The sequence below is a fragment of the Pipra filicauda genome, unplaced genomic scaffold, assembly GCF_003945595.2.
Source record: "Pipra filicauda isolate LSUMZ 115617 unplaced genomic scaffold, ASM394559v2 scaffold9_size5747161_pilon, whole genome shotgun sequence".
NCBI classification, from domain to species: domain Eukaryota; kingdom Metazoa; phylum Chordata; class Aves; order Passeriformes; family Pipridae; genus Pipra; species Pipra filicauda.
In genome coordinates, this window is record NW_024105198.1 from 3,772,041 (window position 1) to 4,348,756 (window position 576,716).

A 576,716-nucleotide genomic window follows, 5' to 3' on the forward strand; every position below is an offset into this window, starting at 1 on the left:
GGCATTTCTCACTATCGTTACATAAATTGCCCCAACTTTTTTTGTGCAGTCATTGATTTCTGACTTCTTCCTTGTTAAACATTGCTGAGGGCAATCTCAGCATGACAGTGATGAGACTTTATAGTGGTGAACTGACATAATTCTTCTAATATTCCACCAGGTAAATATCTGTCTAGTCTTTTTTATCGCAGCAAGACCATTTCAGAGAACCGATTTTCAGCTGAGTGTGGAACTCGTACAATTTAAGGAGGACTAAACTCAAAACACAATCAAGTTCAGTAATTACCTGTTCTTTGTGCTATTGTCCATCCTTAAGCTTTCCCTAGGGAAGGGTAAAATCAAGCTTTTTGGGTTCTTGGAGAGTGGGGGCAGTTAGCAGTTGGTGTTCTGAATGACCCCAAATAGAGAAAAAAGTGCCCTGTAATGGAATTAGAATGTGGATATTCAGACCTAAACTTAAGGCCCATTTCTGGCTAAAAAAAGGACTAATATTTCTGCAGATGGGACTCAAATCCTACTCCTCAAGGTTTTGGAAGGTCTTCCTTGGAAATGTAATCAGTTTTATGCTATCCTGTTACTTCTGAACACATGTATATCATATTGTTTGTGTGTTTGGTTCTGTTCTCACAGCAACTGGACTTGTTGGATATCTGTAAAATATAGGCCAGAATTCTTCTGGTTTCAGTGCAGAAAACATTGAAATATTTCAATCTTCTTTAGAAACAGAGATCCTTCCACTTTAGGAATTGCTGACATCTTGAAATTAGTTTCCTTAGAAAGCAAAGAAAAATTTTTAGATATTAAAAAGACATAGAAAAAAAATCCTTGGTAACATAAGAATAAAATTGCAATGGGAGTGAACCTGTTGTTTAAAGCTAACATGTCTACTTTGAATTAGCATTTTGAAACAATGGATTTCATTTCAAACTTCTTATTGAAAAATTTTATAATTTACATTGTAGTTCAAAGATTTTTTCGTGCAGAAGCTTTTCACACAAAGAATTTCAAGTTGCTTTACTGGATACTGAAAAGCAAAAGAATATGAGCCCTGGTTCCATTTAAGCAGAGAGCCTAGGGTGTCCGAATGTGTATAATTTTAGACATATAAATGGATATGTGCAGGTAGACACTGTGGTACATCCTTCCTTCATCTCCTAGTGTGAAGGACATACGGCTTTGGAACTTCATTCCACAAATATGCCCTCACTTAAAAGAAACTAATTTGAGCCCTTTCCCTTAAATTAAATACTAATGAGCAAGCCTGAAGCCCGTGTGATTCATCATTCACACACCAGCCAGACTGTACCTAAGAGAAAGAATAATTAAAGTAGATTATTACAGTAAGTTTGTGACTTGACATACTAACAGATTGTTTTGTAAAGGGAAGAATATGAAATTTGATAATTCTCTGACAAATTATATCGGTGGCAAAGAGTTTAATGGAGGCAGACAGTAACACAAATGTACCACATTTCTATGACAGCATTTATATCAGGGTTATATTTTTTTCCCTTGACTTCTAACCCAAACAGTTTCTGCTTTATTCCAGTGATAGTTCAAGAGAATTATCTTTTGTAACAGAAATACAAGACTACCCATAGATCATTGATTTTATTTCAAAATTAATTAAAAGTCTCCTTGTTCTGTGCTTTTCCTCTGCACAATGCAAAAAAGAAAAAAAAAGAATTAAAATATTACTTGTGTTTAATTTTTTTGTAACTGAAGGGAAAACAGGCAACAAATTCCCATTTAAAAGTGGTTAGCACAAACAGAGAAGAAATAATTATTTTTCATGACTTCTTGACCTATTTAATCAAGTCCCTATTGCTGGAGAAAAGATCTCATTTTTGACTCACACTTTTCTTTATTTATCTCTTATGTCTTTGTCTGGTGATTAATGTTAAATATGCACTTATTCCTCCTTAGAGAAATGCAATATTGATTTTATTCACAGGATAATTTAATTTCCATCAGTATTTTAACTTCAATAGAATCAGAAGTTAAATCTTTCTATTTCCTGAGGAATAGAAAGAAATGCTGCTTAAAGGAAATTAAGTTTTGCTCTTGATGAATTGAGAAGTACCACACATTAATTCATGGCAGAATTAACTGAAATATCATAATTACTATGGATCAGAATTTAAATTCATGCCAGAATTTAGAATAAGTTATAGTAATTAATGTATTACAACTAGATGTCTTTTAAAAATTGTGGGAAAATGCTTCAGCTTATCTTAAAATGTAAGAAACAGGTTGTAGAGAAATAATATGTTAAGTCATTTGGTAACTTTTTAATAAAAAATTTCAAATTTTTTAATTTCTAAACTTCGGCAGTAATTATTTCATTTAGAAGATGATTTTTTGCATGGATTCTTGTAGATATTTAATTAAGGGGCTGCTACAAGGATAGGAGAGCATAAAACAGGTGGGATAATGGACAGTGTTAAATGTTGGCGTTGATGATGCAGCTTTCACAGGCAATGAGATGATGCACGATGGTCTATGCAGCCTGATAAATTTTGACCATCTGGTGGTAATAGAAATGGAGTTCCCTGCCACAGAAGAGGAACATGGTGTGAGAGACTTGCATTGCTGGAGCACATCTCTGGAATTATAATTCTTCTTAAGTAAGAAATTTTTACAGGTGCAGTTCATATAGCTTTTTTTTTTCTTCCCTTTTGTAGCACAAAAAAGATTCATTCTACCCCAATAGTCTTATCCTGGAAGGAATATCCTCTACTGGTCAAATCTCTCTAAATTTTAAATGCCCATGTTGTAATTTCTACATATTTTTTGATAAGAACCTTCTAATCTGAATAGAAAATTATAAACAATGCACACAAAACTGGTGTCCTGCTGCCAGGTAACTCATCATGCTGTCTCAGTCTGTGGAGCCACACAGTTTTGAAAGAGGTAAAAACTCAGGGGAAATCTGAATTGGAAAAGTTACATAATTTTGTAAAAAGGGAAAAACCTGCTTGTTTTATAAAAACTTTTCAAAACCTCTGGTCATGTATAGTGCAAATTAAGCGACTTTCTACAAGACAGAGGGAAGGGAACCAATTTTTACTTTTATACTCCAAAGATTCTGTGCCTGTAGATTAAAATGTGATTGATTTCTTTAATATTTCATTTGCCAGGATATTTGACAGACATGCTCAGATTCACCTGTCTCCTTGAACGTCTTATTGCATGAGCACTTATCAGCAATTGCCCTCAGTAAAGTGTATCAGGTATGCCTGTTAATACTCTGACAGTTAATAAGTCCTCAGTTGATTCAGGGACTAGAAGTGTTTGTTCATGTTTGCAGATTAATAATAGTTTAATTCTGTCATCTAAAAAAAAAAAAAGGAATCCTCCTCTCCCCAGTTTATGCCAACCTGCAAACATAATTCACTCTTTGATTTGTGATAGTTTTGAAGTTTTACTTTAAAACGTGATTGCAAAGAGTGTGTAGGGTAATGACTCCAGGATTTGGAAAGTGCTGCAAAGGTTTAATAACTGAATCAATTTAACCCAAATTTAGCACCTGGTTCTGATTCAGATTGTAGCTGCACACGCTGCTGCAGTGCAAGAGAGAGAGAGAGGCAAGAGCTCTTGGAGAGGCAAGAGCTCTATGTGTTGGACACTGTTGCATTCTGTGTGTGATTCCTGGGATGGTTTGCACATCCATGCTTGCCTGTGGCACAGATCACCGTTGTAATTCATTATTGCTTGTTAAAGGAGACTCAGGACCTGTGAACATCAATATTAAAGGCTACTTGGAAAATTAGGTACTGTCTTGAGTAAGAGGGGCTTGCCTCTATTCCAGCAGCTGTTATATGAGGAAAAGCTATTGCTAGATTTTTGTTTATCTCTTGACAAAAAATACAGGATTTTATACAACTCTGTTTTCAGCAAAAGCTGTGAAGCAGAGAGCTAGAAGAGTGATCTTTTAAAGCAGAGACAGTTTCTAGCCTGTTAGCAGGAGATCTATAGAAGTTTAGACCTACCTACTCCTGACAGTCATTTGTAATAAACAGCTTCTATCAGCCTACTTGTGTCAGGGAATATCAGTATAGAGCTTTCAAAAGTTTTACCTGCCTATGTATGTATTTAATTCATCTTTCAACTTCATATAGGCACTCTGCAAATATACAGATAAATGGAAAAGAAGTAACAGCTTGACCAGACCCAACATCTGTCTCCATGACCTCCTTACCACAGAGGATCAGCACTGTCTGAGCTGAGGTGGACATTTCTTTCCTGTGCTCTGCACTCCACAGGTCTTTCCAGGACTACACTGAACCTGGTAGGTGCAAATTTGTGATTCTCACAATGGTAACATAAAAGAGAGGATCTGAGAGAAGCCTGCTTTGAAACAGCAACTTTCTGGTCTTTCCTCTCTCTCAGTTTTTGTTAAGAGTTGGTGCCCTCTTCTTTATTTACTTCTAGGGAAATAAAATATGGGTCTGGAGGTACCCAAAATTATCTCAGTTGCTTAATTATTATGTCACATTGTGCATGATGAAGTTTACTGGAATTAAAATTACCATCAATAAACTTTCAAATAGATTGGGTTCTTCAGGTGAGCTTTGGTCCTGAAGGAATTATTCTGGGTGTATATACTTAGCAAAAGTAGTCATTGAACTTAAACCGTGGGAGAAAAAGGATATGAGTAAGACTCCTGAATTGTGCAGTGATACAAATTATAGCATTGGCCTTTTGTGACTCATAAGAAAATGAGTTGTGATTTCAGGAACTAAGAGCTGTGGCTCAATCCCAGAGGGTTAAGTTTTCCCATTGCTGCATATCCTCACATCAAGCCATCTTTAATCTTTTGGTAGAACCTGACAGGAGAGTAAATTGTGCAATTCCATCGTTTCAGAATGAAATATGCTTAATGATATCTTGACCTATGATCTCTGGGATGGAAGAAAAAACAGGTTAATTATTAATTTATGTGCATTTTTTTTCTTTGAGAAGTGACAAAAAAGCCCATTTTAAGTAGATTGAATTGTTCCCTTTTGGTCATACTGTCAGTGTGAAATGAAAGAAATAATTTGACCAACTGATTTTTGATTCCTGATCGAAAATAAAAGTAAATGTGGATTGATTTTGACTTAAGTAAGGAAAGTGTAGCATTCAAATACTTACTTAGCTTCTTTGATTTATTTTTTTTCATGCAAGATTGAATAAATATTGCATTTATTTTTATATTTAACATAGAATTTTACTTATGACTATTTTTATTTGCAACTTTACAACTATATTTTGCAGCTTTATTTTTCTACGCACAGTCTGAAAGAGAATCAGACATAATGTAGTTTTCAAACAGGTAAAGCAGGCCTGCTTACAGCTTTCTATTAAGAGATTATAAAAGTCTATCAAAGCACAAACTCTGCATCCTTTTACAAATATTTCATTTTATTCTCTCCCTGTAGGCAAAACAAGCAAAACAAAATAAAAAACAGTCACCAAAGTGAAATGTATGTTAATATGAGTCATAACTGTCAATCAAGCAGTTCTTTCCTCTCGATGATTGAAATAATTGACTTTCCTAAAATGAACATTCACAGACAAGTGGTGGTTACTACTGGCTGTTCAGTTCAATTAAGACCCTAAAGCAGGACACCAAGAGATAAAGTCATCTAGGTTTAATAGGTGTTCATTCCTCCCTCACCTCATCATTAGCACAAGATATCAGAGAACCAGGGCAATATCTAATACACATTTTTTAATCTAAGGTTTGTGTTCTGAAATTTTGAGCAGCTCCTTTCTCCAAGGCCAGAGCTCAAATCAATATAGTGAGCTCAAACCAAACCTGAAACCTGTACCTGTACCTGTTGGAGATCTAATATGTGATTTTTATAGGTTTTGATTCCTTTCTCAGAGCCAGGTTTCACCTGTTGTGATGTTTATCTCCTATTTAATTGAAAAATATGTTGAGGGCAGGAAAATGTAGCCTTGCATTAACAGTCATTTTCTGAGGTCACCACTGTGTCCCAGTGGAAAGACACTCATCCTCCAGAGCCCGGGGCTGTTTGGGTTGGAGTTCTGGCACCCAGAATTATCTAAGCTGAACAGATCAAAGGGTAGAAGCTGAGCAGAGAGGTTCTGCTATTGGGCAACTGATGGATGGTTTCGTTCCCCCAGAAAAAAGCAGCCCTTCACAGAGCACAGCAGGGAAGTCATTCCAGTGCAGTGTGAAAATCCGACAGCATTACAGAATGAATGGCCCTTTTACAGTCGGGGGATCCAAAATAAAACTACAGCTGTGCAGCCAGGAACTTCACTGTACAGCAGCAAGAAACACAGGACAATTCAGGGCACTGTTCCACACCAGGGTTAATCCCGTCTGACTGTGGACTCTCACACGTGTATCTCTCCTCCAAAAAATTACTTTCCCATCGGATCAGTGAGTCATATTCCAGCAACACACCGAATGACTCAATCTAATATGAGGAAAGGGTGAGGAACGCGTCAATACAGTTAAGAGGGGAAAGGAGACAGAATTAAACCATTGCTTTTGGCAGCAACACACAGTTTGGTGAAATTAAGCACAGCATGAGACAGAGCCTCCAGAGAGCTTGGGTGAATTGCAGATAATTTAGGAAAAAAATTGAAGCCTCTTGCTATGAGGAGTAAGTAGTACAGTGTAGTTTTGAGGCATTTCTAGCAAAAGGAGAAACATTTAGTGATTTTTTTGTGAAAAATTAAGTCTCTGGAAAAATAAGAATTTACCTGTATCAGGCTAGGAATTTTATTTTTCCCAGGGGGATTTTTACAAACACCTGACCTGTTGAAGCAGTTTAGCTCTTATTCCCTATCAGTTGAGGCTGACCCTGGCATACATCTGCAGCAGCTGTTTCTGAATTTTGTCACACTGAGTTTACTAATGGTGAATGTTAACTCATTTCGATTGTAAATAGGCTGAAACACCAGCTCATAAAATATTTAATGTCCGGTCTCCAGTCCTTTTCTTCATTTTCCTCATTCTTTGCTTTTTTTTTCTGCAATTCTTGCTCTCTGAAAGACCTTCGCTGTTTAATTTTTGTGCCATCTTTTTTTTTTTTTCATGGCACTGTAGGGTAGCAAGGTTTTTTTATAACTCAGGCCTTTTTCCTGCAGAGGGACAGTGTGATCCTTTCGAGGCTCCCATCCATCTGGTGTCGCACAGACAGCAGCTGACACTGGGGCAGGTTTATAAGTAGAGCACTGAGAGCAATTAGCATTTGAATTAAAGCTACCTGTGGATAACAACAGGTGATTACCCTATTTAACAGCTGTTAAGTGGTGTTATTTGCCAGCTATAGACCACAGACTGAGTGAATTGTATGCATACAAATGGGAGTTACAGTGCATACAAACGAAGGACGTTAATTAAATAATATTTTTTAAATTGCAACTCTGAATTCTATAGAGGTCAGCTCAAAACAAGTAACCGGTAGCAAAAGAAAGGCTTTTAAAAGTGTTCTAGAACGCAGGACAAGAACTTCTTAACGACTAGAAACCTCTGTTTGGGCAGTCAGCAGTTTGCTCTAGAAGCAGAAAAGCAAAACTTGCTATTACACTGATTCAGCTTCTGGCAAAAAGAGAAAATAGTGAGAAATTAAAGCACATAAAATTATTTTCTCCTTCTGTTTTATCCGCATTTCCAACAAGGCTTAATCAACCTCTGTTCTTTGGAAAGTACAACACTGTTCCCTCTGTACATGTCTACTTGCCTTCGTGCATATGTGGGAGAAGCTGCTCCACTAACTCACTCCCTTCTGTGCTGGGGGCGGATGGATGTCTTTTTTGAACACTTGTGTAGCATGTGGCTGTGCAACATCCTCTTAAATCCACGTGGGGTCTGTACCACGGTTCTGCTTCGTGTATTGCTGCAGAATATCTGACTGAGTCTGGCTGCACCTCCTCACTAGACATTCTTGTTGGCTCTGAAGCTTTTTCTGTGAACCCCTTCTCCAAGGACATGGATTTTCAATGACCTTGTTTTAAGACCTCTCAGGGCATATGAAGAGAATCTGTCTACCAAGAAAGGCTGATTAAATTTCTGCTTTAAGTGTTTGCTTGCACTCTACAAACAGAATTATTTTGTTGGTGATGGTTGGTCTCACTGTTACTCCAGAACTGACTGACTTTTGTGTAAGTGCAACTGTCACAAATTACAAAATGAACTTAACTCCTTCCCTGTGGCATAATTATCCATTCAGTTAAAAAGCTACTTTGATTTGTGCCTGTGTACATCTTCATTGTATTAGTATGAATAGAGATGTCCAATTCATATATATAACAATGTAGGCAGTCAGTGCTCACTTCCAGAGTGGTGGAATGCAGGATAAATACTACTAGAGCTTAGAAGGGATCCCTGTTTTTTACTAAAGAAACCTGCCTGATTAAAGCATTTACTGTACTAGGCAACTGAATAGAAATTAAATGCCTGTTAACTATCTGATGCTGGTGAATTGTATGCTACATCCAGCTGGAAAATCATCATACTGACGACCTTATGTAACTGGAATTTGATGTGGGTCAGAACGGAATCTGTCTGCTATTAAGAGGCTCGTAATGACTTTCAGAAGTTTAGGTTAAAGCACCACTCCCCTCAGTCATAGTTACCCTGCAGAAGGCTCGGACTGTTTACAAATAAGCCCTATGGAATCAAAACAGTTATTTGAGTAATGTTCAATAAGGGTTGGCTATACAAACACCTCCAAGTATGTCTTTTCCATAGGGTTATCCAGGGATCATTATCTCAGAGATGGTGATGCTCACCCATTCTTCCCCCCACTGCAGGCCAGAAACAGACTCCGTATTTGTGAGTAGGCTCTCTTTATACATAAAATATATATTGCTCATCTTTTATTTATTCTTTTGATGTCAAGCAATAAATGGTGTATTTTTTGTAGGTATCTCCCTGTCACAAGAATCTTGAAAAGTTACAAAAATTTGCTGCCAACCAACTAGCACTTCCTAAAGACACCAGTCCTAAAACAGTACCCAATACCACATTGGTACAGGTCACAATTCAGAATACCCTGAGATTTGCTATTCACCAAGCTTTTAGCTTGCTTTATTTTACTACTGCATGCAGCTTCCTTGCTATCAGCACCTGGACATCTTGACTTGTTTCAAGATTTAGTGTGATAAACAGCACGTGTCTTTTTTTTCCTTTTCCATCTTATGTTGGGTAATGGGTATCTTGGATGAATAGGAGGTCTCCTGGCATAGGAAGAGCAGTAGTATAATGAAAAGAGGTGGGTATTCAGCACAGACAGACCAACTGAATGAGGGAGAGTGCAAGACATGGTGGTCCCACACCTGAAAGAGAAAAGCCCCAGGAAAGCACTGCCAAATCCCCAGGCAAGCATTGCTAAAGCAGCTCTTCATGGAGAGCATGAGGCACTTGGCAGTGCCTCCCCAGGGCACAGTGAGATCAGTTCAATCCATCTTGCCTTTCTGATGCCTTCTTCCTGCTAATCTATATCTGAGATGATTTTTTCACACAATACAAATCCAAATGTCTTATTTAAAGATAACAAGATAAAGTAAAAATACATCTAGCTCTGGATTTTTATTTTTTAAATTAAAAAGGAGTAGTTTAAAGTGCAGAGAGGATAACTCTGTTCTTGAGTGGTGAGAGGCTTCAGTATCTGCTGAATCAGTGCCTGAAGTGAGAATTTCCTGGTTTGATGCAAACTAAGTTGTTCTCTATCTAGGACAAAAAGTCATTTGTCTCTAAAAACTCATGAGACAAAGGAACCCTCAAATTTACTTTGTTGTATAGAAAAAATATGTTAAATATTCTTTAGGAGTACAGGAGGTCAACACCATGACTGATCAAAACTCTTGAAAAGATGGTCATTTATGTCAGCCACACATCCACATAACCTGCAAATATGCCAAACTGATTCATAAACTTGATTGTTATATAATTATGACACTAAGCTGCCAAGGAAATGATGATATGTTGTAAATATTTTTATTTGTTCTCTGTTTTTTGTGTTTGTCACATCTATCAAGAGCAAAATATAGAAAATGAAAATGCATATTAACTAACAAATTACTAATATATGAAAGAAATATGGCAATTGCGGTACTTTATTAGAGCCACAAATCTTTTTTTTTAATTATTATTATTGTGGCTGAAAATCATCATAAATAAAGGATGAAAGAAACTTCATCCAATTAAGGTACTCCATTGTAATGCTAGCAGTATTGATAGAATAGCTGTTTAACAACATTGTAGTGAGTGTTCAGTTGTCACAGCTTCAGGTGTCACACAGCAGTTTAATACGTTATTTCTTTTTTCAGTATTTCTTTAGACAGTGCTTAATATCAGTCATGTTTTCATTCAGTTGTTTCCAATCTTTTACAGAAAAAAAAGAATGCTACAACATAGGTTTTCATTATTTTAAATTTACCATCCCAATCAGTTTGAAAAGTGAGAAAAATAAACCTTATTAAACCACTGTTTTTTTCACAATCGTTATAATAAATAATTCTTGCAATAAATAAACGAAACTTTATTGGTAAATAACACAGGAAATCCATCAGGCTGAGGAGGATTACGTGTTCCTTTCAGAATAGAGACACATTCTTCAATGTCCAGATGCCCAGAGGTAATGTTTAATTAGCCCACTGAGTTATAAATTCATGCAGACTTTTCTTCATCATTATAATATGCATAATAGAAAATGCTTCAGAAATTCTCTCTCAGACACCAGCTAATATTAATTTGCCAATCATTTAATCAGAAAACCATTGCAAATAGAGATGGGTAAGGGCTCAGGTGATCCTTGGAAACTTTTAAGTTCATTTGCTGCTGTTCTGTTTATCAGAGAATTGTCAAGCAAATTGTCATCTCATCTAGAATTACAGATTGGTTCTAGACAGACATTTGTGCTCAAGTCACATCTCTACTACAAGTCCTTCCTTCCCCTTCTTTTCTCATGCTGTGTGTGGTGCCCTACACTTGCAGTGCTCCAGTGTCCCCAGCAGTGAGATATTTGCTATGGATACTCATACCAGACACAGCCATCAGGGCAGATCTGTGCCAAAAGAGCATAACTTAGGGACATAAACCAACTATAAGACAGACATGGCTTGGCCATTCTGTATATTTCTGATATGCAGGTTTACACCAAAGTCATTGCCATCATTTGTAGTTATCCTTTGGATAGTGTGAGCTAGTCATGTTCACATGATGTGTTCCTGTTGACTCTTGTTAAAGTAAGTTTATATGGCAATGAGGTAGACAGAAAGAGAAGATCTCTCTCGTGTCCAGCTATTTCTTTCCTGAACTACTCAGAGTCCACTTTAAATAAAATCTAATCCAAACTGGGCAAAGTGTATTTAGTGTTCCCTTTTGAAACCTTCCAGAGTTCCTAAACTATCAGCTCTTGTGGTTCACTGACTACCTGAATGAAATATTTTCAACTGATTTGGCACATTTTCAGAGTAACAGATGGTTCCATCTTTACTGCACAAACAATAGCTACAGCAACAACAAAATAATCTGTGATTCCGCCTGGAACCTCTTTAAGTATAAGAGAGAGCTCATAGACCATCTTAAATTCCTGATAATTACCTCAAGGAAGAAACATATTTCTCGAGAAATTCACATTATAATTTTCTAAGCAAAGTATTACATCCATGGAGCAATTGTCTGAGACTGAGGAGACTGAACTGTTACGGATGAGTTTTTAACAGGACCTCCCCAGCAATACAGCAGCTGTATGGAGAGAGATTATGAAAATGTGATGCTGAGAAACTTCTTCACTAAGGCTAAAAATAAACTAATATATGTTACAAAGAAAATCATAGGAAAAGAAAATGGGAACTAAGCTCAGAGAGGCACAAATTAGCAAAAGCAGGAGACATTTCAAAAAGCCAGAAATGGTCCAGATTACTACCCAGTTTCTTTTAGAGAATGTTTTTAATGGTCATGGTCTAGGAGTATTTCTTATAAAACAGTATACACTGTATTTTTGGAATGGGGTTCTCTTGAATTTGCCTTTTAGTTTCTAATATTCCAGAATAGGAAAAGCAATATAATTGACAAAGTAATTTTCTTCTATTATTGAAAAAGACATAATCAGATATATCAGATTAACATTAGGGATAAAGTAAGAAACAGTGCTCATTGTATTGGATACATACTGATTTGCAAGTTTTAAGGGTAATATATAAAAAAGTGACATTCATTAAAAAGAAAACCTTACTCTGTACAGACTAGCTGTCAAATATTAATAGGAAACCTGATTTTTTTCTACACATTTCTATTTTTAATTCCCAAATAAATTCTCCAGAATACTAGTGTATATTATAGAAGAGAATACCAGACCTATGCCAGTGTCAGTTTTCTGTCTTTTATTGGCAACTCTAATTATTGGGAGTGTACCACAGAAAAAATATTTAGGGAGCTACTTTAGCTGAGGCAGAGCTTAAACATTTAGCTGCTGTGCCTTTGGCTTTTCAGCTGCTCTCAGCCCATGCTGTCCCTTCTGTTCAGATGGTGAATAGGGTGGGGAGAGGATCCTGCTTAAAATCAGTATGTTGAGGACTTCATCTTCTGGTCATTTTTCAGCTAGATTTGATTCCTGATCCAGTTCATTGCATGAATCTGATGATGAGACTGCAGCGTGTAGGGGGAATAACTCCTAATGAGCACAGAGTCCATAATTTAGCTCTGCTACACAGTAAGTGCACATCAGGCTATGGCTGGCATGAACAAATGTGTTTCTCTGCTCCTGAGCCAGGAAGAGACAGGCTCCATGAAGGAAATCTCTGCTGGAGACCAATAGATGTGCATTTGCAGTGACGGGAGGGCTTTGGGGAAGTGGTCTGGATGTCAAGGGTGGTGCTCTGAGGTAGATTAGTTCTACAAGCAGGCTGGCAGGTCAGGCAATTCCTGCAACCTGCAAATAAATGTGGTCTATTCCCTCACTGAGGTACAGCTGGTATTTAACTGAGGGGTTCAAGAGCCCTGAACATCTGTCAGAGAGGGCAAACAGGTGGAACCCAGCTGTGGCCACAGTTGCTTCTACAGTTCATGGGTTATACTGAATCCTACAAGATTCCCTATGAAAAGCACACTACTTGTAGGTTAACATATTGCCCTCAGTCTGTAGCCTGGGCTCCTGCTCAGGGAGGGTTTCATTTTCTCTTTACACAATGGAAGCAACCTTAGTTTCTAAATAATTATATTTGTTGAGCATTCACAAGGAGCTTGCTGCACTCTCACCAGTGATCTGACTGATTTCTGGCAGCTGCTTTACCCTGATGCATTGAGATCATCGTTGGAGTGCTCACAGGATACTTTTAGGAGTATTTCTTTTTCCTGTGTGATGAAAATGATGGCAACAACTAGCAATCAGCAAACAGCCCATGGCATGACTGCAGAGACAGGTAGTTTTTTGAAATATTTTGTGTATTGAACAGAGCAATTTTATTTTGCTTAAGTTCTACTTCTAATATTCCTTACATTCAAACATTCCTGGGGGAAAAAAAGCTGTTATATAAGAAAAAGATTCAGGCTGTTCTTAGTGAGATCAATACAGCTCATCTGTTTACGTGATTCTAAGGAGGATACGTTGGGTAAATACTCTGGGGAAAAGTTCTCTCAGTGAATATTGAATGGTAGAACTTCTTTTTTGTAATTAGTCATATACAATTGCTATGTCATGAGGCCCACATTTAAGCTTACTTTAAGAATCTGTTTTTCTGTGGATTACTGAAGAAACACCGAAATATCACTTGAGCAAAAAGGTTCTTCCAGGACATAAAAAAGGTGATGCAAAATAAAATGTCTTTTTTTCCCCCCTTATATATTCAGTGATTGACAGTTCTTAGTTTTTTTATTTTGTATCTTCTATTTTTTGTCATTTTCCTCATGTTTTTAAGTGAGTTTTAACTTTCAACCATTTTGTTGTCCATCAAAATCAGAAAACAGAGAAATCTTACCAAGTGAAAACTTTTGATTTTCAGTGCTGCCTGTTCTGTCATTCTTAGTTCAGTCTTAAATTTAGGATCTCTCAGTGGGAGAAGATAGATCTTTGGTGAAGACTGACTTTATCACAGCTTGACAGCACTTTATTATCTGCCTTAGTTTTATTGGCTTTGATGTTTTGTGTTTATTTAGCTGTAAATTGAAAATAAGTTGAAAATTCAAACCAGGTTGCAGTCAGAGCTCTAGGACAGCTTTGTTGTGGAGTGCAACACATTTTAAATACTTTTTGCTAAATTAATCTCTTTTTTTTAAAAAAAAAAAAAAAGGAACTTTCAACACTTGACGTCGGGTGCTACAATGATGATGGACTTGAGGCTGTAAGTGCTTTACTGAGAACACTGGAAAAATACACATGGGCAGTCAAACTGAATGGCAAAATGACTTCGAAGTCAATCTGTCTATGAGATTTTGCTGAATCTCTGTGCAATGTGTACCTTTGACTGTGCTCAAGGTTGTGTTCTTTATGCAGAGTTTGCCTCTCCAAGAAGGGAGACAATGAAATGCCTCAGAGCCAGGGGCCAGCAGCAGAAACTGCTGGGAATCAGCTGTGTAGGCACAAGGGTTTTTCATTTTCATAGAATTATAGTGGTTTGTGTTGGAAGGGATCTTGCACATCACTTAGTTCTAAACCCCTGCCAGGGGCAGGGACACCTTCCACTAGCCCAGGTTGCTCTAAGCCTCATCCAACCTGGACTTGAACACTTCCAGGGATGGAGCAGCCACAGCTTCCCTGGGCAACCTGTGCCAGTGACTCACCTATAATGCTTTGTAGTATAATCCAATCTCCCTAAAAAACTTTCTAGTTCAAGAAGTACAATTCATAGCAAAAGAGTGATAGAGAAATGAATTTTACCAAAAAAGTTTTACATCAGTGCTGGTTCATTTCCTATGGTTGGGAAAGCTCATCTGTACAGTGGGAAAGGTCTGGCTGTGTCTTTGGATGATGTTGAAACACACATCAGCTCTGCCATTTGCTGGAGTGCATTGGCTTTAAAAGAAAGATCTGACAATTTTCTTCTTCCTCTTACCTATTTCGCAGCTCACAGTTCAAGTTATATAGGCTTTTCAAGGTCAAGTGTGCTTTCATGTCTTCAGCATGTTTCTGTTAGAGTGCTATAATGTAGGATTGTGTTTAGCTGATAGTCTTGGACAACTCAATTTGTTGTTTGGTATTTTCCATAGACGTAAAATGAGACAATGACATGGTGGGTACATGGCAGGTACGTTCTGAAGATTTGTCATTAATTATCTGCAAGAAGCCGCAGGAAAATCATATGAAGTTTATATTTAACTTTTAATGTGTTGTAGATTGCTGAAGGAAATAGAGGGGACTAGACAGAAGGGCCAGAAGGTAGGAATTCCTGTGATGGATACTGCTGCGTTCCCTTGTCTCTACCTGCTTTGTGTCTTGCCTAATTAGCTTGTATTTAATCTCTTGGAGCAAAGAGTTCCCAACTACGTGTTTGTCCATGACAAGCACAGTGAGATCTTGCTAGAGGACTGTTCCAACAGTGATAACTGTTTTCAGTGTCACATGCCTTTTTTTTTTTTTCCTAGTGAAAATGAGCAAATTAAAGACCATAACTGGGATGTTTACAGCCACAACATGGTGAACAAACAGATAAGGTAATTTTACCCCTTCTGTTAGTTACCAAAGCAACACTGTAAAGATCCTTTTAATTTAGTTTAGTGCTGTGAAGATTAAAGCTTAATTAAAGTGATGATATTAAAAGAAAAATAAAACCTGAAACAGCATAGGAAAAATAGAAAGACATAATTATGGTCCAGTGAATGCTTATCACTCGTTATGAAGCTTCAGGGAAGAGGCATTTTTTTCTCTCCTTTGAGAGTAATTTTATTCTGGTCATAGATTTGAATGACCAGAACAACCTAGGATCATAGCTGTTTATAAATTACTAAGGACAGTTGAAGAATGTGTTATTCTACTTATAAAATAGGGGATAGTAAGTTTTCCTTCGCTGGTCCATTTCCTCAAAAAAATCTCTTTCATACCCATCAGGGAGAAAGACTTTATGAAGGCAAAAAAAATTACTGTTTCTCAGTATTTCACATGGCTTGCATAGAAATTCAACTATTTAATATTAAAAGATTTCTTACTTTCACATTATTTAATAAACATACCCTGTTGTGAATTTGGAAGGTGTCAGATTTTCAAGTGGTCCTAAATGGCATCGTTTCCTTTTATCAACAGAGCTGCACTAATTTGTACCAGGTGAAAACATATGTGAAGGACTTGGTGTGATATAATTATTAGAAATTCCTCCAGGAATGTGACTTTTGTTGGCTAGTTAAACATTTGTTGCTTTGCCAGGTTTAAACTAATGAGTTTAAAATCATTGATGGGGAAACCATATGTTTGCCCAGTAGAAGGCAAACCAGGACATGAGATGATACTCTTTAACTGCAAAATTCAAAGTAGTAATCTCTGTTCATGACAAAGCAGGAGCACTAGAGAAAGAGCAGTTTCAGCCTGTTAGCTTTGTTGATAGCTGTCTTTCTGGTTTCTTCAAGAAGTGAGCTGGCAAGATGCAATAGCTCTAAACAGCACAGGAGTAAAAATGCCCTTTCACTAAGACCCTCTGTTCATCTTGCTCAAGCGTCTTAAAACTACCTTTAACCATATATCACACATTACTTCTGTGCACAGAATCACTAGTAAAATTAGACATTTAGCCTTATGTCAAAGCAGCATTACATTTATTACAGTATGGTGATGACTTCTGTTGTTACAACTCAACCTGGTAACTTTGACTTTTTGCCCCAGGCTGCTGTGGAAACCGAAAGGTCACTGGACTTCAAGGACAAACTCATGGAAAATAATCTACTGAGATTGCTGAGACTGTGTGTGGCCCAGGATGTCTGTGAACTGCAAAGGACTGGAGGATAGAGCACACAGGTGATGTATTTCATCAGTCTGTCCCACTCTTTGGATTTTTCCTGATAGCATGTTTTGCCCATTGCTGGAGAAAGGATATTACATTACCTGCAGTTTTGGTCAGGTCCTGTCCAACACTTCTGCTATCAAACAACTCTGGCAAACAAGAATTTTAGCTTTAAAAATATTGCCTTTCTTTTTTAATCAAGATACAAATGAATTTCCTGGCTTCCAGGCTAGCATATATATATATGAGTTCTCCAGAAGTCTGCAGCTCAATTAGTTATTCCAGGATATATTTCTGTTTTTATTAGCTAAACTGTTAAGAAACATCATGGTATAAATCTCTCTGGTGGTGTTCCTGCAAAACCTAAAAACCTTTTAACCAGGCAGCACTGCAGGAAACTCTCACACACCCACCAGCTTGGCTCACTGTCTTTGAGGAACCATAGATTATGGGCACGTGAAGGGCTACAGAATTTAATATCATGCCAGCTCAAGTACAGTTAAAATTATAATTGAATATACTTTCAGTCTTAAGAAAAGTGAGGCATTTTTCTTCACAAAGAATTATTACTTTCTAATATCAGCTTTCAGAAAAAAAAAACAAAAACATGTAAATTTTTTCTAGAATGCCATTGTACAATTTACCCTGCCAGGGGCTCAGGCTATTTATGTTTTTCACTGCACTGTCTTCACTAAACTTAAAAAAAAAAAATTTCCATGGTAACCATTGCATCACACAACAAAGACATGTATACACCGCTTAGATCTTTAAAGAAGCAGAGTTTGGAATGAAATTACAGTCTGCATTTCTTAACAAAATAATATTCTTCTCAGTAAATACTTGTTGTTTTATCAATAAATTCTAATTTTACATTTAAAAACAGAATATGAAATTGTGCATCTAAAATAGTTCTGTCTTAAAAATGTTAACTTTATGAGAACCATTTGTGCAGGTGAGGTCACTGAGCTGTGAGAGAAGAGAAGGAATGGGTGTGAGATGGTGATATTCTTTAGTTTTGTCTCTCTGCTAATTATCTCAGACATTATTTCCATTTTACAATCTTTATTTCAATGCAGTGTTCATGCCACAGGAAGGCCACAGTGGTCACATATGTATTTATGCATGTTTACCATATATATACACTTACAATTTCAAACTGATTTTACAGGTACTATCCTGTGGGGAAAAAAAAGAAAAAAGTAGAGGCCATTCCATCTGTCTCTAACTTTTTAATAAAGCTCAATACATTCATATGAGAGCATATAGACCTTCAGTAATACTTCTCATTTTTCACCTCTCAGCTCACGTGCAGCACCCCAGACCCCAGAGCTGCACTGTGTGAGGGTAGGCAGCATTGCAGAGAGCTGACACAGGAAAGCTTGGAGGCAGAGTCCTTGTTGGTTTGCCTGCTTGCTGTTTTGGGCTCTGGTTCCTACCAGGGCTGTTAAACAGCACCAGGATGTCAGAGCTGGATATTCATGTCTACCCATACAGCAGCATCAATCAGCTGGAGTCTATGCTGGGTTATAAAGTTGTTTTTGTGGTTCAAAATAGATCTAAGGCACAAAGCAAGTACTATATCTGAAATCTGGGTAGAAATCTGGCATTTTGATTTAATCTCATGGACTCCACTGAAGTGCCACATTCTGTGGCTGTGGCTTTAATGTGTGGCTATGGGGCCTTCTGGCATATCATGCAAAGTTTCTGGCAGATGCTCCATGTTGGTGTAGCCCTGCTCTTGTTGGAACCACTTTCCCACTGGAATAAGCAGAGTCTGAGACTCCCTCTCTCTCTCTGCACTATGGAAATTCTTCATTTCTTTGGTAGGCAGAGCTGCCTGCCAATATTTAGCCCTCAGCAATTTTTTTTATGATTCAATTATTAAACCTGGAAATATGAGCTTATAATGAAAATGCCAGCACCACATTAAAAATAGCAGGAGCAGTGGGCATTGCTGTAATGATGTTCTTGCTTTGGTTTTAATTCCTGCTCCAAAGCAGCTCTGCTTCCTGAAGCACTGGAGGTAAGGGATCTCAGCACCTGATGCTCTGACCACACCATGTGGGGGGGTGTGCTGTGCAGACTCCCTGATGGGCTGCCTCAGCACACAGCTGAATTTTCAGCTATGCTCCACCATTCCAAGAGCAAGAGGATATGCATGAAACAAAGGGATACAGTTATCATGGGATTAAATGCTTACTCTCTGTAATTATTTTATAACTAGGAAATTCCAGTAGTTTGACTTGTTTACACTCATATAACTAACCAAATAGGGGAAGAGTAGACTCCTGTTTTATTGGAAAAGGGAATAATCTTCACCTTTGCTCTAGTGCCTGCAGCCTCCAGATTATTCCACATTTCTCTGCAGTGTTGTTTGCCTTTTTGGGTAATCTGAGTATGTCTCAGTTTCCATCTGTTGAAGAACCATGTCAGACCTAATGGACTTAGTATAAACTCCTACAGTTTGAAATACTTCCAACTAAAATTTTCGGGCTTACAATAGTGGTTTGTGGCTGAAGTTCAACAGCCTGGGACAGTGTGGAGGGCAGAGCATCCACCAGCAATGGTGCCTTTGAGGGAGGGCACTTTGAAAGTGCTGAAAGCTTCACTTTACAGTTCATCCTGCCTTTACATTTCCCATTTCCCTCATCCTTTCATCTGCATGTGCCTACCTTCTGTCAGGAGCTTATCTGACTGACTGCTGGAGTGGAAGTTAGTAAATTAATGTTATTTGAATATCTGTTTTAGTGCAGTGTCACATATCCAAACACAGGGTTGGGATTTCATTGCACCAGCCACAGATTCAGGATGTGCAGCGGATTGCTGTGTCCATCAAGACAATCCTCTACAATTAGTCATTCTTGACTGAAAATTATTATAATGAGAGCTGCTAATGAATTAGTTTTTCAAAGTCATTGTGGTGTCACAGTGCTAGCGCTGTGAAAGTAAAGGCAAAGTTTGCCTAATGAAACAGGAAGAGAATAGTGGAGTCAAGGGAAATAAAATACCCATGGATTAAGCTGGATGACTAGAGGTAGTAAAAGGAAAATGAAGAAACACTACAAATTGAAAGGTGTATAGAAAAGTTGAGACATAAACAAGCTGTAGGCTGAGGGAAGAGGGGTGGTTAAATTTCTTCAGCAAAAATTTCAAAGGGCAATGGGAATGGAAGGACCTGTTTGCACAATAAGCTGCTGTTTAGAGCCTTGGCTATGCAATTTCTTTCAGCATTAGAAGTCTATTTTAAATAACAGTTTACATTACTATGGCAACCATGTATCCTGGCCATTTTCTTTCTCCAAAACAAAAGGGCATAAAATTCCAGAACATTTTTCTGCATCTCACTTAGTCCTATAACTCCTCTGTGAATTAGTTCATGATGGTTACAATTAAGAGTTTGTCTCATTGGCCCTTACCACTTGTCTATTCTACTTTTGTTTCTTTTCACCTGAAATATGTCCCTCAGAGGCAGGATCTCATTAATCACTGTCTTTCCCAGTAGTATAACTCTACTGATTTTCAGAGATTACCAGTAACATGTAAGGAACACATTGATGAATAAGCCCTTGAAATTCCATGTTTAATCTCTGTGGTAAAATAGTATTTCTATTAATATTGCAATTTCTTCACTTTAGATAATTGCACCTTTCTTGATTGTGAGATATTCAGTGAAATAAGTGGGAAGAGAAGAATGACTGTAACTGAATAATTTGTGAAATGACATCCCCTTTCTCCTCCTCCTCCCCACTTATACCATCTTTATGACACAACATAGAGAAAAGGATGCTGTCCTATCCAGGAGAGATGAGCAAGTTGATTGGCATAAGGTTGACATTCACAGCTCCAGTATCTGAATGCTGAGCACTAGCCAGAACAAGTCTCAATCCCCACACGGGATATTTTTTCAAGTATTTTCAAAATAAATAAGAAAATAGTGAATTAATCCTTTAAACTTGTATTAACAAGCAGTAGTTTTGGAATGAGGCTGTTTTCTTTTGCTCAGGATCATGTTTCCTCTGGCCATACCATGCCCACAGTAGTGATTGGTGAAGCTGAAACAGTTTTTTTATTTTTTTGTTGATATTATAATTTAAGAACAGTGTTACATCTCCATAATTTTAAAATATGGACCCCTTTCTAAAAATTATGTATTTACACAGCTACTGAATCTTTTATATCCAATTTCTGTGAAAACAGTGTCTCCCTGACTGCTTGCCAGTCAGCTCCTATTGTGAGCAATTAGAAAAGGGCAGTGCAAGCAAGTAAAGCACTCTGGGTTTTTGAGATCTAATCTTTGTAAGAAAAGGAATTCGAGCTGTGGGCATTAATGCATTGTGGTACAGCAGTGCATAAAGCAGTACCTTTTTAAAATTTTGTTCTTGTCCTGACTAATTGGTTCAATGTTAAGTGAGGTAACAGTTTAAAGAACTAACTCATTATATGGAATTACTCTGTCTGCTGCGATACTTAAAGTCATCTTGCAGCACTCTGGAGCTCAATGCATAAAATATTACCTTGGTAAGTAACTCTCCCGCTGGATAGAGCCTTTTCTTTCAAAAGTTAACCTACAGATATGAGAACTCTGTCCTTGCACATAGTGTCTGATCCAGTGCCAGTGCCTAAGGATGTTCTTGGAAAGATTCCCATCTTTAAACACTGGATTGGGGTCCATGGTGCAGTAGCTTAAGTGCTGAGGCTCTGACTTGCAGCAATAAAATATGACATTACTGTTTTAAAGTAGGAAAAAAGGTAAAAGAACGTAAGTTGACAATGAAATACTGATAAGAAAAAGCAAGAGCTGTGTGAAGGCAGAAAAGGGGAATTTATAGAGAAAAACTTGGAAATCATGAAAATTAAAATAATAGGTGCTTTTCCCAGTTTCTTCTCATCTGTTATAATATACATGCAAGAGAAGGACAAAGTGTTTTTCTCCACTCAGACAGCTAAATATTATACCAGTTCCAAAGATGTGAAAAATAGGAGACAGAAATACACAGTGAAGTCAAGGTGATTATTGCAGAATAACCAAGGTACAAATATTGAGATGCCCTGCACTGGCTCCCTGGGCTGGCACAATTAGATGGCTTCAAGATAAAATATTTTTGCCCAGAATTACAGAATTTGGTGGGAACTGGCAAAACAGCACATAATCTTGAAGTCACACTCAGCAGGGAAGGAGATAATCCTTGCAGGGAGCTGTAGTAGGTTTTCTAAGGTTTTTGTCCTCATATTTACCAGTCTGAAGACAACAGAATCACCTCTAACTAAGACCAGGAGTGCAGTAAGCACAACTTGGAGCAGAGGTTTAAGTGATAAGCTCAAGATCAGGTGTATCACTTTGTTAATCCATTAGGTAAAAAGACTTTTTGCTCGTGTATTTGCACAACGTTTTGTGCCATGAGCTTTTGATCCATGTATCCTTGTCTCTCTGTAATTGCATTGCAACTGCGTGTTATTAAAGCTGACATCAGAATTTATGAGTTCCTGGTGCCCAGTCACATACTTTGAAAAATAAAACCTGCATAAGAAAATTAACCAAACCAGTAACCTCTCTGGAGATGCAAGAATTTTGTATTTTGCATTGTATTGTGGCAATGCTAGAAGCCAGCAAAGGGACTGGTTTTTCTCCCAGAGCTACAGTGAATTTGATGGCATTGCACAGACTTGGACGTATATTAAACAGAGCCATGTTTACTTGTGCTGCATAAGAATCACAGGGGGAAGCAAAATCAATGTTTTCCAAATGCAATAGAGAGAAGCCGTGAGGAAAAGAAATGGTATTTTCAAGCTTCTTTGAAAGGTAACACAAACAGTGCACAGAGTAAAAAAAAGCTTTGAAGAAAAACCACTTTCCAATGTCTTCTTCACTCTGTATTTAACTTGCTTTGGAGGGTTAAGGCACGGTAGGTCCTTAGCATTATTTTAAAAGGGGGAGTCTGTCTGTGAATAAGTAGACATTGAAATTGGTGTTTTGAATTGGAAGCTGCACAGTGCATCTGTACATCTTGACAGAAAGAGAAGGCACTCAGATTTTAGAGGGGCACTGAGATGACACTGAGAGTGCATGATGCAGTGGTGTAATGAAAGAGAGATCAATGTTAAAATGAATGTAACACCACTGAGGAGTACACACAGATCAATACTCTTGTAAGCCATAGAGTATAATCCTGCTATATAGGTCTTGTTAGATAGTGCACTCAATTCCATGAAGACACATTTTTCTGTGTTTCTGACTTATCTGTCCTAAAAAAAAGTCTTTCTTTTGGAATGTAAAGGCTTGAATCTTTGTCTTCCCACCTATGCATGCTAAGGAAAATATGCAGTGGTAATAGTAAATTCTCCCTCCCCAAAAATGTGACATAGGAGGATAAGATAGACAGTCAACAATGATCTGTGTTTCATTAAGTCTTTGAAATATTGTTTTATTCCTGTCCCCTCTTATTGCCTCCTCCTTTTCTTTAAGGAATATATTTTAAGCACAAATACTGAAAAGTCAGTCTCAAGAGAAAGGGGGAGGTCAGTCTTGCAGCTCTCACTTATATTGTGCAAAGAACTTGCCTACAGTTTTTTTCCACCTCCTGATTTTTAGAGCTTAAAACCATTAAAAAAAGATCAGAGGGTTTCTCTCCTTTTTTGATGCATGGATAGCCTGGGAAATACAACATGGTTACTAGTGTAGGCTGAGGTGCTCTCTCCCTGTCATATATATACGTGTGTATGTATGTATGTACGTTTACTCCCTAAAGATTTCAGGCTATCCACATTTCTTCACATGCCACTGGAAAATTACTGCCTCCGAGAATCTCTGTGTTTTCCCTTTTATAGCTGGATGATTTGGTAGGAACTGGTGACAGTGAGTCTGTGGTTAATGGCTCCAGCATGCCAAGTCGACCTGTTTCCCGCAAGGAAATAGCCAATGTAAATATAAGAGTATAGTCAAAGTTTATTTCCACCTTGACAGGAAATTTAGCACTGGAAGAAGTGGAAATGATAACAACTTGAGTCTGCCTCGAGTTGATCCCCTCATACCGGTTCCAGCATGTGGATCTGCCAGACAATTATTCATCAGTGCAGGTGCTGTCACTGGAGGGACCAGCAAGTGCACCAGCCATGAGCTTGAAGCAGCAACAATTAACTGCAACCTTTGCTACTGTTGTCCTTCATGCTTTTGGTACTCAGTGTCACTGAAGCCACATGTTCTGTGTCTTAAGTTTGCCAACCCATCATAGCCCTGCCTGGTTTGGTGCTGTAAAACAATTTTTCTTAGAAAGGAGTGAATGAGTTTATGGACTTTCCAAATGGAATGGCATCTTGCTCTGAGCCTTGGAAGACCACGTGCCTGTTGCATTGAAGCTACATAACCCAGTGCATGTGACTATTGCTTCTTTAACTGATCTTACCTTTCACAGCCTGATATGGTTTAGTAATTCCTTCCAGTTACTGTCAGCCCATTGATATGAGTAGCATCCCTGTACTTGCTAAAGGAAAGTGTCTTATGGAAATTTGGTATCTAATCATGGAGAGGACAATGGGAATTGCATTTCTTTCTCATTTTTGTTCTAACTTGTTTTAAGGCCAGATTTCCTTGAGAAAGCACAAACTCTTCTCAACCCCTTAGAATGAGGAGGTCCTTGATTTCATTTCATTTTCAGGCCTGACTGCCACTCTCCATAGAAAGGGAATTGTATCTCAGCTTCTAATTTTCATCTGTCTTCTCCTTTTCCCTAATCCAGGCATTTATTTTTTTTCCTTGTACATTCCAAAGAAAGCTGCTAATTGTACTAGCTCTACCCCTCTATTGTTAGAGGTCAGATGTTTTTACCCATTTCCTCAATGAAATGACTTTGTTTTGAATTTCTTTGCAATTAAAAGTATGCATATTTTTAAAGAGTGGAGAAGCTAAAGCAAATAAAAATGAATTAATAAATACATAATTACAGTGTTACTTCAGGGAAAAGTTTCTAGGTATAATCTAATAACAATGACTGGAGATACTATTAGTATTGTATGTTGATTCCAGATCCCTTGGGATAGCCTAATAATTAAGCTTGTGTTTTCCAGTCCCTTTTGGCTCTAAAAGCTATTATGATCATTAAGTGTAACCTTCCATAGACTCTAGTTTCTAAATGCCTTTGTGTGTCCAAGCCCAAGTCTGTGTCCCCACGTGAGGGAACAAGGTTGATGAGAAATAAAAGTCCCCCAAGACATTGTTCTCACTTTAATTCCAGAGCTCTCATTTCCTTCCAACAATCCACAGCCAGCAACTTTTCACAGCTCTTTCAGAGCTTCAGCTTGTTTTTACTCCTTCTGACACTATGGCAGCTCTAAAATGCTGTTGCCACATTTATCTTCCTCTTTTCCAGTGTTTGAGACTGACCCCGTCCACCACAGTCCTGGCTGTGTGGCTGCTGAGCTGGAAGATTCAAACTGAATTGTCACCAATGCGAAGGCTGCTCTTAAGCAGATGCTCTTCATGATGCAGCTCTAGCTTCAGAAAGCTCAGTGTTATCAGGAAACCTTCAGCTCTAGTTACGAACATTTCATTTGCTTCCATGGGAAAAGGCAAACCCTTGTTGCAGGGGTTGTTCCCTGTCATGTTAATTGGTGATGCTGGCAGCAGACATGCAGCTGCAAGTGAGGGAACACTCCTTGATGCAGGAAGAAGCATTGCAAAAGCAATACACAAACAGAGCCAGGCACAGGCTTTTGACTGATCTGTCACTCCTTGCTGAACTTGCCTGAAATTTATTGCCAGTTAGACAGCATTTCCCTCTGTTTACTGATTTGATTGAAAGGATGATTTATCAAGGCTCAGCATCGCATTGAATGCTGCTCTCTGCTCCGAGGGGTAATGAGTTGTAGACACATCTCATTCTCCTTCCCCACGTGGCTGTGAGGGTTCAGGGAAGGTGAGTGTTTACTGGCTTTGGTGTGACACACAGACAGTTCTGCTGGGAACAGGCTGTTCCTGCTGGCTTCGGGATCAGCCTGCTCCTTCCCCCTTCATTCAGGAGAGGACAGACCATGTTTGTCACGAGGTTTCAGGTAGCTGCACAAAGCCAAAAAGGGAGCATCTGTGAGAGAGGGAATGGGAAATGACAGTGGGAAAGACAATGAAAGTGATAAGAAAATAAAAGAATTAGAAATACCAGAATGTGAAATGACAGCTTGGTGTTGTCACTTCTGTTATCCCTACTGCCGGTTCCTTGCATGGTTTGGCACTGTTTGACATTGTCTTGGCTAAGTACTGTGGCACAGCCCCATCACAGCACAGTGGGAACCAATGCCTTCTCTTGGAGGGTGTATTTGTTTTGGTTTTGGTGAGTTTTCCTTAAGCAGCCCCAGCATTTGTTTCAATCACAACAAAACCCATCGACTCACCTTAATTTACAGAGTCATAACTAGCAGTATTTCTTTTCAGCATAAAGAGTGCATTGGAACAAATGCTGCTATTTATCAACTGTAATGCAGTTCTTTATAAAAGTCTTATGTGAGCAAAGAATAAAAATGCAATGATAGTCTCACAATAAATACTCTAAATCCTTTATTGCCTATTTATGGTGTAATCTCTCCACAGTTGTACAATATATGACTGTTTAGAAAAAGCTCTAGAATACAGTTATATGGTTTATTTACCAGGAGATGGCAATGGTGATCTACTGCAGTATTAACTTATATACAAGGCCCTCATAATTCTTCCATAACATCACAAACTTCAGTATGAATGAAACCAAAGTATTCCAATACTGGTTTTGCCTTCCTTATTTCTAACTTGTTTAGGTTGCTGCTATTCATTGTAAAGAAAGTATTTTTTTCCTCTCATTTTTTGATTGAAATTGCCGTCACCACATTTTTTAAAGATGTCTAAATAGAATCATATTGGTATTCCAGAAAACAGAATACTATTTAAAAACAGAGCAACCAATACCATTGAATAAGATATGCCATGTGTCAGGAAAAAAAAAAGATTGATGAAGGCAAAAGCTTAAAAAATGCATTTAATTTTACAGTATCAAAATTGAACTTGAGTAGTTAATGAAAAATAAATTATAGGTTATGCTATTAAAAAGCATGTTATAATTTTCTAGTAAGCTGCTTGAAGTATGGTCTTAAAATATGTAGATGCCAATCATTTTACAGAACTTGAAATTAACTGTGGTCTGCAATGCTGTCTGAGTTTTTATGTTACTTTAACCTACAGTAAGGCAGACACTGTTCTTACATGAATTAGTGTGACGTTGATTTCATATGTAGAAGATCACTGCCATAAACACTATAAGTAAAAGTTTGGCTTCTTATGGGATTGCTTTGTGTTACTTTATATCTTTCTCCACGTGTTTGCCCATTTTTTACTCTTCTACCCAGAACTTGCACAAACTGACCAGGAGGTTTGTGCGTGTTTATTAGATATTCGGCAGTTTTCAAACTGAAGCAGTAACTGGTGAGACTTACTCCTCTCCCCTCCCCAGCTACATCCCTGCCTGTATATGGAGTGATCCAGGGACGCTGCTGTCTTGCTAAACGTGCTCTGAAGCAGATCTAGACCCACGTACAGTAGTGAGCATCTTTTACCAGGGAAATGCTCCCATGGTTGGCTTTTCCTCCGGTATTCTGAGATACACAGTCCATGTCTCACAATAGTCACTATGTGGTTCTCAGTTGAGAGGGTTATCTACCCTCAAGTTAAATAAATGCTTTTACTGCATCTGCTCTTTACAACATCAAATGCCAGCATTATTGTCTTTCCACTGCTACTATTTTAGTGTTACTAAAATAGCAAGCGAGGATCTTAGTGAGACTGTGAGAGGAGCATGGAATAAGTCATAACCACAGATGATAACAGGAGAAAAGCATTGTTTTACTTGTGTGAAGGTCTCAATTTTCTATTCTTTCAATTGTACTTAGTTTCCTAAAGTTCTTCTTCACCGTAGTGTCTACCTTCCTACCACTACAACATCTTTCCTTCCTCTGCTTTGCATTAAGTGGTACTCAATCAAACCTCACCTCTACAAGGAAGAAAAAGCAAATTTAAAGCATACAGAGAGTATTTCACTTAGTTCTGCTCTCTCCACACCTTCATATCAGACAGCTTCTGTGTTGGGATCTGCCTGCTCAGCACTCATGATACGCTTTCTAGGGGAACAGCTAGCTCCACCTCATCAGTAACAGGAGACACCTATGCACATGACAGCAATCACACATTTCACATCTGCAATATCTTTCCACTCATGGACCCTACAGGGTACAACAGGAAGACAGAGGTAAGAAAGACCTTTGTCAGCCTTTTTTCCAATAGGGAAATCGATCCCTGGAGCAAAATGAACTCACCAAGTGTCAGAAGAAGCAGCAGAAGAAATATCGAGTAGGGTTTAGAATCTATTGGCTGCTGGTACCTTGCTGTATCAGGCAAACAAACTATCTTTCTCTCTCACATTTTCTTACCTCTTTACATTTCTGTACAAAACAGCACAAACTTAATCAATACACCCGGTGCTGCTGCCTCCCCTGAGCACCAGGGCAGCCACATGTTCCACCTTATGGCGAGGTTCTCCAGCAGCTCCGACGTCTAACAAGGCTGTGAATCAGTCTGGTGGCATTCATGTCTCTTCAAAGGACAATTTTTCAGAAAGGGCAAAATAATGTTCAGACTGACAATTGCTCACACAAAATATCTTGTCTTCTCTGCTGGATCTCTTGCTGTGAGTACTGTGTTCATGTCAGCAATGTGGAGGGAGGAATTCTGAGTTTTCCTTTTTCTATGAGTTATTTAGCACCCACTCCCATCTCCCTTGTCTTCCGAACTTAGGTTGTGCTTACGCTCCAGTACAGAGTAGAGATAGGAATGTCAGCTTGAAATTAATTAGCTCAGCCATCCCTTTACTTTGTTAAAATCTGTCCTGTAAACAAACCAGACTGCAGGCTCTTGAGAGTGGGACTGTTTACAGCCTTGTTTTACATTGTTTAGTACAACAGGGCCAAAGCAGAGAGGCTTGGGGTGCCACCGTAGCACAAATAATTTTCACAGTAACCCAGAGGGAGAAGTAAGGCCAGGCTCAAAGGTGAGCGGTTCAAGTCAAGAGAAGTTTAAATTTCTGAATTTTAAAGTTGTAAAAAAGATTCAAAGGGAAGTAAGGGCATACTCAGCCCACTCTTTGATAGTACAATACATAAACCCCAGATTTTGTAGGAGTATAATAAAAGATTGTATAGGAGTATAATAAAACCCAGACACAAGTCTGAAAAATTCATTAGTTTCTGCCACAACTAAAATAAGCACTGTCTAGGAAAACTACTTTGCAATGGTAATGAAAAGCGAGTGGAAAAGCAAGTGTTGGCACCAGTGCTGCAATGTGAAATAATTTCTGTATACTCAGATCTGTCATTGTGAACAATGTTGTTGATTATAAACCACATCAAATTCCCAGTCCCCCAAGACATATATTTTATTTTGCAGTTTTTCTAGTAATTATGAAATCAACAGAATACTATCAAGTTTTACCACAATTAAGTTAAATATATACTTAAATGATATAACATACTTGGTAATTGCAATATCTCTCTAACTTCTTTCCAAGGAACAGCCAGCAATGTTTCTCAAGCGTTTTCAGGGGTGGCTTCTAATGATAATGATGATGCTGAGCTCTCTCATAATTTTATAGTTTCAAAGCTACTTGAATCCAATTTAGAATCAAGATTTGACCCGCAGAACTTCATTTCTTGTGAGTTGATAAGACAAGTCTCCTAGATCTGAATGGATTTTACGACCTCTTCAGTGTACGTGGGTTTGATGGAAGAGCCAATGACACAGACCTAAAGCAGTGTGAGCAGTTGTCTGAGAACAGATCTATATCCAGTCACTTGTGAGACACTGTTCACCTGCAGAGCTATTACCATGCCATCCTGCTGAAGACCTTTGGGCTCAGGGCAATGAAAACGCTTGTCTTAGGTCTCCATTAAAAGAACAACCATGTGGTGCAGTGCTTCCAGCAATTGCCACTTGCTCAGGGTAGGAGGCCTGCCAGGGTGTTGCAATGGTGATGGGCCTGTGAGGCAGGAGGATTGTGGTGGTATTTTTCTCAAAAGCTGGAAATCTCTCTACTTTGGCAGTTTTGTCTTTCTGCAGCTGATTGTCACTGCCATTCTGGCCATCAGAACTGAGCGTATACTCCAAATTTATGTTTACATTCAGTTTGTAAGAAAAGACAAGGCAAGCTCATTTGTACTTGTACCATTATCTTAATATGTATTTACACATATTTTCTCAGAAAAATAAAACCTCAATGGACTGGATGATCTCAGAGGTCTTTTCCAACCCTTGTAATTTTCTAATGATTCTTATTACCCGGTTTTGAACACCCTCTTTCCATCTGACCTTCCTCTTCATATGATACCATTTGCCTGAGAGGTAGTTTTCTGTCTAATTAAATAATAACATTTTAATAATTTCCTTCGATAACTGACTTTTTTTTTTCAGGTCACTGAAAACAAAGGCCAGACAGATCACAGATCACATCTGTTTCAAATACTGTTTGCCTAACTATAGTTAGAAATTGTGATTGCATAAAGAAACTATTATGACTGTATAATAAATAGTGATTCTTTACTGAAATTGATATAATTGACAAGTAAATGAGTTTATATAAAAGAATGTAGAGTTTTTAAAGTTTCTAGTTTTATGAATATAATGAGTCACATTTTATTTAATGTTAAGTAATAGACAAGTTGATGTATTTTGGGATGCACAATAACATGTTCAAATTCAATCTAGAATATGAAATCTTCACCAGGATTTTAAAAGCAGCTCTCACAGGCCCAAAATGATTGGAAAAAAAAACTGCAGAAAAAATGTGTTTCCTCTAAATCTTTTAAACAGTAAAGAGAAGCAAAAGCATTCAATCTTTCCCCCTTTTTTTCAAATTCAACCTGAAAACACAACATCCTCCTATCTATCTCCCAGGTTGTGGATACAGAGAGTATATTTGCCTCTTGCCTTTTTCCTGCTAAAATCAGCCAATGCTGTTATGTGATGGATGTAATCACCTGGGTATATGGTATGGTGAATGTAGCACTAAGAAACCTTTTGTTTTTTCTTTTCTTTAGAAAACAGTGAGATCTCTGTTCTCAAGATTTTCTTCATAAAACTGTTGATTGGATGACTACATTAGAGAAACAAGAAGAATGAAGAGGAGAAAAGGTAATTACAAGAAAAAGTGACTTGCCAGCCATATGCAGTCCATCACAGTGAATGTGTGTTTTTCATTACCTACATGGGATAAAGATTCCTCAGCTCAACTGCATGAAAGGGATTGTTTTATGTCTGTTGAAAGATATCTATTTCCATTGGACTTTCTGATTAGCCTGTTATGTTCCCTGGGTGGCTAATTCCTGATGCTTTTCTATATCTAGAGCTCATCAGTCATACCCTGTGCCTGTCCCAGCGCCTCTCCCTTGATCAGGGATAGACAGCCCATTTTTTGCCAATTACTGGCATGCACAATCAAAGCTGAGGCTCAGGTTTTCTGTGTCTTCGCTACTACAAAACTTCAGGGCAAACACAGCCTAGGTTTTAAACCAGCTCAAGCAACGCTGAATTCAACATCAGTTAACCTCCTTTTTTTTTTCAGCTTTCTGAATGAATTTAGCAGCTTGAACTTGTGTTCTCCATGCTTCTGAAGACAGACTGCTGCCATTTCCCAGTGTGTCTGTTCCTGCATAGTGTTTGGCTTCATCTCTATTGCTCTACAGGCACATGTTGCTGTACAGGGACAGGCTAAGAAATTGCACACTGAGAGTAAAAATACCCATCATTGTGACTAACAACCTTTCTGAAGGCTTAATGATCAAATTTGGTGACTGCCTTACATAGACCTGTCTAAAACTATTTTTGTGCTATACTTTCAAAAAATCCCCACCCAGATCCAGTTCTTTTTCTTGTCTATTTATGTCGCTTTTCATTGTCATGAAATGACAGCAGAATTCCAGGTCCTATTTCACACACCTTAACAGACCTGACATGTTGCATCTGTAGTAGAAATGATTTAATTAGTCAGAGCCTAGGACTTTGAAATCTTTCTCCATTGAACATAACTAAAGATTAACTAATTCTGCTAGTGCAACAAAATGTGTATAGAGTACTATAAGCTCTGATTTCTTTGCCAGGATGTGTGCAGACAGAAGACTGTGCTTTGCTTTGTATGGACAACCCAACCAATGTGAGCTGGGACTGCCCTAGGCAAACCACGAGTTTGTGCTGTGCTGTTCCTCACAGGAATGTTTCTCTCATGAACCAAATTGTCTTTACTCTTTTATCCAGTATTTTACAATAGAAATTACTCTGAGTAAGTAGGAAGTAAACAAAACGAGCCTTTTCCTTCACTATCCTGCACAGTATACAGGTACCAGTATATCTGCGAAGTTAAATGATATCATCATGGTAAACAGAAAATGTTTTACATTTTACAGGCACAGAGATAAGTAGCTGAGAATTTCTGGTTAATTTATTTTCTTCTTCCTTGGAAACAGTAAGCTAGCTAGAGAGTCCTCAGAAACACTGAAATGCTCAGTCAGAGGTGGTTTCTCCCTGTTACCTTCTGTATTAAGATATTGATTTGGGCTTCAAGAACCTCCACACCATTTTCTGCTCTGCCTTCCTCAGAGCAGGATCTTTCAATCCAAAGAGTCACCCTTTGGTCAAAGCAGAGACTAGGCTTGTCATAGCCAACCCAATAGTCTTGATTGCTCCATATATATAGTTCCTATCTTCCTCACAAAAGTATTTTAGAAACAGCAAAATAAGAGAAAATTTTGAGGAGAGAGAATCTCGGTGGGAACAGTCCAGCTACTTCAATTTTACTGACAGCTTAAAAAAGTGCAGCTGTCAACATGTGGGGTAAGTCAGTGAAAAGTCAACCCATACGTGCTGTTAAGTCAACTGGGAGAAGTCAAGTGTAGGTCTTGAAAAACAAAAAGCACAAGATGGGTCCAATACATTTGCATTTAACTTGGCCATGTAACTGTAAAACAAAGGGAATTCCTAAAGGAAACATTTTTTTGTCACATAAACGCTGAGCCGCTGCGAACAAATCTGGCAAGGCTGAGGATCCGACTCCCCGGGCTGAATGTCGGAATACCATGAATAATGTCAGGAGGCAGCAATGGGGCTGTCAGATACTGCTACTGTCGTTACCCTATTACTGCAAATATCCATGAATTTCACTAGGTTGTAGAAACTGTCAATGGATATTTTAATCCGTAAGCACAGAAGACACAACTATTTTACCATATAATCATCGAAGCTAATCTTTGACAAGGTTACTACTTACACCTCTTCCCTTGTAATCCCCCGCATGCACATACAGAATAAGGCTCTGAAGCCTAATCTTTCCAATGCTGAAAATGAGACTTTTATGCAAACTGATAAAAGTTCTTTGTTTGATTTATCTGTAAACCAAAATAGTCTGGTAATTTGCCTTGAAGTTAAAAGGAAAAAACATACTCTGTCAAATCCTGTGTATTCCTTTTTATGTATTTTGTCATTTCCCCTCTATTAACTCTGTCCTAAGGTTGAAAAGAAGAGTGCACTCTAGCTTCCATTTACATACTGTACTTTAGCTTTGACTTTTTTGGTTGCAGCCTGTTAAATTTATTGACTATAAGCCCCTTGAGCTATTGAAGAGTATGCGGCTTACATTGTATATCTTTTGAAAGATGCTACTGGTAGCCTGTTTTAATGTGTTTGCTCTCTCCAGATACAGTTTGTCTTACATATTCATTGGTTTTTAGTGCCAGGACCAGTTTCTTCATTGTAGCTATTGTTTGGAAGTCTCATAGAGATATTAAGGTTTAGTAATTTTTCAGTGTTGCTCCAGGGATCTGAGTGTCAAATGAAATAATAAGTGGGAAAACCCCTAAGCAGCTGGCTTTGGAGAGCTCAATAAAAAAAAAACAAAAAAAGGAAAATAATTTGAGATGGCATGAAAGACACTTTGGGACATCTAGGATATTTTATATGTACAAATAGAGCTGGCCAAACAGTAGTACTTTCCATTCATTGACAGTTATATTTCATTTTAATTTGAAGATTTCATACAGCCTGAAAGTCAGGGAAAATTTCATTTGTGAAATGCTAACACATGGAGCTGGGAACACGGAATATGTTCCCCTGCATACTGCAGCTGCTTTTTCTAGTTGTGGAGCTGACCAGAATACTGATTTTATTAGGCCAGGGAATGTGACACTGCGTATTCGCTGGCTCTCACTAACAGGAATCCCAGTCCTTCCCCAGCCCTTATGTAGAGGTGCACTTTGGAATATCTTTTGTTCCTCAGTACAGGTATTTGCATGTTGGCCATTCATGCTAACTTGGAATCTAACCAGGTGAGACACCCACAGCAGCATAGTTTTAACAGTACAAAGTACAGACAGCTGTGGATTGGGATTTTCAGATTTATGCTACCCTACCCTGCCTAGTCAGCTTAAAAGTTAGCTGGAATATACTTCCATCAATAGCCAACATGCCAAAATCTGTTGTGCATCTGTGACTGGGTCTTTCATTCAGATTGTTGCATCATTGCATCCTGTTCCAGGTGCAATCACTTGATATTCAATACTGAGGCAGAAATCTGCTGTGGCATATTTTTATTTCTAGAAAATCCATTCCAAAAGTCAAACTCCTTTCTCTCTGGGAAAGCCATGAGAGCAGCCCTGAAACTCCAGGCATTGATCTGTGCCCTCAGCGAGGTACGGGTGAGGTCTGTGCACTACAGCCCACCCTCTGTGCTCTTACCAGCTTGGTGCCTGGCTTCCAGATATTCCACCCACGTTTGTACCTTCAAAATCTATTTTTGTGAGGAACATCTATGTTCCCAAGAAGTACAGAAAAAGTAAGATATTTCAGTCAATGTTTCACATGGCAAATAGCTGTTGTATTTTGGCTTTTGGTGAAAAAAAGGTGGGGAGGTTGTGGCATCTCCAGCCCCACTTGCTGGTTTAGACCCTCTGTGGCCACATCAGCATGGAGGTGATCTCTTCTTACAGGGGAACCAGGATAGCCTAAAATATTTCCATGCCATTGTTTCATAGCACCTAAAAGATTTCACAGAGATGTTGCAACTCTTAATGAATAAATGTGGGTTAATTCACATTTACTCTATAGCGAGAGAATTTGTTGTGGAAAAGGAGTATATTTTGGCTTAGAGTGTATACGTCAAATAAATACAATTGTCTATTTCTGAATCTTTATGATGCCCATCATCATAATTAGCTTAAGTGAAGCTGTAATTAGCTTGCATATAGCTTCAATTTACTGCAAAATAAATCACCAAATAAATCAATAATTTACAACCAAGCAAACAGTGCAGACTTTTCCAAAAGAAAAAAAAACCCACAAGCAAGCCATTATGCCTGGACATTTCCAAATGCAGCACTACTCCTTGCCTACTTTCTCTGAGAGAGATGTGACAGTTTTCAGTACCAGATATTTTCATTCAAGCACGCAGGAATCACGTAAAACCAAACAAATAATGACATGAAACAAAGCTTTGATTAGGAGCCTGTGAATAATGATCCTTTTCACATATTCAGTGTCTAGGGTGTTTAACATGTTTTACATGTAGAATATATCAAGCAAGTCCTGACTATGAGATTTTGGTATCAAGAGAAACACACTTTATTAGAGAGGGAGCGTGTCAGGGCTCGGTGCCAATCGGTTGCAAGTAGCTATGTTGCAAACACATCCAACACCCACATTTGGAGAAGTGCAAGAGGGAACATGTTTCTTATTTTCCTCTTTCCTGCTCCGTTTTCCTACAAATTCATAAGAGGCAAGTGTTACCTACACAAATAAAAAAAAATGGTGACAGAAATTTTCCATGGCATGAATAAATCACAGGTTTACATTGTTGAAAAATATTTTTGGGTTTGGATGCTTTTGTACAAATTATTGCTATGGAGACTGTATTAATTGGCTGCATTTCTCATGTGGTTGTAGGTTATAGTCAGCGAACTCAAAAGGTGGAAAAAACCACTTTGGTATATATTAAATTAGTTGGTATCTTTTTATTGCCAGAAATGTAACAGGGACCAAAAGCATAACAAAAGTCTGAAACTTGGGGATATTTGGAATAAAGAGAACATCCACAGGTGAATTATTAGCATGAGTTTGAGACTGGGGCTGTTAGTCCCAATTTCAGAAAGGAATAAAAAAAGGTCCCTCATGTTTCACAGCATGAGCTACATATTTTTTGATGAGTATTGGAAAGGCATTTTAACTGTAGCCATCTAATTCCACATTTTTCAGGTGGATTTTGCACCTTGCTCTAGAAGTTCTAGTTCTGGCTAGCAGTGGAGAATGATTATTGGAAGAGATGCACCACTACCCTGGGATGTCTGCTACTTTGTAGGAGAGAATTTATGGCTTCTGCACGTTACTGGTTGGTATCCTTTGGGTAACTCTCAATATATTTACTGCAAACAACCACTTAGCCTACATCCATGATACTATTACATTTATCTTGAAATCTCATGTGGTACTACAGCAATTTTTTGTACTTTTAGCATATAAATATTTTACAGAGTATCAATGGAAAAATATATTGATATGAACGTATCTGTAAGGAATGAAAAGATATCCTTTAGAATACGACGTGTTTTAATTACTTGCTTTTGCACTTTATGTTAACATGCAGAAAAATGATAGCTGCATGCAACCTCCTGAAGTCAGAAGTAGGAATATATGTATATATCAGAAGCTGAAAATTGTATTCTAAGATTAAAATTACACTGTATTTCTATAGATAGAGATATTTGGATTTCATTAAATAAAAAGGCTTTCTTTTTTCTCCACACTTCAGGAAAGAAATTACTTTTGCATTTCGTTAGGGATGAATGAATATGATACCAAATCTTTTGTTTGCATCAGTGTGCAATGTGTCATTTTCTCAAATGAGGGCTGGGTGTATTTGCAGAGCAGATGCAGAAGTGTGTCTGATTACCTCACTGTTTCTTTGTACCCAGCATAGATGGAGGCGAATTAGAACTCATCAGCAGGAGGGAGGGGTTGTTTTCTTCCCAACCAGGCCATCAAAGAATCCCAGAATACAGTTTAAACTATTCAGACTGATAATAGACTGAATTTTGTCTGTCTGATTTCAGTAAATACTTGTGTATTACTTATAGTGACATTTTTTCAGGACAGATGCTGGAAGCTGTAAATACCCATGTTGAAGATAATGCTCTGAATCCAGTCTCGGGCCTTTCATTCAGCATAAAGCTTTGCTGAGCAGGGCTGTGAGAAAATAGCTGTGTTGAAAAAAGCCCAGGTATGGATACAGTTGTACAGGCAAAAGAGTCTCTTTGCTAAAATGTCTTCTTTCTCTTTAGAGACCTACAGTACATCCCCAGTGTGTGCCAGTGCAGCTCTACCTGCAGACAAAACACTTTAAATATGAACAAGGTGAACGATGGCTGATTAATTAGACTGTATGTCTTGCAGCATTAAAGTTGGGTGTTCCTTATCCCTCCTGGGATGGAGGTTACTGATACTGAAAGATTTAGTTCCTGACTCTGCAATTTTAATTCCTGATGCGTGTGTGACACTAAGCCACATCACTGATGCCTGTTGGATTACACTGTGTATGGCTGAGCAGAGCAAAGAGAGCTTGAAGTGACAGGAAACAGACAGAGCCACCTTAGTGCTGTCAGCAGGCAATGAAAGGCAAACTGCTCTGAATGCTCAATAAGATGAGATTTAGGTACATGCAGGTTTGGCATCACACCTGCCAGTTACCAGTCCCTCGCTAACCAGGACCCAGGCCCTTCAAGTGGTGCTGCCTGCATGGGAGGTGGGCAGGAGTTGCAGCAGAATGTCATTCGTGGTTTCTGCTGATGGTTATGATCAGCTTGATCCTTTCCAACATTTCGTGTCAGAAATCTGATTCCTGGAAAAATTGTGGGCAGGTCTGATTAAAAAGTGAAAGCTTAACACTTCCCAAGACCTAGTTTTCTATTGCAGAGGTACTGGCCATGGCAATGGTTGCTATTCTCTGCCACAGTTCACTGAAATCCTCATTTCCAGTGGAAACACATGGGTCCAGACAAAAATTTTGCCAGAAAGCATTCCTTTCTTTTGGCATGTGGTGTAAGGGAGGGAAAGAGAGAGACAGGGATGAGAAAATAATTGAGAACTCAGTGGCTAGGGTTACTCTTCTAGAAAGCCAAGATGTGTTTCAGGTCTTTGATGTGACTTGAACAGAGTAGAGATCATAGAATGGTTTGGGTTAGAAGGAACCTTTAAAGGTCACCTGATCCAAGCCTCTGCAATGAGCAGGGACACCTTCCACTAGACCAGGTTGCTCAGAGCCCCATCCAACCTGGCTTTCTGTTTCCAGGGATGGAGTATCCACCACCTCTTTGGGCACTGTTTCACTGTTTCCCACCTTATTGAGAGGTGAGGATGTCAGACTCCAGCTCCTGCCTTCTGCTCATCTTTCTCTCAACTGGGTCTTGGCTATGTTAGGTTGGGTAATACCTCATGTTCCTGGTTTTTTGATTGGTTGGTTGGCTGATTTTGGGTTAGATTTTTTTTTTTTTTTTATGTTATTGGCCAGGAATATTTTGTACCTAATAGTTGTTACAAGCAGGAAATTCTGCTGCCTCCCTATGTCAGTCTCACTCATCAGAAACCTGCCTATTCTGTGTCATTTCTGTACCATAATGGGTATTTCTGTGTGACACATACAGAATTCGTTACTATTGTTTTACAGCTGTGTAATGCTCCCCTTTGAAGATATGTTTCTGTGGAATTAGCTAAATTGTGCAGAGAACAGATTTTATCTTTCTGCTTAGTGTAGCAGGGAAGGTAAAGGTTATCCCCACTGCAGACATGGGGAGGAGTGGTCACTCCTTTGAGCTGCTTCTGTAGCTGCACTGATGGTGTTTGGTGAAGCAAATCTGCTGCAAATTACAGTGTGTGGTTATAGATGAATTTATTCTCCTGCCTGCTGCCAATGATGTGCTGAGCACGAATGGAGCTAACTTGGTAAACATGCACTATAGTAACAGAAAATAACCAAGTGTTGTTGAAAGGAATAATTAATTAATGTTTGTAAAGCACTTAGAAACTGAAAAGCACATTATTAGTGCTAAGTGTTCAGGGGCCTGGCTTTCTCATCAGAAGTTAAAATCTTCGTCTTGGTTAGTCTTTAACCGAACAAAACATTAAGAGTATAAAGCCTTTGTGTCTAATGTCCTCAGTCAGGTGTTCTTGTGCCTGGCAGTTATTAAGATGCAGTAAGTAAACAAGAAGAAACTATAAATGGCTCGAATCAGCTCGTTTCCACTGATGCCAGCAGAATTGAGTTGATTTACATTAGCTGAAGATCAGCAACGGAGAATCCATGGCACAGCTTCTCCTCTTGCTGTTGCGCTCAGTCAGAGCCGGCGACTGGTTTATTCACTACCACTCCCACCTTTTTGAGCCCAGCTGCCAGGAATGAACACTAAACTACATTAGGGCACAGGGTTCTCTGTGCAGTGAGGTGGACAAATTGGATGGCTCAGATTTGCTACCTGGGGCGGGCAGCACATAAAAGAACGTGCTAGAGAGAAGGAATCCCATTTATCAGGTGTGCCACGCAGGGCTGAAAGGTGACACCTATGGCTGACCCTAGTTCCGGAGCTCAGGAATGTGGAGAGTAAGAATCTGTGCCTTTACTTCCAAAGAGCCTTGGCTCCCTCAAAACAACCCCAAGTCTTCATGATGCAGGGGTCACCAACTGAAGGGTGGATTTACTTGGAAGGCTAAGAGAGCTATGAGCCACTCAGAACAGAACCATCTGGGGAGACGTGGATGATCCCTGGAATGAAATGTGCAGTCCACAGTCAATGTTCCTATCTGCCTAAGAGGGTGTTTATCCTCTGTATTTCACTCTTTGTAAGTAGTACCTAAATCTTAGATTCTATGGGCACAGGAGAAGGGGGAGGACAGAGGAGTCAACCTTGTGGAAAACAGGGTGCTGCAGAAAAGAGTTTAAGACTAATTGGCCACAGAGCACAGGAAAAAGCACTGGCCTGTCCATCAGTGCACAGACTTTTAAGATTATCGTATGCCCTTACCAGACAAGCTCCCTTTCTTCAGCCAGAAATTTTGTCAGGCTAAATTTGATTATGTTGGGCATCTGTTCCGTATTTATGAGTATCCAGGACCTCAGTAGCTCACACTGAGCTTCCAGATTAATGAAAAACCTGATGATGTGCCCACTTCAGCTGTATGGTGCATGAGCAGTGTGCCCACATGCACATCACACGTGGTCACTGACAGGAGTGCTGGGAGATGGAATCCAGTCTTTGATCACTTGTGTGTTTCTTCTCACAGGAGATCAGTAGCTTTTATTTTCTTCCGGATTAATTGGCAGAGTAAGAAAGGTTACCTGCCAAGAAAATCCAATTATTCAGGCCTTGCTGGTCTTGAATAAAGCTCCATGGTTGATAAAGGGTCGCAGTTTGAGAGAATCAAAATAAGGCACCAGGACACCAGATATTCTGGTTTTTCAATCTCTGCACCAGCCTAGGGCGGAGTATGTTTGGCTCACTTCGGTGGCAGTGCTGGAACACACTGTGCCAGAATACCCTGTCATGGCATTTTTGGAAGAGCTAAGCATTATTAGGATTGCTTAATAGTTATCTTTGTAATTATCCATCTGTTACAGATCCATTTGTTGAATCTGAGAGGGGCCAGAACCCTTGCATGTCCTTCTTGCTCCTAACTTTGCTCGAGTTCACCGTAAGGAGCTTTGTGCAAAACCAATAAAGAAGCAAAAAAAGAGCTTCTTTGAAAGAGCAAAAATTGTGATTGTCCTGTGAATAGCAAAAGTCATAATAATTTGTCTTCAGCAAGAGCATGGGCTTAGGAGCACTGGATAATCTTTTTGGAAGTCGGAGTAGGAAACTGAGAGGTCTCTCAGAGGTCCAGGTGAGATTCTGTGGAGCTGCTCGCTTGGTCCTAGTGACCTCCCTTCCCATATATCCATAGCTCTGGAAGGGAAAAGTTGGTGTCAAATCCCTAGATACCCTGTGTCTATTGTCAGCAAAATTAACCAGGTTAAGAAAGTTAAGAGAACCAAAGGCTTTATTTCTGTAGGTTTCTGAATCCAGGGGCCAGAGCTGAAGTGATTCAGGTGAAATACTCAAGGAATCCAGCACAGGCAAATAACCCAACAGAAAGTTCCACAGATGTCAAGGCAGAAGGTGAATATATGATAATTAATTCTTTCTCCTGAAATATGTGCTGCTAATTGACTTGGCAGCAGCCCCGTTACCGTGATTCTTTGGCTCATAGGTTTTAGGCCAGAAGCAACAACTATGATCATCTGGTCCTACTGTCTGCATAGCAAAGACCACAGAACCTCACCCCATGGCTGCTGCACCAGTCCTCTAATTTCTGACTGAATTACCAAGATTTTATTGAAAACCATTCAATGCTTATTAAAAGACTAGGCAATAGAAAATCCATCAGGTACTTGGGTAAGTAGTTCTAAAGGTAACTTTTTCTTTAAAATTTGGAGATTATTTTTGGTATCTGATTTTTCCATAAGATTTTTTTCTTTTTCTCTCCTTTTTTTCCCCCTAAATGAACCCCAGAAACCTTATGAAAACTCTCAGACAAAAGGTTCTTTTTTTTTTCCCCTGGACTTAGAGCTATTTGTAGTTTATGGTAATCTTCTACTCTACTAGTAATACAGGAATTGATAATTAAAGCCTTTTCCTTCTTTCTGTCCTCTCCCTCTCACTTTTCACTCATTTCATCCCCCACCGAAAACTCACTGAAAACAAAGCAAAAAGGACAGAAAATAAAAGGAGGGAGAGGTGGCAGAAAAAATTCCTAATTAAACCGAGGAATTTTAAAATATGCGGGATGTTCCTGAGCACAACTAATGACAGGCAGATAATGACATTCCTATATTCCTGGAAAAATATATGGGTTTTTTTTTTGGTTTATGATCCCACCTGTTCCCTCCAACACATCTCTCTCCTTCTCTTGTTCCCTAATACTCCCCCTGAGTCCAGTTTATCTGATTTGTAGAACATGTGAGATTTGCTTAGGTAGCTCACATCAGTGACAGTACAGTGACACAAACTAGACAGGGTGTAACACTGCTGTCTTGGAAGAGTAGAATTTGCCCTTTTTTATATGCAAATATCAACAGTGGAGCAGTCAGCAGTGGAGCTGTAGCCCGTCCCCACATCATAACCAACATCAAGTACTCAGAGACATCACTTGCCATTCCTTGCCCCTCTGGGTATCCTTTTATCCCATAGAATAATTGCACTGATTTAAACATGAACTGACGGATATAAAAATGAGACAAAATCTAGCACACCTTTTGGCATTGACCCAATCCTCATCCTGTGAAGGCAATGTCAAAACATCCACTGATTGTATCTGAATAAACATCTTGTTAAAGGAAGTGGTGCTGTCTGTGAAATTGCTGAGTCACTTATGATACATTTTTAGTACTTATAAGAAAAATACGTCAAAACATGAGACTTTTTAAATTAATTAGATGTTGACTCAGTGCGTGAAATGGAATAATTCAGCTCTCGAGTACAGCCATAGTACAGGTATCCAGGTGAAACAATAGTCATAAAGATGTTATTTCCTTGTTACCTTATGATCATATCATGTATCTGCCTCATCTGCAAATAGAGTATTAACCAACATACACTTTCGGAAGTTGAGAAAAAACAAGGTGAGTTCCCAAAGGTGCAAGTGGACTTGATTGTGTTTATAAGTAAGTCAACAACAAGCTGACGTGATTAAATGGTTAATCCATCCATGTCTTGGCCCTTCTTTTCTCCATCTGGTAGTGGGCAGGCAGATTAAATGTATGCCATGTGTTTGGTTTTCCTGTACAAAATGAGCTGTGTTAGTATTTCTAGTCACTGTGAGGTGGTACCAAACTTACAAAATATATTGATTTACGTTAAAAAATGAGGAGTTACCAGAGACACAATGACATGGCGCTCAATGCACAGTATTTTATTAAAGGAAATGGCAGTACACCATATTATTTTGTTAAAAAAAGCTCAATTACAGACTTTAAAGAAAATTAAATTTATCGTTGAGCCTCAGTGTTTTGAAGCTACCAGTTGTTTCCTGGAAGTGACTTTGAAATGAGTTTTGGGAAATCATTTTAGTATTGACTTGGACCATAATGGTTGGCTGTTGCTTTTTTGTATAAGATTGATTAAATTACCCTGAACAAGCTCCAAGTCCATTTCCTTCTCTGAAGCCAATTGTGAATATGACCATAAATACACTCTCTAAAAAATATTTCAGAATGTAAATAATCTCTAAACCTGGAAGCACATCATTGCACTCGCTCTTCCAAGAATAAGGAAATGAACTTGGTTCCTTGTCTCAATATATGTCACTTATTTTTTTTATACCTCGCACTTCCTCTGGCTTTAAAAGGCTGGACTATTTGCAAGATTTTCTCTGTATACTACAATAGGAGATAATTTTGACTATGTCTTAAAGAAAGAACTAGCTAAAAAACAAGTGTGTTGGCAGCAATAAGAACTGGCAGTTGTTCTACTGATTTCAGCCTTTATCTCCCCTCTGAAACAGGACCCCTCTAGTTATTTCTTCACACTCAAGTAAAATCAGGGTCACATTATAGCAGACTCTATCCAAGCACATGGGAATGAATTATCTTAATTTGAAATAATGTCAAATATGCAAAGAATCCACAAACAGAGGTGAAAAAACTTTCCCACAGCTGCTGAGTGTGCCTGATCTGGAACATAACCCAGGACTTTGAAGACTCAAACAATGTCAATCTGGTGAGCTCTGCTGCTTCTTTCTTACCTGGGCTGAGATAGCTGCCAAAACACTGGCTGGTCTGAATTTTTATCAGAATTAAGGTGTGTACTTCAAAAGATAAAATTAAATGACAATAAGATATGCCCCCAGGAAATCTCCAGGAAAACAGATGACTGGTATATGTTTCCCACAAAGCCAGAAACAAGACAGACAGCAAGTAACAGCAAAAGAATAGGAGCAAGAGTAAGAAAAAGGTAGAAGTTTTGAGAGGAATTGAGCATGAGCAACTGCACAGCAAGATTCTTGAACAGTGACAGGGGCTTTGCAGACATGATCCAAGAAAAAATAACAGTTTTTGAGGTTCAACCTTCCAAGGGACAGCCTGTTGCACTTCCCAAATATCTTGAGCTGTCATCTGAGATGGAGCAGGTGAGTTGGAGAGCAAAACTCCCCTAAGAAATTCTGGTTCAATAAGAGTAAAGATTTCTTGGGAGCATGGCCCTCAGATATCACCAGGAAAGATTTCTATTTCCCTGGCATTAGTTTCCGTGCTAGGAAGTCCTGCACTGAGTCTTTAGGCCGTAAGGTCTGGGCAAGTCATGGTTGACAGGCAGATGAGATTGGCTCACTTAGGTTGTGATTTTCTGTTCTTCCTGTTCTTAAGTGTCTTTAACTCCTGCTGACAAGAGTAATCTGACTCCTCAGAGGTCTTCAGTTAATGGGAATCCTGCAGGGTGCACGTTAAACTGGCACTGGAAGAGCAAGTAGCTGCAATGTTCTGTAATTACTTCCATGAACTCTCTCTCTTTCCAGTACTTTGTTGTTCAAGGCAAAAATATTTGGGTAGCAACTCATGGGCGGAATTGCCAAATGTCTCAAACATCCCCTACTCTGCAGGAGATCTTTTTTAGATCTTTAGGTTAGAAAGAGAACTAGTTTGCTCCTTAAATCGATCAAAGCACAAGGGATGGTTTAGTTGAGTGAATGTGAAAAGAAGTGGCAGCCTGTGTCAGATTTTCTTGTTGATATTTATTTACTAGTGTTGAGGTTATACCTTGGGTACAGAGAAAAGTCTTATAATTTACTGTCTCAAATTTGAGCTATGATAGACTTCTTACCATTTTGAGGTTTTTTGGTTTGGTTCGGTTTTTGTGGTGTGTGGGTTTCTTTTTTTTTAATTATTTTTGGGGGGGGGTTGGCTTGTTTTGGGGGTTTTTTTGGGTTCGTTTGGTTTTTGGGGTTTTTTTTAGGTTGGTTTGTTTGTTTGTGGGGTTTTTTGTTCTTTCCCCTTCCCCCCCCCTTTGCTTTCTGCTTTCTTTGAACTTCAGAAAAGACAAGATGTTTTCTTCTGCTAAATGTCATGGTTCATTTTGTGTTAATTTGAATACCTTACTGATAAATTGAATCTACTGCTGGCCCCACAAACAAGGTAGATATGAATGATCCCTCTTGCACTTGCTTTCTTGATGAAATTTTAAATGTAGCTTGCTATAAATGGAATCTCAGCTAAAGCAATAATTAGTATTTCAGTCTGTTTAAAATAACATTTTAATTATCTGCAGTAATTATAAGAATTGAAGAATATCCCTTCAGGTATGCTGTGCTTAAATATCTAAATTCACATTATTTGCTACTATTCCCTCCTCAGTGGGATGACATTCAACCTCTGGATGATGTTTACATATTTTTTAAACCACAAAAAATTGAGAAGACACAAAATAAAGGGAAAAAATGTGGTCAACTGAACTCTTAAGTTATCAGCCACTATCTCACTTCACCAGCAAAACACAGACCTAAAAAAGGAGAGTACTTTGTTTGAAAAGCTGATGTCCCAAATGGTTGGGGTAGAAGCAGGTGAACATAAGGGGAGAATCCTGAACATAAAACACTGAAGCTCCAGCTGAACAAGGGGAAGAAAATCAACACCATACAAATGCTGGGCCAAACACCACCATGCCACAGATTTAAGTGAAGCCTACATATGATGTTGGACAGAGCTGAGAACAGAATTTGCTTTGGCCACTGTGTTTTTCCCCATCTTTTCACAGGACAGAGGTGGGAATGGCGAGCAGAACACACCGGGTTCAAGAAGGTGAGTTTAAAAACTATTCATAGTGAGTGAACATGCATTAAAGCAAAGCCAGCTTTGTTTGCTTCAGGGGAGGCATGGGCAGCCTCATTGCCAGTGCTGAGGATGATTTCACAAAATAACCCTGTTTTCTCTGCCTTGTGTCCTATGCAGGGGCTGTCACTGCACATGCCCTGTTTTCAGAGATAAAGGTTTTTTGTTTTTTTGTTTGTTTGTTTTAATATTTATTGTGTTTTTATTTAAAAAAAATCAGATTTTCTTTTTAATATTTGCTTTGCCCACCAATACTGCTGTGACAAAATCATTGTATTATGGTCAGGTTTACTCCACGGTGACCCAAATAGGAAAGACAGATACTTCAATGGCATTCTTTAGGTGTATTTTTGGTTACTAGGAGTCATTTCAATAGAGACAGTGCAATATGCAGCGTGCTTTGCTCAGAGCCTGTGCCTGCTGTGGGAGATCACTCAGCTCGGTGACTGTGAGAGACAACAGAAAAGCAAAAGGAATAGAAATAAGAGGAGAAAAGAGGATAAATGTAGGCAAGAAATGCTCAGGAGATGCATTTCTAGTCCTTTAAGGGTTTTCTAGCCCTTTAAGGGATTTCCAGCACTCAGTCTGTAGAAAATTTTCATCCACATCCAAGCTGGGCAGAAGCTCCTTTCAGGAACTGCCATCACTAACCTGTAGCAGCCAAAATCAGCAGCACTGTCCAGGCTGCACCAGGGGTTGGGATCATACATTAAGTAACACAGAAGCCCTTACTCTGAGGAAGGACCCTCAGAAGGTTCACAGGTAAAAGGCTGAATCCCTTGTATTTTAGTGCATCCTTCAGTGCCCTGGTAATGAACAGTATGCAGCACACACAGGATAAAATATCAGCATCTGCAGCACAAATACTGCTTGGACCTCCCTCTCTTGATGTAAGAGGCATATAAATGACAACAGTTTAATTTCTGGTTAAACTATAGCCTTTTCTTGGGCAGAAGAAGAAAGGAAGTGTATTTCAGGTGGCAACTGTGAATGTATTCTGTGCCTTTATTCTCTTTTGCCATGTAGTCATTCATTCTTTGACCTTTCTCCGTAACATCCCATTATTTTACTTCCCTCAGCAAAAATCTGTGATCCTAGCCAGAGTCACTTCCTGGCATTCTTTTTCCTCTTCAGAATTTTCTTTTTCTTTTTTTCTGGACAACTGCTTCCCAATCTTACTTTTTCTTTTATATCAACAACATACCACTTGCTCAGAATTAGAGCTCAGCAAAACCAAGGTCACAAATACTCATTTCACGTTTAAATGATGTCTTTGAAAAGATTAATTAAGAAGGACCCTGCAGTTGCTCAGCCCAAACAGCCACTGTATAAACCATTGAGACACCCAGGAGAGGTTTTTCAAAAATTCTACCAAAAGCTGGGGGTGTTTCCAGATGCATGGCAGTTAGGTTGTAAACTTCATAATTTTTCATTAAGACCAAAATGACTAAATGCTATTTGTATCCTTGGAATGCCTTCTGCCTTAACATTCACTGGTTATGACAACTACTAAAGCAGATCTGTGCTTAATGTTTTACTCCAAAATCCACCTTAAGTATCCAGTTATGACAGCCCACAGGAAATATGCTCTAATTTGCTTAGATCTAAAGATGGATACCATTTACATTTCCACCACTGAGGGTACAGGCTTTCCGGTCTTTAGTCAATGCCACTATTAAATACACAAATCAGAGATTTTTGAAAAATGAAAAAAAACAAACCCACCACCTTGAAATGTTAGCTCAAGCACTTTTTTAAACCTAATGCTGACTGCTTGGCTTTATTAACTGTGACTGAAAATGCCTTAAAATATGTCAGCAGAGATACTTAGTTATTGTGGTTAACAGCATTACATGGGATTCAGCATCTAAATCTCTTAGCTTATATTGTGTGTCAGAAGTGTGGGAAAGAATGGCTGGAGAGAATTGTGTGGGGCTTGTTGTGTTGGAGGGTGGATAATCATAATTCTGGTGTCTTGTCCTCAGCAGTAATGAGAAAGGTTTTGTGGGTTGAGTCATTAAAGAGAAAGAATAGTCTTTGTTTGACTGTTATGGCAAGTGTCAAACCTGGTGAATAATGTAGATAATTTTTGTGACATTTGAAGTGGAGGCTAATTTATGATTAATGTCAGTTCCACTGTTTAGCTTCCTTGTCACTCCATACAAGTGCCTTGGTGTTCCTTAGAAGTAAAATATGGTACAGAACTGTGTCTTGAGCAAGGACTGAGTTACAGCTTTTTTTCATGCATTTGTTGCTGTTTGGTTTTAAGCTCATTTTATGTACCTTCTAAGCAAAATAAACACATCACAGTCTTCAGTCTTTTGGGGTTGGTCTGTCCCCAGTTGCATCTTTAGACACTTAATGGCATATAGATTAAAAACATACCCAGTGATATACTCTCACTATCAAAGATGTTATTGTTCCCTAGAAATGTCTGTTGGCTTTGCCTCAGGATGATTACATTATGGTTTTCACTTTAGGTTAGATGTTGCAAGGTATGCTTTGTATATGTGATCCCAAAATAATTGGAAGAGCCTCAATAACAGAGTCAGTCCAATCATCTTGTATTGAGAAAGGACTGGGAATATCTTGATTAACCTCAACAGCTGTTTGTTTAACCCTGTGCTTACCTCACATTAAAGAAGCTGTCCCCAGCATGTATATTCCTGCTGAGCAGTGAGGAGATGAGCTCTCAAGGCACTCATACCTCCACTGGGTACCCTCATCTGCTGCTGTGGCAGCACAGACATCTTCCATCTTCCAGCACAGTCTCACCTGGGAAATGCTGGTGGTACCAATGTTAAGGTGATTGAGAGCTGGAAGGGACAAAGCCTCCTCTCCTTCTTCACTTTTTCTTCTCTGTATAGGAGTTATTTAAAATTTCTTCCAAAATAAATCACTGTGATCTCATCAAATTATTGTATTAAAAAATTCAAAATTAAAAATACCTTTTTGTGTCTGAGTTCCCTTGTCTCTTCCTATATTCTGATCTGATATGGACACCAGAGTTCCCCCAACACTGCCATATGCCTTCCCTGGAGAGAGGAGCCTACCAACCCATCATTCACTTTGTATTTCAGGAACCATAAAATGGTTGCTAATTTCCAACCATAAGCTTTTCGAAAAGCACAGCAATACTGCCTTTTCTCTCTTCCAGTGCAGATGGTGGAAAATAGAAAACAGTGACTTATTTTAACAACTTCTCATGCCTGTCCCCACCACGAGACCTTGCCTGTCTTCCTGGCTCTGTCTCCCTCTCTCTTCTTCTCTCTCTCTTTCTCTCCTTTGGGGAAAAACAAAAAACAAACCAAACCAAACCAAAAAAACCTCACTCCAATTGATTCTATCTTTATGCAGGGATGTTTGTTAAAACTCCTATTGTTCTTAATACCTCTTGATTCCTGCCATTTACCTATACTTTTTTTTTTGGTCAAAACAGTTTAGTCCTGAATGATGTTCTCTGCATGAGACTTCATCGGTGCCAAGTACCAAAGAATAATTGCCTCCCATGTTTTGTATATGACATTGCTGTTACCATATAACCAGATGAGATTTGCACTTCTGTCACAGCACTGCACTGTTGACAGGCACTTTAGCTCTGTTCTTCTCTTGTGATACTGAATAGTGCACTGCCACTTGCCCACTTTGAATGCCACCTCACTGAATCTTGACTGTCTTTCCAATTTATCAAGGTAATTTTGAATCTCACTGGCTCCAAGAATGTTGTTACCCTTGATGGTTTAATGTACACTGCAAATTTTACATGAGAACAGTCTTCCATCATTTAACTTACTGAAAGCGCTGACAGACCTCTGTCTGAAATACCTTCCTACCTTTAGAGCAAGGTATTAAATCTTTAGGAAAGTGTATTTTCACCCACTTTGGTAGTATTGTTGATTAGTGCTAGTAGATACCTTCTCACCTTGCTTATATGGATGCTATATAGCTTTACAAGGGTAAATATAAATGCTCCCTTCTGCATCTCTTATCAGCTACACATTTACTTGGTCAAAGAATATATTGAGTCTTTTGTGGATTTTTTTTTTACTTCAGTTTAGATGCTCAGGAATAAAATATTTTAACGAAATCACAGAGTATTTTTTCTTCCAAAGTTTCCTGTCCAATTTCTGTGCCATGGTTACAGCAAATAAGATGGAAGGCTTGAGGATTTTATTATTGTGCCACTGTAGGTGATTGTAGATACGAACAAAAAATTTTCAAAGTGTCTGTATAACCACCCACAGAGTAGGTTTAATGCATTCATTCAGGCTGGTTTCCTGAGAATTAATTTACATTTCATGTATTTGAAAGTCTCATATGAAAAGATATTTTTATCATGATTTTTAATACAGTAATTTGATGAGATCATAAGGATTTACTTTGGAAGGATTTATAATTAATTTCTGCATATACAGAAGGTATCATTCCACAAGCGTGAAATTTGTATTTATTTGTTCTCTATAATGTTTCATGAAGGAGAGAGAAAAATATGTGCAATCACAGAGCAGTGGGATCTTCTGGTCTCTTCTCTTTCCTTGTGACTGCTAATAAAAATTTTTAAGTGGAAGATCTGTGAAGGGGAAAGAGTCCATGTCTCTTTAAGAAGAAAGAATTTAATTCTGAACAAATTCTGGGTTCCATACACCATGTTAAACTTCCTCTTGTCCTTTCCATGTTAATTTATATTCTACCCTGTCCTAGATACAAGATCTGTTCCTCAAGCTGCCTTCAATAATACAGAACATTGTGCAAGGGAAGATCTTTATTCTTTCTTTCTGTTGAATGTATGATGAGAAACTTGAATAACCCTCAAGCAAATGCATTTTAAGAACAATCTTGTGGGTGTGGGAGGAACGAGCAGTGAAACAACTGCTGAGTCACTTCCTCCTGCCATGTAAGGTGTCCTCAAGACCCCAGAAAGCTTGTTGGAGTCAAAACTGTGCTTCACTGGTACAGCACATCTGTCTGGGGCACCATCAGAAGGCTTCCTGACAAATCTTTGGGGGAAAGGCAATGTAATTAAGGAACTGACTTTGGAATGCGAGCTGTTAACTTGTGCACTGAGCTCAGTGGAGCAGGAGACTTGTAAATGTCACCGTCAAAACAGATATTTATTAGTCTGAACTGACACACTCCAACTTCCCAGCAAGTGGTGAGAAAATATTCCCTATCACTTAGACGTTTAAAACTGCAGCAGATTGAACACAGCCTGAAAAAAATGTTCTCTTGAGCTGAATGCTCTTAGAGCAGTGAGGGGAGTGATGAGATGAGCAGTTTTGGTCTTTTCCCACTGTTTCTGCCCCCCCTACTTTCCTGTCACCAGCTCCAAGATGCTATTGGTTGTTTTACAGACAAAATTGTTTCTAGAGGGCCAAAGAGTAAGTGGACAACTTGACTTACACAGTAATGAGTACTGACCAGAGAACAAAATGATGGGGACACTTTAAAAACATAATATTGACTTTCTCCCCCTCCTTGCTCACCAGTTGCAGACTGTGCCGTAAGAGAAACCAATCACAGGCTCATTCCCAAACTGTCCAGATGAAAAAGACCTGTAGGCTACTTTGCTTAGTGCCATAACTCTCTGGAATTGCTTCCTGCCACATATTTGAGTACTATATTCAGGCTAATTTGCCATAACTTTCCACTAGAAACCTATTCCATACCCTGATAAATCTCATCTCTAGCTCTTCCCGCAACTCCCGTCCTGAAAAACTCAGTTCATATTTTCCTTTGTCCATTTTCATTCTGAATCAGAGATGCTGCCTGAAATATTTAAAGGCTAAGGACCTCAGCAGGCCCTGGAGAATGCTGTTGAGGCTTTCCCTGTCGTTTTCTTTGCTCTGTGGAAGATCTGGCGTTGTAATAAAAATTCCAGACAGACAAGAAAAATGATCCTTATTACTGGACAATCTCCTACCCTTATCTCCTGGAGATAGGACTTTTTTTACCTATGACTTGGGAAAGTATTACTTAACAAGTATGAAGGGAGAAGTGCCTTATAACACAGTTGGTTCTCCCCTGTTGAATTAAAGGAATACCTTCATAGAATATAGAGGAGAAATAGAATTTTAAAATAGCCTTTCAGACACGTAGACTTTCTGTTGGGCCAAGAGAATATTGAAATGGCTCGGGCTTCATTCTGCAGTGCAGAACCCAGCACAGACTCATGCACCCCACTTCTTGGATGTTGTGCTTTTGTAGTGTCATTGCACTGTGTAGATATGGGGTACTTTGTGTAAGGCTGATGTGACTGTACATATACAAAGCAGGACATATCCTGATGAAAATCATTCTCCAGGTACCCAGCATTCCTACAGGGTACTATATATTACCCTGTCATCCATTTGTGACTTGTGAGTGCTCGTACCTGATTCTGTAAATGCTCACTCACCTGTTTTACCTTGTCAATGACACCTCACTCGGCCCACACTGAAACTAATGAAAAGTTTTGTGTCCTTTTCAGGGGGACTGAATCAGACTCAAGTTGAAGATAAAATGAAATTCAAATTCACAGCTATTGAGGGCAGGAGTGTAAAAATCCTAGTTTAGAAGATAGTTTGAATTTTGTTTTTCCCATTTCAGCATTAATTGTGTATAGAAATAAAAATGTTTTGCCATTTTCATCCAAATCTCTGAGATCTTCATCAGCTTATTGGTCTTAATACATGTACTGAATCCTGCTTTTATGTTTTTAGCAGGAATCCTTTTAAGTGTCACTGAAGTATAAAGAAAGCATTATTTCTCTGAGCAACTGGTGATGAAGGTGTACTGTGCTGGAAAAAAATGGCCCTTTTTCTGTGTCTATTATCACTTTCAAGCCCTCTCTTGGTTATCTCTCTTTATTCCACACAAGGATGATATTAATAGCCTGGATCCATCTCTGTGTGCCCTTTCAATCAGAAAAAACATCTTGATTTGTATACTTACACGGCACAGGCCAAGCTGAAGTGAGAATTTATTTTCTGAAGAAAACAGATTTAATGTGAAAGGTGATCCTAAAAAGTTTCACAGTTCCAGTTGCCTTGGATAAGCACCAAGAAAGGCAGCTGCTCATCCAAGTGGGTCTCCCACATGTTCTGAGAGCTGCACTGTCACAGACCAAGTGGGGGAATGTTCCTTCTGCAAGGTCAGCGTACATATTAGAAGTACTAAGGTAGGATTAATATGATAACCATCAAACCCACATGTTCAGTACCTCATTCAGCAGTGTGTTGTGGTTCAGAATTCTGCCCAGCTCACAGCCTTCAGCTCCTGCCCCTCACTAGTTATGTGTTCCCTCCACCTACCTCAGACTTTGAAATGCTTTATCATAACCCCAAATCCTTCTAAACTTCATTGTGTTCATAAAAAAACGACAACAAAAAATGAAAAACACACACACAACAGAAAACCTCCACCAATATTAGCAAAATATTCACCAGTCTTTTAGAGCACTAAACAAATTATGGCAATAAATATGTTTATTGGAAATTTAAGTCCTCTTCAGTTTTCCTGGTTACACATTCGTTCTTAAACTTAATGAGTGCAAAAGCAAAGGACAGAGTGAATAAGTAGCTTATTGCTTGGAGTGCTGAGAGCTGCCTAAAAGGATGTTGTACTGTGAATACTCTCCAACATGAAAAAGAGACCTACAGGAAAACAGCTATTATTTCAAGTAATCTTCAGCAAAGAGGACTTGTCTATGAAATAACTTTTGGAGACCTTGGGTAATTTTATACCTCAACCTCTGCTCACCAACTACTAGATCAGAAAAGAAATGTTCATAAGCCCTTTTGAAATACCATTTTTCCATAACAGAAGTGCACTAAAATGTGTGGTATATGGCAAACGGAGGATGGATTAGTATGTGACCTAATGATTAGATCAACAAAAGAGGGGGAAAACATCGCAACAGCTTTCTGTAAGTTCCATTTATCCATAAAATAACAATTGCATTCATATTTGCATTTCCATTACACAGAATAGCTACCTTCTGACTTACCAGCACAATGGTATTATTTTATTTATTTAAGCTGAATGGTTTGATTTTCAGAGTATGACCAACTGGTAGAAAAATAGGATTCAATAATGTGAACATTTCACAGTAAATAAATTGCATTAATACAACAATGTAAAAGCAGTGCTCACAGTTTCTCTAGGACAAGGTCTGTCTAGAACTATGCATCCAGCTTTCTAAACACTTGGAGAACTATGAAGGTTACATCTTGTTTTATGAAATAATAAAAAAAAATATGCTGAATTTCTGTTTAAGATTCTGTATATTCACTTCTACCCATTTAAAAAGTTATATGTTTAATTGGCTGCTTTCAAGTAGAATATTTATGTGTCTCTCTTTCTTGCTTATATTCACTATTGCAGCTTCTGTACAAAATCTTGCAGTGACTAAGGACTACACAAGAAATAGGAAAGCATAGCTATTAGCTCAGTTTAAAAATCACTCTATTCAGAGATCACTTAACACCCCCAAAGGAAAAAAAAAGGAGAAAGAATTCAGAAAGGTTCTTCAGGTGTTAAATATGTTGACTTCATTGCCTGGCAGTTTAGTGTCCTCTGTGCAGAATTCCATCTCTTCTGGGGGTTGGTCTACAGGGCAAATGCTCTTTGCTCCATTTTTTTGAGCTGTCAGAGACAAAGGGGGTCCCCTCCTTCTCCTTTGGTGTTCTCTGGATACTGGATACTTGCAGTGTGTCTTAAGAAAACCGTTTGAGTAGTTTGCTATGGAAGCAATCAGGGAAATCTCTTCTTCTACCTCCTAAGCAGGTCCTGTTCAAAGAATGTACACTAAACCTATTCAATAGCTTGTCTCCTTTCCCACTGATGGACTGTTTACAAAGTTCTGAAAATAAATGAAGAGACATTTAACTGGTGTCATGGCTGTTGTTCCTTATGGGCAGTGATATGTACTGACAGCACCTGCTACTGTATGGCTGTGAATTTGTTATAGGAGTCGATGGCAGGGCCTTGTGACAAGAGGGCCCTTCTGTAACATGTTCCCTTGACTCCTTATCTTCTCTGTTTCTCACGCAGTTCTTCCTATCCATGGCTCAGTTTGACACCACCCAGTCATTTCTTGTATTTTGCTGGCAATAAATACCATCTGTGCAAACCCTATGCTATTCAGCATCAATAATGTACATCAGAGAGGCAGTGCATTATTTTGCTGGCACTCAAACTTGTTTGGCCTTCACAAGACAATGAATTCTTTATATATTGCTTAAAGAATTATTTTAGTATTTTGTTTGAGTTTCACAGAAACCCTGGATTCTCTCAGTATGAATGGAAAATCATTGTTGAAGGAAAGAACACAGTGAGGTCATGTCTTAGTTTGAAAGGTAACAAAACCAAAATGAAAATAAAAACACTTGCCTGTTTTTAATGCTCCCAGTTGTCCTCTTTCCCCTTGACTACTTTGTAACAACTGCAATCTTTTTATTTCTGATGCAGCATGAAGGAAAAAAGAAATGCCTCTTGAAAATGTAGTGCTTGAATATGGATAAGCACGTATTTTTCTTCAGAAGTTGCTTAACTATTCATATTACTTAAGTATTTACATTCACTCCAACACCTAAGTTAAAAAAGAAAAAAATTGTGGTTTTAACACTTTGTGTTATTCATTGCAATGGGGTAGTTTAGGAGGGTGAAGTGAAATGGTCCAGCTGCTCTGGGTCTGTTGGCATATTGCTGGTTTGCTGTTTCTGACACCTTCAGCTGGAGAGTGTGTGAGCAGGAATAGGGTAATCGGACATGGACACCTGCCCTGGGACTCAGAAGAAGCTCCTCCATTGCAAGACCAGTCAGCCTGTGCTCACATAGGCCTGAGGTCCTCACATGCCTGTTGTTGATCACATTCCATCTGCACCACTGCAACCTGTGGGTCATTAGCAGTAGAATTACAGAAGAAGGAAAAATGATTTTCCAAACCTTTATTGCCTTTCATAGGGTCAGAGTACCATGAAAATACATTTAAAGTCATGTTTTTTTCCTATTTGCTCTGGAAACAACTCAATAGATTTTTTTCCTCATATGTTCCCCAATTTCATGTCTAAACTTCTTATGTACTTATATAGATAAAATGCTACCTATACTGATATGTAGATATAACAGTATTTTATTATGAAGCAATCATGTTGACCCCTTTTTTATATAATAAAATAAAATATTAATGTAAAATAATCAACTTTGTAAATGTAAAATTTAAATGTAAAGTAATTAACTTTTAAGTCAAGCCACTTCTGACTTTTTTGAGAATATATTTCTGCATGCCTCCATAAGCACCTGGAGTGTGGAGCCATAACAAACATCAGTAGCAGAAAGGGATGGAAATCAGTCTTACATTTTGTCTCTCAATGAAAAAAACACACATACATTCTACACCTCCCATTTCTACTGTGCATGCACACCAAAACACTTCCACTGTTTAGAGATATCTTGGCATGAGGTACGTCCAGGGTGAAATAAATTAACAAATGGAATGAAAAATACTATAGCTATACTTGTATTTATTCTTAGCAAGACAACTACGTCCTCTGCTGATTACAATTAATATGAAAGAGTAGAAATTACAATAAACAAAAAACTTCTTGCGCATTATGCATGAGCATCAAGCTGATTTCATTCTAATGTTTCATGACATCTACACAGCAGTCAGAAAGCTTGAAACAATTAAGCATAATAAAGAACTAAATATGTATTATTTTTTCTGTGCCACTGCTAAATTATAACCTTAAAGACAACGGAAATTTCATTGGTGCCACTGTTTCTTGAAGAAACTGAGGAATTTACATCTCTAGTTTTAATTATACTTGATCTTTAATTCTATTTTTACATATATTCATCACCTCCTCTGCATGGGTGAAACGCTCAGTTTTGCCATGGTATTGTCTTTAAACACCACTTAAGTCAAAGCAGAATGGGCGTTTGAGCAGACCCTTCAGCTGTGTAAGGGATTTCATCCAAGACTGGCACTCCCTGGGCTGGCCTGGCTGTGCTTCCATTAAAACTACTGCAGTTGTGATAAGTATCCTCAGATGTGGATCTGGCCTCCAGTTTTTTAGCAAGAAGTAACTACAACACAGCAAAAGTTCTAAAGCATTCACTTTGAAAATTTGAGACTTTCTGCAACAAATACTTCTTTTTTGCCCTGTCGCAGTATCCTCCTGTCTGACGACTCTTCTGCTGACAGTAAACTGAATATTGAACACCCTTTCAAGGGATTTGCCTTTTTACTTCTGAGCTTTTCAAAGAAACTGATAAAATGTCTAATTATTTGAATAATCAAGGCAATGAATATTTGATCACTAACATCAAAGATGAAACTGTAATTCAAGAGCTGAGGTATGTGCTTAGTATTGCATTACTCATAACACAAAGAAAATTATAATTTCCTTGAAAATGTGTTTGTTAAAGGTATTTTTCCTCTGTCTTTTGGAAAAGTGAAATGGAGAAATATTGGGAATTAATTTACATATATTTATTTAATTATCCAAAAGTTACCATTGTACCATTTGTCAAGCTGTTGGATGAAAGAAATTAGTGGTCAATTAAGGAGCATAACTTCAAACTTGGTCACACTTTACAATAATTTATAACAATTCAGGCATGGAGGATGGATTATCTGTTTAGTATCAAAGAAATAATTTTTTTCTGTTTTTAAGTGAGATACACTGACATGTGACTGTGGAACATTATCACTACAACTTCCTGGGAGTTGCCTTTTTCTTCCCAATATCCTGAAGAGAAGCCAATTTAGTCCTAATCCCCCTTTCCCATATCATCCCTCAAGGCTCAGAGTCACAGCACTGATCATTAAAAAATACACTTCAACTTTGATGTCACCTTGAATGCTCAAGCTGGAGCTCACCAGAAAACAAAGCAGCCATTTCTATTTTAATATTTCAAACACAGCTTGAGCAATTCAGGGACTTTCCATCAAGAGCAGTTGCTACCTAGAGAGCCACCATCAACTTTATGAAGCCCTTTGCATTCACCTGCCCTGACAAGTTGTTCATATCAAGATGTTTTGGTTTCAGAATTAAAATTATTAACTACTATCTATCAAGTATCAAGATATAGGGAATTGCAAAAGCATAAAGGCTGTTTAATTGAGCCTGGTCTGGTTAAGGAATGTGGGCTTGGACCCTTCACTCTCCTCCACTCTGCAGTTCCTGGAACAAATCCTCCTTGCAAAGGACCAAACACAGGCTGGATCACCCAGGAATCTCCAAGCACTGCACAGAGAGACCCAAGCAACATCCCATGAGGCCAAACTCCAGTTCATAATCCCTCTTTTTACACATTTAATCAGTTTCTCGTTCATTTTGCTGTGTGTGTTCTCGCTGGTTAGATCTGGAGTCATGCATCTCCCACTCACCTTTGATCTCCTTTGTTAATTAGTTTGTGAATACACTGAGCAGGACTCCAAGCTTCATTTATTCACAGAATGTATTTTCAGCCTTATATTTGAACTTTTGCTGGTCTGAATATCCTTGCTGTGCAGTAGCTCAGGTGTCTGACTGATCATCGATGCTCCTCTAGTGGACTGCAGACTTCCTGCGTATTAATCTAAGTAACTGCTCACCAGTCATATTCTCAAGTACCCCTTAATTTCTGCTGCACAGCAACAACATTTGGGCTTTCTACTTTCTGTAGCAATATAGCAATATTTCAGACCACATACTAATCCCGATTCTCAGTCAGAAAATTGATCTAGTCAGCTGCAGTCATGTAAAGCTATTTATGAGGGATGTTGTCACAATACTTCATTTTTTTTTTTTCTAGAGCAAATACTCCTTTTTTTTTTTTTTTTTTTTTTTTTTTTTTGTACTAGAGCAAGCAGCTGTCACAAGTATTGAGGCCATGTTAATGAGAACACAGCTGCGATGGGCAGGGCACGTCTCAAGGGTGAAGGACCACCGCCTCCCTAAGATCTTGCTTTACGGTGAACTTGCCACTGGCTGCCGCATGAGAGGAGCCCCGAAGAAAAGATACAAGGACTCCCTGAAACAACATCTCAGCCTTGGCCATATTGATCACCATAACTAGTCCACTCTGGCCTCCAATCGGGAGGCCTGGAGACACACCATCTATAACGCAGCTGTCTCCTTTGAGAACTCACTCAGGATCACCCTCGAGGAAAAAAGGCAATGCAGAAAGAACCGTGTCTTGCAGAATATACCACCTAAGGAGTCTTTCTGCTGTGCCTTTTGCAATCGGATATGTCTGTCACGTATTGGCCTCATAAGCCACCTGTAGCAAATGTGGATAGAGCCTTCCCAAATCTTCGTTCGCAAAGCCCAGCCATGATGTCACAATACTCCATTGTTTAGTAGAGTTTGTTGCAAAATAAGAAAATATTTATAATAATATATAAAATAAGATATATTACATATAATATATAAAAATATATGTTATATATATAAAATATTAAAATATTTATATATTGTATATTTTAAGCTCTGACTCCAGCACTCTTTTTTTAATAGTTACGTATTTTCTAAACCTCCCATTTGGAACTCCTGTTTACTGGCAAACCTGATTTCTTCATATTTTTTAAAGGAGAGAGTGAAGAGGGATTTTTTTTTCCTAAAAAAACACTCAGCTAAACAACTTTGTATTTAATAGTGACTTGTGTTCATTTTGTTTGAATAAAATTTAATGGAAATGGAAATTTATAGGCTCTCTGAGAAGATAAATCTTCCCAAACCTTTTACAAATATACAGCTAGACAAAGAAAGTGAGGTCTTTGCCTCACTGCTCTTAGGGACATTAGTACAGTGGCCTGTGGCAGTGTCCTTTTGCCACCACACCCACTCACCAACCCTACCTCAAATGAATGAGAAAGAAGGAAAAAGGCCACCTGTGTTATGCTGACCTCACTGTCAATTAAAATAATAAAATATTGTATGAGTTTCATCTCAACTGTTAGATCTATAGTGAATAAATGATCCAAGTGAAAGGATAAAGAGGCTAAATGAGGTTTATTTATCCAAAGAACTCTCCAATTCCTTGATAGTAGAATTCTTCATTGGATAAAAACCCTGCATTTGGAGAACAATAGCTCAAATTGCAGATATTCACTAGCAGAGACAAAATTTGCTTTAAAAAGGATAATACAACTACTGCTGTAATTTCTGCTCTTAAGAAATAATTGCAAATTGTACTTGTGTCTGGACCTCCACTTGGAGATCAAAGACCAACTGTAATAAGAAATTATCTCTTTTAAAGAAGAGGCCCCATTCTAAGGAATGCCTAAAATAGAAATGGGCATCCAGACAAAACGTGTATGTGCAGTCAGCTCTCACAGGGGAGTGAGAGCAACCCTGTAGCTCCTCACAGTGCGCTGCTGTGGCTGCTCTCTTTTATCTTACCATGCCTTAAAAGCAGCTTTTCTTCCTGTCTATGCCAGCTCTTCCACAACGGGAGCTCAGCAGGAGTCCCCAGGCGTGATCCAGCAGCTGCCTTTGGACACCCCAGTGCCGTAAGTCCACTGATGATGGGAGAGAGGGCAGTGGTGGAGAGAGGAGTGGCACACCACAGCATTAACAGACCCCACAAAAACTCCAACCATTCACATGAAAAAAAAAAGAAATTCAAGTTCATTTAGATATAGCTTGGCTAAAACACAAGGCAGGGAAACCAGCCAACAGGTATTTTGATGACATTTTTGCATAGGAAATACTTCAAACTGAAATCAAAGAACTATGAAGTATTGCACAAACAGGAGAGATCAAATCAAGGGAAAATTAAAAAAATGGATTCGACAGCAAGGCTGTGTTGCTTCATTATGGTTTCCTGAGGGAAACAGTCAAAGCTGTTTCACTGGAAACAGTAAAACACAAAACAACTTGGGCAAGTGCAGAAGAATATGTACTGCAGGGGAAGTGCAGCAGTGAGAGGTGGAGCATGAGAGCATTTCCATCCTTTAATTACCTGTTTTCTGGCTGATGTTTCACTATGATTCTGTTTCTCCCCTCTGGAACCACTAACCTCCCACTATGCAGTGATCCAAAGCAATGGTGCAGACTTCTAAGACCGGCTTGGGAGACTGGTGCCACTGTAACTTACCTGTCTGTGCCATTTGGGTTGAGTCCTGCCTCTGGAAAGAGCCAGTAACTGGCATTACATCCTATAAGAAATAGCCAGGAATTAACTGCTCTATAAAAAGACATAAAAACATAATCCATTCTTGAAAGTGTCTGATAATTTCCCTAGTCTAGTTTTATAATTGAATGGAAAATCTTCTTTAACATTTCACATAGATTATTAGAGAACACTTAGTTTATGCTACTAAGTACTACCTTAAAATACATTTACTGGAGTCTTCAAAATGACAAACACCTGTCTTATCATTCACACCAAGAACAGGTTTCCACCAGACCATAATAACAAAATGATAATTTGTGACATTCTGAAAGAAGATGGGACTAGTAAAAATCATCATGGAATTGACTTTTTAATATCCCATGATCACTGTTGCTTAATGAGACTGAAGCTTTGAGAATGAAATTAAAGCATAAATCCCTAGAAGAGACTTTCAGGAGCCTAACATGCAATTATTAGGTTAAAAAAAAAAGTCAGCTTTAAGGTTCTAAATGTGTCTCTGTCAATAGAAATGCAAGGAGAGAATGTAAGCACACACTATTAGAAACAAGAGCAGCTCAGCACTGGAGATGCCTAGGGAATAGAATTCTGTGATGATGTTCAAGGTCCAAAATTGTTCCATTCAAAATAGCAGTTTCATAAAAAGGCCTCAAATTAGACAATTGCTGGTGCAGACAAATTTTGCTCCATGACAGAAGAGAAGGAATAAAGCATGTTTTTAAAGTGCTCTCCAAAATTCTGAGCAGCTCAGACAGACATTCAAAGAACTTTTTAGTTATTTCACAGCTCTGCAGACCTGGGACACCACAGCTGGCACTAGGAGAACTGGGGAGAATTCCCCCCCCCCCCCCAAGAACACGCAGGGTTTAGAGGATGGGGGTCTGTCAACCACCCTGTGCAGGGGTGACCTGCAGGGCTGCCCACAGGCTTTAGGAAACTCCTTGCTGATGTGCCTCAAGGAATAAGTTACCTCAGAGCCAGAAGTGCTTCAAAGCCTTTCCCTGGGCTAACAGATTCTGCCTTTGTAGAAGGCAGTTCAGATGCTTAACGAATCCTGGCTCAGAGCTGTGTTTCCAGATGCAGGAGTGTTTTTCATAAGCTTTTCATAATGCTTCAATTTCTGGGAAATAGCAGGGTGGTTTATCTCAACAGAAGACTGTCTCGTCTGATGAGGACTAATCAACCTATCTGCTGTCTTGTTCCTATAGGAGAGAGGCTAACAGTGGTGATTATTTTAATTTTTATGTTTAGAAGTTAATGTAAATAAAACCCACAACCCAACCTTCTAATTAAAAAAAAAAAAAAGAAAAGGAAAAAGAAATCGCATAGCTAAAAACAACATTGTCAGTTGTGTAAAAAATGAGAGGAAGTTTCTGGTTGTAAGTCAGAAGTCTGTGTTCTATGGCATGGAAAGAGGCTCTTGCTGCAGCAGCTGTGGCTCCAGTGCGGCAAGACAGAGCTCCCGCAGCCACACCACTTAATGTTTTACAGCAAAACCTGGGCAGGAGACACACAGCTGTTTGATGCCTCACCGTCGTGTTTGGCCTGGACTGGCAGATGAATTCAGAGTAACCTGGGTGTCACTGTACTGACTGGTAGGTCCAGAGGTGCAAATTGCAGCAAAAGCTACTCAGTTTGTAGAGGTGAAAAGCTATTTCAGCCCCAATCTCTCTTCCTGTGGTGGGCCACAAACACCTGCTCAGCAAGTGAACTCCTGCAGAGTTCACTGATGTCTCCAGGCTTTGGAGCACATTTATGTGGCTGATAAGCAGAAATTTGATCTCTAGATACTTGTCGGTTCAAACTACACAGATACTGCAAGGTGAGATGCCATGGTTTCAATTACTTTTCTTCAATTGGGTGTGTGTAAGAGAGAGAGCAAATAAAAAATAGACAAAACTGCTGTTATTCAGAAGACACCCTGAGAAACAGGGAGACAGAGAAAGATTAAATGTGACAGGGACTCCCTGGAGGGCTTTGCGGGAGTTAGGGAGGACCTTTTTTTAACCCCAACACATCTGAAACTGAGAATTTGAGGCAACAAAGGAATAATATTTGTTCAATAACATAATTTTAGTCTTAATTCATATGAGAAAGGAACTGGAGAAGCACAGCGGAACATTATACAAATAATTCCTCCTTGGATAACAAAAGGCAAGTAAGGCATGTCTAATGTGAGAGAGGAAATTGCCAGAGAAGCTCAGACAATGCTGCAACCTTTTGTTGATTTTTTTAATAGTGGCTACTATTGTAGAATAGGTCTATGTGCTATGAATAGATGTTGTGAATAAAATTCAGGTACCCTGCTAGTCAATTTTTCTTGCCAATAAATACACACCCCAGAAAACATTCACATATGTGGCAAAGTAGCGTTTAATCCATGTACTTTGCACAATAGATGGAATTACAATAGGGATTCATTACAGGCTCACTTGTATGTGTATTTGGCATTCCTGACTCTCTTTGGGCACCAGCATCAGTGGTTTAACTGTGGGTCAGCCAGAGGAAGGATGAAGCCAAAGCCCAGCTGGAAAACAGGTGTGCTGGCACAGAGATATTAGGAATGTGTGATCTGAATCCCACAGCTGGACAGACGGCTATGCTACAGAGTTCTCCCTCAGTCTGGAAAAATGAAAGTGGAGCAGAGTCTCACAGATTTTGGTCTTTCCAAAATGAAACACGGGAAGCAGATCATGTTTAACAAGAGAAAAAATTTTTAGTGGCTTTCAGTGACATACTGAATATTTATGTATTAACACCACAAAAGACTGATTTCAGATGGCATAAACCACATTTAGTTCAGTCAATGGTCTGAGTAATGCTTCTGCTTTGTTGTTATTGTGCTTGAAGCCCTTCATTCTTCCAAAAAATAATTGGGCAGTTCAGCGTTCCATGGTTCCCAAATGGAAAGGGAAACACAGTGATCTTTCCTAACGTGACTTGACTCTGAATTTATTTCATTGTGTTAGATTCGACTATTTTCATGTCCTACCAAGATGAGTTACTGCTTAGTCTGAGCTGAAATCTAAGAAAACAGAGGTATCAGATGAGGATTATAAAAACATTTTGGGAGAATATGGCTGAAACTAACCCCCTGCCTTGGTTTAGCAGAGTCATGTCTGGAGAACTGTCCTCCGTATCTAAGCTTTGCCAGGAGGTAAATGGCGCAGTTGCTGAATGGTACTTCTTGGAAAACCACATAATTATTTCAAATAGAATTTCTTATAGTTGATATCTTAAGGTAATCAAAAGACTCTTAAATACTCTTTTTTTCCCTTTTCTTTTTTTTTTTTTTTATTTTCTTAAGGTCCTTCTTTTTCTATGATAGTCAAAAATATAGAGAGGTCCTTAGAATAAATCTGATAAACTTCATTGGGTTCCTGACAATTGAAGTGAGTTGAATTTCTAGCCTTGTGATTTAGAGCATGAGAAGATCCACGTCAGGTCTGGTCTAGTCCAGTAGCCAATCTCTAGTACTGTTTACCTGGGGAAAAATCATAAGAATAAGACTTTTCAACTGAGGCAGAAATTACATCTTCCAAGTCCTCGATGGAGTTTTTTTTCTTCCACCAGTTTTGCTGCTGGCCTTTTAACATCAAATATATTTCTGGCTCATAGCTATGAATTTGACTAGGTGTCTAAGTAACTATTTTAACTAAACTAACCATTTAACTAGATGTTAGAAAACTACGTCCTGATTGTTTTGAACCTGTTATCCAATCAGTCCGTTTGCTGTCCCTTGTTCTTCCATTTTGAGAAACAGTGAACAATTTTTTTCTATTAATTTCTTCATTTATGATTGCAGAGACCTGTGTCATATCACCCTGAGTTCTCTTTTTTCCAGCTCTAGGCTTGGTTGTTTTCTTTGACAAAGAAGTTATTCAATATGTTTGCTCATTCTTCTCCCTGACTGGAGTTCTTTTATTTTCCGTTTCCAGATGAGAACAGATCTAAACAAATACTACCCAGAGACCTCTTACTTTCTTTGAAGACTGCAGTGATCTTTTTAATAGTACTATGTAAAAATGACATATGTGAAACACAATGAAATTTGTTGAGACTTCCAACACTGAAGATTAAGTAAATATGATTTTACTCTCTATACTAAATCTGCTGATGAAGAAGCTAAATTCTCATCATCAGCAGTTACAGCAACTAGCTTGCCTGCTTTTCTCATCCTGGGGATAATTCTGCCTTGGAGATGTTACTCGTTGATATCTTTTTGTCATGACAGATGTTTAAGCTGATACTTCCTTAGATGACAAGAGTGAAAATAGACTGAACTTCATTTGATGGAAACCCCCTAGCATCAACAGAACCAGCAGAGACCCCAAGTCCTTTATCTTACCTCTCAGATAGTACCTTGGCAGTCCTATATATGATAATGTAAGAATAATTGCTTATTACATTTCTGCTGTAACATATAAAACATTGTGTAATTCAGCATTAATGTCTGACAACCCAGCTGTCATCTTTCCAAAAATACTTGCTCTCTAACTACTGTAGCTGCTGCTACTTCTACTTCAAACCAAAGGAAGAGATTCTGCTCCAGGGCATTTTGACAGGGTGTTATCTTTTGAAAAGACAGATGTTTGTGCTGGAACTGTCTGGTGGTTTTAAGGCTTATGCACATGTTTCAATAAATAAGTGCTAAATTACTTGCCAGGTTCTGAGTTAAAGTAGATGACTTCCAGAGAAATATGTCAGTGACACCCAAAACTAAGACCAGCACGTTCACAAAAAAATTTCAAATCACCTTTTAAACAACATGAAAAGCCACAAAGCTCTGCCTTAAATGTTTATGAATGTAAAAGGACATTGAGAATGTATGAAAGAGATGATGTTGTCATTTTCTGCCTTTCTCCATTTCATTTCCCTAAAGAAATACTTCCAAGGGAGGACAAATAATTCCTTACCTTATAAGAGATTTTATTATTTGAAGTATTATGTTGGTACTTATTGACCCAACTTTGATTTGTAAGCTGATGATGAAATTAATTTGGCCTTTGGTGTAACCACAATTAACTTCTCCAGAAGGGAGGTGATTCGATGTCTTGCAGTGAAAAAGTCTCTTTGGAAGGAGCAGCCCAGGGTTTGTTGTGTTGTTTGAGGCTTCAATAGACTCACGTCAGGCTGAAGTGGTTTGTCTGCCCCTGGCTGGTCCGCTGCACTGGGTGGGATTCCACCTTGGAGGATAAATTATGGAAGTTCTTTCACATCAGAATGACTGACTATTATCTCATGTGGGAGTTTAATTCCTCGTTCAGATTCCAGATAAAGGACCAAACAAAGAACTGGAGAATGACACCGATTGAACAGTGTTTAATATTCTTTAGAAAGTCTGGTTAACCTGTCACTGCCAAATGAATATGTGTTGTGTCTGTCTGTACTTCAAACTCTGTCTCACATTAATAAATGAAAGCAGGAGAAAATATTTGAGCTTTAAAACTACCTACAAGGAAATATATGAAACACTCCCCTACCTCTGGTAATCTGGCAATCACTTACTGAATGAAGGGTGGGGAGGAAGAAAGAGAATAGAAAAATAAAATAGGGATCCCATTTAAATATTCTGAAACAGTCTTCTGCTGTTACCTTACCGAAACACCAGTCTGAGAACTCTAATTTTTTAAGTTATTCTGGAATTACAGATAAGCAAGCATAGGACAAATAATTCAGAAAATTCATATGAGATGTGGGGAGGCAGTTGAATGTACAGTAAAACGTGAAGTACAATGTAAAAACTACATTGAAAGTACCATGCCATTTATATAAATATGTATGTATGTATATATATATATATGTATGCACATATATACAAAACCCTTATGAACCTCAGATTTGCAGGCTGTGATGTACAAAGATTTAACATCTATATGATCTAGTTCTTGGGAAAAAAAAAGACCACTTTGGAAGTTAGAACCTAACAGTATTCCTCCTTATGCCAGCTACTCCACACTATTCAGTTAACCTCATGCTCAATTTTAGATTTGGACATTATGAAAATAGAATTAATGAAAAAAAGCTCAGTTGGCTGGTGCTGGAGCTCTGATCCAGTCTGATCCTGTCTGCCCTGTTAGAAGCTGGAGAGGGTCATGGGTGTTGGCAGCTGCTCATTGATTCCAGATACTGGAAGAACATTTCGTTGGAACAATTTTGACTTTTTATGCCCAAAAGAAGAATTTTCCATATGAAAATTAAATTTCTTCTTCCCTTTGTCTTCCTTGGATTACACTCCTCCCACTCTACCTTGTGCACCAGCTGGAAAACCTGAAGCCAAGATTCCTCAGCTGCTGGCTTGGAGACTCCTGCAAACACCACCTCCTATGCACGTGCCAAGGGTACACACTTCTTACATCTTGCTTTAAGGTTTTTTTTCTAATAGTTTGGGACACACATTTGCAAGTGAGCAAGGCAGAGGGAGCAGATAGCAGGGCACCAGAGTAGCTATTAGTAGATCAAGTTTTTACTCCTTCCGTTTCCTCTGATCAGCTGTTCAAAGCAGTATGAAAAGCTGCAAGTATTCCCTGGGGAGAAGAAAGAAAAAAAAAAGGAAGAAAAAATTGAAGCATTTCAACATTAAAAATCATCAATTTATTTGTTAAAAAAAATCATTTGAAAATGCCCTGTATATTTTTTTCAGAGCTCATACTGGTTTAAAGCAAAGAAATTAAATCAAATATATTTATTTGATTTTTTTTTTTTAGGTTGTCACTTTTGAAGCAATTCTTACTTGTTTTCCCACTTACTGTGCATGGGCTTGCTTGCAGACTTGTCCCTGAGTGTTTCAAGAAGATTCCTTCTGCATGAGGCTGGAAGGCACACACTGTGACCACACACCACACTCCAGTCACTAAGGGGTCTCCAGGGTACAGACCTCAGCACCAGCTGTTCTGCTCTGTGAATTCACTGCCTGCAACCCGATCCCTGGCAATGGAGACAGCCAGGTCTAACCTGTGCTGTGCCATGGGCAGGGGTTACCCCCAAAGCACCTCACAGAGGTACAGCTGCTGTACAGGCACATTACAGAGCTGATGCCTTTGTTTGTCTCTGAAATTCCAACAGCAGCAACATTTTGAGAGAACAACAGCTTTAGAATTTCTTTAGGGCAATCTAGTAATGCAGTCGTGTATTCAAGGATTTGCTAACAGCTGGAGAGATTTGAACCTGCACCCTCTTACTTTTGTCAGGAAAGTGTTGGCCTGTACCCTCTGTAGTATTGCAGAGATTTGAGATAATCTTAGAGAAGATATGTGCTTGCTTTGCACATATGTTCCAATTTCAGAATAGACTGCAGCAGGTGATGTGCTCTCCAGATCCACTCCTCCCTTTTTTATTTAGGATTTGGCTTTCTTAGTAGGTATCTGATGGTACATTGAAGTAGAATATGTATCCTAGGAATGACAAGTACCAGGTGGCTTGTCCCAAACAACAGCTATATTCTGGTTATCCATATCATAGAATCATAGAGTGGCTTGGAATGGAGGGGACCTTAAAGATCATCCAGCTGTGGGCAGGGACACCTTTTACTAGACCAGGTTGCTCCAAGCTCTGTCTAACCTGGCCTTGAACACTTCTAGGACTGGGGCATTTGCAGCTTCTCTGTGCAACCCAGGGCCTCACCACCCTCACAGTAAAGGATTTCTTCCTGATGTCTAATCTAAACCCACTCTTTCAGTGTGAAGCCATTCCCTCTTGTCTTATCACGATATGCCCTTGCCAAAAGTCTCTGTTGGTTCCCTTCAGGTACTGGAAGGTCACAACTAGGTCACTCCAGAGCCTTCTCTTTTCTGGGCTGCACAATCACAACTCTCTCAGCCTTTGCTCGTGGTTCAGGGTGGCTGTGAAAATGATGGCTCAAGAAGAATCAAGGTCAGGTTGGATGGAGCTCTGAGCAACCTGGTCTAGTGGGTGGCATCTCTGCCCATGGCAGAGGGCTTGGAACAAGATGATCTTTAAGGCCCCTTCCACCCCAACCCCTTCTGTGGTTCCATGAAGAATCAAGCACACTGAATGCATAATTCAAACTCCTTTGTGGCCCCTCCATTGCAGCACAGAGGAGATACAGACTTTCACTGCTGGTGAGGGAATTCCAGATGGCTCATGTGCTCCCAGAGGTAACTCCTCATCAGGCACTTTGTGGTACCAGCCGTGAGTCTGAACCGCTTTCCAACCCTTCTCCAGGGAGTCCTACAGATCCTTCAGGGAGGATGAGTGACACAGATCCTTCAGGGAGGATGAGTGACAATCCCCCAACAGCAATTGTTAATTATTTTCCAGCTTTGAAAATTAATAACTAAAAAATCCTATCTAATCAAATGGGATTTCAAGCTCATAGTTTAAACTGTACTTTCATAACTGTAAATTTTTTTCTCTTCCTTCCCCTGAAGGCACCGTCTTCCTTGGAAGGTAAAGATTAAGCTGACAGATGGTATCAGCAGAAGAATGATTATGAGTTTTAAAAACCTTGATATTTTGGCTTAGTACACCATTTTTCATGCAAATACTGTCATGGATATTAGCATCCAATTAAAAAGGCATAAAACTATGCCATTCAGTTACAGTTTACTTTACAATCATTTAATGTTTCATTAAAAATGCTAAGAAAGGCTGCTCTGAAAGGGATAAAAATCAATGATCTATATATCACTTCTGATGCTTTGCTCTTCTGGAACGATGTGGTAGTGAAAATGAGCTATAAATATCTTTAAATTATTCTGGTAATCTGAGTTGCTGTTTCCATTTTTAGGTTCTATCTTTACCAAAGTATCAACTTACATCATGACACACTATCTTGGTCTTGAGGTAGTGTTAGTAAGGCAAAGTGTTAACTCTTCTGTGTGTCTTCACAGAGTACTTCCACGTGGTGATCCAGATATTTTATTTCTATAGGTTAGGTTATGTCTAAACATATACCACTTTTTAGCTGGACAAGAACTGTCAGTGATATGTGCTTGCCTGCAATTTAAACACCAAAACACCTAATGGTCTACAGGCAAATGTTTAGAAAAGTCCTTTGTTTTTTGTTTAGTTTTGTTTTCCCTGAGAAAACCCATCCATTGAAAAATAATACTCTTTGTAATTAGAAGTAATGCTCTAACTTATGTTAACATCACCATATTCACATCACTTTTTGAAAATAAGGAATAAGTGGAATGAAATTTCCCAATTTCATGTAACTTATGAAATAACCTATGCCTATTAAAACTCCAAAATCGTTCACTTGATAAGAATATTTCTCTCTGTAAACACCATTACCAAATTAGCTTAAAAGTGAAATAAAATTCATACTTTGGAATCTCTTAAAAAATTTTCTGATGAAATGTCTTGATAATTTTGAAATATTTTCCAGAGTGTTTTTAAGTAAAAAAAATTCATTACACTGCTTTTTGATAAATATCAGGGGTTTAATATGCTAAATGTTCTTATTTTAACCAAAATGGTATAATTCAAAAGGTCTTGACAAACTATACTTACATTAATTTGTCTTTCTCATAAATAGGCAAAAAGTATAAATCTCCTCCTTCTCATCACATCTATTGTCAGTGAACAAAATATAATACTGAGAATTATTCAGATTTCATTAAATGCTGCTTTCATGAGAAACCTTAAAAACTTTGGACAGGCAGCCACATTATTTAGCAAATTACTTAACTGTTATGTGATGGATAAGCCAGGGGCAGGCTAGTACATGCTGTGAATAGCGATAATAAAATAATACAACTTAACCTTCTCATCACATACTGCACTAACACATCAGCTTACACCATCCTCAGCCTGAGAGCACTCACCTGGACAGGTGTCAGGGCTCACTTATCAAACTAACTTGGTCAGCTCAATAATCCTTTTTAGGCTAAGAAGCCCATGACACCTCTCCTTGCTTTATTTTTTTCTCTCTCTATGAAAAGTGAACATTGATCCCGTCTCCTTGTCTTCTGCAGCTTCTTACTCCTGCAAAGTGGGATGCAAGAAGGATATCCTGTTGGATACAGGAAGGATGACTCACCTGTATGGATCAGTCTGTAAAAATGGTAGTGAGTGCTGAAAAAGAAACATCACTTCCAGACAGTGTTTCACCACAAATAGCAATGGCTGGTTGCAAGTATTACTTTCAAGTTGTCCTCTGTATTAGGAGATATCAAAACCTCCAGTGGCAATTCATCACCTTTCTAATTCTATTGGCAGTAATGGAAAAATGCCAAGCTGTTTTCCACAAATTTCATTGTCTCTCTTTAAATTCATATAGCACCCAAGATTAGAGTACAACATGAGTCAAAGAACATTGACTGGCTGTTTGGCGACCAAAAAAAAATTCAATTCTGTCTTAGAGAGATGTCACCAAGTAATTTTAAAGGACAAGGGAAAGTAGAATATCAGAGTGAAGGTTTTTAATTGGAGATGTTGAGGCTTTTTTGTTTCATTTCATTTGCACATGGGTTGGTAACAAGACTGTCCTTTGAGGCCATGTCATGAAGGCAAACTTTGTCTCAACTCCTAATACCCATTGCCTTTGTCTCTGGTATCAAAGGTCACTTGTAAATGCTTTAAGCTTTGAAACACTATCATCATAACAAGTAGCCTGGCTGATTTTGCAAACTCCTCTTGCAAAGTTTTCAGAGACTAATGTACATTTTTATGGTTAGTATAAAGGGTAGGAAATAGTCTAATTTCGTGGAATGGCTAGAAGCTGATGGTAACAAATTCAAATTCAAAGGAGTATATTACAGATAGGTAGGCAGCAGGACAATATACCTAGGAAAGCAATGGATTGTTACACACCTAAAAGCCCTGTAGGGATTATTCATTTCATTTGAAGAGCAAATATTTTAAATCTTTTCTTCCAGAAAGTCAGAATACCATCATCTCAAAAATATGAAAAATCAGAACATTTTTTCCTAAGTGAAATATTTTGACAACTCTTTACAACATGACTTCGGGCTTTTTACCAGATTCCACAATGTACCATAGGAGGCAATTTGGGACATTCCAGGAGGAGTCATGTGGGAACATAGTGTGGAGAATGCAAAAAGAAAAAAAAAAGCAGCTGTCTACTTTGTAAAAAATGAAGAACTTGGGGATTCGTGATACAATGTTTAGACCTCCTGCGGTTTTTATTCTTCAACCACAAGTCGGCAGTTTTACAATATCGCTTAGTGCTAAGTGACCTGTTCTTTTCTGCAGGGATTCAGCCAGACAGGATACAGACAGGGTTATTCCTCAATTTGGAGATAAGGGTGTGAGTACTCAACGCCTGGATCAGCCCAGTGCTGAGAGATAGAGGAGAGCAATGAATGAAAACTTCCAGGGTCTCTTCAAAGATGTGCCTGCCATTTATCTCACACTGTATTCTGGTAAACAAAACTCAAGGGATAATACATTAGGGAATAATCAGACTAATGATCTGCAGAGATTCTTGTGTTAATGTTGTCTCTTTATACTAAAAGTATGCTTTTAGCTAAATGCCTTTTCAGTTCCCTTCCTGGGCATCTAAATGAATAAAAGGGTGATAATGGAACTTTCCTTATTTTAGGAACATATTTGTAGCTTAATGAAAGAGCTCTTGGGGGGCACAAAAGACAGAGCTGCAAGTGCTTAAACTAATAGAAAAATGTTTTGTGGATTATGCAAGATATGAAAATATAAACTGCTCACCATGCTATCATCTTCATCTTAAAGAAAAATAAAAACCAAAACAAATGGTAATAAGATTTATAACAGCAGTCAAACTTTATCCTATCATTGCATTGTACATCCTACTTCTGTAAGTTTTCAGGAAGAAACCTGCAGTAAAGTTTCTTGGACAACCAAAAACCCAAGAATTTGTTTCAATACATAAAATCACAGAGTCATTGCTTTAAGAGATGATATTTGTCAGAAAAAAACTAACTAGTCTTCAAATATATACAGCCACCAGCAACCTTGATACACCAATCTATTAAAAAATTTGGGGCTCTATAATCTTAACCATTTAAACGGTATGCATTTTTAAGGAAAATTGAAATAAAATTTGTCATCTGTGATACATTAAATTTACTTATGAATTATGGAGTGGTCAAGTTCTGATCTTGTATTCTTCTTGACTGTTCTCAGGGCAGCATGCAACTTCTCAATCTAACAGAGGAATACAGCAATTTTTTTGCCTTCAGATGGTCCTTCTTAATTTGGCATTTGGTGATAGAAAAAAAACCCCACATACAAAAAAAGGGAAAACTGGGGATAAAATCTGAAGTAAAAATTTGAAGGAATGTGAAACACTGTAATATGTCAGCATTTGATCTAAGGAACCTACAGAATTAGCATAGTGAGCATATGTTCATGTTCAAAGATAACAGACATTTTTGATAACCCTCCCTAAACTTAGCTCATCTCTGATTTACATATTTAAATGTTCTTTTTTTTTTTAATTACTTAAATCAGGGTCACCTTCATCATTTGTACAGAAATACACACACAGCTTTCATTTGTATAAATGTTTAACTGCAAATATTGCACCTCAATTTTTATACAGTAAATCTGTATCAAAATGCTCATTTTCTTATTCAGTAATTTTTGTAATGTATAGTTATATTTTCTTTCCTTGCATATGTGTCAAAACTCTCTCTGCAGAAATGATACTTGAATCTCATTCCTCCACATCTGAGTTCACTATTTGTTGGATCTATTTTCTCTCTCCTCCATAATCTTCTCTTTTAAACTCCTCAGTAAAGTCCTCCTGGACGGCAGCAATCTAGCTGGTTTGAAGTTCTTATCAGAACTTCTATATTTCCAGGAAAAGATTTCTAGCACAAGCCATTTCTGCCAAACATTTTTTACTAGCTCAGTATTAGCCATGACTGAAGATCATTTGGTGTGGACAAACAAAGGGGGTGATACAATAGCATAAATCCCATAATTCCATTAAAAACATAGGTAAATGTCTAAAATACCCAATCACAAGATTACGTTAAAACATTATAAAAGTTTCTTAAAAATGCAGGTGTTATGGTTTTTTTGTTTTTATACAGTTTACTTGCAGGAACCGTGGAGAACCACACAGGAACATTCACAGTTTTACCTATGAAGAATAAATTTTAAAAGTGACTCCTTCCTCAGCAGCTGATTGTGGTTAGCTGTGACGAACTACCAAGGCCCAAGTACATAATTCTACATGTAACATTTAAGCTGTGAATGTTTCTGCCTAATTTTTGGTTAAAACACAAAGCTGTATTTCCAAGCTGGCCTTTGCTGTAGACACATTTCTATCCAGAACTAGCTGGTCCTTCTGGCTCACTCACCTCTCCAGCTGCACTACTGACTTGGAGGATAACAGCAGGCTGGAATTGGGGCCTGATAGTGCTGTGTAAATATCTCAGTCCTTCTTGGAACTGATGAAGAAAGTATTTTCTCCCACTTTTCCCCCCTCCCCCCCCTGAAGTGAGATCTGATTAGATTCTTAAAGTCAAAATTCTCCATCAAGGTATCACAAATACTCTTATTAGGAGGGATAGATCTCATGGCATTTGTATGAGGAAAAAGCTGGGCTTCTAATCAGGTCAATTTTGGAGCTGTATTTGTGTTCCACATGTAATTACCCTCCCCAGGCCAGGGAAGCTTGCCAAAGGCATTGCTGTAGCTTTTTACAGCAGGTTACATACTCACATTTTTGTACATGAATCTCTAAAGATACTTCAGGGCAGCACTGGAGAAGCAAACTGCATTACTTGCTGTGCCAGTGGATATGCAGCTTCCATGGATTCAAACAACGTCTGCTCTTTATTGGAAAGTTTCAAAAGTCCTACATCCACTTTTACTTTGGCTACACTACTAAAAGCAAACAAAATACAGCTCACAGTGTTCAAGAGTGGGCATTAGCTCTGCTATCTTTCATGCTCTTGGTTAACGAAATCCCTGGGGTCATTTGTCAGTGTTATGAAGCTCCCACAGTGAGTGCAGCCAACCATGCCATTCAATGTGCTGAGCACTGGGTATACCTGCCTTCCTAGAAAGGCTTGGGGCAATGGATGAGCTCATTATAGGGTTAGATAACCATTTTAAGGCTTTTTGCTGTTTTCATAGTCAGTTCTTCGCACTGGCTGCTGGAGGCACTTCCATACTGCCAGGAGTGAACAGAGATTAATCTGATTCTTTCCCATTTATGAATATTACAAAAAAAATATATCAAAGCATATCCAAGTATTTTGATACTAACTGCACCTTCTGTACATGGATAACTGGATTTGCAGAATAAAATGACCCCTCAATGCTTTTCCACTCACTACAGCTCCTGGTCCCTCCACTAGCAGAGCTGCTGCCATTGAAGTTCTCCACCTTGAACCTCACCTGCCTTTTAACAGCATGTTCTCTATTACCTACCTTGTTCCCTCCAAAACGTGGAACTCACAGGGATGGCTGTTCTCCACTGAGGTGTGTGCAGAGGAGTCATCCAGAGGAGAGCAGCGCTGTGGGCCACGCTTTCCTTGACAGTTCACCCAGGGAAAGCTGCTTTAGCTTCAAGGGGAGAAAAAAATAGAGACACAGGCACAGGAGGGCTGGAAGAGCATGAGGTGCATGTGGAGGTTCCGGATTAGAATCACTGAGTTTGGAAAGGACTTCTAAAATCACAGAATCCAACTATTAACCTAACACTGCCAGGTCCACCACTAAACCCCAAACACCACATCTACATCTACACATTTTTTGAACACTTATTAAGTGGCACAGCCACCAGAGACAGAATCTTTTTGCATCAGGGTGCACTGAACAATGTTATATATTCACCAGCTCTGCAACCCATAGTTTAAGAAGACAACATCATTAAAACAAGAGGTTTAGACTCAACTGCTGTACATTTTAGAAATGTTCCCAGTGAGAAAGGTGCGAGGACTGCACTGAGAATGTGTGAAAATTTAACGGGTACAGTAATGGTTAGGACTTCATTGATATCCTGATGCATAAACTCCTTCTCCCTGTGTATTTATCTTCTCAGTCCTTGAGAAAGGCACTAACAAATATTTGGGCTAAAGTGACACAGTAATAATATTTGGCTTTTAATACTGAAACTGAAGAATGAAAATACCCAAAAAGGAGTAAATAAACTCTTTGGAATGTATTATTTAGTTGATTTCTGCAAAATGGAATGAATCATTTATCAATTCAATGTTTTTATTGCTAAAGAAACTACCTCTGTTTTATGAATGTCACTCAGTGGGTTAAAAGATTGCACTGGGCTGGTAGTGTGGATGAAGGCCAGACATAATTATTTAATTTTGTTTTATCCACACATGTGTTTATTAATATTCTTGAAAAATACAAAACTGATATCACAGATCTATATGTGCATGAAAAAGTTCATTTTCTTATGATAAATATTCATTATTCAGGGCAAACAAGGCATCCTATGGTTTATATATAAGAAGCTCTGTAAAGACACATTAAACCCAGGAATATGAATAGTTTCCTGTTACAAAATCTTCCTTCACATGAGGCACATGCAAAAACACCAACAAAGAAAAAAATATCTGTAATATCAAACTTGAATTATTAAAATGAGCCAATCCTTTGCAATAGTATTATTATGGATCTTAGTTTTCCATTATTTTGGAAACCATGTGGGGTTTTTTCAGCAAATTGGGAAGTTCCTATTTTCTGCAACAGTATGATTGGAGAAAGTCAGACAAATATATTTAGAATTGCATGGATATATCTGGAAAGCATTTGTTTAGCAGTGTTAATCAGTTGTGTCAGTTCTTCCTAAAATGAATTCCTTCAAAATTGAAATTGGGAAAATTGAAGTTATATCTGTAAGTTAGACTTGATACAAGCTGTCCTATGAAACCTTCCAGAGCTATGGAACTAAGGTAGCAAATGTAATTGTGGATGCCATAATATATGAAAGGAGTCTAGAAATAAAGGTAAAAAGGATCCCTAATAAAACCTTACTGGAATGCATTCAGTGATTAAAAAAAAACAAAACAAAACCGAAAAACCCCAACATAAAAGGCATAATAACTATACTTGAGTCCTGGATAATGTCCTCCTCCTACTCTTAATCTGGTATATGGCACAAGAATACAGCACATAAAGTTACAGATTTTTCCTATAATCACAAACGCAATAAAATGAGATATTACCAAGTTTCCTGTGCTCATATAAAAGAAAAACATAATTTTAAAAAGAAAGACCTATATTTCAGTTCCACTTTTTCAGGAAAGCTTCAGATCTTAGGAATGTTAAATAACAAAAAATTATCTGGCAACAAAAAGAACTGCCTTTCATTTGTTTCCTTTTTGACTTATGTCCAAAAGCCTGCTGATTTTTCATTCATCTGCATCAGATTAAGTTCAGGTGAGAGGCTGGGTGTATTCACTTTCTTTTCTCCTAGGAAAGCTGACCTGGTTATTGAACTTGTTTCTGCGGTAAAAACCTAAAATATAACTTCCTTGGTGCTGCTATTCTCCCAAGGCATTCACAAACTGCATAGTTCTGCATTCCTAGATTATCAAAGTCTGCTTATAAAAAAAGCCTTAAGTGGAAATGTGAAATTAAAGAAAAATATTTTTATCATTTCTAAGTTATGAAGAATAATTTAACTTATTGTTTAATCCTGTAAGAAAATATTTATTGAATAGCTAGTCATTAAATTGTCAGATTAATATATATATATATAGGGCTCAACTAGTTTAGTTGCCTTCATTTGTCTACCGGTATTCATTTCTCTACTAGAATATACCATAGTCTTCATCCTTTGTCTTCTAAATATCAGACATTTTGATGTTTGCCTGGTGCCACCCTATGTTCAGTATATAGTTTCATTACAGAAGGATGAAATGGGGCTTGCAAATATAAAATGTCCCAGGTTGCCTTTGGGTAACTGTAATACTTAAATGTGAGAGTTATTATAATGAAACTGATAATTATACATACGCAAAAGGAAACGTGGAGGATGGTAGACGAGTACACTGCACCAGAGCTGTATATTTTCTGCAATGGGAGGAAAAGGTTAACTCTTCTTTTGAATTCTTGCTGAATTCAAAGGCAGATTTGCCACAGTAAGTTGATGAACAGGCAGCTTCTTTCCTGACACACTAGTTCCTCTATAAACACTAACAGTTGGACTAACTTCAAAGTTGGCTCTTTTAAGCCTTAAATATGTTTATGCAAGCAGCCACCATTTTCTGCACTAGGTGGGAAATACTGCAAATGTTAGTTTAAAAAATAGCAAAAGCTCTTGCAGTTGCGCCAGCAACAAGCACACTTTCCAGCAGGCATTTGATGGAGCTTTCATGTCTCATTGTTGCTGTATTTCTATGTTTTGAGGTTCCAGCCAAGTGATGAAAATATGTATATTACCTTACTTCAAAACAAAACAAAACAAAAAAAAAAAAAAAAAAAAAAAAAAAAAAGAGAAAAAGAAAAGACTAAATACCTTGAATATCTTGCATTCACAGCAAATTACAATTCATGATATTCCTCCCTTCGTTTTGTTCATTTTCTGGCTTCTGAGAAGTGGACATGCTGCTGCCTTAGTTATATTTACAGCACATGGTAAAACTGATTTCTCTGTGATCAAAACCCTTCATTTTTTACTTGTCTGTTTGTTTTTAAGCATAATATTGCTCTCGGTTAGGCTGCATAATAAACCCATGTCTAATAACAGCAACTTCTTGTTTGTGTTCTTTATATCACTGACATTTAGAGAATTATTTTAAAATAGCATAATGGGTTCAGAGACTGTTTTCAATAACAGTAGATGGTCACAATTTCACTTCAAGCTAGTATTTCCAGTGCATTTTACATTAATTATACTTTAATTAGAAAATTACATCAATTGGCATAACTGGCTGTGTGTGATGGTTTTGACTGGGTTAGAGCTAATTTTCCTCATAGAATTATAATGGGGCTGTGTTTGGGATTTCTGCTGCAAAGTGTTGATAACTCAGGGATGTGAGTAGTGCTTACACAGTCAAGGCCTTTTCTGCTCCTCACCCCACTCCACCAGTGAGGGAGCTGGAGGCCATAAGGATTTGGGAGGGGACACAGCTGGGACAGCTGACCCCAACTGATCCAAGGGGTATTCCATACCATATAGTGTCATGCCCAAATGGGGGAGAAGACGGAAGGAGGGGATGTTCAGAGTGATGGTGTTTGTCACCCCAAACCACTGTTATGTGCAAAGGAGCCCAGCTTTCCTGGGGATGGCTGAACACCTGCCTGCCCATGGCAAGTGGGGAATGAATTCCTTGTTTTGCTTTGCTTGTGTTTGTGACTTTTGCTTTTCCTATTAAACTGTATCTTTACCCACAGGTTTTCTCGCTTTTACTCTTCCTATTCTGTCCCCCAGTCTGCTGGGGAAAGGTGAGCAAGCAGCTGTGTGGGGATGAGTTCCTGGCTGGGGTTAAACCACAACACTGTGTAAAAGTGAACATTTCTTAAAGCACAGCATGAGTATTTCCATCATCTGTAAAAGTGGGAAGATGAATAGTTAATTACCTCATGAGTCCATGTAAAGGGCTACTGAACAGTTGAAGAGAGAGCAAATTCTGCTCCTATTTAAGATGTGATAACACCTCAGTATGAAGGTGTGACTTGTGCAGCCAAGCCTGCAAGACATCTCCCCTGGGCAATGGAAACAGTGGTTAAGCAGTGACACTTCGATATGGCCTTGTACAGCTTCAGGAAAGGTGTGAAGCATGAGGCACGTACATGGTGTCAACCCACACTCCAGCCTGCTCTGCACCACTGAGAGAGGTGCCACAAGCTACCCAGCACTACTGTTGTAACTGCATTCTGCTGACAGGACTTACCTTTAAATGACTTTTTGGAATTATTCCAGATATATCAGAGTGTAATGAACATAAGAATTGGAAAACAAAGCATTTATTGAACTGCATGGCTTATATACTACCTTTGTCCACAAACTAAATGTGCTAAAAACGTTTAGTGTGTCTTGGATGCCGTATATGCAGTCATTATTTGAAAAAATGAAGCTTGGGATTCTAAAATAAAAAAAAATAATTATATAATTATATTTATATACATTCTGAATTTCTTCTCTTCCTTTGAAATTTTCTTTTATATTTGCAGTTGAATTATGCTAAATTCTACTTGGCACAAAAGCTCATATCCTTTTACAAGTCAGTTGGCTGCCTTATAGTGCATCACTGTATTGGAAAATCACAGTTGGTGAGAACTGGCACATCATGGAAAAACACAGAGCATTTTACTGATATTTTAAGTTCTGAAGTGGGCAGTTGGGGAAAGACAGTGGAGAACCCTTGTCAAACAAAAAGTGCATATGCAGAAATTACTCTGTGCCAAGAAACTCTGGATAACTCAAGAATGCTGCCTGTAGATGGTGTATTTTAAACCCTCACTAAAAAAGCAGTCTGAAATACAGTCAGATCTGAAGGAAAGTCTCACCTGGGCACCCAGTGATCATATTCCTGTCCTCCGTTGAGCTGTGTTTGGAACAGAGGTCTGAAAAAAAAAACAAACATGGTAGAAAAATGTAGTAGTGTTGGCTGTAAATGCTTCTAGTCCTGTCCTTCCTAAAGCCAGTAGTGACACTCCCAACCCCAGATGGTAAAAGTCATGACACTGGCAATGCAGTCTAGAAAGACTGGGCTGGTTCATCTATATAAGAAGTATTATAAGACCAAGGGCTCAATAAATTGATCATTTCTGGAGAAGACAACTCTGCAAATCCACACAAGGACACATTGTCACTGTAGTGCCTGGAATTCAGCCTCATTCCCCAGAAAACTTAAGGTCTGAAACCACCCAGGATTTATGATGATGCCCCAATGAATTTTTGGCTGAGTTTATTTTAAAAAGAGCTCTCTGACATTACCAAGCAGTAAAGCAAAACTTCATTACTATTAAACTGCTCTGTGCCCAGTTGGCCAAGAAGACCAAGTGCCTGATGGATTTATTAGCAATAAATTGGTCAGCAATTATTACCCAAAAAAATTTTGTCAGCAATAAACGCCCTTGGTCCTGGCCAACAGCACCAGGGCAGTCACTGTCCCTCTGTACTTGGCACTGGTGAGGCCACACCTCAAATCCCGTGTTCAGTTTTGGGCCCTTCACCACAAGAAATACATTGAGGTGCCAGAGTGTGTCCTGATAAGGGCAACAGAGCTGGGAAAGGGTCTGGAGTACAAGTCTTATGAGGAACACCTGAGGGAGCTGTGGGTGTTTAGCCCGGAGAAAAGAAGGCTGAGGAGATCTACCTGAATGGAGGTGGGGGTCAATCTCTTCTCCAAGGAACAAGTGATACAAGAGAAAACCAACATAAGTTGCACTAGGTGAGGTTTAGAATGGATATTAAGAAAAAATTCTTCACACAAAGGTTGGCCAAGCATTGGAACAGACAGTCCAGGGAAGTCGTTGAGTCACTGTCCTTGGAGGCATTGAAAAGGTGTGTAGATGTGGCCCTTGGAAACATGAGTTAAATCACACATTGTGAAACTCCCCATCCTGGGGGAGGTACTGGACATTCCCATCTGAACTTGAGCACATATAAACTTTGGGGTTTGGGACTTCTGGTACCACTCGTCGGATCCAGAGGAGGACCAGAACTCCAACAGGACTGCGACTGCCACTCTCGACAAGACTGTGATCGTCACCTCAACAGGACTGTGACCATCATCCAGACCAACAGGTTTCCTTTCCTTTTACTTTGCACCTGGGGGAGCCACGGGGTGCTAAGCACAGGGGTTGACAAACACTGTTCTGTTCTTGTCCCAGGGTGTGGGATTATACATCTGTCTTTGGGGGTTAAAACCAGTCTTTCTCTGTATCATTGTAATCTTTTTAGTAAATTGTAACTCTGACTTGAATCTCTCTTGACATTTCTCCCGATAGTTTACTTTTAAACCAACACAATATGGAAAGCCCTTCCTTCAGTGGAAAAGGTCCTGAAAATAGAAACATTCATGTGGACCATTCATTTTTAGAACAGTTAATCATAATTGATCCTTACACAATGAATAGTAAATAAGAGTTATTATTAATAATGAATAATAAGAATGAATTATAATAGTGTGTTATTAGGCTATCAATAATTAACAGGATTTGCCATTTATTGTAAATACTGTTGCTGTTTCTGTTGCAGCTTTGGATGGCACAATTTATATGGTAATTTTATATGAAACAGCACCAATTACAGCTTGGCTATTACAATAGAGTAGAAGCAAATGATCACTTTATCAGTTTGGTTAACTTTTTCATTTTATTCGTTGTCAGCACAGCCTGCAATGTAAACATGATGTAGTGAAAGGAATAAAGAAGTTTTGTGCAAGTCTAATAACTTTGGCTAGTAATCTCACTTCCCCCAGGCAATCACGTGAGATGAATAAATACAGCAGGACAGAAATAAAGGCAGGCAGGTAGCATTAGGCTGGAGCATTAGGATGGGTTTGTTGGCTATAAATGCCTGCAGAAAGTGCCACTGAAAGGAAGAAGAGGCAGAGGAACACACCAGAGTGTAACAGCAGCCCTGACAATAAAGGGACAGAGTAGGGCAGGATCTTTCCGTATGATCTGATAATTTAGGCAGTGCCAGGGCTGGATTTAACAGCAGCATGGATGGAGGTACTCATGTACACATCCTCACACCTTCTACAACACCTCATCCAACCAGCACTGGCAGTGACAGTGTGTATCTTCTCAGCTTGTTGACTCAGAGCCCATCTGAGCTTGTGCTATCAACAGAAATACTAGATTATCAGACTAGGGGGAAAGCTAAACAGGAGGACACACCTGCAGGACTTTCCCAGCAGGAAAATTCAGCATAACCACGTGTTTTGGAGTATAGTTCCTATTAAAGTCCAAGTTTGGATTTTTCTGGAGAAATACTCTAGAATATATGATCACTACTCCTTTGGGAAAAAAAAATCATTTTCTTCGTAACGGTGAAGATCTTGCATTTGAACCATACCTATGAATACCCAAAATATTATTGAATGAACATATACAGGAGTTATATTAACTGGTATATTAAAAACATAATAAAATAATGAACTAGGATTTCACAATTAAAGACTTGGAAATACTTAAACACTTCAGAAGTTGGTAAATTTTCCATGTACATTAGTAATCTGTCTGAATGTTAATGTCACTGATCCTGGCTAATTTTAAAGGAAAACCATTTCCTACATATGTTCCAAACATAAAAATTTGTGAATTAAATTGAAGATATATGTTAGAGATAAGCAGGTGGAATACATCTTATCTAGTAAAAAAAAAAGGTTTAGATTTTTAATCATGGTATTACTTGAAGAGAATTGTCACTAAGATGTCCACAGCATTTAACAGAGTCTTGAAAATTTTAGGAAAAAAGCACATCTTTAAAAATATTTAAAAAAAATTCTACGATCCTGTCAGAAACTGCAACTATGATATTAATAATCAATGATTTCAGAACTACCTTAGATGAACCTGCATGGCACACAGATGGCAAGTCATTTACTTGATAAAAATGAGAACTGGCCCATCTCTGGATGCCTAGAGAGTGCCATGACCCATTAGCAGAGGAAAGACGACCTTTACTGAATAATAATTGAGAACTATTACTAAGATAATTACAAAACCAATTGACTGCCAGAAGGCCTAGACCTTGGCTCTCCAATTTATATAGCAACTGCTGGTGATCTGCACTGAAAATAAAAACACGCTTAGGGTTCGCAAACACCATAACCTCAACATCTGCCTGCCATCTAAAGATAATGATCTGGTATTAATTAATTTTAACAGTGCAATCATTGCAGAGGTAAACTGCAGCACAAATCAGACACTTAACATAACCTGAAGTTATCATGTTTCCATCCAACCTGTATTAACAGGCAGAATGCTATCAGATAAATTAAACTGTTGCAGGTCACAACATGAAAATGAATTAACTTAATTCTCTTTAACAGGGAGCATGATTGCAGCTCTGCACTGAACGTTGTATGAGTAAACATGATAAAAGCTATTCTTAAAAGTGTTTTGTAAAATGCTTCTATCATAACATTTTCTAATACACACACCTGCAACAGATTTTTCAGGTTCCTTCCTCTACAGGAAGGAGGAGATAGAAGTTATTGGTATTTGCCTGAGAACTTATTTGTGGTTTATTTTTTGTTTGTTTGTTTGTTTTCAAAAGAGGAATTCCTGGGAACAAAACTATTAAAAAAACTATTTCTCTGTTAGTGAAATCCTGGACAGCACTAAAAATTCATGAAAGATTTGCCTGAGCAAATGTCTTCTGCAGGGATATGAGGTATAAGAAATACAGCCGGCACACCATATGTGTTGCTGATTGGATTTTCAAAATTATCCTTCCTCACACGTGAACAATATTTTGAAGAAGATTTCAAAAGCAGGAGGATTTAACAACAACTTAGTGCCAAGTTTCACACCTGGGAATCGATATTTAGGAATGTAGAACATCAGAAATACCAGGCATTCTAAAAGAATCATAGCTAGCCTTCCTCCTTAAGATGGAAACATCTGAAATTACTGTGACAAGAGATTTGGATAAAATGTTCTTTTACCTAAAACCTGCTTCTTGATTTTTAACTCCACTACTGAGTCTCATAGTTGGGATTCTTTGAGGACTCTCCACTAAAAGGAGTGTTACATGTAGTCATTCTTCAAGAGAGATAATTTAAGTTGCAGCATGAAATTTATATAAAATTCAATTCACATTTGAGACCCGTAGTAAAAAAGAGCTGCCAACACTGACAGAATGCTTGTTCTGCATGACAGAAATGCTAATAGAGACAATTTCTTACCCGAGAAGGACCTATATAATAGCATGTGGTGGAAAGAGGAGATAATGCATTCAATTTACAAAAGGATATATGAGCTAGGATTCAAATTAATGAAGAGTTAAAAAAATTACCTGCACTGCCAGGTGAACTATCTATCCCCAAATTCAAGACAACTGGGACCTGAGGATACTTGCTCTGAACTTCAGGCCTCCCACCAGCTGCCAGGTCAAACCCACAAAATGTTTCAGGTTAGGCTTGAAGGTTTAGATCAGTCGGGCCTGATAATTTTTTTTTTTTTTTTTTTTTTTTTTTTTTTTTTTTTTTTTTTTTTTTTTTTTACAGCTCTACTTTTCAAGGGGAAGTGTTTTGGGGGAAGTAAAAACACTGCTGACATTCCTCTTCACATTTTCCCGACTGTAACAAAATATAGATAGAAGCAATGAGCACATGGAGGTAGGGTTGGGAGCATGAAAATGTCTTTACAGACAGAAAGGGGTTGGGCAAAACCAATTGTCATTGATCTATCCATATTCAAGTTTGGAGTAACTAAAGCATGGCATTCTCAAGACCTGTCATAATAGCTTAGACAGGAAAGTTTTATATTGGTATAATCCATTTGTCTACAAAGACCATAGCTTAGAAGACAGCATAATTTTCTTAAAACTCTTTGACAATTTATTCCTGTGAGCAGTCTACAGTCACAGTAATTTATTATATTTTTCCCCTGATCTGATATTAATAAAAGCTGAAAATATACTGAATATATGAATGGATAAATATATCTGCTGGGAGAAAGGACTTCAGTGGCAATCAGAAATAGGAAGAAGATAAATACTCAATGAGACAAAGTGAATCAAAACAAAAAGTGCTTGAGAGAGTGGAATTACTTACATTGTGGTAGTAAGAGCTGATGAAGGTAAATACAGCAAGGGTTAACAAGGAAAAATGGAGTGCAGAGTAGGTGCACATATTTTTGTATTAAATCAGCAGTGCAATAGTAGCTGACACTCCTCATAAAATAGTCCTCTAAATTCCTTGATAGGGCATTTTGGACACGGCTACTGCATGAATTAACCCCACCCCAACCATTTGTCTGAACACTCTCACCATCCCACGTCCGATACAAACTTGATGCAATTTCTGACTCGCTCAGAGAGAATATGGAAAATTTAAATCAATATATGCACAGTGTCCTTGGAATCAAGAAAGCACCTTGCTCTGGGATTGGAGCTATTGCAAGTGTTTGGTGACACTTCCTATCCAGCGCTTTCTGGGGAACCCGAGCACAGAGACTGACACTGGTAGACAGTCCATTCTTTGTGGATTACACATTTGTGCTGTAACACAGCCTAGAAAGGTTTGGTTTTAAAAATTTTCTGTCAATCACTATTCCCATCACTAATGCCTGTGATATAACATGTTTTCAAGCAGTCCTTTCTCAAGAGATTTAAGCTGTAGGATGGTCCTTATGCAGCCTTTGACTGTTGTAATTGTAGTAGAGATCAACAAAATTGGATGCTGTTCTGTCATCCTTGACTGGGCTCCTGGTGCTAATCAGGAGTTGGAAATTGCACATTCAGAATGGATTTAGAGACATATAGTATGTGACAATTCAGCAAGCAGTTAAGAGCATCGTTTTGAATTCTTAAAGGTTAGTGGTGCAAGCTACAGTGACTAAAGCTTTCTGAGCCCTGAAAGAAAACCAATTAGGTATAGGAAAAAAATACATTCCAGTAATGTAATCTGTATTTTCATGCATTTAAGGCCAGGAGAAGAGATTAGTTCATCTACACCGAGGTTTTGTTTCAGATGCTTATATTCCATCCAATTACCTCTCATATTGAGCACCCCATTACTTGTTTCCAGCCAAAAAAATCTTTCAGAAAGTATATGGAATGTATCTGAAAGTCTCTAGAGATGACGTCTACCATTTTCTGCTGCAATGTAGCCTGCCCCAAAGTTTAATTACCATCTCTGTGGAACAGAGAAAAAAAAGCAACAGCGTGTTCTTTATTTCTAATTTGAAATTGCCTTGCTCTAGCTCCCAGCTACTGGTTCTTGCTATAGGTTTCCTTGGTAGATTAAAGAACCCTGTACTATTTCATGTTTCCTTCACAGAGGTGTTTATACAGATTTAACTTTTCCTTTTTTATAAGCTCAACAGAAATCTCCCACTGGAATGCATTTTTTCTGCCCTCCAAAACTTTCTTGTACCTCTACTTTCTACATATCCTGTTTTTAGTTTGTTTGTCTTTTTTTTTTTTTTAAGTGCAGCACAGATAGCAGGGACATTCCTAATATTCTGCTATTCATCTGTAACAGAGACTTTAATATCACCATACTACTTTAAGTTGTTTTTATCCGTAACCTTAAAGGAATTTTTACCATAATGAAAACTGAGCAAATTTTGCCACTGAAACCATGGGGGAAAAGAGATGAGGCATTAAATGCAAGCAAATGTACTGAAGGAAGTCAAAATAATAGGTCAGATTTAGAGCCCAAGAGGCCAACCTGCAGAGCGAGCTGTATAAGCAACCCACACATTACAGTTTCTTTCCATAGTACTGGAAAAAAACATTGCCTTCTTACATAAAAAGCATACATAGATTTCCAACAAATATTTTGGAAAGAGCTAGAAAGAGAGAAGGAGAAAAAACACCTCAGACTTACTACAGCAGTGATGGAGCTTTGGTTTTGCATTTGCTATTTTGGTAATGATGGTATCTTTCTAACATCCTGAGAGCTGAAGGGATGACCAAACAAATACACTGTTCCTCAAAAGCCTAATACAGACTTTGAAAGTGGTCACAGTACTGAAAATTAATTACCATTTACTAAAACTGTTTGGAAACATGAACACTTTGGCTTTTCCTCCTGCCAGTCACCATAAACGGTTAAAATACAAAACTACTGGGAGGGAAGGCAGGAAATTCATAGAAGTGGAACAAATTCTAAAGCTTATGAAATCACAGCTTAATTTTAATGGAATACAGTCAATTAAATAAACATCATATAAACACAACAAACAATGCAGGTTACAAATCTTGTTAACTATGAATATGGGTACGTATTTGTTAAGATGACCTTGGTTTGTATGACACAAACTGGGCACCAGATGGACAGCAGCCTGAGGGAATTAGTTTTTTCTGCTAAAGTACCAATATTCAAGTTAATTTTCATACTTACATTCTTTTGTTCTCTGTCTTATGAATTTATAGTAGCATAAGTTCTCTATTATTCTTCATAATCACTTTTCTCCTTGAGCCTCCTTATGCTTATTGGTTTGTTATATCGCTCTCTATCTGTGCAATGATCTGTGTTTCTATGATTTCCATGGATTTATTATGCTTACAAGAATCAGCTTTAGTTCTGCAACTGTCATGCTTGAATTCAGTTAGAAATCTTAAATATCTATATATATATATTTCTTATGGATTATGAGTCACAGTCCACAATTTTAATTCTGAGCTTATAAGAAATGAAGAGGTGTGTGACATGCAAACGTGACACTTATAGATTATAAAAGTAGACTAAGAATCTTTTAAAAATATTTTATAACTACACTTGTAGCTAAGCACAGCTGCCTGTCAAAGCCTTAAATGCTTGGTTTTATTCCTCACATGGCCAACAACATAATTATTTCAGTGAAAGTTGAATTAGTATCTCCTCAAATCTGACTCAGATTAAACAAAAAAAGAATTAGAGATCGCTTCACGCTGTATTCAGGACACAATCAAAGTTCAAACAATATCACAACACAGCCAGTCTGCTGTAAGGTGCTTTATTTAATTTTCTGCACATTCAAATGCACAGGGTCTACATGAGTGCAGCCCAAGTATCTTTTATAAGCTGGGTAAACCTGAAGATGTGATGAAAGTTTTAGGAATAGCATAGATATGGTATGAAATATAACTTTCATTTAAGATAATAAAATCCTGTTCACAAAAAACATACTGAAAAAAAGATGGCTAAGAAGGCAACAGAAGCTGTAACCATGACAAGCAATGTGCAAATTTAGCTTGTTCAGGTATACAGTAAGAGAAAAAGCTCATCACGGTGCCAACCCTGGGGCAAATGCCTCATTCTTCCCAGGGTGCTTTGGACACCTGTTTCCATGAAGAAACTGTGACTCACTTTTTCACTGGAATTTTTATGCCTTTGCTTTATAAAAATCCTGATTTCAGGGATTGTTCATACAACAGTCTGAGCTTTTTGAAATCAATCTTTTCTTATGAAATCCAATAACAGCTTTCCCCAGCGGGCATATTTAATTTTGCCAAATCCCACATCAGTTGAAGCTTATTTCTGTTCACATACAAAGCCTAACAAACAAAAATTTCTTATTTTGTGTTCTGATTTGTGTATTGAGACCATGAATCTTTTCTGACAAGAGAAGCGAAAAGGGAAGTAGGGTATATCAACAATCCCTTTTTTTTCTCTATTAAATTGACCCCAAAACTTCCTAAACACTGTAACAGACAGTCAGTAAGGCCTGAAACAAACAGTTAATTTGTATTAAGTACTGAGAAAAACTTACGTATGTCAAGATCACCCACATAAAGCATCTGCAAGCTCCCATGCTTTTGTTGTTTGCAGATTTGCAGAGAGTATTTGAGTGCTGAGATGAGCTTCTGCACTTGCTCAGGGAAGAGCTCTCCTGTATGCACTCGTGTTTCTGGGGAATAAAACACACATTCACATAGTGGTGGACCTAATGAGGCTGAGTAACCTGCACAGCAGCTGGAGGGCCGTGACTGAGAAACCACTGAAAATTAATGCTTGTCTTCAGGCAATAGCTGAGGCAGATATAACCTTGTAACATTGTACATCTCAGGTATTGCAGGAGCAAAAGGAATCACCTACTACTGTCTCACAGTACAATGGTTTCCCATCTCTTTCTGCTTTCCCTGCCTTCTGCACCACTGCACAGCCCCAAGCTAAGGCTGATCACGCAGGAGCTGCCTTTCCCCCAGGAGACCCCTAGTTTAAAACTGATGCAGACAGTCTTTGCTCAGTTCATGGCAAAAAGAGAAGTCTTTGGGGTGCAATAGATCCAGCAACTATGAAAAGCAAAAATTAGATGGTTTAAATTTGCCTTCAAAATTGTATGTGTTGGATCAGACAGCAGCATTGGTTACTATTCGGTTTCGATAAGAAAGCAGTTAAAAGGGACTTAATATTGACTGATTTTTTTCAGTAACTTCTCATTTCACAGTTTCTGAGCATGAAATCAAGCCATTCCACAAAATAAAAGGTCTGATGATAAAACCCATTTAAAACAACCTTCTGTCTTATACAAGCAACTGTTGAAATTAATTAAAATATAGCACCCATCTTTTGACAGTACAAGTTTGTGGCCTCTCAGATTTTGGTTCTAGCATGTACGAGTAGATTCCAGAGACCTGCTCTGCTGCTTGGATGCAGCAGTCAGTCCCTAGTAGCAATGTGAGGTATAAAGCACCAGGCTTGATGCTCTTATAATGGGATTTAACATGAAAGGAAAGCTCTCAGGTGCCTCTGGTTGCTATGAAACCATTGACATTTTCTGTTGGAAAGTAATTTGTCCTTAGTATAGTACTAAATTAGAAAGTAAGTAAATTGTATGTGTGCAGTATTGAGGACACTAATTACTTTTGAATGGAAGATAACACTATCTGAACAGACCACTTCATGCTAGTCATGACTGGAAAAGCTCAGTGTTGGATCTCCTGTGGTCTAACAGCAATACTGACTCTGGGATGGACACTCAGGAGCAGGAACTCCATATGCAGTAGAGCTGCCTACCTTGCATCCATGTTATTTGACATCAAATGAGAATCTGGCCGAGAAATGTTGTGGAGTACCACCATGTAATTAATACAGTAGAGAAACAAAAATTTCAACAAATTTCCAAGTACCCAGCTAGGTGGGATTGTGAGGTTTCTCGAAAATATAATCAGAGAATGTTTAAGGTTGGAAAAGGCCTTTAAGATCATCTAGTCCAACCGTTAACCAGACACTGCTGGGTAAAACAATAAACCATATCCCCAGTAGAAAAAGGAGAAAGCTGAAAGGTAAATAAGGGCAGGATGCTGAGCAGCATCTTGGTTCAAACAGGCCTGCTTCTGGAGATGAGCTAGGGAAGCTTCCTTCCAAGTTCACCCTAAAGTCAATATCATTATCACAAAAATGGCTTTCAAAAAGAATCTTGAAAGTCCTTCATGAATACAGTCACTCACCTAAAAAAAGTATTTTATTTTCACATTCCTCTATAATAAACTACAAATCAGCAGTTCAGGGTACAGACCTGAGGGTAAGAATGATCACTTTTCCCCAGGTTAGTTATTGGCTGCTTGGGTCTCAGTGCAAAATCAAGTGGTAGAGGTAATCAGGATAAACCATTGGATACCAAGATTTCCTGTGAGCAACAAGGTAGCAAGATGTGTTTGGACATTAAGAACTGCGCAGTTGAAGAATATTATTGGGTCATAAATATTACAGGACAGCATGATTTTGAAAGTTTTCTTGGGTTTATATGAATAATAATATAGTATGTTCTTTTGTATTTCTTTCTTTTGTGCATTGAGTTTGGTGTGTATACCTCTACATGAATAATGCAATATAGCAAAATTGATGGCACAGTTCTTTTGTTAAAGCAGTTATGAAATGAGAAAACGAAATCTAAGAGGAAAAGTTATGAAAAAAACAACATTTCTCTAAGAATAAAAAGATGAAGTTGCCTGACCGTTTACATTTGTCTCCTGTGTCATGAATATTAGATCAGATTCTTTTTATTAATCCATTGATGGTTTCATAAGGCAACTCATTTTTGATAAACTCTGTCAGGGCTGCTGTAAATACAAAAAAGATTTATGAATTAATTTTCATACGTAAATGACAAAATCCTCTGATACATTTGAAATATCTGCCTCACAGTTAAAATAGAGATATATGTGCATGCATACATATGTATTAATTTAACATTCAGATTAGCCTGTTCTTTTAGAACATAGCTTAATGTCAACTGCCTTTTTCTGTGGGAAAGAACAGTAAACTACAAAGATAATTGACATTGAGAGCTTACTAAAAATGAAAGAGATGGACAATCTGTGATCTGGGAAGTGTGCTGGACTAAAGGTGCAGTGGGTTTTATTTCAAAAGCATTTTTATTTTCAAGTATCAATGGGTTGTGCGTATGCCACTGTGTTCTAAAAACAGATATCTACAGCTCATTACTATTATTACTAGAATTGTCTTTATAGCTACAAGTCCCAGTCATGAACCTATTAGGCTAAAAATAGCACAAAAAGCATAAGCTCTAAATCAGTCTGCAATTGAAGTGTACATGGGTAATTTACCACAGCCCTGAATATCCGTGTAAAGCCAAATGCACCTCTAAGTTCTACATTTTCTGGCAGCAGTAAATCACAGAGCTGGTTCAACCCTCCATTTCCTTTTCTTTGCCAGTGGAAGTCCTTTGCCAGGACTGTCACTGCCATACAGCCAGCACATGCTGAAAAGGCATTGAGCTGAAATCAAATTTTTCTTCATTTCCCTTGTACCACAGAAGTGACCTGTGTACCAGTGCAACCACGTCCACACTCCAGAAGGGCAGCATCTCCCTCTTGCTCTGCATTTTACAAGGGAAACTCAGAATCATTCTTTTTGTTTTACAAATGGGAAAACCAAGGTACAAAAACATGTAGTGACTTGCTCCAGAAAGAGAGATATCTAGTGCTTTTCATAGACAATTAGTTAATATAACGCAAGATTGCATAGCCCCTCGAAGTGAGCATTTTTAGGTTTTAAGAGTGAAAGAATTAACCAGATCATTTCTAGACAGAATATGAGGCAGGTATGCTACCCATGAGGCTCAGTATCTGTCTGTAATAGTTTATGGGGTGCTATTTGTGCAAGCTCTCTGGAGCAGAGGCTGTAAAGACTGGTACTATCCAGAGTAACTAGTGATTAATTCATAAGAATCCCGGAAAAAAAAAAAGCAGTATCCTGTGAGAAGAAATAAAACTGATTGAACTTCATAATCTTCTGTGTGTTTCATCCTCATTGTCTAGGACCTGAATAACTTGCAAAAGCACAGGAAGCAATGTAGCCAGCCTTTCTGGTCTGTAGTGTAACCTCACATTCTCTACGCAAAGATACACTCTGCTGTGAAATGTTCTGTTCTGACAATATTTTCATTTAGTTTTGACATACCTATAACCTGTTGCTTAGTCTAGAGAGGCCAGGTTGAAGGCTGGGATGGTAATGGGATTTGTAATCCTTAAAGGATCTTGTTCCATTGTCTGAAACTGCTTCAAAACACTCCTGCATAGCAGTCATGTATGGAGAAGTCTAGTAATACCTGAGAGTGATGTAAACCAGCTAGATCTGCACTAAATCTGGGATTACAATTACTAATGTAATAACTGTATTCTTTCAAATAGCAACATAACACCCCTGTTACATTCTGCTGAAGATCAGAAATACTCTTGTACATGAAGAGAGAGTAATAGATACTAAATGAAAAAACTTAAATAAGAAAGTCAACATAAAACCAAATAGTTGAGGTAAACTTTTTTTCCCATTCAAATAAAAGGTGTAAATATACTAATTAGAGTATAATTCTTTTCTATATGAACTTGATATTTTATATCAACTTGACTTTATCCCTGAAGCAAGACTAGAAATCTATCAATAAAGGCATTTATCATGAGCTTACAAAATACACATCCCAAGCTTATTTGGATTACATGAATCCTTTTAGGGTTATACAGAAATGTGGCATGTGTAGGCAGACATATTGACAAACCATGTCTGGGAGCATTAAAAGTAAATAAGCAAGGGAAAAGATAAGTTCTGAGAAGGATTTTGTACATCCAAGTTAATGCAGCATGTCAGGGAGCTGGTCTGTCCTCCACTGTCCTATAGAGTGAACCATACATTATTTCTTAGTACTGACAACACAGACAAATATATCATTATGACTTCTCATTACAGACTCAGAGAGACTTGGCCAATTGTGCATCACATTATTTTACTCTGAAATATATCACCTTACATTCCTTTAGTTGTAAAGCATGCTTACTGGCATCATAGATCTCCTGTTTATTTACTTCATGATTCATTTACATATGTTACCACTCTTGTTTCATTTTGACTTATATTAATAATTTTACTATAAAATGTTTCAAGCCCATTGTACCAAACCGTTGATGTAAAAACCTGCTCTTGCAGCTGGTTTCAAAAACTGAGCAAGAAACTCTTAATTCAAACCAAAACTCAAAAGACAAAAAAAAAAATTAGTAGGGTACATGCAAGCTTAATTGCTAGGCCCAGATGGTGAGGCTTGCAAAGTCCTAACCTCTTTAAACAGACATTAATAAGGAAAGCCAACAACACATACAATAAGTAATAAAGTGCACATTGATACAACAGTTATTTTGTGTTATCAGAAAAAAATATTATACCTTTATAAGGAAAAAACTGTGAATAAAGAGGAAAGTTATGACCAATTAAAATAATTTGAATAAATCTTAGTTCTTCATTTTTATAATATTGCAATATTTCTGTTAGCAGCCAACCAAGAACTCAGGCACAAATAGTTTCATCAAATATCAATAGTTTGATATCAATCAAACTATTTGGGCTGTGTTCTGGTTTAGTCAACCTCAAAATTGGCCCACCATCAGTTTCAACAGGGCTCCAACAACATATTTCCCAGGTGATTATATTCAGCATGTGAAATATCCTTAGGATATTATATTACCTGCAAGCAGCATCTAAGAGATGGAAGAGGTAAAAGTAAAGGTTCTAATAAGAGCTGAGCAGGGTGGGCATTCACTACACATCACTTAAGAAAGTAGTTTCATTTTCTGTTTTGCTACAATGTTTAAAAAATACACAACCCCCCCCCCACATTTCTGCATTGCAAAACACATCTGTCCTCTGTTCATCATGTATTTCTTTTGATACTGAAGGAGCTCTAAAAGGAGCAGAGAGATAGAGGAGGCTGGGAGAGCTAGAACACTTCTATTAACCTATTAACTCCACAGCCCCTGAGGGCTTGTTCATCATGGTGCCTATCAAAGTGTCAGTCTTTTCTATTACTTTTTCCTTCAGAAGATGTCTGTCTATCATTGTCATGCTCTTCTAGCAGGATTATCCATCATTTTGGGTGAAGCCAAATCATTCATTTTCATGGCTGTCTCTGTTGGCGAGTTGGGATGGAAAAAAAGTCTTTTATTCAACAAAAGATAAATGATGGAATTGCCCTCTTAATCATTTTCTTTTATTACTTAATCCAAAAGGTTGGGAGGAGGCTTTGCAGTTTATTATACCAGCAGTCACAGGCACCATTATATTTCAGGATGTAGCAATATGTCCTGCTTTTCAGCAGCTTATAAAACTAGCCATAAACATTAACTCCAGGCAAGAGTTTGTCATACTGCTCTTGATTCAGAGCACTGGTTGACTCCTATGGGTAGCAGTGTGATATCCCTTCCAGGGTTTTTTTTTTTGAGTTAGGCTGAAATAACTGGAAATCACAATGGGCTGTTGTGATGAACTGCAGCCTTGTCCTCAAGGAGCTGCTGGACCAAGGATGTCCTGCTGGGGATTTCAAAAAGGCCATTTTTGCCTAAATGCAAAGGCCAGTTTTGCCTCAGAGCACCTTGATCTAGATTATTATGCTCTCAGTTGTGCCTTGTGACTAGCAAGACAAGACAGGACACACTCTACTTATCACTAAAATTTTCAAAATTAAACTCTTAAAGCAAAGTAGTCATGTTTTTAACCCTTAACAGCCTCAATTAGAAATATAATAGGAAATATCTTAAGGTGAACAGAATAATACTAGGTGAACCTTCTGGAAGTTTGAACATAATTGTTTATGACTGTTCACTGTCCTAACACACTTTGCATTACCCCTGTAGCTATGAAAGTTACCAGAAGAATCTCTGTAATGAAATATGTAGACATTTTAAAAATGTATTAAATAAGGCAAAAAGCTCAAACTGCACCCTATTCCACATTAATGCTCTATAAAAGTCAGTCTCAGCTCTTGAGAATTTATAAATTAAGTGAGCTTGGGTAAAGCAAAAACTATGAAGCTTGCCTTTTTTGACTGTGTGTTTTTGGCTTACTCTGAGTTGAATAAATCCTCATCAGCTCTCTGTTATTTTACATGAATCTTCATGTTGATTCTCTAATCACAGGGAACCAAGTTCCTATTGCCACTATTCCTTCACGGATGAGCACTAAGTTTACATATTGTCTTCCCCACTTCTACCTTGGCTGTCTATTATTATTCTTAAAAGTTTTAGAAACTCAATAACTTTGATGACACCTCTGCCATTTTAGATTTGGTAAAAGCTGGCCGCACAGTGAAGAATTTATCAGCCATAGGTAGGCAAGCAGGTTAAAACAGATTAAAACTAGTCATGGGTGAAATACTTAAAGTGGTGTGATAATTGCAGTTGATGTAATTATGGGGAAAAGAAAGTATTATAAAGAGGAAGAAAATATCAGAGAAATGTGACACAGTAAGAATAAACTCATCCTAAAATTTGTTGTGTGAATGCCTTGCAGCAGAATAGTCTTGTGAAATTCCTTCTTCTATCATGGACTGACTGAAAGACTAATGAAGTAAATGGGCATGGTTCTTTTATCTTCAGTAGGATTTGGATTGGGCTATGGGGAAGAGAAAGAGATATTGGATAAGTCTACATGGTGTTTGATGTAAACTCTCCTCACACTCCCAGCCAGCTGGGCATAAGTCAGCTCCAGAGCAAAGCCACAGTTCAGATGGCACAGAGCCCGAGCTAATAAGGCCTGCAGAAAGGCAGAGTATATTATCTTGAGCTCAGAACTGCACTGCTGCAGCCATAAGGCTCCTGGCCAGCTTGGCACTTGAACCAAATAAACATCACATCTGCCTGGCAAAGTGCTCCAACATCTGCCTCAAAAATCCCACATAAATACACCCATAGCTGAGTTACAATCACAGAACATGCGTTACAATCTAAAATGTGACTGCACTACAAAAGCTCCTAAATATTTGTACAGAACTAGAGCTCAAGGGATAATTATTTGGCTAATTCTCGATAGTCTGGAGATGATGTCTTATTACTAGCAATGTCAATTGATCAAGTACTACTAAAGACACTTCAGAAACATTGAGTGCCTTCTCCTAATCACACTCCCAAGAGCTGTATTTGTCAGTGATGTCCATAAGTGGTTTCAAGATAATTGTGCTAACCTAATAAAACCATTTGTCAAATTCCACAGAAACCTTGAAAATCAACTGGTGCTTTTAAAATGCAAAATTGGGATTTTTGTATTGCAAATTGTACTGGTTACCTTCTCAAATTCCCTTCCCTGCCCAGGAATGTGTACATTCAATATGAGATGATCATTCTACACTATTATTAAAGTATCCATGATGATTCTTATTTTAAAGGTGCTGATTATACAAGCTGTGATTTTCCCTCCATCTTCTCAGTGGATGGTAAGGAGATTCCTTTTTCTACAGATATGCACTGCTACCTGAATGGATGTATATTATGCTTTTGAATCTGATAAACACCACAAATCTCCTTCAGTACCCCGTATTTTCCAGGAGGAAGACCATCCTCCCTTTCCTAATAATTATTTGATTTATTTTATTGTATAGATTGTGGGGACATTTGGAATCCTTTCTCTGAGTCTTTCAAAATTCCTCATGATTTCCTTTCTTTTGTCTCAGTAATAGATCTCAGGAATACCCATGTAGTAAAAGGCTCACCAAAATAATTATCCAGTTTTAATGTTACAATCAAGGACAATAAAGAAAAACTACAGAAGTTAAGGTGCATATACCTCCATTAACTCATGAGGTGAATCACCCCCCTGACAAGCAGCAGAAAGTGAAGATTTACCTAAGTTCCCCAAAATGATTGTCAATTCTGCCAAAAAAGTGTAATTCCCAGCTCCAACTTTGGTTTGACAATCTCAAAAACAGAGTTCTACCACAAGGCACTAGGAACTGGCCTACTTTTAGTTAATACAGTAACAACATTCATAAGAGTAGTAATTTGTGCTCAGTGATATGTAAAAGAGCTGAAACAGTGTGGGATAAATGCTGGGGGAAGTGTGAGTGCCTATACCCATCCTGGCCCACATGCAGTCAGTTCCAGCGTCTATGCACTGGATTTTCCCACAGTTCTGGTTCCAGCCTCTGCACACTCAGAGGCAGTTCAGGTCCACCCACCTCACACAAGTCATATGCAACAAAAGCTATTTTGCTCTTGACCTTTGGCCTCACATAGAAAAAAGAGATACACCAGGTCTTCTGGGAATCTAATTTTCTAATTTTCTTGTCAGTGAAGTATTAGATGTTGGACTGCAACTGGGATAAATGTTAGGAAATTCTTCCCAAACATTTTCAAAAATTCCATTCAGCTGTCTTTAAAATGGGGGGGGGGGGGGGGGGGGGAGGAAATCTCAAGAAAAGCTGTCTTAAGTCAGGGTTATATATTAGGTCTCACAAGTCTATCTTGCAGTTCTGTGATGCTACAGCACCTTGAGAGAATCAAGTGCTCATCAAACTGGAATTCCCATCTGCAGCCACAGCAAAACAGGAAAGTGTTATGCTTCAATTTACCAGGCACATGTCCCACACATATGAAGATCACAGATGGTACAGTTTCAACCTAATATAGGTGTTCCCTGTATTTGCTGCTATAGAGTAAACAAAACTCATACTAAAATACACAAAAACAGCTGAGGAGGAAAGTATTAAGTTTGAGCAAACTCAGCAATGATGATATAAATGGATGTGGACTCTGATTTTCTGGATTAATTCAGAGTTTCCTATAACCTGGGGGGGGGGGGGGGGGGGGGGGGGGGGGGGAAATGCAATTCATGAATAGCTTCAAAAGGCACAATTTTTATAAAGAAAACTCATGGGGTTTTAACTACAGTTCATAAAAATAAAGGACTATATTCATTCGCTCATCTTCTGAAACCTGGTTAGGATGAGAGCAGGGATGGATATGGCTAGAAGGGTCTAATTTAAATAATATTTAAACGAAAACAAGATTTATTTCCCGTAAGTACTAGAGATGCCTTTTCCTCTGTGATATCCCTTACTCTAAGTGCCAATTAAGTCAAGTTCATGAACAACAGGCAGCTGAACTAGAAAACTTTAATGGTAAGTACAGAGTCAGTGCTTCACTGCCAGAAATTTAATTACAATTAGAGACACTGAACACCAGTGGAACATAATTTCTCTTTGCTTTTCTAAACTGATATAATTGAGGAAGCAGAACCTGTATTTTACAAATATGCCTAAAAACTGAGTTTGCCCCTTAGGCCTCATCAAAATAGAGGGAGACTTGATCCCCTCTCTCACCACCATCTGAGCCCATCCCTCAAAAGCTTTAGATTAAAAAACAGAAATCAGATGAAACTCTGCTCTGGGCCGTAAGCCTCATTCTCTTATACCCTACCTTAGGTGACACAGGGCCACGTATATTCCCCTTTTGCAGGTCTAACGAAACATAAGGTCTCTGTAGAAACCAATGTCCTCATGGATGGGTTTCTGAGAGGGAGAAGGGAATATTTTCTCCTGCCTTTAATTTTTCAGCTGAGAAGCAGCAATCAGGATACACCATCAGCATAAGTAAAGTTTATGTAAATGAGCGGAACAACTATTGAGCAGGCTGTAAAGAGTTTATAAAAGCACAATCAGAACAATTAAATGCCTGATCTGGCACGCAGGATGTGGTATCCATACACACTTGTCACCACACGCCTGAGCAACCCCGCTCCAATCTTTGACAAATTACCCGTCACTAAGCAGTGCCAACGTCTGACCCAGCCAAGCTGATAACGGGGGCTGGAAAAATATGCCTCTGGAGAGTCACCTTCTGAGTAGACTGTGAAAAACAGCTATAAAAATTAAGGAAATGGGAGGGATCTCTACAAGAACTGTGCTCCTTCAGCTTCTCCAAAGCAAATCAGAGCTCTTGCTCCCTGCCTTCGAGGGAGTTCAGCTCTTCTGTTTTGAAGTTCTTTTGTGTAAGTCTTAATAGTGTAGTTCTTCGAAGAAGGCTCTAAAACATTGTCCTTTTTAAAGTGAAAATATAAAGCTTTATATTAAATTATTTTCAACAAAAAAACCAGCTTAGCATGGCTTTTTCCTCCTCACGATCAGATTCTACTTTCTTGTTAATAGTACCTGGTTTTATTTCTTTTACCCTGCTTTAAACTATTTTATTTCTGTAGTGTTGCTATATAGTAATCCTAGTTATATTTTACTGTCATACATTTTTACTATATCGTATAACACTCTAAAAAATCATTTTATACAACACTTGGGTGTATCTACATATAATACTTAGATTAGGTTTTCCTTCTCATTGTATATTCTGCCCCCAGTACTGTGCAATGCACAATGATTGTCAAAGGGAGGATTTCCAGACTTAACTGAGTGCTGGAGAATGCCTGTCACTGCTGAGTATGAGCTTTGCTTTGGTGTTTTACCCAACTACACAGAATTTAATTAAAAATAAAAAACCACAACCAAACAACAAATGAGCTCCTTCTACTCTTCAAGTAAGGTGTAATTTTTTCTTTCTTCCTTTTTTTTTTTTTAAACCAGATTTACTTTCTCAGTTGTTGATTTACTGATGGCAAGGGAAGATTAAAAAAATAACCTCCTTTCCTCTCACCAACCTCCCATTCATTTTATAAACAGGTAGAAACAACAGTCAATTTCTGTCATTTTTTAAGTAACAAAGGATAACATCCTAGAGCAGCAAATTTTGGGAACCATTTAGTTTCTTCCAGTTGTGACAGCAGTTGTTTTTAATTTTGCAGACCTCCACTTTGATGAAACTTGACAAACAGGTATTTTTGATCACTATATGACACATACCTGTATATAAATCTGTGTGTCTATATGGATGCACTGATGAGCGAGTCCCTGCACTTTTTGTATGCAGTAAAAAAATAGTTGCCAAACCAGTTCACAGTAGAAGGAGGAGGTGCAATAACTACAGTAATCACCTAAGTTGGGACCAGCTTTTTAACAAATAAAAAAGGGGACTTTTTCAGACTTCTCCACTATTACAAATATGACTTGCAGCTAAGAACATTTTCTAGCTGTCAGATTTCAACCTGTTATTTGCTACTGTGGAGAATTTTTCTGTCAGCCTCCCTGTGTGCTTTTCAGGGGGCTACTAAAGGAAAGTGGAATGGGAGGTAAGATGGATCCTTACCTTTGTAAAGTAAGTTATTTTTAATAATTCTAAAAATAAAACCCCACCCCAGGATAGACCCTTAATTGTGTCCATCTCAACTGCAGTTGAAAGTTATGCAATTGTGTGCTAGCAATATCCTAGTATTGCAAAGTCACCATAAAAACAAAATGCATGGACTTCAGATGCAAAGACTCACAAAAATCCTAATATATGCATTTTTTTCAGAGTGACAAGTCAGCTGTGACTACAGTCACAAAAACAAATAAAGGAGGTGGAGAGTAAGGGTAGATCTCTCTGTGAGCAGAACAACCAGGTCACTATCAGAGACATAAGCCAGGAGAAATAACTAGCTGCAGTCTAACCTCAGAACATCATGTTGTATAGACAAAAGGAATGTTTTTGTATGAGAGAATTGTATATGAGTTAGGAGGGGTGTGGGGATAAATACACAAACACCAAACAACTCGCAAGGGCATGGTAGGAGGGAGAGGATCAGTAACAAGTGGTCTTTGCACTGATGAGCTGATGGTGGGAGCAACATCCCAGTGTGTTAGAGCTGAAACAGAGCCACTGTGCATTGATAAATATGAGAAAAAGAAGCGTGTCTAATGGTCTTTGCCTTTACTTGATCTTCCAGTCAGCGCCTACGCGTCACACATACTGTTCATGGCAGCACATCCTCATGCTGTAGCTCAACAGGTAAAAAAACTAAACAACCACCCTATATAAGATAATCAACAGAGAAGTAACACTCTTATGACAAGAATTTCATGCCACAAACACACAGCAACACAGAGCCAATGCACTGAAACCACTTCACACTGGGAGGCACAATGAGCAGCCCCACTACCAGGGTGGGACGCTGGAAATGCTCAGCTTTTTGCTTCTTGAAACAAGGACCTCTATAGCATAAAAAAGTTCCCTTTCTGCCTTGCAATCATGCAGGGCCAGATGAGGATAACTCATTCAAATCAAATACTACTCTTCTACTTCAAGGACTGCTACAAAAAAACAAGTAGACCAGGCTGAAAGCAAGACTGGAGTGGGTCCTGTGCATCCACTGTGATTTACCCTACAAACTAAATAAAAACACTGCTGGGGGGGAAATAAAGAATTAAAAAATCAAAACCCTGAGCCTTGAACAAACCTCATAGGTAGAAAGCAGACAACTTTATTTTGGATAATAGCATGCCTCCATTCCTTCATTAACCTTTATTCCTTTTTTATTAGCAGTCTTGGCACTGTGGAGCTGAGCTGAGCCCAGCAGGCTGCCCAGGCAATGACATTTCAGAGACTGGCAGAGCAGCACAGTCCACGTCAGTTTAACACTATCTTGAGTTTTTGTACTTCACAGCAGGAGGAAAGCTGGTCTGTTCCTTTTGTACCTTTGAGAAGGAGATGAACAAAAAAGGTAGTGGGGGGTGGGAGGGTGACAGGGAGACAGGAAACTTGACTGGGAAGAGAAAACAATCTAGAAAATATACCATTGACATTTTGATAATCTGGAAAGCAGACATCATATCTTAGGCAAAACATTAGATTATACATATTTTCTCTCTAATCAATGCTGTCTGTGTGGAGACTATAAGAAAATAAGTTGAAAGGTTTTGGCTGTTACATCTTCCTCTTTTATCGAACAGTAGCAAAGTCTATGATAGGTTACTTTAGACACGGATAGGCATGGGACAGGAAAGGACCACAAGAATTTTTTGAGTTCGTTCCTTTGGCCCAAGATTAAAATGATTATTAAATGTAATCTTTTTACTAGTCTGTCTATATAATGGTTGGTTCCTACTGAACTGACTGTGACTAATACTCAACTACCTTTAAAGTGCATGTGTCAGACTAATGAGATTTCAACAGGAGACAAATGCTCTGTCAGAAGACTCTAGAGAAACTAAAAATATAATCTCTCATTTGGGGTTTTAACTGCTCAGATAGAAATAAATATACAGCAATAAATACTAAAATTATGTATTATTTATATCACCAAAGGGCTCATCTGAGGTGAATACATTTAGCAAAGTCTCGTGAACAAATAAGAAATCTGTGGCAAATTCAAGAATTCAATTCAGATCTCACCAAATTCCAGGACAGTCACTTCCTAGTAGTGTATAAATGAATTATAAAAGTCCTGTACAGGGATGTTGCATTTAAAGATTAAGTCAGACCTATTATGGCTGGAAATACAGCAATCAAGACAAGCCACACTGCCTACTGTCTGCAATATAAGAATACTAATTATGTTCTAAAATATTCAGAATATCAAGCTAATTTGAACTTCCATAATGTCTTATAAGCTCACTACAGTAATGGAAAAATAAGAGGGAGGAGGAAGAAAAAAAATAGGAAAATAGTAATTTAGTCAAATCCAGTGATAACTGGAAAAGACCTATTCTCCCTAAGGGCTCCATTTCAAGTTTTCTTACAGAGTTTTCTTACAGAGGAAGAAGAGCATGTGATAATGAAGCCAAGATGCAAGACACTGTCCATAGTAAGATCAAAATGGAAAAGGGTGGTGAAAATGTAATATCAATGTTCTATAAGCATTTAGATAAAAATTATTTGAATACCAACAGACATAAACTTGAAAGGTTGAATCTTAAAAGTAATTCTTAAAAGTCATTCAAAGTTGAATCTTAAAAGTCATGACTTTTAAGATTCAAAGACTGGGTATTAGCCATGTCATTTTCCAAATGCATTTGTACTAGGAATGGAAAATTCTGGGTTTTAAAAGAATTAATTGTGTTGCATTGCATGTTTTCATTTTAATTGATAGTCCAGTAGTATGTCTGGTTTCCCCCTTTATTCCATAACAGAATTGTTTAGGCAGACACAAGTTAAACTCGGTTCTTTTGATTAGCAAAATCTGTTGCCTCCAGTGTTCACTAATTGCTTTCTTGTAATGCTGAGAAGGAAGCATATCTCTTTGTATGTAAGAGTTCTGGCTTTATTAATGCTCTAAGTGGATTTGCAGTATGGTCTCAGAAAATACTAAGGAAATAAGGTATTTTATGTCTACAGAATTTACACATATTTGATATATCATAAATGGTTTAGACCTATGAAGTGTTTCTGTGACGCTGTCAGCCTAAGAACAGAATGAGCCCATGAAAAGATTTCCTGCACAATGTCACACTCCAAAAACTGTCTGCAAGAAATGAGGCAAAACAACACCCATAATATTGAAAAGGGAGTCTTAGTAAATGGTTAAATTTAGATGCCTGTTACATAGGTACTATTTTCCAACTGCTAAATGATAACTGTGACAGGCCCATTAGTAAGATGAACAGACATGTCCTTAACTGCTCTGACTACGAGTACAATTCACTACCTTGAGAGAAGGAAAGAGAATTGTTCCTTTGACAATGTTGTTTATTAACCCTGGGTTGATGCAGCAGGATAGTGCTGAATTATTCTTGTTTCTTGTTTCCTTCCCATGATATTTCAATAAGAATATTTTGCTTTATTAAAAGGAATAGCCTCTAAGGTTAGGTGTGAACTCCTGGCCCTGGTAGTAAGTGTCTCTGTGCTGAAGAGTCAACATCACCTCAGCTACCACTGAATCAGTGCAATATCCCATACTGCATAAGTCTTTCCTGAGCCTTATTTTTGGGGGAAAAATTCTGTGTGTGAACCAGAAATGTATTGAAATGAACAGGTCCCAACTCTGAACAACCTGAGAACAAGGACTGTAAAGTCTGCTGCACCTATTTAATAGATGTAACATGACAGACTGCCTGGATTTATACTGAGCACTGGGTATAGAATAGTCTATTAAGTCCACTGAATCTCAACCAGGATTTATTAAGTCAGAGGGCAGAGCTGGTCACAAGATTTTTCCACTGTTTTTCACTGCATAAGACAGAAAAAACAGACATGACACCTCATTGGCTCATATGCCAGTAGAAGAGGGAATTGTTCTTTCATTTTTTTTAATCTGCTTGAAAAGCATGTGTTCATCCCAGATTCTTTAAGCTCTCTATTTCCTTCTACCCTTCAGAGGATATTTCTTGTTAAGGCTTATTTGCAGTTCTTGGCAAAATAATTTTTCCTTACATCATCTTTACTGAACGGGAATCATTCTTCTCAGATAGACAGCAGCCTTCATTCCCATCTTCCCCTTCAAAATTCAGAGATGGAAATGCAGAATTCCTTTTCCTGAGGGTTGTCTAACAGTGCAGTAAGGATGCCAACACAGAGCCACATTTCTTAATTGTCCTGAACATGCCAGCTGCAGCTCCATTTTCTACTCTGATATCCAAATTACAGCCTTTTAGAAGCCATGTTGTTTTAACACCTCCTCTTCTCCTGTGGGCTAAGGAAGACACACCATATACCAACAAACTGCTGGACCAGTTCTTCAGAGATAATGTAAAAGGCTAACAAAAGACACTTCATCCTATTAGGCTATGCTGATAATGACAACTATCAGCTTGGCCATAATTACTGTATTGCTTCTTTATACTACCCTAATTTGTCTTTTTTATTGTATTTTTCCTGCTTGTACTAGACCGCATCTCTTCCAGGCTGAACCTGCTTCCCCCTGTCTCAGCGAGACAGGTACTGGTCCCCAGTGAGGACTTGGGACTACGAAGCTTCAGGAAGCAGCCTATTTTTAGAGAAAAATGCTTTAGAAAAGGCAATGGTTTTAGTATAAATGAAGAGCTGACAGCTTACACAGGGAGAAAGACTGTAAAAACTAGAAAACACTGAAGATGGATTCAAATAAAGAACCAGAACGAGCATGCAGACCCTCACCCAAACTTGTGGCATTGCCACTGATATATTCTGTCATCACCAGGCTATGAACGATCAGTGCACAAGACACAGCTGGATTCAGTAAGACTCTACAGCCTCTTTTCTGCCATGAAAAAAAAACCAGAAAAATCAACATCATTAACAACTGATTAGGGGCTTTAGGGTTTATACAGCAAGTCTGCATACATGGGCACATTTCTTATTTCGTGTCTTTGACACTTAATATTGGCTTTCGTACATCAATAAATCCCCCCTGTATACACATAAAAATCACTGAAATCATTACAGGAATCTTTAAATAGACTGAAACCTCTGCTGAGCTATTAAGGCAGAAATAACAATGTAAGCTCTTACTTCTGCTAGACAAAGCAAACCAACCGATTGTATGAAAAGGCACCTTCATTTTATATGAAGAGAGGACTATGAGAGAAAGGAGCAAATGCAACTTGTCTGAGAGCCCTGAACATGTGCACAGGATGTGGTTAGCCCCACCTGACCAGGGAATACCTAACACTGCAGTACACTGGGGTTTTTTCTCAGTTTAAAACTATAGGATAAACAGGCTGAATTGACAGAGTCCACAGTGACAATACACTTGATCTGCAATACAGAACAAAGAAGCATGAAATAAATATTCCAACTCCTAACCAGGAGAAGCAAAAGGGAGTTTGAAAAGATAATTTTTCCTTAATTAATCTTCAACTTATATCTGACTGAGTTGCATAATTTTTACCTACAGCATCCATTCCCTCAAACTTTCTATCCTCAGGAAAAGAAAAAGTTTTATACTCAAATTCTAAAAACAGGATGTCAGTAGCTTTAATTTCTCTTTGTTTCCAAACATTCCTCCTTTTTAAATATTTCATGTTTAGGTCTGAACAAACCTATCCTAACTGTAGACCAGCTTCATGAGCCAGAGTTCCGTAAATCTTCCCCAACAAATTTTCATTTCCAAGGAAAACACTAATGCCGAAGGCTTTCATGTCACCATTATCCATGTGAAAGATGGAAGTGTTTGTCCCTTTGTGTTTCTCCACCTAATTGAAAGATAGAGATCAGCTGCAACAGCTTTCAAATGACATCTACTTGTTCCCCACTGCTGATGGGGGTAGAGGTCTGTTTTGTCCAGGCACACTGCCTCAGTTCTTCCAGCCTCCTTCTCTTTCACTGCCTATGCTTTGCATTTGAGGTGTTGAGTCAAATAAGCCTTTTTTTGCCATTTGTAAATACTCTTGAAAGCATTCAATCTGCAGCAGGAACAAGGCATTTACCTGTCTTGATCTTGTGTGGGACAGTCTCCAAGCTGGCAGACGGTGCTCTCTCATCCATCTGCTGTCAACAGTTCCTTGGAGGATGGTGTGTGGATGGAGTGCTTCAGCCCAACAAAAAGCTTCAGTGGCCAACAAAAAGCTGCATCTATTTATTTACTGCTTTAAGCATATCAAGCCAACAGAGATAGAGTCAGGGTTTCTCTAAATGCTACCCCATGAAAATACAGGAAGAGTACAGTCAATGGGAACCCTTGGAAGTGCTCCTCACACTACTGTGTGACTCACCTGTTTATCTACTAACAGTCTCTGTGTTTCTACAGTAAGCACAACATCAATCTCTTTATGGGGTGTAAAAGAAGAGAGTCCTCTGGATTATCTACAAACTTGGCTACAATCCACCTCTCTTTTCCCAGAGATGCATGAGGCATAAATGATGGATTCAGCACCAGGAGTATCAGTTGAAAAAGAAATCTCTCTTTCCAGAAGGACTCCTGCAGACAAAATTTTGCCCATAAAATTCCATTACAAAAAATACACTTTGAGGACACTTTCCTTGTGCATGCTCAAGGATACAGAGTACTTCACCATGTGAAAACAATCCTGCAGTTTGTGCATATATTTGCATATATCAAGGTGTGATATCCCAAAGCCCTTGAGCCTGGAGTTCCTGTTCCATTAAAAGTAACAAAACCAATGTCCTTTACTGAATCTGTGGCCTTCAACTCCTTTATACAGATGGTCTTGGAAATTCTGGTGCGAAAACATGATATAATACAAAAGAAGAAGGTTTGAAAAAGGTTTTCAAAAGTGAATACTTAGGCTACCCAAACCATAGTAGATAACTACAGAAATCCAACTGCAAGCACTCTATTTAAGAGGAAGAGGAAAATAAATATACCAGGTTTTGATTCTGAAAGAATAATTATTTATGTAAATTTGCACTGCAGTAATTATTTTTAAATAATATCATATACTTCTCCCATATTTACTGCTACTTACTCCCTTTAGTGATTTGAGTAATTGAGTTATTATTGAAAAACAGGCCTTTAAGGTTTTGGCTAATTCTAAAATAAGTGGCTGAATGACAGAGGAATATGATTATGTTGGTAGAATACACTGTTTTCTGTTTCCCCAAAGCAATAATTTATACTGCTAGTGGAGACTAAATAAATGAGATAGAAGGAAGGAGAGTGCTTACACCTGTTGTAACTAATTTCCAAGTAAGCTTCCTGTTAGAGGCTGGGTTTCTAGGGAAATGAGAAACCTACTACAATACCAGGTCATTTTTCTTGTTTCAGATGGAATGTTTACAAAATACATAGTTATAAATACAAATTAAGTTACAAAATAAATATTAATACATCTGGTCATATTATTTTAGGAGCCAATGTAATTTAATAGCTCAGATTCTATTCAACACAGAGACAGAAAATATTTCAGCAAAGGAAGTAAACTTAAAGCTTCCTGTGTACAAAATTGCTTTCATCTAAAAATAACCTATTCCATACAGAGACTATACAACAAGACGAGTTACATCTCAAGAGATACTGCTGAGTATGTGGCAAGTGCTCCTGCACAGAGCCCCATTTCAAAATAGAAGCAGTAATAATTCTATTAAAATCTTACAGGTATGCACAACCTCTCAGGTGCCTTCCAGACCCATTTCCTTTACTGTCACCAAGGATCATCTATCTATAGATATCTCTATACAGACAAATGACAGTCTCAGCCCATCATTTACTGAGCCATTCCTCTCCTTGGAGAAGAGGAACAAGACGACAGCCACTCACAGGAGGAGGAAAATGCAACTGCTTGGGAAAGGAAATAAAGGCAGAGATTACACCTCTGCTAAGAAAACCCCTAGCAAGAGACTACTAGCAATAGAGAATGTAATGAATGCAATCTGTGAATATGGTGAGTATACCCTATTTGCAGTTTCTGAGAAGTATTTGGATTACCTGAACAAAGACAGATGCTCAAGATCTCTGTATGGCCTTTGGCAAGAGGGAAGAAACTCCAGGAGTGAAAAGGTAAGCTTATACCAGGAGGGGGAAAAAAACAATTCCAAATGTGATTTGTCTTCTCCTAAAAGACATCAGCTATAATGGCCTGAAAGCAAAAACTAGAGGGTGAAATCCTGCAACCTCCAGTACGTGGGAGATCTGGCTAACCTGTACACCTGATAGTGCATGAATTTACCAATTTAGAAGCAACAATAACTCTCCTTTGAAAAGTCTCTGTGGAACATTTTAATTAGTTTGGTCTTATGGCTTGTCTAAACTGCTTCTGATAGCACAGTGTACACTAAAGCAGTGTTATGAATGCCTAAAAATATAAAATCTAATTATGGTAGCTGTGCAACCAAAGTAATGAGAAGCAAGTGTGACTGATAAGAAGTGAGACGGGCTAACAATCCAAACCACTGTAGTTCAAAGGACTAACAGAGGTCTAAACCAAGTACCTGTGGTATTGCTAGGGGGAAGATATGTGGACTAGGAAATGGGAACTTAAAGCATTTTAAAAGATATGGTATGAACTGAACACACAGCACTGATAATTATTCGAGCAGGTACTTGGCATACGGATAAAATAAATAGTTAATAAGCATGAGAATGATTGCTAAGAGAAACACAGCTGATGTAGTGAATAAGAAATTACCTGCTGTGACTCCAATTGTTTGGGTTCATGCTGCTGGATCTCACTGAAGGCTATGTGGTCACTACTACACAGTCTTGTCTCTGTGTAGTTGTTATTCTGCCTGAGCAACTGCACTTGCAACACGTCGAGTGGCCAGTGAGAGCTGCCAGGATCAGCAACAGACAAAGAGAAGCCAAAGCAGACATCCTCTGGTATGAATGAGAAACAGCAACAGAGGGACAAAACTGATGATTTTGCCTTCCTTCACTGTAAAGAACACAATAAGTTAATGCATCCACAGGTGCAACACATTCCCTGCTAGACTGTCAGCATCTGACCTGACCCTTTGCAGAAATTTTTGTCACCTACCAAGATGGTTTCTCAGTGAAATATCAATGAATTTTCTGTATTCATCTGGACTTTCCAGAGATCATCAATTACTGCCAATTTATACTGTATAAGAAACAGTACAATCACAGTTTTTAGTAACAAATTTATTGTTCTACTGCAGACCAAAATTGCTGTAGAAGAAAGCAGTGCTACATTATGCAGAAGACAGGAACATTGCTACAACCAGAACTCACATCAAGTTACGTGACTGCAAGTCTGGGTCTAAGCAAGACACTTCATAGCTCCCTCTCCCTTACAATCACAGAATGTTTTTTGGGTTGGAAGGGACCTTAAAAATCATCTCATTCAAACCCTGCTGTCATGGGCAGGAACACCTTCCACTACACCAGGTTTCTCCAAGCTCTGCCTAACTTGGCCTCGAACACTTACAGTGATGCAGCAGCCACGGTTTCTCTGGGCAACCTGTTCTTTCTACTCTTGCATTGTTTCTGTGGGTTTACAACATGTAAGCAAGGGGACCCTTTTCTATGTACATACAACACCAGGGGGAGGGAATGAAACATGGAGGATGCTTGACTACATTTCCTTTGCTGAGTGTCTCCAAGCTACATTAACAATAATGCTTTCTCTGTTTTTACTGGTCTCTTGAACTATTTCTTACAAATTATATAGTCAAGCGATAAACAGTCCACATATATATTTGTTTTAATTCTCAGTTTGTAATGCTGAAGATCATAACCTCATCAAGTATCAAATCTGTAGACCAAATCCTATTTAACAATATTCAGTAACTTACTTTCTTGCCCTGCTGCCTCCACACTAGTATTTTTAGCTCAGTGCTGATTTTCCAATCTGTCTAATGCAGAAATGGTGCATTTGAATTTTGCAGTTCCATAGACTGTTTTTTAAAAATAACCAAGGAAAAGACTTCACAGCATTGTTTGAAAATATTAAATTTCTATAGCGGTCAATAGAGGTGCTTCTCATATGCAATTTATTCACTAACAGGTTTCATGGGTTTTATGAGACTATTCACCTTCCTGGTTAATAGAAAATCTGTACTTGCCATGGCAACCCCTATAAAAGGTGGCTGTAGAGTACCACTCTGGAAATACACCATAGATTTTTTCAGTCTTCATAATCGATCTGGTCATAAATGTCACAGTAACTTGTCATTAAACTTTCCCCTCTAGCAACTCTAGCAGTCGTTTGATACTTCCTGCTTCTCTGTCACACTCTTCCCTATGCACAGCTGCAATGTTTTCTAAATGCAGCCTTCTCACAAACCTGTTAAACCCTCAGTGATACATTATGGGGGAGCTGATGACAACAAGCAGTTTTACACACACACCTACTCATTAAGAGCAGCAGCGATCACTTTCAGAGAACTTTGGTGACCAAGTGGAAATTAGGATAGAAAAAAAAGTGAAAATCTTGAAATTTAATAGCAGCAAATTATTTATCTGTGTTTCAATTCAGTTTAACAAGCTGACAGTGGGAGATGCTGCCTTTGTGAATAAGAGAGATCTCTCTTGCACCAACAGCATTGGAAAGGAACACCCTGCTCAAAGTGAATTAAGAAGATATGGCGGAATCCAAATTTCATCAACTCCTGACTGCCATGAGAGTCCTGGTGTATTGTAGGCCTAATTGTTGCTGCCTTGCACTTTGCATTAGCAATCGGAAATGTGGGTGTAAAAGGTTATCACATAAAAATGAGTAATGTATTTACATTGACTGTAGAGAGGGAAAAATGCCAACAGAATGGGAAACATTGGGACCTCGGAAGTAGCACACATTTTGAACATATTTTTTGTAAGCTGGAAGAAGAAATACATTCAGCCACGGGTGACATTTTGCTAGAGGGTGAAAGTTAAGTCAGTACAGAGACGGGCGAAAAAATATTTTAAATTATCTGAGTTAACTAGGAGCTAAGTGAATAGTTTATGCAATTCATATAGGAAAAAAAGGGAAGGTAACAGGAATGAAGAAAAATGAACAAAAATGGAATATATTTTTTATAAGAGCACGGGCTGTAAAACACTGAATAGGAAGATGCGGAGGTTATGGTGGATAGCACGCTAAAACTTCTGGAATATATGTAGTGCACTACAACCTTCTAAAAGCTATGTTGCAGAAGTAAAATAGATTTCATCTGCATAACCCAGGGTAATGATTAAAATCCAGACTGCTAGAAGTATATAAGCTCTTAGCAAACTCTTATCCAAAATGTGAGATTCATCCCATCTGATTCTTTTCCGCATCATTTTAGATATACAGCACTGCTGTGCTATTGACTGCATCAGAGTCATACTGGAGCCAAGACAGAGTAATTCAGGAGAGAATCAGATTCATTGTGTGCCCAGAACCCTTTCTACAGACAACTCATTATAGTTAACTAGTAGAAAGACTATTAAATATGTAAAATTTGAAATTTCCTTTACTATTATTTAGAGTAGTAGCAATGAAAATGCCCAAAGTTCACAGTATTTAGGAGAAAAACATTTTCAATGACAGAAAAGAACAAAGTTCCCAGCTGGAGAGCCTTGTCTTTGTTTGGATCTTATAATTTAAGGAATCATTTTCTAAAATTACCTCTTGTACAGTAAAATGACAATGATTAGGCTTGCTGTCTTCCAGCCTCCTGCTGTGCAAAACATTGACTCAGTGGGCTCGGGATACAAAAGTAGATGCTTTACAAATAATAACACAGCTTAACTATCTTTTAATAGCTTCAAAAACATCATACTAGTTACAAGCCCTTTGGAACGAGGACAACTAATTTCAGCATCTCAGTTGTTGTCATGTTTAATCACTTTCTAATGCTGGTGGCTGTTTTGGTTTGTTTCTTCGTTTTTAATTGCTGGAAATTTTTAATTCCTGGTTCAAACAACTTAATTTCACAGTTTTTAGATTAATCAGTGATCACTTGATGGGAGAAAAATGATCAGAGTTCATCAGGATTTAGTGTGGAGAATCAATGTAATTTTGCAGAAAAGAATTTCAGTTCTACCTTCCTGAACAGTGTGGCTTTAAACTGTAACACTTTAAGGTAATATTGGGAGAATTGTCTGGGTACGTGACTTTCAGGGATTCTGTGTTTAATTTACAGAACTGATCTGCACTGTCAGAACCAAGGCTGTGTCAGCTCCAGGGCTGGTGTGCTTAAAGGGGTAGGAAAATAACATTCTCACTAGAACAAAAGGCATCTCCTGGCTCAGAGGTTTCACTTACATTTTGGGGAAATTTGCCTGGCCATCTCCTCTAAATGCCTTGTGCACTAATGTCTCTTTTTGGAAATACTAAAATAAAGTACATACACATTATTTTGGTGAAGAAATTCTGAGAAAACTGCTAGCAGAAATTCAAATGCAACATGAGAGTGTGAGCTACTTCTGAGAAAAAATAAATCTGTGAAGAGATCCCATTCTGTTCTGTTTTCTACCCAGAATTTCTACTTGCACATGCAGCTGACAGAATACCTTGAGGGTAACAGTGAGACCACTGATGTTGTGAGATGTGCTGCCAGAGGGGTCTGCAGTATCCAGTGTGGCACAGACAGTCACAGATCTACCTGCTCTGAAACAGCAGAGCACTGGTATGGTTGCCACCAACACACACCAGCTCTTCAGACTGATGAGGACAATGCTGAGAGCCTTAGAAACTGTCATAAATAAAAACTTCAGTCTTCAATAAGTCAGGCAGAAAAACCAGTGGGGTTTCTTTCACCCCTATTTGAATGCAAATCAAGCATTTGACCCAATAAATGTGATTTCCCACCTCCTGCAGGCTGAGGAAGCCAGTGCTTCCTACCCCATTAAATGAGGCTGTGTTTAGGGAACATCTATCCAACAGCTAGGAAGAGGGATTTATCAGGCTCATTCATTCATCTCCTTGGCATTTCTTCAATCATGGCATTTTACCACTGCCTTTTGATTTTACTATCTCCTTAAGTAAAGGAAAAAATAAGAGAAATTTTCTTGTGGTTCTAGAATAGTACATTTTTTTATTTGTATATAAATACAAATCAATATAAATATAAATAAAAAGTCTCTGAATTCAAGGTCTATCCAGCCATTATTTTGGTAGCTGACAATAAATTCCTCATTCTAGACTTCTGTGTATGTGCAGGGCCTTTATATAAGCTGCAATCTAACCAGCAATAAAAATAACCATAAGTCACTTCTGTGAACAGAAAAGTACTGAGAACATTTGTAAAGGTCTGGACATTCACAGATCCAATTCTCATATTCAACCCATCTAACACAGGTAGAACATCCCTACTCCTATAATTAAAAGATACCAAGTGCCCACTTGTCTTCTCACCATCAGTTTATGCACCAGCAGCAATTCTTTTCCAATGTTTTAATACTGCCATTAAACAAGATTATCTAAATCAATGCAGTCTTTGTTTGAGCCTCACCAAATACAGCAGCAGGTTCAGCAAACAGTAATGCATATGAGACACTGACTCATTTTAAATTATTGTTTGTAAGATAACTTAGCACAGAATCCTCAGTGGACCCTTTTCCAAACAAATCTCTGCATTGAAACATACCTGGGGATGCTCAAACTCATAACTGGAACGTTCCATACAATAGAGAGGAGCATGAAGGTATTAATGTTTTATTTAGTCTGAAATGAGTTGTATCAGCTACAGCTACAGTGACATCAACATCTTTGATTCTTTCCTCTCTTTCAACAGCTATAAACTGGTTCATTTCTACTGCTTTACTCTGATTTGATATTTATCTGATCCAGGTCAGAATCTGGCCTAGTGGGATCTTATGAAACATAAAGTAGCCCAGAATTTGCACCTGACTAGTCTGTCTCCCTCATGCCACTGAAAATATGCTTATCTTTACTCAATATATTTCATATTCCTGTAAATTTATTCATCATTTTAGGGCTTGTCATTGTAATTTCTAGCAGTTTCTCCCTCAGGAACGCTTTAGCTACTTTGACTTTATTATATTATTATTATCTTGATGAACTCTTGCATCTTGTGGTACAGGTTTTATAAAACATGAGGCAAATCATTGCGACTCGATACTGAGAAAAGCCTAAAACCATCAAAACATGTGCAAGGAATTAACTTTCCCATGGAAAATAAAAGCTGTTACAGATGACTCAAGAACTACCTGTATTCTTGAACTAGAAAAATCCAGCATATCTAACCCAGTGAGGGGAAAAAAATAGAGTATCTAAGGTACAAACTAGAATTCTTCTTCTCTAGCTAGTTCTCAGTTAATTTCTGAGTTTATATATGCTCAAGGGACTATTTCAGTGTTAAAACATAATTCACTGAAGACCCAGGAGATAAAAGCTGAAACATTTTGATGGAATATTTCTCAAAGGGAAAATTTGTTTTTGAAAGTCTCTTTTTAAGCCTTATTTAAGCCTCTAGGTCCTGTGCATTGTGCTTTTCTGTATTTTTTTTCCCCATTTTGACTTTCACTGCTATTTTTACAGGATGTGAACTCTCTTGAGCATTTCAGATCTGCCTTCTTCATTCTTTTTAACCCAAGGGCTTTCAAACTCTAGAAAGTAAAAAAAAATTAAAAAAAAAATCTGGAGATAGACAAAGGAACAAAAACAGCCACAGGGTGCCTTGAAGAAGGTGGAAAAACAGATGATTACAGAAGAAGAAAAAAGGTGGTAATTCCAAGAGATGTGTGCAATTACCTGCCATCTTCACCATCCACACCCCAAAGTATTTAAGGGCAAAATTCAGACAAAAATCATGGCTCTGAAGTTGTTTGGATGGTCAATACAGTTTTATAAACTCCTGAAGTCTTTCTGGTACTCAGTCTTCTGTGCTTTTAAACCACAAGTATTCATACAACTCCCAAACAAAAAAATCTAATTCTGTATTGTCATTCACAATTTCAAACTTGGCCTCTGGCAGTTTTCAGTTTTTCTACTTCCATTCCACACTTCCACTGCATCACCATTACCTAGTCCAGAGTAGGACAGAGAGAATTTTCATACAGGTAGATAATTATGCAAGAACAGCCATAACCACCCAGCTAGTTAAGGGATGATCTGAACTGGGACCCACATCCCTGTGGTTTTGGGATCTGTCTCTCTGGGATTCCAAGTCTGGGTTTCCTGACTCACAGTCCTCTGTTTTAGTTGGAAATCCAGAAGTCCTAGTTTTACCCAGATGTTGGATTTTGGCTCTCAAATCCATGGTAAGAAGCTGCAGACCCAGAGAACTTTGTCACAGAAAGCAGCACTCCAGAATTGCAGTCCCCATGCTGGGCATACCTTGGGGGTCTGCAGCCCCTCACTTCAGTCAAGGTTGCTGGACTTTAAGGTTATTCTTTCCTGCAAGAGTCAAGAACTCTTATTTCATATTGACACAGACAAACAAGAAAAAGAAGCAGGGAAATTTTGGCATTTGAGTATTTTTGAAACTTTGCTCCCAAGTAGTCTTCACAAAATACTACCCCTTCTCATACAGAAGAAGGAACTTTGAGAAAATTTAGATATAACTGACTAAAACTCAAAAGCTTCAAGGTCCAAAATAATTTGTTACACAGACATCAACTCTTCCTGCTCTTCAGCAATCAGTCTCACGGCAGGTTACTGATACACTGGCTTGATTAAGCTAATGATGAAATGTAGATAGTTTCTTTTTTTGCCTGTATACTTAACTGTAGGAGGAACATGTGATAGCTGTAAATTATTTATCATTTGGAGGGGAGGGGATGGCAATCAGTAACTGCAGTTTGTACGGATTATGCTCCTCTGCTCTGCTAAGGTCTGATGTGAGGAATGTTTGATTGGTCACTGACAGATCTTTTCAAATGTGCCTGTGCAAAACCTGTGTAAGACTCATTGTGCTTGAAACAGTGCATGAGATCTATCAAAATTAGCTTTAGGACCACAGTGTGAGCAAACTAACGTAGGTCTTTCATTAGAAGAGTAAAGTAGACTTTCAAAATAGGAATATTCAGTAGTAATTACCAACAGTTTAAGTGATATTCTCTTCTTCCCAAGAATCAACTGTCAAAAAGGCATAAGTAGAACAGGAACGTTATGGCAGAAATTTGGAAAACCTATATCTTTCTCCTTTATAAATTTTTGACTCATCAGCAAGTACCAGAAAACCAGAAGTTTCTGGGACATCCCACACACTGATGCACAAATGTCACTGCTCATCTTTGCAGGACTCCACGTGCCTCCATGCTTTATCACTCTGAATGTTTGGGCAGGTGTCATTCCTTGGCAGGTGGGACCACCTTGTCTCTTAATAAATCCAGTAATGCAAGAAGGAACATGTTCCCCAGCTAAGGAAGGCAATGAAAGCAGCAGCAATCGGTCTGCAATGCCCATGTAGCAGCTTTTAGGCATGAAAAAGTTACTCCTCTTAAAGTGAGTTTACTCCTTAGAAAACAGACTATGTGACATAGTCAATTTTAATTCCCAAGTTTTCTGATGAAGAAGAGATAATGGAAAATTCTGGGCTAATTCTGCCAAGAGGTTGTAAAACTCAGTGCCACACTTGCTCATACTCTTAAATAATGACTGACAGCATGTAACTAACCCAAGAGGAAAATGACAGATAAGTCACAGATTCATTTTCAAATTCCAACAAATATTTCCATAATGACACCTCACTTTATCTAGTAATGACTTAACTATTCTAAACTACATAATTTGTTCATTCTTTTTATTCAGCACAGTACCACTAAAAGAAAATCATGTTTACTTATTTAGAAGAATAGCTTAAAAATTTTAATTGCCTACAGCAGTTAGATCTGAAGGTCTTTCAGACAGCATATTTCTTGCCTTCTCAAAGAGTGAAGTTTTTTTGCAAATAATGGAAATTTGAATGAATTTATAAGTTAAAAATCAAAATATTTCCTGACATTGTTTGGAATATATTATAAGTAAAGTAGGGTTACAGTTCCAGAACACATGCACAAGAATCCATAAATAAATAAAGAAACCTGGTAAAAAAAATTGTAACTCATTTCTTTCCAGTGAAAAAAAAATGTTTCAGCATACATTCACAGTTTAGTCACCAGGAAAATTGCAGTTTTTAAAAAAAATATCAAGAGAGTGATGAAATTAACATATTTCATTATTCCATTTTCTAAATGGAATATCCTTAGGTTCAAAACTGGTTTACTTTTTGAAATGTGAATAAATTTACCCTTAAAAGTAAAAAAATAAAATTAAATTTTTTTCACATTATCTAGCACCCCACAAAATTTTTATGCAGCAGTCTGCAAGGAGAGTTAAAATTTTCACAAAAATTTCAGAATGAAACATCTGAACAGCACAAGCATAGAGAATTGTAAGTTTTTGCAACAAATAATTTCAAGACAAATTAAAAATAGATTTCAGTCTGAAGATAGACAGAAGACTAAATGAGCAGATGAAAAGTGAAGGGAAACAAGAACCGTTCAACTGCTTTCTCCTGATGTGCAGGGCAGGGGCAGGACACTGGTCCAAGAGATATTTTCCTGAGTTTTTCACTTCCCTTGTCTGCTGGAAGAGATGCCTTGCTGAAGAACAGGAAGGTTCACATGTCCTCTGTCTTCCTGACCCACTTTTCTTTTTTTGAGATAATGCCAATTTTTCAGTGTAAAATAACAGAGGATGAGGGAAAGGAAAAGAAAACAAGCCCTTCTACTTCAATGCAAGGCTTTCAGGGAGATGTATCATGAATATTTCATGCTCACAGTCTCATCTATATGCTCAGCTTCCTAGCTGACACTATAGTTTCCATGATGTCCTTACAAAAATGGAAATGTAGAGTACAAATATAAGGCTTTGTGGACTAACTTGGTCTAAGTGTTGCAAAAGAAAACCTGCTTGTGAATTAAGTTTACAAAAGGAAATTAACATTTACAAAACATTTACAGCAACATTTACAGCGACATTTACAAAAAACCCCCACCAAATTAACAGCATATTTAGTTTTGGATGAAAACTGAGATTTTTAGAGATTTCATTTTAAACAAAACAACCACAACTTCATGAAAAATTGTAGAAAAACAACCAACAGGACCTTCAGTTTAACATTTCTGACAAAACAGCCTGTCTTAAGTAATGCCCCCTCTGTATAAAGCAGAGATTGATCTTGGATAGCATGGACAGAAGTGTACTTTGACCTGACTGAATCAAGCTTTATCTAGAATGTACAAAAATTAATATGTTCCATTTCATTAATAGGAAAATACAATTAGGCTAAAAAATACAAGAAAATATTAACCAGCAATCACATCCATGTATACACTACAGAGTTCTGACCAAAAATATTAACTCAGATTTAATTAACTCATACTAATGCTGTATCACAGGAAGCATCATAGAATATAATTAATGTTCCAAAAATAGATGCAAGTTCAGAACACCATTATCTTGAAGAATTTAATTGGGCTAACTATCCTATGAAGTACAGCAAAATGCCATTTTTTTAAAATAAGTTCAAGAATGAAAGACTCTCTTTCCAAATCTAATTATAGATATTTAAAGGTGAGGCAAAAGGAAGCAGAGATAACACCTGAAATAGAATAAAATATCCCTATTGGTATATTCAACACACAGTAATTATCAAGCAAAGTGAATTCTCAATAAATGGCTAACAGAATGAAAAAGCACCTTATACATTTAGGGTTTTTTAGGAAAGCTGAATATTATTATCATGGATAATAATCACTGTAGCAATTTAACATGTTAATCTTGATCTGACCCTGGAGACAGATCCTTAAAAAAAAAAGCTTTCTGCCACTAAGAGGAGCAGTGCAAACACAACCATACAGTGTCCATACCTGTGCCTGCTTTTGCCTCTCATATAAGGATAAAAGATTTGTGGGGGGCTCTATTTTTACCAACTTCTCCCAAGAAAATTATAGTACCCAAGACTGTCAGGTCTTGATCTTGCCAAGCCATACCCAACACCAGAGTGATGATTTACACACAGCACTATCCTACACCTGCCTAGTGAAAACACACAGTAAAAACACTCTTTCCAAATCCATCTGAAAGAGTATTTCGGCTTCAGTAGTGAACTAGCAATAACTGCATCGGAATTTTCCACCAGGCAATTTATATGCATTCTTTTTTCAAAATATTTTAAGTCATTTAAATGCCTGTAAAGTGGATTGTCCTTGAAAGGTGAAAATGGTTATGTAAGCATGATGCAGTAATGGAAAGACAAAGATAACACTCTAAGATGAAAACACTATTTCTGTAGCTCCAAATCCAGTCTATAGAAATTTTTCTGAAAAATTTGAAAAAATTAAGCAAAATTTCTTCTGGACTGTCATATATAAAATAAAAGTGAGAAATGAGTGGATTCCTGATCATAAAGAGTTCTTCAGGCAAAGGCAAAACAAAATTCAGATTTTGAAAACATGAGCCTTTTATATTTAGATGTAAAGAATACAGATTTTGTGTGGATAATTAACTATTAAATTGGGCATACAGGGATGCTTCATCATATTATGTTTTGAAAAATCTCCTTTTCTAACTCAATTAAAAATTATGCAATTGATAAAAGAGCCATTTATCAAAATCTAGTGGTTCATGCTGAGGGAGTTGTCACACCAGATTATTTTAGAAGGGCATCTGTCATTTGAGTCTATCAAAACCTCTGTGTGCACAACACACAGAGCAAACACAACTTCAGTGCAATGTTCTCATAATGCCATATGGATTCCAGAAATCACCCTTTGCAGTGCTGCTTCTGGTGTTTGACACCATAAATTCACAATCAGTTGACCTCGGGGGTTTATTTTGTCTAGAATGGGGTTTGGCTCACTGGCATGAAAAGAGACAAGTAACCATCCTGAAAATAAAAGCAGTACAGTGTCCCCTTCATGTACCCACCACTTCTGCTGAATGTAATTACCTTGAGACTTTCCAGATAAGTTTAGTAGAGAGCAAAATGAAGAAGAAGTCTTATAAAAAAAAAAAAATCGAAAAAGATCTGTGAATCCCTGCAGCTTTTTCATGTACAAGTGCAATGATTTATTAAAAGTTATACACATTTACTCGCAGAAGTTCATATTAGAGATCCAAGTAAGTTTAGGTCAAGCTGCTGTGGAAGAAATTTGCACTGAAGTGAACCAGCCTTTCAGCCTGACAAAGATGAAGACATTCAGCTTTGACATTTTCCCGGTGGGTTGGGGATCAGCAATGGGTGGAGAGGCAGCAAAATTTCCAGGTGCTAGGATTGCTCACCAATGTGAAGATGACTTTCTGAATAAATACTGTCAGTAGAGAGAGGGAAAGGAAAACACAACCAACAAAAAAATGTCCTAACCAAACAAAAAATCATCGTAAGACATGAGACTAAACTATCCAAATCTCAGCTGAATGAGGGCACAGAAGAGGAGAGGGAAAAAAACCCCCGACTCCTATAGTTAGAGACTAAGTAACTAGCACCATGAAATCATTGAAGAAAAGTGAAGGACAGCTTGTGCTAACTATAAGGAGAGCTTTTCAAAGAACTTTGTTTTCAGGACAAGCATTCAAAAGACTGAGAGGAAAGGGAAAATGGGCACAGAAGGACCCAAGCACATACCATACAAACCCAGAAATCACAAAACCAGCCCTTGACTAATATATTATCTATAGAAAATTCCAAGAATCACTTTAAAAGCCCAATTATCTCCTCTCTTGATTGCTTTGTCCAATGGACAAAGTGTTGTGTGCCAGATAAAACTGCTTTCCACATATTCCTCCTTATCAGATAGGAAGAGAACAGGAAATGCCCAGACAGGGAACTGCAGTATAATGTATGGTTTGAGAAACAAAGAAAACAATCTTCAGAAGAGATACCAATGAAACTGAGAATAGGGAAAAATTCATTATTAATCGTCTGAGTGATCAGATGTTTAGTGACCATTTGACAAACTATGATATCCAAGAGAGGTCCCAAAGCACATCACTAGGAAGGTGTGTGCTATTATCTTTATTCAGCAGGTGGTGCAGCTGACTCACAGCGAGCTGAAGCATTTTGTGTGTGTTTGAAGTGCAGGTCAATGGCAGGGTGAGGTACAGACCCTGGAGTCCCACACCACAGCACTTTTCAGGGACACTGTGCACACTTTTTGCTAAAACACTGATGACAGCTAGGAGTCCCCCGTGAACCACAATCAGTTTATGCAATCATAGCATATCTGTGAAAGGTGTCTTGGATAAAAATGTTTTTTTCCCAACAACCTGAAGTCTCATTATATCAGCTGCACCCAAAAAACCCACACAGAAACCAACTAGTTTTCACATTAGCTCAGTGTCTGCATTAGAATCACCCAGATTGCATCAATGTTTGTGTTTGATACAGTATCAGGTCCATATTCAGGTCTAAACAGCTTAAAACCAATACTGTGTCACATACCACAGCTGAGCATAAACAAAGCTTTATAAATAATATAGTTACTCCAACTACAGTCTCTCAAGACAGTGTTAGAGGACATAGAAGAAAAAAATAGGTGAAAGGACAGCACTTTTTTGTTGTAAATTATCTGACTACAGCTCCTGGGAGCTGTACACATTTTTACTGATGAATATGTCTGGAAACAGTCAGAAGAAAGCTGTACAGTGCTTCACATCATCTCTTACTATCACTTACTAAAAAACAGATGTCATTCTGACAACGGGCTGGCTGAAGCTGAGATACTGTAGCTCATTATCACGCAGAAGTCTCCTGAATTACCTTCAAGATATGCACAAAGTGTCAGAGAGCACATTGGTAATTACTTGTGCCAAAGCACTGTGGCATGTTTTACAAGGGACAGTCAAGGACTCAAGTAGAATACCATAAAGAATTTGTTTTCATGTGTTGTCAGCTTAGTTGAATTTAAGAACACGTACAGGTGATGAAAAAAAGTGCAATTATCCCATGGGGATTTTATTCTACATTGCAAGAAAATGTGTAATTAGATTCCTGCTATGCCTGACTACACTTTCGGAACTTTCCAATTTAGGTTTGACTACCTGATGATTAATAAAATTTCAAATATCAGTTTTGATCTTTCTCCATATTTTGCAAGTAGGAACAATTTCCATGACTGTAGAAGAAGCTCAGCAGTTCCTAGGGAGGAGAAATCACTCAACAGGAGCAGAAAAGCAATGCCACTCACATCCTTGTGATCTTTCAGGATCACAACCATCACTGTTCATAACCTCTCTTTAGTCTGCAAAAAGGACTAGACTACTCAGAGCTCTAAAATATGCTTCTAGTATCATTCTGCTAGTGGATATTTCTCCCTGCACTCCAGAGATGCTCAGGAGACACAAGCCTTTCCCTGACAGTTTTTTCCACTACGTATGTCCCACCCTGTAACCTAAATCCATCCCTAAGAGGAAAGCAGCTGCAGCCCTGCATCCAGACGAGCCACAGACTTCAGAGAATGAGATCTCTGCTCTAAGCAGCAGTTTTGGGGCACCCTCACACATGTCACATCAGGAGAGCGATGAACTAGTCCAGCAGCAGACAGCTGAAAAATCAGCCTAAGAAAACTTATGACACCAACCACTACACAACCCTCATTAAATTCACACAGTGAAGGCTGGCTAGGGAGCACCAAAGGATTTAATGTGCAGCAAAGGACATATTCCAACCCATAAATACATAAGACAAATGAAAAAAAAGACAGTCCGGTTAAGGCAGGATGTGCAGAGTGCTGGAGAAAAGATGGTAAGAAAAAACTAAATGAGCTTTCAGCAAAATTTGAACAGGGAAATGGTAGACAGACAGGGAGTAGACAAGAGAAACACTGAGAGATAATGATTAATATCAAGGCCTCAAATCAGTAAGAATGGTTCAAGGGAGCACAAAATGCAAATAGATTAATTTACTTGAGTTTTGGTCCTCAGTCTGTGTGAATCGTGGAAAACAACATGAATCCGACATGGAGAGAAGCAGTTGTGCTTTAGGTGGACAGAATAAAGACTGGAGGCAAATAATTGTCCTTTCTATCATCTATCCTATAGTGTTACATTCTTAACAGTGTAAGAAATCAACATTTAGCGGACTAGGACGAAAAAAAGAATCTAAATTTTCACCAGGAAAACAAAGCACTGGAAAGGCTGGATGAAATACAGGAAAATAGTTTTATCTTTTATTAAAGAATGACCGAGACAGAACTGAGAACTTCCCATTTCTTATAATCCATTATTCTTGGAAAGTGACTGAAACTTGGGTCAGCCTTGCATTTCACCCTCAATTTCTTTTATGCACTGTATACACACATACACTTATATGCTCATAAGAAACCCTCATCACAGGTACTTCTACCCATTAACAGCATTCTTATTTATATACCAGAAAGTCCAGTTAATGCATGTAGCAAATGGTTTGAATCATGTATTGCTCTTTTGAACTGTTGTTGTCATAATTGCAATTAATTTAGGCACTAGAATGTGCAGTCTGAAATGTCTGCTAATTAGCATCTATCCAAGCCTCAGATCTTCCCTTGTCCCCCAGAGCCTGGCTGCAAGGCTCAATGCAGAACTAAGTGTACCTGCAGGACACAGTCAAGGAAAAAACAAATCCTGCTATGCTGTGAAGGTTTGCTGAGAAGAGCAGGAGACAATTCCTTCTTTAAAATAAGTACTACTTAATGCTGGCTTCTGGGTCCAGCATTAAAATTTAAAATTTACCCAATCACCATGGAAAAGAACAATAGGAAAACATTTCAGTACAAAACATAGAACAAAAACAACAAATTTTTGGTCATCATCAGAGGTTAAATTTAGATTACCAAGAGACATAATTATTTTAATTGTATTATGTTTTCCTCCTCATGATATTTACAAAGCTTCTGCAAAGATACCAGACTTCTACCTGAGTCACCTACATCCCAACAGATATTGAGATGTGACAAATGGGGATGGAGCACGACTGCAACTTTTACTTAATGCGTGGGGTAACTGATGTGGAAAAAGCACATTACAAAGAAAGAATGATATTCTCACTTTACCAACTGTCAAAGTATTTGCTAAGGAACACATAGATGAACATAATCATCCAGCAACATCTCTGAAAACTTGCTATGTTTGGAATTGCAATGTAACATAAGTAAAAAACAAAAAAGCAAAATCATAAAAGGCAAATCCTCCTCAGCACATTGCCTCTTTCAGAAGACTGCTACTCATTATGTCGAGCCTTCTGTTCTCTAAAGCAGAACCTGAAAAAGCTATTTAATGTATAAAGAAAGAAGAAGGGACTATGTTTTTCGGCTTAAAGATGATGAATGCATCGTTTGCCATTAGAGGTAATGAGGATTTCAGTTACGTTTGGGCATTGTAGGATCTTCTGGGTTTTGCCAAAATGAACAAACAACCATCTAGATTAATGAGCAACTCCAAAGGCTTGGATAAGATGCATAGCTCAAATTCACATGGAATAGCACCACTGTAAATAATATGTGTTGTGTGTAACGTGTATTTAGGCAGCAAACAGGTGCGTCCTAATGCCATTTTAGCACTGTTTGTACTGTAATTCTGCAGTTAAAAAAACAGAAACCTTTGACCAAAGGACAGATTCACCCTTCAAGTCACCTTCCCTTAGTGGGAGAGATGCAGGCAGGGCATAGGGTGTCTTTAGCTTTGTAAAGCTCAGGGTCTGCAGTGCCCTGCATGGCGTCTGTAAAGGCACCCCAGGCCATGCCACTGAGGGTTCCTCTGTGCCTAGTGGGAGGCAGATTATCCCTTCTGCTGGAGTGTTTCCATCACAGGTGAAAGGGTTACAGGCCCATGTAGTGACCTCCATTGTACAAGGCACATGTAAAACACGGTCTGCTTTGCACAACTTGCAAGACAATGTTATAACTAGATATGCTTTAAATTACCCTTCCTGGGAACTAGTGAATGTAAAAGACATTAATATTACCTGTGAACACACCAGAATACCCTTATGAAACAAGGTGTAACAGCATCAGCAATGCTCACCCAAAACAAGGGCATCTGAAGGGCTGTGGCTGTTTTTGAACAGAGTTGAGTGAACCTGTTCACAAAGGATAAAGCCAAGGAGCTGAGAGAGGAGAAAGCCAAGGACATTGGGAAATGCAGCAGTTGGAATGTGGCCCTAAGCAAACTTCCATGAGATGATTTCCAGCATAATCACTACCTGAGCAAAATTCCACCTTCTGCATTCTGTCTCTGTAAGAATATTACCCCCTGTGGTAAACAGGCGGGGTAACATCAAGGTACCAAGCTCCAGCACCAATTCTTATAACTAAAATAATCCTTTAGGACCTGGCTTTACGCAAACAGCTCAGTTTAAAAGCACAGAGCAATATCTTCCTCCACACCGATTAGTACTCAGGTGTGGAGTACAGATGTACAAAACATATGTCCATGCAAGACACTGAAACTTCCCAATTTCCCATCCTCTTTCATGGTGGGGTGAGCACTAGTTGAAGTTTCTTCAGACTATAAATGCTCTATGCATATTCCATCTAACTATCACCTAATTATGCCATGCTCAGAACTGACTCCTATCAACACGTAATCAGTTGCCTGAGGAAGGGCAGCTGTATGCCCAGCAGAGCAAAAGTCAGTGATTTAAAAAATAGGAAAAAAACCTATTATCCAAATAAACAAAATCTCTCCCCCACAGAGAAAAGAGGCAGAATTCTGATGTAATGATAGCTCTCTATGCACATTGCTCTTGCATTTAGTCCTTGAATGACAGGTAACCAGATAACTTGGAAGTAAATAATGGAAATCAAGCTCACAGTACTCCTCTCTTCCTTTTTTTTTTAAAGACACATATTTTGCGTAGTACCACGAGAAAAATTTATGTCCCACTGCTCCCTCCTTATTTTCATACAATCAACTGGAGTTTTTTTTATTCCAGAGAGGGGAACAGAAGGAGAAGGGGGTGGCTGATGGGTTAGAAATTTACATATCCATATTTCTTTTATACTGCAAGTATGTTCCATTTGTTCTGAAAATATGTAATGATCTAAAATGGGGACAATTTTAATGAATTGGGTTCATAATATTTCACATCTTGCTGCCAGACTCTTAGTCAATCAAACTAATGTTATAAAGGAACAGCCAACAGCCAATTTTGACATCCTTTAAGCAGGTCAGTTATAAGCCAATTAGCTCTACCTACTTGGTCTCCAAGGTCTGAATAAAATATAGCCCATTTTGATTAGAAGCACTACTTCCACTAGTGTGCACATGTCTTAAAATAGACTGCAAAAATACCTAAAGCCCCATGGAATTGTTAAAGAAAGTCTCGATCCTACTGAAGTCAATTACTGTAATACAATTTCTCCTGATTTCTCATAGATTACAACAGCTCCTAGATTCACACAGTGTCATTCCAGTTTTATTGGATAGCAGAAAAACTAAGTGCTGCATTCATCAGAGCCCTTCCATCTGCTGAATACAACTTTTCTGCAATGTAAGACAAATTGAAAGCATCAATCCTGAATTCCAGCAAAATTCCTGGTGAACTACCTTCAGCGAAAGGAAATCAATCAGAATTGAATTTATATGCACCTCACATTAATTTCTCCTGTTTATTTTAACACAAGTTTCACATTATTAATAACTGTCAGATCCTCCTTGAATGGTTTGACAAGAAATGCAGTTATTAAAACTGGGTTAAATAAAACTCATTATTATTTCAAGAATGAATTTTGCAATAACTTGAACTTATTGATTTATTTCCTTAATTAGTTAATTAATTTTTTTCTTGTTAACCATGTAATTTTTAAGAGATGAGAAAAATATGGATGTTACTTTTCCCAAGAATATCCAGCTTTTCATTGCTCTAAAAATGGCTGGGTTTTTTCATTATTTGTCCCCCTCCCCAATAAGATATGGAACCATATCTTTGGAACGATAATAATTAATAGGGAGAGCTAGAAAATTCTTGTTTTATATATAGTCACATGTACCTCTTGCAAAAATATTTCTGTCATTCATTGCAATATATACTTAATGTAGACTGAACTGCAGAACAGCAGTTCTGATTAAACCTCCCCCCATAACAACAATAAAAACAAACAAACAAAACCCCCTACACAAAACCCAAACCCACCAACCAACCAACCAAAACCCAACACCACCTAAAATCTCCAGCAACATACAGAGAATTTGCCTTATTTCTGGGGAAACTCCAAACTGGACAAGATTTTTAGAACTCAAAATGTCTCTGAAATTTTACTTGTATCTTCTTTTTATTCTGATACGCTAAAAAAGACTTGGCATGTAACATATAGACAATAAGTTTGGTTTTCTTTGTTTCTGCCACAAGCCAAATTCACAAATAGTAGATGTTTTTGAAACTACACTAGCAACAAATTCATTCTACTGTGCCTAACCACATTTGCTACTGAAATCATACAGTCATTGAAAAAAATTAAAAGGAGAGGGACTAAGAAAAATATTAAAAAAAAAAAAAGAAAGATGCACTGCTAACAACCCAAGGGCACAAGAAGCAACAAGTCCAGGATTCAGAACCACCTAGGATTGCCAAAAAAACACATTATGGAAAGACAGAGGGGGCCTGACACCCTGCTATTGTGAATGGCACAAGCCATATGAAGCCAGATGGAGTCTAGCCAGGTTGGCCAGGCCAAATGCACAAAGACATAACATGACTTTGAATCCAACCTAAGAGGATTTCACTGACAGGAACTGGAATGAAGATCATACAAAACAGTAAGAATGTAATATTGAGGGTTTTAAAATTTACTCATGCTCAGGAATGTAAATAAGCTCTACTAGAGTAATTTAAAACAAAAATATAGCTGTTTCTTACTGTGAATAGAGAAATATTGAAACCCTGTACCAAGGAAACAAGAAAGGTTTTAATGGTTAATTATAATGCACCTAATTATTAAAACTCTTGATAACTGATGCAGCAGAAGCAATTGTATCTGCCTTCTGAAAATGCAAACATGACATAAACATTTTCTTTCTTGCACTACTTTTTCAACTTGCAGATGATTGCCTGTCTATGTCCATTACCCTTCTGGATTTTCACTGAGCTTTAATTCCAGTTGAAATATGTCTTGATTTGCTGATTGAACATCATAAGGAGTTTAAAAGAAAGGGTCATAATTTTAAATATGCACAAAACCACATCTGACTTATTTCACAAAACATAGTATTAGATCAAATCGTGTATTTTTAAGAGAAAATTTCTCATCACTTCAAAGTATAAATTAGTTCTTTACTTAAGGCAGGAAAAATCTGAGCTATTCTTGAAAATGAACCAAGGCAGCAAAGGGGATGTTGACTACAGGAGGGCATATATGTAATTTGCAGTCAAGGGTGCATGTACTCTAATCAGTACATAGTGGATGGAATGGCTGGAAGTTGTTCACACGGGGATGGTAATTATTTCCATCCCAGAAACACTTGCTTCTGAAACTTATCCTACCTGTCTACACTGGCACCTTTGGTCTGCAGCATTTATTTACCTTGAGGATAAAATCAAAATCCCTTGTAAGCTATCTATACAGACATAAAGGTATACATATTCTAATTCCTCTTCCCTGCTATGGGAAATGTGAGAAAAATATGCAGTGTTTTTCTCTTAGCAGGAGAATTTTTGACATCTCACTAACTGCTTTTGTTAGGGTGAGAGCCAGGGATCTGTGGAGTTGGATACTTAATGCAGGTGACTTTTTTCTAAAAGGTTATTTATTAAAGAGAAGTAGGTGTTACATACATATTTATACATTTTTCATTGAAGAATATTTCATAAGCCATTGTTTACCTTTTTCTTACAAACAGCTGCCATAGCATAATTTCATTGGGCAATCAGCTTTACTCGCACTCAACAGACATTGTAATTGATGGTTACTGGGCTAATATAGAAAATATATAATCTTTCTGGAATCAGAGACATGGTAGAAAAGGAAATATTTCACATGCAAATAAACTGACATACTTAGAGAATGACAGAACATTCACAATTTATTACTTCAAATTAGATACCCAGTTCCTCTTCCTATGAAGAGTTATGCAAATGTTTATGTGAACAGCACTTAGTGTAAAAATAGATACTCTTAGCTTTTGCAGAACTGGGGTTGTGCTCCCTTGTTACATAATTACATAAATTATTTGCTTTTTGACAGTCCTCAAGTCACTTATTTAAGTGTCCGAATGTAGCCACAAGCACATAAATTTGAAAGTGTGATAATAGATCACCCAAGGCCAGATAGTGAATCAATGTCTAAGCCAGGAGAGGAAGCCAGGAATCCCAAGCACCTATTGAAAGACATGGTGACACTGCTCAGTGTGGAGAAAAAAATCATTTCATTTGCAGCCTATACAAATATAAGCCAATTCTGCTCCTCAAACTGTGATTCTCTCCTTGAAATAATCTTAAACACATTGTATATTCCTTTACCTTCATTCTTACAGAGGATTAAAAGCACAAAAAACCAAACCTAAACCTCAAAAGATTCTTCACTAGGATTAAATCACTAATTGCTTGCACTTTTCTTGCAGTGGTCCTGATTGCATTGTAAATAAAACTATGCACAGTATCAGATGAATTACTTAAACAGTTTAATTACCCTGAAAAATGCTTGTAAGTAAGACGTTTATAGGAAGCCAACAAAGTGTCTTTGTAATCAATGCAGAAAGCTAAAGTCTAAAGTTGTGCCAAAATAACTCCCCACATGGAAAGTTTAACATTTAGAATACATCAGGTGTAAAATTTTTGAAGTGTCAGGGTCAAGGCAGAATATGTGCTACTTTTTGAGGAGCAGAACTGCAGAAAAGCTATTTTAAAGAGCTCAGTCCCTCCCCCCCCCGCAACAATTATTCTCCCTCAGCAAGCATCCATGGAACAAGGAAACTAGAGAGCTGGGGACTAGATGGTGGGGCATCTAGCAGCTTCAAGTACCCTGAAACCTACTTACATGAAAAATTTAACAAAGGTTCAACAGGTTTCCACATGCTTCAGTTTTAGTGAACCCATATTTTCAATAAAGACACAAGCCTTCAGAAAATTTCCAGCCAGATTAACGGGAGCTGCTTCTTGCTTTTCAGATAGAATACAAAGTCACTTTAAGAACAGTTAAAACTGCTGTGGTTCATTGTCATCAGCTGATGCAACATCAAGTGGCAAGATCTGGTCACTGCCTGAGCCTGAGTTTTGAGTTTCCATGAGAACTCAGTCACTATTTCTTTGGGGTGATGAGCAAAGAGAGAAAAAAAGGAAAAAAAAATTCTGCTCCTGAATATCTCAAATGTTTCTAGCCTCCTTTGGGTCTGAAACTGCTCATTCTCAAGTCAGACCTGTGACCCTACATTTTGGCACCTGTGATTCCCAACAGGATCTGGTGCATCCACTAGCAGGAAATATTTCTGGATATAGAACTGTATAAGACATACTTAAAATGCCAAAGAACTGTTTTCAGTATTCAAGGAACATCTCAAATAAGTGGAACAACAGTGATTTTTACATAATGCTGAAACATCATTTCTATTTTGTGTGTTACATTATGTATTTTCATTGGTATCTGATAATGGCAGGAGACTGGTAAGCAAACTAAATACCAAGCCCTCACAGAATTCAGTAGGCTTTCGATACATCCCAGGAGAGATGTGGAAAATAATGCTTCACCTTCTAGAAAACTTAATGTAGTCTGTAAGGTAGGACATTTGAGGTACGATCTCTGCATTACAAAACAGCACATTTGCACATGAGGCACCACCACAGATACAGCACAAGAAGCTTCAAGGTTAAACAACCCACTGATGCTGAGACCTGAGGCAACAGTTATGAATAACAGCTGAAGATAAACTGCACTTCCCTGGAAGTGAACTCATGACCCTCACAAACACAGAGAACTGAAATGAATCAATTACTGACTAATAATAATGTTTCCGCAATTTCTAAACTTCACCAAATCCATAACAGATAAATTTTCATTTCACAGAATCGATGAACAAAGAATCACCTTGTTTTCGTGGAAGAAGAATGGAATCAAGTTTTCTGGGAAATTATGTCTCTTGCTACCTTTGGAAAGTCTAGGTAGACTAATCAAAATCAGTGCACAGGGTTAATCAGTGCGTGACCATCATCCTTCTTAGGATTAGAATCAAAATCTAAAGTCTAAGGTGGCAAAATGTAAATGAACAGCAGAACCATCAGATGCTCAGAGGGCTGGAGCACCTCTCCTGTGGAGACAGACAGAGAGTTGGGGTTGCTCACCTGGAGAAGAGAAGGCTCTGGGAAAACCTTATAGCACCTTCCAGTACTCAAAGGGGACATAAGTGAACCAGAGAGGGACTTTTAACAGGCACATGTAGCAATAGGACAAGGGGGAGTGGCTTCAAATTGACAGAGGCCAGGTTTAGATTAGGTATAAGGAAGAAATTATTTACTGTGAGGGTGGTGAGGCCCTGGCACAGGTTGCCCAGAGAAGCTGTGGGTGCCCCATCCCTGGAAGTGTTCAAGGTCACATTGGACAGGGCTTGGAGCAATCTGGGATAGTGGAAGGTGTCCCTGCCCACGGCAGGGGCTTAGAAGTAGATGGTTTTTAAGGTCTCTTCCAGCCCGAACTGTTCTATGATTCTACAATATTTTTATTTAAGCACAATGAAAAGAGCAATAACAGAAAATGTACATAACCTGTTCCAGAATCTATACCAGTGGCCTGAGAGATCCACATTCATACTGAAATTAACCTTTTTAAATCTGCTAATTTCCAATTTTAAGCAGTGCCAAACAAATTGGAAGGCTTATATTTGAATACTTCCCCTTATGAGATCTGTCAGGTTTGGATTGTGTATCATACCCTCAGAACACACTGGGACTCCCACCAATGTAAGCTGCATGTGCAAACTGAAGGCAGCTCATGGTCCTGTGAGATAAACTGCCTGTTCTTTCATATCCTGCAGCATTTAATTTGAAAAAAAAAAAGGAAAAAAAAAACAACAAAACAATCTGTTTTGCTTACCTGAATTCAAAACTGCAGTGTCCATAACAAGTTGAATATTTTAATCATATCTTTCTCCTAATCTTGCTTATAATTCTGTACTATCAGGAGTCTTATTTTAATGATTATACTTTGATAATAGCCAAGCTTTTTGACCTCAGACATCAGATACTGAAGTCATTACATAGTTGAATGCTCCAAGACACTTGCCAGGTAGTTCAGAAAGCCCAGGGGAAAATGAGATTTTGATGATGACAGTGGTACATGTGGGAGGCCACCATTCTCTAGAAGAACATAAAAATGCAAGGCAGAGCTAGACCTTACGGCAAACCAGAGAATTTGCAGTCCCTGTAAGCTATTTTCCTCAAAAAAAACCCCCCAAGACAAACCAACCAACTAAACCAAAAAAAAACACTTAAAAAAAATGAAAAAAGACCCTCATTGCCAATAAAAGCATGTAGTTATCAACAGAGGCTTGTGCTAGATGCAGCCATCCAACTAACTGCACTGGAACTATCTGGGAGCAATCATCTGCCCCACTGAGCAGGAACACACCTACAAGCCTGACACTAGAAAACACAGACAGGAAGAAAAAAAGAAGGCAAAAAAGAGGTCTGAACAAATCTTTCATCTTATTAATTCCGGCAGATATCCAGTAGATATGTGGAAATCCAAGACTAAATTTGGCAATAATATAAAGACTACCTTCTATATCCTAGACAAAAATCTAAAGCCTAACACGTGCATTTGTTTTTTTGAAAGCAGCTTTGTGAAGTCTCAGGAGACTTCAGCATTTAGACGTGGCACATTTAGCTTTACAACTAAAAGTCAGAACAGGTCATGTCCTTAGAGCCCAGTTTTCAGAAAACAGGTATTCAGCACTTTCAGTAAATGAAACAGTTCAAGGTATCAGATCCCAGCACTCGGTAGTCACGTCAGGAAATCCTGACCTAAATATTCATCAAGGCAACTGTGGCTCTGCTCCATTATGATTCAGTATCTGGTGCCTTTTCCACTCAGCACAAGGAGTGTTCAAAATCTCTCCTAAGTCAAACAGGTTTCAAATGATTTAGAAACTGGGGAGAAAAACTTGAGTGACTTGGAAGAGGGGGGTGATTTTTTAAAAAAATGGAATGGCTACAATTGCCATTTGTCCTCTAGATCTTTCATTCAAATCCAAATCCAGTCAGTCATACAACGAACTTCTATGGGGTGGGCTCTGACCTACACATATCTTAAGTACCAGATGCCTTAAAACAGGAACATGATTTCATAAACAGCAAGAATCTGGATAAATTTACATTAACTTCAGATAAAATCCTCTTATAAACCAAACACTGGTTCCTGTGGGATTTGTTCTTTGCCATTGCCAGAATGTCCTGTAACATGCACCCTGACTCTGGCTGTGCAAGTTAAATTTGCTGTGATTAGTAGGGCTGAAAGAAAAACGGCTGCAGTAATATTCAAGCTGTTTGAAGAGAGGTTTACTGCCCCCAAAAGAATCATTTAATTATAACACACCATTTTCTTTAGATCTACATATAAAAGAGTTAATTTGCCTAAGCATGCACCAATGGGGCTAATGGATAAAGGTTTTTATTAGAGATGTGCCAAACAGTTCAATGATTATTTGAATACTGTAGAGACCTCTCAAACATGTAGCTTTGGTGCACAATAATTCTGTTCAATTAATGGATTTATTTCCTCCACAGATATTCTTTCAGAAGTGCTCCATCATCCATGCAGTGCTGTTCAGAGACAAGCTGTAAATACTTTCTCTTAACTAGTAAGTTCTAAGAACATGATGTTGTTCTTTCACACTGCTGTACTTGATACAGGAAGAAACCTGCAGAGAAATACATAAAAAATGCTGTACAAAATTCTCTTTGGAACAGAGTTAATTGGTGATAATTACATTCTTGCAACCAATGAAATCATATCAGCTTTCAAACAATCTCTAGCATTCTTTTCTCCATTTCAGTGTGGAGCTCTACCTGGCAGAAGGTGGCACACTCAGCATCCCTTCCAGCATTAGTTACCAGAGACAGCCATTAATATGACTCTAAATCTCCTGCAGTAAATGCAGCCCTGGTATCTGTGCACTCCTGCTGAAACTGCATACCTCCATATAACTATTCATTTGACAATTTAAAAGTTATCAGTAATAAATTAAAAAAAAAAAAAAAGAAAAAAAAGTCTTTTTTCAACAGACCCAGACAAGTTAAAGGAAGGCACAGCAAAGTCCAATGCACACATTAACCACTTCAAGACATCAATGAAGTAAAACTGATCCATGAATGGTGTCCTCTGTGCTGCCTGCCGTTTCTGCCTGTTTTTCTGAACCCTCTTCCTCTAGTTCCTCTTTCCTTTCAAGCTGAACCCTTTGCACAATTCCATTGATAGGGCTGGGAAAAAATGTCAGACCTAATATGGCCATTGCCATCCAGCTGTTCACTGTCCTTGAATGGTCTCTTTCTTTGCCCTTAACCTTTATCCAGATGGTTTATTTGAATGTTAGAGAGCAGCAAGTTTGTATGACTAGACATTCTTAGATAGTCTTAAGGTCCACAACTTCAAAATCATTTCAATGCCTATCTATCATTGGAAAAAAAGAGTCTGGTAAAAATATTTATGCAAAGCTGTCTCTAGGTATTATGTATTAAACTGCTTTGTCTGTGTTACATTACAAAGACACATTAAATCTTTATGTAAAAACATTTTTCCTATTCAGGAGCTTAGTTAAACCTATACTACTTGAGAATTATCTGCTCTGAGTTTAACATTGTTGTTACTTTTGTAATGACTTTTCTTAGCCTTTAACAAATGGAGTTGCAAATAACTACGTGAAATGCTGCATGAGTAGCCCAACATGTATTGACAGAGAATATGAACATCTGAAGAGAAGTTCGAGATTCCCTCTGGGAGAATTCTTCTATCTCATCAAACATATAAATCATGACTCCCCTATTATCTTACTTTAAAAAAAAATAAAAAATTAAAAAAAAAATCATGAACTTGAGAATAAATATTCCTAAAGTTAAAACCTATGGAGACCCATGTCTATGCTCCTGTGCCTTCTGCCTTTCTGTTTTTTGGCTGTATGATCATCCAGCTAGCAAGTGTCTCATTTTCTGTGCTGTACTACAGCTACTGCCATCAATATAGATGCTGTGACACACTGTGGCATCTCGTGTACAGGGAAGGGACTCTGCATTTGCCCGAGGCTCCATATTGACATTTTTTTCTTTAAAATGCAGTGGCAGCATTTTCAATATGATATTTTAGAGCACACTTTTGCTATTCTTCAACAATTAGCAACATAAAGTACATGATGTAGACACCTCTAGCTAGCTAAAGTCAATACCTCCATTATGGTTTTCTGGGTTTCTTTGTTTTTTCCTTCCTTTTATTTTTCACTTCTCCACTTCCGACTGTGCAGGTTGTTTTTCTCCTGCTACGAGCACGATAACAAAAAGTGATGAGAACAGAAGTCATGACTACAAAAGACCATAAACATTACAACATTTACATGGTGACATTTTTACAGTGGCCAAATGATTACCTAATGACATCTCCAGAGCTGCCAGAGGTTAGGCTAGTCAGGGTCATGAGACAGTTTTTGCTTTCTTTTGCCGCCCAGGGTAGAAAAGGTCCACAAGGGAGGCACCTTGCTCTTTCTCTGGCAATGAACTTTGCAACTTGGAGATGGAGGAAAAAGTACAAACAGGTTTCTGAGACTGAAACTAATCACCAAAATAATACTTCTGAAATTGTTTTCCTAAATTACGTGATGATAAGACACAGATAGGGCTTTGTCCCATTTACCCTTCCCAGTAAGATCTCTTATTTCCTAAACAACAAGGGCATCATATTTAAACACAGCAACTTTTTCAGCAGTTGAAATTGAATACCATTGAATACATTGACCTTTGCAAAGATTTAAAAATAACCTTGAATGTTGTCTTGCATTAGCTTTCATTATTATTCGATTGCATCTGATGAGCTGGCACTAATTTTCACTTCTTTTTTCTTATGGAACAAACACCTTCTCATATCCACAGGGCAAACTATATATGGAAAAGTGTACAAAAGGTTTCCTGATAAAATTCAGACAAAACATGCCAGTACAGTGGATGTCCAGGGCATTGGTCAGAGCAGCATCTCATCCACCCAACCTCAGTATGATTTACACAAATTTCGGCTAATTTCTTCTATTTTGTTCCTCATGCCTCCAGGATTTTTAAGAACATTTATTTAATCAGAGTCATATTTTCTACAGACACAGAATTCACTTATGTGCTTCTGGAAAAGAAACAGTTGAAAATTACAGTAACTCAAATCCTTTTAAGAGTTATGTTTGCAAAGAGACATACAAGAAAGGTTTGCTCTTTGTCCACATTTGTATGGGTAACACTTATTTTCTCACCTTCATTCTACTTACACTTGCACCACAAGGTGTCAAAGTAAGTTTGCAAATGAGTGAAATATATTGCTCTGACCTACTTGGTAGCCACTTAAATACCTTCAAGGATCAAGGACCAAACAAACTGACTATTTTAGAAAAGACAACACAGCGTAAAAATGTGCATTGTTCTCATTCCATCAACACTCACAATGATTGAAAACCTGATGTGTGTCTCAAACAAATGGTATCTCCCCTCCAATGGTAATTCCCACACAGATAATCCCACCTCTCTTGACAGATGTTCAAATATGTGCCTGGAAGGTGACAAAGCCTGGGCAGCTGAAGTGTGATAAGCAATAAGCAGCATCAAACAAAGTCTTTCTTGGGGTCTTTCTTAGTACTTTGCTGCTTACAAGCCTTGTAGTACAATACAGGAAAAGCAATAGGTTTTTAATTATATTTGGAATGTTATACTGTTACAACTCTTATGAGGTACACTCATCTTTTTTGAGTCAACTGGACTCTTCATGAAGAAATATGTGATAGTAGAATACAGCTTCATGATCATGAATCCATTCACAAATATATTTGAAATCCTTGATGAAAGGTATGATAAATAAATATTTTTTTAAAAGTGCAAAAAAAAGCTGTTTTCCATTTATTTTTTGTTTGTTTGTTCTTAAGTAAAAGCAAAAGGTGGGAAACAGTAATTTTTCCTGATCTGATCACATATGTTTCAAGGATGCAAATGATGGTTTCAAAGTTATATTTACTGCCCTGCTGTAAACAAAATAAAGTAAATGTAAGTAAAAAGGTTTTCCTCTACCAACAGATAGCCTGATACTATGTTCTGACTTCAGTAAGGCTATTGCAAACAAAACTAATAGTCTGCACTAAGACCTTAACAGATCCCTCAGGTTTAGTCTTGAATCAGCAAAGATATTTTCTGATTTACCCACATTCTTGAAGAGGAAAAGTTCAAATATAAGTAAACATTCATTTTAATAAACTTTTTGGTATTAATAATTCACTACACTACCCTCAGTGACGTAAAAATTCTTTTCTAACTCTTACTGTGAAGATGTGAAGTTAGTAATAAAAGCTTTCTTCCTGCCAACAGTACTTACAAAAATAATTATTTCTATCTTATATCTCCTTTCTTGGTAGTACCCAAGTATTTGCTTCAATATTCCATGTGGGGAGTAATTAATATATTTTTGCTTATACCTGGCCTGGAAGAGAACATGCAACAGCCAGGCAGGAGAAGGCCTTTCTGAGAAAGGTCCTTTCCTATACTTGAATACTTGATCCCACTGGAATCTAAAATGTTCTGTTCTTTGTAGCTACAAAATAAATTGGGAAACAAATGCTTCATTAGAGTAGGAACTCTCTACACTGACGCCAGTTACACTGAAGAGCCCACTGGTTTTAATGCTACGTCAAAAATTCATAGAGATGTACACATTTCTCCTATACTTCTCAAACTGCACAATCAAGACTGGTAGCAAACTGGTAGCAACAAAGCAAAGAGGTCATACACCATTATTTACATGCTTTGCCAGGTACAATTCAGGCCTAAAGTCTCCAAAGAACAACCCACCTTGTTTTTCCCGACAACCCCATTTCTAAGCTCTGTCGATGCAAGCCTATCTAATTCCAAAATGCGCTATTTTTTTAATTCTCAAAACACAACGTTATTATTTTCATTAATAAGTCTTCAGGTATCATTTACGTTTAATTTGAAGAGGTTTATACAATATTTTCCAGGTAATATGCAGGCCCTGGGTTACTCGTACACAGAATAATGTTCTAGCTGAACATGTAGAAGGACACTTGCAATTCTACTGAAGCTTTTGAAATTATGTTGTACCTAACAGTTTCTATGTTAGGAATAACCAGATGCTGTTCCATAGGACAACAGGAGCAATTTAAGTTTACAGACCCATCTTCCTTGGGAAGCACTTTGTATGATACAGTTGCATAGCTGTGTACCAGGTCTCTTTTGATAAGTGACAGGAAGCATGGGAGTAGAGGTGAACCCTGTCCCTTGTGTCTGCTGCTATGCTTTCCTTGCTTCCTATGCAGCATCTCCAAAATGTGTGTGTGTCTGTCCACAAAGCTGTATTTTGACAGAGCTAAAATACACAGCAGCATAATGCAAGAAAACTCATCCAGGCTGTGCTTCAGCTGAGACTTCAGCTCATTTATATGCTAATTTGAACAAGAGGCAGGCTGGATTCTTCAGAAGACTGTGCTCCTAATATCCTTTTAACACATAATTTAATATCATGATTTGGGGACAGGCAGTGCACTGTGTTGTTCTGTAAATCTGTTGATTGTTTTGTTCAGGGATTATTACATCAAGCGCTGGCTTTTCAGCTGAAAGGACAGCGAGGTCTGTCCCTCTGATCTGGCTCATTGTGCTACTGAGCCACATGTGCAACCCTGAGGAGCATTAAATAACACCTCACAGATGCTAATACAGAACAATAAATGGCATGGTACAAGGGTATCAGAAGTCCCTATCTGTATACAGGCAATTGAAACACCACTGAAAGGCCATTATTTGCACGTGAAACTTACTCTGTAAGACTTGTTATAATTATTGCCTTCTACATCCTATAGCATAGAAAAATAATAATAAAAAATCATATTAATAATCTAAAAAACCCCAAAGCACAAACTTGTGGACAGAACTCTAATGAGTCCAAGAATAGGAAGTATTTTACTCCACATGAAGAAAAAAAAGCAAGAAAAAAAGCTATTCATGTTTACATCCACATCATGGTCGAAAAGTTGCTACAAATTGTTCTTTGTAGTTTCATCTTTTAATGTATTTATTATTATTATTTTATATATTTATTATGGTTTCCTTGTACAGATAACCTACAATTACTTTTATCAAAAGTTTTGTGGAGATATTTTGCTTTAAAGGTACAATTGTTTATAGAATAACATGAACCCCATGGTTCAGAACAGATTTTAGTTGAAACATTATTTTTTAGTTAAATTTCATAAAAATAATCAGAAGGCTTTATTACTTTTGCACAAAACCTCACGCTTCATGATACCAAATGGCAACTTGAGAAGCAGCAAGGGAGTGAATTTACACTTTTATATGCTTACAGTAACATCAAGGATTTTAAAACAATGACAAAAGGCCTGCTCACCAACAGAAATAATTTAACTGACTTATGGAAATTCTCAAAGTCAAATTTCACAAAAAAATATGGGAAATTTTTAACCAGTCATTCATCTCATGGTCACAGACAACTCAGTGGGGTTACCAGATGCCTTATTTAAAAGCCTAAACAGGGAATAGTCTTACACAACAGGGGGAAAAAAAAATAAGAGTTGATTTTAAATCATCAATATTCAAACATCCCTTACCTTGAGGATAGCAACCTCTAATGAAATGCAAGGAGGCCACAAATGGCTACTCAGTACAGCTGTTTCCCTTCTACACAATCTTTTTAATAATCTTTAATTCCTTTGATCTCGTAACTTCCAGCACAGACCTTACAGGAAAAAACCCAAGTTTCATAACTTCATTGGACTCTGGGTCTAGAATTGCATCAACTAGTAGGTCACTGTCATCTCTTGGCCATCCCTAAGTGTCTCTCTGTGACAAATCATGGGAGGTAATGATTTCCCCTTACAGTCTGGCTGCTGGCAACCCCATGGCTTTGTCAGGTAAACAGGCAAATAAACCAAAAGTATACACATATTGTATCCATAAGTTACACAGAGTAAACACACATAGAACACCCTCTGTTTATTTTATCTATATGCAACAAAATGTGGTTTATAAATGCTTGATCTGTATTGGTGTGGTGATGCACAATAGGAAAAGAACTCAGAACTGGTTCATCTGGACAGCAGGATGTTTCAAGTGACACACACAGGCTGAAATCCTGGGAGTCAAACCCATGAAACCAGACATAAAATGCTCACAAGGGGCACTGCTGTAAAAACTACAAACATAAACCAAGAGTAATGGAAAGGAGTAGAAACAACTTTATAACATCCAGGTCCTAATCTATTTCGAAAATAAAAATATAAAATATCCTTATGAATTAATTGGTATCCTTCAATTCTTTTCATAAGATGTCAAGCTGCATCTAAAAGGTTCAAAGATTAAAAAAAGTACCATCATTTTAAAGAACTTATTTAGTTTTTATCAGTTTCTGATATCATGAAAGCTTACCATAAATGAAATCAAGCTTGAAATGCCTACATAATGAAAAGTGTAATAAATAACTCATTGAAAACTGATAGACAAAGGAATTCATATGTATTTTGACTCTTCTTATACTGTCTAACAATCTGTATCTACTGTATATCTGAGGAAGCCAAACTCAATTAAGACTTAATAAAAATATATTACTATAACCTTTTTCTTTCTCCAGCAACACTAAAGTGACGCACACAGAAAATTGCGCACAGTCTCAAATAAGCTGTAACAAAACTCAAATGGCAGAAACTCTCAGCTGCCATCCCCACTACTTGGGCCCAATGCTGACAGGTATCAAAACACCATAAATTAATAAACAATATCTTTAAATGGTAAGCCAACACTAGAGCATCTGCATTTACATCCTGCAATGACTGACAAAAATTCAGGTACAGAACTTAAACTGATACTAACTACAAATTAAGACTTCATGAAAGTTTGAGGAAATCAAAGAAGTCTCCAATTCCTTCAAAACCCTGCCTGGAATACTTTATTCAGGGAAGTAGGTGGTTTGAAGTCAGTGGTTTCATCTCTTGGTGGTACAAAATGTTTGTGCAAAACCCTTGAAAAGCACAGCAAGTTACTGCAGAAGTCAGAAGTCCAGGACATAATACCTGCATTAGTAACAAGAGGTAACCAACCATGATGATATTTGTTACCATTTCACATCCTACCTCTTCTGTTAGAATATGGTTTAAGGCACATTTTAGTTGCTCTACAGAACCAGACTGAAACAATTAGGACCTTCCTAAGATGATTTATCAGTACTGCTTATCTCTAATAACTCCCTACTGCCAATAGAAACTATTATCATAGAGTTAATACAAGTCTTCTCATCAAAGCAAACACATCAAAAGAATATTCAAGATCAAGTGTGACAATGAGTTAACAGACTGGTGGGAAAAAAAGTCAACCTGTTCTTCCACCTTGTAGGTTAAACAAAGTAAATGCTACTTTTTTTGAGCAAAGAATAAAAATTCTCAGGCCTCAAATATGCGCATCTGGTAGGGAACTTTACAAGAGCAGAATCAGCATAATTCAGGATAAACCTAATGTTGGCAGCTGGTACCACCCCTCTAAATCACTGCAGTGAAATACAGCACCCATGAGAACTACCCAAGAGGGACCACAGCCAAAGGCCCACCTGACAAAAAAGTCTACACACTGAATTTCAGACACTGACTTGTTGCCAATATGCAAAACATAGCAGTTACTGGTTAATAAGCACTACACAATCAATTTAAATACTATGTTAGCAGAAGTGTTTTCACATACTAGGCAGTTCCTGTGAGCTTCACTTTGTGAGTATGAATCTGAAAGATTAATTCTTGAAAATATCCGTGAAGGTTAAAATCCATATCCTGCTAGAAACAAAAAACCCCACCATCTAGTCAACATCAAAGACTAGATATACCAAATGAATTACACATAAGGAAAGGAAAGTCAAATGTTGGCTTCAATGCATGGGCCAAGCCTTCAGGCTGGTACAAATTCATACAGCAAAAGTTTTCGTACAGAGAAAGGCAGGTATTATAATAACTCTTAAAAATTATTTTACCATAGGAATTTGTAGCAAACCCATCCTATTCAACAAACGTCAAAGAAATCACTCACCTATATTATTGCTTATGGCCTACTTACAGAAGAACACACTTCAGCTTAAGGAATAGTTAAAGGAAAAAGACCATTCATAAACACAGTTAACTGGGAGAAAAAGATATTCTGGAACAGTTCCTTGTGTAGACAAATACCCTCTCAAGTGGTTGATGGATGTCCCACTATAGAATCATTCTCTTCCCTATGACAGGAATCACTGAAACCTAAATAATCAAATCATGAAATAAATCCTGGCTAATGGATATAATTTTACCAAATTGAAGAGCCCACAGAAGTTTCTAAAATATGATCTATACCCAGTTATAAAGTAATGATATTATGATATTTCCTAGTCAAAGCCGAAGAAAGGAAAAGGATTAAGATTTTACTGTCTACATTACTCAGATATGTTTATGAAGAAGCAGTAACTTTTTAAGTGCAAACACTGTTCAAAGACATTCACTGCATCTTGGAGAAAAACTCAAGAGTCAAACAGAATGCAGTAACACTAAAGAACAGACTATAAATAGGATTCTAACAAAAACTATAAGGACTTCCAGTGACAGAGAGTAATTTTTTCTCTAAGCCCCTCTCATATCAAAGTTGAATTCAGCTCCACATTTGAGGAGAAGATGACAGAGTTCACAGAAGCAGATGCACTGCATCTTCACAGGAATCTGGCAGAGCAGGCAATGTGAAGCTGGTAGACACATTAAAATGAAGAATAGGTCTGAGCTTCAAAGGGAAAAGAATCACTCAGATTTACAATAATACTGTCATATAACATCATATTTAAAGAAGACAACATAAAAGGAATGAAAATACATTTCTTGAAGTATAATGGGCTTTATTCCTTTAGCCTTGAATGTTTAAAAAAATGGAAATAGGAGAGGCGAATGACACAAAACTTTCTAGCTTGGGGAAGGTGGTCTACCAGTTTTAAAAACTTTTCTCTGGCTGAGAATATTTAAGATATGCATTTATCAAAGCAACTCGGAACATAGCTTAGAGTCCATGGAGTTTGCTTCAAACAGAACAGACACTTTTAAGCTGCTAGTGGACCATGTTGCTTATCCACACAAAGACTTACTACAAAGCCCAAGAGAGAGCTGCTGTTACCTCCTACCCAAGTGCAGCTGACTAAGCATGTCCTTGACAGAAATTGTCTATCTAAGTGATTTTAGCTTCCAGGAACTTAACCAAACTAAGAAGTCATCCAACAGGCAACAGGATAGGACAACAAAATTATAGATTTTTGAATTTTCTTCAAATCTAACTCTTCAAGAGAGGTTTGGTAACCCCAGGGAAGAAAAACATAAAGTCAAATGATTGTACATTGCAGTACTCCTCTTCTGCACTGCCCTTCTCATCTTCTTTCTTCTGGAGTCACAGGTTGAGATGTAGCCATACCAGAAAGACAGGAAGCATCCACTGTGTGCGTGGTTTATCCTTTTCATGCCTCCTTTTCAGCAAGCACATTGCAAGGTAGGCTGTTACATGCTTTAGGAGAAACAGAGGATCAAGGACTATTGTATTAGGGTGTGAAGTGACCACAGTCACACAGGATCCTCTGTGAACAATGTCATGAGCACTGCCTGTGTCTAAGTAGCTCAGATAAGAGCTATTTTAGAGGGTTTTATTATTATTGTGTTTTGTCCTGGATCACACTAGGAACATGTCTATTTTAGGCAACTGATAGTTTATTCAACCTGGTTTAAAGTGGTTATTTTGAATTATTTTTCTTTCCCCACTTACTTTTTACTGACAAATGATTTCCATCCATGCCCAAATCTAAGGGCTATGAAGAAACGTGGTTCTCCCAATTTCCTTGGTATGAATAGCTACTTTGAACATCCCAAGACAGTGGACTAGTCAAAAGATATATTTTGACCACCACCCTGCATGTGACCTGCATAGGCTGAGAAGTCTTTCAATTTGTGCAGCCTAACAGCCAACATACAAGAGAAAAAATCAAAACAGGACAAATTAGCAAGATATGTGTGAAACCACTAAAGTAGGTTTTTTAGTTAAAAAGGTAACCTGCTGATTGACTTGATCTGATCTTGATTTTTTAGTTTGACAGTTCATTCAATAGCGACATTTTTAGATGCTCTTACATCTCTATTTGGGTTAGAAACCTGTTTTCTTAATTCATTGAGGCATCTGATATATCAAATTTAATAAAGGCCAAACTGTATTGCAAACCTAGGTCAGAATGCACAAGGCTATTCAGGATACTAAAATTTTGCCAGGTGTTTTTTAATGCTATTTGTGCAAATTGCACTCACCAAATTTCAGCCATTTCAGTGGTGACTGCATTTGCTACACTGGTCTTATGGTCCCATTCTATATAATGGGTGTACTGCAGTTATCTCTTATGTCTAATGTGTGTCCCTTTATGTCTCAAGTATTTTTTAATTTAATGGAATAATTTTAAAAATAATTTTTAAGGTTGTGTGTCAATTTTAAAAGTTAACTTCTTTTTTGGGGAGTTTGGTTGGTTGGTTGGTTGGTTTTTAATCAAACAAAAAACAGAGGCCAAGGACAGACTTGATACAGATTTTCTGCAGATAATGGAGCTTTCACATAATAATCTCACTAAAACAAAGTTTGATTACTTCTATAGGATTCTTAGTTTGTTTGTTTTTTTTTTTTCTTAGTCTGCCCATTTTAATTGCAGTTACTTTCTTTAAATTTAAGCTTGAGGAATCATTTGTTAGGAAGTGAATAAACTCTCCCTAGCTATGAGGGGACTAATGTTTTCACTGATACTTTCCAAATAAAATACTGCAGAACCTACACCAAATGCAGTAAAATCAGATGAGTGTATTAGTAGAGATGGGCAGGATACCAGTCTGGCTTTTCTTAGGTAAAGCCCTATTTGAATCCAGTTATAAAGTCTTGAAAAATAAAGTCCGTATCTATGTCTAGCCCTGATGTACCAGAAATCAGGTTGAATTGTATTCTGAACTGAAAAACCTCTAAATGATATACAGACTGTTTTAATTATGAACAAAGTTTGCAATACTAAGGAATTGTGATCTGATAAGGTTGTGGACTCTTTCTGCATTGGAAAGAAAAACAATAAAAGAAGTAATGTTTTTGTCTTTGAGGTAATTTGTCAAATACATTAAATCAGAACAATGGTTTTTTTTATCACCTCTTGGTTTTGGTGTAGCAGAGTTTTATTATATTCAAATCATTTAAGTCATACAGATTGGAGATAAATACACATAATGGAATAGTGTTAACATATTATCTCAAGAACAAATAAGCATTTCTTTTCATTTTCCTTTTCATTCTATAATTTTTCTTCTTTAATTCAGTAAAGAAACTGAAGAAAGATGTCTGCTTCTGTAAATATCTCATTTCTCTATTCCCAATAGATTTTGTGTAATCCTGAAACAACAGCTACTTCTGGTAAGAAACAGAATAACTAACAAATTATAAACACAATAAAACTATGCTGTAGCAGAAAAAATATATGATGTATTTGTTCCCTGGGTCCCCAGGCCTTTTCTCTTAAAAGGAAAAAGAAAATGAGAAAAAAGACAAAACAAATGAACAAACCCCCGTTTGTTTTGTAACCAAATAAAGAAAAAAATCCTGACCTACATGTTCAGTTGCTAAAATTAACAAAATGCACTTACCAGATGACCTAAATGATCCTTAAAGAAAAGTAAAACCAAATAGCTGAGAAGCCAATGCATACCTCCATAATAATAGACAAACCAAGGTGCAGCCTCTGGTTTAGTCTGAAAAATACTAAAGATCTTTTGCTATTACTGGAAGATGTTAATGGCCACTATCAAGGAAATCTTTGATGAATATATGTTATTAAAGGCCAGTTCAACTCAATTAAGTGTGCTAAGAACTCCTTTTGAGTGCAGAGGAACAATGAAATCTCCTTACAGCACAGAGAGACTAAACCAGGAGAGCAGGTTAACATTTTTTCTCCCTTTGGTGCTCTGTATCCATCTTAGAATCCTTCAGATTCCTGTTTTTTTTTTCTCCTTACAATCACACCTTCCCCATACAAAAATCCTGCTACTCTTTTAAGAGACTGTGGACTGAGTTCCTGACCTGTTTCTGTTTCATGGAAGTGCTTTAGCTGCTTTAATTTTACCATACCACCATTTTGGAGAGTGGCTACAGCTGTAGCATGGCCTGAGCAACAGGAAACAGAAAGGAACCCTCTGTTCCCTCACATTGCCCATTTGATCTCTTTTTGAAGATTATAATATAGATATCAACTACTGCTGTCTCCTGAAACCTGCACTGCAAGCTGTAAGGGAAACTTACACATATTCCTGAAACCACTGGAAAATCACCTCTGACTCGAGGGTAATTAAGGTCTGGATTTACATCGGATGAAATGGAATTCATAAGGAGAGGTGTAAAAGCATATATGAAGATTACAGACCATGCAGAGTGCAAAAACTACCTGCCTAGACATATCTTAGGGTCAGAAAACAAACGGAGAGCGGGGAAAAAAGCTATCAAAGACAGCTTAAAGGAAGATAAATAGAGAAATTAACAGAGAAGTAGACCCGAGCCTGGAAACCTTCCACAGTCGCTTCCCTGAGCACGAAGGGAAAGGAAACTAACTGCAGAGCTTTGCACTTCTCAGCCTCCAGTCACCAAAGCATCTCCAAATAACTCACAAATAACAATTCAGAACCATTTTCTTGCAATCCTTTTAACAGCTCAATATCTATTTTCCTCCCATTTTACAGATAAGGGAAACAATGCCCAGACAGACTGAAGCCAACTCAAAGAACCTGCAAACATTCTTTATGTTACCCATGTATTTAACCTCCTTAACAATAAGATGCCTTAGACAAGAAGAGCCTAGTCCAGATTTTCAGTCACATCCTGTTCTTAATATAAACAAAGTTATAAAAAACCTGCTCCATTGATTCCTATCTCAGAGGTAATTCTTAGCCAAGCGAATAGTTTCTCTTGACGTAAATGGCACTACTGGCACAAAACTGAAAAGCAGGGCTCCTCCTGGCAAGGCAGCCTTAACTAAGTTTTAGCGAAGCAGTAAACCAATTTCCTGAAGAAATTTGTTTTCTGATTTATAAGACCAATCTTTAAATGATATCTGAGTTTGCAGATGGAAAAAATATGTACTTTTACTCTTTTTTTTTTTGTCAAGGTCAGAATTTTCAAAAATCCCAAGGGTTTATGTAATGATACATCAATGCACATAAATAAAAGACCATGTGCAGTCATTTATATGTGAATTTCTGCATTTCTTTAATTAGCATGGAGCTATTCTGCTATTTCATTCCAGAAAGCAGTTATGTTTTCATGGAAAATTTAGTGTTTCTTCAATGCAGTTGACTACTGGAACTAAATTTATAGAAACGAGATGCTTGTCACCACAATGCATAACAAACAATGCAGTTTCCTATCCTCCCAGTGCTTGATACTCAATACCTAATTCAAGCATTGATATTCCAGTCTGTAGTCAGATTGTCTATTACAGCAATTGTGCAGCAAATCATTGAGAAAAACTGTTTCCTCTTCCATATGCATAGTCTTTGCCACCAGAGGTCAAAAATTAGTACACAGATCTATTATTAATTTTAATTAATTTCTAGAAATAATATTTGTGAATATGATTATTCACAATTGATGAGCTGATATTTAAAATCTGTGAAGTAGCCCATTTAACATACCTCATAAATTACACAGTACATTACTACCTCATGAGTGGAAGAGTGTATGACTTAGAATAGGTTGTGTGAAATGCCATATATACTAATTTGAAATTCACCCTCTATTAATATTCTCTAATTATTTAAAACTTGCTCCTTATGAATTTCCCTGCCAGCAAAATCATGGAACATATGCAAAAAGCAAAAACAAAGAGGGTGACAAGTTTCAAAGTAAAACCTTCTGAAATTCAAATCATTTTTTGTGGAAAGAGAAAAAAATTGCAGTACTCAGCTACCCTATAGATAGAGAGAAGGAAAAAGGCAGAAAGGGTGGTGGCTTGCACTGTCTGAGGGAGTTGACACATACTGAGTCACAATTAGAAGTAAGTTTGTCATTCTCAGTCTCTCTCCTAACAACACGAAACTGCTATTTCTTCCTACTACATGCATGAAGAACACAGATATCCAATTATTGCTAGTTCGTTTTGGTTTTTCACGCATAGTTAATGAAAACTTATTTATATAGGGCAACTAACTCCCTTCAGGTATATCTAATTTTTCTGTAGCATTCATATTACATCTTTAATTTAAAATCTATAAAACACATTGCAAATATCCTCAGACGACATAAGAGTCAGCCTAGCTGATGAAAAGTAAAAAACTCCCAAATATTATGTTTCAGTAAACATTTAAATATGCATTGGCTCTTTTCCACCACGATAACTCCATAATGGATGTTTAGGATTGTGTGGACAGATGCATCAGCCAAAACCCATCAGAGAAACATACAGGCAGCAAAAATTGAGCAGAGATCACAGAATCACAGAATCAATTAGGTTGGAAAAGACCTCTGAGATCATCAAGTCCAACTTACGACTAAACACCACCATGTCAACTAGACCATGGCACTAAGTGCCATGTCTAGTTTTTCCTCAGACACCTCCAGATAACAAGCTATGGCTTAAAATGTGCCACAGAAACAAAATACAACACAAAACTCTACTTGTATTCCACTGAACTCTTTGCACGAACACACATCTGAGTCTTCACACTATAAATAAGTATTTGATAAGTATGTGCAAGACCCTACAAAGGGACCCAGCACACAATGTAAAGGTGACACACAGTTGTGATTTCATCTGATTGTGACAATAGGTCTTAAGTCATCGGCGTGGAGGCCAAAGGTGATGCTGGATTTACAACAAATTCTCACACAATTTCACTTGCACCTGTCCCTTTTACCCACTGCCTTCACTGTCTGGAGGAGAGGATAACTGGAATCTCCCTCACTGCATTGGGAACAGACAGTTCAGCTCTTTGAATGCACTTTTGTGTGTTTTTTATACTTCATTGTAAAAACCTACTGAACATTTCTGTGTTATGTATTAGAGGCAGAATCTTTCTGTGCTGTTCTCCTGCAGCATTTCAGGACAAACTGGAAAAGAGGATAGCTGACAAAATATTTGGATTTAATGCCTGTATTTAAAAGCTAATACTTCTCCTTCAATCACTGTTTATTCTTCTAATATATTTATTGATATGCCCTCCAGAAATATTTCATTTTCCTACTCCAGAAATCTAAATCAACTGATAGCTGCACTCATCTAACAGCCTAAATGAATACTAGAAAATCAGTGTCTAAAGAATTTCTGCTAGCAGCATTTACCCAAGTAGCCATCAGCTCACAGTTCTGAACAAGATTAGAGAATGTGCAACATTCTGCCAGTATCAAACTACTGAAATGTCCTGGAGAGCACTGGGAGATTATATGACAGTATCAGCCTTTCAACACAGATGGTGAAACTATAATTTGAAGAAGGGCAAAGGTGGTGTTAAACCACTGAGCACTCCCCAGAATACCCGACACACCTTCCCTCCCAGCAGATTCGAGGCAGTGCTGCGTGAACCCCCAAACAAGCAGCTGAAGCTCCTTTCTCTCTCATAAAGAGAGCTTTCAATACAGAAGACTGAGACCACTGACAAGTCAAACCAACCCCTACTCTCTGCCAAGCAGCACTGACTCCTTCTCTTGCAGTCTCACTTTCCCAGGTAGGTCTAGTCCTGCCCTGCCTGAACAGCCCAACCTCAGACCCCAGCAGTGCTTGAGAAATTGCTCTTAGGAAAAACTCCTTCCCACTGCTCTGCAGAAAGGGCAGCCGAGACAACAGACTGCAAGGCAGCTTCCTTTGTGCCACCCAGCTTTATTTGCTCTTTCAAAGCCAATAGCCAAACTTCAGAAAAAGCAATTAGGCCCTCTGTCACATGGCATAAATCAGAAGTCATGCTATATAAAGAAATACTGTGAAATCAACAGAGAGGACAAAGGCAGAGGCAAACTCAAAGGTAGCAGCTGTGCTGGCCACCTGAAAACAACCTTTTAATTTTGTTTCTGCTCAGCCATAGACTTGGCTACCTCTGAGAAGTGTTGGCTCAGTATTCAAATGTCAGTGCTCTCTACTCCCCAGCTCCTTTTGGTGTATGCTGTCCCATACAAGCAGATACCTGTTCATTTAACTCCCTGAACACAAATTAGTCCTTGCAAGTGTAGTGCCTTATTCAGAAAAAAATATAATTTGAAAATGTAGTCCTATGCAGCCTGCCAACGTAAGGCACAATATATTTTTATTTTAATGTTCTTAAAGATAAGCATGATGGTTCACAGAATTATCCCTTTTTCTAGTTTCTAACCCACTGATATAATATTCAGAAAGTACTTACATAACAAAAGGTCCCATATTTCTTTCTCTCTGGGGAAATATAGTATTTTGTCTGAAGAACAACAGTTTCTTAATTATATCACCATTTATCACCTACATACCACACTCCCCTCCCTTGTGGTCAATAGCACTGTCACAGAGACCCAGCTTAATTGAGTAGATATTGACGGTCCCTTTATTTAAATTGAAGCATGTAGAAGTAATTTTCAAGTACTGTTGATGGCATTTGGGTGATTAAGATCTCTGTGTCTCTTTCAAAATCACATCACTATTTTCTCTACATGGCTTAATCTAACAGACTTCACTAGGATAAAACCAGGAGTTATGGATCCTGCTTTCAGTTCTACTATTACTATGCTCATCTCCCTGTGCACCTTTCATTATGAAGCATGAGGACATTTGAATATGAAATAAAAAAGTCAAAAACGCTGGTCTGTGGGAACACTTGTTACTAGAACTGATTGTTTGTGATGATTGCACACCAGCACTCCAAGGAGTACTGTTTTGAGTAGCCTGATCTCCAGTGTACCAAACAAACCCTGTTCTTTTGTTTATCATCAAATACGTATCCCCTCCAATCCACAGCACATACCAGTTCTAGTATGAGTTTGCAGAGGTTTGCTGGCCAGTCTCTCTGGGCAATGTTAGGCTGTGTTGTGCATCCTGCCCCATACAATAAACACTCCAGGGTACAAGCATTAATCAACTTGATGTACCCTTTTTGTGTCGAACGAGGAGCTTGTGCCAAAGTGCTTCTGCGTTATTAGCGGCCTCAAACTTAGTATACTTTGAGCCTTAGTAAAGAAAGAGCAAGTGATACATTTTTAAAAAACATTAAAAAGCCCACGGGTTTAGCTAAAGAAGTGTAAGACACAGGTCTTCCCTTTGCACTACTACAAACCCTTAGGGCTCCTGCCTCAGACTTTGCTCTGATCCTCTCTAGTTTCCCTACCCTGGTTTTCAGGCTTACTGTTATTGTGCAGCTCTCACCTGTCAGTCCAATTTTCTGTTTCTTTTTGCACCCATGAGTTCCCTATAAAAAAACAGCATAAACAATCCCCGTGGGAGTCACTTTCTCATACCAGGAATCACCTCTCGCTCTAGTGGAAAACATTTTGTGGAGAGTGCCATCCCACTTTCCTGTCATCCCTCCACCAGGGTATTGGGAGGGAAGTCAGGTTGCCTCCCTGTGGGTGAGCTCTGCTGCATGTGTAGAGTTAGATGAAAGACAGAGAACCTATGATGACAGGGTGAAAGGTACAACAGGGATACAGTCCCCTACTGCCCTCTAAATAACAGTGATGCATCCAGCTTTGCTTTGTGTCCTTCACAATATCTGACATGGGTAGGCAAGTACTAGCATGAGCTATTGCAGGCCTTAGTCTCAACAACTAAATCAATATGCCCTTAAAACTGCATCTCCCTCATCCTCGCAAAGGAAAATTAGAATGATAGAATAGTTAGGGTTGGAAGGGATCTTTAAAAAGTCATCTCATCCAACAGGGAGAGCAGGGACATCTCAGAGCCCTATCCAACCTGACCTTGAATGTTTCCAGGAATGGGGCATCTACCACCTCTCTGGGCAACTTGTGGCAGTGTTTCATCACCCTCATTGTAAAAGACTTCTTTCTTATATCTAGCCTAAATCAACTCTCCTTGGGTTCAAAATCATTACACTTTGTCTTATCAAAGATAGACAATACTATGTCTGCACAATGGTGCCTAATGAAAATCAAGCCACAGCGGAGTTGTTCCAGAGAGTTTTTCCTGACAAAATAACACAAGCAAATAATGACCCAGCTTTTATTAAGCCATGTGTTTTAGCATCATTTTCTACTGTTGTGTGGTCCTAATCAAGAGTCAGGGAGGGGAATGTCAGTGAACTCCAGACTCAAGAGACTAGCTAGCACTTGAATGTGTGAAGCAGACTCTGAATTTCCCACTTTTATGTTCAGTGACTCTCAATGGCTCAGCTCCAACTGATGTGCAATTCTGCTGACTGCAACAGCTCCTGTGGATTTACCCTGGGGACGTATTTTGCGCAAAAGGATTAACTCAGAAGGGAACTTTCCCCCAAAACTAGTGGAATAAAAGAAATCGTGACTTGGAAATCCTATTAGTGGTTCCCGCCATTATTAACAGGCTAAAGACAAACACTTCTTAATAATCTGTTTACTATACCCTAATGGTTGTTCCTCTCCTAGTGCACACAGGCACTGATCCGTGTGGTGAATGAGCAGCACATTAATCACCTTCAGGAGCAAGAGTTTTTCCCAGGTGCTTTCTATGCAGCAGATTCCAGGTGGGCAAGATCAAAACCCCAGGTTAGTTCCTGCAGGAGGTGTCTAATTCATGGTACTGAGTAGAAGTTAAAAGTGAGCTACTGAAGCATGGAAACTGTTACAACAATTCAGAGCAATAACCTGCCAATAGACTACTCTGTCTGTGTAGTGTAATGTCAAGAAGTGAAACAGTTCAGTTTTCATTAACATATACAGTATTTTTCTGAAGTGGCATTTACAATACAAAACATCATCAGTAAAAATTTGCATAGATAACTACAACCTTTTATGAAGCATGATGTTCTGCATTTTCAAAAGGTCAGAGAACAACCATTTAAAAAATAAAAAAATAAAGCAAGTAATAATGACAATAAGCATTCTTCATTATGCTGAAAATTAGTCTACAAATACTTAAAGCATCTGCTTTGGTCTGTTACATTTTTTTTTTCCAAACAGATTTAGATACCAGAATGAGTTCTTAAAGGTTTTTTGGAATAGAAACTAAAATAAAAGTATAGCCATGTGCATTTAATTGTAAGTTATGCATGCTATGCACTTTAAAATATGCATTTTCAAACAGATCTTGGAACACTTTACATTGTTGATACTATTAAAAAATGAATATAAATGAAAATGTCACTATAAATAAAGGATTTTTGCCAGCCACTATTAATATTTAAAAACTATGTGTGGAGTTTTATTAACTTGAATAAGGACTCCTTTTTTATACTTAATTTGCATAAATTAAACGTTCCCTTGCTATTATAGGTATTTTTTTGCTTCAGTTGTCTGATTATCAAAAAAAAAAAGGGGAGGGGGGAAGAAAAAAAAAGGAAAAAAGTAAAAAGGGGGTGAGGGGCTAGAGACAGATAGATTTCATGCAGACAAATTCTAATAGGCCTTCTAGATATATAGCATCTTGTTAAAAATTCATGCAGGCCAGAATACTAGAAGGTCAGAAAATGTCTTTGAAATTCTGCCAGAGCTCTTTTTGATAATTCATTCAGGTTTTAAAAGGGAAAATTCCTCATTAAAAAGAACCTAATGCTTATTAATTTATACTGCTAAGGCAGAGGCTGAATATTAAGTGGTGGACTCTGTTAATCCATTTATAAAATATCAAAGACCATATGTTTTCACCCTGTGTCCCTGCTTATTGATTAATTGCCTTAGACCTATATGAGTAAACGCAGAAAAAAGTTCCTTCAAAGGTAACTCTCTAGACACTTCCTTAAACTGGTGGAAACTATCACTTTTTTGTGTGCTACACACCTTACAGAACTCAACCTCCTCTGCCTTCGGGTACACATCTAATCTACTGGATCTGGCTGAATAACAGTTCCCTTTGCTAAAAGTTATCATGTTGTGACAAAGGGTAAGTAAAATAGATCCTGCAGCACTGATTTCTGATTTCCTGGTGAACACATTAATGGACATTAAGTAACAGCAAGGCTTCTCCACGCCCCAGAAACAAACAATAGCTTCTCTGTTCTATGTTGGTACAGAGTGAGGAACTGAGCACTCAACACTATTTTCAAGCTCCCTACTCAATTCCACAGCTCAGATGTGCCCTGGTTTTGGCTGGGATAGAGTTAATTTTCTTCTTAGTAGCTGGTACAGTGCTGTGTTTTGGATTCAGGATGAGAATTATGTTGATAACACACTGATGTTTTAGTTGTTGCTGAGTAGTGCTCACCTTAAGTCAAGGTAAAAAAAGAGTAGAAAAAGTTTCCCATGCTCTGCCAGTGAGCAGGTGGACATGAAGCCTTTAGGGAGCATGGCCAGGACAACTGACTGAGACTGGCCAAAGGGATATTCCATACTACAGAACATCATGTTCAGTGTATAAACTGGGGGGAGTTGACCACAAGTCATCAGTTGCTGTGGAACTGGGCTGAGTATTGGTCAGAGGGTGGTGAGCAACTCTATTGGACATTGCTTTTTTCTCTTGGATGTTATTTCCCTCTCTCCTTTTCATTAAAATTATTACTATCATTATCGTTATTATTAGCATTATGGTTATTTTTTTCTTATCTCTATTCATGAGGTTGACTTCTTTTTCTTCAATTCTCCTCCAAGAAGCTGCATGGTACTTAGCTGCTGGCTGGGGTTAAACCATGACAAGATGGAGCCCATGTTTGGTCCACAATTTAAGCTGTAAACCCTATAACTGATTTTTTTTTCCCTACAGCTACCAAGCAAGTTCCATTCTGCTCAGAATCCAAATATTAGCAAAGCAGAAGGCAACATAAAGCAACAGGAATGCTGAAGTTTCCAGCAAAACTGTGTTTTACTAGAGAATTTTTTCAGGATAAGTTTTGGTACATCTACACCTTTTACTTCATTATATTGCTCTCAAATGACAGAAGAAGAAGGCAGGATCGTGTTCAATTTGCAGTGGTATAAAAGATGACTCAAGGTGCTATTGGTTCAAGAAGAGTCAAGACCAAACTTTCAGAATCTTTTTTGAAATCTAGCAGACATCAAAGTAAAACATCTATTTTCATTTCCTATGAATAACTTCTCCTCTTTCCCAAAATTGAGGATGAGAACTAAAAAAAGCATGGTTACAGATAAATTAAAAGATTTTATCAAGAATAACTACTGACACAGTGAAGTATGACAATAGAGAGTAGAAGAGCCTTCCAAGTGATTCAACCTCCCTTCATAGAAAGATGGGAAAAAAAAAAAAGCTTGTGAGGAAAGAGCCAAACCACAGACCACAATCATAATTAACACCTTCAAGATCATCAAGTAATGCTGATTCATGTTACCTTGTGGATAACACAGAAACATGAAAGCAGCAAGCACTGGCACAGCTGGCTTGGCAAACCTCTTTGACTGCAAAGGGGAAAAGCTCCTCACAGAGTGGGTACCATTACTCTGTATGTGTGACTCTATCAGCAAACTTTCTATGCAGAATTGCTTGGTTAGCAAGAAGGTGACTGTTCTTTTAGTCTTTTGAAGACCAGTTAACATAGCTTAGAAGTCTACAGAGACTTTTTTTCTTCTTTTCTTTCTTTTTCCTCTTTCCTTAAGTGCCTCAGTAGTCGGCAGACAACTAATGAGATGGCAGATGAGCACTGGCAGAGTTGAAACAACATGTTGTACAGGGGAAAAAAACCTGTGTAGTAACAACGTGAGGAAAACCCACAACAAGAAAAAAAGCCTGTAAGAGAATGAGGGCACTTCAAATGGACACAGTACAGAGGACTTTAAGGTTTTTTTCTTCTTGTACGAGGGCTGCTGTGTGCAGTCACTGCTCCTTCAGCTAATTGTTGCTGCTCCCTCTGTTGTGCCAGTACAACTATTTGTGTGACTGCAAAGTGAATCAGATCAGAGAATTGATCCAAGTTAAAAATAACCTATGGGGGAAAAAGAAAAAGAAAAAGAAAAACTCAAAGCAGCTGCCACTGGCGCCAAAAAGAAATGTCATGCATGTCACAGCCTCACCAGGGTCTCTCCAGAGCCCACAGTTTCAGAGTGGTTAGATTGGTGTGGTGTTCAAGACCTACAGCCTGGAGAGACAGTGGCACACAAGCCTCTCTCCTGTCACAGGGACATGATGGACATAGGCAAGAGTAGGTTTGAAAACTTGCCCAAAATACAAATATTAAGGCTTGGGGATATAACCATATGAACACAAGGTGTTAAGTCACAACTCGAGGTGGACAGAACAAGTCTCCTCATTGCTGGCCACATATCAGTAATTCAGAGGTAAGGTGCAGACCTGTTGTTTCAGGCTGGACTTCCAACCATCACCAAACAGCCACCTCAGGGAGCTCTTTTCAGAAGGAGAATTTTCAAAAATCAAACCCAAAACACTACTCCCCATATGCACCATGACATGTTCTTTACTTTAGGACAGGGGGTAGAAGACATGGTCTGCACGAGGAATTACCTAGTAAGCTCTCAGAAAATACAATAGAAAAGGACAACTCAAAGGCAGAATATTCATCATCAGAGTCTAACCCTCCCCCAGTAAAAATGAAACTCAGGTTCAGTTTCAACGATTCCTGCATGCAGAATCGCCTCACTTCTTACCAAATTGAGGTCTACTTCCTATTTACATGTTAATAACATAATTCACTGTGAATACAGCAAAGTCTCTTCCTGCTTATAACATGATCTTCAGCATGGCATTTAGTGACTGTCACGTGCTCACCACAGCACAGATAAACTGTGAAATTTATTTCATGTTTTCTGAGCTCAGCAGACAAAGCTTCCCTGCTGGACAGTCTACCAAAAATACCCAAACCACATCTATAACATAAGCCGAATGGTTTCCTCGTGAATGAAAAGAATTTATTAAGATTGTATCATACAGAATCTATTTGGTCTCTGTCTCTATGGTTTAGATAAGAGTTTCTGGCGATAATAAGCTCAGCCTTAAATGCACACATGCCATGATCATGCTGTGTAAGTTTAAAAATGCTACTTGTCTGCCTGCCTGTTTAGCTGGCAGTTTTACCCACCAGGAACACAAATGATTTAAAACCCAGATGCTGAGCAATTTGAGATGCAGAAGCACCCTACAGTGAAGCAATTATTGCCTTGGAGGGTCTTATTATCCTCATCATGACATGAATTCCACACAAAATAAACATGCTTTCATTGTTATATATTTCCCAAACTGCAGTATTGTAAAGAAAAGTTTTGAAAGGCGTTGCTCATCCCTAAGTGTAAATCTCACCACCCTGTCTCATTGCTAAGGGAGACAAATGGTGCCAGCTGTTTTCCTGACATATTATGTTGGATTTCCCCCCAGCTCCACCCCACCCTGTAAACCCAAAAAAGCAGCTGAGCTATGGGTTTTGTATGCTACTGACCAGAGAGACCAAACACAGTATAGATAGAGGAAAACACCTCATACTGCTACCCCCTGACCAGCAGTGCTTACTCTTAGCCACAACAAAGTGTTGTAGCACATTTGGTCAGATGTGAATTATCCACAAAAATGTGTAGAAAAAGCACAAGCAATGGTTTAAGAATAATATAGCCTATGGGGCTTTTAAAGCCATTTTAAATCACTGATGCTCATGCCAACTGTCTTATGGAATAGATTTCAGCATCAAGAAAGACATTCTGTTCATCATATAACAATGAACTTGTATAACACTATACAATCTTACCAACGCACTAGACTTAATGTATACTTGTTTCCCGCTGCTAATTAAAGTGCATTGACAAAAGTAGCCCGTTGAATTAACTAGACACCAACGATTGCTGACCTGGCATCTTTGGTACCATCTGATCATACCTCGGTCACCTGAGCATAACTCAGAAATGTAGTTTTCAGGTATTTACAGCAAAACAAGGACATGGATTAGCAAAATTCTGCATGCATTTTTAGAAATGTATAGAATTCCTTTAAGAAAACTGCAGGGCCCCATATTCTTTCTCAAATTATACTGAAAACCTTTGCCAAGTCATTCCGAACTTAATGATTAATTGGCAGCATTGTTTAATCTTGACATTGATTACTCTGTGTCCTTCTGTGTAATGCATAAAGGACAGCCTTATACTTTTGGACTTTGCTTATTTTAGAATACAGCAAATACCTATGCTAAAGTAACAGCCCTGAATGAGGAAGCATGTGTGTGCAAATTGCATTGAGTCAAATCCTTATTCCCTTCTAGTTTTGGCAACTAGATGCTTCCTACATTAAGACCAAAATCACACAGAATAAAAGGAGAAAAACTCAAAGATATTAGTTTGTATCTGAAGTGCATGGGCATTACAATAAGTGAAAATTACAGTAGTTAATGGTTTTATCTGTATTTTACCTGAAACTGACTAAGGCATTTAAAAGGATATGTTGGGAATTTTTGCTAAACTACACAATAGATTCCAGAAAAGTCATTGAGAGCATTCCTTTTCCTGAGAGGACAAAATCACAAGGCCTTTTGTAGATACATGCATCTAACCATTATGCTGTTATGTATCTCAGTTACTGCAGAAATACTGGGGTTAGCCTCAATTCTTCCTGTAGAAGCTATTCCACTAAACATGACAGTCACAAAGAGGAGTGAAGACTGAATAACTAAAAAAACTACTCACTACAAAGGTAGAAAATTAGATTCCTCTTTTCTGATGCACCAGCTCACTCTATGACACAAAGTAGGACAGGTTCAACCAAAGAAAAAAACCTGCACCTAGAATATGACATTGCAGAGTCATTCAGTATTTTGGAAGTTCTTCTGAGAAATGGGAGTGCAAATTCCATGCTAAAAAGCAAGCAGCATAATTGGATAGATTTTAATTAAACAGGATTCAACTTGAATTCTCAAATAGCTTCAGATCAGACAAAAACCATATAAACTATTCTAGATAAATGTTTGTTTATGTGCACCTGAAATTTGAAGTTGTGATTATTCCATCAGTTAATTCTGTCCAGATACATCACCTGGAACCTGCAGGTTTCACAGCAGCAGAAAGGCAAGTGCTCAGCATATGGCACTACATTGTTCCAAACACGTGCCTCAGCCTCAAGTATGAGACAGTAATAGTAGCTATAATAGAAGAGATCCTGTGCCTTAGGAAATTCAACTATTTAAATTCAGGTACAGCTCTTTATTGTAAAGAGCAGCACTAAATCTAGGAATGTACAATATTTTAACCAGTATAGCTGAATCTATGAAACAATGTAGTTGACAGTCAATTCCAAGTTGCAAATATTTCCCTTTTCTTATCAGCTGAATCCCAAGATCAGCCAAGTTCCCCACTTGATCAAAATGAACAAGCTGACCACTGAGAAAGTGCACAGAACATTTTATTACTCTAGTGAAGCAAATGATCTAATCTCTTCATGGTGCACATTCGTCACCACCAGGGAAGGAGGATGGATGGTAGGAGCAGTCTCCAGAATGCTTCACTTCTGCTGTCAAGTTGCAGCATATTCTGCTTTATCAAGATATTTAGCTCTTAATAAATGCCTAATAGGAACAAAATCAGTCCTGTTATTAATCTTTTTTGTTGATGTCAGCAATGCCAGTGGAGAGCAGGAATATTATTGTAATTTAATGTTGAAGAATTCAGGACTGAAATGAATGCTGGCTGTTTTGCAGCAATCACAAAGGCATAACATCCCTCACTCCAAGGTGTCATGGTGCATGCACATTTGGGAACAACGTAGGTTAAATAAAGAGTACTGTTTAAAGCAAGAACAACACAAGTTCCTCATTATATGGATAATACAAACCAGTTTCTATATGTCAGAAAACAGAATAACAAGAAAAAAGATTTTGTAAATGACCTTGCAACTTTTTCCTAAATATCCTCTTTCACGTTCAGCCTGAGTTGCCCAACATCTGCCTCTAAGCTTGGGAATAGCCAACAAACTATTTAGGGCTGCTCATGAAATTAATGCAAGAGAACACTGAAGTACATTTACTGAATTTGGTTTTCAACACAAAGGAAAATAACTTATCATTGTTTACAAGGAGAACTGAAGCACAGAGTTACTTGGTGACTCCCCACTGACATCACAAGTGAAATCACCTGACAGCCAGGGTACTGAGACCCAACTTTCTCCTCTGCATCCCCTTTCATGCCCATGCGCCCATCTGCTAAATCTGGTGCTGGCATGTGCACCATCTGAGCTTAGCACAAGAGGAAATTAAGACTCAAAGGTATTCTGAAGGTTTATAAACTTAACATGGGGACAGACCCTACTATGCCCAAGGAAAGAGCCATCATGTTTTTCACTTCTTTATGCTTCCACAGTAAATGACCATATCTCCTCCCAGAGGCAGGGCACGTATCTTAAATTATTTCTTTATAGTTGATCAAATCTCTTTGTATAGTTACTCAACTTATGTTCAGTTGTGGAACTATTTAGCATGTGTAGACCTTTGTTAAACTAATTTATTCCCACCTAACCTCCAACTGTTTGCATCCGTGATTCTTTTGGTCCAATGCATTTTGTTGCTATTGCTGTTGATTTATTGTCAACTCAAGTTTATAGGTATTACAATTGATTTGTCTTAGCTCTTCTCTGTCTTTCATGCTCTAATTTTCAATTAATGCCTATTCATTAGTGCTTTCTTTCCATTAAAAATTCACAGCCTTTTTTGCTGGTGACTTTTATTGGCCTGCAATAAAGAAGGCTCTGCTTTCTACATGTCAGACAGGCCTGATTTTGTATTACTACTGGCAGCAATAACTAAGCATGTGACACTGCCTTTGTACAACTGATGGATGTCGTATGACACAAGGCAGAGGGGAAAGGGAAAGGGTACTGAGGGAGAAAGATGTTTAATACCTACACATAATAGAGTTATACAATGTAGCAGAAAGGGTGGACCCCTGCACCTATCTACCCTTATCTCTGGCAGAAGCTTTAGTACAAATCTGCCATTCATTTACCCTGCTCCCATTTTGGTTTAATTGCAATCCTAGATTATGTGCAGCACACATGCCTGAATACTGTGTGGAGAACAAAAGCTAATGAAAGCTAGATGAGACTGCTCAAAAAAACAGTGGTGAGAAAAAAATTGCATGGTGGGAATAAAACCATCTGTTTAGGAAAATGCCCAAATGGCTAAATTCCATAGTCTAATTGATACATGTTAGCTAGATTTCAGCACTTGTCCATACTCTTCATTGCAGCAAACATTAAGGTAACATGATGTATTTTTTTATTTTCTAACACTGACCTCTCGGACAGTTGAATGACATGATACTTTCTGCAGGCTAAGAATACATCTTTTGGACATTTATTGTGGCTAAAATGGTGCAGAGTAACTTTTTGAATGATAGAAGCCTTACTTGGAGCCTGACCTGCTAAATTTATTCAATACAAAATGTTAAAACCACATTTTGTGCAGAAAAAAAATTCATTGCTGGGTCCTGAAAGGAAAGAGGTCTAAGAGCTCTTGTGACAGGTCACCAGATGGAGTGGAGACACTCCGAGCCAGGGCTGTGCTGCATTCTCAACATGGTCACTGAAAGGGACAGCTAAAAGATAGATGCCTTGGCCGAGCATCAAGATGAGCTGTTGTTCTCTCAGAAGATCAACAAAAGACCATCAGGCATTCTCTGCCAGCAGAAGCTACACGACCAAAATGCAGTTTAAGATGTTAATCAGAAAATGGAACAATAAACCCAAGCAGAGCAGCTCCTTTCACTCTTGCTGCCACTGCAGCCTGTAAGAGTTTTGCCACTGATTTCAACAAGAGCAAAATCAGGTAATTATAATGCTTGTGGCTTACAAAGCACTCTACCTTGATGAACAAAGCTCCTCAAAGTGAAGCACTTCAGGGACTTTTCTACAGCCTCCTTTTACAAAAGAAATTATTTTATAGCATTGGCACATTTTTTTATTAAAAAAAAAACCATGAAAATGAAAGAGTTGAAAACAAACATTTCAAGGACCTTAAATCATTTTGTATTAGTCTATAAAGCTTCTTCAAGTAACAACAGAGAAATTATGTCTATTAAACTATAATATTATTGCTATCTTACATATAGCCCTGCAGTAAGAAAGCGAGTCAAAGATGAAAAAGCCTTTTTTAAAATTTCTGGTTCAGTAATATTCTACAAAAGACCTTATTCAGACCAACCTTTAAGGAGAAAAGATTCTTCAGGTTAAGAATAAGTCTCAACATTGACTTGAGTGGAAACAAAAAAGATTCCTGAAAGGTACTGTGATCTTAAGCTCTCCCTTAAATTAGTGGTTTATGAAGCACTGTCTCTGTTAAGTGAGGTTTTTTCTGAGTGCTACTCCAAATCTACCAAAATGTGTATTATACATTTTGTATAATGTATATTATACATTATAATACCAAATGTTTCAGCATATATATTAGCCATAACAGAGCTGGGAACATTCTAAATGGTTACAAAAAATCAGGGCAATTGTATAGTACAGGTAAACCTGTATTGTAGGTAAAGTTGGCCTTATAATGTGAGGATATTTAAGAAAACTTTAGTCAAGTAGAGGCAAAATAGTGCTATTGGCAGCACAATGAAATCGTGGGCCTGAATTTTTCCAATCTCAGACAAAAGCAAAAGCCAGTGTTTGAGATGATAAATCCAAGAAAATCAGCAAATGGTTTTATTTTAATTCTAAATCTATGTAGTCAATTTGAACATTTTCTCTATTCAGGGAATATGCAGCACAGGCTGTAGCAACGTGACTTTCCTTGAATTTTTTTCTTTTGCCAAATAAGAAGAGATGAGAGAGCAAAGACTGAATGGAGCTACAGTAAAATTTCTGGTAAAGCAGCAGACAATTGCCTCACGATACAGCAAGAATTTTGTACTGTGGGCTCTGTGAAACAGAGAATCAGACTCCTTGGCCCTACAGTCACTTCTGCTGATGGTTTTATGAGCTGAATAAAATGTGAATGTCCATAGAGATTGTGTGTCCTATCTGTGAGCTTCGGTGCAGCCCCTTTTTTTATAGGTGCCCACAAAGAAAGCGGAGATGGGTCTGCTGCAGCTCCACAGTCCCAAAACCCAAATGCACACACATCTGCCACATGCAGTGTGAGATCCTAATTGCCCAGACCCTTCAAAAGGACTAGCTGACAGGCCACACTCAAATACATGACTAAGAGGCAGCTCCTCAGATGGGTTCAGCACCCAAGAGTGCCAAATAAGCGTCTTTAATGATGTGGCTATTTTTGGCACAGGTGCAGCTTCATTTCCAGAAGTGTGATGTGTTATCCTAAGTACAAAACAAAGCCCTGCAAAAATCTAGCATTCTTGTGGTGCACTTCTCATGTTTCCCATTCCTTTGTGTCTAACATCAAATGACTTTGAATGTCTGGGTGTTTGAAAAAAAAAAAAAAAGTCTCTGGGAGCCTCTCTGGGTAGTACATACACTTAGAACTGGAAAAAGCTGCCAACTAGAGGGACCTCAATGGAAGGCTGAATTTAGGACTAAATTTACAAAGGGACTTGAGTGAAGACAGCAGAGCAATTTCCAGGTTCAATGCCATATTGTATGTGGATACAGTCAAAATCCTTCATTAGCTATAAAATATATGTCAGAATAACGTGTGCAAAATTATGGCTCTTGTGGAGAGGGATGAAGCGTGCGTAAGTGTTCATAAATCAGATGTAGAAATGAAAATTAAAATTGTAAATTTTAACCTGCCACATTCTGGATTTACAAAAGCTATCGAAATACAGCCATCTCTTTTCATTGGGCTGGTTTAATTTTGTGCCTTTAAAGACAGGAAGAAATGATGCAAGCACATTTCTCTTTAGGGTTTGCTTAAATTAATATAGCAACCTCTATATCTACATATTTATATTTGTAATTTACTACAAAATTCCTTAATTTCTCATCAGTACAAGTATGAATGTGAAAATAAATATTAATATCCCAAAAAGTGCTTTAGACCGGATGTAATGATTCCTACGGAGCCATTAAGTTTCATCATTTCCATAAATTCAGACTCCATGCAATGAGCTCTTTATGAAAGGGCATTTAATTGCCTGATAAGATATAATGGCTCCTCTGCATCAATAATAAAGTCAATAATCTGCATTTTTTAAACCTCTCTAAATATCCATTGGTGCAATAGGTTGTTACAGTCTTAAGTCCTTCAGGCCCATCGGACCACTAATATAAAAGGTTTGAAGCTATTAAATATACATTTAACATGATAGAATTTTATGAGTCTATTGGAGGTCAATGCTGTAAAATTATGCCTCTAAAAATCCTCCTCAGAAAGTAATTTATGGCATAAAATATGTTTATTAAAAGTCCCTGACTACAGATTTATGTGATGTTATGTGAGGACTGCAATTGAATATGCTTGGGGACCAGTCCTGCGAAGACTCTCCATGAAGTTCAGAGCTTATTACCCTACATAATCCCTCCTGGAGTTAATTGAAATACTCCCAAGAGTAAAGTTACTCATAGCCATAAGTATTTGTAGCTTCATGCCCTTAAACTTGTTTCCACAGCTCTATCTCTGATTCACTGTGTGATCTAGCAAGTCATTAGATTAGCTGTGCTGATCTGAGAAAAGGAACCATTCAATGGGTAAAAGGTAAAGTTTATGTTTGCAATGTACTTGGGTGCACAGCACTATTGGTACCAGTTGTTACTATTTCTGCAGCTCCAGTTTTATTAATCAACTATGTCAGTGGTAGTGAGCAATTAAAGAAAGAAAAATGTCCACAGATCAAATAACATATCAAAATCTCTTTGGCACATACCTCTACAAAATTTAAAGTTCTTCCTACCCTATGCCCTAAACCCCTTTCTAAAATTATAAAAAAAATAAAAAAAAAATAATCATGTGAGGCTATGTATAGAATATTTCCAGTGTAATGCAATATTTATGGAAAAAGTATTGCTTTTCTGCTGAAAATAGGTACAAAAAATTCTACACCCCACAATCTCCCATCCACATATCCCTGGAAAGAATGTCCCAAAAGTCACTCCTTCTTAAGCCACTGGAGCAGTTGGTTATCCCTGTACATAGCAAACAGCAAAAGCTATTAATGAACTGCCTAATATTGTTTTTATTTATGTGCTTGTATAAAGGTGGGAAGGAAATGGATAATTTTTACATTCATTTCAGGGGTAGTTTGGAGAGTGTACTAAGGAAACTACACATTCCCACCAACGTGGTACAGCAGAAAATTGACCTTACAGTAAATTAAAAAGGAGTTTATCATCAGCTAATCATACAAGCTGGTTAACAAGGTGCAGTTGGCCATCTAACTGCTAACCTTCTAATCTCCCTTCCATTGTGACTCAAGAAAACTGTTTAAAGGCAAAGCTTTGGGGAGATGTATGAAGAAATAAATCTGGCTAGGTCTCCCCACTGTAACAGCAGATGATTTACATATGTGTGTAGGTTTTTTCCTCATTCTAAAATCAAATTCTCCTGTGATACAGGAATTTGTTTGAGTGCTGAGGCCCATCTGCATGACTGTGCACTACCAGGATGATATATGAGATAACAGGGTGATAGAGGGATTTTTAGACTTATTTAAGGCATATACAAACATACACAGTTTTCTTCTATTTCTATATATCTGTCTTGAACCCTAATACTGTGAAGTGAGTACTTAGCTGGTAATTAATAAAGGTCTGCCAAAGAAAAGCAAGACAAAAATGAAGCAAACTTCAGTACATCACATTTTAGTAGCAAGATTTCATTACTAGAGAAAGGCAGTGTGAATCTTGCTCCTTCTGGACTCCTTACTATGTAATTTATTTACTGTATTTTTAAGGGGTTATCAGTCACCAGGCAACAACAGCAAAAAAAATCCCCACCCAGCTAGGTGAAGCTGAGCCAAGTCTTGGTTAGAACATGGAAGCATGATTTTGATAACATGATCTTCTTACAAACGTTTTGAACTTGTATTGGGAAGATTCCTTTCTAAATGAACACGACTTTTCCCCATTAGTAACTTGTTAATAGATTTTGGAAGACTAATGATAAAGACCTTAAGAGCAGACTTTATTTTAATATAGACAAAAATCTTCAGATGTGGTCCTTGACACAACTGTGTTGACTTCAGCTGATTTACAGTCCCTGGACTGTTCTGCCCTGACAGTAGAGGTGGGATACATATTATCCCTGAAAGAAGTTCTGCCGTGTACTTCACCTTGCACATAACGACCATAGCTCTGAGCCTTTCACTGAGTCTCTTTGACTCTGAATGTTATGGAAGGCCCATCTAATCTATGTCCCCACAAAATCTCCAGTCTTTCTATATTCATACCTCGTCCTACCCCTCAAAGCTATTGGCAAAGTCCTGACCGGGTTCATCATAAAACATTACATATAACCATAAGCCAGAAAAGGATTTTCAAAGAATTGTGCTACCAGCTGATAAAGGATTTGGGAGAATGTAAGTCTTACCTTATTTATGTAATGAACTGTACATGAGAAGCTGGGTTAACAGCCAGTTCAGCATGGACATATACCATAATGAAATCTTTGCCTTCGGGCAAAGACAAGAACTAAAGGGAGAGACATTCAGGGATTAAATTGCTCCAGTCACAAGCCAACATCTATTAGGACTAGGAGTACAGAGCTCACAACAACCACCAAAATTAAAATTAAAAAATCATAATTTGCTTTTAAGTCAAAGATAAAATAGTAAATGAGTTTGTCAGCAATGAAGGAGTGACTGCTTAGGTGTAAAGACATTTCTATGGATGACAGCAGATGGTACTGAGCTCACTTCCATTCCCAAAATTTTCTTATGGTTCTACTTTGAGGGCTAAAGCTGTAGAAGAGAGGGATTTTCAATTACTGAAGACTTATCATGTGGTTGTCCAGGACTTAGGAAAACTTTGGAAGCAAAGGAAAAACCTTAGGAAAACTGCTGTGCTACTGACTATACCAGACCCATACCCCAGGCCTTGGACACCTGACAGATTACTGACTGCACATTCAAAACAAGTAATGGGACTCCAGAGCACTTGTTAAGGAGGCACTCACTTTAAAGCTGCTATAAATTTTCCCATAAACTTACTTGTACTGTGTACATAGGTCTCTGTAGATCCATGTGCAAGATTGCACTCTGGTCTTTGGCACATGAGCCTTGGAACATGTTCAGTGCCACATGTGATGAGCTTTCTGGCAACTAGATTTACTGTAGTGACTAGGAGGAAAAAAAAACCCACAGTGGCTGAAACTTCGTTTTATTTATCCTGCTAATCCCTGTGGTATTTTTCAGAGCGAGAAACTTTATAATAAGCAGGTATTAAATTTATATATTGTATACCTGGCCTTACATTATACTTATTTGTGAGATTTATCAATTTTTATATTAAAGCTACAAAGCTACATTTACACATAGTGTAAGTCAAAGTAGCTCAGCCTTTTCCTCATCCCCTGCCACTATGCTTCTCTCTGCATCAGTAAAGGAGGAAGAATTTCCTTAGCCCCCTTAGATGGGCTGTACCTTTGAAAAACTGAAACTGGGGACAGGTAGCAACTCCTTCAGTGTGATCATGTTGAAATTCAAAAAAATTCCTCTCACAGAATGGAATCCCTGTTTAGGAAAAAAAGGGATTTATGCCTGCATCAGTTAACAGAAACTAAGGCACCAAAAACAACAGGAGGAAAAACAACTCACAGCACCACAGGGACTCTTGTAATTTCTGAACTTTCATGCATTTTTTGGTGGCAGAAATTGTTTGTCGGTGAAAATAGGGCACAGCAAATAGCACAGCACAACACCAATTTCCTGGTACTTGCTCCCTGGGTAGGACTCTGTCCTTTCATATCTTCCTGGAACCCTGTACTAATTTCATATACACACTAAGATACCAAGAAACTAAGAAATCTATATTTTGCTGTTGTCTTGTACGTTGCGAACAATGGAATGTGGATTTTTTTTTTTAATGGTATTTACAGCACCTAAAGTTTTGCTGAAAGCTAAGCAAGGAATAAAACAAATATGGGGCTTGGTTTTCCTTTTTACTTGCATTGATAAAATAAGATGTGTAATTTCTTTTACTTCAGACAAGTTGTTCCTTATTTACACTGGCATAAAAGGAAAGAGAACTACTATTTTAATAATCAGAAGAATCTATACTGACAGCTAGCATATAAAATAACTCAATAGTGCAGGACAATCATATCTTACAAAAATGAAGATAAGAATCACAATACTTAGGAATGTATTAAGATTTTTTTTTCTTTCACAGCCAGAAATTTTGGAGCCCAGCAAAGCTGTCGATCAACACTGATGGTATAGCAGTGACAATGACAGCCTTACTACCTGTGAGCACATCTCTGCTCTGGCCACAGCTCCTCTGTTCCCTGGAAACAACGATATTCTTGTGTCACAGTCTGCTCTGATGTAAATTACAATTTACATCAATTTACTATGCAGCAGTTGGTTGCAAAAAGAGTTTAGTTTCATAAGAAGCAGAACTAGAATGGAAAACATTTTCAACACAGCAGAGTTTTGTCAGGAAATGCCACTCACTAAACACAAAAGGTTTTGCCCAACATTTCTCTCTGTCTTTCTGAGATTCACATGTATCACGGATTGGATTCCTGACAGGCTCTTGGAGACCCCAGAACTTCCACACTGTGCAATGCCAGGGGATGAGCTAAACAGTCACTCACACGTTCACTGTGATAGAGCTGACAGATTGAGGTTACCCACACCACAGTGCCAAACCTCATGTCATGGACAGGAGGACAGAGGGCCCAGGACCTTACAGCAGAGTAAGTTCAAAGATATAGATATAAATACATATATAAATAATTCAAAGTATGTTTTATGACTTCTAAGAGCTGATAAATAAACCCACATTACAATGGTTATGTTACCGTGGACATATGCTAAGTTATTTATACAGGAAAATCCTAAAGTAAACCACAGCAGAACCAACAAACAAACAGCAAAATAATCATATGTGCAAATAGTGAAATTCTAGTTTAAGCTTAGTAGAGGAATATTACACACACCCCAACACTTTTTGATATTTTAAACAACTAAGCAAATCTGGAAAATTTCAAATATTCCTTAAACAATAAAATTTTTCTGATATGAAAAAACTCCTTGGGACCAACAGCTGAAAAGGTTGTCAATTCTGTACAGAACCTTTTGGGACTTCTAGGATACTCAGCAGGTGTTTTCCCAGGATCCTGGGTGAAAGGTAACAATGAGAGAAATTGCCTGAAATAATTACATAAGGTGAGATCCTGTTTCAGATGATCCAGGGCCTGACTGTCAGCTGTGCCTAGAAACCTTGAAAGTTGTACCTGTGGCCATGGCTTCAATACTTATATTTTAAAGACGCAAGATGGGAAGTCCCACCCTGACAGATTGCCTTGGAAAACATGGAATATCAAAGCCCAGAGATTTTGATACCTACTTTTGATGTAATTGGAGTAAGTCCAATGAATGCAACAGGTTACAGCAGGTAACTCAAGGATGATCTAAGCCATAGAAATGGAGATTCTTAAAAATGTAATTGTGCAAAATCTGGGAGGGTGGAGCAATGATCTGTCTGTGCAGCTCCACAGTTATGTACAGACTGTTATAGATGTTTGTTGCTTAAATAACACAGAACAATTAAAGGAATAAAAATAACCCCTATAAATCTGTCCAGGCAAACAACTCTCAACATTTTCTAGAATTGCCCATGGGTGTTATTGAAAGGCTTCTGAATAAATCACCCAGAGTTTGGAGCTTTCGTGGCTGCTCAGTTGTCTCATCATCAGTTGCACATCCCTTATGTGCAGGGGGTGGTAGTGGCACCTCAGCATCTGCCCAGTGTTCACTTTCAAAATATTCCCAGGGTTCAGCCACCTTTTACTGGAAGATTTGTAGGTAATTTTAGGTATAAAATAATTCATTTTCATAACGAGTCTTTCTATAACCACGGCCTCTTCATTAACAGCAGGCTGCATTGTTCCTACTGCCTTCATCATAATTTAATACAGCTGGAACATGAAGCACTTTTATTTTGTCACCTGTTCATCTCCTTGAAAAGTTTAGGGATTTAGAAATAGCTTTTTTCCCTTTACGGTTTGTAATTTTTGATATACTCTTTTAGTCTAACTTCTTTTGCTTTGAAAAACCCTTTGAGACTAAAATAACTGAAAGTATTGCCTCTTGTAAGAGCACACTTTGGTTGATGATAAAAAAAATAATTTTATTTAGAGACTAGGTATATTTCTTTAGTCTTTTTGGTTTTGGTTTTGTTCTTTTTTTTTTTCTTAAAGGTAAATCCTAATAAAAAGCTTTTTTCAAAATGCCATTTCTTCTACAGACTGGAAATACAATTATTTTGTCCAAAATGTAAACTGTTCTAACACAAATGGAAACTTGAGAAAGAATCTTTCCTGAACCCAGTTTTAGAGAGTAACTGTTCAGATGAAAATCTCCAGTATTTAAATTATACAGACAGCTGCCAGGATGCAATATTCAGATTATATCAACTGTATCAAATCAGTTCTCTATATCACATGCATCAGCATGGCACCATGGGACCCTTCGGATTTATAAGATAAAGATGAATTGTTAAAAACAAATATTTATTTTGCTTTCTGTTCTCTACAGCCATGACAAAGACTTTTATTTTGTAACTAAAAAGGTGGATTTAATAATTCTTTTCATTCTCTTTGACCAATTAATGCAGGAATATCTGCAGAGACAGTAACAAATTGAGCAAAATCCTGCTCATCATCAGCAGTTTCTAACAGGTGTCACTACCTTGGCCCTGCACTCTGTGAGCTGACATACCAGATGGCCCCAGACTCAGCCTCTGCTTTCAAACTACCCTTGCCTGGAGCCATCCCCAGTGCTCATCCTTTGTGCTTGCTCTCTGCAAACAAGCAAGGAACTCACTCTGAAGAAAGCAAGTTTCTGATTTCTGTGAGTGCTTTCCAAGTCAAACACACACGATACTATGGCACTTGACTTCCACGTACACACAGCACTGTATGAGCAGAGTTACCCACTGTGACAAGAAAACGTGCAGCTGTAAGGACATAGTACAAATAAAAAGTATTGCATGTTTTGCAGGTTTCTGGTCTGCCCAACTCTTGACCTGAGCTTAAATGCACACAGCTAGAATGGACATGTGGTCAGTAAGAACTAACGAGCATAAGCAGCCAAAATGAGTATCAAATTCTCATAGAACCCAACCAACAGAAATAGTAACAAATAAAACAAAATAGTAACATTTTAAAAAGAAGAATATGTATCTCCCTCTTAATGAACATTTTGCAAAATATAGGATTTGAAAGCATCTTTCTTAAGCATGTAGTGATAGGACAAGGGGGAATGGCTTTAAACTGAAAAAGGGGTAGGTTTAGATTAGGTATCGGGAAGAAAATCTTTACTGTGAATGTGGTGAGGCCCTGGTACAGGTTGCCAAGAGAAGCTGTGGCTGCCCATCCCTGGAAGTGTCCAAGGCCAGGCTGCATGGGGCTTGGAGCAGCCTGGTCTAATGGAAGGTGTTCCTGCCTATGGCAATGGGTTTGAATGAGATGATCCTTGATGTCCACTCCAACTCAAACAATTCTATGATTGTATGATCAAGTTTTAACATTAAAAGCTTAGATATGTGATGTTGGTACCACCATTGCATCAGGGACTACTGAGGATACTCTGGTGGTATAGTACAACACAGGGGAGCTGGGATTACTCATTAATTGATCTAAGAAAACCCTAGAGCAAAGTATTTCCTCTGACCTCTTTATCAATCTGTGTAAACTTAATCACACTGCTACCTATCTGTAGGTAGGTATAATTTCTTCAAGTTTAAACCTATTTTTTCCAAATAAACCCCCATGAATAATTTGAGAAACTGAATTCTAAACCCCACAATTAATTCTGATTTATTCAAGAAACATTCTGAAACAAACAGGAGCAGTTTTTGAGTGATTACAATGAAGATCTGTTAGACCAATAAGACACTGAATATTCAACTTACTGTAAAGTGCAATAACAACCCAACTTCCAGTTCAGCATGGTAGGAACACCAACACTGGAAAGTCCTAACATATGGTAAATTCTCTCTTGTACTTCACCAGACTCCTTAATTTCAGAAGCTCAGATTATGAATGTATTGTTGCCTGAAACAATTGTTACATTCAACTCAGAATATTTTTTTCCTGTAGGTGTATGACATGTAAGTGACAGTAATTGATTTGGCATTAGTCTGGCATAGTTGACTTTGTTTAACAGGTTGTACTGAGAATCATAAGTACTTGTAAGTGGATATGTAGAATTCTTTAAAATGTTGACTTGTGCTGGCTCTGCATGAGATAATTGTTACATTACTATACCATTTCCTTGAAAGATTTTTTTCTGTCTATATAAGTTCCAATTTTTCATGAACAGTTTAATATTAATTTTTCCAGTAGCCCTAATTTTTCTGAAATGTGTTTACATGTTCATTTATTGCTGAGAGTGACACAGAGATAACAAGAGAGTGGAACTAATATGAGGAGGTAACAGTCAGCTCAGGTTAAATGCATAAAACTAAGTCTCTTGAAACTGGTGAAAGAAGTTAAGGATGAAATTTGTCTCTATAGACACCACAATATGTGGGTAAGACTGGATATAACAGGTAGAGGTCCCTCACAAAAGCATCCTTCACCTTTCCTGCAATACTAATGTTTGCCGGGAAGGTCAAAAGAGCCTGGAGTGGCAGCAAGAATTGGGGGAAATCAATACAAAGCCCACATGGCAGATTCAAGAGGCAAAGAGTGGCTGTGGTTCCAACTTTTAGGATATACCAGTGCATTGAACTGCCCTTTATACCCACCAGTTTACTTGCTGGACTAACAGCTTCCTAAAAATAAAACTCAAGTTTCTCCAGGTTTTGAGACTATTTTTTCATGTTATTGCAAGTTCCCCTTTTTTTCAGGACAATGAAAAAGATTACAAGACCATCTATGTTTCTGCTGTACTTCTTGCCCTATTTAGATTTAAATCAGGAAATTAAAATAATGATTAAAAAATGCATGTCATGCCTAAAAAGCACAGAGTATAATCAAGGGACTACAAAGGCTGACACAATGGAGGGATGAACTAAAAAAAAATCCTGAGAAGTCAAAACTGGCTATGAATGAAGTTTTCAGAGCAAGGAAATAGAAACAATAAAGTCTCCATCAGGTGTATGAAGTGAAGTGAAGCTGACAAGAGAAGACATTAGACCACGGCAGGATATTTGAAGGAACTTAATAAAGGAGGAGGATAATACAGCTGCAGAGTTTAATGAGGTCCCTGTAGTGTTTGCAAGAGGAACTGGAGCTGGAAAGCAATAAACAGCATGCTTAAGTTTTTCAGAAAGCATTGTGCCTAAAGGCCATTAGGTTAATGTTCAGATTTAATGAAAAAATGTACATACACACACCAGAGGGTTAAAGTATAAATTAGATCATTTCCCACTGACCTGAGTCTCTACTGAGGGGGGAGTGAAATTCCCTCAAATATAAAACTCATTCAAACACTACACAAGAAGATGAGATGAAAGTATAAACTATGTCTGCTCTTATTTGAACGTACACTTTTATTTTTTTCCCTAAGTTTCATTAATTGATAAAAAAAAAATCTTTTTTTGGAAGTTCCAATATTTTGAAGAAAATTAGTTGGAGTGTAAAGAAAAGTACACATTTATATTAATGATGTTACATTGTGTCTGGGCCTAACCTTTGAGGTTCACCCTCAGAGAAATCAGTCTCATCAGCAGGAAACCACTCAGAGCTCCTGCAGGCTAAAACCCTGGAGATGGTATTGTAGCCTCACAGGAGCCCCGGGATTTCCTCTCCAGGGCTCCAGGGATTCTCAGGGCCTGGGAGGAGCTGGGTAGGTAAGCTGCAAAGAGGATTGCTTTCTGAGGCAGAGGTTAATTAAAGAGGCTCACTGCTGCAAAATATTTAGATTCACAGGAATTTCAAGACTTTATCTGAAAAAGCAAATGCCACCAGAATATTTCTGTCCGGCTTTAATAGGCAGTCCCATTTCCTCATATCTCACTACTACTAAGTTTACTAAGCAAACAGCACGTATTACGGAATAAATACCTGGATTCAGAGTCCCTGAAATCGATGACTCTTCTATTGACAACTGTGGGCTTTAGATTATAAACCTTTAAGAAGACATTACCTATTTCAAATGACCTCTTATTATGCAGTTAAAAGCAACCAGAGATAAGACATTTTTGGAACTGATAAAAGTCCTCCAGAGCAGTGCTTCTGAAAATTAGAGTCGCAGACACAGGTTGGGGTATGAAGAGGTTTTGCTGCAGGGTCACAACACACTCTACAAACTTAAGATCTCATTGTAAAGAAAATTACTTCTAGCTCTTCTGGTGACAGAGATAACCTTCTGAATGTAAATATCTGAAGCAGTTCAGTTTATTGAATATACAATTGTAGGGAATACCCAGTTCATGATGAGTTCATGATGCTTTCTACAAGGATAGGAATTTTTTTTCTATTCTGGTGTTATAAATAATAAAAAAAAAGAGTAAATGTTAAATATAGGTACTATCCAACCAATCACAATGTAGTAAAATATTTCAGCTGTGTTTCTGTTGTTGAAACAGCACCAAAGTTTCTGACAGGACTCAGAGCACTGTGAAAGACTATATGACTGGAATGGCTTGAATTTAGAGTTTTTTAAAGATTATTGAGTTTAAGTTTCAAATGCACCAGTTGCTTAAAGAAGAAAACATTTCGATATGGGAGACCAGACACTGCCACTGGCTGGAAGTTACAATGCAAAGCAGCACTAAATTGGTCACAGAGCCATCTTTTGGGACATCACTGAAGATGGAAGGGGAAAAACTACAAACTTAATCCTTCACCAAGAACAAGAATGGGTTCAACTGGGAATATTCTGCTCTCCAGGATAATATTTCACTACACATAAAATGATATCTTTTAAGGTGACTGGCAATACACTTCAGGGACTCAACTGTGTAAGCACTTGGTACCAGTCTCTATAGCTATAACCAAAGAACTAGAACCCTAACTCAAAAGCACTGATCATACACAAAAGGCATTGGATGATCCAGTCCTTCTTCTCCTCATCAAAAGCACAATCTGATGCCTGGTGAAGTTGGAAGGTACTATTCACCCAGTGTTTTTTTTTTTGTTTGTTTGTTTGGTTTTTTTTTTTTTTTGTTTTTGTTTTTTTTTTAAGACCTGAATTCTCAGTGCTCCAATGGAAATTAATACACAGAACTGACTGTTTTCAGAGGTCTAGACTTTCTTCTGCTATAGTTCACAACACTTGTTGCTCAAAAGGTCACTGTTCCCTGGTTTGCAGGGGGATAATTTACATAGAAATGGAACTTGCATTAAAAGGGAAAAAGAAGTGAATTTTAGAGGAAAAGCCATCCTATAGGGAAAAGCAAAGAAATACATATGGAGAAATTAGCAGACTAAATCAGTGTCCAAAGCACTGAATAACACACTCTGATGTCAGTAATTCACATCAGTCAAGCATTTGCTCTAATATCACTGAACTAAGCTGTTGCCATAAAACATATAAAGGAATTTAAGAGAAACTAGGGAGGGTTGTAAAGAAACAAGGGGAGTAAAGAGACAAACACTTCTGAGAAAAGGGAATGAACCTAATAGAACAAATGGCCTTACCCTGTTTTCCCAAAACTAGACCTATTTAAGGAATGAAATTATTGCAAATCTGTCCCTACAGTTACTATAGTGATAATGAAATCCATTACAATGAATATTTTATAAATGAATAAATGAATAAAAATAAAGAGAATAAATGAATGGTAAATGAATATAAATACTAAATGGTGAAAATTAAATGAATAATTCTCTTAAATGAATAAATCCGCTGTGCTTCAGTTTGTTAGTGCTCTATACAGATTAAATTCCTCTTAAATGGCATCTTGAAAGGAGTTTACATTGCACCACAAGGATATATCTATACTGGGGGTTACTAGGATAATGGAAAGTAAACATCTGTGTGTGTGACATTGCTTGGTTTCTTTAGCACCCACCAAAACTGACAATTTAGTTATTAGTTACATTTTACAGTTACTGCAGCCAGTGGCTGTTGCAGAGGCAGCAGAGTCTCAATTTTTGCCTGAGCTAGTTATTTCTGTTACAGCAACTGTGCATTTGCCGTACTGATGTTTATTAAAAACTGATATTCTTAGCATTGTACAAGACACAAAATCAGTATGTTCAGCACACAGTCTGGGTGCCTAAGAGGAAGACAAGAATTGAAGAGAGGGAGGTAGAAAGATTGTTCAACACAGCAGTAGCTCTTTGAAGAAAGAGGAAAAAGGAAGAATTAACTGAGCAAATACTGAGTGTACCAGGGAAGAAATATTCTGAACAGGTGGCCAGAGCTACATGGATTGCAGACAGAAGGAAAGGAATAAACACATAGGGTTAGGGGGGTAATTGAAAGATGGAATGACATAGTCAGAGAAAAGAAATAGTTGTCAATGGTCAACATAATTAAACTAGAAAAGATTTGCCTAATTCACAATGCTATTACTGAGAAGGTTAATCTGTGGAAGGCCCAACCTCATTCAACCCAGACTTCAAGTCCCTCTGGATGCAACTGGCAACAATAAACTCGTACTTGATTATCTTTGCCATTCCACTAGCAACGATATTTGTGTGCAACTGCCTCCTTCACTCCTTATTTCAGTGTTTCTAGTGCAACCTGCTGCTAGGACTGAAAGCAGAAGTTTGACTATGGACCTGGTAGAATCTATTGAGAGAAGCTTATTTTTTTTGTTGTCATTGTTTAAAAGAAAAACGCAGCTCAACTCCACTGGGAGTTTTTATCATTTTTAGCTGTGGAAAATAAACTGTCCTTATGTTGTACAAAATGTTCCCCTTCTTCCACTCCCCCACTGTCAAATTCTGAGTCCTCTGCAGAAGCACAGGCCCCAGTAATTGAGAAACATGACAGTCAATACAAACAAACCCCCACAGTATACATTAGTATATACCCCTGAACCTCCCTAACAGATGAAATAAAGAATTGCCTCGGTTCCTCGGGTTCAAGTACTAGATTTAGTCTATTTTCAATCCAAAATTCCATCTCTCTGTAAACTTAACATTTTAAATTCTGCCCCAGAGTCACATAAATCTCAAAATAATACTTCATACCTGGAACACTGGGGAAAAAAAAGTGAAACATCAGTCCCATTTCGAACTGCTGCTGGATATTTTAGTTCAATTCCCCTCTCATCAACTGGAGGAAATGCAGTAAACAAAGATACTCAGAGAGCAGCCAAAATCATGTGTTTCTGATATAAGCACACCCTGCTTTGGGATTAGCTGTACACAGCTGCTGTCATTTGGTCACTAATGCTTGTTTCTGAAGTAGGTCTCACTGGGGAATTAAGCTTGTGTTTTTGGTAGCTTTTAAATTAAACCTGTAAACTTAAGTCAAAAATTTGTCTCATGATGAGGTCCCTGTATTTTGGAGTAGTGTTTCTCATTCCAGAATGTGTTTCTTTGCCTTGCTGTTTCTGTAACTGGGCTTGAGTTTTATAACCCAACAGAAGTCTTTTACTCATTAGTTGGTAATTCCTTCCTATTTGATATCTTGTGTAGTTTCTGTTCCTCAGTTCTGAAGTCAATACATATTCTTTGCATATAACAAAAAAACCCAAATACAAAAGTCAGCATAAAAACAACTGAGCAGTCTTAGGATGGGTGTTCCTATCCCCCTTTTGATACAGAAGGAGTCAAGACCTGCATCCCAGCATTTCCTAGAGTTGATGTTTAAAATAAAATTACTAAGTTAAAATTAGCAGATGTTGATTAAACCAGAACAATTAATAGTATGCTTGCAATCTGCTAAACATTAAACCCTGTTACCCTTATTTCTTTTTTCAAACTCTTAAAGTAGGATATACTCAATAAAATCTTGGATCTAGTTATCTGTTTCTTCCTCTCACATCTGCTGTCTTGGTAAATTTACAGAACTAAAGTTACACTGCATTTCACACCTTTCAGAATGTCTATTAATCTTACAGCAGCAGTTTTATTTGATTGGTTACTTTGGCATTGAAGCAATAACTGGGAGAGACATTTTGATAGTTTTAATTCTCTATACCACATTAGAACACATTTTTCCATTATCTTTGCTATCATTCCATTGTTTGCTAATCCCCAAACCTGTTGATACGCCTCAAACACTTCAACTCTTTCAGTTAAAAAAAGATTGATTAGCAAAAAATTCTGAAACATGAAGCTCCATGAGATGCTATTTACTCATTAAATGCCAAAGAGCCATTCATGCTCCTCATTCCCATTTATACCTATTGACTGAAATGTTGCATCAGTATCAATTATGGGGATTTGAAATGGTGAGAACGGTGGAGAAGCAAGGAATGAGATTTCATGATCACACCAAAGCCGTAAATAATGTCATTCTCACTGTCTGACGTCCCTAAAGCTTTATTTAATGGTTAATTGATTGCTTAAAAATCTTTCAGGTTCATTTAATTTTCAAGAATGTGGCCTTGTTAGTATGTTGGCAGGGTTTTATTTTTTTTTTTTTAACAGCAAAGTTATATATTATGTGGCATGAATTATAAAGCAGTTGTCATGGAGATGCTGCTAATGCAGGAGACTCTATGCTGTGTACTTAGAAAACTGGAGAACCCCTCTGTTTACAAGCTCCTTTCCTGAATGCCTTGCAACTGGTGGTTGGGGCATCACTTGGGTAGTTCATTTTACTGTGATGTTGCAGTGCTGTAGCCAGGTGGCTCTTGCTTTACACCTGCCCAGACATTACACTGGAAATTTTAGTGGCATTCAAAGGCCGTGATGAGGCAGAGAATTGAAATATTTTGAATTGTTCTGAACCTTACGTCTTATCAAAGAAATGTAAAATTACACGGGAATAAAACAGGTCATATTAAGAGTTTGAGATCTAGGACTACTTTTACTCCTTTGATATATCAATAATAATTACTTTAGCTAAAAAGAACTAGGCACACAAAAGCAATCTTAATGAACCAGTGCTTGCAATCTGGTGGCTCAAGATTTGCTTACCTCTGTAAGATTTCGGTAAGTAGGTTACAGAACTGTTTCCCTCTGTTTGCACAGCTGTGAAATGGGGACATTTATGCCTAATTATCTTTATAAACTGCTTTGGAGCTTTCAAGATTGAAAACACCATTTGGATGCTAGAAGAAAACCCCCACCTCTATCTCAAAAGTTTTTCAAAAGTTTATTATCACCCATCTTTCTTAATATTTTTACTTTGTTTTATATGTATGCAATGATGTCAATCTTAAGTAACTTTTATTCTTGAAGCATCACATTCCACCCTTAAGAATCAGTTTGTCAATGTTTCTGCTTGCATGTTCCCAAACAGCACAAACTGGCATGTAGACTTGTTTTGTAAGACAAATGGTTCTGAAGGAAGGTTTGCAGCACTACAGAAGCTCATAACAGCAAATTATCATTAATTTGCTATCTTTTGTGGTAGTGCCTGCAGAATATACTGGGTCTTCTGACAGGGAAAGCAAGATACAGCCTAACCGAAAATTGCTAAGTACATTTCACACTGAGCATCGAGTTCATTCTTTCAGATTTTCATAAATATGTAGAAAATCAAGGTGCCTTGCAAAATGAAACTTAAAAGACCAGTTCATGAAAAAATTATATGCTCCATTTACTCTGGCCTCCTCTGTACTTTATTTTTTATTAACTCATTTATCCCTTATATACACGAGACCATCTCTCTGATGTCCAACCCAGACGGGTAGGCAGCAGAATAGGGAGGATTTAGCCAAAACAAGTATTTGCATTTCCAGCACAGAAATTTCAGTCAGAAATTTCTGACCCCACATTAGATAAGAAATGAACCACATGGAGATCTGTTGATGTTTTGAATGTTTTTTAGTCTGGATAAATGAAGAAAACAAACAAACACACAAACAAAAAAGAGTACAAAGGAGACAACCCTTCTAATGGCTTTTGTGGACTGCAACAAGTGATTTACACACCCCAAACCATTTTTCCCTCATTTTACTGATAAGTTTGCTACTTTTAGAGAGAAAAGATAAACATGCAATTAAACATTAAACAAGATGAGGCTAATCATGTCTTTTTTCTCTGGCAAAAAAACCAGACTAAGTTAGAAGAGGACCTGTTGAGGAAGGAAGCACAACATAAAATAATGAAATGCTGTCAATTTGCCACTAAGGATGAAGAAGGAAAAGTCAACAAATACTGTGAGAACATAGCTTTTTTTTTTTTTTTTTTTTTGTCCCCTTAACTTTTCATACTAAAAAATGATACCTGGAAATCATTGGTTATCTTTCTGTACTTTAGCATTTACAGCACCCAAAAATAATCCTCACAGCAAACCACGATGTCATATTAACCACATTTAGTTGCAGACTTGAGGGTATGATTTCATTTCTGCATTGAAATGAGCTCTGTTTTAAGATTAGAGGGCAGGACTGCATTTAAAACACCTGAGCTTTAATCCTAATCATGGGACATAAGTTATTTCAACTTTAGTGTCCCTGGTTTGGGCTTGCTGTTTGCTGACTTCAGAAGATGTTGACAACTTCATCTGCCAAAATAAATAAGGAGAGTCCTTCTCCCTTCTCTCCCCTGCTCCTAATGAAAGCCAACAGATTATGGCTCAGAACTGTCAGGAAGCTTAGTAGCCACTTTATGTGCTCTGCAATATTTAGTCTCAAACTGAAAGACAGTCACAGAATGGCAGAGTATATTCTTATCAGAGGATATTAAACTTCAGTTTAATGTCCCAGTGCAATTTCTGTGTTCAGCCTGCTAAAACATGGGTTACAATTTCATTGCACAGCAATAATGGAAATTTTGTTCTCTAGGTGTGAGAACAAGAACTGGATGAAATCAGAGAGAGACAGGAAACAGTGTGGCCTGATGAACCCTGATAATTACTACAGTTTCATATGTGGGACTGCCATAGACCCTCCTAATAGCAGAGCAAGAATTATGCCAATTTTCATAAATTTCATTTCATTAGTAGTGCTTGATGCAGATTAGAAAGCAGTGTTCTGGAAACAGCACCTCAGAACTAAATAAATTTTTAAGCAAAGCTAACCACTGAGGGTGGGCCATAGTCTTCATCCTGTAAGGCCTCATTTGTTTCCCCTCTGTCACTTCAAAAGGATATGCAAAGAACTGGAAAAACAATAAATTCATTCCTATCATGTGACAGTGAGAGTGAATCGTGATCTTTGTTCCTATTGTGCAGCAGAAAATGGGAATGTGGGAATCTGTAGAGACATTAAAGTAATCATTAATCCTTTTCTACTTGTCAATCAAAAATGTTTTACTCTTGGGGTGAGAATATGTTTGGCTGAGGACAAGTTTCTAGTAAAATAGATTTGGCAGATGCATATTTGCAGATGCTCATGAAAGATGAATCATGACATTTCCTGACAACAAACACACCAAAATGTCTGTTCTGCTACTTTTTTTCCCCTATGGGTATTCCATCAGCAATATATACTGTATATGTATGTGTTTGAGTATAAATCAAGCAAGCAGTAAAGAAGAAAATTCTTTGCATTCTACATTAGAACACAATAGGACCATAAAAATATCCTGGTCACAAGTAAAACTGTGAAAAACATCTGAAACAACTGAATGGGTTCTTCAGAAGGGCTATGAATTGGGACCATTACAATGGTGCAGACAAAATCTTTAATTATCTATAATCATTATATTGTCACACAAAACTTTCACTTTTATCACTAAACCTCATCAAAGAACATTAATTAGGTAAAGACAATTTATCTGAGATCAGTACAGAGCACATTAAAGGAAATGGTGATTTTTATCCTACATTTGAGTAGAGAATAGGAGATGAGGGGCAAAAGGAATAAATAAATAAATAAATAAATAAATAAATAAATAAATAAATAAATAAATAAATAGGCAGGCAAGCAAAAAAATAGATAAATAAATTGAGAATGTCTCACAGTTCAGTTTTGCTTAACATCCCAATTTTCTGTTATTTAATTATTAAGAGAGTTGTATGAAAACCAAACCAATCCATCAAAAGAAAACTGAAGCTAATAAAAAGTAAAAAGAACACAGGAGTTTGCTAAAGAAGACATTAGATCAGTTTGAGCTGGTGCTCAGAACCACATCAGATGCCATCTAACATGTACCTAATCTCAGAGCAGCCTTTGGCTGGCTGAACTTAACACCCACTATTAAAGACACTGGTACTCTCTCGCTTCAATGTGATGTATTTTTTACCTGGGAAAGAAGTTACAACTTCAAATTCTTGTTGAGAACTATAAAAAAACTCAAGAAAAACATACAGAGCTGAACTCACAGATTGATCCAGCCTCATTCATTCCTTTATCTTATTTATGTTTTGCAGTTTTTAAAATTTTGGTTTAGGTTAGTAGGTTTGGTTTTTGTTGTTGTTGTTGTTTGCTTGTTTGTTTGAGGGTTGTTTGTTTGTTTTGGTTTGGGGTTTTTTTCCCCCCTTACTGTTTTCCTTTAAATTAATGGGCCTCATAAGGAGGAAGAATCTGGCTATTCCACAAAAAAACCTGTTATTGTGATATTTGAGCATTAAAATTCTAGTATGCCTTTGAAATTCAATGCTGCTCCCTGTCCTGAACAAGCTGTGACTTCCCAGGTGATATCTGCTAGAGATCCATCTAGTCTGACCTGTTGCAGACCCAGAGCATCAAATCAATATCAGTGAGACTCACAGAGGCCCTCAAAAAACAGAGGCTACTAATGGAACAAAGGTACAAATAAATTTGTCATCAGAGGCTTCAGTGTTTTACTAAGTTTTACAAGGCCTTTGTTTGTGCTTAAGGATTTTTCTCTAAAAATAAATTTAGAAGTATCAATTAGTTCTTTAAAATGGGTTTAAAATAAATAACAGCTATGTATTACAGCAATTTTTACTCACATTTCATTCTGCTTGACCACAGTAGTTACATTTGACCAAACATTACTTTCCAGACAGCATCCAGCCTTGGCATGAAGAAATCCACAATGTCCGTTTCTCTTGACTACATGTCCCAGCCATCTTTTATGAAGACAATTTGCCCCACTTTTACTTTGAAAAGTTCAGCTGCATTTTCCAGAGAGAGTTGCCACTGTATTCACTATCTCCCCATCTAGATTAGGGATAACTGCTACAATCAATGGGGGAATCATTATTCCACCACCTTGGAATAATGATAAACCCTTGGTTTGTGGATTGAAAGTATTTCTCCAGTGCAACTTTAAACAGATCGTGTTTGCTCACCATCACTCACTGTTTTTGTATTCAGATAGTCTGGGCAATCACTGTTCTTTGCGGATGTAATCAAGCTGCAGTGCAGGATTCTGTTTCTGGCTAAGGATGTTTATTTGTTATTAAGTATAATATATTGAAAGTCACAGCAATGCTGATGGGTCAGCACAGATGCCTTCCATCATGAGTTACCAAGATGCATTTCTTCAAAAAAAACTCACAGATGAAATGTTTTCAGCTAGCTGAGGTTAATAAAGATAGGTCCTTCATCATCTCAAGGAATGGAGCCAATAATGAGTAACAGAAATAATATCATAAATCATTCTTTATAAAGTAGGATTGACTATTATTTGCTAAAATGCCTTTCATGGTGAATTTGCATGCTCTTACCTGCTGAATGACAAAAAGAAAGCAAAGAAGAAAGGTCATGGGGGACACAAGAAGGTAAATTCTGCTATGTACTACTGTATTTTACAGCAGGTATTGATTTACAGGATAAACTCCCATACAACCCTGCCTACAAGTTCAAGGGATATGGAGCCTATTCATATAAGGAAACAATCTATGTTCCTGGTGTTTTGAACAGGTAGCTGCTCAGAAAGACCTAGATACTCCTAAAAGGAAATAGCATACATATATATATGTATGTATGTATGTATGTATGTATATATGTTTCATTGCTGCCTGTAATTCCTGTATCGATGTGCAGGGGTGGGCTTTACTCACAAGATGGCACTGTTGATTACTGCACACTCCTCACTGAGCCTTCCTCCAGAGAAAGGTCTGAACAGCTTCCGAGGAGAAACCACACAGGATGGAACTCCCTAGAGGGCTGTGTCTCCACACCTGGGAATCATCACACTGCATGTTTGCTACTATAAACCCTCAAGATGAAACGCATGATACTCCTTTAAATCTATGAACATCCTAATATCCCAAACTGTCAATCTTTGTTTTCCAGTTCTTAGTAATCTAATATTAATAGAAAGTACTTTTTTTCCATCTTTATGAATGGCTTTTCCCATGTAGACAGCAGGGATGGTCTCTAAACTGGTAGGATTCCACAACTCCAGCCTCTGTTACATTTTCTTTAGCAGCCAACAACAGTTGCACCTGATTAACACAAATGGTTATCAACAGCTATTTGCAATGCAGATATCGCTCAAGTTGTTTTGGAGACTCTGTACTGAGTAACATTCAAACCTTACAGGACCTTTCTTCTGGACACGAGGTTCCATCCTACCAGATACACTCACAGCAGGTAAGAATGGAGGCATTTTCTGTTCCAGTTCAGCAGTGCCTCCTTAACTATCAGCAGCACCCATAAAAATCATACAAGTTCAGAGGACATTTATCCAGCTCTTCCTGAAAGGGAGATTTGTGTCAGCCAATGAGAAAATAAAGCATTTGGAAAAGGGAAATCACACATTCTTTTAGTAGCAGCCTAAGTTAACTGCAAAGACCTAACAAAATGAACAACCATGCCAGAAGCAGGCAAGCATGCAAACCACAGTTGCCAGGACAAGTTAACAGAGCTTTTGGCTGCAGGTGTTGTTCTGACCAACTACAGTCACCAGAGCATGGAGAAACACCCAATATAAACTGAGGCAAAACTGACAGATTCCCATTACGTAAAAAAAAAAGAACCACAGGAGCGTTTCTTTCAAAACAAGAGCATTAAAAATGCTTTTATTTATCTCCTGTAAAACTGAAAAATGCTTACTTATGCATTGCCACTGATCTGTCTCCAATAACTAAAGTGATTTTTGGGTAAATCAGATTTGTAGTGTTTACTCGAGCATCACACACAAAAGGAAATTTTGCTTAAAAGAGGTGCTATGCGTCCCAGGAGACAATTTGCTTTGGACACTGTAACAAAAACATGAAACATTATAATCATAGTAAGGCTTCCACTTCAATTCTGACAGCAACAAAATTCCAAGTCCTGGCTGAGTTTGCATCTGTAATACAACCAGCTCTGCTTATACATTGCAGCACTGACTGCACCTACAACTGCAGATCACTCAAGTTTGGTGTCACTTGTAATCTAACACAACATACTAAAAACAGAATTATACTCCTAAACTTGCCATTTTCTGCCTTGCATGGGTAGTTAAATATTTACTGTTAACTTTAGTAATGAGTTTCTATTAAATTGTCACCTACACAATACATATTTTGGAGACATGGTAGATTTCTGAAGGACAGGTGAGTTATTTGAATGTTAAATCTTCTCAGCTGCAGTGGTGATCAGAAGGCTGAAGCTATCACAGAACTCTGTGGTTGCTCAACTGCACATGTACTTTTTCTCCCCTCCATTGACCACTATGTAGTTGTTTCTCCAAAACTTCTTCTCATGAAATGATTTTCAACAGATCAGTGTGCTCTGAATCCATCTGAGCCAATGGCCCTGGCTTGGTTTTTGTCTTCTCTGTTTTCTTCCACCTTTTCAGCCATCAAGGCTGCCAGAATATCCAGTGTGCCATTCCCCTCTGAGAATGACGATGGATTCTGACCTTGATTTCCTTTCCTTGCTCTTTCCTCCTACAGCATCTCTGTAGGTATCTCTAGCCAAAACCACAAATTTGACTGGTGCCTGAGAAACATATTTTTCTACTTTAGGCCACTCTCATCTGGCCAAATGAAAATATGAGGTGCTAAACATTCTGTGATAAGGAGGACCTTTCATGTGTGTGTTTGTGGGTGATTATGCATTGCATGAATTCTGGCTCTTTGCATAATTAATAATGTTTACTGATGCTAATGAATACCACCAAATAGAACATGAATTTGATGTTCTAGAAGGCTGGAACAGGCTAGACTCTTTTAATAGCTTGCTACTCTTTCATTTTTATTACTGTTCCTTTCTCACTTCCCAGATGATCGTCCATTTCTTTCCCTGCACAGTCTGTACCTCCAGCAGAGGCTGAGTTCCTACTGACATTGATGGGGAGCCTGAAGATAAACACTGCAAAGGAGATCTGAAGAGTGAACTGGTGGCAAGAAACTTGCCCTTGGCTGCTGCATGCAAGATCCATTACAATTGAAATTTCAGATGCCCCAGATTATGACCTACTTTACGGTGTATTACTCAGAGAGAATGAGTAAGACATTTCTGAGGCTGACACAAAACCAGTATATTTCCTTGTGGTAGTAAGGAAAAAATTCTTTCTTAAACATTAGATCAGTTTTGGAATTCTCGTATCAATGATTAAAATTCCCTGGAGTCACTGTGTAAAGTCTGCTGAAGAACAGAATTGATTTTCGTAGGCTACAAATCAGATCTGCGGTCTTTAACTGAAATGCAAGGTGCGTGTTTCCATATACAGGGGATCATCTAACTGATGAAAGACTGAATAGGCCTCCATAAATAGATTTACCTTTTGGCAAAATTACAGCATTTGTGGGTAATTCATTCAGTACTGGCACCAGAAATACTGTTTTCAGCCTATTCTGCAAACCTTGTGTGGAACAGGCCTTAGAGTGAGACAATCATTTAAAGCATGTCCCTAAGTGCTTGGCTGATATAATATCATAGATCCACTGAAGTCAATGGAAGCCTTTCCCTGACTTTTATGGGCTTTTCATAACATCTTCTATGAATCAGTTTTTCAGGTATAAAATGTGAACACGAATAACAGCTCTTTCCTCCTATTATTTGTCAGGTCTATTTTGACTAGAAGCTCTTTAGGGCAGATCTGTCTTTCATATGCAGGCCCTGTGAACAGAACAATGGTTCCCCGTGGTTCTGGAGGGGAACTAAGTACTACCATAATATTATGCTCCAGGTCAAACCAGTCTTAATTTATGGAAGCTCAAATGTGTGGATTTATACACCCATGTAGATTAAAGTTGCCTCTTAATAAGCAAGTCCTGAAAGAGCTGTAGCTCGGATTTTGAAAAAGTTTTGAAAAATGAAGTAAATACTTCAGTGTGTGGTTACACTGAAATCAGCTCCTGCAGTAACTGTATGGCAACTTCGTGGACTGAACACTCTTCACATAGGTCTTAACCACTGCATTAACCTTAGAAGATATCTGAACCTAAAGAAATTTCTTATTATTCTCTTTAACATTGGCCTCTTTTTAACCATATACCGTAATATAATACAAACATCAGTATGGGGGACTTCATAAAACATCAGCATTTTGATCTGTAATGCTCTAAGATCAAAAAACCACCATAATTAAAAAAAGGTTTCTACAGGAAAAAAAAAAATCCCATGTTCAGTTGCCTGTTTAATCTGCAAATGAAAGGCTGAGATAAGACAGTGAGTCAGGAAAACACAAAATAAGCATGTTTACCATGCAAATGAACTTCATTAATACAGAAGATCCTTATCCGGACCACTCAAAAGGTTCCATGTGGGTGGATTTTTCTGCTATGAGAAATAAGGTTTTCTTTTGCAACCAGCATTATATAAAGCCATTGGCATCTCCTGGCATGTTTATCAATATACCTGTAAGTGAAAATTAGATATAGAGATTAAAAGATCTGGCCCATTTTAATTACGTTAAAGTTTAAAATATGGAATATAAAAAAAATGTATTCAGGTTAACTCATCAACCTAAAATTACGGTTAAATTTCTTAGTATGTATGTTTTCAATTTTTTGCGCTAATTAAATCGCCTTATCCAACCTGTATTTTATATCTATTATTTTAGATTTCAACTGAGGGTAGGAATACAATATTCTAATAGGATAATAAAAATTCAGAATATTTAGAATAATCAATCCAATAAGGATGACCACTGAATAAAAATTAGAAGTTTCTTACCCTAATTCACTACCAAATGCTCCCACCTAAAAATGGGATTTAGCTTTGTCCTCAAGGTTTCAACAACATCAAAAAGTGACACCAGCATTTCTGCTGAAATATCTTCAGCATATTTAAAAGCTTTGGTTGTAAAATTCTACTTTGGGCCAATACAAAAAGTGTAAGGGGCTTCACAGTAATTACAGGGTGTCACCACCCTGTAGTAACTTACAGCTTTTAACACTTTTGCAAAATTTCAGCACCAGTCTTTTCAAGACTTGCTTGTGAATGGGAAATTTAACTACAAAATTGGAAGGAGTGAAAGTTTTGTCTTAGCCCCACTGAAGTAACAGAAAGACTTACAGTGACAGTGACTTACAGTAGACAGAAAAACTATAGATCTTGGATATAGAATCTGTTCCAGAAAACATTTATCTGGCTTGCCACACTTTTCTTAGTTCTTATGTTCATTTATGGTACTTCCAGAACCGAGCTTTCAGAGCATAGACACATAAAACTGGCTTACCAGTTATGTGATAAGAATTAGCACAAGCTTAAGATAAAAACCAGACCTCCAGGGCCATAATTCCACTATTACTACTACTGCTGCTGCTGCTGCTGTTAAGGCATGGGGTAGTTTCTAGACTTTCAGGGCTAATCCAGTAATTATCCAGCTATATGGAATTTCTCTGCTACCATAACATGTACTTGAAAACAAACAAACAAACAAACAAAAAATTTCTGATTGATATGCTCAGATTTTGAAAAGCCCATGACATTTTTACATTGAAAATACATTAGAAAGTGAGGACTTCTGATGAACTCAGTCTGAAGTTCTGATTATCACTAATCTAAATATTAATAAAACAAGCATACACAATCACTTAATCACCAATGATATGACTGCAGTTGCCTGCCTCTGCCTCAGTATCACTGCAGAAAGTACTCTTCCATAAAGTACTCTTCAAAAATTAAATAGAAACCATTATATAGACTCACACAGAGGGATGACACATGGATTATTATTTTTTTTTGCATTTGATCATGTCCTATGCTCAATCTAACTTATAAAGAATTCAAAATAGTCTAAATCTCAGCAGGGTGGGTTTTTTGCATTCTGCTTTCATTTAGCATATTCAATAGATTTCTTACAGTAATTGTTACTAATTTCTTTTTACTGTACATAAATACTTTAATACTTACAAATGAGGCAACAAAGAAAGTCAATTTGACATTTAATGTTCCATATAGAAATCACAGACACGCTGTCAAGGAATTAATTAAAATTACAGTCACATAATAATGACACCAACAATAAATACTCATATACAGGTAATAAATTAACTCATTAATTCAGTCAGTACACAGTTGTAAATAACTATATGAAAATAGCAAACATTTTATATCAGGGCTTTAAATGTTCACTCTGTTTTTAATTCTGAGTTTCCTCCCCTGGTTGTTCAAAATAATTAGGCTTTAATGGGATGTTTAAATGTAAATTTATTAAAGAATCCAGAATAAATTGGTTGGAAACTTCCTAAAAACACTTCAAAAGGATTCACAGCCTTTTTCAAGGTCTGCCTTACTTATGAAAACAAAAATAAAAGCACTGGATATGTTTGTGCATAGATAGATAGATAGATAGATAGATAGATAGATAGATAGATAGATAGAGGCACACACAAAAAACACATATATATGTGTATATCTGAAGATTCAGATATCTTTCTGCCATTTCATGGAGGAATGCCAGAACATTGCTTCAAAACACTTCTAGGAAAAATAGGATACGTATGTGAACTGTTTTAATTCTAATTAGCAGGAAGTCTTCAGTTTTTATCTGCTAAATTGTGGGACTGTACTTCAGTCCCTTACAGGCAAAATTACCATCATGAGGAAGTAGCAGATCACTGGTATCAGCTTGCCACAGGGAGGACATCCCAAGAGCACCTGATGTCCTTCTGTGCTGCCGTTTCTGTCAGAAAGAAGCCCCCATCAATCCATCCTTACAAGGCAGAAGTCGGAAAGTCCAAGCACATCTACCCTTTACCCAGTGACACATTTAAACCCCTTGTTTTGTCTCCCCTAGAGCTGTTTCTGTGACATAATTTTGAAAACCAGAAATGAACCTTGGCCATGTATGCAGTAGCTGCTGCAGATAACCTGCTGCTGAGAAAGGCATATCACCCACAAGTCCACACAACATCTGGACATTTTATTAACTGATCATTTTAACCCTCCAGAGTTTTCAGGAAAATAGATTTTGTAAGCGCTGTGTTACTTGGTGCTTTTGATTTACTGATACAATCTTTGGTAGGAAACTTAATCAGAGATTCACCCACAATATAGTGCAGAATCACATCGATGTAGGCAAAAATCATGGTGTACTCCCAAGTTAACAGTCAAGAATAGTTTTACTCCTACCATGCTTATTTATTACAAGTGACTTACTGGATATTTAAAGTAGTATCTAAAATGAAACAGAATATCACTAAGCCGTATAAGGGAGATTTAGGTTGTTCAGTATCTTTCAATATAGACAATAAATTTCTTTAAACAACCTGCCCTATTTTATGCTTAGTGTTAAAATAGGCCTGATAAATGTTAAAATAAAGCAATGTTTCAAAATTTAATATTTGGTCCACATACACAGTTTCTTCACAAATATCTTATTTCATACCCTGTAGTACAAGTGTGCTACTTTTTAGTAGGACTGACACATTCTTCATTTAAACCATAACCAACATTTTTCAGTTGTTATTAATCCATAAATTGCCCAGGCTATGCTTTCCCCATAATAAAATATTTTTTTAACAAGTTACCTATCTCAAGCTGAAAAATATGAACTAGTTTATTGTCATTTCCACTATAAGTATAGAAATCAGTTTGGTACTCATGGGTTTGGTAGAACAGGTTCATTACAAGAACAGTGAAGTGTACAGAAAGTGACGTACCACTTTTCCCCTGGGCCTTGTTCTGACAAAAACCTTCTAATGAATGATCATAAAACATTCTAGGAGTTTTTAAAGACAAATAAAAATTAGGTTCTGCTTAAGATTGCAGTTACTTTGGCTGCCTTGACTTCACGTTTACATAATAAAAGTGTATCTCAAAATCAATAACATATTATTCTTAATATTAAGATTACCAAGAATGACAAGACTGTAACAGCAATTAATTTACATGTATATTCTGTGTCCAACCAGGGCCAAATTTTTTACCAGAATTACAAAGTTCTCAAAGTTATCAATTACAGATGAAATGGTATATAGCTTTTGTTTTTTCCTAAGCATCTCAATCAATAACTTTATCAGCTAAAACATAAAGTACATTTCTTTGTTACAATTGTTTCTCCACCTACGTGTGACATTGTACCATGCCAGCATTCAACACTATATGTATGTGCAATAGAATCAGAAAATGCGTTTACAGGCATGATTTTTTGCCATTTGTCTGAAAAAATATTCTAAAATTAATGTATTTCCAGGGAAAGAAAAAAAAACAAATCAAAATGGTATCAGAGAGGATAAAGAACAAATTTCAAGTTATGTGACCAATTTTCTGTTGACCTATAAGGCTAAAGTGATTTTCCTAAATTGAGGAATTTTCCAGCAAATTCTCTTTAAGTGCACTCCTGATGGAGATGATGTAAGGGGGAATTCGAAAACAACATAGATGCCTTGTTTCCATAGCAAGGGAAGGGAACCAGCAAGCCAAGACAGGCTGATAGACCTTCTCATGATATGCTATTTCAGGTGAAGGGAACCAATGAGCTGGATAGGCCTTAACATAATATTGTACCATATTAGCAGGAAGGGGATCATTAGAGCCAAGATGGGCCATGGTATAATTTTTGCTAAGCCTGTGAAAATACATTTGGCATTACTTGTGGTGAGACAAGAACTAACCAAATTGCTGATTTAGCATAACTATGAGGCCTGAGAATGTCTATAAACTGCGGTGGAACTGCTGAACTAACAAATGGCTGATTTAACACAATAAATACCACATAGGAAAAATAATGCAGTAACAGCATAGCTAAAACAGCTGCAGAATGAAGGGAAAAGGGACTATATGAAGGGAACATTGGCTATGGAATATGGAATTCAAATGTCAGTATGGAATATTCAAATGGGAAAATATGAGAGTTGGTTTCAGGAAACTGGTTTCCCAAAGAAACATTTCCCAGAGAAAAAAAGAAACCTCAGTATTGGGAAAGTGACTCAGCAGAAACAGTGAACTGTCAGTCTGGGAAACTGAGGAAGTAGAGAAGGCCAGAGGTTCTGGGCTCTTGAAGGGATAAAAGATAACTCAGAGAACTACCAAGGTGGGACCAGCAGAAGCTGTTAGGAAACAACTGCTATGGAAGCAAACTCCTCCAGCAACCTGTGGGATGGGAGGTGGGATTCTAGTGGGAGCCCCGTGCTGTGAGTGCCCAAGGACCAACAGCAGTGCCTGATGGGGCACAGTGGGTTGGAAAATCTCGAGGATTTGGGAATACTTGTCATAACCACGACTCTGTGGTTATGACTTTCCCATTTCTGTGGCTGTATGCTGAGCAGTTTGCTACAGCTGTCCATTACCATTAGCATCATTAGAGCTCTCTCATGAGGCTATTAGAGCCATTTGCCATCCACTGCCATTCTTGTAATGACCTCAAGTATCCTAATTGTCTGTTGTTATTGATTACTTATGGCTATCTGTCTCACAGTTAAATATTGATAAATCATAGTTGCATTTGGTACTGACATGCTTAAATTTATGCAAGCTATTAATCAATGTAAGTTTTTAAAAGCTCTCCTTTATACTTCATGTAGTCACAGTCCCTTTATTCACTGTATGATATGTTGCTCACTCCCCTTTTTCTCCATTTACAGGTCAAATTAGGGAAAATCATTTGCTGCTGTGTATGGAAATCACCCCAGCTCTTTAGAAGAAAGATACATTCCTAGCTAAAGAGGTTGTGGTCAAAATTAGAGCTAATTTAGGAGATAGATACAGAAATAGAAAGGAAGTGTAAAATACAAGATGTGTAAGAGTGCATTTCTCAAAGCTCTGGTCCCACTGGCCACTCAATGAGTCAGAGTTCAGCCAGAACAAGTTGCACCATGTAAAACACACTGTACATCTGTTTTAACATGAAAGGCCAATGGCATCCTGGCCTGGATCAGGAATAGTGTGGCAGCAGGACCAGAGAAGTGATTCTTCCCCTGTACTCAGCGCTGGTGAGGCCACACCTGGATTTCTGTGTCCAGTTCTGGGCCCCTCAGTTCAGGAAGGACATTGAGGTGCTGGAGCAGGTCCAGAGAAGAGCAACAAGGCTGGTGAAGGAACTCAAGCACAAGTCCTACGAGGAGAGGCTGAGGGAGATGGGGTTGTTCAGCCTGGAGAAGCGGAGGTTCAGGGGAGACCTCCTCACTCTCTACAACTCCCTGACAGGAGGGGGGAGCCAGGTGGGGGTTGGTCTCTTTTCCCAGGCAACTATCAGCAAGACAAGAAGGCATGGTCTTAAGCTGTGCCAGGTGAGGTTTAAGTTAGACATTAGGAAGAAATTCCTTACAGAAAGGGTAATCAGACATTGGAATGGGCTGCTCAGGGAGGTGGTGGATTCTCCATCCCTGGAGGTTTTTAAGATGAGACTGGATGTGGCATCAGTGCCATGGGCTGGGAACCACAGCGGGGTTGGATCAAGGGTTGGACTTGATGATCTCAGAGGTCTTTTCCAACCCAGTTGATTCTATGATTCTGTGATTCTGTGATTCTTCGAGGCTGGCAGAGGACACGCTTGAATCCAGAGATACTGTGAAGGGGAAAACAGTGTGTGTTCAGGACACTGAAGAGCAGCAGGGAAGAACACAGAAAGGAACACGGTGAGAGAAGCCATTTGAGAAAAAGGCTGGTAGATATGCAGGGTGGCTTGGTCAGGAACAGAAATATAGATGCTGCTGCATTATTTTAATTGCTGGCTTAGAGACTATAGCAAACCTTGCAGATAAGACTAGCAAGATTTCACCTTGTTATCAGAAGATTGACCTCTTTTTCCTGCTAAGATGGTAAGTCCTCTGTCTGTCCTTTTTTCTCCAGAAAACAATGGCTTCAGTCATGTAAAAGAAAGGCAGTAATTGATTGAAGTACCTTACAAAATTTGGTTGTTGTACTGGGTGTGGGTGAGGCACTGCAGGGCCTCTGTAAGGATCAGCTTGGGCTGCTCCATGCTGGACACAGGCACTTTTTCCACAGTGTTCCCAAAGGTATTGAGTCAGGAAAAAGGGGCGAGAGAAAGGCATTGTTCTAATTTTTGTCATTGTCTCTCATTATCTAACTCTGTTTTAACTGGTAATACATTAATTTTCGTCAAGTTGAGTCTGTTTTGCATGAGTCTGTCATAGTCAGGTGATCGCCCTGACCTTATCTCGACCCACAAATTTTTCGCCTCATGATACTGTGACTTGGGAAGGAAAGGTTTGCATGAGACTTATCTCTCTCTTGGAGTCAGACAGCTGACCTTACTGTAACAACTAACTTTCATGCACTGGTAGACAACGAATCCATCAAATATTTCAACTAAAAGAAGGAAGCATTTTATTGCCACTCACAGGAAATTCTATTGCAAAACTGTGACTAACTTTTCTGGAATAAATCCTTTGAACTGTTAGACTACTTTTTCCACATTTGTATCCAAACCAATTTCCTTCAGGATAGGAAATCTTGGAACTACAATAAAGAGAAATGAGAGGGCTTTTTAATAGTCTACCACTTAGAACAGCTGTATAATATTAAGCACAACTGACAAAAAGCATGTCTTGAGAGCAGCTGAAAACACTCATTGAAGAGAAAATAACACTTTTCTGCCATGCCTTGGTCTCTTTTGTTAAATCTGCTTTCAGTCTGTCAGGATGAACTAACAATGAAAAAGAGTAGAAAAAACTACCTGGCTTGTGGTCTGGTTGGTTTTTTTTTTAATTTTTAAAAAATTTGTCCCATACTTGTGTTATTTCACCAGCCAGCCCTGAAACCTTCCCTCAAAGCTGCTCCCTTAGGACTAAATCCCCTCAATAAGTAGCACAGTACTCATTGTAAGGGGCAAGGCATTTCTGCAGCCATGATGAGAGAGGGCATCAGCTGAAGCTTTTGGGAAACTAACACTTCTTTTAGTCCATGTCTAACTAAAATCATCTCCTCTGTGAATGTTACTGGTGAGCAGCTACAAGCAAGGTGTGAGGTGGGGGACTCAAGCGCTGTCGTTAAGGGTAGCTGGAATCAGTCCACTGTTTCCCTCCCTGCAGAGTTCCAAGTGAGAAGCTGAAGTTCATTAAAACTCTAGCTTTAACTAGCCTGGCTGGAAATTACAATGCTGGGTTTATTATCTAGTGTATTCCGCTGATGTATATTTTACTTATCGTGGATTATGAATTAATAGAGGAATGATTTTAGATAAAGGGATGGAAGGTAAATGTCAGCAGATGATAATACTCTCTGTATCAACATAACTTCTCATGTTGACTCTGTAGAACCTTCCCTTGAGGCTAAATCTGGCAGGCTGTGATTTATGAAACAGTTTAAGGTGTATATTTGATAATCAACTATCCTAATTACTTCGGTCATTATCAGTCTTCTTGATAATTTTGGTTTCATTCCAATATCTATTGATGTCTGTGAGAAGGCTCTGTTTCTTTCTATCAAGGGAAAGCAGGTCATATTTCAGTCTAGCTGGGTTTCAATAACTGTCACTGGATCATCTTAAAGAAGTGGACAGTTCTCAGCTCTAGAAAGGCAAGGACACTGTCTTTGGTCTGTGGGTTTTGCTTTGTTTATTTTCTCTTTTCCTTCCAGACAGCCCCAAGTGATCAGGCTATCAAAACCTGGCATATCTAACAAGCTTTCTGGCCATCTGACTGTTTATCATGGTACTCAGTCTTGAGGATGATAGGAGGATAGGCTTGAATTCAAGTAAGTAATGTTTCCTCAACCTGACAATTTTATTTTAGTTTCTGTAAATAATAATAATTTTTTTCGTATAATTCATTATTACTGTTAGGCTTCTTTGTGTCTACACTGCTTTTAAAAATATCTCTATCTTTTCATGTCTCTCTTATTTTTACATTAACAATTTATTCTCTCACCAGATACAAACCATTTGATGTTGCTAAGCTCACACACAGCCATTGTTATTGTTATCAGTATTAGTAATGGAATCATTATCATTCTCATCACTAAAAGCAAGCTCATTATCTGATAAGTCAAAATTTCCTCCCAAAGATCTTGAGGTATTTGATTTTCCTCATTTGTATTCTCAGAAGTCATTTCTTCCTCACTTGCTGGAGATGAAAATGCACCTTCCATAAGTAAGCTGCCATTCTGCTCATTATGCAGCTTTGATTATTAATTTTTCTTTTCTCCTTTGCAGCACAAGAATGATTGCATTTTTAACGGGTTTGTGCCTCCCAAGGGATTTTCTTCGAAAAACAACTACTGAGGTTAAGCTGTGGTTACATGAGTTTGAGATAATTGATGATCCAGCTAAATCCATGGGCACTGGCAAGACTGGCAGTTGAACCACAGCATCAGCTGGTGGGAAGGGTCTTGGGGAATACCCTTTGGGAATAATTGATAATAATGACACCAATGACAAGCTGGCCTTTCACTAGGGCAAAAGATGAAAGGTTTCCCTTCTTTTTCACCCAAATTTCTCAGCCATATGGACTTAGCCACAACACTCAGCCACAACAGAGTCCAAACTCCAAAAAGCACCAAACTTCAATAGCTCCAAACAGCATCAAGCCTGCCAGAGCTCAAGGAGTATTTGGACAATACTCTGAGGTACATGGTGTGATTTTGGGGATTGTCCTGTGCAGGGCCAGGAGTTGGACTTTGATGATCCCTGTAGGTCCCTTCCAACTCAGCATATTCCATGGTTTTATGATTCTCATATTAGCCAAGTGAGTTGCAACAGCTCAGACAAGCTTTGCAATGTTTGCTTGCATTGTACAAATGGGTGGCTATTCTCTCTGCCCAGTTCTGCACACATATATGCTAAATTCTTTCCCTCTGTAGTCTAAAAACTCCAAGGCTGCTCTTAATCATCACTAGTCAACTGTTCTAGTGGAGAATACTGATTGTCTCCAAATCTGTCTGCAGGGTGAGGTTATAGTTTGGCTTAATTTTTTGGATTTTGCTTAATCCCTCTCTGATTTCTTCTTGACATTATACAGAGGGTGAGATTTTTTTTTTCAGAACTGCTTGTTTGACATGGGAATCCTTTTCTTCTGCATTCATGGTTCTCTTAAGAAATGCTACTTCATTACGTGCTACTCTTCTGCTCCTGGGGTCAGGAATAAACTTCTCCAACGAGAAGTACCAACACATTGAGTGTGCAGGATATTTGAGAGGAGAATATAACAAATCTAGGGCAGAGGGGGAGCTGTTTTGTTTTTGTTACTCTGTTTTTGTTCTGCTTTCTGCTCACAAAGAAATATTCCTGATGATGTGGTACAGAAAACTACCTGATGTGTGAGCTGTAAGTGGCCTTTTAAAATTCAATTAACTTTATTTAATGGGTTTCATGCATTTATAATATCAAGGAGTCACATTACTGAAAATTAGTTTCAGTAATGTTCTTCTGATATTACTGCACAGCCATTTGTTGCCAAATGGAAAGAAAGCTAATTACTGGACTTTGTTTCTCACACAGCTTATTTTGCTTTACCTATTTTCTCTCGTATGACATGAGATTATGTATTCATGCAGGCTACTAAATAATATTTTACATCTCAGATTATCTTGACCCCATTAGAAAACTAAGTTCTTCTATTTGTTTATCCAGGAACACTCACAACCAGAGAAAGAGGAAGGATTTAGATTCTTCATTTCTGTTTACTTCTAAGACTTTAAATTCTCAATTTTTACACAAATTATGCCTAGTGAAAGGCCTTTGCAAGCACCATCCTGGTATCAGTCAATAGCCAGGCCATGGCAGATCTTTTTAACAGCTTTATATACAGAAATCACCATTTCTTCCCAATGTACTGAGCAAAGACTACTTAATATTTAATTCAGATAGACTTTTGGAGGAGAAATCCAGATTGAAGTCATATTTCAAAGCTTTCAACTTTGCTACTTCTTAGAAATAACACAAATATTTTAAGAATCTGGAATATTTTCATGTATCTTATAGCTCATTTCTTGATTTGGAAAAAAGTGTGGCTTTAAAATGTCACACAAGTATTTTGCCTACTGCGGAAATGTCAGTATTATGTAAGAAACTTGTTAAAACTAAATTTAATGTCTGGGAAGAAAATTAATCCATTTCAAGGCCACTGGAGTCACAGCCTGATTGGAAAGATGGAAACCAAGGAATGATAATTTTTAAAGATACATGACAAGCATGTTTCATTATCACTGCATTGACTGCACTGAATCTGAAAACAGCATTGGGTTTTGTTTAATGGGAATTCACATTTGTGTTGCAATTTGCTATAAACTGCAGGCTGGTCAAAGCTAAAAAAGCAAAATTAAACATGGACCAAACTAAGGCAATTTAATTTTAAACTTATACCTGTTTTCAGAAGAGAGACCACATACAGCATGTTATGCATCTCGGTTCATTTCAGACAGAGCTGTAACAGATTATAGATTTTTCATAAAACAAATCATACTTAATAGATATAACTTTTGCACTACTTATCTATTTTTCTGTAATGATCAACCCAGAGGGTACCCTATGGTGGCTAAATTAGATATATTGCATGAAAACAATGAGAAATAGAAAAAAAAATGCAAACCAAACACAAAGTCCTTTCATTCCTTCTCTCATCCTAATGTCAGCCTAATCTGGCTGCTCTGTTACCTAGTAGAGAAACTGGATGCTAATTACACTAAAAGCCCAAACCAATAAACAAGTAACAACTTGCATTTACCCATTTTAATGCTTTTCATGGGAAAAAATATATTGAGAACTTAAAAAGTTTACATGAACTCTCTCTATATATATCTGTCATGGGAAGCAACTACAAGTAAAAATCAACATTGACTTGACAATGTACAATACTTATGAAGGAGGACTATCTGTGTTTAACTGTACATTTTAGAGGAAATTAAATTTAGGCTAAAGTTTTCCCAAAAGACTTAGAGAAAGAAGATTTCTGCACTGACCTGAAGGACATCATCAACAGAAGCAGGATTCTGGTGGGTTCCCTGAGATGTCTTGGGCACCTGCTGCCTGGACTGTTGGTAGTTTTGCCTGAAAGCCAGCAGTCTGACAGAGGATGCAGTTGGCTGCAGACAAAGACAGTTCTTCCTTGGTAGTAACCTAGTCAGCTGACATTTATTTCCTGGTGACATTCATTCACACCTCAATTCTTGTGAGGTCAGCAAATATTTAATGTGGCAAAGCAGATTCAATATGAAATTAGGCACAGAGAAACCAGTGATATAATTTTTGATTACTTACTCAAAATGATGGGGGAATTAATTAAAATAATAAATTTTCCCTTTCATTTTATCTGAGGTAGACCAAAACACATCGCCAGTGTTTCTGTTTCTACTGTGATTTTGGAATGCAAAAAGTTCTTACCCACATATACTCACAGAATGGATTAAGAAATACAAAAATGCCTTATCTGTTATCAGCTGGATCCCCTATGGGTGATTGAAGAGTTCTTGAAAATACTGAATTTAAAGACCTTTAAGATTGGTGTCTTTCCAATAAAAAACCTGATATTTTTCTTAAATCATTTCAAGAAAAAAATACTAGAAAATTACAACCATTCTTCCCCTAATGGTGGCAATATGGCTCTACCAAAATACAGTTACAAGGATTTTAGTTGTGTGACATTCTTTTTGCTGGTGCAACATGAAAGATTTTTGAGTTAGATATTTGAGTTAGAAATTGTACAGAACAATTCTGAAAAACTTAATTGTTACTGAACTTGCCACAGGGAACAGTAAGATAAAAGCTCTGAAGTTGGTACAGAAGATTTTGCTCTATTTTATTTGGCTTAAGCACTTGAAGTCTATTATGATGATTTCACAAAGACTTTTGGGATAACTATAGTCATGACTAAACATATAGACACCTAGAAAAAAAAGGTAAAACCCAAATATGTCATGCAAAGCAGTAAACAAGCTGAAAACAGTTAATATTTTTACCTGCAGGACAGACGGACAGAGGTACAGCCATGGCAAGCACAGCAGAAGAACCTCAGCACAGCAAAAATGTATTTTCTCTGTGGAAGAACCGCTCCAACAAAAACTGTGAGAATTCCCACATTTGAATTGGATCATTTTGGGTACTAATTTGCTTTGTTCCTTTCCTCAGTCTCCTTCGACAGGGTTCTGTGAAGTTACGTGGTAACTTCATGTTTACATGGGGGTACCCGTGCCCTTCTAGGAGCTCTGCATTTGAGGGCAGTGGGCACCTTCCTGCTGCTTTAAAGAGGTTCTCTCTGATTCATAGGCCATCCTGTGGCATACAGAAAAGCAGTTATCTAGTGAACACAACAGTGGACTGGAGGTTTTTTTTCTGAATTCTCATGAACAGCTCTGGGCATTATATTTATGCTTAATTTTCCCATGCATATAATGGAACAATAATACTTACTGCTTATGATAAAGCACTTACCCAACCTGAAAGTCTGAATGGATCTTTGTAGCCTTCCAGCTGCTCCAGATATTCTCCTTCTGTGCTCCTCCTGTTCTGCTTTGACATAAAATGCTGCATAAGTTTCAGACTTTCAAGCATCATTCATAGATTCAACCACTTTTGGTTTTTAAATGGCTTTTCTGTCCTTCATTTAGAGGGAAAAAAAATCATGTAGCATTGAACACGTGCTAGAATTGCCAGGAGATAAATGGTCTTTGATTTTAAATGTGTATTAATGGGTCAATATTCTCCTTTCTTACCATATACAGATCACTCATTAATTATAATGTCACTATAGCTGCAGAATGAATTTGACCTTATTCGTTCAGCACCATGTTTTAGTATTAATAGTTTTTGTTCTTAACAGCAATTGGGAAATACAGCCAGACATGCTGAATGATATATTCCTCTCTTTATAGCATGGCTCTGCTAATTCAAAAAATGCAATATGAAAGCTGGTGTTAACAACAATTTATTTATTTTTAAAAATAATTACTAGACGTGCTTGGTGCTGGGATTATATACATTTAATACTGACCTGCAAAACTGATTTCGTCTGTGTCTCCAAATAAGAAAATGTACCAAGTTAAAGGGTAGCGTGTGGGTAATTTTTCAGGAAGTATAATGTCTTCAATTCTGAAGCAAACAGGGCTTTGGTCTAAAATTCTAGTGCTGTAAAACACCACAAATTAACTAATCTGAGTTAGTCAATGCAATGTTTATACCAGAAAGAAAGGAAGCACAATAGGAATATTCTGCAATGGGTGAAATGGGAATCATGTGGAATGTAGAAACACATTTGCTAAGGAAATACAGTACTGGTTCACCAAGACATTCCCAGGCGTTGACAAAAAGAATACCACAACGAAAGGCTTTATGCTGGAGAAAGTAATCATGAGATAATTGTAAATTTTAACTGGACAATATTACAGAAATATTTTATTCAGACAAAACCAGTGCGGTTTTATCAGGAATTTCATTCAAGCTGTACAACAATATCAGTATAACACTTCATTTGAATGAGTGAGAAATAGAAAAGAAATAATGGAAGGTGTCATTAGAACAGTGTCAAGTCAAAATGTCCTTGAAACCAATTGGGAATCTTCTGCAGGAATTTAAATGACACCAGAATAGAAATCTATGCATAAGGAGTTATAAAGAAACAAACAGCCTAACTTTGAACAAAGTATTTGTCTCTCTTTCCTAAAACAGAGCAGACTTCAGGATAAGCTTAGGACCTATAAAAGGGGACAATTAGGCAGGAGGAGATACAGTATTCAAATATAAGGCTAAGGGGTTCACAGAAACTCCTTTCTCTTCAAGAGTGAAACCTGCTGGTTAATTCCTGCTGTGGTAAATTTAGTGCGTTGCCCTCCTATCCCACATTCTTAAGAAATCAGTAAGTGATTGTGTTAGGACTGTGAGCCACTGCACTCCTCTTCTTTTAGTGTCATTAGGTGTATAGGTAAAAGAATTTAGATGGAACAGTATTTTTAATGTAGTATTTTTAACATGTAAGAAAACTTTACCTTCCCAATTCAGTTCTGGTTCATCTCCCTGTTTCTCTCTAGGACAAACTGGCCCTGGATCCCTCTTTGCTCAGCCCTGAGGAGCTGGGCAGGGTCTCTATCTGTGTTTTCCTCTTCCCCTGGAAGAAACTCATATCAAATTGGAATTTTGCACATTTCATCCATAGTCATTCCTGCCTTGGATGGAACCATTTTCTAGAGTGAAATACTGCATTGCAGACATCAGTCTTTTGAAACCACAAAGAAGCTAACATTAGCCATACCACAAGAAATTAAATTCTTTATAATAAAAAGTTTTAATGTAAATGTGTTTCTATGATCAAAGCAACATGATGTTTATTTTTCTGGGTTTGGCCACATCATGAGTATTCTTTGTGATTATTTATTAAAGACCCATTGCTGCAAGCACAAAGTAAACAGGTTCGGTAACAATGGACTTCTAGTTCCTGCTGTGGTTGTCATGCTCCATTCTTCTGGGGTTTTTTTCTCTCTTCTTTTTTTTTTTTTTTTTTTTTGTGGTACTTAGTTGCCTGGGTTGAATTTACTTTTAAACTTATTAAATTGATTAAATTTTTTTTTCATGTAAAAAATACAGTATTCCTTTTAAGAACTGTGATATAAGAAAATAACATTACATGCCTTGAGCTAATACATTTCTGTATTTACATTTTCTGTAAACCCAATCACAGAGTGAAGAAATTAGACATTTTAAAGGCTACTGAACACTGGAGATGTGGAATCAGCACTAAGTTATTTAGCTCAGGTTTTCAGATTGATATGGAAGGGAAACACACTGCTCAAGGACTCTCTACAGCTCACACTCATAATTGTAACATTTGGTAGGCTACTCTGTCATAAAACAGTCTAAATATAAAAAGCCAAAAAGAAAGTAAAGCCTTCCCAAATCCCTCTGTGAACAATCCCCATCAGCTCTCTCAAAGTCTATTTCTTTTCTACTGAATCATTGTCTTTTGCTTGTATTTGTTTCCAGGTTCATTGATATAAAATGCTGATTCCAGCTATTTTTACAATTAAGCATTTCAATCTCTGTTACTTGAAAACAAGCAGAATAATTCCAAAGGTTTCATTGTATTAGCACTCTGCATGTCGTTCAGTTTCACTTGTTGATAAAGGCCTTCAATCACTGTGAGAACTGCAAATAAGTTGAAAATCAAGTTCAATTTTGACACATTGCTTTAGTTTGCTTAATTTAAGCATAAATGAATAGATGCTTCTTTGTGTAACGTTGTGCCCTGTGGACACTTAAGCACATGGGCAAGTTTAAATCAGTTTGAAGGATCCTCGTTACCTTACCTGAAGTGTGGTATTGTTTCTTCTCAAAATGGTTATTCCACAAGAAATGTTACCAGTGCTGCAATAGAACGTGAAGAAGATTTTGTTCTTTTCTATGAGGAAAGGCTTGGCAAATGTCAAGGGCCATGGATACACTGCTGGGAAATGAAATACTCTTGCAGCTTGTGTTATTTAACAAAACAGTGACCTGTCCTAAAGATGCTGCTCTCAAGGACACTTCAGGAGGAAGTGCATTGAAATGAAATTCCAGTAGTAACAAAGGTAAAAACATTGCCTGTAAATCAGAGGAGGTGGGTAGCACAGTCTGCCAGAAGGCTCAGACTAGTCTGAAATTTCATGTCATCTTACGAGATTTATAATTATATGACTGAGTACAGAGTCAGACTTGCCATCTTTGATCCAATAAAATATTCAGGCCCATTATTTTCAACTTTAAACGTCCAAGTGCCCTCTTTCAGAGTCAAATTCATGCCGATGGTATGAACTTCAGAGTGATTCTGGTGACTTGTAGAGCCCTTTCCCATTTACTCTATAGTAAGTGGAGTGACTGTGACTTTAAACTAGTGTAATTGGGAGTAAAACATGGCTTTTTAAGCCTACTTCTATTTTTAAAATCTTCTCTGTCAAGTTTCATGAGGTCAGACGCGAAGATGAATTTGTTGTTTAAGCTTCTTCCTCCTGCAGGCAAAAAGCTTAATCATTTTTTCTACTGACCTTGTCTTGTCTAAAGATGAGTCAATGAATCAAGTTATGAATGATATATCATGAATAAATGATTTATGCCGGGTCAGATCAAATATGATGTATTACTTAGGTCCTTGAGTACTATTGCATATAAAGATTTATCCAAAGTGTCATACAATTGGTCAGGGAGAGAATTCTTAAGTCTTTGTACATCCTCTTGTTAAAAAAAGCCCCTCCAGTATATAACTGTTCTCTGACTAGAGAAATTTATCTTGGCAAAAATCTCTGTCTTTGACAAAGACTTAAGAAGGACAGTCCAGCAGTTACAGTTCTCTGCTGGAAAGCAGGAGCTTCCAAGTATCCGTGTATTTCTCTTTCTTAGCAATCCCCCTCCACATTAGTCCCACTATTTATAACAGAGGAAAACAAAAAATCTCTTTAGGTCATAAGGGTGCTGTGACACTTACCAGCTTAGAGACCCCGAGGTGCTCATACAACACAGCAATTCATTTTTAAGCAAAATTTACAGGAGTAATTTCTTGCCATAATAAATTTATTTAGTTGTTCAGTACAACTTTCTCTCTTGTCTTCATCATATGGATCACTCCTTATTGATTCCTAACAGTCATTAGAATGCAAACACCTTCTCTGATACATGTTTTTCCAAAAAAGAATTGCATTGCAGCAGTAGCCAATGCCCCCTCTTAAGAGATTTGATTAAACTAATAACAAACTTGGAAAGTAGATTACAGACCCCTGAATTGTGTTGGCTGAGGCCTGGCCATAAGGTTGAATGATCTCTGCAAAGACAATTGGTGCAGAAAAGCCATTAAAATGACCTACTAAAATAGTCTGGGGAAAAAAAAAAAAAAAAAAAAAAAAGGAAAGAAAAAAGAGTTCTATCAGCCCTTTCAAATCAATGCTGTTCCCATCCTTCTTCTGTAAATCTGATGATTTCTGCCTTCACTCTCCCATGTATTTAACTCTGTTACCCAGTTACCATTAATGGTGCCAACACTGCCATATTGGGAAGGATCTTCTAACCATCACCCAGATCACACCTTGTGATGTAATCTATTCTACATCTACTTAATGAATTACCCATCGTGGTCCATCATCCATTTTCATTTATTCTAGATTTATAAAATGATGGGCATCAGCACATGTAATCTAAAGCAAATTAATGTATTCTGAAAAGGTTGTTTTCTCAGAAGTATTAACAGATGAGAGAAAAGTTGAGTAAATATAACTATTCTGACAAGAAACAGTTCATCTTACCCCGAAAAGGCTTGCCAGCAGGAGCTTAACCAACAGTTGGTTATTGCAGATGGATGGTGAAGCCATTTATTAATTATCTAGCCAGGGAAATAACAGTAAAAACCATGAGGAGACCAATCACCTGTCAAATATTTTGCACTGCACTGTGATCAGCACTAAGTACCTGCAGTCAGTTTACAAAGTTGCATCAAATTTCCCAGCCTTGTCAGTTCCTTGGATGGCCAGCAAAGGAACTGAGGCAGAATTCTGCCATTCTAAACAAGCACAGTTAGGAGGTACAAAGCTGGTTGAATAAAACCCACGATGTTGCAGCCAGTCACTACGACTTTTTATCTCTAAATCTAAAAATGAAGCATCAGTGAAGTGTGCCATGGAACATCAAGTTAAACTCTTTGTAAATTAATAAAAATGTTACATGCCGTGAATTTATGTATTGGATTTTCTGACTGTAAAAAGAATTATTTAAAAAGCTGCCTTTTCATTGGAACTGCTACTTTCCCTGCTATTTTGTAATAGTGAATGATAATGAAGTTGTCATTTTACATATAGGATAATAAATTGCCCTGCTATGAACACAAGGCTATTACTCACTCATAGGGCCCTGATTATGTTGTGCTAGGAGAGCGTGACAAGTGCTTTATGAATGGCACAGTCCTGAAAGTGAACTCAGTCAGTGCTCATTATAGGGTCGTCCGCCTAGAATTTGAAAATGTGAACTTCATGCGTGAGGGTATGCTCTGATTTTTCACACTCTCTGTGTAAGTAACACCTGCATATCAAGGTCTCCCAGCAGAGTTCTACATCTTCATTTTAGATAAAGCAGTGATCTTTCACTTCAGGAAATGCAGTGACACATGACATATGCGCAAACTTACTCAGCTAATTTGACCATCTTTCACATACAGTCCCACGCTGACAAACATCTGCCTGTCACCCAGGCTGGAGACAAGTCCGTCTCTACAAATTCTTACTCGGAGGTCTATTACTATTCAGAGGAAAACACGGAAATACAGTTAAAAATGTGAAGGTTTTTTGTGGTAGATGAAGACAAAAATCTCCCTTTTCTTGTTCTTGTTTCTCTGGATGCCATATTCCAGTTAGGAATATAACAGCTCATTTCTGATAGATAGTAGACATTTCAGTGTCTGACTAGTCCCACAGCAGTACACCTTCTCACACATTACAGCTTGCACAAATCAATGTGCAAGCTGTAATCCTTATTTTAATCCTTATTTTTTCCCTGTGTGTTGTGTAACAATCTCCACAGGTTTATACCATCAAAGCAAAAGCATTTCTCAGTTATTTTTACTCTTCAATATTGACACAATATTTACCCATTTTGTTTCACTTTACATACTAGTGGTTTAACTTTCATTCTAAAATGCATAACCATGTGAACACTTCTATTGTTTTAAGTTTTATATTTTATATTTCTGTATTTTCAGCTCTTACAGTACATTTCTGCCTATTATTTCCCCTTCTTCATGTGGAAGATAGAGTGACACAGTTCTGATGGGGCACTGTGCTCGTCATCTTCCTCTCTAAACTAGGGGATACAGGATACTGTATGAAACTAATTATACAAAATAAAAGCAGGTAACTGTTTAAGGGAGCCATCCAATTTTAGTTCAATGCTTGCTATTAAACAAACAACACATGTTCAGAGGAAGTAGGCATTGGCATGGTATTAATTCCAATGTCTGCTCTCTTTTGAACATGAAAGTAACCCTTAACCCAATGGGATAATTCCTCTCTAGCACAGCTCTGACCTCACTCAAGTACACCAAAGATGAATTGCAGGCATTACCAGATTTCTCTTGAAACGAGATAGTCAAGCAATGTCAGAAATGCTTCCCTTTGTTTAAGGCTGAGCTACAAACAGCAGATCAGATCTTCACTTGATGCAAGCTGACAGCCTTCAAAGGAGTGATCTTGGTTTACAACACTTGAGATACAGCCCAGAGCCTCTGCAGCTGAGGGGGGGGGGGGACTATCAGAAGAAAGAGATTGAAGTTTGTTCGAAATAAGGTCAATTGAGTGTTCAAGGTCACTACACTGAAAGAAATCTTTGCTTTGGGGCCTTTGTGTATTTGCCTCAACAAAGTCTTTAAGGTTTTTAAAGTTCAGATATTTAGACCGAGCTTACCTTATCCAGCACCAGGATCATCCATTCCATCTCCTTTTAGGAGAAAATGGTGATCCACTTGTTGGTACTAAGTATCTCAAAATTAATTCTGCTCACAGCACCACCTTCACAGACAGTATCACAATACTCTCTTCTGATGGAATATAGAAACTAACTCTTAATGCTCTGAGTTTCACTTTCAAAGACAGGATTTACCACTGTTTCTAGTGTTAAAGTCTTGGCTATTTTATACCTTTGCAAACCAAACAGAGCAGTGTGGGGCTTAACTGCTCTTACTGGTCTGCAGTGCATCCAGAAGGGATTCAGAGCTGGGCAAACAGGCACCGGGGTTCCGGCAAAGGCAGCCCTCCATCCTCTGCTTTCCGCTGCCTGGTGCAGTAGAACCACCTTACCAGCACCTGCCCTTCCCAGTGGCCACTTCTGTCACTCTTAGGAATTTGGACCCCACAGCTAGACCCATCAGAATTTGGCCAGAATCTGTTTCTACTCCCTTTGTGCTCATCAGCCAGGTATATAAACACTTCACTGTGACAGCGTCGAATTATTCATTACTTCAGTTGCATGGTTACCATACGTGCACTTCATGCAAAATGCAAATGCCTTCATAATTACATGATCCTATAGACTCCCATCCCACATGGATCTTTATGCTACTACTCGATAAGAAATAAAGGTGCAAGAAATGCGATAGCAATCTCAAGGTTAACAAAATCAGTGGAGAACTTTGGTTATATTCCCATTCTCTTGGACAAATCTGGTCTGTACCAAGTCTGACTACTTGGCATGCTTATATGTTAAATATACTTTTTTTTTTTTTAAATCCTTTCTCAGATATACCTGGTGAAAGACAGTAATGGTACAATCTCCTAATCAGAGCCACAGAGGAAGATTTTGGTACCCAGGTGAAAAAACATTTTGTTTCAATGCCATTTTTCATTACTATTGACTTCCACAGATCTATCAGCAGGAATTGCAAATCAAGTACTTGTCTAAATTTGTTGATATACAGGTGGCTTCTATTTTCATGGCACAAGTTTACGTGGTTTAAAGGAAACATACCCTGAAGGAATATGTTTCACAAATTAATTTTTAGCATTACATGAAATATTCTAGTCAGAGCTGCACTTTGTACAGAGTTCATTTATCAAACACGGATAATTATCTAGCCATGATTAAAAATATTTACAAGGTATCCCTTTTATTTTTCCTTTTAATATAGTGAACAGGAGTTTCAAAAAAACACCAGCAAAACCCTATACAAAATGGAAATAAAACTTGGAAATACATATTCTCATATACTATAAGCAAAAGATGGAATTAATATTTTCATGAAATAAAAAACACCTGGACCTTTGAACTACAGGAAGAAGCCTGATCATCTGAATTTCAAATAATTTCAAATTATATTACATATAATCAAGATTTTAAAAACTGGTTGGTCTCTTCAGATAGCATTAAGGCTGTTCAGTAGCTTTTTTTTGTATTTTATTTTAAAAGTCTCATCCTGAATACTTTGAGTTTGACCCAAAGTCTCTATCTACTTTTCAAAATTTATGTTCTCAAAAACCTACAAGGACAATTTCTTCCCACCTGAAAGACCAATTATCTGAATATCTGGGCTTTCCATATATCAGCCCCACAGAAAGTGGATAATTCAAAGTTTACCTCTCAGTAAATTATCACATCACAGCTTCTCAGGTTCTGCCTAGCTATTATTTTCCTTCCTTGCCTTTTTCCTGCTTCCCATTACGCTTTAATGCCCTGGGATTCACATTACTGAATCAGCAGCTTGAGAGGCATATGCTGCAGCTTACTGGCAGAACCAATTAAACAAAGAAAGAAAAAACAACAAAAAATCAAATTAATATAATTTCAAGACATTCAGTGCAATGTACATTATACACATTTTTATATTCCAGTTTAATTTCTTTCAACAATGCAACTAAAGAAAAAACATTGTCTAATTCACAACTGCTTTCACAAAATGTCTATTACTCAGTTCCAACCCACAGTCACTTCCATACAAACACTCTCACAGACTGCAAAAATCATATTCAGAGCACAAACCAAGAAAATGTGCTTCTTAATCAAAGTATGTAGAATCTACTTACATTAATGGCCAACACTGCATTTTTATTATGCTATGTTATAAAAGTACAAATTGATACAAAGTAAACTAATTTTGCAAATAAGCTACTTTATTCAGACTCAACATTCTATAATGTGTTATAAAAATCAACCTTTCATTGCACATTTCCACATAACATGATATTTATTGGTTTCCAGGAGTCACTGCATCAAGTTTATATTACTTCACGGTCAAAAAAATGTAGTTACTTAGTATTCTGCATTGACTAGCTATCAGTTGTGGCAACCTGATTTTACTACATGAAAATGTAGTAGATGGAATGAAGGAGTCATCACTCAGGCGTCTCGCATTCTATGTCAAGGTTTGACAAAGATAACCCAACTTGACAGCTGCTCTTTTGCATACAAAAGGCAGAAATACTTGCATATTCCACCCAACTAGGTAAACTCTGTAGGGTGTTACTGGCTAAAAAATAAGAGTTTGTGCTGAGACTAACATGGACATTGAGAACAGCATTTGAGCATTAATCTCACAGGTACAGCAATGAGGACATAAAATACATTACCATACATCTAGGTATGAATGCAATGCTAAAATCTGGCCTTAAACATTACCAGACCTGTACTAAAAACCCCTAAAATATCTGTTCCTAGCATCTTAATTTGTGCTAGCTCTCACTGTATGCAAATAGCTAAGACTTGGATGTGAAGCATTCCCTGAATTCAATATAGTTACTGCATATATGGAATCACATTCATTTTCTATTTGTCTCAAAATAACAAATCACAATATATGTGAGAAGAGTACATTGCATATTAACTTATATAAACTGCAAATGGAAAATACAGAGAATTTTCAGTCATTTTATTTGCTCTAAGTATGAAATATTAAGGATCTCCTTATTTCCCCTCTAGTGGATTCACAGACTACATGTTTTAGCTGTTGAGAACATGAAATGAGACTGCATGGAAAAAAAACCAAACCAGTATCCAAAACTTTTTGAGAATCCTCAGTGTACAGACTGAAAACACCAAATGCTTGGGAAGCCCTTACCAAGTATTTTATTTTATTTATTTATTTATTTATTTATTTTTTTTTTAAGGATAGGGGGCAACCAGCAGTTTTTGTAGCAAGTTCTGTTAGCAAGTCAACAAATCAGTCAGACCTCTCCATCTACCTTGGGGTCAGTATTAAGACTGTGCTACATAAAAGCCGAGTGGGGCTCCAAGAGACACTAATTAAAAAGAGTGGAAATGCACTTATTATTGCTCAGAAAAACCCATAAAATGCCCCCTGTAGGAAGAGCTTGTAGCAGGTGCTAAGAGCACTTGGTATTATATTGCTGTATCACCAGGATGCTCAGGAGGAAACAGCCTCAAACAGGGGAAAATTAGCAAAACTCTGCAATGCTACTGTAAAAAAAAATTAGTGCCTCAAAGCCTCACATTGCACACCCACAGCATGGCGTGGTAAAGGCAGCCACTCAAGTAGATAACATCATATACAGTAACTGGTCAGTGAAGGACCTTCCTCCAAAGACTGTACTTTGAAATACCACTCAATTCTATTAAATGTTCCAGGAATGATCAGACAAGATGGCATTACACTGCCCCAACACAATAGGCTTTCCATAAACACTAAAGGCAGCACACTTTTAAAGGAAAAATAAAGACCAAGACTTCATTTTCAAAGGCTTACTGGAAAATAAATCAGAGAGTAGCTTAAACAATATCCTAATCTATTTTAACCAAATGCATTAGGCAGGCGAGTAAGCACATACTACATTTACACAGCAAAACTGTTGTTCCACGCCTCTATTCTGATTACACTTCTTAAATTAAGCCCTTGTATTAATTCCAATCTGTAAAATATACTTGTGCATTAATCTGTGCCAACATTTATAATAGCTATTAAGTTTATTCTAGATTATATTACTTGTACCTACACATTTATATCCTGCCCTGTGGGTTTACTTAACATTGACCAAGAGACTCCTGCCCATTTTAAAAACCCATATATATTCTTGCTTGTAATAATCTATGTTGAGAGATTAAAGAAAATAGATTCAACACAAATAAACAATATTCTGATACCAAATCTTTTTGGAAATTGCAGAAATAGTGTCCAAATTCTGCTGACCTCGCTTGTGTGGAACAGTACCCTTATAAGCAATTACAATAAAGTCAACCCTGCTGAAAAAAAAAGACCAAGTCAATAAGCCTGAGGGGGAATATAATCTTTGAGCAAATCTGTGTAGGTGTACATTTTCTCCAGCTGTGACAAGTATGTACGAGTAACTGTAGAAATAACCAGGAGCAATGGGATTAAAATTAGGAAAAAACAAAGTTAGGCTTGATAGCACCATAGTTTAGTAAACATACAGTCTAATTTAGATATTCTTAAAGCCTCTGCTTCCCAGATAAGTATTCATTATTCTTAGGCACTTCCTGGGCTCAAGTGTGCATTTTCGAGTACAGGTTTGGGCATGTGGCTTGAGTCCTTATCATCCTTAATAATTTAAAACACTGTAATACAGTATAATTACACACATAACTTTTGTATGAAGCCATCATGTAATGAAAGTGCTGGATGGCATGTGCAAGGTCAGAAAAATTACACACTTACATACTGCTTGTTTTATTTTGTAGGCAGGGAGTAGGTAGTACCAACTCTGATTAAATTTGTCTATAATTTCTTATTCATCCAACTTCAAAAAGTTTATTTCAAAACTTTCCAGATTATCACCTGCCTACACTGCTATTTTGAGGGAATTTCCTGCTCCAGACATTAGAGGGAAAGAGGACAGGAAAAAAAATACTTTGTGGGCCCCAAGAAAATCTGCTTCCATTCAGTGAAGTTATAATTGAAAACCTGCTGTTTGCACAGACTCAGAAGAGAACACTTTGAATTTAACAAATGATGTCTCCTTATCCATTTGGATCTGAGCACGACTTTTCCAACACTTTTAGCTCTTTATTACGGTCAGCTGTAGCAGGAACAAGAATTTAAACTTAAGGGAGGTGAGTTCAGAATCAAATGAGGAACAAAAAGCATGACTGAGATCAAGAGTGAGACAAGAGGGGGATTAACTTGGTAGCTGAAAAATTAAGGGGGAGTTTAATTTTGGAGAAGATGGTGGCAGAGGGAGAACAGACAGACAGATGGTTAAAGCCACCCAAAACTCTCTCTGCATTGGTATCCAAGTAATTATCATTATTATAGTGTTTAATAGTAACTACACGTGTATTTTATATTTCTGAGATATTTATTTGTGCTACCCATGACTCTATCTCAAATTTGTTAAATTCAGAGCTCCAAAGGAAGACACCTCATAACAGTTTGAACATTTATAGTGCTGTTTTCCAAATTCAGGTCCCAAGCATCTTAAAATGAGATTTGTTTCTATCACTTACCTTTCTGGGATTGGCAGAATTCTGCTGAAATGTTACTGAGTGCCATAGGGAAAGAACATCTTCCATACTGTGCTTGTTTCCTGAGATAGGAACCGTAATGTACCGTAATGTCAGAGGTACCCAGATAACAGCTTCCAGCACAAGGCTTTTGAGGAAAATCTTAACTGCTCCCTTGAGAACAGAGGCCCAGACACAACAATGTTTATAGCATTTAATAACTTTTAAAGCCAGAATGACCCATACCATTATCCTGCTGCCTTTCTGCATAACACAAACCATAGAATTGCACTGAGCTCCCAAAGTTTGGTTAAAGTAGAAGCATTCATAGCACATAGTTACGCATGTGCTGACGGATAATTTTCCTCCCTGCATTTTCTAATGCGTCCTTTGTTCTCCATCAGTATCCTAAGTTATACAGAAATCCTGTAACCGGGGACAGGGACTGTACAAAAAGACCTCAAAAGAAAGATATTAGTTTCTAGAACTCCACATCTTGAAGGACAAATCTCCTCATACAAACTTTCTAACATATCAACTGTGAAATCCTAGAGACCTTGGCCAAGAGTTTTCATTAAATGAAATGCTGGTTATCTTTTGAATGCTTGCAATTGAACTAATTACAATAATTTAACAACTAAGAAATATAGCAAGAGATTTGGAGGAACTGTATCTACAGAAGGCTGAAACACTCTCTCTGAGGGTGACCATGCACAGATTGCCCCGAGAGGCTGTGGAATCTCCATCCTTGGAAGATGTTCAAAAGCAATCTGAACATAGTCCCTCCTCGGCAGCTGTCTTTAGGTGACCCTGTTTGAGCAGGGAGGTTGGACTAGGTGACCTCCAGTCATTCCTCCTGTGATATCTGAGATTTAACCTTTCCCCACCTGCTGTTGCAAGAACTGAGGTCAGCTGCAGTGTCTTTTTTCACATCTCTAGACTGAAATACTTTCCTAAAAGGTAAGTGAAGCAGTGCAAAGTGTTTGCTAATTTTCTCATGTAGTTATTATTTACATTTATGTTTATGTAGGTGTATCATATCACTGCAAGTAAATTAAGGTTTATACAATGTTTAAGATATAAGGCCATTGTGTGCTCTCGTATTCACTCAGGTACAGTTTTTCGTGCATGATAAAAACAATTCACTGCCTTTTTTAAGGTTAGTACTCAAAATCCAGCCCTCATGTACTTTTTATTCATCTGAGTTGATTGTACTTTAGCTTCTTTATGGACTCTTTAAAATATGCACTAATAAAATCTTATTAGCTTTTTATTATCAACTGTCTCAACATACAAATATTGGAAGCTGCAGGGATTTTCTGGTCATTGCAAGCATGACTCTAGATTAACTAGCAATCAATGTATTTGTTATACTGTCTCTGGCAATTGATGTTTCTGAAAAGGTAATAAATTTTTAGCATCATTCAGGCAATTTGCAGAGATAATTCTGCCTTTAAGGGCACTCCTTTATTTATTTCAATATAACATAGGAATGAAGTCAATCTGGATAAGGTGCTATGATTTACTAACACCTCCCTTTAGCTGATGTTCCACAGCTGGCTGGGCAAAAACTCTATGCTAGAAACACACACGGTATTTAGGACCTTAACTTGCCATAAATTCTTTGAAGTCAATAGGTAGGATTTAAAAATCAATGGAAGGATATGGCTCAAAAGTGCTTCTTCCAAAGCTATAATGGTACAAATATTATCACTGAGTACTCACTTATATGTAAGATCTGAACACTGAAAAAAAAGCCTACAAAAGATATATACATGTGTGAGATGACATTGAAATCAATGCATTTAAGTCCCTAAATAGCTCATCTGATTAATCTCACCAACAAGAACACCTGAATGTCTCTAGAATAGAAAGGCATTTACAACAGCAGTGCTTTCTTGGTGGAGTACTTTGAAGTCTGCTATTTTAAAAGTTGTTATAGAAGGACATTGTGAGAAAACAAGATAAATGTTTTAGTGAGGAATTACATGGTTGAGAAATTATACATGAGGGATACTCCTCCCAGTAGATTTCACTGATTTTGCATGAGTACACTTTGGTTACATTAGACATGGGTTTGGTGAAACATAAATTTTAAGGATGAGGAGGCAGTTGTTAAATTTACCTGACAAAGGAGGTGTTAATCTGTATTTTCATTCTCCTATTGGAACCTGACACTATATCTTTTAAGACCACAGGCTTTGGCTCCACAGTGAGTCAACATGAAGGAAAATATTTGACTATGTGAACTGTTAGAAGAACAGTCCTTCTTACAAATATCATTCAAATGCAGCATGAACAGTACCTCCCCAAATTCTATCAAAAAATAAACACATAACTCAAAGGTGGATATTCCAACCACTTAAGTATTACAATAATCAAAAGTATGCAAAGAAGGGGATGAATAAACATCATAAACAATGTTACTCTTCAGAAGTCAAATTCTCTCTGCAGTAAACAGAATTGGTAGCAAAAAAATCATCATTAACTCTTGCTTACCAGATGCCAAGGAAAGATAGAAGATAATCATGTCTAAGTTCATGCAGTCACACTGACTGGTGTTGAACATATACCCACTGCAGTGGTAGCTGTACAACTGCCCAGCTCTGCCTCTGGTAAGACCTGGGGTGTTTCGCCCATTATAAGATAATAACTTGCAAAGAAATGCACAGATATACGTACCCAGTCGTGGGTCATTGCTTATAGAGGCCTGTTTGCCAATGACTTTGGAAAGAGAAATCCAGATCTGTAAACAACTCTTATTACTTGCTACGTGAACTTTCAAAAGTCTTTCATCAAGTTGTGCACTTTGAATTTTTCCAGAAGGCAATTTTTAGACATTAATACAGACACTTTTTCCATTTTTATTGCAACCTGAAATGTTCCTTTAATAATTTCCATGGCAAAATGGGTAACAATACATTTAACATTTCCATTAAATAAATTATATTTCAATTCTAAGTATCTATATAAAATTAATTTTTTAAGCTCTAACCCCAGAATCATCTGAGATTGTAAAACTCTAAACCCAATAGGGCTTAACAATTTCCATTGTTTACATTATTAAGACCTGCAGTTCTCAAATGTCTATATCCCCTCAGACGACACTGAACATCCTGATCCTTTCATTCACAGATTACTTTGGCCAAAAAGTAATGGTATCATTAGAGCCTTTGTACAGGGTTCCCCCAGTGCAAAGCAGCTCTGAGTTTTAGCCCTGCAACATGCTTCACCAGCTTGTGCCTCCAGAGTGGAATTCTTGGTTCTACAGCAGGTTCTACAGCATTTATGTTTTGCTTATGCTTTTTGACAACAATCCAGGTGCTATATGGCAGGCCTGGAATAGTGGGGTGGTGTGTCCGAGTGATGGAATCCCAAAATTGTTTCCAGGACTTGGAGGTCTTGTTTTCATTTAAAGCTCTCTGAAAATTTAGAGAGACCTTGAAGTGGGCTGTTTTGGTAATGTATAAGCTTATAAGGCCTGTACCCTTATAAGACTAGGTAGTTCTTTTATTTAAAATAAAGACTGAAAGTATTCTTGTGCAAGTGTAACTGTTAATTCAAACTTTTCAAATCATTTGAAACCATCGCAAAAATTTTCTCTCCAAGAAACATTAGAGAAAACAACTCTTTATTTTCATACAGAAATGGAATAATCAAAGTTTATCTGTATTCTCAGAATTGAGGTATTTATTGTTCCACAGGAGTAAAGATGTTGGATTACACCGGTAAAGGTGTTTTGTGCATTTTTACTCTGGTGCTGGACAACTGAGGAAACGCCACATCCTTCAACTACTTACTACGAACGGAGTAAGGAAGAAGATGAGCTTGCTGAAGAAGTTAAGAAACACAAGAGTATACTTAAGTCAGATTTTTCTGACAGAGTAGGGAAGGAAAGCTCACCCAGGTATACACCTGGGGTGTCTCAGAACCAGGTCTTCAGCGCGTTGCAGGATGTGCTTGGTACTTCGCAAGATTGAGATCTGAGTCATAAAAACATATTTTACATATAAAAATACAGCAGATGTCCTTCCAAAAAATCCTATCTTAAGTGTTATTCCCTCTCATGTTTTGTACATTCAGGAATAGACATTTGAGATATACTGTGAACAGTGCAAAAGACTGTTTTATATTTATAAAACCATGCTCTGCGGTACCTTTAAGCGACAACTGAAGGAAAAGCTGAGAAATGTGTCATCCTCAGAGCAATTCTGGTCCAAGTCGAACTTTTGTTTAGCAAGTTGTAAACAAATGTCTTAGAATGTAGAGAATCCTCTCATTTCTTTCCAGCTAAGGTAGTCTCAAACACATCAAGTCCTGCTTTGAAGTAAACCTGAGCTGAATTGATGCTGTTCAGCACCTCTGACAAAGCTGCTTGAATGGTCTCATTTGACTGATGCAGTTTGCAGTGCTCCAGTGCCTCCAGCAGTACTGAAAACTGGCTGGTCCTTTCATCCAGTCTGTAAAGAATATTTCTAGAAGAGAAGAGTGGAGAGAACGGTAAACTTTTTACTCAAAACAGTTCATCAGAAGCCATCAAGAAATCCCGCAAGTATCAACCACACTATATGGATGATACATATTATGCACAGTAAACCTGACCCATGGCAAAGTGAAAGAGAACTGCATATTTATTATACCTTGTTCACTGAACTACGTGTACATACATTGAAACAGTCACTAAATCCATCAAAGAAATCTCACATTCTTCTTTGACCTTTCAAGATTTTATTCAAAAGCATGAGCTTACACCTATCACATCCCTCATGAAGGATTTTGCGTCTCAGCTGGATTCCATTTATTCCCCTCTAAAAAAAAATGTTTGATTATTGCTGTGAACCCTCAGCACAGGTTTGGGCTTGTTGTTGTTTTTCCTGTCTGCTCCTGTTATTTATTTCCCACTTCAGAGGTGAAATTCCAGCTACACTGAAGTCAATGGTGAAACTCTCATTGCCTTCAGCAGAGCCTTTATTTCATCAATAATCCTTTGTGGCATCAGAACAAGAGCAACCCATCTTTAATGTCACACACTCGAGGAAGGAAATAAACAGCAGACACAGCTATACCCTTGTGAAACAAAATCTGTGTTTTCCTAGAATATCTGAAAAACTTTTTAATGGTTTATAGAAAAACACATGCAAGAGTGTTGTCTGATCCCTTGGAAATGTTATCTGTATGAGGTGTGGAAGGCTCAGAATTCAAAGCTAGTCAGTGATTTTAATGAGACTCTTTGAAGCAGGCTATAAATGTTATCCAAAACCAGGTGTAATCATTATTTTAATTAGAAGAGCACGTAAATATCATAAATCTCCACCCAGGAGCTCCTTTGACTGTAAACAGAAATGAGTGAAATTTGAAACAGGAAAGCTACAGTGATTTGGTGCAGGACCTTATCCTTAAATACAAGGCAGGTGTTCAAGGTAGGGGAGAAGTTGATTCATGGCATGAAAACAGCAAGAAACAAGAAAACTTACATACTTTGTTAGTAACCTAATTGCGTGACAGAACAGGCCAAATGGCAACTCCAAATTAGTAATAAAACTGCCAAGTACCTACAAGACAGATGACCACAAAAGGGCAGCTTATTATTATAGGAATCACCTAACTGCCAGTCTGCCAGGGGGAAAGGTAACAAAGTAACCCTATAAATGACAGCACAGAACACCTACTATCTTCTGCCATGCTTTTCAGTTAAAAAAAAAATGTTTTGAATGAGAGGCAGTGTTTTTCAAAGATAGGAAATAACTCCTATCCTCATAAGACAATTTTACATCTCACATAAGACAATGCTGGGAAAACATAGGAAACCCAGCAATGTGCAATAGGGAAGGTGAGCTTTTCATCCCCTGGTAGCAATACATCCATTTCAAGGGTTCTGCAATGCAATACATTGCAGCTTTAAACAGAGGAGGAAAAGGGGTTGAATCCAAAGCTGCAGCAGCAGGACAGCTTACACAGTTTAAACAACAGGTCATCACTGACCTACATCATTCAGACTGAAACAGGTTAGAAGCACTTCCAGAAACAGCTCAGCAGGGACAGGAATTTCCATCAGGAGGACTGTTAACAGGCAGATGTGGCAATAACTTCCTCAGCTTGCACTGCTGTTCCTCAGCTCTGAGCTGATGCTGGTGTTCCTCACACTATGATGCATCTTACACTCAAAGGTGACTCAAGTTATGTCGTGGACTGTCCCAAAGCAGTCCCTGTGATATAGTAAATGAAAACTCTGTATGTTGAGAACCAGATAAATTCCTGGTTGGTTGGCTTTTAAGGATAGGCTGTGCTATGGAAAATACTGTATTTTTCAAAGCAGGGATTGATTTTGCTCCCTCTGAAATCAGTTCAGGGACTCCTGCTGAGATCAGTGCAAGCAGAACCAGGCTTTTGAAGAACTCTCCTCTATAGTTCCTGTAGTTCACAGGGAGAAAGAAGCCTGTTCACAACCTCTCAAACGCCTTGAAGAGCAAGGTCAGTGCTAGAAATAATCACATTACTTTCTACTCTTAGGAGAGATCTGGTTGCTGGTGGCTGGGAGAGTTTGACTAAGCTGGAATTCTACTCCAAATGCCTATAATTCTGGCTCCCTGATCTATATTAGGATTTCTCTATTCCTTTATTGGGGTAATGTCAACTAATAAAAACATCAGAAGATGATAACCATCAGCAGAGCAACACTAACTTAGACTGCTAGAAATCAGACTCTAAAAGAGTGGATGGCCTGAACACTGGAACTTTTGGGGACTGCTGAGACATTTGTGGTGAATAGGAACAGATCTTCTCCTGCCCCATCTTCAAATGTGCTCCAAACAAGGCACACAGGCTAAAAAGATGGTTTGCCTTGACACATAAGGATGTTAATACAGTTTAAATTTACTGCTGTGATTTTGGAATCACAAGTGATTCCACAGTAAAGGCACGGGCAGGTGATCCACTGTAAAAGACAGGTATTCCTAGCCCAGCCCACCTGACTGTGGTGCAAATTAGTGTCTGATGAGAAAAGCTTAGTGGTTTGAAGAATGACAGAGACAAGCAATCTGCTGTAATAGTTTAAATAATATCTTAACTTTTGCTATAGTAATATGACTTCAGCACAGCTGATTGCATGGTATGACAGAACCTACTTTTTGTTTTTATGTATGCAAATAATAGTAAGTAACATTATACGGCACCTGTTTTTTTGAATTTTCTGCTAGGAGTTCTCACTGGGATCTTGTATTTTCCAATTACTTATCTTTGCTTGGCAAGCCATGCCACTCCTTTGTTGCATAAAATGATTTCTCTCTTTATGCATGTTCATGAGAAACGATTTATAAAAGTTTACTTCTTATCTCTGTCCAAGCTTCATCAAATGAAAAAAAAAATTGGTCAGTCCAGTTTATTACTTCCAAACCTTTACAAGTCAGAAAAGTGTTTTCATTAAAGATTACACAGGGACTGAAAAATAAACCCCAGCCATTTCACTGGCACAAGATATCACTATGTGCCCACAACATCCATAATGATAGCAAGAGACTTTAATTTATACTGTGAAATTCAATTACTTAAACATTCCTTAACACAAATTGGTTTTGTAGCCTACACCTCTAAAACAACAATTCCAGTCTCTGGTCTAATTGCTTAAGTATCTACCTTCATCTTTAACTATTTTGATCTTCTAAATATAATTCACACAGTCAGTCTGACACACACAAAACAAAAAGAGACTCCCAAACAGAAAACTGCAATACATTATTGATGAGACTAATGAAATTACAACACACATCATTCATCTTAATGGACTTGTTTCTATGACACATTGCAGTGACCTGAAAAGTGTAACGCTGAAGCAGGAAACCTAAGTAATAACTTCAGGCAGTACCACTGAAAGAGGTAAAATGGCTCCAAACAAAAGAACCAGCCTTAGCAAAGCGAAGCAAAGAAACTGTAACACTGAACTCTAACAGAGCCTCTTCTGTAACTTTTATGAGCCCTTTCAGACCTAGGAACATAAGCATTACTGATCAGAATAATGCCATCAAATGCTGTTCTACATTATCACAAATAAGGAGATAATGCCATTCCCACCAGATCAGAATGACTTTGAAAACTTCTTGAAATGACAGATCACACTAAAAATTTGATTTTAACACGACTTCAAACTATTTTGGAGGTTATAGTAGAACAACTGGACAGTACAGGATAAAACTAGATTATTACATTATTCTTGTCACAAAAAAGGATTTTTTAGCTTATAAGAAAAGTTTGTCTGCAGGTAATGTGCAACTCAAGCTCAATTATTCAGGTACTTACAAGCAGACTCCCATCTAAGAGCCTACATTTGAGGTTTTGAAAAGTAATTATTAAATCATTAGGACACGATGGCAAGTACACTGTCCCACATGAAATGAGTGCAGGTTTTCTCTGTGGAATCACATTAGAATTGTTTGCAGGTAAATGCTATGGGTAGCCTCTGTCTATTCCAGTTAAAACACAATGTGCTATGACTTCAGCATCCTCACAAACTCAATTTTATAAATCCTTGAATTGATTCTTATACTCCCCACAAAGAAAAACCACAGCAGAACAAGGATTCTCTGAATTTCACTTTCTCCTGATACTGTTCAATTTTGAATGCACTTTTCTTACATCTAGGAGTTTGTTTTCATTTATGTTTGTAAAACATAAAATTTTATTACTTTGGTAAATAAATAAATGTATTCTAATAACAATATTTACATTTTGGAACTTCCACTTCCACAGGGTGTTTATTTACTGTAGAACATAAAAATATTATAAATTCTTCTTCCCTGAAAACAGCATGAGTTGATTTATAACCGTTTATTTACACTTATTTGCACCTAAGAAAATTTTATGTTGATGGTACAGAAAGTTTCCCTTCTTCCTCTGGGTTCCTTATCCTTTCCATCTCCAACAGTTCTTCTCCTTTCCTCTCTTCTTATTTTCCAAACTTTTTGACACCCACATGCAGTAATATTATCTTACCTGTTTTATTTCACAGCACTATTGCGGCAGAAGGTTTATAATTATAAAATTAGAGCTGCTGGCCATATAAGAACAGGAGAAAATATACTCCCCGGTAAACTGTCATTACATGTCATTAGGTCTGCAAATGTCACTATCCTTCACTGTCCTAAGTCCCCAAAAACTCAGCACATCATATTTAAGGATCCTTTATTTCTAATATGCTGTTCCTAACTTTTGTTTGCTACACATCCTATCCTTTTTAAAGAACCATCAACTGCCTTCCCTTAGTGTCCTCATCTACAGGCTGCAAACTGTTCTACCAATATATATCCCAGAAAGTGATGTATTAAAATCATGTACACTCAGAGGTCAGTGTCTGCCTGAAAGGTATGTATTTGCATATTATCAGCAGTTGATACGCTAAAGGTAATCTAGATATCAAACCTAAATAAGGTGTAACCAACTGAAAGGCATTTCAAAGGCATTGTTATGTGACAGTGGCAAATCAGATAAATTCATTCCCTGCTAGATAGAAATTTATCTTGCATAAGAGACAGGCATTAGGACACCTTTAATTGAATGACTTATGGCAAACAGAGGTTATGGTAAGTCTGCATGAACAGAATCCTGTTGGGAAATGGGACTACAAGGAGATAATTATTCCAGGTTTGAATACATTTCTGAGAGGTCAGTTTAGAACAGGCCTCATTAAAACAATAAATCCCGATTTTGGCAGCCCTGTGAAGTGTCTTGATGCTTGGCTTGGCTTGACTGCCTGCCAAATAAACAAAGGGAAAAGAAGAAGCCGAACTGGAAGGATAGCGGGTTACAAGATACATTATCTTTTATTTCCCTACAGTTCTCTGGTTACAGTACTTTTTAAAGGTAGGGAGCAGCCCTTATCAACTTGAAGACAGTCTTCAACTAAAGACCTGACTCTATAAACCCCCATCCTACCCTCACCTACACACATTCCCGCCCTTAAAACTGTCTTGGGGATCGTTACAAATTCATCTACCAGATTCCAATTTGCATGTAGGAGCATTCAGAATCCTAAAGAGAAAGATCTATTAAAGAAATCAAGCCAAGTAAAGGTTGCTTGAGGATATTTTTATGACCAAAAATCAACATTCAGAGAAAACATTCACTTCTGTTCTGAAACATGTAAGGAAACAATTCTTTTGATAGTTAAATAATTTCTGTCAACAGAAAAAACTGACATAAAATAAAGCTAACAATGCTAATCTTGATTTTCTGATAATGTTGACAGTGTTCTGCGACAGCTTGGGAAAAAAATGAGTCTATGACTGAATCCATGACAACCTGTGGTGAAATTTTTTCACTTGCATTACATAAACAATAATTTCTTCATTTTTGTGACTTATGATAGAAAACAGTGTCTAGGATAATATACAAAGCTGGAAATTTGATGCCAGTAGCTAATCATAAGAGGCCTGATGTTCTGGAACAGCCTCAAATAAGACTAATGGAGCTAACAAGTCTGACTAGTTTAAAGACTGAGTTGGAGTGAAATCAGGCTGCAATAAAATTCTATTTGCCAGCGCTGAACATCAACATTACCATGCACTCACAGTTTTTCTCATGGTGAAAATCTGCTGAGTTTAGGAGCCTGATTTATTCTTTGCTTTGGAGTAAACAAGATCAGTAAGTAAGAAGAATCCATTCTGCAGCTTCAACAGTACAGAATGACTGCACAGAAATGGAACAAAAGAGAAAAAAATAGGATGCATCTGTTCTTCAGAAGTTGCAAGTCACTATTTATCACTGCTAAAGAGCAGTCCTCTAATTAAGCATTATTTTCCCTAGAGTTTTACAGAAATTAATTAAGCGACTTTATCTAGAAATTCCTGAAGAAGCCACAAAACCCCCATCAGACTCTTTGCCATAGAGCTTTCAAACCCTCTATGGAGCTGATGAATGATGAATACTTCACAAAAATGTAAAAATTCCTTGAAAATCCACGAATACTTCTTGTGATTTCTTAGAACAAGGACTTGCATGTACACTTGAAAGAATGATGATACATTGAACAAAATTGATATAACAGTATTTTAAAATTGTATTTTCCTGGCAGCAACTGGTATGAAATACACTTTGTTAACTTTCAAATAATGTAGCTGTTAGTAACAAACGTAGGCATGTTGTTCTTTGAATGATTTATGCTACACTTGCTTTTGAAGTGAAAGAAACATATGCTTATGTGAATAATTTGGAGAAAACTATTTGTCATTTAAGGATGTCTCAGTCTGAAATACTTGAATTCAAAGCAGATGTGCTACTATTTTGAAGGACTTGAGGGAAGTGAATTAATAATATTATTTCCAAATGGCTCACAGCTGATGTTCTGATGGCTTCATAGGGCTTTTTATTTAGAAATCATGTTTAACATCTGATTCCTAAGGAGGAAAACCATTTTTAAAGGAAGCAGCACTCAGGGTCCAGTGCCCAAAGCAGTAAATAGGCTTGACCTTGATCTTCAGTTCTGATCCTGACTAAGTTTATCATCTTAAGTAACTCTATACCATGTGATGTGAGAGCATTACCATCATAGCTAAAATCAGATGGGTCATTATCATAAGAGTTAACTATGGATAAAAGATTAATTATGCCATAATACATTCTTTAAAGCAATGCCTAAAGTTGTATCTTTATTACCTTTAATGGCATGCATACACACAAAATTAACACTTCTTTTTAATCCCAGCTAAGGTAATTTTCCTGTTAATGATCTCATCACCAAATTTCTAAGCCCTATTGCCTAGGTAATATATTAGTGGAAGAATTTTGTGTATTAACTATTTTCTCAATCAATCTCCTTTATATTTGTAGTATATTGGAGATGTGTTCCTGGCTAATACTGCACACATACATAAGTGGTTCTCATCTGTCATGACCAAAATCAAATATTTCCTGGATCCAAAAAATGTTACCGACCCCACTGTTTATAAGAAAAATATATAAAATACTAAGTTTTTGTCGTATTTAATAAATCCAAAATCTAATACTTTGTATAGCTTTCTGAGATTGCAGTAGATTTTTCTCTGTAACTAAATATTCTTGCCCTATTTAGCACCATAAGCACAGACCCAAGAAAGATCTGCCAGCAAGGGACAGTTGCGTGGAAACTGTATCCTGCTTGCTAGTTGTTGGCATGAGAGCTCTGGACTGAGCTCATGGAACAGCTGGGAGAGGGTTTTTTACAGTTATCAGAACAACGGCTGTGAAATGGGCCATATATTAAAATAAATGTCATTTTACAGAAAAAAAAATCAGTTTTTTTGCAAGGCCAAGACCATGCACGTTCTTGGGAAGCATGAGGAATTGCAGTTCTTGGATAAAGGCTTGTCTTTGAGACAACCAGTGCTGTAATAAATTACAATATATGCACAATAATATTTACTGGGTCACAAACATAATGGGTGTGATGTACAGAGAGAAGTCTTTAAGTATACAAATCAGTCTAATTAAAAGGATGAAAAAAATTAACGAGAAGTATAGAAGAGAAAAATAAATTAAGGTATGTAAACGCAGGTTTGCCCTTCATATCAGGGAAATGAGAAATCTGGTTTCCAGCCATGACATAATCCCTGATTACAGTGGTTTTCTGCTTTTGCAGGTGTAATGAAAAGATTTCCACATTCCCTGTTTAAATAAGCTTTAAATTCTGCCATAATTACATGTCTGCAGATGGCTAATTCAGTAGTATTTATGCAGCAAATGCTCTTTAAATAGTAAAAATTTACAAGACAACAAATACAGTCATTAATTCATGGCTATTACACGTATTGGTGATTCCAAAGGAAAAAAACATTTCAATTGCCACTCATATAGATAGGGTGTTTTGAGTATGAGTTTCATTCACTTTATTGCACCTCCTCAGTATTAGGAAAGGTCATAATTCAGCATGATTATCAGTCATGAGAAAAATAATAACCGTAGCAGGAATTTGTAAGAGCATTATCAACCAGTAATTACTATTGATGTGTGCTGGGATAAATGTGCTGCTCCACACACAGATGAATGTTACAGATCCACTCTCCCAGAGGATGAAATTGTACCTGACTGGTCCAGAGAATGAATAACCACAGCACTGTTCATTCCTCCCACAGGGGCTGGGAGGACCAGGTCAGAACTCTTCCCGAAGTTGTCCAGTCCACAGAGAATGCTCATGCTGCTCAAATTTGTACCGATGGGTCCATCACAAATTAAACAGTTCTTAAACTTTCCTAACTATGCCTGTTCTGGGGAGCTGCACTGATAGGAAAAGGTATCCTGGGCAAAGCCTCTTGTGCTACTCAGAGTTTAACCCCAAGAGTACATTACGATCCACTGAATGTGCAGATTCATGACAGAATCTTCTTCCCAGTCCCTCAAATCCCATTTTGAGTGTCTGCACCATGTGAGTGAGTTCAAAGTGATGTTAATCAGGCCTGGCTTCTGGGAGCTGCTCAAGAGAGGAGGGAGTTCCTCTGTCCTTCCACCCATGTTATACTCTCACATAGCAGTCAGGGCAATGCTTAAAAGGAATATAGTGAATAAAATACTTTCAGTGCACCTTTTATCAAGGGTGTTACTCCAGATTCTGTTAGTGACTTAGATGTATTAATTTGACTCAAATTATGATTTTAAACTGAAATTACGTGTGCCAAACACATTGTTGCATTTTTTTTTTTAAGAAAACGATAGCTAAATAAGTGTTATTGGAATGCAATGTTCGGGATCTGTTCAGGATTCAGATATTTCTTAGCTTGTAGCAACCTAGTTAAATACACATCATTGCTTGTCATGCTACTAACTAATTGGTTTGTCTCTGGGACTAGGATTAGAAATAATAACCTGGTATTTAAGAATTGTACTTAAATTCTTATGAATGCTTTTCTAATCAAGGGTGACCTGCAGAGATGACTCAGTCTACTCAATTTTACACTAGTGGTAAACACTATGCATACCAACTCATGATTGTTCCCACTTTTATAAACCCTGGTCACCAGACACACCACCTCTGTTTACAGAAGCACGTAAACCAAGAACCTAATCCTTCCATTCGATGTCTGCTACCAAACACCGGGAAAAAAATCATCAAATTTCAGATTTACCAAGCTCTGCACCGCATGTTACATCTCCTGATTGTACAGAGCTGCCACTGTTCTCCTATCTCATGAAACTTCTTTTTGCCTTTCCTCATTCTTGGAGAAAATATAACACTATACCTGGAATATTTCTTGTGATTTTCTTGCCATTAGTATGTCATTAAGTGAGCTACAATGCAGCAAGTCTTGCTGAAACTGTGTTGCTTCTTTGCTTAATATTTGAGGTTGTCGTGTCTGACTTACACTTGCATAAACCACAGTCAAACTGCTCAAACATTGGAGAGTTCAAAGGAATAAGGTCGAAGAAAATGGGAGGGCACTTTGGGTGTAAAAAATACATTTGGACAAAGGCATATCAGAGAGAAAGAAGGAAACTGAAGAACTGCAAAACTGAGAAGCACCAGTGAAGGATTAGAAAGGGAAACAAGTAATGCCATTATTCATAACTCAATTTACAAAATGTGAAAAATTATAGAAGAAAAAGAGTTGCAAATTTTGAAAGATGCAAGGTATGGGGGTCAAAAGTCAGATGGGAAATCACTGCTATGCAGTAAGACGAAAATTCATTTACTCTGACTGAATAGCAAAATCTGAGGTACACTATTCTACAATTCTTTCCTTCTACCCCAACATAATTCTAGCATTGTATTTACGAATTGCACATGGCAGATAATATGAGACAGAACATTATCTACTACTGCCAGCGCAACATGAATTATTTCAGTATTTCCCACACTAAGAATCATCAACACTGTACCAAATCACTCTCTGCTCCACATAATACAATGCAGAACAATAAAAATACTCCATGTGTTTGGTTCAGGTCAGTCAAAAATGTCTCAAATGTTACAACAAAGGAGACAGGGATATTTTCTACCTGAAGCCATAAATGAAGAATTCAAAATGAAAAAACAAATTCCAGAGTTTATACAATGAGACAGAATTATTGTCTTCTGCAGAAACTCTGGGCTAGGGGTTTGTTTTATTTTTCAGATGACATTGCACTACATGTTTACCCATGTTACTCTTCAAGATTAGCAGGATATTTGCATCTTTAATGCTTGTCCTCTGTAAATCCAGTGAGCAGCTTGTTTACACATGGAGATTTAATAAGGTCTTTAATTTCCTACTAAATGTATCTGTAGAAACTAGACTCTTAGGGTATGTGTACTTTGAAACCTGAGAATTTGCTGCAGTTTACCAGCAAAGCAGAAATAAACCCAGCAGAATCTACATATGTCAGAAATGTATATAACAAATCTCAATCTGAAAGGAAAACATTTGTTCTGGTGAACAACACACACTTGAGTGGCATGAGATTAGCAGCAAATTACCTTTTTGTATGGCACTAAAAATATCTTTTGATTGTTCTTTCATTTTATTCAGGGTGCATAATCTATCTTTGCTTATTGCCAGTATTTTGCATTAAAACTGATTTGTTATAATTTTTTAGCCCAGTGAAGTGTTAATGTCACACTTGGGTATCCCTGATAAAAAGAAGTAAAAGGAAGAAGTTAAATTAGTACAAATGAGCAATAAAAACTGCTGGAGGTCTTTGTGGAAAACACAGCTTGCTTTCCAAATCCTTACTTTTCACCTACTTATTACTCAATTCACTCAATTACATCTATTAGACAAAGCACAATCACCCTTGCAACAATTCCATAAATAGTGGTGGCAGATGCACAGAGCCTTAATGGACAGGATAAACTTGGCACACTAAGATAAAACTCTTAAAAGGAAGATTTTACATAAGCTGACTTTGATTCTTTTATAAAACTGTTAAAAGAACTGTCAGTGAGGACATAACTGATCCTTAGGCAATGCTCCTTTAGGAGTAAAACCCACCTAACTGGAGCAGAAATGACAACCTGAGCCCTTGTGCACCTATTTTTGGCTTTGATTTTAAAGACCAAGGACACAAACCCTGATTTTAGTGACTCTTTTAGATTTGGAAATTTTGGTGGGAGCATCCCAGGGTATTCTAGGGAATCCTGCATACTTACTGCTATGAAAATTGGACATGAACCTGAAGAAACAGAACACCTTCAGTAAGACAGGACATCTGTCTTACTGAGTGTCCCGTGCCTGATACTTCATGAAGTTTTCTTCATTATCTCATTTCTCTGCAATATTATTATTCATTGAAGTGCTATGTATTTCAACACAGAGACAAGAAGCTCTCCATGTAAGTACCTAAGGAGTGCACACACAGACTTGACAGGTACATTAGGCTGACAGGTTGTCAGAAGCTGTAGGGATCAGCAAATAGAAGAAATACAATAAAATATACAAGGAACAGGGGGAACACTCTTACTCAGTCTAGGTAAACATAAGATTTGAACTCGGCATTTATAAACACCAGGAAGATACATGATGTCTTGCTGTCCATGATATTGCTGGTGTCAGGGTTTTGGTAGGCATTTTTGTAGAGGGAAAAGCATGCAGAAGCATGACAGTAGACATGATCAGTATTTATGGAATCTTTTTTTGTCTCTGTTGAGGCTGACCACCTCATTGAGCAGACAAAATGCTTGAGATATTTTTTTCCCCTGTCTGTGAACAGTGCCTAAACGTTTTATATGCCACTGCTGTGTAATCTGTAGTTATTACTACTAGTAGCAAAATATGATAATCAAAAAATATACAGAAATGTTTCACATTAGTATATATTGCAAGAGGGGAAAGCAAGAAATGGCTAGAGGTAAGAGACTAAATAAATCAATTTCTAGTGATTTTTTCCATTAAAATAATGAAAAATTATAAATCCACAAAATTATCAATATTATGGCTATGTTATGAGAAACAAAGATAGATAAATGAAGAACATCAATAGCTACCCTATTCTGTTACTACACACTTATTTTGGAAATAGAACATCTACCCAGGGCTATCACTGGCAATCAAAGAAGCTGAAGCTCTGCAGGTACAATAAAACTCAGCGATTTTGTCCTAACCCCAAATCAAGTCCCAGGGTAACTTTCCCAGAGCAGGATAATATTTTTCAACCTATTATTTTTCATTCCGCCTAAATTTCTGGATAAGACTAAAATACCCTGATGAAAGCTGTACTTGTATATTTCCAGCTCAGTTGGAAATAGAGTATCATGGGGAAAGTGTGCTATTGTCGAATTTTCAGTCCAATGTCATGAAGTTCAGGTAAGAAGGATAAGCATCGAAACGACTGTGTTTACTGACACTGTATTGAACAACCTGCCAATGTCAATCATGATTCAGTTTAGTCAGACATCCTGATCTAATTATAAAAAAAAGTAATTTGATTAATTTTACTGCTCGTTATAGATGAATAATGCAGAAATTATGCCCATATACTGCCCTATGACATTGACTGGAATGAGACATTTATTTTTTTAAGTACATATATACAGTAAGAGACTATAGCTATGGCAACGTGTGTGCAAACCACACACAAAAAAAAAAGATACAGAAAAGATATATCAGTTCCCTTGTAGCGCAGAAGCACAAGTAACATTGCAACCTATCTCCTGCAATAAAGAAAAAAATCCACCTTTCTTTTTAATTCAAGTCCTAGGACAGAAAACACAGTATATATCCAGAGAGCTGTGAATTAGGACGAACACAAGCCTAAAAATGATGCCTAAAACTTCAGCAAATTTGTCAAGTACTTTGATTGAGGTCGAGAATATGAGTCCAAATGGGTATACAGGAAGCAATCATTTTTTCGTGAAGAATACGTCCTTTACTGTGCACACAAATTCTTCCTTCAGAAGGCTGTAAATTACAGTATTTATGGAATCTTAATGATCTAAACACAGTTGGAGCCTGAAGGTCAAGGCTGCAAACTGCATCCTAAATTTCTGTTTACAGATGAAGCACAGTATTTATTGCTGTACTGCTTGTGCTGCTATAGTTAAAGGGCTGCCAGCATTTCCATTATAAACCACTATTTCAGGGGTTTATAACTTGCCTATCAATCTTCTGACTGGGATGAAACATGGCGTACAAGGTCCTGGCTGTGAGACTCATTTTTTTGTTTGTTTTCTTTACCAAATTACAAAAAGAATAAGCTTAAAGTTATACAAGCAAAAGAAAAAAAAGTATATCAGGTTTTTCAGGTACTTCTGGTGTTCCTGCAATACAATTATAGCTTCAGAACACAAAATATATTCATATAACTCCATCAATTAATAGAAAGACTTTTGATCCCTAAAAAGTGAAAGATAATCCAAATAAAGACATATGTTTAGATGTTTTTTTCCCCCTTTAACTAAGAAACTGTACTGTAGATTTTTGATGGCAAGAAAGGAAATGAGAAACCTAACATTGTCCTTGACTTTTTTATCTGTGTAGATTTTCCATTAAAGGTAACAATTACACACCTTGGCACAGTATAAAGAGTGTATTCTTTTTAAATGAGTATCTAAATGATGATACACAAGGTGTCCTTTACTGTTATATATTCCAGATGATATTTGGTAAAATTATTCAGAGTCAGGTCAAAGTCAATGTTTTCTCCCAAACTTTGAAGCAACCTTATTGTCTACTGTTAAATCTTGTATCAAATGTAATTAAATCAGGAGGGGAACAAATACAAAATTTTCACTTCCACACTGCCAACTGGGAAAGTATTTCTGCTCTGCACCGAAGTACTGGGAAGAGCAGGTGATAAATTTAAGTCACATTATACCTGCATATCTAGCAACTACATTTTGATAAATAACAAACCTAATACTGCAAACAGTGCAAGAATTCAAATATTAGAAGACCTCAAAACCCCTCTTATTGGAATCCTAAGTTTTGGCATAATTTATTTTTACAAGTAAAGAACTGGGCCAGATTCAACTATGTGCCCTTGCAATGCAACACAGACACATTACATTATAGTAAGCAGTTTTATGGCTCTTTTGCAACACCATACCAGTTCAGACAAGACAGACAGCAGTGCTAAAGTTGGAATATGAGACTTTATTTAATGACATTTAGTTTTATTTCTTTATGTTATAAATCCAGTCACAGCAGGAAGGAAGTAAATTAGCCCCTCCCCAAATGTAATTATTATATTTTCTTTATTATAGCTGTAGGGTTTTTTTTTAAATTCACTGACATTGCTGAGTTCTCCACAACTACCTTTCTTATTTGTTCCCTTTGCTTCTATTAAAAGATGACTGCACTTGTTTTATGCCATTTCTAATGCTTGGAAGAATCTCTTCCTCCTGTTGCTGTACTTTTTGCTTTCCTTCCCAAGTCTACTTCTACCATGTGTCTGTTTTATATCTACTTGACACAATCACTTGCACTGAGATTTTTGATAATTTTTCCCATCAACTGAAACAAAGAACTGTTCTGTTACTTCAGTTAGTTCTGGTTGCAAGTGCATTTATATGCCAAAATAACACAGATACCTCATTCACTTTTATGTCCTGACTCTGGTCTGTCTCCTGTATATCTGTGTTGCCTTCCAAGCTCTATTTTTTGAGAATGCAAACCAGTTTTCCCGAAAGTAAAACCTGAATATGGCTTTAGGGACAGTTTTACCTGGGAATGCCCCCTAACGAGCAGCGTGGATGAGCCTTTGGGTATCTTCAGCTGCAGAGTCCTTCAAAATTATCCCAGCAGGCCTGGTGAAGTCAGACAGCCCACACTGCCTCCTGTGTAGCCCAGGGCACTCAGAACATGCCCTTGGGGTCAAGCCATGAAACTCCACACTGATGGGCTGCAGCGCTCAGACAGTTTGTACTGAAGCACATGGACACACATCATGACTGTTCCCGAGGAGCCAGAGCACCAGGCATTGCTCAGGGCATGCTTGGCCAATTCTTGTTTTTCAAACTTTTTTTTAAGCTACTGATCGCTGTAAGTTCATTTTTTTTTTCTTTGTAGAGGAATCGATGGTGAGAGATACAGAACTGACGTCTTTCTTCTTAGACAGTAAAAGATGGAATGACTACGATGTCTTAAAATCAACCTGGGTAGTGCAGCTGAACCTGTATCAGAGATTAACTCCAACTACAGAAAAGCCATTATGAATAGTGACTGACTAAGGCCTCCTCATTCACTGCATGGTACTGCCTTTGACTGGTTGAAATGCATCCAAGAAGGCTGCTATATAATTAAATATGTTAAATAATGCTACAGAGTATCTTGTATAATTCTAGATCTTCAATGAACTGTAAAAAGTTTTAAATAAAATATAGGTGGAGCTTGTCAAGCAGTATTAGACTTCAAAATATTTTCTTCTTCTGGAAGCTTACTGTAGCGTCTAACACACGTATCTGTCATGCTGCCTGGGCTGCCATCACACAGTACATCTTGTTAGCAAAGATGTCATGAGAGAAATGCTACAGTGCTGCATTCTAATGACCCCTTGTATTGTAATGAATTAATGTTTTCTGCAGAGAGGATGTGATAGGAAAAAATAGCTTTAATCTCGGATACTCACTGAGGTTTGGGGTTTTTTTTAAACTATGACAGTTTTGCAAACCAAGCAACATTGAAAACCATTTTAGCTCAAGTAAAGAACGCATGGGACACCCCACCTGTAAAGTCCTGGAGGAGCTCGATGAACCAGGAAGCTTTTCTCCAAGCTTTGTAGCACATCATTGAGCATCCTGACTCTGACAGGAGCTCGCTCCTTGGGGTCGTTGGCCGGGCGCATCTCGTCCGACTGGAACAGCTCGGCCGTGTCCCTCAGACGTGAGGCCACTGCAAGCAACTGAGGAACGCCTACTTCATCACCTAGGAACAGCAAGAGCAAGACAGTTGCCAGTGATCCAGAGAAAACCACTTATTATTCTTGCTTATAAGCCAAAATGAATAGTCCAATTAAAACCTGAGCCTCTTTTCCCTTGAGGGGTTTGTGATGGATCAAGAAAAGCCATAGATTATTCTGTATAACCTCTGATCCTTTTTTCAAAGATCAATTTGGGCTCTGATGTTTTAAGATCTAATAAGCTGTGAGGAATGATTTTGGGGTACAGATTGAAGTCTAGCATCGGAAGAACAGGCCTGCAGGAAGCAACGGTTATAAATCAGGAACTATATCATTTCCTTCCGAGACAGCATTTACTCAATGCCATTTGATGTTACTGCTGTAACAGTTTGAAAGCCTTCCATGAAAGTCATTCCATAATGACTGCTGTATAGAAAATTGTAATATGCAGTTTAATTGAATTTGATTGAATGTTTTAGAATCCTAGAGGTTAACAACAGTTGTAGAGGGGATTGAAATTGTTCCTCTTAATCACTTAAATTATATGCCAATGAGCAAAGTTTAATTGATATCCAAGTGTATATTCCAATCCAGTCAGTATTTTCAAAACTTTTTAAATATGGAGTGTTAACTATTGCTTTGTTAGCAATCCTACACAGTCACCAAAAGAATAAAAGCTCGCAGCCCTTCAGAGCACACCTTGATCTCAATATTTCCCAGGTCATAGTCCAGATAGAGGAATGTGAAATGTGAACTGGAACATTGTGAATGTGTAGTCTATTCCCACCTGCAGTGCAGGTGGAGAGCATGGCCTCCTTTCTCAGTGTGTGCATAGACTGCTTTCATTTTTACAAGCACATGGAGAGAAAAAGCAGAGTCTGAACCTGATATAAAGTCAAAAGTAATATCAGTCACCATAAACATTTCCAGGATGTAGAAATTATCTTAAGGCCAAAATTCACTTTGCCTATTGACAAGAAAACCAACTATCCTTAAATCTTTCAAATGATATTTTCATCAACATAAATCATGCAGCTTTAGAAGCTGAATGTAAAAATGTCAGTGAGTTCATTATCTTAGTGACTGAGATGATTAAGACAAGAAAGTGGTTCAAGACACGAGTTAAATGAATGTTAAACTTCCCTGTCTAATAGATACATGGAGAAATCAAAAACAGTAATTTGAGAACACTGATATGGTTTAAAATCAGTAAGTGCCATGAAGCTGCTTACTCACACCCTCCCGCTTCCCTGATGGAATCGGGAGAATAATTTAAAAACCAGAAAGGTAAAATGCATGGGTTGAGACTAGGGCACTTTAAAAACAACCAACCAAACAAACACAACAATAACAATAATAATACAGCATTGAAAAAGGAGAAAGAGAGAGAGGAATAAAACTCAAGACAGGTAAGTGATGCACAGTACAACTGCTCATCACCTGCTGAGCATGTTCAGCAGGGCCCACAGGAGCAATCAGCCCCCCGGTCAACTCCCTGCAGTTTATAGATTGGGCATGATGTTCTATGGTATGGAATATCTCTTTGGACAGTTTGGGTCAGCTGTCCTGGCCATGTTCCCTCCCAGTTTCCTGTAAACCTCCTTAATGGCAGAGCACGGAAAGTGGAACATCCTCAGGGTAAGCACTGCTAAGGAACAATTAAAACATCCATGAGTTATCAACCTTAATCTCATACAAAACCCAAAACACAGCACTGTACCAGCTACTAGGAAGAAAATTAACTCTACCTTTGTCAAAATCAGGAGAAACATCAACCCATTTCTCAAATTATTTATGGATGGAGTCTGAAAGGTGAGCACATAATAGGAACGAAAAAGTAAACAGGTATAATGAAGAAATCAAGGAAATGCCTGAATATAATATACTGTCCCTCTCAGATGGAAAAAGAGATTTGCTACTGGATAAATTCCAGTAAATGAAAAGGAGTTCATGGATCCCCATGTACTCCTGCCATTCAGCTAACACATTCCAATCCAGCAAAACATGAAATGATCCAAAATACAGGGAGAGACAGATGCTGGCATGAGAGAAAATGTCAGCTTTTCTGAGCTATCAAGACAAATTTCAACAATGAACAGGAGCTCCCTGTGAGAACAGGAATGAGAGAAGATGGTTTATGTCTGCCCTGGTTTGAGACAAGGTTCTTTTCTTAGTGGCACTTGACCAAGCCACCTTTCCCTAATTAGAATGGATAACAGGTACTCTGGTACCTTGATGGATGGGACTGGTATCTTTCTGATTGAGTCTGAAGTAATTTAAATTCTGATCAAGTTAGGTTGATGCATCAGAAAAATATTCTCCAAGTATATAAACTTGGTACACTTGCGATATTTTGCAAAATATCATTATCCTTAATTTTCAAATCTCTGGCAAACATCCTGTGCAGCTGAAGAACTTGCTATTCCCAGGTATGTAATGTAGGCACTGTGCATACCTTACCCCGGGACTTCTGTCCATATGGAAATACTTAAATTCACCCTGTTAGAAAGAATCCTTTGGTTTCAGCAAAGCACTTTGTATTCCAAGTAACAGAAAACATTTATAATTTTTAAACAATTGCGAATGTCAGCTTTGCCTTTTCAATAGGGAAGGTGAGATAAAGGGAAAATCCATCATTCCATATTTGGAAATGAAGCCAACTAGACCACCCTTTCAAACATAAAAATCCTGTACATGCTCCCACTCATTCTCCACAGCATTTGGCACCTAAACCAACTACATTTTTGTTTACACTCATAAGTAAGAAGCACTGTTTACCACACACTCTAAATCAGCTCTCAGAAAATACACGCCCAGGCCCCTCTTTAATACTTCAGTACAAAACCTGCAAGTGTCTATGGCCAGTGTTACCCCAGCAAACTAAGGACAGAATGGGCATCACAACACATGGAACTTCACTGCCAAGGGAAGCTGTGATTTATACTTGTTTCAAGTTGAGAAGCTGGGAGTTAGAAGGGCAAATGATCCTTCAAGAGAAGGATGCATTAACTAAAGGTGCCTTAAACATCTTGTGATGCTTTTACAGAGAAAATCAAGCACAAGTATTACTTCACTCAAGAGAAAACAATGCCACGTTATTATATTTTGTATTCTTTGTCCTTTTGTCTTCAGTATGATTCATGATGAATCATCTAAGCTAGCTGTTTAGTTGCTATAAAAATAAAATCGCAAGTACAAGAAAGTGACTCAAGAGCATATGTACTCTTGATCAGAGAATTACATTGTTGAATCTCATTACACTTGCTAAATGTAACTGGATTCTACTCAGAAACAGGTTACACCAAATAGATATTTATTTTTACAGACATTGAATACAACAGCCTTTCCCCATGTAACTGACTGCTCTTATGAAAAGCACTGCTAGAGAGTTAACATTTTTAAATTGTGCTTGTGCCCTCTGTTATGAATGTACTTGCCTACAAGTACCTACAGGAGAGTGAGCACAGACAAATCAGCAGTTATGCTTAAGTTATGCTTGCTCACCATGCATGTGAACATGTGTTTGCATGTAAGAGAGAAGGTAAATTGCTTCAGGTTTTGATTAGCTTGCAAATTCAGGATCAGCTATGGTGTGCTGCTGTATTCACTAGGCAGATTTTTCATGCTGTGCAAAAATAGGATGATCAGACCAGGCAGTAGAAAATCTGAATGAGAAAGCTTTGTAGGAAGCACCCTAAAGGGGCAGAAACACAAATCCACAGACATCCTCAGTGCAAAGAACATGTTGCCATCAGCTTCAATTTTGCTACCATGACTGCTATTGCCCAAGCAAACTAATCTGGTGTTGCTACAAGAAGACTCTTTTCAAAGAGGCTACCACTAAAGAGGCATGTTGTAACATATCACTACATGCATGTCAATGCAGGAGCAGCCTGGGGAAGAGCAGGCTCCAGAGACACTTTATTGTGCTCTTTCAATACTTAAAGGGGGCTTTGTAAGAAAGATGGGAACAAACTTTTTTAGTAGGGGTTGTTGTAATAGGATAAGGGGTAAAGGTGTTAAAATAAAGATTAGATTTAGACTAGGTGTAAGGAAGAAATTTTTTTCATTGAGATTGTGAAACACTAGTACAAGTTTCCTGAAGAGGTGGTGTATTCCCCATCCATGGAAACATTCAAGATGTCCCTGCTCATTGCAGGGGGGTTGGACTAGATGGTCTTTAAAAGGTCCTTTCCAACACAAACTATTCCATGATTCTATTAAGCTATCCATGACTTTGTACAGAGCTGCTGAACTTACATGGTCTACAGATACAGATTAGCTGCTCATCCTTTCTCTTCAGTATCAAATGTTTTGTCCATGGAAAATGCATTTTTCCATGATTGTTTTTTTTTAAAGGTTGATGAAAGGTACTAATATATACTAACCTTGAAAGGATACTGAAGACAAGATGTCAGTGTCTCATGGCAAAGGACATATTTCTGTCATACATACAGATAATCAAGTTTTGCTTTTTTCCCCTCTGTAGCAGTCAAGAATAATGGGTGGAAACAGTAAAAAGGGAAACTTTCTGAACATGACAGACGGGTGGAGAAATTAACTCTGAAAAGCACCCGAAATGATCAGGGAAATACAGTCAAGCAGACAAAATGACGCCAAGCTGAAGACTAGCAGATAGCTGTAGGCAATGAGCATGCAGCCATCAAGTAAATTAGAGAGATATGTTTTTGTATTGATTTTTCTAAGGACAAAGAGTTTAGCCTGATGTTTTGAAACGTATGGGTTGAATCGAGGCTGTGGAAAGTCACGCAGACTTTCCTGGAAATGGCTTATCATAAACCAGATTATTTTTAAACTTCTGCTAGCACTGCCTACTATTGTCACCCCAAATACTTCAGCTGCTGTAACATCTGTACGACATCCATTCTGGGGAGAAGAAAGGACCTAACTGATAGAAAGCCACACACAATTGACACTGCATCAGCCAAAGAGCTTTAAATCACAGCTATTGCACTTCCCATACAGGGAAAACCAGAAAATCTCATCCACACAATTTGTCTCCACAAGCCTCTCTCTGTCTCAGCCAGTGCCTATCAGAGATGGCTACAATTTGCTGACCAGCTTCACCAGCCTGTGCTGACAGACACAACTGGGGAATCTTACCTTGCCTGCCTAGTGCTGCACAGCCACGGGGCTGCAGCACAGACACCAATTTTTGGAAGGTCTGCACGAGTCTAGGTGTGCCCAAGTGACTGGGATTAATAAATGACATCAGCTTCTACAACACCCAAGCAAGGGACATGGTCAGCATCAAACTGGCTGCCTTTATTTTTATAAACTGTGTGATTGAACTTCTTATTGCTGAGACAGTCAGGTGCAAAGGTACAGAAAAGCTTTTAATCCTAATGAGACACCTGAGCACCTCCATCAATCCCTGAAACTTCTTGCAACATACCCTAAATTTTAGAGAGTATCAAATCTTGTACTTGATTCAACTTGCAGTGAGTCTTAATTTTAAACACACAGAAGGCACAAGTTCCACACAACTACAAGGTGTAGTTAACGAGAAGATTTGAAGCTGTCACCTATTCATGAATTTGTCTAAAATATCACATCTGTGATCAGACAGATAACAGCCTGACTAGCCCTGGGGACCTGGATTTCAGTCTTGGAACCCATCTCCTATCATTTATGACCATGAGGTTTCCTGTTAAACATCAGACCATCAGCAGATGCACAAAATGAAATGTCTCTCCAGTCACAACCCTTCCTTTCAGTAATATCCCATGGAATATAACAGAGATACATCCACCACATTACAGAGTTAAATCCGTTACAAACATAAATAAATGCACTATTAGCAAATACAAAGGTATACACGATCTTTTTTGAGTGCATCCAGGAGACTGCAAAACACTGACTCAAGTATTTATACATATGATTTAACTTTAAGCATGTGAGAAAGTCCAATGGGCAATAAAATGGGTGTTTAAGGGACTGGCTGAACCAAATCCCAGAGGCACAAAATTAAGCCTAATGAGCAAATCTATCTCATGCAGATTTACCTTCACCTTTTCTACATTTACAGTTTGCATTGATTTGGGGAAGGAAGCAGTTTACTAAGACAATGCCACTTTCAACTGGAAATTTCACACAACATAAAATCTTCTGAAGAATGAAGAAACCCATGAGCCATGTTAAAAAGTACATTCAAGTAACTCATTCAAGTAACCAGAAAAAAGACTATTGTATTAATGTTTTCCAAAATGATAATAAACTGTTATTCGACACAAGTTGAAGATAGACAAGACATGAAAGTCATAAGAAAAATCATTAAACAAAACTCCAAAGTGAACAGCTGAGAGAAGATTTATCCTCCTGGCCCTACAGCCTAGGAAATAATCTCCCCTCCCCTGAAGTGGTAGAGATAAATGATCTAACTGAAGTTAGAGGAAAAATGTCAGTTTAAATCAACATTTCCTGTTACTCAAAATAAAAAAAAAAGGAAGAACAATAGCAGACATCTCATGTTCAGTTGAAGGAATACCAGCTGAGCCGCACTTTTCATTTGATGATCATTCCCTGCTGTGTTTAAGCTGAACTAAACCAATGTTTACGTGGCTCAACAGAGCTAAAATTACTTGTCTTTTTAGATGCTCACTGATTCCAGACCAATACTTGCCTACTGACTCCTAGGTCTTGACAATGATGGATGGCAAAGATTAAAGAAAAGGTATCATACTTCTATGACTGTGTATTACAGAAAAGTGGTGCTTTATAGTGTAGGGAGTGAATGAAATGCAGGGGCAGCACCTCAAGATTGCAAGAAGTCTTTATGTTTGAGATACAATCTCACATTCTGCTACACTATATGTATAGTTTGAGTGTGATTTTGTAGAACTTACATCTTTATTTAACAGGCCAACTTAAGATTTCCATAAACATATAAATAAAAATATTTTTGAAAGGCCTTAGGATACTACAGGTAATCCTATCAGAGACATAGTTGGAGACCAGGAAATAACAACATGGTTTTACCTATCTCACATTTTCCCACTGTGAGGTCCTAACAAGACAATGCTTTGGAGCAGTCTTTTAAATTTCATGTGGATTCTTGTCAGGGATATACTTTTCACAATTTAAGTTCAGTGAATTCTGACCAGAAAACCAGCTTCTAAAATAACTCATTTTGTACACATTCAAGGAATGTGCTAGAATTTGGCAGCTAAATTATCAAAAGATTTATTATTCTTCAAGGACTAAGCTTCTTATGTGCTCTCCACAACCAGCATAGTCATTTAGAAAAGGAAAGAGAGTTGGATCTCATTTGAATACACTAGAACATGAGGAATCTGCGAGGGAAAAGGGACTGCATGGAAGGAGGAAAACAGATGATACTGAAGGAGAAAGTTTATATGGATGAGTGAGACTAGACAGCATTAAAAACTAGACTTTCTCTCCCTCCTTAGACTTCAGGACTGGAGCTAAGGAATATTCTTTTCATAATTGATAAGAAGGCAGCATTTTGCTCTTTTGTAGTCTAGACACCAGCAGAGTAACATAATATGGGTTTAGTTCCCTATAACATATTAACATTTTTCTACTACCTGTAGAGAGGGGAAAAGAAAAATAACAAAGAGCAGCCCCCATAAGCAAAGGGAATGCACAACTGCCCCCTGTAACTGGGTTACCTTAAACAGCTCTAGTCAAGGGCTACTGGCTTGATTGGGTTCTGTTGTCAACACAGGACAAAGAGACTGCAGAATGCCTGTTCTTTAATCAAGAAGGCAACACAGGAATATTTGTAATGGCACCCCAGTCTCGATGCAGTGGTCTCATATCAAGGCATTCATCCTGTATCTAGCAAACAGTGCCAAACCCAGAGTCTACAAGAATTATCTCTGCACAATTTCCTAGTTACCAGCGACTCCTCTTTACTTTCTGACTAGGAACTTCCTCGTCTGTCTCCCTAATCCCAACCCATTGTCCCAAACATGCTGATGTCAAATATGGAGCTTGCAGGGTATCAGGGCTTAGACAGTTCTAACAATATGTACTGGTAAATTATCTTGCTTTGTCACACCTGAAAAAAGAGAGAAGTTAGCATGCTCTGCAACAAGGTGAGTTAGTGGAATAAACAAGCAAGGAAGATGACTGTGAAAATTAAGGAACCAAATGATAATGGGATTAGAAGCTCTCGCTTGCACTGAATAAAGCCTTGAAAGGAATTAAAATCAAGTTCAGTCACAAAGTTTGTTATTGTTGACTGTAATTAGGACATTTTAATACTAATTATTGCTTAATTGACAAAGTAACATCAGAGGAAATATAAATATTTTACAGATTTATTTAGCAACAAAACCTGCATTTTATTTAACACTATATAATGACACTGTTTAACTAGTAAAATCACTGGCTATCATTGAAGTGAAAATTGACAATACATATTAGGGATTAGATGATTCCTTTTTCTCCTGAATTAATGGAGAACAATACTCCTCTAAAGAAAATTACCTTTGAGACTGTTCTGAACTTCTAATGCGATGTCGAGGGCATTAAACGGCAAAACTGGTTCATTGGCAATTTTCAAAGTCACTTGTCCTGTTAGCTGAAAGATACAAAAAACCCAAACAAGTCAAATTATTTCTACCAGATTTAATAGCCAGCACTTCTTTTGGCATAGCACATACTTGCATTACCTTGGATTTTTAGAGAAAAATTAATAAATCCCCATTAACACATCTTTGTGAATAGGAATGTGACCAGGACCATTTCCTGTCTAACACAGCATTACAAAATGTTCAGAGATTACAATTTATGACCACACACAAGAATTCTGTGCAATATGTCTTCTGTGGAGCCAGGATGTTGCAGGAGTCTCTGAAGGGCCTTAGTTTTCCTTTGCTTTCAAATAAAATGTCTCAATACTCTAAACATAGGAATGAGGTTTATTGTTTTACTGGTTTAAAACCAGTTCTCTGGTTTTAGCTATTGGATTTTGAAAGTTTACACAACTAAAATAAAATAAATGATCACAGGCATTAAGGATTTGGAGATCAAGCCCAGGGTTAAATGCAAGCTGACCTGAAAACCCACTGCCTTTTGAAGTGTTATGTGACAACTCAATGCACACAGATGTACAGCTTCCAAACTGGAGAGAACACTACACTGTGTAGTGAGTTACAGTAAATTACAGAAAGGCATTCCCAAATGAATGAAAGAGAACTCTCAGTCCACTCCAGACTAGATGTCAGCACCTGTCACAAAGCTCAATGGCATAAATGCTTCTTTTTCAACAGTTCCACAGATGAGGCCAGGGACTGACTGGCCTGAGAGCTTTTTTCCACTTATTAGAAGGTTGACTCTCCAGCTTGAGGCTTAGACATGCTACAGGGGCTGTGTATAGAAATACATCTTTCTGCTGAACTATACCCAGCCTGTGATTAAAGAGAGGATTTCAGTCTCTAGGCTGCCAAGTCCATCACTATTCATGGGAGCTGTAAAAACACACTGACAAAAACATGCAAGAAACTTTCATTCATCTTCTTCATATCTTGGTATTGCAAAAAGGGAAAAAATACCCGTAAGGCTGTGCTTTAAATGGAATGATGGCTGCAGGTGATGGTGACCATGTTGATAAAAATGTGGACTGAATAGAATCATATGGCACAATACTTCCCAAGGTGTTGGGGGAGCAAGAATAATATCTATCCTTCAAAAGCAATATGATAGCTTCTGTGTCAAAAGAAGCATTTTAATTCTACAATAGAAAGCAGTAGGAAAAGCAACAAGCCTTAGTAATATTAAAAACAATAGTACAGCAATTGAAAAGGAAAACCATCTCCCAGGAAAGCGGATGAAAGCAGGGTAATATCAGAAATACAAGTTTCCTGGAGAAAGATTAATAGAACCCCACAACATTTCCCAGAAAGCATTAAAGAAATGACCTGGTCACAGACTAGTTCGGGTATGGAGACTGAAGGAACATGCTGTGTATCAGACTGCAGCCTCCATCTGACCAAAGACATACTGTGAAGCTATTGAGATTTACCCTCAGAGAATACAATACTGAGAAAGGCATGAAGAAAAAAAAACCCTACCATATATACAGCGAGAAAAAAACAGGGAGGAATAATGTTATGTCAGGCCATTATCAGGAATAACAAAGAACTAAGAGTGAACTTAAAGATGAAAAATACTGTGTTTGGACATCTGTGTTAAAATACTACACGTTAACCTCTCATGAAACCTTTCTCCAAACTTCCCAACTGCACAGGCCAACAGTGCTTGAAGGCCATTACATTTTCTAACAGTGATTATACCTGAAAGTGTCTGGGTTGGAAAGCATTAGAAAACATTGGTCTTCCAGATATCAAATAGGTATTACGGAAATACAAAAAAATAAAACCGTGAGGGCAAACAGAAACCTGTACCAAACTGTATCTAAACCAGGTCCATATAACCCAGCCATGAGCAACTATAAAAAATCTGTTTTAAATGTCCAAATGCCATACAAAATCCTTCCTTGTCCTGCACGGAATTCTTTTAAGACAGAGTTGCCCAGAACATTCACACTCTGTCAGTTGCTGTGGATAAGCAATGCTATGAAATAACATCCTAATAAAATACCACATAGGTATTCTACATGGAGCCCAAAGCCATTGAACCCTAAATAGCACTGTATCACACAAACCACTCAAATTCTTCCTTGACACCCCATTTCTGCAAAAACTTGGTAATGCAAATACATATTCAGATATATTCATGGGAGGGACATCAACAGTTACACATTTCTACTGATACTTTACAATCTGTTACTGCAATGTTTAAAAACACAGAAGTATGGAAAAAATGATTCTTTTCTAAAGCAGAAAAGTGGCATTAAAGAGGACAATACCCTAATAAGTATCTTTACTTTCACCATTATCTCCTACAGAGTCTGGCTTCATATTTGTAAGTTCTTGTCTTATTTCTATTTCTTCCAAGTGATTTTAGTTTGCTTTCAACTATGTAAGACCAAAGCTGTTTTCTCTTTCCTATTCAAATAATGTTGTACCATCAAAATCTTATGAGACTGAAGCCCTTTTGGAAATGTTACAGTATCTCTGTCTGTAATACTGCAGACGTCTGTGTGTTAGCAAACAGGTAACAGCAGTGTTTATTAAATCACGTACTTCGTAGGCTAATCTGGAGGAAATCAATCACCTAAAGGAAAGCTCAGAGCATTGATTTGAACAGAGTAAGTAATAATGCTGCAGAAGCATATATCAAACCCACATAAAGCAGCAAGACAGAAAAGACTACTGATTTCTTATTTATAGTCTTATTTTTGGATATACAATTCCCATGAGTACAACACTGAATATACATGGAAAATAAAGACAAGCTTCTGTTCCCTTTTCCTAGGTGAAAAATGGATCAGACTGACTATTGAATTATTAAATTCAAGAATAACTTAGCCAAGAGTAAAGACAACAATTTTGTCCTAAAGTGAAATGCTAAAGCGGCATAATTGATTCTATTCCCATACTGAAGTGGTTAAAACACTAAATGCTTCTCAAATAGCATTTATACATAATAATACGCATACAATACACACAATAATTGATGTAACATTTGCACAATTATAATGTCTAAGGAAAGATTTGAGAGTTCAAATGCTAATTCACTCCATAATGATTTTCTTATACATTTTTAACACTTTCACTATATTTGGCTGAGGGAAAGGTGTTCTTCAGTAAACAAAAATGTATTTGGTCAACTTCCAATTACTTTAGAGATAAATATTAATATAAAACATAACAATAATTGTAGAGTTATACAGTATTCCTTCCCTGTGAGGGTGGTGAGGCACTGGAACAGGCTGCCCAGGGAAGCTGTGGCTGCCCCATCCCTGGAAGTGTTCAATGCCAGGTTGGATGGGGCTTGGGGAGCAACCTGGGATAGTGGAAGGTGTCCCTGCCCATGGCAGGGGATTTGGAACAAGATGATCTTTAAGGTCCCTTCCAACCCACGCAAGCTGCATACTGCAAAATTTTGCATACTGCAAAATAAATCTGAATATTTTGAATAGGTTTATACTAAAGTAACATTTTTTTAAGGTCTTTTACCTTATAGCATAAACATCTTTGCAGGAAGGAAATAACTACTGTCCCTGCCTTTATCTCTCTGGCACCACGCAGATCCAAAAAGATAAAAAACCTTACAAACTTCAAAAAATGCTGGTGTTAAAGATGATTCAGTATCACATGACACGTCATAAATGAAGCTGTAGGCTCTTCTCTCTTCCGAAGTTTTACAACCTACTCATTTAGGAGTTATGTATTCTTGCAATGCTAGAATTCTTGCATTCATCCCAACTTACAAACCCGATTTCACTACAAAAGCCAGTTCTCAGGACATCAGGTGGATCTGCACCACTCTCTTAAGGACCGTGGCAAAAAATAATACCTGGTTTAAACACACACAATATTTTCCTCTATGTAAATTATATACCTCTCCTTTATTTTTTTTAGCTGCATCACAATGAAAATAAGAAAATGAAATAAAGTGGAGTTGGGGGGATTCATCACAGATTTTTATTTTTTATGTTCGCACCTGTTTTTTCTGTGAGTTAAGCTCAGTTTTCAAGGCAACTTGCTTACTCAAATATCCAAGCTGCCTATTAACAACATAAAGCATGTCTACTGGCATACATTTTTATTTTTTTTTAAAATATGAACAGTTTAAACCCAGGATAGAAAAAATGTGAAAAGCTGCACACAGTCACTTTTACACAGATTCGGTTTGGCTTTGGGGGCACGCTTTTACTGAACCTGCCTTGCAGGGACATGTCTTTAATGTTATCTGGTTTTACTGAAAAGGCAGGCATGGCAACCCATCCCCCATTCTGTCATAGGAAAAGAAAGATGTATAAAATGAATAAAATGAAAACATATTTAGTGGATACGAAGATATGAAAATATTATGCGTGAGAGAGATCAATCTGCTAGAATAAACATCAGTATTCAGTGTGCAGGCAGTTTCTTTAACACAGAAGTTCACATGCTAGTCTTGTTTTTTTTGAGTGTTTTTTGTCTAGTGAAATTTGAAACTGTTCCGTATCGTGCCTGCGCTATGCAAACCTCCGTGGGTGTAAGTGCTGAGCCTTTAGGACATTTTTAGTTACATTAAGAGTGTTAAAATCTAAACAGACATCTCAGATTTCTTCATATGTCAAGTTAAAAACAACATAACTTCAAAAAATCAGGTAAACTGCCATGTTTATCCCTCCGTGAACACAGCACTTCAGCAGTGTCATACTCCAATTTTACCTGCTGGAATGAATTAGACACAGCTACTTGAAACCTGAGTTGTGCAGCAACAACTCTTTTATATTTCAAGCCCCAAACCTCTGCAACATACTTTTTCTCCCCTCTTCCTTCTTTCTTCCTTCTCTATAATTTTCAGGGGGTTATTATGTAAATTTATTCCATGCATATCAGCAACACTTTACTGAGATCTGTGCACTTTTAGAGGAAACCAGAACACACATGGCAGCTAATCAACCAAACCCATCACAAACCATGTTACAAAGCAGATAATGTAACAAAGTAGTGCCACAGACCTGTGCAGATTCCCAAATACGCTCAACAGCCCTCCCTGCTGCCTACTACAGATTCAAACAACCCTTGTGATTGAGAGTGTGGGACACTGAGCAGCTCATCTGAACTCTGAGCCTCAACTTCCTTTGATATCAGCATCACTCTTTTCTAGTCATGTTTGCCCTCACACCTGGCACCTCTCCCTTCACACTTTATCCCTGGGGTTCACGGATGAGGAAAGACCATGGCAAGATTCTGTGCTGTTTAGGGTGATCAATAACAGCGTGTTGAAAATAACACTTTATTTTTCTCCTGTTTTTCCTTGGAAATGAAAAAGTTTAGCTTCCCTGGCTGGCTGTTGCACTGTCAGTCTCAGGTGTTCATCTTTTGCATCAAGGGTCTCTCTTTCCACACGTACTGATGAGCAGAGTGACCTGCTGAGATCTTATGGCATTAACCCAACAATAAACAACAGCTCCAGTTCCTAGACCCATGTAAATAAGGAATTAAACCCCTCCATATATTAAAATCCCCTCTCAGAACCACAACATTAGCAATTTCAAATATTAAAATAATCAGCCTTCCCTAACTTCTCCACCCTGCAAAATTAAAAAAATACTTTTATATTTTTATATATAATGAATTTGCTTTCTGCTGGTACCCCCCATCCACCCAACTTCCTTCATGTTATCAGATTGCTTTAATTATGCATGAGACATTGAGTCTATTTGAATGAAATCTGTGATTCCCTGGCAATACCAATTTCAGAACCTAGTGCTAATATATGAATGGCAGCAGTTGTGAGACTCATGATAAATTAATGAGCATTTTTAATAGTGGGATCTCAATTCACTGTAGAAAAATTTCCTGCAGAATCAGTCTACACAGCAGTTGCTCTTGAGTTCATCACCCTCCAAAAAAGTTAACTGATTCATACAAGAAAAGTCAGAGGCAAGAAAATGAGAAAACAGTCAGTTCTTGGACCCTCTATTTTTCTGCAAACCACATTCCCTTGTCTAGACAAAGAAACAGAAATCTGGCCGCAAACGTGTTTGTTTTGACCTAAAGCTGTCAACCTTTAAAATTAAGAATTTCTTAAATATTTAGTAATACCATATGTGGTTTGTTTGTTTTTTTTTCTTACTGAAATTTACCTTGGCATCAGGGCATGTGTTTACATTACAGGTCAAATGATATTTTGAGGTATCATTTAGTTGAACACACTGCATTTTAGGTCAGTAGAGGGCTCCCCGAGAAAGGAGTACGATGAGTCTATGCTACAGCAGGTGAACAAGAGCACAATAATTCATAAAAAATAGCTGTTTCTGACCATGGAAAGTGTGAGGTCTTGCAGATATTAAATACTTTATTTTAACACCCCCTTCTATAATTTAATACTGGTTTATTTACTCTTAGCACAGAAAATACTGATTAGGAAATAAAAGTGATTGTGAATAAAACATGGATTCTCCCTCCCTGCAGGTATCCTGTGCAGAGCAAACAGCACTTAACTATTTGTATGGTGGTGGCACACAGCACTAGGCATCCCCAAAATCACATATTAAGATATGCCAGAACTATGGCAGCTTGGGATGACACTGGAATACAGATCTCTATTTACATTATGTTTTCTACATGGCTTATGATGAGGTTCTGAGACACTGAGAAATTAAGGTCAAAATTATGCTAAGTGATTAATTTGCTCAAATCTAATTTGTTGGCCAATTTAGTAATATAAGGCACTTAGAGCAGTGAAAGCACATTTTATATAGATTTCACTCACAACTGGGAGGGATCATTCATCCCACTACTTTCACTTTCTTGCACAAAAAAGGAACTCATACTTATCTCTGCTTTGTTTTCTCTGTAGAAATTACTACTGTAGAAATTACTACTGTAATTTCTCTGTAGAAATTACTACTGCTCAGATCATATTCATAAAAAGTATGTGGAGATATGTATTTTGTGTATATCTAAATGCATTTATGCGAATCTCCTCATAGATGGGATATCATGGTGTGATTCTTGGGGCTGTCCTGTGCAGGGCCAGGAGTTGGACTTTGATGATCCTGTGGGTCCCTTCCAACTCAGAATTTTATATGATTTTATGATTCTATTAAAATAGATATATTTTAAATGGCACTAATTTATAGTGAGCGATGATACCCCATACCCTGGGTTATAACTCCTTGAGGTTATACAGAGTTTCTTCCCAGTCCTACCTTCTATCCAGATCACCAGTGGAGGGGATAAGACACCAAGGGGTCATCCCACTGCTCCTCACACAGTCAGAGTCTGGCCCATTTCGGCAGTTCTCCAGCTTGTTACCGCAGGGCAGACAATAGGGATGATTAACTCACTTCCAAGATAATAGCTTTATTGAGTTAGGCTTGGCACTGTGGAGATGAACTTATGCTCAACCCAGTTTGTTTGGAACTGAGGCAGAGCCACTTTATGCCTGCACAGAACACCCAGGGTTAATGCTTACACAGCAAAGCCACCATGTTCAACTGTAGAGCACACAACTGTGAGTAGCAATAACCTTGAGATGACTTTCTAATCATGTAATTCATATTTATGTGTGTCAAATTCTAGTGCTATCCAGGCGCAAAGAAAGAGTCAGATTAAGTTCTAGAAGGGCCACTAGATTAAAACTTCTTGTAAAAAAGAAGTTAGTCAGACTTTTCCCTAGCGTGGATGATTACAAACATGCAGAAGGATGTAACAGAATGCTCTTCTGCACTTCTTGAGGTCTGGGTGAGGAGGCCACATCATGACAACACAAATCTTTATATCATTACAAACCCTCATGCTGGATTTCTTAAAGAGAATTAAAAAAAATTGTTCTAGTGCTAATTCTTTTTTTACCTCCAACTTTAAAGCCAGGTTGCTCTGGTTATCAGCTGCAGACTTGGAGAGTAATGAATGCAGAAAAGCTTGCTTTAAAGCACAATGATTTGCATACAGCATTCCCATAAACCAAGATACCATCACTACACAGAAAATGACCTCTTAAATGCTTTCATTCTCTGACCCTCTTCAGGTACAGATAAGGAGAGGGAAGCAGTGCTAGATCCCTTTTAAAGCAGCAATGCTAGCTGCCTGAAGCTGGCTACAGGCAGTCCTCAGGAAACAGATTTAGCTATTGTTCTGGTAGAAAGAAATGTAGATAATGAAATATGAAGCAAAATTTATCTCCAATCTCAGAGTCAAAGATCTCTAATAACAATGCTCATGTACAGAATTTGCATCTTGGACAGGTCTTTACTACCTTAAACCAAAACTGCATAGCTTACTTTTTTTCTCTATTTGCATATGTAGTACAGACATTTGTAGGATAAAACATGCAGCTAGCTATCAATACACACACTTTAGGACAAAAAATGTATTTTTTCTGGTTTAAGTCATAAAGGAAAGTTTCAAGTAAAGAAAGTAAAAGGTCCCTCAGAATAACAGACAGGATGCACTTGTGTAGATTCCTGTGGAATGGTATGAAAACAGAATGCTGTGATTAACAGCCTGGGCACCATGCTCTTCCATGGTACTAAAGGCCTTCATCGTGTTTGCTCCCAGTTAATTAACATCATTACTTTTCCCTGACTTAACCTATGTGTTTAGGAGACAATCAGGATGTTAGCATAACCAGTCCCCCTTACTCACAGGATAATCAAAGTACAAGATGATAGGACTCAACAAGATAATTGATAATTTTGTTAACAGTTGCCAGACAGTTGGCTGGGCCCTGCCGGTCGCGGAGCCTTCCAAGGCAGACAATAATGACTCGCAGATAAAATAAGCAGCAGTGCAAGTCTGCATTTAATCACCCAGGTTCACAAGCACTCCACAGAAACAGAGCAGCCTAGAAAACAGTATGTTGCCTCACAGTCCTAATTAATCAAAGTATCTTCTCATATGCTTCAAGATACATGCATGAACCAAGAATCTTCCCAAATTAGGAGCAATCCCAGGATCACACATTCAAGGACATTCAAGTACTTGCTAAGTTTCTATTTGATCTATAAAGCCAGTTCTTCTGCTGAATCTACAGGACTCTGTCTGAAACTTGTGGCATTGTTAAAAACTACATAATAGTCATCAGAGGAGTGCAATAATAAAAGAAATCTGCAATAGGAAGCTTCAACCACAGCTTTCAGTTTAGACCTTGATATCATCTTTTTAATCACTCTCCTTTTACAGAAATAGATTTGATTTAATTGAACTCCAAAAAAAAAAAAAGTCTCTAATCATACTTCATCAGCATGCAATTATTATTCAAGGGAAACCATATGTACTATTAGGCACTCTTAATTAAAATAATACATATAATCTGCTTCAGTACTGAACAGTCATTCTCCTTGATGTTCATTATTATTTTTCTTCCATAATTGTGACAATACATTTTTTTTCTAGTTTTCCTCATCTATCTCCATTCCATTTATACACTTCTTCAACATTAATGATCATAACATCAGGACACTGAGATGCATTAATACACCACCATCCTTAAATCTCATATTGTATGACCTTCAAAATGAGTCAGACTTGACTATGGCGATTGTGAGATGAGGATGAGGAAATGCTATTAGAGGAGCCTCAAATTATCTCCTGTTTTGCCTGAATTTTATTTGCAATTATGTCTTCTAAGTGGCCATACTGAAAGAAGAATGTATGCTAGGCAGCAGTCAGTCCTTAGAGAAACAGGATTTAGGGAGAACCAGGGACAATGGATGCAATAAATTGAATTTAGGAGTTGAAGAACCTGAAGAATTCCTCCATAAGGGGTTGAGACAATAGTTCCTTGAGGAACTTGTCAAACTTGCACAGTCAATTCAGCACAGACTCAACAGAGCCTTTATGAAAAGATTCATGACATTGCATATTAAAGCCTCCCTATCCTCTCAGACTCAGAAAATCTGATATTTAATGGTTATAGAGAGAAAACATCGCTCTTTGCTCTCTTGCCACCCCTTGATGCAAAGGTACAGCAATTTTTTCCACTTAGGAGACCCTAATCAGTCAGGATTGGAGCACTGACAGTTCATTAAACACGACAGACCAGCCCTGAGGGAGAGACAGCAGCGAACCACAGGGCTGAGGATCCAAAGGGAGCTGAAAATACATCATTCTGTAGTATAAAGCTTATAGAAAACACCCATAAACATTAAAAGATACATTCTACCTTAAGGGAGAATTATATGGATAATACACTTGGGCTATCCCCAGATACCAGGAGAGGCTGCAGTATCACGATGAGGCTCAATTTTCTTGTTAGGCAATTATTTTAATTAGGGTTAGAGTCTGCTCTTGGGTATATTTGCATAGTATTTACCAAGCCAGAAAGGTATTTAACCTTCTTACTAGTATTAGAATTCAAAGGTGGAATTCCTGTGAATTTTTTCACACTATTTTTCATATCAGAACATTCAATCTTCAATGTAACTAGAATAAGAAGTAATCAGCTGACTTACAATAATAATTTGAAATTTAAACCTCAAAAGGAGATCTGTAATTAAATAGTATAACTTCACAAATGTAGGTGGGGTAAGGTTGGTTGTTTTATTTTAAAAAGGAAACATTAATTAAAGATGAATGTGTTTGGGCCTGAGTAAGCTCCCCTCAGGCTTGGGGAAAATGCCAAGTCTTACAAACTCTTTGAGTCTTAGGGAATCCCAGGTCAGTTTAATGAACCTACTGTAGTATTTTATAATTAGCTGGCATGCTCCTGAGGCTACCATTTTACCTGAAAAAGAATACCCTCACCCTTCTAACTTTTCCCTGAAAAAAAATTAATAAAAGTCTAATAAAAAGTCTTTCTCATCACAAAATATTTATAGAAACAGAGAAAGAAAACTCAGATGAATGTTCTGTGCTACAGAATGGCCCTTGAAATTCATAAGGAACCCTAGCAATAAAACTTAAAGTATCTGAAGGTAAAATTGAGATTTATTACCACATCTGGGTCTGTAATCATACATTTGTTACTAAAATCAGCAAATTATGATGGCCATTTCATTCCACTGTACCCTATCTTTATGTGGGTTCTGTATTAAAATGATAAAGGCATCATGATGTGATGGCAACAGCAAATATTAAATAGAGAAGCACATTTTAAAAGCATATAATCTTACAATAATGCAGGAAATGTTACTACTTGTTCAAATGACAGCAGTTAGTGCTAAGAAAAAAAACCTAAAAATCAGTGTTTACCTACAGAACTGCACTGTGGTTGCTCCAGGTACTTACCTGTTCTGAATATCTTTCTGTTTAGAATCAGCATTAGTGTCCTAGCACAAAAAAGACACTACATGTCTCAGAAAACAATTCAAAAGACATCTAATCTAAAGCACTTTTCACTTACTTTAAGCTTACTCTACAGAATGAAAGGAGTGGGGGTATGGCAATTAATAGAATCATGGAACGGTCTGGGTTGGAAGGGACCTTAAAGATCATCTCATTCCAACCACCCTGTCATGGGCAGGGACACTTTCCCTGCTCAAAGACCCATCCAACCTGGCCTTGAACACTTCCAGGGATGGGGCAGCCTCAGCTTCTCTGGGCAACCTGTGCCAGGGCCTCACCGCCCTGACAGTAAAGAATTTCTTCCTAATATCCAACCTAAACCTACTCTCTTTCAGTTTAAAGCCATTAAAGCCAAAAAAAATATGCAAGGCACAGGTTACTTAAGACTCTCTAGTGAGACTTGTTGTAAGCACTAGAGTGCCCTGACTCGCCTTGTTGGTAAGCATCATATTTTTGTTCCCTTCTGGTCTTGCTATATTGAATCCTTTTGCTTTGGCTTAGCCAAATGCCTACTTGTCTCCAGTTTTAGAGTAACTGTCTGGAACAACTGAGTTCATTGTAAGAGATCTCAATATGGGCAAATAGACAAGGAGATAAGTCTTGTCCAAATATAAGGACAAGGGTGAAGATCTGATGACTGTAGTGAAAGAATGAGATAAAAGGGAAGTTGCTGAAGAGACTAAAGAGTGGAGGGGATAGAGTTTGAAAAAGGTATAGAATTTGGAAAGAAAAACAAGTTGGAATTTGCTGCACAACAAGAGGAGACTGGGTAATGTCTGAAAGATGGATAGATTAAAAGGATAGCTGAGGAAGATCACATCAGAGAAAAAGTCTTCAAATGTCCTTCAGCATACTGTAATCAGTGTTCCCAGCATAATTATATATATGTTCCCAGCATAATTTCCTCATACTATGTCAAATTCTAAATAAATTGTCCCCCAAACTGAAAAAGTGCTGCAGAATATGGCATTGACCCACAGAGAACAAATTAGTAGGAATGCTGATTGCATCCAAAGTGATCTCTGCAAGCCCGTGTGTAAGTGCACTTCAATACACAGATCAGAGAAAAACTCATCTCAAAATTCTTCTCTGAAGACAGTATCAGATAGAACTATTTTTCAGACCTAAAAATAAACTAAGACTTCCTAGACTCTGAGAATTCCCCCTTCCCCAACCCAGTTAGAAAGGCAATGTGTATGGGCATGTGATGTATTCTGAATAGTTTTAAACAGAATGTAAATAATCTTCAAAAGAGCTTTGATATCAGAATGAAATTTCTAGAACATATTGCACTATGTCTACATAGTACATCAAAAACACAAACCACATTTTAAAGTTTTTCACTTGTATTTTCAGAAAAACTAAAAAGCCCTCCAGAAAGTCTTCTGATCTCTTGGGTACAGGATAAAGCTGTAACAGCTTCTGAACCCTAATAAACAATATTTTCATCCAAGCCTCATACAATAATATGGGGCATTTTTGGAGTGAGGAACTGATCAGAATTCATATTTAATACTGGATTTTAAAACAAAAAAATTAAAAGTTTAAAAAACCCGCCTTTTTTCACTTACAGACAAATCTTAGAAAAAGACAGATTTTAGAATTCACTCAGTAGCCAAAATCAGTACATAATAAGTAACAATAAGTACAATATACAGGTTACAATAAGTAACAAGCTCTAAGTTTCTTAACACTGTTCAAACTCCATTTCCCATTATTAATACTGACCTCTCAAAATATTTGAAACAAGAAAACTGGAAATAACACTAAATCTTGGGGCTTCTGGGCACTGCTAATTGGGTACTGCTGAGGGGTCACAGTCCCAAGAGAGCCCCGTAGGCATTGCCATGTCTGCCCATTCCCAAATGTTTAAATTTTCCATTCTGAGAATAGCAGTACTCTAGACACAGTACCATATTACACCACTATAATATGCTGATTTTTTAATATTTATTTTACCTCCAGTCCTCCAGCATTCCTCTGCACAAAACCCCCACATCCCTGAGACAGAGGTTAAACTTGACTGAGGACAGATAGTTAATTGCCTTTTCTGCTTACTCTGCTTAAGTAACAACTGACATTTGCAAAAGAAGGGATGAAGGGGGGGACTAGTACCAACTAAGCTGAGGGTTTTATTTGTGCAGAATATTACATTAAAGAAGCCCAGTAGCTATTAGTGATTATTAATCTTCATTTACAATAATAGCCATATTTAACAAAAAAAGAATAGGCTATGCTGCAAGTCATGAAAAAGCCTTTTTAATTGTCAGCTCTGCTAGTCTAAAAAAGCCTTCAACCTATTCATTCAGTTATCATTCTGTAGCTTATAATTAAAGTGCTAACATATATCAGAATTCTTTGATCTCAGAATAAAGGATCTTTTACCAAAGAAATTAAGAACACAGTAGTTACAGGAAATTCAAGTTTCCAAGTAAAAATTAAAAGAAACAATCAAAAGTAAAGTAATGCAAGGAAAAACTATTTCTGTTGAGTAAGACAAGGAAAAAACTTTGTGAGAAGTCACTGTGGATCGTGGAACAGCTCATCAAATAAAATAGCACAAGACTTTTCTCTTTGGTAGTTAAATACAACCTAGGAAGAAAGGAATTAAGTGTATTGTACCAGCAGGAATGGACTAAATGACCTCAAAGTTCTTTATCTTAATCTAACAAGCAGAGGTAATTCATATGTCCTGAAATCTAACTTCAATTAGCATGAGTTATCACAATGAGTCACAATATCTCATCCAGGGTATTTTATTTTCATCCTGATTTCATATTTGAGGGAAAAAATAGCCAGCAGCATGTTAGAAAGTCTGTCTAAATTAATGCAAATAAAAAACCCTATGTGTAGTCATCTGCACTATGTACCAGCATTATTTTAAACACTCTTAACAATCTTGTCTCTTGTGTCTTACTGATTAAAGACAGGATAACCAAGGATAGAAAAACCCAGAATTAATTTAGGCTTTTACTCTGCTAAAAAGAATCCTCTTGTATGTTTGGAGATGTGTTTTCCCACCCCAGGTTAGATGACAGGTACTAGAAAAAGCTGGTAACTAAAAGGGATAAAGTCAGCAAACCAGCAAGATCCTAAACTGCTTATCTGCCAGTACCACCAGTCCCTCTGAAAATAGAACCCGAGCTTTGGAATAACATATCAAAAGCAACTCAAAGACATGAGTGGACACCAGGCAACCTTGGTTTTTAACTCTGATATTGTCAACCCTTCCCTCTCTATCTGCTTCTCAGGAAAAGTGAACTTATTTAAATGACAAGAGTTAAAAAAAAAAAAAAAGTCAGTAAAGCCTAATTATATACCCTTGCTATCAATCTGTATTTGGTTTCCATGAGCCTCAGATTAGGCAGTTCAATAAATTTTCTAAACAATATAAACATGATACTGTTGCTGTTTAGCAGTGTAAAGGATGTGTTTTGCATTTTTCTCTTCATTACTTTCTTTGAATTAAAACTGCTAAGCCAGGCAAGAAAAGCAACACAACTCAGTCTCAGTGGACTAAGCCAGCCAAGCTCAAAGTGAGAAAGAGTTTCTTTCTTAACATTAAAAATGTTCCCATTAAAACCACATGACTCAAGATCATCTTAAGTATTGCCCACAGGACCTCTGAAAGCAAGATTTTGAGTTTTGCTGCCTTTTGAGACACTATGAAAGCTAAGATTATTGGAACAGAGGGTAAATTTAAAGTTATTAGGTTTTCATTCACAAAGTAACCCTTTAATAATTTGCTGATCTACCTAGTCACATGAGAGTGGAAGCTTCAAAGTCCACTACAACTATTTAAATTATGGTAACAGTAGTCCAAGAAACACAATTATGCATCAGATGAGACTGCAGACTTTTACAATAGAATATATACTTCCCCATGTTTTGTTCTGTTATGCAGAAAATTCAGGCAAATCATACACTCAAAAAACAGAAATTTAGGCAAGTGGACTGTGCTTAGCTTAAGTTCAAATAGTTCTGAAAAGCTAAGGCAAAGATTGAGGAGAATAAATGGTCACTTTTTTTTTTTTTTTTCTAGTTAAGGAAGATATCTGTGAACTAACAAGGACTCAAGTCAGACTAGAAAAAATATTTTCTTTTGTCAGTATTAAACTTTGGTTAGCTTCTCTCCAAAAAAGTTGAACTGCTTCATGTGTTCAAATAAAACTCAAAGGTTGGTAGAAAGAGTAAGCTTAATAACAAACATGTGTTTTCCATAGTTTCTATGAAAATTTAGGGAACTATCCAAGCTGAGAATAGAAATTTTAAAAAAGTACTGTCTTCAAGTCTTTCAGCCATTGGAAACTCACTGTCTTCTTTGCCTGCCCATGAAAACAACAAGTGTCAACCTGTAAATCAAATGACTATATTTCTTTCTGCTTACTTTCCAATTTTTCATGACTGCTTCCATATTTCTCCTATGAGTGACACACAAGACCTGTGTTCTGATGGAGAAAAAGCTGAGTTCTAAAGTAGAGTGCTCCTCAGGTTAATACCCTGCCAACTGCTTTGAACAGAAATGTATGAAGTACGTGAAAAAGACTGTGGACAGACATATCCCAAATAAAATAAAATAAAATATAATTAAAAAACCCCTCAAAAGTAAACTCACACCTTAAGCTGTTAACAGAGAAATGAAATTAAAATAATCTTTCACATTAGAGCTACTCTAGAGGAGAGTTCTCTATGTTTATATCCCTTATAAATTGCTTTTTAAAAATTAAGGTAAGAGTACTAACTGAATTGCTGCTACATATTTGAGGGTCTGAAACATTACTTGCAAGTAATGTATTGAAGAGAAACACATGATTTTTGCTATGCATTATCCAGTTTAATCCTCTGTTTAAAAGTCATTTACACAACTTTAACAGATTATGTTATATAATATAAAAGTAGGAAAAAACAAAGAGGAATGAAGATATAGAAAATCCTTGTTAGCAGCTTCTTGATTACAAAAATGTTCTGTTTATAAAGCATCCTTACACACAACCAAGGAGCTCAACAAGGGGCTAGTGTCCTAGAATATTTATGGTCAGTAAGAGATGCTGTAGGTAAGCAAACAAAAAAGACAGACAGTACAACCAGGTTGTAATATCTGAAGCGCCAAATAGATTCCTCAAAGGTGAGTTTGGAGACTCAATCTCTCAGTCTCACGTAATAAATACACAGATTTCAGCCCAATTCATGTGTAATAATGATTCCCTTTTCTAGTTTAGGCTGTGTAACCAGCAAATGATCACTGCCATGGATTATAGACTTTACAGCAGTGAGGACTGTGATAGTTTAATTTGGTTAATTATTTCCTTGCCTTCAAAAAGTTCTAGAGCATTAAGATGTTTCACTAAAATCCCCTATTTTTAAGTACAGTAAAAGGTATGATTATATAAATGGCTTAAAACGAGATACTGGAAAGTCATGACAAGTAAAAGGTGTATTTTAAGGCAAAGAGGTAGTTTTTGTTGTTCCTACAGTATTCTCACATGACCAACTCTATTTGTATGATCTACATCAGTGAAGCAATTCAAGTTGAAAGGTACAAAACTTGAAGGTTTTTAATTAAACGAAACATATTTCAGCAGCACATGGCACAGCTTTTCTAAGTGATATACTAAGCATGTATCCATTCTCCACTGGCTGGATGCAAGTTTTTTATTTCATATATTCTCATAATTATCTCTAATTATATTTAATCTTAATAGTAACTGAGAGAAAGAAAGCACAAGCAGCAAAGGGCATCATCCTTCCAATAATGTCACAGTGAAAATTACAGAATATGACAAAAGACGCTACAGTCCTTTAAAAAAATGTTTCTTGACAGCATCTGAAAAAGAGCAAAAAACCCAAACCTACCCAAGCATATGCCTACTAGATTTATCAAAGTTTCCTACTGTGTAGCAAAATTATCTTCCATCCAGAACCAGGCAACTGGATAAAATATCTCTACCAAAGCAAGGCAACTGATAAACGAATGTAGTGAAAGAACATGGAATTCTTGTTATCATTTCTCCTTCTTTTTGTCCTCTCCAAATGCCAGAACAGAGTAAAAGTACATAGCCTGAACTATAAGCAGGAAAAAAAAAATTAAATCCACTGATCAAAATCACAGATTTCCTTTTTTTCTGCTCCTTGCCAAGGCTCTCACTTCCTTGCTTTTGTTTCTGATCCAATTTTGAATATATTGGGAAACACTTTTACACACTGTAATATTTTCTAAAGGCTTGCTATTTTAAAAACTTTGTATGCATTTGCAAGTATTGATCTCTTCTGCTTTTAAAAGTCCACCAGGAAAACTTATCAGCAATTTACTGTGCATGGAAATGGAAGATGAAAAGTAGATCATTAGCACCAACATATCACCTCTTTCTGGACAGGTCGAATGCATAAGATATTAAATGGGACACAGACTTATAGTTCTTTTTTTCTGGAAGTAGAGTTCAATTTTTAAAAATGTGCCCATGTGGCTACTGCCTTCTGTTATGTAACTGCAGCACAACTGTCCAAAGCTTGTCAGAATTTGGGTGCCCCTGCCAAAAGAAAGTTCCTGTAACAACCTGCTTTCTTCAGCAAGCAAGAATATAATTTCTCTTGTCAGTGTATGAGTGCTCAGTAAGTCAAAAGTCAAGGCCTTCCAACTCACAGGACACATCTCTGCCAGTGATACACTTATGGGGGCTGAAGTGCATCAGCCAAGCACCTTTTAACAAGTCCTTCACTCTACTGCACTGTGGTCTGGAAAAATGGTGGCTGTAGAGCCCAGCAGAAGGCACCTACAGGAGAAAAATTACATGTTCCATGTATGGGTAGAGTTTTGTTTTGAAAAAAAGAAAAAAAAGTTGAATCTCTTCTCTGACAACTAGTCCATGAGAGACTGATGATTTAATAACTCTAACAGCATGATGAGATAAAAGCACTTGCTATGGATTCAGACATTAATTGTACCGAAGTATCTTAGGATTTATTTTTGTTTACTTTTGTCTTACTAAGAAAAACAAATGGCTCTAGAGTATCTTTGTCCTTCTTCAGCAAATAGAAATTAATTAAAAAATGGGCCAGATAACAAGAAACAAGATTTGAAATTGAAATCTTTCCTTAAAACTTCATCTTATCTGTTAATTATATACTATAATTTGGAAAGAAAAAAACTCCCTGAGGTACATCGTAATCAAATAGGTTATATAGAGCTACTGTCATATTTGGTGATGCAGCATCCACAAAACTGGTCCTTACTACAAAAATGGATGTTAGGATATTATCTCACTGTTTCCCATTATGTATCTTTTCACAGGTGTGACGAGAAGGTGCTCAAAGAGGTAATGTGTGTAGGGCAGGTCATCAGCTATCTTGTTTTGGATACACTCTGCACAGATGTATGCATTTTTATGGGGTTTGGAATGAATGTTTAGAAGTAGGTGGAAAGTTCAGTCACATAAATACTATCACAGAATCATAGAATGGTTTGGGTTGGAAGGGACCTTAAAGGTCATCTTGTTCCAACCCCCCTGCCATGGGCAGGAACACCTTCCACTAGACCAGGTTGCTCCAAGCCCCATCCAACCTGGTCTTGAGCAATTCCAGAGATGGAGCAGCCACAGTTTCTCTGGGCAACCTGTTCCAGTGCCTCTCCACCCTCATGGAGAAGAATTTCTTCCTACTATCTAATCTAAACTACTCTCATCTATCACACTCCTACTCTCTTCTTTCCCACTGTGACCGTGTTTTGTGCATTCATTTACTTCTAAAGCAGTGGAGAAGAATGCAGTAATATTTCTGTATGGAGTTAAATTCCTTCTAATCTCCAGACGTAAGCAGGAGTGATCCAATTTGCAATAGAAAATCAGTGGAACAGGAGTCTTTCAAAGAAATATAGCAATATTCTTGGTGGGGTAAAGTACAATCATGTCAACATTGCCCTGTCAATTTAATATAATAAGGCATAATGGGAAATTCTGAAAAGAAATTTTCAATAATTGCTGTTGAATTTTTCTTTTTTTTTTTTTTTTTTTCAATTCAAACATAAAAATCCTTCCAGTGAAGGATGTTTTAAAAGTTTTGAAGTCAATTAAGTTCTTAACTTTGATTTTTTTTTAAAATTGGCTACTTTAACAAGAGCTACTTCATATTTAGACTACTAGAAAAGGAATGCAAAAGAAAGATTCCCAGCCTCATGTGGAAAAAGGAAAAAGGAGATAAGACAAAAGTTTTCCTCAAAATGCAGCATTCAGTCCACCACATTATGCAAAATATCTTTTGAGTTGCGAGCCAGTTTTTCTATCTTTATATTTTCTTTGAAAACCATGATAAAATGTCATTATGGTTTTGGCACTTCAGCATAAAAAGAAATGTTTCATTCTCTTTGCCTCATTAGGATCTCATGTGAGATCCTGTCAGCTGCAAGTTTGTTCAGTTTATCTTAAGAAAAAAAAAGGAAGAAAAAAGCTTAAATTTTTCCTTAGATACGTCAATCAAAAGGAGTGCACTGGCTGGAACACCAAGTTCAGAAGAATATCATTCATGTCAGTTGAGACAGAATCTTTCTGTGGCCCCATTTTCTTTATCACTTTTAGACAACATGATATTTATGTAAAGGCCTGACCTCGTCCTGCAATTACCCCAAAATCAAACTGCGCTATATAAAGGTGTTCAGTCAATGAGTCCAACATGTACTTCTCACTATGTGCTCTTTTCTTAGCTGAAAAGTACCTTCTTTAGGATCACAGTTTCCCTAAAGATAAATAGTATTCAAATTTGAAATGGCCAGGGAGACCAGACATTCAATTTTAAAGTATCTCCTTACTTGGCTATGTGAAAATTAATAATTCCAAAATTCTGGTGATTTAACTCAGGTTCTTCTCCAGGCTGTGTTCATTTAAATTCAAATTTACTCTTTTCTCTCCAGTCATGTAGTAAAGAGACACTCCCCTTATTCACTTTCTTTCATGCAGCTCTGTTTTTTATTGTATTTGCAATAGTTGCTAAACAGCTCCTCATATCATATCTCTGATTCTAAGAGACATACCTGTTTTAATGCGCTCATATAATTTTACACTATCTTATTCATTGTTACGCTGCCTTTTTTATTACAATATAAACTTTTAGGAATGGCAACTCTTAATATGAGAGACTGTATGAATTTATAGTTTTCATATCAAGATAAAAGTACTAATCGTTTGAGATCAGAGCGCTGCTGTAGGATCACAGCTCCTTCTTCCAGAAGGCAGTTTTCATGAACCACCCAAAGGGGAATGCAGTCTTTTCTAGGAACTTGGAAGCCCTGTGCTTTCAATGAATGCATCACTTCATGCAATGGGACCTATGACATGGTAAACTACATTTTCATTTTGCTGCCATTTTAAATAAAAGCTGGTGATAAAGTACAGAGATGTTTCTCACTAAGAGTTCAGCCCTTTTGCTTTGTATCAGCTGGTTAATGTTGATGTTTGGATCAAGCAAATTTCTAGAGCCAATCATTAATCATGTTCTGTGCACTGCTGGGGTAACCAGCTTATAGATCATGAGACTTCACAAAGCTGGTTTCAGACTCATTGTCAAACCTTTCTAGATTTGTAAATAGTCTTACAGAAAAAAACATAGCAGAAGGCATCCACAGAAAATAGAATGGAATTTACTAATTTAGCTGGAAGGGACATACAATGATCATCCCGTCTGACTGCCTGGCCAATTCAGGGCTGACTAAGTTAAAGGGGACTGTTGTTAAGGGCATTGTCCAGATGCCTCTTAAACACTGACAGACTTGGGGCAATAATCACCTCTCTAGGAAGTCTGTTCCAGTGTTTGACCATCCCCTTGGTAAAGAAATGCTTCCTTATGTCCAGTCTAAACTTCTCTTGGCACAGTTTAGCACCATTCCCACACCTCACTGGATCCCAGGGAGAAAGTTTAGCACCTCCCTCCCCACATCCCCTCCTCAGGAACCTGTAGAGGGCAGTGAGGTTGCCCTTCAGCCTCCTTTTCTCCCGAGACAATCCCAGTGCTGTTAGGTGCTCCTCACAGGATGTGTTCTGGCCCTTCCACCAGTTTTGTCCTCCTAGTTACAGTTCTCGTCTTGGCTACCCAAAGTGGGAAGGTGAAAATCTTTAAATGGCTATATAGTACAATCTCTTCATTGTATCTGAAACCTGGCTGTAGAAAATTTTTATCTGTCAGTGCCATTCAAACCCAAACCATGCACCCTTGAACATAACAGCTTTCTGTTAAAAAAACTGGTATTAATTTGTCTTTCATTTCTTCGTGTAATTTCCCCAAATAAATAAACTGTGATTATTCAACTACAGCTCGTGGCAAGCAACACAGTTTGCAAAAAATGAGCAGCACACAGCGAAAACAATGGAGTCTGAGTAACTAAGTAGCAAACCACTCTACAATTCCAGCCCAAACAGATTCATGTTTGATTTAACTCTGAAAAGGAGCTTTCTTAAACACAGAGCATAGGAACTAATTTTTCTTTAGGTACTGAGCGACACTAAAGCTGCATTATGAAACCGGTTTATTAATGGTGAATAAAAACAGTGGTTACCTAATAAAATTTGGAGATGCAAATCTACCTTCTCAGAGGTTGCTTTTCAATAACTCACCATAAAGGCTGCCACCACTAAAATGGGGACCCATTTTTAGGAATTTCACTAAAGCATATTCTTCCTTAAGTGCCAAATAATGCATAACCCTTAGATTTTCAGCAAATATTGTCCAAATGGATTTACTAATCCAAAAGCATATTTACGAACCCTGCAACAGATACGTAAATCTTACCAATAAAACCTAAATAAAATTTTGAGTAGACTTTGGTTTTTTCTGTTCACTTTTTGGGTACAAGCAATAGATTTATTTCTAAAGCACAATTTTGGGGCTCAGCTGTTAGTATCAACATTTAAAATTACAAATACAGCCCTTACGCATTAACTTTTAATTAGGTTTTATAAATTCCAATCAGAATTTCCACAGCGAGTTCCTAAAGTCCAAATGTAATAATGAGTTTCATAAAAGGCTTTGTAATCTGTTTCTCATGTTCTCCTTCAAAGTACAAAATAAATCATACCCCAGCCACAGTTGTTTTCTGTTTGGTTTTTTGGGTTTTTTTTTGTAGAAGCAGCAATTTGTCACTATATGTCAGGTTTAGCCACGATGCTTCCACAATTCTATCAGAGTAACAACAGCAACAGACACAGAAAAGACTGTTTAAATTTTAGGCATGCATTTTAAGCAGATATAAGAATCAACTTTGCAATAGTGTATGTAAAGAAATAATCCTCCTCAGGGCAATTTTAACACCCTTTCAGTTCAAATTACAGAGCCTATCAAAAATTATGCTGTCGCTGAAATAGCTGCCTCTGTGCTCCGCTCCACGTGCACTTCTCACTGTCACCCTTCCACGGGCACGAAAGCTTGTGTGGCAAATCAGATCTGAGAGCCGAGAACAAAACAAGCCCTACAGCAAAACCAACAACAAACCCAAATGATTCCTTTTCAGTCAGATCGAACTTAATCCTGCTCCCCCTGTGGTAACGTTCACACTGGCTCAGGGGAACTGGGAAACTATAAAGTCAGCAACATTCAGCTGATGGAGATGTCTGATGATCTTAATTATTACATTAGCTGCAAAGTCTGTTCAAAATCCAATTCCAGGTGTTAAAACTTGACATTCAGCTCAGAACTTGGGATATAGGTGACAGGAAGGGAAGAGGTAGAGAATCAGAAGTGATGTAGCAAAGACAGGTGGAAGAAAGCATTTCTTGTTATTTTAAGATTTTTTTTACTTTTCCAGAGATACTTCTAAAAATAGGAAAAAAGTTGAACTGACAACTTAAATTCCAATAATGTTCTTCCATGGTAAGGTCAATAAATGATATTAGAAACAAGAGACGTAAAAGTCTTAAGGTTGCATATATTTATTTAAGTACTTATATAATTTTTTTTTTATTTTAAATGTATTTATATAGTTCCTTACATTACATATGGGCTTTCTATTAAAAAACTCACTTGCCAAACCCTCTTCTGAAAGAGCAAAATCCAAACCTCAAAGGTCACAGTGTGCTGAGCCACAAGCTCTGCCCATTCAAGGCAACATTCTCCTTATTTCAAGAGAAAATAAAGAAGAGAAAAAGGAACTTTTTTTTCCTCTATGTTGATCTGATCAATTCTGCTTTTTAATGATACCTAAAAATTCCACAGCAGAGCATTTATTCCACTGAGTCTAATCAAGCTTTTCAGTTGCATAAATATAAGTATTTAGCCTTTTGTCTTCAGAATGCTCCTCTGCATCCTTTTAAGCTTTGGGACTGAACTCCTCTCTCAAGCAATGCCAACAGGGGACAGTGCTGGATGATTATTGATGGGATGCACAATATGGTTTATAATTTAATTCCCAACAGGTCTTATATTCACTAAGCAGAACAAAACTACACTTTTTATTCTGAGATGTAATGAATTAGATTTGCAGCTGCTGCCTCTCAGTTTGCACTTGAAAATCCAAGAGTGCATCTGCACTTATGGGCTCAAACACTTCATGAGCAGCTAAAAATTCTGACCAATATTTTTTATTATTTATTTATCATTTATTTATTTACTATTATTTATATGCACACTTCATGTAGACCATTGGTTCTTATACTGGTTGAAGCCAGAGTGAACTCCACTAAAGTATACAGAATTAGTACTATAATAGAAACAAGACAGGGCTCATCTGCTTACATCAGGTTCATTTATCTATCAGAGGGCACTAATCAGTAGTTTTAAGAAGTGAAATCTGAATGATTAACACATGGTGGCACCTTGACAGATGCAACGATGTCATTTAAAATTAGATTCATCAAAATGATATATTCAAGGAACCACTTTACAGAATAAATAAAAAAAAAATATTTAAAATTTACACAATCTTCACTTCTGTGTTCTAAAGCTGTTTTATTAAAAAAAAAAAAATCAATAAACCCCTAGAATCATGAAGTAGGGGAACTATAAACTAATTTGAGAAGAAGCCAGTGAATTTTTGTTTGGGTTTTTTTTTGTTGCCTTGGATATTTAAAAAAGTTGTGATAAAAAGTCTGCCAGTTGACTATAGTGTACAACTGTCAGTATGTTGAGCTAGAAAGATGAGCTTTTGTAAATTTGAGCATTGTTAACTTTTTTAAAAAATTTACTTATATATAAAATATCTTATGAAAATACAGAAAATACAGCTGCAAAGCTGATCATTTGTGGATTTGAGCATTAATAAAACACAGAAATCGTGTTCTATTTAAAATACCTTTTAAAAATATAGAAAATATCACAGAGTAGATAATCTTTAGTAGCATCTCTTCTTCTATCAAAGTATTTGGATTTTGTGAAGTCTCTGTGTGTATACAAAGCTCAAATAAGCCAGTGGAAGTGTGACTTTGCCAATTAACTGCTTTGAAGAAATTAAAAAATAACCAAACCAAAACCTCACTTAAAAAGTCATTAAGAAAACCAAACCCAGCAATTATATTTTTATGTCTGCCTGTACTATCAGAGGTTATTTTTGGTGACTCTTTTTAACAAGAATATTGGGCTAGTAATCAATAAAGTGATTTCATTGGGAGTCACTGTCCAAATTTTTTCCCTGAGTTATTTAATTATCAGAGCTTTTGAACACTTATCCAAGATGAAGTGAAATCTCTAAGGCTGTCTCACTCCAAATTAAAAAGGACGTGCTGATACAAGGCTGTCGGTCAGAAAGGGAGAGTGTTTTAGTGTAACAAGATGTCACATTCTCTCTAAAAGGATCAAAATCAGTTTGTATTCAACCACTTTGATACTTTATTACATGTTTGATAAAAGCATTCACTTCTGACATTGCTGACTTGTATCATCCCTAGAACATGTCAGTTTTCATCTTACTTCAATTGTGCAGCCCATTTTTTTATTGGATGCTCCAAAATTACAGTGAGTTTTCATGAATTTTGATGGATTAGTCACGCTACTCTCCCTGTCCAAGCAAGTTTGAGACAAACAGCAGGAGAAGCTACAATGTTTGAGCAAATTACTGTCCTTGACTACAACGTGTATTGATGAATTGTGTCACTATGCATTTACATATTTTTTTAATATTTGATTACCCAAACAATGAAAGCCATACATTCCTGGCCTCATCATAATGAAAAGATGGAATCATAAGTTATTAACAAAAGGTAATCACAAAGTTCACATTCAATTTGATCAGAAAAATACTTAAAAATGAAATTTGAAATAAATAGTCAACATCATCCACATCAGTCAGATGCAAGTGTATTGCTATTTATTGGGATATTTAGGAATTAGAACTATTTTGTCACAAGAAAGTAAATGTTCTCCTTTCAGAGTTTCATTCTTCTAAAGAAGGAAGCATGTAAGTGTTGATGGATCACATCTGATGGTAGCAACACAGGGATTATTTCATTGCTTATCTATGAAAATTTAAAACAGATTAAGTAGAACTTTGGTATTATCTCAGAATAATGCATTATATATGTTCAGTAGGACTACTGATATACCTAAGCTACAAAATAAATGGGCTATTCTTTCATCTAAGGAAAAGACAAGGACTCTATGAGACTGAAGAATTATCAAATAACTATAAGAAAACACTAGTTTTTCATGAATGATCCCTCAAAGGAAATATAATTCAGGACATACAGTTTTATTGGTAACTTGATTTTGAAGAAATTTCTCTCAATTTCTACATTATCATATAACTTTTAGATGAGTAAAAGTCTGCAGCATACTAGAATATACTACTCCATTACTCCAGAACAATTTCTATCCTTCTTTCCTTCTACCCTACCGAAATGTTGCTTTTCATGTATTGTTTACTGGGCTCTTGTCATGAAATATTTTAGGTCCAAATGCTGTACTTCGTAATATTAGTTTAAATTTGGAACTAAAATTATTCCAATAGATAATACCGATGTTGCACCTTTTAAAATCAATATTATATGTGCATGGTTGGAATTAGGCTGCAATTTATAAAACTCCCAGCTATTAATTTTACAAGAAGGTATTAAAATAAAAAATAGCTTCACAGCCAGCATATGATCTCTGCTTATGAAAGAGAAACATCATTTCTACTGTAGGAAAGTACATCTTTTATATTGCTTTGGTTTTATGGTTAGTTTGCTACAGACAATACCCAGACCCTGGTCCAAGGAACTGCTGGTGGATGGGGTGATCATTCCTGTTGGCTGATTAAATCCCATGGGCATTATGTTAACACATGGGCTTGAATCTATTCTGTAACAATTTGGTTTATGTTCTTTTTTTTTTAGCTCACCATCATTTTTTTAAAAATATTTACTAGTTTTGTCTCACAGCTTCTACACTTCACAAAACTTCTTCAGACTGTTCAATTGTATTTGAAAAGAGTCTTCATGCTGATTTTGCAATCCTTCATTTGAGGAGATCTATTTAAAAGTATGTAATTGTGCTTTCTAGTTATATCCAATTTAAATGCCTGCATAGCAACATATGAGGAGGCAGAATAAAAGAAAATAAAGCACAATGGCAAACTACAGTGTCAAGAAAATAAAGGACAAGGGCAAACTACGGTTTCATGCACAGGAGTATTTAAAAAAAATCTTGAAGATTTTTATCACTGAGAATACATCAGGTTTCTCATACACAACCACTTACAAAATAATTCAGAACAACAATTACAAATAAAGATTATCTGCCACTGGAATCAGATTTTCACAGCACATCTGCAGTGAAGGCACCAAAGAGGCCCAGCCACTCCTGTTAGTGCCACCCTGAATGTAAAATGAGAATTTCAAGGTGCAGCATATTGAAATCTGAACCTTCAGCTGTTTGTTTTGGCTCTTGACCAGGATTTAAGGGCTAATTGTCATATATAAGGGCAGGCATCAGTTTGTGCTTATTTTTTCCTATTAGGTTCCTGCAGGCATCCTTCAGCTCAGGGCACAATGTGTTGATTCTTAGGAGCTTTTTTTCCAGGACACACATTTCTTATTCACTGTCTAGACATTTAATTTTGGTCTTATCCACGGCTCTCTGGATGGCTACAATCCCAAGAAATGCTTAGCACCCAGAGGATGGTTTCAGAAGAGTTCAGATATCAGTTTGATGCCAAAATAGGTGTTGACATTTAAAGACAAGATTAAAAACACTGTGAATTGGGCTAAGTCTCCTGGGAAAATCTGTCATTTTAAAATTCCTTAAGGGAATACACAGTCTTGAAAATGTGGTTTTGAATTCAGGACTAAGCTCATAAAGGAAACTTCAGCACCTTGCAGTGCTTGCAGTTGCGTCACAGAATAACGTAAAGACAAAACATGCCTAAAATACATTGTACAAATGTACACCAAAGGAAGTTATAAGCATGGTCTAAAAAATAAAATGAACAAATAAACATATACTTTAGCAGCTGTATTTCCCCAGGTCTTTCTGCAAGTTGTTTGCAAAACCAACTAATTCAGTCATAGTACACAATCAGCTACTTCCATCCCTTTTACTTGAGCAGATACTAAAGTTGCACTGACTTTACCTCATATTCACTCAAATGTAAATTGGATTACACTAAATTAAAAAAAAAAAAAAACAAGGAAAAAGAGAAAAGAGTAGTTACTCTATTATTGTTAGTAGAATCCTTCTGTTTTAAGAGGCATGCTCTGGGGAAAGGACTGTCTGATTTGCCATCTTTGTCAAAAGTTTTGTAGACAGAAAAGAGCTCATTCAGTGAGCTGCTACAACAGATAAGGTACTTTCAGAGTACCCAAAGGAACTATCCCTCTTGAATGCTGGCATCTTTAAAGAAAAAACTCATGTTCCTTGCAAAGCCATCAAATTCAGTATGTGTGCCAACAACAAATGCCTGTGGTAGTACTGATGCTAAAGAATGGATAAATAAAATTACAGTCTGATAAATTCAGTAACTGTGTGAAGAATAGGATAGTGAGAAATAGGAATATTCAAATAACCCCAGGCGTATTCCTACATACTAGAGTAGCAAGCTGTAGATTTGTTTTTCAGATTTGTTCAGATTTAAAGTTGTTGGATTTCAGGGGTTAAATACAAATCAAATGATTCTATGATTCTATAAACATGTGTTGGCATTCCTTATACAATGCATGCACATGCCCAATTGTTTGACATCCCTCACAGTAAACTTACATTTTTGAAATAACATCAAAGGATATAAAATAGATTTTCTCATTACACAGTAAACTGGACAAACCGAAAACAATACTTTGACTTATGCAATAAATATGCAGTGGTTTCTTTGCACAGTCATGATTATCAAACCTCCTCTCAGAAATAAGACACCTGTCACAGACATCCTTGCTGAGAGGCTGTCACCAGTGTAGTTCCAGCTGCAGTCAGATCTCAACCCAAATAAGGCACTGGAAAGGACAGCACTGCTGCAGAAAACATAACTTCTTTCCAAGGCAGGTAAGTCCCACTAACACAGGCAGTGATGTGGCCTCAGTACAGAGTAGAAAAATGGTCTGTTGGTCAAAGCCAGTAGTCAAAATTTCAGCAAATCCCAAATACGTGCCAAATTCAAACTTCAGTAATCTAGCTTCAGCTTTGTCTCAGTCTGTCTACAGTGTCAGACAAATCACTAGATTTTACAAGATAATTCTGTATTCATGGGATGAGATGTACTTGCTCATTATAAGGACAGTTTCTGGCCCAGGGTATTTCATTTTCTCATCTATAAAATAGGGATTAAAACAATGTTTCCTCTCACTCCTACCTTATCTTTTGCTTAGTGAGATTGCTGTGTAATTTGTAGTAAAAAATGTCTTCCATGAGATGTGCAAACAACACCAATATTGGGTTTCTATTGTAAGATTTAAGATGATAATTATGTATCAATGTACGTTTTTATGCTGTGGTTTGGTTTGATCAAACGGATCTGACATGTATTTACTTATTTCACTTAAATTGCAGTTATAGCTGAAAAATGATGCAATGATTTCTTTCCCTTCCCACTGATAGTTGGCAGACAAATCCTGAAAGCAAACAAGTACAATTTAGGCCTAAAAGAGAATCTCAGGAACTAATGGTTAAGAAATATTCTGATAGAATCCAATGTTAACTTTTTTAAAGAACATACAGTCTTGTTGCAATATAAAAAATATTTAAGGAAAAGAAATGAACAGCTAAGAACATACACAGACAATCCATGGGAATGGTTTCTAAACAAGCCATGCTACTAATGGCACCTATTTTTTTTGTTCATTCAGCTTCTCTTGTTTATTGGAACCTCAGTTCCCTGTTTATTTTGATATTTTCAGTTATCAGAGTTCTCTATGCTGAAAACATTACATTCCAGCAACTAAAAAAGAAAAAAAACCCAAAAACCTAACACAAAGAAAAACAAAAGGCCCAGAAACAATCTTGTAGTACTGGAGTCTTGACATCTATTCACAACCCCATGAATATATGTCACAGGAGGAAACATAATTAGTTCTGTCCTGTAATTCTTCTTCCATTTTGAAGGAAGCATATTAGCATATCAGCAGGAAATACATGGAAAATTTCAGGGGATAGGGGAATGGAGTTGTTTTTTAATACCTGACTGAACCAAGTGAAGTTTTCTTGGACGGTGCAGCTGGTTCATCAAATTTTTACCAGGGGTTCTGCAATTTGAGCTTATTTTTATTACCTAGTCTTTATCCATCAGAGTTCAAGTATAAAATGCAGGAGTCCTTGAGGCTACTTCCTTTTAGGAACAAAGAACTACTGAAAAATTCCAAGCATATCTCCCCTAACTAGGCTAGAGCGGATAGAGAATATGCTGTCTGGTCAAACACAGTATGACTGTCTGTCAGAAAACCTCATGTCTTCAGCAGCAAAGTCACCTCTTTCACATCTAATGCTGAGAAAATCCCCAGACAGCTTTTTTTTCCTTTGAATGTTGTTACTTCCCTGTTCACCACAACCCATAGAGCATCCCCAAAGTTACTGTTCCAGGTTATATCACCAGATTTGGCCTTGTTTTTATTGCTGCTGACAATTGCTACAGAATAAAATAGACACTGTTAGAAGGGAATTTTCAGCAGGTTTGCATTTACCCTCTGCTTGAACTGGATTATATGTTCTTTCATGCAAGAAGGCTAAAGGTAAAACAAAAAGTCTCACTTGTGTGCTTAAGAGAATATGTGCTAAATCAAACCATTTCTGTGAATTATGTTTGCCTGTGCTCCTTTGCAGAAAAATTCGGACAAGTTTTGTGCAAATTCAGTCAAACTGTCACCACAGACAATACAGCTGTGCTTTGAATATCTCAAATACCATCAAACCATAAATACCACTGAGATGATCAGAACCACCATCAAACCACAAATTCCAGTGAGATGATCAGAACCAGCACATGAGATGCTGGTCAGTAAAGCAAAGCAAGTAATTTAAGTTATGAAGTGACTATGGCAATTGGTGCATTATGCTGATACAGCATGTTAGGGCAGATCAGAGCTGCTGAAACACCATGAATTGCTGCCAGCTGTGGGAGGGCAAACAGAAAAATTAAAAGATGTCTTAAGTCATCCTGCAATTTTTCAGCCCCAGAAGCCCCAAAACCCATACAGGTGCTTTTATGTGTGACAGAGCATCCAAACAGTATCACAGACCATTCTGCACAACAAGGTCAAAACCCACATATAAACATTAAGTATCAAGGGCAGACTGCCTCAAATTTGGATATGGATCAGGCCCCCAGCTTGGTCCTCACTTCATACACTGACAACTGTGCTTCTGCTCCGTTAACCTCAGTCAGCATCTCTGTCACCTACCCCTGGTCCACATTCCTGTTTGTTGGCTGGAGGCTTGAATAATTTGTTTTGAAAGTACAAAATCATAACATAATTCATCTTTAAAAAGACATGAGAGTTCTGCTGGTCTGTGCAGAACTCGTGCCTTTGGAGGCATGATGATGAAGAGACTGAGAAATGATGGGAAAGCCTGGCATACGCGACTGAAGACAGGAATTTTAAAAATTACATCCAACAGAATACATTACTGAAGAAAGCTAACTGGAGAAATTACCTGTGAAAATTGACACTCCAGTGTGTCACATTTTCATGATGGAAATCAAGGCATACAGCAAAAATTTACAAATAGCACACCACACAGTGATGGGGGGGAAGGCTGCCGTGTATCTGTCTGGGCCTTGCAAGGACAAAGGTTTTCTGGGCTTGGCTTGGATATGTGACACATTCATGTGCATCAGACTTCTGTTTCCTGAATATTTCAGATTAGTTCTGCACCCACCATGCAAGCTCTTTAACACTTTAAATGCTGTAACTGACTGGAGTAATATTGTGTCTCTGCTGTTCAGAAATGTTAAGCAATTCTGCCAAAACCTCCAGCTCTACGCAGAGGAAATTTTTAAATGGAAAGAGAAGATATATCAATGGAAATCCAGATGTCTCCATGCAAAGGCCACTGGCATGCCCAAGCATAATGCCACAGAGCTTTTTCAAGAACAATCTGATTCCCAGAAGGCCACGATGTAGTAGGAATAACCCAAGAATGTGAATGTACTCTGCTGAAACAGCTATGTCAGGAACAATATGCTGTTAGAAATGTTTCTGGTAAAACTCTGTAACACAGATGTCCTGTACACAGTATTATTATACTGCTTCAAAATCTGCACTCTCAGTCTTTGGGATTGTAAGAATTTTACACCTTTACGTAAATTTAGATATGTTGTATTATCTCGGCATAAAAAAAAGAGCTCATTTGCAGATACCATGCAAGAAGATATAAATATTTAGCAGAGGTAGCAGGCACCAGACCACAGATCTTCATTTTTAGGGAGATTACAGAGAAAAGAACTACCAAAGTTATGGATATCAATGCATTGCCAAAATTAATGAGTGTTCCCTATATTAGAGAATTAATGGGACTGGACAATGGGGAATGGGAATATATATCCTCCCATGCTGCAAAGGAACAGAACAGTATGATCCTGTTAGAGGATGCCTCAAGTCAATATTCTTGTGCTGTACCTTATCTGTGGTCAAAATGCAAATTTCATTTACTAACAGTCCAGCAGTCTTTTCATTCCATTTGCACACTTTTCATTCCATTTGTTTCAGGAAGAGTATCTGCCTCTCATCTTTTTGCAAGTGTTTATATTCTTAAAAAATTGGAATATCACAGTACGTTACACACAAAAAATGTATTTCCCCTAGAAATGGAAACACTTCTCCCTCTCACTCTTTTATTTAGTGTTTAGAAGTTAATTGCATTATGGTAGTTAGTTATTGCATTACAATAGTTAGCTCTACTAAGAGCTTCATAATTGGAGTGTTGAATATTCAGGTTCAGTAATAATTTTCTCAAGAGTTATCTGTCAACACCCATAACTCATCATAAAACCAATTATGTCACTTCTGGCATGCCTTTGAATACTTTGGTGCCTGCCAAAGTAAAAGTCAATAAGATATTTTTCCATGGCTGATCCTTGGTAAGTGGCTCCAGGGGCATTCCTTGTTGGACGTCTGCCATTTGGGCTTTTGGAACTGCATAATCCCAATCCTATGAGGCTACTCCAGCAAGCACACCTCAAAACACAAAAGTATTTTCAAACTTGTTAATTATTCCATTTGACTGGTTACCATGAAACACTGTGCTGAATAACACTGATGGAATTTATTGAAAAATAGCGCATAATTTTCTGAATATGCATGTGATAACAATGGAGTTCTACCTGACTTCTGGTCAGGTGGGAAAACCCCTTCTCTGCCACACAGGAACACACTTCTCCGTTTTAATACTTAATATATGCATTACAAAACACTTTTGAAATTACAAGGTCTGCAAATCTCACTTAAGATATCACTAAGTTTTGCACTGCAACACAATTCTGTAATGAATATCTCAGTTCTTCAGCACCAGGAAACCAACAGATTTCTCTCCCTTTGAATGTTTCAGATCAGTCTGGTTCTCACAGCAATTCACCCTAAATCCACCTTTAAAATGCCAAGATTTTAAGATAAATTGTTCTGACAATTGTCCTGACAAATTAGGTCTTCTAAGCACTCAGATTACAGATCTATCTACTTAATAGCTGCACATTTCTCATTAATTTTTTCTGCCACATTCAGAAACCTCCTCCTTTTCAAAGTGCTCGTGCAATTAAGGCAACCACTGATGTCATAGAGCACAAGCCACAATTAGCTGATTATTTGTTTTTACACCAAACCTCATCTAAAAAATTATGTTGAAATGTTTACATTCTTACTTAGTATCAAGCCATGCACACCGAAAAAAAAAATCATTAAAGCCCTATTTCCCACAGTGAGATGAAGGGCCTCAAATAATTTCCTGCCCAAACCAACACGAGCTCTTTTCCACCAGCTTGAGTGGCCATACAAGCGAAGCAGACTGTAAGTGATATGCAGTGAAAAATAAGAATAAAAAGGTACAGTTGAAAATGTTTTCATAAACCATTTCTGAGGAAAAAAGGCAATTAAAATTATCAAATGTTGAATTTATTATATTTGAATATTTAATTTCTTTTAACATAAAAAACTAGTTTTGTGTGAAAAGTCTTTTGAAATTAAAAGCTAAAGTTTTCTGAAGCAGGTATGATACCTGTTTTACTTGCAACTGCAATGGGGTATACATGCAGTCATTGGGCAAGTACTTGTTAAGGAGCATTAATTTCCAACTGAGGAGTGTAAATTCTAACTACAAGCTAACTTCTCACCAGCCTTTTTTTTTTTTTCAAATATGAATAGTTTATTATAAAGCTAGAGATTTAACTTGGTCTCATTATTCAGAGTACTACAATGAAAATATGAAGATTTCAGACTAAGGAGTAGCATTAAGGATGCTTAGTTAACTAATTAAATCATAGCAGTTCCTTTAAATGCTGAGGTTCTCACTCCACTGCTTTATATGCAATTCATCTTTATAAAAGCATCCTGGGCTACAGTCTGAAAAGTAAAATGGAAATACAGTCATATCCTAGTGCAATCTTCATCAAGTTTTATCAATATTTAAAATATTTTGGTGAATATTTAAACAGGATCAAAATGCTTGAAGTCAACTATCTAATAAATATTTTTCTGTTAGTCAGTATTGTAGAGCAAATACCGAATTACAGATTTTTCAGATTACACATGGTCCATCACACACTATTTAGTAAATCACAAATTAACTATGCAGTAAATAATCACAGAACTATTTCCCTCAGACTTTGGGAACAGATTTGGTGAACCTTTTCAGCCCCTTTGGTATTAAGGATGGTTTGAAAAACATCAATTCCATTGAAAGGCCTTCAGAGAAGACTTTTGTCTGGTGGTTGTTCATTAACTGTTAAACTCTGACAAGCTTCAAAACCATGTCTAAGATTATGTGACTTTTTGTGTGGGATTTTTTTTTTTTAATAACCAAGCAAACTAACAGTTAATAGTTAGAAACAACCCAAAACACAAAACCCCAAGATCAGTCCCTGTCTGTTTTGCCATGGATGCTGAGCCACCCACATGCTAAATCTTCACATGGCTGATCTTTGCTGTTACCAGAAGAAATGTTTCAACAGCAGCTGCTTTTCCAAAAAAAGTAGCTTCAACTAAAGAAAGAAATCCGTGTGGCCTACATTGCTCTGGTTTATAAGAAACCAAATTATAAGAAGTGTATGAACCCATTAAGTTGGGTTCATTTGTAGTCATGTCCCTTTGTAGAAACAGGGCCTGCAGAGTTGACAGAAGAAGCAGCACTTTAGAGCAAGGAGTAATTTTGATTGTATCAATAAATAATATGGAGGGAGTATTATATTGGAGCAACAAGAGGGGAGTCAGAACACATTAACTTTGGGAGCATCCCCTCTGTAGAGCACCCTCTAGAATCACAGGATGGCCACCCCTTCCTCCCCTCCCAACACCACCGCGACAGCTCATGAAGTGGAGTGCCTGCGCATGTAATATGCCAAAGAATATTCCAAAGGTGGGAAAAAACTCCACAACTTTTAACTACATTCAAACTAATCACGGGGAAAAAATAAAATATTATCTTTCAAAATTATTCACAAATTCAAATTTGGCCTCCTGAAGGAAGGTATGTAAAGGTGAGATCTCCATTTCTCTTACCTTTGCGATGGTCTCGTGCAGACTGAAGGAGGGATCCAGCTCTTCAGTTTTTGTTGCATGTACAGGAAAAAGAGCTTCAGAGAGAAAACTAGAATTCTGTGAGAAAGAAGTAAGAAGTCTTTTAGGATTCCACATTGATTTCCTCCTTCAAATGCTTATTGGATTTTGTTGAGAGATTGAAAAACCCTTCAAATTGTTCTTAAGTTTTGACAATTATGAAATTTATTTCACTGATCTAATTAACTGATTCCAAGTTCCTGAAAAAAGCAAAAAAGCCCTAAGTCTTATGACTTTATTTCTGGAATGGCAGTTGTCTCTGTTATTATGCTTCCAAAGTAGCTAAAAATTTTGCCTACAGGGAGAAAAAGTATCCACACAGCTTTCATTCTGAGCTAAGCAGCAATCAGACATTTTACTAAATATGTTATGATTTAGGTCTTCAAAAGAAATGTAACCACAATAATCAAAGAATACTTTTTTATTCTGCAACCATCCTACTTCTCTATACAGTAATACCATCTAACATAGCAAGGGATTTTTGTCAATTCCCTGAAACTATACACTTTAGGTTGACCACTCTTTTAACATGAGGAAATCTTAATACATCATTTGTACAAGATATTAATCTCTTCTTGTACTGTAAGAAAGGGAGAAGTGAGGTTGTAAAATTGCTGTCACATGGAAAAAACAAACTTAATCCCAAGGAGTGGAGTGAAAAAAACCAAAACAATAGAAAACAAAACTTCAAGCCTCAAAGGTGCACAGATGCCTAAAATTACATTACATTACATTGCTGGTAGGTTTGCTTGTTAACTTTTTTTACAAATTAATGCCTCCATGATCAATAATATACCAGAATTTCCTTGTTGCTAGGAGATTATTTCCGGTAGAAAGCTCCTATCACCTTCTTTTAAAAAAATAAATATTTAATTAGCACTGAATCATATAAATTTTCCGTGTTTATGATGCATCTGTGTGTTGCATAAGTTGTCACAGAAGCATCAGAAAAATAAATGAAGTCATTCTTCCCTTCAGGAAAACAGTAAACTTTTCTTTATATATATATCTCAGAGAGAAGATGCACAAAGTCATTTATTACAAAAATAAAATACATACTTCAAGATTAACTCATAACACCTATTCATCTTTGTTTTAAGTTTGCACACTAGTTTATCATCTGACTGGGGGGTCTGTTCAGGAGCACCATCATTCTGCTGTGGTGGTGCTAATGCTGTTCATCATCATTCACATAATTGCAATCAATAACTTAGAAAGAACCACACTATTTATATTCACTCTAGAGTACCTCACAGAGAGTCAGTGAAGGGAATGACTGATGATTTAGATTTGTTACACCAGATCAGATTATTGTTCCACCTAGACAAATATTCTTTCTCTGGAACCTAAAACTTGGTGGATTCCCTGTCTGTAAAACAGGGAGATGCTGCTTAGCTGGCTTTTCTCCCACCCTACTCCAGGCACACCTCCCAGCCAAATTGAGATTACAGCAGCTGGGCCAGGCAAAACAGCAGCCTTTGCTTCTGCCCTCTGCCTTTTGAAAGAACACAATGTAAATAAGCAAGAATCAGCAAATAGATCAAAACACATCTAGGCATCAGAAATGGCAAGTCAGTTTGCTCATGAAGGAATCCAGACCCTGCGTGGTAAGATCTTGAAAAGGATCACTATTTGAAATAATCTTGCTCTGCATTTATAAAAGGAAATGTTTAAAGCAATTGTTGTTCTTTTTTTTCCTTTTTTTTTTTCCAAAAAGGCTCCTCTATAAAGAGCTACTAGAAAGGCCAACTTGCTCTGCTTCTCTTGCCTTTTATTGCCTTTCAAGTACTATCCTCATCAGAGAAAGCTGCGTGAACTTCCTAGCTAAGAGAAGCCCACTCTTTACCCCAGGGAGGATGTGGCAGAGAGATGAGCCCAAATGATGTTCCAAGAGTACCTCTCAGCATTTTGCAGAAAGAGCAAAAGTTTCCAACAGTGAGAAACTGCATCAGACTTCACATTTATTCTTTCAGCAAGCTCACAATAGCAAGTGAGTGTTGGGTTTTGGTTTTTTAACAGCAATTTGATAAGCAAATTTCTAGTAAATACGCACTAAGAAAAAGAAATGCTAATCCAAAGAACATTAAAACCAACTGTGTTATTCCTTTATGCTTTCCAACCACAGTAGGAGTTACAGCTGCAGTTGTTGTCCTCATACTCTGCCACACTCACTTCCTAAATGTAAATCATCTGCCTTCATTCTTAGCCAGGCATTTGTATCCCCCTCAGTTTGTACAATGGGCAGAGTCTGCCATGCACTGTGCAGCTGAATGCTGTGACAATGATGTCAAATTACAGAAAAACTGTTTCAAGGTCAGACGACTGTGAGACATCCTAAAGTTAGGAGGCCCCACTTCCAGTCATGCCTTCAAAATTTTCTACTCAATGTTTATTGCCTTCTATATTTTTTTCTTTAAGCTCACAGCTATCCAATGGATAAAGAACATTTGCTCTTCTGATATAAAGTTGTGTTTTCATCATACAACCTTTACAATCCTGAAAGGATCACCCCAATAATCCTTGAATTCCCAATGCAATTATTGGTTTCTCTATGAGCTTTTCATAAGAGAAATGAACATGTATTTGGAAGTAGATTTCCAAACCCTCTCCTTGTCTTATCTTCTTTTTGGAATGATCAGTTAACCTGGTCTTCTCAATACTCATTTAATGAAGCATTCTGTGAAATTAGAAAGACATTGATGTTCCACTTTTCAAATAATAGGTCACTTCTGATTAAACTTCGATTGAACATTCAACTTTCAATCTTAAAACAAATTGCTTCCTTTTCTTTTTAATTTGAACCCAATTTCCTGCTGCCCTCGGGTCTTGTGACAGTAATTAATTGATTTATGAATCAATTAAATGGAGATCGAAAATGCAGGTGAAAATCCTTTAAAACCCCAAACGTGGCTTAGTCTTGCTTATTTATGATGGACACTTGCACTAAAATTCACTTCTGATTTACTAGACTCATTTTTCTAACTTAACTTATCCTTCCTGAACCAATTAAGTGAACAGAATGTTTCACCTTCTAAAGGTACTAAATTTGCCATCCCTTGTGTACTGTCTTATAACATACCTTCAATTTATATGCCAACTTTCAACCAATGCATTTTAAATCATGAATAAAATCCCACCAGATTAAATTACATCTGGTAATTTAATGTAAAACAGAATAAATACCAAGACATACCTTAAAGATCTATTCTGCTGTCATTAAATAAAAAAAAAGTTTTAAAATATCAAATTTTACCACACACTCTCTTAGAACTGGAAATATTTCTGTAAATACATTCAACAAACAATTTTTTTACTAGGCCAAGACAATGCTGCCTCTACAACATGTCCTGTTTTCTTGACTACTACTTTAGAAAAATCAAAATTACCAGTTAGAAGAATTCTGAATTTATAAACTCAAATTACGTAACAAATAATTCCTTAATATGCTCTTATTCCACACCTGAATAGATTTTTCCTGCCTGATGATTATTCCCCATTATTTATAAGAAGGCATTTATAAGAAGCCCTTAATTTGGTGAACAATACACAAATATCTCCAGATTTTTTTTTTTTTTGAGGGGGTTTCTTTGTTGTTTGTTTGTTTTGAAAGTAACAGGCAGTGGAGGTTTCTCCACTCAGCAATAATGCTCTGTCTAGAAAAACAATCTCTAGTCTGAAGTTCTTTAATCAGTTTGACTTCACCCTTGTTAATATTCATCTGAATTGTCCATACTTGGGTCAACTTTGTCCTTCAGCCCTTCACAATATTCATGCCACCAATTTTATACTGAATAAAAGTAAAAGCCAAAAGGAGGTACTACAGAGCACAACAGAGAAAAAGCAGTGAGCGCAAAAATCCATCTGAAATTTGTACAGGTAGGCCAAAAGTATAAAGGTGCTAATCTAACACTGCTGAAGCCTCCAAAGCAAATACACAAGAGAAGGATGAAAGCCAAGAGAAAACTTTTTTTTTCTTCACACAGACCAAAGAATAATGTCTAGAAAATGAGAATTTCGCTGCATCAGGACTGAGAATACAATCTGTTACCTGCCCACATATACATATATATATATATATACATGCTATGTCTGTTCTATGAGCTATTAACCTGTTTCATTCTTTCTGCCTTTTTGTAATACAACAGCACAAGAATTACGATCACAGCAACCCGAGGGACACACACAAACGTGCAGTGTCTGGCCAGTAAAACACAAAGTAGTCCCTGCACATGTTCAGAATTAACCTGGGAACACTTTCAGTGAGGAAGCTGAAGTCACCTGTGAGGCACAGTACGAAGTTATGCAGTGCCCAAAACTATTACCCAGAAACCCAGGGGCTTACAATTGCATGAGGACTTGTCTGCATCTGTATTCAAAACCCGTGCCAAAAATTTGTCGTAGCATGAAGGAGAAAGCCCCGTCAGGAGAAAAGATAAAGAGAGAGCAGTGAGAACAAAAACACCTCTGAAATCTGCACTGCAGGCTCTCACTAATTCCTTCTTCCATTTTACCCTAAGTCAAGCAGTTGGCATATGGTGTCTTGGCAGCAAATAAACAACTGCATTTCTTTGTGAAACAGCTGTTTCACCTCACCTAAGCCAAAAGGCCACCTCTTCTTCATTTTCCTTTTTTTCTTTTTTTTTCCTGCTGGCAGGATGATTGAACCACAGGTTTGACTTTAAGAAGGATAAAAAAAAGGAGTAATAGAAAAGGGTATTTCACAGACTAAAATATGGCTAATCATCAGCTATCTGGAACACTTTTAGCTTGGGAGGGTGCTGTAGACTGAAGCAGATTTACTGAAAAAGGTGGATTATGTAGCATAGAACATAATGAAGCCAAAGTAGGGTTTTCTAATATGTGAGTTAAATTGAATTGATGGAATAATATCAGGCATTAATGTATTGCACATAGGATTCCTCACCAATAAAAGCCCTTAAAGCTGCTAATATATTGCAGGAGAGAGTTCATGCCTCTCCATCTCATTACTAGGCTGACTTTTCCTTTTCTAGCAAATGCTCTAAATATCTAATTAAATATCATCCACCAAAACCAGGAAGGATTATTAAGCGATATAAAAGTTGGTTTTCACTGAAACAAAAGGCATAAAATATGTGCTTTACAATTATTTTTAAAAAGCAAAGCTTTGCAACTGCCACAGCCTAACACGTATCTTCAAAGTGAGAATGCCCCTACTCTGGAAAATGAGAATGTCAGAAGGAGTTTCTGACAAGAGCCATTTCTTTGGTATTTTCACCATTTCACTGTACTGAACTTTTAGAAAAGAAACAAAAGCAAATATCTTTTCTGTTTGAATGTTCGGATAAAGATGTGCAGTGACCTTGTGATGTCACCCAATGTTGGACAAAATGAGTAAGGCCTGCCAAATAAAACTGCACAGAATACAGGAGAGGCAGAATTGGAATCACTGCTGCACAAGTTATCTTATTATTCAACTCAACTGCAGCCAGAAAAACTCAAGCTAACAGTCATCAGACAGGAAAAGAACATAAACACATTTCTCTCATCTCTTTTAATTTACTGTTTTCTTCCTTGTGTTAGTAAGTGAATTGAAATAATCGCTGTAAAGCTATAAATTCACAGACCACAGCATAAAGAAAGCAACTTTTCAGATATCAGGATGCTTTCCTGATACTTATTCCTCTGCAGAGTTTTCCCTTGATGCTTTTTAAACTGAAAGCAGAATCAGCAGTTTAGGTAGGAGGAAGCAGCCCGAGCCAGGAATCTGGAACCTCACAGAGAATCTTTCCAAAGTTTCAGAATGTTAGAAATAGGAGGCTCAGCTCAGACTCACTACATCTAAAAGAGAACAGCTTTTCTTGGATGTGTTGTGTGAAGGATGCAAGAATATTTTATGATCAATTGTGAGCATTCAAAATGCAGAAACATGCACGCCATCCTAACAATGTCCTGCTGTAAGTCATGAACCCCAGTGACAATGTCTTTCACAATCACAAATATTATCAATCACAGTGTTTTTATTTCCTGATTCAACACTTCCTATTTCCAGTTTTTATTTTTAGTGCTCAAAAAAAATATTTATTACTCCAAATGAAGAAATCTGACGTTAGCTGCCAGACAGATGTTGTGTAGGAGGCTCAGTAAGAATAAAAAGTGGCTTTTGCTAATAATAATAATGTCTTCAAAGACAGTATTTATTTACTGAAAGCCTTATCAACCAGTTCTTTAATAAACATGATAAGATGTACGAAATATTGCAAATGTAATTTGAGAGCATGAATCATTAGTTCAAATCAGAGCTGTTTGATTGTCCAGTGATTTGACTTTTTCCCCCAAGTATTAAAAGACAAAACTGAGTGTCACACTACTAAGAGCTACTGACACAAACCAAATTTTGATACTTATTCTAGATACTCTGCCAGAAAATTTTAGTTGGTCTATTGAATTTAACCATTCAGAAGGACAATGGTAAAACATTACTGTGAATGCAACATGCCATTTACTTCTCTGAGGAGAACAGATATTTAAGTGGCATCTTTCCTTAGATAATGCATATTTCCAGTAACTAGATGCTTCACCAGGCTATCAAATAGAAGCAATTAACTGGTGTCTAAACAAATTTCTCATGTTTTCCCATATCCCACTGACCCTGTTAACTTCCAGGCTGTCTTTCTTCCACTAACTTTCAACAGCCCTCAGTCAATCCCAGGAAACTGAAGAGCCTACGAGAGAATCTGCAAGGACAGAGTTTACAGCAACAACATGTACTTACGCAGTGTGAATGAATGCTAAAGAAGCTGTGTGGTTTTGTTGGCATAAGGCAGGTTTATGCAAACAAGTTCCCCCTTCTGGATGCACCATGGAATGTTTGGGACATCAAAGCACTGGGATTCATGAAACCAAACAGATTTTTTTTGGAACAGAGTAATGCACCCAGTTGATGAGGACGTCATCAGTTTCACTAGCACTGGTGTAATAACAAAGATGCTCTGCCATGAAATTAAGTAGCTAAATATTCATATTATTCAATAAAACAAGTCAAGCAATCAATTGAACATCAAATGTATTTTGTCTTGTAAAACACTGTGTCATTAACCTTAACAATTTCAGCATGTTCTCACTACCAAATTCAACTAAATTAGCATCCAAGTGAACAGATGGACTAATGTATTAATAAATTACTGGTGAGTACTACACTAACCCTTGACTGAACTGCGAAATTAAAAAGCACTAATTTATGCTAAAGACAGAAAAGAGAAAATACATCAGTCAGAAAAGTACAATATGAATAAAAAAAACCTTAACTATTGTAAGGACAATATAGCCTATGAGTTAGAAAGACAGCTGTGGTTTGGACCTACCTTAACAGGTAGTCCCAAGGCAATCTATTGGGGACTCTTCAAACTATATTTTGTTATACACTGGTAGTTCACCACTTGTCTGTGAACAAAAAATGAAACCTCTCTCTTCACTTTGATACAACTGACTCCCACTGCTACACCTTGTTGACTTAAAGTTCTACTACATAGTTAATACACTCTTATCAGCAGCAAATGCAACAGCATTGAATTCTCCAGAGACAGTTCAGAAAAGGAAATCCTGGGTTCCCAAGCAAACTGCCATTCTGAGGCTGATACACATTTGCTCCTTTGCAAAGACTTTCTGGTATACTAAGTACACTAGTACTTTGATTCTTTCATAAATGCATGAAACATCTCCTGTAACTCCCTATGGGCAACTACCAGCTGTGTTATTTCCTTAAAAAATTTAACATATACCAGGGAGACAGCAGAAGTAAAAGAGGCAATGCAGGGAGCCATGCAGAGCTGTATTTTTAGATGGAAAAGCTACCAAATTGCAGATCATCTTAGCAACACACTGCTGTTATGCAAATTCCCTATTAGTCTACATACAGAAGGAGAAACATGGCTTCTGTTTGGGCTAAGAATCTTCTTGGAATTACAGACTCAAATAACCAGTGCTAATTCTCTTCTAAGGACATTCACACACATGTCCTAAGCCCTGAAGTTCTCTCTTGAGCAGCTAAGGCTGGTAAGCACATAGTGTCTTCCTATATGGTCTACCCTGATCCTTCAGAGAAAATGATGCCATGATCCTTCTAATCAAATTTCTTGATAAATATACTTGGCTCTGATTAATTAATTGGTACTGGGTGACACTTGGTAAAGGAGGACACAAAAAATAACATAAAAAACCAGCAGAACATTTACCAGAAGGGCCTGGTCAGCTGCAGATAATTTAAGCAGTCAGTCAGAAATCTCAAGACTACCTGCCTTGCCATACTCTTTCCTGACTGGATAGGGACTGGAGGACACACCAGAAGTAAAGGAGAAAATTATCTGCATATGGAGTAACAATGAGATTTATGATGTGATGCAAAATGGTGAGATAACTGCATTAGGAATACAGAGATCCAAAACTTCAGAACATAAAAGTTTGACTTTAAGCACTGGAACTGTTTGACCAGTGAACCACATTAGTAATACAAACCCAGCTCTCAGTAAAGGATATCATAGGTCAGACAACTCAGGTTTGCTTTAGATGTACACACACAGTTACAGGTTGTGCTTGTGGAATTAAAATTATACCACAGCCTTTGCTTCCTTCCACAGTGCCATGTTGATTATATATACAGATGTATATACATACAAAAATAAAGTGTGTCTGTGTGTGGTATGAACACCAGCTTCCCATTCACTTTAAAATGACACAAGGCAGATGCACTGAAGAGCACTCCATGCTATCTAAGCCCTCTCTCTACACTAACATAAGCACATCAAAGAGACAAGAGCAGCATGCAAAGTTCTCTCCATCAAGGACAGTTCCTCCGTTTCTTTTCCTCTAACAAAGGAAACTTGGAAAGCTTTTGATTTCTTTTGAAAGAAGTGCATGATGTGTCAGTCTAAGCATGTAAACACTGAAATCAAGAAACTGCAGTAAGTTTCCCCAAAGAGTGATTAAAAAAAGGAAGAAAAGAGGGCAGGATGGGGGGAAGGGAGGAAGCAGAGGCAGATGACAAAAACAACTGAAAAGCCACATTCACTGAAGAGTTAAGATTTAGTGGCCTCTGTTTTACAACAGTGTGGGTGAAAATCACTTTTAAGGGCTCTAATGAAAGTTGAAAGTTACCTTCAGAAAGTTATGCATATTTCAACAGAAATAAAAATCATTATGCATTCTCTCTAAAGAGGATACAATCTCAAACTGTCAAAATTCTAAACTCTTCTACATATATTACGTACAAATGCCTTCTATAAAGAAACCTCTTTTCATTTTTCTTCTAAATTAGCTTAGTGGTCCATGGTATTACACTATCTTGGTCTAGTCTGTGAATAATGTGACAGGCAATTTTTATACTTCTTGCCTGTACTTAAGTTTGAGTGAAGATACGGAAAACAACTTTTATGGCCTAGGTGTAAAAGTAAATGTTCTGTAAGTCCTGCATACCCAAATGTGGACCTCTGCCATGAAATGTTTCATGCCAAATATGTGTTCATCAATACATAACAACAACAACAACAAAAAAAGGTGTGGTTTTTTTTTTTAATAATGTGCATGTGCAGAAATTGGTTTTATTAACAACAAAATGATAATGTTAATGTTGATATAACCTACCACAATATCACAGAGGGGATTTAAGATTCTGTGTTATCAGATAGGAATCATTATGTAATAGGATGCTCCAAGAAGGATGAATAATATGCAGACAGCATAGGAAATCATCTAGCTATAATTTAAAAACCACCTGATTCCTCGTGAAACTGCTGACTGCAATGACACAAAAATGGGTAATAACATTCAATTTCCATCCTGGAAAAGGCTCAAAATACACCTGTACCAGCTTAAGTTTGCAAGTGATTGAATCAGCCTCAAAATACTAAACTGCTCAATGTTGTTTGATTTACAATGATGAAGAAACAATCAAATCTCTAACTGAAACGATGGAAAATCCAGTTTATATTTTCTCTTGTACCCAAACATTAGGCAGCCACAGCAAGGTTCTTTTTCTCAGTCTCTGTGATGTACTTATGCTCCAGGACTTCAGCAGCTATGCTATAAACTGTGCTGTGAAAAAAACAACCAAAATAAATTAACTTGCAACTAGGGGGTTGGTTGTTTTCTCATTACACAATACACTTCCAAATACAGAGGTTTTAAAAGCTACTTTTCTCTGTCCCTTCTCATGAAAGAAAAAAGGCAAGTGTTGCCATCGGAATGTTGAATCCAGCAGAGCAAACTGCATTTTTAAGGTGTTCCACTGGAAGGACAGAAAAATATAGAGATGATGCTCGTATGAAAAAAAACCCCAAACAAACAAGGCAAAGCTTAAAGAAATAAGGTAGAGAAATAAAAGCAGTGTAAAGAGGAGTTATGGATAAACTTCTGAAGTACTGAGTCTCTCCAACAGATAAAACCATATAAAACTTTAGCTAGAGACAAGAAACAACACAAAATTTTCAAGACTATGCTGTTTTTATATAATAAATGCAGTGTAAAAATGAAATGAAGGATTTATGCCAAACAACATTTTAAGACATGGATTCATGTTTCTTTCTCACTCATGTCTCCAGATATAAGAAATTTCATACAAGTTAGCAAGTAAGCAGTCACTGTGACTAAAAGCATTTTCTGTTACCACAGCCACAGATCTGACTAATGAAACTTTTAGTGCTGTAAAGTTTTGATAATTTTAAATGCTTTTTTTTTTGTATTGTGTCAACAAGAGCAGAGTTTAGTCTGCATGAATGTCACTTCATATGGAAGAACACAGTCATCACTCTCACAACTGAAATAAACCATTTAATACTAGAATTTCCGCTAACATGCAAATTTAAAAAATGTCAAAAAAACACCAGAGAAGGATAAAAAAAGATGTGTAAGGGAAGAGAAACAACATAAGCTATAAGTGATAGAGCAGTATTTTCTATTACACAGGCACACGATCCATGTATATCCATTAAAAAATAACTAAGATAAATTTAAATGGAAACTGAATACGTGTTCTTCGGATCATACACCACCATACCCAGTGTTTTCAGAGTTATTCCTAATTTACAATCAGGTAAGCAAGAGCTGAGTTTTAGTCATGTAGATGACATGTTTTGTTTACAAAATTGAAACACCACAGGTAAAGAATTTATATCTAAGACACTAAGCAGAGTTGTGAAGAACAGTGATGTGTCCAAACCTGCACTTTTGTCTGTTATATGCATATATTTTCTGTCATTATGGAGGATGTGTATGTATTATACCTGTTACATCATTTTTTTGGTTTGAAACTACATTGTCATACAAGCATTCAAGAGAAAAGAAATAATCCATATACGGAAAAAAAAATCAGAATTTACTCACTTGCTCCAAGTTTGTTATTACAGATGTATTGATGCTCACATGATTAATTTGATTAATATCCAGCTTTTACTGCAGTACAGAGAGTAATTAAGACAAGACTGTGATCTAAGATCTCTTTTTGTTTATGTTGCTCTTCCTTGTTGTAAAGCTAAGTGAATATGTTTCTAATACTATTCTCTGCTGAGGTGAAGACTAATAGAATCATGGCCTTCAGTAATAGCAACTCTGATTTAAAGTCAACATTATGTCTCTCTCTGGAGGCTCTACATAATCACTTGGACGCAAATGAACCGTTACCTTTAATAGTATGACTCCTCCTGAAAGTAAGAGAATCAGCAGTAGTAGGAAAATCTGATCAGCCTTTCTCCTAAAACATTACAAATCAGAATGTGACCCTCATGTGGAGTAAAAGCCAGTGCACCGGAGGTTATAAGGAGAGGAAGGCTTTCTTCAGCAACTGCAAGAGAATCCTTGGAAACTGGTGTAATACTATGTTTTTTTCCACTTGAGAAATTCTTCCAAGTTTACTTACTTTGAAACTAAAATGCTGCATATTTCCTGCTAGCGAATAAATGAGCTGCATTTCACTCAGTGCATTTTTATAGTAGTGGTTGAATTCTCAGAATGCACTTTACTGGCTCACAGATGTGACCACGGGCATTTGCCAGGTAGATTTAACCTCCCTGAGGCTGTGGGTCACTGTATTATGCAATTTCAAGCCAGACAGTTTTACTTACTCTTCTGGCCTGAACGTTTCCTCTTACAACTTTTATTTCCTCTTATTTACTCCTCAGGTTCCTGTCAATGAAAGGCTTTTATAACCTTCTCTCTGCAGACCAGCATTGCACTGGCTGTGTAAGAAATGCATTTCTAAAGCTGACCTGCAGCTGCTGCTCTGTAGGCAGGATACAAGCACAGGTCTTTGGGCTTTTTTACTCTAAAAAAGGTTTTTTTGACTGTGGAATAGCATCAGTTTTACGTGACACTGCATGCTGGCTGACAGGTGGGTAAGATAAACAACTAATGTATATTCCAAAGGAAGACCAATTCCTGAGCAGGTCACAGCAGTGGAAGGGAGAGCAAAGGAAACTAACCTGGCAAAATGATAGTCTACAAAAGCATGTCAAAACAGCCCGTTTCTGAAATCTGCTCTCCCCAATCCTGTTTTGCAATGAAGCTGACAAAGCTGAGGCATAATTTAAAAAAACTGAATGGTTTGGAAACAAACAAACAAAAATCCCTCTCTGCAAACCAACAGATTATTATCAGTCACTAACCTGCATAACAGAAATTCCTAACAATGTTTATTAATATGGTTGTAAACAGAGTAATTTATCTGCCTTATAATATCTCTGTTTGATACAATGAACAGAATCCACAATAAACAACTGCAATAAGCACTAAAAATAAACAAGCTTGCTCGTTGATAGAATACAGGAAAGACAACAAGCCTATCTTCTGAAGGACTGTTAACAATCAGTGCAATAAATAATAAGAATAGAGCAAATAATCCAAATTTAATAATTGTGAATAACTTCACTTTTAGGAAAAAGGTCCACCCTCTTACCAAGAGAAATTTACACATTTTGCCAAGCAGATTTATTTCTCACATCAAATAGATCTCATGGGGTCAAGGTCTCCTATGGTCTGAGAAGTGCAGTACATCTACTTCAAGGCTGCAGATTACACCTACTAAGTTTATTTCTAGGAAATGATTTTGCAAGGACAAAAGCTGAGTTTTTAACAAAGAACCAAATTTACAGTGTCATGTTAAAGCAAATACGGAAACGCTTCCTTTTATGATTTTAATTACAGTGCTGAGTCATTCCGTGGGACCAAAAATGCATATTTACAAGGTTAACTGAACACGAAGAATAACTGTGGATTAAAGTAGACAATAGCCAAAGGAACCTTCAGTGTTCATATTGTAAATGTTCTGGGAAATACTATTTTGATATATTGAAGTTTGCAGATTCTTTCTCATGCACTATAGATCCTAAATACACAGATCTAGAATGAAAACTACGTGGAGTAGCTGCTAAGTGACAACAAAAATTCACTCTGGACCAAAAGCCTGTCATAAACATTGCACTCCTAAGTCTTCCGCCTTCACATTTTCCTTACAGTCTTTGCCTTGTGTTTAATCTGAAATGGAAAACTTTGCCTAATAGGTGCCATGAAGTTTAGAACACAGAAGTCTCCTTATTTATATAAATTCTTGACTTAATCTATTTCAATTTACACAACGACATGACAGCAATGCTCTGTATTTGGCACATCTCTGCTTTGTTTTGCATCTATGCAAGAGAAACATTAGCATGCAGTGTCAGGAAGCATTCCAGTTCAGCCCGGCTTCAGCTTTGTTCCTGAACTTGGAAAGATGTGTGCATATGGAGATGAGCACAGTGCAAAAGAGAAATGAGGAGAATATGAAGTCAGTGCATCGTTACATTTCCAAGAAAACACACACCTTTTCTCATGCCTATTTTATCTTGGAATAACTAATAACCCAAGTTTCCTGGTCTTCAGCTGACCAACTGAGAGAACATTTGAGTTGTCCAGGGGCAAATAACCTACAGTAGTGAAAGCTGAGGAAGGACAAACTTTCCTAACAGTTTATCTGTGTCCAATTCCCACCCAGTCCCCAAACAGTGTAAAATGCCTCTTCCTTCCACTTGCCTTGCAGAGGCTGCTGGACTGAAATAGAACATGGTGTTTTGAAGACTCCAGTCAAGCATACCAATCTTTACCACCAACATTTATACTAGAGAATCGTATTTTGCTCACAGTATGAAAATGGATATAAAATTCATTTTGAAGGCTGTATCATCCTACTGTGCAATAAAAAATTATGCATCAATACCTGTTTCCTCTATGTTGAAAACAGTCTGAAAAGGTGGGTTAGATAATATGTAACCTATAAAACTATCAGAATTATTAACATTTTTAACATAATAACATAACGCCCTCCAATTTTTATCTGTTTCTTTGAATACCATATCCCTGCAAAACCAGTCCCTTTGAAGCTCTGTGGTAATCCTCTGGAGAACTAAAAAATGCACTTACAGGAGATAACTTTCCACTACAACATGCTTATCATGTGAGGATATAACCTGAGAAAATATAATTCTATCTCTCTGTTATTTTCAGTTTGTCCATTTTTTATTCGTAGCTACCTCTGAAGTTTTGATGTCCTCGTAAGAAAACTGCGTGGCAGGTACTCCGAGATGGTTGATGAAATAGTCTGAATCACCCTGTATCTGCACAGAACTCACATTAGATCCTGGACATCTAGTCTTTTCCACACAGTTGAGGCTCTGGCTCTGAAAAAAAAAACAACAAACCCACAAATCAAAGCTCTACTTATTTGCAACCAGACTCTTGATGACTTGTAGCAGCATCTCATTTACATGGCATTCTTTGGGTTGAAGCATCTTAAACAAAGCACAGAATGAAGTTTGCTGCAACATGGTTCAGTTTTTCAGAGGAAAAAGAAAGTAATATTTAACTGAGATGTTAGGAGAGGGAAGAGAAGCAGCAAGGAATGTCTCATACTGGCCAGGAGATTAGAGATCATCATGGTTCCATTTGGAAAAATATTTTGAGGTCTTTAATGGTTACTAAGGAATAAATTCTTTATTCAGTTATAGCATGTTCTGCTACAACAAAAAGCTGAATGAGATGATCATATTCAAGGTATCTATGGTCTCTGAAATGCTGACAATGTAAAGAATTTGCTGCAATTGCAGAGTAGGACTTAAGAAAATGGTTAAAGATATATAGTACACATTTTCTGGGTAAGTTGCTTAAAACAATTCTTGCCAGTGACATCTTTGTATTTCTTTCTCGTTAAGTATTTAATGGTGAAATCTTAGCAACAGAATTGTAATAAATGTAAGATGAGAACTGGAAAATAAGCCCCAGACTGAGTGCTAGATACTAGTGTAGCTTTCAAATATATCAGGTAATTAAACACTTAATAAACAGTAGGCACAAAGGCTTTCAACATCAATTATAGCAAATAAGCTACTTAGCTTGTTAGCTTTTCAAGAATGTTAGGAAGTTGAAGTACTGGGATTATTTGCATTTAGGTAACAGTTCATATAATATAACAACTTCCTCATATCTACCTACTAAATTACTTGCTTGCTACCAGAACAGTGCAAGATTAGTTCTCCTTTAACATTAGTACAGCAAATTCTATACATTAAAGTCCTGAGGTTGTCAGGAAAATGTTTTAAGGGTTAGACAGAGACAAATCATAGTATTTTTCCATCTTAAAATTAGCATTAATTATTGCTTCACAGTTTCATTTCAGTGCTATGAAGAATGCATATTACCCAGTCTAAATAAGGGCTGCAGATTCTCACAGAAAATTATTTTTAAATACCTTCAAGAAATAGCTTCTATTTCATAAGTATTTTTGAAAGATGGTTATATCACTCCCTTTTTTTTGTTAAACATTTCTGCTCCTGCCATTCTTACATAAATTCACAGTTGTGCAAGGTCCATCCAAAAAGTTACGACAGAAACAGCAGAAGCCCAAACCATAAACTCATTTCCAAAGATGTTTTTAAATAACCACACCTGTATCTTCTACAATCTTTCCCACTCAAAACCACTGCATAGGACACATCCACCCAAAAAGCCATGCTTATATTTTTATGGATATAAATGTATAGAAGATCCACTGCTCCTTTCAGGAATTTTAAGTGTTTAATGCAGTATAGTGAAGCTTGAATTAGTCTCTCCTCACTTCCTCATACTGCCCAACACAGCTGGCCAAGTTTCATAAATGATGAATAGCCTGTTCTTCCTTTAATGTTTAAATCTTACTGAATTATGTGAAATACAGCTTTTGACGGTTAATTCTGAACATACACCAACCCCCACTTCTGAGAGCACACCAGGAACTGAAGCAAGAGATGTCATCCTTTTCAGAAACCCAAGTCTGACATGCAGCCAGCATTCTGCCCCTCAGAAAACACCTTAGCACATTCAATTTCAATCCAATATTTGAATAATTTGATTATTCAAAAAGCATTAAGAATGCTTCTAGAATAAATTGCCAGCTACATGCAGCTAACTCTCTGTGATATAGAGTAGCCAAACTACATTCCTTCAGCTAGTGAGCCTGACAGTAAAAACACACACTAGGCACTATTTAGAGCACTCAGCTGCTCAGGCTGGGCTTCAATCAAGCCACTGGTTAGCCAGTAATCATGGAGTGCTTCATGTCAGTGCAAGGATGCACATAATTGAATAATTTTATTTCTCTGGAGTTCATTTTGGGTTTTAGCATCACGTTACAGGTTTATATTACAAATTCAAGAAAATGAAGAGTACCATATGGCCCATTAAATACATTTAATATGGGTTAATGTTCTAAAATAGATCTGACACATCTAGAGTATAATCAAGTGTTACTTCATTGCAGACTTTATTCTACCACTAATTAGAACTAAGCATTCATAGGTGCCTTCTGCTATGATGTTAAGATCCTGGTATAAACAAAAGCCTACTATATAAAAAAAATAATTTATTGGCCACTTCAATAGTTCACTTTCCACCTAGAAACAAGTACCAGTCATTTAGATATGTATGCAGCTTTACTGAAAACACGTGAACATTACTTATTGACCCCTAAGGGCAACATGAAGACTTCTAGTGAAATTGTTCTGTACCTCTGCAAAATCAGTCAAAGATAAGATGCATTTAACTCTCAGAAATTTTCCCTAGTTGGGTTTTTCATTATTACCACAGTAAAATGTAAGATGTTCCTTGCACACACACATATTCCGTTGAGAGGACTGTCTTGTCGCTAGGGAAATAAATTTCCCCAAGAATTAGTGTTTATTTAAAGTCATCAGGGACAAGGAATTTCACATCATCTTAAATCTTCTGATATTCCTGACAGTACAGGTGATTCTCGACTAGATCACCACAGCTCCCAAGGATCACCATCAGCCACTTGGAATTCCCCCACCACAAAACCACCTGTGTTTTCTTACACAAAAGCACTGCACCTGGAAATTCCAAGACTAAAGTGTTTCTTAGACTGTGCAGGAAGATAATATTGTATTTTCACAAGGAAAAATTGCCCGTTAGATAAACCACCTGGTTTAAAAATAATTGCTCTTTGAACAAGCCTGCAGGTTCCTGCAGGACAGAGAAGACCTTTTTCACCCAGGGGGAAGAGGCAACTGAAAATGGTGACAAGAACAATGCTTTTGAAAGGCCAGGTCAAATCGAGATTAGCCAAGGCCCAGTTCTGACATATTCAGATTTCCACTGAACCAAGAAAAAAATCTAACTACACAACACAAGCTGCCAGACATAAAACTCCAGTTTTACTTTTCAAAAAACTGTTAAGTAAATTTTGCCTTTTCATAGTGACTTCCTAACAAAACTGGGAAACTATAATACAGCAGTTATAAAACAAAGCATGGAGAAATACCTATGCTGGTGTGAAAACTTTAAATATATTGTTATATATTGTACTGCTTTGCAAATTGACATTTTTTATTTATTTTATAGCTAGAAAACATGAGACAAGCACAAACCTGTATTTCTTGTTCCGGGCTTTGGTTTCTGTTAAGCAGCATTTATATTCTTTTAAATAATTATCATTTTTTAAAGAAATATGACTATCAGTGAAAGGTCTATATAATAAATGTGACTTCACAGGACTAAACAAAATTTTAGATGCAAAATTTACATCAAACTGGTAATAAATACAAAGGCAAGGTAGTAAAAAATTATATAGTCTAAATTTAATTCTGTATCCTGGACTTTTTCTACATTTATCTACTGACAGTGTCTCTCTGATTCCTGATGCTTGTTATACAATTCTGAATTACATTTATCCTTCCTATACCTAAATTGAAGTCATATGCCTCATTAACTCAGATGTACCTGTTGCCAACACCCAGGACAAACTGCTAGGAATTTTAATGGCTTTTTTAAGAAAGGTAAAAATCAAGCAGGTATGCTCCCATTTGATAAGAGAACTTCACAATAATCAAATGTTTAAAGCTAAAATTACATAGCATGAATTATATAAGTGGCAAGACTGCAATTGGAATGGCATCAGCAGTTCCAAACATCTCAGTACCTTAAAAATATAGAATTATAAGATTTAATAAAAATAATCAAGAAACTATTGAACATAGCTGTGGTAGCTGTGTTTCTCCAAAGATTTCACTTACTCCAGACTTCCATACTCATCAACTAGAAAATACTTCATTACAACTTCTTCCACATTTTCTCATCAGCACAGATAAAGGCAAACTCTCCAACATCTCAGGTGAAATGACTTTAAAGACTGAATTTCCCTGACCACAGGCTCAGCCTCAATATTCAGTGAACTACTTTTATTGATAATAAATTTCAGAAAACAGCTTAAGATTGTATTCCGTTACAATGCGCCCAGCAAAGAAAATACTATATTAACAGAGGGAACCTGTCCCCACACCCAACTCTGAACACACTGAAAATTTTGGATACTTTTTTCCTTTAGAGCTTATATTTTTAAAACTAGTTTTCAATATAAACAATTTTTGAGCATGGAATGGTTGCATTTGTAAGTAAACGATGTAGTCAAACTATTTTTTCATTATGTAAAAAGTTGTACTTTCCTGGACTTTATACTGTTCATACTTTTCCTGTTAATCAGTAGCAGGAACACTGGTCAGTGTTAGTTGTCACATAAATAATGAGATACTGTGAAACCTAGGCTTAACAAAATGCAAATAATTGGTTTTAGTACAAAACACTAATACTTTGGGACTTGATAAGAACTGCATGACTTCCCAAATGTTTTGTGCTGTAGTAATGTTTGTTGCCAATTTAACAACACTGCTTAAGTGGGTAAAAGGATTAGGATTTGACAACAAGACCTCATTTTCAAAGGGGTTATATTTTGTACTCCATGTAAATAGCTGTGGCTTGTAAATCATTTTAAATGCCTAAAGGCATTCTCATTTTATAATACATAGAGTTAGAAATACTGCGAGCCCATTTCAGTGTAGTCTAACTCTGTGGTGATAATTTTTGGGATGCATCATTCAGACCCTCCAAATGGATATTAAATAATTCATGCCAGTGAGATTACAGTCTTGCTTCTCCATAGCCCACAGGGAAAAAAAAAGTTACTCATCACTCTAAATGGGACAGATATGTACATTCACTCTATTATTTGAAGAATTATATCATATTTCAGGATCTCATAAGTGTCCCAAGCAAGACAGTCATTGGGAGGTTGGATGTCAAATGAATATGCAGAAATATATTGTTCACATTGGTCTTCAGTACAGTAGCACAAAAAGAAAAAATCAGGACAGAAAGCTTCCACTATAAACTTTCCAATAAAAATGAGTAGAGGCTCAGTTTGCAAAGTAAACCACGAAAATAAATGTATGGGGTTTTATGACCAACACTCCCCCAGCAGTGTGCACAGCACACACCTGCAGAAGCTGTTTCTCACTCAGCTGACCAGATGGCTGAAGCTACCCCAGCGCTCTGAACTAGTTTTAAAAAACATCACAAAAACAAACCACACAGAGAACAAAATCTGCACTAGCACGGCAGCACCTAATGTTAGAAATTAGGTCTAGAGTTGGGTGTAATACTGATACTACAGTTTGTAACTACTGTAATTTACATTTCCCCAAACTATCAGCATTTCTATGTCACATTTTCTCTTTCTAAACTACACAGAACTCAGAACCTGTAGCACTTCTACCAGAAATGTTTCCTAGCACTACTTCCCAAACAACTGCACTTGCCAAAGTGCAAATCAGCTCAGCAAAGACACCCTCATGAGCCTTATCATAAAGCTGACCCAGAAAAGCAGATGCATCAGCTCTGCACAGAAGGTCAACCTGCCACCCTTTCCACATGCAGAGGTTTGTTTCACTGTGCTGAGAGCTACAATCTGCTATTTATGAACACAACAGAAACTAAAGTGTTTTACCAGAAAAAGAAAATGAAAATTCATTTAACCCTGTAATATGTCAACAAATTACATGCCACATATTCCCTACCCCTCCACACACACTGCCAATATCCAATACTATGTCAGCTCTTTTAAGGAACCCAAGAATCCTACTGCATCATCCTGCATGTCTCCAACAACGCCCACAGAGGCAGGATAGACCCATAACAACACATTGTCCAAGACGGGACACATATATAAATAAACATGGTATAACCAGTGCGATGGTCAGGCTTTTAAAGTGGGGGAGAAATTTGTGGTCAAAATCTCTAGTTTTATTACTCTAATCAAAGACCAGAGTAAGTTCAATTTTAATAGACACAAATGAAGAAACTTTTTTTGGCAGGGCACACTGAAAATCAGATGTAATACTCTGGAGGAACTCTCTTGATACATTGGTAAACTATTGCAAATCTTCCCTCATGGCAGCAGCCTGGAACATGGCCAAAGGAATTTACTGCTGACAAAGCTTTACCTTGCCCCAAAACCCCTGCTCTGACACTTAAACTTCTCAATAGCAACTATGCATGAACAAATCACTCCCTTCCCAGCCACACACAAAAAACATTTTTCATTCTTTGAAATGGAAAGTCACTCCCATTAGTCCATACAGAGCATGAAGGTCAATCAACTACCATCATATTTTTCATATAAAAACCCTCTTCTGGACTTCAGTGGGATTGAGCAAATGGTACAATAATAGTACTTGCACTTAAGATATCGAGTATCTGTATAAATTGAATTTTTCAGAAAGATCATCACAAAGCAGATTTATTAAAGTGTGTCAGCACCACAAATTCAGATCTCCAGGCTCCACTGGGAGATAAATTAAATGATCCAAAAGATGTTAAATGATTTTATTTTCTACAGCAGTAGGACAAATGGACCACTGTAAGCCCTTACTTAGGTGTTGTAATACCCTTTCCCTGACTGGATTCTTCCAACTTTTATCTACTTACACTATAAGTAAGTGTCCTTGGTATTGCCTCTGTACTGGACTGGAAAACAACAGTCAGGAAAGAATGAGAGAAAATGCTAGAGGAGGGAAAGCCAGATGGTCAAATGACTTTTTCTGGTTTCCACAGAAGTCCACTTGACCTTGGTTCCAAGAAGTACGAAATATTAACACTTTGGAAAAAACTAATGGAATAAAATGTTATTTTAGCCAGATACATGAATCCAATCTAGTCCAAGGAACTTGGAAAAGATTTTCTACAAAACACACAGGAGTCAACTACTACCCAAAACTCATCATACATCCAAATGATGTGTTCCCTTTGCACCCTGAAAATTAATACCTGAGATATTTCCAAACCCAAAGTATAGTATTGAACAGGGATATTGTAATTTCTATGTACTGTCAAGTACCAGAGGACTAAAAGCTCAGAAGTATTATTCATAGATAAAAAATCAAGTGTGCATGGAACAAACACACACACACACACACTCTCTTATTTTCAAATTATAACCAGACTTGAAGTTCCAGGACATGATATTCATTGTACTGGTTATTGATATGGTCAGTACTGTTATTAGAAATCACATGTAAAAACACAGATATATTTAATAGTATCCCTTCTGCAGCAATTGAGAGTTGGGGGTCTGAAGAAAAACACAACATTTATATTGTCTACCTTATCCTTTTCTTTTAAAAAAATGAATGTTTTTATACTGAGATCAGTTGTTTTCATGTGAGTAGGAAGTTTCTACCCAATAAATAATGAAACTGTAGACTAGTACTGAATCTAGTGCTTCAATCTGAAAAATGTTGGTAGGAAAATCAGTATTCCATGATGATTCTCCATCAGCATGTAACACCTTTGAAGATCTATCAGTCAGTTTGTGTAAACTGGAAATCCATGTGATTAACAACTGCCCTAAGGCAGCTACTTTGGTTTACAAAGATATATTCCAAATAACCTTTGCTCTGAAGGGGATAACCATGCGAGATGCCATTTTTAACAGCAATACAGGCATACAAAAACCAAAAGTGAAATACTTATTTCTGTGTTTTGGGGTTTTTTGCTGATAAGGTTCACTGTAGAGTGACTTTTACTTTACATATATGCTTCTGAGGTTTTAGCTCAGTGTAAAACATTAGTTGAAGTGTGATGTGACTGAAGTGATAATCTTTGGCAAAACCAGGATTTCACAGAGATTTAACTTGCATGTCTGAAATACATCAGTTAATTTCAAACACTGAATTTCACACTAACTTTGAGGAAGATACATCAATTTTCTGAAGCTGATATTCAGTGTACAAAGTGTATAATTTTCTTTTGTGTATAATGATAACTTTTGCTCAGTATGTAAAAAGGTGGTTGTAAAAAAGAACAAAATTGCTCATGAAAGAAAAGGAAAAGAAACATTCCTCTGTAACTGTGACAAGTTCAATAAATGACAAAAATAATTCCAAGTACCACTGTGATAAAAATCAAGCACAGATCGTTTGAGAAAGTTTTATAATATTGTAGACTTGGAGCTGAAAAACATCTGAGAGTCTTATTTTTGCAGTAGAGTAAGAGGTTGGATCAAGTGATCGCTTGAAGTCCTTAAGAGTCCTGGTTTTGTATCATCAAAAGTGCTTTACATATTCATTTGTACGTACATTCTACTTCATCACACCATATATTTTGAATCTGTAAAATAAAATTCTCATTTCCTTTACAGAAAAGGAAAAAAACCCAACAAAAAACCTCCCAAAAATCAAGTAAACCACACATTTGTTTCATTTATAACAATGATTCATTAATTTACAGGGAGAAAAAGACTTTATGTGATTTTTCCCCCTGCCAATTCCCCACAGCCCCCAAGAAGTACCTACTGCAATATAATTGGTTCCCAAGCACCCTCAATTCTGAACATTCAATTCCATTTTAGCTGTGCAGGCAACAGTTTTAAAAAGCTTACTTGAATGCATTTTGTAAATAAGATTTATGATACATTTGTGGTGCTTGGAGTTATTTAGATATTTTGAGTGACAACTGCAAATAACTACCTCTACTTGTTTCAAATAAAAATCTAATCATTACACAAAGCTTGATGAGCAGACCAAATGCTGCAAACAAAATGCAAACAATAAAATACAGCATACAAGTTTTTTTTTTTTTTAAATAATGAATTTAAGACCAAATAAGATGTTCTGTAATTAGCATGAAAAACAGCAATTTTTAAAACATCACAGTATGGAGTTCAGGTACACTAGATACCTTCCATATAACATTATATCCTCTTTTGTTCATAAGTTATTTCTTGGTAGACTACAGCTTTATATCTTAGAGTTAAAATAACCTTGAACAAATGTTCCTCTCATCCCAGTCCCGACTTGAATGGGTAAAACAACTTGAAGTATTTTTGTATGCTGCCTAGTAGACTAAATTCCTACTTTTCTACTGAATTTCAACCTCCTTAATTTTTTGAAGAAAGCATGACATAAAAATTTGCTAAACTTACAAGAGTTTATAAAAAACACCTCACCATTTCATGACAGAAACTTTAAAAGCCTTTTGAGTATTACTGAGATTTCAGAACAGATACTTATTAAATAACTACCACTGGTAGAAAATGTGAATAAATTAAAGGTAAATTTCCATAAAAGTTTAAATATATTTTTGGATTTCAGATTGCATTTAACAAAATTAATAGGTCATCTTGAAACGTTTAGTTAGCCAGAATGTAGCAAATCTCATCCTTGACTGTCACATACACAGGTAATGTATGAAACAACAGAAGATCATCTACATCTCTACTCATACAAACCCACAAGTTGTTTATTAATCTTAATACTAAATTCTGTTTTTCTTTCCCAGTTAGACACAGAATGCACTGATTTCCTACGGGTGCTCAAAAGCCTATGGGAAAAAAAAATCAATAGTAATAAGTTAGAACTTGATCTGCAGCTTTTTAAAAATCTTTACAACTAAAATTAAAAGTGATCATTTTCATGTCAGAGAAAAAAATAAGCATGTTAAAACTGAGAGAAAGTTAGTTTCCAACTTGGGGGTTTTTTTGGTGTTATTTTTAGAAGATTTCCTTCTTCTAGTGCCAAATTACCTATTGAAGGTAGAACATTCAGCCTTTTTCAAGTAATTATGCAATAACATATCTAATCAAGATGAGGATGACCTGATACAAAGCAGAGATGTTAGCAGCTCTCCTAAATGTTGGAAGCTCTTCTAGAAAGAAAACTTTAGCATTAAAGTCTGAAAATAGAAGGCTACAAAAGAGGTTTTGAAATATCTTTCAAGGCTGTCAAGAGACAAAGGTTTGAACTGTATGACCTTTTAGCTGCCAAAAGAAAGCAGTTTGCAGAACCTTCAAGAAAACTATTTCCTGCATTTTGGCTTTTCCTGACATCAGAGATTATCTGCTGTAAAATTTTGCTCTGTTATATTCAGTGAAGTCCTATTCTGTGTGCACTTCAAGACAGGAATAGTGATACCATGGGAATTGTGGCTCTTTGATGCAATAAATCAAAACACATCTCAACTACATTACTGAATAAAACCTTCCGAATAATTTAGAAAATACAGAGGTTTATCATGTATATTTGATTGGCTTGAAATTACGTTTGAAATTTCATGATAATTCCCATTCCCAGTTTATGGTGCCCTGAAAACCTCCCTTCTAGCCCTGTGGTTTTTTTAGACTGAACAAGACACCATCACCAGAATACGCTGGTGGTGAACAGATGAGCAGGGTATGAAGAATGAACATACCAGGAAACACCCAGAATTGTTCAAGTTGATGCCTGTGATTATTCAAACTATGACTGCTTTAAATGGACATAGAATGATTTTCCTCACGTCTGGTTTTGAAGAATTCATTAAAGCAATTCACTAGTAAGATCTTGCTAAGAAAGATAGCTAAACTTAAATGTTAAGGGTTTTTTTCCTTTGGATGACTGACATTGAAAGGGTCAGGCATTTGTAAATGGGATACAGGGAGTGGCTTTTTTTTTCTTCCCAAATTTGGGTATTTATTAAATAGTTAGGCCTAAAGAATAGATACAGAAATTCAATTAATAGCCTTAAAGGAATTAGGTGTTTGTTTTCACATGTACGAAGTTTAAGTGCACCAACAGTAAAATTCAAGGGATACTCTGGGTGACATATTTATGTAACTAAAACATAATGACCATAATTTAAGGCAATTTCTAAACCTGAATAGAGTCCTCCATTCATGCATGACAAGGGTACATGCTGGAAAGAACTTCCAACTTTAAAATCTATCAGCGTGGGCAGGAATTCTATACTGTTCACTACATCCATTTCCCAGGGGGCTTGGGTCAACATTTTCACCTCAGTTATTGGCTTAGCATCCTGCAGAGGTATTTTTACTCTTCCTGGGAGAAAGAATTTAACGGAACAAAAAATAAACCACATTCCCAGGTTTCTACAAATCTCTTCTTCTTCCTGTTCCTCTGACTTCTCAGTATGTGACCTGGTTAGAGCCATATGAAATATCATACAATTTTACAAAAGAAAATACTGGTCATTCATTTAAAGTCACAGTCCTTCATAAAATAAATGCCTTCACTTATTTTATCAAGAATAATCAATCAGAGCTAAAGGCATCCTGAGACAGATAGAGCAATGGTGTGTTAAAGAGTACTTTAAAGCTTCCCTTTCTGAGAACATGAGGTGGGCAGACTCAGAAAGGCTGTATCTGATACTTTTGGCAAGGTTAAATATCTATCACTCTACTTAAAATACATCACCTTTTTTATTTATGACAAACAAATGGTCTGCTTTCATCACCTAGATGCATTTTTTTTCAACATCGATCTGAAAACTAGGAAGTGTGCTGTGCTGCACAAAATCCTGATTATTTTCCTGTCACATGTAGAAGTAAAGCACATGGTTGCAACTGTTGTGAGCCAAAGGACATAATGCAGCCTTAAGTCTCATTTAATGTTATACTAATGTCTTATCAATTCTGATTTAAAGGTGCTTTCTTTTTTTCTGGTTATTTTACCATACACTTTAACACATGCATTTTTTTCCCATGCATTGTTTGTGTAGTACAGCTTATAGCTATTAAGTCAATTTAATTTCATTTGGGAACATACTTAATAATGATGAGAAAAGCAGCAAGAGAAACTTTTCAGTGATTTGTCTTTATGTAGAAAATTTAAAATATCCAAGGCTCTCAATCTCTCTTCTTTTGTAAGAACTAGAAGTTTACTTTTAAACTCCCTACATGAAAGGCTTTTCTATCACTACAAAAACGTCTTTCCATTAACATGAAAAAGTCAGTTATGAGGGGAAATAATGAAGATGAAATTAAACAAAGGAATGTTTAGACTGAACTGAAGTTAACTTTTCTAATACTGTAGTCTGGCTAAAGTCTCTGGAAGGAAAAAACAATTCCCTTACATAGTACAGTTCATTATATTAGACAGTTTTAAGTAGATTCAAAAACAGAAACCTAGAACCAAAATCCATTTTGCAGCAGGAAACGAATTATTGAAATCTTCCCTACTCCAGTGCTACATTTAAAGATAATAAAATGTTCAGATTTATTCAGTTTCATCCACAATGGCTATCAAAGTAGACATTTACATTTCTAAAAAAGAAAATGAAAATATACATCATTTATACCTTTAGCAGAAATCTATGTTGTAAAGACAGGGAAGGACATGGACGCAGAAAGCTTGATTCATTAGAAACAACGGACTTTTTGCAGATCTCCACAAAGATCACAGCATGAAAACTGGTCCAGTTGCATTATTCCTCACTAACAAACTTTCTTCCCCATGTTTAATAGCAATAGTATTTTCATAAAACCAAAATTTCTGAATAAGTTTAAACGATTACTCACCGAATCAGCATTTATCAAAATTATTTGATTTAGAAGAAGAGAGAAAAAATATATATATAAAAATAACAGTGGACAAAGCAACATTTTATCAAAAGAAAAAAATAGATAGGAGCTGCAAAGAACCTGCTGCAAATCAAATCCACCATTAAATGAAACTTTTCACACTGGAGAAGCAGCATCTTAATTAATTTAATAAAGCTGGCAATGAAGTATTGTCTATATTAACAGCATCATTTTAACACAATTATGAATTCCTGAGACAGGAGTTCACAGCATAAACCTCTGATTCTCAAGAGGCTTTTTTTTTGGTTTTCAACACAAATATAAAAAATGACACCAGCAATAAAATATAACACTAAAAGGGATAATAGGTAAAGACTGAAAACTCATGGGAAAGATGTAATCTTCTGTTATTAGACATACAACAAGCAACTCAAATAGTAAGGTTTTTTTTTTTTTCTTTTTTATAATTACTGATATATGATGCCAGGACATCCATTATTAATGCTGGCAGTATAAAAAAATAAATGAGAAACACACAGAAATTGGAAGAAAAGAATCAATGCTGACATTAAGATAAGTTTTGATTTTTTTTTAAATCAAAAAATAATGATAGTAGCGAGCATCTATACAGGACTTTATCTTTGGTTCTACTGCATAAAGAAAAAAGAGTTTTCTGTCAATAACACCACCTTTAAACAGAAAGATGTTTTATGCCTTTTAGTCCTTTAGTAGAAACAAATACTGATAAAGAGCATGGAACAATACTTGGCACAGTCATTTTTAATGATCAACTAATTCATCAATAGATTTAAATCACTCTTTTCCTTTAGTAGACAAGAGCACTAAGGTTTGTTGGGCACTGCAGTAATAACAGAGTCAGAGTATGGCCACATAATCAGTGAAAAGACAACAGAAATGAATTCATGTTTCATAATAACTTTTTTACTTGGGAAATGCTAATTAAAGAAAAAATCGTTAATGGCATTATTTACAGAGAATGAATACCAGCATCAAACAAACCAAATTTACCAATGACACTGCCAACAAATGGTGATTCACCAACTGAGCAAGTGAATTAACAATCATTTTCCTTACAAAATAACAGTAGACAAAAATATAACTTGGCAGTATTTCCCTCTTGTTTATGTGGACATTAATTAGAATAGTTATATAAAAAAGATTTGAATTAAATATGTCAAGGTCTCAGAACTGTTTGAATTCCTCTTTGCTTAATTAATCCAAATATTTAAATTAGCTTCTCCATGTAATTTGGTGTTTCAACCAGAATCCCACTGAATCCCACAGATAGGCATATAAAATTATTATTTGCAGACTGCTTATGTAGCTCCCTTTTGAAACCTGCAGCTAATATGAAGATGTAATCCCTTTGTACAAAACATCTTTAAGAAACACAGTCTCTGTTAATTAGCCAAGCATTTATCCTATTCTCTAACTGGCCACCAGATCTCACATGTAGACAACTTATTAGGTTTGTGACTCTTCTTTTCATTGCTAAGTCTAGAATATTCAGACGAACTACGTTTCAGCTAAAACGTCTTCTCTCCTTTTCCCAGAAATTAAGGGAAAAAGATGTATTGGAAAGTGCAGTGATTAGCAATTGTCCAAAATTTTATTTTTACTCGAGTTCTCCCTCACAGGACAAACTACAGGTTTTCATCGTTTTCCTCAGAATCCTAAAACTTAACCTTGGTAGGCTTTTGTAACAAGTATTAATTTTCCCTAGGAAGATATTTTCCCTCTGTTTTACCGAGACGGAGTGTCCACAATTTTAGCACAACCGTGAAGACTGCCCTTAGGGCAAATGGTGAGATTTTAGTCTCCTTTCCCTCAAAACAACAGTGTTGTAACACTGTTTAGCAGTAGAAAAAAGTACTGCAAGATAGTCTATTTTGTTGTAGTTTAAAAATGGAATTATGAGTTTTACCATTGAATCCAGTATCTTCCATGTATCTACAAATCACAGAAAATTTCTATCTAACTAAACAAGAAAGGCTATTTTCTCTTTTAATTTTAAAATGGATTGGTATTATTAACTCTAAATTCTTGTTTCACCTTTTTTTCTGTTCTAACATAATTTCAGAGAATTATTCTTACAAATTAAAATTAGCCTTGTCTCCCACTGGAATTTTTAAGTCCTTCTTTGCAACCTGCACCTGGTAACAAGAATCTCATGTGAACAGACTCACAATTTCTTCAAGGTGAAATGAGCTCCAAACGGTCACATCTTACCTAATTTGCTCTATCATAATTTTGAGGTAATCTGTAATTCCATTGTCTTCTTGGCAAGTGCTGGAAGCAATATCAATATTCTTTATAAGCGGATCAGTCTTCCAGAAAAAATCTTCTAGACATGTGGCAAATTGTGAGCACCCGTGGGAACAAATGGAGATCTGTGCTGGGCTGTTCCGTCACTGTCAATATACTTGACATGATTTCAGAAATCCAGCCAGCATTGGGAAGCAATAATTCCTACAAATCTTTTTAATGTCACAAACTCTACGACAGATACATTAATTACAAATAATAATATCCTACCGAAAGTAAAACCAGACACGTTGCCTCGTGTGCATTCGATCCTTTACTTTTTAAATGGGGCTTCAGGGCAAAATGCAGAGTAGATACACTCTCAGTATTAAAGAATCAGAAGTGACATGGAAGGTGTTCACTGGAACTAAAAAGTATTAACTTCTAGTCATGTTTTATTGACTGTCATCTAATTAAGAGGTGCAAGGCAAGACTGCTAAGGGAGGCTGTGTCCATAATGCTGAACAGGATACAATATATATTACAAGAATTACTGAATATTAAGAGCACACCCAAATGCACCACAGAAATACAGTGGTAGTAAAAAAGAGATTTCCTTTGCTTTCTCTCCAAAATAGAGGGCATGAATGCAATGCTCATACTAATATGGCATTTATTAGAATGAAAGAGTTGAGTCTTAATAAAGTGATAAATAGATAACAAAGAGTCTGCTGCACAGTTTAGTTTTCAGATTACTGCCATGGACTGTGTTGCGAAGTCAAAGAAATAAAATGAGAAAAAACCAAATAGCTCAAGGACTTAATGTAATAAAATTACTCCCTTAAATAGCAAACACTTGTTTTAATGGAGATAGGGCTGCAAACATCAATAGTTAGCAAAAGGCTAGCAACCTCTGAGGACAGTATTTTTTGCAAATACATTAGCTAAAACTGATAATAAAATTTGAATTGATATATCCATAACACCTGCAGACTCACATATATAACATTATAAATAATTTTACACAAATAGAAGATTTTTTTTTCCCCTGAAATGATGTTGCAACACATTTTTCTCAATACTTACACAGAATAAACCAGATTCTTTCCATGAGGAAATTAACACCTAATCACTGGACAGGAGAAGTGGTTAAAACATTGCTAAGAAGCAATTTAGTGATATAACTTTACTAAGTTAGTTGCCAAGCCAGACCAGTCTTACACTGAGTTCAATTCAAGATGCTACTTTGAGGAGTGTTTGGTACCAAATGCTTCACAGGCAAGTAAAAGAAACACCAGAATAACCTAATGAGTATTAGCTTGGCAAACACAGAAAAAACATCTAAACCCCACAATTTATGAAAGTCAAATTGAGCTCCATTTTATGAGCTCCACTTTAATCTGGTTTTGTCATTTAGTCTGTGCCTTATACTGTTTTTACTTTGTGGAAAATATTAATAAATTCAGCAACCTCAGAAACAGCAATAAGGTCATTAGTTTAAAGCCTTAGACCAGTGTAACTGTGGAATATTCTGACTCCAGATTAACCACAAAGGCATCACTGAGCCCTGAACCTGACATACTTACTTTAGACAGCATTTATTATAGTAAGAGTCACACTTTCCCTGTGTGTCATGTTACATCTGCTAAATATACAGGTTTAAATGCAAATTGAGAAACAGCCTGGAAAGATCTGATTAGGAAGAGAAAAAAGTGCTCTGTGCTAAAGAATAACAAATATGTTACTTTAAAGCTGTCAAAAATTAAAAAAGCTGTAGGGCATGCAAGTATGGTGAGACTTGATATAACAAGCAGGTGAAATAAGTTATCCTTTCCAACCTCTTAATACATTATTTAAAAAAAAAAAATTAACCTGATGACTTAGGAAAAACTGTTAAGGTGTATTTGTGAGGTTAAAATTCCTAAACAAAACATCCTCCACTTATAGTCATGTAAAAGAAACTGGTATCAAGGGGTTTAACCATGTAACCTCATAAACAACACGTGAAACCAAATATTTTATTTCTATACCTCTGCTGCCAGCTGCTGAAGAGAAGGGGATGCAACAGGGTGTAAAGTTGAGTTGCCTCTGACTGGATCATGAAGGCTAACATAAGCCACAACATTTCTTTGAAGAACTCTCTTGAGATCCTACAACACAAGCAGAGCAATGGTTACTACTATGCATCATTAGAATTAAGGTTTCTTTTGTTCTTTCACTTCCTTCCAGGGAAAAACTGCACCCAATGTTTCTGCCCTCTGTGATTTCCTAAGTAATACTTAACTACTACTTCTTATAATATGCTGTTATGGACTTCAAAGGATATCTTGGTGCTATTTCTCTATATAGCACAGGTTATAATTCCATTTCACACATCATCTCAACAAAATGCAAACAGGTCTGGGAGGAATTAAAAATGCCTACACTTGTAAGGTCAAAAATGAAAACATTACACACTGTGAAACAATGTGATGGCCTTTTAAAGTTATGCCTGACAGAAGACAAACTTCAAAAGCAATCATTATCAACAGTTAAATGGACTCAAATTTTTAAGAGACAACATTCATATTTGAATTGCATAACTTTCTCAGTGTTTTCATTTTCTTATTTGTTAGACTATAAAAATACCATGTACAAACTGTTTCAATTATTATCTCTTCTTTAAAAAGATCCCCTTTGCCTTCTCAGTAATGAGTTCCTCTTTGCATGAAGTGGCTCTTTATATTTGAACAGAAGGGGTGTAACACAATTACATCTGATGTAAAGCTGACTTGAAGTGGAACTAAACAAATTTTGCTTCCAGCCTGGATCTTTTCAATTTGATTTTTTCACCCCCTCTTGTTTTTGAAGAATAATGATGTCGGAAGTATGAAATTTCAATGAGGGCTGGCTGCTTCTTACGCACGATAAAAAGCAATTAACTCTTTATTTTATCTACTGTTTTAATTCATATTAATCGTTAATGTTGGAAAATCAGCTATGAAACACTCTGCCAGCTATTCCTCTAATTTATGAACTGAAGTCCACTGTAACTATATATGATCATCCATACCCTGTTGAGGTATTTTCTGTCAATAATCTGGTTTCTATTCTGTTGAAACTAAGAGCCCAAGGAATTGCCTGTGTTGGATTTTACCTAACTCCTTAGCACAAATATCAGAGAAATGAATCAGCACTAGCCATGGAGGCACTGCAATGTTTATGTCGTTAATGTAAATCATAGCATGGTTGTCTCCTTTTCATTTAGTGTGCTCTTGATTCACTTCTCCCCACACTAAGCCTTACAATTAAAAATGAGTAAATGTTGAACTCCCAAGAAGGACAAAAAGCTCTCTAAGCTATTCCTTGGTCTATGTAATTTGTTGAGGTTTTTCTCCCTCTATCAGACCCTGGCAATGACCTTTTACAATGCTCTGCTGAATTAGGGAGGGAAATCAGCTCTCAAAGGTGCTGTATGTGCAAGCTTCACAGCTATGGAAACATCCTGCCATCTCATTATCCACACGAACAGCCTCAAAAGGTGTTTTCACTGCATTTGCTATGTGGTACATGAATGAACACAGACAGACCTCACAGACCAGCTAATGAACCACAATTTCCACGTGGTAATTGCATATTGTTTTCACGCTTTCAACAAAAGTAATCATTATTGCAATGACACCGTCTAAAATTACTTTACCTCAGCCCACTCATATGAACCAATGTTCCCAAAGGCTGTTCCTCCCCATGAGCAGAAAACAATGGTCCTGTCAGGTCTCCAGCCCCTCTTAGCCTTCAGTGTCAAGGCTTGGATCAATGCTGTGATGACAGCAGTGCTACTGGCCCATCCTTGTCCACCATAAGGGTTCAAGCTGCTGTGATGGCTCCCAATGATGATGTATCTGTCTGAAATGTGAAAAAAAGAAAGACAGACAGGAAATTTACTTCTTCTGGATCCCAGTGTTAAAAGAATTCTAAATAACCCTAAAAAATGAACTCTGTTAGTGGTATGTAATGTCATTAGTACAACACAAAGCTGTCAACAAAAATTTATATGATTACATGCAAGACAATCATACAACATATATAAATAAAACCGTGAGTACTACTTAAAAATGAGCTAGTAAATAAATATATGTATATCCTTTCCTAATTAAACCTCCGTGCACTTGCCTTCATTGTTTGCTTACTTCTCTCCTTATAAATCTGATATATACTATTTTTACAGCAGAGCTTTGTCATATAGACAATCTAATATTTCCATGCTCACATTAGAGTGTTATGAAAATATAAAAATAAGTAGAAAACTGTCTTCAATACACATTAGCATCCAAAAAAGAAAACAAAAGGTGTGGTACTACAATAGGTAACATAAATAAAATACACAAAGTATTAGTACTCCCTCACCTGGAAGACTGTGTTCAGTGCTCACCACCCTATCTCAAAAAAGACATGGCAGAAACAGCAGTTGAGCAGCTGGTAACCAGAACGGTTATAGATCAGGACTTAGACTTCCATGTAAGGAGACATTAAAATACCTGGACTGCAGGTTTAGAGAGGAGACATGACAGAGGAATAGCGATAATGAATGATACAGAAACGGTAAGTCAGACCCAGTAGTTTTGTTAATGCTGGAAGAAAGTACTTTACAGGATGAAAAGCAAGAACTTTCAGCCTGAAATAAAGAACACACCTATGGTTACCCAAAAAAAAAAAAAAAAAAAAACAAACAACACTTTTCTTACAGAGAAATAACACTAAATCTTCATCTCTCAAGGTATTCATATAATCCATATACCACTCACAAGAAGAAAAAAACCCCTTATTTTATTCCAAAAAAGATGATGTGGTATGAAATAGCATGAATGACTAGTGTGACTGAGGCCTGTCAGAGAAGTCAAAGTTGAGTTATGCTGAATGACTTACTAAACTACTAGACCTTCTGTGTGAGATGAATTCACAACCAAAGCCTCTTTGAAGGACTACTCACTGATTTTGTTGTGATATTAAGTAGTTTCTTTCTGGTCAAGATCTAGTCTTTTAAAGGTTTCTTTCAATATTTCAGGATACCAATAGAGAACAGAACAGCTATCAAGTGATGCCAGATCCACAACAACCTCTGGGTGTTGTTTGGGTTCCAAAAAGTGCAAAAATTTTGGTTTATTTTCTTTATCCATGGGGATTCACTTTGCACTTGCTGTCAGTACACCAGAATGTGGCAACACATAGGTGGTAAAATGCCAACACTTTATATTTGCTTATAAAATTATATATCTACTCCTCAGTATTTTTTACAGTGACTGTTGCCTAGAAACGATTTTAATAGAACATCAACAGACTTTGATTATAAACCTATTCTCTATTAAACTGGACTTTTATGAGCTCAACAAAATACAAAGGCATGTTGTTTTATATGGAATCAAAAATGCTTTACAAACAGGGGATTTGTTATGTACCTATAATACAATATTTTTAATCAATTGCTTGGGGAGTGTGTAGGTATGTAAATGAAAATTTCTTTCTAAAAATAGACATGCAAAGTGTAAACCTAAGTGTACATAATAATGTAACAAAATGCAATCTAAATCACATAATTTTGCAACTTGTGTGTTGCACCATGAAATGCTTAATTATAGGTTGCACTAACAATGAAAAACCATAAGGTCTTCAACTCACTTAATGAAAGGAATTTGGAACAGAAATTAATGGCCTTAAAGGCTTCTATGTCATTAAAAGAAATGCCACTAACACAGAGGGATCAGACAGGGTCAACACTTACCCCATATTATGTGAAGGGGAAAGGGAAGAGACATTATTAAAATAATGTGGGACATTTTGATGGAGCAGAAGCTGCAAGCAGCAGCTTACTGTAGGAGAAGCCAGCTGAACGAGCAGGGGCAAAACATAACAGCTGGTGTCTCCTTCAGAATTCTTTATCTCTGCACATCTCTCTCTCTTGAATAGAGGCAATACCCTGAAGCAAACAAATACAGGAAAAGCATAGGAGAAAGGATGGTCATGCTTGCAGAGGCAGCAGCTGTCCTTTCTCAGAATCACATGGTAAGAAAAAAGAGAAAAGACTAGAGATAGAGAAAAAAATACCCATCAGATACTTTTGGAGGTGATAAGAAGGACAGCATTCAGGTTATTGACGGGCTGGACAAGTCTCTTTATACTGTCTTCTCTTGTTATATATCCCCCTTTCAGCCATGTCCAATAGAGCTATAAAATCGGTGTTACATTTTTCAAGTTTTAAACTGCTATCAAGCAGCACATTTGATCTTCTCCTAAATCTTTTAATATCTTGGTTAGAATTGAGATGCTCATTCTTACTCCTCAGATCAAACATCAGCTAAGATCACCATTACCTAGATGTGTCTGTCTGTGCATTAGATGTTTAACTTGTGCCTACATTAGCAGCCAGTTGCTATGGCTCTTGTTCAGCCAGACATCTACAGGACAAGCTGTTGCCATCTGGAAAGTGCTTTTGACTTCACTTGATTATATATCCTTTAGTTCTTTAAGTTCAGCACATATTGACAAACCCTTAAAAAGTAGCTTCTTAATAAGAATGCAATAATAAGATGAAAGATTCAGGTAAAGAGGAGATACAGAATTTATTAAACATAAACTGATACATGGGTTTTATTAGCTGGCTTGCTTCTGTTTCACAATTCAGTAGAAAGAATGTCTAAACATGGCAGTTTCTGCCCTTCAAATTCCATGACAGCTATTTGCAAAACATTAGCAACAGTAGACTGGTAGCTTCAAATTAATGAAGGAAATTAAATCCTTTACTGAAATTAAATTCACCGTGTTAATTTTTTTCTATGTTGTTTCAAAAAAAATATTTTGGTGAGAAGTATTCACTGGTGAATTTACAGTATTTACAGTATTCTGGTGAGAAACATTTAGCTCACACAAAACTGAGTCCTTATTTCACTAACAGGAATAACAATTTTCTCCTCTCCCTTCTCTATGACTTAAAATATGAAATGACTGGCCCACCTCCTAAGGGACTGTAAATAAATTTGCATCCTTTCCTCTGAACCTGATAAAAGAGTATTAAGGCAAGTGTGATGATGTTTTGATGATCATCATCTGTACCCTAGGAATTGGACTAACTCCACAATGCTTTGCACTATGTAAGTAACCAGCAGTTAAGTAACAGTGTTCATTCACGTTGCAGAAACCCTTCACTTCTTAGGCAAATTCACTTACAGACAGAATAATCTCATTCTTATGATATCTTCATAAGATCTTCATTCTTACAATATCCTGATTATTACATTATCCACGTACAGCATCAAAGGAGGGAGGGGGGTTGTGCTTTATGTCTCAGTTGCATTCAGAATCTTATTTTTTAATTATTAGACATAGAGAACAGTAATCATTATTCATAGAATTGTATGAAACTAGCTTAAGGCATGACTGTAATACAATGTAAGGCTGCAGCAAGTGTTAAAATCATATTAAAATTAAAACCATAACATAGTTACTTGGTATAAACTACTAATACTCTCTATAGTCTATGTGTAATGCCTGATGCTCATGTAAACATGTGTTTATTGTAACTACAACCCCCTTCAGCTTTTTCTCTCTTTAACACTTCTGTTCTGTCATAAATCAAATCACAAAATGACTACAATTAAGGATCTCTCCTTCCACTGCATTATGTGGCAAAACAGAATCCTGATCACACCTGTGACTCCCAGCCATCATGAAATAAATAACTGATACAAATGATAAAGGGATACTTACCAGGAAATACAGCTCCTTTTAAATATCCAATAACATTAGAAATAGTCTTGTAAGTTGTGACTGACTGAATATTCAGACTGATTATTTTTTTTCCTGGTAAAAGATAAAAAAAAAAAAAAAGAGTTAAACTTGTTTATCTAGCCAAGAAATCTACAGAACACAGAATAAATTCCACATATATTAAAAAAGGTAAAAAAAATAATAATAAAAAAAAAATAAAATTATACTGAAAAGGAACCAGAGATTAAAAAATGTAGTATTACACTATTTTACTTTTTTAGACCTATTTTAGCTGTGTGGTTCAAAGCTGGAATCTCAAAAGAGATCTCTACTCCTTGAGTTTAAAGATCATTGAATTTGTTCAATAAATGTTGCCAGAATACAACAGGGGAAAAAAACCCCAACAAACCTTAAACCAGTAGGATTTACATACTTCTGTAAATATGAAATTTGTGTTACTCTTCATAGGTTTTTCTCAGCTGATCCTTCACCCAGGTCAATCCATCAATAACATTCACAAAATTTTACCTGGTTTCTATTACATTTTCTTCTGGAGAAACACCACTATGTTAAATCAGATGGGAACAGTTAGACCTCTCCAGTACTACCCACACTACCAGCCCAGCCTTTGGTGATACACTTCTGAACTTATGCCAACAGAAGTCAGTTTTTTTGGCTTAGCTGGTATCAACTGAGGAAATAATGTAAATACATAGGAAGCAAAATTTTAAATCTGCTAAAACATAAGGGACTTGCCAGTATTGCTCAGCCAGTTGAGACTGTGGCACAGAATAAAGCCAGGGAAAAGTAAATGTCTGAGTTAAAATAGCTTTAAAAAATTAACTGTCCTCTGCCCTGCAGTGGGACAGAGTAACCACACAAACTCCTGCAGTTTGTGACAATGGAAACCAAACAACTAAGTCAGGGGAGCTGCTGGTACCTTCCAAATGTTTCATTTGCATTATAATAGACTTTGTTAACATTCATCTCATCTGAAAGGTCATAACTTCTATCTAAGAAAAATGAAAATGTCTTAAGCTGCTCTAACTTCAAAGGCAGCAATTGTGTGACAATAACCACTGTGTCACTCCAGACACTCAGGGAGGGTCTCTTCCATCCAGGTATCCACCACCCCTCTGTGTTTAAAGGCATCTCTGAGACAGAATTCCTTCCATGTCCATAACCCAACTGTCACACACCTAAATTAAAATATTCCACTGATCATTTTGCTCTCTATCTCCCAGGCTATTATTCTCCCACAGATCTATTCCTGACAATTTGTTTCCAGGCTTTGTTTCCCGAGATATGGGAAGCATACAAGTGGGGAGTTTACTGCAACATGTAAAATAAAACCAGTACATCATTATGATACTGTTCTTCAAGGTTCATTTGCTGATACTTGATGTTTACTTGAAAATTCTCTTAAAATAAAATCTAATATATTTTAATTCACAAGTATTCATTTACCATTGAAAAAAGCAAACCAACTGTTAGGATCTTTGTTGTAAAAAAATGTACCAGAAATATTATTCTGTTTTTCACTCAGGCAAGACCTCCTCTGTTATCAATAGACGTGTTCTGCTTTTGCTTGAACACAACAGGAAAGAAAATGCAAGTCAAGCAAGTTAATCAAAAATAAACCACAGAACATGATTTTTCAATAATCAATCACAGCAAGTTAATTTTGATTTGTCATGCAATTAACTTCACCCTTCTGACGTAAATTACTGTAAGGTTTATTAACACCATGTGATGATGAATCGTGTTTGTTCTATAAATCCACAGATAATATTTTAGAATTTTTAAAAAGTATTTGATTTAAAACAAAAAAATTATCCAAAGGGTTCCCAAAGGGTCTTTCAGAAAAATGTGAGATGAGCTCAAATCATCCATGTTGATTAAGCAGCTTAAATTTAATCCAAATTATGCAACTTACTTCTTGCTGCTGATTCTCACCTACAACCACTCTAGAGCCAATTCAGTCTTCTTGAAAAATAGTTTTAAATTCAAAACTGATTTCCTTTCCTTTTCTTACAACACTTCAGATACTCGTTTCTTTGGGCTCCACTTCAGAAAAAAAGATTAATCCTTTTGAAGACAACCAACTTCATTGTTTTTCCTTAACTGACATCAGCTATCCAGTCTTCAACCAACAATGAAGAAACAGAAAATTAACTTCTGGCAATACACCATATTCTAGAATCAGATATTTGAGTTAATAGTCATGTAACACAGTAGTCAGCTTAAAGTGACTTGGGCTTAAAGGCTTAGTACATCAGATGAAAAGGCTGAAAGTACTCTTCAGAGTACACAGCAGAAGCGAAATTTAATCCCTTTAAAGAGTTCTGACAACAAACCTCTCTTCCTTATGCTATAATTTAAAGATCTTGCCATCTTTCTCTTGTTTTTTTTTTCTGTATTCTCTGGAAAGCTATGAGGAGACTTTAACTTAACATGATTCAGGATACACTTTGAGTATATGTAAGCCAAAAGCTACTTCTGAAATAGAAGAAGAGAAATGTATTTATTGTTATTTTTTATTTCTTTCTTTAGTGATTTGGAACTGTAAATTGTCTCATACCAAATGACTACCTTCTCCTCTCCTATTTACATAGTTATTTTTAGAAATGCATGGCTATTTCCCATTCATTTGACTGACAATTTTAGTACTCCAGATGAGTAAAAAAATTCTACTTGCAATATTTATGTTAAAACACACCATGAGTTATGTTTCTTTTTTTGTTTGTTTTTGACCTCATCCCAAGCTCATACAAACAGAGAGGAGTATAAGTTTGAGCCTCACTTTCAAACATATTCTTGAATCCTGATCATGCTAAATGCCTATAATCAGACAGTTTTCTGAGCATTGCTTTGAGTACTGAATTTCAAAAAGTATCTCTGGGGACTTGGGTTCAAAAATTGAACTAATTTGACGAGATTTTTGCTATTCATTTACAAAAATTTCCTGACATCACATTTAGCTCCAGTACAGAAGCACTGAGAACTAAACTAATTCAAGCATTTCGATAGCTCCTGGATCATAAAACCAGAAGTTATTTCAGAAGACTGCAGAAATAAGGTACACTGTATGTAATGCAGTTTTCAATATACTTCTGTTGAAATCAACATAAACCACACCTGAATAAACAGACATCAGTCTGAAATCACAATTAAACTAAAGATTTCAAACTTCATCAAACATCCATGGCCATGTAACTAACTTAGGGGGCACCAAATAAGCTGAAATAGTCATAATAATACTAAATTTGACAGATTTCTTGTTCCAGTCATTCAAAAACCTTACACCAGGCTTTAATAACTCAACTTCTAACTTTTTGACCACACATTACCAAGCTTTTCAGACACCCCTGAAGGCCAAGGATTCCTTTAATAATGAAAGCCACTGTTTTTATTAAGTTATTTGCCCCAAGAGCAGAGGTTTGTAAAGTAATATCAAATACCACAGAACATGATGGTAGAATAAGAACTAACTGCACTCAGTGTAGAAACACAGTAAGCTATTTATATGTAACCAATAATCAAATATATCATAGATTTCCTATATTCTATTGGTGATACTGTAAAAAATAATATGGCCTGGTATGCAGTTTTTGGAATACCCTGTTAATCACACAGGTATGACAAGTAAACATTAAAACATATATAACACCAGATTTTACTGTAGTTTGAAACAAATGCTTCATTTTCACTAGACATTTTCTAGAATAATTGAGTAAAAATTCCAAACTACTACTACCATCTTAGACTGCCTAGTTAACAGGCTTTTAAAATCTCACTGAACTGTGAAAAACATATTTCAGTTAGTTCTCAGTGTTTCATCATGTCAATTTGAGTGCAAAACCTTATCTACTACATATTTTATGTCAGTTTTCAATTAAGTTCAAACACAAAACTCTAAATGAAGAACTGTAATCATCATAAGCATTTATGTAATATCAGCACTTACATATAAAAACACCACATGCAACATAATGACATACTTAGAAAAGTGAATAAACATAAAATAGTATATACCTAATAATTTAAATAATCTCTGAAAAAATATTGTGAGACACTATCAATTTGCATGTGCAAAAATCAATACTGAATTTACGCAAGGTACAGCACTGTTGAATTATAAAATTATTTGCACAGGATCAAACCTCCAGGACAGATGTCCTGTAACAAAGAGCCTTTAGTGATTTGGGTTTTTTTCTTTGTTTTTTTGTTTGTTTGTTTGTTTGTGGGTTTTTTTGTATAAGCAGTGCACCATCTAGATACAGTCTCTTTGAAATCTGGTATCCCTAATATTTTTCTCTAATAGATTTCTATTTGATTAACCAACTATGTTGCCTACTAACAATATATCCCCTTTTTTAAATGGATATTCATAGATCTTGAGTTTCCAAGTCAAATCTTTGTCTGAAGAGCTTAATGAATAAATTTCTTGCTATTTGATTATCTTTTCTGACCTACAATGAGGAATCCAGAAATAGAACTATTCAGATTAAGAGCTTCTGAAAATAAGCAATGTCTAGAATAAAGTCCTTTAAGAAGGCTTTAAACTGGGATGGCTTAAATGGGATACAAAATCAATGTGTCAAAGTTAGTACCAAAGAGAGCTGAAAATGCTTCATATGGTACAGTTGAATTTCATAACCTCACACTATTTTGACAGTTTCTTTACCTGCTTTACAGCAATCAAAACCAAAGCATCACATAGAAAAACAATGGCAGAGAACACAATTATGAAAATATACCTCAACTGTTTACAGTTCTGGTAGAAAAACTCTTGAGGCTTCAGGTGGGAGTAGAGAGAAGATACATAAAAAATGCTTCTCACTGTTCATGCTTAATTCGTTCCATGAACTTAAAGAACGAAATTTAAAGCAATCATGAAAAGAAAATCTGAGAGTATTGGTATAAATGTCTGTAAATTTTCATATCCAGTATATCTGAATTAGATCAGACTTCCCTATTTAACATGTACTTCTTTGAAATGGCAGTAAGAGATACCTGCAGAACACTGTTACATTCCTATTGTTATGTACAGTGACTTCATATCTTGTAGATACAGTAACATGCACTGTCACACATTATGCTGGCATCTTTCTCTATTTGTTTTCTTGGATACATGTTTAGCATAGTCCAAGTACCTAGAAATTATGGGATTGTTTGTGCACTGGTATCACAGTGTATGATGGCATGGCCAGAGTTTATTAAATATGGTGCCCTTTCTTTTCTCTGACAGGTAGCAAACTATGAAGGAGAAACACATATAACAAGAGCACAAGGCTGTAGCCTAATAGGAGGAGACATATATCCTTTTCATGTCCTTCCTCTGACTGAATAGAAGACAGGCTTGATTTGCACTAGTGTACCACTTGGCAGAGAACTTTGTCTTGGATGATGATCGTGTAATATGGAAACTACAGGACTCTTCCAATTAATTATTGCTTTTGTGTAATTAATGATTAAAACTTCACATGATCCGAGTTGACTAAAAACTCAGTATAGTAAACATCTGACATGTGGAACTGTATAAAATAGATGTTTAAAGTATTATAAAAATTATTCTTTGTGTTATGCTACAAACCTTTTCAGTAACAGTCACTTCTGGTTATCTGATCCACTCTCCTTTTTTGGAAGAGGAGGTGGATTTGTTTGCAACCTAAAATGTAGTCTTGCATTGCAGTCACTATGATGATTCAGTATTGATCAATGACTGTATTTTTTAGGCTAAAAAAAGTTACAAAAGATTAAAAGGTTCTACCTAAAAAGCATTTAGATCTGAGTAATTTTACTCGTAGCAGAATCCTGTGAGTCTTTGTATAGCTAGCTCTCTTATTCACACAGTGTTTGATATCATTCAAGTTACTCAAACTATTTATGCTTTGGTTTTACTATTTTATAAGTTAAAATATAAAAAGAAATGACACCTAGGTGTCAGCAAAAGGGATGCAGAGCTGGTAAGAAATGGGATCTTCTTTTGCGTATGTTAACTCTGTTGATATTTTCTGAAATAATACACCTTTAATAATCTTGGTTGATCTATACAAAGAGAGAAATGGGGCTGGATTTAAGCATCAGTTGGCTAAAGAAACTTAGGTGAGATCACTGCATGAGTGATTCTTTAAGTGAGATCGACACACTGCTTGTATTATACTTCCTGTCATTTGAGTTCTATTGCCCAGGAGTATTAGGTCAGACCAGCTGCCCATCTAGTCCTTATCTCCAAGAGTGACCAACAACAAAAATGTGGAAAAGAATGGAAGAATAAGATGATGCCACAGACACCTGGACACTGATCAATAGTTAAATCCTAGATCTTTCTCATCTTCTGTCTTCTCAGATACGAATGAGTATGAAAACCAACACTTAAAACCAAAGAGAAAAATTACTTACATATTACTCGTGTTTTTAACCACCAGACCTTCAGGTTTTCCATTTAACAACAAAGTATTTGGTCACTAGTGGCAAAAAAAGACTTTTTAAATTAAATCCCACTAAACAGATTTAAATTAAATACTCAACAGATTAATTGAAAAGGGATGATTTTCACCTGACTGAAATCTACCAACTGGCAGGTAACTTAAAAAACAAGGATAGTTCACTGCAACACAGCAGGATTCTCTTCATTTACGTTTATAGGAGTGCTTTTGTTTTACAACCACCTTCACAATGTTCTAACAATATCCTACTAATATCCTATAAAAAAAGGATATACTAATATCCTATAAAAAAAGCTTCAAAACTTTACAGCTTCTCTATAAAGCTTCACTCAAACTCCTTCTAATTCCCTATTTTGGAGAAAAAAATCATGGATTCAGATTAATGAGGATTAACAACAACGTACCTTGCTACACAAAAAGCAAATCTAATTACTAACTTCATCTAATACAAAACTAATAACTAACTTCAATTCCCACTATTTGCTTTGTAGGCTCTGAGCAGTTGATTTATCTCAGATGTTTGTTCCATATCCTCTCACTCACTCTGTCACATTTTGTCTCTTGAAAACTGCAAGGCTAAGGGGAAAAAGAGGCAATATGAGAAAACTATATATAAATGTTTAATCATTACTGATGAATCTGCTGTTCAGTTTTTGGAACAGACTGATGAGAGAATGATGATCATTTTATTCTAACAAATTTCAAGCCAACCAATCATCTGAATTGCTCATTCCCCTCTTTTGACAGATGAGTGATGAGTTCTACGTCAGAAGTGAAATCTCTCTCTTAAGCTTCTTCAAATCAACAGGAAGACTGCAAATTCAACCTTCACTGATTTCAAATGCCTTGCTCTCTTCAGTGTTCTCTTTAGTTATTACTCTTATTAAACAGTTCTACACAATTTCTTATCATAAGACCACTTTTTTATCTCTTCCATTAAGGCTGCTACTGAACACTTCAGCACACTATATGCTCCAGCACATCCATAGTTTCACCATTACTTCAAGGCAAAATACATCATAAAACATTGCAGAATTATACAAGGCTTCTTATTATAGTCCCTATTTTCTCAATAAATTAAGAGTTTAAAAAAAAATCCCACATGGATTACTGTGGTTCAGAAGCTTTACAGGAAATCAGACACAGGCTGTTGTGTTCACCCAGAGTAAGCCACACATGGACTGGCTCTTACTAGCCTTGGAATATTCTTTCCAGAAATTTTCCACCTCACAGAATACCTGTCTTCTCAGTGAAATAAAACAGACATACCACACCTGTCACAGAAAAAGCAGAATAAGCCACCCTTTAGGTGGTTCTGTCCTGCAGCCTCCACAAAGAGCTTTTTGAGAAACAGGCACTGTGAATGCTTTTATCCTTCTAAAACGAATGTCGTTTGCCAGGCCAAATTCATGCTTTCCTTCAGGCACTTCAGCTGTTTAAAATTCCAACAATACCAGCAAGCTTCACACATCCTACCTGGAACAGTAAAGCACTTCCTCCTTCCAAAATGGTCTTTTTCCATTTTCTACTGGTTGTGGGGACGATCAGTTCATCTTTAAAGTATCTAGTCAGCCATGCATGGAGAGCAATAGTCCTGCCTAACCACAGCAGCTTAAGCCATGAAGCAGGAGGTCTTCTGCCTCCCTGTTTAGTATGTATAACTACAAATGCTAACACAAGTCATAAAATTAATCAACCTTTTTTATGACTTGTTGTATTGCACTGCTATTCCACAATAACTTTCCAAAAGCAATAAACAAGTGATACAGTACACATGTGATAGTACATTGGTTTTCCTTAAAATTAGCTTTTACTGTTGTCATCGCTGTTTGTAGCACAGGATACAGTGGCTAACTTAATCTGCTTCCTCCCCTCCAAGACCACAGCTTCAAATAATTTCATTTTAAACAGGCATTATAAAAAAATACACCTTTTTTCCTGCATTTTTTTTATAGTGAAAGATGGACAGGTACAAAACAAAAATGAAGACAGAATTACTGAACATGCATCTCATCTAGAATGTTCTCTGGAAGCTGTTCCTTCATTGAAACACTGTGCAGTATCTTTGCTGGAAGACTGTATCCTCATTTTTTTCCCCACACACAATGGCAATAAGTTTGTTCAAGCACTAATCTGTGTGACTTTGCTAATGGCATTATATCTAAATATATACTCTGAATGCATTCTTTCATTTCATCTGTCTCTACTCAAGGTCTTTTGTTCTTATCATCAGGACCATTTTTCTGGTGAAACCTGGAGAAAAAGGTGCCTGAAGGTTCAGATAACAATACATTGTTTATTCTATACCAGAAACAAATTAAGGAATGCAGAGAGACATATCACTGTTAAGAATTACAGTATTATTGTACCGGAGACAGGAAAAAACCTATACAATAATACTGTTCTTGGTGCTTTAATGTTAAAATCACATTCTTAATAGTACAGTAAGTCCTAACAAACAATTAACAAAACCTACCTAGTGATGGTATCTACACAGAGGAGGTTTTACATCAGTATTAAGAATTAGTGCTTAATGTCTTATTCTAAGAGAATTATTTGTTTTTTTAAACCAAAGCTTCCATCTGTCAGATTTTAGGAGCATAATTTTTAGGCTGTTCATAGTCCCTCCTAGAAAGCAGCTCAGCAAAACATACTCATGACCAGCTAAACCTCTTAGTTGTATACAGTTACAGAAAATGGATTTGGAGCCCTTGAGGAACATTCCATAGTTAGAGGGAAAGTGTACTTAAAAAGCATTACCTGCAGGTGGCAGCTGGAGGGGTATACACCTATCTTTTTGGACACTGTCCTCAGGTAAGGAAACAAGTTTTCTGGCAAGCACTGCAGAAATTGGTTGTACTAACAGTGTTGTGAGGTTCAGTCGATTTTGCCTGTAGCTTCCATCTTAAAAAATGGAAAGAGAAGGGCAATTTTGTAAATGAAAATTAGATTTCAATCCATCATAAACCAAATAAAACCCACAAATCTCTATAACACAGCTTAAAACAACTGACATAGATAAGCAGCTGTTATTTGGTACTTACCTTATTGAAAAAAAAGTCTCTTCGAGACCATGTACCACAAAATTGCATGTGCATATTACAGTATTTGGGCAATAGTTCCACAAGAAAGAAGCTGACAAAGAGTCCGTGCAGATATTGGACTGTATGTGACTTAAACACACTAAATTAGATTGGTGTGTACTCAAGGAAACATTGAAAAATACAATTATAGATCAGAAATAACTTCCAAATTCAAGTAAAAATTGAACACAGCCTTACAGGGAAGAGCAGACATTTAAACTGCCCAGAATCATGTGCAAGTATCCATCTGCATTGAACAGTTACTACTGATTAGGTTTTATTTTGCCTAGAGAAGTTGTGCTATTTAGCTCACTCTTTAAACGGTTTTAGTGCTATCACACAAACAAGCCTTTGTGAGAAATCTGACAAGAAAAACACCAAAAATGAGGCATGTTGATAATATATTGGCAATTTGATGAGATATGCTTCCTTGCATGTACCAGAAACCCTGAAAATTCTGATATACACCAACCTCTTTGAAAGGCTACAAACTGGTCACCTCATTGACTCAAAGTGGGTTCAATGCAGCTAAGGTGACTCTCATGTATTTTATAAATGCAGGAGTGTTTCTGTGATGGGAAGTTGAAGGATCACATGAAGGAGACCTGAAATAAGAGGGTACTACTAAACAGACACACACATCAAGTGAAGTAAGGTATGGATCAGAAAGCCACTGACTACCTCATTTACAGCTTAAAGAACTTAAGAAGTCATAGCACAAACCTCTCAGTAACAACAGATTCATGCAAATATTAAAATCTCCCTTCAACTGAAAAAAATGTGAGTTTCCACACACATCTATGTTTCTGATGGGACAAAGATATTCTGGGAGACCAACTGAAAGAACTCGCAAAAGAAAACAGGCTAATTCTGCACACGGAAATGCTCTGAAGCACTTCAGGACAAAACATCTGTTTTTCTCAGCTACTTCTTCTGGCCAATAGAGGTATAATCTCTTCCCATGGAAAGCAAGAACACTCTTGCAGACGAAAAGCCCACCATGGAAAGGGAGAGGACATTGATAGCCCAGGGCAGGACACAGCTCCAGAACAACCTGCAGCACTCTCAAAGCCTTCCAATATACCTGCCCCCACTGAATGATTTCCAACATTCAACTAGAGATTCAGAATACAAGACCTCCCTCTGAGACCTCCTGGAAACAAACACCATATTTTCTGTCGACATGGAGTTCTTTACTACTCAAAGGCATCCTTTACATCCTGTGTGACTGCAATCACAAAGGGAGGGAGCTATCAGAAATCAGTAGCACGTGTTCTAATACATTGCTATAAAAATACTATTAGGATTGTTATTGCTGAAGCACAACATAAAAAAAAATCCAGTCACAACCTCCAGTTTTCATTCTTTTTATGCTAGAAACTCCTGAGACTTTTTATAATATGCCCTTAAGCATAATGTAAAAATTGACCAAAACTGTATTATTTAAATATGGAAAACCAAAAACCATGGTTCAGCTTTAATACAAAGTGACAAGTGTTCACTTTGAAAGAATCAGGCAAATTTTTAAGTGGAAAGGTGAAACCGGCTCAAAACATTATAAACATGGTAAAATCAGTTTCCTCAGGCTTTGAGAGTCAGTTTCTGGAATCAAAAAACCCCCTAAAATGTCCTACAGAGATGGGTAATTGAGACATTATTTTCTGTGTAGTGTTTGTCAATCTGCAGACTGTATTAGAAGAGCAATGAGGCTCAAAATGTTTCAGATGAGAAGCATCTCTCCCTTCTCCAGTTACTCAGAATTTGAGCTTCACACCTGAATGAGCTTTGAAAGATACACTTTTGAGAACAACTTACAGGAGAAAACCCCACCATGTTTAAAAACTAATCATTTAACAATAGAAGATGGAATTTGATGTATGGGACAAATAGAAAAGAAATATATAAAAAGGCAGATTTAAGTTATCTGGGCAGATTTATCTGGAAGAAAAACTCTCTAATAGAAGGAATTTATAAAGACCTGCCTAGGTAGGTGATAAAATCTCTACAACTGAAATCTTTCTAAAGAAAAGAGTAATCAAACATCTGTCAGGAATGACAGAGCTATGGCTGATGCCCTTCCTGAGGGAAGGTGTTGCATTAGATGACCTCTTGACATATTTTCCAGGCCTTATTTCTGTAGAATTCTCCAGTAATTGAACTTCCTGAACCATTAAAAAAAAAAAAAAGGCATTATTGGAACTAATATTAAAAAATGCTTTTTAAAAAAAGGAAAAGTGAGAGTCACTTTCCCTCTTCCAGGCATGTAATAGCTGCCAGGAAAGTAGCCTGCTAAGAGGACTGAGGAAAGCTCTCTGCACCATGATCAGGTTTCAAAAGTGAAAGACTCAAGACCAGTCCTCTCCAGTGCACACTTAAAAATCTGGAGATTTCCAGGGCTGCTAGTTAAAGCTCAAACATTCAGCTTTTAAATACTGACTGTGAAAAAGTGCAGTGCAACTTCATAAAGGAACCAACATATCGAAAGAAGTTTGAGATGCTTGCTGGCACTTTCTCTGCTGGATGCCAAACTCTGTGGAGCACAGAGTGCTTTCAGGATCTGTGGAAACAACAAATGCTTTGAGGATAATTTAAATTTGACATTTTGCTTGTAATGAAATTTAGTTTTATAGCATGAAACTCTTCCAAGAAACAGAATTCCTTCTCTGCAAGTCTAACAATCTAACCGTGCCAGGCCTAGAACCACTATTAATTTTAGAAAGTCTCTAGAGAACATACTGTAAAGCGAGGAGAAAAATATGGTAATCAATTATTAAGTTAATTTTAGGAGCACAAACAGAGGCAATCTTTAGAAAGTTTCTTCACAGAAAGCAAGGTCTGCATTTCTACTTTTGCAGTGACTGTGTTTTATGTTTTCTTTTTCAAAGCAAGCACAAAGAGCACCAGCTTCCATACTGCTGCGTTTGGGACACACATTTGGAAGCCAGGATTTCATAGTGATCCATCACTTAACTTACTGGTATTTGTAACATGTTCTGAGATTTCTGAAAAGCTTTTACGGGGAGAATTTAATAGTAACACTTGTGCACCATATGTCACTCAATTCTAGGCTAAAGTACAATTTTATCATCGTTTCAGTGACTTTTGTGAAGACTGAAAGATCAGAGCACATGAAATGAGAGTCACAACACGTTACCTCTCTAGTTAAAAGAACATTGCGTCACCCACAGCTTCTTAGTATTAGGAAATAGGCTTTTATTTATATTTCTCTAAAAAATTTTTTGCTACATGAATCAATTTTCTGTTAACTTTTGTTTAAATTCCAGATTCAAAGGAAGACTGGACAGAATATTGTATTTAATCATATCTGTTTATTAAAGTCACCCTCTACCAGGATCTGATAAAACAAAAAGTTAACAACTAAAACTGTCTAAAAAGTTTACTGATAGAATTCATCAAAATAATTCCTTCTAAGACCTGAAACACTGCTTTAAGGATGTTCCCCCCCAAAAAAAGAGAAAAAAAAAGTATTCTGACTGAACACTGAACCATTATTGTACATATCCACATCTTTGACTTTCTGCTGCATTAATAATAGAGCATATTAGTTTTGAAATATCTGAAGTGAATGGCTCATTAATTTTTCACCTTAAGCTTAATAGAAATTTGACAAACAGTTTTATGCTGAGAATAGACACTCCAAGCAGGACTTCACAGCACATGATGGGAATAAATTAGAGCATAAAAGACAGAATAATGTGTATTTGGTCAAATAAGATGGTTCTGTCATTCAATTGCCTGAAGTGAAGTTAGTTCAATGCATTTCCGTGAAAGTGGCATTTTTACATTTAAGGATTCTCAGCATAAATGCCTTTGTCAGCGCTTGATCTTGTATTTAACATGACAAAAAAAAGATGTATAAATTGACATGTCATAGACATCTATATTCTTTGTGCTTTGAACTCGTACACAGCTTCCCCCCAACTTTGCTGATAACATTCAACAGCTGTTACCTTCCACTGACTCTCATGTAGTTAGGCACAATGATTTATTCTTCACTGCAAAATCAGTTTATCTGTGGTTTTTCTGATTTACATCTATCCAGACAAAGGGACTGTGCAGTGCCTACAACAGGGAGATTCCACCAGCTGGTTGGTGGCTCCAGGTACTAAAACTCACATCACTACTGGTAATCATGCTATGCAGCAGCTACTTGATTAAATCTTCAGCTACAGTTGCTAACAATACTGTCGATGAGCAGCATTTTTAAGATAGACATAACTCTTCTAACTCAAAAAGACTTCAATTAAGCCTTCACATCCCATTTAATCTCTGATATGAAATGTATCCATCAGCTACACCTCACAAAGTCACTGACTTTTTTTTCCTTCCTAAATTTTCTCTTTGAACAAAGGAAGAAAAATAAACTGATTCCAGCTGTTACTTCTTGCTGTAAATGGATACAGTTAGAATATTAACCCAGAAAACCTGATGCTGTTCTGCAAGCATTTATGAACAGGAAATTCTGGGAAGGTTCACCCCCACCCCCACATGCTCAGTGTTTGGACTTTAAAAGTCAGATATATAGTTTTCTGCATATGAAGTCAAAAAGAGACCTCTTCCACTAACAAAATTGGTGCTGAACACCCCATAGTGTTTAAAATGGCAGTAAGAATGCATTTTATTCATGGGAAGGAGAAGACCATTCCTTCAGACTTGGAGAGTATCTTGAGATGTAGAAGCTAAAAAATACCAGCAAGAGTAAGAAAAAAGTAACTGATACAGAAAAATGTTATTCAAGAGAAGAGCAGAACCTGGAGCAAATGCCTCTAGAATAGAACTGGTAACAAAAGTTTGCCGCTATGTCTTTATTCAGTTCTCTATGAATTATCCACTAGAATTACAGTGTGGAACATGTGTCACTTTTGAAGTATTTTGCTTCATAGCCACTGGTAGAAGCACGGAAAAAAACATTTTTTCCTCTTTTGTAAAAAAAAGAACTTTGAAATTCTGCAACCAGGGATTTCAACAACAGCCACATGTAAGGGCTTTCAAAGCAGCTTTGCAGGCAGCAAAGCACGAGATGATGAACTGCTCTGCCAATTACAACAACATTGTGGCAGCTTGAATTTCAGGATGCATGATCTCAAGTGGGCAAGGGACACTTAGAACTGTGTGTTGATTTGAGATATGAGTGAGAAACATGGCTGTGCCTGTAAAAGGTTTATGCACATTTACAGAAAGTACAGAACTGAAAGGCAGTGAGGATCACCTAGAAGGGAAACAAGCCACTGAGAGTTCTCAGAAATTATCTGAAAAAGATTTTCATTTTTTTCTTAGCATTGGTGATGGATAAAAAAACTTCTTTAAAAATAAGTTTTTAAAAAAAGTCACGTTCCCATGATGTCAGGAGCTGATAAAATTTTAGAAGAAAACCGAAGATATCAAACCACCTGTGATAAACTCCCCAGTTAACAACACCATACATCCACTGGTACGTACCCAAAACCATAAAACTATAGAACTACTGATTTTCTTATAAAGTATATTTACTACATTCTGTTTATATCACATTTTATCAATGGATTGGATGCAAATCTGTGTATATATTACTCAAGACTGTCTCTTTAAACAGATTTCTGTCATCCTTAAAAAGAAAACTAGTAATTCTATATCTGATGTGAGAAAAAATACATCTACAACTTGCTGTCATCTTTTTTCCTCCCTCACACGGAGTTGTGCTTAACCATTATGAAAGAGAAAAAAAAAGTCACTCCCCTGCCTCTTAGTGCAAACCACTCTTGTCTTAATGACTACTTAATGTACTTTAAAAATACTGTCTTGTTTCTTTTTAAGATACATAGAATGAAAAGCAACACATTTATTGTGTAAAAGCAAAACTGCTTTGACACACTGATGCATAATCATCTCATTAATTTCCCTGCTTCCTTCTGAGAATATTTAATACATTGGCAAGAATAAAAAAGAAACGCAACAAAAAAAAAATTCACACATCTCTCACCATTTTGAATCCCCCTTTTCATTTAGCTTGTTGTAGTGGGTAATACTTAAAATTACATATAAGTGGCCAAAATGGAGCAAAATTACATAACACTTCTACACCAATTGACAGGAGGTAAAATTTTTCCTTTTTAAGTATCCTACAATTGTGTAACCACTAAGCCATAAAAAGGAAAGAGCAATTCTTCCACATATTACAAATAGCTAAAACATATTTTTATGTTCTAGTAACAATGGCATGTAACAGGGGAGAAAGGATAAGACAATTCTCAGGTTTTCCTCTGTTAGAAAATGCTCTCCTTGCTACTGAGATGAAAGAAACTCTCCACTGATAGCAGTTTGGTCATGGGACATACAAATCTCTGTCCAAACAGGGGTGGTGGATATTCAAAAGGGTTGACAGAAGTTGCCTGCCTTACAAGACAAAAAATAAATTGTTCTCAGCACTTTAAAAATAAGCTTATTAAAAAAAAAATCCAACAGTCATAAACTTCAGCTTCTGCACAATTTATTCTTTGCCATGCATGCTGAATTCAAACCAGAATCTTCAATACTTTAGTATTTAATTTTGGATTCTATTTGAGGTGTTCTTGATAGCAAAAGATATGCTTAGCATCTTCTACCTTCATTAAATTTAAGAACACGAGTACTTCCCACCGTAAGGGTGTGTGTGAAAATAATCAGTGCTAAAAAGATTGGAAACACTCAGAAAAATTAGCCATGTAATGAACTGACCACAATCTGCTGCAACCAGTTATCTGAGTCTTAAATTGGATAATAACTTATCATTAAGGACTGCAAAAAGAAATATTAAGATTCTTACTTAAATTTTATATCTTTGCACCAAATTAGCAATTTAAACACTATATGATAAAATAATTCTACAAAAAAATTATTGCTGGTATTTTTTATTTTCCTAAAATATGCAGAGGTATTAATCCAAGCAGTTTAGCAGAACTGCTTGAAGCGATTGCTCTGATGTTCAGAATTACAGCACAATCCAAAATATTAAATATCAGACACATACTTGGACTTCCTTTTTTTAATCTTCCTCTTAGGGCAAAATTACTTCATGAACCCCATACCTGCAAGTCTGTGCATGAAATGTAGCTGCTTGTTGCTCCCAGAAAATATATTTCCCAGCCCATTAACTACACGATGTTCTTGAACTGGGATCTGGAGGGAAGCTCGTGTGTACGTGGGTCTGTGCATGAGGGAACACAGATCAAACTGATGGACTAAGATGTGACAGAGATGGCTTTTAAAACTGATATATTACAGAACATTTTGAATTCAGGAGCCAAACACATTACAGAATTTGTTATCGGTTTCACTGACAAAAAAATTCTCTCCCTCTTGCAAAAAGGATCCAGGCAGGCACCAAGCAGGGATATCCTGTTCAGAAACGGGAATACTGAGTCACAACAGCAGAAAAAGCACACAGCACCTCCTGCAGGAATTATGTTTTCACCACTTCAAGAAATAAGGAACTTCTGGCACATTCAAGAGTTAATGGGCTGGTCTTATGGCTTGCTCCCTCCTGAAACAAACCTTGGTTTGCTACACTGGTGAGGGCCACCACGACAAAAACAACAACAAACACGGACAGGAGACATCTATATACATTTTCTTCCCTTCAGTGATGATGGACACTACACACAGTAAAATAAGGGTCTTCTTTATGTGAAATATGTTTGCAGCAGCCAGAATATACATCAGGCAACATATGCCATCGTTGTTCTGATTATGAACAAGCGTAGAGTCCTGTTTATTCACAATAATGAGATTTATTGTTATTAAAAATAATAAAAGCCCTATAACACTCTACAAGGAATGGAATGGAAACAGAAAATCTCTAAGAAAACACTGAAAGTGACAGGTTTAGGATGACAATTATTTTGTTTATAGCATGTAGTGAACATTGCAATAACTCAGAATCACGTGCATATGTTGTCTGTGGTACAGTATGCTTTCTTAAAATTATATATATCTCTGATTCATTCTTCCATATTTGTTTAAAATCTGGAAAGTCACATTTTGGCTTCAGTTTGATGACATATGAGGTCAACCAAGGGTGTGGAGTCTCCCCCTTTTCCGACAGCCTCTTACTTACTCCTCTCCCTACACCACAGTGATGTTTCAATGTCCATGTTATGAACCAGAATCAGCAAACTTTAAAAAAGTTCTTTAAAGCCAGATCAGCTCCCCAGCCCATAGTACAGCAGTGCTCCTAACAGATAAATGAGCAGAATAAGAGGTAAGGTAGGACCAAGGAGGTAAATGGCGTGGCTGGAATTCCTCCAGTTCAACACAAAGTGACTGTTCCAAGGCACAGAATGACATTTAAACATGCACATGAATTCAAACGCTACTTACAGCTTAAAAAAAAAATAATTAAAAAATCTTTATATTTTCCATTTTCTCTAGGTTTTTTGAGGCATTACGGGATAATTCAAGAAAACCATTTAAAAAAAACAAGGCCTCTAATATTTTGTCTGAAAATGATACATAATTAATATGTATCTTCTGTTTTAGCAGGTTAAAGAAGTTGCAGTGTTAACATGTCTGATCTTAATGCCCAAAAATTTGCAAAAGAAGATCAATCTATTAATAATGCATGTCTATTAATGCAAAGTATATTGATACCATTTAGCTTTGTTTTAGTGGACCATGCAACTGGAATTGATGCTCATTTTCAAGGTCAGTTCTGACTATATGTATGGAAAGCATACAAGAAGTTCAAAAAAACCCCAACAAACTCTATCTGCTTTTATTTTGTTCTAAAGGGCTTGCACTCAACTAAAAGTGAAACACAGAGAAGAATCTTAAAAAGCTAGACTGCAATGGAAGTGTTCCAAGTTCTCGGTTCATCTTTAATTTATTAATCTTCCACCTGCAAGACCAGATAAAGTAGATATATTTGGTCACGTACCAGTAATAATTTGATTACAATTACTGAAAAAAAAGAAATATCCTGGCAAGTCAATCTCAAATGACAGTTTTCCAGTATGAAGACGTAGATGTTCTCAAGATTCCTATTAATCCTATTTATAGTACAAAGTGGAGAAAGAACTATGCTTGGAAAATCCTACAATTCTGAATCTATGGAAATCCTTGTAACACATATTGGTTTATTTCTTGAATTACAGAACAGAGACAAATAAACTATAATCTATTTGCAGTGCTCCTCAGAGATATAAACACTGGTATTTAATTTACTTAATAACTTGCTTATGTATTTGCATGTTTTATTATGCTCATGCTGACTAGTGTAACTGACGGATTCAGCTTCAGAAGGATTATAAACACCCAGGAGAACTGGATTTTATTTTGTGCACAACAGCACATTCTTTGTGAATATTCATTCAAAACTCCAAGCAGAGTCTTCGGCCCTAAATGATTTCTGAACCGTCTCTTGTAAGAAGCTTTGCATCCTCAAAAGAGCTTGTGCAACCTGAGATGACCAGGCAAAATAAATAATTTTGTTTAAATAACAGCGCTGAAGAGTTAGTTAATGTTTAGGTTAAACTCCCTGAAATTTGAGGACAATTTCAGTCAGGAAGACCAGAAGCAAATAAAATTTGTAAGAAAACAGAAATAATTCCTTGAAGAAAATAATTCCTTATTAAAGAAGGGTAGAGTAGCAGCATAATTTAATATCATATTTAAGGTCACATTTTAAATTATAAGCCAGTGACAAACATATATTCCTGCATATATTTTTGTAAAATGCTACTTGAGACTATTTTTCTAAGTAAATATTTAACAAGAGCTCTACAAATACAATGGAGATTACTGCCAGTTACAGCTACTAAAATTCAGCAGGAAATAAGCATGTTATAATCTGAATTATGACTTAACACTAATTTAAACAAGAGTGACCCTTTGAATTTTTTTTAAATATGTATTTTTGGCTAGTTTGTATTCACACACAAAGTAATGCACTCACTAGCAGTAACCTTTTAGTGGAGCTCTGTAGTCTCAGGTTCTTAAACAGAGAATAACCTCCACAAGAACAAACTCTCTAACAGAGTAAAACAACTTGGAAAGACAAATAGAAAACATAGCACTAAAACCATGGAAAAATACTGTGAAAAACAATAGGAACTTTACAGATCAAAAATAAAATATTGAAAAATAGGTATCATGTTCTAGAATTTTATGCTAATACAATTTTTTGGAAACACCACATTTCACAAGCAAAATATCAGCAGGGAAGTTCCATAGATTTTTCCCCCATTCTCTAGGCAGGTTTAAAGTATTATTTATAATTAACACAAATGTGTCACCCTGACTCATTTGCAGTCCCTTCTCCTTTTAAGAGAAACAAGAAGGCCAGACTCTCTACAGCTCCCTCAAAGAACAATCCCTTCCTGGCTCATTTCTTACTGCAAGATTAGAAGCACATGGCAGCATTGAGCCATCCTTAGTTCCTTCTTACACTCAAGACCTGAGATCTCTCTCAGGTCATAGGCAAAGCAGGAGATCCATTCCCTTTTGTTTTTTTCCCCCATTTTTACAGAAAGGAACTTGGGTTAGTAGAATTCCAAAAGAGCTGTGGAGTAGAAGAAATCAATATCTAGTTTCATTTTGACTGTTACCCTGAAGTTTAATGAAATTTAAATAATACCCAGAAGCATATAGAATATCTACTGGCAGAAATGCCTATGCAGATCTTACTCTTCATAGCAGTTGCACATTAACTAAATCACTGAACACAAGGCAACTCTCCTCTCTGTTGATGTTGTTGTTGTTATAAAAGGAGTGGTACTGAAATACAGTAAGTACTAGGAAAGAGCTTGCAGCAAGTAAATTGTTTTCACAAGCTGAAACTGCAAAGGACCAGACTGCTTTAAAAACATACAGGTCTGGGGAAGATGTATTAATCAAACTTTGTGCAAGAGCTCCACCAAGAAGAAGGCCTGTTTATGTTAAAGGTCAGTATCAAGGACAACATTCCTTGTTTCATTTATTCATCAAAGTTACAGACATTTGCAATGGTGGTATCTTGAAAATTTCATAAATGTAGACAGATCTAATAAACATCCTCCCTTTCAAGGCCTTACTGCTAAAATTTATTCTGTGATATCTCCAAGGACTACCTCTGTCTCTGAAAGATGGGACCTCAAGGTTTCAAAGATCCACAGCATCCACATCTATTAAGAAGACTTCTGACATGCTTGAAGTTAGATATGCAGATACAGATATGGACTGTAAAAGTATTTGGGATTCATAATTCGTGTGTGTGTCTGGATCTTAGGGTAAAGGGCCCTCATTTGGGTTTCTGGTTCACAAACTTTGACATCAGGAAGAATTTCTTCACTGAAAGGGTGGTCAGGCATTGGAAGGGACTGTCCAGGGAAGGGTTCAAGAAACAACTGGATATGGGACTCAGTGCCACGGTCTAGTTGACAAGGTGGGGATTGGTCAAAGGTTGGACTCAATGATCTTAGAGGTCTTTTCCAACCCAAATGATTCTGTGTTTCTCTAACTAAGGCAATGTGATGGCACAGCCACCCGAACAGACTTTATTATGGACACACATCCCCACACACCAATCCTGGGTCACATGAAACACAGAACCCTCCAGCTGCCATTGACATATTTCTGGAGATCATAGTCTGGGCAAGTAAATTGTACCCATAAGTAGAGTTAAGAAGCTCTGATGTGATGCTGCACTAACACAAACCTCACCCAGGATTTTTTCAATGAGAAAGACATGGTGTTACTCAACTACATCACTTAATCATTATTGTGAAGTTCTTTCAGCACTTGTTTCAAAATATGTTTGATAACCTAAATCTTGATGCTGCTTATGTTGTGATTCTACTATTTTACTGTCACAATGCAGTTCCATGAGTTTTTTGTCTTAAGTTACTCAAAGATACAGAAAGCTGGTGGGCCATCACCACAGCTCTACAGGAGGTGCTCTCAGCTCCATCATATTGATATCTAAAAGCACAAATAAGCATACAGAATATGGTTCATTGAAAGAAACAAAAATACAAAGGACATACGGACTATTAGAACAACATGAGTTAAAACAGTTATTTTCATAAAATGAATGTGTCACAAGTAATCATCACTTCCGTGTTATTTTGTCTCCTTCTCAGTATTGGTGGAAATAAATTGATGCCACATTTGTAAATTCAATTGGCACTGTTTCCCTGAAGTGACAGATGATGCATTACATGATTGCCTCTACAATATGCAACACCATTCTTTATTGTCACAGGTACTGTATTTCATGCGAGTGTGCAAACTAGCATTTGCAGTTTTATAATAAACTATTTCCTGTCAATAGTGCTGTAAGAAAGTTGCAATTTGTCCTCAAGTATCTGTTTTCTGCTCAGAAACAAATATTTATAGCCACTCAAAGATCAAATATGATTTTCCCATGCACTCACTGCAGTCAACACTTCGTTCTCAAACCTGGTGTGCTGCATGAGGGCACTTCAGTCAGTGAGACAGAACTGAGTGAGCAGTTTAGTTATCCATCACTGTTCATTATAAGGCCAGAATTCAAGTACTACTTATCACAATTGCAAACTACCAATTTTATTGCCTCTGGTTCAACTGCAGCAAACAAGTCGAATATTTAAGTAATGACAGATCAGAGGGTAAAAAATACCACTTTAGCCTGTAGGTAGAGCTGACCTTTTCTATTGTGCTTTTACCTCATGTGTGGCTTTTGCACAAAATTCAATGCAATAATCATGTGGAAAAGGTATTTAATGCTGTGAAACAAGCAAAAAATTACTATATGAAAAACCATGAGCTATTGCTTTGTTCCAATTCTATTTTAATAAAAAATGTTTTTTTTCCCCATCTTGGTTTAATCTGGTTAAGCAATTCTAAGTCTTGTTAATCTCTAAAAATGAACTGCAAATGTAGATCAGGACGAAGCACGGAGAGGGCACTTGAAAGATATTCCATTACTTTCCTGACAGTCACAGTCAACAGTGCTGAGTACAGTCACAAAGCCAGCTGCTGAGAAGATGCTACATACATTTTAACTAAGTAGAGGCATATGTGTAAAAGATTGACACTCGCATTGATTTGATAGAAAACACAGAAAACTACTTCTTTTAAAAAAATCTGGCCTCTTGGTTTAGTTCTCACAAAAATCCAATCCTACTTAGGAGTAGCAGCTGAAAAAGTAGCACTGACTCTTGAGAAGTGTCAATGGGCTAAGAGAAAACACAGAAAAAGGAAATCTGAAACATCAATCACCCAAATTATTTAATATATTAATATGATTTTGCTACAGGCTATTATTTGTCTTCCTTACAGAATGCTGTTGTACATAAAATTAAATGGTATAAGACCTGTACTGATGAAACTTAATGTATCTATAAACCCACACAACTTAATGACAAAATTAGATTTTGTTACATATGTAAATCCATTTAAATAATAATTTTCCCATCAGAGCTTATTGAGCAGAATAAAATATTGCCTTAGATTAATTGGTCTAATTATACTTCCTTTAAAGTCTGTTCAATACTTTTCTGTCTCCTACTGTAAGTAAGGAAATATTTTAAATATTCCAAGTTAACCTCTAGCTTAAGTATCTTCCCCTCTGAAAAATGGGGTGTTTTCCACCACGAGTTGGAAATGTGTTGTTCCCTACATTCTGGCTACTGAATTTTAAAATCAAACAATTTTCTTCTGTTCCTAGGAAGTCTTAGTCAACATAACACAAATCTCTATAAAAAACCTCAAATATGAACTCAATTACTATGGTGGTTTTTAACTATCCTTAACTTGAAATCCTTCATATTGATGTGCTCTTTGGACTGTGTGTGGAATTAAATTTTTCAAGCTGTAACTAAAAAATGTGTTTTATAAAGGAAATACATCTTATGTCCAGGTTTGATATTATAAAGTCATTCCACTTCGATCAAAATCTTCTTAAATCATCTTCGCACCATTTCTCACAGGTTTTGAAATAAATGTGTGGCTTCTTTGGGAGGTACTGGCTACATTCAGTGTGCATGGAAACTGCATTAGGAACCCCAGTACCCAAAAGGCTCTGCAACCCATAAAGTATTTCCAGAAGAGGAAATGAAACCGTGTCTGTTACACAACTCAGGACAGCTCCTGAAGGACATGACTGATGTGCAAGAACTCCTGCATGGAAAGGCAGCCTATACTGCATCCTCCTTAACCCATTTCTTAACCATAAACACACTGAGATACACAGATGGCACCTTTTGCACAAGCTGCCTCAAAACTCTGTGTTCCCAGCAGGAGAAACTATTTTTATTATAGTCAGAAAACGTGACACTTTCAACACCAGCCAACCACCTGAATCAGAGCTGGCAGCCTGCAGCTGGAAATTTCCTCAGATCAGAAAAGCAAATGGCCCAAAAGCAAATAATCAAGAGATTGAAATAATTCAGACTAATTTCTGAAACTTTGAGTGCCTCTTCAGAGCAACTTCTATAAATACAAACCCCTCATTAGCTCAAGTGTTGCTCCATGAAGTTCTGCACCAAGGATCCTCTCAGCTGTGGTGCTTCCTGTCTGTATGCAATTTAAAAAGAATAGTGAAAGCTATACCAGAGCATTGCCTCAAGTTGGCACATGTAGCCATTCCATATGGAACACACCTGCAATTGATAACCTAAAGGTATTTGTTTAAATTGCAAAATACTGGAAAAACTCAATCAGAGGCACTGCAGAAGCATCAATGATAATCAAGACCCAATGCATTTCCAGTACATACACTAAAATTATGAGCTTGATGTCACAGTTATTTGACTTGAATTATGTACAATCTTGCAATTACAATTTATTAGATTGTTCTGCCCTAAAATTTCAAAGCAATATTTCTAATAAACAGTGTACATGTACCTTGAAGTGGCAAGAAGAAATTAAATTACACCTACTATGGATTAGTTATTGTGACATTGGCTTTCTTCAATCTGCTCTGGCAATTCTTTAAAAATGCAGGGTTTTTGTTTTGCTTTTTTTTTTTTTTTAATTAAGGGTAACACAATATTAGAGAGTCAAGTCACAGACCTTCTGAAAAGTAAAGCTGTCTCTTCTGAGACAAGGGTTTGACATTAAAAAAAGCTCTGAGAAGTCTCTTGTCACATCATAGGTTGATAAAATTAATAACATCAACTTAATAATTATTGATAACTCACTAGACAAATAATAATATTAGTCAACCTCTAAAGCAATGCAATTACAATAAAATTTCTGGCAGCTACCAACGATGATCTATGTGTGCTAAGAGTAAAGCTGTGCCTACTGGGTTAGAATACCACTCATTTAATTGACCCATCCATAATTATGACAGTGACTTAAAGAACAAAAAGTGATAAAAGAAAAAAAATGTATCTGCAAGCTTTTCAATTTTCCTAAAAATACTCAAGAGATTGAAGTCAGTAAAGCAACCTTGCAAGTCCCCAATTCAATAAAAACCAATACATCTCTATTTACTGCTCTGCTCAGGTTCATTACATAGAAGTGATATTATTAAAGACTGTAAGAAACGTGTAAGACTCAGACTTCTAAAATAACCAAACCAACAAAAGGCTCCCAGTAAGTTCAACTGTCACAGAACTACATGATGTGGGTTGAACTACTCACCAAGCGTGATCAACAGAGAGGCTGATGTCAACACAATTTAAAATGCAGGGAAAATTAGACTGGCCAAGGATTACAGCTCAGGCAAGTGGTCAAGAAGGATATCTACATACACTAGAGGGAAATGCTTATTAACACTGAATCCTAAATCACAGTGAGAGAACTTATGGTATCTCGCAACTGGAGAAAGATCCAGAGCAGGACAATACATTTAATCATAATGACTACCTTAATTGAACAGTGCTTTAAAAAGAATGTCAAGAAGATATCTATGGACCCATATCCTCAGAAGAAAAAGCTGGAACTTGGCACTTAACCCAACTCAGACATGCCCTGTTCCTGCCATGGCTGTATTACAACGCAGTGTAACCTGCAAGGGAATCCCAAATGAATTCTGGCAACATTTTCATCAATAATACTCAGGCATCCAGGGAGTTCATACTTCCACAGAACTATGCATTTAGCATCTAATACTAAGTACAGAGCTCACCTATATTCATTTCTAAAGTAAGTTCTGGAAGGTGGTTGTAAGTGTGCTCAGGACACTAAGATAAAGAAATCGTGTAGGCCAGGTAAACTGCCACATTTAGTGAATATGGATTATAAATGCACTGTAAGAAGAGGAAGTGCCTTATACCATGGATCTGTAGGTAGAACTTGTACTAACATAAATGGATTGTCACACTCTACATTCATATGAATGAGTTCTTAAGTAAAGCCCAGAGTTGAGTCAAGCTTAGTTATTTGACAGGCTGGCTAACAGAAAACATACTGACAGTGGAGACTTTTCTATATATACTCATGTATTTCCCAGATCAAAGTCTAAGCTAAAAGCTCTCTTAAAAGCAATTTATTGAAGTAAAGAGGGTGGAAATTGTTGTCAAAGCTTTTACAGTGGTAAACACCTGCAGGAAAGGAATTCAAGATTTCAAAAGCGGCGCAAGTTTTCAATTCATTTCACTTCAAAGACAAATCATTCAGACCTGCCTTAAATGTGTAATAGTCATTTTCCTGTTTGCCATGTGTTCAACTTAGAAGGAACTTTTCTTTAAATAAAGAAATAAAAATCAGATTACATAACCTCCCTGTAATATCTAAGGTTTCTTACATGCCATGTAAGAAATGCTTTCCTAATTTACCTTATAGTAAGACTTTCCTTGTTCTCCCTTTCATAATGGGAGGTTGTTGAGCTCTTGGAGTTTCAGCCCAAACTCTCTCAATAATTCATCATCCCTCACCTACTCCAGGAAGACTCAATGGCACATAAACGTAAAAGGTAACTATTGCTGAGCATCCGACTTCAAATATAAACATTCTGTTATGCATTAAGATAGTTAATCTTTCTTTTCTAGGTAATATTGTACAATGTTGTGTTACAAGACCTACATAACGTGAATGTATGTTCACAGTCACAGGATCAGATCAATTACTAGTATGAAGCATCACAGTTTTACTGCAGTCAATTTATACCCACTTATGAACTGACTGAAGAAACATTCATATTAACACTCTAAGGTCAAAATACTGAAAACGCAACGGAAAGTTTGGGGTATAGCCTAAAATATTTCAAGGAATGTTCATTTTCAAAATGCATTTTAACCTTCAATGAAATAGGGACTTAAAAATTAATTTCTGAAAGTGATGCGGAGTTGCAAATCATATTTCAAAATCTTGAATTAAATATCCATTTGTGGTGCTCCGTGTGCAGGTAATGACTCTGAGGTTTACACTCAGACAAGAACTGACTATACTTTTAAATAATTAACTCCAGAGAATTATAATACAATTAAAAATGTTCGGTACTTCCAAAATCCAACTTCTTTTCAGGTTGTTTTCAAATGGCACATTCATGTTAGACACAGACAGAAGTGGATGGATGGACGGATGGATGGATAAATACAGTGTGAAATATTCTGCACTACTAGTGGAGCACTACTCTGTGTGCATAAAAATCAGTCAACTATAGACAAAATAGCATCTGAGCATTAGACTAAAAGATAAAATCAAATATAGCTGTTGCAGTATATCTATCAACATCTATTTTCAAAGCAAAAAGAATGAGTTCCCTCTGTATTTCAGTGGGATTTTACTAAATCTAGCCAGGAAACAGTATCTAATCCAAAAGGAAGACAGGCTCTGTATGATAATAGAGAAAATAATATAAGCAGAGGTAATGACAGCAGTGAAGGATGTGTGGACATGCATCGGCAAATTGAATTAATTCCCAAATACCCAACTTCAAATCATTTTCTGAAATGCTGTTGCACCAGCTACACAGATGTGACATTTTTTATCTCTATTAACTTGACCTTGCAGTAACTCAGAGGTGGAAAATTCTGACTGAATTCTCACTCTGAAATCATCAGCAAACTCCTAAACACTTTAAAATGGCAAGAATTTTAGACTGCATCTCCAGTTCTAGGAACCAGTCCATTATTTTTATCCTATAAAAAGGAATGACTGGTGTTTTCTGAAATTTTTAGTTTATAATTAATCTTAGGTGACTAAGAAATTAGTCCTTTTCATTTTTCAATAAATTCAATAATAGAAACTTTGCAAACACTGTTTATATGTAACACATTTGGTCTTTTTTCCATCCATAACTTGAAAGAAGGAGCATATAATCTCACATTTATCTGGAATATCAGACTTCACTCTTCATTTGGGCTTTTATAAAACTCAAACCAGTTTGCCAGTGAGAACAAAAGGACTTTAACATATCAGACAAATTAGAACACCTCAACCTTTCTAGAGGGAAAATTTTTGCCTTAAAATATTTAACAGAAGGTAAGAAAATTATAAAATTAACATACTCTTGATCTAGCTTCCTGGGTGGAACGTGCAGAGATTTGAAGGAGTCAACATGTTATCTTTCAAGTGAAGTAGTAAAGGACATCAAAGATTACAGTGAGGAACAAAAGAACTTGAGTTGTCAATACTATGTTGGTACAAATATATGGAAAAACACATGCACCTCAACCAATACAGGCAACCAGATAGGACAGAACCTATTTTAGCTAATTAAGAGGTAAAGCACTTTGACAACAGAAAGAGAAATTTTATTGTTGCCTAGATGTTTCCTAATGTGTCCTGAAGATTGTCTAATTAGCCATTTATTTCAAACAACACATGTAATGGGGTTGACATATTGACGGTGTGAAGAATTCTGTTGAGTAATCTGCACAGTGTACAACTGAGATATATTTTCTGCAAAAAGAAAAAAATAAACAAAGTGACCTTTTTAATTTTCAAAGTAAAATTTTCTTTATAAACAACGAGTGCCAGATGGGAAAGGGCAAAACTCATAAGATAAAGTATCTTTAAAGTTTTATGATTCTGTGATAAAATACTGAGAACTAACGAGAGAGGCAGGTTATTTAAAAGAAATGTTTCCCTGTGCTTAGAGTAAGAATACACTCAGCAATCAGTGCAAAATAAAGCAAGTACATAATTCTTGCAGCGGCAAAGAACAGGTCTGATGCTGCACCACTGAATTGTGCTGCAGGCTGGGATTGTCATACCTGTAGTTCTATTATGTCACATTCCATTAAAAAATTTCCAGGGCACAGTTTGAGAGTGTGAGAAAAAGGAAAATATGCTTCTCAAAAGAAGAATTAAGTACTTGCTTTTTTTTTCACTGATTGCTAAGTACATGACTTCAGATTTTGATTTCAACAAAACAATCTTCCTTATGATAATTCATCTGTTTTCCCTGAAAAGCTCAAACTTTTTAGAGTACCATAGCTATTCGGATAGGAGTGGAAGATATGCTTTATCAGCAATACTATACACTGAGAGTCTCAGTGCGTATCTGCAAATATTTCAAGCTTGCTCTAAGAAATTGTCAAACTGCAATTTCCCTGTTAGATTTTTATTTTTGGTTTATTATTTCAACTTGCAATACAGGATTGCAAGGAATAATAATGTCTATGTGAGATCCATCTTGGATATACTAAGAAACCTGCTGAAAATTGCTGTTAAGTTTAAGCTCTAGGCAACATTTAATTTAAATTGTACAAAGAGCTATAAGGAATGAATTTCAAATATGTAATGAAGTAAAAATTAATATTTTAAGTAATAGATTTATGGATTTCTCATTTTAGGACTTTTAAAATACATAATTGGAAGGAAAAAAAAAAGTATGTGCCATGCTAGCAAAAATAGTTTTTGCTCTTTGTTTTTATCTTGGATGATTACCTATGGATAAAATAGCAGAGGAAAGCCACAAGAGATCTGCAGTTATTGTTTCATTTTATTTCTTCTGTGCAGAAGGAAGGAAGGAAGGAAGGAAGTCTTTAAAGAATCTGTAAACCAGAACAGAAGAAGGAATCATAGCTCAGGATGATGAGGCAGACAAAGCCATTTGTACATTTAGAGCCAAGGGGATAAAACAGATGAAAACGAAACACCCCAGTGCACGGCCACCCTGAGGTCATAAGAAACACGAAAATTTGCTCATGGGATAATTTAACTATTGAAGCCACTTAAGTAGACATTTGACATTGAAAAATATTACCTGAAGAAATCCAAACTTCCAAGTAAATTGGTCAGAGGTAATGGAGTTTCCTCTAACCTTAAATAATTTAAGCTTTTCTTAGATGAACAGAAACCTGGGTACCTGCTGCCATTAACTAAACTCACACATTTTACAACTGATCCTGAAATTAGTTCTCCAGATTGAAGATCATAAATTTAATCAAAATTATCTTAACCCTAAACTATCTTTGATAATTGTCACGACTGATTCGTAAAAAAAATTATAATCACTTATTAATTATCAAACTTTCCAGCAATTATCAAGGATTTCCAGTACTATCCAGTAATATCCTGTCTAATAATATCCTGAAAACCTAGTAAATCCACTGGCTCTATTCTTTTATTAAATCTAAGCAAAACCAAAAATATATAGACGTGTTTTTGAAAGGCATTTTTTAAATAGCATTAATAGTGTCCAAGTGGACACAAAACCTGTTTTCTAAGCAAAATTTGCCACTGTACCCTCACGTATACACAAATAAGTTTTTATCCTGAAAGCAACTATGCAGTGTGAATCCCCTACATGGGGTACATTCACAGCTCAGTTATTCAAGCACACAAAGTCTCAGCTGGATTATTGTTCCAATTTTAAGCCCCCGCACTAAAACATCCAGCAGTTGGCTAAAACACAACAAAGGAATTGGAAAAGGTAAGGAGGATTTAATCTATAGCAAGCATTTAATAGTGGGAACATTAAAGTTTTCTTCACTGTCACAAAAATAAAGGAAAAGAGATGCTAATTCAAAGAAAATGACTGACGGAAGCATAAGAAAAACACACTATCAATAGAACATACAAGTCACTGGTCTGATATTCTCAACTCTGACATTTTGCCTGACATTTCTGAAACAACTGAAGCTTGCCTTCCACAGGTGTCAGGCATTTCCTTCCTCTCTTTAGTTCAAGTAAGTGGCAGACATGCCCTGTGAATTGCACTTTTCTGGATGAGCAAATCATTCTCTGCAATTAGAACATTAACAGTCTCTAGTTGAGAACAATTTACTGAATAAAGCTTAGTTTTTTCAAATTACACATGCAAGATGTTGAACAGCCACCAACCTCAATCAGATCAATGGACTGAAGAGTCACTAGCACTTTTTAGGAAGCACTCCATAACAATTAGAGCATCTTTATCCATCAGTGTTGGGAAGGCAATGTCAAAAGGCAATATTAGAAGCTGCAACATATATTTCCTTCCATACACTCCTTTCAAAAGTGTCCTACAGTCTAATTTACAGTATCAAGGAAGGCATAACCTGAAACAGAAGTAGGTGAGTTTGCTATACACTACCTAAATATATTGGAGTTCTAATTACCCATTTGTGCTTCTAATTGGTCTCACACTCAAATCACCACAGGCACTACTGCTGACATTAGCACCCACATCCAGTCAGAGATACAATGTATGGGTACAATTACAGTTAGAACAAGAAAGGTAATTCAGCTGTAAAAGTGCCCCTTCAAGCCCTAAATCATCCTGAATATTGCTTGGTAAATTCTACTAATGTAGTTCAGAATAAACCATCCTTTTCCTCACTGAAACTTAAGGCTATAGACTCTTTCTTCTACGTTATTTAAGCATGGATATATGAAAAAAATCCATCAGCTTTTAGCTAAAAGGGAAAACCACATTTTCATATTTTGAACAGAAACAAGCTCACATCAAAATCTAGCCCAGTACACATTAGTGCCTCAGGTCTGTATCTGGATGTTTTATGGGTATTTATTTAAACATTCAGTTTCTTTTATTCCCTCTGCTTTACTCCTTTTTTCTTTTTTTTTTTTTTAGGATAAAAATTTCGACATGAGTTTAAATTCAGCTTCACAAATGACAACATGTGTTTGAGTTGGAGGCAATTTCTATTATAATAATTACTAAAATATTAAACCTCTCCAGTTTTGAAACCATAAATAATTTAACCAACCTATAATCAGCCAATTTGCAAAGATAGCTGTGTCATGAGGACATCTTTTAGCCAATCCATTTGCCTTCACAGAATCAGAGAAATGGTGAGGTTGTAAGGGATCACTGGAGGTCATCTAGTCCAACCTCCCTGCTCAAGCAGGGTCCCCTCCATCACGTTACTAAGGATTGGCTCTAAATATATCATAGGATAAACAAGATAATATATTGTAAGATAAATATATATTGTAAGATAAATCATCTACTTCTTAAACTTGTTTTAATTAATCAGATAAAGCATAATTGTTATTACCACTAAGAGTAAAATTTCCACTAAAATACAAAAACATCTCTACATTCATGTAGCAAATAAACCAAAAGGAGTGCAAAGGAAAAGCAGCATATTCCAATGGGCAAAAAGAACGAATCCAGGAATGTGTCTCCATCTAAGTTTATGGTCAGGAAGGACTGATCATTTGACCTCTGTGCATTTCTCTGCACAACTCATAAAATGGGAACACTAATATCTCTGGTGTTCAGGAATTCCAAATCTCAACATTTGTTCTTTAAACATGTGACAACCAATTAAACATTGTTCTAACTTGTCAGTACAATGATATTAAAAAGTCAATAACTGTCCAAAATAGGGTTTTTTTCCTTACTTGCAAGGTTTCTTAGATAAACTGTGTATAAAATACACATCAATTTGCTACTCAGATTATCTGCGAGCCTTTTAAAGTTGGGTTTTTTTTAAAGAGACTGAGAAACAATAATTATAACAATTTAATTCTTCAGTGAACAAGTAGTAGGTGTCTAGAGTCTTACTGGAAGACAGGGAATCTGAGTACTGCAAAGTCATTTTTTTAAGCCAGTTCATGATAACACATACCTTCTTATCAAGACCAACTATTATTGGGATATCAGTGCACAGCTACTAATAGTTCTACTCTACTGGCCTATCAGACACAGCTTAAGAAAAGATCTACAGATCCTGACATACAGATAGTAGAACTGGTACCCATATTTCAGAAAGCCCAACTGATGAACCTGACTGTCAGATAACTACTTTATTCACAAGAACTTATTTCAACCAGAGCAATATAGTGAAAGCAAAAATGTCTAAGGCTCAGAGTAACTTTCCTGTGCCCAAAGTCTTGAGCAACAAAATTAACAAAGCAAGCATTTCTTCCAGGAGTGACAACTTGTTTCCATGTGGAAATATTAACTTTGAACACCATGCAGTAACTGTGGCACCTACCACAACAGTACGGTGGTCACTGCAACTGACCTTCCAGAAAACCTCCCTGTAGCTTTTCATGGATTCTCCTCCATAAAAAAATCATGAAGACTTGTGTGATGTTGCAGCAGATAATACAAACACTACTGGACCTTAAGGTTTCTTTAGCCTTTTCTCTTTTTTTTTTTTTTTTTAAATCAGAACCACTGGATCTCTCTCCTAAACAAATGGCGTAATTCCTTCAGCACTCTCAAAAACTACTTATGAACTACCAAGACAATTCCTTAAAGTCAGAGATAAAGGTAATATCATCAAGAGTCATGGAGTATGTCAGATAACTAACATATTTATCACCACATCAGAAACTTCTTAGTAAAAATTCTAGAATTAGATTTCATCCTGTCATCTTCCTCACCGCACAGCACCCAGTACTGTCTGAGAAACCTTCTTTAATGTCTGCAATCTACAGAATGTAATAAGTACACACATTTCATCCATCCGATTCTCTCTTCAGAGTTAAAGCACACAGAAAACATTCACTCATTCTTCCAATTCTGACAATTACTGCTATTTTTTATTCTTTAAATTAGGTGGGGAATGAACACTTGCCATTTGGTTGTAATTCCATTAGATGGACATGTTAAATCAGGTGAATTAGTCACTTCTTACTTTGCCAATTACAATAGAACTGTCACAGAAGTTTTCTTCTATTTTAATTTAAATGGTTGCATACTACCAATGAACAAAGCATCTTGTTCTTTGCCCTCAGAAAGACTGAAGTCCTGAAACTATTGATCAAGAGGTGAAGACTGGGAAATAAAACATATGACATAGATGATAATAAGAGGTGATTCAAATACCACAATAATTCCATAATAGTTGACTCAAAAAAAGCTGAATTCTAGTTAAAATGAACATCTCATTTTGTTAATTAATGTTTTGGGTCAGAATTTAAACATGGAGAAAACTATGCAGAATCTGTTCAGGCCCTGTTATTTTTTTGTTATACTAAGTTCAGTGTTTTGTTTCCCTTCCAATCATACAGACATCTTTTCCAAAAGTGTTACAGACAGACAGGACTTATCAGCTGGACTACAAGGGAGAACATTATAAGGTATAACAACTCTGGAGTTTTCTGGCTTCCTGTCAGAGTTCCCAGGTTCTTTTAAGTCATCATGTCAGAGATCACTTATATTGTTATTTTTTTCTTAATATCTGTGTCAGCAAAAAACTGGCTGCCAGGTTGAACTCATTCTAAAATATTACCTGCTCACAGAATCATAGAACAGTTCAGGTGGGAAAGGACCTCTGGAGATCATCCAGTCCAATCTGCTCAAAACAGGGTCAGATCAAGTTGCTCGGGTCCCACTGTTTTCAGTGTGTCTTCTCTGGGAAACAAGTTCTCTGTGCAAACTGTCCCACTGTTTGCACCCCCAACAGTAAATCTAGTATTCACAGTACTCATATATTCAAAGCACAACAAAGTCAAAGAAAAAAACAATGAAAAATGAAAGCTAGGATTTTTCTCCTTTTAAGGCAATCCAAAACATTAAAATGACCATTCACTGACCGTTCCATAGTGAATGTACATGGAGAGAAACATCTTAAAAAATAACAGTACTTTCATGCAAGTTTCAGTTGCCCATTTGTGCTATAACAGGACCACCAGGGAACAGTTTTTTTAACAGCTTCTGTGAATGACAGCTCCTCTCTCTGTTCAGGGCATGTTGCCTTTTAATTTTTTTTATTCTACAAAGTTGAAGGAGAAATGAAGGCAAAGTATTTTAATAAACATAAATCCTGTAGAAACAAATCATAAAGAATCTGACCCAAAACAGAAGAGACACTAATATTCAATAATGATCTCTGTTAGGATCACGGAGATTTTAACTTAGAAATGAGTAGAGATTTGTATAGCTAAAAATTACTTTATTATGATTTGTGTTACGATTTGTAAATCTCTTGCAGTATTTCTACATATGCTTTAGGATTTGTAAATCTATTATAGGATTTGCAATTCAGCTTTTCATTTTACAAAGCAAATGAGAGATGTAGCTAAATTTTATCTTAAAGCACTGATTCCTAAATCAGTGCTTCAGAGTTCAGAATTACAGGTCCATTGTGTAAATCAGAGGATAAATCCAGACTCTAGAAACACAAGGTGTGTTTTGCCTAACAAGATGAAACTGCCAGAACCTCAAAGAAAAAAACTGAAGCTGTAAATTCTGGAAAACATTGCTGACCAGACTACTGCTTCTAAATGTTTTAACCATACTTATTTGCTATGCTTTGACGCGTTGTACTAACAAACAAAAATTATGTAAAAAGCATAAGTAATGCCTAACAACTATGACACCTACTTAAAATCCATGCATGTTTTCCTCATTTGCATTGTGTTTGGAGATTTTTTTTATTTATTTATTAAACAGCAATCAAGCTGCACTTCTGGGCAGGATACTTCCTCCACTATATTGATGCTCAGAAGGCAATTCTTTCACTTAAAAAACAGAATGCAACATTAAAAAGAGGTAAAAGCATCTAAGGTTTACAAATCAAATGTGACTAGAAAGGATAATTAATAAAACACAGTAGTAGCTACTTAATGCCTATATTTTTGGTATTATTGAATTTCATGCCTTCCAACCCCATCCCTTTAGAAAAAAACAAAACAAAACAAAACAAAACAAAATTACTTCCATGAAATTATCCAGATAACCTTTATACAACTCTTCTTACAAGAGTCACCTAATGTTAGGTCAAGACATATTCCACTCATACAATCTTTGCAAATCCTATATTCTCTCTTTCCTGGTAGCTTTTAAAACATTCCTCAAGACAGTCCATGCCAGGTGTTGTATCTCTTTTTTTTCAGTGGATTATCAGCATATAATACTGCTGCCCAGAGAAATGCTTTGCCTCTTACTGGCAAAACTCGAAAGTGCATCTAATGCAGCAGGTTTGATAGGGAAAAGAGTACAAGGGAATTAATTCTTAGTTTTATCTCACTTTTACACTTCATTTACTATTACAGTAAGTAAAATGGACTTTATAATATCCAAAAATTACTACTACCTAAGTTCTAAATGCTGAAGACTTTGCAATGTGTGGTTCAATTCTCCCAGAGTATGCAAAATACCGCTGAAAATCCCTTGTTGTCATGGATTAAACTAGGCTTGGCAGAAATCACACAGTGGACGAGTTGAAAGACCACTGATGCTTGGAAATCAAGAAAAAAAAGCCCAACAAACTTAGGCATTTTTAAACACGAGTAGACCAGCTGTTCTAAAATTAGTCTCCTTGTTACGAGCATCACACCAGAAAGCAATAGATTGTCACCACGTGTCAGCTTTAGCTGACATCTGCTATAAGAAAAAAAAATATTCCCTCCCAATTAGGCAGCACAAGCTGCCTAATTTGTTCATTACATATTTTGTAAAGGGTGGTCCCTATAGCACAATATTTTAAATAAATATGCAAATCATTGTATCATTATTCTAAAAGATCTATGACTTTGATGAGGTTTTAAACAACCCAAGAGGCTTCACTCCTTTTTCCCCCACTAACTCAACAGACCCACCTGTCAGCTATCTAAAATTACCACATAAGAAGTATTGGAAGTTACATACATTTTGTGCAAAAACTTGTCCTAATTGAAACTGAAACAGTTATCAAAGTTTCAGAAGGTTATTCAGATCATTCTCACTGCCTGCTTTTGCACATGAAAAACATGTCAGATAACAAAAGCATCTGGCAACAAACTGACTGTTTCTCATTCTGGCATAGCAAATATTGACTGGCATCACTGCCTACAGGACACTCTAAAAGCACTGAAGAAAGAATATCTGAAAGCTGTGACTCCCTCCTTGTCAGAGACATTCTCTCACATTTATGAAATTCTCTTCTATTGCACAGCTGGCCCTTGACCATCTCTACCCCCAAGAATTTTTTCCAGTACTATCCCTTTCCCAAAACAAAGCTCCACATTTTCACAGAGCAAACACTGGAGCATTTAAAACTGTTTTTGTAGAAGAAAGAACATATTTGCATCAAAACTGATGTAGTCTCTTAATTAAAAGTCTTGCAAATTTGTGCCAGCAGCAGTAAATTCTCATATTCCTTAATCACTAAATCACTACACCTCCAGTTACATTGAGCGTACTTAGGCAACTTGTCCACAGGGGTTCATAACATCTCACCTAAAGACCATGTAATGGAGGTTAACCAGGCAGGGGAAGCTCCACTCATCCACTAAACACAGGACACAATGCCTCACCTCTTCCATGTTCCAAATGCATTTTCCAAGGCTACATTCTGCCATATCTAAGGAACCTTCAGCATCCCAACTGCAAAATACGTGTAGCTTGTGATGTTGAGCAGCATGACAGAAAGAGAGAGTACTAGTTAGAGGAAGATGTAAATTCACTCATCAGGGCAAGTCCTGATGGGCTGGGAACCCTGAGTGAGGAGGGAACTCATAGATGTCACACTGAGGTCATAAAAATCTTAGGAAGTTCCTGGTGATAGGAAGAGGTTCCTCAGGATATAACAAAAGGAAATATCATTTGTATCACCTTCCAAGAAGGTGGATCGTTGATCAGCCATACATTAGTTGATGTGAAGGTAACAGAGCAAATAAGCTTGGAAATACTCTCCAAAATTACGATGGCCAAGAAGATCACTGGACGATGCCCCAGGCCAACTTGCTCTAGTCTTTTATCCTGCCCTAAGGTCTGTGATCCCTTTACTGACATCAGTATTGGACACATCCCAATTACTCCATGATCCATCATACTCTGGAGTCACTGAAATTACCCCCCAGTTTTGACAACATTCTATGTACATTTACTATTTACCCTCTTGTTTCACAAGCTCCCTTCACCACTCATGATGTCCTTTGCTAACCAACTAAACCATCACAACAGACTCTCCTCTTTCCCATCCCCGGCTTCCCATCTTTTCTCAGTTCCCCTGGGCAGAGCATTCTTCTGTCTCCCCAAACTGTAGTGAATTACTTATGTATTTCAGTGTTCTGCAGATCAATACTACATAATGCGAAGTACACATTTATGTGACAATAAAGTATTTTCCACATCTCCATTTTATGATGATTAGGTTTTCTTCTGGGGGAGTTCCTACCTGTCTGAAAGCAGGAAGAGGTGCTATTATCTTTTTTATGCAGCTGCTGGGTATGGTAAAGCAGTGGGCTGGAACAGAGATCAAGTCAAATTAAAGACGGTTTGGTTTATTCTGGCTTTCAGTATTCAAACTGCACTAGGAAAAAAAATTCAATTATAAAACTAATTATATCTTTAATTGCTTAAACAATCAGCCAGCTGATTTTATGGTGCTCTTGATACTGTGCAGGTGCATTTGCAGGTGTTAACTCCAATATGTAAGAGTTACATTTAGTATCCAAACTTGAGCTCAGGAGCACTAGGAGGAAAAAATACCATGGTATTACAGATACACACAAATCCATGGGAAAGTTAGCTAGGCTTTATTAGCAAATACAGTCCCTTTATATATATATATATATGTGTGTGTGTGTGTGTGTGTATGTGTATATACATCTATACACATATCTATATCTACTATTTACTTTATCTTCCTGTGAGGGGTATTTAAACTGCTTTACAATCATTCTGGTTGTGACATTTTTCCCTTTGGTAAAGTTATTGGTTCAATCTGACCAGAGTTTGTACTTGAGACAGTTTTGTTTCTGGTAATTACAGCAGCATTAATAGCTAGTATAACCTACCAGAAATGCCTACTTTTTACTCTGATGTGTCATCTTAGCAGGTTGCTTGAATAAAACACAGTCTTCTCCAAAACACTTGCTTTGTACAAACAAAATCAATTAGGAAAAAGGCACAACTAATAATGAGTTGAGCCCAATATGTTCAATAAGTTCCTCATTCACTTAACCCTTTTACCTCTTCCCTATATTTCATTAACTTTTACATAGAAGAGGAAAATTCAATATTTCTTAAAATTTAAACTGAAATTAATTGCTTTTTAAAATTTCCTTTCTGCGTACAAAACTAAATTAACACTTAAAAGCCCACTAAAATCAGCTTAAATTCACAAAAACATTCTGCCACCCAGCACTCCTTTTAATTGAACCTAAGTCTTCATTGAAAACTTAACAGCCAGTTTTAAATCTAAAATGCCTTAGCAGTGTTATTTGGAGCAAATCTTTTAAATTTTGACAGGTATATTTTTTCAGAATGTACAATATATCACCTGCAATGGAAGAAGGTGATAATTAAACTCAACTATGAGAAACACAGGAAAAGTAGGCCTATGACACTGAGGTTGTTTTATTGTAATAATAAAACCAGAGTTTTGGAGCCTACAAAACAAAGTCCACTCAAAAGGTTACTACTACCTACTGTTCTTAGCCCTTTCTGGGGCAATACCACTGTTCCTTGCTCACAGTCACCAGTTTGATATTGGTGTAAGCAAGTGTTTCAGTTGCAATGAACAAAAAAATGTCTTTACAGGATGCAATTACCAAAACCTGAAAGGGACTGTATTGGTTTGCTATTTCTATGCATGCTTTTGCTATAAACTCAAATTTCAGGTACAAACACTGCTAAACTTTCCTGCCCATCTGCTGGACACTGCCGGATGGAAAGGTCTCAAGTAACAGTAGATTAATTGGGCTCTGAAAGGAAACCTTCACTTGAAACACACTGAAGCCACTGGAAAAGACTGTGAAAGGACACAGGATTAGAAGAAACCACAGTAATGCCAGAGAAGGGTGTTATGAATCAAATGACTGCCCACAGAGCAAGTGGTCCATAAATTTGGCCTTGAGCTGAGAGTCAGTTTAGAGGTTTCTTTGTTCTTAAAGTGGATGGTTATATATTGCTACATGAGCAAACACATCACTATCCACCCCTCTGCCTTTGCAAAAGTAATTCCTTTCCTCACCCACAAACATGAAGTATTTCCTCACAATATCCTGTCTCATCTGCTTCATGACATCATTCCCATATACAAACAGATGTATACAGGAGTCCTCAAAAAAAAAAATAAATTCCTGATGCTGTAAAAAACATCCCCCATCCCAAATTCTTATCCCATGGAAAGACATTTGATTTCAACCAGACTCTGCAGGCACCCCTGTAGTAGCAGATTCCAAGACACCAGACAGACTCACCGCCATGCAGTTGATGTTTGCTGTCTTGTGAGCACATCATAAATTAGCTCACTTGCACAAATTACGTTGAGCTGCAACATGGTGTCAGTAAAGCTATGGCAGGATTAGTTTCAACCATGATTGGACAAAAGATTTAAATATGCTAAATTTACTCGCAAATTCAGTAGCTTCAAAAATCTAATCTGGACACCATTTAAAATGCTATTTTTGCTGAATGAGAGAAAAGTGGCTTCACTGGAAAACGTTCTGTAGTCAGCCAAGGTCGTTTAGTAGTAGTTTGAAACTGTCTGAAATGTCAGAAATATTGTGAAGTCAACTTACAAAGCATCAGGAAGCATTTAGTCTGTATTTTTTCTACTGAACTAATTTTGCAGCACGGGAAGTGCTGATTTGTTGTTTTCAAATAATTTGGTGTTCTCCACTTGTACATTCCACTTCTCTTATAAATTCACATTTTTAATAATTTTTTTATTGAAACAGATAAAAGTTTTGATATGCTTCACTATGGCACTTGCAGGAGTCAAATGATACAAACACTGGTAGCAAGCCATTGCAGTGCCATTGGCAGGGATTTATCCTCTCTTCCTATAACACTAGTTAAAAAAATCACAGCATTTTCAATTCAAATTTGCTTCCTCTCCCCAACAATAAAAAATTACAGGCAGCTTAGTAGAAGACAAAATGATATCTGATATACAATACAGAGGTTCACTCATTCAAACCCGTGAGCCTAAATTATCTTGATGTCCAACTAACTCTCTCAGTTTAAAATACTTGTAACACCAACTGAAAGCCAGACAGCAGGAAAAACTAAAAACCATAAATCCAGAAAAACCTCAGAGTACATAATTTGGAACTTATATAGAAATTTAGTTGCTTTATTATATCCTGCAAAATCTGAAGAGGCAGATCATGGATTCAGACACCTTTTGAACTATTAGTGCTACATGTATTATAGAAAATCTGCTGAAATTATTACTTACTGTGCTCACTATTCAAAAGTCAGCATTTTCCAAAGATTTACCTCTCTATTGCATTAGCACAGATTTTTCTTCATCCAGAAAAAAACCACAGTATATCAGACAGAGCACTGTAGTTGGTATGATAAAGTGTGTGATTTTTTTTATGGCAACCACTAAAATTATGTCATAAGTACAAAATAAAACGATCAAGAGTACATGTAAACATATATATACTCACACCTAAATTATAATATGGAACTTTAGCTTTTCTTTTTCGCCAGCTTCAGTCTGTCCTTAAGGAAAATAAAAGAGCAATATCTAGACACCCGAATGTAGACACTCACTTTACATCAAATTATTTTCACAATGCATTTATCTGATGTTATTAGCTGAAAATAAACATGCATTTTGAAAAAAAAGAATACATATATATATTCCCAGAATCATTGCCACAGCTGCAAAGGCAAGCACAGAAAATATATTCTTGTCACTCTGTTTTGTTCTTTAAAAGAACAGACAATCCAGGGCTGAGGACATCTTGTAAAAAGTCATGATGATTTATAACAAAACATTTTAGAACATATGTTGCATATGCATGGTTAAAACCACGACACAACGTGCTATTTTCCAGCTCACTTCTGCTCAGCTTGTTACTTCAGAGGAGTAAAATATCATGAAGTAAAGGACAGTAAGGACAAACTCAGATTATTAGGCAGGACACATCTAAGCATACAGAATCACAGGGCTGACTAAAAATAAAGTAGGCACACATTTCCATCACAGTACGTACCTCCTTACCCACACCCCAAGCAGTGGCAGTAGTTCCCTGTGTTTGCTGTGGAAGAACTGGTTAAGTTGCATTTAAGAATGACACAAGACTAGAGGTAAATGACATGGGGTTTTTAGGATACATATTTGGTGTTTAACTTTGGTTGAACAGAGTGTGGTGGGTAAACCTTGGCCAGGTTCCAGACACCTACCGTGCTGTGCTTTCATTCCCTCTACCCAACAGGACAGGGGGGAAAATGAGATGGAAAAAATCACTGATCACAGTAAATACAGAGAGATCACTTATCAATTATCATCAATGCTGAGTGTCAGCAATTGCCAATTAAAACATATTGCATAGTGAGAAACAAAACCAAAAAGACTAGAACAGCATCTCTGCATTGCCCTTTTCCAGGCTCAGTTTCACTTCCCTTCCTGTCCACCATTCTTATCCTCTCTCAAATATGTTTTCAGAGGCATCACTGACTTCGCTGATGGCCTCAGCTGTGGCCTGCAGTGGATCAACACTTCAGAAATTCCTTGCTTTCCTTTTCCCTTCCTATGAAATCAAATCTTATTAGCAATGTTTGAGGAATGCTTGTGTCAATTCCTCTGTCTAAATAATGTTCACTAGTCACAATTATAGGGAACCAAGCGTTTTCCCTGTGTTACTGATTTTTTCACCCGAATTCCTGTAATATGGCTCACATGACAAGCTGTTACAATGACTCAAAGCGGGGACTATTTCAAAACATACCCTTTTTTTATACTGCATAACCTCTGCATAACAATTCTCTAAAATAACATTACACTTGAAACTCCAGCTGATACCGTAAGATTGTATTTTACAGCTGTTATATTTCAGCAGTTTTAAGCTCACAGTATTTTCTATGATGCCATCTGAATTCTTCATGAAATATTTTCCATTCCCCCACTGCACAGATAGGGATTTTATTACGAGGCACCTTATCTCATGGGCAGGGTTCTTAATGCTTATCACAATGCCACTTTTCTATTTACATACCAGGATTGACAAATAGATTCTATCCATATTTTTGTTTACTGAGCCATTTCTTGTGCGGAAACAAATTTGATTTAAAACAGCTCTGAAGTCTAGTGATGGAGAAATCTAATATGTGTCTGCCATACAAAGGTGAGTGAAAGGAGTGAAGCAGTCAAAAAGACAAAATGGAAAAAGAAAAGTAGATGGGGAAGTCACTCAAGTTTTACACTGTTCTTCTAAACTTCATTTTTGGGATAATTTTTTGCCATGTATGCCTCTTATCTCAGGCTTCTTAATCCCATGTGTTTAATTCCTTGAGTTTCACCCCCTGGATCTATTTAATTTCAAAAGCAGGAACACAGAAGAAAGATTTCTAAAAATGAAGGACACTAGTCCACAGAATCACGAAAACAGAACTGATGCTCACAAAGGCTCATACAATTGTTTCAGGACTGAGATGACACAGGAATGGAAGAGTCTTAAGAACAGAAGAATTAAATTATAAAACAGAGCTGGAGAAACTTTTATATAAATGCTCTTCACTTCCCCTTTTCATCATCACTTTTTTCCCTTTGTTAAAGAGAGATCAATAAAATCATCCCGCTCATAGGTAGTTGGCATCTCAAACCCATCCTCAAGCTATTTCTATACATTCAAAATAATTCATATGCAGTAGTGTAGCATTTAATCTTCATGAAACAGAAGATTTGAGCTGAAATCTCATGAGAACTTCAAAATTTTCTCTGAATTATTAAATAAATCCCATTTTAAAATGCTGCCAACTTTAAGAAAAGATCTGTAAATTATATAATTTCCTGAAGACCTTTTTTCTAGGAAAAAACTGAAGCATTCCAGTGCTCTGACAACACAGAGAAATTTGTTTTCAGAACGTGAAAAACATAGGCAGCTGCATGAAAATACAGGTTTTCTACCTTTTATTCACTGAATACAGTGAATACAGCTTTGGATCACTCATTTTACAAGGAATTTCCCAGTAAAAAGGGAGAATGGTGGTAGGAGCAGTCCCTGAGATTGTGATAGTAACAGTTCTGCTGGCAAAGTGTGAAGTGCAGATGGTGTCAAAGATATGCCAATAACTTAAGCAGGAGCTTCCAATAAAATCTCTTGTCGTGTATATTATACTCAGTGAATCAAAGCGAAAGGGGCAACCCGGGCTCTTTGGCTCTTTTATTGCACACTTAGGCAGTTTAACTACAGTGTATGCAAGTGCATCCCTCAGGGAAAAGGCTGGGCTCCAGATGTGTTTGTGTTTGTCCCAGGCATAAGCTATCTCTAACCAAGTTGGTTCAGAGTCTCCAGAGAAGAAAAACCATCATCAGAAACATGGAAATTATTTCCATCTGATCTACCTTCCAGTGACAGAACCATAAAAAAGAGTTTCCTCAAGTATTCCTTTGAGTTCTTTCCAGCTCATCACTGCATTCAGTGATCAAAATATAAACGATTTTAGAACGTGTTCTCCTCCTGCTTATGAACATTGCTCAAAGACTTAAAACCACAGACAAGCCATGATAAGGCTTCTACTTCACCGTCGATGTACTTACAACACCATTCTCCACATAATTAAGCTTCTTTTCCCCAAACTGGAGATTGGAATGCACACTGCCAATGAGATCTTTTACTGACAGAAAACCAACACATAAGGTTTAGACACTGAAGTGGCATCTTCATGTTAGTATATCTGTTTTAATTAGCTTTACTTTTCATGTAGGATAAATAAAACATTAAGGAGTCAGCCAGACAGATACATGACAAACTGTTGTTCAAATAGCTCCATGAAATGAGCAAGAATAAAGTTTGAAGAGTGTTATATTTACCTCTGTAGCTCCCAGGGCACTTTTAAGAACACTGGGTCAGGTACACTGAGACACTGAGAAAATGTGCAATTTCTTTCCCACTGAGCTGTCAAGGCATTCATGCTGTGAACAGCTAACACCCCTCTTTGACAACCAGGCAAATATTTCTATTTTCTGCCATTCTAGTCATGAAGTATCTCAGCATTGCCTCAGTTGATTTAGTGCCAATTCAAGTCAGACTTTAGATGTCTGAGCTAGTAACCGGACAAAATATTCTTGATGAAGCCTTGTCACAAACTCATAGACTGCTGTTTAATACATTTCCAAATAGTTAGATAGTAAAAAAAACTGTAAAAGTTGAGAATGCTGCAGAGGAGCAGAACACACATTCACTGAACTGCCAGATTGGAGATTTAAGTAGCACATACAAGTCAAATATGCTGCTGCTTCTATTCATTGTTCGCATTGCTTTAAAGAAAATAAACAACAAAACAACCAATAAAGTTATGTAAGACTATGTCATTCCTTGAAATCAATTCTCTATTTCCCATCCTTTGAAAATACATGTACCTAGAGAAGCATAATTGATAACCAAGCCTATCCAGGTAGAACTGAGGCAAGGCTAAATGAACACATCCTATTCAAGTGATAATTGCACATAGATACTATAAACATTATCCTTTTTCCTCAAAACTTTTCAAATACAAATGTCTGTTCACACTGCGCTTGCACCTATTGACCAGAAGTTTCCATTAACAATACCATAAAAGTGAAAGACAGAATGAAGGGAATATATCTTTTGGTGGGGACAGATCTCATGAAACCTGCTCAGAAACCACTGGATCAGGACTTCACAGCCTTTTTTTTTCATGGGATAAGAATAAGCAGTCAGTAATAATGGTTCAGTGTGTGAATACTCAAATACAAAAAGCAACAAAATAAATTATTTAGAGTGCAGACTTTGTGCCAAGAGCTCAAAGCACTTTTGAGACTGGATTCCATCCTCTAAGCCACGCTGCATTACACGCTCTCTTACTCAGAGTTTCTATTTCAGGCAGGATTTGGCTTAGTGTTTTAACTCCCATACTTAAAATCTACAGAGAACGAAAATGTCCATTAACTGAATATGCCTTGAACAGTACTTACCAATACTGGCATAGCCAGGTGTTGATGGATCTCCTCCGCTGTTCAAGGAAACCATAAAAGCTTTATCAGCAAGATCTGTGGTCTTTGGTAAGTCACAAGGGTCAGCGTAAAGAAGAACACCGCCAAAGCCTGCATCTTCCAGCAGGGAAAGCTGGGGGAGCAAACCAACACAGGTGACTATTAACAACAGCAGTGCCAGAACACATTATGATTTATTTTAATTAATGTTGAGATAGAGGCTTTATCATGCATCAAGGTCTCACCACATAATGCTCTGTACAAACAAATTAAAGACAGGTGCAGTGCCACAGCATTTGTAGCATAGAACCAGCAGCTATGAAAAGACAAAATCAACCCCCCAGAAAACTATTTGAAGTCATGTTTCCCAACTCATGCCAAGAGCTTCTTTCAAAGCCTAATGAAAAAAAAAAAAAAAATCTTACTTTTACATGGTATGTAGCATCCAGAGGAAACACAGTGCTAAGACTGACTACAGTTGCATCTGAGATTTGAAACTGCTGCATTTTCACCTCTTATTTTGGCAGAGAAGGGTGGTGTGTTGGAGATTTCCTTCAGAGGATGTACTGGCCATGATGCGGTCACATACACAAAGAGATACGACTAGAGTCACTTGTCTCCCTGCTCACTGGACACTTGCTCGGCTTACAACCCTAACAGATTTTCATGTGATATATAAATATCACCTTGAAAATGCCTCAGTTTTGAAACTAATCTCACTAAAACATCTTGAGTTGATCTTCCATATATGTAAGACACCTTTGCTTAGTTTACCTCCTCAAGGACATGTGCATAGCACATGCTGGATGTTCGCATACACTGGCACAGGATTTCTGGACACCGTCTTCACTTAAGACAGAAAAATACAAGGAGTTTACAGATTATTAAAAAAATAAAATAAAATTTAAAAACCCAGTCTATCTTATACAACCTTGGAATTTGCCTCCTGTCAGACAAACAGCTTTTATTCTGTCTCATGAGAACATTGAAGCTTGAATTGGAACTTCTAATTAGCCTTTCCAAAAATCTATAGATCTGGGGCAGCATATCAGGCAAACTTCCCCAAAGTCAAGGACAAAAGCATCCAAGTACCATAACTTGTAGCAGCCTTTTTGACTGAAAAACCTCAGGTTTTCCCTTTCATAGAGAACAGAAAAATAACGGGATTTTATTCCAAATCATATGAAATCAAACTGTAATGTGGCAAATACTCCCATGAAATGAGATGACCTTTCTGTGTAATGCTCTGCATATTTGGAATTGACTGAAGACTACTACAGTGATACAAAGCTATATTAATTTCCCAGACAGAAGTAATTCGGATTTAATTTAAGGATTATCTTACTATTCACTATGCTGCTCTACTCATGACTTTCCAAATGGCTCCAAGTGCTCTGAGCAATGACTGCAGGTATGTGGTGTTTCTGAACTACACAACTCTGATTCCACAGGAACCCGAGAACTTGTTATTACACCTCTGGTTCTTAGTTCCATTGTCCTTCTCCTATATTTTAGACCCTTCATTGTTTCCCGTGTGTGTATGTATATATAATTTTCAATTTATTTCCTAGCTGCTGATATTAAAGACTGCTTATGCAGAGTTCTTTGTGGCTTTACAAGTATGTAAATTACATGAATATATGGCATTCAGTTGAAGCCTCATCAGCATTTGGTGTTTAGTTCTGCTTTTCTCAACAGCTAAGACAGAAAAAAAAAAAAAAGCAGCCTACTATTTGCCATATTATAAAAATAGCAACCTACTATTTGCCATTTCTATAAGTAAACATATTTAATATTGTGATTTGGAAAGATTTTGACACTCGTCTGAATTCAGATAAACAGAAGCAACTGAACCTGTGAATCAATTAATCTCACATATCTTGTTCAAACAAGCAATCCATGGATGAAAAGGCATTCTTTGAGAGAACTCTATTCAGATGAACAGGAGTGTGAGAGTGAGAGAATGGGACTAGCACAGATGCTTAAAAGTAAAAAGGGTTAAAAAGGTATTACAGACCTTAAATGTAATGAGGGAATAGAGATTTCCAAAATGGTAGGTTCATTAATTATTGTATTGTTCTGTTTCCAATTTATGTCCATGTTCATATATTCAGCCAGGATTTGACTGCACAAAAAAGGGATGGGAAAACTATGGGAGAAGCGGGGAGATTTAAAATAACAATTGCCTTTTCCTGCATCCACATCCATTATCTTTTTATTAATCCCTAGTTTATTTAGTAGCACATAAGACAGGAAACAGAGATGCTTTCTTTCTTTTTTTTTTTTTTAAAGAGAGCTTTAAAAACTCTGTACTTTACAAAAATCACTATTAAACTCCTACACGTCTGTTATTCACAAAGTGCAGCAACCACTGCTGCCATGGCCACAGTCTCTAGTAGAGAGATGTGTTGCACATGTGAAATTATAAAACAGCTTTCAGATTTCAGCTTTAATTGCTGCTTTTTAACTTTACAACAGTGACAGCACAACTATACCAACAATAAATAGGTATTGTTGATTCCATTTTCATCTTAAATAAGTCAACAATGTACCAGCCATAAACTGACCTAGCACAAAGAATCCAAGGAAGGTATTGCATTTTTTTTTTTACATGGAAAAGGTTGTAGATTAATTCCTTCAGGTAAGCCAGTGCACATCTATTCAAATCAATGGATTATCCTATATTGCAAAACCATTCAACAGTAAAATCTGCTCCTCATGGTTTTGGGTGTATGCCTCCTCCATCTCTCAAAGCCACAAACATCTCAGAATAAAACAGAACACGCAGAACCCTTGAAAAGAGATGCTGGTGCCCACTGTTAACCCTTTAGTTATTTATAGCTGCTTAAATCCTCAGTTTTTAGAGTCACTTTAAAAAATGTGTTTCAATCCAGTATATTAAATCAGCCCATAAAACATTCTGGACTCAGTTTGATCTAATATGAGATGCTTTATCAAAGGCTGTGTCGTGTAACTGGGGACAGATTAGCCTTGTAAACTCTATACACCATAAGGCACCATTAAATTGCCTTTTAAAGATGATATGGCTGAAGTAGTGGAAAGATGGATTGCCACAGTCTAGAGAACTTGGTTTGGCTCTAATGAGAAAACCCAAAGCTACTTCTCCATTTTAACTGCACCATCTCTGAAATGTAGCAGAGGAAACATTTACCTTTTGCACTGACGCACAGGTAACAGAGATCAGGTCTGTACATTTGAGACAAGCTTTACTGTTGAACTTTGGCCACGAACCTACTTCAGGTATTGGGTCAAAAGTAAGTAAATTGAGCACAACTCTTCGATGAGGGATAAAAAAAAAAAGGCAACAAGAAACAGGGGGCTGCTACCTTTCACAGCTGGTTTTAATGAGTTTTATCTCACCTGAGGCTAATGTGTACCTGCAGGAACACTTCATTAGGGGTTATATTGGTGATCTGAACACAGGAACAAACCTACCAAAGAGAACAGACTACAGCCTCCCTGTGAATCTCCAGCATAATGTGTAAGAGCTGTCCTTAAATCAAGGGGATAAACAGGGAAGCAATGCAGCAGGTACTGGCCTCCAGTTGTATTTGTTATCTTTCACCTAACAGCAAAGTCTATCTCTCTGAAGATCTTTTCCCCTCATCTCCTCTTCTCAGCTGAGACCATCCTTGCACCTTCCAAGCAAGCGATCAGGTAATCAGGCTCCATTATTTTTCAGAGAGTACATTGGACTGGTTACCTGCTAAGCACAGAGCCTCAAGAAAGATTAAAAACATGTACATTGAGGCATGTAGCTGTTTAAGCAGCACCCTCACTTTCAAGCTGAAAATAAAGGATGAGTGGATCTGCACTACTTGGATGTTCTGCTCACAGGAACCACATCTGGGGTTGAGTTTAAGCTGTCATTTCACGGGCAGAGAGTGGAAAAGCACATCACACTTCAGTCTCACCTGGGTTACAGCAAGTGAGATAGCTAAGAAAGGGCTTCCTACACTATTCCCTCATTGCATCTGAGCAGCTGAATTGAGTCCCTTTAGTCAATTCCCAGCAATAGTTCTGTTTACAAATAATTTAGGAAGTGGTAATGCGTGATCAACTGATGAGGGGCATCACAACATAGTATATTCCTAAAAGTGATGGCTAACAATGCTTATGAACACAGCAGACAGAAAAAAAAAAAGATGATACAGGTAACTGTGGATTATATCAGCCAACCAACTACATCTAAAAAATAACATCTCATTATTACCAATTCTTCCCACTATATTTGCAAGTGAGAACCTTCTTGTGCCACTGCAGAGACAGTTCTCCATCTCATGGTGTTCAATATGCAGACAACCATAGTATCAGCAGTTCAGTTTGATGGCTATGACTTGTAAGTTATAATACCAGCCCTATTATTGACAAATATTCCCTCTGTAAGTAAGATTTCTTTAGTTCGCTTTCTATGCTTTTTTTTCTTTCCATTTATATGTCTCGGTCCACAGTAATGACTGAACCACTGATTAGTTGGCACAAAAGACTTATTTCATAGAACAAGTATCTCAATATATTCCCTGCAAGTTTAGCAAAAATGGGATACTGAGTAGACAAGAGGCAGATCCTGTTAATACACCTCACTGAGAAGGCATTAATTAAAAGCAGAGAGCCTACCCCTTAATGGAAGGGGGGAAAAAACACAGAAGAAATCAAAAGACAGAGAGTAACAATGTAAAAGGATACAGAAACTTGGGCCACAAAATCCAACCTCGAGAAACAAAGCTGTGCAAAACCTCTTCACTAACCCATGGAGCAACCTGTTCTTTTATCGACTGATACATTATGTAAGATAAAGCAGGTTCAGGGGAGGACACATTGGTTTACAATTGTATATAGTGTGTGACTTTGCCATCCTTACTCCAAACAAGTAGCACCAACAGTGCGTCTGGAAAACTTGATTTAAAATACAGCAACTTTCAAACCCATTTCCCCACTTGTATATACACTGATGAGAGATTTTCAGCATTTGATAAATCAAATTCTAGCGCTGGAAAAAAAAATGAGCCGTATCTCTCCACTTTACTAGATGTTCTCTACTGTTCCTATGCTCAATACAAATCCAGTGACATTTTCTTATTAGATCTAATTCTGCTTTCAACTCTATTACATATGTCTTCAGACTTTTGATTCTTACATACAGCTAAAATGTATCAGTAAATAAAACAATATAAACTAGCTGCACGATGGTATTTAAGAGTTCTCTTTTACCTCATTATCCCATATTGCCAATGCTATGTTAGCATATTTTAAAAGTCTACATTTCAAAAAGACCTTTAGCACACCATGCTGTGTTCACTCAAAAGCATCTGAAAAATGTAGTTCTCATCTTCAGAAGGCATTTACATGCATGGATTTCACATTATTGAACGTGTGTATCCTGGCTGTATCCTCACTCCTGTACACAGGTAATTATATTAATACATAACATTAGGCTATTCATTGAAACTACTCACAGTTTTTGAAGGCCTTTCTATACAAAAAATATGTCTGTGTCTGGTAAATAAAGAGATGAAAGATGCTTTAGCTACGAGCACTTACAGAACGCTTAAGAATGGAAATTTTTTAAACCTTAATAGGGCAGTTTGCATTCCTTAAATCTCTTTAAAGCTGCACACAAAGTAGCAAAAATTATATTTTACACAAAGACTGTGTAATTGTAAATGAAATCACAGTTCATTAGACAATAAAGGCCTTTAAGTGTCAGCTACTGACAGTGCAACAAAAATAATATGGGATCATGTCATTATTCTACCATACAACCTATTCTATATAACTTTAGGCCAAAAGTCTTCCTAAAGGCAGATTCACAACTGTACTGTTTATTACAAAAAAATTTTTACAAAATTACTGTTTGTTACAATACTAACATAGTAAAACATGGATGTAAAACATGGACATAACACATTCACAAATAAAAAATTATTTCCCAATTATATGTTGATTGTACATAACTGTCATCTCCTTTTCTCTGCCCCTTCCAGGTAATCCACAAAAATTTGTATGCAGAATTTTATATTCAAAGTAGTTTAAAGAAGAAAAACTAATTATCAAAACAAATGATACAATATACACAATGATATGTCAGAGGAAGAAAGAAAACATCTCAAAAATAGGTGAAAAAATACATATATGTATTTATTATATTTTTAAAATAAATATCTTCATAAAAATTGCAGAAGCTGTATCTCCTATAGTCATTACACTGCAGCACAATATCAGCAGTAATTAAACAATAATAATCAGTTTTTAATTGCTGCATTTTTTTCAATTCATAGTGCAATGTGCAAAAGACATGGTTCATTAATCTGAGACACAGCTTTACTAGCTGGACAGGTTAACAGTTATTAACTGCTCTTTTCTACTGAAGTTCCAATTAAAATCATAGTGCTTTGAAAGGATCTCCCATCTCTTTTTATTAATTTGCAGCACGTAAAATTACCAAGCCAGGGGAAAGTTACATTTAAACTGTTGGAAGATCTCGCTGACAGAACATCTTTATTACTGTAACAGATTGTTTGGGTAGAAAACTAAGACTTAGGATGCTGCAGGTATAATTAGATGCCACTGTCCTCTCAATTACCTACTACAATACAGAGCACTTGGAAGATGCAGCAGTAACACAAACAAAACTCAAAGTGAAAAAACCCCATCGACATACACATATCTTCATTTATATACCACTCTCCCAAATTGTATATTTTTTAACAAGTAAGGTAGCAAAGGTCCACTTTGGTTTCAGTTTGATTTTTTTAATTCTGTACTTAACGTTTAATCACGCTCCTACATTTCCGACCACACAGATCTAGGGACAGTGTTCAAAGGAATTCTGTGGCAAAACTCTGTCTGAAGAGGTTTGGGCTTTTGCTGATGAATCCTCAAGGTGCTGAGTTAAGGTTGTAAAAGAGATGGAGGACACAGCCAATTTAATGGCTGCTACATGGGAATGATGAAAAGAAATACATCTTTCCAGCTCAAACACTGTCCTTGTCTAAGGAGTGACACTATTGTTATATTGAACAAACAGGACTGGGAAAAGGATTAAGCTGCATAAAACTTCAAAAAGCTATAAATGCATACATGGTGATATCATAAATGACAGGCTATTGCCTTAAAGGTCTTAGAAGGTGAAAAACATACTGCAATGGAATTTAACAAACTATTCCTGGTATCCAGTGACATACATAGGAACAATACAAAACTAAATACTTTCTCTGCATCATGGCAAGACCTTAAGACTTTGATGTAGTTACTATTAGAGGAATGAGAACATGAAGTGCATTTATTTGTGGAAAGAATCTGATGTGCATATTTAAGATTTTTAAGACATTTTTATTAATCACTTTCCAAACTAAAACAGTCTTTCACAATTTTAAATTTTCAGAATTTTGACCTTTTGATATCTAAAAAATTATTTATAAGGAAAATTTCCCTTTTGTATTTCCTGGATGCTCTACGGAATGCAGGAAGAAAAGCAGCAGGGAAAGGTAAGAAACTTTAAGCACAACAAAACTGATTCAGGAAGGTTCATGAATATCAGCTTTTAGAAGTAAAAGAAGAAGTTGTTTTTCCTTAGTGCAACTATTTTAAGAAGAAACCACTGGAGGGAAGTAGGGTAAGTTCCAACAGTCCTAGCCCATCAATTTGGAGCACTAATAAATGTCCATACTAGTTCAATCCCTTTCTGCACTATATGTGGCCATGAGGAGTCCTTGGAACACTTCAGCCTCACTACAAGTGCTCTTGCAGGAGATGCAGCAACTGAGCTGTCATACAACAAAATGTGCATCCTCAGCCTTCCCACAGACATCTCTCATATACCAGTTATCCAATACCACAGGTAGCGCTGACCCTCTTCATTCTGAGGTAAACTAACAATTAAACCCCCCCAAACACAATCACAACACGTTCTAACATGTCCCACATGTTCTAATGTTGTGCTGAGGGAGCTGGGTCTGTTCAGCCTCAGGAAGAAAGGACTGAGAGGGGACCTGTCAATGTCTATAAATATCTGAAGGGAGGGTGTCAGAGGATGGACAAGGCTCTGCTCCACGGGGCCCAGAAACAGGACAAGAAGCAACAGGCAAAAACAGATGCACAGGAAATTCCACCTGAATATGAGGAAAAACTTCTTTCCTGTGCAGTGACCATCCACTGGAGCAGGTTGCCCAGAGAGGGTGTGGAGTCTCCCTCACTGGAGATATTCCAGAGCTGTCTGGACACATCCTATGCAAGGTGCTCTAGTATGGCCTTGATGGAGCATGGAGGTTGGACCAGATGATCCATTGTGGTCCCTTCCAACCTTACCCATTCTGTAATTCTGCAATTCCCTGCTGGATATTATTCCCCATAGCTAGGGATGCTGCCTGTGACAGAGCCACATTTGAACTTCCTATGAACTGTGCTATATTCCAAAGTCACAGGATGGTCACCTTGTCTAGAGCACTCACATTTTGTAAAAAAAACTCAGCAGCATTGACAGGAGATGGATAAGACAGTGTATAGGCACAAAACAAAAGAAAAAGCAAAGTGGAGAAATGTATGACCAGCACTGGGGATCACAGTACACATACAAAGAGCAGCAGCTTCTACGCCGCAAAAACTGAGAGCAACACACACCAAAAAAAAAGGAATAAAGTGCTGAATACATTAGAGATACCTTAAATTGGCAGAACTCAAACTAGATCAAGAGTTTCCAAGCGTTCATGTATAATGCTGAATCACAATTCAGCTTGTTGTCTCCTACTTTGACTAGAAATCTAGGCATTGGCTCTTGGACAACCACAGCAGTTGAGGAAAAACCTCTGGAGACGTCTTCCCCCCCATTCTCTCCAAACCAAAAACCATTTTGGTTTAATCCTGAAATCCCTGTGCAGCAAAATTTTTAACATCGTGGTCCTAAATGTGGTATTAAGCTTATCAAGAACTTGAACATTTTGTCCTGTACATTTTCATGTTTGCTGCCTGCTCATTGTCTATACAATTTTATCAAAGAAAAGTAATTTGTTACACATCAGCAGTTTTTAAAAATGGAATTTTTCACAATAGGGTATTTGGACAATTAAACATAAGCCAGATATACTGCCAGTTCCCTGCACTAGATTTTAGCAACTTTTAATACAGATTGAGCACATATTTTATTGCCAGGTCTTGCTTACCACTGCTAAGAAATTCACAATGTTCGATCTAATTAAAAATGAAATTGAACTACAATTCCCTAGAAACAAGGGCTGATTGCATTCAATAAGCTTTACTTAATTTATTTCAGAAACAAAATAATTGAATTGCTTACAGTCCAGAAAAAATGCTTCTTATTTGATGAGTATATAATACAAAGCCTTTCATATTGCTATTGCATTCCTACATCTTCAGGAAATACTACTTGTTTCTAAATAAGCATGTAGAGGAGCACTGTATGTATAATAAATATCATTAAATATTCAGTAAACATTAAAAAAAAACCCAAAACACAAAGCTGGATGAATGTCCAGCTGAGCAAACTCCAAAAAGCCAATAGCATTTCCCTGTTCATACTGAAACTGTTGTTTCTGATTATGTTTATGGTTATTTCAGTCTATGTTTGGACTCTATTACAGAGAGAACAGAGCTGAACATCTATCATACAAAAAACAATTACACAAAGATACAATTATAATCTTGCTAAATCATCAGGAATAAACTGATTAGACCCTTTGTTGTATTTTATCCATTCTACTCAACTTTTAATCCAAAATTCACCAAACAGCCAACACAGTCACGGGCCTGAGTCAAATCTGCCAATGTCCCCTTATTTTTTTTTTAATTTATTACTAATTTGTTTTCCTACCACTGGAAAAATGAGGTAAAATAGCCAATCCAATTTTCAAACACTGTCCTCAGCACAGGACACTCCTCATACAAAAAGCCCTGCCGTCACCTCACTCTTCTGTACCTTGTGCAGGGCACAAAAAACACAGGTTTTTCTCTGGTGAGGCAGCTGCAGTTTCACTGTGCCAGCAGACATACTGTTACCACAACAATTTAGGGCACCTCATCCAAACTTCAGGGGGGTTTCAGATCTCTGCAGTTCTCTTCTTCTTTCCACTCTTGAACCAAGCCCCAAGCTCCCAGCCAGGAGCCATCTCAACCACAGTATCACAGATTGGTTTGGGTTTGAAACGACCTTAATCATCTAGTTCCAAATCCCCTGTCCACCCAGCTAGACCAGGTTGACCAAGCCCCATCCAACCTGGCCTTGAACACTTCCAGGGATGGGGCAGCTTCTCTGGGCAACCTGTGCTAGTGCCTCACCACCCTCATAGTGAAGAATTTCTTTCTAATATCTAATCTAATCCTGACTTTTGTCAGTTTAAAGCCATTCCCCCTGTCCTTTCACTCCATGCCCTTGACAAAAATCCCTCTCTGGTTCTCTTGAGCCCCTTTAGGTACTGAAAAGGGCTCTAAGGTCTGCTTGGAGTCTTCTCTTCTCCAGGCTGAACAACCCAAGCTCTCTCAGTTTGATTGCACTCTACATTACCTGGCTGCACTTCTGATCTCTTCCAAGCTGAACCACCTCATAGAGTGCACTCAGACCACTGCCTCCTTTGCACTTATCCATACTGGGTTTCCATAAGGAAGGCAAGTGTGTTCAGAAACTAAAACCTTCCCCCTTGCAGCCTCCAGCCCCACCGAGTGCTGTGGCACCAACCTACAGCAAGGAAGGTTTCCTTCACTCCAAAAGAGCAGCACTCACCCTGCAAATTTGCCATGAGTGATTACATTCATGGGTGGTAATGGTTTACACTCAGTAAATATTGCCCCAAATAAAGTGTATTCAAGGGATTTCACCTGTCACTACAGTAAGAGCTATTAAATAGATGTGTCAATTTAAAGCTATCAATGGTCACAGACACATTTGACTGAAGTTGCAGATCAGATACTCACCATTAGATAAATCTCAGTTTTGGCATACTTGCCTCTGATTAAGTAACTAAGTTATCCTCACACTTGTTTTTTGTTAAATTCAAAGCTGTACTTACAACAAAAACTGATGGCGGGGGGGAAAGAATCAAAGTAGGCCTTTAATCACCCCAGACCACCAATCAAAGCAGAAGTACACACAAAAAATGGAGTCAACAATGTGAAAAACCCCCACCTAAGTAGCTTCTAAAATTACCTGTTAAATAATCAGTATGACTAATGCAATATGTAATCAGAGAGCAAGGGAAATACCTACTTCCATAAACCCCACTCATTGTGCAGCATATGCAAGGTAAACTCATAATCTTTTGATTCTCTTTACAGTCTTTTCTCAACTAAAATGTAGCCCATATTTGGGATATCCTTGGGATACCTGGAATATATATTTTCCACTACTGACAGTGAAAGTTAGTAGTGTTGAAATGCAAACAGCCCAAGCCATCCTTCTATCTCCAAGATAAAAGCAGAATTATGACTTCTCTAGCTCCATGAGTGTAGATGTTACATGGTATCCACAAAGCACCAGCAGATGTTCTCAAAACCCACATAACAATCAGTCATAGATTTTTAATTAGGGCTCATTTGCTGCCCCAAGTAATTGCACGTTAGGATGACTGTTAGATTGTTAAAATACAGCTGCCTTCATTGGACCTGTGCAAACCCAATGCCTATTTACTTATTTATTATCCAATTATTCTTACTGGTAGATTTTAGTATTTTTTTAAATACAAAAAACCCCAAACCATATTCTCTGCTCAACTGTTTCCTGGGCTATTACACTGCATCCATGCTTTTAAAATAATGCCTTGAATGTAATATAACAGCCTCTTTTGAGACTGTATAACACTGTTATGTATTTTTAAATTTACATTTGGCTTTATTTAATGTTTCTAAGTTGAACATATAATGATATAGAGTGTGCTATATGTAAGCCTCAGGCATATCTATATATCAACCAGGAAAACTGCATATTATTAATTGGTTAATAAATATTTTAGTTTCATTTATGGAAAAGAGCAGTGTTTAACTACTTGGTTAGCATGCCTTTAAGTAAATCAATACTCAGAAATAACTTATTTATCTTCCTGATTAGAAAAACAGTCACAAACCAGGAATGATAAAAGAAATTATCGTAAAGAATGTGCCACAGTGCATAGAGTCATTTCAAGAACTCTAAATATTAAAGAAGTTATTACAAACCTTAGCAATAAAAGTTCTCTATAAATTATCAGTACTGATTTCCACTCCTAAGCTCCCCTAGAAATTCCAAAATTAAAAATAAGGCTTGTTTTAATTTTCTTTCATGACTGACATTTCAGCAACTAGAATTTTTTCCACAAGAACTTATTCATGAACTGGGCTACACAGAACATACCATGAATGCATCTTTCATATTGAACAACAAGGTTTACAGCAGAATATGTAATACGCTGAAGTACCACTTTAGGTATAACTCTGGTACAGCAAAACTGCAGGCAATCTACACAAAAGATACAACAGCTGAAAAAGCCAACATGTACAGCTTTTGTGTCTTCCTAGGTTCTTTCTTTTTCACTGCTTTCCACTCAGCACATCAGTAAAACAGAGCTCAGCCTCCTCCTGTGACCTACTAAATAGCCCATTTCACCAAAATGAAATAGTAGAAAGAGCTACATGAAGGAGGTCCAAGGTTGAAGTACTTGATGAGAACAGGGAAGGGAGCTGTATTAGTTTGGCAGTCACAAAGCACTACAAAGTCATTCATTCACCAGTAGTTGAAAAAAAAAAAAGAAAAAGAAAGAGAAGCCAAACCAACAACCCCCAGCTCTTCTTCAATAACACGAGTATACAATTAGTTCCAGAACATCAATCCAAAATTATGTCCTTGCCTTGACTTAAAAAATAGAGTGAAAAATATAAAATGTGAAGAATATGTCTGACTCACTGACATAAAGATTTCTTACGCAGTGATTAGGAAAGGAAGACCCCAGTACGAAGACAAGGTCATAAAAAGGTTGGTTAAGAAAGATGAGGTCGTAACACTATTGCTCTGCCACTCTTCTCCTCAGCTAGGTCATTGACAGCAGCCACAGTAAAGTGATTTTTGTCTTGCTCTGACAATTTCTTGGGCAAGGAAAGGAAAAACCTAAAGAAAATATCCTCTGAAACCTTTTATGTTAAAAACAAATACAGTTCCCTCTAATGGGCCCACTGAAAAGATTTAGCGCCACTTACAGCTCCTACAACTCCACTGAGCTGACTTCGAAATGCCAAACACAGAAGATTGCAGTTAGAAGATGAATGAAGAGGAAATGCAATAAAACTCATGATCAATCAATTTCTGTTACACCACTGTTTTCTCTTGAGACAGAACTTTTAGGAAAAGTCTTTAAAGAACACACAACTTTACTCTGGAAAAAAATCCCCACAACACAAAGCCAAACAAACACCAAACCAAAAAACCCCGAACTAAAAACCCAAACAAAAGCTCAACCCAACACAGTGTTATGCTGGAGGGCCATGCAATGAATGAATGCTCTGACACAGAATGATGATGACATTCATATCTCCTGGTGTTTAGCCCAGGATAGGAATCTATAGAAAATGAGGGAATATTTCCAAGTTCAGATAAGCATTTTCTCTTGCAAATGAGACAGAGTGGAAAAAAAAACCTGAACAGAAATTTCTGTTCTCATCCACTGATTTCTTCTCTCTGGCAGTGATGACTAATCTTTGTACTTAACTGGTCAAAAAGGTGAAAAGCAAGCCAGTTCAGGGTGACACAGCAAGCTTACTTTTGCATCACTTATTAATGAAAAATGCAAGTCCATCCATTCCATTTAGAAAACTGGTAGTTACTGAAATCACCATGCCTAAGCCTGCATTTAATTGCATCAGCTTTATACGAGTCCTCAATTTCAATAAAACTTAAACTGGTAAAAACCCAAAAGTCAGACTTTGTGACCTTGAATTTGTTGGTCTTTCAAGTAGCAAGTGATGGGACGAGAGGCAACTGCCTCAAGTTGCATCAGGGAAGATTCAGACTGGATATTAGGAAAAAATTTCTTCACAAAAAGGGTTATCAAGCACTGGCTGCCCAGGACAGTGGTGGAGTCACCATCCCTGGCAGGATTTAGAGGATGTGTAGATGTGGCACTTCAGGTCATGGATTAGTGGTGGCCTTGTCAGTGCTGGGGGAATGGTTGGGCTCAACAATCTTAGAGGTCTTTTTCCATTAAATGATTCTATGGTTCTGTGTGTATGAACCTAATTCTCTCAGGAGATGAAAAATATTTAATATACACATATTCGGTTATACAGTTATGATTCTTTTTGCTAGTAAATACTAAAGAACAACCCTAAAAAGACAAAGTACATGAATAATAGTAGAAGAAATTCTAGAATTTTTAAATAATGAGAGAAGTAGACACAAGTTAGACCAACAGAGAAGCAAATTAATTAATACCATTTGTCCAACAGGAGTCTATATGCCAATAGGAGACACTGTACAGCCAAATCATTCTGTTAAGATACATAAAGCAGGATGACAGGGGGTTTACAATCTAATTTACCTTTTTGAGTTTTCACCAGCATTTACTAAACTGTCCTTTCAGACAAGATATCTAAAGAGAGTGATCTGTTCACATGACATTCCATGAAGATACCGAGTTAAGAAGGCAGTTCTGACAGTAAAACCCTCCTCTAACACGCTCAGCTCTTTGCATCTCTTCAGGTAATCTTTGAATATTAGAAAATAACTTAATACTTCGAAGTCTGCCTTATTATATTAATTTAATCTCAGAGTCACTGATGTTAAGTTCTGGGCTTACTATCTGAGATATTATCTGGAACAAAATAGCTGCAAGTTTCTAGAAGACACTCTTTGTTTTGGAGGGGTATTAGTTTTTGCATTTTGCTTTTTTTCCCCCTCTTCCCTCTTGGAGTGTAATTAGACAATAGGTTTAAGCAAAGTTAAAAATATCTTTATTCCTAGTATCTATAAATATATTCAGAGGCAAATCAAATCATCATGTAACACACCTTGACCATGAGATACTGATTAGCTTAATTCAGAAAAAAAAGTTTAAAATTTGGTTGAATATTATTTAAGGAGCACAAATTTGTTAAGAACTCATTCTTATTATACTGTCTATTAACCTTGAGACCAAGAGAAAAAAATTATCTCTTTCTAATATCCTTAAAGGGATGCATTTAGCATGCAGCTGGTACCATCAGAATTGCATCAGTGACTTTAGGCTGTTCATATTTAGACTGAAGGTGGAATATTTTGTGTAGGTTGTTATATCCTTTTCTTTTTTCCCCATAATGGAAGAGCATTAGCAGAGTTTTAAATACATTCTTTCCCAAATGTGCAATTCTATATCAAGAAATCATAAGTATCTACATGGTGGAACTCATCACCGCAGAATATAAGGTAAGTATAAACAGACTCAGAACTAGAATACACCAATTCATGGAATATTCATTATTATAATCAAATCAGCACAGACATATTCTCCACTTCAGGGAGAGTTCTCCACAACACCTATGATTGCCATTTTTGGGAAAGACATACCAGGGGAAAAAAAAATTACTTCATACTTGCTTTGTAACCCATCCTCTTCCACTGAGCACGAGCCGTGTCAAATAAGGATATCGGGCTGACAGCGGACATTTCTTATGTTATGTTCTCACAGTAAAGGAGGAGAGATTTTTCTGTTTAATAAGAACTTCTTGACAGAAGACTAAGCAGCCAATCATTCTGGTTGAGTGACTGTCTGTGCATTTCACCATGAGGGCTCATGGTAAAAGTATTTCAACAATAACAGCACTACGTGATGGCCACGACCTTATCATCATGTGAGAGTTTTACCTGAATAAACACCAGCCACAGCTTCTTTTGCTGAAGGGCAATTGTTCCTGTAAAACATACTAAGCAACACAATTAAATATGTTCTTTATATTAAATAAAGTGAGTTTTAATGTGCTTAAAGATAAGGTGGTGTTTCTATATTCTTCTGGAGCAAGAGCAGAATGTTAGAAATCTCCCTGTATCAAGCTTATCTTTTTACTGAGAAATAAATGTTGTCATATTAACAATCAAGGTAATTTTTTCACTTAAATAGAATTTTTTCCAAAATTAAATAATGTACTGTAAAGTTTTATTCTGTTTGCTTGCTGAACAGAAAAAGGGAGAAATAGGCAATTTAAGTGACTCTTTGCCTGTTGCCACTGCTATCACCGAAGTATTGAACAATTCTGCACTGTTGGCAGGTCAGAAGCAAATCTTATTTTCTGAATATTCTGTATGCCCTGAAATGACTACACCTTCAAAGAAATAAAGCATGTTGAGTGACAATGTCAGATTTTGTCCTTGCAACTTTCAGTTAATCTGTATGGCACTCACATCAAAATTCATCCCAGTCAAATCTACTTGTAAACAATATAAATGAATAAATTAGAATTTAAATTAAGAATTTATTAAAAAAAATAATTTGTAAGACTCATTTTACACTTCCAAAAAGTTCAAGTTTTCCAGAAAAAAAATACATGCAAAAATGAAAATGAAAACAAAAGGCATTTGGAAACAGGTTATATGGTATGTACAAATGTCACAGCAAAATAAATTTCTGTATAAGAGTTTTAGATGCATTTTTTTCAATACTAAAATCTTACCCTTTCCTAAATAGCTGTTTTCTGATTAATTGCATGTCACTGAAAAGAAATAAAATGCAAATCAAATACTCTGCAGTGAATATTTCTGTATTTCTGTGTTACACTCTGTAACACACTTCCAACCCCACTTTGGTTGGTTGGGCAAAAGTCATCTTTTAAAGATGCTTTGTCAAGCGTGAAGCACCATGCAAATAGGACACTTACACTCCTCTTAGATATTTCAAAACAAGAAACATAAATACACGGTGCTTTGAATGGGACTGGTGCTACATACTGTTCCTAGGCAGGAAGAGGAGACTGGGTCACACCCCTCCTTAATGCACTCCAAATGTCTTCCTTGTATCTCATTTTTAAGGTACATGTGCATCACCTTTCCATGGAGACAACTTACACTGCCAGACACAGGAAGAGCCCATAAAACCTGCTTAAGCCTCCACATTTATCTGATACTGGAAACAGCAGATCCAGCCTATCACACATTTACTTGATCAACTGCAATGCTAGGAGGGAATTCAAAATTAAGATGGAACACATGGGTATTGAGAGACAGTAATTTCTACACACTCAGATGCTCTGAACTAATTAATTTCTAATCTGTAATAAAGATTTCTTAAGGCTAGAATCCAAGAACGGCCTGAACCAGCAGATGTGGATATGCCTTTTTTTCCTTATTCTCTATAATATGATAAACAGGAACAGGACATGGTCAGGTGGTTAAGTGGATTAAATGTTATCATATTTCCTCTGAGATTACAGTAGGAGGCCTGACTGAAATGAGTTGTCAGGTCAGTTCCCCAGTGGACATTTTATTTCATAAAACCATCACATAAAACTGAATATTGATATAAAAGGCCATACAGTCAGTTCCCACTCCCAGGAAAACCAAGACTGACTCAGAATTGAAAAATATGCTTCCATCTTATTGAAAGGGAGGTCTCTCTAGGTCACCTCAAGGTCACTTCTGAGGCTGTGTGGTAAGAGTTCTTATGATGCCTGCATAATAACTTACAGTGGAAAAACATAAATAACAGTTCAGCTGTCAGTGCAGGTACTCCTCCAACCTTCACAAAATGCAAACACTCTGTCCTCTCTCTAAAATATTACCTGCATCTAGAAATAACGGGGCTGCACTGACAAATCTCAGCCCATGCACATACTATGATTATTTACAATTACAAGGCTATCAGCAGCAGCCATGTGAAGGTTTGGGTTTGTTTGGTTGACGGTTTTTTACCTAATGAAGAACCTGATTTTTAGAGAAATCTAAAATGTACAAGTGATGTGAAATTTGAAAAAAATAATGAAAAATGGTACTAGTTACTATATGACGTCCTAAGCCAATCAAGGAAAGTAGCCCCAAACACTTTTAACTTAAGGTTCCAGTGACTATGATCATGCAACTTTTGTCTTCTCTCCCAATGAACATAAGGAAGTTCAGGAATTTTTTTGTTTGCAACAACCTTGATTGAGTATATGTATCAAAAAGCATCCAAGTCAGTGTTTTTAAAAAAAGAAAAATCAAAACAATCAGTCATGTTGAATGATCACAACTCCAACCTCAAATACAGGGAATTAATTGCTCTCAGCAAATTACTTAGAATAAAATCAATACTAAAACCAACCAAACAAAAAATCACAAAGAAAAACCCCCAAAACCAAACACAAGAACCAAACTGAATTAAAAACATAAGCATGTAGTAGGATAACATATAAATTAAAGTAAGCTGCCATTTACTTAGATCTAGAGAAAACAAGACAATTGTAACTTTGTTGCCCGTGTTGTTGTTTGTGAATTATTCACTTCGACCTAAAGAGAAAATTAGAATTTCTGAGTTCTCATTTTGAAATGCACAATCTTCTCCTGTTAAGAGAAAATATGTTCACTGTGGAAGAACTGCCTTCTGCACAGAAGGTTAGTTTAATGTTTTGGCAATCGAAACAAAATATTCCAAGCAGTTATTGCTGTACTTGCAAAGATGGTGCCAATTATATTTGTAATGATGGACTTGGTGTTTTTCTTTTCAAATTCACGCACGGGCCATCAAGAGGCCCAAATTGCTAAGAGTGAAATTTTGACTTTGCTGTTCTATGGCTTCCTCAGCATAATGCAAACAAAGAGAAAATTAAAAGATGTAATGCCAAAAGCCACCTCTTCCCTCTGCAGGGAAGACAAGCAGTTACATATTTTAACCATCCATGCTCCGCAAAATGCAGCTACAGAAGATCTCAAAAGAACGATTCAAATAACCCAAGGGAAAATAAGAAAAACCTTCCGCAGGCTACAGAACGTCAAGTATAAAACTCTAGTTCCATGGATGCAAATGAAAAGGCTGGCTCTCAGCACTCTGCAAGGCCACATTTCTACTCGAAGCTCTGATCACACGGCAAACTGCAGGTGTATTTGAAAGGGCAGAACTCAGATTTTCACACATAAATCACAAGTGCTGATTTTGTCAACAAATTCTCACAGATGAGCATGTAAAGCAATGCAGAATCAGTGCAAATCAAACCAAAGTCTGGATCTGGCCTAAAGTAGGACCAGCTACAAACCTATTTCTATTCAGAGAACCCACCAGGTTACTGAACCGTTTCTTTTTTCTTAACTGCGTTTTAACTTAGCCGCATTTTAAAGGGCAGATGACTAAAATGAGCCACAAGGTATGAAAATAATTCTTCAGTGAGCAATCTGTGACATCATGGTTTATCAAAAAAACCTTTGATTCTAGGAACAGAACCATTTATTCTATAATCTCCTAAATAAAGGTTTATTCAAGAGTAATGACTTTTGATACCTTTCAAATCAGTTCCCAGATACATAAATAAACTGATTATTATAAAGTAGGTACTCTGAAATGAGGAGAAAAGACATAAAACAGCATAAAATGCCAGAGAATAGTCATAAGTTTTTTTTAATAAAATGATAAACCAGTAACTAATATAGAACATACCATACAATTCTAACCCACTACTAAATGAGGGGAAGACAAAAAAAACTTGTTGCCTGAAGAAAGATGACCTTTTCCTCTGGTTAGTTTTTCAAAAAATACCAAATAAGCAGCATGTACAGTGCTGGTCTGTACCTCTCCTTTGCAGAGCTCTTAGAGTGGGCAGTTCTGAGGATCACGGGCATTGCTTTACCAAGTCCAGTGTCTTTGACACTTTCAAAGAACCAACAGTCAGGTAGACCTGTTGTGGCAGGATGAGATTTTATATATTCACTCCTCATCTCTACTCAAAGCTCCTGGATCTTCCACTTTCTTTTTCCCTTTCTCAGCTGTTTTTGAAATCAAACAGCATGTGCTGGAAACACATGAGCTGGAAAATGGCCCAGATAATTTGTCTGTCAATGGCTGTTTTGTGAAATCCAAGCTCAACTAATGCAAAAGACCAGCTCAATTAGCAGCCTGGGTAGAAGAAAATGCCTGTAATTCCCTACATAAGCAACAAAAAAAAGTGTCAAGACCACTAGCAGAAATGTGACCAGTGCATCTGCAGGAAGAGTAAATTTTAAAGGATTAGATTTTATGAAGGAAAGACCAACTAACTGGTAAGTCTTTCCCATTGCCCTGCACACAAGTAGCTGATCAGCTGTGTGGATTTAGGGCTCAAAGGTACAAATTGAGGCAATGGATACCTTTGCTCAGCTCTGCTTGAGAACAGATGCCTCACAGCAAAGCCATTTCACTTGACTTTGCACCATTTATCAGGACATAGCACTCAGACAGTAAATTGGATGACTGCATTTACTGCTCATTTTTAAGGGCTTGATAAAATAGAAAATTATGCTTGGGTTTCACACCTCTAAAATCTGACAAGAGCTTCAGAAGACCCCAGAATGAATTCTTTATGAGTCAACCATTGTCCATGTTTGAATGGAAGCCACTTAACTGTCTCACTCAATTTAAGCCTTAGCACTAAAAGGAGAAGACCTCCTGTAACACTGGTCATCCCTTCCCCTCAGGAAATAGCAATTCATTATGGGAGATGGGCTGATTTTTCAAAGGATACATTCAATATCTGTAGTGAATGTGCAATTAAACACCCAATTGAGTATATGAATATTCAGAATTATTTTCCCAATATTTTCCCAATTTTCCCAGTTCAGGATCACTGAAGATAACAGGACTATGCACCGAGTCAAATTGGTAAGAATTCAGTGTTTGATTCAGCAGCAGGACTTTCAGAAAATTCTGTATCAATGCAGAGGAGAAAGAGAGATTAGGAAGTGCAGATGGGAACACAAGTAAATCTGCAAAACAGAAATGGCTTCTCAAAACATTCAGGAAGATTTTTTGGCATCACAAATGCAGAATAATCGATACCTACTTTTGCTCATTAACTTACATATCCCCCCATATACTCTGCTAATAGCACATTTCTCCTTCCATGCAAACAAATCCAAGGGTTTGTAAGCAAAAAGGAAATGAGTAATAACCAGAAGTCCTCTTACTGATGCAACCAAAATGTTAATTACTTGAGAATATTGACAAGTTGTGCTATAATTATGCTTCCTTCCAGACATCAGTTGCTCTTCTCCTACCCCACCCCTTACATATTCTTCTTACTGCTTACAAGAGCAAATTACTTTCTCCCATTTATACTGTAAAAAGTAGAGTGAGAACTCCCTCTTTAATTTACTGCAGTGCACTTGACTAAGGGGATAAGAGAGCAAATTTTTGTCAACTATTTCATACTCATCTGGACAGATACAGATTGGATTTATAAGAGCACAGGCACTGTTTCACTTTTAGGTTGTACAGGTCACAGTAGATCATCCTTCAAATGTTGGATGAAGTAGGAGGAAAACTGACATGCTCAGCTCAAAATGATTCTAACAGCCTTCTAGGAACTGAACACTAGAGCTCAGTGTTGGTTCCAAACAGGAGTACAAAGCCACTGTTTGTGGTTTTCCATTTCAATGCTTTTTTAGTCATCAACCACAGATTTCTCAAGTCGCTATGATTTCTTGATTTTCTTTCCCAAAGTACCTCACACAGAGGGGAAGATGTATCACAGTTGTTACTTTTCATTTTCATTTACTTATTTTAGCTATGTTTTAAACTCAGTTTTGCAAAAAAAAACCCCTCAGAATATGACTTCAGGATGAAGCACTAAGTGATAAACCTGTGCAGACAGACTTGGTTTTTTAACTCTCTTATATTTCTCACTTTTTCAGATGAAGGGAGGCCAATGGTCTTTCTTCAAAACAAACATAACATTTCTCAGTAATCACTAAAGAGTAAAATATCTTGTATATCGTTCCATGAATCATGAAATCAGGAAGAGGTAAACAGATGACTAAAATAATCATTGAAAACACAGGACTGATGAGTGTGAAACCTCAATTACATAAACAGATTTTTAGTATTAGTATTTAGTATAGACTATTGCGCAGAAAGTTTTTTGAAGGCCTTGGCAGAATTTTTTTACATAGGCAGTAAAGAAGAAATGAAAAGGGACCATTCCTTAGACTGTATAATATCCAAAAGATTAAATAGGCTGTTTGAGGAAGGGGAAGGTTAATAACATGAGTACACTTAATCTCATCTTTGAGGGAAGAAAAAAAAAGGATAAAGAATAAAACCAACTAACTGGGAGGAGAGAGTCTCTGAAAAAATCAAGGGAGACAAAGGCTAAGGAAAAAGGACCACAAAACAACTAGGTAAGAACTAGTATATTTTGTAGAAATATAATTTATCTAATTAGTAAAATCTGCTTCAATAATTTGAATGAATCAATTTGAATTCAGTCTGGATTATCACGAGGAGCTCTCAGGATTTTGGGAATAAAGATGAGATCTTAAGAGGATGATAAATTAGAGAAAACCTGAGGATGATATTCCAGTGGATGTTACTAGATGATCCCTTCAGATCCAGATCTCCAAATATAGTTTTAAATGATTCTATAATTTTTATTTATATTACCTATATCTATGGCTTGAATTTTCAAGAAGGGGTTTAGGAAAGGATATAACATCATTAAAACTCCCACAGCACTCATATGGGAAATGGGTATATAAAGAATTTAGGAGCCTTGGAAAAAATTCCATCATACAAAAAAAGCCAACCAAAAAAACCCAACCAAACCCCCAGTGTCCTTATTAATGAAATGCATATAAAATGTTTACGTTCCCTAGAAAATGTTTGGGTTTTTTAATACAGTTTTTATGTGTATATTTATATGCACACACTGTATATATATGTATGCGTGTGTAAATAAATGCATATACATGTATATTTGTGTGTATATATAGGAAGGGAGGAAGGGATGGAAGGAAAGAGAGTCCCAGTTAAATGGAGATTTACAATGTGAATTGTAATCTTCAGACTTATATGTGCTAGCCATAAAAAGTACTAGAGAGAAAGAAATAAACAATGTAGACAGTAGAAAAATGAAATTACTTTTTCCAAAGTAAACTTATTTAAAACTAACACAGTTATTAAATTGAAGCCTTTTTGCAAATTGCCTTTATTCTGGGAATCTTTAATATTTTCCATTTAGCAAATCCTTATCCGCAAGAGCCTGCCAATAACCTCTGCATAAACATCCAAGCATCCACATTCCTAAACTTTATGACAGTTAAAAAGTAATTTTATGAATATTTATGCAGGCAGTAAATTATTAAAATAAATATAGATATTTACATGGTAGAACAACATCTTCATTTAATGGATGTGGAAAAAATGTTAATATGTGAACATATTAAAGATGAAGTGGTTTGGCCTTCAGGGCTTTTGTTACTCTATTAAAAGTTAATTTAGGACAAAAATTATGGCTTTTTCATGAATTGCAACCCCTAAAGATTAAATCATGATCAAGACTCAAAACATTTTTCAAAAAATAAATCTGTTAATGGTATTTCCAGAGGCTGGATATTGAAACCACTGTGCAGTTCTCTCTTAAAAAGCCTCCTCTGGTTTCTTCTATGTGCTCACAGTGGTGACACAGAGCAGCTTTAAAGCAGAGGAGCTGGAGGTGGAGCTAGTGAGGTGGTTTTCTCAATCTTTCTGTCACCACACATTTTCTATACTATTAGAATATGTTCTCTACAAACACCGCGGGCAACTCAAGGTGCTCTTTCTCAAGAAGGTGTTCTACATCACATGAGTGATTTGCTTAATCACTAATAAAAAACTTCATCATCTTTCCCCACATTTATAGATCCTCCTGGTTCAAGGACATCAGTGGTCTGCCCTGACCTCCTGTGACTGTGCACTCAACCTCACCAGTGATCCCAACAACCTGAGTTCCACTGACACATGAATTTTCCTTCTAGCCAGAACACCAGGAACAGGTCACTTTCAATCTCAAGGTGTGAGAAAGCAAGGACTCCACTTCTTTTTATGGCACTTCACTCCAGAAGTTGTGCTTCTCTTCTGTTCTACATTTGTCTCATTTGAGCTCCCTCCTTAAGAAAGTTTTTCCTCTTCCTTAATGCAGCTCCCTCTTAATTCAGAAACAATCCAGCTCTTACGCGTTGTCTCAGACTAAGCCACAAGATCCCTTTGGGAGTTGTCACAACAGTTTACATTTTTTCCTTCTGTCAGTTTTTCAGCACTGTGAATTATTTGGGCTAATGAGTCCAAAATGACCAGACCATGGTTATGCCAAGTTAACATGTCACATGAGGACTCCCTCTGTGCTTCCCTGCTCAGTCTACTGGCTCAATTCATGTTGCAATAGGAAACTGTCACTCCAGGTGCTGGGAGCAGCAAATTCCTAAACATTTTGGTTGCATTTGAAAATGATTCTGCCTTTGCCATACTGAAAATGCTCCAGCCCTTGAAGCATTTCTACCATTCTTTTCTTCACTTTTTATATTAATTTTATAAAAGAGTCTTGCTCCCTAATTGACCTTAGCGGTGCCCTAACAATGGTAAAACCCCTTTCCCAAACCTCTGCTCCAGTCTGATTTATATATATAAATACATATCCCTTTTTTATCTATTCTTTTTATCACAGCAATGTAAACTATTTGATTGTTGTTTTGGTTTTTTGTGGGTTCTTTTTCCCACCATAGAGTCAACGCTCTTGTTGATACCCTGCTATCAAGGAAGGATTCATGTTATTTCTCTTTATAGCTGTAACTTATGATGTGGCTGTAGTAACATATTGTTTGTTTGCAAAGATCTGGTTTAAGGGATTGAGAGTGGCTCTGCCAATCCTCTGGACATGTGCCCATGGCCGTCATTCCTGCCCCTCTTGCCCTGAACAGACACTAAGTTCTGTTTCAGTGGAACAGAAATACAACACTCCCAATGAAATCTGAAAATCATATCCAATTACAAAAATTACCCCAGGTCAGATTCCTGAAAATCTTGTTCTCACAAAGCAGCTTCAGTTTATGAACCTTATAAAATTTAATCAGAATTACTCATGTTAAAGACTAAACTGCATATTCTAACAGCACATTGAATTCAGGCTTTTCTGCATACTCCAAATTCCCTGTATATTCCAATTTCAAATTACTCCAAGCTCTGAACTCTGTCTGTTGTTTTCAATGTGTCTGAAGATATGAGAGATGGGCCCAGTCTGAAAGACAAAGTAGAAGCTCCAAATTATCTTCAATCTTAATCCTTCCCCAAATTTTGTACCCTATCCAATCTCCACATACTAAACCTCTACTGCAAAAACATTGTCATTAATACCATTATTTTTCCAAATATTCAAATTTCCATCACTTGGGCTTATGTCTATAAATTATCCCCTTGCACATGAAGCTCTTTTCTACCAGCACATCCTTTCTGTTAAAGAAATGTTGCTCAGTTTTCATGGTGATTTTTCTGCCAGCAGCAGTTTATTATTTCTTTCAGGCCTTTTTCAATGAACTCAGTATGAAGAGAACAAACAGTAGTCAAAAAAAAAAAAAAAAAAAAGCACATTAAATACACAAAAGGGGGAAATAGAAAAAAATCACAAGAAGAACAGCAGTTGTTGATGGCAGTAAAAAGAGAGAGAGAGAAAGAGAGAAAAAGTATACTCACAAAAGGGAAAATGCAAGCTGAAAAATAGAGACATAATTAGAAACCCTGTTATGAAGATTAAACCTTGGTGCAGGGTCTATAAAAATAAAACTCAAATCCAGAGTGAGATATTTGTGTATTATAAAGTAATAATAATGAGAAATTAAAGAACATTAAAACATGAAAAATACAAGTTAAATACAGAAATGAGAAAGAAAAGTAGCAAATATATATGTATATATAGCCACAGCTCTCTTATGAACTAGTATTCTGTTTTAATGTGATGTAAAACCAAGCACATGGAAGACAGAGATAAGGAAAATATAGGGAGAGGAAAGTATCTGCTGAAACAGAAATGTGAGACTCAATAAGTGCAGAAACATAAACATTAGGGTGGAAAAAAGATACAAAAAGTGGATTTAGTGGTGAGATACTGGGCCTGTTTAAACCAGCAGGACTTGCTGTTTAAGGTAATCTTTCACTTCAAATATTCCTTATGAAAGGAGAATCTATTTCTGATAATCTTTCTACATCTTCTCTTATGAGAAAAGTAAAGCTTACAATTATTTCACTGCCAAAGAGAGACAATTTATATTCTAAAAAAAGATAGTTTACAGCCTCAAAAAAAGGGCGAACTTCCTACCTGCATGAGGGGAACACAGAAAGAAGGCTTGGGGAGTGTATTTTTAGCTCAGATCCTGAGTGTGCACTGGAAATCAGCCTCCTGATCACACCACACTTTGGTTCATACTGTATAACAGACCCTGGACGTGCAAAATGGATTCTTCTGGAGCAGCAGCTGAGCACCAGAAATGTAACTAATGCACCTCAGCCACCAAATAGCACATATTTGGGACTAGGCTACAGCCAACCCACACAAAAAGTTCCTGAGATGTGCCTTGTTCTCAGCACCACTTGCTTTCCCCTCCTCCTTCAGGCTGTATACTTTCCTAATTCAGACATAGTGAGTCCTCACAGGAACACAAACGGGTAAAAAACCCATCTCAGAGACAGTGTTGTTACAACAAACTTTACATCTTTATCAAATCCCTACTTTATGAGCCCTGATTGCTATTTCATTGTTTTTGTCAGTGGTGAAATGCAGCACCAGATCTGTTGGTGGAAACGATGCACAACAGCCAAGTTCCAGCAATGACAACTGACCTTTCAAGAGCGTAATTAAATTGCATCTAAATAATTTAAATAAACAGCTAAAGCTACTCAGTTGAAAATGGCATTTTTATTGAGACAAATCTTATTCCTATAGAAAAAATAGTAAGTGGCTGTTTTCTGAACCTGTGTTATAGTCCCGACTGTACTTTCTATGGCCAACAGAGCAGATCCTGATCCTTTTAATGGCAAGATCTGGAGTCACTGCTCTTTTATAATTGCATTTGTTAATTTGGGAATTAATTGTTTAAGTATTTATTGGTTCAGTGTATTTTCTGAACATCAAACCAGCATTTTTGCCTATAAATTATTTGCAACAGAAGGCAGTTACTAGGCATTTAGAGTTTAAATGTGGTTTATATGTTGACTCTATTACATTTAATGTGCAAATGGATTAGTGAGCTCCTGCTCTGTGCTTTCTGCCAGCACTCGAGTTGGAGGAGAAGGTGGACACACACGTACCCATGTGCAGCCCTCCCAACACATAATCTCAACCAAAGAAGGAGAAAGGAGGGAGTGGAAGAAGAACACGGTGGCAAAGGCAAATTCTGCACACAGCAAGGCTGCAAAATGCCATGATGAAACCAAGTTACAATGTCCTTTCTTAAATCCATAAACACTAGTGTCAGTCCTCCCATAGTGTATGCTACTGGTGATTACCTTGCAATCCGAGTGCTGGCAGCACCACATCCGAGTGCTGGATGTTGGACACAGCTCAGCAGGGCTGGAAAGACGCACAGAAGCCTGAGTTCAGGTGAGCATAGACTGTGCTCTGCCTCCTCTCACAATATGCTGAGCAAAACTACACACAACTACAGCCATCAAACCAAGTACTATGTGCAATTATGCAGAAACAAAAGATTTCAGTGCACTGTTCTATGTACATTTTTAGGAGACACAGATCAAACCATTCCTGATATCAGTTGCCTTTTTTTTTGTTCCCTCATGCTTTATTATTTCTTTCAGAGATTTCTTTATTTGCCAAAAGGCTCAGAGTACACCCAGGAAAAATATGACAGACTAGTGGGGCACTGCAAGATATGCAGCAACATAAATAACTGTAACACATAAAAGGCACTGCAGAGCGAAGTGGTGAGTATTAAGGAAGAATGTGTATTAAGGAAGAATGTGAATGCCAGTAAGTCCTGACTTACTGGGACAGAATGGGAAAGTCGATATTTTGGAACTGAAAAAAAAAAAACAAACAAAAAAACCAAACCAGTGAATAATTCAGCTAATGTGTAACTAGGTTCTGACTAACCTTATAAAGCAAAGGTGATTGTCCTAGCTTCAAAAGTGCAATTTTTTTGGTCACGTTTGTAATGGCTTGAATCCGGAGCAGGTCTTCCATGGTGCCATACTGCACATCAACCAGCTCTGCCTGCAAAGAGAAGACAAAGTTCAGGCTATACCTACAACCACACATTACTGAGGGTGCTCCTTGCACAGAAACAAAGTTGTCTGCTTAAGTACAAGCACACGAGCAATTGCCCTACCCCAACTTCTCATCAGCAATACCTGTAATAGCAAAGAACTTGAGAGTGCAGTCCAGCACATAATTTTATGCAGTTTTCACTCACAATCTATCAGCTGTGATAAAATCCCTTCTATTTTTTTTTTTCTAGTGGTTATAAGTGATGCTGATTCTGGTGAGAATTTGCCCTCATTAGCTACAGGAATTTATTTAAAATTGTTTAAGTCACTCCTGTGTTTTTTTTTTTCTTCGAAGGAATCAGTCTTGTAAAGCATTTCAGAAAATGACTGATTATACTGGTCACTGATGAAAATACACAGATAACACAAACTCCACCAAACATACACAGTTTTATGTGGTCTCATGTGATTCCTGAGCAGCCTTCCTCAACTATTGAAGTATTTTCTTATATTCCATCAGTTATCCAAGCATTACTCAGATAGCAATATTAAAAGCATAAACTTTTCTATTAACACATATTTTCAAATTCTTTAGAGTCACTTCCAACTAAAAGTGTTTAGAGCATGGAGATCTTCAGCTCTTCAGTTAGGACACTGCAAGAAAACATGGTAAAGTTCTAAGTTATTACTAAATGTCAAGCACTAGCAGTAATGGAAAAATATTTCAAGACGTGTTTTCAAGGATTTTTTAAAATACATGTAATTCAAGAATGACCAAGGGCATGTTTCTCACACACACTTACAGCAATAAATTCTGGTGAAGACAAAGTAGGAGGATAATCAGTCTTCTACATTACTATTTTAGAGTGTTATGAAGCTCTCAGGACACTGTTGAGGACATTCTGGAACCTCTAAATCCCTCCACAGTGTTCACATTAAACGTAAGTACAAGAAGACACAAGGATATTACATGAGTGTTTAAAAATTAAAATAGGAGGAGCAGTACAAGATGGAAAAGTTTCTCTTTCAGTACAGTTTGGTAACTTAAGTATGGATTCATTGCCAAAGGCAACAGTTCTGATTTTGGGTATCTCTACACAAACTGTTTAAATTCTAGCAACAGTTGTTCTGGATATGTGGGATGTGTGGAATTTTACTAGATTCCTGAACGTGGCTATTTTAGGAAAGTATTTACCCTTATAAAACCGTATCTGAATGTTTTGTCTGAGTTGGCATCTCAACATTTAAGTTGAAAGCGTATAAAATCTTGCCAAGGTTCCTGTCTTATTAAATGTATTCTTCTAAATTTTTAAGATAACAAGTTTCCAAGTCTGTAACGTGTCATCAGTCCTGTATAAACCAAGTATTTGGAAAGGTCAGCCCAAGTTATAAGACACTTTTGAACAGCAAATATCAAACTTAACACCAAATACAGAAATTTAAGAACAGAAAAGCTTGTTTCTTCTAAAATATATGAGGGTTTTGATATCTAAAGAACTTGAAAACTGTTTAATAAGAAAATTCAAAGGGTGACTACAAGCTGAGATCCAATATATATTTTTCCTGTATGACTACAGCATTTGAAAAGTAAGATAAAATCACGTGAAGATTTTATACTAGTAGAAGGTATTTTATGTTTTACCTAATCTCCCGCCTCCAGTTGTAGAGTTAACCTCAGATGAAGAAAGGGTATTAACCAGGGTACTTCCTTAACTTCATACAATTGTGGACCTTATCTTTATCCTAATTTGTACCTACATATGTGTCAATAGATACACTTCAGTGTAACAATTATTAAGTGTCTCAAAAGTCTTACAGCTTGAGAGGTTATGGGAAGTTACATCTAGGAATTCTAGGGATACTTCTGTCTAAGTCCTTTGGACCCATTGCCTTTGCCACCTACCCTCCCAAAGCAAAAATCAGAGCTTTCATCATTCGTATGAGAGAAACTGCATTGAATTTTCATGAGGCAAAATCAATACACAGATATATAACATAATGAAGTATTAAGCCATTTGCTTCTCCAGTATGCCCATGTAAAAATGAGATCCCTGCCCATCTACATTCATGTGCTGCTCCTCTGCACACCACTAGCTGCTTCTCCAGGGTGCTATCCACTGCTCTGTAAACAACAAAACTACATGTGTGCACAATTATTAATGCATTTAGCAACTGCCCTTGGATGTTCTTAGTTAATTTATGGATGCAAACTGCATCTTCAAGAGCTGCTCACTGGTCTTTCCCAGGCAACATATGAGCTCAACAAGAGAGAGGCAGAATAAGAGGCCCTGCAAAAGCACTGTTCATTTTTTAATTATGTGAGAACCAAACTTGGCTCCCTGCTGCCCCAAACACTCTGCAAACTATGTTCTGTGCTCCAAATGTTAAAAGTAAGCCCCAATGCCAAAGCTAATAAATACATTCATACATTGAGAGTAGATGGAAGAAGTCGTTACATAATGAAGGAAAAGTTGGGTATAATATAAAAGAGTTACATGTGCTTTTATCACACATCTTCCACATGAAGGACAGATATGTCAAAGCTCAGTATATAAGAAGTCTTTTTTCTGCATTTGCCTGAAAACAAGCATGACTTAAACATCCTGTAACTGTCCAACTTTAGGGGTACTTGCACACTTCTATTTCACTGTAAGTCTGAAGTGATTCTCTTCTCATCACAAATCTTTGACTTTTAATTTTATCTTTTGGGGAACTGTGGGTAAAAACTGCACATGTCTACCAAAGTAAGTTATCACATTCTGGCAACATCATGTGTAGCCAGCAGCTGGAAGTTTCCATAGTGAATCTCGGATTTAACTTCAGCTAAAATGACCAAAAAAAAAAAAAAGGAATAAAATATTCTCTATAGTAAAACTATGCATGGCTCATCCCAATGAGTGAAGACAATAACCCACTAGAAGAGTTTTGAACAAGGTCATAACATTTTGGCAATACAATCCAGAAACTAAGAGGTACGCATTAAATTATGAAAAGAATTTTAAAAATTATCCCTGCCCCTTCCCTTCTTCTGTGCTGGAATACCTTAGTAAAATTATTACTAGAAAGCAAAATAGTTTGCACTACTTAATAAGAACACCTCATCAAATACAGTACAGCAACACTAACTCAGAGTAGTTGGTTTTGGTTTTGTTTATAATAGATGGGACCCAACTAATTGGACACCTTACTTCTAACAAAAAACAATATTGAAAAAATACGTTTTCAAAATAATGGTGAAGAATTGTATTGAATTCAAAGACCTCTACCTTCTCAATAATCCCCTCAGTAATTGACAGACCATTTATGTTGCATGAAGGCCTGTTTTAGTTGCAACATTCCTAATACCTTTAAAAACGAATGAAGATTAAATTTTCTATTATTTCTTTTCTCTTTTTTTTTTTTAAGAAATGCTTACAACATGACATAATCCTCATTTTACACACACCAGTTTTTTAAAAAGCAAAATACCCTGCCCTCAACTACCCATATTGGATAAACTGCTTTCCTATGGTAGGATAATTTTGTTCGAAAACAAAAGAGAGCTCATTCTTTTAACAGGTGCCGAAAAAGAGCACTTGTCTACTTGGTTTAGATATGCAACAGTAAATCCTCTTACCCTAAAACTGGGAAACTGCTAAGGAATGAGTTGTTTTATCCATCTGAATTAGGTACTTACTCCTCAAATTGTTTCATGCTAATCTGTTTGAAAGATATGACTATTTAGGAACAAATTGTGATGTGCATTATGGAGTTCAGTAGTATTCCCCCATGCATGAAATGAAGTAGGGGTAGGTAATAAAACAAACATTTTTAGGAAAAGTAATTATTTTATGTTAGACTTATTATTCGTTTCTAAGTCCCAAGATGATGCTCAATGAGTTGTAAACATTCTATCTTAAAAATTTTAATAAAATTCCCCCAAAACAGAAGAGAAAAACACTCTTAAAATGCCACAATCAAGACAGGTATGGATTTTTTCCCTAATTTCTTCTACTTATCTCCAAAATGAAACAGAATAAAACAGCGTACTTTATATCTAGTCACAGAGAACAAAGAGTAGAATAGGTCTGGAAAAGTATGAATAAGTGTATGAAGCAGGTGGCAGCTGGGGTCTTGGAGATGCTGGATACTGTTTTTTAAACCTTGCTTTCTTTGTGAATCCTGAGGCAATTAAAAAAAAAATAAGTTAAATAGGTTGAAAATAGTAACAGAAATATGTTTGTCTTATCACATTGTTATCAATCCTCTTGACTGAGGAAAGGGATTTAATAACAGCATTATGCATCTGTATCCAACACACTGGCTAAGAGGCAGATTGTCACTGATTTGCCAGGGGCACACAAGGCACAGAACAGTTTAAGGGAAGAACCCAAAAGAAAAACAAACAAACAAAAATAGCCCCCACAAAACTCAGAGCCACTACATCCAGGAAGGGATGTTTCTCACAACCACTAAAATGCAGATGGAATCAGATTAGATAAGCAGTTTTCAAACTGAGGAGCTCAGGGTAGAACAGCACCACACTTAAATAAATACTTTCATTATTATTTCTTAAGAGAACTCATTAACGTCAATACTGATCAATGTCAAAGAAATCTGAAAGGTGTAAACTTAGCACACAAAAAAAAACCCCAAAAAACAACAACAAGGAATAGCACACAGGATGTCTGTGGTGAAAAATCTTCTCCCTCTTAATGCTACTTGTTGTTAGAGACACAGTTCAGTAGCCTCGAATTATGAATATATTTTAACCAATACCAATCTGTTGACTCACATTAATGAACAGCTTCTGCACGAACTGTTTGGGAGGTCAGGACTGTGGAAGTTGCAGGTGTGAAAATCACTGATGAACAGTAGCACAGTCAAAATCAGATTCCTGACAGTGCTGACCTACTCACTAAAGGGTTTCAGAAATGGATGACCTAAAAAACCTCCAAGTATTGAAGAAAACTAAATATTAAATATGTAATTCTAGAGGTATCAACTCTCAGTTCTGCAACTGTTCAGGCTTACTAAATCCCCTTCTTTCATCCAGGTCAATGCCCTTCATTTGTCCTTCAACACTCAGCTACTATTTTCAGTTTTTTCACAAAATAAAGGCAACAGAAACATCCAATGCACAATCAATCACAATTAAATAACCTTCAGCTAGTCATCCTGTCTAAAATAAAACTCCAAAATACATTTGCAAATTGTATCTGAGGAGGCAGCATTCTGCAATCAGGACATGAGGCGAACTTTAATTAAACACTTCACTATAATTTATTTGCACAGCTCTGAAATTGAGGCTGAAGGCAGCATTCAGCAGAGCATAAAAGTAAACTCAAGCTGGTTGTAGATCAAAGCTGGACACCAATGAATGCAAAGAAAGCAGCAAATAAAAAACTAGTTGTTCTCCAAAATTAGAGAAAAGGAAGGAAGAAAGAAAAGAGGAGATAACAGAGCTGTGCCCAAGTATGCCAAATCTTTTGTTAGTGTAAACTCTGTTACACCTTCTGACAGGAGCTGCTGCTCCCATTCCAGTCAAAAGCATCCCTGTGATAATCAGGGAGCCACACCTGTCTCCCTATGATTGCCACCAGCGAGGCCTCCTTCAGGGTCCTGCTGAGCACACCAAACAGCCACAACCACCTTTTATATACTTACTGTATTTCTAGGGGAATGTTAATATCCAAACTTATCTTTCACACTTTGTCCTTCACTTGGTTCCAGGCAAAAAGAGGGACAGGGAGAGATCTGTGTTTCTGTGTTCTGTGACATCTGCTGACTGTCTCTAGTTCAATCACAGTGCTGAAGGCTGAACTGAGAAAATATTGTGCCACACTAGTGATTTCTTTTATAGTAATGGCACTTGGTGTGAGTAGGATCCATCACTCTGTTCCTTCATGGTTAGGACTCGTTGAAGACAAGTGCAAGTGCAGTGAAGTTTTATTTTTTGCTCTGTGTTTCAAGGATCAGCATTGTCAGAAGAGGAAAAGAACTGAGAAAGCACGACCAAGGGTATAATTCAATATTTAGTAAAATTAAATAATTATGACACAAAATAGAAAGAAATCAGGGAAGAATTTGTGGCAGATACCTGATTTTTAAGAAGAGAGATTTGGGGAAGGGGGTCTGTCACACGAAAAAGTAATTTCTTATAGAGCTGTTTTTGCTACATAATAAAAATGTGTTTCTTTAGGACTCAGTTTCCATGAAAACATCATACTCCAGTGTTTACAATAATTTCAAAATAACACTATCTCTGCAATCCCCTGGTGAGCTTTCCACTCTCTATGTACTTTAGGAAAAATTTCATATAAGATCTTAAAATCCAAGTGCACTGTCTTCTGTTAGCAAATATTACTTTCAGTGTTTTGTGTATCCTACAACACTTGGCCATTCCCAAACTGTCTTGGAAATGTTGTTGGTAATTTGGGGTAATTACACAGAAACATCTGTGTGATATGCCGTGAATGACTAAACTATATATCTGAAAGTAAATTCCCCTACCTTCTTGGCCAAATGTGGACACTACTTATCCAGACTGTACTTCTAGTATCACAGGATTCTCTATCCTTGAGCTTCTTTTTATGTCTTATTAGAAAACTGGAAGAAGAAATATAATTTTATGCCTTGAAAATTAACAACCTAATGCATTTCCAAGGAACTGTGTCAGGCACGCTGAGAAGAGATGATTTGTGCAATTTGAATTTGAACACTCTGTGTGAGCCCAAAAAAGCAAATAATTACATATCTGGATTAACTGAAGCTGATTTTGCTCTGTTCCAGTACTATGAGATGCCTCTGATCAACAGTGTCTGGGCAGATTTAAATCAGAGAACTTCAATATTAGTCCACAGAGAAGACGTGTGAAGGGTCTTTAGAGAACTATCTAGAAATTAAATAACTAGTGAATTTTACCTTCAAGCACTGCTCTTCAAACAGATTCGTGATGTTTTTCTTCATGGTTGTTAGCACCTTACTCTATTGAAGTTTTCTTTTTTTGCCTCAATATTCCTTCCCCTACAATAAAATTCTAGAGTAATTCAGTATGACTCACAGTGTCAGCTTACAGTCAAAAAGGGTTCTTTGTGTCTAGGTTTTATTAGATAAAATTGCACACTGCATTATAATGGCCAGCTAAAACTGTAATTTATACTAAAAGAGGAGAAAAAAAGAGATGTTCCTTAACCTCAGTTTGATGGAGTTTGGCCTTGCAGACATTTCATGCTCACTCTTCCCCCTCGTCCTACCTGTCCAGTTCACACAGCTCCATCCCAGACAGGGCTCTACTGAAGCTTCTCCTACAAGTTGTTTTTGCTATTATAGGATCACTTTTAGAATGACAAGGAGGTTAAATTTGTTTGCTTGCTTGCTTTTTGCAGTTTATTGCAGGGTTTTTTTTCCTACCAACTCCGAGGGAGACTGAATCAAGATCGAAGCCTTTTTATAGCCTAGAGAAAAGAACTTCTTCTGTGTTTTATGGTTACAAAGCCCCAAATAAATCTCAGCTGACACAGCTCAGGTCCACGTAGATCAAGCTCATCCTGGAGATTCCTATCTCTATATCTATTTTCAACTTTATTTTTCCTTCTTTTAATTCTTTCATACTCTGTTCCCTCTGTCCCAAATCACATTCTTTGGGTTTCCCAAAAGGAAAAACTAATACTCGAATGTAACTTCTTAATTCATGATATCCAGCAAGATATCCAAACAACAAATATGTATTTTGTCATCTTTTCTAACTACATATAAACACAAATCTAACTTTTCAAGTTTCTGAAATAAAATATTGTAATTTTCAGTCACAATTAACTGATATTTATTTATTTTAAAATCTCTAAGAACATTGACTTTTGTTATAAAACATTAAAGGACACGAGATCATTGAATGTCTAAAATACTACCAGAAATTTTATTATTTCAAACTTTCATTAAGCAGTGATGATTGTTTGTCACTTCACTAGTGACATAATTTTAAATTTTAATGATTCTTTCTTATTTGTGTTTAACATTATTTATATCCTCCTCTTTATAAGAGTTAACTGCAAAGCTATTTAGTACCATTAGTCCCTAAAGCATAAAGTCACATTGATCATACTTTTCTAAGAAAAAACAGTAATCTGTATTTGCCAGCCTACTTGGTTCAGCTTAGTTAGAGGTAATTATTCATGCAAATATACATTTACAAATCACAAAGACTAAGGGTAAACTAAACAAAACAGAAATTACTCAGCTGTGATGTGGGATCTTAAATCATAAGCTACATATGTACACAGTAAATTATAATGGTGTGATTTAAACTTGGCTTTAAAATTTTCAGTGGAAGGGTTTTAGGTCCAGCCTCATTACATCTGAACTCAACAAATTCTCAAGGCTGGGCTGCCGTGTGGTGGAGGTTTCATTGAAACACAGAGAATGAATGCAAAACATCCAGAGGCTGCAGAGTGTCCTCCTTCAATGGCCCTTATATCATACACTGAACTAAACCCAGACATTCCCTCCTATAATAGCTACAAGCATTAAGCCTTTAGAGAAAAAGCTTGAACTTTACAGAAGGTGCCTTAGAAGCACCTTATATACAAACAGGCTCTGCAGGACAGCTCTGGTAGGGATGGATCCAATCTCAACTGGGCAGGAGAGGTACCAAACTGAACTGTGAGAGCTCCCCTCCACCTGCTCAGAGGCTCAGTGTGAACAACAGTGAAACATGAGGTTATACCTACACCAGAGAAGTAAAGTCATATCCTGTGCAGTGAACAATGCCCTGTGAATGCAAACACCATTAAAGACAGAACGTGAGTCAACTGGAACAAAACACTACATGAAAGTGCGTTAGAATCTAAGGAAAATCTAAATATCTAATCTCATAACTAACATATAATACGTTTATATTTTAATTTCCTAGAGACAGGTGTTTCAACTTAGCTCACTTGTTTCATATTTAGAGTCAGTTTTTCTGTGTCAGAACAAAAATATCTAGAAAACAGCCTTACCACTTGTAAGCTTCCTCTTCAGAATTCATGATTCAGAACTGTACTGGTTTTGGCTGGGGTAGAGTTAATTTTCTTCACAGTAGCTGCTATGGGGCTGTGTTTTGGATTTTTGCTGAACTTGGGGTTGATCATATAGAGATGTTTTTGTTATTGCTGAGCAGGGCTTACACAGAGCCAAGGTCTTTCCTGCTTTCCATTCTACCACGCTCAGGAGGGGGCTGGGGGTGCATGGGAGGTTGGGAGGAGACACAGGCAGGACAGGTGACCCAAACTGACCAAAGGGATATTCCAGACCATATCACATCATGCTCAGTATATAAAGTGGGGGGAAGCAGGAGGAAGAGAGGGGACATTTGGACTGATGGTGTTTGTCTTCCCGTCGTCTCCATTAGGTGTGATGGAGCCCTGCTCCCCAGGAGGTGGCTGAAGACCTGCCTGCAGTGAATTAACTCCTTGTTTTGCTTTGCTTATGTGCATGGTTTTTGCTTTCCCTAAAATGTCTTTATCTCAACCCTGGAGTTTTCCAGCCTTTACCCTTCCAGTTCTCTCCCCAGTCCCACAGGTGGGGGAGCGAGCGGCTCTCTGGGGCTTGGCTGCTGGCTGGGGTTAAACCACAACAACACATTCTTAAACAGTGCAATTTTCATAGGATGAGGAGCCCATTTCCAAATCAACTCTCATAGTAGCACATGCACTGTGAACTGAAATGTACAGGTTAGCTGGATTTCTGTGTACACTTGCTATGCAAACAGACAAAACATATGTTGTTACTGCCAGTATATGGATACATAATGATAAAACAGGCATCTACCTCAAAGAAGAAAATAATCATTCATGGCTACAAGAGGAGGTCATCCACTGCATCTAGAGAACACTTGAACTTTCAGAAATCTCAGGGAGAACTCTATTTTCTAGATTATAATAAATGGTCTTTTATAAAGTACTTACTTTTATAAAAGCTTTCATAAAGCTTGGCCAAACATCATGCACTTGAACATAATCAGAGAGATGTCCAAGCATGTAATGTTTCAAACACAAATCTGAGTGTTAAAGCAGCATTTGAGCAAACCTGCAGAAGCAAATATGCAGTTGTGAAAAGGAAAATGACATCTTGTTGTTTTGAGTCATTGCACAGGTTTATAGGTCTATAAATTACATCTGTAGAAAAAGGACAGGGGAAAATATGTTCTAAAATTACAAATATATTCAGAGATTCAGAGGACAGAAAAGGACTCCAGTGAAAACAGGGAATATGCTTGAGTGACAGCAAATTCAAGTAGCCCAAATGATTGACCAGGACTATATATATGTATATATATATATATATGGTCATACTTGAGAACAGCTCAGCTCTATGTGATTAAACAAGTATATATTTCTGTTTTTCAGTCACCTAACATTTTGGAAGCAGACTTATCTTACAAGAGACACATGATGTGTGATTCAGGTCTCATAGATAATAAAACTGTACCAGGAAGAAAACAAAGTTCTTTTTTGTTTCAGGCTTTCAAATCTTGCTTTTAAAAGTGCACTCAAGATTTTGGAATAGTCATTTGGTCATTCAACATGATACTGCAGTCTGCATTGTTTAGTTCTAAAGGTTCTATACGGCAACATCTTTTAGCTTTTCTTTCAGAAACAGCTAACTTTCATTTAAAAAATGTTTTATTAATTAACAGCAAGGATTAAATGGAAGTTTGGGATAGGTCCCTGCCAGGTATCCTTGCTATAGCAAAATTAGTAGCTCGCCTTTATCCTAAGTATTTCCAAAGGTTAGGGTGAAGGTTTTCCTGAACCATGCCAAATTTCACACAGACATTTTGAGCATTCATCTCTAAATGTGGGCAGAAGCACCACAGAGAACTTGTGAAGTTGGTCCCTGTGCTCGTAGCAGGAATGGAAAATCCTAAAGAAAAAGGAAAAATCCCATGCAAAGGACAGAAGCTGTTTCTTTCTAGAAAGGGTCCCAGTAAACCCTTCACCCTGTGCAGTGACATCCTGGTTAACTGCATCACAAAAGAAAAGCTGGAAAAATTTTCACGTTATCTAAAATATACAGGAAAGTCTGAAGAGACTCTGGATGACTTGGTGGGAAGAAGGAGCAACCTGACCTGCTATCATATAATAGATTTTTCTGTTTAATTCAAAAGCTTTGCCATCAGTGCAGCCCATCCAGAGCTCTGGAGACGGATCTGGACAGAGCTTCCCTCGTCTTCCACACAGCCTGGAATTCAGGTCAGCCTCTTTCACAGCAGTACAGAAATGCTCAGTATGATTGCAGTAATAGTACTTGATGGTACAATTTTCAATAAAAACAGTTAGGGACATTATTAGAGAACTATCAGTTACTACAGAAATCTGTGCTCAATTCCTTCTCTTCACCTTTTACAATCCCTCCTGCCCCAGATGCTGAACAACCAACAAAAGGAAACCAGAAACAGAGAGCTCAGTACGTGCTCCCACAAATTATGACTCAATCACACATTTCCCTAACAGTCCCTCTTCTGAGATCAAGTGTTGTGTTTCCTGAATTTTAATAAATACAAGAGACTAAATTCAATAGGCGAGACAAAAAACATACAATGGTCATCACTAGCAACTATCACTAATTGTAACATCTACTGAAAAGGTTCCCTCCTTATTTCTTCTTTTGCCATTACATTTTTGGTACCTACTTTACAAACACTATGTATTGTAAACAAATTATCTTCATTGTCTGCAGAGAAAATTGAACAATTATGAAGGTTTATTTCAAGGAGAACAACCCTACAGGCTTTAAGACAGCAGCAATAAAATCATCAGGGAAAGATCTCAACTCAAAGAGTCAGTCTTATCCATTGGATCCTGAGCTTAACACTGTCCATACTTATAAAATTTCTCATTCTAGTCTTTAGTTTTTGACATTACACAATTGTAATATTTTCCTTCAGCCTTAAGATGTAAGGAGTTTATGGTTAAAAGGGCAACATGGACGAAGACAGAAAAAGATTTTTTTGAATAAATTTTTTTGTTAGAAAACTGATGCAGTAATTCTTTTGCCAGCAATATAATTTCCAACTTTTCATACTAATTCATTCTCTAAAATATTCTCCAAGTAAAGATCGTGCCTGGCAATAATTGACCTGCAGTAAGAGAAACTTCCCTCCTGGCTGACAACATAGCAGGAGCTCTCTTGCATATTTAAGTAGCTTTGCTCTCTCATAGTTGAAGCCATTGCCAGACCTCTTCTATCCTTATTCACCTCTGCCTGCCCCTTGAAGACAGCAGTGTGAGGCAGTGAATCTTTCAGGAGACAAGACTAACTCTATATGGTAACATAATTCAGTGGAAGGAAGATAAATTCCTTGAAGTATCTTCTTTCTCAGGCACACCTACTCTTGGGCCAGTCACAACCTGGTGATTGATTAGTGACCTTCTCTCTGAACTGCAGAGCACAGGAACACAAGAAATAATTATGAGAACAGAACTGATATAGCTCATAATTAATTCACATTAAGGCCCTCTTAATGAGTGAGATAAACACAGTAACTAATATTCATTACATGAGGTTAGACATGAGATTTATTTATATTTAGTGGAAGAGACAGTATATCAGACAGAATAAAAAACTAGGAATGCCTAAACCTAGGAAAAGAGAACAGTGTATTTTCAGCTTTATTGAGTTCACACTGATGTTTTTCAGTGTTTGCTGGTTGTTTTTTTTTTAATTTCTAAGAGGATACCTCTCTCCTGCGATTGCGACTGGTAGGCGGAGTCAGAAGTGCTGTATTTCCAACCAGCTTAAAAGGGAATTTCTGAACAAAAGCTTTTTCTCAGGACATTTTAGTCCAGCCAGTGAACAGGCTCTGGCATTTTGACAGTTCACATACACAGACAATGCACTTCTGCCAACAACACCTGGATACCAAACTTAGACTTGCCAATGGCAAGTATCTGGATCTCCTTTTTTTTAGCTTTTTATTCCTTTTTACGTTTTTAAGAATTCAGTTCTTATATATATTTTTCAACCAGTTCTATCACAGCAGCACATTTTTTTCATCCCGCTCCAAAAGGTTTCAAAAGACATTTGCTTCAAAGGGTTTTGCTCTGAGAGAGGTCTTCTTCATTTTTTTGGTCTTTCTTAGTACCAAGGCTGTGTCCGGGTTTAGAGCATTCCTCAAAGCAGTCTCTAGAGAGGTACATACTTTGCTCTTTTATACCAAAAATCTTCAACAAAGAAGTCAGACAAGCTGCAGTCCTCACCAAATTATTCTTAAAACTGCAGCTTTATCCTTAAACAGTTTAGATTACATTTAAACATCAGGCAAGCTTATTCTTTTTTTCTTTTTTTAGCAAGAACTTTCTTCGACTCTTTCAACTGCTCATCTTAGAAGACTATATTTGTACTTCATATCACCACATCCTAACACAGAGATAGGAAATCTTCAGACCTGTTTTGGATTTTCAGTGCTACTGTCATTTCAAAACATTAAAAAAGATTTTAACGAGACAAAAAGAGACTTACATAGAAAAGAATCCAATAAGCTGATATTATTACATTAGAAGAAATAAACTTTTTAAGATTTTGACAAAATGCTGTCCAATATTGACTGCAGAAGTTATACTGGTAGGTAGAGAAAACTCCTAAGATAAAACACATTGCTAAGGCTTCAACTGGTAAGATTTATCACGCTGCATTGGAGACTAAAATAGTTCCTCCTGATTCTTTTCAGCTGCCAGCTTTAATCCAAGTGACACAATCATTATTTAGACTTTTTATCTATTTTCCAAAATAATCAAGTGCAGTATGTAAGAAGAGTGATTTGTTCCCTTTTGATGTCTGAGACTGCCAGGGTCGGAACCCTCTGCCCATGCTCCCAGATACAGGATGTATATGCACAGTAAAAGGTAATCTGCCTTCAATTACAGACGCTTTTGTATTGTTCATGTTCCTTAAAATGTTTTAGGACTTGCTTCTCTTCCTCAAAAGTAAACTAAAAAAATGAAAAGCAGCAACAGCTTAATCGATATTTTATTTTACTGTCACTTGTAACTATCACAGAACTGAGTAGCATTTTAAGCACTTCTTTACTGTTAATGGATGAAACTATATTTTTTTAAACAATAAAGTTATGTAAGTAGTTTTAGGGACAAGGATTAAGTATTATGTAAACACAAAAATATTTTGTTACTGTTTTCATATTAGTCATAGTTGTTTCTTATTATGTTTTTCTCATCCTAGCAATTTTTTTAAAAGCTGATATTTGTTTTATAGTCCCTCTGCTGCGCAAAATTTTTGCTTTTTTCAGTGCAAGCAAGATTCCTTCAAGGCATTTTGAAAACTTCAGAATACTAGAGAAATTTAAAAGAAAAAGATCCCTAAAACCCAATCCAAACAGCTCACAGCAGAAACAGCATTTTACTTGGAATTCCTCCTCTGAGGAGAATATTGCCTTGCAAACTTAAACAGAAAAAAACACAGGTATGTTATTGGAAGGTTCATATTTACTAAGAAGATGCAGAAGAAATTACAGGAAGAGATAAGATGGCACTGCCTAAGCAAAATGTGCCTTGTGATTTGGCAGAAAGATTTCCACTTGACTTGGAGAACGTTTGTATTCAGGTTTGAACCAAACACCATCATCAAAGAGTGGGCATGAGAAAAGCCTGACTGGGTAGGTACCAAACCAGATATCTACTGAACTGCAGAGGAGATGGCAACTCACTGGGGCTAAGTTGTACAATAAGATAATAAAAACGAAAATTATTTCTCAGAGATCCATGCATTTGCAGAAGTTACTTCCACTTGTATTCTCTCACAGTGACTAGTAACAGACAAAATTTATCTCTGCTTAAAAATGATGTAATTCCCATTTATTTCAATATGAACTTTGCGTGCACTAAAACCCAAATAAAGCACCAAATACACTTCTCAAGTCCTCGGGGTTTGCATCCTTTAGTTTTTTACCATGCAATTGGAATATAAATAATGTTTATGGTTCAACATTGCTTCCCCTCAAATACTGTACAGAGGCCTTACTGAGAAGTGCCTTCAGCTGATTCTGTGCAATGGCATGGAAGTGCTCAGTGATCTGTTATGTCTTGAGATATCAAGATGCCTCACCCTTTCACCTTTTGCTTTTTTATCACTTAAAAAATCTCATTTATTATTAATGACATTATTAATAAAATGTCATTACTAACATTTTATTAGTAAAATGTAAGCACAGTATTGACTCACAAGTATAAAACAGCAAAAGGTTTTGCAGCAGCAGCATTTGCGTGTTTGAAACCCTGCCCTTCAATGACACAAAAATCTTCCAGCAATATTAATCGAGGCTTTTGTGCATGATGAACTACTATTATTTTTAGGGAACTGTACAACTTTATTTATTCAATGTTACGTGAAATATGCCAGAAAACTGACAGGATGTTCTGCAGGACATCTCTTCAATGATTGTTTTCGAAGCCCTTGCCTGCAATTTTAAATTATATAACCTTCACATTGCATTTCACAGCTTTCTATATGTAATTATAACAGAGTGGCAGCTATGCTGTAGTTAATGTTGAATGTTGTTTTCTGTTTAAAGGTCAAGTCTATTCTAAAATCCATATTCTTAGTGAGATTGTCTTGAAAATTTGCTGTGCCTACTTGGTATGCAGAGCAGTGGTCTAAATTATGATTATTTGTGGAAGAGGCTTCTGAGAAACTCTTCTATAAATAAAAGATAAATAAAGCTCCTCTAAAACATCTAAATGTTACAAAAAAATCACATGATTCTTCTCATTTGTGTGTATGTGTTATTCAACCTATAGCCCTAACCATCTGCAAACTGATTTCAGTTGCTAGGGATTCATTTTAGCTAGTGCATGTCTCTTTGGAGAAGAAATCTTAAAAAATGTTAATAAAGACAATAATGAACTAAATTTGGCGTGCCTAAAAGAATTAAATGCACACATGTATCAAGATTCTCTCTAGCTTGATATTTTGCACCAATGTGCCATCAAAAATGACTGAACGACTTAGGGAGAGATGCTGTGATTATTTAATCTCAATTATCCGCACTCTCTGCCTCTGGAATTCAAGATGTGCAAGTGAGCATGCTGCAGAAGGCTCATTTGGAAATTCTGCCTGGGGATAAAAATAACCTGGGAAGATTTTAAAATTTTCTAAAACCAACCCGCTGACACCAATCTTAATTCGGAAATATTGTTAAGGAAATTACTACTGATTAGCTGGAGGGAAGATAAAAGATAATAAGGGCGCACTAATCACATTTCCAGTACAATGAAACCGAATCAAATGAAAGCAAGTTGTTGGGTCAAGGACTTCCCGATGCACTAGAGTCCTCTAGAGGAACTCCAGACATTTTGGTGCAGAGCTGGAAATAGAGAGCTGACAGCACTGCCAGGAAACAGGGCTGCAGCACTGTGAACCTGAGCATAGAGGGGGAGGGACTGCAGGACACACAAGTGGGGAGCCTGGAAGGAGTGGGAAAGTTTAGAGGGACGTGCAATAGAGGAGAGCAAGACTCCCATCTTCCTGCAGAGTGATGGACCTGAGAAAGAAGGGGATGATGGGGAGAAAGAGACATCTCAACACAGCCATAAGAAGATGGGGTATCCGGTAAGAAGTGACCAAGACCCCCTCCTTGTGAAAGAGGATCTGACAGCAATCTGAGTCCTGCTTCCCTTATTCCAACTTGCCAAGACTGAAGAATGGTGGGAAGATCACTGAGTGACCTTAACAGATGGGCTTGTACTTCCCATATTGCTTCAGGTTGCATTAATCTCTGTGGTGGGTTCTCATACAGCTGAGAAAATGTCACCAAAACAAATGAAGCGGAGCAGGATGATATGCGAGCAGCAGATGCAGAGAATCTCTTCTGCATGTTGTAGATAGAGGCAAGCAATCGGAATTCTCACTTGTCTGCTCCCTGACGCCCCTCTAAAACTAATCAAAGATACCACTGGCTGAGTTGGGAGTAGAAATGTCTCACATCAGACACTGCAAACAGAGAAACTGATAGAAACAGGGAACATGGAAGCCAGCAGGGAAGGAAGGTGACACAGCAGAGAAGTCTGAGCAGGGAAACAGGAGCAGAGCAGGGGTCAAGGTACTAAAGAGACATAGTTGGGTGTTGGGAGAACTGCCTCAGAGATGGGCATTTCTGTCCATGAAACCATCAAACCCCACCTGCATATGCATTCCCATTTCAAGAACATGCCAGTACTTGTACTTTTCTTGCGTCCTCTTCTGGTTCCTGAACCAACATAGTCCTTTCAGTATATGAGGTCCAGGAAAGAAAAGAGATGTTTTTGCTGGGCTTGCTGAAAGCATCCACGAGGAAATAAAAAGAAGAAAGCACAGAGAAGCAGCAAAGGAACCAACAGGGATTTGGCAGCAGTTATTCCAGTAAGAGGCAGTGTAGTGTAGTATGAGATTATGCCATATAACAGAGGATATTAAATATCTGAGTTAAAGTATTAAAGCAGACTTAGGATTTTCAAAAGTTCCTTAATTCTTCCACAAAAAGAGAGTGAAAAAATTTAAGGTGAAAGGAAGTCAAGAAAAACTTAAGCTCACACAAACATAATTTCATAAAATGCGGGAATACAAAGCAAACATATTCTTCATTTTACTTTAATTAGTCTGTCCTTGAATGCTGTCCTAACACATCAACCATTACCTCTGCTTAGACTGTCTCTACAGCTGCTAAAGAAACGGGACAGAGCAGACAAACTTTGAACACCAAAACTGAACATGTTTCATCCTAAAGTTGGCTGCACTCAGTGGGCCTGATTTAAACCAGATGCCCCAAGTACCACCCAGCCTCCTGCTGCACTGCCAGCCAAAACATACCCTTCTTTATCCTTCACTGCACTCTAGGGATCACCACCACGTGTGTCAACAGATGGGCTACAGGTGTGCTGACCTTGACACCACTTACCAACCAGGTGCTGAACAGGGACACCAGATCTCTGGGGGTTCACATCCTCCTATCATCACCTCTCACTGATGGTTCCCCAGCTCATCTCTCCACCAGTGACAGCACACACAGACACAGCTCCTGGATCACCACACACTGAGGAGGCAGGGAGCAGCACATTCGGATTCACCACACTACACTCAGACTGGCTACATACCATTTGACAATGCATTTTGCTTTAATGCATAAATTTGATGCAATGTAATTTCCATTTATATGTGCACTCTGTTGGCCAGAACAGCTTTCCTGCTTTCATCAAGCAGACAAAAGGTTTAAACTCCATAAAAGGTGGCTGATATTTAAGTTTTAATAAAAATATATTTCACGTATGTCATTCTTGCCTTAGACTGACCTAGCCTACGAGATATTATTTACATAACTGCTACAATATCTATTTCAAAACTGACTAGACAGCCCTCTCCAGAACTGTAAGCTGCCCTGCCTGTCACTGTGATGGGTAAACAGTGTCACCTTTTCACAGCCTGATGAAATATAGAGAAGTAGTAAAGTGCACCATCCATCACAATGGCACTAAGTAGGTTTTTGAAGTAGATTTCAGATCACAAATGCTCACATTTTTACTCACAAATGCTGTTTAGACTGTTACCAGAAAGCACAAATTGGGTGGCTCATACACAATGGCCGTATGATGAATGGACATGACAGGTGGTCAAAGAAAATGAGCCTTGCTGTTCTACAAATAACCTTGTCAACGTGAAGGTAGAGCTGTAGCTCTGCTGGTAGCCAGACTGCAACAGCTTAATGGTTTTATCTGCTTGAACTTCTAGCAAACCAAACAGACAAATGAGATACAATGAAGCAGCAGCACTGAAGCAGTATCAGCAATTCAACCTGATTAGGTGACACATAATGGGAATTTTCTGCTAAGGATGTGTCACATTTGAAAGAAAATTATTCAGATTATGAGTAGCTGTTATAAAAATACCTTTTCACAGGAAAGCCCTCATGATTTTGCAATCACAACCCACAGCAGGATATTCAAAATATGCGCCTTGTAGATCCACCGCAAGCAGTCAAGTCACTTTCTGAAGGCTGAACCCAGCAACAGCCACCACCTGCTACTTCTCATTTAAAGTTTTTCTACTTCCATTAGTTTAAATAATAGAGATTAATGTACAGGATTGAAAGTCAGGATGCTTAGATCACTACCAACTCATCTGTACCCCAAACAACTGGGGAAATTTCCCTTTTAGGCAAAACTCTAGAACTCAGGACGTGTTGGATAGACTTTCTAAAGAATAAAAGAACAGATCTGAAGTTTTGTAAGGGTGCTAAGGTGTCTCAAAGAACTGACTGTAAAACTGTGCACAGAGAGTCACACTTTGGCTCAAGAACAAGTCTGGAGTTTTGCCAAAGCCAAGGTCCAACCCTTGTGATTAGTACAGTGCGTGTGGTCCTCGTTTCTGCTGAACTTGGAGAGAAAACTGCCCTGAAACATAATGGAAGGTGGTGCATGTGCTGCTGGTAATAACATCAAGGATTTTTCCCGGAACATTGGATTTCCTTTAATCTGATGAATTGGTTAGCAACACATTGATTTTTATGAAATAAAACCTTAAAGGTCACAACTGTACTTTTATCTCATTACAGTTACTCTTATTAAGTTACAATGAGAAAATAATATTAAATATAGAGTTTTTAAGTGATATGAGAAGGAAAACCCGTTCATTAGTCCTTTTTATTTCCCATGGAGAAGTTAAAGCATACATCATGCAGGTTAGGATCTCCTCTTGCCTACTTCATTTCTCTTCTTAACAGCAAACTTTGAAGTGGACAGATCTCCAGAACAGGGGCTCATGAGACTCAGGAAAGTATGCATGGTCAGTACACAAAAACAAGAGATGGAGAGAAGTTTTTCTCCCGAAGAAGAACAAGAACTCCATTCCTGCTCCTCTCTAGGACTAAAAAGCTTCAATGATTTTAAGAAAAAGAAGCTGAAGCTTGCTGACTTCAAGATGAGAAACTTTCTACCCAGTCCTCATATTTCCTACAGTCAAAAATTCAAAATTAGATTAATAGTCTATACAATGGTTTAGTTAGCATTGTGCAGCTTTCCCCATTTTGAGTTATTGCAAGAGTTCCACAGCATTTTACATGTTATCAATAAAACTTATGGGCAGACACTGTCACAAGCAAGAGGAAAATACATGACAGTTGTATTTTTATGTTAGAAATGAAGTAATTGATAATTTTAAATATTAAGATATTCAGAAAGTATAAAGTTATTTTGGAATAGGTTCCTCCAAACCCAAAGCAATTCAAAATCTATTCCTATATGGTATAATAGTGTTCTAAGTCATAAAAACAAACATGAATTTTAAATCAAAAAGAAGGTAAGACGGAAAACCTCCTGCAACACTGGAATAACATACAATATTGTAAAAAGGAGAAAGACATTAGCTGCAGTTAGCAGAGAAATTGCAGTTTTTATATTTCAGAAATATTTATTGAGATTTATACTATCTCAGCTAGGAAAGCAAACAAATTATGATCCTTTTGTGCACCCCCAATGTATTTGGAAAGGATCTAAAGGAAGGCAGGCAGTGAAGACAGTAAACAGGATAAAACAAGATAATCCAAGATCTTCTTTCACTTGTCAAGTAACAAATCCCAATAGGCAGGATCTTTTCGCTGACAAAACTTCCCAACAAAAGCTACAGTACAATGAAACTACAAATTGGGGTTTTCAAGAGGAAACAGAGCAGATGTGTCAACTGAGTTGTCATAAAAGAAAGTATGTGAGATCCACAACCGTAATTCAGGAGCTCCAGGTATTAGCCCAGCACTCCCACCTGCCTTAGTGCAGAAAGCCTCATCCTGCATGCCCTTCCTACAAGCATCCCTCAAACCAGTAGCACTCATACATCAGCAAGATAAAGTGTAGCTCTAGACACAGCTTTCAGAGTTTTATACCCAAGACAATTTATAAACACAGATACTTAAAAAAATTAATTTATATCTATCTATCTATCTATCTCATGAAGCATTCGGGTCTGACTAGTTTATAAATTTGACTTAATATTGTAAGATTAAATAAGATTGGCCACATCATATTTTATGCAAATGTGCTTATTTTAAAATAGGCTGGGCATTTCACCATGTTAATGACTGGATTTGATAATCTTACAGGGCTTTTCCTACCTAAATGCTTCTATGATCCTATGTGCCATTTTCCAGTCAAGTTCAACAAAAGCTGGTGTTTTCTAACTCTATTTCACCACAAATGACAGAGACAAATGGTCACATTACCTCAAGAGTTCCTTTGGCAGAGTAAGCTGCATACGAGTACAGGAGGTCTTGGCTATGAAGTGTTTTGGGGTCTCTGCTACACTGTTGTCCACTCGGATAAAAGCATTCACCACTGCTTTTCAGAGTTACTGTGTTTGAAGAAGAGCCTGGTAGGTCAAGCAGAACAGAGTAATTCACCAGCCGGACATCTTCCAGGCCTTGGGAATGCCACTGAACCAGAATTTTCATTGCAATGTCTACATCATCTTCCCTAGGGAACTGTACCAAATCTCTGGAAAAAAACCAAAACAACACACAAGTAAACACAGGTTTAGTTTCTTTCCCACCATAACATTCGTACCTTAGTAGGCATCAGCGCATAATTTTATTCATAATCTATCATCAAAAAAACCAACCACCCTTCACTCCTTTGCAAATAATTTCTTATCAACTATGAGACAAAAACAACTGCTTTTTGAGAAATAAAATTAAAAATAATTATAGGAAAAACATTCAATTGAAATAAAGGATCCTACAGAAATTATCACATAACTGTTTTGAAATTCATATATGTGGCACTGATCAAATTTCTGATAGAGCATCAATTTAATCAACTTTTAAATAGGAAGTACACAATCTGAAGTCACATTTCAGGGATTTCAGGGAGGGCATGATGCTTAAAATTAGTTGTAATTATATGTTTGGATTTAATTCAATACGTAAAGGAAATTTACTAAGCAGAATGCAACTGTTCCCCCAAATATTGTGCTCACTGGTCAGGGTGTCCTCCAGAGATTTCCTATCTGCACTACAGGATTAGCTGAGCAACCACCTTGGCAAGCACAGAGACAAACCTGGAAATTATCTACTGACAGGTCAACTGAGAATTCAGACAGGTTGGTCTGGGTGTGTATCACCAGGTTTGCATCAGGGTTCAACACTGGCTGCCAGATGGGCCACATCTGGCAGGATGAGGGCACCAAAGGACCACCCTCCTCCCAGCAAATGCCAAAAGATTCGAGATGTTGAAACTATTTTCATGATAACTTTAGAGGACAGGCATGCTGAAGGGACAGCTAAAGGTTTTCCCTACTTACATAGGCAAGCAGTCATTTAAGCAAAGCAGGACAGCAAAAAAATGCATTATTATTCAAATAAAAAGCACTATCCAAACACAGTACAAAAAGCTTATGGAATTTTTGCTGAATTTTCTGAGGATTTTTTTTATCGTGTGTGTGTGCGCTTCTATGAAGCTCTCAGGACTGAGAAAGAAGATTAAGGATCACAGAGGTATTGATTTCCAAGCACAGAGATACTGAAACTCTTGTCCGCAATCATCTCTTCACAAAAAGGCCAATTAAATTTAGCTGCTTTAAGGTCTTAGGTCTTAGTAGAATGTAAAAAAATACCCTGGTTGTCTTGCACACATGAAAAAAAAGGGTGAATAATGTACAATCTTTTTAAGCAAGCAATAGGTATTTGAGAATCCCACCAAGTGCTGTGGTACCCCTGCAATGCTGCATGTGAGATACTCCTGGCTAAAGGTACCAGCACTACTTCCAGAAGGGTCTGCACTAACCCCAGGACAGAAGTCAATCACAAAGACTCCCTTCTTCACCTCAACAAAACTATCTTGTGGTTGAACAACCTTTAAAAAAAAAAAAAAAATCAACATTTACTGCCTAGATAACATCAAACCCTTAAAAAAGGCAGAAAGGGAAGTTATGGCACCTATTACACCTAGAAAAGGCTCAAAAATGGTGTACTATATTCAATGTCTAATGTCCATTATCACACTACATAGGCAAAATAATTATTCCAACATCCAAAGGCCTTTTAAAAATATACATATATTTATATAAAGAAGTTAGTTTGTTGTTGTGTTGGTTTTTTTTTTTAAATATATTTGCTCAAAGTAATATATTGTATCACAGGCCACACTGTATGTGAATAACCCAGTTGGAGCAAAGTTTAAAATCTTTACAAGAACACTGGACTTAAGTTGAAGACTTCAGGGATCCTGTCAGGAAGAATAACTGTCTTACAGATTTAATCTTTTTAAATTATCTAAAATAAGTCTTCGAGCAGTCTACACCAAACAGATGAGTTAATCCAATCTGTAGTATATTACAAGTTTCCAATTTCATCTCCTGTGCCTGTTAATATAATGACATAAACTTGGGCAGTGCAGAAATACAGAAAGCTGTTTGATTAACACAATCATTAACAGAATATCTGCATTTCCCTCAGGTGATGGAAGCATTAATAGAATTAATAATTAAAGAAATTTATCCTAGGCCAATAAGGTTATGGCATATTGCAAGAAGAAGTACTGAGTTGCAATAAAAGGAATTAAGCATTAAGAGAGGAATAAGCAAATTGCTCCCTTAGTAATAGAAGAAAAATTACTTTCCTCTTCATAATTAAATAAGAATGTATTTGAAACTTTTGTGACAACATATCTGATTAAGTTACAGAAATGAGCACACTCACTATTTACTCCATAACATCTTTAAAGCATGTTAAAATAAAATTTCAAATTATAAGCACACATTATATTACAATAAATCAGCACATATTAGAATACTTTAATAAACCTTATGAACAGCACCAGAAAGATTTTTTTTCCAGATTTATTATAATCCCTAACTCGCATTTGCCTTTGATGCTGACTGTATGAACTTAAAGTCAGAGGTAATTTAACCCATTATTTTTTCACATACTAATTGTGCACCACGCATAATATGCAAAACCAGTATTTCCTAAACCCAGTCAAATTTGGAAAAGTGCAAAGTTTGGCAGTTCTGCCTGGAAAAATCCCAACACTTCACATGCACTTCTTAGTCCTTCTCTACAAATTCTCAATTAACTTACTTCCTAAAACTCCCAGGCCTCAGAGACTCACAGCAGTAAGATTTAAACAGTGGAGGGAAGGAGGCCCTTGGGATGAGGATGTTTCTCAGCTCTGCAGGCGGCTGCACTTTCAGTAGGAATCAATAGCAATGTGATTGCCAATTTTCACTTACAATACTGCCTTTAATAACTTCAGCCAAATTTTTGATTCCCTTGCACACATTTAAAAAGCTACTTTATTCAGGTTTTTTTTCAGGTTCATTCAATGGGAATAACCACAAAGCTAATGGGCACATCTCAGTTGCTGTAAATCTATATAATCTAGTAAAGTGGAGCCACCATAGACTTGATTTGGTCTCAAGTTAGAATCAACACTAATAAATATAACAATAACAGTCTGAATACTACTGTGCCCTTATAGGATGCTCTCAAAGAGATTTCCAAAAATTACTGGCCTTTACTTTCTAATGCAGATCAGATATTGAACTCATGTACATCAGAACAGGATATAAATTTGTTTTATGAGCATTTTGCTCTATCTCAAATATGTTCAGTTCCTGAACTGATAAACAGATAAAATTGAACTTAAAACTCAGAAAGCACAACCCTACTTCAAATGAACAAGGTAAAGTTTTCCCACTCTGATATGACGACAAGATCAAAAAAATGTTTATGAAGACACATGATTAGAATTCTTGTGTAAATAATAAATCTCAGTTGTACTTTACAGCCTGATAAGTTAAATGTCCTGCCTAGTGAGGAGGAGGAGACCACCACTGTTGAAGATTCAAAGTCCTAAAGATAGGAAAACAACTTGAAATAAGACCAAGATACACATGAAATAAAGCCAGGTGTTCTGCAGCCTCTGAAGCTTCAAAAGGCCATTCCTTAACAGACGATTATAAAAGATAAATGAACACGCACACAAAATACACAAATTTCAGTTTTAATTTGGTAACCATGGAGAACATGGACCTGCCGTGGCTTAATGGAAAGTCATTTGCTACAACAGCACTTTTTGACACAGCTTGCTAAAGGAGAGAACAAGGTACTGCAAATAAGCTCGCTGCTCATTGCTGGTGGTACACTGGGATACTGTAAAACACCACTCAACAGATACTGAAAAGTCATTCTAACAACCTAAAAATGGAATAATTTAACTGTATGACATAATTACTTCTCAGATAATCCTATTAAATTGCTATAAACCCCCCACAAAACAAATCTAAAATTGCAGCAGGATTCTATAGATTCAATCTTAACAATCTACAGGGACAAAACTTCCCCTCAAATATGAAGAACTTCAAGTGTGGTTTGTTTGTAGTTTACAGATTTGATGTCTGTACTGAAACGAGCACAGTGAAATGGCCTAAACTTCGTGGCCTATTAAAAAAAAAAAAAATCTTCTGAATTACAGTTTTTCAGAGTTAGAAGTCTATCTAAGTGCCTTATTCCCAGATTCTGACTGTAAATTTTTACTCTTTATTTTCTTCCAGTTCACTGAAATCGTTGATAAAGCAATTTTTGGAATGCTGTTGCAATGCTCCCAACAGCAGCTGGTAGCAGACAATCACAAAAGAATGCAAGAAACACATCATATGGGGTTATTATATTTATAGCCTCCCATGCATATGTCTTTTTTTCCTACCCACAAACTTCGTTCAGGCTGAGTTTTAAAAATGTTTACATATGTTGAGGATTTCAGAGCTCGTTTCAGACCATTAAGAGCCGAGCTGTGGCAGTTTCAGCGGCGCTGGGTGAGTGCACAGCACCCACACAGACCAACTGCTCAGCACATGCACCCGTGTTTTCCACAGTGGCAGGAGGAGCATTTATTTGTATCCATCACATAAGAGTGTGCATACACAGGAAACTAAATGCGTTCAGGAAATACCACCTGCCCAAGTCACATCTGCTTAAATTTTAATTACATGCTCCTGTTAATTAGGGCACTCAACTGGCTGGTCTCCAACTGCCCGATCGGATTTCCCATGGTCTGAGCTGATGGCCACAAATTCACCGCTCTCAAAATAAATAAATATAAAAAAACCCATGTCCGTGAGAAATTAAATATCAGGAGGTTAGAATATGTGAGAGAAACATGGTGCAAACAGTTGACTACGTGCAGCTTGGTGCAGGACAGGATCCTGAACCACCTCAGGCTCTTCAGGTTACATTGCAAAGTCACCAGCATCCGCTGCAGAAAGCAGATCCATGACATGTCCTTTGTCACATCTACCATCAGTCTCCACACATTCTGGATATTCTGGGCATATTTCTAGCACTGATATGAATACTACTAATAGTTTAGTAGTAGTATTATTGATTGTAATATCAGTCAGGGATCACAAGAAATCTGGTACTGTGTTCATTCCAGTCTCATGATGACCATAGTATTGATCAAAATTAACAGGTAAGGCTATTCAGATATGCTTCCTACATTATAAACAAGCAATAATACTGGTCTACAGCACGAAAGCAATGGAAAGCACTGGTTAAGCAGAACATTTGGACACCAGAGATGGCCAGCAACTTTGTGACATGGTGCTACTGCTTAGAATCACAGAATGGTTTGGGTTGGAAGGGACCTTAAAGATCATCTAATGCCAAATCCATATCATGGGCAGGAACACCTTCCTCTAGACCACCTTGCTCCAAGCCCCATCCAACCTGGCCCTGAACACTTCCAGCAGGGTGGGGCATCCACAGCTCCTCTGGGAAACCTGTGCCAGGGGGTTCACACCCCTCCTGTCACTCACAGTAGTCTCTCCACTGGAGATGGACCTCTCATGGGAGGCAGTGCTTTTTGCCAGCCCACACCATCATCCAGTTCTGCAGGACAGAAAAAAATCATACCAGGCTTATCAGAACACAGTATGAAAACATGGTCTGTCCTATTGATGGAAAAGTCACATTCTTGTGTAACAACATCTCACTTCTGCTGTCAAAGGGAGCTTTACAGAGCTACACCTGTGTACCACTAAGAATTCTACACAGGGCCTACTATATAGATTTAACATTCTTTAACATAAAGGAGTATGATTTATGACAGCTTTTACTTTTCACAGACACAGACTAAATGCAATTCATGAAACCATAAAAAATACGGAACATCAGATACCAGAACACCGGCTCTAAATTTGGTTGCACAGTTCTCCAGGCAAAAAAAGCGCTTTTGAACCTTTTTTTTGTTTTAAACATGTGGCTTTTGGATATATCCTACAAAAAGGGACCTGAGTTATCTCTTTAGAAAGTCACATCATAAGCAGGTCCAAAGCTACTTTTAAACAAAACTTCATAGCATTTTTGTACTGTGTTTAAGTCCACCTGGGTATTAGAGTTTCGCAGGGGTACCCGACCATATGTACCCTCTCCTATCATAGTATAATTACATGCAGAACTGCTTCAGGCAAACCTCTCATTTTCCTGGGAAGTTCTTTGCCATGGGATTGAAGAAGACCCTCAGATCTCACCTCATGCTGGCTCCCAAGTTTAGCTATTTTGTACATTTTTTCTGCAGGACTACCAAGCATATTGCTCCTACCCACCACATCAGTCAAATGCCTTTTATATTTTTTAAATAAAACTAACAAGGAGAGTTCAAATCTCACTTGCCAACATCAGGAGACAAGCCAAACTTGTATTCAAGGCAGATGGTGGAAGGCATTGAAAAATGACTGATCCTCTCACTTCATGATTCCAATTTAGTGGAAAACAAGCAATTCATTGTTCCTCTACACTAAACATTGCTAAGTCATAAATTGGTCGTAGGTGAGCTTTCCAAGGCTTTCTGAGGGATTTGGATGTCAGTTACGCTGATGTCTAGCCAGCATCCAAATCCTTCAAGTGCTCCAGGACATCAGAGCACCAATATGAGTTCTAACAAGGGTATATCAAATGATTACCCAGAGGAGGGTAAAAACAGGGCAAGCACATGCAAAACCCCTCAATTACTCTTCTAGTCCATTTTAAGCTTACAAGATTTTTGAAAAAAAAATTATAGCTCCAAATATGTGTGAATTAGAGAGTATTCACCTTATTCTTCAGCAACAACATGCCATTCTAAACCAAAAAAGACTCTTCCAGATCTATTTGCTTAATAAACAATTCTTCCAGTTACACAATCCTTTTGTAAAACTCAATATCTTGGCTATTCTATCAGACACAGAAACAACATAATAGCGTTTTAAAGCAGAATTAATGTAACAATATCCTCTACATGCTCAAAGTTGAAGACGCCATCACATTTTAATGACCTATTAATGGACAACTATCCATTATCTCTTGTTATTGATGAAAAAGGAAAATTGTCAAAAACTGTTATTGAATGATGCAGGTGCTGCAATTGAAGCAGTCATATGAATTAGAAGTTAATCTATTGAGTTCAGCTCTGTCACCACAAGGAGTATGTGGCCAGATCCACCAACAAACCAACTGACATTTGCAGAAATATACTCAATGAATCCAAGGCATCCAAGTTTTGAAAGGTAAGCATTTGTCAACAAGGCAGCCATCTGCAAATATGTTACGTTCAAGATGGAAATTCACTGCATGTTCACTGTGTAGAAATTATGAGAGTTTGTCTCTTCTGAATCCTTTTACTCTAATTCTTAATAACTCCTGATATAAGTCACAGTTTCAGAAGGAACCATAGGTATAAACTGCATCCCAGCACAAGGGAGGTCCTTGTTTCATTATTCTGCGTGTGCTCTTCTAAAGCAACATAGTGAATACTCCCAGCATGTCATGAATCAGCAGCATCTGCAAGTGCCAGCCACAAAAACCCCTCACAGAAGATCCAAAAAGCGTTGAACATGTGCACTAGCATTTGAGTCCAGAAATTGCTGGGCAAAGAACTGAAGAGTTTAGTTAATTCAGATTCATTGCAAGTCAGCCAAAAAGACTTTGAACATACACAAAATACATTATCTGGGTTGTAAATTTCATAGAAGCTGTTCTTAATACATCAGATTTTCAAAAATAAAGACCTTCATAATACAATTTCTATTTGCAATATGAGAAATGAATGGCAAAATATCAATATTACCACGGTACTTAATGAATTAATTGGCTTGTCAACAGAGCACAAAGGTACAGTAAAAATTCAACAGCCAAGTGACGGTTGTTTAAATGTGTTCATTTGCAATGGACTATGAGCATGTGCAATTGGCTGAAGTTCTACTGCGAAATTTGGACAAAAAGTCTGTTAAATTACTGCTTTTCTATCACTTGCAATCTGAAGGCAAAATCTGAAAGGCAGTTGACTTTGACATTAAACCAGATGCCAAAGAAATAAAACCCACAAAAATGTGGAAGTTTTCAAAAAACTTTTACGATAACCAAATCACCCAAGGGCAGAAAGGTAGGTTCCTTGACAGAGCAAGGAACAGAAACCAGACTGGCTGATTTACACTCTTGGCTTGCAATTATCGAAGTGCCTTACATTTTATTTAAAATCATATTTAATCATCTTTTTTTTTTTAAGCACTCACTTTTCCATGACATATATCTTGCTCAATTGCCCAGTGTAGAGATGGATGAGAATGTCATTTAGCATCTCTCCCCATCATTCTGGAAGCACATAAAAAAAAAAAAAGGATAGTAATCACTAACCATTTTAAGAATTGTTAATGAACCACAGAAACCTTAATATGGAGAATGACAGCTCCAGACCCTCAAATGGGCTATTTCAAAGACCCTAAGACTGTTAATTCTACAGAGAGAGGAGACAACTTTAACATTCTGTACCTCAGCACAAAAGAAGTCATTGTCATGTTTCACTGTTCCCTTTGGTTACAAGAGTGACACGCTCTCCTTTTAGCAAAGCAAGCAAACCTTGCTTCTTCCTAACACTGAGCCCTCAGGCTTCAAATACTTACCACAAACAGGACTGATCTACTCCTTCATACCTTTACTCTTTTTATTGCAATAAACTGCTTTCAACAGATGAACTGTCAGCAAAAAAAGTTCTTTCAAAATATATACACAGTGAAGATATCTAGACAAGAAACCTCTTTTTTATTATTATCACATGATAATCTCTTAGAGATTGAAAGATAATATCTCAAATGCCATTTTCTCTCACAATCAATAAGGTGACCTCAACTACTGTATTCTTCCTAACTTTCACTGTTGCTAAATTTCAGTCAAGAGATAGGTTTTCCTGTATGGTACACAGGATTGAGTGCATGCATAACATCACAAACTGTATCTTTGCATGATTCTATGTAAAGCATTTTAAATAAACTTGTACCATGTCCAAAGTCACATTAACATTCTGGATGGCGTAATCTATTTTAGTTTTATTTTGGACATATAAGGATATCTTAGCCTCTGTTTTAAATACAGCAAAGGGATTAATTTAATTCAAAGTTTATAGGTCCAGTTATTTAACAAAGGGATTTACTACTATTTTCTCATAATGCAAGAAATAAAACAAGTCCTGAGCTCCAAACAGCTGTGCCCTGCATTTTCCAACAGGTTAGGATGCCAGGGCAATGCCGAGGCACAGCGGAAGGAGCACAGGGAAAAGACAATCCCTCACCTTGAAAGTGTTTGCATATAACCCTGCATTCACTGGCAGAGCACTGACCCAGCAAAACTTCACAATGATATAATCTTCTTTTCTTCCCAGACCACAGGGAATATGTCAGTGTCTCAATAAAATGTGACCAGCTGCATAATCAAGTCCAAGTGGTACCTTTTACTGTCAGGGACAATTAGGTTTACTTCCAGCAAGAGACCGTTTCTGTGTGCATGTGAATAGCAGTTCATGCTTTTTCTATATAGAAAACCTATTGATAAAAAAAAAAAAAAAAAAAAAAAAAAAAAAAAAAAAAAAAAAAAAAAAAAAAAAAAAAAAAAAAAAAAAAAAAAAAAAACACCCCTTGAAATCTTGCTTCTTATATAGAAAAAATTTGCTGATCAAAAAAAAACTCAAAAAAAAATACTAGCAGTATTTTATTCTTTTCAATTGTAGATCATGAGGTTACCCAGTGAACTCCAAAGCAATTACATTCAATGTGTCACTCTGATGGCACTGGACATCTTTATTTGAACTGTATGATTTAACTTTTGAATAACATCCCAGTTCCCAAAGGACAATGAGGAATTAAGAAGGCATGCTAACGCAAAATCCTAGAAGAAAAACCAGAAATGTTTAGAGAAGCTACCTATTACTTGAAGATTTAGTATTACTTGGAATTAGATAGATCCCCAAATAAATGTTTAATTTTTAAATTAAAAATAAGGTAAACCCCTCATTTTATTTCATGAATTTCAAGAAGTTAACCCTACATACAGGAAAACCTCAGATAGCCACAAGATGATGCCATGTTTCTGTTACAAGCCTCATTTTCTTATCAGTGTATTTTAACATAGCAGTGCAATTCTAATGGAACTGGAGAGATTCCTAGCTGATACATGATCTTGGATGTTTTACAAAAATATATATTGGTTAAAATGAAAACTGCAGAGAGAAAAAAAAAAGGAGCAAGGATAAAATACCACTCTATGTGCTTATATAAGGAAAATGTTATCACGAATGCCACATCACATGGTTTAGTTCAGATAATCTCCGTCTGATCAGCTGAACAGCATTTCAGATGCATTTGTTTTATCTGAAAACACTGACATCTTCCAGCTGACCATTCAGCTCTAACACACAACTGAGGAAATCAACGCCGAGAACCGAAACACTGTCCTGGAGTTATTTACGCTGTACCACAAATCGAATTCCTTGTGGATAAACTAAAAGCTCTCTCTGAAGGAACAAGCATAAAATCTTATAAAGAGAGGCCCAGGAAGAGACCACAGGACATCACTTGGTTCAAGGTAGGCTCAGCTCACCCCACTGCCACGCCAGGCAGATGTTTTCCTGCCCTCTTCCAAAAATAGCAACTTGTCCATTTAAATAATCACCCTGCTGTATTTAGACACACTGTATTTTCTCCCTTCCACCACTCATGTTGAGAACAGCCTAATCTTTTTCTCCCTGCAACAGTTTTTTTACGTATTTAAGGATTGCTCTTATGGCTATCCCTCACCTGATCTTGTCTTAAAACCAAACTTTCTCAGTGTTTTCATCCATTTCCTAAGAGCTACTGCTCCTGACATCTTCAATTGCCCTCCTGACCTCTTCTGGCCCTCTTCCAGCATGACCCTAGTCCTCTGAAACTGAAGTCCAACCAGAGGAGACTCTGAATATGCCACTTGCACTGAAAATGAAGGATTAGTATCCAATTATCATTTGCCTCCATGAAAGTCAATTATTATTCCGCTGCTGTCGTTTATTCTGATTTCACCTCTGTACCTCTCCAGTTAAGTTCACTGGTTCCTTTAGCTCTGTTGACCTCCCCATTTCATCACTGATTTGCTTCAAGAAGGACTGGTCCTGAATACATCTTTGTGAACTGTATAAAATAGGTCAGATTTTCAAAGTGCTGAAAATCTGCTGCTAAGAATTCATTTCCCTGCCCCCCAAAAAACAAACAGCTCTCACAGAGACAACTAACCTTAAATACAAGACTTCAAGATTTGTGCTGACTTCATTGTATACCAGTGTGTACACTACAAGGATAAATTTTTAAAGCAGGCAAAATTCGAAGTATTTGTTTGCTCAGTTCCAAGTCTCTCCCAGTCTCAAGTCTGAAGCTGCTCTGAGTTTTGGCTTCCAAAGCCATTGCTCTCTTTGCAATGTAATACAAAATCCTGTAAGTTTAGAGCAAATCTGCTGCAACCACCTGCACAGTCCACTTCAGGTCCACACAAAAAAGTCCTTTCTGTCACTTCTAAGGCTGACATACCCACTTCATCTCTTCTCAGTAGTCTCATAAAACCCACACAGCTCCAGTGAAGTGCATCCCTAAGGGGCACATTATAACCCTTGTGTGTAGGGCAAAATGGAGGTGTCACACTGCAGTTTTCTAAAAAAGTGACAGGAAAGGGACCAGACCTGCTCCTCCTTCACCTTCCCCTTTGACATGTGTTAGTATATACAACATTCTCTGTTGTCACCTTGCATGCCCAAAAGTGTACCTCACTCCCCCACAAGCCATCTATTTACCAAAATTTTCTTGCCTGTTCTAGACTTCCCTTGAACTTCTGGACCTTCTTTAACTGAAAATAAAATAAACCACACAAAGTCTTCCCAGAACAGCAGGTGCTGGTTTCACGGAGTAGCAATACTTACATTGTCTAATTCATTTTCAGCCTCTCTTATGATCTAACTAAAATTTCAAAGCCCATTTTTAAGCAAATAAAGCACAAATAAAAAGAACAAAACAACAGCAATACACAGATGTTCAGGAATTGGAATTGAGGCTGAAAAATGCCCCCTAGTATTCAGTATACTTTGATGTGCAATCACCTGAACTGCTCATTGCCAGGACAAATGGATATTGCAGTGCAGAGATGGTTCAACCCGAAGGCTGAGGGGGTGGCTGCTGATAGACAGTAAAAGTGTGCTATCCCAAAGCTACAGCATCAATTAATTCTTTTTGGGGAAAAAAAAAGCAGAATCATTACATATCAATGGAAAACTCGGGTACATTTTCTTGTCTTTCTTCCTGCAAATGTATTATGAGTCTAAATTTGCTCTTAATGCAGAGTTAGGGAAACTACAGACAGACAAGAGGACACAAAACAGGATTCAGAAATATTGCATGGTCATCCAGCACTGCTTCTCACGTCTACTAGGAAGACAAAGTCATCTATTAAACTATCAGCTAGCTGGAGGAATTGTGGGAGGCAGATGGTCTGTTTGTTATTAACACGACATGACTACTCATATTCTTGGTAATAAACTACCTACGTGGATTATGCAGACACAACATTTCATCTCCAAGTTTCTTAAGAATCTGTGACATTAACACTTATGAAAAATTCACTGACACATAAAAAGGATAAATATAACAATGGGAAAACCAGTAAGGGCTTAGAAGTCTAAACATATTTAAGCAAGCTGAACCACACAGAGCAAGTTCAGATTTTTTAATCAGGGGACAAAGGAAACGTCAAACCACAACTGTTGCAGTGTTGCTACAGTAAAATGCATAAACAGACCAAAAAAAAAAAAAGTAAAAATTGGAAAAAATTAAGTATACCTGAAACAGTGGGCACTAAACTAGACGTATCTGTAAAGTTTTGGGAAAACTGAAGATAAATTGAACTGTGTTTCACTGGAAACCTTCAGAAAACAAAGCTACCTCAGCTGGCAAATGCAGGAACCCCCCAAGTGTTTCACTGTAGCCTAATGCATATCGTGTCCCTTCTTCCATTTCCCCCCCAACACACTCCCAAACTGGTTCAGATTAATGGCCCACACTGCTGCCTATTCACCGGCGCTTTCACTGCAGGCAGAATTCTGCCAAAAAGAGGAAAACACGACAGTGAAAGACTCAACAATTCATGGGCATTTGTTTCTCAGCGCAACACATTGTAACAGCAAGTTACGGATTTCGCACGCATCTACTTTAATAAACTGATTTAAATTATACAAGTGCAAATCCACATGTGGCCGTTAATCTAAAGTAGTTGCTCTGCTTAATGAGAAATCATTGAAGGCTTTTATTTCTCCACATTTTCTGCTGGCTGTATGCGTGCCCACAAGCAGCCTCCATAACTCCACTGCCAGGAAGCAGTGATACATCACCCCTGTAAGAACTGCAAGCTCTCCCCCAACCCCAATTAAAACCACATAAAGTAAGCTCTTTTTAAACCAAAATATACATGCCTAAATTTAGATCAACTAATTCACCTTCTTCCAGAGCAGAGACAAGGATAACTGGGACAGCATTTATTGACATCTGAATTTTGGTTAGATGCTTCATCAAGTTACTTGGAGTTAAAACTTCATTTTACAAGCAACAATTAGTACAAGACCTGAGGAATTTGGGGCATGTTAGGAGGTAAAAAGTAGAAGTACATTACCGTGTGTCTTGCCACTAAAGAAAATATGATCCAGAAATGCATGCAATGTTGAGTGAAACAAATTATGGATTTTATTCAATCTGATTGCCAATTAAAATAAATATCACATGTGGTTAAGCTTAGAAATTCACTTTATTTGAAATCACTGTAACACAGAACACAAGGGAAGATGCTAAGCATATTTTCAGTGAAGTTAATAGTTTTGTCAACGAAATACAATATTAGCTGTGATATTTATGTAAGCAATATCTTCCAGAGTGCCTACAGGACTTAGGAAAGCAAAAAGACTTAAGCTTCTCTTTTGAATTGCATGTGGGAGCATCTCTTCTACAGACTGTTTGAAATAGCAAATTTCCTTAGTGATTTACAGAAATGCTTTATCAGTGCAGAGTCTGGGTACACACAGAGAGAGCACCAAAAGGTTACAGTCACCCAAATATGTGGCAGTCACTGTGAATTAAGAGGAATTCATTAAAAATTATTATCTTAAAGAGAAAAATCTTTGCTTCTGTATCTTTCTCAGTGAACTCTAGTTTGACAAGACAGTCAAATCATGGCTATACCTCCCCTTCTTTCTGAAGTTTCGTGATTTGCTTTGGGGAGGGTCACCTCATGTCACACACTTTTTTTACCGTTCTTGCAATTTTTCTACCACTTCTTTTCATCCTCCTGCTCTTCTCACTACAAACTGTCCTTTGGTTACCTCAGCCTTTGACGGTTTAACATCTGCTCCCTCACATTTCCACATTTCACTCCTGCAATGTCCCTTGTCAACTCCAGCCCACTATTCCACTATAACATATTATTTTATGTGCTCAGCTGACAGGATCAGCAAACAAATAATATAATGTATTTGAGCCTTGGGACCAAATAAATGACTGATGAGGCAAATATAGCTCGAGTGGAGAAAGAAAGGAAGAATTAAACTTGATAGGCGAGCTGGACCACGTATGCCTCCCCCAGCCTTTCATCATGCATATCACATGGAAAACACTCCAGAAGCATGGGCTTATAAAAATAATTTACTCACAATATCCAGATGGTGAGTGGGGAGAGGAATAGCCTAGCTGCTGGAAGTGTTTTCTCACCTTGTATTCATATTTTAAAGTTTTAGATAAAAGTGATGTCACCTGAGGTGACTTGGCAGCCTGTGCCCATGAGTTGGCTCTCTAGGCTAGCAATAGGTACAAATCTGTACAAAGATGGGTAAAACCTTTATCTACCTCAAAAATTAGGTCCTAAATTTTATTTAAGAATATTACTTATAGCCTTCATGACTAATACAGCACATCTCTTTTGGAGGAACAAAAGAGTAGCTTATTTAAGGGGTTTTTTGGGAAAAAAAAAAAATCATTCTAAGATTTTGTATAACTTATCTGGAGGCAGGTGTGAACATTTACATACTTAAGAGACGGGAAATGAGAAAAAAATCTTGCTCTGCATGATCTTTTCTCCCGTTCACCCTGGCCACTATATTAGGAAATGTGAATTAATGACACATTTATATGAAGTCAATAATAGCTTTATAGCTTACTATATACTACGTTGCTAGGATGCATTTCTGAAACCATCAACAGAATTTACCTCTCCAGTTATATATTTAGTACACCTCTCAGCAACTGCAAAAAAATTAATTAATCAAATTATTCACAGCTGAGATTTCTTTTTACTTTTTTAAATGCATGATTAACATTAGAACCCCAGATCTGTATTCAGACATATAAATAAATAAAATCTTGAATTAAAGATGATGAGCACTGAAAATTAGGTCAGATACAGACACAGGAGTTTTATTAAAGACTTAACTACAGTAAAGGCTCTTTCCTCCTCAGTTAGAAAATTTTCCTGTGTGAGACTGACAGGTCCACAGCCATGAGTTTCTAAGGGCAAGACATGTCATACCCCTCAATACCCAAATGGTTCCACCTACTCAGACCTAAGTCTCAAGAGAGATACAAAATGTTCTGCCTTCAAATATGCCATGGCCTTATCAGGACTGGAAATTTACCCAATAAACTCACACAGCTCCAGCTGCTGCTGCTTCCACTAAAGGGATGATTGTCCCAAACCCTCCCCTATCCCCGAAAACCACTGTTTGTTCAGCTCTGCTGATGGAACAACAAACCCACCTAATCAAAATAGTCTGGGGGGATTATTTACATGTTTTAAACTCTATATATTTGTTAATTCAGCTAATTCACTAGGTACTAAGAATATTTTTCCGCAGCAAGTCCACTCCCTAAGACTAGATACAATCTTTTAACAAGCCACCATCCAACACAACAGCACTTCCAGCATTTTTCTGGCACCCACAGTAGGCATTGGCTATTCTGCTTCCTGAAATGAAATCACCACATCAAAACCTTCCAGCTGAATGGGCCTGACCTTTTTAAAGGAGCGCTAATAATAGGATAAAATAAACTGCAGGACTCCAGCAACCAGGTTAAAAACTCAGTAAATAGCCAGGAGACAACATAAAATGAGACCAAGTGGTCTATACATAATGAAGTAGATGATATCCTAAAATCAAATCAGCTTTAAATAACTGCTTTTAAATAAATGCTTTTAAAATAAAAAGATACATCTGCATTGCTGAATGAAAAAGAAAAAAAGCATAGTTAAAGGCAGTCAAAGGCACATTGTTTCTATCCATTCATATTCCAGAACAATGATGCATGAAATTATGATTGTTAATATACAGGTTTCCACAGGCTGTCAAATTAAGGATAAAACCCAAACCAGATTGGCTGTAAGAGGAAAATACCTACTTTTCTTCCCATAAATGTGCAGGTCTCTTACATAAACATGTAATTGTAAAGCAAATTTTCACAATTGCATTTTCTTAGTTCGAAAGTCAGACAGATACATGGAATATATAATCTGCTGTTATTTTCCACTTTAAGGTTCATAGCACAACACCAGAAGATTTCAGTGAAACTCCTGAGGACTGCAAGATGTTTGGAACATAACCTGCTTTCTCTGCCCCTGCCCACCTGCAGCTGCAGCTCAACTTGTCTCCTGCCAGGTGCAGCACAAAACCCAGGTAACACAGCTGCCACTGGGCATCCTCAGTCACCAAAGCCTGGGAGAAAGACCCACAACAGCTTTTCAGCTGCTGTTGGATGAGCACAGAGGAATTTTCAGTCAAAACAAAAAGAATAAAAAAAAGATTTAAATAAATCCACTATCCAACAAGGTCAAAAATTTAATGTACGCTCCTAAGATAAAAAAAATTACAGGTTCACTTCATGTACATTGAACTCTGTCTCTCTGGGTTAATTGCAGAGCAAAGCTGTGCCTCCGTATTCAAGTCCCAAAAGTTATGGTACCACACAAAGGGTAAAGTTTAAATTAATCAAAGCCTTTTTATGTGCTATCCTCATATTCATCACAATGTGACAAAGACATTCCCACTACAAAATCCTATCAAATAATGCTTACAGAAAGCATTATTGCAGTATCCTTCAAAAAATCTTCTACTGCAAAAGAAACTGTAATCCTTTTGCAATTCTCCTAGGAAGTGATCACTTCAAAGAGACACTAGTTTCTACAAAAAAAAAAATACACTTATGAACCATTACTGTACAAAATTCTTTTAAGCAACAAAACCAGTATTTTCCCCACACTCCAAAATATGGTGGACCAATGATGTACAAAATATTTTCTTCTAGTAGCCTCCCTCAGTAGACAACTACTGAATTTTTATATATTTTTTGGCCTACATAACTAAAGACATAAAAATGACACACCCAAAACCAGTGAAATCGTTTACATAAAAAGCTTTAGAGTCTGAAACAGACGGATGGATGAAATTAATCTCTCCAATCAAGGATTTCAAATTATTACAGGTTGGATTATCAAATAATTCCTGCTAAGTGTAGCATTAGAAACATTAATAAAATGAATGGTTGCACTTGTCAGCTGATGAATGCATTGTAAATGTAGCATCACACATATAATCATAAGGACACACTATGTAATGACTTATTTTTGAGAGTGGGACATTATCAATAACACAAGAATTTTAACACTGTAATTTTTTGAGTCTCCTAACCCAGGCACAGTCAGGAAGAAGTGGTAACTGAAAAATGCAGAAGGATTTTGGGATAATTGACTTTATCGATGAAATTATTATCCACAATACCTGGCATGTGTTTGGCACATCCCTCAAATAAAAGGTCCTAGCAGTGCTTCAAACACATAAAATACAGTTCAAAGCAATTTCAGAAACAGAAGCTGGAGCTGACGAGCAAAAGCACAAGATGCAACACACTGGCAAGATCCCACTGTCTATTAGCCACTGTCATTTTGGGCACATCAGTGTAATGTGACAAACTATCAGCAAGATTTTTTAAAAGACAGAATTGCTATTACTCAGACAAGCAAACAATACTCGAAATGTCATGTGTGGCTCACAGCAGAGCCTTTCCCCTCAGCTTTATTCTGAAATTCCTACAGAAATGGCTACAGCAACAACCTTCTAGCCATGCAAATCTGTTTTGCATATAATCCCAAGTCTTAGTTTTTGGGATACCATGATGATGACAGATTTTCAGCTTTTATTAAGAAATATTTTAGCTGTTAGGATTACAAAGAAGAGTGCAACAGAAATGAACCAGAAGCGCTCAGCAGTCAGATAACAAATTAAAGAGTATCCCTATTTAGATACAATTGCTTGCATTGCTTGAGCAAGTAACAATAGAAAGCAGATGAATCATTTTGCCCTGTGGTGTTGACAATGCTGTTTTGAGTGATATTAAAAAAAAAAAACTAAGGTAGTGAGACAGTCACACAGAGGGACGTGGTGTGGCTTGTCTTTGATCAGATGCTTCATGAGCTGCAGCGGCGAGAGCTGACATTCGCTGTGCTACCAGTGACAGGCAGGTTTTGGGCCACCACTGCAGGGCCCCAACAGCAATGTCACCTGCTGCTGGCAACCCTCTGCTGCCCTTGAAGTCCCTGCTCCCACGGGAGCCTGGTGGCAGCTCAGAGGATTCATCAGGCACAGACCCACTAGAGGGTATTCAACACACACAGGGCTTTGGATGCTCCAGGATGGCTGCACTCCTCTGGTCTAGGCATGTGATCACAGTTAAAATAAATAATAGCAGGATCTGAAATAAAATATCCTCCACCTCATGCTCACTGGACAGCTGCTGCAGGCCACACCACGGGAGCTGTGTTACTGGAAAGATACAGAGAAAACCAAAGGGGTCTGGAGCACAGCAAATCCTGAGCCAAACCCTGCTTCGATTTACTGATGAGAAAAAGGACATAATAAGAAATGTATAAACCCCACTCGCTTGCTATAATATAAAGAAAATTATTCTAAACAACAAGGAGCCTATTCTGGAAAGCCCCTAGGCTAACAATTTAATTTCTGACTGCAGAGATATTAACCTGTTAAATCAACAGTCAGTGAAAGGCTTTTACTTTTTCCTGTAAATGCATTCCTAATCCTTCCCTTTCCCTCTGTACTCCTGTCACCAGATGGAGGGCACATCGTGTGGCACTCGCAGGGGAATGAACAGGGAAAGCCACAACCCTGCCTATGGATCTTGACTCATTGCAAACAAGTAAATACAGTTTAAAGTTACTGTCTGCACTGAAACTGTGAAAGGAGTACTTGGGCCAGCAGCGTAAGGACACAGCGAGCAGCCCCTTGCACCGCTGCTGGTGAAAAAGCCATATAGCAGAGGTTTTATGAGGAATAAAGTCATTCATTTGAAACTGTGCTGGGAATATAATAGTAATTTATGTAGTTACCACTTACAGTCCTTAGATTAGAGGATGATATCCAGCCAATGCAAGATTTATTCTTTCAAAAGGCATTTCCTTCTTGAAACGGAGAGTAACACCAGGAGGGTTTAGTTTTGTTGAAAGCATTGTATACATTGTGAGTAAATTTACTGTAGAAAAAGGGAAAACAGTTTAACTCTTCAACCATCTGCTACAGCGTGACCCTGCTAAGTTAAGACACATTCAAGCAATTTTGGTGAAAAAAGAAATTATATCAACTTCAGTGAGAACTCTGAAAATCTGCTGAAAATAGCAGTGAGAAAACTCCTATTTATGTCTGGAAAACTCCCATCTATTCCTTATTCACCCAGTCCTCTGGCACTGAATACGGATGTTTTTTTCTCCTGTTGCTTCTGACAGATTAAGCAATTCCAGAGTTGGCCATAATTAATTTTGTCATGAAGGTAACTACCCTTGCACAATCTGGAAGACAAATTAAGTGTCAGAGAAAGGCACCCCAGAGTAATTTGTTTCTTGCCTTATCTACAAGGAACAGGTGTAATTTTTTAACAGGTGTGATAGGCCAGCACTAGACAGTGACTCATCACTACTCACTTGCTAAATGTAAATGCAAGAGAAACACTTTGAGTACAAAGTAAAGAGTAGGGAGAAAAATAGAAATCAATTAGTAAACCAAAACAATCTGACCCCCTGCCCAAAACCCCAAACATTCCTCAAGTGAGCATTACACATCCAAGCCATTATGAAGGTTTAGGATCTGCAAGGAAGCAGCCAAGGAAATTCTGTTAACAGGATTTCTAGTATAAGGAGTCCTCATCTGTGCCACGAACTCACAATAGGTACCTGGAGGGCAGGTGTCACATACATCACTGTCCCAACCAGCTCCAGGGCTGGTGTTATGGTCTGAAGCAAGTCAACAGGCAGATGAGGATACAACAACAACAACAGTTTTGTTTCCCTAACCATCATGATATGATGGTGCCTGCTCAGGATACAACTGGAGTACCTTCTGCTTGAGCATCTCTTGCCTTTGAAAAGACAGAGACTCTTCACTCAAGGTGAAGCATCAACAGGGGTGACCCAAAGGCCCAACCCACATCTCCCTTCCCCAGAAAGCAAGGCAGCAGGAGAACAAAAAGTCACCAACAGAGACAAGGCCACAAAGGCGCAGCCTGGGCTCCCGGGATGCCACTACAGGATTACCAGACATAGACGATGCTGGGTTAGGTGGGATGTTATTTATTAACACAAAGTACAAACCTGTCATCCCAAGCCTTTCTGGTTCACCTCACCTCTCCCCTATCATCTTAAATCCTGCTATTCTCTCTCTCTTTTCTCAACTTGAGATTACTTTTGGTTGTCTTATCAGTCTCCTCCAGACTGATAGTTTCAAAAGCAGATATATCCTCAACGTGTGTGTCTGACAGGCTTGGCCTCACTTTTTATGACACCTGTGCTGACAGCATGTCACCACCACAGATACACAATTGCAGCTGAACACCTTTTTTTTTTTTTCTGCAATCAGAAAAAAAAAGGAGTTTTCTTCCTTTCATTTGAAGATTTCCACTGTGATCGTTCCACTGGATATTAATTATCCATCTAGCAAATTTAATACCATCAGAAAATGCTAGTGAATCAGTCAGTACAGACCCAAGAGGTGGCCAAAAGTCTCTCTTCAGTCAATAACCGAAATGGAAATATCAACTGAGTTTTATTAAAAAGATGTTACCCTCTTTTCATCTCCAAAATGTAAATCTTGGACATTTCAATCAGCTTTTCCCTGAACAGAAAAATCGTTGCTTCCCCTCACTCTCAAAATCCCTTGGAAATCAAGATCAATCACATCAGAGCTCTGACACACACACAGTACTTACTCCTGGAGTTGGTGAAATTAGCGTCTTCCTATCTGACACTACAGCTAAATCCAGACTCCAACTGCAAAACTCGGGAGATCGAAGAGGAGCTGAACAATCAGCGTCTGTTCCGATTTTAACAGATGTGAGTTCCAGTGCTCCTCATTTAAATTCAGCATCACCTGAACCCAAACAGGCAGAAGAAAAACCAACAAAACCCCGCATTTAACTCACAAAGTCTATCAAAGATGTTAATAATTACTCCAGAGTAACCAGAGAGTGATGTAAGAATTTAGGATAAAAAGCATGGTTGTCTCAATTCAGCACAAAATGACTTTCATTGCCCATGAAGTTCACAAAACCATCAGCCAGACACAAGTCAATCCAGAAGCAGGGGAAAAATAACTACCAAAACCCTCCTGGTGATTAAAAGTTCTTCCAGAGAAAAGCAAGACATTAACTGGAATAAATAATTTCAGGGAATTTTGATAGAGGCTGTAAGTTTCTAGGGCTGCCAGCCTGATACCTTCAATAACACCGATTTGATATTGAAAAAAATGAAAAGAAGATTTAAATAAGTCTACTTATTTAAAGTGGTATTAAAACTAATACCAGAAGAAAACAATAATCTTACGTACATACATAAAGAGGTTATGATTAAAATTGGGAGAGGGCATACAACAACCTACCCAGGTTTTATCCATACCATGTAAAATTCACATTTCCATATTACAATGACAGCATATCAACTGATTATTATGCGTACGTTCTACTGATAATTTTCCAAGTTATTCACCTGAATTGAGCTCATTCATTAAACTAAGAGGGGTTTTTGTTTGTTTCGTTTTGTTTTTTTTTTTTTTTAAGTTAATAATGTCAATATGGCTAAAGGCAGGAAAAGGAAAGAAGAGTTTTCTAGTTTTCAGATTTACTGATCTCCAAAGGTAGTTTAGCAATTACTTTATCAGCCACAAAATAAAATCAAATCTCTCTGAAATCCATAAAATCTGATGTGTACTGATAAAAGGACAGGGTTTAAAGAAAATTTTAAATTAGTGTATAAAGGTTACTTCTGTCAAAACAAGCAGTCTCTTGGACCTTGTGCGCTCAAGAAAATACTTAAAAAAAAATCACATTCTCCCTAAATACAGATGCTGTTAGACATCAAAAATTCTCTATTTTTCAATAAAAAGTTTTGTGCCTTTACACACCATGTGCCATCGTACACTTTTTGATAACTTAATCCAGTTTTGGGCAAAATGAATAAGAATTCTACTGGTGATCTCCCAAGCAAGCACTAACTCAGAGCAGGCAACACTCCCCACCGCTCCATTGCATGAGCTGAACATGCAATAAAGAACTTCTCGTCTTCTTTTTATGTAATCTGTTTGAATTTAAGCTGGACCCATATTCAAAAGGCATATGGAGACATATTTGTTGCCTTTTCAAAAATCAGCAGTAATAAACTAATCCTTGCAAATTTAAAAGGGAACAGCTACTTATTAAAGGAATAGCTCAGTATAAGTCAGCGATAAAAAAGTTTGTTTCGTTAAATAATGTTCTGCACTAAATTATGGTTCTACATGATCTGCAATTCGAGCCAAAGTAGAGGGAAATAGCTACACTAGTATCATTAATAAAGCCTGAAAAAACTAAGTTCTGGAAAGAAATAATTGCAACAGCTATATGGACCAGGTCTTTAAAGAAACCTGTCTCAAGTCTTAGGGTATTAACTCGCTGATTCACTTGCTGCAGGTGCTGGATGTGGGAGAGTCTGCAGGCAGCTTAACACAGGAATGCAACAGCTTCTGTGCCCATGTTTTCCTCAGCAATCAATATTCTTGTAAGCCCTAAGTTTCACCTTCTTCCCAGGCTGAACGCAGGTTAAATTCGTCTTGATTTCAGAGTGACACATTAACACCATTTCTGACTGTGGCTGCAGACACAGCTGAACTCTCACTGCTCCCAACAGCACCCAGGCTGTAGGTAAGATTGGCTTTGGCTCTGAAAGCTTTGACAAACGTGAAAAAATTTTGTGATTGAAAAGAAATACTGGATTATACAAGTGACAAAACCTCCTTATCATAGAATCACACAATATAAAGAGTTGGAAGGGACCCACACGGATCACAGAGTCCAACTCTTAGCCCCGCACAGGACCATGCCCAAGAGTCACACTCTGTGCCCAAGAGCATCATTCAAATGCTTCTTGAGCTCAAGGTCAGGCTTGGTGCTGTGACCCCTTTAATAAAAATACTTTGAAGAGCAGCTAGGCAACATTTAGGAAGGAAGGATGTGTTTAGGTGGTTAATAAAAACATGCATTTGCCTGACAAAAAAAAAAAAAATCTACTTTTTTTTTTTTTCAGGAGAGTCAGAAACACCTCCAGGCATAATACAACCATCAACTAAGCCATAATTATTGACTGTGAATTCTCACAGAATGCTCTGATGCATTTGGCATTGGCACAGAACAGGAGGCAGTTTCAATTACATGCCTGCTCTGTGAAGTTTATTGATCTTCAGAAGTGGGACTAATTTGCACAGTCTTAACTGTGAAAGCTAAGATGATGCTGAAAACATCTACTGTTCATCTTCTTGTTGCTTATTGCTGTTGTTTTAATTAACAGGCCTATGGGTTGCTGGAGTCCATAACTTTTATATCATTGGGCATAAATTACAAAACACACTTTTCAATATCTTCTTAATTTCTCATGTAGAAAAGCACAATATTTTAGAAGTGTTTCATATTTACATAATCTTAAAGCTTAAAATATAATTCAAGGCTAACTTGTTACCCATTCTTTGTCTGAATTCAGAACATTTTTAAAGTGAGGCAAAATTTAAAAACTGGCTTAAAGAGAGCCACTCTCAGAACCCACCTTCCTTAACTGAAATAGAAATTACAAGCATAATATATAGTACTCTTATGTTTATCTTAGATATAATGCCAAGATTAATGCTTAGAGGGCTTACCATTTTATTCAATATATTGCTGCTGTTGAAAATATAAGTTCATATTTTCTCAAATGGAGTATTCTGCATCATCAACGTGATATAAGTATGAAGTGTTATGAGTACATAAGTAGGTAAAAATATTGTTAGCACTTGGAAAACTTCATTTTTCCTCACTAGTCCTATTTTTTTTCCATAGAAGCCCATTGCAATAGGAGATGGCTGCTGTGTCATGTTACAGCCACTGCAGTTCTAAGTGCTGACAATAGGGTTTGTTTACCTACTTGAAGTAGCAGCACTGCAGTCCATCTTTATAGATTTTATAAGGATGTTTATTCCAGTTTAATGAGCATCACAGAGCATCTGGCAATTATACCCCTGAGGGAGGCCAACTGATAAATCTGCAGACCCACTGCAGCAAGGCCAGCAAAATCTAGTCTTTAAAAAGAGCTCTCAGTTTCTGGCATACACAAAAAAGTTTGCAAAGAAGGAGCTCCTACTTTATTTTGAAAGATGTTGATAAGACAGTAAGTGCCATTCCAGAACAAAACCTCTGATGAGTTCCAGTTCTTTTCTAAATCAGATTTTCCCAGTTGCACAGCTCCTCATATGGATATGTAGAGGTCCAGTAGGAAAGCCGGGATCACAAATTATGATTTTATTATGGAAGGGAGTAAGAAGGGCCAGCACACTTTGCAGAAAAAAAAAAGCTGGTAGAGAATGCCTGGAATAGACCAGGGTATGAAAACTGTCACAGGATGGTGATAACATGTCAGCTGGCGAGGTGGCATGGGAATTCCCTTTATTACACACGGTTAAACAATCATGGGGAAAAAATGTAAAAACTATCTAAATTTTTGTCCAGGGTTCACTGACGCAGCTACACCAGTGAACCCTGGACATGAGGAGCATCTGAAACTAAAAACTGACCTAGTGCACTGTGTAAGTACAGTTCAAAGACACGGTGCTCAACAAACATAAAAAGGAGAATAAAACTAAACAGGCCTTTTCATCCAGCAGCAGTAAAACCAGAGGGCAGAAAACGATGTTAAATCGCTTTAAGCTTGTTGCATCAACAATCTGTATCAGAAAAGTTACAAAATATGTGTCTCATGGTGACCATTCCTATGCAACACCTCGTGAAATAATAAAGTGCTTCCATCAAAGCCAGGTAATGACTCACCCTGGGAAACTCGGACGCTGTCGGTTTGTGAAGGAGGGAACAATGACGTGAGGAGCACAAAGCCACCAGAAAGCAGAGCAATGCACAGGCACTGCTGTGGAAAAGCAAGGAACCACAGAGGGCTTGGAGCACTGCTTAGGTGGTAAAACAGGTAAAAAGTCAAATTAAATCTAAGGTTCACCCCAGACGACAAAGGGCATTCCATTATTTTGGTGATTGTCAAGCACAGTCTGCAGCTCGCTGTGCTCTTCTGGGAATAAGCATAGCTTAAAATGCAAATGTAAGCAGAGGACAAAAGCAAGTTTAAAGTACAGAGGTCTGGACAGCACAATAAGACAACATGAGAAATAGCTAAATGAGGACCTGCTTGTGATCTCACTTTACTCTTGGGTGCCTGAGCACTTGAAGAGCTGCACGGATAGGAAAATTGATAACTTTGGAAAATATCAACACACTTTTAAGTAACTTCAGATGTTCAAACAAAGAACACTCATTTTTAGTCAAATATGATTAAAGTCATGTTTTAAAGAAAAAAAGCACCAATTTGAATAAATATAGGTTATTATAAAATTGCTTTCACTACTGATTTCAGATTTAGACTGTGCAGAACAAGACATTAGGAGAACTTTATGGTACTTCACATTCTTAGCCCTACTCATATTTGGTCCCACTTTCTCAAATACTTTTCACATGTCATACAAGTGTAAGACAAGAAAAAACTTGTCCCAGATAGTGCAAAGATTTTTAAGTTTGTTTGATTTCACCCCTGTAGACTTTTGTTTCTAGCCACATAGGAACTTGTGTTGTCTAAGAAATTTTTAAATATCATTGCTGCAAGCATAAGCTTTGAAAACAATGTTAAAAGATTACAATGCATTAAACTAGACTTGAGAAATCTAACAGGATACTCAGTTCCATGTACGTACATGTCCAAATACAAAGCTTTTAGAATAAAACAGTATTTGCTGTAAAAAAAAAAAATAAAGTCAAGAAATAACAATTTTTACTTGTTTCAATAAAAGGTGCATCTTATAAAAATTGAGATTAATTCCTGATATCAAGTTGGCCAGCTGAATTAAACTTCCCAGAATTATTCTATTAACAGAGTTGAAATCTTTCCCTTAGGAGAGATTCAAATATTTGTTCTCTAATACCTCTGTAAATTCAAAAATTCCCAACATCTCAGCTGTCTTATTCCTCCCAATAATCTTGTGCCCGAAAATGAGTCAAGGGTTTTAAAACACAAACTAACAAGCAACCTAAAAAAACCCCAAACCAAGGCAAAATCAAAACCCCAATAACTGAGACACACAGAGCTAAGGCCCTTCCCTTATTCCCTCATTTCCCTTATTTATAAGGACCCTCCAGGGCACAGTGTGAAACATATTTTGGCAGCAATTACAATTGCAGGGAAACTGGCATCCTGAAGAAACAAAACATTTTGCATTTACAGTCTCTTTAGTCTTTTTTAACCTTCAAACTGCTTGAAAAAACCAAGATAATTTTTAATCTGCATATTCCACGGCACCAAAACTGCACATCTCCAAAGCTGAGAAAACATATGCTGTCAGCAAAGAACAAAATGATCTCTTTGATACTAATACCTGTGATAGTAGCATGATAATAACTACGTGTGACAACTTCTCCCTGCTCTCAAAATAATTATGGCTCTCTAGAACTCAACATCTGCGCTGCCAGATGTTTCTGTCAACCACGTAAGCAAAAGCACTGCAGAAACCTGGCCAGCCTCCAGAGCTTTAGTCTCAATACCTCAGCAGATGCAGGTGGTTTTCAGGAGTCCAATATCTGGAGCACCAAGCCATGGAAATCCACTTATGTAAACAAGGAAACAGCATCAGCAAATAATGCATCAAACCCAAACAGGTTCAGAGTAGTCTGAGACTGACATTTGTGCCAACCCAGTGAGAACTCAGATCAGTTTTAGCATGTCAGACACAAAAAATAGCAGTGTCACCACATGCTTCTCAAAATTCAATTTTCATTAAGCCCTTTTAACTTTAACATTGACTTTCACATACAGACAGATATGTGCCAGCTGGATGACACATGAGCTATTAAAAGACAGGCATTCACAGCAGAATTCTAAAATATTATATCAAACCCATAAATCATTCACTCTTAAGACATAAGAGGTAACTTAGCACCAAACTCCTTGTCTGAACAGGATGATTTACATACAGTGCAGCTTTTATGGAAGAATTTTTCCTTCTATCTATGTACTTCTAAACTGCAGCAATCAGAAATCAAATTATCTTCAGCAGGGAAGCAATCCAAACTCTAGCTGAACTTTCTAAGTGAAAATAAACATATTTAAAATGGAATTAACTGTACCCAAAAGGTAACAATCTTTCAAAAACGCACCTGAAGCACTTGGATGATGGAACCTTTTTGATTTCACACTCCTTAACTATTAAACCAACAGGTTTGATACAAAACCAAGTAAGAACAAGGCACTTTCTACTAATGACTCCTTTACCATTTTATTTCCACAACCAGTCAGAGATGAGCCTGCCCTGTCCTATCTGGACAGACTTTTTGTTTCTCAGGTCAGCCTAGGACATCCCTTTCCCAGGAGAGGCACGTGGAGGGTAACTCTGGATGCAGCAGTAGCTCTCCAGTCCAGCACTGCTCTCCTGCCATCTAAGAGGGCAATACCTGATGGAAAGGCCCAGCTCCTCTCTTCCCCCTCAATAACACACTGTGGATCCCCAGGGCTGCAAAAGCATTTTGAGATCCACTCAACTACCACACTGATGGGCACACAGAGGATGTTGCTACAATTACAGAAAGGTTTTTCCTAACAGTTGCCCCAAAGTATTTTACACAATCAGCAAATGATGTGGTTTTGCTATTTTTAAACAAATTAAGGAGGTGTGTAGGGAAGCCTAAATTACATGTAAAATACTAACAAGAATAGAATCTACCTCCTAGATCTCAGCAGCTGAGAAGTAAAGTAAAGCAGGTTTCACAGCCAAAGAGTGCATCCAGTATTTGGTACTTGGACACGAATCTCCAAAGGGTAGTGGACGTGTATCAGCCTAAGTGTTCAGATGCATAATTAAGTAAGAAATCATTAGAGCCTTTATGACAGCTCTACAGCACTAAAAGTCAAGGTTTCCACTATAAAACTTCTTTTTCATGCATGTAAAAATTAGCTGTCAGAATTATTTCTGGGTTCGAATACGTCTTATAAGCTCTTCACCTTCAAGCAAATTAAACTGAAGTGCCCAATCATTTTTAAATGGCATAAGCAGTAAGTTCTGGGGGGGTTGCAGTCTCTGATACAACTCTGAATATTCAGCCTTAACTTGAACTTCAGCAATTTAATATATCTGATTATTTTTTTTAAAGAAGGGTTCAAACAGCATTAAACTAGACATTTCTGATTCCCGGTGCATAATAATGTGCATGTAACAATTCATCCTGTCTTTTGTTTAGTTATTTCTTTAAAGGAAAAATAAAAGAAAGACAATTAATTTGATGAAATCTAAACATTACTATAGAATACACATTCTGAAAAGCATTCAAAATGAATACCATCAAGGAGCCTTTCTTGTCGTTATTCACTCTTCACTTTTCCTAAATAATTAAGCCTTCTCTGAAAACTCAGACTTTGGATTATAGAGATAACAATTTTGTGAAGCTATACTTCAACGTTTGCATGTATTCAAGACTGGTGAGAGACAATACTTCCAGTGGGTCTGAAATTTTTCTGGTAAACAGAGAAAAGCAACTGAAAACTTTATTATATTGCCTTAGAGATCAAATAAGGACTTCTCCATGAAGTTTTCCTCCATTACATACAAGCAGAGCCACATAATTACCTGTAAGCAAGTTCTCACTTTGATTTTCCATATCTAGTTTTCTGTAACTAGTAGAATATGGTCTCTCTCAAAATTAGTGCTCAAATAATACTGTAAGTAGAAAACATTTGATTTTACTGTGTATTGTCAAATATTCCCAGGGCAGTTTAAATACTGCCTCAAAAACATGTTAACAGAGTTCAATTAGCTCCCTCTCAGCTATAATAATAACTAACAAAGCTGGGACACACACAAGTGTTTCCATGATTTCAAACATTGGTGGGGGCAAAGAAAAATAAGAGTTTTTTCTGGTAAAATTTAATAGCACTCACAGCTGAGGAGAAGTTAATATCTTGTTTGTAATACCAAAAAGCATAAAGATGCATCCTGCAGCTGGAGGTGAATCTAGCAAAGAACACTAATTTCCCATTACTCTCAAGTCATCTCTTTAAAAGATTACAAACAGTACAACAATATACTTTTGCTGCTTCTGGAATAGCTGCCCTGTAATTCTTGCTAAGGTCACACTTTTTCTTTTAAGTTATCTTTTTACTGGGTTTATGAGCCACTATTTACATCCTGTATCACATTCTGGCATAAGAAACTGGGACTATTTGTGTAGAGCTACAGCGAGCCTTATGGCAATTATTACCATCCCTCTATGTGTAAAATTACTTTCCTCTCATCCTAGAAAAAGAAACTATTTTTCCTTCAGGGTAATAGATCTTGAATTACTGATGGAATAACGCCATTCTCATCTCGAAGTCACTCTTCATGAGTGGCACAACAGCACAAAACAAATACTTAAGACTCATCTTCAGATAAATCTGTTTTCTATCTCTGCTGAACTAAGAGTCACATAATATAATGCAGCCAGAAACCAGTGTCTAACACACAATGAATAAAAGGTGTTAAAATGCCTTTATGCTCCAAAAGATCCAGTATATAACCTTATGCTGAAGTTAATTCTTTCAGCGCAGACTGGATTATTCAGTAGCCATATTTCAATGCAAACACCCTGAATTCCTTGGAGGGTAATATAAATTCAGAGTAAGTGTGTAAAGAAACCTTTAAAGAATACCCTTCTATGCTATCAGGTGTTTCAGGAACGTCAGCTGCTCTTGTCTGAGACGATGCAAATGGGACCAGATCTCAAAGAGAGTCGGCTGTTTTGGAGAAACCAAGCACCCGTGAGCAAAGGCAGCTCATGAAGGCCCTCAGAAGTCAGAAGGTGCTGGTGGCATCACATCCTTTGCTGGGAGGAGCAGACCCAGCTCATTTGGGATGCCCTGGAAGGACCCAGGGATTTCCCCGAGGCAGTCCAGGAAAGGTCACTGAGGAAAGACAGCCAAGCACCAAGGCATTTGGATTGGACACACGCAATTCCACAGTCCTGCTAGAAAAATTCTGAAATTCCCCCAAAGTGATCTGGGAAATGACCAGTTTTTACAATGCTGGGGAGGTATATGGGCAAGGAGGAGCCTTCCACAAACTAGACCCAGAGCTCTGGAGCACCAGGGCACCTCGAGGCTCCTCTGGTAGGACCCCAAAGCCTCCTTAGCAAGGCAGGGACAGCACTGGGCAGAAATGTCACTAAAGAGTTCCTCACTTACCTGAGGCTCTAATTTGGTACAGGATAATTTGATCTGTAATGTCAGTCTTAATTATGTTAACTAAGGGGAGGGATCCAACCCTACCAGCAGCTTTTAATCCTGGGTATGACTCATCCTGATCCAATTAACTATTTCCCACACAGCAAAACCTTTTGAACTTCAAGACCTACTGAGTCAGGAGGAAAGGAGAGAGACAGAAGAGAGACTCAAACCTTCATAATCCTCATTCATCCTCAGGAAGCCACTCTGAGTGATCTGTACATGGCTGTGGCAGCACTGGCAAGAACTGGGAAAAAGGAGTTAGGTTAATCCAGATGGGACATGACAAAAGCATGTAAAACCAATTTCCAAAGCCATAAGACTAAAGGAGGATTTAATTTATTAAGCTTTGTATTTCTAAAATAATACCAAATGATTCTTGTTTTAAGAGAGTCTGTTTCTGAAAAAAAAAAAAAAAAGGAGGTAGTTTTGCCAGTGGAGAACTGCAAATCCCAGATAATGCCCAGGTGGCGTGGCAGTGCCACAAACAGCTCCCTATGCCTTCCAGTGGCCCCATGTCAGTGCCTGGCTCTGGGCTCTGTCCTGAACCCTGCAGGCACCAGAGCCCAAACCCTCTGCTCTAGTTTGCTTTGTTAATCAGAATAGAATATTAATATCAAGCCCTCTCAGGCATCCTAGCTGAAACAGCTGAAGAATAAAGGAAAATTCCAAAAATTTAGGAGTTAATGCTAGCAGCCTGTATCAGATATAATTATCATTGTCTTTTTTTAGAAGCTAACTAAGGAAGAACTGTAGAATCTGATCTCACCTGACCACAGCTGACAAGAGGTAGAGGCATCAGTGCAGCCTTGAGCCTCTGAAGTGTATTTTAAGAACTGCTTTGTTCTCTGCCAGAAACCCACGTGCAGGCAGTGGGATGGGTGGCTAAGTGTGCAGGCTATACACAACTCTCAGCTCATAGGTGCCAATGGCAATTTTACAATGGGGTCAAAAATATAGAGTTAACTTGCTTGTTAAAAAAAAATAAAATATCCAATTTCAAAAAATTTCCTACTAATTTAAGGATTAAAAAAAGAAGGGATCTATATTCTGGGTTTGTATCTGAAAGTAGGAAAATTTTTCATAATGTCCTCATATTATTATTAGTAAAGAGAATGAACAGCACTGCCTTGTTCATTCACATCCAAAGAACTAACTACTGGTTTCAAACTTGTACTCCAAGATCTTTTCAGTATAAGTAATAAATTTGATTGATCTCAGTATGCTTCAATACAAGATTTGAAAAGACTGATGAAACACAGAGATTGGAAAAAAGACATTAGGAAGAAATCACTAGATCACCTCACCTGACTTTTTCTATGCCACCGACATATTCTGCCTTGTGTTGAACCCTAAAGAACATCCAACAACACAACAAAGTCATAATGAAATTGGTTCCATTCTTCACCTGTTCTGTGTTGTATACTTTTACTTGTAATTTAATGCTTGATTCTTGTTGTAGCTTTTTACCACACCAGACTAGGAAGTCCAGGTATCTATTTTCATGTGGAGATACTTCTGCACTGTAATCAGCTAATTTAATCTTACGTTCTATATAATACTTATGTCAATATGAACAAGATAAGCCCCCCAAGCTATATTTATTTCTGGTCAAATGCTAAAGAAGTAACTATATTAGGTGTAAAGGCCCCTCTTCTAGTGCAGAACTGCGTCCTTAATAACTCTCTGGGCATTTTTAACACAGTCATCACTTTGAGTTCCTACAGTTTCAAAAGAACTATGAATACAAGAAGTACTTCTGGCCCTGGGACTAGAAGGTATTCAGGTTTCAGCCACAACCACAGGTAGAAGTGATACTGAGCACTACAACATATGACAGCTTTGAGAAGTGCTGTGTAAATGACAGAACTTCAGCTATTATCCAAAATTACATCTATGTATTCACCTAGGCACAAACCCCCATATATAAATGGACAGCTCTACATATATATTTCTGTCTGTAGGAAGGACTTTACAAAAGTTATTTAATTAAAAAAAAAAAAAGAAAAAAGTTTTCCACGAGAACAAAACAAATACCGGTACTAACATCATGTCTTATCTATCTTCTTAGCACATAAACTGAATAATTCAGAAACAAAATTCCCCACAGGGTCTGTGCTAGGATCCCGAGGAACCATGCAGATGTAACTTTTTTTTTGACACAGGATTTAATTTTCTTAAATAGTTTCTGGAAATATTAGTAAAGAAAAACAAGCATGATGCTACAGAAGACCATTTGTATATTTTAGGTCACTATTTGCACTGCTAGCAACACAGTAGCAGGTTCCATTTGCCTTGCACTAAGTATATCATGAATAATTCAGTTCCTTGCTTTGTTCCCTAAATAGTTGACAGGGAACAGAAACTTTGTTCATGACCCATATGGCCTTTTTTGAAGCTTGCCTATTCATTTAATAATGCACATCACAGGGCCCATCACCTGGGTTAGCACTTATTAAAAATAAAAGCATTCAATAACTATTACTAACAAATGGCCATAAAACAAGCAACTTCCAAGTGCTACCACCTTTTGCTTGCAAATAGCACTCAGCCAACTATTTAAATAATTAAATGCTCTCAATCTGCACTGCATCAGCCCTGGCTCACACAGCCTTGGAGAGGAAACAGATTCCAGAACCACTGGGAAGATGTTCCTGCCTCGGCCACAACTGTAACTGAGCTCTCTGCTAAATCACAGATGCCCTGTTGGAACAAAGAAAGCAATTTCCACCAAAGGCACACTGACATTTTCATGGACTCCTTATGTATTTCTAACTATCGATCCTTCTTCCAGCTGTCTCCCCTCTTCACATCCTGGAGCAGTCCTGGGCTTCTCCAGGCTCAAATTTCCCTAGAGCATAACACCAGTATTGGATTCTTGAGCCAAGGTAACATCAAAACTCTGGCCATTTCATCAATTCTGTATTATAAGGGAGGATTACTGCAGCAGTCTTCAGCCATCCCCTAACTTCTTTTCTCTAGAACAAGATCTCAGCAAAAATACTACAATTCACACAAACTCGTCTCTGAAGAGACTTCTCAAATTTGCTGGAAAGAAGTCAGTCTTTGATGGGGTCCTGACTCCTAAAGTAACAGTGACCTTCTCCCTGAAGCCTCACACAACCCACTTAAATACCCTGCAGGCTAACAGAGTTTGAGCACCCATTATAAAAGGTAAAATGAATAAGATCTTCAAATGCTACCTGCTCACTTCTGTTAATGTTATCTTCTCCATTCTGTTCAGTAACAAACTTTCCCCAAAGACAAAAGAAGACATGGAGTTGGTCCAGGAACAGAGACTACTTTGGTGGGAAACATCAGCACACACCCCCCAAATACCCCAACTAGGAATAAAAATCATGAAGTCGCCAAGAAACAAGATTTCTAAACAATTTCACTTCTGAGCCATTCCAACACACTGTTTTGACAGAGACATTTCAATACACTTTTCAATTTTTTTATTTCACTAAAAGAAAAAAAATAATGGATAGAGAAAATTTTCATCTAACTGGAAAATTACAACCTTTTCAGCCTTGAAGAAATACTCATAAAACAATCACATTATGAGTCAGTATTTTAACTTGGACAGGAACTAGTTCATTAGGAAATCATGTGTTTGTAAATTTGTGGCAATTACATGTGTTCAAAGGAAACATCAGCTTATAGGAAGGATGAGACTTCTCTCACGTTTAAAGATTACTCATTATTGAGACTGAGAAAAATCAGACATACACACAGAGCAGGAGGCATCATTTGATTTCTTTTCCATAATCAGTACTCCAGAAATTTAAAAAATCCAACTTGTTTAATTTTGAAGTCTAACACTACACAAGTCCCAATATTACCAGGGAAGACCCTAACTTTTCAATACATTCCATATTTGTTTCAGTGTGGTAGCTCCTACACTTCAGAAACTCATCAGCTTTTAAAGAGAATTGAACTGAGAACAGAAGCCCCTTAATGCAAGACTATTGTAGAATACTATTATTAAAATTGATTATTATTCAGACAATATCAATTTCATTATCCCTGATCGATCCCAAGCAATGCTCCTTAGCAACCTGCAGCTACAAATGCTGCATGAACAATAACTTATTACAGCACAACAAATTGCAGCCCTGCTGCTCCCGCTTAAATTCGGGAGCAGTCCAACTTATTAGCAGGCTTCTAGTAAATAGCTGTCATAGGTGCTGACGGCAGGGAACTGGATGTCAAAGCACCACCAAAAAGAGCTGAGAAAACTCTTTCCCCTCAAGGCTTTGTTAATTTGATTTATGTGTACAGGCAGGAAACTAATTGCTAATTGTTGCAGTGCATACCATGGAATTGCAGCACTCCACTCAAAGGTTGGATCTCAAGAGTACCAATAGAGTTTTACGCTGCTGATGAGAGATGAATCCTAAACAGGAATCTGCCTGTGTTTGATGCTTTGGAAGTTTTAAGATCTCTTTGCAATGCCCTATGGCACCACCTCCTTTGAGGACACAGCCACTGGATCCCTGGGAAGTTGAGGCAACACTGTCAACTCAGCAAGACCAAATTCCTGCAGTAGTTCAGGCAATTAGGAGATAGTCCGTGTAACAAAAGCTCCTAATTGCATTAAGGGGGGTTGTTCTGGAAAGTTTATTCCTCAGTATCATTATAAGCATTTACCTGGGACCACCAGCCAAAATTGCTGATTCTCCTTGTATGGAGTTGCAAGGACTGGACAGTAAAGAGCAACTTTGTCCAATTTCTGCATCCTGTGGTATTTCCCAAGTGGAAGCAATTGGTCTAAAAGGAAAACTGGTTGTCATCTCAGCAAGCTGTGTATTTTTTTTTTTGTCCTTCAGATTCTTTCTGTTCGGAAAAATGTGGTTTGTTTAAATCTATAAAAATGATAGATGGCAATGTAGATACCTCTTTAGTCTCTAACTGCTGCCTTTTAGCCAGTATTAGCATCAGAATTACTGAGAAATATCTAGTCAAGCATTTCTGTTTTTCAGGTAAAGTCAAACACAGGGCCTACCACTCATCAAAAGTTTCTTAAAATGTATGGATTCTTAAAATCCATAGATGTTTCACTACCCATTCTAGTTTGTCATGCTGAAACAGAAATGGATCCCTTGAAAATCTGAGCTTTCTGAATAGCACCAGACGCCCACAGCAAAGAGGAGAGCCAGATGTCCTGGGGCAGCCCAGCTAACAGGAGGATTCAAGGCACCATCAGTCCCGCCCCAATCCCTCTGTTACCCCAAGCAGACAGGAGTGAGGAATGCTAGACCTTTAAAAAGTAAATTGCTCCCTCCCCCATGCTGGCACAGCTCATTTCATCATCTATTAGGAAAAGTAGTACTTGTTGCCATTCAGAATTGCTGTCCTAATTGGCTCTAAATTGCCACACTTCCAGCAGTATGGTAAAGATGTAGATAGCTAATGGCCATGGAAATTGGTTGTCTCTCTAAACCCTAACCACAGTTCTGCTATGAAAAGTGTGAGGCAATTTCAGCAAGGTAATCTTTAATTTTAAAATAAGTAAGATGGTGCAGCTCAAAAACAAGTGATCGGAGCAAAATTCATTTGTACTTTATAATCTATGAAAAACCTGGTGTCACGTTCTTATAGAAAACATGAGGCGCTGCACCAACATGCTGGGTAGGAAAGCACCCCAACAGGAAAAGTTCACTCTCAGATCTGTTCCCCTCATGCAGAACAGGACTGTGACCCTCGGTCCCCTGTGTCCTATGTAACCTCTCAGCAGTACTGAGCTGTCTCCCATCTTCCCCTCCCAGATTTGCATCCTGAGCTTGTAAATGGTTCATTGAAACAGACACTCTAGCACCAAAAACACAGATTTATGGAATAAATACATATAATCTTCCAAAATTCAAAATTAGCTTATCCATTTGTATTTATATCTATATCTCTATGTATATATCTATATATACACACACAGTTGTTCCATAAAATACATTTCCTGGAATTAGATGTTTATAAGAAAATATTCCAAAAGCTCATTCCCACTTTTCTCACTGATAACATATAATGTTTACATAGGACATAAAATACAAGACACAAATCCGCCTTCTGCCTCTTCTCTTTTCAGAGAAGGTCTCTGGGGTTTGTCAAATCTCTATTTTACTTTCTTACATGTGAAACACAAAATTAAATTCATTTCCTGTCTTTAAAGATAAATCAGGAAGTTGGCCCAACTGAGCTTTCCTTTCCATGTTCCCTAGCAGAAAAATGTATGTTGGTTTTGAAAAAGGAGCAGTAAGACCAAAGCCACTCGTGTGAGCTGTGACAAATAAGGAAATTTGTCAAGGGACTTATCACTTATTATGCTGAGCAGGCATAATACAGCTTATTGATTCTAATTCATTACCATATAATACTTGTTGCTCAGGAAATCACACAGATATCGCTTAGGAAAATTATTTTAAGGCCACATTGTGTACTTAATTTACCAAGGATACAGTAAAAATCATACATAAAAATCAGACTGCACTGCAAATGATTTCCCAAATCAAACATCTAAAAAAAAATATCAATAAATGTTTATGGTTGCCATTAAAAAAAACCAAACCAAAACAAAAAAAATACAAGAGGAAAAATTGTTCTTAGTGAAATACATGGTGGACTTGAAACATGAAACATGTCCTTTCAATGTTAAGTAAACCATAGGCTAAGACATTTCTTCAACAAAGAAGCGGAATATTATAAGTATATCTGTAACGGACCCTAACAGGATCAAAATTACACCTCTTTGTCAAGTATTATATCAGTATAATGCTTCCTTCTTTCATCTACAGAAAACAAAACAAATGAAAGAGCTACGTTTGGCAAATAAAAAAAAAAACAACTGAATGAAACCAAAGAAACCTATAAAACAGACAAGCTTTCCTCTTAACACCTCTGAAGTACAAATATAGCCTATTTTTTGGTATAAAAAGAAATCATATTTGACGTAAGTGGGTATCTGAAGCCTAAATTTATCAAGTCACTGTTCCACAGATACCACTTGGGTCACACAGGGCATCTTTGTTCCACAAAAGACACCTCCCCGTGTTCTCAGAGCCATTCTCTGCTGGGCAGGTAGCAGGAGGATAAGTAATGTTTGACATTACTCTTATCTCCTTTCAAAGGGGCCTTTGTACTTATAAATACACATTCAAAATTATCATGTGAATGAAGAGAATCCCAAGTGATTCCACAGTGTGGGAATGAAATAAATCTATTGAGCTCACTTAGCTGCTGGTTACCCAGGAACACGCCAACATCCATTCCTAAAGATGCAGCAGGCATGACTTCAGACTCAGCCTAACTAGATTTAATACTTGCATATACAATACAATAAATATCTGAGACTAACATACAGGAGGGAAATGACAAGTTCCCATTGAGATTTGCTTTTTGCAGAGCATTTTTCAGCTGCTGGCATGACAAAAACCAGAATTCAGTTGTGTGCAAGGGACACAAAGACAACTGCTCTGAGCATAAGTGGAATGAGAGCAGCCTAGGCCAGCAGACTGCTGCCAGCAGCCCTGGGGGGGGGTCAGAGGGAGCTGTTAATTAATAATAATTATTAACAGGAATAGGGACAAATGGGTCTTTCCCAAGGGCAGCAGTCACCGGAGCCCTCCTTTCTCTCCACACATCCCTCTCCCTTAGAAGGAAAGGCTCTGCTCCTGCTGTGATTTCTCATTCCTGGGACAAAGGCAACTTGCCTGTAAATCTAATTCAGCAGCCTGTAAATTTAATTCAGTCCAAACCTCCAGAATTCAAACTTTTCGAGAAGTTCTAAGCTCTCTTTGCTCCTCAGATACGTGTTTCTCACAAACCCGAGGAAAAGGTTTGAAGCTCCAAGGTTTTAACAGTACTGGTTACAACTGATCAGGGACAAGAAACAGTTGTGTATGGAAGTTTCTCACTTAAAGAAAATAACAAGCCAACTCCTTTTCTCACTGCACAGGCACTTTTGTTCTTTGGCCATGACTGCACAGGAGAGCTGCTGCTGCCTGTCCTCCCAAGCCCTTTGAAGAATTAAGCTGAAGTTATGGCTGGCAACAGGCACCAATGAGAAATCAATTCTTGCCAGAGATGGATTTGGGAGATTCTGCAGGTGATATTACCTGCTGGAATAAGGAACAGATATGTCTCTAAAGGACAGTTAGTTACAACTACAGGTATTACAAAGGGATTTAAACCTCCCTATTGCTCGAGGAGGGGGAAAAAAATGATAGTGAAGAAAGCATTTGAGTGAGAACATACAGGATAAAAAACAGAGGTGAAATGTAGGAGCTGCTCTATAGACTGGTTGGAGAGCAAAGCAAAGACTCCTTTCTCTGTGCCCCCTCCCAGTTTTAATAATGGAAAAATGTATCCAAGAAACTGTGAATGTAATAGTAACCAAGACGTATGACTGCTGAGAGGAATTATTGACTAAAGCAGAATAAGGCTACAAGAATTTTAAAAACGTCAGAGTGAATTGGCTGATCTGACAAACAGTGTATAAGCTAGAGTTATCACTGACATCAACACAACTGCCTTTTTTTTTAATTCTTACTATTCAACATGAATCTTTGTTTATCCATTTAATTTGCAAAAGTCAAATCCAAAATTACAACTGTAAAAAATTCTGATACCCCACATTCTCTAAATAAACTAGGATAGTTTCATTTTTACCTGGTTTTGGAGCAACTCAACTGAAATAATTTCTTATAAAATAAAAATACCATTCTTCATACTTCCCCTACTGAAATGCTCAATAAAGAAATTAAAGATGCAATGCAATATATATTTTCTAAGAAAAAGATGCCAAATTGGATAATACTGATAATTATAATCATAGAAGTCTTTGATAAGACTGCATTTCTGCTACTTTTTGTGTTTTTATTGCCCTGTCCCTTTAGATTTTGTTAATAATTTTAAACTCAAATCTTAACTGAAAAAACTCAAAGTTCAATTGCACAAAACTCAAATGTTTACCATTTTACCCTGAATCTACATACATACCTAGATATGTAGCAACAGAATAAAAATACACTTCTTTAGCATCCCCCTTTTTATACAGGGTGAGAAGGAAAAATCAGATGAATTTTCAAAAGCACTTAAGTGATATTAGAAATCTAAATGCCATTTTAAAAAGTAGTTTTAAAAAGTCAGATTTCCGTGAGAATTGTGAAATTTTTAATTGCAAATTTCCTTTTGAGAATTCAACAGCACACTTAGCGAAATTACTGGGTGTTTCTGTATTTTTGAAAGTCTGACTCTTACGACCTTCGGCATTTACTATAAACTGTAGAGACTTCCACATCTAAAAGCATTCATCACTTTTGAAAACAGGACCTTTCCTAGGCTAATGATTGTGCTTTGGAGCTGCAGACACATTCCTCAGGGAGCACGGTGCGGACTCAAAGCACAGAAGACCCTCCAGCTCTGCCCTCTTGACACGCTCTCTCTAAAAGGGCTCTGAGAACTCAGTCTTGCCATGAAGTCTCAACCCAGCTGTCCCAGGAGATAACCTGCTTTCAGCCTATCAGTTTTACCAGCTTTATCCATCTGTTTTGTCCTGGTAAGTTTTGCTAGTTACGGATATAAATTTAAACAGCGCCCAAAGTATTTTGTGTTTCAACTTCCACCTCGTCTCTTTTGGGTGTGGGATTTATGCCCTTCTCATAAGGACATAAAGAAGAAAGAAAGAAAACTGGGAGAAGCCATATTCATGGCACAGACAGATACAATTACTGGATTCCTATCAGCCCAGTGATGTTTGCAGAATTATGTCTGGTTTTACCAGTTCTGAATCTCCTGTATTATGGAGTAGGTTATGTCATAAATATTTATCTGAGCAAATCTAGTATTCATACTGCTAAATCATTAGATTTACTGATTGAGTCCTATTAACAGTATTTGTGCCAATTTTTGTCAGCATGTAAAATGCAACGTGCAGGATGAAGAAAAATTCTAAGTTTTTTGGTGACAACTCCTTCTCCCCTTTCAGGCACCTCTCACAACTTAACACCTCTTGAAACCCCTGAAACATCAGGAGTAAACCGATTTCAACTTTTTCTTGTCAACATTGCAAGCACCTCCCTGCAGGGGGCGGGGGGAAGTGTTCAGAAAGGCTTACAGAGATAATGTTTACTTAGGCTGTATCATTGATTAGGAACGTGGCCAAGACCAGTAATTACAACTGTGCTAAATTGCACGGAAATTCTGTAACATTGACATTTCACAGGAAGCAAGGTGCAAAGTTGAAGGAATAAAAGCCAATGCTGAGTTTTCTTATCTAATGATTTCTGGTGTGTCTGCTGGGAAAAATGCTTATCATGGACCTGGCTGATGTAGACAGCCAGAATGGGCCTGACAGAAGAGCTGCACATCGGCTCCCACCAAGAGCCTCCAGTGGAGAAGCCAGACGAGAACACTAGCCCAGCACTTCCAAGACATCCGCACACCTTTTCCATCCCTCCAGGGACGGGGACTAAACCGTTTCCCTGGGCAGCAATGATCCTCCATTCCTAACATGGATTGGTAGACAGGTTTCATTCAACTCACAGAATCCATAAATCTCAACAAAGCAAACACAAGTCCACTGCTGCACTTCTGCCACCCCTTTAGAAGCCCAGAGGGTCCCAATCCTCAAAGCTTCATTTGATCACAAGCAGATTTCAACCCCGTTAGGGTGAACAGCTCCCACTCCAGACTTGCAAGCACACTGAGGTGATGTCTGTTTGGACAATATGATTGGCAACTCTGTGTCTTTTAAACAGGCGTTTTTTTCCTCCCAATTCCTTTCTCAGGACAGTTAGCAAAATCCTTTACCATTACCGAGTCTGATCTAAGTAGTAAACAAAGATAATTAAATTAATGTCATTCCCAGTAACAGGTAGAAGAGAAATTGCAAGCTAAGCAGCTGCCACTTTCCTAATAACTCAAAGTATTATACTGAAAGAAGTTTTCCAATAACATATATTGACTTTGTCAGGTTTGGGTTGTGTTTTTTTTTTACCCAAGCAACATATGTTGCATGTTCTGTACTTGTGGGGCTAAACACACACAGGTTTCCTTGCAGTCTCTGACTATTGCCAAACAGATGTTGAGAAAAAGCAACTTAAAACAACATGGGATAAAATCTGTCTCAGATCAAAATGTTGGCTTAAGAAAAATCTTGTGGGTAATGCAGTATACTAAAAGCATTGATTATATATTTATATACAGAATTGATAGGCAGCTGAATTAATGCTTGACTACATTTGTTGAAATCATGCCATTAAATAGAAAAAAAAATCAAATACTAAAAATTATGTAAAAGGCTAGCAACTATATAAGTTTTTTAAGTTCCAAAGTATTCATATAATTCATTTCAGTTAAAGTCCAGATTCTCACTAATATCCTAATAGTAGGTTGAAATCATTTGACAAGTGATGAAGAGTTTGAAAAGGGATGTTTTTAAACCACTCTTTGAAATAATAAAATGGCAAGCAACTCCCAGTCCCCAAAGACAAAGTATTATCCTGAGTTTGACAGACATGTCAGCAATTTGCTGTAATTTGTGTAATACCTAATCTCAGGGCTTAGTTTATTCCAATACTTTTGTCATGACTAAGCCTAATGACAGCATTCAGTTCAATTGACTCTCTGAAAAGACAAAGAAGTTAATTTTTTACATAAAAAGAAGAAAAATCAGCATTTTTCATCACCTGTACCCTTTCCCATTATGAAAATAATTAGTCTGTCTAAAGTAGAGTCAGTTCAGCACATGAAAACTGACATGAAATCCTGCATATTTATTTTTTTCCCTTGAATTTAGTAACAGTGTTGGCTCAAAACACTGTATTAACCACGTCAGGATTTAGGACTTGATTTAGCAGATACAATAAAAGACAATATTGTTAGAACACTCCTGTGGTTACTTTCAAATGTATTTCTGCTCTACTCAAGAAGACCTCTTTGGATGACCATGACAACAATCTTTTCTAACCTCAGGATTTTAAGTTCTGCTGCTCCTGAACTGGTACTGATCAAAAAATCTGCAATGCATTGCCTTTATCATGAGAAAGGAACTTTCTGTTCCAGAAGCCAAAATAAGCTCCTCTGCCCCCTCAAATAACTTTCAAAAGTTGGAAGGAAAACCTAGTTTCTTCCACGCTCACTGCTACAGAAAAGTGATTATACTCTAATATGAACATGTTATATAAACTTTCAAAGCAGTGAAAAGATTCCACATGGAAAAAAAAATAAAATCAAACCCCAGTCAGCAGATATTTTACAACTATTTATATTCTTAAAACAGATTATAAAGAATAAAAAATAAACAAATCGTGGTCTTTCAGAGTGCAGAGGCCAATTTTTTCATCCTAAAGCAATGCAGACTAAAGGTTTAATTCACCGTTTAGATAAAACCACAAGCCAGGCTTCATTTTTGTGCCAAAAATTAGTCAGGAATTTTTTTAAAGCACCAAATATTACAAAACATCATATAAACCTTGCTTTTCAACAGTGTTATTTGGCAATCAGTTGGACCTAGGACAGCTGTTCTATTGTTTATATTTCTATTCACTTTGAATAATCTATGTTTTTCAATTCATGTACATTAAAGATAATAACATATTTAGTACTAGAACATTGCTAAAGCAAAACTATTGTGATTAACACAAATTTACATTATTAAAAATTCGACTACTTTTGTATATGAGTAAATTCCACTAGTTTTCTTATGAAAGCTTCCCAAGCATCACGAGAAAAATGAACATGAAGAAAAAGTCAAGGTTTGTAAATACGATTCCACATAAAACAAATCACATAAAGCCTTAACACTGGCACCTAATTGCATTTAGACAAAAAAACATGCCAAGGTACATACCTGTAAATCTGTTGAATATTTTCAGCTTTGATTTCCTTGAGAATTTCATGGTAGATATGAGGATTATTTGGTTCTTGAGATGCTGGGGGAGAGGGGCATTTCTTGCGAGCATAATATCCTATCACAATTCCAAAAATAAATAAAATCAAAGCAGTGCAAAATACTTTCAGTATCCGAAAAAAACTGCAGCGATTGCTCTTTGGTGCCTGTCTCGTGTAGTGTGAGATGTAGTCGGGGTCTTCCTGAAGCCTCTGGAATCTTCCCTTGGGAGAAGATGATGCCTGGATGGGCTCGAGATCAAGGTCAGGGCTCTGGGAGTTTCCCAGGTGATGCTGGACTGCACTATCCAGTCGGAAATGGTCAAAGCCAGGCTCCTCCAGCTCTTTTTCCATGTCCCATTCCAGTTCCAACGCTGTGGCCTGGAGCTCATCGTTGTCAAGGTATGGAGAGTGCCCCTGTGCTCTCTGGTCTGCATTCACTTTGTGATAGGCCATCTTTTTATCTATTAGAACAAAATTTTAAAAAAATAACAGATTTTTTTCCACATGCAAACATAAATAATTTATTTATTCTTTGTAAACGTGAGAGAACTAAACACAGACAATAAAAAGTAAACACTGGGTTCTCAGTATTTCACTTTCCCCATTTCCATTGTCCTGTCTTCTTTTGTAGGATCAGCAGTCCCATGAACATCATCAGTGGGGAAAGAAGATATTTAAGAGAATATACTGTAAGAATATGAATAAAGGGAATTTACAAGTGCCAGTGGCAAACCACAGAAGTTATCCAATTATTTTGTCAGTCCTCGAGATAATATAAAAAAATTGAGTGAAGGCACAGAGTTTCCAAAACAATTATTTGTTACCTGAAAGTAATTTTAAAGCTTAACAACTGTGTGTATCAATTTGATTTCACACACCGTTCAAAATAATGCTGCTAAAATAAAGTAGAAAAATTAGAAATAATATAAATTGCCTGATGTGATTCTAAACACAAGGAAGTGATAAGTTAAAGAAATTTCAGGGTGACACTGTACTTACACATCAATAAAAGGATTCCATTTAGATGGAGCATTCTATTATTTATAGGTATTTTAAATGCATAGTTCCTGAATGACTGATGAATTTACTTAGAAATTGTCCCAGCTGTTTTGCTCCACTTATTTTTCCCATTTTAATGAATCAAAAGCGCTGCCAGGTAAGTATTTGTAACAAAATCATTCCTTTAATAGCAAGGCATAACTGTGGCACTTCTAGATATTTCTATGGAAGCAGAAGCCTCTAAAGAGAACTCTGACCTCCAGTACGAACACTCAAAGTCAATTTTCAACAAATCATTTTTAAAAGACTGCAACAACAGGGTGCCTTTCCTTCCATACTTTGACAATAGCCATTCCAACACATAAGCATCTGTAATTTTGGGCTTTTCAAACATCAGACTCACTTCTCAATTAGAATAAAATGAAGATAAACCTCTCACAGTGATGAATACTAGACTGACACCTACAGCACTATATTATCCCTCCATTTTTATGCTTTAAGGCATTTTCACTCTCCAAGACTTACCTCCAAATAACATTACTGAGGCCACGTAATAGATGAACCAACTCTAATGGCAAAGTAGAATTTCAGCTTTTTGAAGCTCTCAGAAGAGCGCAAAGTGTTAGCAAGCTCTGATATAATGAAACAGCCTATTGTCCACTGAAAAGCTATCTGGCTCTATACAATACCAATTTACAGATCCTATTTTCCCTGTACAGCCATATAAATATCCCTGGCCTATAACTGTCAGGCAGCCCAGGAACAGCCAGGAGAGCCCACGCGCTCCGAGTGGAGCTATTGCAGCCACTTTGCAAATCAATTCTCCACTTGCAGTCCAAACTCTTCTATATGCAGTGGAAGCAACAGAGTTTAGAGTGATCTGAACTAAAGCCTCTTAAATTATTGTGAAGGTCTGCATTACTTATTTAAATAACAATAACAAATTTGGTCTTTAAATTCCAACTGAGTCAACAAATGGTTTACGCCTGCAAAGCCTTTGTGGCTGACCTTGTTAGCCCAACCCTCAGGTTTGTGAAGGATCCTCTGAACTACAGCTTTACTATCCCCACAGTTGTGCATCACCTCAAGATTTCTCAAGGGAGCACTCTGTCTCCTTATCCAGGTTGTTAAGGAAGATCTTTAGTAATGTCAGCCCCAGAACTGATCCTTGGTGCACTAAGCTTCTTGCCAAGCACCAGCTGGACATAAAATGATGTATTAATATTCTCTGGAAAATTGAGTTAACTAATTTTCAAGCTATTTATCTGCCCTTTCACTCCATCTCCTCTTTTGCTAGTGGAGGGATTAATTTGCAAACCAATGAGAGATCACTACTAGATAATATCAACTGCCCAACAACCTCATCTTTTCAACTCCATTTCATACTGCTCTTTGTCAGGAATTGAAGACCAGTGTTTTGTCCTTTAAAGCAGAACAAATTATTACTGCATTCCATAAATATGTATTTTTGACTCTAGAACTCCTGAAGTCATTTAACAAACTGTTTTAGCCAAATAAGTAAATCCTTAGCAGATTAGCACTGTAATAGCCATAAAACAGGAATTAAGGCAGTTTTTCAGATGCAGTTTCATGGCTAATATTAATCTTGCTGAGCTTAAAAACGTTGGCCATTGCCTAACTGCAGTAGTTAAGTTTTCCCTGTATTTATGACACTTTAAAAATGTATGTTATTGTTCAATTGAGTGTATTAATAAAGGGTATTTAAATCTACATATAAGTGCATAATAAAAATCCATATGAAATTTCTTCAAATGGTTGTTAATGCAGACGAGTAGCAACCACATTCCACAGCTTAGTATCTCAGCAATTGCATTTTCATTCAAAGCACCAAACCCAGTTACCTCACTTCAGAAAAAAACCAAAAACACATAAGCAACTAAATGAACTAAAATTAAAAATCGATATTCAATTCAGTTTTATATTTGAAACCAGTCTTTGGAGTATGGGATCTTATTAGCAACGCATGTCCTTTAGTTAAAGAACGCGAGGAATGCAAGAGTAGCTGCAGTTAACAAGTTCACTTTTTCTACTGATATTTCTAAGTTCATTATTTGAGTGTAAGGACACAGCACAACTTACCTCAAAGTATCTGAGATCAGGGTCCACAGTCTATTGAACTATTTTAACAGAAAAGGGTCTCCTGGTTCTCAAGGCACAAGCCATTTGTGCCACGTAAACCACATTATTAGTTCTGTTTACCACTGGGTATTTAGCTGTTTAAGGAATTAGGCATGACTTAGAGACTAGATAATAAATCCAGTTTTGGGTGGAAATTAGAAGGATAAAGAAAACTCTACATAGTGATTTGGAAAAAAAAAAAATTGACACTAGAAATATGGAAAAATTTTGAAGTCAAGAAAAACCACTACAATACCCTGGGTTCATTCTTCTCTATAACACAGACCATAAAATGAACATATTTCTGAAAGACATTTTTGAAAACTTCAGGAGATAGAAAATTCGTCCCATCTGCCAGCAAGCTGTTTCAACATTTAATTGTTGTTAAATACATGTTTTATTATAAAGATAAAAGAGCAACTGCAAAATGCCAGAAGTCTGAATATGCACCGAGTGAGCTTTAAAACCATTCTGTAGGGACAGCAAAAGGGATCATAAACTCTGGAATACTGGACAGAGCCAAGCTGATTACCAATAAAGCTGATGTGCATTTCTATACTTCCACTGATTTGTGGGGAGAATGTTTATCGAGAGGTATCAAACCAAACCTAAATATCCTTTCAATTAACCGTTCCCAAGAAATCAGGAGAGTCAGCTCTATCAGATTGTTATTGCCTTAACGAGCCCATTTCAAAACTATCCACCTGTTCTTCGACCTTAAAAATAATGCATTTACATCCTGATAGGTACATCTTGTTATGAAACCACCAGAAACTTCTTTTTTGACAGCCTTCCTGCTTCAATCCCTTACCAATTTGAAAACTACACAATAAGGTCGACATGGAACGTCCTGCATCTGCACCACTGCCACTCTCCAACACCTCCCCGAGAGAAAGGTCAGCTTATACAAACATTTTGTGAAACCAACAAGTAAAGAGCAATATGAATATGCCACAGTAAATTCTCTGTGACTGGTGCTGCAGTTGTTAAATCCAGTTCATAAACAGCTGAGACAATCAGCAGGCTCACGCACAGCAGGGAGTGTGGCAAGTGTCAACTTGCTGCACCCAGTGAATCCTTCTCAGGTCATTTAGTGTCCATTACTGATAAGGCAAACTTCCCCCAGCAACTGTACTTAAGGCATTGTAGCCTCTTCATGTAGCCACAGAACATGAAATCCAGGCTTGTTGGATCTCCTCATTTTAAGGGCTCTTTCATTTTTATTTTCTTCTCAGTATCTTCTATACAGAGTGCCTTTGCTCTAAGTCCTTGTAATCTTTTTGTGTCTAGGCAAACTCCCAAAGTAGGTATAATGTCACCTGTTTAAAGCTGTAGTTTATTATGGAACTCAACATCTACTGCACTTACAAGTCTTTAAAGTATATATGACAACAATTTAGTACTTTGCTAAACGAGATGATGCCAAGTTTCAGGTCTAGACAAATTTCTTCAGAGTTGTAAATCCCTGACAAAAGTTGTTTGCAGAAAAGACTGATGCCCTTGTCAACAGCAAGGTTACACTACCCTGTAATTCAAAAAATAATGTGATATTTCCATCACCACTGCCCTAATTTCCTGCAGTAATGATTTCTCCCTTTCCTCACGTTTGGGATATGGGCTTGGCAACCAGTTCAGTTACAGCAGGACAATTAAATACCTTGTCACTCCACACAGCCACCATATAAAAACAAATGACAAAATTCACCAGTTGCTCGCATTCCACTGAAGATGAACCCAACCTGAAAGACCAAGCAGAGTGATAGCAGAAGACAGAACAGAGAGATCAGGCTGGAGAAAGAAGGTCTGTAGAACTCAGCCAAATAGACCCTAAATTGTCCCTTCATTAATAAGCGCTTTTAGGCACACATGAATGTTGTGGAATATTTAACTTCTTCAAAATCTCTATCCGATTTTATTATATCATGAACAGCCATGAATGTCCTGGACCAGGACAGAATTAACATTAACACAAAGGATAACCACACGACAATAGGGTCTACAGTACACCTTGATTGATAAGACTCGTGCACGATGACGTCCAGCTGGAACAAGATTTAACTTGCCTGGGATCAAACATATCAGCCACTTGAGCTATAATATCCTGGACTATCCAGATGTGCATAGGTACATGGATGTATTTGTCTGTTGCCTTTTCAGAACCTCTGAATTGCTGGGACTTAGAGAAAGAAGAATTGCTGGGAAGCTCCTTCTTCCCCAGCAGACAACTATCACATAAAGATGAGGCAGCCTTGGTTGGTCTCTAATATGCTGGGCATGTATTACTAACATAGATCTTTTCCATTCTCAGGCATGTTTAGTTTTCAAATACCTATTTGCCTGAAACAAAAGTCAGAAATATTTACTGAACTTATTGGAGCTAACAGCATCTGTGATATATGCAGAGCCTACCTAGGAGGTTTATTAAAACTGCAGTGTAATCAGATCAGTATAAATGGCTCTGTTGCAGAGTCTGTGCATTTCTTGTGGTACGTGCTGTGCTGCTGCCTTTGCTCTGCTTCCAGAACAGCTTTTCCCTCCCATTAGGGTGGGGATCAGCTCAGTTTTCTCGCTGTTCCCTTATCACCACGCTCATTGGCAAACATCAGAACATTGATCCCAAACAAGGCAAGAGAAACCCCAACCACACACACACTCCATTTCCTTAGTCCATGAATTAATCACTCATCTTTCCTTTGGACTCAACACTCAGATCCCGCTGTTCTCCTTGGGAAGGGCACTGGATAGGATTGCAGTGTTGCTAAAAGCAAAGAAGCGGATGGAGAAACAGAAGTTCCAGCACTAGGAGGGATGTGTTGTGTACGTGTGTTTACACACTGTTCTTAAACTAGGTCTAAGGGGAAGAAATTACACCCTACATCTTTGCTCATTGGCACTAGACCCCAGCTCCACTACCTAGTTTGTCCTGGCCCAACCACCGCCCCACAATTTACATTCCCACACCTCTGCCTGAACTCCTGTCCATCCCCATCCCAAGCACACTGGGCCCTGCTCCTCCAGAGTGACCTTGTCCTTCCCCCTCCCATCCCAAAGCCTCTCACTCCTCCTTCCCTGTTGCTTCAGCTGCAATCCCACTCCAGCATCTCTTTCTTGGTGTCCCCAGAGAATCACAGGAGCTGATGGGGTGGGGAAAGCCCACATGACACCAGGGATCCCTCGGCAAAAAAGCACCATAGTTTTATCCCTGCTTCAAATTTCAGGGACTTGCAGACATTACACAGTTACAACAAACAAAATGCACTCAGAAGGAAATGCAAAAAGAATGTTTCCTGCAGAAGAAGCCACTTTAGTCATGTGTTTCACCCAGTCCTTCACACAGTTTGCTTGACCCTGCAACCACCATCAAATCTTGGATGCAACTGCCTGTTGGGCCCCTTTGCCCCCTCCCACCCAGTGTGGGATGGTCAGCAGCAACCACCTCTTCTTGGAGACCAAACAACCCACCCAAAGGTGCTCATTCAACACATTAGTCTTTCCCTTTTCTCATTTCTCCTCACACCGACTGCCTGTACACCAACCTAATATTCAGTTTGCCTGCATATATATTTTTTCCAAATTCAAATTTTCATCAATAATATATTTTGCATTACATTTCCCCAGACATTATAATTGGTTCTGAAAGAAATAAAATATAAAGCTTTGCCAGGACAAAAACTATTATTGAGACATTTGCATTTAAGCTTATAGTTGAACTTGATGTGAAATAAAATTATTGTAAATGGTGTTTAACTTGAAAATGCTGACAGCGATAGCTGTAGTAACAGGCCATAGCAGTTCTTAAGAAAGTTAATTTTATATGACTCATTTCTGCTTTGGAAATTTTTACATTGTCAGTCTTTGGCTTGGGCACATTTCACTCTGATTTTTTTCAATCTCTTTTTCCTCTTTAATTACAGCCAATCATAGTTAAACTACTATAAAAAATTTAAGTCATTTGAACTTCGAAAATTCAGAAACTGCAAGCTACTACATGGCAGGAAAGTGTGCTAATGAGAGTCTGCTATACTTTAAAAGGTACAAAGCCACATTGCAAAATAGTATGTGATTTTAACCCATGCCTTAGAAAGAACAAAAAAAAAAAAAATAAAAAAAACCCAAACCAAAACCAAAAAACACCACAACCAACCAACCAACAACAACAACAAACTTCCCCCCTAAAAAACAACAACAAAACCCCACAAAGCAAACAAACCCAAATGGTCGCTTTTATGGATAAGCTACAAACAGGAATCTGACCTCATCATGCACAATAACTCCATTCCTGATTTTAACTATCACTGACAAAATCCAGCAATGAAAACATTAACACATTCTGTTGGGGGGGAAAAAAACCCCAAACCATACCAAATCAAAAACCACAACCCACTAACAAACTGGGGACTCTGGAGCACCTGGGATTCAATATTATCTAAAATTTAGTCTAGTCCAAAGATGACATGAGTCAGGCTGGTAATATCAGGGATCTGCCCCCCTGATAAAAGGACACAGCCTGCAGCAGACCTGCAAGCATGAGACACAGGAGACCAGCTCAGGACCTCAGACCCAGTTTCAGTAAAAACGCAGATTGCTGACAATATGTTGCACTCACATCACTTCTCAAAGGAAAGCAGCTCTTCAGCGACTCAGACATCTCCAAGCAGAATGATCTCAGAACCCTGTTTCCATGGCTTCTGTTGAAGAGGCCGGATCTGACAGTGGTGTGGGGGAGAGCAGAATGCCCATCATCTGCAAACTCCCTGGTGCTGCTGCTGATCTGCAAGATCAGATGATCTAACCTGTTTTTTCACGGAATCCCAGAATGTGTAAGGTTGGAAGGGACCACAGTGGATCGATCACCTGATCCAACCTACTTTCTCCAGTAGGGTCATCCCACAGCACATTGCACAGGATTGCATCCAGATGATTCTTGAATATCTCCAGTGAGGAGAGACGACAACTTTTCTGGGCAATCTGTTCCAGTGCTCCAGTTTTCAGAGCTCAGGATTAATTTCACAAACTTATCCGGTTACAGAAGACAAATCTATTAGTAACAACTGCAAATGGAATCAGAGATACATAAGACATATGAAGCCCTAATGTCTCATGTCAAGAGTAATTTTTTTGATAAAACCAGATTTCAAATGATATATTTAAAAAACTGATACATACACAAAAATGTTCATGTTGTCATCATCCTGAGGTATTTTAACTTGCTGTAGAAAAATAGGTCACTACTTATAAAAGAAACAATTAAATCCCTACTTAGGAATACATTTTCTAGATTTTTTTTTCCTCATTTCTTGCTCTGTGGGGTTTTACTGAGTTTTATCAAGTTCAACCATGACAGAGAGCCCTTTAAAATAATATATTATGGAGCTGAAGGTGGCAACATTTACAATTTAGCTTTATTGGAATTTTACTATATTTTGATAGACGACAGCTTTAATGATTCTGTGCATGGTTTATGGCAGAAAACAGAGTAAGGCAGTAACATAATTTTCTGCTTTTTTCAACGATCTGTATCCAAAGAATTCAGAAAACAAGCAAGTGTACTTCATAATCACGCCAGATTTATTTTCTGGGTGAACTCTCAAATGTTAAAGCTCAAGTACACAGAGTGATGTTGCCATGGCAACTGCTACTGCAACCCAAGATGGGCCCATGTTTATGAAAGCACATTTCTGTAGCCGTGAACACACGCCAGGGCACAGCCACACTGCACACTCCTGTCAGAAGGCAATCGAGCCATTCGCGCATTATCGGCCCTGATGCTGCTCCTGGCAAGGCAAGGGGACATTCACTGAAGCCATTAAGCTGCAACATGTTATACAGAACCACAGAATCACAGAATTTCTTAGGCTGGCAAAGACCTTCAAGATCAGCAAGTCCAAGAGTTCCCCCAGCGCTGCCAAGGCCACCACTGAACCACGTCCCCAAGTGCCACATCTACATGTCTTGTAAAAACCTCCAGGGCTGGTGACTCCACCACCTCTCTGTGCAGCCTGTGCCGCGGATTGACAGCACTTTCAGTGAAGAAATTTTACCTCCTCTGGTGCAGCTCTAGGCCATTTCCTCTTGTCTTACCTCTAGTCACCTGAGAGAAGGGACTGACCTCATCTCACTACAATCTCCATTCACATAATTGTAGAAAGTGATAAGGTCTCCCCTCAGCCTCCTTTTCTCATAAGACTTCTTTACTCCTGTTTATAGGACCTAAATGAGGAAACCTTCATTTGCCCTAAGATGTAATATTAGAAGATTTAGTGTTGCTATAGCCATAGGCGGAGTGGAGCAGTAATATGTTTGGTGTCCTTTGACCTTTTTTTTCCTAAATCTCCACTGAAATAAGCTGTCAAGTGTGAGAAATGTCAGAGTTTGGTCATTTGAGTCTGCCTGGAGGTGTAATTTTGCATGGTGTACAATTCCTGTGAATTTATCAGAACATGTTTTTTCACACATAGTCAACATGGTGTGACATTCAGCATCCTGAATCCGCCGATGTCTACACGCTGAAATGAGTTTATGATTTCTCTTTGAAAGAAAATCCAAAGTGTGTTAGTTCAGGTCAACAAAGGAATCCTCAGTAGATTTCTGAGGATAAAAATTAAAGGAAGAATCCTTTCTTTCTGCTGCTTCCTCTGCATACCTATCTGATAGCACTGCTGCCTTTCCACATCAGCCAACATTGAGTTCAGAGCAGAAGCATCTTAAACTCAAAAATTATTTCTTTCTTTAGTTATCACTCACTCTGCAAACAGATTTAAGATCTGTGATGAAGTACCTCTATATGTGAAGCTCCATGTATCAGTAACATACATGTTTTCAGTAGCTTTCCAGAAGAATTTTACACTTCCCTTCTGGAAATCACAAAAAGCAGCAAGATCTGACGTGTTTGCAGCCAAGTCCTACCCAACTGTGACCACACCCTTGGGAAAAGAGGCACAGCTGCTTAGCCTATGGTTTTATCTTCAGCCTCTCTTTGATGGTTTCCCAATCATCATTTAGGGAAATCTCTCAGCCTTGCTGAGGTGTATGAAGATGAGGGTATTACATGAAATAAACTAGAGAAGTCTATTATCTTAAAGACTACCTCAATTCTCAATTGTCTATCTCAGCCTGCTCTAGTCACTTTTGACACCTACACGTTGACAGTTAAATATTTATATATGCAGAATTTATCACAGATTGCCAGTAGACTAAACTGATTAATACTGTTAGTCTGTAGACATTTCTTAAGGAATAACTCCTTAAAAAGTAACCATAATACTTCTTGACCACTAACTGAGCAGCCTTAGAGAGGAGCGTAATACACACCTCACAATCTAAAATAAACACATCACCTTCTTTAGAGGAAAAACTTCTCATAAACCTTCTTTTATACTTGGCCTGTGTTGTGCATAGCTATTGGAGTTTAAATTGTTTATGCTGTAGAACTTTTTGATTTAGAGACATTAGCAGTTGAAGATAAGCAAAGTGTGCATTACAAAAAGAACAAAGAGGACATATTCAAGAAGCATATAGCTTAGTACACAGAGATAAAGTAGGCTATAAACTATATAACTGATGCTTAGAGGTATTTCAGCAATTCCCATCGAAAGCAGGAATTGTGCATGAACAGAAGGGCTGATGGTTTCTGTTAATTCAGCTTTATATCATCACCTAATGCGGGCTGATGATCTTGTAAGATGCTGGATACCCATGTTCAGGTACACATCCGGTACAAGACAGTTAGTGATGTGTGGGAACTTTCAACAGAGTGATGTTAATCTGAAAATGACAATCTTCTGATACCAAGATAATTAAATATCAAGTGCCACAGTATAGCAGCTGTGAATGACCACTCACTGAGCCGACTTTGCATACCAGCTTAATATGTACTATTACTTCCTTCCCAATTTCCTTTAAAAAGCAACATTAATCCAAAATACCGCAAGGAATAGCACAGAGAGAAGACTAAGCCCTCTCTTCCCTGCTTTCAGCTATAAACCAGAACAGTATTCATGTCACAGCAGAACACCTTACAGCCACTTAAAAAGATAGGATGATCCATCAATTGCAACACTTCACTTAATTCTGGAAAGTTACACTGAAAAGTTGACAATTCACAGAACCACAGAAATGTTGGCTGGCAGGGACCTCACAGGGTTGCCTGCTCCAACCTCCCACGCAAAGCAGGACTGCTGCCAAGAACAGATCGAGTCGCCTCGTCCTTAAACTGAACTCATCAAGCATTCAATCAGAGAAAAAGGGTTCAATATGAACACAAATGTGTGCCATTTCACTCCCTTTTTTTTTCCTCTGCTGCTGATACATCTGTTTCTTAGTAAAAATAACATCAGTATGCAAAAATAAACCCCCTCAGACCTGTAATATAACCAGTCGTTAAAATTCATACAGCCATACAATACAGAAAAGAGACAGAATTGGAAAAAGAAATGAAAGTCTTAACACACAGACACAGCAGCCATGGCATGAAAAATTCATTTCCATTAATGAGACGTGGTAGTCCCCAGGCCAGCGCCCTTTGTACTTGAACCATGTTAATCAGATTGTATGAGCATTTGCTGGAAACTCCTGGGATAGCAAGCAACTATAACTATAGAGCAAGCACAGCAGATTAGCAGCCTGCTAAAAACTGCTTGACTTGTAACCCTTGATGCACAGGAATGATGCAGGTTTCCTGAATCACTGAGAAATGAACATTTCATTTACACGTCTCGTATTTGCCGCAGCCTTTGACGCGGTTTCCACATCACCAAAACATGGACAAAACATCCTCCTCAGTGGCACCTTTGTGTAAGAAAGCACAGGATGAACACACAAGGAAGGCCTGTGTTCGTTCAGGCTCGGTCACACAAACTTACTGCACAGTGCCTTGCTCTCCTACATCTCCAAAAAACCTTTCAGTAACTGCAGCTGGGTTGGAGCGGGAGGAAAACACAACTGTTTTCTCACAAGGACTCACTGCAGAAGCTCTGCAGGTTTGGACGTGGAGAACATGTGGATTTATGGCAAGACCTAGCAAGACAGCAGGACCCAGTTTTGACCAAGCATATTTTTTTTTTTTAAAAGGTTCTGTTTTATCAACTCTTTAGCCTGAAGGAGAAAACCAAACAGGATTTAGGTTTTCCTTCCTTCATCTGGCAGTTAATACATTTAATTGCTTCCTAGTTTGGGCTTTATCTGTTGCATTTTCTCAGTGACAGAAACAAATGGAAAGTCGTGCTTCTTCAGAAAACTTCATTTTAAAAACATTTGTGACTTTCAAGTAGAATTCAAAGTTACTGGATCCATAAAGCTTTTTATTGATTTCATTCACAACCTAATTTTAATCTCAGTCACCAGCTCTCACTGTTTGTGCAAAGCTAGGGGCCACTAAGAAACCAGTGTTCTCAAAAAGTCACTCACCAAATGAAGGGAATTCGACAATATTAATGAAAATATTATCCATAACTGACTCTGAAAAGGACTCCAAGAAACATGCTGTTAGTGACTCTGAATAATACAATCAAACTATTAAATTATGCATAATAATATGACTATTTTCAACATAGTATGGATATTTTTGATCAAAATATGAATTATAGTCCCATTGCCTGCCTTCTCTTCTAACACAATACTTAGATGTCTCCTTGAAGGAAGAAGAAAAGACTTCATAAAATAAACAAATGTATAAAAGACCATCATTCATGTGATACTTCTGTCTCTCTGCAGGCCTCTGGGAAGTCGTGTAGATCACTACGGTGACTATCAGCATGGTCCTTCTACCCTTTTGAAATATCAGTCAAAAAAAAGTATAGAAAGAGGGCTACAGATCCTAAACTCCATGAGGATCTGTATTTTCTTCAACTTCAAAAAATGGAAAACTAATTTTTTACAGTTTCCTGAGAAATGTCATTCAAAACTGAACATACTCTGCTTTATTTTGCATGTTAATTATTCCTCTTAGAAATAAACATTTCCTCACTAAAAATGTGCATTTTGATAAAATTTAGGTTTTTCAGTGGGAATATTTCCCTCACAAAACAACTTAATCAGCTTCATTTATACATGACCTAATTTCAAGCTCAGAAGAGAAAAAAAAAAAAAGTCAGAAAGTCAGAGATGCCCATGAGGAAGAGGATCAGGCCACGCAAATTAAAAAAGAAGCAGCACTTTCTTCATCTCTACTGCTTTTTAACAGGGAAATGTCTTCTACTGAGCTTCTCAGTACAAAGTTTTTCGTGAGCTACAGCAAGGAAAGGGACAAAGTAGTCTCTAGTGAAAAGTCACCCAAGCTCATGAAAAATTTAGAGTGACTAAATTTATAACTAAGATGAATCGAGAAATGACATTAGAAATCAGTTTGTACATTAACAAAAATTCAAGACTAAAAATCTTGATTTTTTTTTCCCAAAAGCAAACACACAGAATTCCCTATATTTTAAATACAATGCATACCTGTAATTTCTTTACGTATTAAGGGTCTTTAGAAACACAGTGAACTATATTAAGCGTGTCTCATAGCTTTTTTAATTTATTTATGAACAGGAGCATTATTAAAAATAAATGATCTTCAATAGCACTTAAAAGTAATGCTGTTTTGAGACCAAATGTCAAGCAAATGGCATGAAAATGTAAAACTCAGTAAGTCACAAAACACTGCTCTAACACAAAATATTTATAGTACCAAAACACAGCCTGAAACAACTAGGTTTATTATAATAACACAATCATTACAATTGCAATACATTTCATGGGCTATCATTATGTTAGTTAAATACTCAATTTTTCAATCCCTTAAAAAAATAATCAAGCTATGAGTCTGCTTCACCCAGATACAAAGGCTTTGGCTGCCTTGCTAGACATTACAAAGAGAAATAAGAATATGTGGAAAAGCAATGAGTTTAATTTCATTTCCATAACTTTTTAAAAGATTTCCAAATATAACCATTACAAGGTCATGCCCAAAGCCTGTAAAGACAATAACCCCAAATTGACCATTGTGCCACATCTGTATCTAAGTAACATGTAAAGACCCCATAAATCTGTTCAGACCTGTAATCCATTGCCATTTTTCTTTTACTTTTAATCCTGGAAATAATTAAGCCTACAGTTAAACCAATTAAATATTGTGTGCTGTTACAAAATCATACCGGATTTTTATCTTCCTCTGCTATACTTAGTCCAAAATAATTGCAGTGAATACAATTATCTACCACAGTTACCATATGGGACATGAAAGTAAACATTTTAATTACTGCCATTGTAACTTGGGACCCACAAAGACCAACATTTGGGCTACATATGGAATTTATTTTTATGGATAAATGTCAAAACAGGTGAATGCAACATATAAAAATACAGTTGGCTAAATGCCCATAAACTTTGCTACCTAGTGAAGACACTACAAAGAACTGGAGAACTGAATTTTATATCCAGACTGGTTGTTAAGCTGCTGGGTGATCTCAAAAACAAAATCAGCACTGTTCTAAAGTACTTTTATGTATCATTGAAGTAGTTACCATTGAAGTAAAGAGATGAGTTTCTCATTAGAGATGCAGATTATCAAAACCTAGCAATTTCACTGACTGTATTGGGGGATTTTTTATGCAGGAAAAGGAGAATACTTTACTTTGGGCACTTTTATTTGAGTAGATACCTATGAGTATGAGCACCTCTAGCATGAAGCATCAAAGTTAAAATGCAGAGTATTATCCTGCAGAGTAATCTCTCAGTAAAGAGCAAAGGAGGACTGCAATCTAATTAAATTAATGAGAATCAGAAAAATAAATATATAGGGTATGAAATGTAGAGAGGGTATTAACTTCACGGTTTTTTTAATACAGTACTGAGAAAAGGTACTTAAATGCCTTTGAAGATGGTTTGAATCTGGTTTACCAAGGTCAAAATGACTGCAAAATGAGTAAGAAGTTGGAAAAGTTACATAACAAGGCAGTAAGCAAAATCTTCACACAGCCCTATCACAACTTAGACTTCACACAGCTCAATAAAACCAGAATGAACTCCCGTTTAACGAGCCCATTAGACCTTAGTTCCAAACTGGAAGTCTTAAGATTATTAATGTTAATTAATTATTAAGTCTATGGAATTTCCAGCCTACATGTGTTTGAGAGGAACACCACTTCATTTTGACACAATCAGCTCCCATGGACTGACAAGGCTTCTGAACTCTCACCACTATTAAAGAGAATTAGTTTGGCCAGTTTCTCCAAACTGTACCCTGAAACCAGCAGAACTGAGTCAGCAGGAGCTTTCCATCACCCAGCACAACCTGTATTGCAATCTAATTATTATGGCTGATTTCTGGTTTGCTGCTTTGTTCAAACTAATAAATTGATGATCACCAAGACATCTCGTTCTTTACTTCCACTATTTCAGTAAATGATAAAGGCCAACAGTGGACTGAGATGAGATGTAAAATACCATCAAAGCCAGTTTGTTGGCAGGCTCTGCACTTGGTGAGCATTCAGCAGTATAACCTATGCAATCAGCAGGGATCCAGTTTCCTGGTAGTGTTGGCTGGAACTAGAGCAACACCCCAATAAACCATAATTCATTACCAGAAATACATCCAGTTGATATTTCCAAAGATATTCATGCCCTCTACAAACACTCACACCTAAATAACCTTACTGTGGGGAGGATGCTCTTCTACTACTTGACTGGAGCCAGATATTATTGTCCCTCTTCCATGAAGATTTCAGATCTGAATATTTCTTCTCTAAACTGAAATGATACACTGCTTTTTTTTTGTTGGAAAACATGCTGCAACTTTAAGTCTCTGAATATTCTAATTGTTTTGAATGAAATACTGTTAGGGTTGAAAATAAACACATACCTGAAGCTTTAAGCATTGAAATGTAAATCCCATTTTTTGGCAGGCCTACTTTGAGCTCCCAGATCTATTTCTTCACTTTTAAGATTTACCTGCAGCCTACTGTAGTGCAAGGATTGAGTTGAAATACTTTCTGCTTAAAAGATAACAATGCAAGTATTGAGCTAAATGAAAAATTGCACATGACCTTACTGAGAATTTTCTACTTGCAATGTTTATCCACAGACATGATCTGGAGTAGGTCTTCATCCCAGAAGGAATATTTTATTCTTGCAAATATAAACATCTTTGCCATGTTTTGAAACTAAATAATTAGATTTAGAGACAATATGCTTAATTATACCCAGAACAATCAAGACTGACTGCTTGGAGGGTGTGAGTCCCTCAGTCCATCTGCTGTGCACGTTCACTGTTTTTTTGGCACTTCCTTGAAGTCATGAAGTGAACACACACACACACACACACACAGAGGTTAGAAGCATTTCCAAACCATGTAAGCAGATGGTGATACGGTGGGTAATAATTTAATTACACAACTCCTAGAACATGCTTCCCAAAAAAAAAGAAAAAGAAAAGAAGAAAAAAAAAAAAAAAAAGAAAGAGGAAGGGAATAAACAATGCCCAGTCTGATCTTTTAATTGCAGTGCTATAGCTTTTGTTGAATTCACAGTGATTTTCCACCCATCTATTCTGCAGTTGGAAAGAGTAATAAACAAGAAGTTCTATATCCTGTTTTGTTCCTAACACAACATTTAAGATCCAAAAAATAAAAATTAGTGTGATAATGATAATTAGCAAGTTGCCCTAGACAAGAAAATAATTTATATAACACTGAAAAAGACAACTTATCTTCAGATTTGCAGGTACAAAGAGGTCAGAAAGGTACACACACATCTGCTCTTGCTTCTACACAGAACTTTGATACCACTAAAGTGTGAAAGCAACGAAGAAATGCTGATCTTATTAATTCTTCATTTTAGGCAGAAGCACAGCATAGCATAGAAGTGGAATAGCATGATACAGACATGATACCAGAGTTAAACCAGGAACTGAGCAAATTTAATGAAAATAAGAAAATTTTTAAAAAAAATAAAGCAAACCAATATTGTGTTGGTCTACTTAACATACTACCTATGCCAATGAAGGCTGAATAAGAGAAAAGGCTCCCTGCTGAATGCTATTACAGCAACTAGAGTGTTTTAGACAAGGAACTGCTGCCTACAAAGAAGTCAACAATGACAAGATAAATGCTGAAGTACACAAAGTTTTGATTGGCATTCTGCTAAATCAGTGGTGCTGAGTCATCTTAACCTAAGGACTGTGGAATTACATCAGAGATGTGCCACCCTTTACATTATGTGCATAAATTAAGGCACAGAAGTGTAAGGAAGCAGTATATTGTCTTTATGTAAAGGTCAAATAGCTTTAAGAGTCACTATATCAGAGTCACAAAGTATAAGTAGTAATTTTTATATATATACATGTGCATATAAGACAGAAACATCAAAAAAAGCACTGGGTGGATCTATTGGGTTATTTTCATTCTGACTACAAATGCCATAATTGGCTGCCTAATTAGAAGTAAAAAACCTAGGCTTATGATTTAGGCAGCTCATAATGCAAACTTTCATTGTATTATTTTTTTATTAGTTCCATTTCTCAGCATAATCCAACACAGTAATGGATTATGGAAGTTGGGTTCTAGATTTTATGATAGTATAAAATAACATGTGAAATCTTATTTAATGTTAAATTTTGTAAACAAATAAGATAAGCTCTCTCCTAATTGTACACCCACTCAGTTCCAACTTGGGTTCGACTTCTTTCTTAGAATGCACCACAAAATTTAAACAGAAGCACAGCTGCCTGGAGTGTCACCTTGTCTTTGTAACAGACTTATTTTTTCCCAGTTTTTATTTAGTAAGTAAATGGCATAAAAGAGAAGTATTTACAACTGTTTCTTTTAATTTTACTTTTTGATTCACACAATTTATTGCCCTATAAGTTAACAAAAAAGAACAGAAACATCACAAAAGGTCACTTTGATGTAGAAACATCAAAATCCCCAGCATCATTCCAAGTAGGTTTATGACTTGGAGCTTGAAATGCTAGATAAACTGAGAAAAATACATTAAAATAAATGTCATAATGAAAACAATATATAAATATCATATAATTCTGTGCTGTGCTTGTCACCAGAAAAGGAAGTGCAAATCAAATTCTAATAAATATGACACACTAGTTCAGAGTGTAATGGTGCATTTGCCACATAAGACAATTACATTTTTTAATTGAATGTTGTTTAATGAAGCTTTACCTTACCTTTCAGACTGCCTACAACAGAGTGTTTTGGAAAGAGAGTCTCAAGTCAGAGTCTAATTAAAATCCTCTGCATGTCCTACTGCACCTATGCTGTTGTTGCTTAGGGTTTTTTGGTTGCTTTGGTTTGCCTTTTTTAGGAATGGCTGATATTTTGTACACAAATTATTCACTTTATTAAGTATACACAAATATATATACACACAACTATATGTATGCATACATTTTCTATAGCTATTTATACAGCATAAATGCAAGTATTATTATCTGGTATTTACTTACAAAACTCCGCAACCGCTGAACTATTTTTGTGGCAATAAAAGCCTTATTAGAAAACAAAAGAGACAGTAAAAGCTGTCAGGTTTAAATATTTAGTGACAGAGCATTAGGCTTCTGACTAATGAAATTACTCCAAACAGCCTTAAAACTGCTGCAGCTGGACAGCTGAGGAATGGGCTGAGGGAAGCACTTGCTAGAAGGGAAGCCAGCTGAGAAACAACCTAGTCAACCTACTTGTGTCCTCCAGCAGAAAAACCCCAAACTTGAAGTACAAGAGTCCTACATAAAGGAAATGTCCATATTTATAGAATACAAAAACAGGCATGGTAGATGCAGGTATCTAGTAGGACATGGCCATCTCAACAGCAGCCTGAGCAGGACTGGCAGCAGTAGCTCAGGGCACCTCACCCGTGACAGATCTGGTACAAACTGAAGTGCTGCTTCAGCCACTGAAGTTCTCTTAAACAACCAAAAGTTATTTCACAATAGTGAACAGTGGTAAGCAGGAATTAGAAAGCCCAGACAGCAAATGAAGTGGGAGTGAAGTAGCAATGTTACCCCTAAACAAATCACAGAATCACTGAGATTGGAAAAGACCTCCAAGATCATCACCTTGTCAACTAGGCCATAGCATTAAGTTATGCACATAGAGGCCATTTTATTTGTCATAGTAAAATAATGAGAGATGCCAAGATTACAATGAAAGCCATGTAGGAGAGGACTAGAATGTTTGACTGTTTGGGATGGGTAATGTTTGCTTTGTCTTAAATAAAAATAACAATGTTTAAGGAAAACAAAAATTGTGAAAAGATGAAAATACTAAGTAAGTTTCTTAATAAAAAGTTATCATTATTTTTTTTTTAAAGTTCCCTTGAATGATACAGAACCCTACAAAGCACAAGAGGCCAGACACATGCCTGATATTACTCCCCTTAGCCCAGCCAGGGCAGGCCAGGGAATAGCCAAGCTCAGCATCCAATGCCAACAGCGACCACAATCCCAAACTCTAACTGGCTTTTAAATTATGCCAAGCTGATTGATGTGTCCCTTCTGATTTACTATATACTTTTTTTTTTTGGTTCAGTGAAGTTAAACATGCAGAAGAGAATAATGTGTCAACTAGGAGATTAGTTTTACAACCTATATGTTGAAGTGAATAAATTGTGCTTTCATTAACAGAAGTAGGCCATACGCCCAAAAAGTCATTGGATCCGCTTCACTGGTGAACTGGAGCAACAATATCCGATTAGAAAGCCTCAGCAGTTCAAAAGTCTTTAAAGGCAGGTCCAGTGGTTATACAATTAATTTTTAATGATATTGTTCCATCTGGGAGATTCACTTCAGATGCCAAATGGGTTCCCTGAGCTGAAGTATTAGCTTTAACAAACTTGACACATCTACAATCTGTCTAGTATCTGTTTAAAATACTATTAAAAGGTTTATGGGAATAAGCTGTCATTATTTGTGCTTACTTCTTCTCCAGCCCTTTTCAAGGTCCTGTAACACATCCATAGCAGGAAACATTAGCAGCTAATAGATGCTTTTTGGATAATTTGGAATGCCTGAAAGTTTGCTAAGAGCAACAGTCATATAAAAACATTAGGACAAAATGGGTTTTATTCCAGTTGGATTATATGATAACCTTTCTTTTTGGAAAAAAAATAAAAATCAAGGTTTCCAATTCCAGAAATCAAAATAAATGACTCTCGAAAATCATATCAAAAGTAATCTCCATAAAGCTGACTTTTTATGTAATGTTTCACGGTTTTAAAACTGAATGGGGTTTAGAAACTAAATTCCTTTCTCTCAGAATTCTTACTAAATATTGCCTATAACAAGGACTCAAACTGCTGCAGTTAAACACAGTTTCCAACTTCCGAATTTTAAGCACAAACAAACAAATTCCTTTTCTGTCTCAGAAATATTACTATATGCTACATTTGTCATATCTCAGCACAATTTTTTATTCAGTTACCCAAGTACACCAACAATGCAAAGATTTTATATGGATAAGTCAGAATGGTATTTAAGTGTATACCTACACACACTTGTAAGTATTTAAAACTTATGACTTTTGTACAATCAGAACAAACAAATTTTTTGTAAAATTTCTACATGAATACATGGTTTTTTTGAACTTCTATTTTTTGAGCTTCTATTTCAAAAATGCTCCTGTCTCCAGGGAAATGTCAACATTTCTTCAATTTTGTTTTAAAAAAAATATGCACATGAAGCTATTGAGCTGTATTTTGATACTGTATTTCTACTCCATTTGGCCTCATATCACAACAGCGAGGTTGAAAAAATGATCAAGCAGACAGAGACAGGTTCATATTCTGAGTAGCAGGAGCTTTTTCTATGATCACAGGCCTCATTACAGGAAAGCTAAACAGCAATTGCCGGAAACCAGCATTGTTATCAAGTTAGGAACCCAGTAGAATAGAAAGCTTTCAGCTAAATTTTTGGTAGTTAAAAAAACCAAAAAAACAAAATCATCAACCTTCATTTCTAAAACTGGAATATATTTATGGAAGCACAGAAGCCTGTTTCCTTCACCCAAAGTGTATTGCATGACTCATATTAAATGGAGCAGCTCCAAGAGAGATGGGAAAGAGACCAAGCTGAACCTCTGATTCAGCAAGTGCTTAATAAGAATGATCAGATTGAGAATAAAAATTTTGAAGCCGGGGCATCTCCTCAAAAAATATGTTGAGAACTTAATGCAAAAAACCTACTAGCAGGTAGTATTGCTAATATTTAAATCAAATTGTTATTATCTAACCCAGATCTGGTCTCATATTTTCCATTTTAAATAATAATTGCTCCAGCACTGTGCCTTTCTGTTCCTGCAACAGACAACCTAGCACTAAGCTCACAGGGCATTTTTTTGTCCACTTTTTTTCCCATAGAAGCTATTGGAAATCAGCTGAAAAGCATTCTCATATCACTTTCTTTCCTTTATAAAATATGTAAATGCTTACCCAAATTTACATTTTAGAACAGATGTACATTTTACAGTCAGCAAACAGAAGTTTTTCATGGACAAAATGACACCTATGCCATTTATGGAAAAAACTATCTAATATAGCTGAGAAGAAATAACATGAATACCTCAATTCTGTGTTATTTCTACTTCATCAAAAAGCATTCAGAATTAAAAGTAGAGATTCACAGTACCAGAGAAAGAATAAAGAGCTGAAATATGATTCTAAAGGTCACATTATCTTAACAAAGTGCCACTTTCTGACAGTGTGACACTGATATAGAAGTAATGTACTCCATTTACCAGGAACGGCTCGATGAGATCCATGCCCTCTGCACTCAAAACAAAGGAATTAGTGCTTTTCCTCAAAGGTCACTCAGTGAGTGGGATATTTCTCACTTGCTGAGGCCAGCAGCTCTGGTGCTGATCAGTATATTGGGGGGTCTCAAACTGGGGGGAACTGAGAGAGAATCCAGGAGCCCCCAGCGTATGTGACAGCAGCTGATGAGACCTGAGCAGGGCCAGGAGCAATGGCATCCAAGCCCTCCATGCACATATAAGAGAAGCCCTTAGGGAGTACTAATGGCCAGGAGTGTGGCCAACAGGGTGGGAAAACAAAGCCTGAAGCAGCACTTGGTGCTGAAGCCCTGCCGGACTGACTAGGAAGCAGCGGCACCCACCCAGCAGAAAAGGACCTGGGGGTGCTGGTTGGCAGCTAAACATGAGCCAGCATGTGCCCAGGTGGCCAAGAAGGCCAGTGGCACCTGGCCTGTATCAGGAATAATGTGGCCATCAGGGTCAGGGCGGTGACTGTCCCCCTTTGTTCAGCACTGCTGAGGTCGCACCTCAGATCCTGTGTTCAGTTTTGGGAACCTCACGACAAGACACTGAGGGGTTGGACCGTGTCCAGAGAAGGGCAACAGAAGGGTCTGGAGTATGAGTCATATGAGAAGTGGCTGAGTGTGTTTAGCCTGAAGAAAAGGAGGCTCAGGGGAGATCTCACTCCCTACAAATACCTGAAAGGAGGTCGTAGCCAGGAGGGAGTTGGTCTCTTCTCCCAAGTAACAAGCAAGAGGGCAAGAGCAAATGGCCTCAAGTTGGGCTAGGGGAGGTTTAGATGGGATAATGAAAAAATTTCTTCATACAAAGGGCTGTTAAGCACTGGAACAAGGCTGCCCAGGGAACTGGTAAAGTCTACATCCCTGAAGGGATTTAAAAGATGTGCAGATGTGGCACTTAAGGACATGGTTTAGTGATGGAAATGGCAGTGCCAGGTTAAAGGTTGGACTCGATAATCTTAAAAGACCTTTTCCTACATATACAATTCTATTAAAAATGAGGCATTTGCCAAAGACAGTAGGTGTCTAAGAAACATCTGATCTGGACCCTGCAGCAAGTCCTAAAAACATCACCAAAACTGAAACAACCTCTCCCCAGACCACACTTTTTTGTGTCTAGTACAGATTCTCGATCTCTTGCAAGAAAGCAGGCAACAGCATTTCAGTTACAGATCCAGAATCCTTTATTCTTTCCAGAACACATTTATTTGAAGAAACGTTATCTCCGTTTAGCAGGCACGAAAAGCAACAACCTCCACTTCCCAAGTGCTACTTCCGTGCATTAAAAAATGGACATAACAGTAGAAATGAAACATCAGCTACATCCCTGCCTGGCTCTGAATGTGAAATCCTGTATATCAGCCTAAAGATAGGTTTGTTACATAAGATACACCCAATGCTAGTTCATGGGAACTGTTCCATAACAACAGACCATGACAGCCTATTACTTAATGTGCCACTGAGCTGATGCGACTCAGATAATAACACACAGGGAAATTTAACGCTTCCCAGAACACACTATTCTTTCTACAAGAGCCCCTTTTCAAACCCTCACGGCGAAGTAGCTGGTCTGCCTGCAAGAAGTGGACCTATATTTAAAGGTTATTAAAAGGGCAAGAATCAAGAAAACAATACAAATCAGCTCCGCACTTTCACTATTAGAAAAAAATAAAATAATGTGTTGACATTTCTATATAAAATATGAAAGTCTAACACGGAGATAAAAAGATGAATAGAAATGAATACAGAGAACTAAATGCATGTTTTGTGAATAAGATGTGTCTCCAGCAGTCAATCACTATTCTGACCTTATCAAGCTTTTCAACTTATCCAGGTCTGTTAGAGCTGTTAAACACCAAACAAACCAACCAACTGGAGAACTGTGAAAGCAGAGCATCTCACAGGAACTCAATTGCTAATTTGCCAGGAAACCTTTTCATGGAAACAGTGTATTAAAACAACACTTCTTTGAATACCTTCTGTCTCTAAGCTTACTGGGATCTTTCTATCTGTGTTTTAATGAAGATCTCTGGGGGAAAGAATCTCAGCAGCAATTCAAATATATTATTTTGGTGAAATGGTATTAATCACATCTGTATACAAAAAACTAACATGCCATAACATTGTGATTGTGAAACCCAAGCACGATTTTCTTGCTGTTCTGCTGCTCAGATCAAAAATTTTACTGGGTTGCTCTGATCCTTCCAGTTGTAAACCATGAAAATTTGTGGAGGTGGAGGAAATAAATAAATCTAGTAGGGCAGGATTTGCACACAAGACCTTCTAAAGAGAAAACTGAGCTATGCCAGCTGTTTTATGGAAGAGCTGTAGGACTGATGGAGAAGTTGATCTCCCTCAGTCTGCCTGCTCCTCTGTTGACCTAAGCACAAGCCCATCACATCCAGCATTTCTACAGAGCCACCCTTCCCAAGACAATTCAAATCAAAACCCATCTCTTGATGGGTTGCAACGTGTAACCTCAATCTTCCTCCTGACTCATATTCCTTCATACCTGCTCCTCTTCCATTCCCTTTTAACAGTAACTTGGCTTTGTGCAGAGCACACGGGAATTCGGGGGGCAAAATGGAAAAAAAGCAAAATTAATTATTTCCTTCATCCTTGGAAGCATGCTCTCCCTCAGAGGGATAAGCTGCTGTTTCAAGGGCTGCTTACATATTTTGCATTGAAGAGTCACTGTATAAATTGCAAATTGAAGTACCTAAATGCTACTTGAGGTATCAGCAAACACAAAGCTCTACACATTTTATTGAGCTACACAACTTTGAGCACCTATAACTAAAAATCCTTTTTTAATGGATTCCTACCACTTATCTCATAAGCCTCAGGTTCAATCTCCTTTATTTTTCATTTTTTAAAAGTAAGCTAGCAATACTTACCTGTCATTAAAATAATAAGAACAAATTGATTAGCAGTTGTAAAATACATTAATTTGAGATAATCTAATAGGACAGAGTAGGTAAAGTCAAAAAGCATGTAGACCTCATCGATGAGATACTGGTAATATAAATGTATTCCTCTTTAATAAGTAGTACTAATACTGTTTTTCATCAAATCAAGAGGGTATTATTATTTTCTGAAAAACTTTTATACTTTATTACTGCAATCGCTTTTTCTCATTTCATGCTTCCCTAACTTTATTACTGTTAATTTTACTCACTTAATTCTGGCTATTTTCTACCATTTACTGGGAAAATAGACAGAACTTCATGGTTTTCTGATAAATAAAAATTAAATGACTTTGTGAAAAAGGATATTTATCTCTACAGTATGCTTCTTTCCACCACTGGAAGCCTTTTGACATACTACAATATTTATCTAGGTAATTCCCATAAAAAATCCTGCAGCTTCAGAGCAGAGGCCAAGGCAGAAGGAAAGTAGCAGTGACTTGAGAGGCCCAAATGGCTGTGACCCAAGGAACAGTCCCACCCACTCCAATGAGGTTTTGGAACACGTCTTATGTTTGCATATTCTCTTGCTTAAGTCTTCTGTCACTGCTGACTTAAATCCAAGCAATAATTAATTTAATATAAGCCACAGTTGATGAACATCTTGCGCTTAATTATCTTTATTGAGAAACTATTCTTCCCCTCCAATAACATTTTTTCAGTGAGAAAAGGATCAAATTGGAATTGTTCGAGTACTCATGTGATTTTGTAGTCAGGTTACAACTAAACAACAAATGTTGGACTCGTGCTTTAGAACAAAGAAAAGTCTGTGTCAGCCAAACTTCTAAATAAGAGTCAAAGATAAATATACCTACGTAAAATTCTCAATACCCTTTTCCTTTACTTTTCCCTTAATATTTGCCAAGTGAGGGTACAGAAGAGCTGTAAATCAGTGCAATTTCAACAGCCTAATGCAGACAGCTTTCTCATCATGTTTTATGCCTAATGGTGGGCTATACAATGAAAGCCTAATGTCTATAACTGAAAAGATATTTATATTCATAATGTAAAAGAACTGGAGAACGAGCCTTTAGAATATTGTAGCTTTCAGTCATCTTGGCTTTAACTCCCGAACTAGTGCCGGATTATTAGAAAAAAATGCTGTATTTCCCTCTTTCATTCTGTATTAGCATGACAGTGGAAATAATACACTAAGGAACATGAAATATGTTACTACACTGTGAGTCCTTACGGGTGGATTGTGGTGCATATGTTAAACTTTTCAATATTTGCAGCTCTATCTGATAGCATTTTCCAAGCTTCTCCAGTCAAAGCATTTCTCTAAACCAGCCAAACTTACTGTTCAAGATTATCTGGCACTGATTCACAGTTCTAATTATGAACGATACTCTCCACAAGAAAGGAAGATTAGAAATATTTCAACTAAGTGGGTGTAATGAGACATCTTTCCAGTTCCATTTGTACTGGTATGATGCAATGAAAAGTTAAATACTACAACCACAGGTCCCTGAGGTTGCACACACCAGGTTATGCTCATTTGTTGTTTCCTTCAGAAACAAACACCAGAAAAAAGGCCAACTGCTCAAAAAAAAACCTGAAGGAGACTATTTTAAAGTGGGGGTTTTTTTTCCATGAAATAGACAATTCCCTAGAAACAAGATGACTTTGTGAAGCTTTTGTTGGGGCTACCCTTTTGTGAAAGCACCCTGGGTCAATCATGCCATCCAGTGGAGCTGATTATTTAGATTTAGCGTTGCTTTGAGTTCTTACAATATTCAAAAAGAAGCCCAGCCATGTGAGTCAGAGTATTAGCATGAATCTCTTTGAAGCAACACAATTGAATTTTTCAAAACCCTTTAAAACAGTGTTTCACAGAGTGGAAAAGTAAAACCGGTTGTGTTCAGCTTGTCTACACAAAGACACTTCAAACTTTTCAGCTCTTTTTTTTTCCTCCTCTATCTCATCAAAAACACATTTTGCTTTCAGTAACACACCAAAAAACTTTATGGACTAAACCACCATGATCTTGACCAATGCAAATGATTAAAACAACTGTCTCTCTGACCACAGGCAGTTGATAAACCTTCCACCCAAAGGCTGCACCTCCCAGACAGCAACAATCATGCCCTCCCCTGAAGCCTTGCGTGCTGCCCTTCATTTCTGCATCCTATGATGTAATTTTATCATTTGACATTATTATACAACTCAATTGTCAGAAAAAAAGGTCAGGTTTTAAACATTCTCTCCTGTCACCTTGCTTTCGTAAACCATAAATACATGCAGCCCCTCAGAAATGGAGCAAGGCACTCAGCCTAGCTGGCTAATTGATGATAATATTTTAATTTGCTGGAATTGAAAGGAATGGATGCACACACAGCATTAGCTAAACCTGCTAACTGTGACAGCACGCAAAGGACCCCGTGTCCCTCATGGCACACCACTGCATCAGAGACAAGCAGAGCAACAAACATCTTATTAAACAACAAGTGCAGAAAAGCAAGAGGCAGAAGCCTCCAGGGCCATGTTAATTATCTCAGGGTCGAAGTGGCTCGGAAGCTGCCTCACAGGCTCCACGGCAGTCAGATGGCAGTGCCAACACACTGAAGTCCCCAAGGTCCTGCAGTTACAGCACTGTCATATTTCAAATGACAGGTAATACTTAGGAACATGTCGACACTAACCTCCTCAATTATATTCAATGTCAAGGTTTTCCCGCTGAAGGAACCGCTAATTTTCAACATACACACAACTTGCTGACAAAAGGTACTTTATCAAAGAAGGGAGTTTAGGGATCTGCTGCAGATCCTTTTTGACACAGTGGGAATACTGTCCTCCATGCAAGCTCTCAAAGGATAAAATAAACCCTGCCTTTAGTCAAGCATACAAACATCACAATATGCTGTATTTGCTTTGCTGACAGTGCCTTTGCACAGAAATCCCCTTCTGTTATTAACAGCAGCATGGACAAACAAATATTCTCTCAGTGTTTATTTGAACTTCCTCTAAAGAAAAAGGCCCAGGCAAGTGGGGGGCTATTGCAATGCCTCAGGTGCTCCAAGAAGTACAACTAAAAAGACTAAGTGCCATCCCCCAGGAGCAGCCATGCGTGCCACAGAGCAATCGCAGTGCAATTACCAAGAAAAAACGTAAGCATGGAATTCAAAAAGAAAGACATTTGAACATGCAAATGTGATTCCTTGTTTATTCCCATATTTGCACTTTGCAGGATTTAACTGAAATACAATTAAATTAACTTGATTCAACAGTCTAGAAAAGAGATTAGGTGGCACAGATATGGCTATGGGTGAAGGAACATGGTCTCATTAGAGCTTTCTCCCCATTCAGGCAGCTTCTCCCACTTGCAGTCATTAATATGAACTGGAGACAGATTCTGCTGTGAATTGCACCAATTTAAATCCAGAGTAACTCTTATCTGGCCTCCAATTTGCATTAATGGTCAAAGGTGGCACACTGAGATGAAGCATAATGCAGGCAGCACCATGTTTAGAAGGAGAAGGAGCATTACCCCAGCAGAGAGGCTCAGAATTTAAAGGGACATGGTGCAATGTAAAAGGACAGTTGTTTGAAACATATAAAAAACCCCTAAATTTAAAAACAACATTTAAAAAAATAAATATTTTAGTTATTTGTATTATTCTGAATTTTTTTTTTAGTTGTTAAAAAGTAATTTCAATGTCTCATTGTTATTTTTGTTAACATTCACAATGCAGTAACCCATACACCCAAAAACGCCATATTCCTGCAGAACAGGCCTGGATAGCATTTGACATTTTAGCAGTTACTTTTTCAGATGCTCAGATTTGAAGAGTATTAGATCTCCCCTGGTTTGCCTTCTTACCCTGCAGAAAAAACACACAAATTTGGTTTTCAGTAGGCAAGTAGGGGCAGTAGCAACTCCATTTGTAACTGATGGAAATAATAACTGTGGCTACACTCAGTAGTCTTAGACTTTCATGTTCATACCGAAACTCCTGCACAGCCCTGGGAGGAGAGCTATGACTGCACCTCATGATCCAAGAATTCCTTTATAGTGATTCCTATATCACCCACACTAACGCTGAACCAGCAACCAGAAAGTGCTGAAGTATTAAAAACACAAAAGACTTCATTAGTCCTTCACTTTATTAATTAGGAGTGGAAGGGTTAAAGAAAACACAGCAAAATGTGAGATTTTCACACCTGTACAAGCCTTTCCAACTTTATACAGGCATTTTTCAATCGATCTGACTGATCCCCTTCAAAAGAGCTGCTCAAGTAATAAACCCATATGCACTTTCATGAAAGGGAATATTTCAGCAACACGAGTTGCAATTTCTGGCAATATGTCTACAGATCCAAAGCCTGAAATTTTTGCTGACACAGCAGATGGATTTTGTAAAGCACTGTAATCTTGTACAAACAAATAAAACCTCCCAAAACCATCCTCCACCTCAAAGCCCAGTGCTATCCCTGTCTCTAGTCCAAGAAGAAATTCATGGGTGTGAGATTTTACAAGGAAACCACAGGCTCAAAGTAATAACATTCAGTATTCCCACAAACTCCTGAGGGGTCTGAGATTACTTAATGCCTGACTACCCAATCCTTTGTCAACACTTTTATTCATGATATAAAAATTCCACATATTTTCTATGAACAACATAGGCTTCTAAAGTCAGAATGTATAAGCATATATTAATATGTGCTCTGCTTTCACTGCTGCCATTGAAGAACAGGACTGGTTCTCTACCTAAACATACCAACACATATGTCCTCCCAACTGTGGCTTACTGGAAAAATGATCCAAATAACTCACAAAAATGAGTTTAAATTAAAACAAACAAACAACTAATAACAAAAAAAAATTAAAATTAATAGATCTTCTCTATCTGTCTTTTGTTATTCAAATAAAAATCTTATAGAAATTTAGATGTACAACAGTATTACAGAGTTGTCTGCATCTTATCTTAAAAACACAGTTATGCTGTAAAGAGAAACAAGAGAAAAAATACTTTCTTTCCATCTTTTCACTTTGAGTAAGTCAGGGTACATTGAAGTCAGTAAAAGACTTTTTTGTTGCTGTTTTTCTTGAGTTTATTTTTTTAATATGGAAGCCGAGTAGCTAATATGCTGAGTAGCTAACATCACTCTAACAAGTTCTGAAAAAGTAAAGGTTACTTTGGTTTAGGGAATTCAAATAAGTATCTTTTCTCACTTAAAACCCAATTTTCAAGCCCTGCAAAATACTGAGGTCATTAATAGAAGCCCAAGCATTTCCACAAACTATGGTGAAGAACACAAGTATCATTTTTTAAAAAAAATACATTGTTGTAGTTTCATACAACTTTCATACTTTTATATTACTAAATATACATTATAATAAAAATCTGAAACTGTTACATATCCATCTCTAGAGAGGAACAAAAAGGCATCCTAATTATCACAAGTTTCTTAGCAGATTTCATGTGCACCTACTATATCTCAATAGAATAAACATGCATATGTTACTCTGACAGTTAATTTTACATACTGGTAGACACTTGCAAGTATTTTTTTCCTGTATGCAAATACAGGTGTTTCAGTGGAAATTTCTTTCCAGTGTACAATAAAATGTCTAATTTTGATCCTAATAATCATACTATTTTACTAATCTCAGTTCTACAGGAGAATGAGACTCAATAGACTGAATTTAAGGCAGCCAGAGTTCAAGAATAAGTACAGGGGAAAAAACAGTATTTCTCTGTCTCCACAGTGGTAGCGAAACCATGACTTGGTTTAGGAACCATAAAGAAATTTAACAACATAAGTGTTGTAGGTACATCTTTATCTTTGATTTTAAAAATGCAAACAGTTCAGATATACAAAAGCTTCAGTGAAACGAAAGCACTGGTTTTTATGGCAGAATGCGAAAAGCAGCTTAGTGTTTTCTGGAGAGAGCTATTGCTGTCCCTGGGGTTTAGTGGGGAGCTACAGCACCAAGGTTATGGCTCACAAGTCCATAGTGTGATGCTAAATCACGTTTACACGACCATATACTGTGCTGCTACAGCTCAGCCACAACACCAGGTAGGTGAGGTTGTATTACACAGTGCAGCAGACACAGAGCAACTCAGGTTTTTAGTATGCAAAGTGAGGATTTTAAGAGCCTGCATACAGAAAGGTGCAGAAAGACATTCTTATACAACCCAGTACAGTAAACCCACCAGAGGTCTGCTAAATCTGCCATTACTTACTCAGCATGTCTTAGCATTCCCCATGCACATGATTACCACTTCAGAAACACTGGACAGGGACAAAATCTAGATTACCTGAACCTAGATTATCTGAAGATTTAATAAAAGAGCAACTAAAAAAAAGCCACATTTCCAGACCAGCTCTCAAATCAAAACTGCACTCCCAAATGATGTTTCCCCACACCTGACATGACTTCAGACTTGTTCAGTTCTTGTACCAGTAACAATCCCACAGAAGAGAAGCCTTGGAAGGACAGATGCAATTTGCTCACGCTGCAAATGCTTGCTCATGCAGTTTGGGTTGGCAGCCCAAGATGTTGAGCAGCTCTGCACCTAAATCCTGAACACTAAATCCTTTCAGGGCTACAGGTACAGCAAGTTCAAAGGCAACTACCTAAAATGTTCTTGAAATGTTTCTGCAGAAGCCAACAACAGATGTTAAAAGAAAGGGTCTGGAAACCAGAATATACCTTAATACTGCACGTTGAGTTTTTTTCTGAGTATTCAGTTTCCACCAAAGAAAAAGAACAAAGAAATAACTCTAAGAAACAAGTATTGTTTTTCTTCCAGTAATCGCTATATAAATCAACTGACATTTAAAAATTTATAAATGTAAACATTATATTTATTTTCCTTGACCTACTCAAGCAAAAACCCCAGGCTCAAAATGCAGCAGCATGTGGCTCAATGTGAACCTGAGATCCTGAGGCCAAGAACCTTATTTAATGCCACTGCAATAAAGAGTTAAGCACACACACAAATATTATCTTTTCTCACCTCAACTCAGACATGTTAATGTGAATTTAGATAATTTTATAACTGAGGCTGCATTGTTTGCTCATTTTTCCAATGACTATAATCATGATTTAATCAACTTCCTCTGAGCATTGGCAGAGTCAATCCCAGGATATTTAAAGGATTGATATCTGCCCAGCACTTCTTTAGTTCACAAACTGTCTGAGCTCTAAAAAGAAAACACATCCCATTTTCAAGAGAACACATAGGACAGCTATTCCAAACTGGGTTGTTTCCCTTGGCAGGAGCAGCATGTGGAGAAGGGAAGCTCCCAGATTTCTGATTTCTCCAAGGCAGCAGTTTGGATTATGATTTCAAAATACTATGGCCACCTTTGCAAGAATGGATATTACCTGTTTATAAATTTTACAAATATATACCAGAAATAGGTGTCTGCACATATGTACATATATACTATATACGATTCCAAAAGTTGGGAAAACCAAGATCCTGCATCATCAGGCTTCAGTGTATTGGACCGTAACTATCCAGGACCTATTTGTGAGACTCACAAGATTTGTTTGGAGAGAGGTTTCTCCTGAGAAGCAGCACTTTTACCTGCCTATCACCATCACTAAAGTTCAGCACCACACAGGTGCTGAAGCTTGAAATGAATGTTTTCTCCCAGGGTAATGGACTTAAATATTATTTAGTCAGAAACAAATTCTTTCCTCCACATATGTGATGGAAATAATCTGCAAGTACTTTCATTTAGAACCACTCATGATGTAAAATTATTTCCGACTATGGCTTCACTCTAGCATGGTATCAAAATTTATATTAAAGCTGACTGAAATATTTGCAAGCTGTAATACTTTTCCAGTACCGAATCTTATCAAATCAAACCCACTGCAAAAGAGACTGTGCACTGATGATTCACATAAGTAGCAAGCCATGGAAAGGTATTGTTGATGTCTTACAGCCAGAGGTGTATGAAATACTTGCAGCAGATGAAAAAGGATACCCTGCATGCAAACAGCTTCATCTTCCCTTATTACAAAGTCACAAAGACGCTCTTCATATGTTACAGATTTTTCCCTCTGACAAATATGTCCCTTTTCCAGCAAAAACGTGAGTCCTTTTACAGAAAGCCTGGGCACAGTGAGTTTAAGCTAGTACAATAACATGCCTAAATTATTTACTATACAGACACTTAACTGAACATCCAAGTATCTAAGAGGGGAAAAAAAAAAAACAACACAAACCAGATTTCAATCATCAGAGTTACCAGTGTAACTCTTTCACAGGTTCAATAATATTGCCTTCTTAGTTAATGAAGGCAGCCTCAAAAATAAGCCTCTAAATCTGTTTTTCATACAGAGTGTTTTTCACACTTAATGCACCCACCACAAGAAATCACGTATTTTTGTCATTCAGAAAGTTTTAACAAAGTTGCCTTTAGCCACCACAATGAAAAAGGTTTATAGAAATCCTGTGCTCTGATGTGTGCAGAGGACAGCAGTCCCTCCTGAAGGACACCAGAGGACAGAAATTTATATAGCTGGATCAGGCCCACATGGGTTTATTTGCTTTTACTCTTAATAAATTCGTACAGTCACAGACCATAGAATCATTAAGGTTGGAAAAGAACTCCAATATCAACAAGTCCAACCATTACCCCAGCAGCACCATACTCACTGCTAAACCACATCCCCAAGTGCCACATCCACAGCACTTTTGAACACTTCCAGGGATGGTGATTCCATCACTTCCCTGGACAGCCTGTTCCAGTGCCTGACAAAACCTTTAGTGAAGAAATTATTCCTAATATCCAACCCAAACCTCCTCTGGAGCAGCTTGAGGCCATTTCCTCTCATCCTGTCCCTTTTTACCTGGGAGAGGAGACCCAACCCTACCCGGCTACAGCCACCTTTCAGGTGGTTATGGAGAGCAATAAGGTCCCCTCAATTTCTGGAAATTATCTGGAAAATGCCCAAAACAGCCAGGGAAGGTGGGTTGTGCTGTAGTAGTGCTGTGCAGGAAACAGCAGTGAGCAAAGGCTACTAATGGTGATGTCCTTAAAACACATCTATTTAGAACAAATAGAAATGCTGGAAAATGGGATTCTGTAAAGGACTTCCATTGACTTGGTTGGAAAACGGTGGGTTTGTGCTGCTTTTCGTTTTGGGTGGGGTTTTTCTGTTTGTTTGGGAGAGTTTTTTTGTTTGCTTTTAGTATTATTATTGTTAGGTTTGTTAGGGTTTTTGGAGAGAGAGTTGGTAGCTACCTCAGGCAGCCCCTCATAGCCACAGGGTGCTCCTCAGGGCTGGCAGTCTTGCTCACATTCAAATATCCCAAATTGAGACATTACCATGTTTCCTTTTCTTCCTCTGGCCAGAAATATTGTTTAGCCAATTGTTTTGGATTTGAGAGATGATCTCATTGAAAACACAGTCATTACCATTTATTCTCCCTGGTTTCTAGGAAAAGGTGGAGGCTTTGCATTTTTCTTTTATTTTATTTTAAATTAATTTTGTTAGCAACTGACTCCTTGCTGTCAGCTGGTGCCTGAGGAAGAATGAGATTTGTAAGAAGAGCAGTAAGACATGTTCAAGCATGTGACAGGCAAAGTACACTGACAGGGGCTGGGAGATACAAGGCTTTTATGAACGCCAGAATGATGTTCCAGCAGAGAACTTCAACTTTTATATCTTCTAGCAATTTCTCAAAAGGAGTAATACTTACATAAATGAAACAGCTGCCCACACAAAAATTAAAGCAGCAATTTTCAGCACATTTTACTTCGACTATAAAGGTGCACACAAGGTAGCAAAAAGTTTTGTACATATATTTCTCAGGAAAATAAACTCAGCCTGAAAGCAGCTTTCTGACTCCTGAAGACATTTGCTGTTCATAGAGAGCAAACATCAGGCTTTAAAAGCTTTGGGAATAAGCTATACATTATGTCCCTAGAAGCCAGCACAGTGTTAGACAAGTGATCCTGTGGGTTTCCTGGGGGAGTATACAAAGCCAAGGAAAAAAAAAAAAAAAAAAAAAAATATCCAGTAACGAGGAGCCCTGGAATTTGACAGAGACAGCACAGCTTCCTCCCACCAGTGACGCTGATGGATGTTTTCTGTACCAAAACTGACAGTGACAAAAGAGGCTTTAATGTGAAGGAGCCTTTCCAGTCCCCCTTCATGTTATCTGGGAAGACTGGCACTGACTGACAGGCAAGTCAAACATTATAAATGACTGACATTCCTAAAACAAATACAGAGGTGGGGTGTCCTCAAAGAGGAATCACTGCTGCTGCTGGTAGGAATTATTTTAATGCTTGTGGCAGTGACCAGCTTTGCTGCAGCAGCTCAGGGGACAACTGGTTCTTTGCCCAGTCTTCTCCACTGCTGGCACCAGCCCTGCCCTCACTTCTCAGCCCAAGATGGCCAAAAATAGTGATGCTGGGATCCCTGAGGTAGTGAACAGCCTTTCTTAATCTAGGATGTTGTTTGCAACATACCAGTGTTATGGGGAAAAAAAAAAAAAGTTGGGAAAAAGATAAAGCTTGATGTGAAACCAGAGGCAGAACAGAAAAAGCAAGAAATTGTAGGGGCTTCATTATCTTTTTCATGCCCTATTTCCATTCTTGCCTGGTGAACACACACACTTCCCACCTCCAGTCCCTTTTCTCCACTTTCTCAGCAGCACTTGGCTTTGCCTGTGAAAAACCCATCAGCAAGAGATGAGGAAAAATTCTTTGATACTTTTTGCATTCCTCTCAATTCCAAGTGATGGCCCAATATTGAGGAATTATCTGCAGAACCCTAAACCCTAATGTTGCACAGACAGGGGGTCAGCTGTCCATCCCACAGCCAACCTGCCAGTAGGAACTCAGGTTTTCCTGAGTTCCTTTCGTGTTTCACTTCAATCTAGAGGCTGATGCCATTTACTGCACAGTCAGCACCACGTGGCAAAGATGCTTGAATTTCTTGGGAAAAGGGCCATAGCAAGGGTGTGTATTTTGAGCAACATTAGCACCTGCTGCAGACACAAGCGAGATTTATACTTGCTAAAAATCTAGTCCACCAAGGAATAGAATAAATTTAATATTCAATTAAGGAAACAAGAGCTTAATTTTAGTACAGATGAGGAGTATGACGTAAAACAGAGTATCCTGCCATCTATCATGGTTAGGATGATTTTAATGGATCTTTAGAAACGCTTATGGAACCTATGAATTTCTGGGCACTACTTCGAGAACAGTAATAAAAAAAATTCATTCTCTAGTTACCTCCTAAAGCAACTTAGCATACCATGTATGATGAAGAATTATACTCTACTTGAGAAAAGATACTTAACTCCTTAAAATGCAGCAATAAAAGATGCCTGATCGGAGATGAAATTTGAAAGCTTTGAGTTTGATGGGCTTTGAGTATTATGTTTTTATTCTTTTTTTCTTTTCAAAATGATTGTTTTTCCAGAAAAAGACTCTCTAGTATGAGCATATAAGCAGAAAATATTCAGTATTTCTTTTCAGTAATGACAAATTTCTTTAACCATTTTTTCTCTAATTTCTGCACTGCAAGAAAACAGTATAAATCACATACCTAGAACTGCACCCTAAGAAATTAAGTATGTCCAGAGTTAGATGGCAGGATGACTGCTCAGAAAGAGATCTTTTTGGAGTCAACATGCGTCCCCTGCAGTCACTTGTACCCACATACCCCCTCCTCGCAGAGGAACCATCATCCTTCCTCCTCTGCTGCTTTAATCTCTCTTCATATTTACTGTGCTCTGAAGAATACTAATAAATATTCCATGTCGTATCCATAAAGCAAATAAAAATGATTAACTAACAGTCAGCACAAATGCCTCTAAAGCAGCACGCACTCCTCTTTCATGCAGGATCATCAAGTTCAATACCATGATAAAGGTTAAGTTTATTAAGCATTAAAGAGAACTGAGTTCTCATCACTCAACCCCTCTTCCCCCCTACTCTTCCTCTTTTTTTTGAGAAAGTGCAATATAAGGAGGTGCACAGCTAAACGGTGACCTTTAGAAGTACTGTCTGTTCCTTTGGGAGGAAATTTGCTGTATTTGATTGTTAGCTTTTATAAGATTAATTAGTCTGGCATGCTAATTGATATTTTTTGGTAGATGAGAACAATCAAATAATTGGTTTCCCTTTAAAGGAATTCTGTAATAAATGCAATCCACAGACGAGTAACTGCACTGCTCTATTATAGCAATATACTTGTTTTATGTTTAAAAATATATTTTAAAAAAAAAAAAAGCATCCATTTGGGTAAGTTATCTGAAAGCATTATGTGACACAGCTTTTTCAGACAGCAAGTCCTTCATGGATTTAAATCACCAAAACATACACATAATAAAGGTCTGCTATTTAACAAGATGACAGATGTCATCACAGAAAGCCTTGGCATTAGTGAGCTATAGCACATCTCAGATCCTCATTATTGCCTGAGCACCGCTGCTGCTCTAACACAACTTCCACACAAACACAAAAGCACCGAGTTTGTAAAAAGCCAGCAAAGTTAAAACTGCTTGTGCTGCTCAGCTTTTACTTGTACCAGTATCTCTGAATGTAGGCATAACAATCTTTCACAAGGCTGACCTTCAGAAATCACACATTAGTATGCAAGTTCATACCACACAGCAAACACTAATGAAGACATTTAGACAATGCAGTCAGAGCTCTGGCACATGACAGAGTTGTCACAGATTAATGTATTACCCACATGAACTGAGCCACAGTAACTCTCCAGTCACCTGGTCTGAGCTCATGAAATGCCAGGTAACCAAGTAAGGTGAGTTAGTGAAGCCCTCATTAACTTCAGGTTAAGCCAAGTCAAATAACTCTCCATTTGTGCAAACATGGCCAGTCACTGTGTCCTGTGAAGCCCCAGGAACTGAACAGCTCTGGTTGTGCCATCGTGTGTAAAACCCGTCAGGGACACTGCTGTCACCTCAGGAATTGCTCCACATGTGCCCTAAAGTAAATAAGAGCTGAATCACAGTCACTACCTCCTTCCTACAGTACCAGAAGTGTCTTGCACAGACAATGGACAGTCCTTTGAGAGACTCCACCAAGACTTCTTGGTCTCATATCTAACTTACAGTGACACTCCAGCTCTCACCATGCCAGTCACAAAGCCATCACAATATTGGACCTCTTCAATTTTAACTCTTCATGGCAACACTTCAGCCTACCCAAAACACCCCAGAACAGGCTCATAACTGAATACAAATCAGGTGTGAGAAGAATGATGCACTGCTGCAGCTGGATGATAAAGTTTCTAAAGCCCCAGTAGATGGTATTTTTCTCAGCCAATTAGCAATTCTAGTAACGACCCCAGGAGGCTCAGCCCACATGCACAGAGGCATGAAGGTGCTGAACTGGGACTGGGGAATTGAAACAAAAGTGAAAAACCTGCCTACCTCAGTCAATCTGGCCTAAATGGAAGCAGTTTATTGCTCACTAATTGGAAGAAGGACCAACCAACCATTCTGATGCCCCAGTCCTGACAGAAGGAAACGAGAGAAGCATGTAAAGTACGAAGATTTAACTGTACATTAGCAACATTTGGTCTTGCTGGTAGTAGGAAATACAAATCCAGTTTGATGGGCTTTGTCAGACACCACATGTCTCCTAGGAATTCTGCAGGAAAAGGTCACTCTAATTAGTGACTGGACTCTGTTGGGGTTCTTCTAATAGACCCAGTGGTAGAGGTTTGGGAAGGACAGTGTTGGAATCTGTGAGCCTACAGTTCCCATTTTGGTGGTGCACAATGAAGGAGGCTGTAACAGAATCTGAGTTCAGAGACTGAACTAATTAACTTGTTTTTGGAAGCCAGAAACAGAATCAGAAAATAACTTTTTATTAAATGAGAGTGCCCTTCCTGTCTAGTGAGTGTTTGATTCAATGGGCAAGGGTCTCTCAAAACACCACCCTCCCCCCGAAAACAAAACAACAAAACACTTCCTTTAACAGTACAATGAATAGAGAAGTATTTGTACAGCACACAAGAGCATCAACAGATGAGACATACTCCATAAATTATTCCTTTAGCCACAGTTTATGGAAATCAGTGGGAAAAGGACAAGGGGAAAAGGCAACCTGAGTTCAAGTCCAAATGATCCAAGTGCCCAGACCAGAATCCTGGTTGGAGAGCAAAATGACCATGCACAGTTTGAGGCTTTTTTGCCTTTTCTTTCAGGAGACAGCTCCAAGACCACAGTTGCTCTGTCTTTCCTGCCTAAGCCTATAGAGCAGCTGGGAGAGACACTTCTTTTTTGGTGAAATTCTGTTCTGAGCAGGCTTTTGACTGCTGGGATCTCACCTCCTTGGCTTTGGGAAGCTAAATCTAGACAGTTTTGTTGATAGGGAATGGCAGAAAGCAAGCAACGTGGCAGGAGGAGGAGGACATTTCCCAAAAGAGAAGCATGCTTGCATCAGGTACAAAGAAGAATGTATATTGATGACTTTTACACTAGACTTAAACTGACATTATTTCACATCCATTTTCATAACTGCAAATGAGGAGTAAGATTAATTTTACAGCAGCAGATTTTCTCCATGAATTCAACAGAACTAGATTAATGTTTCAGTTGTGCTTAATCTAAATTTTTGTCTTCTAAACTGTAGGCAAATAGTTTCTAATCACTATTTCTGTACCATCTGATGTTAAAGGTTCATCAATTTTGTTTCCCACCAATATGATTAAACTCTTATTCAGGCAAGAAAACATTGTTAGTAAGGAAATCAATTTCTTTTAAAACTCTCTCATGGACTACCATTTAATAGCTTCTTCGACCAGAACAGGAATAATTCACTGGTTTTGGAGTTATTTTCTAGCTATATGCTGAGCTGTGAGATCATGATGTTTCCTCCTTCTAGGTCTTTCTGTCCCAGACTACCAACCTATAAAGACATAAATCCAAATTTCCCCCATACAACGCTTGAAAAACAAAGAGCTGTTAGGATCACAAACTGCCAAATATTGCGATTTTAACTTATTTAATGAAGGACAGAATGAACTTCTACATTATAAAATGAAACTCCAATTAATACCAAGAATAAAACCCCACGCTATTATCAAAAAGTCATGAAACATCTGGGGTTAACAATAATTTGGCTGAAGAGTACTATATAGAACAGTAATAAAATGCCTTATTGCTGTTAATCATTTTCCATCTTTACAATGATACTACGCTCACACATTAATTAGAGGCATTAGATAAGCAAATTGTATCACCACACCCTGGAAAGCTGGCACACCAACAGCTGGAAGAGAAAAAAAAAACAAACATGAAATGGGTGAGATCCTTTCCCTGCCAGGTCTGCCAGCAGTGTGGTTTTACAACATATTACCATCAGTCCTTTACCTTCAGCTGTACTTGTGAAATATATCCCCCCATAAGCAGTTCATGCATCCCAACTCGGGCTAATAGGTGAAAGACTTTTTCGGGTGAGGCAGGGGGAATTCAGGACTTCCTGACATTGCTCCCAGACAAACCAGTAAATAACCCGCCAGCAGCACAACAAGAGTGAGCTCTGCCATTTGGATTTAATTTGTTTGGTGCAAAGGTACTATAAACATTCTGGAGGACAAAATTAGTCTGTTACATTAATATCTACTTAATCTAGAGCAAAGGCACAATTTAATATCTACTTAATCTAGAGTAAAGGCACAATTTAACAAGACAACAAAGCTCAAGCACCACGACAGGTACTGAGGCACTACTATTGCACAGGATCTGCCAGAGAAACCCCATTTTGAAGGAAACAACAAACAAAAAAACCCAAACAAAAAACCACAAAACAAACAAACACACACACACACCCCCCCCCAAACCACCACAAGATTTCAACCCCAGCCATCAGCCCTGATTCTGGGGACTTTCCCCAAAAAGCCAAGCCTGGTTTGTGAAGCAGCAGAGGGGATGAGCTCTACCCTCTCTTACCACGACCCTGCTGCCTCCTGAACAGCCACCCCTTGGGGCCGAGCTGCTCCACTGCAGCTGGTTTCTCAGCTGGCCCTGATTTTAGGTCTCTGGCTCTAGCAAGCCAAGTCCTGAGTGGGAAGGAGAGTGGAACACATCTCTCCAGCCAGTTCATTCAACAAGTGTCCCTTCTGCACCCCTGAACAGGCGAGGGCAAGGACTCCGTGCAACCCTGTGCTGTCCTGGAGGAGGACAGTCACCACTGAGCCTCACACAAACACTTGCACAGAAAAAGGTATTTATTCATGAAATGACACCCTGGCCTGCTTAGCAACAGCATTCCTCCTCTTCGAAGCGTTAATAACATATTTTTATCTAATTTCAACACCATACCTATATGATAACGTATTTAATTCCTTTACAAAAACAAAGTCAGCCTGCAGCAAGGATAACTTTGTAGCACAGGAGCAGACACAGGGTTTTGACAGCTGACTGGTCATAAACAAGGAAAGGTTTGAACAAAAGATAAAATACTTGTGTGTGCCACCATTTCTGTCAACAGTTTTAATGAAAAGTGAGGAACAGCAAAAAAGAGAGGATAAAATACCACAGTCTTGAAGCAAAAGAAGTCTGCAGACAACAGTGGCCTGGAAGGAAGCAAAAACTAACAGAGTATGTCACTAGGCATAATTAACAGCTGGGTAAAAAACAGCCAGATTTCAGAGGAAATCCTCCTTCTGTAGAGGTTTAAGGGTGACAACAAAGCTTAAACTGTCACAAGCATTTGATTAGTATGTTACAGATGGAATTTAAAACTGACAAGTTAATAATGAAGAACTCCCCAGGGTATCCGACTCCCATTAATGCCTCTCCTCCTTTACCTGGACCAATCAACCTACAGCCATACTTCCCAACACCTGACAAAATACATCTGCTGATAAACAAACAGCTTTTCCTAGAAACAAATTAAATATTTATGCCATTCTATTACGGATGTAAACACTTCCACATAATTTTCTAGCCGTAGATCAGTACCTTCATTGCAAAACTTAATCGTGCACTGTTCCCTGAAAACTGCTTAAAAGTATGTTTTAGAAACTGTTCACAGAAGGTAATAAACCATACTTAAAGTCACATAAAACTTATAATCATTGTTCCAGCCATTTTAATACTGAAAAACAACTGTGTTCACAAGTCAAACAGCCTTTGCTAACACTACATATGCCCTTCCAGTACCTAATTAGCTGATAATACTCTGGGTGCCTGTAATGCACAATTCAAATGCCTTGCTTACCAATGTGTTTAGCATTCTGCAAATAAGTCTTTGTACCAATTAAATCCCTTGTTATTATGAAAATGCTTTCATACTGTTGTAATAACACAGGATAACACAGTCAATGCTACTCCAATCACGAGGCTATTCTTTGAATAATTGCGGGATTTATGAGTAATCATTGCTAAGGATACACTAGTATTCAGTACAGAGTACACAAAATCTAATAATACCTTTCAAATAAATTTGATTAATGTTACAGTATCCTTCAAGTGAGGCGTGTACATAAAAAATCTTCCCGAGCCACTGAGAAGCAGTATTTTACAGTGCAGTAATTTACTGTAGCAATTCCACAGTAATTTACAAGCACAGTAATTTAAAAGTGTATGCAGACAACAAAAGTCAGTTTTTCTTTTCAATATCTGAAAATATTGCTAAATATCAGGTTTGATCCAAGACAAAATTATTAGTCCCATTTTCTCTAGAACAAACAAATTAGGAGAGACTATTCGCTCACAGAAAACTTTTGGGGCAAACTCAGGAATGAGTCCAGATTGCCCACCAGATAAACCAGCAAGACAAGAATGGGCAGTATCTCCAAAGAAACTATATTTTAGTCCAGTCCTAAACTTTTCTGCTGAAATCACGTATAGTAGGAGAAATACTTCACTCATCATAAAAATAACCAAATACATTACTTACATTCCATGAAAACTCATTTAGGCATTTATCTTACAGTTACCTGAATAAAAAATATGGAGCTGCAGAGCAAGGGGCTCCTTTTCTCAAAAAGATTAACACTAAAATTTAGAACTAGCAGTAACTCTAAGAAAATCTGTAAGACTTCTAATAAGTAACTCAACATAAACATCTACAAAGTACAACTAAAGAACAAAATTAAAAGCCCAGCAACTACTAAAAATCTTCAACACAGTATAGGAATAGAAACATTTTAGAGAGTTATTTCATTAGTAACTTACATATATGGAGACATTTAAAATTATTTTCACACACGGGACTAGCCAAACCTACAGAAGTCAGTGTGGTAGGGGAGAAACACAGAGGCAGATTAGATCACTTCTTCCAGGGTGAATTAGCCCCAAAATTCCTTCACCTGTGACTCATAAAATGCTCCACCTACCCAAATCCTTCTAGCCTTCTACTATTCACTCCTGGGAACAGCTGAGACAAGTGTCAAGCAGATCCACATGTGTGGATTCTCCCCTCCCCAGCGAGCACACAAGGACTGGCAAAGCCTTCCAACGTGGGACACAAGTTATGCTTCACGAGGGCAGGCAGAATTAACATCCACTTGGATACACAAGGGAAAAACAAGGGACCAAGTACTGAAATCAGTACCTTGAAGAGACAGACACACCCCCCATCTTGCAGATCAGCTTTCTGTGGGCCTTTCTGACACATCATATGTCTGGAGCATTAACTCAGTGATACCTGCAGGGGCCATGCTTGTATTCTCATCATCTTGGAAATTTTCAGGTTCCCTGCCTTGATCTAAGAATACAATATCCATAACTGCTTGGAAAAAAGATATTTTTTAAATTGCACATCAGTGATGTTCAGCTATACTACAAAAGGAAAATGTGAGAATGTTTGCTAAACTGCAGAATATCACTTGGCCAGAAAATGGACACAGACAACTTCAAGCTTATTAGAAAAAGTTATTTGTAAAAATTATTCTCTAAGATATCAATATTTATACATTACATGCAAAATATAATAAATACATGCAGAGAAAGGAAGTGAAAAATCACAACAAGCTGCTACAGATAAACAAATCTGTTTATTTTTTCCTTCAGAAGACATTGGTTACTCAGGCGAAACACTATTAGCAAATCGTGCCAAAAACAGAAGACTAAATATTCCAGAGATTAATAGCTAAACTCTCGCTTCTGGTCTCCTGCCCAGTGAATGCTTTTATAAAGGAACAACAATATTACTATGCCAACCATCACTACATAGCACTGGACTCCACCTCTTCCTTTTTGAAAAAGCAAATTACCCACACACTAAAAAAGAAATATTTACTGGTTTTATTATGTCTCAGTCAGATGGACAAAGCTCACCCAAAAGGCATTAGTATCACCAAGTCAAGCCAGGCAATTCCACATTAACAACAGCATTCAGCAGCATCCTACAGAAATTTATTACAGGCTAGAGAAAGGAATCTTGGCACACAGATATAGCACTAGACAAATAAACAGCGAGATAAGAACAGATGTGAAAAGCTCTTCAGAAAGATAGCTGTTCTCAACAAGTCTTTAATAGGAAAACCCCCCGAATTTTATTTAGTGCACCCAAAACACATCACTAAATACACTGTACATAAACTGACACTGTGCCTCAGGGGCAGCAGGTTACTGCTAAATAACAAGATTTCTACACAGAGCAAGGGTGTCAAATTACACATTAAGTATCAGATCACAGATCTAACTTCATTCAAACTGGGTTCTTAGCATGGGAAAAAAACTTCACTTTCCCTAGAATGCTGAAATTTTGATTTTTGAATGCTGAAGGTTTGTTTTCTGAATTTGATCAGAAGCTTTCCAAAAATTTTCTCACCACACACTCTACAAGCAATTTGTGGCAATCGAACAGTTCGTTGTAGAATTCTTACAAAATTAGAGCATATTATACGGGGGTTTTTTTCCAAACATGTAAAATTGGTCAAAAAGGTGTTTACCTGAATTATACAAGTACTTTGCATGGAAGGAATTGGTTTTAGCAAAGCAAATATCTTAAAACATTAGATTCCAATCCCTTTCATTACATCCAGGTATCCAGGGAATCACATAAGGTTTTCTTTCTGCTGTTTTATTACACAGGCTCTTTAATATGTGAGGGAAACAAGTACAATTTCATTAAATTACTGAAGAGAAAAGCAGAAGCACCAAATTGGTACAGTTAAAAGGCTCACATTAATAATTTATGACAGCCAGTCTAATCTTTAATGGTAAAATAAGTAAAGAAGATTCTCTGTCTGAACTTTTTACTGTTGTTCCATTAATCTACTTGCTTACATACATATAAAGTGTTCTGTCAACATGTGCCACATCCCCAGGCAGGTGACTGTGGAGCAGCTCTACCTTTGCATCCATAGAAGGAGTTCCACAGTGTTTGGAAGTGACCATTTTCAATTAAAACAATCCTCAATAGCCATTTTTATCAAGCATACACCTCTTGGCATCATCACCAGCAACTCTACCTGTCCACACCTTTACCTTCTCATCCTGATGTTAAAAGATAAACAACCTTTCTCTGCTTTCCAAGCTGTCACTCTGAAAGCCACCCATGGGCAAAATCACAGCTACAGCAGGAAGTCGTTAAATAAATTAAGTGCATGCCTCAACCCATCATTTGAATTAATGTATATAAAACATGTGCCACAAATAATACCATGAACTGTACTAACAACTTTATCTTAATTTACATTTACTTGTCTAATATTAAAATTACTTTTTTTTTAATGCAGCACCTGGCAGTAATCATTAATATTACATTTAATTTGTCTATGCAGTACAGCATCATCCAGAAACACAGGCTACAGGAGCAATATGCCAAACACAGCATCTTGAAAAATTTCAACCTAATTTAACTACACAGATTTTTTTGGATACCACGTAGACCTCTATTAGGTACCCACATGCAATTCATTTCAACCAACAGGTTCACAGAAGAGCAACTTATTAGATGCAGGTAAAATCACAATCACAAAGAGTAACTCAGACTCTAAGAACACAGAAAATTCTGCTTTGGGTTTCAATTGGTTTTGCTTTTATCAATGTAGTTGATAACAATTAAGCCTCAAAACCTGCATGCCTAAATGACATACTGCAATTTATTTTGATTAAGTTTGTTTTGCCATGTGTAACTCGCCAGTCAAAAGCCAAACTCGAAAATCACAAATGTCTCCTTGGTAACCAAGTCCAGCTTGAGATCCAAAACAAGTCTTTCTCCCCTCCCATTCCCCGGGGCAGCTGAAGGGGCTCCAGTTCCCAGCAGCCAACAGTTTCCTCTGGAGAAAGGTACCTGTGTCCCTGTGTGTGGGTGTCATAGCCAGACCTTCCCAGATGGGGTTATCAGACACTTCTTACAGTCAGACCCGTAAACCTGCACCAATGGATTTTATCTTTGTTCCACTACCCCAATTCCAATGGGTTTTGGCACAACCCATGCCCCAGCCACTCCAAGGGCTGTACAAAGGACAATTCCCACTCTCTCGCTTTTTTCTGGATATGTCTGGTGTTAGATGTTTGTGCTGCTGTGCAATGAGTGATAGCTGATGAATATCTCCCTAAGTGCACGATGTGAAACTGGATGGAAGGAACCTGTTATTGATGGCCCAATACATTACAATGGAATTTTATATAGATCTTATGGATTTCTTCCCCCTTCACCTACGAGCATTATTTCAGAGAGAGTTTTAAGCAAGAGTCAACCTGACTTTTGTTTTAATCTCTCAACTATGACAATATAATTAAGCTGTGAATGATATATCAAAGTGCCATACACAAAGACGAATTGACAGGAGTAATTTTTACTACTCAAAAGCCTCTGGTTTCATATATCATAATATCCTGTAAAGCAACCCACTGACATCTGCTTGACTGTAAAAGCAATAGCTTGGTACAAACCTCAATTCATCCTTCAAACAGGCATATCTGCTCCTGCTTATTACTACCACTGTGTGCACCACTTCAGTTGGAACCTGCACCATTCATTATTTCATTTCTTTATTAACTGCTTAGTACAAATCAGAGGGCAGGACTTGCCATACTCCTGCATGGCACTGTTTCATATGAATGTTCTGACAGATGTTTTGCTTCTTTTGAGGGTGCTGAAGAACAGAACTTGGCATAGTGGTGGACTTGGCAGTGCTGGGTTAATGGCTGGACTCAATGATCATTGAGGTCTTTCCAACTTAAAAGATTCTATATCTGGTTAGGATTCAAACAGGTCTCCTAATTTTTTTATTTTTTTTTTTTTTAATTAAAGGAAAAAAAAGGAAGGGAAGATTTGTATTCAAGCTCTCATTGTTTCTCATTTTATTTCTCATTTTGAAGCTTTTTAGAGCTGGAGAGGATCTTAGTTTTGCACCTATAAGAATGAGAACCTCATTTTCAGCTAGGATCCTCAGGTACTGCTATAATGCAATTATTATTATTATCATCACCATCACTATCAGCCCAATCAATCTCAGTATGTGCTTCTAATGAGTTCGTGTCTTAGGGCATTTAATGTTCAGGCTATTTTTGTTGTTTTTTGTTGTTAAATAACCCTTCTTTGCAGCAAATAAATTGAAAGCTTGATTCAAAAAAATTAGTATTTAGAGAGCAATTATGAAAAATCTGATTAGAGCAAAACATTATCAAGAAGAGAAGATTAATCTAACTCGTTTGGGGGGTGAATTGTATTTGCTGGGTTAAGAGATATGACTTGGCCAAGAGGCAATTTTCTTCTGCCTTTGCTTCTTCTGTAGAAGAATAAAATAATTTCTTTGAAATAAATAAATTATAAAGAAAATATTAAATACTCTCACACAGAGACCACGTGTGGAAGGAATGCTTGCTATTTAAATGGCTGTTTTGGCAAAACAGAAATTCAGGAAATTTGTTTTCTGCATATTCCTGTGAGATTCATTACACCAAATCTCCCTGCCTTCCTCCAAGAACATGAGGGACGATTCTTTCTTGGCCATCAGGTGCCAGAGAACAACTTGAAAAAAAAACCATCCAAACTTAATTTGTTCTTGTCTGATAAAATACTCTGCTACAGAAGTCCCAATTGTGAATAATGACCATTCAACCATATGAATCAGCCCTTAGAGTGTGACTGGATTTGCAGTGATAGACCCATTTTCAGCTGCATGTTTGCAAGTTTTGTATCGGAGCCACCATTTCCAAGGCAAGCATATAAAGAAAAGTGAAGGTGAAAACTTTTTCATTATCTTAGAAGACAGCCTATTACCCATATCACTTTCTCAGATATCCATCCATCCACACCTAATGAGTCCTATGATTTAGTCAGAACACATTCATAAAGATGATTCATAGCTGTTATGCAGCCACTTGATGTTAATAGCAAAGCTGATGTCTTAAATCACAGCTGTTTCCCTATGATAGCCAAGGGGCAAGGCAATACTCTGGAAAACACAGGAAAGAATTTATCAGAGCAGCTTTACAAAAGCAACATTTATGGGAAAAATGTAAAGCAAAACATGAGGGTCGAAAATACTATAACCAAATCACTAAAAAGTACAGATGCTGTATAACTAAGAAGTTAGTAGTTATTGGTCCTCCCTGTGTGTATGCTAATATTGCCAAAAATTTACTATATCTAGGTTTAAAACTCCTATATTTAATTTTAATTTTATCTATAATCTGTTTTTGATGTCCCATAAAGATGCCTAATAACCTATATATCCTTAATAACAAAAGGCAAGTAACGTGTCATTCTTTCCCATATTAGTAAGTATTTAAACACAACTGAGAAGAGTAAATTTTAACCAAAAACAAGTGTAAGGCAGTTAAAGAGATTTGCTGATTTTCAATCATATTGACTAAAGAACAGGCCATGCAGTATGTTAAGAGTGCTACTACTAAGCCAGAAATACCAGATGACTCAGTGTCTTCAGGAAAACTACTTATATCCTTCAATTTTAGCTGGTTATTAAAATCCTCTGGATCACAGAGCATACAGGTTGTTACAGGGCTGAATCGTCTCTATGTACGTCCCACTCAGATGCAATTTGACCCAGAAACACTTAACCTATGTAGGTTGCAGACTCTGGAGTTTTAAAGAATATTGTAGCTTTACAGCCAGGGAGGCAGGAACTCAAGTAAATTTGGCATCACCCAAAAGATAATAATTAGGCACAAGATACCCATCAGCTCTTGGAAGTCTCTTAGCAGATCCACAGATATAGAGATGTTGCAGCGTCAAGCTCTGGTTAGAAACAGGTACATTTTTAACTGGAACCAACAATCCCCGCTGTTTCACTTGCTTTCAGCAGGACTCCAGTTGCCTTACCCATCACTATCAAATACATCTAAATGAATCCAGCAGGATTTCTGAGAAAGCAGGGAATGGGCTGTGATTTTGCAAAGCACTCGCCTGATTCCTGCCTCCATTCTTCTGGCCAGTAATTTTAACAATAGGAATACCAAACTCAAGCTCCCATTACCAACCAAATTATTTTTTTTTAACAAGGAATAAAATGACTGCCAAACTAGGAAAAAAAAATACGGAGACAAGAACATAATGTGCATACACCCAAGCACAGTGGAATAATTGCATACATTAAGTAGGTCAACTACAGGTATAGATTTCTTTTAAGATGATCCAAAAAGGTATGAGACATTGCATGTGAAGGCACGCTCCAAAAGAATTCCCAACTGCAAACAGGCTTGTCTTACTCAAATCAAGGGAGGCAAAACTGAAACCACCTACCCTAAGGAGCTTCCACTGGAAAGCAGGTCTTATTTCCCAACTTGCTCACTGGAAAGCTGCTGCGGAATAACCGGAGTGACAGCCGAGCACATGTCACACAACTACTTCTTCGTGATATTTTTGTCAGGTGATTTGTAACCAGGAGCCTGGATTGGATAGGAAATTATCTTCTTTACAACTGCTGCCTGGTGTTTTGCATTAGAAGAAGTTGCCATTCAAAACAGAGGAATAAAGCAATTGGTGTCTTCCTCGTAGCAAGCTCAGAAGTTTTCTATTAATATTTAGATTTGTAATGTGATTTTCAATGCAAAGCTAAGCCTGTGTATCCAAAACAAAAAGGTGAAAGGAGGTCAAGAACTACCCTGTTAAAAACAAGCCTCCCATTTCAGGGGGAAGGGGAGTTACTTCTAAAAGGAAAAAAAATCTCTCAGAAAGAAATTGCTGACGGCTCTTGGGCACCAGTGGATCAGTTTGGTTAGTGGGTTTTGGTGGAGACATAAGAAAAGACATGCACACACATGCAGATTTCCTCCAGCTGCTAAATGCACATGGAGATTTTTAATTTATAGATGTTTTCAGCTATCAGGAGTCTTTTAACCTTGTGAAACTCTTGTAATTTTCTTCCTAATTTTTAAGAAATTACTTTGAAAGAGAGATGTTGGAATTGGAATAGACAAGCCTCAAGCAGGCCAGCAGGAGAGCCTTTCATTTCTGAAGTGCTGAAACATTAAGTTTATAATGAGAAACTCATGCTAATCCTACAAAAACCTGAAGTTTTCCCCTCAACTACACACACAGCTCAAAAAGAAGGTGCACACAAGTTTAACACAAACCCTGGAAATCTGCATTTCCCAGTCAGAGGAGCACACACAGACCCTCTGACCACATGCCCAAACTCCAGGGAGGGGTCAGCTCAAGTGGGACATTTTGTTACAAGTGAGCTTTAATCTGCCCTGGGAACCCCAAGAGTGGGAGAACACAGACTCCTGAAGGCGTCTGGCCTCGGGGAAGGAATGAAAAACTCAGAGTTCAGGAAAACCTCTCACCTCTCCACTCCATCATGCACCACGTCCTCTCTGAAGCAAAGCCAGACAGAGACAGATGCAGCAGTCACCTCCTCAGCAGAAGGGATATTCCCTCCTCCCTACCTGTGGGAAGCAGCCAGGAGACATCGCTGTGCACGGGGATTTCTTGTCTAAAGCTCCTGCATGGAAAGCTCACAGACAAACTGCTGCCACCGCTCTGGGGTGGGAGTCTCCTGACGCATGAAATCCCGCATGTGTTGGCAATCCTGGCCCGGAGCCTCCAGGGGAATGAAGAACATGATCTTCCTGATAAGAATATGTATTAAATAAAAATGCACAACTTCCCATGGCTGGGAAGTTCTCTACTCCCTCCTCCACCCAAACCCCCAAATCTATGGATATTAAGGAACTGTAAACATGGTTAGAGATCATTGCACATGTTCCTCTCCCTGGTGAACAGCACTTTTATTAGCACGGGAGGAAGAAAAGATTGAAACAAAACAAAGCAAACTACTGAAGAACAACCTGTTGATGTAAATTAATGGAGTTTTGGGATGATCCAGGAAAGTTCCTGAAGTTTCTTCCTTCTCTTTATAATGTCATGCTTCTAATTTACTTCATTTATATTAATAAACACTGGATTACACAACTATTAATCTAGTTGAGAACTGCACTAAAGCTCACTAAATCTGCCTCTACTTATTATGATTAATGGTCCAAAACGATCAGCTTCCCAAATTAACAACCTAGAGCAACTGGTATAGGATAAAGGATATTTTTCTTAGTAAACAGGTTCTTCAGTCTTTTTAGTTAATGAAATCTTGAGCAGTCCATTCAGTAGTATTACATTCCAATTCAGCATGACTACCTATTTACGTGGATTTGCATTGATTATGCTGCCACAAAGTACTTATTTAAGATTTATTATTTTTCAATTGCACTAAAACTTTGTCTCATGCTTATTTAAATACAGCAGAAACAGATCTTAAAGAGCCGAGTGCCTTGGCCTTATTCTTCTTCTCACTCTATCCAGAGCTTGTACTATGTCTTTTTTTTTTATTACTATGCTTACTATTCACCAATACCTATTTTCAAAGGACAAGTTCTCCATTTAATACCTAAGCTTTGCAAAACAGTGTCCTAACACATCAAAGATTTATTAACAAACAAGAAAAAAATATAACCACAAAAATACTATAGGAATTACTGTTATTATGTGTTCCTCCATTACTTCTGTGATTACTACTCCAAAGTCTGTTATTTGACAGATTTTTAAAGAATATTACAGGAAGCTGATCATGATGCTAAGTTAATTATACCATTTACAAGAGACTATAAGGAGAGTCTTATCAAACCCAAAAAGAAAGTATCAAATATTTTCAGTCCTAATACCCTTAGATTTGGTTTCCTACATTGGCAGTTCTACCCAACAATCACTGAAGACAGTGAGCCAAAGTCAACTCACAAATATGGTTGGAGAAAAGTAGCTGAAAATAAGAAAATAATGGTAAGGTCATCCTTTACCATCCTCAAACTAAAAAAAGCTTCTCCCACCACAACACAAGGCATCTAGTAAGGACCACGCCTACTACACTGATTTACAAAGAAGACAATATGCCCCCCAAGCAGCAAGACACACTGATACGGGCTAAGAGAAAGAGAAAGCCCTTCAATAACACTCGAATGGCAGTTTCCTTTGCCATCTAAGATACATTGAAACTTCAGCATCTTCTCTCCTAAACAAGGATTGATTCCTTTCTCAGTGTATTTTCACCAGCAGTCTTTTTTCCTCCAACATCTCTCATCAGTAAGGCTTTTATTTACTTTTCTTCCTTGAACTAAAAACATGAACAGCCCTGCACGGAAAATTAAACCCTGCAGAACATAATGAGAGACTTTCCCACAGCTGCAGGGAGCCTAAGGGATTGTTCATTAGGAATTATACTTCAAACTATGTTGATATGGTCAATGCCATAGGGATGAAATATGTGTCCCAAGAGTGGCAAAGACCACTGATGTTTCTGGTTTGTCCATGAAAACCCATTCCTAGGACTGCTGGAATATTATTCATCAATGGGCTTCTATGGCAAATATACAAATGGCCATAGTTTTTATTTCTTTTGCTCTTGTCTTCTGGCATTATAATGTGCAATACTGTTGTGGTGGTTGGTCTTCTACTGCAGCTCTCACATTTCTTTGGGGTATTTTTTGTGGGCTATGACACATGGAGAAACATGTAGTACTTCCTCAGCAGATCCTCCTGGACCAGGCATTGACTACACCCCTCCATACCATTTTCCCAAGGGAGATGCCACATATTTCATAGTCTCTGCAGGTCCTGTTTCCCTATTTGTAGCAAGTTTATATTAATTCAGAGGAGCTTTTCTCTGACACAGGATTGAGAAGAAAATATAGAAGTCCTACTTTCAAAAAGGTATTGAAAAGCTAGCAGAACCCTCAACACTGTTGGTGAAGAACTTGCTCCCACTTGAAGATTCCTCTTATAAATTTCAAATTACATGCCCAGTTTAAACAAGTTTGTGTTCGGTACTTCTGTCATCATCCGAGTTATTAACATTCATTCTTTAATACACGTGAGTAACCAAGACAGCAAAGATTAAAAGGGAAAGTCAATAGCTAAAACAACTGGTTTGGCAGCTCCATGGAAGAAATAGGAGTGGTTCAACCACTAAATTCTCACATATGAGTCTGGGAATGCCCTGCAGAAGACTACTTAGGACACACTACTGGCTGGTGTGTGGGAAACCTAAGCACAAGGCTGTTTCAACATGAGAGGTACAGCTGAATGCTCTTCAAAGCAATTGTGAAAGCCATGCAAAACCCACTCAGTTCTATTTGGAAGGTTATTGGGAAATGGCAAATTACTCAGAGCTGCGTGGTTTTCCTTCTGCTGTCGTTGCTCAAAATGTCAGAGCTTATAACTAACCTGAAAAACCTCAAAAATACTGTTGATACTTGGAAAAACTTACCAAATGCACCCCAGATATTGTCACACTGTGATCACCACTCTGTGAGATGAAATGTGAAGATGAAAAGTGAACAAAAATTCCTTTAAGTGAAGGAATTGCACCATATCCATAACCAGAAGTTATAATGCAATTGAAAGTGATGTGATACTGTGTTTTGCAGGTTCCTGAGCTGCAGAGGGGAGAGGGAGCATGGAGGACATTGCTGCTAATGCTGGAAAGCATCTAATATATAATGCTGTAATTAAACCTCATGTAACTGACCTAAATATTTAACTCTCTTTTCTTATTTTGACTGTTCCATTCTACAGAACATGATTCTAACATCTTTTCTGTGGGGAAAGAGGTAAAAAGAAAATTGCCAGTTTTACTCAGAGGTAATTGGGCTTACTTTCCTCTTTCTAAAACGATGGTTTCCTTCCCTTACTGTAACAGCAGAACCTGGAAGAACATTTTAATCACTTCTGTGACACTCCAACTAGTCGTTTCACTTACCTTTCCTGAACTAGTAAGATATTCACATCATACTGAAGAGTAAAACCACCTAAATTTTATCTGCTTTCATGTCTCAACAAGAAATTTCATACAACTCTATCCATCTGAAGTGACCTTGCACAGTCTAGAGCCTTACTGATATATTTCTTAGCTCAGACTGAATCAGCAAGAACAGACCCACTTGCAGATACCCTGAAGACTAGAAAATTGTAGTTTGCTCCTGTGCATGTACAAGATAAACATAATTTGTGAAAGCGTTCATGTGTATAAGATTTCCCAAGGCCTCATGTGACACAAGTTCATAAAACGTATTTGTGCCTGATGGAATATATTTTATATCACCACCACTCACCTCTCCTCTGTTACCATGAATTTTCATCAAGGGAAGAAGGTTTAAAACATGTAAGAAGTATTTTAGTAGTAGCTGATTGGGTGAAGGTGATCTTGAGTTACTTGTGTGTTTGCCCCATTAAGACTCCTTTACTAATAACACCAAGAAAAGACAGCAATATCAGGTAACACTTCTGGAGTGACATTCTTGCTAATGGTGTCTGTTTAAAAATGTCCCCAGAGCTAAATTTCACATTAGCAATTAAATTGAGGGGATCAAGAAGAGGAGCTTAAAGAAAAAAAAATATACAAATCCTGAGAACCCACTTAGACCAATAAACTAACTCAGTAATACCAAAGCCCCCTTCTTTTTATTTTGCAATCTTTTGTTTTAGGTGCCCTGCTAAAAAATATTATCAATAGAGGACAATATATCATACAGGCATTGCTGCTGTGAGCACCAGGTTTTGATCTGACTTCCCAGTCTGTAATGCAGAGAATTCAGGGAAAATATAATTTACTGCAAAGACAATGTCATGCTGGGTTTTGGACCTCTCAGTGAATAGGAAATACACATCCCCACCGGATTCCTGACAACTTCCATACAAAATTCTCGCTGATTGTAAAAAGAAAACCCTGATACAGAAAAAGAGACAGTCTATAGGGTTCCCAATCAATACACTCCAACGATGTAATTGCATATGTCCATGTTTTCTACAGATAACTGAAAAAAGGGTCCATTTTGTTCTCACATCTGGGAGCCAATTAAGCCACATTCAAGACACTAGAAACTGCTGTGACATACAAAGTCTAGGAGCAACAAAACCTTGAAAACTTTGGAATCTGTTCACACTGAGAAAAGTCAGTGCAAAGTTTCTTTTTTAGAAAAAATAAAAAATTATCCTGCTAAATTTACATTATACAACTGTACCACATGCCCACTGCTGAACAATGAGAACTGACAAATGCTCAGTGCAAGCTTTTACATTTCACAAATAGGAATTTATTTTTGAAGAGACAGTCTTACATTATTTCCTACCTTCAACATCCTATTCAGTCTTAAGAGTTTTACAACACCCCCACTTAGGTATCCCTAAGCCAGGATGAAAGGAAGAAACACCAAAACAGACAAAAGCAAAAGATCTTTCAAATGGACAAGGTTTGCAATTCTCCATGCAGAGAGAAAATGACAACCCTGAAGGTAGAAATTGGTTAGATAAAGGATGCAAATAGTGCAGGATTGAAAGGCCTAGTAAAGAGTAAGAAATATCATCTTGGTGCTCATAACCTGTATTTTATAAGACATTCCTTGAATTAAAGGATCATTTCTTAGACACATTCATTTTAAGGCTCCCTCAAAGAAGACTGCTCTCTTGAGAAACTAGATTATAGAGAAATGTAATATATTTTAAAAGAATAATAAATAATTTTTTTAACAATCTCCTTATGGCATCCAGTAGGTTTTTACCTATTAGAAAAAGTTGGCAAACTGAGGATCACAGAGACACAAAAATTCCTTGCAGGTATCTCCCCCTGCCATGCACAGGTCTCTCAGGTTAGTTACAGAAGCAGCCTCCTGACTCCAGGTTAGACTGTGTTCCACCTTGAGCTGCAGGTGAAGATTATGGTTCACCCACAGTGAAGTTCATCATGTAATTTCTCACCTAGGTAATGTGGAATAAACATTTTTGAAAGAGGTAAATTGCTCTTATTTTTAAAGTAAGTCTCCCACAGACTGCTGATACAATAGAATAGAAGTCCTGCTGCATCCTTAGTGCCACACTTGCTAATCACAGGTCTTCAATTCACAGAACAGGACACTTAATATCCCCCCTCCACCACCACAACTAGTGCATTATTGAGATTTTCTGAGAAAAACTGTTTTCTTTCAGAAAGCACTGGTTCTTAAAAAAAAGGGGAAGAAGTTTCTCAGAAAGGCATTCTAAAAACCTCACTATGAGGTTTCACATTCTGGGGAAAGTGCTGAAGGTTCCCACATGAGCACTACAATGCCTGAGGTGGGTGCTCTCTCCCTTCACTTTGCACATCATCCCATGGTAGAAAAAAGGTGGGGATTGGTGGGGAGTGAGGGAGAAACATTTCCTGAGCATCTCTAATTACAGGCACCACTACCATCAAAGAGAGGTTTAATTGGCCTGATTCTTATTTTAGCCTTCTCTGTTCACTCCTATTTAACAATTACTGAAAGACATCATGCTGTTGGTCTTGAAATTATTTTTAGGTACCATTAGAAGCCTGGTGTTAGCAAAAATTCTTAATTTAATTTGTCACAAAGAGAGTAATGAACATACTCGAATAAGGAAGACTCAACACTGACAAAAACAGAGGGAAAAGTGAAAGCTCATCAAGCCATACTAAGAAAATCTACAAATCTCCCACCAATGAGAAGGTGCCCAGTGAACACAGCTCAGGTTTGTTGTGTCACTCTTGCAATATTTTAAGGCTACTACCTATCATCAAGCTGGAAAAAAAAATGCAAATCTAACCTAACTCCTGACAGGTTTATGATGTATTTGCTTCTAGGCTGCTCCTCTACAGCTCTAGGTAAACCCAAAACGAGAGTGCCAAGCTGTAATACTGGGAACTATTTCTGATAGAAATTATGTGGGGTTTGAAGCATCAGGTAGGGCCAGCACAGCCCAACCGTGGAGAACATTATTTAAACATATACACACAAAAAAATTATCCTAAAGACAACAAACCCAACCTTCTAGAAGGTATGAGTAAGCTATTCTCTAACATTGGTGAGTGCTACAGAAAACCATATACACATAAGCTTTACTATCGTCTGCAGGAAGATGGTAACCTCTATCATAAGGGCTAAAGAGAGGAGACTGAGGCAGAATATAAATATTGGGAAACACAAAGCTCTACACAGCATCCCAAAGTGCTACAGGAAAATACTCATTTATAATTAAAGTCTTGTGTGCTGCAAAATGCTGCTATAATGGACAGTGGCAGAACTGAATCTGATAGTGCTGTAAAATTCCAAGAGACAGCCTTCATGGATTCAATATGCTAGCAAAAATATTTGGATTTAATTTCCTGCTGTCAAAGTTAGTACCAAAATCTAGAGGTAAATGAAAAACATGTATATGTCACTGTCAGAAAAAAAGTTCTACCTTTATGTCTCCAGAGGGTTTTTTTTTGTTTTTTTTTTTTTTTTAGATAAAGTCACACTACTCTAGAACTACAAAAGACATTCTCAGTCACTTTTTTAAAAAGTCAAACTTTCCAGGGTATGACTAAGATTATAACAAATCGCTTAAAAATGTTGCACAACAAAAGTATCTATTAAATCAAAAGAGCTTTTATCATAAGAACTGAAAATTTCAGTTGGGGGTTCTTTTAAAAGAAGAATTAAAACAAAACTATGAGTACCAGAAGAAAAACAAACCCAGGAACTTTTCAGTTCTCTGTTAGTCATCTCCTAGGTTTATTTTATTTCTGAGATAAAGTTCCACTGAAAATTTATAAAAGCTGGGCATTTATCATTTTTCCAAATATTTATGACATGGGGTGGCAAGGCAGGTTATAATCTAAGTCTGGATTTCCTGTTGCACTTCACCAGTAAATCCCGTCTCCTGAACGGTGGAAAAATTATCTCTAAAATCTGAATTTGCTATGACTAAGTGAAAGTTGGACCAGTTTCTTGGTGATGAGTGAATGAGACAAATGCAGTCAGCTGGAGTCAGGTCTGATGCAGTTGTAGTATGGCTGATTTTATCTCTACTTAAGCCTCTTAGAATGAGATTTTATGATGTAAAAACACCACAAAGTTTTCGAAGTAGGGATTTACTTGCTAACACTGATAGGTTTGATTGTTGTTGGTTTTTTTATTTAACCTGTAATTTTTCTGCTGCTTTCTCTATATATTGGTATTCTGTGTTTCCTTGTACTGACCAAATAATATAGTTTTATTCCTTTCTTTAATGCTATTTCAGATGTTGCAGAGTGGAAAAAAACCCTCAACCTGACTTTCCTAAGCCTATTGGTTGTCCTTTACCACGTGTGAATAAAACTTTTGTGAATACTGTTGTATTTTGCATGACATTCCACTGGAGCTAAATGGGTGAGATTTTTAAGCACTGTATTCCATGGCATAGAAGACAGAGTGTAGTCTGTCACTGGATAAGGCAGCTGAGATGGCAGCACTCTCCAAGTGCAGGGGACACTTCTCCACCCCAAACACATACTCGTTGATAATATGAACTGTGTGAGCAGAGGAGCTGTACTGGAGGGATGTGAGATCCCGGAAAAGCAGAGGAGAATGGAAGGGGCGGGGGGGAGGAGCAAGACAAATCAAAAACTGTGAAGCAAAGGGTCAAGATTACAGCCAAAACAGAATCACAGATCAGTCTGGGTTGGAAGAAACCCTTAAAAGTCATCTAGTCCAACACCCCTACAATCAGCCCACAAATTTTGGTAGGGAGTATGAACTGTGAGCAAATCAATTCTGATTTGCAGAAGAAATACTTGTGTATGTGACATTATTTGTCACATACACAAGGCATCTCACAGGATTAAAAAAATTAATCCCCTTGGAAAACCCTTGGATTCAGAATAGATTTTTGATCAAACCAGATGAAAACACTTATGTGGCCTTTGTTACCTTGGCATTTTCTAAAAAAAATAACTCAAATCAAATAAAAACTTCCAAACAAATTAGCAGGCAAAGTTACATGAAGCTCTAAGCAAGACAAGAAAAGCCAGAAACTGCATTATACAATGTTACAATTAATCATTAATACAGAGTAACATTTAATATATTTCCTTTGAAGATCGGTGTTATGGGAAAAAGCTCGTGATGGAAAGCCTCGGGTAATTGCAGTCAGCAGGTGGTTTAGCCTGAGGAGCTGGAATCAGGAAGACCTTTGTATTTTCATTATTATTTCTTTGTAAGAGATCAGAAGACAATGTCTCGAGTTAACAGACGTAACTTCAAAGTACAGGTAAGGTTGTGCTGGGGAGGAAAAACAGTGCAGGGAACCTCAGCAACCACCAGCAGATCCAGCAGAGGCTGGAGCCATCGGCCAGGAGGATGCTGTTACAGGAAAGCTCTCAGGAGGCATCCAAAGACACTTAAGGCCCAGAACACAAGGTGATTAAACCAATTATCTTCTCACATGAACAATGCTACTTCTCTATACATGCCTGGAAATTACACGTTGAGTTTGACAACATCTGTAGTGTTTTCTAAAACACAGTGAGTGTTTGTGACTAATACATCTTAAAGTAATTTTAGAATTTGGGAATTGATTGAGAGAGATACCCTTATGAAATGAGTTACAGGAGACCACATGACATACAACACAGAGATTCCTTGAAATTTTCATTGAAAAACAGTTACTTTCCTCCAGAAATGTCACTGACTGCACAAAACCCAAACGAGCTCCTGGCTTATGAGGGAAATGCTCTGACTGAATTTCCCAGGAGGCTTTACCATAGCTTATATGAAATATTCCATTGATATTTATATCTGTGACTAAACTATGACGACCATTATTTCCTCAGCTTCTAGTTACAAAGGAGATTCTTTCGAATCATATCCCGCTGTATTTGGATGGATTGTGACATTTGGGGACATGGTTCAGTGGTGGACTTGGCCCTGCTGGGTTAATGGCTGGACTCAATGGTCTTAGAGGGCTTTTCCAGCCTAAATGATTCTATGATTCTATTCTCGGGGGGGAAAAACAAAAAAAGTTTCATGCAGGTTGTGATGTGTCGTAAATTAAAACGAGTTATTATAAATACTTCCATATATAATTTGCCCATTTAGGGAGAAGTTCTTGACTTATTAAGAAGAAATTTTCAGGGATTTGGTGGTTCTGGGTATTCCAGCCAACATCTCTCTTCCCAGCAACCAGTGCCCAGTGCAAACATATAAGGGGTATCATGAGGAGGTTAAGGAGGATGTTTAAATATTTCATTAAATTAACTTCTCTCTGCTTGAAGGCATTTCTTTCAGCTGTACAGTCACTAAAATTTAGAAACTAATACCAATGCTTATGCAATTTTAATTTGACTGATGTGATGAAAGGAAAAAGTATAATTTATCATGCAGTAGATTCACAGTCATGTGGTCTTTTCCCTTCATCCAGGCACCCTTTGGTTAAGGAGCATTGCAATTCAGTCACCTGCTTGGAGCTGCTGCAGCGATACCTGGTGTAGCACAGTTGCCAGAAGTAATGCTGGTGGGTTTTGGTTAAAAATTGAATCAGAGGTTGAACAGGTGCTTTTTTTAATGTGTGTCTTATGGGGTGCAGACACCTAACAGCAAAAAACTCCAAACAAAAAATGCCACACACAAATCACACCAATTAGTAAAGAGTTGGATTTCAAGCAGCTATTTTCCATCTGGATTAAATTTGTCCTTCATACATTTTTTTTTAAATTAAAAGGGTAGGTCACTGGGTATTGCTGGTGAAGCTCAGCACAACACAAGACCAAACCAAAAAAGCACAGTGCTTTCTTTGGGCAGAAGAAGACTTTCATGTTCGTTTGACTGTTGTTGATAACAACCAGGAAAATGTCTGTCAACCCACCAAAGAATTAATATCCAGCTAGACAATACTATACAGTCCTTGAGAGTTCAGTAAACTGAAAGTGATGTGGCCTCCACATGAGGAGATCTGCAGTGGGACTGAAATGCAGTCGTGTGTGAGCCCCAGAGCGGAATTCAAGAGAAATGCCAAGACACTTGCAGGGATAAAGGGTGACAGGGAATCTTTGAAAATAAACCCAGATTTTGTCCAAAGACCAACACAGTTAAAATTCATGCAAAAACCTTCAATCATTAATTTTACAAGACAAAAAGCACAATGCCAATGACAAAAGAGAACAAAAACCTGAACCACTCCTATGGTGCATGATGTGCAGAGAGCATCTGAAACACTTCAGGATACCTCTGCAAGTGGATTAGGAATTACTGTTTCATGAAGTTCCCTACTACTTCCTCTATCAATCTTTTCTTTGGCTTCTTTATATTTTCCCTCTACTCTCCCTGGCAGAGGTAGCTATCTATCCACATACAGCTAACACACACAGAATCACAAAAGCCCCACGGCAGCCCAACAATGCTTTTTCCTCACGTTGTGTATAAAAGCAGCCTTTTATTCACACTGGCATTACAAAGCAATCCAGCATTTAGTTACTCTCTTACCAGTCCTTTTGTCATTATTACTTCAGACATGCTGGCTGATGCTATCAGCTTTAAAGACCCTGTTCCCCAGGTTGTCTGTGTGCAGTTTATAAATCTGCTTTGGATTATATTGATTTACTAATTGACCAAAACACTGGATTATACACTCTGCTGGACACTTTACACATTAGGCAAAGTAATTGATAAAGACAGCATGCTCTTTGGGCTGATTTTTCTAGGATTTGATCTTTTCCAGGAACATACATCGTTTCAAGTCAGTCCTTAATAGCACAAAGATATAACATAAAATAAAAGAAACAGGGAAAAACAGCCTTTGGAAACTGTTATTTGCTACTGGAGAAAGGCTGGCAGAGGCAGCAGCAGGAGTAAGGACTTGACTGGCAGCAGAGACCTGATCAATGCTCACTACTGTGCAATCAATGGAAATTTATGAGGTAACACCCTCTGCAGCCTCACGGAGGTACCTGCAATGTTCCCCAGCAAACTGGGAAGCAAGCACCTATCCATCAAATCCCTGGAAAGAGCAGTTTATCTTCTATCCCGTTGAATATACATCTGTTATTAATCAATAGCTGTTAGAATTTGTGTCCCCTCTCCTCCCATTTTTACACGAGCTGGCAACTTTCCTGTGACTGAAATAACCCAATTAATCTTCCAAATAGAAAGGCAACCTTTTTTTTTTTTTGACAGGCAGATGTTTGACAATTGGTCTGAACAAAGTGAGGAAAAGGAGAAGGAGCAAGTACAAAATAATAAAGCACATGTAATGTCAGGATACAGAGCTGTAAATAGTTCATTGCTCCACCTGCTGTTGAGCTCCTTTTCCTCTGCAAACTGCACATTCTCTATTGCTAATGCTAAACTCAAAAACATGCTCCCACAGACAGCCTCACCACATGAATCCATGTCATTAAAGAGAACTAAATGGACTAAAAATGCACAAACCTGAAGGCGAGTCAGGAGGAGACAGAACACTGATTTATGTTTTAAGCCTCTTTTCATTAGTATATAGAAATATAAAAGACAAAGGAGCAAGGATTGTCACACAGGCTCACATACATCTTTGAGGGAGATCTGTATTGTCCAGAGAACAATAAAAAAAAAATAAAAATGTAGGCTACAATGCAATTATTTCTTATTTGGATCAGTATTTAAACAATTATTGCTATTCCTACCAGAAGGCCATATTCAGTTTATGCCTATACATTTTCTAGGGGAAAACCAAAACCAGTCTGACTTCACTTTACCTCGAAGTCCTTCAAATTCTGTTTTGCAGCACATTCTCACCCAACTAACATAGAACTGTGTGTCACAGGGTGGACATTTGGTGAGCGTGCAGCCCTGCTGTGCATCAGCACACACTGACACTGTCTGACGTGAGCTTTCACCTGGATGGGGGTCTGGGCAACCTGGTCTAGTGGAAGGTGTCCCTGCCCATGGCAGGGGGTTAGAAGAAGATAATCTTTAAGCTTCCTTCCAACCCAAACCATTCTATGACTCTATGTCATCTGGTCCCAAGGACCACAGCAGAAAGAGGGAAAGAATGTGTGTCCCCAGGCAAACACTCCTCTCACCTAGTACCCACAGCCACCCAACTCAGGATGCTCCCCTCCTCTGCATCAGCCAATTATCCTCTTGAAGCATTCTCAGAGATCAAACACATTCAGCTCCTGTGGTCAGAGGTGTGGGTTTAGGTGAGCAGTAGTATTAACTTCAGTAGTCAAATTACATGTTCCACTGTGGCTAATAAAATCTGCATTTCATTAACTTTTCAGCAGGGCACCCGTAACTGAATGTTTGATTAGGAAAGAGCTGTGATTCAGGTTGTGGAAGATATTAATATAAATAGGTGATGTATTGTGAGATGTACTGCAAAACTGCCTATGAATATAATGGCTCTGCCACTGACAGTCATTAAACAGTGGAAGGTCAAAAGGGCTTCTCTGAATCTTCAGCAGTTAAAATAAGATCCTGAATTTAATAAAGCATTCTGGCATTTTAAATAATAATATATCCTTTTATACTAAAATTTTTCTCCTTTAAATTGCCCATAGTAATTTTTTCTTTTAAAAAGCTATTCCCTTTGTACAACCATATGGTTTATTATGTGTATGTGCTGGATATCCTAACAGTTAATACTCTCTGCCCATCAAATCTGTTGGGCTTTTATTATCAACCAAAACCTCTCTGAAGTTGGTGCATAGCCCTCAATATGAGCAATATACCGACATTAACACAAGCAGCACCACAGTTACATGTTAAATCTGTCATCCCAGGCTCCCAAAGGCTTTGCAGTCCTATCCTGCTCTACATTTAGCTCCATGCTTTTAGCTTTCCAGCCACTGATTCAGAGAAATGTCAACAGCTTTAAAATCCCAGGACTGTAAGCAAATAAATACAGTAGGTTCATGACCCTTAGATCCACAGTACCTGAGCTTTTGGCCTTTTAGTTATCAGTCTGATTCTAATCTCAACCCCCCACTCCACATATTTGCATCACAAATCTTCAGCACCTGCCCACAATAAGGATCAGTCTACAAGAGCTTATTCTCAGACACTCAACTCTTGCATTCAAAACACACCTTTACTTAAATCCAGCTTCAGATTCTTGGTTCCAAATTCATAAGGTCTGGTAAACAAGAGAGCTAACCCTTGTCTGCAAACATTTACATCTGGGCAATTATTTCAGTTATGTCAGTTATTATTAGCACAAGTTATTTGGTTATTTTTTAATATATCTCAGCATTATATCTGTGACTGAGAATACCAGCCTGTAAATAATTCAGTGCTGCCAAATTATTCCCATTATCTGATTATTGCAAGGAATGCATTGTCCTTATTAATATCACTCCAGAAACAGAATTGCTTTTAATGCCTGTGAACCTCCTTATGAAGAGAGGAGTTTATGCACTTAAATCTAAAATTAACTAGCAGCCAATTTAGACATCAAGAGCATCCCTTTTGCAGTACATTATATTCAAGCACAAATTCAACGTTCCCCATGCTTCAACCCTTCAAAAAATACTATGGCTCCATCTAAAACATTTTGTTAGAAAATACCACTATTATAGCTACATATGAAATGACACAGTTACTGTTAAGTCCTGTGAAATCCTGCCCACCTTCCATGTTATAAAGCACTTCTTCCTCCAGTGTTACGTTCTTATTTATAACAACCCCATGATAGACCATACTGCTTTGCTCTACATCTGTACAGGAGGAAAATCTCACTTCCCCATTGTAACAAATTATACACATTAGAAGTGTATTTAACTGATATATCCAATATTCAGTCAGTTAAACACCCTAAACTAATGTATGAGGTGAATTGTATATTTATTACTGCACCAGAATCTCTTATAAATATAATCACTACTATGAATTTCAGAACCGGAGGTAATATGTTGTTGGGGTTTTTTTCCCCTCAGAATTTGTTCAATTTGTTAGAAACACAAATTGTTTGTTGAATTTATTTTTACCCTTTGTAAAAACCAGGAACAATTCTCCTCGTGGTTAAAATCTGCAACTAGTCTGAATTCTCTTATAACTGATATTTTTTTCTATTTGCCACTGTGATTATCATCACTCTGGTAATCAGGATGATTATTTTTTCCCCTATTCTTTTACCGTCTACAAGCAAAAAAAGTCTGTCTCGTCCAAAGAACGTCAAAGATTTCAGGAGTTGTGACCTTCTACATGGGAAAACCAAACCATACAGTGAGCCAACACCTTCTTGCAGTTTAAGGAACTGCACACCCCATGGAGGGATACACACCTCTGTCACACCTTCTCGCTATTGCAGCCCCCTGTCATCAGGCAGGGAATCACTTTCCCTTTCCATCCATCCCACACCCACATATTTTATATTTGTCACCACAGTATAAGATCTTTCTGTCACACTTTCAGTGGTGGTGGGTTTGCTCCACCTGTTTCTTTCTTTGATCCAATAAAGTAGATGAAACCCAGAGTACTGGTTTTAGCTGTGATGTCTGAACTCCAATGCTTGGTCAACTCCTCTACTTTTCCCACTGACGGATCACAAACAAGACTTTAAAGTTGGAAAGAAAGAAGAAAATTCTTATTTTAGTTTTATCCTTTAGGGTAAATTCTTCTGAACAGAATTTTCTGTCCACCAAGAGGATTTTTTAAAAAAATATGTAAAATTACACATTCTGTTTAACAGGCCAAAAATGTGTTTTCTGGACAGGCCCCAAATTTGTTTCAGATTGACAGCTATTAGGAATTCACATCTTTCTGGTAGAGGCCAAGAAGAACAGTTTTCCAATAAAGCTTTGATATTTTTTCTGACAAATAATCATCATTCATCCAAAACGTGGCAGAAATTATGCAGGTGTCAGTGTTTGCCATGAACTGACACCATTTGTCCTCTCAAGAGACCTTGCTGGAATTGTAGAGTAATAAAAGGCTTGTGGTTTTTAATTAACTTTTTCCAAAAGGAAACTGAGGAATTCTTAAGAGCAAAACAACTGGGGGAAGCAAAGCAGGGACAGAAAAGAAAGAAAACCATCTCTGTTGAGGGAGGCCTGCAGAGGAGAAACCAATGTTCTCACTGGGAGAAGAGGGATGTCATGTAGGTAAATTCTCCAGATAAATGGGCTTTAAAAGAGAGAGCAAACAATAATATATTTATAAAGATGCATATTTCATGAACACGTTTATCTCCCCACTCTGATAATGCTGAAGTGTACGCTACAAAGCACAGATATGGGATGTGCAATTTTGAAGTGTACATAATTAGCATTTACCACCTTAGAAAGACCCCAAAACATGAGAGCTGCAGGAACTGGGTTTTGTTTTTTTATCTGCCTGCATTTTTTACATAGTGCCCAAGGCCCTGCCCCTCCAAGGGAAAGCTTTCAGCATCTCCTCGCTTTTGGGAAAGTGAGGATGAAAATTGTTGGGGCTGCATAAGGCCTCACACTAATAACTTATTCCTTCTTATATGGTCTCAAATCTCACTGTAAAAAGCAATTCCAATTGCAACTAGATTGAAGAGACATGAAAAGTTAGTTAGGTGAAGTGGAAAACACCATGGGAATGGATGCAAGCAATGTCAGACCAATGTAATTGTCACTTTTATAAAATCTTTAAGAATCCCCTGGTCCAATTCTGAGCACAGGTGGTTGAATTTGAAAGTCTCCAAAATGAGATTCTGGTAATCACTGAGCTAGAAGGAATGAAATGGAGGAGGTTTCTGAGCTGGGACAAATAGATTTCATTCATCTGGACAGTCTATACTCAAAACTCAAATAATTCTCTATAAAATGCTACCTGCCTAATTCTAAAATATATTTCCTCCTATCTATGGAGTTGCACTCTGCAGAGTATTTTAGACCCTGTGTGCAGACCAGAAAACCTGTGCAGTGCTGCCTACGCTTCATTTCCCAATTTAAAGTTCATTTTTATTTATTCCTAACTCCTGAATTGATCAGGCAGACTTAACAGATAATGTCCTACAGCACAAAGTCTTATTTTGAAGGTCAATTAAGACTATTAAACATAGAACCTAATAGTCAAAATTTCCATGTGCTGAAAAAATTACTCATTAAAATTATTCAAGTAGAGCAATTGCACGAGTTTCCCAGGGTAAAAAAAAAAATAGCAAACAACTAGAAAATTAGAAGCTGCATTTATCTTTGCAACTGTGATTCAAAACTGTAACAAACCAAACAAAATCCTACAACTGGTTACTCATGGCTAATTGGGAAATACTGTTATGGACTTAAAATGAAGTTACTCCTTAGTTTTTTCTTTTTTAACTGTGAATCTGACCCATCAGCTCTAAACTATCTGCTGTTTCACATAACAATGATCGACTGAGTAAAGATGTTGTGTGTTCCAGTTGGGGTAAATGCAATCCAAAATAGGTGCAGCTCTACAGACATGTACTGACCCCACTGTCACAAAGAGAAAAAGCACCTGAGAAGTTGAGAGCAACTCTCATGCAAAAGTTCTTTCGTGTGATGAGTCACGGAGCTGTGTTTGGTGCATGAGCTACAGATTATTCAAAACTTTCCGCAGTGGGAGGAAACTACTACTGCCCCTCTGCTCAGTCCTAGGGAGGCACATCTGGAGTGCTGTGTCCAGTTCTGGGCTCCTCAGGACAAGAGAGACATGGAGTTCCTGGTCCAGTGGAAACTACGAAGATGATGAAGGGACTGGAGCATTTCCCTTACGAGGAAAGGCTGAGGGAGTTGGGCCTGTTCAGCATCAAGAAGAGACGACTGAGAGGGAACCTCATCAATGCCTACAAGTATCTGAAGGAGGAGTGCCAAGAAGATGGAGCCAGGTTCTTCTCAGTGGTGCCAGGCACTAGGACAAGAGGCAATGGGCAGAAACTCATGCACGGTTTTGAGGAAGAACTACTTCACTGTTCAGTGACTGCACACTGGAACAGATTGCCCAGAGAGGGTGTGGAGTCTCCCTCACTGGAGATACTCAAGAACCATCTGGATGAAACCCTGTGCAATGTGCTCTGGGATGGCCCTGCCTGAGCAAGGAGGTTGGACCAGATGACCCACTGTGGTCCCTGCCAACCTGACCCATTCTGTGGCTCTGTGAAACAAGTCAGCTGAAGCATCTGGCACTGGCATGTCTGAGTTGCCCTCAAATCAATCTAAGTGACCTTCAGTGAATGTGGTCCTGACAAACCTGCCTGCTGAGCTCCCTCTGTATCTCTGTCCCCCAAGCAGGCAGCTGAATGCTTTGTGCCTTCCCTTGGGAATGCACCTTAGAGGGCGAGGGAGCCACAGTTCACAACACTCATGTCTTTCCCCTCACCTCCTATTCCACACAGCAATAATGAATTTTGTTCTTGTAAAGGACTAACACTGGAAACTAATCATTCAAAGCTTGGCACCACATTTCAAATTACCCTGACCCCGTAACCTCTCTGCTCCTGTCTTATGCAGAAACTGCTAATCCTGCTATGGCCTGCCAAGCTCACAGGATTTTGCAGTTTGGACAATTAACAAAAGACCAGGACAAAAAAGGTCTCCTCCCTGTACAGATTATCTACTTTCTTTGCATTCAGCAAATCCCAAACAACAGCAGCTTACCTGCTTACCAAGACACCTTTGGTTCAATTAGTGGAAGTCAAAGGTAGGAAAAAAAAGATCTTTTTTTAAGCCCAAAGACTGATGCTCAGAAATACGGGCACATAAAATCACTGGCATCTAGACATACCTGGAATTTTTTACTTTCTCCTGGGAAAATAGTTCCTGTTCTGAATGGCAATTAGGACAATCATTTTCATTGTTAAGGGATTTCGAACCATTAAGGTATTTGCTATTCTTATTGCTCTCATTTTTAGTCTTTAGCCTCTAGTCTGCCGGAAGAAATTCAGCAACCTTCTCCTCCAAGATAAAATCTTATCTACCTCTGTGGATGTGGGCCAGATTTTGAAAAGAGTCCCAAGCCATCACTCTTTTAAGCAATCACATAACAGCATCAGGCTTTCATCCTGTAAAATTTATGTTTCAGGCCTTTTCAAAACATGCCCTACTGGTCACCAGCAGTTGGCAAAGAGGTAGCTGGTGGTGTCCAGAAAGCAGCTAACAGTAACGCCTGAGCTTCATCTGCTTAAAGCTGTCAAAGTGTGAGGTTAAGGAGAGGCACTTGCATCCACACTCAGCTGCTGTGTGTTCCCAGAGATGTACTGGATGTGTGTGGCTGGGACTACTCAGCCTCTACTGGGGACCAACTCTGAATTTCTTTTTCAGGAGTGCACTTGACCAAGAAGTGATCAAGAACCACCTTCAGTATAAGCTGAAAATGAGAAATGGCCACTCCTCACATGGCACTCAGGGCACACACTAGTCCTCAGGCAGCCAGGTATGACAGGGACACAGGATCCCAGCCTTTGGATCACTCCACTTGTCTTTCTGCAGAAGTATCCCTGGAGCCACAGACCAATCATTGCTGGAGGCAGAAGATAAGATGAGCACACTGAACCGGCAAACAAGCCCATTCTACCACTCCAGATGAAACAAAAGCAGTTTTCATTCTCACACAGGAGCCAGGCCAGGCCCTCTGAATACTCTACACTCCCAACCTCTGCTTCCCAGGGAGAGGTGACAGCTCTCACTGGAGTAGGAGCATTACAGAGAGCTCGGCAGGACCATTCCTCCTCATCATCCCTTGGCTTCACTCACTGGTCTGAAGAGGTTAACTTTGGCAGCTTAGGGCAGCTCTGACCTACATATTGACAATTTACAGATGTTTTGCTCACCTAATTTGTTCCACTATTCACAAAAACATGCAGTTACCTTAGCAACTACAGCATTACGTTTTATCACCAAGCTGCAGAGCTTTTTCTTTCCTAAAAACAAACCCCACAACTCTACTGATACTGCATGTAACCTTTGATATTAGTCCTAGCCATTTCAGAAGACAAAAACAGGCAAAAGTGTAATGAAAATAGCAGTCCCTTTTCGAAAATCTATTTAAGTTTTTCATTTATGAACAGATTTTCTTTGTAAATTTGTTTCATTCAACTCTTCTGTGTGTTTACTACTTTTCTGTGGGTCACAATTTGCATAAAGGAAATGGAGGGAACAAGGAGGAAGACAGGTTTTAATATAAGGAGTAAGCTGGAATGTGGGTAGAAGATATATTAGAGAATCAAAGACATATCTGAAAATTGCTGCAAGAAGAAACAAATGCCTTTAGGCCACTGACTTCACAGTGTCGTTGCTTGATGGACATCTAGAATGAAAACACATCTGTATTTAAAAGAGAAATCAACAGGACACAAAGTACTTCTAAAGTGAGAGATATCTTCCTCTCTGAACACATCTAGAAGAAAGAATAATTATATTTGGAAAATACTTGCAGTTGGGTACGTACCAGCATTGCTCCTAGGCACCACTGCTTCCTGCAATACCTGAACTGGCATTCCAGTGAAAAAAAACCTGTTTTGAGAGGCACGTTGTCATCATGTCACGTGAAATGGTGTGGGGACATGTAAACAAACACTGGCACCCTCACACTGCCAGCTGCAAGATGAACCAGTCTTGGATCTAGACCCACTTCCACTTCTTGAAATGTTCCCGTGTTGCTACCCAATGCTGCATTGTACAGGGAAATTAAGAGTTTTTTCTTCAAAAGGAATAGATTTGGGGATGTAATTTAGTTTTACTCAAATGAATCAAAAATCACAGACTGTATTTTCTCAGAGCTGTAAAAACCTATTAAGGTTTATCTTCAGGAATAACTAGTTAGTGAACTTGTTGAGTCTTCTGATTTCAGCAAGTTATTGATTTAAATCCATAGATCATTGCTTAGACTCAATTTCTAATATATAATTTTAACTGTCTTTGAAATTAGGAATGAACTTAAATACTGTCATAATACTTTAATGAAAGAACTCCTGAAAAGGTCTCGTACAACACTATGTGATAACCTTTTATAGCTGTGACAGGATGTTTGATTTCCAGCTACCTGCTCTAGAGTGCCCATTTGTGCATATTTGAATACACCAGAGAATCTAGCTTCTGCTTTTTGCAAAATCTGGACACCTTTCAAAGGCTAATTTTCCCATTAAAGATAGCTAAAATAAAAAGCAGCTGGACAGAGAATTTTTCTGGCCTTTCTTTTTAACAGCAAGTTATTTTTTTAATAACAAAAAAAGAAAAGTATCTTTACAAAGTAATAAAACATTGTGGGAAGCCATCAGTACAAAGTTCAATCCAAACTGACAATTTTAATTGCAGTTAATTAAAGTGTTGGTAGGAAAGTAATCTAGTATCCAGCGACTTATTACTAATTAATCTTCCTGCAAATCTCACTGAGGATGGGTCTGGGCACTTAAGCTCTAACTCAGTGTTTTTTCAGTTTATTGACCCTTATTGACCCCTTGAAGTTTTCTACTGCCAGTTCAGTCTCCAGTATAGTGAATTCAGGCCAGCTGACCAGTTTGTTTTTTTTTTATTATCCTCATGGAGCCCTGGAAGGGTCCACTGACTTCCTTCCTGCAGCCACCAGGTTGAAAACATCTGTGCTTAGCTGTAAGTCACTGCCTCATTTCAACTTCTCTCCCTTTCTACTCTCTTCCCTACGAGCATCTCTCCATCTGCAGCTCAGCATGACTCTGCTTTGAACCTGCTCCTTCCACAGTGCTCCAGAAAGTCACTGAAGCTGACCAGTCATAATTACCCCCCCAGTTCAGCACACAGGGCTTTCTGCAGCCTTCTGACTATTTCTGAAACCACAGTTACACTTCAGTGATAATTTATATATATATATTTTTATAACAGATACAACTGTGAGCTTTCCATTTTAATAAGTGCCTGCCTGTACCCACCATCATGTTCTGCCCTGAACACCAAAATTTGCTCTGATCACAGATTTTAGAGGAAGAAACTAAATTCCCATCCGCTGCGGTGCTCTCACCGCCGCGGCCCGGGTTCGATTTCTGGTCAGGGTAGTGCTCCGGGCAGACGGAGCTCGTCAGCCCTGTAAGGCCATCCATCTAAGAGAAGGTCACTCTAAACAAACCTACATCCCGAGGACCTCGCTGCCACTGTCCGAGCTTCGCTCGGCCCCGGCAGTTGAACCTCAGGATTAAAGGGTGGGCTCAGTTCAGCGCACACCGTGTCTCACCTAAAAAATCCACTGCGCAGGCTCGAAGGGTAAAGACCTTTCCCAAATCTTCGCTCGCGAAGACTGGCCATACATACAAACATACATACACACTTTGTATTATTATCCATTAATTCACCCTGTAACTGTGTGCAATGCTCTATCCCTATCACAGATGTAAAATAACTATATAAAGCAATAATACTGCTTTGTCAACCAATCCTTTACTTAGATCCCTTTCAACAATGAAACAAATTTACTACTTTCTACATTAACATTTATTTAGCTTACTGAATAATTTGATGTAGTTAAAAGGTATCAGGAAAACACAGTAATGCCAAATGCAGCATTAAAATGCATCAGTACTTCTTGTTACATCCTTTCTCTTACACCACACAGCAGACAGAGCAAACCTCCTCTCCTCAACCTCTACTGAAAAGTGTTACAGCTTTGATCACCACTATCAAAAATGCCACCATACTCCAGTTTAGTATGGATGAGTTTCAATGTTGGGGGAAAAAATTCACGATGTGTGCAACAACAACTTGTCTAGGTTGCACACAGATGCAACTAACACATATGAAAAGAGTTACAGGGAAATGATATGAATTAATATACTACTGTAATTTATGCCACTCGTTCCCTTGGCATAATGCTGCACCACACCATCCATTAAAATTCATAAAAACAATTCATCGCTTTTTAATTTTTACATATTTATGAGAACTCATTTGAAATGAAAATTATTTTCTTATTGACACTTTCTTCCATCTTGACAAAAAAGGAACAGTTTTGAACACTAAAGCCTAATGACTTCAATATGTTTTGCAGATATTAATCATACTTGGAATGCCACAGAAATGAAGAGACATTTATCCAAATCCAAAATACAGCAATCAAGTAATTAAGACACCTAATCCAAAGCCAATAAACAATATTCCAAGCACCAAATGTGGTGATGTAATTATAACTGTTTTAGCACCTTTGCCTATTAAGAATATTTGAACAACAAAATAAAAATTAATGGCAACCCCAGCTGTTAACACAAACAGAAACAGTACTTTCATTTTAAAAGGAAGCAGATGTATTTTCTTAGATTCAGAATGCACATTGTATTTCCTGTATTACCCACAGCACCTTTATTTACAGCAAGCAACTTTCTTTACTGTATATGCAATGGTAGACATGAGAATGTTTAATGAAGAATTAGAACAAAACTGAAAATGACTTAACTTCAAAAACCACTTCAACAAATAGAGGGAAAAACTTCCCTTTGTCTTGCAAAATAAACATGAAGTTGTGACATAAAAATTGAGAGAGACTCTCCATCTTCAGAACACATGGAAAGACAGGAAAGGCACAGGAGCACCCTGAGAGGGTAAATTACTTGCATTCATATTAACATTCATCTAAATATATCCAGCACGATTCCTTGATGTGTAGGGTATATCTTTTCTGCTCTCCATTACACGGATGTGACAAGAAGAGATGCAGGCTGGGAATGTAGCTTTATCGACTGCAAGCTGACCCTCAACCTTTTTTTCTGGGAACAGAGTTGGAAAAGAAAGAGGGAAGGAGGAGAGGAGGCATTGATAGCCATTTGTAATGTAAAACTAGTTCTTTTCTGAATACTTTGAAGAAGACAATAGATAATTTCTCATCAGCTCCATTAATGGAAAGAGCCAGTCCAGCCTGCTATAAAGACTTTAAACCATCACTGGTGCTTGTTACCATTCCCTTCCAGCACCAGATTCTGCAACTGTATTTTGTAATAATGTAGTGGACAGAGCCTAGTAATCACAACAATTCAGAAGCACCAGTCAAAACCTGTCTCCCTTGCTCATAAGTGGCAGAGCCCAGTAATCTGCAGGCCCCTGTCATGTTTTCACACTGGCAGTACACTCAGGGTGGTTTCAAACCCATCAGGCTCCCCCAGCAGTGTTGCTGTCAGGGTGCTGAGGAACCAGCCACGATGCCCGAGGTCCCTGCACTCCTCTAACTACACATTTCTTCTTCTCCACCCACTGTTTGTATCACAGATAGCTGATTCTGCTTTATCCTAAATAACTACTTATTTGTTATATACTATGTACACCTGATTCTGCCCTATTTGGAAACAAAGCTCAGGATTGCTTCCCACTATGTTAGCATGTTGGTTTTTAAGCAGACTTGGCAAAGATATTAAGTAAGGGTTCTGAAACATGCTATTATACAAACCTAGGTGGACAAAGTTTTCAAAATGAAGCATGTGATAAAACTTCATTGAACGTTTGGTAAAATACTGACATTTCCACACCCAAAATTTTTAAAGCTTCCATAACTATTATGGAGTTAGAAAAAACCCCCTGATATCAGCAAAAGCAAACAATTTTTATTTATTCTAATATCTTCAAATAAGTGGATATATTATCAGATTGAGTCTGGAATCTTACTCTCTGATCAATGCCTTTCAAAATTTTTCTACAAAAGAAATAGTTTAATGCCAAATAACAAAAAAAGTGTTTTTCCAGGGGATTCTTAGACAAAAAGTTATTACTAGTATTGTCAGGAGAATATATCTTTATTTTCAGAGCGATTGTGCATGTTTCCCTTTGCTTTTGAGAAAAAAAGGATCATTAACATTTAAATTGAAGTAAATGAGACCAATTTCTATACTGAAGGGCCTGCAAAGCAGGAAACATGATCCAGTATCCAGCAAACTGGCAAATCAAGTCTGTTATCAGCAGCTCTTGAATAAAACTCTGTGTAATGTTGTGTACCCAGCTCACAAAGCATTTCTCAAGAGAGGAACAGCCCATAATGACCTTTAAACGGCCAAGTAGATGTTAGAGTGGGAACAGTCTTGAGATGCTGGAGTCTGTGGCAACTTTACATTTACAACCTGAAAGTCTGAGGCTTCATAGATGGCTGCACTGCTAAAGTACCAGGGACGGTTCACTCCTCACAGCACGGTTACAGAACCTGTAATAATCGTGAACCTGACGGAAAACACAACTCAAGGGGAAAAACTGGAGAAGGGTGAAAAAAGGGTTTTCATTTTCACAGCCTTGCCTGGTTTCAATGCAGAGAAAAACGTGCAACATCCTGGGAGACGGAGCACTGCGGGATTCCGCACGGACCTGTCGGAGCAGGGTGTCAGGGCCCTGGTGCACTTATGAATTACTAACGTGACAACAGATCACTGACATCCCCGTTAGGATCCAGGTATGGCACTTTAAGCTCAGGTTTAGAAAACAATCCTTTCAATCACGTACCTTTCCTTCCCACAGACATGTGCCACTTGGCTGCGACTCAGTGTGGCTTCACCACTTTAATATATGGTGTCACATTAACTCTGAGCTGTAACTGCAGGTTGAGTCTCTGTGGAATAATCTCTTCCACAAGCACTTTAAAAAGTGTCTTGGGTAAGATTAGCTTTCTGTCTCTTAGAAGGAAAAGAGAACAAAACTATTTTGCCCTGGCAAAGAACTGTGAAACACTGATTTTTTTTTTTTTGTTAGTTTTGCTCTTAGGATCTTCCCATTTCTAATCTGCACTTTTATTACTGTATCAAAACATGCAAGATAAAAGTTGTATGCCAACTGCAGCCAGATTCATAATGACTAACACTTTAGAGCCCTAATGAGTGTTTAATGCATTCCTACAGCAGGCAGTGTACAATAATCATTTCTATAATCAGGTTGTGAAGCTTCTGGCTCTTCTTTGACCAAGTCCCCTCTCTCTTCCCTCCCTCTATCACAACACACAGACTAGCTGGCTCAAAAGTTAGGAAAGAAAGGACACAACAACATTTTTATCACACAAATGCAAAAAACATATTTAACACTTTAAATAGTGTTGTGGATCTGCTACTAAAAATGCCAAAACTATAGCTGAAGAGTAAGACTGCAATATGCTTTCACATTTTTTACACCTTGATATTGCCAACAGCAAGATTAAACTATATGAAATAATGACAAATTAAGGCTTTATGATTTGTGGAACATGTGCAACAATGGAAACACCAAAGGAATTATTTTTCATCTTATGCTGACATTGGCTAATACTCAGTTAAAAGGGTATAACCAGATGGGTGAAATCACTCACATTTCTTTCTTCACTGGTGGTGTGAGAGGCAAAGACCTGCACAGGTCTGGATGGGGACAGAGTGAAGCATTCAAGGCCAGGCTGGTCAGGGCTTGGAACACCCTGGTCTAGTGGAAGGAGTAGCAGCTCTTCGTATTTCTTCCTTGTAGTACTAAACAACTTGGAAACTTCAGACTATTCCAAGTATTTACAGTTTAGCATGTTTTGCAGCTATAAGAGCCCAACTGGATAGCAAATGCCAGGCAATCACACAGAGACAATGGTTACCATAATTTTAAATAGGAAACAAAGAATTATGAGTAAGATTTTGTTCTCTTTTTTCCACATTCATTCAGCTTTTCATCCTTTATTGGAAATGCATACAGGGGGTGGGAATCCTTACTCAGGAAAACCAATTTTATTGTCATATCTTTCAGAACTTTTTAATTGTTTTTTCCAAGACTAATTATTGTTTTAAAGTTGAGGTTAATTACTGTATTGGATGAAGACTGAATCATCCCTCTAATTTCTGTGCAGTCTCTGGGCTTCTACCAAAAAAAAAAAATTAAATCATTTTAACACACCTTATTTTATTTTTTAATGGATGAATCTTCATTAATCATAGAATAATAGAATTGTAAAATGGTTTGGGTTGGAAGGGACTTAAGGATCAACTAGTTCCAACTCACTGCCATGGACAGGGACAGGCAACATAAGCCCACTAGACCAGGTCTTTGGCAACATAAGCACAGCAAGGAAGCTGGGAATATAGCATTTCACCATAGATATTCTGTCCAGTATGTAACACCAAAAAAATGTAATATTTCTGTAAGTAGGATGTCCTTACTGGACATGGAAGGAAGAGTCCAATTTACCATTTGGGCTTTGGTTGTTTGTTTTTTTTCAGAACTAGCTGAAATCTTCTATGTTGCACTTAACCATGCAGAGTAATTCAACCCAACGCATAACCTTCTGTTAATGCAGTTAATGTAACCAACAACAGGCATTTCTGTAAACACTTACTACCAAAATAAACATATTTCTGCTGCTTGCAGGTAGACAGCAGAACAAGAGCAGCATACTAAGCCAGGCAGAAAGCAGGTGGTTTGCTGGATAAGCACAATGCCCCACACCAGATCTGGGTTACTGCAGCTTCTTCTTGAAGATTTTGAGATGCCAGTCACTGTGTTTCTGACAAGAGATGAAATTCCCACTGGACTGAGCCCGTCATTTCCAGTGAATTTCCATACCCTGTCAGCAGTCACAGCATTACACCAAAACTCCTGGTGATCTATTAGCAGTTTATTCTTGCTGATTAAATTCAAGGCAGCCAGACAGCAATGCAAATTAGTAAGGAGGAAGAAATCATTAGAAATTTGATTCATTATGGGAAAGAAGAAAATAATTTCAAATAGGACCATTAAAGTAGTTAAAACCACATTTTCACTATGTTTTATTTTCATTTAATTATAAAAAAACCAACAAACTGTCTAGAAATATTGAGTTTTGATTGGAGAATAGGAAACATTCATAATGGGTGAAGTCAACATCGGCAGGAGGTTTTTACAAAGACTGACCTGATTAAGAAAAAAAACTGCATTCTTATTCATGTGGAAGTTAATATCTGCCTTTAATGATTTAAGACTAAAAGCTAATGGGAACAAACCTGAGTATATAAAATACAATAATTATACAATTATATTGATACATAAAATGACTAATATGATAATGTTTGTGTTTAATAACATGATATGGGATACACTGTCACAATGGCCTTAGTAAATCAACCATTCACAAATCAAAATTATTTCTCTTTGATTCCTTCTCCCTCACCACCTAACAGCTCTGCAGAGCCCCAGCATCACTGACTGCAGCTGAAAACATCAGTTACTCTTGCATGAAATTGAACTTTATGAAGAATAGGAAGTTACTGATGATCTTCAAATTCTGAAGCATAATAGAAATGTTTATCTTTATATTTGGCATAATTTAAACATTTATACACTAGTAATTTAAAATGGCTGAAATGTCTCACGGTTACAGAGTTTACAAATGATAACTGAACAATCCAGGAACATTTAAAATTCTGCTTTTTCAAATGGCCTATCTCAGCATTCTGCTCCTATTCTATTCCATGAAATATAGGATTTTAATTTTCTCCCATTACAGTAAGCAATCAGGCCTCTATCAGTTTTTCATCTTCACAACAGATGTGCATATTCAAAGACCTAAACGTTAACTTCCCAAAACAAATACTGAAATAAAACCGAGACAAAACGAAAAATATAGTCAATTACAACTTTTAGTCCATAAATGCCATAAAAAAAAGAAACCAAGAAAAAAATGCTTGCTATAAACAGTCTGTCAAACAGAAGCATGCTAATAGGATAAACATGCATTTTTATTTTCATATACAATCAACTGTAACTTGCCTATTTCAAATGAATGTTTCAGACCTAAATTTCGTATTTAATAAATTTATTTTAGGATTGAAACAGTCCACTCCATTAATTATTCCTTTCTTTGTTTCCCTGGAAAGCCAGACATGGGTCATTGGGTAGACTCCCTCTTCCAATTCTGAATGAGAAATATACACAAGATAAAGTGAATTAAATTAAATGCAGACAGTTTTTCTTCAGTCTTCAAGAGGAAGAATTCAAATAGATAATAATTGGTAGGACAAAGTGGTTAAATAGATTTAGCAAAAACACAGGTATGTTTATGTTTATAATGCCTATAATCTGTTGAAGTATGTGACTGCAAGTCAGAAAAAGTTTTAAAACTTGGGTTTGGTTCAAACCCTCATTCCTGAACATTTGCTTATCAGCTAAGAATTTTCATAAAGAAAAACAAGATGTCCATCACAAAATTTTAGTGGGCTATTTCACATCTGGTCAAAAATAATTTAAAGATACCAGCTGTATCTCATCGCCTCCACTTAGGACCTGTCTGCACTCAGAGTCTGTGTGTATGAAATGCCTGAACACAGCCAAAGGCCAGATTCCCACAGCCAAACAAAGAAAACAACACAAAAACCACTTTTTAGAAGCCTGAGCTTTGAAAATTGAGATTTGATTTGGACCAAACTCAATTACTCAGCCTTTGCTGGAGCTCTGCTGCAAACTGAGGTTGCTGCATTTTTAAAACTCTGACAAATATCTATATACATGAGCCTGCTTCATCAGCAATTTTGTTGCTTTTCCTGGGATGCTTAACTCTGCTGAAAAAGCCCCGTTCCAGGACTTCAGCACACAGAAGACTCCGATTCACTTCCCGAGGCAGTTGATTTACAAAGGACTGGTACAAAATTAAACAATAAATTAAATTAATTCTGAGTACGAGTTCGTGATTGGGTTTAAACAAACATCTGTTTCTGAGACAACAGAAAACCCATTTTATTTTACTTTTTAAAAAAAAATCTCTTTCAAAATATGAAGGCGATTTTTCTCTCCTGCATCTTTTAGCTTTGCCATAATTGCAATAAAAGTTTCAATCCAGTTCAAATGGCTGCAGCTGACACCAAACTAGGAAAAAAACAAAAAGGAACTATCCAAGTTTCTTAAACCCAACAGCTGACAAACAGAAAAAAGCCAGGTTTTATTGGACCTTATCCTCATTTACTGGGAGCACAGCAGGAATCGTACATGCAGCAGAACTGGGACACAGACCTTAAATCCAGTAAAATGTTCCCTTTTGGTCTGCATTCAAGACAGAAATAAAACTACAATGGATTCTCTTTTTACATAAATAAAAGAAAACAGGGAACACAATACCCTGAGGTACATCTAGTCAGTAAGACTCTTTTTGGTCTTAGAATCAATTTGATTTTTCTCTTCCTTTTGGGTAGACCTAAAGAAGAAAGTCCACTTCTTCCACCTTCTCACTCTGTTCAAGAAAGGTTTCTTGACCAAGGTAAACGACTGGAGAAATAATATAATTATTGCCTGTGAATGTATCACTATCTTCCCAGGTTAAGAGTACAACCACGTATTGAAAAGGCAAGAAACCTAATCCCTAAGCTTTTTAAAGCTGAATTCAGTAGTAAGCTGTGTGTAAACAACGGTGAACTTTAACCACTGCTCTACTATGTGTAACCACAGAACATGTGCAACAAGGTGTTGTACAACCTTCCCTGGCTGATTATACTCATTTGACTCTCTCATGAGCCCTGGGAAGGGCCCAGGGTGGGCAGACAACGTGTTTTGCTGCTACTGATTTATGAAAAACAGCTGTAGACAAAACAAGATCACTGTATTGCACGTGCATGCACACATGTCCACCCACCACAAAGCCTCCAAGTGCAATGGATTTCAGGTCACAGATCAGTTAAGTCCTGTGCTTGCACAAGCATCCAACTCTGGGACATGATTTATGGATGTGTAACCTGCAATCCCTGATCTTCAACTGAAGAGTGCAATGGTAAGCGAAAGACTGGTTTATGGACCCTTGAGATGTCCCTAAATGATGTGAAGAGCCACCTTCAGCAGAGCCAGATGTCAGCACCTGCTGTTTTCTGACTCTAAGACATCCGTGCCAACACTGGAGAATACAGTTTACCCTTAGAAGTACAAAATGCAATTATATCAGAATAAACAAAACATTACGCTGCGTTTCTAAGCCAAATTTCAGCTTTCACAAATAAGAAAAACTATATTTGGGATAATACATGACTACTGCAAATTTAGGGGGCTAGATGTTTTCCCCAAGATATTGGAAATCTTCAAATCCTTAGCATTTCCATAGTCAACCAAATATCAAATCACTGTGCTGGATAAATTTCTATTTTCAATTTAAAAACAAACAAACAAACAAACACCTCCAAATACTTGAGATTTCATTTATGTAGGAAATAGATATTTACACTATAAAATGAGCTGGAAATGTCATAAAGCAGAATAAGAAACAACGCAAGTAATACACAGGGAACCTTTTGCTTCCAGATCACCTCTGGAGAGTGCTTAGAGATATTTAGTCTGACACTGAGCTTAAAGCACAAGATAAAAGGAAAACTGTTCACTAAACTGCTCTACACAGGGCACTGAAGTAACTAATCCCTCATTCACCCAGAAACCCGTCCTGAGTCTGCTACATGACACAGGATGGAGGTAAAATAAATAATTACATAAAGACTCACATTCCAACCTGTTTTATAACCCTGTTATTAGAACAGAGCCTACAGCATTTTGGATGTATGGCCAATTGAGTGTTGGAAAAGTCTGTCTTGAAACAAGAAACACCCCTGGGAAGGTGGAAAGTTACTCCCTGATTTTAGGTTCCCATCAGTGCAAAGGAAGGTGGCTGGTGCTTGCCAGGCTTCCCAACTGACCACGACTGCAGCAGAAGTGTTTTCTGAACAAATTACCACATCACTTTGATTCCTCCTTCTTTCCCAACCTTTCAGTTCCCATCCTTCATTGTAAGAATTTTACTCATCCTCTTGATTTTTAGCCCAGCACCTGCAAGCCTCACAGTTTATGAGAGTTTCCTTTTATTTTTTTTTTTTTTTTATTATTTCCTTTGGGATTTTTCCATTTCATTTGACCGCTCTCTCCTACTGTTAGAAGTGAGCCAATTAAAACCACAAAGGTACTTGCCAGTAGTCTTTGCCACTACTGCATTTACCTTCACTAAGATAAAGGCACTTGAGAATTATTGACAGAGTTTAACCCAGCGATGCCTGCGGAGCTCAGGCAGCGCCTCCCAGAGAGTCAAAGGTAAAACATGAAGCAAGTCATTTGCACAAAGCAAGACAGGAGGCAACTCAAGCCCTCAGAGAAAACCTGGTATTCAACCAAAACCTGAGAGAAGTCCTTCTCTGTCTTAATCCATCTGTGGCTTTGAGTCTTCAGAGCACAACACAGCACTGAGGTCTAATGGGTGCAAGCTGCCGCTTTCTTCTCTCTCCTCCTACCAAAAAGAGCCTCTCCCTGCATGCAAGCATCCAAAAATTCACTGACAGTCATCTATTGTTAGAGCAGACACCATGCTGTAGCAAACACAAGTTCCCTCCAAACCAAAAGCCAATTAATTACATGTCTTACATAACCCATCTGTTAAAAAGAAGCAAACAAACAAAAAAGCAAAGTTAATTGCTTTTTAATATAAAATCTTTACACTTTTTGCAGATGATTAGGTTATTTCACAGTTTATTATAAAATATTTTCTGTTATCATTAACTGAAAGTTAATAGTTTTCTGGTGTGGTGGCTGGAGTGTAGTAACTGCAGTGAGACACCAACATGAATTTTAAGTTGCTGTGTACAGCAGCAGTAAAAATTTGACCTGCCAGCCAGAAACAATAAACGAAAAAATCCGAGTATATAAAAATTAGAGCTTACATTTTTCAAGGTATTGAGCTTCCCTTTGTCACCAAAATAAATGGCACAACACATAAATGGCAGAACTTTTCTGGAGTACAAGGCCTAAATTAAATGGCTAAAGAGTAACTGCAGGTCTGGGTTCACAAGCTGTTGGAAGCTTTTAGAGAGAGAACTGGGTGTTTCAATGGATTTTTTTCCCCTGTGAAAACTGCATACATTTCACACATTTAACTTTTTTCAGAAAATGAAAGCAGACAAAAAAATATTATTCAAGTAGTGCCAGGGCTCTTCAGAGAAGACAAAATTGGTGGTGGTGCAGTGTTTTAAAGAGGGCTCTGCAATCAGATAGAGATGCCACCTTGGTCCTGCTCCATTAAGTGAATGCAGATGCAAGCTTTGATTTAGGTATTCAATCTTACATAAAAATATTTAAGTCAGAACTTGCTACAAAAAGCCATCAGAAACCTCACCAGTTCTGTCTGTCCTTGAGACAGCCACAGCTGTCCACCTTAACTGAGGTCTGAGGTCCCTCCCAAAAAACACTTGACACTCACACAACACATTTTGTCTCTGTGTGTTCTTAATAGGCTTCCGTTTACCTGCTGGAGTGCAACCTGTCAGCTTGGCCACTTCAAATGCCTGCAAGCTTTAATGATATTTTTTCTACCCCTTTTGTTCAAAGCCAGGCTGAGTAAAGCCAGCCAGAAGGGTTCAAGCATCAATACCCCACTGGCAGATACTCCTACGAGGGAGCAATTCCCTGCCGAAGAGTTGGCAAGAGCTACAACGAGCTGCCCCTCCGAAATCATCTTTGCCCTACTTTGCTTAGCTTACTTCTTCAATAAGAGGTCACAGTGTTGATGTCATGTGAACAAAGTTTGACAAACTTCAGATGCCGTGTGGTATCACGTGGCTCACCACAGGGTGCGTGTAGATAAAAGGAGGAGAATCTTAAAAATACCAAGCAGGAAGGGACAGAGGTGCTTCTACCCCTTGCTGAAAATGGGAGAAAAGTACAGTATTTCTCAAAGGTGTTCTGGGAGTCTCCTTTGCAGAGTAGCCTCTCCCCATGCTACAGCTTTGCAAACATCCTTCCTTTTAATATTGATGCACCAACATAGTGCTTGGCACAAGATTTGGTTCACTGTATCTGCATTCAAGCAAATAAAGATCACTCATTTGTCTCATCCTCAGGGCCACACAAACCACCTCCCTGCTTTACACATTTGGAGAGAAAGCAAGTGCTTTTGGTCCCACAGGCACCTACTAAGGACTCAGTCTCAGTTATCTTTGTCATCACAGTGAGTTGCCCTCGATTGTCCTTCCAAGGGACAGTTCTTTGGAGCTCTATATCCCATTTCTCTCTATGTAGCTCCAGTTCTCCTGGATAGGGAAGACCATCTTCATTTACCTCAAAAGGAGAGTGCCAAGCAGTGCCTCCTCAAAGACCATTTTGGATGTGGGAAAAGAAAGGGAGCTTTATCCGACTCTGCCTACAAGGACAGCCATCCTCAAGTTTTACCAAGAGAATAGCCTGTATTTCCGTGCACCCAAAATGACTGTTTTTGGGGATCACCTCAGTTTTCACCTACAGTCAAACCTCATGAACCATAAGCAGACATGCCATGAAACAAGTCTGCCTCTGGGCCTTATGATGATTAGAAAGGTGGTCTGCATTTCCAATGCTGCCCTCATTACATGCTGCTCTGAAATTCAAACTTGTTAAAAAGCTTTTTCTTCTACCTTGTGACATCTGAGTAAGAGCTCACCGTGCTGAGGAATTGCTGATTTCCTAGCAGATAAGAATTTCAAAGTTACTATTTTAAGCCAGACTTAAATTTCTTACACTAACAACCATCGTCTAACAGCTCTAGTTTAAGGGGAAAAAATACAGAAATGAGGTTCCAGCCTTTGTCTCATCTGGCCCTTGAAATTATAATTTTTCCACAACAGAGGAGTTAATTGAATTCTGATTTTAAATGTACCTCTAAGACAAGAAACACACTGTACACATTACAGCATCCCATGGTGAGAAAGGGTCTTTGATAGAATTAGAATTTCTTTTCTTGCATCTCAAATGCAAATTTCTCTGGAGATAGCTAAAAGAATCTGGTAAGAAACAAAAAACTCTTCAGCAATAAAATATTTTTAGTACATAAACAAACCAAAATATTCTCATTTGCATATGGTACATCTTCATCTCCTGTGACATTTTTTATTTTTATCCTATATGACAATGCTACTGACAAACTAAGTAACCAAAAAAAGCAGGTGACATTTCTGATGCCAGATGCTGAAGATCAATAGCTATCTCCCAAAGTTTATGGCATAATTAAAATTTGTAACAGGAATAATTTTCTCTTCAACCCCTCAGGCTAAGCCTAGAATTATTGACTAAGTCTAAGTTATGTAGTATAGCATTTGTTATTATGTTTATGGATAATATACAGGATTTTATGGGTTTTACATGTAATGTGGTAAGTGTAGAAACAGTAACTTGAAAAAATTCTCTATATCAGCAAAGCAACAGTTATAAACATTTTGTTGTTTAGGTGTGCAGAGGACATGGGTTTATATCATTATCTGCTAGTTAAGCTATGTTACAATTTACAGGGAGATGGCCAGAATGCCCATGAACTAACAGAGAACTGAATTTACAGTCCTTTGGAGCTTGCAGTGCCTTTGCTGCAGGGAGGCAGCATCCCAGGGAGGGTGTGTCAGGTACAGAGTCTCCAATGCTGCCAGGAGCTGGAGTGATGGGTTATCTGAAATTTAATGTACTGGCATATTGGGAATGGCTTTATATTTATAACCCAAATAGTCCATCTACACCGTCTTTCACCCAAGGCACACTGAGAGCAAACACGGGGAGAGCACGGTCAATCAAGGACAATTACACATCCCCTCTGTAAGGAGAGAAACAACAATCCTGCTGCACAACCATCGCCATCATTTGGGTTTACTGCAACTCTCAGACTTTCAGGTCAACTACACTCAGTTTAGAAGGGAAAAGTTGTGTACTTGTTTCCTGTCATCCCTAAAAACTCATCCCTGGGCAGTGGAAGTGTAACTGGATTATTTCTTGCTCATGTTCCAATCAATGCTAATACACAAACCAAATTAAACCCTCTTGATACCAGTGCAGCCCCACTACTTTCACTGCATTTTCACAAATAAAATAAAAGTAGAAAGTTGGTAAATATTTCTGCTGACAAAGCACAAGAACAAACACAGTCTGACTCAGCCCCTCTTTGCAACGCTAGCAGGAATAAAATGTGGTAAACTTAATTGTGTTATGAAGGCACAGAAAATCTGAGCTTACACAGACAGCAGAAATGCCACTTTTATACAAGCACTATTTGAAGAAAAAGATGAATGTATATACAAATTGACAAAGCCAGCTGTTATGAAACTGTGCCATTACTACACATTCACAGTAACATTCAGGCTAAAAACCTCAGTTCCACTTTCTATAACTGTTTCTACAGGGATGGATTTAGTTAACTTTAGCCTATGCTTTTTATTCTCCTGAATGCTAAGAAGAGCTTCAGGATATGACCAAAATATAACCAGAAACACGAAACTAGAAAAAGGCAGAAGCAGCTGCAGCAACACTCTGTGAGAGCTGACCCTTTGTACTAGGCAGGCCCAGAGGTACCCTATGGCTCTGCACCAGCTGAAACATGACAGTGGACTCTAAAAAAACCCCAAAAAATTAAAAAATTGAGTGAAAAGCCCCAGCACTACTACCCAGGGAAGGCACATCTTTCTTGACGGGGAAGAAGATGACAAATCTCCTTGAAGCTCACCATTGGTTTCCAGTGGTTTCTAGCTACTTGTCTGATGTAAACAAAGTCAATCTTTCTTGCTCTGGTTGCTGACTAAATGCAAAATAAACAGTTTTGCAGTTATTGTTCCCAATTCTATATATTCCACAACCATGAGACTGCTAAAAGTTGTCACAACTACAATATAGACATTAAATACAGCTGAACTCCTCACAGAGTTCTGAGGTTTTTTTCTTTGAAATAATGAGAGCTAGAAAATACCACAACAGAATGAAATCACAGTATTTCTGTCAAACACGTGCTTCTTTAGCAAACTAGGCAGGATTTTGTTCTGTAAAGGTTGCACAGCCTTCTGTGTAATTCAAAATTTATCTTGGGATATGAAGATCTGAAGTAATTAAAGATAATTAGATTTGTTTGTTTCTTCCAAGCCCCTATACCTGGACATATTTTCAAGTACAATTACTGCTGCATATGTCAAGTGAGCACCAATAAAATCTTTTGGAAAATTATGCTTCCAGAAGAACATCTGAAATATCTGAGATGTGACTGAACATACTCAATGCTATCTAACTTAAGTCTCATATCTTTAATAAGCAAGGTTAAATTTGCCAAAATCCCCAAGTTTTTTTTTTACATATGCTAAATTTTAACTTCTTTTAATTTTCATGACTATAGACACATGCAATAACTACTGAAACCTGTATGACAAAAGCAACATCACTAAGAGAGCACAACAGTCTTGCCACCATGCACTTTACCTCTTTCAAGATATGTAAATGATGTGATATAAACCGGGTTTTGTGTCTGTCATGGTCTTTCTAAGGGTCTTCACAGTGTGTTTCTAGTTTAACAACTCATAAATAGCTAAGGAAGGGTAAACTCAAGCAGTTGACCTTCTCCTCAAAACAGCCTGCTTGGCCTTACAATTAGAAATAAGTGAGATGGAAAATTACTCATGTGTTCACCAAAATTTCCTTCTGCTATTATGGAGTTGCTTCAGACACTTCAGGATATAGAATACATAACAAAACATATATTATGACAATCTGGAAAGGCACAGAGTCACCCTGAGCCACTAGGAATGGCAGGAGAACTAAAAAAACCAAGTCTTCAGACTTGGAACAAATCTACAATGACCTGTTTCTAATTTTTCAAAATTCACTACATAAACTACACGGGGAAGCTTCATTGCACAGGTATTGTGCCAGTAATTGTTTTATTTTGCCTAGATGTCCTAAGTAATTGATGGCTTAAAATCTAACAATGACAATGGCATAGAAAAAGCAACCCTAAAGCAAAAAATACCTAAGTAAGATCACTGAAAAGTAATAATTCTTCCTCTAAAGCCTACTTTATCCTACAGTTTCATCATTACTTAAAGATACCATATTTACAATGTCACATTACTGTATTACAGCCAGGTAATGTCCATCAATCTAATGAAATATTAAGAATATCGTAACTATGAAGGGATTAATTAAGAGACCAGGCCTTGGGGGGAAAAAAAAACCCAAATCAACCAAACAAACTACCTAACAAGAAAACCATCTGAAGAAAAAAATTCTAAATACCTGGATCAGAATGATATTGTAACAAAACCAACTCTGCTTGTCTTTATAATACACATCTCAACAAGTCACTGCAAGACAGGATGCAATTTAGGATACTGTTCCAGGATTGTCCCACCTCATCAGTGGTGGTGATCAGTAGAGATGATGTTTTTCAAGAAAAGGAAAAAGACAAATAAAATAAACCCCCTCACCATCGCCAGGACTATGGAATGAAATCCCACTCTAGAGATGGAAAAATTTCCAGCCACTTCCAGAAAACTTCCAGGACTTGAAGGAAGAGGAAGAAAAGACCTTGTCAGGACCTGCTGTGAATGCAGAGCATTCTTCAGTTTATGAACTAGTTCGTATCTGCAGAAGTTTACATAAAACTTGGTTTCCTTTTCTTGAACTGCTCAGTCCACATTGACATTCCCTCCACGCCAACCTCTGCTCTTTTCCCCAGTAAGTGACTTACTTTCAGAAAGAGGTACAGGAGCAGCCAAAATAAACACAACTCTTACCACACACGCTGAGGAATGATGTATTGGGGGAAAAACCAACAACGTCCCTTGGATCCCTTCCCTAAGTGGCAAACACTGAATCTGACAGACCTACTGCTGACAAGAGCTTATTTCTATATTTGGTAGAATTTCAAAGCTTAAAGTAGCTTTATGATCAAGAATATGACAAAAAGTTTTCAGACACTTTGCAAACATCATCCTTTTACTGTACATCTACTACATTTTCAATTTCAATTCTATTTATTGCAGCAAGATGTTGCTATCTTGTTTCATTTTCAGGCACACATTAGGATGCATCATCTGCAACATACCTTTAAGAACTGGAAAGGATTATAACAGCAAAACAACAATAATATGAAGCAGATTGGGAGCTGAAAGTCTTGGGGTTGATATCCAGTCTTGCAGTCGATTCTCACCATTGGAGACAGATTCTCTCTTATCATGCTTCAATTTATTCAGTTTTCTCAGTTTCAATACACTTATATTAGTGACGATATTTCTGTAGAACTGAAATCCCAAATCCTGATTCACGAGCACATAGAAACTGGGAAATGAAAGCTAAAAAAACCCTGGCATTCCTGTGATAAAAGAGTTAAAATCACCCAGAAAATGTTAGAATGACTTCAGCTGAAGTCAAAAGAGTGCTCTGTGCTATTCCAGCTGCTGATGGCTCTGCGGGACTATTTAAATCTTGTATTTTTCACAGCACCACGATAGTGATCAGAACATACTTCTCCAGCTCTCCAGATTCACCACTTTGAAATGAAAGTCAAAAATCTACAGGAGGCGGCAATAAAATGAATTATTTTAAATTACCCATTGTTACTGTACCTGGTTGGGGAATAGAGCCAAGCTGTGCAAGAAACACTGTCACAGGAAACCCTCGCTATTATCATTCAAAAAGAGACAAAAAGGGACCCAAGGATGTTCTGTGAAAAACTGTCCAGAGAGCAAAGAGCCCCTCAACTCGCAGGACCAGGGTCAGGGAACGCCACGGGGGCAGGAAGCACTTTTACAATGGACCTTCAGAATTACCACTTTTTGTCATAGAACCCCACAGTTAATAACTGCAGCTGATTACAGCATTCATTAGCATTATTCAGAGCCCTGCTCAAAAACACAAACCTGAAAGAAAACTTCGTATCACGAGCGAGCTGGGCAGGGCTGGTGGCCAAAAAGCCCTCTATCAGGAAAAGGAAGTTTGACACTAAAATTTGCTTTCTGGGACATTCCCTTCTTAATTCTCACTGCCCCATGCAAGCATGCATTGTTCTTTATGTAGGCTCTTGATATTTTCCTATCACCTTTCTCAGCAAAAAGCAGTATTTGCTTCTTTTAGACCTGGTCTGTAAATATTTCATGAGACTACATATATATATATATCTAAAAATCAACATCAGAACACAAGAACAAACCCTAAGGAACACACACTTCCAAGATGATCCAAAGCCCAAATTAATTACAGACGGAATCTGAACTTGCTGGAAACTATTTTAAGAAATAATACGGTTATTTACATTAAATATATGCATAATGAAAATAGTTATAAAAATGTTTAAAATATGCTAATAAACATGAGGGGCCTCTGAAAAAAACAAGTTTTTCAGGATGGGATATTAATAATGCTCAAATGACCTGCTTATTCTTGCTCCCTTACTTGTGCCTCTCGAAAACCAAAGGAACAAGCTGCTTTAACTTGAACTTGTCACTTTACCTCTCTCCTCTGTGGGCCAGAGAGGCAAGCATGGATTGCACAGACTTAGCAAGTGAGCAAAGCTACTATGATCATCTAGCAACACAATACAGTGTAAAATCAATTACAACTCATGAACAATATCATAAAATTAAAATTTACAGTGATTGCATCTTGCGGGGCTTATATTGTCACATTCTCCAGTAAACAGTACTTCATTCGTGGGAAGACAGAAAACAACTTGTGTGAAGGAACGGATCTTGCTTCTAAAGGCAAAAACCCCAACAATGACAAAATAAACAAACAACAACAACAAAAACCACCTCCATAAAAACACAAGATATTCTCAGTTAGTTTCACTGCGTTTTTGAAGGGCTCTCAGTGTGCTCGCCTTAACGAGGAATCTATTTATGGCTGGCAGTCAAAGCCCTATTGTTCAGAGCTTTGCTCTTTTCAGTTGTCACACCCAGGCTGCGGCCCCGCAGAAACCGAGCTCTGAACCATTTCCAGAAGTGGCAAAATAAACAAGGGAAAGGAACCAAGAGTTAATTTATTCTCCGAGTTTACTGTACTTGGTGCAAAACAAAACTGCTGTGACGGCAGAGTGACCTTATATTTACTGATTGACCAGATGGCGAGAATTACTGACTTATGTAAGCCCCGAGCCTCCTTCCCCATCTGACGTGAAATCAAATAAAGGGCTCTGCCAGTCTTTAGTGCTCAGACCTAATAATCACAACACCATTATGCTGCGCCCTTAGAAAAAAATGCTGCAGGGAAAGGCAAGGAGTGAACAGGACTGAAAACCCTGGATCCTCAAAAAGGTTTTTTTTCACAACAGAACTGAAGCCATGGGTGTAGCACAGCAAGTAGGTTTGTGCACCTGCTGCCCTGGCTGTATCTCTTTTGCTAATGAATAAGTGAAGCCAGCCTCCAGGGCTGTCAATCTGGCACCTTTAGTAATTCATACAAGCTCAAAGTTCTCTAAAAATAAATAACATGAAAAGAAATGCAAGTTGTCTCACTAGCAGTGGTTCTGATGGGTATCTTGAGTAATGTTAATTTTTCCATCATTCTTTGCTTAAAAAATACCAGTTGATTCACCAGTTATTTGGGACAATTTCAAAAACAAGCACACATGGAAATAACGCAGTACATCAGACTGATGGCAACTAAAAACATTACACTGAAGGTGTATGTGTGTGTTTGCGTGTATGTACACACAGAACATTTTTATTTAAAAAACAGTGTTACTGTACAGTTCTAATTCTTGTCCCATTTCCACTAATGCAAATCAAAAGGAAGTCCATTTGATTAAGTTCACTTACACTCATGGAGAAAAGGCACAACTTAAGCCAGAATCACAATCATAGTTCCCAAAAGACCTGTATAAAATACAGTGTGCTTGAATATATTTTCCATCAGCTTCATTCATATGATTATATCAGCAGCAGTGAAATAGATCCTCACTTACAGCACGAAAGCTAAGACCTGAATTAGACTGGATAACTTTCTGAACAGCAAACCCTGTAACCTCAATCAAGTCCTGAATGAAGAAAGAGAGAAAGAAACAATGCCAATTCTTTCCTTACCACGCCTGAAATGGTGTTTAGACCTGTACACTACTGAATATTCCTGTTGCTTTTTTCAATATTAAAATCTAGATCAAAACTGAACTTGCCACTGTATGTTTTCTGGATAGCATCTACATAATTATTAACAGAGAGCAAAAAAAAAGAAGTGGAATAGAAGTTCTTTGGAAATAAAACCTGCCCTGGCACTAAGGAAGTTATTCCCAATTAATATAGGTCTGAGATACACATTTGAACCTGAGTATAACGTGCTTGCCTGAATATAAAGAATAACTGCAAGGGGACAATAGTAACACGGCTTGTGGTAGACCAGAAAGTTACTATTCCAGCTCTTGGAAAACCATTTGCAAATTGTACAATAGTTTGAGGATTCCTGCAAAACACAAAATAAGGGATAAAGCATGAGAAAAAGGCCAGGAAGAAACTGGTAAAGTCAAGCAAAGGAAAAGCATGGGTTGAATGTCAGGGGAAAAACTCACTGAATGATAAAGTAAAATAATGGAATAATTCCTTGGGAAGATAATCTTTTCTAGGATGTTAAAACAGCCTGTTGAAAGAAAAAAAGGACTACTGGGAAAACATTCTTTCTCAAAGAAAAAAAATTGACACTAATGTTGCAAAAGAAGGACTAAACAAGATTTATAATGTGTTGTGTTCAGGCTTCTACTGAAAATTTAAAATACCTAGGACAGAATTCTCTGTTCTTACAGTTAGTCACACAAGTGCCTGTAAGGGCTACTTTGCATGCATGTGTTGATGTTACCTTAGCACAGCCCACAGAAGGAAAAAAAACATAAAAGCAACAACCTGGAATAAGCCAAGAATGCTAAATGGAATGAAAATCCTTCATCTTCATGCATCTGCCATGCCCTGCTCACATGCAACAGGTGTGAAATTTGAGCAAAACAGTTGTGCAGAGCACTTCCTACCCAAAAAGACATTTGCAGGAGATTAAACTAAGCTACAGAACAGAAACCTCAACATCCACAGATCACTTTGAAGTTTAAAGCAACCTTTGTTGACAATAGAGTGCCAAAGGCTTCCAGACCTTCCCTTACCCTTCGAAATTCATGCCGTGGTTGTTTTGGTTTTTTTTAACAAGATATTGCAGAGATGAGTGATGTGGATTTCCTCTTTTCCCCAAACACATGCAAAAACATGTCGTGTGGACACGCAGCACCGGCTGCCACAGCCAACAGCGGAACGAGCTCACATGCAGAGACAAACGATGCCCCAAACCTCTTACCTTGCTGGGCTGGACCCGGTGCACTAGGCTCATTCTCTCCCATTTCCAGAAACTTATAAACTTCCCTGAAAGGAGCCGAGCTGTTTTTGCAAGTGGACTTGGTTTCTGTGCAAGTTTTGACCTCCTGACTTTCAGCTGTAGCGCGGTAACTGTATACTTGACTTTCTTCTGTGAATAATTAGTATCCTGCTTCCTGAGCTACCTGGGCTTGCCTGACCTGTTTCTCTATAAACTGACATCATATCCTTTGATCTCCTTTGATTAACATGTGCTTCGGGCAAGGCTGCTTTGTCTCCTCTTGGACTCTCCTGCTCCTTCACTCCCCACCCTTTCCTTTCACTTTCACACAGACAGGGAGATAAAGCCTATCTCTTTTTCGTGGCAGGTGTTTTGGACAAAATGCCAAAGCCCCGCAGAAAGTTTGCAACTGCTTTTAAAGAACCTCTGAATTTGCATTTTGTAGGAAAACTAAATGATAACTATCAAGCCAGTCTCTGGGATGGGAACTTCACAATTCTCCACAAAGACAGCTGCCCATGCGGTGCCCCTTGGCAAAATCTTTGCAAAGTACCCAAAATCTAAAAACCCAACCCACCCTTCCCCTGCCTTTCCCAAGGATTACCCTCAAGGAAAATGCTTTACTTAAACAGCAACAATTTTGAAATTGTTTTGACTGCATTACAAAAAGGGCTTCTAAACAAAACAAAAGTTTGTTTTGCTTCTCTTACCCTCCCTCTCCAACACAAGAAGATTATCTTATCCAGTCACACTCCCAGTTGAGTTCCAAGAAAATATTTGCTCTTTTCTGCCACATAAATCAAATAACAGGTGTCTGATACATTTGTGATCAATTTGTTGAACAAGTACACCTGTCTCTCTGCCTTCAAAGTTAGTTTTATTTTAACATTTACATTTGCAACTGCCAGTGACAAAAATCAAAGAGAAGACACAGCACTATTTTAAAGGAACAAACAACTGCAACTTAAAAGAGGTAAGTAGCTCTCACCACGTTAATCTCCATCTGGATTACACTCAAAAGGGTCTAATCAATAGTGTTAGAAATTGTTTTAATCCAGAAGCAATGAAGTCTATTTTTAAAACTCAACTGTATTGCTTTCTTCTTCCTCCTTCCCCCCCCCCTCTTTTTTTCAAGTACAGAAACAGAAACACAGAGGACAAAAACATGGAAGGTAAGTTTTTCAAGATAATTCAGGCTAGGTAAAGTGTACCTTTAAAATAAAATTTCTGAAATGAACTATGCCAATTCAAACAAAAGTCTCATTTAGTAATAAGAATATCCCCCCCAGACAGTAACACTCCTCACATAGGAAGAAGTATGCAGAAATACTTATGTCCTGAGTTTTGCTATAGAAGGTAAATCAGTCATACCCCAAGTCTGAACCATCTGAACAGTGAATTTCAAGAAAACTTCTCACTTGATTCAAGGAAATGAAGGGGTTTACAAAATGATCATGCTTTATTCTTGCCTGATTGTTGAATTATTCGGGTTAAATTGACTGTTCCACAGTCAGAAAAGGCTCTTAACCAAGAAAGAAAGTAGAAAAATGAACTAAGGTTTGAAATTAGGCCTTTTATTATTTTATTCCTCTTAGTTTAGCTAAACTGCTGCTACATTTTCCCCCATAATCCTCAATCTCAGCTCATGAGCCAAAATTTGCAGTCAGTGATTCCTACAATTCACCGGACCCATCCATCCTGGAATACCAATTTACTGTCAGTGAGCTGGAGCTGCCCTTGGCCAGCTCAGAGCCTGTGCAGGAGGAGAGACTCCAGCAGACACCTGGGGAATCTCCCCAGCTGCTTCTGCGACATCCAGTTCCGACGCTGAACATCATCTTGAATTAATTTACCGAGTTTTCACTTGAAAGTACCAGTGAAATATTTGACTGAGACATTCGTTTAGTGGGTGGAGGACCTTTTCAGCTCAGTTCTAATGCAGCTTCCCCTACTTAAGGACAGAGACTAAAAGAAGTTATTTTTGTGTGCAGAGAAATGCATAAATAAGAACTTTGTTGGATTTGTGATTACTTCAAGAGTGACAAACCAAAGCTCTCTTTCCTGAAAGCATCCAGTTAATGGGACAAGCATACAAGAGCAGATATTAAGCCTTAATTAAAGGGTCTGACTATATCTATTCCTGCTTTTCAACCAGGTCCCTAATAAGAAAAGAGACCTGTGTGATCTGCCTGAAGCTCAAAGCTGATGAAATGCAGCTCAGACTGGAGAAGGAAAAATATTTGGCCACTGATCTTTCCTTATCTCAGCTCTCAAAGCCACAACAGGAATTGGACCATTCACTACTAATTTGATTTGGGAACAACATTTAGGTTGCCCTATCCCACCTGGGGACAGTGGAAGAGCATATACAGAAGCTCTTCCTTAACCATCAAACCTGGAGAAGTCAAAGATTTAGTGCTGAGTTTCTATATTCAAACTGACTTGAGTTGCTCTATTTTTAAAAAACATGATTAAGAAAAAAAAGTTTATTTATCAATGAAGTTTTGCAGCACAAATCAAAATATATTTGATAATTACCTAATGAGAAAGAAACAAACACAAGCTAACCATCTCTTGAAAGAGAAATCCTTAAATGCCCTACATTATTTTAGTTATAATAATGCATGGGAGAAATCGTAATGGTTAATTTTTACCCTCAAAACTGTATTCTCTGAGATGCCCAACTCAGCCCTGCCCCTTCCCTCCAAAAAGAGAGCTAATTCCAAAGAAGACAGAAGTCTAAGGCAACGAAAATAACTGTTCTCCTTAGCTACTGAGAACCAGCACTTTCCTTCAGGAGTAAGAGTCTGATTTTAGGCTTTTAGCACCTACAGAAGAATTTTGTAGTTTAAGTTCTAGCATTTTCTCACGTCACCTTCTGTTAACTCTTAAATATTTTTAACAATTCAAGAGATGAGAGTGATAGTACCGAAAATACTCCCTCCTTTGAAATGAAGCCTAAAAGTGGAAATAGCACAAAAAGGACAAGAACTCAAGATTTTTCACACTCCCTCTTCCAACAATGACTGATGGTGAGAAATGGCTTTCTTGCTTTTATGTTCTCCTAAAACTGTTTGTTGTGCTCAGTTGTGTGCAATGATTTAAATGGAGTGCTTTCCAAAGGAGGAATCCTTAATCATCCATTAACTCTCTCCAGAAGGACCCAAGTGTGAAAATGCAGAGGCTTTGTTCTGCTCGCAGAAAAAACGAAGAAAGTGATTCTGTATGTTCACTGCACAGCAAATACAACATTTCTTGAGTGGAAAGAGTGCATTTGACAGTCAATGAACAGAAACATAATTCGATGATCACAGTGATCAGGGCTAAAAAAGGGAAGTTAATTATTATGCTGTGCATGAAGTCATGCCAAACAAATCATTGCCTCATACTGCTGACATCATGGATGTCATCATCATCAGCCTGAGCACCATGTCATTGGAAACAGAGCACTCTCCACCAATAGTGGTAAGACTTGGCAGAGAATATAAATTTTGCCACAAGTTTCCAACGGTAGCTCTGGAAAGCCAGAGAGAGGCCCTCACAACTGAGGGCCTTCAGCAAAACACCTTGAAGTGCTGGCCAAGTTGCTTTCATGCCTCTCATTTCTACTCAAAAATACAGTTATTTTATAGAACTAATGCAAAGTAATGTCACTGCCAGCTACCACTGTGGCTGTCAGGCTGTCATTCTTTACTGGTAATGTGTTTCAAACTCCCAGAAATTACTCTACATATTCTACAAAAGGAGCAGAACTACATATTTTGGCGTTTGCTTCTTTTTTTCTTTTTCCTAAAGAATATAATTCCAACGTTTCAAAAATGTGAATAAGGAGGTATACTTATTACATGTGAAATTGCACAGATAATGTAAATCATATCTAGAACTGAAATGTAAGAACTGGGAATATGCAGATTTCTTTTACACAACTGCTAGGATGACTCTGTGATCCAGGCTCTGTGAACACTTGCTCATTGTTAACCAAGAGTTTTAAAGTGTATCAGAGGAAAAAGCCAGCCCATAAACTTTCTTGTAGTGACTGCCTGTCTGGCATACAGGCTGACAGTTTTCACAAGAAAACAATAACAAATATTCCACCTTCAACAGTGGCAGGAATGTTGGGAGAAAAGGGACAGTGCCAGTCCTGTCTGCCTTACTGAACCAGACAGGCACAGATTCTGATGTTCATACTTTTATATTGTTGGTGCTCAGGTTTTCTTGTTGTTAGTGGTGGTTATTTGTTTGTTTTTTAAGAGCAACACAGATATTTTATTTCTCCCATGGAAAATGGTACAGCAGAAGGCACAGCCTTATTTGGTTACCCTCCAAATTACAAGCAGTTGTTCAGCCTACAACCTCAGTTAAAACAGGAGAGGGGAAGGAAAAATATTTTCTTCCACAATTAAAATGGATTAAATACAAAAGCAAGGATAACCAGTCCCAAAACCACAATTAAATAGGTTTTCAGTGTCTGTGCAAATGATGCACTAAAAAAAACAGCGACTGAGTGCCAGCAATAGAGACCTTGCACAGACAGTGCTGAGCAGTCAGCAAAGCCCAAGAAGACTTTACTCCATCATGGATGAGATGTTCATCCCACATTCCTCTGGCTCATCTGAGTTTTATTTCCAAGTCTTGTTGTGCTAAATAGTTTTTCACCAGTTACAAGGATGTTGTGGTATAAAACTTCATACAGATGCAAACATCACCCCTTGGGAGCTTAGTGGGAAACAAAGTGTGTTCATTCCCATTTATTTCTAAGCAGTCATCACAGCTCACTACTGAAGAGACCAGAAAAGGCTCCAAAACACCACTCTGACCTGCAACTTATGGATGTGGACCGAACAGAACTAAGATTTAGGTCTTCCAGACCCAACAGAAAGTATTTTTCCCCTTGGCCACTTTGTTGGAGGATGAGTGCACAGAGGAGCAAAACTATTTTTTTCCAAAAGCACATCCAGCAGAATGACTGACAGGTAGTTCAAGCTCTCCCTAATCCCTTGCTGAGTGAGAAAATCACATGCCAAGGGAATTTATTAGTATGCAGAAGAAAGCAGGATTTATTAATTGTTGTTGTTTTGTTAATAACACACACATTATTTTCACAATACCTGGTTTATGGGTAATTGTTCTGTCTTTCTGAGACCTATCTGTCCAACATGATTGACAAATATAACACAATTTGTGACCTGTTTTACCTTTATGACCATAAGAAAACTCAACATCTCTCCTTCTTCACTTTGAAAGTCCTGATTTAGGAGGCTGAAACAAGACCACTTTGACAGCTTGCCCCACAGAGGTATTTTTCCCTCCACAGAAAACAGGTGTTTTGTCAAAATGTCATTTCTGAAGTTCCTCTAAATACCATTTTCTAATCAGTTGCTGCTCCTCAGCTTTCACTCCCAGAGATTTAGCAATCAAACCTCAAAAACAAGGTTAGCAAGCAAAATCAGCAATGGCCTCCTGATTCGCTTCCAGTGTTTTTAGACTTCCTATTTAATGAAAAGATACACAAGTCTGTAGAAAATAAGTAACAACTCAAGCTGACTTCAGCAGCTGAAGAATGAGTGCAGAAACCAAAGCTACAGACATATTGCTATGAAGTTGGTTTGTAGAAGGTAGAAAAAAGAATTAGTTTCTCCTTTTTGCCTTCTAATTTGGTCTTTTGGATATTAAACTAAATTATATTATGCAAACAAGTAAAAAGGTGTGATGCATAGAAGATGATACTTTATAATCTGGGCCTGGCAAAGCAGTGTATACAGAACCTAGTAACAAGACTAATTGTTTCATTGCCTTTTGACCTGTTTGACTATTTATAAAAGCAGTGGAATTCAGTGAGTGCTTTTTGAAGATGCTGTTTGTTTGACTGAAAAATCTCTGCATGATTTATTTCTACCGTCCCTACTTTTGATGAATCTTGTAGTTATAATTGAAAGCAAAGGAAAAACTGCATGACAATAGTAAGCAGATTAAAAAAAGGAGAGTGAAAGAGTGAGGGAATGAAAAATGTTTGTCGGCAAGAGAGTTAATGCTATACGTGCTAAGACTAAACTCCGTCTTGCACAACTAAGAAGCAAATCTTACTATTCTAAGGCCACATAAGGAAGCACAGAGCCAAAAAATCTGATACAGGAAATTTAAAACTGATCAGCTTTAAAAAAAAAGTCACCATTTTATCCTTACTCTTCTCTTTTAGAGAAACCACCAAACACCAAAATGGGTGACCTCCTGTTTGGATTTTGGCAAGATGAACACACATCTCTAGATACATCTAGCACAGCTGGGAAGGGTTGTGGTTTAAGTAGGTCAGCATGCATTCCAGGCACATATGTAAGCTTTCACAACACATTTACTGTATAAAATATAGTGATTTTATGGAGATGGATTTTCAAGCCACTGAAGACTTGAATGCTGAAGTATCTTCTACCCCAGCAAATATAGAAGAGCCAGGAAGAATCTTATGTGTGAATCTTCAATCATTAAAGACTGTAACAACAGAAGAGCTGTAAAATATATATATGTATATCTAAAGATATATATGTATGTATATGTTAGAGAGAAGCAATAACTGTGCTAACAAATTACCTCACTTTGTGGGACTGCCACATACAGCAAGACAATCATTTCATGCAGTGCCATGAGTTGCAATCCATACATCCCATCAAATGCTACGAGCTGGCAAATAACTCCCTCCTGAATCAAGCAAAGCAACAAAACTGCTTTGTCACATCGTCAACCAGGCTGAACAGAGGGTCTCTGCATAGGAATGCTTTTGATACATACACACCTATGGACAAATGAGGGGGCATTTTGACAAGAAAAGCCTATAACTTGATATTCCCACACCCATTAGTTACTTTTATAGCCAGTAAACTTGCTGCCTCCTTGTGCCAGGTGTAGCTGTCTTCTGAAGCCACGATAAACCATTCAGTTCACTAATCTCACAGTTTCACAGCAGAAAGGTACCCACTATTTCCTATCACATCCCAGTTTTCCGCTAGTTACAAAATGTTAATCAGCTCAGGAAGGAGCACAGCACATGGGAACAAGACAGCTTTCTTTGCTGCTGACAGGCTGGGAGGTGAGCTCAGCCCCTCTGACCCCGTGGTGCCCACGTACACAGCCAGCCCCAAGCTCAGCACACCCACAATTTGCCATCCCCTCCTCTCCAGTGAGACCCCTTCACATCACATCTGCTTACAACCCTCTGCAGATAAAGCACATCTCATTAGTCTGTAGTAAAGCACATTTCATTAGTTTTTAACGACAACTCTGCAAAATCAGGTGGGTGGATGACGCAGCACTGGGACTGCACAAACCGAGGCCAAGGTTCTGGCCCCTCACATCTTCTCTGACAGCAGGGCACAACCATCACATCTGAGTTGTGCTTCACACTGAATAAGTTCTTCTTTTTTTCCAAACTAGTTGTTAGTTCAATTATTTACTGTAAGTGACTCCCTACATAAAAGCTTTTTAGCATGGAATAACACTCTTCATTGTTGTTTCCATCTCTGAATCAGCTATGCAGCACTCCTAAAAACAGAAGGAGCTCTATTTTTCCAGAGAGAGTAAAGGCAGCAAAATCTTATTCTTCCCAACTGAGAAGAAAAAAAAAAGGAAAAAAAGACAAATTATTTTTAGATTAGCACTGTTTTACATTTCTCCCCAACTCTGCAATAAAGTTTTATTTTTCCCAATTACAGTTACAGTGGTGTACTCCTGCAAAACACAGCTGTTGGCTTGGTATTCACTTGTATGCAGTTATTGCACTGCTTAATATATTTTCACTTTTTTTTTAAATACAGTAGAAACATAGGAAACGAGATCTAAAATGCATCACTCACCTGTGACCCTTTTCCCCTGCTTACACACCATGTACTTGTTTCACGTGCTTTAATCAATAAATTGTCTCCATGTCTCAGATGGTATATTATGTAACACAAATAAACAGCAGAAATGCCAAAATGAAGGATGAGAAGTCAATTTTGTGCCCATAATTAAGAAAAAGAATCAGAATCTCACTTTCATGCAGTGCTCTTGGTATGCACAAAAAAACCCATAAAATCTTTTAACTCTTGTCTGCTCTGGGTTGATCCTTCCATGGCTTCCTGTGTTTCAGTTCCATAAGAAACACAAAAGCCCAACAGAAATTACCACTGGATGAGGCAGTAGAAGAAAATTAAAAACTATTGCAAAAATAAGTTGAAAATGTCAAAACTGGCTGATTTAAAGCATCATAGTTTAAGTTTCCTTAACCAATGTTTCAGTGTAACCAATGTTTTAATAGATTAGTACTGAAAGTTCAGAAGATGCCACCAGGTGTTCCAAAAGAATGGTGAAAGTATTTCATATATTCCACTCACATTCCTGAAAAGATGGACAACATTTATTTTAAGTTTAAAATTATTTAGTTTGGTTGTAAATAAAAGAACAATTCTGGAAACATTACAGAAGTTGGTCAGGTTTTTTTCAACAGCACTGCATTGCACAGAGAAACTACTGTAAGTTAAAAAAAAAAAAGTCTTAATGATCTCTACTTATTTTTTTGGTTCAATTACAATCGTTTTTAAGATCTTTTGCTGTCTTAGAATCTACTACAGGGGAGTATGCAGCCAAAAATCTGGACACCTTGGACATGAATAGAGATTCATAAATCTTAAAATTTTAATCTTTTCCTTCATTAATACAGTAGATTAAAGCCCAACTTCCAACATGTTTCTGTAATATCAGTGCAGTTGCACTTTCTTCAATCATGGCAGTTGCATTTGAGTTAATACAATTCTGCCCACAGACACTTACATGTGCAGATGATGGGAGAGCAATCTTGCCTACAGACCAAGGTTGCCCTTAGGAATACAAGTTACCACGAAATACAGTCGAGAGCAGTTTACCCAAACTTTCCCATGAATCATTATGAGCTACAAAACATTTCTCAATACCCTGTAGCAAATTTGGGGCTTGTAATGTAAGTATACACCATTAAAAAGATAAATAGTTAAGTCAGAAGCTACAGCTTACAAGGGGAAGAATGAAGGAGAAAGACCATTCTGTTAATGACAATTGCCTCAAGGCTTTGGCTATCCAAATTGAAACATTTCAAACCTTTCACCTGATTTTTCTGAGGATCTCCAGTTACAAGGAAGCAATTCCTCACAGCTGGCTGCTGCTGTCTGGCCTCTGTGTGTTTGCATGGGGACAGAGAGAGTGAATAGACTGTGCAGATGAAAACACTGATTTATGTCTAGATTATTCAAAGTCTGATAATTACAAAGCATCCAGAAAACATAATGGGTTTCTTTGCGAATTCTATCAATACATTTCCATACAAATACTCTGTATTTTGACAGCTGGTCAGTAGGTCAAGTTTCAGTACTTCACAGTAGGTCAAGTTTCAGCCTTAATAAAAGCATTGAACTCAACAATCAAAAAGGGAAGCAAGCATTTGGCAAATGAGAATTGCTCTTTCTAGTAAGAGAGAGGTGTGGCTTTTCACTTTTAAGAATTCCCAAGATTATACAATTGCAGATGTACACACATTAACCTCATTTTTGCCTGGTGGAAGAAACGAGCACACAATGGTTACGTAGACCTCCTGTCCAACAGTTCAAAACAAGATCCCAACCTGTTTCCTACAGCTTTGACCTTATCATTAGGCACCAGAGTTGTTTTTGAGAGCTAAAAGGGCAAAGGAAATTACTGCCTCTGGCAATATCCAAAATACACAGCCTGCTGGACTGCACAGCCTGGGTCTGTGCAAGCCAGTTGCAACTTTCTCCTTAATAATTATGCCCACAGAAAAGAAAAAAAAGTTACTGGATCGATATTCACTTAATGATAGCAACCTCCATGTAGTAATTTCCATGTACTTTTCCATAAAGGTCTACTAGAGAACACCAAACTAACACAGGCCCTCCATCATCTCCCTAAGGAAGAACCTACATACAACTCTACTGCAGCACGAAGATAGAGCTACAGCTCATACAGACACCTGTGTTCAAAATCCATTTCAATTGTTTAAGAACAAGTTGTACAAGGTCAAGTCTGTCCCACTCCTCACTGTACACACTTTGTTAGCAGCCTGATATTTCACCAGTAAGAGATTTGTCACTTCAGAACTGTGTTTAACCACAAAAAGGTAACCTTCTCGAGGCTGCAATTGTAACACAAACCCTAGCTCACTGTCTTTCAGCAGTAAGGACAATTTTCAGAGGCCTCCCAGACTAAGAAAACATGACTTTATACCTGGAACTAGGTCTAAGAGCTCAAAATTTTAGGTAAATCTCTCTAAACATGGCTGTCATCTTGAAAGCCTGCACAGGACAGGATGCACATGTTTTCTTCCTTTAACTAAAACGCTTGATTTGCTTCCATTCCTCTTGTGTTTCTTTTTAAAAGTATGAAATACATAGAGACAAAACATGTAAGATACAGATCTAACCCATATTGAGAATAAAGTATGCAAACTGCATAAGTCAGCCTTCATGAGCTCAAGAGATGAGCCAATGTCAACTCCTATGTAGTGACAAGGGACCTCAGCCCATCCTCCCCCGTTGCCAGGCAACCATTCCTGTATCCTTGGCTGTATTCATCAGCCATTAAGCACCATCAGGCTCCCTTTCTTTCCTCCCTCACACAGGCTCCCACTCTCCTAGATGGAGGAAGGGGAGGGGGAAGTTAAACAAGATGACTTTCTTTCCCAGCAGAAGCAACATTCTGAGTTTTAACAGCTAATAGATTTTAGCCAATTCACACAATTCAGATAATTGTTTTGTAGTGAAAGATGCAGCATGACTGTAAGGTGCAGTTCTAATAGGAACAGGGCTCTGTTAAAAGTCAACATTAATGGAAATCTTCTGGAATGTCTATTATTAGACAGCGATGATCTCACGCTGACAGTACTAAAGTGCCCTTTGAGTTTGTAAAAAATAAAGCAAGAGATGACAGCTTTTTAACTCCATAAGAATGGCATTCAACATGAGGAAATGCTATTCTAAACCTTGTTAAGATAAATAAAAAGCAACTGATCTCAGAAGCAGAAATGTGTTACCTTTAACTTATTCCATGGAAACAAAGCAGTACCTCAACCACCGGAGGTGCCAATCCACTGCCCCTAATTCCCCACCCCTGGAGCACAAGACTCCCTGGCTGCCCCTGCTCAAGCCACAAGGTAAATTCCACTTGCAGGCACTAGCAGGGAAGTCCTGCAGCCATAAAGGGAGCTGGGCAATGCAAGTGAAGATGAAGATTCTCCCCCTCCCAGCCCCAGGTTAACTTCAGCCAGAGCAGCTCTCATCCAGCTCCTCACATGGCACCCAAGGGGAAGGGGCTGAGGACAGAGGGGAAGATATGGCTCCTTCAGCCAAAGTTCATTCTTGTATCACATTAATGCTGCCATCAAACAACCCTGTAACACATCCTTGCTATTTCAGTCTTGTTATCTGTCTAGTTTTCATGAGACTGAAGTTTCATAGAACTCCTCAAGTGAAGAAAAATACTAACACATTGAAAAATTTATTTCAAAGCTCTGAAATAACATCAAATATTGCAAACCCCGTAATTCTACAATAGGGAAACCCAAGATTCCCAGAGGTCTCACTTAAACACATAATTAGAAAAGTTGATTTATCTCTCTCTTTTTATTTTTGAGACCACCACATGAACATGTTTTCGTGCCCATTAACCATCAATGGAGAAGGATCTTGATTAGAGGTTATTAGGACAAGGATCATGCACAAGGCTGGAAAATATAAGGATGTATGTAAGGACAAAGAAAAGGCTAAAAGAGCTTAAACTGATATTTAAGTGGAAGCTCAAGTGTGATTAACTAGCAGTCAAAACAACTACATCAGGATCAGAAATGTCATAGCATAAGGTTGTGCAGGTAAGCAGGAAAAAAAGAGCTATTTTCAATGCTTCCAGTTGATTCAGACAAATTGAAGAAATAAACAGGGCAAATGTTTTCCAACGGTGTTAACTGTTGGGCAATTTTCCAAGAACCACGAAAACTTTTCCATCACCGGAATCTTGAGGACTAGAGTCTTTACAAAGTTCTAAGTACAAAGCACATGCAATGTAAAGAAACAACTCTGATGTCAATAAACTAGATCACAGAGATGATTTTACAGCACGGAAGGAAACATCCTGACTAGTACTGCTTGCTCCTTACAGCACAGAAGCATTTTTACAGACTCATGTTTCACAAAATTTTCCTCTGGTTGTGTCCACACAGGTCAAAATTGATGATTCTCTTCTCATTTAGAGACAAACTTTAGTATAATAAGTATACTCATGCCTGTTTGCTAATTGGACAAATGCAATACTGATCAATCTCTACACTGCATCAATACCATGACAGGAATTTAGAGGAGTTCAGGATTTGCTAAGAATAAGACATTCTGGTCATCTTCAAGTCCTTGGGTGTTTTCCAAGTGTCTCAAATTTTAAGTTTTAATACACACTTGTTTGGAGTCTTACTACAGTAACATGTGCATTTAAATACTGTTCAGATCAGTAAAATATTAATAGCAGATTATTTAAATAATTCCACAGTCCTTAATGAAAACTTCCAATTCTCAAAAAGTCCTTAGAAGAGGACCATAATTCCCATCCTAAAGGGAATACAACCAAGCCCATGATAGTGTCAGAACAAAACATAAAACAAAACAACAGTCTTCTCCAGCTGTGGGTTGCTGTGAGCACTCCTTTTGGAAATATTACAAACAGCTTTACTTTGGTCTCCTTTTAACAGTAAAACTGTTGAATCTGATTTGCTTCTACAAGTACTTAATGCTTAAGGGCAAATCCTGGGCCTTTAAACCAAATACAGAACTGAACATATTTTTACAGTGAATATTTCAAAATTATTGTGCTCCTGGAACCTGGTTCTGTGGCACATGCCAGCATCACAACCCTACTACTGGGATATGAAGTAGCATATGGTTCCTATTATGTCTAACAATATTGGTTAAATTTGAAGAAAGCTTTGCTTGAAAATAATGCTTTTTGAGTGCAGAAATCTCATTGGTGCCTTCATCCACAGACACAGCAGGGTAAGTGGAGCCAAAAAGTTCAAACACCGAAAATTACCCATTCTGAGTGATTTCACCGAACGAAGAAGAGATGCTAAACAGTCAAACAGGGTATGGCCATGATAAAGGACTACTCACAAGTAACTGTTCACAAAATTATTAAAATAATTCTTTTCTGCAATGATTTCACAAACAAAACCAGCTTGCCACATCTTACCATGAAACACAGTAAGTTAAACAATTCTGGAGGAGAAAGACTAAAAATACGCAGTGTTAGAGGATACCTTTTCCATATACATGAGAAATCAAAGCATATACATATATAATGAAAGCTGTAGAGTGCTGAAAATTAGTCTCTGGTTTGGGTCTTACTTTCCTACAGCTATTTAATTACCCCTTCATCATTTTCACTGCCTTGCTCTCTATACCAGGAGTATGGTACCATGAAAGTAAAATTAAGAAGAACAAAATTGTGAATTCCCATTCTAGCAATTTTGTTTGCAACTAAGCTCTCAACATACAGAAGCCGAGTTGCAACCTGATTTTCAATTATTTATACTTTGTTGCCTTTGTAATTTCATATTTTCCATTCAATTAGAACGATCTCTCCTTCATATGCATATTCAATTTTTAGACAAAACCAGATGCTTGCCAAGGCAGTGTGTAAGACACATAAGTGTTCATGCCACTGGCTGTCATTTTGTTTAATTACTGAAGCCTAACCCAAATTTCTGGCTCATGCTTGCACTTTATTTTGACTAAATTTTAAGTTTTACAACTTAACTCTTTAAAATACTTTCTTTCTTTGCTCTTAGAACACAGTATCCTCGCATTTCTTTCAAGCTCAAAAACATCTATGATAAGAAAAGTCAGAAGAGGCGTTTGATACTTTTTTTTTTCATTTACCTTAAAGCCAAGATGGGATCAGCTTTGTAGAGACTTTGTCATGAAGGCATATTTTCAGTTTGGCCTCTACACAAATTCTCTGCAAGAGAGCAACACATCACACTTTATAATACAACTCACTGAAAGAGAAAACTAACCATTTTCAATTATATAACTTGTAAATATAAATAGAAGACTCATTTTCCTGACACAGCAGCAAAATAGAACATATTTTTAAACACGATGGTCCTTATGAAGTATTTTTCTTATTTAAAGAAGCAAAATGACTGCCTAAAATGTTAAATTCAATGTCCTTGCAACCAGCAAGGTCTGCTTCATGAAACAGCAGATTCCTATTCAGGGAACTTGTGGTGGCTCTTCTACAAAACACTGTACAATAAACCATTGCCTTGGTTATCCATCACTAAACTAGAAGTGTTCTTATTACAAAAAAAAAAAAAAGTTATTCTGATAATTTCAAATTTACATCTATTTCCCACTAGCAATCTCATTATCATCCATATAAATCTCCCTTCTTCTTTTAATGAAATTCAGAAGGTACCAATGTGTTCCTTCCCCAAGCAAAAAAAAGGTAGCTCAGTACACATTTAAGCATTCTCTGTGTACATCACTGAAACTCAGTACCAATCAAAGTTTATTATAAAGATTCCACAGATAACTCCACTAATAAGCTTCTACTGTTGCACTGAATAAATTATTAAAAAAAATGGAAGAAAGGATCCACAGTAATCAAGTTTTGTCATAACTTTCTGTAAAAACAACCATACCTGGGCAGTAAAGAAGTAATATTATAAATAAAAAAAAATAAAAAAAAATAGAGAAATGCACTGTGACTGTTGTGACTGTTTAAGAAAAGACTGGATGTGGCACTCAGTGCCACGGTCTAGTTGACATGGTGGTGTTTGGTTAGAGGATGGACTTGATGAGCTCAAAGGTCTTTTCCAACCTAACTGATTCTGTGATTCCCTGACTTCTTTTCAACATCCAGAATGCAGAACCCACTGAGCTCCTCCAACACTCCTTTTGTAGGACCACACTGCACTGAACTAGCAGGAGTGCAATTTCCATCTCCTAGACACCTGGTTTTAACATACATTTTACTGATCCATCATAAGGGCTGTAGCACCCATGTTGCAACAGGCTTCCTCTTGTGCAGGTAAGAAGGTGGGAAGGAGTGGCTGGGAGATGGAAAGGGTTTGGGTGAGAGATGAACTGGCTTCTACACCTTTTCCTAGGTATGCATTCAAAGGTCTGACCAAAATTCACCTTGAATTAATGGGTGAAATAAAAGCCACAAAGGAAAGATTTTTAAAGATATTCCTGAATTTTCCATCTGGAGATAAATTATCTTAAAAAAAACCCCAAAAAAACCCCAAACAAACACAAAAAACCAGAAGCCAACTGATGGTACTCTAACTATTCATGCTTCAGTTGCTGTTGTAATTGTGTTCAAGGTAACCTTGCAGAGTCACAGCTCATAAAAATGGTGGAACAACAGGAAGACAACCCCTTTATCATTGTAGATCTGAACCCTGTCAGAGGTGCTTAAAGTAACTTGGGCTGGGAGAAGCCTAGGAAGTCAGATGGTCCAACCCCTCATTTAAAGCAGGAATACCATCAACATTAGATCAGGATGCTCAGAGCTTTGTACAGTCAACTAAAACTAAGAAAAAAATGCCAGTCCTAAAGGAAGTTCATGTTTTGCCCTTCCAAGACCCAGACCCATTTTCACAAAGACAGTTGAAAATGAACTGCAGCGAAGCAACAAAAATTCAAAATGAAGTAATGATGGATTTACTGAGTTCCAAAAGTCGCATTTCCTTGACAGTCATAAATACAATATTGTACTACTTCTCTGCAAATCAACACCTTGAGACTATAATGCTCGTGTAAGCAGAAATTACAGTTATGGTCTTACTGGGCAAGACTAAAGGAAGCTGAATAAAACAACCCAAAAAACCCCAGTCATTTCCCTGGACCAGAAGAAAGACTTATTTGCTCACAGGTCTCACATAAAAGCTTCATGTTAAAACATTTTATCTTTCTTACAGTTTTACTGCTCAAAAGGTGAACCATGAGATTAAATCCAATCTATTAAGCTCTAGAGATAGTCACATGCCATGCAACTCGTAAGACTTCAGGGTCTGGACATTGTAGTAGTTATTGAATATATGAGGGAAGCATTTCAGAAAGGCATTACCACTAATAGGGCTTACATATGTGCATCAAGGGAAAAATATCTACTAAATTATGATACTACTCAGTCATGACCCAGAGGTACAGAAAGTAGCCATCTGTATAATTCCATAGAATTCTGAAAGATTCTCCTAAATTCACCCACTTAGAAGGCTTTGATTTTTTTCCAAGCATCTACTGAAAATAAAAATGTGAGGAAAAAAAACCAAAACCTCAAATCATACACTAATCACACTCAAATATGTTTGTGTTTTACCAGTTTGAAGAATAGGCATTGAGGTAAATTTAACAGACACAGAATGGGGGGGGTTTTTTGTTTGTTTGTTTAATTGAAAACCAAAGCAAAAAAAGAACACAGTGAGCAATTCCCCAAAACACCAACAGATTGCAGTTTCATCCAGTCTCTCGCATTTAGACAGTGACAGCAATGTTTAAAACATGCAGAACATTTTAAGGTTTTTCAGCCACCATGACTAGTAACTGCAGGCTCTCATACCCCTGCATCTTCTAGATATGCAGTTGAAAATGGACAACAACAAGATTCAGGATCAGGGAACTGAAAAACAAGGTCATGTTTCAGTTTTCCTTCTTACCAGATAAAGTCACTTATTTCATTACTGATCACCTTCCCGGGCAGGAATGACTATGTTCATCATATGCTTCAAAATTTTTGTTCATGCCAAGTGTATCTAACTTTTAAGCAGCTAGCAAATTTACAGATAATGACTCCGGAGTAATTTCAGTGGGGAAGCATTAGCCCAAGGAAAGAAATTCCTATTCACAAATTCTGAAGAAATTATTCTCTCCTCAGTAAAGTTTATATTTGAGAAAGTAACTATTTCCGCTGGGAGAGAATATTGCACATTGGAGCAGAAATCCCATTTCACTTAAAATCGTAATTCTTCTGTTTCACATGAGGCTCAGAATTCAGTGGGTACAGAAGGCAGGAAAAGGAGGGAGGGACACAACAGCTCATGGATTAGATGTTGCCACTTCTGATCCATCATCACACTTTCTCAGATTATGAGAATGAATTTTTCCCAGCAGTACATTTTATGCTTGACAGATTACAGATCAGTTTACACATTCACAATTGGAGCACTCGAATTTTACAAAAGTTCAGGTCTTTTGAGACCAGCATTTGTTATATGGCTTGACACTGAGTCAAGAGAAACATTCCATGAGACAATGCCAGAGACACTTTCTGGCAATGAAATGGGTGAAGTCACAAACTCCTTAATGATCTCTGCAGCCAGCCTGAATTTAACACTTCTTTGACTTTACAGTTGGCTCAGAAAGGTCATTAGACTATTATATTCACTGTTATGTAGAGCAGTACTATACACATGTAAAGTTTCTATAGCAACACTTTCTTAATTCACTCTTTAAGCAAAACACCAATTAGCTTTTTATTATAGCCAATTAAAAAAATCTGCACACTAATTGACAACCTCTCTACTTGGAATTTAAACTTATGCAAAAGAAAATTGCAGTGAAATTTTCCATGGTAATGGCTTACTCTCTATTCTTCCCTCTTAAGACAACAGTAAATTATTTCTGGTCGGGGCTGAGCATTTATTTTCCAGTCTGAACCATTCTGACACAAAGAAGTAACCTATCCTGATACGCCTTAAATCTTAGTAGAGCCCAAAGATTACAGGTTTCAGAAAAGCATCAGAAATGTAATCAACTGACTTATTTCTGCATCACAGGAAACTGGGCATTGGCCTGTGCACCTGGAGATTGTGCAAGAGGCAGCCAGCAAAATGTTTCTCTTTCAGAGTATTTAAGCACACTGAGCCAAGTGAGAAAGATGGCAAAAAACAGTACTGAAAGTCAAATTCAGCAGGGCAGCAGAGACATTTTTGTTTCCTTCTTAATACTTAGTATTGGTTTTTTCACGTCTTCAACACAGCTGGTGATGACAACTTCTTTGTGTGTCACTTCAGTAGCAAATATCAAGATAAATTAGTTAGAAACCAGTCAGTGAACATAATATAAAAAGAAACACATCATGATGCAGAGTACCACAAGAAGTAATTAACAACAAAAACTAAACTGTCCTTCTTGGTAAGATCTTCTGCAGGAAGCTGAATATAAAACGTCATTCCCCTTGCAGTTTTTCCATGTGAGGTGTCGGGATTCACCTCACTAATAAATAAATAAATAAATACACATAGAACGAAGTAGCAGATGGCTCTTCTGACAAGCTTGGCATGCCCCAATCAAGAATTAATGGTACCTGAGGTATCAGTAGGTCTGCTGGCTCTTAAGGATAAACTACAGAAACTACTCTTATTCTCACCCTCTTACACTTATTCACACTGTCATATACTGCAGCATTAGCACAGAAACCGAAGGCATCTCACAAGTTACGTGGGGACACCAGTGCAGTAACTAAAAGAGTTTCCCTTCAAAGGCTGACAAACAGAAAGAGAGGTTAGAGTGGTCTTTCAAACCTACCACTGTAAAGGAGAGATCAAGGTACTCACATGCAGAAGAGACCACTAAGTGTAACCCTGAAGTTGCTGCAGCATGAGAAGACCATCTGCTGCAAAGGCACAGGGTCTGAAGTACATCAGTGAGCTATGCAGAACACTGGGACACCACAGATAAGGGACCACAGTTAAGCACCAGGTTCTTTAGAGAGGTAAACTCCCAGACACAGTTCCCTGAACTGCCAGGAAATGGGAGCATACTCAAGCTGCAAGCCTTCCAAGCTAAGACCCCACTGTCAGATGCACAGCTCTACCTCCTGCAAAGGGACTATTAGTCCAAAACACAGTGCACAGTGTTACACACAGAATGGGGACTAACTGAAACTAATGTTAATGTTTTCTGTCCCGAGACTTTGAGGATTTCTCCCCTGGTAACCTGCAACCAAAATATGTGTCAGTTCACACACTCGTGAAGTGAATGTCTCTCCCTTCTCTGCCCTTGACTGCATTTGAGGAGAAAGTTTAGGGCAAAGTTTAAAGGCAGCTAGTAATGGCAACGCTATTCATTGGCAGCAGTCAGCATCACCCTCAGCTGCTTTCCAGGAATCTGCATTCCCAGGATCACAAAGGCTGCAGCTGGTGACAGTCACTTTTCAAATACATCATCACCAGGTATCTCTTTCTTACTGTCTCCTCTGATCTGCTCTTTGCCCACTCAGCCTGCTCTGAACAGGCACGTCCATGTGGTCAGGCAGGTGGTGTGTGATGGGAAAACCCTTGAGGGAGTAAAACAACAGATATGGTTTCTGGCAGCCTCATCCCTGCCAAGAAAACACCTTCAGTGGACTAAAATATGAACCCAAGCCAGCTGTGCAGCCATCCCAGTCTTTGAAAAAGCAGACAGTTCACGAGTGAAGAAGATCAGGTAGGTAGAGGCTTCTCCTCTGTATTTCTTGCTATTGTGATCAGTGTTCAAAGTATCTTCATTAAAAGAACAATTTGCACATCCAACTGCAAGTAAAGGATACAGAGCTATGTTCCACTTTAAGACTGCAGAAGCAACACTTTTTTCTTGGATTGTTTTTTACTGTTTCACAGGAGGGCTTGCTGCAATTAAATTGTCTTTGTCTAGGTATAAAAGCTCAAAATATTCTGCTATTTCCAAGAAGTAATGAGATGGCTTTGTTGCACATCTAAATTACTCACCCACTGTTACGACCTACCATAGAACTAAAGCAAATTAAAACAATAGCTAAGACATCATTTCAAGCGCAGATTTTCAACAGTTTTGAAACATCCTTTTTGACTCCTTTAATTTACTTTTCTGCTTTTGAAACATATAAAACACAGAAGCATGATTCCAGTAAATTTTGATAACTGCCATAGATTTCTCCCACTCTCTCAATGAAGGAAAGTATTTCAGAAAAACCTTCCATCCAAATTTATCTTTTCAATTTCTGCACAATCCCGTGTTGGCAATAATATGCACCCGTAACACCAGATGATGAAAAGAAGAATTTAAAGGAAACCATAATTTTCCTGCAACGTTTTTCAACCTCTGAGAAGGGTTGACTTTCTCAATCCAAAATTTGGACACAGAACCTGAAATCAAAGTGACTATACAAAAGATATTTTTCTGTCTTCATGTCTTGGTGAAGAAAGAAAAGTATCAACTTTATGACCTACTACAATTCAATAATCTAAAGTCACTACAGCCAAACTTATGAAAACCCAGTTTGTATTACTATTCTTTATATAATATTAATATATAATATATATTGTATTTATAGATAATATTTATTTATAGATAATGTTATTAATTATATTAATGTTTGAAGCAACTAAAATGTTATCCAAATACTGCTATTTACATATGATTCTAATTCTTTGTATTCTATTAAAGATGTGTGGCAAGATCTCTGTCTTATAATCAGATCAAATAGGAAATATTGAAAGGTTTTCCTTCCATTGTGCTTTCACAATTCTATTTACTAGAAGGCTGAAAGTTAGGGGTAGATTCAATACTTTTTATAAAACTTCAACCTTGGTTTCCCAATTGCTACATCTGTAAGCTCTGAGATCAGAAACCTTAAATAAATAAAAGTTCTTGGGCCATGGTATGGACAGAGGAATTATTGCATCTTTTAATTTTCACAAGGTCTCCCAAAACTCATGCTTTTTTATCAGACAAAATAAATACAACAAAACTGCAGTCTTTCTACTGAAAATTACCAGTTCATTACTACAAGTGTTGATAAAATTTTTCCATTTTATCATTTCAAAGTTAAATTCAAAGACATAAAGACATTAGACCTAGATTAAGCCTGGAAAAGTAGCATGGGCTTCCAAGAATCCCTCCATCTCACAGTCAGGAAAATTTGATCAATTAAAATAGAATCCAACATTGAGGAAAACACGATTAAAAGCTTCTTTGGAGGAATAACGCTATTTAAAAAAACAATCTATCTCCCCCTTCCTATTGCTTTCATCTAAAACTTCCAGAAAGCACCTAGTCATAGTACTTCTATATATTAGGGGTAGAGTAGCATATATTTATATTATAGGTATGAGAAAAATCAGTAGGTGCAATTCAGACCTCAGCAGCACATGCAGCTTGATGGATGCACTGCTCTGGTTAGTGCCAGGTTGCAGCTGGGAATCAACAAGGAATTTCAGTGCTACCACGAGCCCTTGTGGCACTTGAGGGATCCCCTCTGCATCTTTGGGCCTCAACAAAAGACTGGAAGAAAGAAGAGCCAGCACAAGTCACTGTGTGAAGAGAAACAGGGAACTTGGCATTTTGCTTTGTCTTTGAAATAAGAACTCCAACAGTTTGCCTTTATATATTCAGATAAAAATAACTGAATATCTACCACTCAAATTAAAGGACACAGATGGCTGCTTTGAACTGACAGAAAAGGCCAAAGAAACTGGCTTTAGAGTTACAAAGTCCCCTAAGAATAAGCAGCAGAATGTTGTATCTTTGTTGGGTGGAAGAAACTGTTACCTGCCTTCCCTGCTCCTAATGGGATTCCCTGGGGTCTCTTTTTCACCAGTTTCAAAAGGTCAGTCTTTGTCTCGAAGTGCTTCTCGTCGATGTTAAAGCCACAGTCTGCTCTTTGATACCAAGATAAAAGAAGTATTTGCTGGTTTAGACCACCACAAACTGAGAATAAGCCCCACTGCAGCATTTCAAAGCAGCAAGTGCATAGCACAAGATGACCAAGGGAGGGTAATATCCTGAAGGAGAGCAAAATAACTTGCCGTGATACGCTCAGTGACACATTTCACTTCCAGCCTGGCCCAAAATGCACTGAAGTTTGCAGAACTTCTGTTGATTTTAACAGGTTTTGGAATATGTCCTTTACGCCCTCTAAAATTATATTAGGAAAGTAGTATCAGTTTATCAGGTTTAGTGGGCACACACACCACATTTTATCTTTAAGCTTCTCTCCTTTAAGGAGAAGGAAGGTTCACATTCTCAGCAAATTCAGACACAAGAAAAAAAACATAAATGAGAGGAAGGGTAGATTTCTCAATGACAGAACAAAGACAACAGGTTCATATTCCAAATGTTTTGTATTTTCTCCCTTGGCAAAAAAAACCACCAACACATAGATAATACACATTATATTCTTACTTGTATTCTTACCAATATTCATTCCAGTTGCGAAAAGCAGGTGTGTCTCTCTCTACAAATAGACTAAATCATAAAAAATAGCAAAAAGTCAATTTCCAGACTTATAACTATTTTCATCTAATAATTTGTTGTATTTTGCAAGTGCTAAGATATAACCTCACCAAAACTGGGTTTATATAGCATGACTATAGATAATCATCCGTCCACATTTTTGTTAAATTCCGTATATCAGCAGAGTTCATAAATTGGAAATAAATAAATATAATTCCAGTGGAAACATATCATAGTGGGGGCCCGGGGTTTTCATAAGTAAGGAGAAAAAACTAGATTACACCTCTCCATCTTGCCAAATTTTAAACATTTAAACAATTCCTGGCTTATCAGCTGCCATGTGACATGTGCTCAACACTACAGAACCTTCAATCTTGATCCTCCAGTTCTGCCCCTACTGGAACAGGGAGAGCTCAGGGGCTTCAGCACTAGCTGTGGGAGCTTTATGGGAAAAGGTGACTTTGGGCACTCAGCAAGTTCAAAATTTCCTACTGAGTCCAGGGAATCACAGAGAGTGTGTGAGCCCAGGACAAGGTGATTCAACCCCAGAGCTGACAAAGAATGTGGGGACAGTTTTCAATACATTTTTTTTATAGCAAAATATTTTGTGGTGTAGAGATGCACAAAGTAGTTATCAATGAGCTCGTTCAGGCATGTTACACACACTGCAGTAACTCAGAGCTGTTTGCTAACAAAACCAGACTGCACCCAAGCTGCCTTATCCTGAGTTATGTTTGGTATTTCTGCCCAGCCCTAAATTGTGCTACCTCATCTCATCCCTCAGAAGACACCACACTTAGGTCATGCCATGTTTTCACAAGGGGGATGGGCAGGGAGAAGAGCATCTTCTTTCCTCAGAAGTGATGAAGTACCAGAGAGAAAGCCCCATTGGGGGTGACCCTTCTCTTTCTCACCGCTTGGGATCAGGAGCACTCAATGCCCGCGATTCAACAAGAGAGAAGATGCACGACTCCAACTGATTCTGCCTGGAGTTCTGTGGCTGGGACAGGCCATGGATGTGGGACCTACCTCACACATCTATCTTTGCCCCTGCCCAGACAGGCACTCTGCTCTTCTCAGCTTCAGTCCATTGGCACCTTCTGGTCTTCACCCTCCTTGAACAACCGCAGCACAGGGATATCCACCTAGTGAACCACAGCACTAGCAGCCTACCATCTGTCCAAGATCAGAGCAAAAATAGGAGCTGGTTCATTTTGAACAGTTCAGCTACACTGAGTTTTGCTGACTTATTGTTGGTCAGCATATTTATTATGCTAGATATAAATAAAACATTAAATATTGTACTCAAAATAGCCAAAATGGCCTGCAATTCTCCTACTTAAATGAGTTTTCACCCCAGTGGATTTCTCTTTTTTTTATTATTATTAAAGAACCAATACAAGGAAAAGCCATGACTAACTATGCCTTTAGTAGAGAAAGAAAAAGGAAAAAAAAAAAAGAAGGGAAAAAACCAGAAATAGCCAGGAGATTATACAAACAGACAAACTTGCATTAGTGCTGTAAGAAGAATTCTGTGCTATTGTTGCTGTTGCATTATTTTGGTAATTCAATTAATTTCTGATGTTGTCAAATACAAAATCAGAATTGGTTTGCACAATGAGTACTTACACACAATAGCTACACAATTACACAAATTTCTACTAGCCTATGCTATCAGTACCCTCAAAGTCAAAGGGTAAAAATATTTTACAGCAGCAATTATGAATTCCTGCAGTCCAGGAGATAAGTATTGTAGATGGTGTCCAACAGCAATAAATAATTCTGAAATATCATTTTCTTTGTTTCTAAGTAAATCCACTGCACTACTGCAATGTATGTTTGAAGTAAGCTGCTGCCAAACTTAGCTATGTCACCAGCAATGATCAATAAAGATCATACTGATTTAAGAGCATACATTGCTTAAAGTCAGTGTTCCCACAGGTGGGACAGAGGCAACATCAGAATTACAAAGTCCTAATTAGTTCAGCAGCTGAAACAAAAATCCTATCCTAAACCATTCTACAAAAGAGACTTATAAATGAGAGCAAAGCCTAAAGAGGGCACAACACACAAACTGGCTAGTAATGCAAAACCAACGTTCTTCTTCATGCTTGAAGAAACATAAAATAAAATAATCCTAAGACCTGTAGCAATTTTACTTTGAAATATTTTTTTTTTAACAAATTGCAGATCTGTCTTGCCTCATTGAAAGGGCACGGAACAGTGACTCATAATGGTTCCAAACACAAAGCCTGATTCTCTGTTGGATAAATCAGGAGTAGTCCCAGTGGAAGTAAAAGGTACTGTGGTGTTGGTGGAGGGCAGGTCAGGCACAGCCACCAGCAGCAGTGTGATTTACGACTCTCGCTGCCAGTATGTCTGTGAAAGGATCAGGAAAGCTCTGATTGCCTATTATGCATTATTAAGACACAGATCAATACAGAAACCTCCAGGGGCCACTAACATGCACTGCACGTGTGATTTAACCTTCTGCAGACACATCGAGCGAGCACTGCAAGCTGGTTCCTGCAGTCCCACAGCCAGGGACTCTGCTGCTCCTTCCAGGGCAGATCCTCCTTTAGGTAGGACACACATTTCTACCTCACCTTCTTCCTCTCGGACTTTTTTTTTCTTTTTTTTTTTTTTCTTCCTAAAGTTCAAGCCTAGTTTTTTTCTAACAGAATCACAAACAGTGTCCTTTTACCCAAATCCCTGTTCTCAGCAGATGTCCAGGACAGTCCTCACAGTCACGACTCCACCCAGCAGCAATGGCTCTGCTGCTGACACACCTGCACGGAGTTTTCCCACCTCAGGGGGATACACTGTAAATTTGGTTACTTTAAAGCATCTTCTTTCAGCCTTTGCCTCAGCCCATCGCTTCTCAGAAGGGAAGTAATATATGGGAATAGAGTATGGAAGTTTGCCCCAAAAAAGGCTGTTTGGACTATAATGCCCAATGAACACTTGACAACAAACAAACAGATGTGACTCCTGCTCGCTGTGCCAGGCACAGCCATCACACCTCAACTTGTGCTTCTCCAGCTACACCCACTGCCATTAAATTTCAATTTAAGCATTCTGGGGCTGGGCTGGGAGATGGGATTGTTTTCAGGCAGCAACCAAATGCAAAAGGTGCCAGACTCCAGCTGGAGCCTCTAAACGTTACTCTAAATACCAAGAATAACCTGTTATTTCTACATGTTTTTTCAGCTGAGGGATTGATTTTAAGGATCAGAGAACAGAAACAGCTCACTTTTGAAGGATAAAAAGGAAAATATTAAGAGCTCCAGATGCTCAATAATTTTCTTCACAAGACAGGAATACTGCTTAAAATTATCCTCTCTACCAAATAGCATTCTTTTTCTTGAAAACCTGAAAATACAGGTAATTTCTGAAGAGTAGCATATGTCACAAATACATGTAACAGCACCACTCTGTGAGACTCACACCACTTTGAAAGCAGAGCTGGGCAGATTTGGGTGATTTACAGTAAGCATAGTTAATAACTTACAATAATCGTGCTTAGCATCAAGCTCAGAATGAACTGCTGCCAAACTGACAAATGTGGCTATGAAAATTGATAGCTTTGAAGTTTGTTTCAAGGTTCATGCACAGAAAACCTCGCCAGCAGACATGCAAAAATCAAAATGCTTTGAAGAACAACAGTATTCTGCATATAACTGCATTAATTAATTATCTGAAAATCACCCACCTAGAAGAAAAACTGTCTCCATCTTTGGTAACTGTCTATTTATTTCCAGCACAGAAATAATTTCATACATTGGAGAAAAGGAGGATACCAGATTTTTTCAATCTTTTGAAGGGTAGAAATAAGTATGGAGAGTAAAGATAAGTCACTTGTTTGAAATAGATCTTCAGGCTGTAAAACATTTTCAATTGCAACACCAATACAACTCCCATATGATTTGCCTTCTGCCTCAAGTTAAGTGACCCTTACTATTAATTCATACATTAACCTCCTACAGAAAGGAGTTTCTCCTCCATCCTCTTAGAGTTATTCTTCTAGACATAGAAGAATGTGCATTATAAAGAGTTAAGCTCATATTTATACCAGAAAAAAAAACAATAAAAATAACAAAGCAATGCAGGTTCTGAATGTTGGATGCTAAAGGATGAACTGGCAAGAAGAGAGAATGGAAAAGAGTGGAAAAAAGTTCTTTTCACACAGCTTACAAGGCAGCCAGTTCAGTCTATAGGCTGGATTGCTGAACTATCACTGCATGGCATCTGGCTCCACATGCCTTCCACTGCCAGATTTTGATCCTGTGGGTTAAAATTCTGAATTTCTCAATCCAAGAGCAGATGTTTCTACAGGTTTCTGAAATGTGATTTCATTAATTCACCAATAACAAACACAAAATCTCACCATAGCATGCCTGCTTTCAGGGAAATGGAGTTAACAGCGCAGCAAAAGCACATTGGGACAAGAAGGGTTGAGGAAAAGCAGCCAGAAAAATACACAGAGGCCAAAGAAGAGAACAGAAATGGACCCAGAGAGCAGTAAGGCTCATGGCCAGCAATGCTCTCCAAAACTCTTACTGCAGAGCCTGACATACTCCACATCATTAACTTCTCCTGCTCATCTGGAAGCACATGTGAACCACACTAACAAGGTGTGCATCCCTCATCCTTATCTAAAGCAGGCATGCCAAACTACTAGTGGTTTTGCTCTTTCAAAGATAAGAAGTAGGGTCTTTTTACAGATCTGTAACTCTCAGGCTCATTGCTTAGGTGCTGGTCAACTGTGTAGGTATTGCATGATTGATTAGAATTCTTCAGCCTGCCTAGAAAACTGAATAAAAATTAAAAAAAAAAAAAAGGAATAATATTGCAAAGTCAAGCACTGAACAGCCATGTCTTTTAAACATAGATATACATATACATATTATTGTTATTACTACTATTATTATTACTATTATTAATTCTGTACATCATTCTGTGCCCTAAATTGAAGTAACTGGGGGTAAAAAGAAAGGTGTTGTTGCCTTGTTTTGTACTTCTCTTGTCAGTATTCTCTGGTGAGAAAAAAAAGACAGAAAATCTGATTCAATAGGAAAGCAGTTGTATGAAAGCTTGAAAAGAGCATATTGAACTGGAAGAAAAATTATACTATCTTATATTTAACATACACATATCCTACAGAAAGCTGAATCAATATCTAAGATGGATTAAGTGTTTCTGACTTGATTAGCTGACAATTGAAACTTCAAATGAAAGCATTTCTTTGTTTTGAAACTCTTGGAGTTCTTAAGTATTAGAGAGGGGAGAGGAAAGTGGGTGAGGGCATGGAGGAGGAAAGTGGGAGGGACAGTAGGAAACAAAACCAACTTGAAGGCTGAAAAGCACTGCAAGAGAGATGATGACTGCCAAGTACAGCAACCAGTCCCATGGAAAAAAACTTCAACTGAGAATACTCCTGTGCAGCAGGTAAAACAGACTGGACAGGAGTGCTGTGTGCAATAAGATGCAGCAAAACAGCACCACTAGTACATGGCTGGGTGTGAACATACAGTGCTACAGCATCATTTTATACTCATAAGTCACACTTTCATACACTTACTACTGTAAACAGTGCAATCTACTGTCTGCCTTCTATAGTTTGAAACTGCTGATGCTGTTTAACCAACTTCTGCCCTTAAAATAATACTCAATTTTTCCATAAAATATTTATATTAAGCTTCTAGCACAGGTTTCTGCTCAGGGTCTTATTAAGTTCTCATGACGAGCTGAGTCAACATGTAACGTGCTCAACCTTTCAAACTCTGTTTCTTTCAGATTACATTAAAAAACCAGAAGAAAACTGGAAGACCTGGTTGCACTTTTAAGTTCTCACTGAATGAAACCATAACTGATATTAAAGCATAACAAAAGAAGTAACATGCATGCACCAAAAACTCTTCAATTAAATTAAGCTCCAGCAAATGGAACATATTACTCCAGTATGCTCTTCATCCATCCATCTCCTACTCTCCTACACATTATCCAACCTGTGTGCCAAATGGGATCATTCCACTATGGCCCACACCTGCTGCATAATTGATTGTTTTGACATTAAATGTTCATGCCCAGCAGCACACATCACATCATCTCTGTGACCATGGGAATGTGATCTTTGAGTCGCCAGCCTGCCAAAACTTCCACAAAAGTCAACAGCAGTTGTGCTCACAGGAAATGTGCCCAGTGTCTCTGGTTTTAAGTTGATCCCAGAATTTCACGGCCTTTAGGAAACACTCTCTGAAATTCTTCTTTACGGCCTTATTTCCCTGGAAGGGAAGAACACACGACGACTTGCATGATTGAGATCATTTGAACATAACCTCATGTTTTTACTGACATTTGACAATCCTCACACCTGGCAAAACATTATGGAAACTTATATGGAAATGATTCCGTTGGTAAAGAATCTGGGTAGAAATCCCAGCTGTCATATGAGAAATATTTAGAGGATTATGGGTATCTTAGC

General features: G+C 37.5%; 1 protein-coding gene and 2 long non-coding RNA genes across 3 annotated transcripts; 1 reads left to right on the plus strand and 2 right to left on the minus strand.

Moving 5' to 3' along the window:
* The first annotated feature begins 15,555 nt into the window (after positions 1-15,555).
* LOC113989772 lies at positions 15,556-31,080 on the plus strand. Its single transcript, XR_003541390.2, has 3 exons — positions 15,556-15,619; positions 16,779-16,910; positions 30,997-31,080. It is a non-coding gene; the product is annotated as an uncharacterized LOC113989772 (long non-coding RNA).
* A 39,738-nt stretch (positions 31,081-70,818) lies between these two features.
* LOC120322556 lies at positions 70,819-89,266 on the minus strand. Its single transcript, XR_005562332.1, has 4 exons — positions 89,214-89,266; positions 80,340-80,396; positions 75,294-75,428; positions 70,819-70,892 (listed from the first exon to the last, which is right to left on the minus strand). It is a non-coding gene; the product is annotated as an uncharacterized LOC120322556 (long non-coding RNA).
* A 127,816-nt stretch (positions 89,267-217,082) lies between these two features.
* NAALADL2 (N-acetylated alpha-linked acidic dipeptidase like 2) lies at positions 217,083-455,521 on the minus strand. The gene is made up of 13 exons (XM_027724653.2): positions 455,028-455,521; positions 411,194-411,464; positions 389,864-389,983; positions 361,817-361,967; positions 325,378-325,521; positions 316,166-316,258; positions 312,105-312,310; positions 310,456-310,575; positions 293,517-293,663; positions 278,929-279,024; positions 243,483-243,576; positions 234,835-235,033; positions 217,083-218,713 (listed from the first exon to the last, which is right to left on the minus strand). The coding sequence occupies exons 1-13, from the start codon at positions 455,519-455,521 to the stop codon at positions 218,515-218,517; spliced, it is 2,334 nt and encodes a 777-aa protein (XP_027580454.2). The 3' UTR covers positions 217,083-218,514.
* Positions 455,522-576,716: the final 121,195 nt, after the last annotated feature.

Bases quoted from the DNA above. Each gene is read 5' to 3' on its own strand.
- NAALADL2 (XM_027724653.2), bottom strand. From the start codon at position 455,521: ATGGCCTATCACAAAGTGAATGCAGACCAGAGAGCACAGGGGCACTCT. The intron at 411,465-455,027 runs GTATGTACCTTG...GTTTTTTTCCAG, and splicing joins AATATTCAACAGATTTACAG to AGATTTGGTACAGTTCCCTA. The intron at 235,034-243,482 runs GTAATTTTCTTT...TGCTGTTCCTAG, and splicing joins AGTTCAGAACAGTCTCAAAG to GTGATGAAGTAGGCGTTCCT.